Source organism: Toxorhynchites rutilus, chromosome 1 (assembly GCF_029784135.1).
Source record: "Toxorhynchites rutilus septentrionalis strain SRP chromosome 1, ASM2978413v1, whole genome shotgun sequence".
Lineage (NCBI taxonomy): Eukaryota > Metazoa > Arthropoda > Insecta > Diptera > Culicidae > Toxorhynchites > Toxorhynchites rutilus.
The window spans coordinates 54,592,006-55,060,407 of record NC_073744.1 but is presented as its reverse complement, the minus strand read 5'-3'; the positions used below and the strand labels follow the sequence as shown (position 1 = coordinate 55,060,407).

General features: G+C 38.9%; 3 protein-coding genes, 1 non-coding gene and 3 pseudogenes across 8 annotated transcripts; 3 read left to right on the top strand and 4 right to left on the bottom strand.

Moving 5' to 3' along the window:
- The first annotated feature begins 20,284 nt into the window (after positions 1–20,284).
- Positions 20,285–466,370, top strand: LOC129766565 (alpha-mannosidase 2). Of its 5 annotated transcripts, XM_055767140.1 has the most exons (12): positions 20,285–20,950; positions 44,804–44,876; positions 158,453–158,502; positions 232,894–232,930; positions 278,273–278,285; positions 324,217–324,241; positions 376,411–376,946; positions 407,666–407,987; positions 442,456–442,548; positions 442,820–443,014; positions 443,079–443,190; positions 461,774–466,370. In XM_055767140.1, the coding sequence occupies exons 7-12, from the start codon at positions 376,750–376,752 to the stop codon at positions 464,557–464,559; spliced, it is 3,705 nt and encodes a 1,234-aa protein (XP_055623115.1). In that variant the 5' UTR covers positions 20,285–20,950; positions 44,804–44,876; positions 158,453–158,502; positions 232,894–232,930; positions 278,273–278,285; positions 324,217–324,241; positions 376,411–376,749; the 3' UTR covers positions 464,560–466,370. The 5 variants fall into 5 exon arrangements, with proteins under 5 accessions (XP_055623115.1, XP_055623121.1, XP_055623128.1 ...); XM_055767146.1 differs by lacking the exon at positions 44,804–44,876; XM_055767153.1 differs by lacking the exon at positions 324,217–324,241.
- LOC129763728 (U4 spliceosomal RNA) lies at positions 34,819–34,988 on the top strand (annotated as a pseudogene).
- On the bottom strand, positions 149,633–150,172 carry LOC129781043 (uncharacterized). Its single transcript, XM_055789151.1, has one exon. The coding sequence runs from the start codon at positions 150,170–150,172 to the stop codon at positions 149,633–149,635; it is 540 nt and encodes a 179-aa protein (XP_055645126.1).
- LOC129763714 (U4 spliceosomal RNA) lies at positions 204,998–205,126 on the bottom strand (annotated as a pseudogene).
- LOC129763713 (U4 spliceosomal RNA) lies at positions 211,147–211,275 on the bottom strand (annotated as a pseudogene).
- On the bottom strand, positions 276,408–276,514 carry LOC129763860 (U6 spliceosomal RNA). The gene has a single exon (XR_008741046.1). It is a non-coding gene; the product is annotated as a U6 spliceosomal RNA (small nuclear RNA).
- LOC129766623 (odorant receptor 4-like) lies at positions 416,972–418,213 on the top strand. The gene is made up of 4 exons (XM_055767204.1): positions 416,972–417,210; positions 417,269–417,368; positions 417,429–417,683; positions 417,741–418,213. Exons 1-4 carry the CDS (start codon positions 417,083–417,085, stop codon positions 417,798–417,800), a joined length of 543 nt encoding a protein of 180 aa, XP_055623179.1. The 5' UTR covers positions 416,972–417,082; the 3' UTR covers positions 417,801–418,213.
- Positions 466,371–468,402: the final 2,032 nt, after the last annotated feature.

Sequence of the window (468,402 nt, the reverse complement as noted above, 5' to 3'; positions counted from 1 at the left end):
CAAGCAAGAATGGACTCCGCAATTGTAACTTCATGTTCACTGGATGCGTTTACCGGCAAAAGTTCGTTGATATCTTCGTCAAAATCCCAACGCAAATAAGGGAGGTTATAGTCGCCCAATAGTAGAACGATTTAATTTTCAGATGATCGATCACAAATGCTCTGAACGGCCGAAGCGTGAGTGGAATATAATCTTGGATCAGAGTTAGGTCGTATGTCGATACCGATCACGTATATAGATCGATGTGGAAGCACTAAACATATAGCAACTTGCTCTATTTGCTCACAATTCATCTGGGAGACTGAACTGCTGCAAATACTGACTCTAACTGCGATAAGTACTCCATCGCCCCTCTTATATAAAAATTGGAAATTCATTTTTCTCGAAAACGTTTTTTTATTCTCAAATAATTTATTTACCTTATAATTTCCAACAAGTTACTCAAACATCTGGAGATGGGCACTTTTACAGGGAAAACGTTTCTCTAACAACAACTTTTTCATATTTTCTTTGAAAAAATACAACCAATCCTAATTTTGTTGAAAGTCATGATAGCGATATAGTGCTTTCGACAAAATTTTAGATCTTTATTGAATATGATTTTTTGTGGGAGGCGTCAACTTTTTATCGTTAATAGTTTCTGGAATATATGGCCTTTTTATATGAAGACTTCCGAAAAAAATATGTTCTATTTACTCGTAACATTTTTGTGTTTCAGTTGTCGCATGTTTCTAAATAGAAAAAAAACTTCGCAAAATATGTCACTCGCGATAATTTATACACCAAAATGTTACGAGTTAAACATTAATAGTAATTTTTCAAACAAAACATAAAAAGACGGGTGGGTAATGTCGGGGACATAACGAGAGTGACGTAGGACTATACAAAGGGGACAGCTTTTGCTAAATATATATATTTTTATTAAATCGTTTATTTTTACAGGCTCAGTTACATAAGTTTAAAGGAGCCAAACTCCTATCTGTATAGTTACAAGTATATATAAACATTTTTTATTAATTCTAATGGTAATGAAGTAGAGAACCGATTACTCGCGGTTTGTTCGAGTTCAGAAGGGTGATATTTTGATTCAGGAAAAGGATGGGATATAAGGATATGTTGAAAATGTTCACACTCACATTCGCACTCACATTCATCATACTCAATTCTTAAGCCTATCTTATATCTAATATGTATTTACATTTCACCTTATTCTATTGTAAGTAAGAAGGGATTTGATTTCTCTCGAAGGAAAAGGAAAAGGAGAATAAAAGGATATAAGGACAATCACACACGAAGATCGATAGCTTTTAGGAAGACATATATTTGGGACATGTAATCAAGGTCTAACCGAGCCAACACATCTCTCACCGGCACATTGGGCTGCCTTCCTCTAGCCCGAAGAGAGTTTTCTAAATTCGATCTGGCAACAAGATACTCCTCGCACGACCAAACAACGTGTTCGATGTCGTGGTAACCTTGGCCACAAGCACAGATATTGCCATCGGCAAGATTAAAACGAAAGAGTAGCGCGTCTAACGAACAGTGATTGGACATGAGTCGAGAGAAGGTGCGAATAAAGTCCCGACTCAAGTCCAGACTTTTGAACCATGGTTTGAGGCTAACCTTAGGGATAATCGAGTGAAGCCACCGACCCAATTCATCTTCGTTCCACTTACGTTGCCAGTTAGCGATGGTATTTTTGCGGACTAAAGAATAAAATTCATTGAAAGCGATTTGACGCTGATAAATTTCGCCTTCAATTGCACCTACCTTTGCTAATGAGTCAGCCCTCTCATTACCCGGAATTGAGCAATGTGAAGGGACCCAGACAAAGGTAATGACATAACAGCGTCTGGTTAAAGCACTCAAAATTTCTCGTATTCTCTCAAGGAAGTACGGCGAGTGCTTTTCCGGCCTCACTGAACGGATAGCTTCGACAGAACTAAGACTATCCGTTACAATGTAATAGTGTTCAACAGGTCGTGAGGCGACGCTGTCCAGCGCCCAATGTATTGCTGCCAATTCAGCAATATACACTGAGCAAGGATTCTGAAGACTGTGGGAGGTGCTAAAAATTTCGTTGAACACTCCAAATCCTGTGGACTCATTCATAGCGGACCCATCAGTAAAGTACATATTATCACAATTGACACGCCCATACTTTGCATTGAAGATCGTGGGAACGATCCCCGATCGATGATAATCTGGAATTCCATGGATTTTCTCCTTCATGAACAGATCAAAATGTACACAGGAATTGATGTAGTCAGGAAAACAAACACGGGTGGGAGTATACGAAGAAGGATCAACCTGCATGGAGATGAATTCATGATATGAGCTCATGAATCCTGAATGAAAATTCAGCTCGATAAGCTGCTCAAAATTCCCGATCACCAATGGATTCATAACCTTACACCGGATGAGGAACCGAAGAGATAATAAATTGAAGCGATCTTTTAGTGGGAGTACGCCTGCCAAAACCTCGAGACTCATGGTATGCGTTGAGGGCATACATCCCAACGCAATACGGAGACAAAGATACTGAATTCGCTCGAGTTTAATGAGGTGTGTTTTGGCAGCTGATTGAAAACAGAAACTGCCATACTCCATCACTGAGAGAATAGTTGCTCGATACAACATTATAAGATCTTCGGGATGGGCTCCCCACCAGGTGCCGGTAATTGTACGGAGAAAGTTTATTCTTTGTTGACATTTTTTACTCAGATACCTAATATGGGCCCCCCAAGTACATTTGGAGTCGAACCAGACCCCAAGATACTTGAATGACATAGCATGAGTGATCGGTTTACCCAAAAGTTGAAGCTTTGGTTTTGCTGGTCTATGCTTCCTAGAAAAAACCACCATCTCTGTTTTCTCCGTGGAGAATTCGATCCCTAGCCCAATGGCCCAGGTTGAAAAATTGTTCAAAGTATCTTGTAAGGGTCCTTGCAGGTCGGATTCGTTTGATCCTACGACAGACACCACTCCATCATCTGCAAGTTATCTTATGCTGCAATTTTGTGTAAGACAATTGTCGATGTCGCTTACATAGAAGTTGTACAAAAGGGGGCTTAAACATGAGCCCTGGGGGAGGCCCATGTAAGAGACCCGATTTACTGTCGAATCCCCGTGAGAAAAATTCAACTGTTTCTCACAAAGTGATCAACATATTATTCAACAGAGGCGGCAGACCACGAGAGTGTAATTTGTCTGACAAAACCTCTATTGACACAGAATCGAAGGCCCCCTTTAGGTCCAAGAATACTGAAGCCATTTGTTTTTTTTTCGGCGTAAGCCATTTGAATTTCTGAAGAAAGCAACGCAAGACAATCATTCGTCCCCTTGCCCCTGCGGAACCCATATTGTGTATCTGAGAGTAAGCCATTCGTTTCAACCCAACGATCAAGGCGAAACAAGATCATTTTCTCCAACAATTTCCGTATACAAGACAGCATTGCTATTGGGCGGTACGAATTGAAGTCGGACGCGGGTTTTCCGGGTTTTTGAATAGCTATAATTCGCACTTGTCTCCAATCATCTGGAACAATATTTGCTCCAAAAACCGATTGAATAAATTCAACAAGCGATGTTTCGCCACATCAGGGAGGTTTTTTAACAAGTTGAACTTAATTCTATCCATTCCTGGAGCCGAATTGTTACAAGAAAGGAGAGCAAGAGAGAATTCTACCATCGAAAACTTGGAATCAAGATCGCACCTATCTTGTGGTATATCTCGAACAATTTTTTGCACAGGAGCGGAATCAGCACAAACTTTCCGTGCAAAATTAAAAATCCATCGATGTGAATATTCTTCGCTTTCATTCGATGAAGAGCGATTTCTCATGTTTCGAGCCACTTTCCATAATTTTTTCATTGACGTTTCTCGTGACAAACCTCCCACGAAATTTCGCCAATAAGCACGTTTTTTCCCTTTGATCAAGTTTTTAAATTGATTTTCAAGGTCCAAATACGTTTGAAAATTCTAAATGGTTCCACGTTTCCGAAAAGCTTTAAATGCGTTCGATTTATCCTGATAAAGCTTGGAACATTGGCTATCCCACCATGGATTGGGAGGCCTTTGACGAATAGTGGAGCCTGGGATGGGTTTCGTTTGAGCGCGAACCGCGCTGTCATGGATCAAACGAGAAAGGAAGTTATACTCCTCCAATGGAGGTAAACCATCTCTGGAATTGATGGCTAGAGTAATCGCGTACGCATATTTTTTCCAGTCAATGTGTCTTGTGAGGTCATATGCCATGTTTATAGATTCAGAAGAATTCGACCCAATGGTGATGGAAATTTTGATTGGCAAGTGATCACTACCGTTGGGATCCTGGATTACATTCCACTTACAATCTAACGATAGTGAATTCGAGCAAAGCGAGAGGTCAAGAGCACTTGGGTTAGCAGGAGGTTTAGGAACACGTGTTGTTTCCCCAGTGTTCAAAACGGTCATATTGAAGCTGTTACAAAGGTCATATATCAACAATGAACGATTGTCATCGTACGGTTCCCCCCAGGCAGTTCCATGAGAGTTGAAGTCTCCCAAGATCAATCGTGGCTCAGGAAGGAGTGAGCACATGTCAATAAGTTGCTTGCGGCTAACTGTAGCTCTCGGAGGCCAATACAAGCTGACAATACAGAGGTCTTTGCCTCTGATGTTTGCATGACAAGCAACAGCTTCGATCCCTCCAATAGGTGGAAGGTCAATTCGAAAAAATGAGTGGCACTTATTGATCCCCAATAGCACCCCTCCGTATCTGTCATCACGGTCCAAGCGTATAATATTAAAATCGTGGAAAAAGAGATCATCTCGCGAAGAAAGCCAAGTTTCGGACAGAGCAAATACATCACAATTGAACTTATGAATTAAAAATTTGAATGTATCCAATTTAGGGATAAGACTACGACAATTCCACTGTAAAACAGAGATATCTCCGACCTCTCTATTTGACATTAAAACACGTGAAGATTTGATCCACAAGGTCAGTCAACTTTATAAATCCCGATTGGGAAGTTGAGCTGGACGCAGAAAAAGGGACAGTTGGGGTTTTTGATGTCCCCTCGAGTGCTGGGTCGTTCGAAGGTGAACTATTCCCACGGAAACCTGATTTTGCTTGTCCGCTGCACTCGATATTTTAGGCAAGCTAACATGGGGTACCACCGATAGGACTTGTCGTTGAACTTTGGGAGTGGACACATTTTTGCGCGGGGAATTCCCTTTGAAAATAAACGGTGTGCCCTCGTTAGCTGTATCCGCTTCCAATTCGTCAACTGGCAGTGAAGCAAAGACATTGTTTGTTGGTAATGGTTGTTGTTGTTGAGCCAGTGGAGAAGCGCCCTTTAAAATATCCGCGAAAGTGCGTTTCGAGCGTTCCTTCAAAGAGCGCTTTTGTTTATCCCAGCGACTCTTGTAAGTTTCACAAGATGAGAGCACGTGTGGGGATCCCCCGCAATATGGACACTTATGGTCAGTCGCACTGCAGGATTTCCCCTCATGTTGCTCTCCGCAAATGGCACAGCGCTCCTTGTTGGCGCAATAAGCTGCTGTATGACCAACTGACTTGCATTTGTTGCAAGTCATGGGCTTTGGCACGAACAGTCGCACCGGCAGCCTCAATGTGTCCACCATAACGTAGTCAGGGAGGGCTGCACCAGCAAAAGTGACTCGAAACGAGTCGTACGGCGTAAATTTCTTTTCTTCTCCTTCCTGGGTAACTTTTCCAAGTTGGCGACATTCCAAGATTTTGACTTCCATCGAAGGAAGCCTCTTGAACCTGCCAACTCCCATACTTTCTATAGTTTTGCACGTCAGACCCGTTTCAGATATAACGCCCCCAATTTCTACGTTATGGGAGTATTCTACTCAATATTCGAGGATGAAATGCTTATCAGCAACAATATCGTTTGCGTCCTTTCGGTTAGACACGACAACTCGCAGTTTGTTCGGTCTTACTTTGCAAATTTCGGAAACAGAGGTGTATCTTTTCAGATCTGTCATAATCTGTACGACCCTCAAGGCTTTACCATTAGGTTTGGGCCGGAAAAAAACAACCCAAGGACCAGCGCCAGGTGCATCGTCCGGATAAACCCTGACACGGGGAGCGGATACAATAGGAGAGGAATTCGAGGACAAGGTTTGAGTGGGGACAGTAATATCAGAGGGGGGAAGTGATGTCGATGATTGGGTGGAAGTATTAGAGGAGTCAGGGGAAAGGTTTGCAATCTTTTTTTTGGAGGGGAGCTTGGTAGTGTGAGTAGACTCGTCCCCAGAAGAAGAAACTTCGGTCATAGGAGTCCGTTTAAGGGACTTACTACACCCTGCTTGAGCATGCGAGGGGGAGTCTGAAATGTCCATGTCTAGACCCCCACCCACCTCCATTCTTAGAACGAACGATTATTACCTTTACAATTTTTTTTATTTATCTCACTTGTTAAAAAAACATTTAAAAAAACTTAAATAAAATAAAAATAATTACATAAATTTGTTATGAGTACATATAACAAGCGGCCTTTTTTAAGACTACTATTTGAAGTTTCAGAAGAGTTTATATATTTATTTCTGAACAATGAAAAGAATTACATTTAAAAAACAACTATTCTGAAAACACAGTCCTACGTCAAATTTCCGTCCGTGCCCCTAGGCTCGACCCATCTACTTTTTTTGCATTTATGAATGGTATCCGAAATGAAAAACAAGCAAATTAAATAAAACGAATGCGTAGTCCTACGTCCTAAGCGGTCGTGTCTTAGATATAACCCCCTACATTTTTCGTCACGTTTTTCATGGAATGACCACGCTATATAGGAATTAAAGGCGTCAAAAGTCACTTGTCCAACAAATAAATATTTCACACGGTGTAAAGGCTGATTTAGACGATGCCAGTCAGCGCTCTAGTTGAAGTATCCAGTGAATAGAGAACAGACACTCTGTTCAAGTTAGAGGCCAATTACTTGTTCGATACTGGTACAAGTAACTTGGACAGAGTGTCTGTTCTCTGTTCATTGGATACTTCAACTAGAGCGCTGACTGGCATCGTCTAAATCAGCCTTAAGTTGCTGGCGGGAAACTAGAAACTACTGTGCGGGTTTGCCAGAGATGCTAGGTATTTTTTTCAAATTTCCATGAAATAATCAGAAACAGCAAGCAGTTTGACAGATAATTGATATGGAATCGACTCCTCTATTGGCAGGTTACGGAAAACATGTAAGCAAACGGAATGCACATGAACTAATATTGTCTCCGCAATTCTCATTGACATCAGATTGGTATACCAATTTGTGAACAGAGAATGTTGCTTTAATTTTTTGACGTAGGATTACGTCTATCGGGAACATATTGGGGTACAAATTGAAAAGCGTATATCGATCGCATCGTGAAGAATGTCCAATTTCAAACGCTTATTGCTCAGTCATTTCATGACGGATGGATGAGATTTTACATCAAAACATTGCGGCACTCTATAAAATATTTTCACCTTGAATAAAATTATCTATATCATGTAATTAACTATCGAACAATTGAAAAATCTCAACCCCTATCCAAACGGTACTGATTGGTCGGAATTGACGTCATTTCTTTTTCGCCTACTTCGCTTCTTTCGTTCCCCGATAAGTCAAATATTTGCATGTCGAGCGAGTGGGGGCGCCTATTTCTCACATACCAACTGATATGAAAGGACGGTAGCATTTTTCGATTTCAAAATTCTTTGTGTGGACACCGACTGGACAACATCGTTGCTGGACGAGCTGGACGGCGAGGGATCGAGTGCCTTTCTCAAGGCAAGAGGGCGGAGGTGGTAGCACTGGAGTAGAGTAGAGTAGAGTTTTCAAAGGGCCTTTCTCAAGGCTAGAGACGAATGAATTGCAAAAGTTTAAAGTCTCTATAATATAATACCTTCCTTCCATCGATTTCTCATTCTCGTTCAACGCTCAGATCGGCAAACATCTGGGCTTCTAGTGTGCAGTGCTCTACAAATCAACCAACACCATACGGTGCGGCGGAGAGGAAGCCATCGGCAACCAACGATGGATGCGGTGCGGCAAAGGAAGCAAAGGAGAGGAAGCAGCGGAGAGCATTGAATTAATTCTAGTGTGCATTGCTGGTGCGCTCCTCTTCACATCAACAATTGGATGCGGCAAAGGAGGCAGAGGAGACAGAGGAGCGAAGTGCATCGCATCGTATCACACCCGCTATCCGTCGTTTAGCTCGTCGTGGTGGTGCCAATCAAACCCTCGCAAACCGACGCACAGAAGCCGATGACGAAAAAGTCAAGGAAAGCAGATGCGTATCCGTAAAAGCTACCGCTGGCAAAACTAAACTGCTACATCCGACTGAAACGCAGTAGATTCCGTACAACCCATTTAACCATTCCTGTCCTTCTCAGGACTATCAATTTGTTTTGAAATAAAAGAGTTTATTTGACTGTTTTCCACTTACCACAAAAACTATATAAAACTATGATCAAAAATACTGTTTATCTTCACATTTACCCACATACCCACTTCTGATTGGTCGAAATTAAAGACACATGCGGCAGTTCCCTAACAGAGACATCAAAACCAAGCTGCCCGGTAGAAATCGGCATTGTAAATATATGCAAGTCGAGGGCATTTTTATATTGCAAGTAAGGTGAGTGATACGATTAGTTCTAGCAAATAAAATTTAAATTTGCAACTTTAATGTTGGTTGCTTCGTGAATTTTCATGATCGTGTATAGTGAGAAATTTAGCACAAGTGTAAGTGTAAAATTATATATGTTATCAGTTGTGTTAAAAATAAAATGATATATGAAACGATTTATTTCAATTTTCATAAATAAAAATCAAGGTGAGTTCCCGCTCGAGAACGGGTCGTTTGTTTTTATGCTGTCTGTTTTGTTGTGTTCATTTCCACCCAAGGAAATTTCATACGGTGAGCAAAATTGGAAAAGTGAAGAAATATTAGAAAAAGTGATTTCCCATATGATCTACATATAGTATTAGGTGTTGTTAGTCCAACTAAAACTCGCATTGGGTTAAATAAACACTCAGAAAGTTAAAATTATAAAAGAAAATTACTTTTTCCTTTTCAAATATGTTGTCTCTATATTAAAGTATTATGTTTTTACTGATGTGAAAAAAGATAATTGTGTTCGGTATTGGTAATTATCTTATATTCATTGGTGAGTTTTTTTTTCTTTATTTCATCCATACATAACACAGGGGTCATCTCGTCTAGGGTCAAAGATGGCGGTTTTCATCATATCTCATTCCACTTCGGTATCCTTCTATCTGATACGCACCATCCAATAACTGTTTGCCGTCCTTCTGTCATTATTGCTGTCACCATTCACTGGTGGAGTGAATGAACAATACCCAACAACCAAAAAAAAACGGCTCTTTTCAGGGCCACCAAATCATTATCAAACAGTTTAATCATGTAATTCTTCAAACATATCCAAAATCAAAAGATAGCCTAACGGAACCCTACGTCAACTATGCGGTCGTGTCTCGGGCACAACCCTCCTGTGATTTTTTTTTTCTTCAATTGAGAATGAACTTTTTCGTATCTAATATTAGTTGTATTCCATAGAAAAATCACCTCTATTCCGGAACCCGAACGAGTTTGGAAATTTCACAATCCGATCGAGATCGACTTTTCATTCTGCAACCCGAAAGAAAACGACTTCTGCATTCTAAAATCCGTCCGAAATTCAAACTCATTCGACATATGCAAAGGTGACACCTTTGCCTTGACCCAAACAAACGTAAGAATAATACATACATATTTGTGAAGCTATTTACCTTCTATCACATTAACATGTCCCACTGCAGTTCTAAATTGTTGAAATATGAATGAAAATTATTACTTTGTGTTATTGAAAAATTTTGAACACGTTTCTCACCCTAACGTAGCTATTTTATATTATGATTTTCCAAGTATTTCCACAAAAAAAATATCAATAATATCAAAATCGGATGGATTTTAGAATGTTTGAATCTCGGATGGATTTTACAAGTCGATCTCGTTCGGGTTACAGAATGCAACATCGTGCTAATTTCAAACCCGATCGTGTTCCGGAATAAGGGTGAACACTTCTTTTGCCGATTTTTGAACGAAAATTGTGTATGATAATGATTTTATATTTTTATGTATATTTTTTTTTTACATGTAAATTATTGTATAATGATAAGTAATATGAGTTATATGAAATAATAATAATAAGTTATATCAGAACATTTAGAGAAAAATGGTTAATAAAGGCCAGATCCACGTGTATTGAGTAGTTAAATAACATTGAAACATAAAGGAATGCTAATCTGATAGAGAAATTTTCTTCACAAACACTTATCTCCATTTGATATAGACATTCTACCTCCGATGATGCGAATTAGCTTTCTATTTCAGATATCCTTAAACGGTACACTCGTTCGCTAACTGGTCATGGTTTAACTGGTCTGCTTTTTAACTGGGCGAACGTTAACTGGTCCTTGGGCCCGTGAAAAAGCAGAATTTAGTAAACAATCGACGCCATATTTAAATGGAAGATTTGCTATGAGGGACATTCGAATGTAATTTGAAATGTTATGAAAATTGATATTATTTTCGCATGACAAAAACATTGGTTAAATACAGAAAAATAATTTCCTCAAATTATATTTCATACCTGTTGTCGCACTCAATGCGAAGCTTCCATTGGAAACCTTTTGTTTATCCAATTCCAATAATAAACGCGAATCAAACAATTCATTGAAGTTCCCCTCGATTTTATTTGACGTTTTACATACCGGACCAGTTAAAACGCGATAACTGGTCTTCCCTTTTCGCCCAGTTAGCGAATGTTTACTATATGGTATATGGAAATGTCTTCCCATTTCTCAACCCATGGATGACAAATATTCTTGTTCTCAAGAAAAACATTTCTCAAAAAAAAGGCACACTTAGCACACGTTAGCGTTCAATACCAAATAACCACGATTTTGTTTAGAAAATATATGATGATAATTATGATAAAATATGATGCTTTCATTAGTTTTTTTCCAATAGTTTTCAAAAGTCTGCTAATATCTTCGCATATTTTCAAATATCCTCAAAATGGAGACATGTCTTTACATCTGGCATCCCTAATGCGAACGTTAAATGCTGTTTTTGAAGTTTTTGGTGGATGCGAGTGCGAGAGAAATAAAAAAAACTTTGAAGTAGCACGTACGCCGGATCACGCATGACACTAACTTGCACAATGTATTCACACGGTGTGAGTAGCTGCAATCCAGTAACTGACTAGGCTAACTCGTACGCTTACTCGCACTTATATACTCGACTTAACTCGCGTCGGTCTCACAGACCGTTTATAGCAAAACTGTGACATGCGTCCCCTTCATATCAAAACGCGCGATACGCTAAACAATTACGAACAACGAGTGGGGAAGCTACAGGGAATCGCAATGTTGACATAGGACTATGTCTTTGATTTCTATATATGGGGGGTCACTCTACGAAATATGTAACGATTAATTAAGGGTTTTCAAACGGATATTACTCAAAATTGTTATTGCGACATATGTTGTGTTATATATCATTAGACAGGAAATTTATCCACTTTCTTTTTGCTTGAAACATGAACAGTGAATATAGTAAAAAAAAGTTAACGATTTGACGATTTAATTGGACATGTTTTCTTTTGATTGCACTATGCACTCGCTTCCTCTCCGACGCAACGAGCAATCTTTTGCCTAAACTCAGGCGTTAGTTCATAATGTGAGTTGATGCGTAAAATGAATTATTCTCCATTTACCGATAATAGATATTAATTTTATATTATATTGTATGTTGTCCAATCAATTTGTGCTCAATTCATGTTTTTATCGTGTAGGTCTCACTACTTACAATTTGTGTAATTGTGGTCCAGGATGTTATAATATCGAGTAAGTTGTTTGGTTATGTAAAAATGCAATAAATGAATTAAAATGGCTGCTGATTTAGAAGATCGAAAGGGTATACCCACGTAAATCAGATTATGATAGCTTGAGTAGTCGCGATCTTACAGGGCTATAAAGTTATTACAAACAATGTTCCGGACAACGTGGTAACGAAGGAGATAATGCTATTCATATCTATAATATATTTTTGAAGCAATAGATTGATTTAACTCAGTCTTATATTCATGTAGGTCTTAACTATTTAGACTTGTGTTTAAAAATGATATATGAGCTAATACATGATGACTCTATGTCTTCTTCTGCATGATTCAATAGTAATGGCTTTAATGGTATTTTGGTTATATTGCGGTACCGAATTCTACCACGTTCTGTCATCTAACCCGTTTAAAGGTAAAGGTAAAGGTAAAGTTACAAGGAAACGGTTTTTCCAGGGCATCCATTTGATGTATCAGAAGAGAAAAAATACAGATTTTGAACAATGAAAAACTCAATTTAAATGCAATTACTACACACAATCACAGTCCTATGTCAAGATCCCGTCGGTGCCCCTAGGCTCAGACCCATCAACTTTTTTTTAGTGTTGATACATTCTGAGCAATCAAAGAATTTTTGATTTCTTTGGTCAGTGAGACCTGAGACGGGACATGACAATAGGGGGCCGTTTCCGGACCACTTTTTCTGTCAAACTCGGACCACTTGCAACTCGGCTTCTGATTGGTTGATGAGGAAAATAATTGACAAAGATAAATATACTAAAATGGGATTTCCAACATTTTCACAGTGCTGCCAAATATATTCGAAATTAAATAATAGTTGCATTCAAATTTCATTTTAGCGAAAATTTCCGTCCGATGTTCAGTTCCTGAAAAAAGGGAAACATTACATCGGAATTTCCACCCTACATCTTTTTGTGATTCTCTTGCCATCTAGCATAGCATAATAGCAGCGGCCTAGCAGAGATGAACATTCAATTATTTTCCAACCGTAAAGCAGTTAGCAATAAAATTAGGACCACATAACAAATAACAACCGAGGCAGCAGAAAAAGTATTTAAAATCATGTTGGAACCTGCATAAAGCATACATACCAACAAAAACAAAACCTGAATAAACGCTATGTTATATTTTGGAAATGTATTATTTTATCAATATTTCAGTACTGTTATTGTTTGAATAATATCAAAGTTCAATTATAAAGCCTTATTCCTGAATACACTTCACGGTGAAAACGAAATGAATTGTATCCGCGATGACAACGATACGGTGTCGACATCTGGATACGAAATTAGTTTTTAACAAGTCTAACTACTCGGCCCGAAGGAACTTTTAAATTGTTAAAATCTGAATGAAAATTTTTACTTGGCGTTATTTATTTACTTGAAGCACGTCTCTCTTACCCTAACATGAGCTATTTTCTATACACTTTCCGATATTCTCACTAAAACTTATCATTATAATATAAAATTATCTTCAGATAAAATTTTTGTACGAGATTATTTTACCAAATGAAGAAAGCAAAGTTTTTCATTCACATTGAACACTAATTTGATACGGAAGAGTTCATTTTTATTCATAATTTCTATTTGAAAAGGTTCAATTCCACCTGAAACCCCATCATTCCCATTCATTTCGATTTCATCGTGAAGTGTAAATGGTAAGGCCCATAATCTCTTGATAAATAAAATGAACTATGAATTTCATTCATGTATATCAACATAGCATACTCCAACTATCAAATCTACGTTTTCTATTTAATTTTTCATATTGAATTTTTTTTGCATACCAAAATAACAGGAAAGTACTTATTGTTTGCAATATGTGACATTCGGTTGAACAATTAATACAAAAAAAAAAAGGTAGGTTATAACTATGATATAACCGCAAGATTGACGTGGGACTGCCTTAGCGTAGCAATCATTTGTTTGTATTGATTCAATTTTTGATTGAATGAAACAATCCCCGAATTCAATTCAAGTTTAATTCAAGTATATTATAAGATCAATTCATGCATTGTGATAGATAATGTTCTTTGTTACAAGTGAATTTAATGACAGTCCTTTTACATTTGGTATGATGCCTAGGACAGAATATGTGCACGAAAGAAATATCAAACGATTATTTTATTTTACGTTTCTGTCTGAAGTTTGCATCTCTCTAGTGTACGTACTTCTCGAATCGCGATATGATGAACTTCATGCACTCAGTTTCGATTTCGATTTCGCCTATTGTTTAATCAATAGGCGTCATCGCAGCAATTGGTTATCAACATCTTGCCTAATCATCAAATGGTATGCGTAGGAATTCAGTGAGCAGAAGATATGAAGGCATTTCCTTCAATGCAATCTTGAATAACCAAGCCAAAGCGTGGTATTCGTACCCGCTTTTATAGTCCGTGTTAGGAAAACCCTTTTCGGAGTGCAAAAAAAAAACATTCGAGTGCAGAAGTAGTCTGTGTTAGGGAACACATTTCGGTGAGAACAAAAGTTCCCATACTTTCATGTATTTGCAATGCCGATTTCCCCAAGGCTGCTTGGTTTTGATGGCTTTGTTAGTGAAACCGTAAATCGGGCCAATCAAAATGAAGCAGTTAGGGCGTTTAGATAACGCTTAACATTATTGAGTTATTCAATTGTTTATCTAATGAAAAATAACATTTTATTGATTCCGATAGAAGCGTAGAAATATTCCCAAACAATTGATGCAAACATCTTTCTGATCCAGTAAGAAATGTTCGAGTTATAAGCATTCGGAATCTTTCATTTTTTCCTGCATGTTCTGTGTTTAGGTTTTCATTTTACCCCCCATATACTCCGGTTAGACGTAGTCCCACGTCAAAAAATGAGCAGCTCAGAAAATACATGATACGAAGAACACATATTTTTCATGGGAAAATAATCTTCCGAAATTTTATAACATTTGGCAACCTTCACATCTCGCTTTCCTGTTATCTAGCACTTGGTCGACGAAAATGCAGAAAGCAAGAGTAAGAAGTAAGACAACTCACGTCTTGTCTTAGAGTGAGACCAGTGCGCGAGTATAGAAGCGTTAGCGTGCAGTCATACTTCAAAACAGAATCATGTTCGGCTTAATTCGCGTTGACGGCACTGACTTTGTGTTTCGACATTTGGGAAGCGAAAATGATAATGGATTGCCAGGGTGGAATAAAGACACTTTTGAAATCTAAATGATTAATGTAACTTTAATTTTCCGTACCAAATACAGTGACTCAAATCCGTAATCGTAATCACCATGCAGATCTCTTTTCTCTTCTTTTGAAAGTCGGAAACAAGCTTTCGGAACATTCTATCTAGATAAAATTATAGTGTCATATGAGAGTTAAAAGGTTTGCTATCTGCTTTCAGAATAATGGTTTTTATCTCTCTAAAAATGGCGAATGTATGTGCTAATGTATGAAAATTGACTCAAACTCATAATCGTACGCTGGTTAAAATCTCTACTCGATTTTGAAGGCGTTGGCCAATTTCCTAATTCCATCATTATTATGGTGTCCCTTGTTCATTGCGACTATCTTTAGCTTTCTTTAGCCTTATCTACGAGTTTTTTGGTGTATTCAGAAGGTATAAAGGGCGAACACGAAATTATTGCGACACATTTAACAGGGCATAATTTTTTTACCATTGGATAAAAATCAACCAAATTTTTCACACTTTCTCATTGATGTGTATTGTCTACATGCTGTCAAACTCGAAATCGTGTTTTTCGATTCAACGAAAATGGAGGTGAACCAACGCGAGTCGAGAGAACAAATTCTTTCCAAACGCCTGGAATTTCCTGGCCTGTCGCACCGGCAGTTGGGAAAAATGTTGAACATTCACCATTCAACCGTCTCCAGAGTGTTGAAGCGGTTCCAGGAGCGGTTGACGTTGGACCACGGCAAAGGAGCTGGAAGAAAACCGGGACCAAAGAACAAAAAGACGGAGAAAAAGGTGAAGCGGATGATTAAAGCAAATCCCAACGTCTCAAGCCGTGATTTGGCTAAAAATATGGGCATGTCGCAAAGCTACGTCCAGAATGCAAAGAAGAGAGCTGGACTACATACATACAAGGTACAGAACTTCCCAAACCGCGATGAGCGGCAACAATCGACGGCTAAAACTAGGGTACGGAAGCTCTACGAGAAGATGCTGACAAAATATGGCTGCTCTGTGATGGACGACGAAACGTTATATACAAATTTAAGAAGAAGAAAATGTCGAAGTTCACCTCCAAATATCTCGTTTGGCAGGCCATCTGCTCTTGCGGACTGAGGAGTGAGCCTTTCGTGACAAAGGGCACAGTAAATGGCGAGATCTACAAATCTGAGTGCCTCGAGAAGCGTCTTTTGCCGTTCTTGCAGCAGCACGACGAAGCTCCGCTATTTTGGCCAGATTTGGCATCATGCCACTATTCTAAAAGTGTCCTGGAGTGGTATGAGGTCAATTCTGTCCATTTTGTTCCAAAGGACATGAACCCGCCAAACTGTCCGGAGCTGCGCCCGGTGCAGCAGTACTGGGCAATAATGAAGCGGGAACTTCGGAAGAGCAAAAAGACAGTCAAAGACGAGAAGGACATGTTAAGTAAATGGAAAAAAAAACTTGGAAACTGGTACCGGATGACACTGTAAAGACTTTGATGGAGGGCATCAAGCGAAAATGCGTTCAATTTTACACTCAAGGCTCCATCGATTAACTTTTCTTTTGATTTTTGAAGTAAATATATGTATAAAACTACCCTAAAATTTTGGTTTGATTCTAAACATTATAAGAAAATTGGCATGACATTTTCGGTTTCGTTATAATTTCGCCCCTTATTTATCATTTTTTTCATTAAGTGGTTTTTAAAATCGTTATTTTTAAAAATTTAATGGTTTCTAAATTTCCTATGCAGATAACTTCCTTAGTTTTTTTACTGGGATTGATGCGGGAAGATTGGGGAGGAATATGAATAACTTTTGAGTAATTGTAATGTAACCGTTTGCGAACTCCATATGTCTTGAGCTCTGAGTGATTGTCTTGGCAAAACATGAATCCTCGATTCCATCTCATTTTGTTCACACTTTGCTACATACTACACCTTTAGGATGTTCAAGTAAATATTCTGATCCATTACACCATCGATAAAAACCAATTTGAGCAAACAAAAAGTTTGTAATGTGCCTAGGAAGGGCAGATCGACGGCCCGAACACAGAGGGATAAACCGTTTCTCAGCAAAAAAAGATCAGTAACTCAGCCAAACAGCATGAAACACATCAATGTCTTATTGGTAAGATGTTATTTCCATAGATGGGTCCTAATTTGATATTTTGACTCCGATGGTTATCGTTTCGTATGGAGGAAGATAACGATGAATTAAACGTAAAAAAATAATCTAAAAGCAATGTTTACACATGGTGGTGGTGGAGGGATGATATGAGGGTGCATGTATGAGGAATTTGGTTTTCATCGATGGTGTATTGGGTCAGAATGTTTACTCGATCATCTTGAAGGAAAATATGAAGCAAAGCGTCAGAAAAATGGGATAGAATTGAGGATTCAAGTTTTGCCAAGACAATGACTCAGAGCTTAAGACATATGGAGTTCGCAAATGGTTACATTACAATTACTCAAAAGTTATTCATATTCCTCCACAATCTTCCGACATCAATCCCAGTAAAAAACTAAGGAAGTTATCTGCGTAGGAAATTTAGAAACCATTAAATTTCTCAAAATAACGATTTTAGAACCATTTGATGAAAAAAAAAATGATAAACATACCTTTCGAATACACAAAAAACTCGTAGATAAGGCTAAAGAAAGCTAAAGATAGTTACAATGAACAAAGGATACCATAATAATGATGGAATTAGGAAATAACATTAGGAAATAACATTAGGCTAACATAGGTCGGTTCGCTGAAATCATTTCCGAAATATTCAATAGAATAATCCTAACTGGAGTTTATCCGAATATTCTGAAAATCGCCAAAGTTTCACCTGTGTTTAAATCTGGAGACAATAGTGATCCTTCGAACTATCGACCAATTTCAACGTTATCTGTCCTCAACAAAATCTTGGAAAAACTCTTAACCTGTAGACTTACCGACTTCTTGAGTGCCAACAATGTTATATACCAATATCAGTATGGTTTCCGGGAAGGTTGTGGCACAATGACCGCTATTACAGAGCTCGTCGACGAATTGATCTGCGAAATTGATCAAAAAAGGTTCGTAGGAGGCTTATTTATCGATCTTAAGAAAGCTTTCGACACTCTTAATCACGAAATTTTACTGAAAAAGCTTGATCGATATGGGATAAGAGGAGTTGCCAACGATCTGATAAAAAGTTACCTGTCCGATCGAAAACAATTTGTAGTAATTAACGGTGTTCGTAGTAGCTTACGTCCGATTGATATAGGAGTTCCTCAAGGAAGCAACATAGATCCTCTACTCTTCTTGATTTTTATCAATGATCTTGGTAATTTAACGCTCCACGGAATACCAAGACTTTTTGCAGACGATTCGGCGTTATTCTATCCGCGTCCTGATATTCAAACTATTGTAGCGGACATGGAATCAGATATAGTGAAACTCATGGAATATTTCAGTGGCAATTATCTAACCATCAACCTCACTAAAACAAAGTATATGGTCTTCCATTCGCCACGAAAAAAAATACCTCAACACCGTGATCCATGTGTGGGAATCCTGACTATCGAAAAAGTCTTCTCTTTCAAATATTTAGGATTGTATTTAGATTCTGCCCTTTCCTGGGATACTCACATTAAACATGTATCGAGTAAAGGTGCAAGTTTATGTGGTCTCATGAAAAGAGTACGCTGTTTTATACCAAAAAGAGCATTGTTACAGTTTTATTTTGCATGCATCCACTCCATCCTCCAATACTTAATTGTAGTCTGGGGTCATGCTGCCAAATCAAAATTGAAAAAAATTCAAACGCTGCAAAATAGATGTGTGAAAGTAGTTTTCAATCTTCCTCACTTATATCCGACAGTTGCGCTTTACACTACTGTACAAAATAGAATTATTCCTATTTCAGGCCTATGTGATATTCAAAGTATCATGTTTGTTCATAATGTTTTGCATAACCGTAATTTTCACCATAATATCACATTCCCTACTCGAATAAACCTTCTGAATACGAGAAATGCAAATGACTTAATGAGAACCAGAGCTTTTACGAAATTGGGACTCACGCGCATAAAAAGTTACGGTCCATTAAAATTCAACGTGCTTCCCAACAATCTGAAAGCAATAAGCAATAAACATATTTTTTAAAATAAGCTGAAACAGTATATGACGATCCACATAAATCAATATATTCTGTAAATGTGCCGACCATCTTATGTATATGTATGCTTTGGTTAATAATATTTTCCGTCATTTTCTTTTTCCTGCGTCGTTCTAATGTTGTATAATATGGTGGATCCCTTCAAAGGAACTCTAATGTTCCACTGGGATTTCACATGTTTTGTTTTCTTCGTTTGTTGTTATATTCTCCGCTATCTCTTCTTATGTTTGTTGTCTGTTAGCAAGAGTCCACTACCAGGGGGCTCTCTATTCGAGCTTTCTGGTGTGGGGGTTAGTGGAGGGTATTAAAAAACAATAAAAAATAAAAAATTGGCCAACGCCTTCGAAATCGAGTAGAGATTTCAACCAGCGTACGATTATGAGTTTGAGTCTATTTTCATACATTAGCACATACATTCGCCATTTTTAGAGAGATAAAAACCATTATTCTGAATGCAGATAGCAAACCTTTTAACTCTCATATGACACTATACTTTCAAAAGAAGGGAAAAGAGATCTGCATGGTGGAGAACGATTACGGATTTGAGTCACTGTATATATTTTGTGTAATAGAATGAATTCCTTTAGGCCTTCTAATCTAATAGAGAATAGTTTGGGTCCCAAACTCTAATGTCGCCACCAGACGACGTCACTGTACATGTGTCACACGGATCAGTAACATTTTCTATCTGCAGGATTATTCGATCTTACCCTACATAACGCCCCGTAACTGATTCCCGTCTCCCACAGGCCATCCACCGTTACATAGCTGACGTTCGATACTGCAGTGTAACACCACCCCGCGAACGCGTGCGCACGTGTAGAGCCAAGACGCACACCTTCGCGCAATCTCCCGTTCTATCTCTCTTTCATTCTACCTCACACGATTCTCGTTAACAGCATAGCCCAAACAAACGAAACTCATCTCGTGAGTCGCCGCATACACACTTTTGCACCTAAAGCGCGACCCCTATTGAGCAGACCGGAGGCCGCAACTGACAGTTCATGAACACAAACACACGCCCGGATTATGCTCTGCTCTGCTTAAGCCCGAACTAGAGCCGTGTTGTTGTCCATCACTCGCGTTCATTTATCATCGGGCTGTCCGTGCGTTCGGTCGTACCGCTGTTGTTTCGACGCTGGCTGTCTACTAGTGCTTTTCCCCAGCTGTGGGTGGTGGTACAGGATTATCCTGGAGTGTGAGCTTAGATCCGTGATTTCCAGACTCAACGAGCAAGCAGGAAGTGCACCCTTTGAATCCTGCCCTAAACACGCTCCTGCTGACGTCTATACGCGTCAGAGTGCCGTGATCGAGGTGAAGCTGTGTGTGTTGGTGAGTGAACAACGAGGAAGGAAGATGTTTATTGGATGTGATTGAAGTTTTGTGATTTTCTCCAGCGAGAATCGAGGCGGAAAAGTGTCAAAAAAGGTGTTTTCAGTGAATTAAATCTCAGATCAGTCTTCAAACCTCTCGCAAAAGTGCCGGTTCGATATAAAGAATAATCCCCACGGTGCAAGCAGTTCGGTGTCTGGGTGTTTTTGTTATTATTCCTCTTCCATCCTGTGTGGACCCGTTTTGCGGGTGATTGCAAATCGGCAAAGGTGATTTTCAGTGATTGTGCAAATCCGATTCGCTCCAAACTGCAACTGCATCATTATTGACCAGTACCGGAGAAGTGAAGGAAGCAAAAACGGAGAAACAAAACCTCTGACATCAGGTGGCGAGAACCAACCAAACACACAAGTAATTATACCTTTTCAACGCACAGTTCTCAGCATCGCACGGTGAATTTTTTGCAGGTTTTTTTTCATTTCATTCTGTGCTTCGCATACAAACCGTGTGTTTATGACCCCAACGAGATTTGTGTCTCTGTGTGGATGTGATGGTGTGGTGGGCGCCGTGTGCTCTGCATAAAAAAGCATAAAACACAACACCACATGTCCGTGAAGCATGCGAGAAATGGGAGAAAGAGCGAAAAACACGGATAATGTTTTGTTTTCGTTTCCACGGGCGAACGGACGGCGGTTGTGCGATATCGTATACCTACCCACTATTTTCAAGGCGTTTTGTACAAACACAAATATTGACTTCAGACGGACTGCCTTTGGTCGGGAGAAATATTCCAAATTTGATCATCGAAAGCGTGACGTGTTGTCGGTGTAAACACCTGGGGGAAATGGTACGAGTTACGAGACTGGACGAAATTTGATATTTATGACTATGATTACTTCGGCATGGGGAATACTTTTGATCTATTAGTTGAAACACGAGAAGCACGAATCAGGACTAGGGGATGATAAGCGGAAACCTGCACTGCAACGGCTTCTGCAGCGAATCGAGCGGTTACGGATTAAAATGTTTTATTAACGAACTAGACCATGAGCTCGTATGGGCTTTCGATTACAATATAGAGGTTTGGGGTTTTCGCGTATCTAGACTTATCTGGTTTAAATATGCACCACTTCCTTCGATAACTTGTTACCGTTTCCTCGAAATCTTCATCCTTGTTGGCAAAAAATTGTAAGGGGTTGTATCTAGGACACGACCGCATATTTTCGACGTAGAACTACGCAACTACATCGTGCTATACACTTGTTTACCACTTCGAATATTATTTTAGAATGCATTGAAATTTGTGTAATAAATTATGTTCTTCGTTACAAATAAATTTGATGAACGTCCTTTTACGTTTGATATGATGCCTACGACTACCAAGATATGTGAACGGAAGAATTGTCAAACGATCATTGTATTTTACATTTCCCTCTGAAAGTATTGCACATCTCATGTTTACGTAGTTCTCGAACCGCGAAAGTTCATTCACCTCTAGTATATGAAAAGAAGGTCAGCACAACGACAAGCGAGTACAAAAGTACTTAAAACCAAAAAACAGGAAGTGGGTTATATCTATGGTATAACCGCAAGGGTGACCTACGACTATCGTTGATTTAGAGATCATTTGTTTGAAGTTGAATCTAAATCCATTCTGAATGAATGAATAAATGAATATTTGGGGGACTTCGAAAACGAGAGCGTTACGTTGGAGGCACAAGGTTTTATGCATCCAATATAGGATACGAAAAACCTTGTTCTGAAGAATAATCTTCAGAAGCTAACCTGCTAACTGTACTTGGTTGACAAATCACAAACCCAAATGTAAACCCAATTGATTGAAACATATTTGGTCACAGAGTTACATGGACAGAAAACATTAAAATAAACTCTTTCACATGAATATATTTTGAAAATTCCCAAAGGAACTGGCAGATTATTTTCAGTAACGATTAGATATTTCCACATTTTCCTCGATACTGGAAGCCCACCAGTGGTTAATACCAACTCGATAACCACCTGTTAATAGCACTTGATTGAAACATATTTGGTCACAGAGTTACATGGATAGAAAATATTCAATTAAACTCTTTCACATGAATATATTTTGAAAATTCTCAGAGGAACTAGCAGATTATTTTCAGTAACGATTAGATATTTCCACATTTTCCTCGATACTGGAAGCCCACCAGTGGTTAATGCCAACTTGATAACCACCTGTTAATAGCCGCGCGTGTATGTGTGTGTAGCGATGTCTTCCCAGGGAACCGTTTGTGGCATCACTCTCCTCCTGATAGATTCCCTTCTGGCCTAGGGTGCACAAACAGGCTCTTGGTGACACCGTTCATCCGCGCTTTCATGATAAATAAAGAGCTTCACCGCAACAGCGACAACATGCTCCAATCGCTGTTCAATTAGAACTGAGTGGATTTCCGAGCGCCGCTCGCTTATATACCGATTGGTGATTTCAATAGCCTGTTTTGAGAACAATTTTAAGGCTATTGAAACAAGTTTTTGGATCAAAAAGTAACAAGTATATAACGCGTAGACATTTTATCTTTCGAATGAAGTGTTTATCATACCATTTCGTTCAGTTGTTTAGGAGCTATTAACGCTCAAAATCTCGGTCTCCGGCGTAACGCTTTCGGTTTCGAAGCTTTGATTTTACACCCCGGTATAGAAATGAAAGACGTAGTCCTACGTCAAAATACCCCCGACCTGCATGTATTTGCCAAGCGGATTCCCCCAGGCACATTAATTTTGAAGTCCGTGTTAGGGAAACACAGCTCAGTGGAAAAAAAACCCCGACTTGCATGTATATTTGCAGAGGGGATTTCCACAGGTACATCGATTTTGATGTCTGTTTTGGGGAAACCGTAAGTCGGGCCAATCAAAACTTGGCAGTTAGGGCGTTTAAATAACGCTTGACATTTTACAGTTGTTCAATTGGTCATCTCATGAAAAATATTTATTTATTAATTGTGATAGACGCGTAGAAATATTTCCTATCAATTGATGTAAACATCTTTCCGATCTGTTAAGAAATGTTCGTGTTATAAGCATTCGAAATATGGGTAGGCTTTCAAAACAGGCTATTGAAATCACCAATCGGTATATAAGCGAGCGCTGCTCGGAAATCCACTCAGTTCTAATAGAACAGCGATTGGAGCATGTTGTCGCTGTTGTGGTGAAGCTCTTCGTTTATCATGAAAGCGCGGATGAACGGTGTCTCCAAGAGCCTGTTTGTGCACCCTAGGCCAGAAGAGAATCCATCAGGAGGAGAGTGATGCCACAAACGGTTCCCCGGGAAGACATCGCTACACACACATACACGCGCAGAATTCTTTCCGTTTGGATGCCATTCAGCATCGAGAAAGTTCAGGAAAGATCTAATCATTGCTGGAAAATAATCTACCAGTTCCTCTGGGAATTTAAAAATATATTCATGTGAAAGAGTTTATTTGAATGTTTTCTATCCATGTAACACTGTGACCAAATATTTTTCAATCAAGTACTAAAGGGTGTGTCACATCAAATTGCATCACGGAAAAAACGCTGTAGAAATTTAATTTTTAGGAATTATATCTTCAGCTTTCGCTTATAATCAGATAAGAGTGTATAGATCACGTTAGCCATGCTTCACTGTCAATTTTTCGTAAATTTGGAAAAATGTCGTCGAACGAAAAAGAGCGTCGTGAATTAATCCTGTGCACTCATTTCGAGAATCCGGAGTTGTCACATCGGGACATCGGTAAGATGCTGGGAATCGTCCAATCCACGGTCAGCAGAGTACTAAAACGATACTTCGAGAACCTAACCATCGACCGGAAGGTGAAGAACGGCAAAAATGGATGCTCCGTCAGTGAAAAAGATCACAAGCGCGTAGTTAAGCAGTTTAGACGTGATCCGAGAAGTTCGGTCCGGGATGTCGCCAATAAGCTGAATTTGTCAAGTTCATTCGTCCAGCGGACCAAGCAGTGGGAGGGCCTGCGTACATACAAGGTTCAGAAGGCTCCTAACCGCGACGAAAGGCAAAACATGGTGGGGAAGACGCGAGCCCGGAAGCTGTACACCGAAATGCTGACGAAGCCGCATTGCCTGGTAATGGACGACGAAACCTACGTCAAAGCGGACTTTCGTCAGCTGCCGGGCCTGTTGTTCTTCTCCGCAGAGGACAAATTCAGCGTTCCGGAGGAGATTCGCAAGCAGAAACTATCCAAGTTTGCCGAAACGTACATGGTGTGGCAAGCGATCTGCTCTTGCGGAAAGCGGAGCGCCCCCTTCGTGATGACCGGCACGGTAAACGGGCAGGTTTACCTTAAGGAGTGCCTACAGAAGCGCTTACTACCACTATTGAAGCAGCACGAGGGCCCGACCATCTTCTGGCCGGATCTCGCTTCGTGCCACTATTCAAAGGACGTGTTGGAGTGGTACGAAGCTAACGGGGTCACCTTCGTGCCAAAGGAAATGAACCCGCCCAACGCGCCGGAGCTTCGCCCAATAGAGAAATATTGGGCGATTATGAAGCAGGCCCTCCGGAAGAACCCAAAAGTTGTCAAATCGGAGGCGGACTTCAAGAGAAAATGGATTTCTGTTCAAAAAACAGGAAGTGGGTTGTATCTGTGGTATAACCGCAAGGGTGACGTAGGACTATCGTTGATTTAGTGATCATTTGTTTTTAGTTAAATCTGAATCAATTCTGAATGAATGAATAAATGAATATTTGGGGGACTTCGAAAACGAGAGCGTTACGTTGAAGGCACAATAGTCAGCAAAAGAAGCAATCACACGAAAGTTGTATAATACATAATGCATTGCTTGTATTGTGATATGATTTGTATTCCATTTCCAATAGACAAAATATCTGTTGCATCGAATCAGTCTACATAATTTTTGCGTTCGCTCATCGTTTCTCACAACACTCATTTCTCGTTTGAGAAATTGTTGAGTAAACATCGTTTGCCAGTGCGCGTAGAGCGGAAATTCCTTCTTAAGATTCATTGCACCTCTAATAAATTGCCGAATGTTTTCCGATGCTGATGCTCTCTTGGTCGCATTCTCTTCTCCTCCTGATGGATCGGCTTTTCTGCGCTCCCTCACAGTTTCATACGAACTGAATGCGTTTCAGGTTAGGTCAGGCCAGGTAATGAATCCCTCGATCGCTCGCCGCCCAGCTCGTTCAGCTCGTACAGTAACGATATTGTCTTGTCGGTGTCCTCACAGAGTATCGCTTAAGTATGGTTTTTTTCCGTGATTGAATCAAGAGAAGGTGTGGTTTACGATGGCGTTTTGGAAGGCAGACTAGAGGCGAATGAACTCTCTGAGTTTGAAACATTCAGCGACTCAGCAATAATCTATTGAAATTTATATGATTTTCGCGATGCGAAACATTTTCCATTGCGCGCGCATACAATATTGGACACGGAAATATCCTACTGATGGGGAAGAATAATCTCCAGATGCTCTCCTGCTAATTGCCTTTGACGATGACGATAACATCTTTCCAGATTCTCCTCGATACTCGAAACCCACCAGTGGTTAATGCTAACTCGATAACCACCTGTTCATTGCACTTGATTGAAAAATCACGAAACCAAATGTATTTGGTTGCAGTGTTATATGGATAGAAAATATTAAAATAAACTCTTTCGCATGAATGTATTTTTCAATTCCAAGGGGAATTAGTAGATTATTTTTCAGCAACGATGGCATCTTTCCGGAATCTTCTCGGTGCTGGATGGCAACCAAACGAAAAAAGTTCGGCGCGTGTATGTGTGTGTGTGTGTGTGGTGGCTGCTCCGATGTCTCAAGTGGAACCGTTTGTGGCATCACTCTCCTCCTGATGAATTCCCTTCTAGCCTAAGGTGCACAAACAGGCTCTTGGTGACACTATTCATCAGCGCTTTCATGATAAACGAAGTTAGCTTCACCACAACAGCGACAACATGCTCCAATCGCTGTTCAATTATAACTGAGTGGATTTCCGAGCGGCGCCCGCTTATATACCGATTGGTGATTTCAATAGCCTGTTTTGAAAGCCATTTTAAGGCTATTGAAACAAGTTTTTGGATGAAAAAGTAACAAGTACATAACGCTTAGACATTTTATTTTTCGAATGAAGTGTTTACTTTATCATTTCGTTCGGTTGTTTAGGAGCTATTAACGCTCAAAATCTCGGTCTCCGGCGTAACGCTTTCTTTTTCGAAACTTTGATTTTACACCCCGGTATAGAAATGAAAGACGTAGTCCTACGTCAAAAAACTACAACCTGACGTTGTACAGAAACTTATGGACGGGGTAAAGAGGAAGGTGCGAGCATACGGGCTTGGGCTCGAAGTATGAATAAAAAGAAAATGCCAAAAGTTGTTTAATAGTTTTTATTTTACTGTCTAAAGTTTTCAAAAGGATCGGTCTACTGGGCGAATTTCTACAGCGTTTTTTCCATGATGCAATTTGATGTGACACACCCTTTATTAATAGGTGGTTATCGAGTTAGTATTAACCACTGGTGGGCTTCCAGTATCGAGGAAAATGTGGAAATATCTAATCGTTACTGAAAATAAACTGCCAGTTCCTCTGGGAATTTAAAAATACATTCATGTGAAAGAGTTTTTTTGAATGTTTTCTATCCATGTAACACTGTGACCAAATATATTTGGTTTTGTGATTTTTCAATCAATCGCAATTAACAGGATAGCTTCTGAAGATTATTCTTCCCCATCAGTAGGATATTTCCGTATCCAATATTGTATGCGCCCGCAATCGATTATTGCTCAGTCGCCGAAAGTTCCGAGCTCAGAGAGTTCATTCCCCTCTAGTTTGCCTTCCAAATTGCCATCGTAAACCACACCTTCTCTCGATTCAATCACACACAAAAAGCATACTTAAGCGATATTCTGGTGGTGAGACACATTCATTTTTCGTGAGGACATCGACAAGACAACATCGTTGCCTAACGTGCTGGAGGAGGTGGACGGCGAAGGATCGACACATACACGCGCAGAATTCTTTCCGTTTGGATGCCATTCAGCATCGAGAAAGTTCCGGAAAGATCTAATCATTGCTGGATAATAATCTGCCAGTTCCTTTGGGAATTTTCAAAATATATTCATGTGAAAGAGTTTAATTGAATGTTTTCTATCCATGTAACACTGTGACCAAATATGTTTCAATCAAGTGCTATTAACAGGTGGTTATCGAGTTGGTATTAACCACTGGTGGGCTTCCAGTATCGAGGAAAATGTGGAAATATCTAATCGTTACTGAAAATAATCTGCCAGTTCCTTTGGGAATTTTCAAAATATATTCATGTGAAAGAGTTTATTTTAATGTTTTCTGTCCATGTAACTCTGTGACCAAATATGTTTCAATCAATTGGGTTTACATTTGGGTTTGTGATTTGTCAACCAAGTACAGTTAGCAGGTTAGCTTCTGAAGATTATTCTTCAGAACAAGGTTTTTCGTATCCTATATTGGATGCATAAAACCTTGTGCCTCCAACGTAACGCTCTCGTTTTCGAAGTCCCCCAAATATTCATTTATTCATTCATTCAGAATGGATTTAGATTCAACTTCAAACAAATGATCTCTAAATCAACGATAGTCGTAGGTCACCCTTGCGGTTATACCATAGATATAACCCACTTTCTGTTTTTGTATGTATCTTCAGCTACTTCTACGCATAACGTTTGATGATTAGGCAAAATGTTGATAACCATTTGCTGCGATGAAGTCGATTGTGAGCTGAAAATATGAAGGCATATTTTCCAGTGCCGATTTCCCCAGGCTCCATGGTTTTGATGTCCGTGTTAGGGAAACACACTCCGATCTGCATATATGCATATGAGCGTGATCAGATTAAATCGGTGCATTAAACATCATGAACAGAAACAACCGCTTAGAAGAAGTGTAGTAGCAAAGAAGAGAAGTGGAACATGAGAGAAAAAAGTGGCAACGATTTGTGGCAAGAAAATGTAAACAGTGAAAAAATTGACGCTGGTTTACGCTCTAAAAATTGAACATAATGTTAAGATGTCTCTAAAACGGTGGGAGACGTCGTATATAAGGTGGGAGGTTCATATATGATGTTATTAATGTTAGCATCATCATGATAAACACGGCGAATGGGAATGAAATTACGAACTGAAAATTGAATAAAATATATATAAAGACGCTGAAATCAAAATAAACCTATATGTATTGTAATCATAATTTTCTGTGCTATTCATAACAACATTTATGGTCGTATTCCACCAATGATGACAAATATGTAATTTACGAATGAAGCTTCGCCATAGAAACTGGACATTGAATAAAAAAATTAAAATGTGGTAAGAGCACCAGTTGAAATATTTTAAAGCATTCTCATCGCAATAAATTGAATGATAAATGTAAATGTACAATTATACGACTTGGAAATGTATGTACGCTTAAATAACAACAATAAAATTTCTGAATAAATTTCATTTTTTCAGTTTCGAACACACTCCGTAAGAAGACATTTTTATTTTTTTAAACACCTTCTGTTGGCTAACTTCTGAATACCTAGCTCGTTCGCCATGGACAAAAACAGGTGGTAGTCACTTGGTGCAAGGTCCGGACTATACGGCGGATGCAAAAGAACCTCCCATCCGAGCTCCCGGAGCTTCTGGCGCGTCACCAAAGAAGTGTGTGGCCTGGCGTTGTCCTGATGGAAGACAATGCGGCCTCTGTTTATCAAAGATGGCCACTTCTTCATGAGTGCCACCTTCAAGCGGTCCAGTTGTTGGCAGTACAGGTCCGAATTGAGCGTTTGGCCATAGGGAAGCAGCTCATAATAGATTATCCCTTGACAATCCCACCAAACACACAGCAGAACCTTCCTGGCCGTTAATGAGGGCTTGGCCACCGTCTGAGCCGCTTCAGCGGGCTTCGACCACGACTGTTTGCGCTTCACGTTGTCGTAAGTGACCCACTTTTCATCGCCAGTCACCATCCGCTTCAGAAATGGGTCGATTTTGTTGCGATTCAGCAGCGATTCACATGCGTCGATACGGTCAAAGATGTTTTTTTTGCGTCAACGTGTGTGGCACCCATACATCGAGCTTCTTTGTGAATCCAAGCTTCTTCAAATGGTTAATAACGGTTTGATGACTTATCCCCAACTCGTAGCGGATGCTACGGCTGCTACTATGCCAGTCTTTCTCGGCTAATTCAGCGATTTTGTTGCAATTTTCGACGACAGGCCTTCCGAAGCGTGGCGCATCTTCGACGACCCCTACACCAGAACGAAAACGTTGAAACCATCGTTGTGCGGTGGAAATGGAAACTGTATCGGGTCCATAAACTGCACAAATTTTATTGGCAACTTGAGATGCATTTTTGCCTTTGTCATAGTAGTACTGTAAAATATGTCGGATTTTCTCTTTATTTTGCTCCATATTTGCGACACTATAACTCACGAACGACTTAACCAAACAAAACACTGTCAAGGACTATATTATAGCGCGCAATACCTTTCCAATAAGCTATAGTATGACTCGATACAATGAATACAACTAGAACTACGCGCTTACAACGACACCTCGCGGAAATACCGCAGGACTTTCTTGACAGCCTAATATAAAAATGGAGTGATGTCTGTCTGTCTGATTCTTATGGACTCGGAAACTACTGAACCGATCGACATGAAAATTTGTATGGAGGGGTTTTTGGGGCCGGGGAAAGTTTTCGTGACAGTTTGAGACCCCTCCCCCCTCTCTAAGCGGGTGCCATACAAATGAAACACAAATTTCTAAATTTCTCCAGAATTAGTCAAGCAAAGCAAATAAAACGAAATTTGCCGTGTGGAGGTTTTAGGGTGCACTAAATGATTCTATGGTGGTTAGATACTCCTCCCCCCTCTTTAAGGGTGGGCTGCCATACAAATAAAACACAAATTTCTGCATAACTCGAAAACTAATCAAGCAAATGGAGCCAAATTTGGCATGTAAAGGTTTTACGGGGCGCGAAATGTTTCTATGGAAAACACTCCTTCCCCCTCTCTAAGGGGGGCTGCCATACAAACGAAACACAAACTTCTGCATAACTCAAGAACTAATCAAGCACAATTTGGAATGTGAGGATTTTTGGGTATGAGAAATGTTTCTATTATGGTATGACACCTCCTCTGGGAGGGGGTCCCATAAAGGTCTGGTATGACCTTTATGGGACCCCCTCTCCTCTTCCTCCTCTGGAGTGGAGAGGGGGTCCCATAAAAATATTACACATATTTCAACCAAGAATATTCCAACCAAACATGACAATTGAAAATTTTCGGAAAACTCTGAAGGAAAAAAGGAAAATTCGGAAAATCAAATTCCCGTATGTTCTATAATTACATAGTGACAAGTGCTGTTAGTCCTTTTGATGTTTGCGCTAGCGAAATTGATCTTTGTTCGATACTGGAATTGGATTTTTAATGTGATGAAACGCACTCCTATATCTTCTTCTATCTAAACCAAAAAAAAGGATCGCCGGATGTGTTGATAAGAGCAGAGCTAGAGGAAGGAATTGTACGATTCTGTATATTTCTGTATACAACATTTATTCCATGTAACGGAGAAACATGTTATTTGTAAGTGGTTGAAAATAAAAAAGTAGCAATATTTGCACGTCACGTAGAATTGCTGTGGCATGTAGTCTCTCCCTTCAAACCCCTACCCCTACCCTGACACGAGCACAGATCACAAACCCGGACCGAAAGTTAATAAACAAATTGATCCCCCTCAAATATGGTTCGACATGTTTCTTACCATCTTGGTTCTGTTTTTGATAGATTGTAAACTGGGTAGTCGGTAAATTAACTCGAAAATCGGAGCGCTCGAGAGAGAGAGAGAGAGAGAGAGAGAGAGAGAGAGAGAGAGAGTGGCACAAGTTTTCGATTTGGTTTCGCGCTTCCCCCGATTCAACGATTTCTTTCCGCCCGTCCGTCATGGAGAAGAAGCAACGGGAGCATCGGCGAAAGAATTGGAGTGACAAGCCATTATTTAGTTCATTTCAATTTCAAATGACAAGTCTCGGATGCGAAGTAACAAAACACACGTCGAATAGAAGTGCTACCGAGTGGCGCCGGTAGCACCGGGGTTTCGGGGATGCTCAACCTTCGAGAGCATTGACAGCGGTGGTGACGACGATTGATGGCACCCAATCTCTGGAAGTGAGCGAGCGGCGGAATTTGTTTTGCTGGAGGAGGAGGAGTTCCATAACCAGGGGAACTGGCCGCGTGTAATAGGTTAGATCGTAGGGAAAGTCATTCTGGTCTTTCAAACGGTCACGGGAACAGCCTCCGTCCAAGTCGACACATTCCTTGAGAACCGTTCTCAAAGAAAAAAAAACGGCACAAAGTTCCATCGGAATTGGAGCAACATTTTTCTCCATAATTTGCGTAACCCGTTTCTAAGACGCAGAGAGACCAAAAAGAAACATTAACGGTACAAAGAAGCGGAACTTTGTTTGTCACGGCTTGTTGTGGCAGTTTTGCATGCTCTGAGCAAGGAAATTGGCTCCACAAAGTGTTCAGCAAAACAACACCTTAAGCTCCAATAAGCAGCTGCTTCATCGGCTTCCCCTTTCTTGGAAGTGCACAAAGTAACACATTCCAACATCATCGATGAATTTCTACATTGACATTCTAATTAGAAGTATAATCCGCCGCTCGAGGTCCCGTTGGTGCAATTTTATGTAATTAGCCCCCTCTAGAGACTGCTTTAAGGTGGGAACGCTTTGGTTGTGAAGCCTCGCAAGATGTTGTGCGTCGGACAAAGGAATCGATAATTGAGCGTTATCTCCTGCAGGATTTGCGGTAAATAGTTTTGCAACCCTCGCTGTAAGTGACTCTGGCAAGCTAAAAATAATTACATGACAAATGCGCTCCCTACATGAAGCTCAGCATGTTTAATCGGTACACCGGAACACCGATATGTCAAGGCAACGGCACATTTCGTGTTCGATTTTATGGAACGAGGAGTGTCTACGTAATTCCCTAACGTTGGAACCTTGAAGTGGTGTTCTTGTTTGTGGGAAACCTTAGAACTGCATAGTAGTCCATATGGCAACGACGAAGGTTTCGAGAGTAATCGATGTGTCAAGTTGGAGCACAATGTTCCAATTATGGCTAAGGAGAAAGGAGAAATTTCAGAGGCTTCACTCCATAACGATTTCCACCGTCGGCTATATTAGAATACAGAAGGATACTTTTATCTTTCTTCTTCACTCTATCTGTCTGTAACGGTACTCCAGCGTGCGTATTTTCCTTCATCTTCTAATGAACCGTTTTTGACGTAGGATTACGTCGTTCGGGAACATATTGGGAGTACAAATTGAAAATGAATAAAATTATATATAAATTATATAATATATATTATATATAAAACTACAGACTTCAAAACCAAAGTGCCTAGAGAAATCGACGTTGTAAATAAATGAGGGAAAGGCCTCAGTAATAACATATGTGTTTTTGGTCTAAAAAAAATATTTGCTCTTATTTTTTTTCTCAGAAATTAAATCTGTATTGATATCCTTGATGTAAAATCTGTATTGATTGAGGTGTGATGGAAATTTACACAGTTACCAGGGCATGTTTCCATTGCTCTACTTTCATTATAATAAATATTGACGTAGGACTACGTATTTCATTTCTGTACCGGGGTGTAAGTTCAAAGTTTCGAAAACGAGAGAGTGACGCTGGACTGCAAGGTTTTGAACGTTAATAACTCTTTTCCGGCTGAGCGGAGTGGTATGATAATCATTTCACTCGAAAGACAAAATACCCACGAGTTATATGTTTGTTAATTATTGACCCGAAAACTTGTTTCAACAGCTTTAAAATTGCTTTGAAAACAGGTTATTGAAACTGTATTTAAACTCGCACACGCTCCGGAAATCCATTCACTTGATGCGGCGTGAGATGAAGACGGTCGTATTGTTGGGAAAGGGCAATATTTTTGCTGAGTTATTCCAAGGAGGAATCCAATCCTTATTTAAGCGTTAATCATTCTGCTTCGGATCAACGGAATGGTATGATAATCATTTCATACAAAAGATAAAATGTTCAAGAGTTATATGAATTGTTTCAATAGCTTCAAAGTATCTTTGAACACAGGTTACTGAAATCATCTCTATCCGTGTGTATACTAGGGCGCCCGCTTGAAATTTAATGGAATATAATGAAAAGAATATGTTCGAAAGTGGTCAGGTATACATTCCACCCTGTCTGAGTATAAAACATGACGCTTCCTTTGCTTTCGTCGTTATTTTCTCTCGAACAGTGGACGTTACGACGTTTGTTTCCGTTTGCTGCTGCCAGAAGAATTGGGCAAATACGCTGTCTCCGAAGTAGCCGAAGTATACCAGCTCGAAATGATTCCCGAGTAACGTAGCATATAATCAACGGCCCTTTTCAAGGACACCAAATTTAATTGATTAGAGTTCGGAAAACAGTCTCTGCAGGCCGAACTGAAAGGAGCATTTAGCGAAAATCGTGGTGTCGATGATAATTCGATACCGCTGGGTGCCATTGACTATGGATTTGATAAAGAAGAATACGAAATGTTTGGTAAGGTGTAGTGGATATCTTACCATATCAAATAAATCACTTGGATGAAAGCAGCGATATAAAAGTATTTGTGTACGAAAGGCGCAATCGATCGTCGATTCTAATTTGCACTGGGTATTTCCTCGGTGGAGCGAACGGAACGGTATGATAAACACTTCATTCGAAAGATAAAATATCTACGCGTTATATGCTTGTCACTTTTTGATCCAAAAATTGTTTCAATAGTCTTAAAATTGCCTTCAAAATAGGCTATTGAAATCGCACCAATCGGTATATAAGCGAGTGCCGCTCGGAAATCCACTCAGTTATGATTGCGCAACGATTGAGATAGGATTGGAATGAATGGGTGTTTCCCTAACACAGACTTCAAAACCATGGAGCCAGGGGAAATTGGTATTGCAAAATAGATGCAAGCAGCGGGTACTTTTCTATTTTCATGGATTTCTGCCGAACGGAATGAGTTTCTCTAACACAGACTTCAAAACTATTGAGCTTGGGGAAATTGGCATTGTAAATTAGATGCAAGCTGCGAGTACTTTTGTACTCGCTTGCATTTTCGCAAACCGGAATGTGTTTTCCCAACACAGATTCCGAAACCAAGAAGTTGGGGAAATCGGCAATTGTTTGACAATTGACAATTGAACTCGTAAATTATTTCATTCATTTACTGGTTTAATCAATAATTTAATCAATACATACAAAAGATAGCTCTGCGCACCGGCGATATCGTACCCAATGAGGAAAATCCGAGGTACGATTATTGCTAATTGAAAAAACACAAATTATTACTAAGCCAACGGCAGTCCTACGTCAAGCTTGGGGTTATATCATAGGTATAACCCACCATTTGGCATTTGTCGAAAACCGAGGTATCGATGATAATTAGGTACCGCTGGGTGCCATTGACTATGGATTTGATAGTGAAGAATACGATATGATATGGTGTAGTGGATATTATAGGGAGAGGGGGGCACATTCAGACACTTTTATTCCTTGATTTTTAACATTTTCTGTAAACTTAAAAAAATCCTGAATTCATCCTGGTTGTCATTTGGACATCAATGTATCATATGAGCGTGTTAGAGGTGTGCGTTGATGCGATTACGAATGGTTTATTCGAATTTTTGAAAATTGAAAATTTCGGACAGTCCTGGGGCACTTTCGGACAACGAAAAAAAAATCAAATTTTATGTTTATCAACAATTACTTCCATTTCCTCTTAATTCCAGCATATTCTGCATTTGCAGAATGGATTGAATCCAGCTAGGATATTACTCAGATTGAAAGAAGCATTATAAGCCGATGCAGCTATACCTGAAAGGACGTGTATAGAAATAGTTTTTCCAGGATGGTTGAGTAGCCAATCGTTCTGGGAAACTGACAGCTTTTGCTTGAAAGGGACCATCACTGAAACATCCAGCGGTTGTAAGCGATTTTGTGCAACTTTCTCGGCAGTATTTAATTGTTTCCCAAGTACAATGACTTTTTGATTGATTTTTGATGTTTTGAAATTGATTCGCTACCTTTTTTATATGTTCCAGAACATTGAGAAACAGTTTTCCCGTTATGCAACCGTTAGTTGGAAAATTAGCAAAGGCATAGGACCCAATTAGACCACCTTTGAGCTAGAATCATGAAAACGTTCTATTCGAAACTAGTTGGAGGCTCTTTTCATCTCATCTTCGTTGATGCTGGTTTCATCAGTTTTCTTTTTGTAATTCGAGCCATCATTAGGTCTGAGAATCATACTAAATTGATGTTTGTTAGTAAACAACAATCAGACACAAATTTTATGAGATATTAAACAGTGTCCGAATGTGCTCCACCACCATCCGAAGACAAATCATAATTTTATCCAATAAATACCTTTATTTGCAGGTTTTTTTCATTTCATATTAGTTACTAACTGAAGCGGTGTACTTAAATTTCTAAATAGTTCACAAAGGAATTAGGGAAATACTTACAACTTCAAGCTCAAAAGTTTCGAAACGTGTATGAAAAAGGGCACTGTGTTGTTTTCGTAAGTAACAGACGACCAGGAGATGTCAAACCATATGACAGCTGTTGGTGGAAGGGTTGTTAACTTACTTATATTTTTAATTTGGTTGAAAATTGTACCACTTAATTTTTACAGGCGTTGTCCGAAACTACCCTCTTTTCCCCTACTACATATCGAAGAAATCACATTTATGAAAGCAGCGTTATAAAATTATTTATTTACGAATGCTACAATCGATCGTCGTTATTGGAAAATTGGAATTGTTGGGAAGGGGGTCTTATTTTTGCTGTGTAATTCCGAGGAGGAATCCATTCCTTCTGAAGCGTTAATAATCCTGCTCCGGATCATCGATGATTCCAATTGTCGCGGCTTGGGGAGGGGGTACTATTTGCGCTGGGTATTTCCGAGGAGGTATCAATTCCCCCTTTGAGCGTTAATAATTCTTTTCCGGCTAAACGAAGTGGTATGATAATCACTTTATTCGAAGGATGAAATGTCTAAGATTTATATGCTTGTTACTTATTGATTGCTAAGTTAACGTTAGTCCTACGTCCACCTTGCGGTTATATCAAAGATATAACCCACATCTAGTTTTTTTTCGACGAAAAATCTTCCAGCCGTACTGAAAGGACAAGCCGATAATGGCATAAACATTAAACAACGAGACCCCCCAACAATTTATGAACGACATGTACGTGAAGGTAGACAGGGAATGACTGACTGCGATTCCTACGACACAATCAACAAAAGCGGTGTGAAGAAGAATACATTCTCTTACGAGACGCTATCATGAACAAAGCCGACACAGCCTTCGCTATTGCCAGGTCAAAACGCAATGCATTATCATGACATTACAGCGCGTGTTTTCAAACGTAAATGAATCTCTTAATAAGCTTCATTACAACATTACACGTCTTCGGTCCCACACGTTGCTGGATGTATTCGGTTGAATGGCGAAAACCACGCCCGAAGAAATAGTTTTCCTCAGAAATTTCACATATGCCTACTAAAGGGTGTGTCACATCAAATTGCATCACGGAAAAAACGCTGTAGAAATTCGCCCAGTAGACCGATCCTTTTGAAAATTTTAGACAGTAAAATAAAAACTATTAAACTACTTTTGGCATTTTCTTTTTATTCATACTTCGAGCCCAAGCCCGTATGCTCGCACCTTTCTCTTTATCCCGTCCATAAGGTTCTGTACAACGTCAGGTTGTAGTTTTTTTTTTTGAACAGAAATCCATTTTCTCTTGAAGTCCGTCTCCGATTTGACAACTTTTGGGTTCTTCCGGAGGGCCTGCTTCATAATCGCCCAATATTTCTCTATTGGGCGAAGCTCCGGCGCGTTGGGCGGGTTCATTTCCTTTGGCACGAAGGTGACCCCGTTGGCTTCGTATCACTCCAACACGTCCTTTGAATAGTGGCACGAAGCGAGATCCACCCAGAAGATGGTCGGGCCCTCGTGCTGCTTCAATAGTGGTAGTAAGTGCTTCTGTAGGCACTCCTTAAGGTAAACCTGCCCGTTTACCGTGTCGGTCATCACGAAGGGGGCGCTCCGCTTTCCGCAAGAGCAGATCGCTTGCCACACCATGTACTTTTTGGCAAACTTGGATAGTTTCTGCTTGCGAATCTCCTCCGGAACGCTGAATTTGTCCTCTGCGGAGAAGAACAACAGGCCCGGCAGCTGACGAAAGTCCGCTTTGACGTAGGTTTCGTCGTCCATTACCAGGCAATGCGGCTTCGTCAGCATTTCGGTGTACAGTTTCCGGGCTCGCGTCTTCCCCACCATGTTTTGCCTTTCGTCGCGGTTAGGAGCCTTCTGAACCTTGTATGTACGCAGGCCCTCCCGCTGCTTGGTCCGCTGGACGAATGAACTTGACAAATTCAGCTTATTGGCGACATCCCGGACCGAACTTCTCGGATCACGTCTAAACTGCTTAACTACGCGCTTGTGATCTTTTTCACTGACGGAGCATCCATTTTCGCCGTTCTTCACCTTCCGGTCGATGGTTAGGTTCTCGAAGTATCGTTTTAGTACTCTGCTGACCGTGGATTGGACGATTCCCAGCATCTTACCGATGTCCCGATGTGACAACTCCGGATTCTCGAAATGAGTGCACAGGATTAATTCACGACGCTCTTTTTCGTTCGACGACATTTTTCCAAATTTACGAAAAATTGACAGTGAAGCATGGCCAACGTGATCTATACACTCTTATCTGATTATAAGCGAAAGCTGAAGATATAATTCCTAAAAATTAAATTTCTACAGCGTTTTTTTCCGTGATGCAATTTGATGTGACACACCCTTTAACTGCTCGACCATATTCTCGTATCCAATCGATTCAAAATTACCCGAACGGACCGCAATCTTGCATTCTGTTATCCGCTCAGTTCAACTACAATCGAATTGGGCAAATTTGGCAGCCTTGCCACGCAACTCGACATAGACAACATAGAGCTTCGTATTCTATTTATGTAAAGTGAAAAATAATCCTACGTCAACATGACATGTTTTCTGATGTAGCACACTTCACGGAAAATGTATCGGGCGTGCAACTTGATTCGCATAACACATGACACGCAAAACATATTTATTTGAAAAATTAAAATTAATCAATATATTATTCAAAGTATTGTCAGAAAGATGGAAAAATAAATGGCTAGACTTTTTTCCATCTTTCCAGCAATTTAATGAATTCACTTTTGTGTGATCGAATGAATGGCAAAATACTGTTCTGAAGACACTCCTCCTTGCCCCAGTGTTGAAAATCTTTATCTTCTCTCCACAACTACAGGTTCCTTGCTAAAGGATCAACTTATGGGCAAATTTATCTGCGTAAACTAATTTCAACCTACCCGTACGCTTGGCAATGTAAAATTTGTTACCGGCTTGTTCGGATTTCCGGTATACATTTTTTGAAGCAGTTTTATCGTGTTACAACTCAAAACTGTAAATAGTTTTATTTCAAATGGTTATAATAAAAAATCAGCACGCTTTAAAAACAAAAATTATCTCTATCATTAATTCTTAGATCTACTATGCATAGACCGTTAAAACATCCAAATACGCCCACAATACGTTAATAATATTTTATTAAACAAACATATTCACTAAATCTAATGTATATGGCAGAACAACCTTTGCCGGGAGAGCTAGTGTTGGAAAATATATATAACTTAACAATGTATTTTAATGTTTTAATGTTTTAATTTTGTTTTCATATAAAACATATTTTGTCGCTTGAGACACTCATGCGATTATTCAAATAACATGAGACATTTATGCAAACAGTAGTTCTGATGCTTATGAACGATCTTTTCCATCACACCAAAGTGTTACAATGGCTAAATGTTGCTTTTATGATTTTTGTCCCACATTCCTATGCATTGAACGCACTGTGCGTTGTCTTGTGTGGGTGACTACTTTGTTTGATACTGGGCCTGATCAGGAACATCACTGCCACGTACGCCTTCACGTCACTTACACTTCACTTGATCTTTTTGTGTCTATCATTATTGTCACGGACAGTTGCGTGTAAAAATAAACTCCGTGAAGTGAAAGAGTCTATTCCCGTTTATAAGAGACATGTCAGTTGCATAATTTCGGGCGTTTGAACGTTATGTAGGTAAAATTAATAAGTGTATGAGATAATATTCCATTTAAATAAGCGTATGTTTTAGAACGACAAGTTTGCGATTATACCTCGATGATTAGGTATTTCAATGCCAACTATTCGGACTCATTCCATGAATCATTTGTTTGGTGCGTTAGTTTACTGAATCAAACGCTGGTTCAAAGATGAAGAGAAATACTTGGTTGCTCTTGAATAAAGTAGTTGTTGAACATATGGGAATGTGATTTCATTTCCTCTTTCTATAAATTACATGATTATCATGAGTTTAATAATCGATATCTCGCATACTCTTGTACTCAGCTCTGTCTTACTCGTTTGAATAGTGAGAAATATTTAGTATAGGTCATCGTTAGAATCATTTTTCTAGAACCGTTTCTACCATTTTGATGAATAATAATATCTTCTACATATCAGAAGAAACCCAAATTTATCCATCTCATGATCAGTATAATCTGAGCTACTCCCAAATGGGATTCTGAAGTTTAATCCTTTTATCCTTCCCATTCCCGTGTAATTTGATATACGGGACATGAGGTTTGATATAAATATTTAAACAGAAACTGGTCAGCAGCGTCGGTCAGAAGCATAATTTTCATATGAAACATCCGATGAGTTTGGAGGAATTTGCCAAAAGCAGAAAATGATTCAGATTTTCTTTAGACGGATATCAAAATTATGGAAAAAAAACTAGAGAATAATTCAAAAATTATTAATTTAAAAGCTTTGCAATGATAGATTAATTTTTTCTTTATTTAGAATTTAAATATTCTTTCATTTAAAGTATGTCCTCAAAACAATATCGTTGAAAATATCTATTACGTAAAAACAAAAAATCAATGGCCTTATTCGATGTAACTATCGTCCTGATTTGGGTCTTGTCCACCAATTGCGAATGTTTGAATTACAAAAACCAGCTCTTCAATATGTATTCAAAATATCAACAAATCAATATTATACAAAATCAATCACAATGATCGTTTTGGGCCAGTGACCACCATTGACATTCTGTATGGGGTTAGTCTAATCTTTAAAATATTAGGCTGTCAAAAAAGTCCTGCGGTATTTTTTTTGAATTTTCATTTGTTCATAAAATTAGTTACAATCATCTGTTTTAAGTCAAATATGCGCCGTTTTGTTCGATGACTTGTTCCCAACGAGATGCCAACTTCATAATACCCCTGTTATAGAAGCTCGCTTCCTTATTGGCAAAAAACTCGGATAGCCAATTTTCACAGGCCTCTTTTGTGGCTAACTTCTGACTACCTAGCTCGTTCGCCATGGACAAAAACAGGTGGTAGTCACTTGGTGCAAGGTCCAGACTATACGGCGGATGCAAAAGAACCTCCCATCCGAGCTCCCGGAGCTTCTGGCGCGTCACCAAAGAAGTGTGTGGCCTGGCGTTGTCCTGATGGAAGACAATGCGGCCTCTGTTTATCAAAGGTGGCCTCTTCTTCATGAGTGCCACCTTCAAGCGGTCCAGTTGTTGGCAGTACAGGTCCGAATTGAGCGTTTGGCCATAGGGAAGCAGCTCATAATAGATTATTCCATGACAATCCCACCAAACACACAGCAGAACCTTCCTGGCCGTTAATGAGGGCTTGGCCACCGTCTGAGCCGCTTCAGCGGGTTTCGACCACGACCGTTTGCGCTTCACGTTGTCGTAAGTGACCCACTTTTCATCGCCAGTCACCATCCGCTTCAGAAATGGGTCGATTTTGTTGCGATTCAGCAGCGATTCACATGCGTCGATAGGTCAAAGATGTTTTTTTGCGTCAACGTGTGTGGCACCCATACATCGAGCTTCTTTGTGAATCCAAGCTTCTTCAAATGGTTAATAACGGTTTGATGACTTATCCCCAACTCGTAGCGGATGCTACGGCTGCTACTATGCCAGTCTTTCTCGGCTAATTCAGCGATTTTGTCGCAATTTTCGACGACAGGCCTTCCGAAGCGTGGCGCATCTTCGACGACCCCTACACCAGAACGAAAACGTTGAAACCATCGTTGTGCGGTGGAAATGGAAACTGTATCGGGTCCATAAACTGCACAAATTTTATTGGCAGCTTGAGATGCATTTTTGCCTTTGTCATAGTAGTACTGTAAAATATGTCGGATTTTCTCTTTATTTTGCTCCATATTTGCGACACTATAACTCACGAACGACTTAACCAAAAAAAACACTGTCAAGGACTATATTATAGCGCGCAAAAATACCTTTCCAACAAGCTATAGTATGACTCGATACAATGAATACAACTAGAACTACGCGCTTACAATGACACCTCGCGGAAATACCGCAGGATTTTTTTGACAGCCTAATTGAAACGAAAAATTTCTATTCATTTAGGACAATCGAAATTAAACCTTTCTCCCTGTTTCAATCAGTCTACGAGAGCTACATTTTTAGTCCTCAATTACATCCCATCCCATGTCGAATCCAAATAAACAAATTTACGTCTTCTAGATACGTCAGGATTTCGTTCTAAAAACAGGAAGTGGGTTATATCTATGGTATAACCGCAAGGGTGACGTAGGACTATCGTTGATTTAGAGATCAGTTGTATGAAGTTGAATCTGAATTCATTCTGAATGAATGAATATTTGGAGAACTTCGAAAACGAGAGCGTTACGTTGGAGGCACAAGGTTTTATGCATCCAATATTGGATACGGAAATATCCTACTGATGGGGAAGAATAATCTTCAGAAGCTATCCTGTTGATTGCGATTGATTGAAAAATCACAAAACCTAATGTATTTGGTCACAGTGTTACATGGATAGAAAACATTAAAATAAACTCTTTCATATGAATGTAATTTTAAATTCCCAGAGGAACTGGCAGATTATTTTCAGTAACGATTAGATATTTCCACATTTTCCTCGATACTGGAAGCCCACCAGTGGTTAATGCTAACTCGATAACCATCTGTTAATAGCACTTGATTGAAACATATTTGGTCACAGTGTTACATGGATAGAAAACATTCAAATAAACTCTTTCACATGAATGTATTTTTAAATTCCTAGAGGAACTGGAAGATTATTTTCCGGATCTTTCTCGATCCAAACGGAAAGAATTCCGTGCGTGTATATGTGTGTGTGTGTGTGTAGCGGCTGCTTCGAGATCTTCCCGGGGAACCGTTTGTAGCATCACTCTCCTCCTGATGGATTCCCTTCTGGCCTACGGTGCACAAACAGGCTCTTGGTGACACCGTTCATCCGCGCTTTCATGATAAATGAAGAGCTTCACCACAACAGCGATAACATGCTCCAATCGCTGTTCAATTAGAACTGAGTGGATTTCCGAGCGCCGCTCGCTTATATACCGATTGGTGATTTCAATAGCCTATTTTGAAAGCAAATTTAAGACTATTGAAACAAGTTTTTGGATCAGAAAGTAACAAGTATAGAACGCGTAGACATTTTATCTTTCGAATGAAGTGTTTATCATACCATTTCGTTCAGTTGTTTAGGAGCTTTTAACACTCAAAATCTTGGTCTCCGGCGTAACGCTTTCGTTTTCGAAACTTTGATTTTACACCCCGGTATAGAAATGAAAGACGTAGTCCTACGTCAAAATGCCACCAAGCGGGTAAATTTCTGTTTGTTCATCTCCTTTTTCTTAAAAAGCAAGACAAGATTCAAAATGTTAGCAAAAAAGCTAAATAAATCCGAAAATCAACTTACTCCATTCTGCGTGACTAGTGTTCACCATCTAAAACACATGTGACAAATATACTAGTTTTTAACCGTGACGTGACAGTATCGTGGTATTCATAGTAACACCGAGTTCATCAAAGTTGTCACGACGGATGAACTCTTCCGGATTCTACACACACGGTGGCAGCCGTGATAACGTTGTATACAATTCACTTCGTTTTCACCGTGAAGTGACGTTCGTGATCAGGCCCACTGATTACCGCTATCTATTACTCATAGGAGCACTGTGTTGATTCGTGAACAGGTTCACTAAACATCAAGCTTCGTTTAAGAAAAGCATAAACTGATACTTGGTTGAGTACAATATAGGATTAGCAGGGTTTCTTGTTGTGGTGGCTGAGAGCAGACAAACGACCACAAAAAGTTAAACGTGTAAACAGCTCTACAATTCTACTCAACGTTCCGACTGGCTGAGCTTAGTATTCGGCCAGTACAGAGTTCGTGTATATACTCTTGAAAGAATGTTTGGTGTTCAAGGAGCGCGTGGATTTTTCTTCACTTCCGTTTTGGAAACTATTCAACGAAATCTGTCAAAATTCATCGGATGTAAACAATACACATTAAACAGCATTTCTGTAAGCTTGCAAACTTGCAATTGCATGTGATGCAATACTTTTGTGGACTGCCTTAATTTGCGAAAAATTACCCCTTTTGAACTTTTAGCAACGCCCCGCTCTAGCCTAGGTAAAGTCTTATAACACACCCCTTTCTTCCGTACAACGCGTGGTTCATCAGATCGTGCTACTAAGCAATTCGCACCAAAATCACTTCCAACATTGTTTGTGACTTCCGTGCGAGGAGCGCGGAAATGGATTCTGTGAGCAATAAGCGGTTGTTATTCATCTCGAATATCCCGCATCGCTGTTCCCGTTCTTCCCGCAGCATTATTTCTGAAGTTGTGATTAACGACCCGTCAACTCGGGAAAGGGGCTGGGACTTGTGTGCGTGTGTGTGTGTGTGTCTTCTTCTGGCTCGGTTCACCAAGGTGTAAGTAATTTGTAAATCATGCACCTTGATTGTTTGCATTCACAGGCGGTATTGCTTTGGGGAGGAGGGCGCGCATATGTGTTTGCTTTGTACTTCGATCGGACCTAGCCATCGAGTATTGTTTTAATTGCCTCCCTGAAGAGAGTCGTCGCCGTTGCATTGTAAACGCCGATTATTCATCATCATGTGTGCCATAATGAACGTGTAGAGAACAATAATCAATCAGTGATTATATGTTTATGCATCTATCCAATTGATTTGTATGCGTGTTTGTTCAAATTGCAAACATTTGTACACAAAACACTCAATAATGCATTTCTCTGTTTTCTATATTTTTTGTCTTTATAGGTAAGCAACGCACAGCGGTTCACAACCGGAAACACTAATGGCGTAGAAATGACTATTATTAAATCGATTTAAGGTAATTTCCACTGTTTATCCGTTCAATCGTCTCCATGAATACTGATTATAGAATCCATACAATTGATTAGCACACGAGCAGGCTCTCATTACGAACCAGTTCCCTCGATTCCCCGGCATATAGCCATCCTATAAGCCTACATTCCCATTCGCGATTAGCCGATATAATCCCTGGCTCCTATAAGTTATTCGTCGATTCGTGTGTAATTTGTGTCCGTTGCGCTCCAATGAGTCTAAAGATCATAAATAGAACCTTTGCTGCGCTATCGGCAGCTTGTATCGGTGGGTGAACCAGGGAAATAATGTGAATTTCTCTCACGTGCGTGACGGCGACAGGACAACACCGACCCTGGGTGGATGTGTGTGTGTGTGTGTGTGTGTTCGCTGATGTGGGAAAGTTGAACATATGAGGCGCCACTGGTCGTGCTCAATTGGACCACGTGGAGCCATAACAATGCGAGTTTAACAGCTGAATGTTGGCATTTATTCGTCCGAAAAAAAAATACGAGCTCAAACGCGAACCGAAGTCGTTCCGGTAGTGAGCAATTGACCGCCGCTGGCTGCGTCCAAACGAACTCCCGCAGGTGACATTACCTATTCCGGTCAAAAAGGGCCGAATTTTGGAGTCTTCGTCGGTGTCATCCCGGTCGCTGCTCCAGTGTTCTTGTTTGCCTTTGCTTTATTTCACTCTCGAGTGGTTCCATCCGGGATGGACCGGGGGAGGAAGCACGTGACACCGGGGCAAATCGGTCCAGAGGTTCACTGGTTTTCAGGAAGGGAAACACGTTGACCAGCCAGCGCAAAGAAGTACTCTTTTGGGGCATTTTTTGCCCTGTGTTCGATAGCAACCTGTTCCGATTTCAGCGCCAACGGGGATGACGTTTTGGCGGGCGAAGTCTGAAAGATTAATAGCTTCATTCCGATTTCTGTTCTGTTGGGTAGGGTGGCGTCGATGGCTGAACGGTTTTGCTCTGAAAATCGGAATGAAACTCGCGGAAGATGTCATTAGCTGATTAGTTTGTTTGTTCGGCTGTCCGCTGCCCGCCTTTCAAACTGTTCCAGAGGGTGCCGGATTACACTTTTTCTCTCCAATTTGGGGTAAGCCAATGGTGATGAATTGAATTGGTAGATCGAATTCAAATCGCGTCCCGAAGATTTTTTCCGGTCATTTAATGGGATCGTATTGTCAACATCAATGGAAACTTTTCGTTTTTAGATCGGACCGTTACAATTCTGGAAAATGAGCTCATTTCTGTCTGTAGGTTGAAATCTGTGTTTGAAACACTTGGAAATAGCTTCTCGGAGCTACACCGTGTGCAATATATTCTGATACAAATCCAAATAAATTTATTAAGCATAAGTGGTATAAGTGGTATATTACCAATATACTGTGGATTAAAAGGCAATATAACAATTATCAATTGAGGGGCTCAGAAGGAAAGGTTTAGTTTAGTAGGTTTAGTTAAAAACTCAACTGCAAAAACGTTCCAATTTGTGTTTGCTGTAGAATCCGATAGATGAGGTTCTGATCTATCTTCCACATTGTCAAATACAGCTGGGAATGTGTTTGCAGCTAAGTTATGACCAGAAGAGAGAATCGACGTAGAGAAATCGATGATGTCACTTACACCCCTTTCATTTTGAGCCCCTCAATTGCAGAGTACTAACTGACCTAGCATACTTCGTCCCGTCCAAAATGGTTTTTTTGTGTATTTTCGGACGCAATTCTCGTCCAAGATTCTTCAATCACATGCAAATACAGGTCGAACTCGATTATCAGGGATTCGATTATCCGCAATTTTAGACTCGATTATCCGGAGTATTTTATTTTTGATTTTCGGAAATTTTAAATAATTTGTATAATAATTCCATATTGAAGAGCCAGTATGGGTATCAAATGAAAGGAATTGACTAGTAGAACACAATTATTTATTAAATATGCAAATCTAAAATGGCCACCACCACAAAATGGCGCCATATATATATATATATATATATATATATATATATATATATATATATATATATATTTTTTTTTTTTTTTTTTTCAAAACTACATCAATATTTTGATGGTGTAACAGTTCGGCTGAAAAGTTCATTAGGTTGACGTCTAGATGGCGCCTCTTGCAAAAATCTACTTGACTATCACAAAGCACCATCTTTCAATGGATACGTGTCAAAATTTGACAGCAATCGGTCGATTGGTACGTGAGTTACACGAGCATTGAGAGTGAAGCAACTTTTGTTATTGTGAAAAAAAATGGAATAATCTGTATTCGTGTATTGATAAAGCATTGAAATGTGTGTAATATTTGTATGGGACCCCCCTCCTTCTTCCAGAGGAGGGAGGGGTGTCAAACCATGATAACAACATTTCTCGTACCCTAAATTCTCACATCCCAATTCTGGTTCCATTTGCTCTATTGATCCGCGAGTTATGTAGAATTTCGTGTTTTACTTGTATGGCATTCACCCCCTTAGAGAAAGGGAGAAGAGTGTCGAATAATCATAGAATCATTTATTGCCCTCTAAAACCTGCACTTTTGAACTACTGAACCAATTCAGATGATCGACATATCAAATTGAAGTTGATTAGTTATTCTTTTTTCAAAGAATATTATAATTGCAAAAAGTTTGGATTTTATTTTCGTAATTATAAATTGTATTTGTTGTTGTTGTTGTTTTCATGGCATTGTTTCGCTATATTTTTTATATTTTTTTTCTTGAAAGCTGACTTTTTTTCATAACATTTCTAAAAATCAGATGTGTGATTTTTCTCATTTTTAAGTTATGATTTTACAAAGTCAACCGATAGTCCGCAAAATATTTGTTTCGCTTTTGCTTCTAAAAATCACTTCTTTGAAAATTCATAACTTTTGAACAACTGAACCGACATATGGATAATCGACATATCAAATTGAAGCCAATGAGCTAGTCTTCCTTAAAAAATATATTACACTTCCGGAAAAATTGGTTTCTAGTAGCATATATTTTGAAAAAACACACCTCTAATTTTTGGATTTTTTTTAGGCTCATTAGCATTTTAGCTGTAACAGAGCCGAATTTGAATCGTGTACATGTCACATGTTCATCATATCTATAATTAGCATATTAAAAACTAGAAGTGGGTTATATCTTTGTTATAACCGCAAGGTGAACGTAGGACTAACGTTGACTTAGCAATCAATAAGTAACAAGCATATAAATCTTAGACATTTCATCTTTCGAATAAAGTGATTATCATTCCAATTCGTTTAGCCGGAAAAGAATTATTAACGCTCAAAGGGGGAATCGATTCCTCCTCGGAAATACTCAGCGCAATTATAACCCCTCCCCAAGCCCCGACATTTGGAATGTTCGTTGATTTGGAGCAGGATTATTAACGCTTGAGAAGGAATGGATTCCTCCTCGGAATTACACAGCGAAAATAAGACTCCCTTCTCAACAATTCCAATAACGAAGATCGATTGTAGCATTCGTAAACAAATAATTTTATAACACTGCTTTCATAAATGTGATTTCCTCGATATGTAACATAATATCCACTTCGATCATATCCACTACACCATATCATATCGTATTCTTCACTATCAAATCCCTAGTCAATCAAAAGTATTGCCAACTTGAATGTACCTGCAATGCCGATTTTCCCAACTTCTTGGTTTCGCAATCTGTATTGGGAAAACAATTCCAATTCTCAAAAATGCAAGTGAGTACAAAAGTACCCGTATTTTGCATCTATTTTGCAATGCCAATTTCCCCAGGCTTCATGATTTTGAAGTCTGTGTTAAAGAAACATTCCGATTTTCAGAAACGCAAGCGAGTACAAAAGTACCCGCAGCTTGCATCTATTTTGCAATGCCAATTTCCTCAGCCTTCATGATTTTTTAGTCTGTGTTGCGCAATCATAACTGAGTGGATTTTCGAGCGGCACTTGCGTATATACCGATTGGTGTGATTTCAATAGCCTGTTTTGAGAGCAATTTTAGGGCTATTGAAAGTTTTTGGATCAAAAAGTAATAAGCATATAACGCGTAGACATTTTATCTTTCGAATGACGTATTTATCATACTATTTCGTTCAGTTGTATAGGAGCTATTAACGCTCAAAATCTCGTTCTCCTGCGTAACGCTTTCGTTTTCGAAAGTTTGAACTTACACCCCAGTATAGAAAAGAAAGACGTAGTCCTACGTTAAAAGATGCCATTTCTCGGCGAAGTATTCTTAGAGTATGCTCATTTTTTTGGATATATTGTGTAACAAAAACACAGCCAAGAGAAGAATATTTTAAAAATATAGCGCTCTTTATCTTTACCCATGTAAACAGTATTTCCACATTTTAATCTGCACCAGAGGAGTTAAAAATCTTTCTCATCTGTACTTTTTGATCCAAAAACCTGTACCATCGAAAATATTCGTTGTAGAAATTTAGCATGAATAAATACACATTTATTTACTAAAAATACTACGTTAACAATAGCAAGTCTTTCGTGTGTTCTTTTATGCTTATACAAGTCGGACTCAATTATCCGGAGACTCGATTATCCGGAGTATTTTATTTTTGATTTTCAGAAATTTTGAATAATTTGTATTAGGCTGTTCACCATGGACAAAAACAGGTGGTAGTCACTTGGTGCAAGGTCCGGACTATATGGCGGATGCAAAAGAACCTTCCATCCGAGCTCCCGGAGCTTCTGGCGCGTCACCAAAGAAGTGGCGTTGTCCTGATGGAAGACAATGCGGCCTCAGTTTATCAAAGATGGCCTCTTCTTCATGAGTGCTACCTTCAAGCGGTCCAGTTGTTGGCAGTACAGGTCCGAATTGAGCGTTTGGCCATAGGGAAGCAGCTCATAATAGATTATTCCTTGACAATCCCACCAAACACACAGCAGAACCTTCCTGGCCGTTAATGAGGGCTTGGCCACCGTCTGAGCCGCTTCAGCGGGCTTCGACCACGACCGTTTGCGCTTCACGTTGTCGTAAGTGACCCACTTTTCATCGCCAGTCACCATCCGCTTCAGAAACGGGTCGATTTTGTTGCGATTCAGCAGCGATTCACATGCGTCGATACGGTCAAAGATGTTTTTTGCGTCAACGTGTGTGGCACCCATACATCGAGTTTCTTTGTGAATCCAAGCTTCTTCAAATAGTTAATAACGGTTTGATGACTTATTCCCAGCTCTTGGCCGATGCTACGGCTGCTACTATGCCGGTCTTTTTCGGCTAATTCAGCGATTTTGTCGCAATTTTCGACGACAGGCCTTCCGGAGCGTGGCGCATCTTCGACGACCTCTACACCAGAACGAAAACGTTGAAACCATCGTTGTGCGGTGGAAATGGAAACTGTATCGGGTCCATAAACTGCACAAATTTTATTGGCAGCTTGAGATTCATTTTTGCCTTTGTCATAGTAGTACTGTAAAATATGTCGGATTTTCTCTTTATTTTGCTCCATATTTGCGACACTATAACTCACGAACGACTTAACCAAACAAAACACTGTCAAGGACTATATTATAGCGCGCAATATAAATATCTTTTCAACAAGCTATAGTATGACTCGATACAATGAATACAACTAGAACTACGCGCTTACAACGACACCTCGCGGAAATACCGCGGGACTTTTTTGACAGCCTAATATAATAATTCCATATTGAATAGCTAATATGGGTATCAAATGAAAAGGCTTGACTAGTAGAATGCAGTTATTTATGAAAAATGCAAATCCAAAATGGCCACCACTACAAGATGGCGCTATATATATTTTTTCACAGCCCCATCAATATGGGTATCAAATGAAAGGGCTTGATTAGTAGATTACAGTTATCTATGAAAAATGCAAATCCATGATGGCGGCCACTACAAAATGGTAGATTTTATATTTTCTCTGAACCCCATCAATATGGGTATCAAGCGAAAGGGCTTGTTGACTAGTGCTGCGGTCATCTTGGATTTGAGGCGGTTCTGAGAAAATATGTAATCCGATGTAGCGGTCGCCATCGCCATTTACATTTTCCATAAATAATTGTGTCATCTACCATAATGTTACGAAAATGTAAGACCAAATCTGTTGGTAAGCGAAGCGGAAAATCCAAAGAAGGGATGGTCCGATTCTAGCCTTCTTTATTTTGTTGTATTCGTCTCTTCCCGTAGATACATATAGTGGAGAGAAAAATCGGAAAATTTTCGGAAAACTCTGAAGGAAGGTCGGAAAATTCGGAAAATTGAATTCCAACATGTTCGAAAATTACATCATAATAAGCGTTGTTAGTCCATTCGATGTTTGCGCTATCGAAATTGATCTTTGTTCGTAAGTGGAAATGGATTTTCAGGCGAAATAACGCATTTCCATATCTTATATCTATAAATAAAAATGGAAGGCCAAATGTGTTGGTAAGCGCAAAACCCGAGGAAGAAATGGTTCAATTTGAGTCATCTAGATTTCGTTGTGTTCGTCTCTTTCCGTAGATCAATATAGCGGAGAGAAAAATTGGAAAATTCGGAAAATTAAATTCCCAAATGTTCTACAATTAGCTAAGCGTTGTTATTCCATTTGACGTTGGCGCTAACGAAATTGATTTTTGTTCGAAAGTGGAAATGGATTTTCAGACGGAATAACGCATTCCTATATCTTCTATCTATATAAACAAAAATGGAAGGGCAAATGTGTTGGTGTGCCCTAAACCCGTGGAAGGAATGGTCCGATTTAAGCTGTCTTTATTTTGTAATATTCTCTGTATCAAACATGTATTCCATGCAACGGAGAAACATGTTATTTCCAAATGCTTGAAGAATCTTGAACGAGAATTGTGTCTGAAAATAATTTTATATTATAAGGACGAGTTTTTGTAGAAGTACTAGACAATTTATAGTAAAAGGAAATTGTAAAGGGTCAAAGGGTAATCCCCTCAATTGACCATCTTTGTGTTGTTATAGAATAACTACGTCCACGCAACCATCATCAGCGATGGAAATCGATCCACGGTGGAACAAAGATCGATACATCCATACAACTGCTTTGCTCTGCAAGAAACATCGGGCTGCTGTTCTATAAATAACTCAACAATGATCAATATCAACTGTCTCCGCTGTCCGGTCTGTTGAACAATGGATGAACAGAAAGAATACCCTTACGTCTAAATGGCTACTACTGTGTAATTTGCCATAATGTAATGGAACAGAAAACTTAACGCCTAAATGGCTACTACTAACTACTGTGTAATTCACAATTCATAGAAACATAAACATATGTACATGTACACGATTAAACCCGGCTCTGTTACAGCTAAAATGCTAATGAGCCTAATAAATAAATGAGATAAAAAAAAAGGGTAATCAATTAATGAAGAGTTCAGTGATTGGACTCACTAACGTTCACTTAGTAAGAAAACGTAGATGTTTGAAAGTATTCAAATCAAAAAATCTATTTTGGGCGGGACGAAGTTCGTCGGGTCAGCTAGTATCTAATATGTATTTACATTTCACCTTATTCTATTGTAAATAGGAAGAGATTTGATTTCTCTCGAAGGAAAGAACGGATATCTTAATGTGAACAGTTTTTTTTTTTTAATCCGTTTATTTTTACAGCCTCAGTTACATAAGTTTAATGGAGCCAAACTCTTAACTACATTTCAACTAGCATATATCAACATGTTGTTTCCTTAATTCTATGGTTAATGAAATAGGAAACCGATTTCTCGCGGTCGACTCGAGTTTAGAAGGGTGACACATTTTCATTAGGAAAAGGATGGGATGTAAGGAGATGTGTGTTTACACTCGCACTCACATTCACATTCAAATTCTCATTCACACTGACACTTCACACTCAATTCTTAAAGCTATCCTTAGATCTAATATGTATTTACAATTTAACTTATTCTAATGTTAGTAGGAGGGGAACCGATAGCTCGCGAAGGACGAAAAGGAGGGGAAAAGGATGTGTATGAACAATCACACTCGAAGATCGATAGCTTTAAGGAAAACATACATTTGGGACATATAATCAAGGTCAAACCGAGCCAACACATCTCTCACCGGCACATTGGACTGCTTTCCTCCAGCCAGAAGGGAGTTTTCTAAATTCGATCTGGCGACAAGATACAACTCGCACGACCAAACAACGTGTTCGATGTCGTGGTAACCATGGCCACAACCGCAGAGATTGCTGTCGGCAAGATTAAAACGAAAAAGCAGCGCGTCTAACGAATAGTGATTAGACATGAGTCGGGAGAAGGTGCGAATAAAGTCCCGACTCAAGTCCAGGACTTTTGAACCACGGATTGAGGCTAACCTTAGGTATAATCGAGTGGAGCCACCGGCCCAATTCATCTTCGTTCCATTTGCGATGCCAGTTAGCGATGGTATTTCTACGAACTAAAGAATAAAATTCATTGAAGGCGATTTGACGCTGATAAATATCGCCTTCAATTGCGCCTACCTTTGCTAATGAGTCAGCCCTCTCATTACCCGGAATTGAGCAATGTGAAGGGACCCAGACAAAGGTAATGACATAACAGCGTCTGGATAAAGCACTCAAAATTTCTCGTATTCTCTCAAGGAAGTACGGTGAGTGCTTTTCCGGCCTCACTGAACGGATAGCTTCGACAGAGCTCAGACTATCCGTTACAATGTAATAGTGTTCAACAGGTCGTGAGGCGACGCTGTCCAGCGCCCAATGAATTGCTGCCAATTCAGCAATATACACTGAGCAAGGATACTGAAGACTGTGTGAGGTGCTAAAAAATTTGTTGAACACTCCAAATCCTGTGGACACATTCATAGAGGACCCATCAGTAAAGTACATATTATCACAATTGACACGTCCATACTTTGCTTCGAAAATCGTAGGAACGATCCCCGATCGATGATAATGTGGAATTCCATGGATATCCTGCTTCATGGACAGATCAAAATGCACAGAGGAATTGATGTAGTCAGGAAAACAAACACGGTTGGGAATATACGAAGAAGGATCAACCTGCATGGAGATGAATTCATGATATGAGCTCATGAATCCAGAATGAAAATTTAGCTCGATCAGCTGCTCAAAATTTCCGATCACCAATGGGTTCATAACCTTACACCGGATGAGGAACCGAAGAGATAATAAATTGAAGCGATCTTTCAGTGGGAGTAGGCCTGCTAAAACCTCGAGACTCATGGTATGCGTTGAGGGCATACATCCCAACGCGATACGGAGACAAAGATACTGAATTCGCTCGAGTTTAATGAGGTGTGTTTTGGCAGCTGATTGAAAACAGAAACTGCCATACTCCATCACTGAGAGAATAGTTGTTCGATACAACAATATAAGATCTTCGGGATGGGCTCCCCACCAGGTGCCGGTAATTGTACGGAGAAAGTTTATTCTTTGTTGGCATTTTTTACTCAGATACCTAATATGGGCCCCCCAAGTACATATGGAGTCGAACCAGACCCCAAGATACTTGAATGACATAGCATGAGTGATCGGTTTACCCAAAAGTTGAAGCTTTGGTTTTGCTGGTCTATGCTTTCTAGAAAAAACCACCATCTCTGTTTTCTCCGTGGAGAATTCGATCCCTAGCCCAATGGCCCAGGTTGAAAAATTGTTCAAAGTATCTTGTAAGGGTCCTTGCAGGTCGGATTCGTTTGATCCTACGACAGACACCACTCCATCATCTGCAAGTTGTCTTAGGTTGCAATTTTGTGTAAAGGAATTGTCGATGTCGCTTACATAGAAGTTGTACAAAAGGGGGCTTAAACATGAACCCTGGGGGAGTCCCATGTAGGAGACCCGACTTACTGTCGAATCCCCGTGAGAAAAATTCAAATGTTTCTCACAAAGCAAGTTATATAATATATTATTCAATAGAGGCGACAGACCCCGAGAGTGTAATTTGTCTGACAGGACCTCTATTGAAACTGAATCAAAGGCCCCCTTTATGTCCAAGAATACTGAAGCCATTTGTTTTTCTTTCGGCGTAAGCCATTTGAATTTCTGAAGAAAGCAACGCAAGACAATCATTCGTCCCCTTGCCCCTGCGGAACCCATATTGTGTATCTGAGAGTAGGCCATTCGTTTCAACCCAACGATCAAGGCGAAACAAGATCATTTTCTCCAACAATTTCCGTATACAAGACAGCATTGCTATTGGGCGGTACGAATTGAAGTCGGACGCGGGTTTTCCGGGTTTTTGAATAGCAATAACTCGTACTTGTCTCCAATCATCTGGAACAATATTATGCTCCAGAAACCGATTGAATAAATTCAACAAGCGATGTTTCGCCACATCAGGGAGGTTTTTCAGCAAGTTGAACTTAATTCGGTCCGATACCGGAACAGAATTGTTACATGAAAGGAGAGCAATAGAGAATTCTACCATCGAAAACTCAGAATCAAGATCGCACCTATCTTGTGGTATATCTCGAATAATTTTTTGCACGGGAGCGGAATCGGGACAAACCTTCCGTGCAAAATTAAAAATCCATCGATGTGAATATTCTTCGCTTTCATTTGTTAAAGAACGATTTCTCATGTTTCGAGCCACTTTCCACAGTTTTTTCATTGACGTTTCTCGTGACAAACCTCCCACGAAATTTCGCCAGTAAGCACGTTTTTTCCCTTTAATCAAATTTTTGAACTGATTCTCAAGGGCTAAATACGTTTGAAAATTTTCAGGAGTTCCACGTTTCCGAAAAGCTTCAAATGCATTCGATTTTTCTATATAAAGCTTGGAACATATGCTATCCCACCATAGATTGGGAGGCCTTCGACAAAAAGTGGAACCTGGGATGGGTTTTTTTTGAGCGCGAACCGCGCTGTCATAGATCAAACGAGAATGGAAGTTATACTCCTCCAATGGAGGTAAACCATCTCTGGAATTGATGGCTAGAGCAACCGCGTCCGCATATTTTTTCCAGTCAATGTGTCTTGTGAGGTCATATGCCATGTTTATAGATTCAGAAGAATTCGACCCAATGGTGATGGAAATTTTGATTGGCAAGTGGTCACTACCGTTGGGGTCCTGGATTACATTCCACTTGCAATCTAACGATAGTGAATTCGAGCAAAGCGAGAGGTCAAGAGCACTTGGGTTAGCAGGAGGTTTAGGTACACGTGTTGTTTCCCCAGTGTTCAAAACGGTCATATTGAAGCTGTTACAAAGGTCATATATCAACAATGAACGATTGTCGTCGTACTGTTCCCCCCAGGCAGTTCCGTGAGAGTTGAAGTCTCCCAAGATCAATCGTGGCTCAGGAAGGAGTGAGCACATGTCAACAAGTTGCTTGCGGCTAACCGCAGCTCTCGGAGGCCAATACAAGCTGACAATACAGAGGTCTTTGCCTCTGATGTTTGCATGACAAGCAACAGCTTCAATCCCTCCAATAGGTGGAAGGTCAATTCGAAAAAATGAGTGGCACTTATTGATCCCCAATAGTACCCCTCCGTCCAAGCGTATAATATTTATTAAAATCGTGGAAAGAAAGATCATCTCGCGAAGAAAGCCAAGTTTCGGACAGAGCAAAAACATCACAATTGAACTTATGAATTTAAAATTTGAATGTATCCAACTTAGGGATAAGACTACGACAATTCCACTGTAAAACAGTGATATCTCCGACCTCTCTATTTGAATTAGACATCAAGAGAGATAATCATTGCAAGGAGGGGCCATGTTTGCATCAATTGTTGCAAAATTGTCTTTAATACTGGAAGCATTGAGATGACAATGGTTCTGATGGAGTCGGAAACATTAAAACACGTGAAGATTTGAGCCACAAGGTCAGTCAACTTTATAAATCCCGATTGGGAAGTTGAGCTGGACGGAAAAATAGGGACAGTTGGGGTTTTTGATGTCCCCTCGAGTGCTGGGTCGTTCGAAGATGAACTATTCCCACGGAAGCCAGGAGGAACCTGATTTTGCTTGTCCGCTGCATTCGATTTTTTAGGCAAGTCAACAGGGGATATCACCGGAGGGACTTGTGATTGAATTTTGGGAGTGGTCACATTTTTGCACCGGGGATTCCCTTGGGAAATAAACGGTGTGCCCCCGTTAGCTGTGTCCGCTTCCATTTCGTCAACTGGCAACGTGGAAAAGATATTGTGGAGGAGATTGGATGTTGTTGCTGTTGGGCCTGTGGAGAAGCGCCCTTTAAAATTTCCGCAAAAGTGCGTTTCGAGCGTTCCTTTAAAGAGCGCTTCTGTTTCTCCCAGCGACTCTTGTAAGTTTCACAAGCTGAGAGCACGTGTGGGGATCCCCCACAATAAGGACACTTATGCTCAGTCGCACTGCAGGAATTCCCCACATGTTGCTCTCCGCAAATGGCACAGCGCTCCTTGTTGGCGCAATAATCTGCTGTATGACCAACTGACTTGCATTTGTTGCAAGTCATGGGCTTTGGAGTCGTACTGGAAGCCTCAATTTGTCCACCATAACGAAGTCAGGGAGGGCGGAACCAGCAAAAGTTACTCGAAACGAGTCGGACGGCGTGAATTTTGCTTTTTCCCCATCCTGGGAAACTTTACCTAGTTGATGGCAGTCCAAAATTTTAACTGGCATCGAAGGGGTGAACAGTTGTCTTGATTTTTTTTTGTTTTTAATATTTTCAACCTGACGAAGTTTTTTTTAAACGGATTATATTGTTTATACAATTTTGAACAATTTTTGATTTATGTTATATTTTTTTGTTTTCAATTTGTATTCGTCTCTATCATGTCTGTCATGATCTTGGTGATGATGGACTATTTTTATTTTTTGTTTTGTATTAGTTAAAAAAAATTGAAGTAGTCTACAAAAGTTTGAGCGCCGCGCGCGTTTCACGGATATAAAGGATATAAAGTAAAAGTTTTTTTTAGGAGCCGGTCTAGGAATTTTTCGTGAATGAAAATTTCTCGACTTCTCTGGATGAGGATGTTCATTGTCAATCCAAAACAAGGCTGGCGGTTGGACTTGTGCTTTGGTGGACCAATTGGCTGCAAGAGTCTGGTCGGGACCGTATCGGCTCTGTGGCAGACACGACTGGATATCGGCTTGGGTTGTTTTTGACATTGCAATACTGTATACGAGTTTATATCTGTAAATAAAATCAGTTCGTTTTCTTCTGCTAAACTGGTTTCAATGCTGAGAAAAATAAATTATCTTTTAGATAACTCGTCTTGCTCAAACCTCTGTAGGGGAAGGAGGCGGGACCATTATCGTCATCACTAAACTTAAAAAATAATCACATCTCTGAATTTTGGGTATGTCATACAGAAAAACATCAGCTTGCAAGAAAAAAAAAGGAAATATATCGCCCCCTAGTCCAAAGCTATGAAAACAACGAAAAACAAATACAATCAATAATTAGGAAAATAAAATCCAGATTTTTTTTGCAAGTGTAACATTTGTTTCAAAAAATAATAATCACTTGGCTACAATTTGATATGTCGTTCGTCTAGTTGGGTTCAGTAGTTCAAAAGTTATGAATTTCGAAAAAAGTATTTTTTGGAAAACAGGCGAGAAAATAGATTTTTCGAATCACTTTTGATTGAAAATGGGCACCCTATTGTAAAAAATAAAAAAAAATATGGGCTTAACACGAAAATCTGAGAGCCACTATATCGCTTTGACGTGGAATGGCTGTATGTTAGGGAGCCAATGAATATGGTCATCAAGAATTTCAATAAGTTACCCCATAAAAATGTTCACCACATCGAAAAAACATCCTCCGCAAAATATACATGCAAGTTGAATTCAATTGAATTCGAAAAATGTTTCATTCAATCGATAATTTAATCAATACAAACAAATGATTGCTAAGCCAACGTCAACCTTGCGGTTATATGATAGATATTAACCACTAATTTTTTGTAGATCGAAAAATCACCCAGTGTCTTAAAATTGCATGAAACGTCGAGATCTACTGTCACTGACTGAAGTATGACTACGTCTTAATGTATGAAGTAGTCCTACGTTAAAAAGACAAAACAACTAACTAGCTAATACCGTTGTATAACTACAGTTGCCGCATCAGAATTGGTGTCGCCACTTTAATACCGAGCCGCTTTGCAGTTGTTGGTATTTGTAAACGGGCGGTTATTTCAAATGTCCTGCGATAGTGATGGTTCGATTCGATAATCTGGGTCAAAATTTTATCCGACCTCTCGAAGCCCAACCAAACACAGAACCCTACCAACGGTCAAGTTAATCCAATCCCATATAAATGAGTTTGTTGTATTTCTTCATTAGTTTTTAATCTCCTCCCACTTTAATGGACAAATTGTAACGTCATTCGTTTCCATGCGTAAATCGCTCGGAAAAAGGGAACCCACCGCCGTCACATCCCCCCCTCCCCCTCTTCCCACCGTTTTCCATTCTCTGAATCTCTGACGATGAAAATAAATGGCCAGAGCAAATAAGCTTGGCCGCGCGCGTGGTCCGTTCTGCCCAGTCTATCAACGGCAAACCCTCTTGGCGGACTCTGGAAAGTACGAAACCCACCCCAAGCAACCACCCACCCAGTGTTCGACATGCAGCAGCCCTGGAAAGTTTTTCGTCTTAGCAAGCGCAATTACACCGAACAACCGATAATTGAATTTTTATTTGCCGCCCTCGCTCTCTGGGACGGATCGAAGGTTCTGAAAAAGGGAGGGTTAAAATATACTGCTGCAAAAAAATGAACCGGAATAAAATTGGTTCTTGGGATTATTTTCGCAAATAATTAATTTTTAACACACACTCATTTTGAGTGCTCGCAGCTCGGGTGTGTTAATTTTTTTTCTCTCTCAGTCTTTCGTTGTTATTTTTTTGTAATGAATTCCAACCAAACGTATCTTCGAAACGGTGGCTCATAAAAATTGAATATATGGTAGAATTTTTGTGATTTATTGAGTTGTTTGAGTTTGCTTTTTTATCGTACGTTCGTTCGTACAAATCTATTAAAGATAATTTTTATAAACTTTCTTTCTGCTCGCTATAGAGTAATTCCAAATGAAATCGACAAATGACAAAACATGAGTATTTTTGATTCGAATGAAAGTGTGTATTCCGTTTGGGTTAGAGGAAATTTTTTGACTCAAGCGTAACTTTTGAAAAGGGCGTATCGATTTGAGTAAGAGAAATCTTTGATTATTTATATCTCAAAAACTATGAGTCGTACCGAAATAGTGTCTTATGGCGGGTTTACATTAGGGAGATCTATAGCTAAAGATGGATTTATTCACGTGAAAATAGGTGTAAACGGGTGAGAATAAATATGATACACTTATTCGAGGTATATATAACTTGAATAAATTCAGCATATGTAAACGCTTGTGAATTTCTCACTGGTGAGAAATCACTAAAGTTGGATGCAGTTCTACTTCAGGTGAATAAATTCACTGAAAATATGAATATTCATTATAGAAGTTCATGCTAGTGTAAACGGTTGATGCGATTTCTATAAATCTCATCATATTTCTTCACATGAATATATCACAAATCTAAACCCACCCTTAGAAAAAGTTATAGAGTATTGATGGTTGAATATGAAAAAAATGTACACTGAGAAAAAAAATTAATACTCTTTTTTTTTATTTACAAAATAAAAATTCAATTTGCAATATCCAAAATACATGTTTTTAATTTTTTTTAAATTTTTTTTCATATAAAATAGAAGTCATGTAGAAAATTCAAAAAATGGGCCCAAGATGGTAAAACTATTTTTGACGAACTTTGTGGAACATCGAATTTTTAGGAATTTTCGAAACTTCGAATTTTTGTATGTTACACAATCATTTTTAGTCACAAATTATGAATCCTCTGAATCTCTGAATCGATTTAAAACGAAAAAGGTTATTATCAATCGCCTTCTAAATGTAGCCATTCTCGAAATATTTAAAAAAATATTCCTAATTTATTTTCTTTTTTATAGTAAATAATCCCTTTTAATATGTTTGTCGTGTTATACCGTCATGTTCATGAAATTTTATGAATTTGCTTATAATTTCCAACAACTTTTCCAAATACATCATCATGGTTAATTTTTTGACTCAAGCGTAACTTTTGAAAAGGGCGTATAGATTTGAGTAAGAGAAATCTTTGATAATTTATATCTCAAAAAATATGAGTCATAGTGTGTTAGAAAGAGTTATAGAGTATTGTTGGCTTAATTTGAAAAAAATCACACTGAGAAGAAAAATTAGTACGCTCTTTTCATTTACAAAATAAATTTTTTTATTTGCGATATCAAAAAATATGTATTTTTTTATATTTTTTTCAATTTTTTCATATAAAATAGAAGTCATGTAGAAAATTCCAAAAATAGGCCCAAGATGGTAAAACTATTTTTGACGAACTTTGTGGAACATCAAATTTTTTGGAATTTTCGAAACTTCGAATTTTTGAATGTTAGCAATCATTCTTAGCCACAAATTATGAATTCTGATGTGATTTAAAACAAAAAAGGTTATTATCAATCTCCTTCTAAATGCAACCATTCTCGAGATATTTAAAAAAATATTTCTAATTTATAATAATATTTCTTAGTAAATAATCTCTTTTAATATATTTGTCGTGTTATACCGTCATGTTCATGAAATTTTATGAATTTTCTTATAATTTCCAACAATTTTTTTGATTGATTGAAGTTTGTATTAAGATAAAAAAGATTTTTTAGTTTCGCTACGTTTTGTATTAACCCACATGTCTTCGAATATTTCGTAACGTAACTCCTAAACATATGTCTTTACCATAAAGATCTATTTGGAAAAGTTGTTGGAAATTATAAGCGAATTCATAAAATCTCATGAACATGATGGTATAACACGTCAAACATATTTAAATGGCCTATTTACTATGAAAAAGATAATAAATTAGAATTATTTTTTGCAATATCTCGAGAATGGCTACATTTAGAAGGAGGTTTTTTTTACCCCATTTATTTATTTTAGGCTCATTAGTATTTTAGCTGTAACAGAGCCGAATTTTAATCGTGTACATGTCAAATGGTTATCATATCTATAATTATAGCACATTACACAGTTGCCATTCGCCAGTATTCCTTCTATACCATTGCATATGGTACATTTACACAGTAGCCATTTAGGCGTAAGAGTATTCTTTCTGTTCTTCCATTATCCAGTTAGACCACCATACAGCGGAGACAGTTGATATGATCATTGTTGAGTTATTTATAGAACAGCAGCCCGATGTGTCTTGCAGAGCAGAGCAGTTGTATGGATGAATCGATCTTGTTCCGACCGTGAATCGATCTCCATCGCTGCTGATTGTTGCGTGGACGTAGCTATTCTGTAACAACACAAAGATGGTCAATGAGGGCCCTGAGTTTTGAACTCACGATCGATCGCTTACTAAGCGAACGCGCAACCAATGTGGCTACGGAGACCCCCTTAGAAGGAGGTTGATAATAACCTTTTTTGTTTTAAATCACATCAGGATTCATAATTTGTGGCTGAAAATGATTGTCAACACAAAAAAATTCGAAGTTTTGGAAATTCATAAAAATTCGATGTTCCACAAATTTCGTCAAAAATAGTTTTACCATGTTGGGCCCATTTTTGAAATTTTCTACATGACTTCTATTTTGTATGAAAAAATAAAAACAAAATTAAAAAATATGTATTTTGGATATTGCAAATTGAATTTTTATTTTGTAAATAAAAAAAAAGAACTAATTGTTTTTCTCAGTGCACATTTTTTTCACATTCAACCATCAATACTCTATAACTCTTTCTAAGACACTATTTCGGTACGACTCATAGTTTTTGAGATATAAATTATCAAAGATTTCTCTTACTAAAATCGATACGCTCTTTTCAAAAGTTACGCTTGAGTCAAAAAATTCCCAATTGCTGTGAAAAACGCATATTTCCTCCAACCCAAACGGAATACACACTTTCATTGGAATCAAAAATACATGTTTTTAAAATCTGCATTTTTAGGACGATTTCATTTGGAATTGCTGTATACTATAGAATGGTCTTAAGGGAGGACTCCTGTCTGGAAGGTCGAAAAATTTGTAAGGGGTTGTATCTAGGACACGACCGCATATTTTTGACGTAGAACTACGCAATTATATAGAATAGAAATTGTAATGTTTCCGATTCGATTGGTATGCAAATCATGGGAATTCGTTCACAGTGAAAATAGTTATTAACATTAACTTTATTTCATGAAAACGTGTCCTGTTTTCTGATTTGGCACCCTTCCTGAATGACGTAGTTCTTCATCAAAAATAATGAATTTTCGCGATTTTTTTTTTCGGATGTTAGGAATAAAGTGAAGTGTTCGGGTATTTTGGTTATCATTTAAGGTATATTTGAAGAAGTATTTGCTATTTTTTGAGTACACGAATAATGATTATTACGCTGTTGATAGCTAGATGCGTCGATGCTGTCTGAAAAGCGGTACCTTGTTGGTGGTATCGGTTCTGAAGCAACAGTGTGTCGCAGAACGAATTCCAATGAATATTTCGAAATTTTTGGACAATATCTAAATCGTTACTTAGAAGTTTTTGAAAATTCGAAAAATTGCCAAAATGGCGGCCATTTTTGTTAAAAACGAGCTATTTTTCATGAAAAATCGCTGTTTAGAAGTTCATAAAAAATCGAAAAAATTAGATATCAAAAAACGGCTATGTAACGCTTTAGATAATCCATGTTCATATTCTGATAAAAAATTTCAGCCAAATCGGTCGAGTAGATACTGAGATATCGATATCACCAGTTTAAAAAAACAAGGTTTCGAGAAAAATGCGTTTAAAAAATCGTACACCAATAATATGTCCCTTGAGGTTACTTCATACTTTTGGCTGTAACTTTCCAACGAAATAAATCGAAAAAATATCGAAAAATCCTTTTAGGACAACATTTCTGAGGGCATAAGCTTCCCAAAAATTCAAAAAACAAAAATAACATTTAATATAACACTTTATACGTTTATAATAAAAAAATAAACAAAAACGGTTTATATTTACATTTATATGTCTACAAGAACATGTTATTCTAGATTAACACTTGCCACAAACGTATTTGTTGCATGTATTGCAAGTATACATCGCTCTGTTTTTGTTGCACAATTGTGTTTGGCAAGATTTTCGTTCTTGAGGTCTTATAGTTGAGTTTTCTGTAGTACAATACATTGCATTGTTTGGTTGTTTTTTGGAGGAAGCTTGTTCTCTGCAGCACTTATATTCATTGGAAAGTTATTCTGCCAATTGAAACAAGAATTGAATCTTGTATCTTGTTGTATAAAATCCACGAATTGATTGCTGCCAAGTCGAAAATATTGTAGAACTCTTGCAATGGCTATCTACGAGACCCTGTCTTTTTTTTTATATTAGTGTGCCATATGGTCAACTACATCTACTCTAAACTTGGTTTTATTGTAAAACGATACAATTTCAGGTATTTGTTTTCTTTTGGAATCTATTTTTACGGATTTATGCTTAGAGCTAAGAAGCAGTACTTTTTTACGATGTTTATTTTTATAAATTGTCAGAATAATATTATCTGATTTGTACAGTTTTGTAGAGTAAATAGCCATGCTATCTTTCACCACTTTAGCTGTTCCTGACAATTCTATTCTATTTGATCACACAGTTCCAACAAGACTTGTTTTTTTCGCGAGATCCATATTTGTAAAAAAAAAAAAAATCTGTAGTGATATTTCATTCACAGTTCACATAATTGTTTGGTAGATTCAATACTACAAATTCGCTCAATGGTACCCCTGATGGTCTAAGTTCATCTTTACCTAAGTAGGGGAAGCCATTTATAAGGTATTAACTCTTCACGTCTACAGCTAACCAAAATTTGATTCCGAACTTGTCCGATTCATTTGGCATATACTGCAGAAATCTGCATCTTGACTTTGTAGGAAACAGTTGCTCGTCTATTGTTTTATTTTGATCAGGTTTGTAACAAGCTTGGCTGTTCTGAATAAAATTTTTTTCCACGTTTCAGCGCATTTTCTCTAGGTTGAGTTAGGGTTACCATGAAAAAAAAAGGTTTTTTTGCTCTAATTTTTATATGTAAAATTCTACATCAAAACTGTCTTTGAATGATCTTTAGAGCTTTCCAATCCACGCATTTTACGGTGCATAACTTGTATGTATCTTAATTCTACTCAAAGTTATTGATGTTTTTTTCCCCGAAAACACGACCTTTTCATTTGCTTGTCGTTCTTTTTGGGGCAAACATAATAAAAAATTATTGATGGCATTTTAAAGAGCACATTTGATTCTACATAAAGTGTAACTTCCAAAAGAGTGTTATTTTTTGTATTTGAGTAAATTAAATTTGAAATTATGATATATGCATTTGAAAATTGCAACTTGTTCATTTATATGCAAAAACTCACTGGACCCTGGCTGCGCTGAAAGACAATATCCGACAAGAAATTACTGCCATATCGGCCGAAACATTGGGCAAAGTGATGGAAAATGCCGAAAAAAGGGCACATTTTGCGGTCAAGGCCAGAGGCGCTCATTTACGAGATATCATAATCAAAAAGTAGTTAGAACAAATCTCCTTGGACCAAAATAAATGAATTTTAAAAAAAATATTTAAAATTCCACTTCTTTACTTTGCTATTGCAAAAACAAATCCTTCCACTTTAAATGGCCCACCCTGTATATCTAGAATCTGAATTTGAATGTTCAATCTGGAATCTGAATTTTGGTTCCGAATTCGGAATCTTTCTCGTCATAAAAATAATTTCAATTTGTATACAAAAGTATTATATTGCATTACACTATTAGAGATATACACACAGAGTTTGAATAATTTCGAAAGAACCCGGAATCAACAATACAATACATTACAATGGCAAGGATAAATATTGAGAGAAAAAATCTCGCAGCAGTGCACAACCCACAGCTTGCAAGTGGGGCAATTCGATGGAAGGAAAACTAGGCTAGGACCAATTAAAATCGACTCGGGACGCCTCCTTCGGCGAGGGGGACCACGTTCGGGATTGGAACTGGAGGCTCTGAAAGTGCGACGACGAAAATAGCTCTGCACAAGCGAAAATAGTGCGCTTTATTTGCCAATACTGGAGGAACGAGTTTCCATTACCATCCACCCACTCGACGACCAGGGAGGGGTTGCTGGGGTGCAAGATGGCCGTACCGTCCATCGTCTTGCACCAGGAAAGTAGTTTTTCATCAGCAGGCGGGATTTTCCTATTGGCCTCGTTCGGAACACTCCTCTTTTCTGTCCAGTCCCTGTCCGTCTATGGAGAGAGGGAGAGATGGGAAAAATCGAACAGTTTTCGCTTGCATCATTGTCGTCGTGGTGGGAAGGAGGGCCAGGGGCGAGTTTTTCTCGCCACCATGGAATATTAAGTGCTGGGTGGACTAAAAGCGCTTAATGAAAGTTTTAATTTGACTAAAGTAGAAATTGAATCGAAAACGTGTTAATTAAGTTATTCAGAAAATTCGCTGTTTTCGACCGGGTGGAAGGAGAACAGGGCGCGACCGATGAAAATGGGAAACAAAAAATGTGCAACGAACGAATTATAATTGGATGTTAATTGGCCATTTTTGAGTGCCAGTGGAAAAGTACGGGTTACATTTGAGTGAAAATTAAAAAAAAATGAATGCCCGAGGGAAATTTAATTTAACCTGTTCGGAATGATGGACTTGGCTCATATGATTTGATAACTGCAGATGATAGATGGTATTGTGGTTGACCTTTTTTTTTTATCTGTATTATAGTGATTTTCAACTCATTTGGCTGGTTCGTCACTTTTTACTTCCATTTTTGGAAGAATGTCGGGAGTGAGAATTGAACTCGTGACCTTTAGCGTGAGAGGCATGGATGTTACCACTACGCCAGATCGCCTCCACGTGGTTGACCTAATTGAGGTGCAATTGTTCTTGGTTTGTGAATAAGCGTAAATCTGTGAAAGCAATTTACAATTTGAGCATCTGCTTGTTTTTCCACCGTGTATAACAGAAGTCATTATTCGAACTTTGTACTTCTCCAACATGGAATGGTGTTGTGGTGTTGAAAACAACATTTTTCCCTGTTGGATATTAAACCATTAAAGTACACCAACATGCTGCTTGAATAGACAATCAACAAAACAACAAAAAAGGTTGGCAACTACTTTTAAAAACATATTCTATGTAGAATCCATATTTGTTAATACTGTTCCATTCACACTTTCATGTATTTAAAAAGTGGTATTTCGAACCAGGAGCCTCTGAAGTAGAACGCATCCTAATGATCAACAAAGGTGAACTATATTGGTATAGTTACAGAATAAATTCCAATGAACACCGCACAGTATCTTGAGCTTGAGCTTGAGCTTGGGTAGACTGTACAATTCGTAGTTGCTCTCCGTGATTGACCTGAACCAACCAAATTGCACACAGAACACTCAGAATGACGCTTGGGACTAGCAAATCATTCTAGTTGTGCAATTTTCGGTGATTCGAGCTTTAAATGGTCAATAACGACGCCGGCCACGTCCTTACAGTCACCAGGGGAAGGGAAGGAATGTTAGTATGCTATTCGCCGCCCGAAGGCCAGAAGGGTCGCCTCTATAGCGTGGTTCCCTAGCGTTTATCATGGGAGGCATAGTTGTTAGTGGGGAGAGGTAAGAATCAGGATTCACTGAGGTAAGTGATGTGATTATGTGAATGCGAACAATCGACGGAACGAGAAAATGAAATTTCGAAAATCCTATGTGTCTCAACGCGCGGCAGAAATTATCTCTAGGTATCCTGAGAAGGAAAACCTGCAAAATTGATTGGACCGACTATATATTCTATTATTTATTGCACGTATTTTTTATTGAAATCTAATCGTGAAGGCGGAGAGTTTTCTTTGGGAAACCTGAGAAGGTAACCGAGAGAACAGCTCCAAAACTAATAATTCTAAATTCATCACGCGTCTTCTTTATCGACCTCCGGTCCCGACGATGAAGAGTTGTCTTTGGGAAACCTGAGAAGCTAACCGAAGTCACGAGTACTATTAATAGAACTCCAATAACGATGGCGGAAAACTGTAGATTTAAAATATTACTTCCTGAAGCTGAAATTTGTAGTCTCAAACTTCAGATTGAAAATTTAAATATCGAATTCCGAATACCAAATCTAAAATACTCAATTTCGAATTTTCAATCCTTTAAATTTTATATTTCAAGCCCATGTTTTCATTATAAATTTAATTTAAAAAAATTAATTTAATAAATTATATTTTTTTTAAATTTCAAGTTCTAATTCCGAAATTTCATTATCTCAGTTTCTATTCTTGCCCATCTTGCATTGTGCTCCCCAAGGGTTCGGCAAGTGAGCCAGCAGCTACCACATTTACACACATTTTCTATCTCACTCTCATTCTCAAATAGTTCCCTCTCCGGAAAAGCTGCCAGTCCTTCCTTAAGAGAATCACATTCATTAATTCTAATTAGATTCCTGATGGAGCTGAAGAAAAGATGAAAAACAGAGAGACACTGGTGCTATTCGATTATAAGCTCTAAAGAAGTTAAGTAGGATTAATGTATGGATATAAAAAGAAGTAATATTATAGAGTAATAAAGAACTTAGCTGGGATCGTTATCAACAGATCATTCCTGCAATCCTCCCTATAGTGATACCTGCACTACCGAACACACAGGCACATACTTCGCCCTAGCAATGATAAAAAAAAATAACACACACACATACACACAAATGGAAACAGTCCGATAAAGCCAAACGAAATCTTCGCGTCTTCGCATCACAAACAATTGCTTTATTCGGAGATCATTAACTTTTAACTGCTTCAGTGAATCCTAAACACACTCGCGAATTTATGGCCAACCGCTAGAATCATACTCAACGATCAGCAGAGAAAAACGCGTTCGAACATGTCTGACGAAGCTAGAAGAACCAAACGAGGAGCGAAGAAAAAATGCGTCTCTTCCCGACGACTGCCCGAACGAATCTCCCCTCGAAACGCTATATGACAATGTGTCGATTTATCTCGAAACTTGGCTTGAGAACTTTGCTGCGCCTGACTCTCGTCCAATGAACACCATAATCATAAATCGGAAATGGATTTCTGTCTGTCTGATTCTTATCGACTCGGAAACTACTGAACCGATCAACATGAAAATTGTTATGTAGGGGTTTTTGGGGCCGGGGAAAGTTTTCGTGATAGTTTGAGACCCCTTCTCCCTCTCTGAGGGGGGGCTGCCATACAAATTAAAAAACAAATTTCTGCATTACTCGAGAATTAATCAAGCAAATTAAACCAAATTAGGCATATTGAGGTTTAAGGGTGCAATAAACCATGAACTTGCTCATAAAAAGAAAACGTGAATGTTTGAAGGTATTGATAACAAAAAACAAATTTTGGGCGGGACGAAGATTGCCAGGTCAGCTAGTATATAAATAAAAAATGAATCCCCGAATGTATTGATAAGACCAAAACTCGAGAAAGGAACTGAAACATTTATTTCATGTAACGGAGAAACATATTATTTGTAATAGGATGAAAAATCTTGCACGAGAATTGTGTCTGAAAACAATCTGATATTATAATGTCGAGTTTTGGTAGAAGTATTGAAATTTTATAGGAAAAACAATGCTAAAGGGTAGATTAGAAGATCAATCAATGAAAAGTTCAGCGATTGGACCCATGAACGTGCGCTTAGTAAGAAAACATGGATGTTATAACGAAAAATTAATTTTGGACGGGACGAAGTTTGCCTGGTCAGCTAGTGCACTAGAGAGTTGTTTAAAATAACTAAATCTACAGTATTCTCAAACTATGTATGTAAAACTTAGATTTTTTATTTCATGGAAAATTTTTGTCACCCCATTTTTGACAACATGAGAATGAGCGCTCTATCATATGTAACAAATTTGTCGAAGACAGTTTTTTTCCAGAGAAAAACTGTCGAGCTCTAGACGCTAATTTGCACATAAATGCACTTACTGGACAGTTATGAAATGCAGTACAGTTCATCTCGAAAAACGAATTTCTTCAGCTTTAAGAAAACTATGGATTAACACAATGGCTCACACCGGTTTATTTTCCACAAGTAAATAAAACCGAAAGACCAAATCGCGTCATAACATCAACGATTCGAGCCCTATCGAAGGAGAACCATGATCAGTGGGATGTGGATACTTATGAGATTGATAATGCAATTAACACGTTGAGCCCTGAGTTTCTATTGCTGCGCTTTGGATTCAGCCCGCATCAACAGACATTCCTTCTCGTAGACATCTTTGTTGAGAGTGCCGATAGAGACGAAAGATTTGGTTTTTCGACAACAACTGCATATAGCCTGCCAAACCCAGTACTTTTTGGGGAATTTAGACTGCTTATTGGTCCGGAAACACTCGGCTACGGCATTTCTTCGCATTGCAGTATAAAAAACGAAACCCGGAAGATGTTTGAAGTATTCGAGAACATAAGTTCCATCGTCCATTATGGTGCATGAACAATTTTTGCAAAGACTGGGTGTAGAGCACCTTAGCACGGCTTTTTGCAGTGAAATTTTGCTTATCATCACGGTTGGGCACCTTTTTCACTTTGTACGCCTGCAGTTCATGCCTCTGCTTCACTTTTTGTACATATGATTTTGATTTTCCAGCCTTTCGAGCCACATTTCTATCTGAAAGGTTGGGATGCTTCTCAATAAGGGCAACCACCTTTCAGTCCATCTGTCGGGAGTTTTAGCTTTTCGGCGAGATCGCGTACCGACAGTGTTGGATTTTTTGCTGCCGTTCGCGCAAAATGCGTTTGCGTACTTCCACTTGATTCGACGCCATTTTACCAAACTGAAGAAGAATGTAAACATGTTCGACATCGAAATAAAGAGGAGAGTTTCAGCAGCTGTCATGTAAGTGAAATATTTCATTGATTAGTGAAATATTTCATAAACTCCACTGAAAGAAAAGTGTCCGAAATTTAACGTGGACAGGCTTTAAGTATTGGCATCCATCGTATCGGTAGCAACTTCACCGGAAAAATAAGGAATAGTTGTAAAACCTGAAAAAAAACACAAAAATTAATATAGCTACCAAATTTTATGTAACAATGTTTATATGAAACAAATCTCGGTCCGTAAAATCTAACGCCCCTAATAAATATTCGTTGTCGAAAAAAAACGCAACAGTGTGCTTGCGATGAATCTCAACAAACCAGCGGAAACTGAATAATTGATGTAGATTCCAGTCAACCAACCGATTCCGACTAGGTGTGACTACCGATCCCTATCAGAATGGGACGCTTTTTTTCCGGATAATACGCACGTGGGAAATCTAATTTAAATCCCATCAATGAACCACGTGGTGGTTTCCAGGCGTAACTTAGTAACGATATTTTCGTCCGTGTTTCGGTGCGGTTGATTCGTTTATTCTGCTACATGCTGAGGCGCGTTACTTTTATTCCTGGCTGAAATTTATAGCCTATCGGGAACACTGAATGTTAGACTAATTGATTCACTCTCCCACACCGCAGGCTAATTGATGGAATTGTGGATCAAGTTTCAGTACTGGATACTGTGTAACATATTAATGGATAATTGTCAATCGGAAATCTGCGTCAAATACCCGACGGATCACGCAGAGTTTTCCCATAGAATCCACAATCAATCACACTGACATTGGTTCGCGGTAATAACTTGATGACCAACATCCGAGCGAACCAAGCCAAAATCGACCGTTTGAACAGTGTTCGGCGCGAGTAACTGTCCATTCGTGGACATGCAAATGTTCTTTTCGATGAAAGTTAAATTAATTTGCATAATCAAAGAATTTATCAACACATACTCAAACTACCATTCGAACGGACTGTTCGAGCCATCGATGGTGTTCCCCGTGGTGGCGATGTCACGGTGATGATGATGATGATGAACTCAGAAGAATGCAGGAAGAGATGGGAGAAAAAATGCTGGAAAAGGGGTACGAGTTGTCGCGTCGGGTTCCTGACCGCATCGCGGAGAATAACCATAGATGAATGGCCACCAATATGTGACACGTCTAGTTCTGATTGCGTTATTGCTTCGCCATTGTTGAAGTTGTGGTGTCACCGGACACCCAACTGGAATGGTTTGGGTGGTTATGTAATGTTTATTAGCGCACAAATGGAGTTTATTTCATTGGAATTTGTTGATTTAGAAGCGTCCGGCTGGCTAGTTGTCAGTAGGGTAACACGGGGTGATTTGGTCATATTGGGTGATTTGGACCACCCCTTTATCTCAAAAATTACGGCTCAACTTGGATTTTCTATATTGTCATTTCCTTCTATTGTTGAACCGTATGTACCTAAAGTAAAAAAAAACTTTATTAAAACTTCACAAACAGAGGGAAACGGTAGCATAAATACATCAAGTACTTTGAGCGTCAAAAAATGTGAGTTTTCCGATCGTGGTTTTAAGGTTTTTCCCGCTGATTAAACAAACTTTTCGTTTATTGTGCAGTAAAGTTATGTTTGCCTACAAAGGAAGAACAATTTGATGCAGCGAAACTGTAAGTTTGATAACAATAAATGAAATTAATTGCATTTCAATTTTTGCATGTTGTGTGGGGCGAAATGGACACGTTTCTGTGGGGTGAATTGGTCCTACAGGTTGAGACTTTCCTTTGGTCTAATTGATTCCAGATGCCGCCGAATGGCAAGAGGAGGATGGACAGACAACGTTGGAAGAAGGAGGAGCTTGAAAGAGCAACGCAGGCCAACGAGAACGGATTTTCTTTGACCAAGCATCAAAAGTGTTGAAAAATGCTGGACCAACAGTAAAAAGATTCATGCAGAATTCGAGATGGTGTCAATCCAACTTTTCTGGACTGGAATCTGGTCAAGACACCTGGTATCGATCCCAAAACATTATTACTGATTGTAACATTATCCCAAAATACTTTACATAAACATAAGTATGTTTTTTTCGATGAAACACACACTGGACCAAATCACCCCGCATCAAATTTTAAAGTCCAAAAATCATCTCTTTTATTTTATGATATATTTGGTAGATTGAAGCATTATATAATGATTAAACATTATTTATTGAGAGAAAACAAGTGTAGCTCAGTATACAATGGGACATTTTTCATTTAGACAATATTGGTTTGGAAATATTAGGCGATTTGCTTAGGTGGTTCAAATTCCCCCCTTTTCCCCTAGTAGTTTTGCTATGTTTAGTGAGTGAAGAGAAATGTTGCTTATTTCCATTCTGTGTTCGTGGGTTTTTGTAGGTAGTCCATTTTAATTTGGCGTTAATATGTTTGAACGATAGTTTCGTAACTATGTTCTATATATCTTTTAGGCCGTTTTTATGTTCTATATTGTTATGATTATCAATGTTTATACCTGAGAAACGGTGCATCGAAAACCGAATAATAGATGCAGATGTTGATCAACCAGCCAATTCCGATTATTTGACTAACACGCCCGTGATAAATCTCATTTGAATCCCATAAACGGGCCACGAGATGGTCCATGTGTTGTTGCTAGCCGGGGAATGCATTCTTTTTTCCAAGCTAAAATTTATAGTCTATCGGGACCATTGTATGTTAGACTAATTGATTTACTCTTCGTTACCGCCGTGATTCCAGCTTTAGCATATTTCCACCTGGATACTGTGAAACATTATAGTGGAAAACGCGGAGTTCTACCATAGAAACCACAATCAATCACATTGACATTGATCGACGAAAATAACAAAATGCCCACAACTGAGTGAACCAAGCGAGCCTCGGGGAATCGGACGGAATGAACACGTTTTCAAAATTAAAATTAGCTTTTCCATATCAAACTAGTATCCTATTTAAATGAAAAACATTTTTGTTTGCAGGTGGTGAAAAAGTCTCATACGAAAATTGTTTATGAAGACAACTCTATATTAAGATGAAAAAATTATAGGAGGTTGTGTCCAAGACACGACCGCATTGTTGACGTAGAACTACGCTGTAGTTTAATTCGAGTCGCTTGTTTTTAACTGCGGATATTATTTTATAATGCTACGAAAATTTTGAAATAACCATTCTACCAGTTTGGTCGCCCTGAAATGTTTTTTTTTATTGTAGAATCATTTGACGATAATTGTTTGAAGATTCATTCTTGTGCTCGCAGAACAATACACGCTTGAGATAAGCGCAGCTGTCATCCTTTGGTGCACAACCTTAACACCTGCTTCACCATAGCATCAGTTCGTTGATTGTTGCAATGTTAAAGGCACCAACGAAGCCTTTATGATGACAGAAAACAAACAATGTTAACTGCAGAGATTCATTACTAATACCCTAGCGTAAATAATTCCATCCCGCTATTTTCCCTTCTTATTTATATTTATCATTACAAATGGGGTTTCAGCATAGCGAAGATGAACTATTTTTACGTACGGGTTATGAAGCACGCACGTACGCACACAAATATCCATATATCGATGGCTTGAAGCAACTATATTTACACACACTTATCTCTGTTTTGCGCTCTTCTCAACAGAAGCCCTCTCTGTTAATATTGCCCGTCTAGATTAGCTTAGCTTTGTGGAGAGAGTTTTCCTACCGTCATGCGAAACCAAATCACTGACAAAATTCCAGAACATTTATTTTCCTGGTGAGCTGACGATAGCCTAGCTTGATGATACCCCACACAATTGTGTAGCTCAAAACATTGATGCAATGGGCTCAGTTTGATGTAATGCCAGAGACATCAGCGAGTGAGTAATTTGATCGCGTCCGCAGCTCAGTCCGAAACGAAGACATGTGATGGCGCAAAACAAGAAATATCAAGCGATGTTCATTGTTTCGTATCTAGAACGATACTGAAAGTTTGCCTTTCCTTTCCTTGTCGAATTAAAGAGACTTTAAACTTCTTCAGTTCATTCGTCTCTAGCCTTCAAAAAGGCCCTTGGAAAACTTCACTCTTTCCTCATAATACTCCTCCATCCCCATTGCCTTGAGAAAACCATTCGATCCCTCGACGTCCAGCTCGCCCAGCAACGGTGTTGTCCAGTCAGTGTCCTCACGAAGAATGAAGTTTGCCTCAGCAAGATCCACTGTTTATAATCTAGGCAAATATTCCCCTTCGTTCTTCTTCTTTTCCTTTGTTCACGGAGACTTTACATCTTACGATTTTTCCTTCGTTGCTCGTCGATAAGTTGCTCGTTATCGACAGCTCTGTTCGGGAAAGTACACAAATGGACATAACAAATGTATGAGGAAATGGGAATGCTTCCAATTTTCATCAATTTAAACCATATACAGACTATGGGATTGTAATGTATAGCATATCGAACAAATCTTAGAGAACTTCCAATTCGTTTGGTATGTAAATCGCCAGAATCTGTTCACGGAAAAAAATGTTATTAACGTTAACTTTATTTCATAAAAACGTGACCTGTTTTTCGATTTGGCAGCCTTAACGAAAGACGTAGTTCTACGTCAAAAATTCAGCAACAATGTTGGAATTGTTTAGCCATATGGTTGAATGAAAGTCAGAAACACGTGTTTCAAGTAATCAAATAACATGATGTGAAAATTTTCCTTCAAATTTTAGAATTTAAAAACCGGCTTCGTGGCTTCTAATCTGATAGAGATTACACTGACGAGATTGGGACACAAATTTTGACCCTAATTTGAAGTCGCCACCAGACGTCGACACCATGCCACTGTCATCGCGAAATCGGCACAAGCAGTTTAGAACAAATGTGAGTGTTTAGTACACCGATGTTATGACGCTGCGTATTATTGTGTTCGACTGAATGGAAATATACTGAATAGTGATACAAATCCGAAATCGTACTCCACCATGCAAATCGCTTTTCCTTTCTTTTGAAAGTCGAAAACAAGCATTCGAAACATTCTATTTAGAAAAAGTTTTAGTGTCATATAAGAGTGAAAAGATTTGCTATCTGTTTCTTGACCAATGGTTTTGACGTAGAATTACGTCTTTCATTAAGGGTGTCAAATCAGAAAACAGGTCACGTTTTTATGAAATAAAGTTAACGTTAATAACTATTTTTGGCGATTTATATACTAAACGAATCGGAAATTCCGTAAGATTTGTTTAATATGCCATACATTAGAATCCCCTGGTTAGTAAATGGTTAAAATTCATGAAAACTTTAAGTGTTTCTATTTTCCCATACATTTGTTCTGTCCATTTGAGTGCTTTCCCGAACAGACCTGTCAATAACGAGCAACTTATCGACGACCAACGGAGGGGAAATCGTAGGATTTAAAGTCTCCGTGAACAAAGGAAAAGAAGAAGAATGAAGGGGAATACTTACCTAGAGTATAAACAGTGGATCTCGCTGAGGCAAACTTTCATTCGGCATCGGACTGTTGAGCAATCCAGTTCACTTTACTTTCGCTGCGCTTCGATCTAAGATTGGACCCCACCAGTGGTAATCCAACTTGGATATCGTCGTGTGGTTTTGACGTAGGACTACGTCTAACCGGAAGATATAGGGGGTGAAATGGAAATCTAGGCACTGAACAAGTAGGAAAAAATGCAAGATTTGGAACGCTTATAACTCGAGCATTTCTCAATAGATCGCAAAGGTTTTTGCATCAATTGATAGGAAATATATCTACGCATCTATCATAACATTAACATTTCATTTTTCTTGAGATAAATAATCGAATAATTGTGAAATATCAAGCATTGTCAAAATGCACTATGTGCCCATTTTTGATTGGTCCATTTTGTGCTCCTCAAATCGTACCGACCAAAACGGGCAACCAGAGCAGCAGCGAAATAGAATGAAGCACGATTGGAAAGGAAAAAGAAAAAAACGAACGAAACATTGGTCGCAGTCTCACACATGCGTAATTCTCGAGCCAGCCAGTCAGCTTAAAAATCCACGCTCCGCTGCCGTAACGATCATTCTCATCCAAACCGTACACCACATCGGTTCGCATCACAACACATCAACAAACCAACCCAAGCAGCCATGTCTGGACATGGTAAAGGAGGAAAAGTGAAGGGAAAGGCAAAATCCCGCTCGAACCGTGTTGATCTGGAGTTCCCCGCAAGGGTAGCTAGGCCGAGCGCGTTAGTACCAGTGCACCAGTCCACCTAGCCGGCGTTATATAGTTTCGGCCGCCGAAGTGATCGAGTTAGCTGGCAAAGCTGCTCGCGACGATAAGAAAACCCGCATTCGGAACAGAACACTTTCGGTTCGGCGGACATCAAGACAACAATAGGCAGTTGCAGCGAGTGGCGAGTGGCAAACGCAATCGCAAAACGGCATCAGGTAGCAGAAGAAAAAAGTTTGTTCTTTATACAACCTGCGTTGGTGGCAAATCCAAAACAAGGCGGCATCGAGGGCGTTCGAAATGGTTTTTTTCAAAACCACGAGTACTAAGTTTTCTAAATTGGAACCATTCCATAAAACAAGGCGCTTTTCAGGGCCATTAAACCTTCCAAAAAAGAGTTTAGGAAATACTGTTCAATGCTTTCTAAAACATTATCCAAAATAATAATAAAACACAAATTGATTTTTTCATAATTTGTTTGCCAGGATCTGATGAGTATGTGAATTTGGCAGTTGTTCTGAGCTTATTGATAGTTGGGGCCTTAACTAATTATTCAATTTTCACCAATTCTTAAATTGTTTCCAGATTTAAAGTACAGTAATTTACAATTAGTCCGACATTTAGCTAATTGGACGGACATGTAATGCGACTTATTTAGTTGGACATTTTTGTAAACATAGATATCCAAATTATGACCCCACATTGAAAGTCGACACTGTACCACTGTCATCGCAAATGTTCAATTACAGGTTAAAATCGCCTCCAATGCGACACTGAGTGGCGTTTCGGCACGTCGCATTGAATGTAATTTACTGTACAACATGTCACAAAGCTGGATGGGAAGAAATTTTCCAACTGTGAAAGCTGTGGCGAGTGGCAAATGCAATCGCTAAACAGAAAGGTTTAGCCGAACAAGATGGGGATATCGAGTGATAACAAAACAATAAACTCTTTAGATTGAAGATAATTTTGTGATCCTGAAAAGGACCTTTTTTAGCCTGCATGTGAATCCAACGAGCGAACAAATCGTAATGAATGTATTTTTTTTGCCATCGCTCCCTTTTAACGCTCATTCGTTCGTCTCGTTGGACACGCGCCTCTGGCTGAGTCTGCCGATTTGTCTGTGTGTACCGCTAGAGTATAAAACACGCGGACCCCAAAAAAATATCTTATTTTCTTTCAAACCGTAAACCCGTGTGGTTGTACGGCATCGGCATCGTGGACGTAACAAAGGAGGACAAGTTAAGGGAAAGGCAAAGCCTCACTCGAACCGTGCAGGTCTCCAGTTCCCTGTTGGTCGCATTCACTGATTGCTCCGCAAGGGTAACTAGGCCGAACGGATTGGTGCCGGAGCACCAGTATACCTAACAGCGATTATAGAGTTTCGGCCGTCGGAGTGCTCGAGTTGGCTTGCAAAGCTGCTCATGACAATCAGAAAACCCGCATCAAGAACAGAGCAGCTTCGGTTCGGCGCTCATCAAGGCAACAATTAGTTTCAGTGAGTGGCAAAGTGTTTCTCCGGCACGTCGCATTAAATGTAATTTACTGAACAACATGTCACAAGCTGGATGGGAAGAAATTTTCCAACTGTGAAAGCTGTGGCGAGTGCAAACGCAATAGCTAAACAGGAAGGTTTAACCGAACAAGATGGGAATATCGAGTGATAACAAAAACACAACACCAAAGGTTCTTTTCAGAACCATCAACATATTCATAAAGAGTAAACAGTAAACTAATCCACTTTTCAGGTTGATAGGTAGGTATTCACGTAGGAGAAGAAAATAAAACAATATATTTAAAATATATATTTAACAAAAGCTGTCCCCTTTGTATAGTCCTACGTCACTCCGGTTATGTCCCCGACATTACCCACCCGTCTTTTTTCAGTTCGTTGTTGGCGTTATTCGTATCGTGTGTTTTTTTTCTGCGTCATGAATTGGACGCTTCGCGTAGTGTGCAATGAGCAAGAAGAAGAGGAAGGCAGGCTCGAGCCCTTCAAAAAACGAACGCATTGCCAGGGGCAATAAAATTTCGAGGTAAGCGTCATCTAATGATACACGCGGTGTTGGTGCAGTGAAAAGCGCTCGCACTGAACCGAGCCTTCGCGAATGTGACACCGCACCGAACAACAGCGAAGTAGGCGATTTCGGCGCGTCGGTCGAAAATGTAAACGCCGTTACCCAGGCAGCAACCAAAATCAAGCTCCCCCCGCTGGTGGTGAAGGCGGTCGCTCTTGACAAACTCATCAGTGAATTCGCATCGATGGGTGTTACAGCAGAGTACAAGCTGTGTGGCATAATTCAGTCTTTTTCCAAGCAGTTAACATTGTTTATTTTCCGTCTTCATAAGGGCTTCGTTGGTGCCTTTGAGAATGCATCAATGCATTAAATTGACGTTATGGTGAAGCAGAAGTTAAGGTTGTGCACCAAAAAATTATTTGGGAATACCAAGCATCTTGAATGTCTTACTGGAATGTTATAAGTTATTTGGGTTCGCGTGCCAGTCGCAAAACTGCCTTCAACTAAGATTGCATTTGCGCTAATATTGATCATAATGAAGCATTGCTACTGTTTTCGAGGTTGTTATTAACAAAAAGAGTTTATTTCTCTTTTTTAGTCATCAAGAAAGTAAATGTTCTGGAATTTTGTATGTGATTAGGTTTTGCTTGCCAGTAGCAAAACTTCCTCCACTAAGGGTGACAGCTGCGCTTCTCTCGAGCATGAGAAAGTAATGCAACTCTTTTCGAGGCCAGCAATATTAACAGAAGCGTTTCTTTTGAGAATAGCGCAAAATGATGAGAAATGTTTATATTGCTAGTAGTTTCAAGCCACCAATGTATGGCTCTGTATGCATGCTATGGTGAACGCTTGTTTGGCGCTTGGTTTACGCTTAGTTTGTACGAACAATATCTAGAGATGCGATTCCTTTGATATTTGATACTTGCAAGTGTTGTCATTGTTGTTGTTTACGACTTATATAAAATAACAGCGTAGTTCTACGTCAACAATGCGGTCGTATCTTGGACACAACCTCCTATAATTTTTTATTTCTCTAAGAACGGCGAATGTATGTGCGAATGTATAAAAAATTACTCAAACTCGTAATCGTACGGTATTTGAAATAATTTGAATTCGATTCCGAAAGGGTTGATCAATTTTAGGTTTCAATATTTTGTGTGGTAACCTTTGTTCATTGTAACTGCCTTCAGTCTTTTTGGAAGGATATCAACGAGTTTTTTGGTATATTCGGGAGGAATATTCATCCATTCATCTATCAAGTGGTTTTTGAGGTCGTTTTTGTTAGATATCTGATGGTTTCTAATTTTCCTGTCCAGATACTCCCATAGGTTTTCAATGGGATTGATATCAGGAGATTGTGGTGGAGTATCAATCCCTTTTGAGCAATTATAAAGCAACCATGAGCGAACTTTATATGCCTTATGCTTTGGGTCATTGTCTTGGTAAAATTTGAATTTTTCATTCAATCCCATTTTGTTGGCACTTTGCTTCAAGTTTTCCTTCAGGATATTCAAGTAAACATTCTAATCCATTGCTCCATCGATGAGAACCAAATTGCCAATCCCTTTAGCAGACATGCACCCCCATACCATCACTCCACCACCACCGTGTTTAACTGTTGCTTTCAGATTTTTTATGTTTAATTCTTCGTTCGGCTTCCTCCACACAAAACGACGACCATCGGAGCCAAAGATATTGAATTTGGACTCATCTACAAAAATAACATCTTCCCAGTAAGACGTTGGAGTGTTCTCGTGTTGTTTTGCAATATCGAATCGGAGCTTCTGATTTTTTTTTTTTGCTGATAAACGGTTTTTTCCTTGGTACTCGGGCATTGATTTTGTTCTTCCTCAGCACATTACGAACCGTTTCCGCACAAACCTTCACTTCGATTCGTTTATTAAGTTGTTTCGTGATATCCATAGCTGACATCTTTGGGTTTTCTCTTATTTTTCTTATCACAAATCGTTCATCTCGCAATGTTAGTTTTCCCCTATTCAGGTTCCTGGGTGCACTAACAATCCTTGTCTGCTCTACAAACCTCTTCACGATGTATTGGATGGTCGTTTTGGATTTATTGAACATTGAGGCAAGTTCTTTGAGTGATTTCCCTTTTTTGTAATGCGAGTTCTCGCTCCGCAATTGTGGTATGCTTGCCGTTCATGGTCGTGGCACTGATTTCGACCCGTAGCTTGCGAAAAACATAAGTATCGTCTTGAAAATCTTTACTTTTCTTTACTTACAGACTAGATTTACTTGAAAAACGCCAGTTAGTGAACGAAAGCTGAATACAAATTGAAATACTTTTGCTGTATTAACAAGAGTACGAATTCGGCTTTGAGCTGTTTTTCAACATACACAGTTCCTATTGACGTATACTCGAAAACAACAAGACTTTTCAGGGATATTTACGAACAGTGATGATAGATGATGATCACACTACTACAGTTTCATCGCAGCTCACGAATATTACGAAGGACGAATATATGCGGAAGTTATAATTGGAATCGTTGATGGGGTACAACTACGGAATTGAGTCACTGTATAGGGTTGGGGAAAAAGAAATGTCGTATTTGTGATCGAAATTTGACGCTTTATTTAACATACTTAAAATTATCCAATTTAAGTCAAATATGCGCCGTTTTGTTCGCAAACTTGTTGCCATTTGGAAGGCAACACGGTTGCATGATAATTTGAGCCAAAGTTCTCATGAAATCATTCAACTGGTTGTTTTTTAACAGATGACCTTTATATCGTGGCTGATTTCGATTATTCATGTGACAAAAAGGTTCAGAGAGCAGTCGTATGCTTAGTTCTTTAAAACAGTAGCATTTTCGGTGAAATTTTGATTAATTGGCGATTGTTATCTCACAACATACACACCGACACTGAGAGCCTACGAAAAATCAACTTCATAACGGTAAAATAATGAAACTTTGTTGGTTTCCATGAACATGGGGAGCGAAAATGCCGCATGGAAATATCATTTTTATCCGTCTTTTTCGACGTGATTTCACTAATATTCACTCCACGCTATCACATTAGCCTCATAGTCAGCGGGAGCTCTACAAAAATGAACGTTTTTAATTGATAAATTACTTCCTGAAAATAGCATTTTCACGTGAATGCGGTGGGCAATCAGAGATAAATACAACGACTGACGTCACTATTTGCGAAATAGTTATGGCAGCGCATGCTATGTCGCTCGAAACTCGGCCACCTTCAATACCTTTTTTCCAGAACATTGGCCTTATAGTATGACCCGATGCGATAAGTACAACACAAGATTTGTATAAGTGTTGCCATATTTTGACAATATACGACATTTCTTTTTCCCCAACCCAATATATTCAAAACTTTGGAGAGAGTTGCTCCTATTCCGAACATTTGATTGTCCGGAATCTGTACAGTAATTTCATAGGTTTAGGTTAAGGATAGGTTAAGTAGGGAGTTTGTATTAAAAATTAAAAAAGAAATAGAAATGTCTATCATTCAAATAATGCAATTTATTAAGCTAGAAATAAGATGCAAAGCATAAGATGTTCACTTAACTTGTAAGAACTTTGTATAAAACAAAAATAAAATGAAATAAATATATATTTATGTAAAAAAAAAGTCACAGGAGGGTTGTGTCCGAGATACGACCGCATAATTGACGTAGGATTCCGTTAGGTTATCTGTTGATTATGGATAATTACATCGTTAAACTCTTTGATAATGATTAGGTGGACCTGAAAAGGGCCGTTTTGTTTGGTTGTTGGGTATTGTTTGTTCATTCCACCAGTGTTTAACGGGTAATGATGACAGAAGGATGATAAACAGTCGTTGGATGGTGCGTATCAGATAAAGGATACCGAAGTGGAACGAGATATGATGCGAACCGCCCTCTATGATCCTAGACGAGATGCCTCTTGTGATATGTATTGATGAAATAAAGAAAAAAAAAATCACCAATGTAATATAAGATAATTATTAATATCTAACACAATTTTCAATTTTTCTTATCAGTAACAACATGTTACTTTAATATAGCGAAAATATATTTGAAATGGGAAAGGTTATTTTCTTTTATAATTTTTTATTTCTGATTGCTTATTCAACCCAATGCGAATTCTAATTGGACTAACAATACCTAATACTATTTGTACACCTAATACTATATGTACTATATGTAGTGAGACTCTATGTTGTACGGGAAAGAGTTAACACAACGGCCATCGTATACAATTTTACACCTACCCTTGTGCTAAATTTTTCACAATACACGATCGGACATTGATATGGAGTTTCACGAAGCAGCCAACATTAAAGTTCCAAATTTAAATTTTATTTGCTAGAATTATTCGTATCACTCTTCTTACTTGCAATATAAATCCCCCTACTTTCATGTATTTGCAATCCCGATTTCCCCTAGGCAGCTTGGTTTAGATGTCTTTGTTAGGGAACCGCCGTCAATTTCGACCAATAAGAAGTGGGTATTTCCGTTAGGATAGGGGTTGAGATTTTTCAATTGTTTGATAGTTAGTTTAATGATATATATTATTTTATTCAATATAAAAAAATTTTATGGAGTGCCGGAATCGATTGACGCAAAAATTTCATCAAACCATCATGAAATGACTGAGCAATAAACGTTTGAAATTGGACAATTTTCGCGATGTGCTCGATTCTCGATTTTCAATTTGTACTCCAATATGTTCCCGGAAGACGTAATCCTACGTCAAAAAAGAATGTTCGAAAATATATATTAAAGATAGGAGAATAATTTCCAAAGGAATAGTTAATTTTCTTGGACCTTTTTCTGATTTCACAATTTGATCCATTTATTTGGAATGGTTCTCTGAAAAGATATTAAGAACACTATTCCTGATTTTGACACAGATCTAGATTTTAATCCATATTTCACTCATTACATTTCAGATTCCAGAGTTCAGATTCATGATTCCGGGTGGACAAACATTCAGGAATCGTCTTTATGGTTTTTTCTACTATAATTGGAAGTTTTTATCTTCCACTCATTGCAGTTTGTTATTAATTCTTATTTTCATCCGTTGGTATTTACTGCCGACGCAATAATGCGAACTATTATCCGCGGATGCAAATCAGCCCGCGTATCTACTTCGCGTATCGTACAAGCCCGATTACCCACCGCACAGTGCATTAACTTCTCGACTGCGGCGAAAGTCAACCAACAAAGTGCAACCATTGTCGTTTATCGTATCCAGACCGAAACTAGTTATGCTGGGGGTTCGGTGCTTTTTGCTTCTTTTTTTTTTCAGACGATGATTTTCATCCTCTCGCCCAACTTTCTTCCACCGCAACACGACCCCTCTCCACTTCCGGCGAGTCGCATCGCCTAATCAATAACTTTATAACTGCAGTCATGCCCTTTTGTGTGCGACAAACAAAATATGCTAGCGTTTCTTTTGTTCGTTTGTTTTTTTTATTCATCGTTCCTTTTAGGTAAGCCATTATCAAATCACTTAAACCAAGGTGAAAAAAGTGTGCTCTATGAGAGAGTTGGCAAAGGAAGGGCGGCGGCAGAATGGAACACGAGTTCCCGACTCTGTTATGCGATGTGGCCTGGTTTTTTTTTTGCTACTCCGATGTCGACCACCGGGATCTCGATTCAACAGATTGCAGAGATAATAAATCAACGAAATTCGTACTATAGAAAGGATGAATACCCGAAACCAGGGGAAGGCAACTCTTGTCAGATTTAAGGGGAATTACACACTGTAGAATACGAGTGTAAATGATGTTTATGAAGGCATCCCACTTCAGACTCTACAGTCGATTGTCATCAGAAGTGCAACAGAGGCGGCTCTTGTTTCCGGATATCACAATCGGATGCAAATAGTTAGGTTGGCACATCTATTGATTGATACCTGAAAGTAACTGAAATGAAGCCAACTCGATCGACACGAATAGTGTACCCAACGGTGGGGATGAATTTCCCGGAATCCCTCCAGCAATATGAACTGTGGAAGGTATTGCACGTTTGTCACCCTGGTTTAGAACAAGGCGAACAAATTTCGGTTGGTGGGAGTTGATTGCTCGGAAAGGCAACAAAATTGGTCAGTAGAGCTTCCAGAGCGTTGTAGACAATGTTGGACCAACTTTGTGACAATGTGATTAAATTCGGCTGTCGTGCTATCTTTTATCGCAATCAAAATTGCACATTTCATCACCATTCGATCACAAACCGAACTCATCTCACCCCAAATTCGCACGCATTCGTCATTAAAAACTCATCAAAAATATTCGAATCCCATAATTCCCTCTGCAAATTTGTGCATTCCAATGCATGGCATACAAAATATCACGATTCAAAAATCGATTGACCCATTTTAACCCGTCACTGCCGGCGGGGAAGCAAATGTCTGCAAAGCGAGTTGTTTTTGGCGCGCTGCAATGCTGCAATGCCCCTTTCAAACCGTTTGCAAAGGGAAGGGAGACTGGCTTTTATCGCACTAATTTATCGTTCAATTGCGGTGCTAGCTATCCTTTTACAGGAGGAAGATGAATTCCCATCTCTGGCGGCAGCCATTCCCAGCGAGACGACCGTTATCGCGATAGCCCTAACAAAGCATTCAATCCAAAACGGGGTAATTAGCGATCTAAACACGAGATGACGAAAGCGTACCATTCTCATTTTGTTTTAATTTATGTTTATTCAGTCTAATGTCTGTTTAACAACTTCAGTGTTATTCGGCGGTCGAAAATTGAAGCCGCAAACAGTAACCAGCGCTTCCATGTCCATAAAATAGGACTAAATTAATTACCCGACAGCGGCGAATAAATAATCCCCTAAAATGAAGAGCAGCGCAGAAAAATAAAACAAGTACTCTCGATGTGTTTCGCTGTTCCTATCACTGTCCAAACACTGCTCTAACCTTCACACCGACGACCATTTGGATGCCTAAGTAAATCATTCATTACCGGCGTCAATTTAATTCAATTTCTTTCCACGAATGAATAACCTATAAATAAACCCGTTCCCGACCGCTCCGGCCGATGTTGGATTGTTACCATAAATGACACGTTGTGGAATACTCGTATACGGCCCGAGCGGAGCGTTACCCAACAGAGGCCCACATCCACTTTGTAACATAGCAATTATTTTGTTGCAGTCACTTTAACATGGGTTGGCTACTGTTACTATTTCATACCCTTCACTCAATCTTTGGGTGCTGTTAGTTGGGTTAACCAACTGCAGCCTACGGGGAGTGAAGCTTAGAAGTCAGCATTTACTAGTGGATATACATTTTTATTCAGAACTAACTGACCCGGCGAACTTCGTCTCGCCTAAAATTGATTTTCGATATGAACATATTCGAATTGCCACATTATCATCTGTACCAGAAGAGGAAAAAAATCTTTCTCATCTATACCTTTTCGTCAAAAAATCTGTACCATCGGAAATATTCATTGTAGAGAAAAATCATAAAGTATGAAAACATATTCATTTGTTTACTAGAAAATATTATATTTACTCACTATCTTCCTATGTAGATTTACTTACTACACCCAAAATTAATTTTTAACTCATGTTTTGTCATCCCGATTTATGACATCAAATGAGACATAACATAACAGAAAATGTCATGACTTACAAATACTGGTAAGCATTTGTATAATATACATGGTACAGCAATATAAGATTAATACGAGCGAACGAAACTACATATAACATGCTCATTCATGCTCTCCTCTTTTACTCTTAGAAAACACTTCCCAACTTCATTTTATAATCAGGTGCAATATTATCACGTATTTGCTGGACAACTGCTGAAGCATCATTAGCCATGTGAATAGCGTGGTCGTGTAAAATAGCTTTGCATTCCATCCGGCCTTGGTTCGATCCCCATTCACGTCGCATGGACTATTTTTTTGGCACAATCCCAAATGAAATGTTTGTAAATCCATTCTGAGGTCAGTGTAAGAGGGCGAAGTCCCCATCTAACGTGGATAAGGAATCGAGACGGCCCCAAACCGCTGACGTGACGCATTCCGAGTCGAGTTAAATGTAAATTAACATATGCTAGCATCGAATAACTCGTGTTTTGATGACGCTTATACATAGTCTTTCAAAATTTAGATTCCATATTTTCTTTCAATACAATTTTCGAACTGCCGCCACGATGTTTAGTCAAATCTTGTGATCTTAAAATTGCGTTCATCGTGTCGTTTCTGAGTTCCCGATTTCGAAGATTATTCCTGTTTTGATTGTATTCCGATAAATATCACTCGACGGTTGCCAATGAGTGAGGCATAATGAGAATGTTAGAAACAAGGCACCGAAGCGCAGAAAATGCGAGCAAACCGTAAATTCTTCTTAGGCATCCAATTTTTCTCCACCAAACCCAGAGCTGAAATTTGTCACTGTCACTGCACATATTTTAGCTACTATGACGACCATTGCAACATTGTCATCGAACGACGTGCAACAAAACACAAACCGACAAAACATGTTTCATGTTGCTGATCAAGACGGGAAATACTATGTCACTTGATGTTATGTAAGTTTACACTTTTGTCGACTTGTATAACGTTAATTTGTTTACGTTGCGCTTCTTGAATATCCTTTTTATATTAGGCTGTCAAAAAAGTCCTGCGGTATTTTTTGACGTAGAACTACGTCTTTCATTAAGGGTGCCAAATCAGAAAACAGGTCACTCTTTTATGAAATAAAGTTAACATTAATAACTAATTTTGCCGCGAAAGGATTTTGGCGATTTGCATACTAAACGAATCGGAAATTCCGTAAGATTTGTTTAATATGCTATACATTAGAATTCCCTGGTTTGTAAATGGTTAAAAATCATGAAAACTTTTAGCGTTTTCATTTTCCCATACATTTGTTCTGTATATTTGTGTGCTTTCCCGAACAGAGCAGTCAGTAACGAGCAACTTATCGACGACCAACGGAGAGGAAGTCGTAGGATTTCAAGTCTTCGTGAACAAAGAAAAAGTAGAAGAATGGAGGGGAATTTTCGCTTAGAGTATAAACAGTGGATCTCGCTGAGGCAAACTTTCATTCGGCATCGGACTGTTGAGCAATCCAGTTCACTTTGCTTTCGCTGCGCTTCAATCTAAGATTGGACCCCACCAGTGGTAATCCAACTTGGATATCGTCGTGTGGTTTTTTCAGTTCGTTTTTGGCGTTATTCGTCTTCTTCTTCTTCAATGGCACTAACGTTCCTAGAGGAACTTCGCCGTCTCAACGTAGTATTACTTGCGTCATTTTTATTAGTACTTAGTTGAGATTTCTATGCCAAATAACACGCCTTGAATGCATTCTGAGTGGCAAGCTCTAGAATACGCGTGATCAAGGCGTTATTCGTATCGTGTGTTTTTCTTTCCGCGTCATAAATTGGACACAAGAAGAAGAGGAAGGTAGGCTCGAGCGCAAAAAACGAACGTATTGCCAGGGGCAATAAAATGTCGAGGTAAGCGTCATCTAATGATGCACGCTATGTTGGTGCAGTGAAAAGCGCTCGCACTGAACCGATCCTTCGCGAGTGTGACACCGCATCGAACAACAGCGAAGTAGGCGATTTCGGCGCGTCGGTCGAACATGTAAACGCCGTTACCCAGGCAGCAACCAAATCAAGCTCTTCCCGCTGGTGATGAAGGCGGTCGCTCTTGACAAACTCATCAGCGAATTCGCATCGAAGGGTGTTACAGCAGGGTACAAGCTGTGTGGCATAATTCAGTCTTTTTTCAAGCAGTTAACATTGTTTGTTTTCCGTCATCATAAGGGCTTCGTTGGTGCCTTTGAGGATGCATCAATGCATTAAACTGACGTTATGGCGAAGACGTTAAGATTGTGCGCCAAAGCGTTATAGAATGATATCCGAAGATATAAACAAGCGACTTATATAAAATAACAGCGTAGTTCTACGTCAACAATGCGGTCGTATCTTGGACACAACCTCCTATAATTTTTTTGAATTTTCATTTGTTCATAAAATTAGTTACAATCATCTGTTTTAAGTCAAATATGCGCCGTTTTGTTCGATGACTTGTTCCCAACGAGATGCCAACTTCATAATACCCCTGTTATAGAAGCTTGCTTCCTTATTGGCAGAAAAACTCGGATAGCCAATTTTCACAGGCCTCTTTTGTGGCTAACTTCTGACTACCTAGCTCGTTCGCCATGGACAAAAACAGGTGGTAGTCACTTGGTGCAAGGTCCGGACTATACGGCGGATGCAAAAGAACCTCCCATCCGAGCTCCCGAAGCTTCTGGCGCGTCACCAAAGAAGTGTGTGGCCTGGCGTTGTCCTGATGGAAGACAATGCGGCCTCTGTTTATCAAAGATGGCCTCTTCTTCATGAGTGCTACCTTCAAGCGGTCCAGTTGTTGGCAGTACAGGTCCGAATTGAGCGTTTGGCCATAGGGAAGCAGCTCATAATAGATTATTCGTTGACAATCCCACCAAACACACAGCAGAACCTTCCTGGCCGTTAATGAGGGCTTGGCCACCGTCTGAGCCGCTTCAGCGGGCTTCGACCACGACCGTTTGCGCTTCACGTTGTCGTGAGTGACCCACTTTTCATCGCCAGTCACCATCCGCTTCAGAAACGGGTCGATTTTGTTGCGATTCAGCAGCGATTCACATTCGTCGATACGGTCAAAGATGTTTTTTGCGTCAACGTGTGTGGCATCCATACATCGAGCTTCTTTGTGAATCCAAGCTTCTGCAAATGGTTAATAATGGTTTGATGACTTATCCCCAGCTCTTGGCCGATGCTACGGCTGCTACTATGCCGGTCTTTCTCGGCTAATTCAGCGATTTTGTTGCAATTTTCGACGACAGGCCTTCCGGAGCGTGGCGCATCTTCGACGACCTCTACACCAGAACGAAAACGTTGAAACCATCGTTGTGCGGTGGAAATGGAAACTGTATCGGGTCCATAAACTGCACAAATTTTATTGGCAGCTTGAGATTCATTTTTGCCTTTGTCATAGTAGTACTGTAAAATATGTCGGATTTTCTCTTTATTTTGCTCCATATTTGCGACACTATAACTCACGAACGACTCAACCAAACAAAACACTGTCAAGGACTATATTATAGCGCGCAAAAATACCTTTCCAATAAGCTTTAGTATGACTCGATACAATGAATACAACTAGAACTACGCGCTTACAACGACACCTCGCGGAAATACCACAGGACTTTTTTGACAGCCTAATACAATCTGCGACAATGAACAATTCGTTATGGACATTTTTGCAGCCTACTTGATCGGACAAAGCGTGTTGACGAAGCTCCGCAACAGGCATCGTATTTGGTTAGTCACCATTTGAACAAGTATTCCGTCAGTAGAAAGTGACTAACGTTGCACGTCATTTGTCAGTGATATTGATGAAACTGAGCAGCTCTGACCAAACCTACACATCATCGGTTTCTGAAACTTTCCTTCCGGTGCAATTTTACTTTCAGGGTACAGAAAAAGGATGCAAATGAAATACAATTTTGTACATAACTCGAAAACTAATCAAGCAGATGGAGCCAAAGGGCCTGGCCGGGGAAAGGAAGCAAAAAGTGCCCCCAAATCAAATCACTAGCTGTATGGCAAATATTGTAAAGGATATTAAATAAGAAATTTTGACGGTTTATTTGAATCCCTATGTGGTTTGACGTAGGATCTATAGTGAAAAACGTACTTTTTCGTTTTTTTCACGCCATCCTCAAAAGATCCGAGATAAAAATTTGAAAAAAATACTAAATGTGCATCTTACAACGGTGTATCCAGAAAAAATATCAAAAAAAAAATTCATCAAAAATTTTAGGACTAAAAAAAATATTTAAATTTTGAAAATTTTTTTTTTTTTGGGATTTAGAGATTCAGTACTACTCTAATTCATATTTAAATGTATTTCTACGGCTTTTCTAGATATGTGTGATTTTTTTCAGATTTTTTTCAGTGTTGCACGGTACCAAAAAATCTTTTTTTTATATTTCCAAAGAGTGGTTAGGTAAGGGAGTAAAAAGTGCCCCCAAACCATATCACAAGCTGTATGGCAAATATTTTATAGGATATTAAATAAGAAATTTTGGCGGTTTATTTGAACCCCTATGTGGTTTGACGTAGAATCTATAGTGAAAAACGTACTTTTTCGTTTATTTCACGCCATCCTCAATAGATCAGAGATAAAAATTTGAAAAAAATACTGAATGTGCCTCTTACCACGGTGTATCAAGAAAAATGATTAAAAAAAATTTCATCAAAAATTTTAGTACTAAAAAAATATTTTAATTCTGAAAATATATTTTTTTTTAGATTTAGTACTACTCTAATTCATATTTTAGTGTGCTCTTACGGCTTTTCTAGATTGATAAATATCTTTAAGCTGTTTTTTTTTCAAATATCTAATAATAAAAATAAAATTATAAAATAAAAATACACAGTACAAAAAAAATGTTACAGATTTTCTAGCATTTCGAAATTTAAAAAAAAATGCTTTGAGACCACATATCCGTTTTATTTTAAATTTTAATCTCACAATTAAAAACCACGAATACAATAAAATAATCGATTTCAAGAAAAAAGAATAATAATGCAGACGATGAAGAAAATTATTTTTGTGTCACACAATGCTTTTAAAAACTCAGGAAAAATTACGCCACATGTAGAAAAAAGACACATACGAACGCATTTAAATAAAAATTTGAGCAGGAGTGGGTCTCAAAGTTATATTTTTTTTTCAAAATTTCGAAATGCCAGAAAATCTATTACATTTGTTTTTGCACTGTGTATTTTTTTTTTACTTATTATTTTATTTTTATTATTAGATATTTTAAAAAAAACAACTTGAAGATATTTATCAATCTATAAAATCCGTAAGAGCACATTTAAATATGAATTAGAGTGGTACTGAATCTCTATACACAAAAAAAAAATCTGAATTTAAATATTTTTTTTAGTACTAAAATTTTTTTTGATAATTTTTCTTGATACACCGTGGTAAGATGCACATTCAGTATTTTTCTCAAATTTTTATCTCTGATCTATTGAGGATGGCGTGAAATAAACGAAAAAATACGTTTTTTCAATATGTGCTCCCTTGGCCGAGTGGTTAGCGTCATAACTAACATGCCGGGTGTTCGGGTTCGATTCCCGTTCTGGTCGGGGGAATTTTTCGTCAAAGAAATTTCCTCCGACTTGCACTGTGATCACGCGTATTCTAGAGCTTGCCACTCAGAATGCATTCAAGGCGTGTTATTTGGCATAGAAATCTCATCTAAGTACTAATAAAAATGACGCAAGTAATACTACGTTGAGACGGCGAAGTTCCTCTAGGAACGTTAGGGCCATTGAAGAAGAAGAAGACGTTTTTCAATATAGATCCAACGTCAAACCACATAGTGGCTCAAATAAACCGCCAAAATTTCTTATTTAATATTCTTTACAATATTTGCCATACACCTAGTGATTTGGTTTGGGGGCACTTTTTACTCCCTTACCTAACCACGCTTTGGAAATATTAAAAAAAAATTTTTTTGGTACCACGCAACACTGAAAAAAATCTGAAAAAAATCACACGTATCTAGAAAAACCGTAGAAACACATTTAAATATGAATTAGAGTAGTACTGAACATCTAAATCCCAAAAAAAAATTTTTTTTAATTTCAATATTTTTTTCGGTACAAAAATTTTTGATGAATTTTTTTTTAATAATTTTTCTTGATGCACCGTAGTATGATGCACATTCAGTATTTTTCCCAAATTTTTATCTCAGATCTTTTGAGGATGGCGTGAAATAAACGAAAAATACGTTTTTCACTATAGATCCTACGTCAAACCACATAGGGGTTAAAATAAACCGCCAAAATTTCGTATTTAGTATCCTTTACAATATTTGCCATACAGCTAGTGATTTGATTTGGGGACACTTTTCACTCCCTTACCTGGCCAGGCCCTTTGGCATGTGAAGGTTTTAGGAAGCAAGAAACGTTTCTAAGGTAGTTCAACACTCCTCCCACCTCTCTAAAGGATGAGGAGGAGGATGAGGAGGAGGAGGAGGAGGAGGAGGAGGAGGAGGAGGAGGAGGAGGAGGAGGAGGAGGAGGGGGCTGTATAACTCGACAACTGATTAAGCAAATTGAACCATATTTGGCAAATGGAGATTTTAAGAAGCAATAAATGTTTCTATGGTGGTTCGAAGGGTTTTTGGGTACGATAAATGTTTCTATGATGGCATGACACGCCTGTCTCCTCTGGAATGAGGAGGGGGTTCCATAAAAATAATACATATATTTCAACCAAACATATTCCTACCAATCATGACAATAATTTTTTTTCGGAAAACTCTGAAGGGAAATGGGAAAATTCAGAAAATTCAATTCCCATATGTTCTACAATAACATAGTGACAAGCGTTGTTAGTCCATTTGATGTTTGCGCCAACTAAATTGAGCTTTGTTTGAAACTGGAAATGAATTTTCAGGTAATAAAACGCACTCCTATATTTTATTCTTTCTATACAAATAAAAATGGATCACCGAATGTGTTGATAAGTGAAAAGCTCGAGGAAGGAATTGTCCGATTTACGGCTGTCTTTATTCTATTATATTCTCTGTAGCAACCATTTTTTCCATGTAACGGAGAAACACGTTTCTTGAACGAGAAGTGTGTGAGCCTAATCCAAATAAATCTATGACTGCAGAAATACATTATACATAAAAATAGCATTTTCTCCTTCGTCGCAACGTTGTCCGGAACATTTTTTTTATCCCATCCGTTTATTAGGCTCATTTAGCAATTCAGCTGTCACAGAGCCGAATTTATTCGTATACATTTTTATGTTAAGATAACTATTGTTGTATATTATTTAGGCTTAAGATTCCTATCCGTCGATAAACATTTGTTTTTTTTTATGTATAACACAGTAACTGTTTAGGCCTAAGAATATTCCAATTCTATCGATACACAACACATGCCGAGTATTCCATTTCTATCGATACACAACACATGCCGTCTTTTTCGGCGTTAGAATATTCCTATTGTTCGAATGTTCACAGTTGGACTGTTCACAACGGGACTGCTGATATGAGGCTTCCATTGCTGTGTTAGAATTAGCACCAATTACCGATGCAGCAGATCGTAATGTGAGCAGTAAGGGACTGGGATTACCGACACATGATGATTGTTGAGTGGACGTAGTAGCTAGAATAACACACAAAGATGGTCAGTCGAGGGGCCCTGAGTTATTAGCTCATGATCGTTCGCTTAGTAGCGGACACGCAACCAATTAGGCTACGAAGACCCCCGTCCGGAACATTGTTAGTAATAACTTTGTAGTCTAGTGATGTATATTGAGTATTCTATGGTCATGAGTGCTCTCTTGGGAAGTTCGTGTAGCTGCTGTTGTGAATTGATCTCATTGGGTGCTAAGTTCTGCTTATGTATAGGAAAGTGAAAAGAGAATGGACATGTGCATTCGAGGAAGAGAAGCGGGTTTCTCAGGAATACATATATGGTCGGTGGTAAGACAGAGGGAACCAAGTCGCAAAATTGAACATTTCGTGTTATTGATTGCATTAGGTGAAGCATTTCGTAAGCTACGTACACCATTAATCAGATTTGGAAAATCTTCATTTTCTCGAAATCATAAAAATGTCACATGTTCCGATCTGACTTAACACCGATTATATGGTGAGCATAATATTAAGATCGCGACTACTCAAGGCAGTATAATCTGATATGCGTGAATATACCCTTTTGATCTTCTAAATCAGCAGCCATTTAAATTCATTAATTGCATTTTTACATAACCAAACAACATGCTCGACATTATGACATCCCGGACCACAATTACATAAGTTGTTAGTAGCAAGACCTACATGATAAAAACGTGAATTGGGCACGAATTGATTGGACAACATACAATACATATGCGTTTGAAAACTCTTAATAAATCGTTACATGACCCCCCTAAAGGGTGTGTCACATCACATTGCATCACGGAAAAAACGCTGTAGAAATTCGCCCAGTAGACCGATCCTTTCGAACATTTTAGACAGTAAAATAAAAACTATTAAACAACTTTTGGCATTTTCTTTTTATTCATACTTCGAGCCCAAGCCCGTATGCTCGCACCTTCCTCTTTACCCCGTCCATAAGGTTCTGTACAACGTCAGGTTGTAGTTTTTTTTTTTTTTTGAACAGAAATCTCCGGCGCGTTGGGCGGGTTCATTTCCTTTGGCACGAAGGTGACCCCGTTGGCTTCGTACCACTCCAACACATCCTTTGAATAGTGGAACGAAGCGAGATCCGGCCAGAAGATGGTCGGGCCCTCGTGCTGCTTCAATAGTGGTAGTAAGTGCTTCTGTAGGCACTCCTTAAGGTAAACCTGCCCGTTTACCGTGTCGGTCATCACGAAGGGGGCGCTCCGCTTTCCGCAAGAGCAGATCGCTTGCCACACCATGTACTTTTTGGCAAACTTGGATGATTTCTGCTTGCGAATCTCCTCCGGAACGCTGGATTTGTCCTCTGCGGAGAAGAACAACAGGTCCGGCAGCTGACGAAAGTCCGCTTTGACGTAGGTTTCGTCGTCCATTACCAGGCAATGCGGCTTCGTCAGCATTTCGGTGTACAGCTTCCGGGCTCGCGTCTTCCCCACCATGTTTTGCCTTTCGTCGCGGTTAGGAGTCTTCTAAACCTTGTATGTACGCAGGCCCTCCCGCTGCTTGGTCCGCTGGACGAATGAACTTGACAAATTCAGCTTATTGGCGACATCCCGACCGAACTTCTCGGATCACGTCTAAACTGCTTAACTACGCGCTTGTGATCTTTTTCACTGACGGAGCATCCATTTTTGCCGTTCTTCACCTTCTGGTCGATGGTTAGGTTCTCGAAGTATCGTTTTAGTACTCTGCTGACCGTGGATTGGACGATTCCCAGCATCTTACCGATGTCCCGATGTGACAACTCCGGATTCTAGAAATGAGTGCGCAGGATTAATTCACAACGCTCTTTTTCTTTCGACGACATTTCTCCTAATTTACGAAAAATTGACAGTGAAGCATGGCCAACGTGATCTATACACTCTTATCTGATTATTATATATTAGCAGGTCCTGAGATAAACTGAATTACTCTAACTTAATCAGAGCATTCCTACATTTCAAGCATTCACACAGCGTGGCTGCCATTCCTAATCGCACTCAGGGAGCTTTGCTTCGCAATCGAATCCCGGCTAATATTACTAAAAGGTTTATCAACGTCAAATATCCTTTACGTCATAAGAAATTGCAGAATTGATTTTCCTACCACTCCTTCAGCATGTTTCCTCCTATGATGAATTATTGCCACAAATGTGCAAACCAATAAAAAGTGTGAATAGAGATGAAGGAAAAAAGAAACACAAAACAACAACCGAACGACCTTATTGAGGCAGCTTTTCCACATGAGAATCCATTCCGCTCGGATGCTATTGGATCCTGCAGAGGCACTTGTGCGGCAAACTCTTCCGGCTCAGCGCCTGCAACGTACAATCCATCTGGTTCCTGCATCCATCGTTTTATTGTTACATAAACGCAAAGATAGATTGGGATGTTTGTTTAGTAAATTGAACGAATCAGATTGCTTTTGCACCTTTCTCTGTTCCGTCGGCACCAGTGACAACTCTTTCTCTCTTTTCTCCCTCAATCACGTTTTGCGCAATGTTTTTTTTTTTTGTATTTTTGCTATCGAAAGGAGCATTGTTATTTTTTTTTTTTTGCAAGCTGTGCGAGCCTTTGTGCTTCACGTTACCATTATAATGTCAGATCCAGCATTCAGTTCAAATTGCTGGTCGACTCCGGGGATGTGGGAGGAATCGCTTTTAACTGGAATTCGATATTGAAACATGAGTCCTTTCGGGCGATAATAACTTTTTGACGGTGCTACTCAGTTCCGAACAACGGCATAGATAACTCTTTGGTCACAACCGGTGTCCTAATCGTCCCCGACATTCCCAACCCTCCATCAATGGTTGACTCGAGGTACTGTTTGTGTAACCCTCCTAATGCGTTTGGCCGAATTCACGTGTTTGCATCAGACCGTGTCATCCAGGACGCGCGCTTTTTCCTGCGCTTGTTCGGGACAGCTCAGCTGGAAAGCATGTAAAACTTTTCCAGGGCACCAATCCAATCCATCATCGACGCGGCTCGGCCTGTTTTGTTTGGCAGCCCAGAGAGTAGAGCAGATGAACGGAAAGGAATACAAAAAAAAGTAAGCAAACAGTGACTCGTGGTTGTGTCATTCCGTCGGAACTTCTCGATGGCCCAGCGACACGCCCCCAAACCGTAGCAGCCCACAGAGGAGGATGGAACATGGACGGTAATCAATTACACTGGGATCAGGTTGGGAGGTGGAATGTTTTTCGCAAAACAAGTTTGTGAACTACATCGCGAGCCACCAACAAACAACCGGAAAGAGAGAGAGAGAGACCGGCTCATGGCCCCCTGGCTAGTGAACTGCGTTCTTCGTATGGTGAAATGTGTGAAAATATGACCATCATGCGGACTAGGAACCGCATACAGCAGCATAGTAATGATGACGATAACAATGCTGGAGGAAAGCAGACAGTTTGTGTGAACAGTAATTTATCATAAGGTGCGATCAATAATACTCTAAATGTTAAAAACGGAAAGTTGTAATTCTGGGGAATGATAAAGTCTAATATCGACGCAAATGAACCAAAGGTTTTGGCCTTCCGAATATAAACGGCTCGACAGCTAATTGTCAGTTAAGAGCACCGTAAATTTGATTGGATAATTACTGTTGTGACTGCTTTGGAAGTAGCATGGATGTAATCAGTCAAATTTACGAGAACTTTACGATGATATTGGTGAGGTCCTCCCAGCGAAGTTATTCGTTGGAAAAAATGGGCTTGGTTCTGCTCAACTTTAAAATTTTCAAATTGTCATATATTGCTGAAAATCAGTCTTCGGAATGCAACGCGGTGCTGATGTGCAACTTATTTTTTTGCACCCAGTTGAACTCTCACTCCTTGCGCACACATGCGTCCGGCCGTATCAACGCGCACCGAAACAAAGTTGGAATGTTTGGTTGTTAACACCGTTCGCTTTAAGGTTCGAACATCCTTACTGCACCGTATCCTTACACCGGTTTATATACCCAACTTTAAACTGCGCCCGAATCTGGGGTGACATTGCGCATTTCGAAACGCATTAGCTTTGTTTACGAACCCAAAAATTTTACATTTTTCTACGAGACAAATTTTGCTCTAAATCTAATACACTGAAAATATTAACTTGAAAAAGATACATAATACTAAAACCAAATCGATTCGAGTGAGAATTTTCTGGAAACGAGTTACTCGTTTCGAAATGCGCAATGTCACCCCTGGTTTATCTGTTTTGTTTTCTCTGTTGAGGCGGTTGGTATGGGGGCGCGCTGTTGATTTTATGCTTAGCTTAGAACGAGCGGAGACAAAAGAGGCTGATGTGTGTGTGTGTGTGTGTAAAATGAGGTGGGCATCACACAAGTGATAAGTAGATTCTTACCGTTTCTAGCACTTAACATAAAAACAACAAACAAAATAGTTGAAAAAAAAACTACGAAAACTGAAAAATTAACGATGCTTTTGACGTAGAACTACGTGTTTCAGGAAGGGTGCCAAATCAGAAAACAGGTCACGTTTTTATGAAATAAAGTTAACGTTAATATCTATTTTCACTGTGAACGAATTCTCATGATTTGCATACCAATCGAATCGGAAATTCTTTAAGTTATGTTTGACATGCTGTACACTACAATTCGCTAATTTCTAAACGGTTTGAATTCATGAAAACTGGAAGAACTTCCTTTTTTCCCATACATTTGTTCTGACGATTTGTGTGCTAACCCTTCCCGTATTTCGAATGCTTATAACTCGAACATTTCTTAACAGATTGGAAAGATATTTGCATCAATTAATAGGAAATATTTCCACGCGTCTATCTCAACTAATAAAATAATGTGATTTTGTTCCCACCGAGCTGTGTCCCCAACACGGACTTCAAAATTAATGTGCCTGGGGAATCCGCTTTGCAAAAACATGCAAGTCGGGGGTATTTTGACGTAGGATTACGTCTTTCGGGAACATATTGGGGTATAAATTATAAATCGAAAATCGAGAACATCGAGAAGACTGTCCAATTTCAAACGCTTATTGCTCAGTCATTTCATGATGGATTGATGAAATTTTTGCATCAATCGATTTCGGCACTTCATAACACTTCTTATATTGAATAAAATAATGTATATCATGAAACTAATTATCGAACAAATGAAAAATCTCAACCCCTATCCTAACGGAAATATCCACTTCTAATTGGTCGGATGTGACGGCACATGCGGCGGTTCCCTAACAGAGACATCAAAACTAAGTTGTCTGGGGGAAATCGGCATTGCAAATACATGAAATTAGAGGGAGCTTTTGTTCCCACCGAAATGTGTTCCCTAAAAGAGACGTATAAACCGAACTGCCTGGAGGAAATCGACATTGCAAATACATGAAAGTAGGGGGAACTTTTGTTCCCATCGAAATGTGTTCCCAAACGGAGACATTAAAATTAAGGTGCCTGAGGGAAATCGGTATTGCAAATATATGCAAGTCGGGGGCATTTTTATGTTGCAAGTAGGGTGAATGATACGATTAATTCTAGCAAATAGAATTTAAATTTGGAACTTTAATGTTGGTTGCTTCGTGAAATTTTATATCATTGTCCGATCGTGTATTGTGAAAAATTTAGCACAAGTGGTAGCAGTTGTGTTAAAAATGACTTGATATATGAAACGATTTATTTCAATTTTCATAAATAAAAAACGCTCGAGAACGGGTCGTTCGGTTTAAGCTGTCTGTTTTGTTGTGTTCATTTTCACCCAAGGAAAGTTTATACGGCGAGAAAAATTGGAAAAGTTAAGAAATATTTCAAAAAGTGATTTCCCATATGCTCTACATATAGTATTAAGTGTTGTTAATCCAATTAAAATTCGCATGGGTTGAATAAACACTCAGAAAGTAAAAATTATATAACTAGATTATCTTTTCCATTTCAAATATGTTTTCTCTATATTAAAGTAACATGTTTTTCCTGATGAGAAAAATTGATAAATGTGTTCGGTATTGGTAATTTTCTTATATTACATTGGTGAGTTTGTTCTTCTTGATTTCATCCAAACATAACACAGGAGGCATTTCGTCTAAGGTCACAGAGAGCGGTTTTCATCATACAGTGGGGGAAAATCCTATAAGCGCACCTGGGTTATCTGAAATTTCTAGATATATAGTAGATAAAACCATTCCTTTTTTACGTAGTGATTTCCTAATGACTGAATGTGTACTAACTTTGTTGTTTAAGTCATCATTGGTGCAAACATATTTTTTTACTAAAACATTTTTAAAATTATGGTGCGAAATTCTCATAAGCGCAACTGGCATTTTAAATATTTTCCCACCAATATGTAAACATCTTGGCCATTTTTCAACACATCCTGGTAAGGTTGTAACGTGAGAACGAGTTAACCACAATCAGCTTAGCAGTGAAGTAGCGCAATTGAATTTGAAGCACGATGCCGAAAGGAAAGTTCTTGGACGAAACTGAGCGGAGATTAATAACCGAATTGAAGGATATTGGTTTAAGCAACCGGGAGATAGCAAAGAGGATCGATAGAGGAGAAACAGTGGTCCGGAATTTTTTCAAGAAAGGCCCAATATATGGCATCAGAAGGAAGAATAAAGGTAACTGCAAAATTTCAAACAGCGACCGGAACCGCATCATTCAGCTTGGGGAGACTGGAAAATTTAATGCTTCAGGTTATGGACTAGCCAGCTCGTAGCCCGGATCTCAATCCCATCGAGAATCTCTGGGGAATCCTGACAAGGCGAGTCTACAGTGGTGGACGGCAATTTGCAACACTTCGTGAGTTGTAGAGATGTGTAAGGGACGAGTGGAATAAAATTCCACATGAAATGTTGGATAATCTGATTGAGTCAATGCCAAACCGTGTCTATGAAACTATTCTGAAAAATGGTAAACCAACCAAATATTGAATGCTGTCATTTTCATGTATAAATCGTTCTTTGAGAATAAAGTTTGATGTGCGCTTGGAAGAATTTCTACCTTGAAAACACGTTTTTCTCATTCTGAATAACTGTTGAGAATAGGATTGGGACTTTTCTTGGCAAGATAAACTTGATGTTCGAAGATCATTTAAATCCCATGAAAATATTTTGGAAATATATATCTAGTTAATCTTACAGCCAAAATATACATGTGCGCTTATAGGAATTTCTCGCATTGTACCTCATTCCACTTCAGCATCCTCTATCTGATACGCACCACCCAACGACTGTTTACCATACTCATCATCACTCGGTAAACACTGGTGGAGTGAACAAACAATACCCAACAACCAAACAAAATTGCCCTTTTCAGGGCCACCAAATCATAACCAAAGACGATGAAATTCTCCAAACATATCCAAAATCAACAGATATCCTAACGGAATCCTACGTCAACTACGTCAACTCCTGCGACTTTTTTTTGGTGTTGAGTACTTTTGTATTCGCTTGACGTTGTGCAGACCGGAATATGTTTCCCTAAAACGTACTTTTAAACTGAGAAGCCTGGAAAAATCGTCAGATACTACGTCTTCAGATACTAGAGGTGAATGAACTTTCGCGGTTCGAGAACTACGTTAACATGAGATGTGCAATAATTTCAGAGGGAAATGTAAAATACAATGATCGTTTGACAATTCTTCCGTTCACATATTTTGATAGTCCTATTTGAGTTCAAATCATTCATATTATCCCAATTTTAAATTTCATCTCCTATTTTCAAACGCGATTTTAGTATTTTTGTACAAACAATATTCAAAGAATTCAAGCCATTGTTTGTTTTTCAAACAGAACATTTATTTACGTTATTAAATTATGATGTAACGTTCCCTTCATCGAACTTTCATCCACCCACGTGTAAGTAACTTCAATTCGTCTAAAGCCAAGCGCATCTCCGTGGAGCTGGAAGTCTCATTGAATGAGCATAATGAATTATTGAAATACTTCAAATCACACTTGCTAGAATTACAAAATGACAATCACTCTATTGTCATCAACCCTGATAAAACGCCAGCTTGAGAGAAGAGCAGGTGTGTAAATTCAACGGGCTAGCGTTGCTGGAATCATAGTAGGCGACTTTACAGTGACGCAAGAAATTGTGATTCGAAAAAGAAACTATAATCTGGAATTCATTGCTGACACACACGAACGACTGCTATTCCCACGACACACACACAGCAATAGCGACGTGAGGAAGAATACATTACCTTGCGAGACGCTATCATAAGGAAAGCCGACACAGTCTTTCCTATTGTCAGGATAAAACACAATGCATTGTGATGACATTACAGTGCGTGTATTCAAACAAGTCCGGTCTGATTCAGTCCCACCTCTTTCTGGATGTATTTGGTTGAATGGAAGAAGCGGGTATTACATTATACACAAATTTTTAGTTAGGTCAGTCCAAAAAATATGCTCTGAGGAAATCGATAGTGTAATTCCCTCCGAAATTCCAGATCAACAACTCTCCCGTATTCTGGAAACCGATTGAGAAACCGAAGAATTGCAGTTTTGCATTCTGTGATCCGTCTCCAATGTGATTCACTCAAAACCAATCGAGTTGTGCAAATGTAACAACCTTGACCTTTTGCCATATTCGACATACATAACATTGAGTACCGTGTTCCATTTCTGAGAAGCAAAAATGGTAATGGATATTCGGGTGGAACCAATACGCTTCTTAAACAAAAATATTGAATGAAAATTTGCTCTACATATGAAGTTTGTGTTCTATGTAAAAAAGTAACACATTATCTTCAAGTGAGTAAAAATCTTGAACGAAAAAATTGTCTTTGATGATGGTTTGGTGGAAATGGTTAAATGGAGATCTAAGGAAATTTATAGAAAAAAAAAAGTTTAGTTAAGGTCAGGACTTTGCTTCCATGTATTTAAATGACATCGTGTTATAATTTTCATCCAAATTTCAACAATTTAAAATTGCTCTCCGGTATGCCAATCTGATAGAGAATAAATTGCTCCACAAGTACGGATGAAGTACTTTGATGTTTATTTTGCAACAAGGCAGGATTGTCACATTTGCATAGAACGATTGAACCTGAGTCGAACGGATTTAAGAATGCAAAAGTCGATGCGTGAAATAAGCTCAAGTTTTAAACCTATGGGATTCCGGAATATGAATGACTGTTCGATACTGTTACCACAAGCATGGTTCATGGCCCATGCAGTGATCTGAAAGTTTTATCGTCTTGCATGGCAGATAGAAAATGTACAAAGCGTTCCTAAATTAGAATGAAGTGAATACTCCTTGATTGAATGACAATGACGAAATGAGGCGGTTCCAAATAGGACGGTATAAGTTGTCTGACGTATCGTTGGCTTCCCTATTCATGAACGAGACCCAGCAGTCATAAATTTAGCCGTCCATCTTGGAAATAACAAGAGATATTCCACCTGCTATATTCACACAAAAACTATTGACTAGAATTAATTTATATGGCAGGAAAACGTTTGCCGGGTCAGCTAGTAGAACATAAAATTCAACTTTAGAGTGTTTGATCGTTCCTCTGATCAGTGTCAGCCTCTACCACTGCAGTCGAGACAATAACGCAATTTTCAGTTAATTGAGTTCACCACATTCCTAGGGAATCCAGAACAGATGAGATGACCGACAGACTGAGCTCCTGGAAGTGTGCACGCATATCGGACGTAATTTAATTGAGTTAGCGTTGTAGGCGAGCGCAGATGTGATTATCTGAGGGTGATGAAAGGTGCACTTTAATCTTCAACGATTTCGTTCAAGGTAGTGTTAAAAAATAGACGCTCCTCGCCGCTGACAAGCAAAATAAAATTAAATGATTCGATGTAAGTGACAGCTGGTAGTTTGATTCATCGAGGAGGTTCGATTCGGAATAGTTTTCCACGAGATAACATACTCTAGTGAGATAAGTACCGGTCGGTTTCATTTGATATTTTATAATATAATTATGTTCACTGCATGCGCCTAGCCCTGTACTCGACATGCCAGTTGGAACCTTGAGAGCATCCGAGTCATTATTTTTAACAACGGACCTTTCATTGTAGCGCACAGAGTTTCTAATGACTACCCACAATCTCACTGCTTCTAAACGCTACCTTGTAATGAGATTCCCATTCAGACCGCCAGCAGAACATGTCGAGAAATAGAGGCCATCGTGTGCCGTATAGGTGCATGGTATGCACATCAAAAAGATCTATGCTGCTAAACTCACCCGACTTCCACATTTATAGCAGGTCTAGTCAACTACCGTATCCGGTTGAAGGTACAGCCTCCACACTTAGAGTCCTCCCAACTCTCATCCTCTCAATGCAAAACTTCAAAGTCCCTACACAAACGTGAGTTCATACAGTAAAAAGGTGTACCATCTTTTCTCTCTTCTGTCTCCCTTCCGGAATATAGCACACACCTATTGGGAAAAGCGCTAAAAGCAACTGTAATCATACACCTGCCAAACGACTGAGCAGCAGATTTGCACTATTGGAGAAAATCGCATCCTTCCAGCTTGAGCCCCGGAAGTTCACCACACCTCTCTCCATATTTATGAGCGTTCAGCTTTGAATCTCCTAGTGCTCTTCGTGTACTGCCGAATAAACAATGGCAGAGCGTGCAGAGATCAGGATACCGGGGATACCGGGGTACACTGAAAAGCGCAAGAAAGCAAGAAACGACACCATTGCAATCGACTGCTGCACGGTAAAAGGATATGCTAACAACGTAATTATCTGTTCACACTGCTATCGGAATCGACCTTTCCGTAATTTTGCGCCCATCAGAGATTTTGTGCGCCGAGGAAGAAAGCAGGAAAGCCATGTGTGGCGTGTGTGTGTGTGTATGCGGACTACATCTTCGAATGTGGGGTGAAGAACAAGAAAGACGCTTTCGCTCAGCGACTCATCCTGTCTGTCCTGCTCGCTTCCGGTGCTGCGGGAGGACGGAGGGCGGGGAAGCCTTACGGTGTTCTGTTTATTAAAGCATATTATCCAGAGCGCAACGTGCTGGAAAGAAGTCTATTGCCATGAGATAATAAAACACGCTGGAGCCGACTGCGAAGAACCTCCGTCTGAAGGGCTCCGGTAAGTGGAAGAGGACAATATCCACTGCATAATAGATTCGGATAGGCCGGAATGGTGAATGTTCGATGGATTAGCGTTTCTTAGACTGCATTGGGCCTCTGGACGGACACAGGGCTAATTCCGGGTTGAATTGTTGGGATCCATTGTGTGTAGGGCTGTTTAAGATGTATGTTTCTTCTTAGAGTCTATTGTTGAATTTACTCGTGTGGTTTCCGTGGCCGAGTGGCTCGCGTCACACGTACCATGCCGGGAGCTTCGGGTTCGCCACTCAGAATACATTCGAAGCGTGTTATGTGGCATAGAATCACCATCACCAAGTATTAATAGAACGGTGCAAATAGTACTACGTTGAGACGACGAAGATCCAGGAATACTAGTGCCATTTAAGAAGAAGGAGTAGCTGTACCATACTCGAACTGAACGTTATGCGGGAGCTTCTTGAAAGCTAGACTCCTACAGCACATTGTTGTAGATTGATCTTATAATTGAGAAATTTTAAATTTATCGTTAAAAATTACAAGAAATGAATTATGTGTTTTAAATGCGTGTCCTAGTTCAATTTGAAAAATAGCTTTGAAAACTTCGGCTGAAGCCGGTTCGGTATGCCTTAATGTTGCCAAAATATTCTTTAACTTATAAATTTACACATTAAAATATGAATTCATTTAATATAAATTTACGCTCGATCAGTTGTTGACTTTTACCTAGTTCCTGTTCTTTATTCTATGATTTCATCATCAAACAACAAACTCTCTGTCTTCGCGAATAACACTGTGTTTGTTATCTGACTTTCTGTCTCTCTGTCTTTCTGTATTTCTGTCTTTCTGTCTTTCTGTCTTTCTGTCTTTCTGTCTTTCTGTCTTTCTGTCTTTCTGTCTTTCTGTCTTTCTGTCTTTCTGTCTTTCTGTTTTTCTGTCTTTCTGTCTTTCTGTCTTTCTGTCTTTCTGTCTTTCTGTCTTTCTGTCTTTCTGTCTTTCTGTTTTTCTGTCTTTCTGTCTTTCTGTCTTTCTGTCTTTCTGTCTGTCTGATTCTTATGGACTCGGAAACTACTGAACCGATCGATATGAAAATTGGTATGTAAGAGTTTTAGGGGTCGGGGAAGGTTCTTATGGTAGTTTGAGACCCCTCCCTCATCTCTAAGGGGGAGCTGCCATACAAACGAAACACAAATTTCTACATTACTCGAGAATGATTCAAGCAAATGAAATAAAATTTGGCATATGGAGGTTTTAAGGTGCAAGAAAAGTTCCTATGGTGGTTAGATACTCCAACCCCATCGAAACACAAACATATAATCTTGTTGTGGCCTTCGACGTTCAGCTTTTAAAAAACGTTTATTATAATCAACATACAGTTTATTATCTAAATATCATTTATTAAGCAAACGTGGACGGTCACGGAAAGAATTTGAATGAGAACTGAACAGCGTCGTGGGTTCTGCTGCTGGTATATATCGATGAGTAATGCTGATGCAGCGGAACGATGGCTATTGGCTGGCCGCGATCGTACGATGTTTGGAATGTGCTGATCGTGGTCCTTTGGTGTGCATATCATAACGTGATTCATCGGGGGGGTGAAAAAGTGTCGTCCTCGGCACTTGGTTGGTTATTCTGAATTCCTGGCAGGATGTTGTTGAGTTCGAGGTTTATCAACTTCTGGCGTTTCCTTGATTTCCTTTGTTGAGTAGCTTTCAGATGATAATAGATTAAAAATAGAATAATAATCAATAGAGTTGAGGACAGGGATGTCCCTCCTACTAGACTCCATTTCCATTTTTGGTCGGATTCTTGTTGAAGGAATACTTTGTCTAAATGTTTCCTGTTCGAGAGTGCTACTTCTTCTATTTTTGCCACATCGTGATCGTTTATGATTTGCTTTTTAATGGAAAGGTCATGAAGAGCTCCTTGGAATGTTTCAACTTCGCTAATTTTGTCGATTGAAGTAAAGTTGCGTTCCATGTAGGTAACCGTGCAGTTCGAGAAAGATATTATGAAACTTCCGGAAAGATGTCTGTTACTAGGTCCGCAATCGGAACGTAACTCCTGGTCTTTTGCATTAGTGATCAGGACCTTGTTATTAGCTATTAATTTTGCAGATGTTTCTTCACTTTTTTCCATCACACAATGCGGATCGTTGCCCATTATAAGTGGGTAAATGCATGAGTCTTTGAACTCTTTTGTGTAAATGTTTAATTGGACGTAGTTTTCTGGTTCCGTTGTGGTAAGGAGTTGTCTACCTTGTTTGATTACGAATTGGGGATATTCTTTTATAACAATACCGTTCTGATTTATTGGGTATATACGGATAATTGTTGATTCTTCCGGTTCCATTTCTGGGACGTGGATAATGTACAGTAAAGTATTTTCGCTAGTGGCTATTTTTGGGGTCACTAGATTGAGTGCTTCTTCAGGTATGTCCATTTGAATTCCTTGATTGTTGAGGATGGTTTTTATCAGGTTAATTTCTTTGCTGGATAATATTCTGCTATTGGTAACTCGCATTTTAGAGAAGAGTACTGCTTCTTGAATGTTGATTAGAATTTTGTTGATAGTGTCGATGTTCAGAATTGTTGTAATTATGTCGATATCGTCGAGGATGATTTGATTGATATGCTGTTTCTCAATTATTTGATTAATTGCGGTTGTTAATTCAGAGATACTGTTGCCAATCTGTTCGTTGATTTTGATTTGATGATTGTTCTCGCTGACTAGTTGGTTCAAGCTCCTGTTGATGATTCGTAGGTCTTGGGCGTCGGGGCTGCCGGCGATCCATTTCCATGCTGTGCCTATGATGTCCCATCTTCTGGTCCTCTTATGAATAGTTGGTTTAATTTGTAGAAAATTAGAATACAATTCGCGTATTTTATGCTTGCTAATCTGATTAAGTACATTATTATTCTTTTGATTATTGTATACCAAACTTGTAAGTTGGTTGATTGTTGACTCTAGGTCTGTAAGATTAATTGGATGTATTATCCTAATATTTCCCGTTTGGATTTTGCAAGAACCAATCTTCTGCATTAATATAAGATCGTTATGAAGATTTCTTATGGTGAGCTCCTGACATGAAATTCTTGAGATGACGATGATGATTCCTATGTATGAGATGAGCATCTGTAATACAATGTGAGATAGAAAGAGAAAAGTTATCTTTTTTTTGGTCTTTTAATTTTATTTTTGTGTCTTTTTATTTCGCAGTTATTTTTGAATGTGCGATCTGTTACTTCGTTAGCATTGGTTTTGTTGGCTCTAGCTTGTTTTTTGGTACGGATGTTGGGAATAACAAAAACTTCCTGTTTATCATTAATAATTGGAGGTTCCTCTTTCTTTGAATTTTGTTTTACAATTTGTTTTTGTGATTTTTCCATATTTAACTTAGCTTTGAGGAATAATTCTTGTGCGTCTTTAATTATTTCTTGAGGGTTAACAATATTATTTTGGTTAAAGAGAATTTCGTTTGGTGTGTATTGTGTTGAAGAATGTACAGTGTTATTATATAATGCTACAGATAATTTAACAATTGATTTTGTGCCCATAGTTCTGAATTTATGCTTGTTTGTATTAAATATTTCAATAATGGTAGAATGTGCACGTTCTATTTGTCCGTTAGATTCGGAAGATGCTGCGTAGTCTATCTGTGTTCCTAGTTGGCTGAGAAAGTCTTTAAGATGAATAGATCTGAATGTTGTTTCATGATCTGTTATGATTTGTCTGGGCACTCCAAATGTACTTATGTATTTTCCTAGTGCTTTTTGAACATGTACTAAATTCTTTGATTTTATAAATATCATTTGAAGATGTTTTGAAAATGAATCAATAAGTGACAAAAAGGAATGTTTATCTATTATGAATATATCCATGTGTATTCTTTCTAATGGTTTTTCGGTAATGGGCCTAGGAGAAATTTTTATGTTGAATGGTTTCCTCTCATATTTATGGGTATTACATATTTCACAAGAGTTTATAAATTTTCTCACTTTTATGCACATGTTGGGGAAAAAATAAGATCTTTTAATTTGAGCTTCAACTTCGGTAATACCGCGATGTGCCCTTTCATGTTCTTTTGCAATTAATTGGTCCTGTCTATTTTCATTTTGAACATCTTCTACCATTCGGTCTGTGAAAACAAAATGGCCTTTCTGACTAAAGTTTTCCTTGTAAGATTCCTGGATAGTTTGGATGAGGTTTTCTGGAGCCATGAGAGCAGTTTGTCTACCGTTATGAAAGAGTTTGAGAAAGTGTGTAACTTGATCTTTATCGAAAGAATTTTGAGATACTATAGTTCTGTGATAATTTTGGAATAGGGTTTCTTGTATTATGGTATCCAGTCGAGAAATTCTGAAAATCATTTGGTTACGGAAATAATTTAACGGGCGTTCGGAGAAATGGATGAAATAGTTGGAGGAGTCGTCGGCAGAGTGAATTGTTTGGGAATCGGAAAGGTTTGGATGGTTCTCGGGATTGTCCGATTGTGGGGGATTATTGGTGACAGATGCTTCACCGTCCTCTTGGTCTCTAGGATCTGAAATATTAGAAGATGTGTTATTATTTGTGATACAAACATTTGCTTCAATTGGCATTCTGCTTAAGGCGTCTGCTACAACATTGGATTTTCCTTCCTTGTATTTAATCTCGTAGTCGTAATTCTCTAGGTCTAGGCGCCATCGTAAGATTTTAGAATTCTTATCAGAAGTTTTGATAAACGTTAGAGGCTTATGGTCCGTAACAAGAGTGAATTTTTGACCATACAGGTAAGGTTTAAATTTATTTACCGCCCATATTATGGCTAATGCTTCTTTCTCATTTGTGGCGTATCGTGACTCGGTATCCGAAAGTGTTCGTGATGCAAATGCGATTGGCCTTTCGACATTGTCCTGTATCTGTGATAGGACAGCTCCTAATGCAAAGCCAGATGCATCCGTAGTTAAAATGAAGGGATGATCAAATTGCGGATATGCCAGTACTTGGTCTGTGGATAGTATTTTTTTAAGAGTATTAAAGGAATTTATGTATGAAGTGTCTTGTAATTCAATTGTCGAGTCTTTCTTTAAATACTTCGACATGGGTCGTGTGATTTTTGAAAAATCCTTAATAAATCTTCTGTAATAACCGATTAAACCTAGAAATTGTTTAATTTCTTTTTGATTTTTCGGTAAAGGCCATTGAAGAATTTTTTCAATTTTTTCGGGATTTGGTTTTACTCCTTCGGATGTTATGATGTGTCCTAAAAATTCTGTTTGCCTTTTCAAAAACTCGCATTTATCTAATTGAATTTTTAAATTGAAATCGGATAAACGCTTTAAAATTAATTGAAGGTTTTCTAAGTGGTTCTCTAGATTATATCCAATAATAATTATATCGTCAAGATACACGTAGCACTTCGTTCCAATATAATCACCGAGGATATCATTCATTGCTCTCTGAAAGGTTGCGGGAGCATTTTTAAGCCCAAAAGGCATTCTAGTGAATTCAAAATGCCCTTTGTCTGTAGAAAAAGCTGTTTTCTCGATATGTTTCGGGTCCATTGGAATTTGGTGGAATCCCGATTTTAAATCAAGAGTTGTGAAATATTCAGATTTTCCTAGGGAATCCAAAATTTCTTCAATTTGAGGCATAGGATATTTATCGTCTATAGTATGTTCGTTAAGCTTCCTATAATCGATTACGACTCGTACTTTTTTCTTTCCAGATGCGTCTGTTTTTTTTGGGACCACCCATATGGGTGAGGAGTACGGACTTTTGGAAGGTCGAATTATTCCATTATCTAACATTTCTTGTATTTGTTCATGAACATCTAGTTTGAAATGATGTGGGTACCGATAATTTTTTGTGTAAATTGGCATATCGTTAGTGGTTAAAATTTTATGTTTAGTGGCTGATGTGGATGTGAGTTTTTCCCCCTTTTTAGATACAACTGCTTGATGTTGGTGAAGAATTTGAATTAATTTGGTTTTTTCTAATGATGAAAGATGATTTGTTCTAATGATGTCATTAATTTCATTTTCAGAAATACATTCTGAGTGTTTTATTAGGAAGGGAGAAATGGTTTCAAAATTGTTAACTGTTAATCCAATTTTCGGGATATTTATGGGGTTTCTACATGTGGAAATTACATTGACGGTTGTTTTATTATTTTCTGCTCTATAGAGTCCAGGATTAATAAAGATATTTTTGTAAAGTTTTTGATAAGAGGGGACAAGCCAATCACCGTTATTTGTGGTCTCAATTGTTACAAAATGATTGTAAAGTTGTTTGGTGGGGTAAAATTTGGCATATGAAAATTGTTTGTCTAATAGTGTTAGTGTTTCGTCTTCGTAATTGATGCGTGCTTTGAGTTCTGCCAATGTTTCCGATCCTATTAAGCCGTCGAAAAAGTTGTGAAATTTCAAGACGTAAAACGTGAAGGGTTTGAAAGCGCCGTTAAACAAAGCAATTTTTCCTTTTTCGGTTACACTGTTGGTTCCACACACGTTTTTTATTTTCGTATTTGGTACGGTGCTAGTTTTTCCCAAGATTCCTGGTGCAATAATATTTTTGTTTGCTCCAGAATCTATCAAAATATTTAGGGTTTGATTATTTTTAGGATGTTTAATTTTGAGATAGGGTAAGTAATTTAAGTTGGATTTAGATTTGTGTATCCCAAGTGAAAATTTAGATCAAGATCATCTTCAGATTCAGTGTCTGATTTTGCAATATCATTCTCAGGATCATCTTTGACTGTCTCATGGTTATTTATTGTTTTCCTATTTATTGTCAGACGGCTCTGTGTAGTAGTAGCGTCCATCGGTTCAATTTCATTTCGCTCTCTTTTTTGATCCAATTTGAAGGGTTTCTGATTTTTATTCAATTGAGGATTTTTACTGCTTGATTTGTTATCGAAATCTTTGTTCTTCTGATACTTTTTTGGAGAATAATCAAAAGTCATGTTTTGTGCTGTTATTTCTTTTGATTTGAATTTACATAGAAATGCATAGGCATCTTCTATATCTTTCGGCCTTGCGGCTTGAGCATAGCCAAAATATGGTTCGATTAGTCCGGCGATGAAAGCAGCCAAGGCGTCTTCTTCTATAAAATCGTTTATGACTTCCCAGTTGTTACGGTATTTTTCTGTTTGTTTCGCCAAGGTCTTAATATTTTGAATAATATTTTTTGATTTATTGTAGTATCTCGAAATACTCATATTTTCAGTCATTTTACATTGCCATAACTGGCATTTATACGTGGAAAGTTCTTGACGATCGCCGAGAGCATTTGTCAGAACTTCCGAAATTTGCTCAAAATTGTCTGGGTTACCGGCAAGACATATTATGTCTTTTGCTTTCCCTTGGATTTTATGTATTACTGCAGTGGTATACATTTTAAATTGCACTGGCGTAACGTGCTCTTTGAAAGCATTGAGTGTTTCCTGAGCAGTTGTTAGCCACGCATTCAATTGTTTCGAATTGCCGTCGAATGTTGGAATCATTTTGATTGGATCCGGAATTCTGCATAGCATCTCAAAACTGGTTGTTGGTTGGTGATATTCGTATATTACCGGTTGTGCAGTAGGTTGTTCTGCTGGCGTTGTTCCATTTAAATGCGATTCAATTTGCAGGAACATGGCGTCATGTTCCTTTTGTTTGGTGGAAAATGCGTCCATCATCTCCATCATTTTCTGGAGTTGCGCGCCGATTTGCTCCATATCTGAGCTTTCTTCAATTAATAAATTTTCCAATGAGGGGGGATTCTCAATTGGGATGTGTGCCAAGTCTCCTGAGTCAACGGATGAAATGGTTTCTTCTGAGTCCGAAGAGTCGCAATTGCTGTGATTAATGCTTTTCCACAAGCTGCGAGTTTTCTTCAGAGCACTTTTTGGTGTTTTTGGCATTAATGAAGCCTTGCACCGTTTACACAAATTTGTTAATTTTTAAGCACACACGTTCGCTTAGAACTCGTGTGGCTTCTGGAAGTGTGCTTCGCTTAGAATTCACAATTCCAGGTGGAGTAAAACTTCTCTTAGAACACTTTTACTCCACGCGGTAAGTAATAATTAAAATTGCGTCCGAGTCTCTCTCTTAGAACGGACTTCGATGCACAACAAAAAAAATCACTGACCGGGGCGAGTTTTATTTCACTTAGAATGTGGGGGCGTAGAAAGAAGAGAGAAAAAAAACTTACCGTTTGCAATCGTGTGTGCGGGGTTCTTCGGTTCTTCCAGTGGTGGGGTGCGGTGTGCGGTGGAACCTCAACTCTTTCGTCACTTTGATAGCGGCGTCAGATGCTAGCACTTTCTACAGTTCGTATTAATGTTTCGCGGATTCACTCTAATCGGATTTACCAATCCTGATTATAACACTGTTTTTTCACACTCGTTACTATTCCACTCACTGAAACCGCACGGCTGCGCCAATCTTGTTGTGGCCTTCGACGTTCAGCTTTTAAAAAACGTTTATTATAATCAACATACAGTTTATTATCTAAATATCATTTATTAAGCAAACGTGGACGGTCACGGAAAGAATTTGAATGAGAACTGAACAGCGTCGTGGGTTCTGCTGCTGGTATATATCGATGAGTAATGCTGATGCAGCGGAACGATGGCTATTGGCTGGCCGCGATCGTACGATGTTTGGAATGTGCTGATCGTGGTCCTTTGGTGTGCATATCATAACGTGATTATATATATATATGCCAATGAAAATGGTCATCGCCAATTTCGAAAAGTTACCTCATAAAAAATGTTCACCTCGAAAAAACACCCTATGCCAAATATTAGCTCAATCGAACTTAACACTCCTATACTCGCGCATTGGTCTGTCAGACCGAGAAATCAATAATTCGTTCATTTCTCAGAAAACATCAACATCAACTACGACTTTGCGATTCTCTCAAGCTTCGTTATTCGTCGTTCGTCATCGTTTAGCGTATCGCATGTATTGGTACAAAGGGGACGTGTGCCACTGTTTAAACACTTTCGGTTTCGGTCTGACACACCGACGCGAGTATAGGAGTAACTTTTTTGGACAAGTGCCTTTTTTCATATTCTAGAATATTGTTGAATGAAATGTAAAAATTAATGTTAGTGGCATGGAAAATTTATTGAATATAATGCATAAGATTATTACCGGACCATTCTTATTAGATTTCAGTCCCTTTTGTAACTGGATTGAACGGATCCATATATTAACTATTCGTCGATATATTCGTCGTTAGATTCATACGTTCAAAAGCAAAATAAAAATGTTTGTCATACATACACACACTTGTGAAAGAATTTCACTTGTAGAAGAATTGTAAACAGTAAACTTTAAACTAATCGGTAGCTTATGGTAGTTTTTAACAGTTACAGTTTCGGGGATTTTTTTTTATAATGGACAATATCGACAAGAAAACAAGAAAAAGAAAAGGAAGTTCCTAAAAATCCTTTTATATCATCTTTTTATGCCCCATACAAAAAAAGGCGTTGATTATTAGTTTGCCAACAAAACAGAGACAAAGAATATTAGAAATATGCAAACTTTATGTTCCAAAACCTTTATCATCTGGTAATTATCTGGAAGGTCGTTATACATTCCTCTCTTCGATAAAAGACCCGAAAAACTCGCAACAACTGCATGAAATGTAAAAAATATGTTTGTTTCGAGCATGCAGCTATGCTATGTTCTGATTCTTACTCCAATGAAACCACAATCGATTAAAACGTTTTTATGTTATTTTATAGCTCTTTATACTTCCATGAATTATATTCAGTTGTTTACTTTTAATTATTATCATTGAAAAATTCGAATTTCGTCATTTGTGTTGGAGTATCAATAATTACTCTGTTTTGAGGAGCTTGAATTAGATGACTATTAAGACATAATAAAGACGAAGAAAACATATTTTTTGGAGTTTTTTCATTCAATCATACCCTGTTCTTCAAATAAATGCCAATAAAGCCTGAAAAATACACAATGGCAACATTACAGAGAAGTTCAATTTTCGGTCTGTAACACCGTGCGCGAGTATACGTGTTATGATTTTACACGCAAGTACAGGAGTTTTTCGAAAATCGAAAAATCACCCAAGGGAGTAAAGAGTAAAGGAAATCGGAGTTTTCAGAAAAAAAATTTGATGCCAAACGTCTTAAAATTGCATAAAACGTCGAGATCTAGTGTCATCTCGGAAAAAAAATTGTCAAAAATCGGCATTCTGGGACTTTTTTTTGGAGAACTAAACGAAAAGTATGGTTTTGCGTGCCAATAAAAATAGTTATTTCGATTTTTTATTCGAAACTTGCTACGAAATATTGGTTTGCACGATAATATACCTTATGCAAAATATTAGCTCATTTGGGCTTCATTTACCGGTGTCACAAACCTTAAAATTTGAGTTTTTTTGAAAAACGAAAAATCACCGAAAATCGAGGTTATCAAAAAAAATTTGATGCCAAATGTCTTACAATTGCATGACACGCCGAGATGTACAGTTATCTAAAAATATTTTTTGTCAAAAATCGATTTTTCAGGCGGAAAAACGACCAAGTGCCAACAAACTTTTTTTTTTGACAAAAAAATTCGAGATACAGGTAAACTTCGATATAACGTACATTTCACTTCCAAAATTGTGCGTTGTATCGAATTGTACGTTATATCGAAGCATAATAAAATACTCACAAACGTAGTCTATAATACATTATTGTGTTGCTGTTTAAGTAAAGTTAATGAATAACTTCAATCAGAAGACGAAGCCAGCCTTTCTCATGATGTTTCCCTTCGTACTGTTGATTAAAGCTTGATTCATTTAGAATCCGGAATCACAAAACCAGCTGTATTTCGGAATTGATTGAAGGCACAAAACTTGTTTTAGCATCACAATACGGATAATTCATTGTTCTATCAGAAAAAAAGCATTGAAAAAAATTTTCCTTCACACTTTGGAAATGTGTACGTTATATTGAGGTAAAATGTACGTTATATCGAGTGACGTTATAACTGTAAATCTCGACGAGTAATGCAGTTTCAAGACATTCGGAAACCAATTTTTTTTTTGAAAACCTCGATATACGGTGATTTTTCCTTTTCAAAAAAAAATCAAATTTTAACGTTTGTGTCCCCAGTAAATAAAGTCCGAATGAGCTAATGTTTTGCATAAGGTATATTATCGTGCAAATCAACATTTCGTAGCAAGTTCCGAATGAAAAATCGAGATAATTATTTTTATTGGCACTTAAAACCATACTTTTCGTTTCGTACTCCGAAAAAAAAACTAAGTCCCAGAATGCCGATTTTTGACAAAAAAAAAATTTTCGAGATGACACTAGATCTCGACTTTTCATGCAATTTTAATACGTTTGGCACTAAAAAATTTTTTCGAACACTCCAATTTCCTTTACTCACCATTGGGTGACTTTTCGAATTTCAAAAAATCTCAAACTATGACCGCTTTGCGCCACTCTCCCTTAAGTCCGATTGAGCTGAAATTCGACATAGGATGTTTTGTGGAGGTGGTGAACATTTTTTATGAGGTAACTTTTTGAAATTTTAGGGTCGATTTTTTCCCATACATTCACTGGCACCCTAATATATATTGGTAAACATTGTTTTCATCTTTTATCTAATTCTGACCGATTAATTTTCACGAGCCTACCCAAACCCGTTTCCAGCGTGGGAAATTTACATTACCCCTATCAATGTCGTTTTGGTTGTTGGAAACCGATGAATCTTTGGCACGTGCCTTTCTTTGGAGTGTGCTTCAAATATAAGCCCACTTTTTCTGGGGACTGCTTGTGGCAGCTATTATTTTAATTTGAGGGTTGTTTTCGGAACTATCATCCGAACACCAGAGCCTCATGCCCTAGCATGGCACTTGCGCTGTAGTCTACTGAAATTTACGTAGTTGACTTTCACAAACGAACCGTTTTTGAGCTGTGTACATATTATGACCCAAGATTTGCTCAAGTGTTATTGATCCCATCAAAATTGTCGTAACGTATGAAAAAAATAACATCTCGCCCGAACCAAGAATTCTGCCCTCCCATGCTGACTAATAAAAATGGGAATATATCGTAATGAATATTGTATGCATATTCACCCAACTCATCCTTAGCGCATTGCTCATATCACGATTTCGCTTGGGGCTCTCTTAACTCGTTCCAACTCTGATTGTTTTCTTCCTCTCCACGCATTCCCGAGCGAAAGGTGGCAGACTGACTCATGTGTGTGTGTGCACGCGTGTATGTGTACTCATAACCACCACTGCCTCCACTCGAAACTCGCCATAAACTAATGCATTTAGCCGGTCCGTTCGTTTCCTCCCCCGCCGCTGGGTTATAAAAAGCACATTTGATGCGAAAGAAAACGCTCTTTTGCGTTTGCATAAAGCTGCCCGATACGTTCTGACATTCCGAAGTCAACATCTTTCGTCGCTCCTATTCCGGTGCCTCCGCATCCACCACCCACCCCCGCATGTGTTTAGTGGCAGCAGCAGCACTTGACACGGCACACGACCATCCGGAGTAATCTTTCTTGGGCCCAACTTTTCAGTGTGTTGTGATTTTATGGAGAGTTCCTGCTTTTACGATATCTGCTGCCCAATCGGATCGCAAGGTCCATATATGTTGGCGGTTGGAGGAAAGAGGCTGGATGCTTTACTTGATGTGTGTATGTGGTGATGGGATTTGGCGTAGACCTGTTTCCGCGTGCTCTTTTTTCCCGTCCGTCTACCATCATGTTGTGAGAACATTCTAAAGGGTATGTCACATCAACTTGCATCACGGAAAAAACGCTGTAGAAATTCGCCCAGTAGACCGATCCTTTTGAAAATTTTAGACAGTAAAATAAAAACTATTAAACAACTTTTGGCATTTTCTTTTTATTCATACTTCGAGCCCAAGCCCGTATGCTCGCACCTTCCTTTTTACCCCGTCCATAAGGTTCTGTACAACGTCAGGTTGTAGTTTTTTTTGAACAGAAATCCATTTTCTCTTGAAGTCCGCCTCCGATTTGACAACTTTTGGGTTCTTCCGGAGGGCCTGCTTCATAATCGCCCAATATTTCTCTATTGGGCGAAGCTCCGGCGCGTTGGGCGGGTTCATTTCCTTTGGCACGAGGGTGACCCCGTTGGCTTCGTACCACTCCAACACGTCCTTTGAATAGTGGCACGAAGCGAGATCCGCCCAGAAGATGGTCGGGCCCTCGTGCTGCTTCAATAGTGGTAGTAAGCGCTCCTGTAGGCATTCCTTAAGGTAAACCTCCGCTTTCCGCAAGAGCAGATCGCTTGCAACACCATGTACTTTTTGGCAAACTTGGATAGTTTCTGCTTGCGAATCTCCTCCGGAACGCTGAATTTGTCCTCTGCGGAGAAGAACAACAGGCCCGGCAGCTGACGAAAGTCCGCTTTGACGTAGGTTTCGTCGTCCATTACCAGGCAATGCGGCTTCGTCAGCATTTCGGTGTACAGCTTCCGGGCTCGCGTCTTCCCCACCATGTTTTGCCTTTCGTCGCGGTTAGGAGCCTTCTGAACCTTGTAAGTACGCAGGTCCTCCCGCTGCTTGGTCCGCTGGACGAATGAACTTGACAAATTCAGCTTATTGACGACATCCCGGACCGAACTTCTGGGATCACGTCTAAACTGCTTAACTACGCGCTTGTGATCTTTTTCACTGACAGAGCATCCATTTTTGCCGTTCTTCACCTTCCGGTCGATGGTTAGGTTCTCGAAGTATCGTATTAGTACTCTGCTGACCGTGGATTGGACGATTCCCAGCATCTTACCGATGTCCCGATGTGACAACTCCGGATTCTCGAAATGAGTGCACAGGATTAATTCACGACGCTCTTTTTCGTTCGACCATGGCCAACGTGATCTATACACTCTTATCTGATTATAAGCGAAAGCTGAAGATATAATTCATAAAAATTAAATTTCTACAGCGTTTTTTTCCGTGATGCAATTTGATGTGACACACCCTTTAGAAAGATGCAGAACTTGATGAATATTGTTCGAGTAATACGTCAATTAGTTGTGATAAATTATGTTATTGCAAATCTGAACATATACATTGTGACCAATAGGAGTAAAATCTGATATGAAGCTCGTAATCGCATAATGAACTGTATTTGGGGGTCTCCGTAGCCACATTGATTGCGCGTTCGCTTAGTAAGCGATCGATCGTGAATTCAAAACTCAGGGCCCTCATTGACCATTTTTGTGTTGCTACGAAATAACTACGTTCACGCAACAATTATCAGCGATGAAGATCTATCCACGGTCGAAAAAAGATCGATTCATCCATACAACTGCTCTGCTCTGCAAGACACATCGGGCTGCTGCTCTATAAATAACTCAACAACTCCACTGTCCGGTCTAACTGGATAATGGAAGAACAGAAGGAAAATTCTTACGCCTAAATGGCTACTGTGTAATGTGCTTATTATATATATGATAAACATGTGACATGTACACGATTAACACTAGATTTACGGACCGAGCCAATTTGACTCATTAAAAATTTGAACATAAATTATATATAACACTTTAATATTAATTTTCAAAAACATTCGTTGGTTTTTAGTTAAATAATGAAATAAACGTTAATTACTCTTCCACGCAGACCCCTTCATTTCGCAGTATAGAATATGGTATACCTATTTTCACGGTTGTGAGCCAATTTGACTCATGGAATGGTTGAATAATTAATAGCATAATATGAAATTTATTGGATCTGTCAGGCCTTGGCAAGTTTTAAGTTTTGAACAATAAGTAATGAACGGTTACAGAATCACAATTGTGGACCTTTGTGGCATTTCTATTTGCTGCTCCTCTAGCAAGAGGAGCATTCAGAAGTGTTCATATTATGGTCTGCGATGTGGAGTCCGTTTTGACGTAGGATTACGTCTTTCGGGAACATAGTGGGGTACAAATTGAAAATCGAAAATCGAGCGCACCGTGAAAATTGTCTAATTTCAAATGATTATTGCTCAGTCATTTCATGATGGATTGATGAGATTTTTGCGTCAATCAATTTCGGCACTCCATAACAATGTTTTACATTGAATAAAATAAAATATGTCATGAAACTAACTGTCGAACAATTGAAAGATCTCAACCCCTATCCTAACGGAAATACCCAGTTCTGATTGGTCGAAATTGACGACACATGCGGCGGGTCCCTAACAGAGACATCAAAACCAAGCTGCCTGAGGGAAATCGGGATTGCAGATACATGAAAGTAGGGGGAGCTTTTTTTCCACCGACGTGTATTCCCTAACAGAGATTTCAAATCCAAGGTGTCTGGGGGAAATCAGCATGTAAATACCCTCGTGGTCGATAGTTTAACTAACGACGCGCACAAATGAATAGTACTCATTGTAACTAGCGTGGGCATTGCTGATTGCATACGTGCTGGCGAATAAGTTTGGAGCGATGAACAAGTGTTTTTTCGTTCCAATAAGGATCTTTCGATGGGTTGATTGAAGAATGATGTTTCAATGAACTGAATAGAACTTATGCTTGATAGAATATAGAATAAAAATTTGGAACTTTTATGTTGGTTGCTTCTTGAAATTTCATATCAATGACCGATCATGTATTGTAAAGCTTTTAGCACAACTGTAAGTGTAAAATTATATATAGTAGCTATTGTGTTAAAATGACTTGAAATATGAAACGATTTTTTTTTCTCCCAAGGAAAGTTCATGCGTCGAGCAAAATTGGAAAAATGAAGGAATATTCGAAAAAGTGATTACACATAGGCTTCACATATCGTATTGGGTGCTGTTAGCCCAATTGAAACTCACATAGAGACATATAGCATCGTGTGCCGTTGGGTTTAAAGCAGAAAGGAAATGGGTTGAATAAACACTCAGAAAATAAAAACATGAATGAAATTACCGTTTCCATTTCAAATAGATTTTCTCTATACTGAAGTAACGCTTTTTTTCTGATAATAAAACTTATGCTCGATAATGATAATTATCTTATACTAGCTGACCCGACAAACTTCGTCCCATCCAAAATGTGTTTTTTGTTATCAATCGTAGAACTGTTCATTGATGGATCTTCTAATCGACCCCGTTGAATTTACCTTTTACTATAAAATTCCTAGTATTTCTAACAAAACTCGACATTATAATATCAGATTATTTTCAGACACGATTATCGTTCAAGATTTTTTAACCACTTGCAAATAACATGTTTCTCCGTTACATGGAATAAATGTTTTATACAGAAAATATGATAGAATAAAGACAGCCCTAAATCGGACAATTTTTTCCTAGAGTTCTGCTCTTATCAACACATTCGGCATATTTGGTATAGACAGAAGAAGATATAGGAGTGCGTTTCATCACATTAAAATCTATTTCTAGTTTCGAACAAAGATCAATTTCGCTAGCGCAAACATCAAATGGACTAACAGTACTTGTCACTATATAATTGTAGAACATATGGGAATTTAATTTTCCGAATTTTCCCCTTTTCGGAGTTTTCCGAAAATGTTCAATTGTCATGTTTGGTTGGAATATTTTTGGTTGAAATATGTGTAATATTTTTATGAGACCCCCTCTCCATTCCAGAGGAGGGAGAGGTGTCATTCCATCATAGAAACATTTCTCATACCCAAAAACCTTCACACGCCAAATTGTGCTTGATAGGTTCTCGAGTTATGCAGAAGTTTGTGTTTATGTGCCCCTTGTAATTTGTGTTTCATTTGTATAGCAGCCCCTCCTTAGAGAGGGGGTTGAAGTGTTTAACCACCATAGAAACATTTATTGTATCCTAAAACCTCCGTATGCCTAATTTGGTTCCATTTGCTTGATTAGTTCTCGAGTAATGCAGAAATATATGTTTCGTTTCTATGGCAGACAAGCGAAACCAAATCACATACAAAATTCCAGAATGACATTTACTTTCTTGGTGACTAAATAAGCGAAATAAACTCTATCTGCACGCGAACTCAAATAAATTAATTATGTATTATAACTTATCGAATAACTTGGTATTCCTCAAATAATTTTTTGGTGCACAACTGAAGAATTGTCAAGCTCAACAATCATGCGAAAGAAACAGATGTAGAAACTATTGTGCTAAATGTAATAGAAATGTTTGCGGAAAATATGTTTCAAAAACAGAGTTTATATATAAAAATGTTTTCCATGATTTTTTGATAATAAACATTTCATTTTAATTGATTCGGAACTATTTTCTTTGCAAAAAACTTCAATTTTCTTATGTGAGTCATATTGGCTCACTTCAGTCAAAGTAGGTATATAATCAAAATCCCTAAATCTACTGTTCAAATTCGGCTCTGTTACAGCTAAAATGCTAATGAGCCTAAAATAAACAAAAGGGATAAAAAAAAAATGATGAACTCTATCTGTGTTTTTCATGCCGGAAACAGCACGAATACCACTCAACAACCGCCAAAAACATCTTACATTCGAAGTACCAGAATGTCACACTTTCGGTGCACATGTATTTAAAAGTTGGTGTCGATTTAATTTTTATGGGCCTTTCGAGTAGTAGATTATCTGTAGGATTTCATATATTTTTCTTAAATTTTCGGTTGCAACTCTCATTAATTTGTATTTCAATCTAGCAGACCAGACGTACTAAATGGGCTGAAAAGTCCCGGGATTTTTCAACAGAATGAACACTAAAAATGAACAAGATTCATTTCGAGAGGTTCATCTTGTAGCATCTCTATGCATCTTCATTATACATTATTTTCAATAACCCAAAAACGATACTCCCTTGAAAGCAGTGTTAAAAATATTGCATTCAAACGACCCAGAACCAAATTTATTGCTTCGTATTCATAACTCACTGGGTCATAAAATACTATTGCTACTCGACACTTTTCCTTGTTTACTTTCTGTCTCTCGACGCATGTACGCAAGCAGCGATACGTCTTCCGCATGGACCAACACATGGTTACCATAAAAACATCTGGTTGTTTTCCAAACACCGATGGTGGCTTGAGTTTGGGTCAATGTTAATTTAGGCTGTTATATAAGCTAGTTGGTAAGCAAAGATCAGAATATTGTGCACAGCGTTGCCAATGTTCCAGTTTAAACTGGATTCTTCCAGATTTTCTCTCGATCCAGTCAAACAGTTAAATCCTAAAATCTTCCAGTTTTTTAAATAAAATCTGTGTTTTTAATCTAAAAAAAAATTTTCATTTTGGTTTTTTTCTCAGTAAATCTGTATTGGTATCTATATTGAAAGTTAGAGGAACAATTTTCAGCATATGGTCATATACTTAGGATACGGGTTGGTTTTAGTAGAATTTCCTTATTCTCAATAAATACCCAATTATGTTTTTATTTAAATTAATACTTTTCATTCGAGCTCTCGTCGTTGAAACGTTTGACGACTCCGCAAATAGTATAAAAGGTTATATTTCTGCTCTCGCCTGGTTCACTAGCTTCTATTTCTAGAACTTCATCATCGATGTTGATATATTTAGCTTCTTTAGATGATGTTCAAAATGTCCAAAGTTCAATCCTGCTTCCTTAGAATTGTGTATTATTCTGGACATGTATTGCTCGAGAGAAAAAGATTATTCTGGTTTCAGAATTAATCTGAGCGAATTTGGGTGTTTCAGTTTGTTTTGTTTAAACTAATAATCAATAGTGGAAAAACAGGTTTGGTCATCGAGTCGTTCAAATGATTTAAAATTAATTTCACTATTTGTTTTCGGTAGTTGTTGAACATCTCCAGGTTATGTCTAACGATGGATTGCAGCAAGAGCCATCTTGTTACGGACGAATTCAATATTTTCTATGGCTTGAGGTTCAATAATTCATGAATGGATTTAATATAATTTAATATCAGTAAATTCACTCTGGACTGTGCGAAAGATAATTAGAAATGTGCAGACCGCAATACGTTTTCCTAACGCGGATTAGACCTAACCCTGTCTTGTCACCGTGTTAGGAAAACACCATAAATATATGGGAAATTAAAAGCTCTATTTTCAACGCTATTTCCTAGTCGCTATTAACTAATACACATTTCTGTTAGGTGCATTTGATTGATTCAAAAAATATCAAAAATCCCCCATGAAACGACAGAGCAAAAAGCACTCATATTTGGACAATTTTCGTGACGCGAACAATATCTAGTTTTTTTTTCAATTTGTACCTCCTGCATGTTTTTAGTAAGTGCTAAGTAAGAGAAATGCAAACAGTGGTATTTATTTATTGTAACGCTAACCGATGGTGCAGACTTTTGCAATTTCTTGCTTTAGATCGACTATGTGAACGCAGGACATCACGCTACATATGAATGTCAAAATGTAATGACTCTTCTGACTCAAAGTAATACAAATGATTCAATGAATAAAATAGATGAGATGGAAAAAAAATATCTAAAACCATATCTAAATTTGGAACGTCGCTTGAAAAAAATCTGTAAATTCTGTACGAATCCCAAATGATCTATAATCTGTAACTACAGATTCTTGGTTTCAAAAATACTGAAAAATCTGTAGATATGGTAACCCTGATCCCTTCCTCATCCTTCCTATCCGTTGATCAGTTTTGTTAAAAAACATAAAGTGATAAAAATTAATTTTAGTATTGGAATAGTATTGCGGGACGATTGTCGCAGTTTCGCGACGATCTTCTTTCGGTGATTCTATGGCCATGGAGCAATAAATACGAAAATTTTCATGTTTTTCCCGAATAAAGCCGTATTTAGAAAACCATTCTAGGAAAAAGGTCCTCAAATGTTGTTTCACCGTAATGTTCGAGCGGTGGGAAACGTCATTTTGATCTGCTCGATTGACGAATTTATTTCACAATTTTATGAACAGCTTATAAATACTGCACGAAGCTTTGAAAGAAATTCTATTTATCAAGCATTGGAATGGGCGAAAAAAAAACATTTCAGGTATATCAAATCCGATCTTCGTAAAATAAAATAATTTTACAGGATCCAGTTTTCTTCCAGTTTTTTTTTTTTTTTGAAGCAATCTTCCAGTTTTTTGAAATATACTATTGGCAACCCTGATTGTGCACAGTCGACCTGAAAGTATTGTTTTATCCGAAACGTCCCGCAAACCACGCGTGACCCCGATTATCTGTCACTAGTTTATGTGTGAAGTTTCATGACATTTCGTTTATTTGTTCACAAACTACAGTTGTTGAAGTGTCGTATATAAAATGGAAAAAGAGGAATATCGTATTTTGATCAAACATTGTTTTTTGATGGGAAAACTCCGGAACAATCAGTGCAGTGGTTGACGAAATATTATTCCAGTTCTGCTCCGTCGAGAACAACAGTTTATCGGTGGTTTAGTGAATTTAAAACCTCCAGAAACCGTAAAACAAGTGCATCGACTCGTTTTGAACGATCGTAAGGTGTTAGCTAAGGCCGTAGACATTTCAAAGGAACGGATGGGATACATTTTGCACGACATCTTGGACATGAAAAAGCTCTCCGCTCGATGGGTGCCGCGTTTGCTGACCGTCGCCCAAAAACATCGGCGCGCTGATGATTCAACAGCCGGTTTGGCTTTGATGAAGCGTAATCGAGTGGACTTCTTTCGACGCGCTGTGACAATGGATGAAACGTGGATCCATTACCACACTCCTGAGAGTCTAATAGGCAATCTACAGAGTGGCAATGCGGCATATTTCGAAGACTTTCGTAATACAGAAAGAGAATCGAAAAGGTGGAAACTTGCTATACCAAGTGTATTGTCCTCGAAGGAAACTATCTTGAGGAATAAATACAACTTTGTCCGAAAAACGATTGTTTCCATTGAAATTCTCGACACTTTTCAACGCATGTAGTATAATGAAATCTTATGCTCGAAATAAATACCTAGAATTTAAAATTATGAAAAAATTAAATCGAAGGGGAACATGATGCTTTTAATTGTGGAATCTTAAGAGCTAATTCGAATACTAAGAATGTAAAATACAAAAGACGTAGAATGAAAAAAAAAAAGTGAAATACAAATATAAAATGTGTAAGATGTTTAAAACGTGTAAATATGCAGCCATTCCATGCCAAACCGATATATCAGATTTTCGTGAAAAGTGGTAGTTTTGTTTTTTTTATTGCAAAACATTAGACCCGTATTTTTCTAGTTTTTCAGTAGGGTTACCATTTCCATTTTAGGGTTGTCCGAAAAATCAACTTACAAAATTTAAAAATCATAACTCAAAAACGAAAAAGAACGCCTCTCTGATTTCGGCATATGTTATGTTAAAAATCCTCAGCTTTTCAGAAAAAAACATTTAAAAAAAATATAGCGCCCTTGGTCCCGAGACTATGAAAACAATAAAAAACGAATACAATCAATAATAACGACAACAGAATTCAAATTTTCCGCAGTTATAGTTCTGAAACCAGGTGATTGGCTTTAATTTGATATGTCGATCATCTGAATCGGTGTAGTAGTACAAAAGTTATGAATATTAGAAAAAAAAGTCATTTTTGGAAAAAAAAAAAAAAAAAAAAGAAGAAAAGGTTGATTTTTCGGACAACCCTAAAATGGAAATGGTCACCCTACTGAAAAAATAAAAAAAAATACGGGTCTACCATTTTCACGAAAATCTGAGAACCACTATATCGGTTTGGCATGGAATGGCTGTATGTGTAATTTCTAAAAGTCAAATTTAAAATGTTATACCCGAGAGATATTGATTGTAAAAGATGAGAAATGTAAAAGACAAAGGTCGACCGCGAATAATCGTATCGTTTTCGCCATCAAATTCAATGAAAACGGAATATAGTTTAGAAATGTAGTTAAGAGTTTGGCTCCTTAAAACTGAGTCCGTAAAAATTAACGAATTATAAGAAAGACATAGAATGGGAAAAATTTAAACGTGAAGAAAGAAGATCAAATGAAAACACATAAAATGCAAGAACTGTAGAATGGGAAAAGCAAAATGCAAAAAATATCTAAAATAATTACAAAACCAAATGCAAAATATAAATGTAAATAAGAAAAAAAATATTTTAAGAAAGGTTATAGCTCCGTAGAATTATACTGAAGACTATTAAAAATGTATATAATGATAGACCACATTATATACATTTTTAACAGTCTTTAGTATAATTCCGTAAAAATCATATATTATAAAATCATATATTATAATTAAAAAAAATTAAAAAACGCAAAAGGTCATTAAATGCACAAAAAATAATTCCAAGAAAAGATAAATCCAAAAAATTGAATATATGATGTAAAACTATTATTTTCATATTATTATTTGGAAAGATAAAAATTTGCGGTGTAAATCGCATTGTAAAAAATGTAACATTGAAAAAGTGTAAATTGCGAAAAAGTTAAATATCGAGGCAAAAAAAATTGAACGCGAAAAATGTAAATATAAAATTTCATATTACATGAAACTGATGGAAAAGATTCAGTACAAATCGAAATGCAAAACATTAGACATTTAAAAAAATGTAAAATGTAAATGTGAATATAAAAATTTCGAAAATTAGAACAAATACAAAAGATCATTAGATGTAATAAATTAAATGTCAAGGTAAATAAAACGCAAAAAAAAGGATGATCTCAAAGAATTTGGAATGTAAAATGTGAAACTGTTAAAGACATTTTCATATTATAATTTTGAATCCAAAAATTTTACCCAACGAAAAAATGCGTTGTAAATCAAAATATAAAAAAATAAACGGAAGAAATTTAAAAAATATTTTTATATTATAAATAAACTAAATGAAAAAAAAACATGCAATGAAAATCGAAATGCAAAACAATATATAACTTTAGAAAGTTAAATGTGAAAAATGTTTTGCATGTTACGTAAAAATGTAAATTGCAAAAAATTATTTAAATCTCAAATAATAAATACTTTTTTAAAAAGGTCTTTTTTGAACTTTTTTCTTTTTTTTTCTATTATTTTTTCATAACAAATTCTTACTCAAAAACTATAAGACCTACACAATTTCAGTGAAATAAAAAAAAATGTATTCCATGACAATATAGTATATTCGTATTATTACATTATATTTATAAAAGTATAAAATAATTATAATTACACATAATGGCGGAGGGTGAGAGATCTTTTGATTTGCAAAACTTCTATAATTTTTGTTGATGAAAATTTGAATAATTTTCTACATTTCATTCTTTGACTAAAATTTTATAGGTGTCTTATAGATTTTGAGAAAAAATCGTTTTGTAAAAAAATTGAGAAAAAAATTCTTCAGCCTTTTACGAAAAGTAAAGATTTCAAGTATACCAAGTTGTTTAAATGACCAGTGTTTTTGTACCCACAATATTCAGTCAAGTCGGACTGAAATTCGTCAGATGTGAAACGGAAAAAAGTTTTAAAAAATAAACAAAATAAATTCAAAATGTAAATATAAAAACAATACTATTTCAATAAAAGATCTCGCTCCGTGAAATAATTCTTCTTAGAGCAGTAACAATGTCAAATCGACCTCGACCCACCTCACACACACACACCCCACAAAATAAATTAAATAAGTCTAACATTATATACACTTAAGGATATTTTCCTGTTATAGTTTTAGCTTCGCAAAGTTGGACTGAACGAAAAAAATGCAGTGTGAATTGAATTGCAAAAATGTAAAGTGTGAAATATAAAATGTACAAAATTTAAATAGCAAAAATAGAAAATTTCCTGAAAATTAAAAAAAAATTCCAATTAATATAAAATAAGTTGGTCACAGAAAATGTTTATGTAAAATAAGATACCATTGAATATATGACCATACAAGCTGACACGGCGAACTTCGTCTCAGCCAAAATATTTTTTTTTGATATGAACTCATTCGAATATTCGCGTTTTATTACTAAGCGAACCCCACTAAATTTAAGAAGGGTTAAAGAAATAAAATGTAATAAATGTAAATGCAGAAAATATCAAGTAAAAGATGTGAAATGAAAAATGTTAACTCGTAAATATGTTAAATATAAAATTCAGTGTCGTCGATGTACAACACAAAAAAAAGAACCAAAAAAATCTATAATTATAAGAAAATTAATGCACGAATGTAAAACTATTCAAAAAATATTCACCAATTCATTCACAATTCACAATTCACTCACAAAGAATTCATACCATAACACTTATTCCGCAAAATTTAACTGAAGACCGTAGTTGTTATTCTGTGGCAAATTAAAATCTCGCATAATGGCAACGATCTTTTGGTTTTTAACGCTATTACAGATTATTCATCATCATAACTTTCGTCATTTTTCTTTGTCTTTTAGCACGTCATATTTCAAACTAAATTTAACTTAAAACATCAAATCTAGTAGATGCACGGGCCGAAGGTTGTGCAGTCCACTGATCATTCAACAAGAGCCAAAGGTTGTACCGCTCATGACAACTCTACACGAGCTGATGATTGCGCCGGCTAGTGACCATTCTATCCTGGATTCCTCGAATCGAGAAAGACGCACCACGCTAGATATGGGGTACAGACTAGGGAGCGTTGCTGATTAATGGTCAGCTGCATCCCAATAAGAAGTAGCCCGTGTCGGGCGCACGTACAGAGCATCGAAGACTGCAACATACCAATTATGAGAACACTTGTAATACTAACCTCGAGCCAACCGCGAGTAATCGGTTACATATTACTAACATAGTTGTAAGACAAAAATTGTCAAAATATTGGACTCCCGGCCCCGTGAGGCTAACGCCACATGTGCCTTAATAAAAAATATATTTTGGGAAAAAAAAAATCAATTCTAGTACCTGTTTGCATACTGTTTGACTTTCATTAATCGTCCTCTATGAATAACAATTTTCTGGCAAAAAATGGCAGTCTTGGATTATAATTACAAACCATTGCTTATCATTTCACCGAAGCAGGTGACAAATTTCATGCCAACTCGACTGACCGTTGGCAGCACCATCTCAGATAGCAGTGAAACGTCATGGGTGTAAAGACATGGGTCATTTAGGCAGCTTTGCACACTCGAAATATTCGAAACATAATTAGACAACTATTTGGAAAAAGCAAAATTTTTACAAAAATTTAAAACTTAAAAACTATTATACCTAAAAAATTCATGTGAAAGGATGAGAAAATTGTTCAAATTTTTACGAAAAACTACTAAAAAATTTTGCTGCCAAAATAGTTTATAAAAAAATAGCTGCCAATTTTTCTCAAAAACGTTTTTTTTTTAAATTTCCAAATATATATATATATATATATATATATATATATATATATATATATATATATATATATATATATATATATATATATATATATATATATAGATATATATATATATATATATATATATATACATCTATCTGTTACAGTTTTTGGAATACAAGTCATTTTTGTATGAATATGAAGACTACTGAAAAAAAATATGTTTTGCTCGTAACATTTTTGTGTGTAAATTCTCACGATTGACATGTTCTTGACATGTTTCCAAATTGGCAAAAGTTAGCAAAGCATGTAAATTGCGATAATCTATACATAAAAATTTTACGAATTAAACATTAATACTATTTTTTCAAAGAAAAAAACAGGAAGTGGGTTATATCTATGGTATAACCGCAAGGGTGACGTAGGACTATAGTTGATTTAGAGATCATTTGTTCGAAGTTGAATCTAAATCCATTCTGAATGAATGAATAAATGAATATTTGGGGGACTTCGAAAACGAGAGCGTTACGTTGGAGGCACAAGGTTTTATGCATCCAATATAGGATACGAAAAACTTTGTTCTGAAGAATAATCTTCAGAAGCTAACCTGCTAACTGTACTTGATTGACAAATCACAAACCCAAATGTATTATATGGATATTTTATGGATAGAAAACATTAAAATAAACTCTTTCGCTTGAATGTAATTTTCAATTCCAAGGGGAACTGGCAGATTATTTTCCAGCAACGATTAGATATTTCCACATTTTCTTCGATACTGGAAGCCCACCAGTGGTTAATACTAACTCGATAACCACCTGTTAATAGTACTTGATTGAAAAATATTTGGTCACAGTGTTACACGGATAGAAAACATTCAAATAAACTCTTTCACATGAATGTATTTTTGAATTCCCAGAGGAACTGGCAGATTATTTTCCAGCAATGATTAGATCTTTCCGGAACTTTCTCGATGCTGAATGGCATCCAAACGGAAAGAATTCTGCGCGTGTATGCGTCGATCCTTCGCCGTCCACCTCCTCCAGCACGTTAGGCAACGATGTTGTCTTGTCGATGTCCTCACGAAAAATGAATGTGTCTCACCACCAGAATATCGCTTAAGTATGCTTTTTGTGTGTGATTGAAACGAGAGAAGGTGTGGTTTACGATGGCAATTTGGAAGGCAAACTAGAGGGGAATGAATTCTCTGAGCTCGGAACTTTCGGCGACTGAGCAATAATCGATTGCGGACGCATACAATATTGGATACGGAAATATCCTACTGATGGGGAAGAATAATCTTCTGAAGCTATCCTGTTAATTGCGATTGATTGAAAAATCACAAAACCAAATGTATTTGGTCACAGTGTTACATGGATAGAAAACATTCAAATAAACTCTTTCACATGAATGTATTTTTAAATTCCCAGAGGAACTGGCAGATTATTTTCCAGAAAAGATTAGATCTTTCCGGAACTTTCTCAATGTTGAATGGCATCCAAACGGAAAGAATTCCGCGCGTGTATGTGTGTGTAGCGATGTCTTCCCGGGGAACCGTTTGTGGCATCACTCTCCTCCTGATGGATTCCCTTCTGGCCTAGGGTGCACAAACAGGCTCTTGGTGACACCGTTCATCCGCGCTTTCATGATAAACGAAGAGCTTCACCACAATAGCGACAACATGCTCCAATCGCTGTTCAATTAGAACTGAGTGGATATCCGAGCGGCGCTCGCTTATATACCGATTGGTGATTTCAATAGCCTATTTTGAAAGCAATTTTAAGACTATTGAAACAAGTTTTTGGATCAAAAAGTAACAAGTATAGAACGCGTAGACATTTTATCTTTCGAATGAAGTGTTTATCATACCATTTCGTTCAGTTGTTTAGGAGCTATTAACGCTCACAATCTCGGTCTACGGCGTAACGCTTTCGTTTTCGAAACTTTGATTTTACACCCCGGTATAGAAATGAAAGACGTAGTCCTACGTCAAAAATTGAAAAGATGTTGTTCGAAAAACTTTTTTCATGTTAATGTGCCCATCGTCTGATGTATGGAAAACTTGTTGGGAATTCTAAGGGCTGTTTATATCTATTTTTTTCAGAATTTTAAAAGCATATGTTTTCGAGAAAAATGAATTTTAATTTTCAAAATATTTTTTTTTTCAATGAAACTTTTTTCCAAACAAATCTTTGATAATTTTTAATGAAAATCTAAGTAATTTCCTACGTTTCATTCTCTGACCATCTTTTTGTAGATCTTATAGCTTTTAAATTAAGATGTTTCGAAAAATAGTTCAAAAAGCTCAAAGTTTAAAAAAATTATCAGACCTACAAAATTTCAGTCAAAGAATGGAATGTGGGAAATTATTTTGGTTTTCATTCAAAATTATCAAAGAATTTTTTGGAAAAAAACTTCATTGGAAAAAAAATATTATGAAAATTAAAATTCATTTTGCTCGAAAACATATGCTTTTAAAATTCTGAAAAAAATATATAAATAGCCACTAAAATTTCCAACAAGTTTTCCATACATCGGACGATGGGCACATTTATATGGAAAAAGTTCTTCGAACAACAACTTTTTCATGTTTTTCTTTAAAAAAAAAGGTATCAATGTTCAATTCGTGACACTTTTTTGTATAAATTATCGCATTTAAAATTCTCTGTCAACTTTTCTCTATTTAGAAACATGTCAAGAACATGTCAAACGTGAGGATTTACACACCAAAATGTTACGAACAAAACATAATTTTTTTTCAGGAGTCTTCATTTTTTTTCAAAGACAACATAAAAAAATTGTTGCTCGAAAAACTTTTTCCCTGTAAAATTGCCCATCTTCCGATGTACGGACGACTTGTTGGAAATTTAAGGGCTATTCATATATATATATATATATATATATATATATATATATATATATATATATATATATATATATATATATATATATATATATATATATATATATATATATATATATATTAGGGAATTTAAAAAAAATACGTTTTTGAGAAAAAGGAATTTTGATTTTTAAAATAACTTTTTTGTCAGTGAAATATTTTTCGAAGAATGTTTTGGTAATATTTTGCGAAAATTTCAACAATTTCCTACATTTCATCCCTCGACAACAATTTTGTGGGTATGAAAGTTTTTAAGTTACAAATTTTTGTAAAAAATTAAGAAAAAAATGTTGGCTTTTTTCAATAAGTAGTCTAATTGCTTTTCGAATATTTCAAGTATGCAAAGTTGCTCAAATGACCCATGTCTTTACACCAACAACGTTTCACTACTATCTGAGATGATGCTGCCAACTTCCAAGACAAGTTGGCATGAAATTCGTCTTTTACATTATCTAGCAATAGTTGTTATAATTTGAAGACGATTTGACAACAATAACACATGCCAAAGTCATATTATATAGGTTTCGTAAAAAACTGCAGTACAAACCATTCGTACTGTAAATTAATGAAAAGTATAGTATAAATATTATAATAATATGGTTATGATTTTATTATTTTTCTACATATCCTACAGTTACGAACAGGTACCTAAAGTTCGTTTAAAAATCCTATTCAATTTGAATGAGGAAAGTGTCACCCATATCTGGGTGACGGGGTGACGAAAGGGTTAAGGAATCTGAACCACCTGCTTTGCCACAGTCAGGACCTAAATATTTAAAAAAAAATTTCCGGCCATACTCCAATTTGAATGGTGTTGGATTTTGACGTTCCGTTTGACGGTCAGTACAGTAGAGAAATTAATTCGTCACCCCAAAATGGTATGCCATCTATATGCCAGGAAACACATGGAAACTCATTGAGCATGTTCTTAGTTGCTTAGACAGAGTCATAATCTGTTCCCGAATTTTGAAATTCACGAACGCTCGTCGATCGTCGAACTATATTCTCCTTTCCTCATTAAATGTATTTCCTTTCTAGGTGAAACTGGTTCCTACCAAGGTGTGGTTGTCGTCATTAGCGACTATGTAATACTCGAGTCATCTTAGTTTGTAGGTGTTCTTGCAACATTGTATAGAGTAAACACATCGAGTTGCACAGTTCAAGTAAGCTTACCTTCGTTAATATTGTTACCACGAGTTCCTTTCGCACTTGAATGGATTATACGAAAACGTGTTCATCGCGGGCCTCACCATATTAAACCTTCCAACGGGAAGAAATCTCCGACTATCGGATGCACCCGAACTCCACGACTAACATTGTTCCGATGGCTTGCGGCGGTACCGCAATCTCAAGAAGTAAACATAAATAATCTGTACCACGGAACATAAGATTATCCTGCAAAGCAACACTTCGTGCTCTCCCACAAGGTTCGAAGCTGGATGTTTATTCACACAAATCCCCAGATAGCTTCTCTCTTCGAAGAAGGCCAGTGCACCTTCTGACAATTCGCCTTGCGTTGTGATGAATGCAATGCCCCGTTGCCGACGCCGCCGCCGTGTGGCAGCATGTTTTTGCCCCCGAGAAACAACCGGATTATCGTTATTAAACGTGACATATCAAGTGATACCCCTGTGACACAAGCGTCGGGCAAAACGGTGTGAGCTTAATCGAGCGAACGTTGTGTCAACGCGAACGCTCGGAGACTGCTTCTCGAGCATAAACGTTAAGCGCTACGATGATAATATCCCTTTCGCAAATCGCTGCGTCTGCCTGTAATTTGTTGAACGAACGGAGCAAACATTAGGGTGGGATGATTAAATTGGCATCATTTTGGATACGCAGAAAGGTCATTGGGAAGATTATCCGTGGTTTTCTTGAAAATAATACTATTTTATAACTCCCCCAAAATTCAACCTCAACATTACGTGCAGACAAATAAGCTTATCAGCTAGGATCGGGGAGGGAAATTGTAATAACATTCTTGTCTCGTTCAACATTAGGCCGGGAATCGTGGAAATACTTTCAACAAAGACACGTTGGCAAAGACTTCGTTTTCTCCGTGGGTGACAAATTTTCGGACGAAATGCCAGCCCAAAAATCGCTAAATTTGTAGGCGGCTCCAAAGATGAAGACAGATGGATCCATCAGAAAGGATTATATTCTCTCTGTCCGTCTCCAAAAAAAAGCTAAAATTTGCTGAGAGCGCAAACACGGCAACACAGGTACGAAACTATACGAATTAGAGCCTTATTCAGGCCAGCTGCTCGTGAAATGAATAGTAAGATGGTAAACAGCCGCACTGGGTGAAAACTTTATTCTTCGAATGTTTTGAAGTTCTTTTTTCAAATCCAGATTCATGTGGAGAATCTCGCGCTATATACTACAAACTTTCAGATACAAAATATTATTCATCTAAAGCCTGTCCACGTTAAATTTCGGACACCAAGATGATGCCAGTAAAACAAAAATTCACGTAATACAACAAAACGATAGGGGTCTTCGGAGCCTAATTGGTTGCGTGTCCGCTATTAAGCGAACGATCATGAACTCATAACTCAGGGCCCCTCAACTGACCATCTTAGTGTGTTATTCTAGCTGCTATGTCCACGCAACAATCATCATGTGTCGGTAATCCCAGCCTCTTACCGCTCACATTTTCGGTCTGCTGCATCGGTAATTGGCACTATTAATAACGCAACAAAGGAAGCCTCATATCAACATACCCGTTGTGAACAGCCCAACTGTGAACATTCGAACAATAGCAATATTCTTACGCCGAAAAAAGGCGACATTTGTTGTGCATCGATAGAAAAGGAATTCTCTTACGCCTAAACGGATACTGTGTTATAGATAAAACAAATGTTTATCAATAGATAGCAATACTCTTACGCCTCAAAATGGTAACAGTGTAATACACAACAAAAGTTATCAAAAAAAAACAGGAAGTGGGTTATATCTATGGTATAACCGCAAGGGTGACGTAGGACTATCGTTGATTTAGAGATCATTTGTATGAAGTTGAATCTGAATTCATTCTGAATGAATGAATATTTGGAGAACTTCGAAAACGAGAGCGTTACGTTGGAGGCACAAGGTTTTATGCATCCAATATTGGATACGGAAATATCCTACTGATGGGGAAGAATAATCTTCAGAAGCTATCCTGTTGATTGCGATTGATTGAAAAATCATTAAAATAAACTCTTTCATATGAATGTAATTTTAAATTCCAAGAGGAACTGGCAGATTATTTTCAGTAACGATTAGATATTTACTGAAAACACACATTTTCCTCGATACTGGAAGCCCACCAGTGGTTAATGCTAACTCGATAACCATCTGTTAATAGCACTTGATTGAAACATATTTGGTCACAGTGTTACATGGATAGAAAACATTCAAATAAACTCTTTCACATGAATGTATTTTTAAATTCCTAGAGGAACTGGCAGATTATTTTCCGGATCTTTCTCGATCCAAACGGAAAGAATTCCGTGCGTGTATGTGTGTTGTGTGTAGCGGCTGCTTCGAGATCTTCCCGGGGAACCGTTTGTAGCATCACTCTCCTCCTGATGGATTCCCTTCTGGCCTAAGGTGCACAAACAGGCTCTTGGTGACACCGTTCATCCGCGCTTTCATGATAAATGAAGAGCTTCACCACAACAGCGACAACATGCTCCAATCGCTGTTCAATTAGAACTGAGTGGATTTCCGAGCGGCGCTCGCTTATATACCGATTGGTGATTTCAATAGCCTATTTTGAAAGCAAATTTAAGACTATTGGAACAAGTTTTTGGATCAGAAAGTAACAAGTATAGAACGCGTAGACATTTTATCTTTCGAATGAAGTGTTTATCATACCATTTCGTTCAGTTGTTTAGGAGCTATTAACACTCAACATCTCGGTCTCCGGCGTAACGCTTTCGTTTTCGAAACTTTGATTTTACACCACGGTATAGAAATGAAAGACGTAGTCCTACGTCAAAATGTACACGAATGAATTCGGCTCTGTTACGGTTGAATTACTAAATGAGCCTGATAAAATAAACTGTTGGGATAAAAACAAACAAAACCGATTGTTTATTTCAGTAAAATAGACTTCGATGTCAATTACGTTGTCTGTAAAATTCACGAACTTTCTTGGGAACATCTGCCATTAGGTTCCGTACAGTATCCTCAGATATGCTGGCGGCGGCGCTTTTCCATCTCCTCATGAAATCATTAATGCCATTCGCTTTCTTCTTAGTTTCTAATAGTTTTCGCTTAATCAGAGTCCAGTACTTTTCCACTGGGCGAAGTTCTGGACAGTTCGGTGGATTTACTGTTTTTGGCACATCTTTGACCTCATGTGCTTTATACCATTCCAGGATGGATTTTGCAAAGGAACAAGAGACCAAATCTGACCAAAACAACGCTGGAGAGTCGTGGCTTCTTATGAATGGTAGCAACCGCTTCTGAAGACATTCCTTCTCGTAGACATCTTTGTTGATAGTGCCGGTAGAGACGAAAGATTTTGATTTTCGGCCACAACTGCATATGGCCTGCCAAACCAAGTACATTTTGGGGGATTTAGACTGCTTCTTGGTCCGGAAACACTCAGCTACGGCATTCCTTCGCATTGTTGTATAAAAAGCGAGACCCGGAAGCTGTTTGAAGTCTTCGAGAACATAAGTTTCATCGTCCATTATGGTGCATGAACATTTTTGCAAAAACTGGGTGTAGAGCACCTTAGCACGGCTTTTTGCAGTGAAATTTTGCTTATCATCACGATTGGGCACCTTTTTCACTTTGTACGCCTTCAGTCCATGCCTCTGCTTCACTTTTTGTACACATGATTTTGATTTTCCAGCCTTTCGAGCCACATTTATAACTGAAAGGTTGGGTTGTTTCTCAATAATGGCAACCACCTTTCGGTCCAACTGTCGGGAGCATACTTTCGATTTGTTCCGCTTCCAACCTTCCGATCCACAGTTAAGCGCTGGTCAAACGATTTGCACACACTAAACACGGTACTCTTCGGCAGTTTTAGCTTTTTGGCGAGATCGCGTACCGACATTGTGAATTATTTTATAAACTACACAGAAATAAAAGTATCCAAAATTTAACGTGGACAGGCTTTATACGAGAGCAGTCCGATAAGTACTCAGCCTACAAAAAAAAAAACAAAAATTTTGAAAAAGTGGCAATTTATTTCTCAAAATAGTCTTCTTTTTGCTCGATACATTTGACCCAGCGATTCTCCAACTTCTTTAATCCATCTGAAAAATACGTTTTCAGGAGGTCTGCAAAGTAGGCCTCCGTGGTTGCGATGACCTCCTCATTCGACTCAAATTTCTTTTTCAAATTTGGAAACAGAAAAAAAGTCGCACGGGGCCAAATCTGGAGAATACGGTGGATGAGGCAGCAGTTCGTAGTGCAATTCGACCAATTTGGCCGTGACGACGGCGGGATATCCATTTTTCCATTTTTTCTAAAATCCGCGGACACACCCGCTTCCACACACGGTCAAAACAAAACTACGAGTCCGATTCGGCTGAAATTTTGACAGTAGAAGTTTACGAGAATGTACTACACGATAAGTAATCTCTCTTGCGATACTGATACCATCGATACCATGAGGCTAAGTACTTGTCGGGCCGCCCTCGTATATACGGCCATTCCATGTCAAACCGATATAGTGGTTCTCAGATTTTCGTGAAAAGTGGTAATTTTGTTCTTTATCACAAAACATTAGACCCGTATTTTCATATTTTTTTCGTTAGGGTCCATTTCCATTTTAGAGTGGTTCGAAAAATCAATTATTTGCTTTACAATTATTCCTTATTTGGACGTAGAATTACGTCTTTCAGGATGAGTGCTAAATCAGAAAACAGGTCACGTTTTTATGAAATAAAGTTAACGTTAATAACTATTTTCACTGTGAGCGAATTCTGATGATTTGCATAACAATCGAATCGGAAATTCTCTAAGATTTGTTTGATACGATATACATTACAATTCGCTAATCTCTAAACGGTTTAAATTCATGAAAACTGGAAGAACTTCCTTTTTTCCCATACATTTGTTCTGTCCTTTTGTGTGCTAACCCTACCCGTATTTCGAATGCTTATAACTCGAACATTTCTTAACAGATCGGAAAGATGTTTGCATCAATTGATAGGAAATATTTCTACGCGTCTATCACAATTAATGAAATGTTATTGACGTAGGATTACGTCTTTCGGGAACATATTGGGGTACAAATTGAAAATCTAAAATCGATTACATCGTGAAAATTGTCCAATTTCAATCGCTTATTGCTCTGTCATTTCATGATGGATTGATGAAATTTTTGCGTCAATCGATTTCGGCACTCCATAACAATTGTTTATATAGAAGAAAATAATATATGTCATGAAACTAACTATCGAACAATTGAAAAATCTCATCCCCTATTCTAACGGAAATACGGACGGTGTTGTTAGTCCAATTAAAATTCGCATTGGGTTGAATGAACACTCAGAAATTAAAAATTATCAAAAATTACCTTTTCCATTTCAAATATGTTTTCTCTATATTAAAGTAACATGTTTTTACTGATGAGAAAATCATAATTGTGTTCGGTATTGGTAATTATCTTATATTACATTGGTGAGTTTTTTTTTCTTCATTTCATACATACATATCACAGGAGGCATCTCGTCTAGGATCACAGAGGGAGGTTTTCATCATATCTCGTTCCACTTCGGTATTTTTATCTGATACGCACTATCCAACGACTGTTTACCGATCTTCTGCCATCATCACTCGGTAAACACTGGTGGAGTTAACATACAATACCCAATAACCAAACAAAACGGCCCTTTTCAGGGCCACCAAATCAATATCAAAGAGTTTAACGATGTAATTATTCAAACATATTCAAAATCAACAGATAGTCTAACGGAATCCTACGTCAACTGTGCGGTCGTGTCTCGGACACAACCCTCCTGTGACTTTTTTTCATGAGATGAACAATTGAATAACTGTAAAATGTCAAGCGTTTTCTAAACGCCCTAACTGTCAAGTTTTGATTGGCCCGATTTACGGTTTCTCCAACACAGACTTCATAATCGATGTACCTGTGGAAATCCGTTTTGCAAATATACATGCAAGTTGAGGGTATTTTTGTTCCCACTGAGCTGTGTTTCTCTAACACGGACTTCGAAATTAATGTGCCTGGGGTAATCCGCTTTGCAAATACATGCAAGTCGGGGGTATGTTTTGATGTTGAGTACTTTTGTACTCGCTTATCGTTGTGTAGACCGGAATATGTGTCCCTAAAACGTACTTTTAAACTGAGAAACCTGGGAAAATCGTCATTTCAGATACTAGAGGCGAATGAACTTCTGCGGTTCGAGAACTACGTAAACATGAGATGTGCAATAATTTCAGAGGGTAATGTAAAATACAATGATCGTTTGACAATTCTTCCGTTCGCATATGTTGGTAGTTCTAGGCATCATATCAAACGTAAAAGGACGTTCATCAAATTCATTTGTAACGAAGGACATAATCTATTACAAAAACTTTGATGCATTCTAAAATAATATTCGAAGTGGTAAACAAGAGGATTACATAATATAATTGCGTAGTTCTACGTCAAAAATATTCGGTCGTATCCTAGATACAGCCCCTTACAATTTTTTTGAATTCATAACTTTTGAACCACTGAACTGTTTTAGATGGCCGACATATCAAAATTGAAGCCAATGAGTTAGTCTTTTATTAAAAAGTATTGAATCAACAAAAAAATGGATTTTGTTTTCGTAATTATTGATTGTAGTCGTTTTTTGTTGTTTTCATGGCTTTTGATTAGAGAGCGCTATATTTTGACGTAGGACTACGTCTTTTATTTCTGTACCGGGGTGTAAGTTCAAAGTTTCGAAAACAAGAGAGTGACGCTGGAGTGCAAAGTTTTGCACGTTAATACCTCTTTACCGGCTGAATAGAGCGGTATAATAACCACTTCATCCGAAAGATAAAATATCAACGAGTTATATGATTGTCACTTATTGGTCCAAAAAAATCGTTTCAATAGCTTACAAATTGCTTTGAAAGCAAGCTATTGACATCATCATTGCTCATTGATGATGATTGGTGATCACGATGTGTTCCCAAACACGGACGCAAAATCTAGGCACCTGGAGAAATCGTCAATGTGAATACATGCAAGCAATACATGCATGCAATTGTTTGCGTGTGAATGTGTCCAACCGACGGAATATTCGCATTCGACTTGGTGTTCCCGTGATGCAATCCAATTGACGAATTATAATCATTGATAACCTTCGAACATTTTGAGTTTGATAATGCATACAGGTCATGAATACTGTGGAAAATGGTGATGAAATCGATATCATATTAAGTTGGATTATATCATTGATAATGTAAGGGCCGATACAAGAAGAATTTGCAGTATTTTTAGCGCAACATATGCTACTCATCGTTTAACTAGTTGAACAAAATTAAAGTTACAACACTTATACCAAGCCATTGTTCAAAATATACATATCACATTATAAAATGGCGACTTTCTAACCTTTTTAGCGTAGAAAGAATACATGAAACCGGGAAATTTGAAGATAAATTCTGATTTTTCTAAAAAAATTTGAACGACCAAAAAAACAAAACATCATCACTTTACTCGCTGCGCCATCTGGTTGTAAATCTAACGTAAATTCGTCAATAGCATCAGTTTCTGTTCTGCTTTCACATGGAACAATCATGAAAAATTGGAACATCACGATAAAAACGAAATGAATTTTATGCAAGGTTATATAGACTTTATTTCGTTTACACCGTGAAGTGGCGCCCTCAGTTTCTATTCTGCGCATGAAGTGATCGTAAAAATCGCGTGTCACGAAAACAAAAATGAATCATGTATCAAACATCTTCAGTTGCTTTTACAAAGCCACTCAATTTCCATCGGTTGGTTTCAGGACCACCAACAAGTTTGAAAGAGTTGAATTTTACGTTAATAACAATTCCATACTCATACTCATAAAATCACACATTAACAAGAAATTCAGCAATCTTTCAAAATATTCATTCATTCATTCATTTAGAATTGATTCAGATGCAATTTCAAATAAATGATTACCGAGCCAACGGTAGTCCTACGTCTACCTTGCGGTTGTATCAGAGATATAACCCACTTCTTGTTTTTTATATTTTTTTTTTCTTGAAAGCTGAGGATTTTTTGCATAGCATATCTCGATATCAGAGATGCTATTTTTTTCGTTTTTAAGATATTATTTTCCAAAGTTGCTGCCATACGATTTCCATGGTAGAATATTTGACATTTCATTCCTTTACGTTGACTGCACGGTGACGGGACGTTGTATGTGTAGCGCGCTGTGGTCCAAGTCGAAGCGAAGCAACTGAGAGTCAAATTCCCATGGAAATCGTATGGTAGCATTCACATCCACCATCACCGGCATCTTTGACGTCGGCGAAAAAAGTCCAAGGGAATATTTGACGAGACGGTGACGGTGACGCTTTATGTGTAGCGCGCTTACTTCGGCATTCGCCGTCAACATGATTTGAATTGACTTGAAAATGAATTGACCAGCGTTGAGCCCGAGGATGACTGATGAACTATCTAGCAAATGGTTCTTCTAATTGACGTGACTAATGAATACAAATCTGCCTCTCCATTCAACCAGACTTAAATTTACGGTTTATTGTTTACCCACCGTTAACTCAAACCAATGAACTAAGACAGTTTTGAGGTATGCTATAAAGTTTCTCGCATTAGTCTTAGTAAAGTTAGTACACTTTGTATCCGAATTCAATTTTGTTAAAAAAAACAGAAATACGGGCTTATATCAACAACATTAACAAATTTGTTAGGGTTTCTGAACTATTTTATATTTGTGAGTAATTTTCGTGTACGATACAAAAAACATTGTAAGGGGTTGTATCTAGGACATGACCGCATATTTTCGACGTAGAACTACGCAATTACATTATGCAATCCACTTGTTTACCACTTCGAGTATTATTTTAGAATGCATCGAAATTGTTATATTATGTTCTTCGTTACAAATATATTTGATGAACGTCCTTTTACGTTTGATATGATGACTAGGACTACCAAAATATGTGAACGGAAGAATTGTCAAACGATCATTGTCTTTTACATTTCCCTCTGAAATTATTGCACATCTCATGTTTACGTAGTTCACGAACTGCGAAAGTTCATTCACCTCTAGTATCTGAAATGACGATTTTCCCAGGTTTCTCAGTTTAAAAGTACGTTTTAGGGAAACATATTCCGGTCTGCACAACGACAAGCGAGTACCCCCGACTTGCATGTATTCGCAAAGCGGATTCCCAGGCACATTTATTTTGAAGTCCGTGTTAGGAAAACACAGCTCGGTGGGAACAAAAATACCCCCAACTTGTATGTATATTTGCAAAGCGGATTTCCACAGGTACATCGATTTTGAAGTCTGTGTTGGGGAAACCGTAAATCGGGCCAATCAAAACTTGGCATTTAAGGCGTTTAGATAACGCTTGACATTTTACAGTTATTCAATTGTTCATGTTATGGAAAATAACATCTCATTAATTGTGATAGACGCGTAGAAATATTCCCTATCAATTGATGGAAACATTTTTCCGATCTGTTAAGAAATGTTCGAGTTATAAGCATTTGAAATATGGGTGGGGCTAGCACCCAAAAGGGCAGAACAAATGTATGGGAAAAAAGGAAGTTCTTTAAGTTTTCATCAATTTAGACCGTTTAGAGATTAGCGGATTGTAATGTATAGCATATCAAACAAATCTTAGAGAATTTCCGATTCGATTGGTATGCAAATCATGAGAATTCGTTCGCAGTGAAAATAGTTATTAACGTTAACTTTATTTCATAAAAACGTGACCTGTTTTCTGATTTGGCACCCTTCCTGAAAGACGTAGTTCTACGTCAAAGAAATCTAGCCCACCTGTAGTATATGTCAAACCACGTTGAACTCAAACATCGATACATGCACACGTAATACATTAGAGAGAGAGAGAGAGAGAGAGAGAGAAAGAGAGAGAGACGAACTCATTTTGGAGGGAGTAACTTCAATATGTATTGAATTCTATTTGACGGGGAGAAATGAAATGAGATAGTCGAGTTGTAGAGTGAGATAGCATCTAAGCGCCCGAATGACTGTTGAGTCATGTTGACGGCAGGGGTTAGACATCAATTGAATATAGGCTACCTAAAATCAAAATCAATGTAGCGTTATTTGTTTACCAACATATCATTTGCGAGGATTGAAATCGTTGAAATCACCGTAAAAATTTATTTCCAACTGCATGAGCGATTTTCATATTTCGGTTTCACATGGAGGTGTTCACATTTTACATGGAGTTTAAAGTTAGCCACTATTCGACTATATAACCGGACCGAGTTTTTTGACGTAGGACTACGTCTAACCGGAAGATATAGGGGGTGAAATGGAAATCTAGGCACTGAACAAGTAGGAAAAAATGCAAGATTTGGATCGCTTATAACTCGAGCATTTCTCAATAGATCGCAAAGGATTTTGCATCAATTGATAGGAAATATATCTACGCATCTATCATAACGAATAACATTTCACTTTTCTTGAGATAAATAATTGAATAATTGTGAAATATCAAGCATTGTCCAAATGCACTATGTGCCCATTTTTGATTGGTCCATTTTGTGCTCCTCAAATCGTACCGACCAAAACGGGCAACCAGAGCAGCAGCGAAATAGAATGAAGCACGATTGGAAAGGAAAAAGAAAAAAAATGAAGGAAACATTGGTCGCAGTCTCACACATGCGTAATTCTCGAGCCAGCCAGTCAGCCTAGAAATCTCCGCTCCGCTGCCGTAACGATCATTCTCATTCAAACCGTACACTACATCAGTTCGCATCACAACACATCAACAAACCAACCCAAGCAGCCATGTCTGGACATGGCAAAGGAGGAAAAGTGAAGGGAAAGGCAAAATCCCGCTCGAACCGTGTTGGTCTGCCAATTGCTCCGCAAGGGTAGCTAGGCCGAGCGCGTTAGTATCAGTGCACCAGTCCACCTAGCCGGCGTTATATAGTTTCGGCCGCCGAAGTGATCGTGTTGGCTGGCGAAGCTGCTCGCGACGATAAGAAAACCCACATTCAGAACAGACCACATTCGGTTCGGTGGACATCATGACTACAATAGGCAGTTGCAGCGAGTGGCGAGTGGCAAACGCAATCGCAAAACGGCAGCTGGTAGCAGAAGAAAAAGGTTTGTTCTTTTTACAATCTGCTTTGGTGGCAAATCCAGAACAAGGCGGCATCGAGGGCGTTCGAAATGGTTTTCTTCAAAACCACGAGTACAAAGTTTTCTTAATTGGAACCATTCCATAAAACAAGGCGCTTATCAGGGCCATTATACCTTTCAAAAAAGAGTTTACGAAATACAGTTCAATGCTTTCTAAAATAATATCCAAAATAATAATAAAACACAAATAAATTTTCATAATTTGTTTGCCAGGATCTGATGAGTATGTGAATTTGGCAGTTGTTCTGAGCTTATTGATAGTTGGGGACTTTCCTGATTATTCAATTTTCACCTATTCTTAAATTGTTTCCAGATTGAAAGTACAGTAATTTACAATTAGTTCGACATTTAACTAATTGGAAGGACATGTAATGCGACATATTTAGTTGAACATTTTTGTGAACATAGAGTTCGGGGTCCAAATTATGACCCCACATTGAAAGTCGACACTGTACCACTGTCATCGCAAATGTTCAATTACAGGTTAAAATCGCCTCCAATGCAACACTGAGTGGTGCTTCGGCACGTCGCATTGAATGTAATTTACTGTAAAATATGTCACAAGCTGGATGGGAAGAAATTTTCCAACTGTGAAAGCTGTGGCGAGTGGCAACAAATCGCTAAACAGGAAGGTTTAGCCGAACAAGATGGGGATATCGAGTGATAACAAAACAATAAACTCTTTAGATTGAAGATAATTTTGTGATCCTGAAAAGGACCCTTTTTAGTCTGCATGTGAATCCAACGAGCGAACAAATCGTAATGAATGCATTTTTTTGCCATCGGTGCCTTTTAACGCTCATTCGTTCGTCTCGTTGGACTCGCCACTTTGACTGAGTCTGCCGATTTGTCTCTATCCTGTGAGCGTGTACCGCTAAAGTACAAAACGCGCGGATCCACTGAAAAATATATCATCCTCTTTCAAACCGTAAATCAGTGTGGTTGTATGGCATCGTTTCACATCACATCACATCAACGGATTGGTGCCGGAGCACCAGTATACCTAATAGCGGTTATAGAATTTCGGCCGGCGGAGTGCTCGAGTTGGCTTGCAAAGCTGCTCACGACAATAAGAAAACCCGCCTACAGAACAGAGCACATTCGGTTCGGAGGCAACAACTAGTTTCAGCGAGTGGCAAACGCAATCGCAAAACGGCAGCAGGTAGATGAAGGAAAAAGTTTGTTTATACTGCTTTGGTGGCAAAACCAGCCACCGTAAAACACCGCGCTTTTCAGGGCCATTAAACCATTCAAAGAAGAGTTATTAAAAGTTATTCACAATACCAATGCATTCTAAAGTGACATAATATGACATATAATATAAACTGATTTATTTTGTTTATGCTTGTTCTTGAACTTATTGATGGTTGGGGTCTTTTAAATTGATCATTCAGTTTTCACAAACCCATGCTTGGTTTCCGAATTAAAAGTGGCTTCAAATTACAACACATTGTATGCAGGATGGCATTAACGAATTTTCTCGGTAGCAAGAACTGCTTTCTTTGGTTGATAACTGATGTTGAAAATTGACTGACGTTACATCTGCATTGTATAGAAAATTAACTAAGAGCAACATGATGAGCTATGTATTTCCTGCTGCTCCGTTCTTATTTTAAAGGACTTTAATCCGAAGGTCATCCGTCCCTGTATTTACTGTTGGTTTTTCAGAACGCTTCTAGCTCGTTTATTTCTCGACAGATCGTAGAGTTCGTCTCCAAAACCTCAGTTTATTTTTCATTTTTATTTACTTTGTTTGCGGAGACTACAAATCTTACAATTCATTCGTCTCCGAAACCACAGTTTAAGGTACGGTAATGTGCTCAATAGTGAAATATATGATAGTGAATGAGCTGATAACCACCTATGCATTCCCTATTACATGCCCGGCGTTGAACATTTAATAAGTACAAAGCATTCAGAAAAAAAACAAGAATCAAGTTTGTAAAAAAAAACGCAAAAACACAACACCAAAGGTTCGAAATATATATTTAGCAAAAGCTGTCCCCTTTGTATAGTCCTACGTCACTCCGGTTATGTCCCCGACATTACCAACCCGTCTTTTTTTTCTTCTGTATTATAGTGATTTTCAACTCATTTGGCTGGTTCGTCACTTTTACTTCCATTTTTGGAAGAATGTCGGGAGTGAGAATTGAACTCGTGACCTTCAGCGTGAGAGGCATGGATGTTACCAGTACGCCAGATCGCCTCCACACCGGACCGAGTTGTAAACAACAATAATTGACAGAACCAAAATGTCAGTGAACCGCAGCAATATCGGGTACACTGGCAATATGAGGGATTTGACGTTTTAGTCATACCCCTGGTTGACGGAGAAACTGCTGGAAGAAGCCTTATTTCCAATTCGGGATATCGAAGCTGAGTTTGACAACCAGTTTATATGAAGCAAAGATACACAAAACGCAAAGCAAAAAGTGGTGGATTTGAACGAATAATTTCACAAATGTAATGAATTGATTTTGATAATGGTAAGCGTTGAATGGAAGAATAATGTTCTACAGAGCTAATTAGGTTGAAATATATCCACTAGAAACATTAGAAACATATTTTTATTGCTGTAGAAAATGACGCTTTCTATGTGGCGGGAAAAATAAACACAGCTTCAAGTACAAAATTATCAATGAAAATCAAATTATCCGCACCACATGAATATTCTAAGTAAAAGTGTAACGAGTTTTGTACAAGTGATAAAAAAATCGTGAGCGAAAACAGTGTCTAATGATGATTTTTTTCGCGTGAAGAACGCGAGGTGAAAACGCGACATGCAATGTATTTGTGGGCTTGGGAGATATTTTTAATTTCAATGCCGGAGGAAGTCGTTTGGTTGTCGAGGGTAATTATACATACCTGGTGGAAAGAAATGCACCGCGATGATATGAAGATTTCAGGTATGGTTGTTTATCAATGGCTCAAATTCCATCCTGAGCCGTTAAAGCTATTGGAGGTATAAGGTTTTATCTGTTCTCGATGAAAGGTTACACTATTCTGGGCCAATATCTTAATTTATAATCAGGAACGACTATATAAATCGAGCGACAGTAAGGTTCAGCGATATGATCATATTTTTCAGTATTACTAACAAAAGCAATTTCCTTATTGTAAAGACAATTCGTCCAACTTTTGATGTCCACGTTTCAAAGATTCTGGTGAAAAGATTTAGGAGTTCTTCTAGTGATGATTATACACGCATCCTGACTATGTAACCAGACCATGCAAACAACATTTAAAAATAGTTTTCATTCAATGTGTTAAAATTTCCAAGTGCATTTGAGCATGCTAGTCTCAATGAAGGTACTCTTATTCGAGTCTCTATTGTGTGTCAATGCAATAAATAAACGTTTCCTGAAGTATAAACTGCTTTACAAAGCTCCACTCTATCACTACGTATTCGGTTTTTTTTATAAACTACAATAGAATTCTCGAAAAAATAGCACTCAAAGTTCAATTGAAAAACACACGGTTTATTTACTTTTTCCACATACATTCCAAAAATCCGCTAGATGGCGACAGCGTACCTTCTATGTCGCGAATTAAATACAAAGGAGAATCTCTTCATAGTCCGCTGACTATCCTCCATTTCTCCACCGATCGCATAGATATCTGCATCAACGAATAGTGAATGAAGCTGAACGCCCTACAGAAAATGATTGTTTTTTTCTGAAACGTATGCTTGCTTTAGCTTATACAGGGTGACAAAAAAGTCCGGTCACACAGGAAAATCTCAATATTTCAAAGAATAAGAAGAAAATCTGAAGCTGGCTTTCATAGCTTTATTCAGTAATAAAGATACTTCACAGACGATATCTCAGAATTACACCACCTTTCTCTGATCGAACCAGCTTCAGACGTCTCGGAAAGTCGTCGCAAGCGGCGCGCACGTGCTCCATCGGTATCTCGTCCCAGATTTTCGTGATAACTCGCTTGAATTGCTCCAAATTTGTTTTTTTATAGTCGTTCAGCTTCGACATCATGTATCCCCACACGAAATAATCCAGTGGATTCAGATCCGGAGACGACGGAGGCCATTCATTCTTCGAAATGAAATCGGCCAAGTTTTCCTTACACCACGCCTGAACAACCTTTGCGGTGTGGAATGGGGCGCCATCTTGCTGGAAGCAGTAGTAATCGTCTTCAAACAATAGTTCAGCTTGAGGCAGAACATTTTTCTTCAAAACCATGTCCAGGTAGTACGCTGCGTTGATTTTGACCCCTTTATCGATAAAAATAAGAGGCAGTTTACCTCTCTTGCAAATGGCTCCCCAAACCATCACTGACGTCTTATTTTAGAACCGGGAAACGTTCAGCTTGTCCGCAAGAGTTTGCTGGAGGCTCACACTCCAAACTTGATCATTTTGGCGATTGACTGTTTGCTCCAAAACGAACAGCTTCTCGTCCAAAAAAATAATCTCGTCATCTGCGCGCCAACCGAGCAACTCCCGCGACCGTTGGTACCTCTTGTCCTTTGTAGCTTTGGTAACCCCATGAACCACCTGTTTTTTGTACGGTGTAAGTTTTAAATTCTTGCGCAGAAGCAGGCGGATTGATTCTCGGTTCATTTTAAGGTTCCTGGCCAGCTTCCGTGCAGATTGGGCGGGATTCCGGCGAATCCGGTCTCGTATAATCTTTTTCAGCCTTGGAGTTCTCACAGACCTTGGTCGTCCATATCGTGCCTTGTCCTCGGTGCCTCCGGTCTCTAGGTACCGATTTATGGTCCGGTATACGAATTTCCGGTTGATTCCGAGCGGTTTTAGGTGTTTGAATATGTGTCCGGGTTTGTACCCTTTCACATATTCAGCGATAACAGCTGCTCTTAACTCTGCCATGGCTCACAACTCAATGTAAACAAACTGCACAGAAACGAAATTCTGCCACTTTGGGCAGCAAAGTTAGCCCTTTCATTTGACATATATATGGCACCAGAGAGATGCAACGTGTAGGCTACAGGCGACTGCAAAAAAGTGTGACCGGACTTTTTTGTCACCCTGTATATGTCGATTCCGCAAATGTCGCGTTGCAAACTTTGAAGTTTATAGCCTCTATAAAAGGAACAAAGACAAATAGCATGTAACATTGCATCAGCCTAGATGTGTAAATTATTTGACTCAGCAACTTTCTTTTTTGTTTAGTTTCTCTCTAAACAGCGATCAGCCAACTCCATATGATGTGATCTGATATAAAAATTTGAATCTGTTTTTGAAGGCTACAATAAAGTTTCAACAAAATCCCGTGTCAGGGACCGCTGAAAATTCTTTAAAAAAAGATAACGTAGAACTTGAATTCTCCCTCAACTCAATTATCATTTTCAATATTATCTTAGGAAGGAATTAAATTTTACCTTCCTAAGATAATATTGAAAATGATAATTGAGTTGAGGGAGAATTCAAGTTCTACGTTAACAATGCGGTCGTGTCTTGGACATTACCCATTACATAACTCCATTTTTTTTTTCTAATTAACATACGCTGCTGTACGACCCTAGTATTATTTTAAAATATTTGTTTCTTTGAAGTTTTGGATTTTTTTTCTAAAATTCAAAGCTTGGATTTCTAAGGATATTGAAAAATGCTACACGATTTAGGGAATTCACAAAAATATATGTCTGGTTTTAAACCTTAATGAGGAACTGCAGGACAATCGAAGAGAAACCGTTGGACTGCAATAGCAATCTTAAAAAAACTCAATCAAATACTTCTTTAGACATTTACCATCTTTAAATACACCATTCGTAACTTGCCAATTCGATGTACGATTTTCGCGGAAACTTCGCATTTCCAGCCCAGTGTCACTTCTGTTCCGAACTTCACTTTGAGCACGGCACCGACACCGTCGGCACTATACATCCACCGACGGAAAGGAAAGCTGCTCATACTTATTATGAGCGAAATAATCTTATCTTTGGCTCTGTCAGAATAAATGTTATACACCATACCTTGATTCCATCCCAAGGACCTCTCTCCCCCCTTCCACGGATACGTTCTGCTCCCCCCAAAACACATAACATTCAAGATTTTCTTACGCTCGGTGAACCCCTTTATTCTCCGCTTACCGGGTGGGACTTTCAGGGCACATTACGCCAAACGTCCCAACCTGAATTTGATGGCAGCGTAATTACAGCCCTGTGCTTTGATCATCCTAGCAGCAGCAGCAGCAGCAGCATCACCAATCTCGAGGCGTGTCTGCTCTAATCCTGTGTCACATGCCTCCTTTCCGCTTCACAACCTCTCAGAACCGTTCGTCGTAGTCGTCTTCGCATCAGCCGAAAGGCATCAATACCATAATCATCATCATCAGCATCATCGTCGCTAGCAACAGCAACATCAACAACAACAGCAGCAGCAGCATCACCATCGTAATCACGGCAAACTGCAAGATTGATGATTTATTTATTCTCCTGCTTTACCCACCTTTCCGGATCTCTCTCTTTCTCTCTCCCGCTGTGTTCCTTGTTTTGATAAACTCGTTTTCTGAAATTCTATTTTCTGAAGTCTTGCTCCTTGCACCGTCCCATTCCGCAAACGCCGTGTGCCGCGCGTAGGTGTAAAAATATGAATTCACAATTACGCCACAAAACGAATCCTGAGGGGTGCCACGCGAGGCAATCAGAACTTTTTCCCGGCGATGCATTTGCCGTTTGCCGGCTCTTTCATCCTGAGCGGAGAAAACATAGAATCAAATAAAATTGGCTCTTCTTCTTCTTCTTCTTCCTCGGTCTCCCTCTCCCCTAATTGGACTTCCGGCTGACGGATGTTTCCGTCTTCACGTACCAGGGTGATCGACGAGTGACGACAAACATTGCCGGTGCTCACTTCTGATTTTATTCATGCTCCGATTCACCGTGTGTTTATTTGCAATTAAACTTATGGTGATGAAGTTTTTGTGTGGTCTTCTTGTGATAACACATCACTGAGATATGAACGATGATGGATACACGTTTGGTATGATTTTCATTTTTCCGCATGTTCGCATCCTGAATTGTTTCAGTGTTGTAGAATTGATGACATGTTACTATTTTCAAAAACAATCGATATTTTTTCCATAAATGAGAATGTTCATATATGATCTAATGCTATCTGATACATAACAGTTGGTATAGCCATAAGCAGTGCAAATTCAAAATGGCCGCCACCACAAAATGGTACCATATATATTTTATATAGAAACCTCATCAATATGGGAAAGTTTCTCGACTAGTAGAACATAGCAGATAATGAAAAATCCAATTCCAAGATGGCCGCACTCCCCAAACAACAAATTACTTTTTTTAATGGTTTCATTCAGCTTGACCTGTTTGTATGTATGTTTGAATGTCTTGTAGGGTTGTCCCACATTAATAGAAAATTGACCCCGTTCCTATGGACTAATTGATCTGAAATTTGGAACATACATTTAATTCTACTGTCATTATAAAACTGCATATTCCATGATCTTGAAAAATTCAATTTGGCCGTCGTTAAAAAATGGCTGAATGATTTGACTTGGAGAACACGAAACATAATAAACAACATAAATTCAAAAAGACGAGTGGGTAATCTCGGGGACATAACCGGAGTGACGTAGGACTATACAAAGGTGACAGCTTTTGCTAAATATATATTTCGAATATATTTTTTTATTTTCTTCTCCTACGTGAATACCTACCTATCTACCTGAAAAATGGATTAGTTTACTGTTTACTCTTTATGAACATGTTGGGGGTTCTGAAAAGAACCATTGGTGTTGTGTTTTTGCGTTTTTTTTACAAACTTGATTCTTGTTTTTTTTCTGAAGGCTTTGTACTTATTAAATGTTCAACGCCGGGCATCTTTCGGCGTATGAACATCGTACAATCAAAAAGATGTCTGTGATAGGGAATGCATAGGTGGTCATCAGTTCATTCACTATCATATATTTCACTATTGAGCACATTACCGTACCTTAAACTGTGGTTTTGGAGACGAATGAATTGTAAGATTTGTAGTCCCCGCAAATAAAGTAAATAAAAATGAAAAAGAACTGAGGTTTTGGAGACGAACTCTACGATCTGTCGAGAAATAAACGAGCTAGAAGCGTTCTGAAAAACCAACAGTAAATACAGGGACGGATGACCTTCGGATTAAAGTCTTTAAAATAAGAACAGAGCGGCAGGAAATACATAGCTCATCATGTTGCTCCTTAGTTAATTGTCTATACAATGCAGATGTAACGTCAGTCAATTTTCAACATCAGTTATCAACCAAAGAAAGCAGTTCTTGCTACCGAGAAAACTCGATAATGCCATCCTGCATACAATGTGTTGTAATTTGAAGCCACTTTTAATTCGGAGACCATGTATGGGTTTGTGAAAACTGAATGATTAATTTAAAAGACCTCAACCACCAATAAGTTCAAAAACAAGCATAAACGAAATAAATCAGTTCATATTATATGTCATATTATGTCACTTTAGAATGCATTGGTATTGTGAATAACTTTTAATAACTCTTCTTTGAATGGTTTAATGGCCCTGAAAAGCGCGGTGTTTTACGGTGGCTGGTTTTGCCACCAAAGCAGTATAAACAAACTTTTTCCTTCATCTACCTGCTGCCGTTTTGCGATTGCGTTTGCCACTCGCTGAAACTAGTTGTTGCCTCCGATCCGAATGTGCTCTGTTCTGTAGGCGGGTTTTCTTATTGTCGTGAGCAGCTTTGCAAGCCAACTCGAGCACTCCGCCGGCCGAAATTCTATAACCGCTATTAGGTATACTGGTGTTCCGGCACCAATCCGTTGATGCGATGTGATGTGAAACGATGCCATACAACCACACGGGTTTACGGTTTGAAAGAAAATAAGATATTTTGTTGAGGTCCGCGTGTTTTATACTACAGCGGTACACACTCACAGGATAGAGACAAATCGGCAGACTCAGCCAAAGGGGTGAGTCCAACGAGACGAACGAATGAGCGTTAAAAGGCAGCGATGGCAAAAAAATACATGTGCAAAGTTTAAAGCCTCTTAAAAACAAAGAAAGAAAGCAGAAAAATACATTCATTACGATTTGTTCGCTCGTTGGATTCACATGCTGGCTAAAAAAGGGTCCTTTTCAGGATCACAAAATTATCTTCAATCTAAAGAGTTTATTGTTTTGTTATCACTCGATATCCCCATCTTGTTCGGCTAAACCTTCCTGTTTAGCGATTTGTTGCCACTCGCCACAGGATTCACAGTTGGGAAATTTCTTCCCATCCAGTTTGTGACATGTTGTACAGTAAATTACATTCAATGCGACGTGCCGAAGCACCACTCAGTGTCGCATTGGAGGAGATTTTAACCTGTAATTGAACATTTGCGATGACAGTGGTACAGTGTCGAATTTCAATGTGGGGTCATAATTTGGATCTCTATGTTTACAAAAATGTCCAACTAAATAAGTCGCATCACATGTCCGTCCAATTAGCTAAATGTCAAACTAATTGTAAATTACTGTACTTTCAATCTGGAAACAATTTAAGAATTGGTGAAAATTGAATAATCAGGAAAGTCCCCAACTATCAATAAGCTCAGAACAACTGCCAAATTCACATACTCATCAGATCCTGGCAAACAAATTATGAAAAAATCAGTTTGTGTTTTATTATTATTTTGGATATTATTTTAGAAAGCATTGAACTGTATTTCGTAAACTCTTTTTTGAAAGGTATAATGGCCCTGATAAGCGCCTGTTTTATGGAATGGTTCCAATTTAGAAAACTTTGTACTCGTGGTTTTGAAAAAAAACCATTTCGTACGCCCTCGATGCCGCCTTGTTCTGAATTTGCCACCAAAGCAGTTTGTATAAAGAACAAACTTTTTTTCTTCTGCTACCTGATGCCGTTTTGCGATTGCGTTTGCCACTCGCCACTCGCTGCAACTGCCTATTGTTGTCTTGATGTCCACCGAACCGAATGTGGTCTGTTCTGAATGTGGGTTTTCTTATCGTCGCGAGCAGCTTCGCCAGCCAACACGATCACTTCGGCGGCCGAAACTATATAACGCCGGCTAGGTGGACTGGTGCACTGACACTAACGCGCTCGGCCTAGCTACCCTTGCGGAGCAATTGGCAGACCAACACGGTTCGAGCGGGATTTTGCCTTTCCCTTCCAATTCCTCGTTTGCCATGTCAAGACATGGCTGCTTGGGTTGGTTTGTTGATGTGTTGTGATGCGAACCGATTTGGTGTACGGTTTGAATGAGAATGATCGTTACGGCAGCGGAGCGGGGATTTTTAAGCTGACTGGGTGGCTCGAGAATTACGCATGTGTGAGACTGCGACCAATGTTTTGTTCATTTTTTTTCTTTTTCCTTTCCAATCGTGCTTCATTCTATTCCGCTGCTGCTCTAGTTGCCCGTTTTGATCGGTACGATTTGAGGAGCACAAAATGGACCAATAAAAAATGGGCACATAGTGCATTTGGACAATGCTTGATATTTCACAATTACTCAATTATTTATCTCAAGAAAAATGAAATGTTATTCGTTATGATAGATGCGTAGATATATTTCCTATCAATTGATGCAAAAACCTTTGCGATCTATTGAGAAATGCTCGAGTAATAAGCGTTCCAAATCTTGCATTTTTTCCTACTTGTTCAGTGCCTAGATTTCCATTTCACCCCCTATATCTTCCGGTTAGACGTAGTCCTACGTCAAAAAGGTCGCCGCAACTAAATGCTCGACTATGTATTTTTATAAATCCTCTCAATATCGGTATCAAATGAAATTATTTAACTAATACAGTACATCACGCAAATATTCCGAAGAAAATTAGGTAAGAAATAAATGTTGGATTTCCATTATCCACAGTTAGTTGTTTCATCGTATACACCACGATTTTATTTTAGTCTCATCATTGCCCTAGATCAATGAAGGAACGGATGTGAAAACTACTAACTTGTACTTGTCTAATTATTTTCTAGCTTTTTGAACATTAAACCTTTCCGTTTTCTTATGTCGATTGAAAAACGATTTAACTATTTGCAGCAAAATACAGCTATACAAATCAATCATCTCTCCTCATTTAGACTTTTGCTCTTCCATTTTAGTTTTAGCCAATGACACACAAATATCGAGATTACAGCGCTTGCAAAACAAAATAATGCGGTTGATACTAAAATGTAACAGATTCACTTCCTCATCTTCAATGTTGAACGCTCTGCATTGGTTATCCGTGAAGCAAAGAATTGTTTATTTAACTATGGTGTTCATTTTTTAAGTAATTAACGGTTTTCTGCCTCGATATTTGTGTGATCGAGTTGAAAGAGGAAGTGACTTTCACAGTTATAACACAAGAAACGCGAATGAATTGAGAACACCCAATTTCTTGACATGTGCTTCACAAAATTCGTTGTACTTCAAAGGAATAAATGTATTCAACTCGATGTCAAGACATATTAAATGCGCAACAACACTTACAGAATTTAAGATGCACTGTATTTTACATGTAAAATCTGTGTTTTCTTAACAGCTGAACGAGTTTTTGTTTATTTTTATGACGAAGATCTTTACTGACGAAGTTTTATACGAACGGATAATTTAATGTGGACAATTTTATTGCAGTTTGTTTTCAATATTTTCAATGAATCTGACGAAGTTTTTTTTTTGAACGGATTATATTATCTAGATCATTTAATTTTTTTTTAAATTATCTTTTTTTTAATTTGTATTGATCTCTATTATGTCTGTCATGATCTTGGTGATGACGGACTATTTTTATTTTTATTTTGTCGTTCTTATAGTTGTATTAGTTTAAAAAAAATAAAAGTAGTCTACAAAAGTTTGAGCGTTGCGCGCGAGACACAGATATAAAGGATATTAAATTGAAAGTTTTTTTTTAGTGCCGGTCTAGGAATTTTTCGTAAAGGAAATTTTCTCGATTTCTCTGAATGAGGGTATTTACAGTCAATCTAAAACAAGGCTGGCGGTTGGACTTGTGCTCTGGTGGACCACTTGGCTGCAAGGGCCTCGTCGGGGCCGTATCGGCACTGTGGCGGACATGACTGAGTATTGGCTTTTTTGGACATTGCAATTTTTTGAACTTATATCTGTAAATAAAATCAGTTCGTTTTTCATGTTTGCTAAACTGATTTCAATGTTGAGAAAAATAAATAAATTATCTTTTAGATAACTCGTCTTGCTCAAACCTCTGTAGGGGAAGGAGGCGGGACCATCATCATCATTAAACCGTTTAACTTAAAAAGTTTTTTTTACTTATTTTATTTTCTAGTTTTTAGCAAATTATGTGTATCATTAGTATACTTTTATACTAAATGTATAAAGTATACCATTCAAAAAATAATTTTTTTTTTCAAATTTTTATTTCTAACCTAACTTTCTAGGGAATATTTTGGTGATATACTGTATTCTATTAGTCAAATCATTTAATTCGATACCCATATTGATAGGGTCCTGAGAAGATATGAAATCCACCATTTTGTAGTGGCCGCCATCTTGGATTTGCATTTTTTATAAATAACTGTGTTCTACTAGTCAAGCCCTTTCATTTGATACCCATATTGATGGGGTTCTGAGAAAATATGAAAACCACCATTTTGTAGTGGCCGCCATCTTGGATTAGTATTTTTCATAAATAACTGTGTTCTACTAGTCAAGCCCTTTCATTTGACACCCATATTAGCTATTCAATATGGAATTATTATGAAAGTTATTCAAAATTTCCGGAAATCAAATATAAAATACTCCGGATAATCGAATTCCGGATAATCGAGTCCGACCTGTATAATAATATTAATGATAATAATTTACTAAGATAAAATAAATGCAATGCAAATGATTTCCCGACAATCGGTTGCAAGGTATAATACCTATACCCTCAACACTTTTATTCTATGCTTACCCATTTTGCCGCCAGACTGAAAAAAAACACTCATGGCTTCTTATCTCTCTTCATTTCGTAGAGAATTCACCAACCTTCGAAAATTCCAACGATTGCAACAAAATGAATATATCATATAATAAGGTTATATAAGGGTTATATAAATAAATAATGTCAAATATGGTTTTTAGATTTGATCACAATTTGAATTCTTTTTTTTTTATGAAACGATGTAGGAATTAACAAAAATGTTTTTTTTTTCTCTATCTTTTTGCAGGGTCCGTGGAACACAATATCGAACTACTATTTCAAGGGCTGCTCTTGTGTGTAAGTTATAGAACCTTTTCAGTCGTATAACTCAAGTTTGCGTCCTTCGGTTGGAGATATTTCTACGCGTCTATCACGATACAGAACATTGATAATTCGTTGAAACGAACTATTTAAAAATCAGAAGATATCAAGCATTATCTAAACGAAAATTCCACGTCTGTGCTCCTCAAAACGTACCGACTAAATGCTCTCTTCAGTAGCAGTGAGGCACAATTTGAATATATCTATACCATTGCGAAAACAATGGTCCGGCCGCACTGTTAACGTAGGACCACGAAATTATTGCCAGGAAGAAAAAAACTGAAATTTGTAAAGGTATTAGTTAATTAAATTAAATACTTTTTTTATATAACACTTTTCATAATCACCTTTTGGTTGGTTGGTTCTTTTCGTCAGTGATTCTTATCAAACATACATAAAACATTACATTACATAAAAAATTATCTCTTCCTGAAGAGCATTTTAGTTTCCATTTTTAAGTATGGTTAGGAACATATTTTCAACACATCAAATCGATATTAACAGAGACTAAACATATTAATTCATACTTAATTCTGACTCAATCGACATAGCAATCAGATAATTACAATAATTATTGAAAAAAAAGTCCATTTTACAAAAATTTACATGAAATGCAACTTTTTTTCTTATCCATACAACCAATGTTGCGGCTCAGTTTCCTCGGGAACTGCTGAACCGGATTGCACGCGACAAGTTTCATTTGGGAATAAAATGAATTTTTGTGTGTAAATTCACGCGATTGACATGTGTAGTAGAAAAAGTTTGCAGAACATATCAATCCGGAAATCAAGACACAGAAATGTTACAATTGGAACATTAGTTATTTTTACAAAGGGTGGAGGCGATCTGGCGTAGTGGTAACATCCATGCCTCTCACCCAAAGATCACGAGTTCAATTCTCACTTTCGATATTCTTCCAAAAATGGAGGTAAAAGTGACGAACCAGCCAAAAGTGTTAGAAGTCATTAAAATTGAAAGAAAAAATTACAAAAAAAACATGAAAAATTATTTTCAAATAAGTTTTTCGAGAATAATTAAATTTATTTTTAATAGTTTTTAATTAATTTCTTCAATATTTACTAATGAATATCCAAACAATATCCTACATTTCATTCTTTGACCAACATTGTTTAGGGATTATTGTTTTTGAGTTAGATATTTTTGTTAAAAATTAGGAAAAAAAACATAGGCCCTTTTCAAATAGTCGTCCAGATTTTTTTTAAAGATTTCAAGTATCGTCGTGGGCAGAGATCCCAACTTTCCTGATTTTTCAGGATTTCCCAGACTTTTTAGCACACTCCCTGATATCCTGACGAACACTCAATTCATCCTGAATTTTGTGCTCTTTACATTATTCGTAATACATATACTGTATTCCATGACAAAGTTTTCTGTCATGATAGTTCTCCGGTTCACACTTGTATATATCTGACATTGAGTTAAATTCTCTAGACGCAAAGCTGTACTTAACTTTTTTTTATCTCTACCCTTCCAACACAGTGCCCTGTGGCTTTCCAACACACTGCTACAAAATTTCATGGAACCAGATTGTCTGACGAACTTATGAAACAACGAGATAAAGATTCATTCCAAAGCATGGATGATGAATTCAGTGAAAATTTGAATATTGATGTCTCTGTAGTTTTTCCGGAAAACTATTGGGTTGGGGAAAAAGAAATGTCGTATTTCTGATCGATATGTGACGCTTTATTTAGCATACTTAAAATTATCCAATTCAAGTCAAATATGCACCGTTTTCTCCGCAAACTTGTTGCCATTTAGAAGGCAACTTCATTATCCCCCTATAACCCCCCCCCCCCCCCTCCTTATTTGCAAAAAACTCAAACAGCCAGTTTTCGCAAGCCTCTTTTGAGGCCAACTTAGTATCACCAAGAGCGTTTTGCATGGACCGGAAGAGATGATAATCACTTGAAGCCAGGTCCGTACTATACGGTGGGTGCAATAGGACATCCCATCCGAGCTCCCGTAGCTCCTGGCGGGTCCTCAAAGATGTGTGAGGCCGAGCGTTGTTCTGGTGGAAAACAACACCATTGTTATTGATCATTTCTGCCCGCTTCTGGTCAATCACCTGATTCAAACGGTCAAGCTGCTCACAGTAGAGAAACGAGTTGAGGGTCTGGCCATAGTTGAGCAGCTCATAGTGGATGATTCGCTTCCAATCGCCCCAAACACACAGCAAAACCTTCCTGGCCGTCAATCCGGGCTTGGCAGCTCACCGCGTTTCGACCACGACTTTTTTTGCTTTAGGTTGTCGTACGTGATCCACTTTTCATCACCAGTCATCAACTTCTTCCAAAATGGGTCGAGTTCGTTCCGTTTCAGCAGTGCATCGCAGGCGTTGATTTGGTCTAAAAAATTACTCGTGTGGCACCCATACATCCAGCTTTTTTTGGAATTCAATCTTCTGCAAATGGTTCCAAACGGTTTTATGGTCTATACCCAGTTCCTGGCCAATCGAGCGAGTGCTCACATGCCGGTATACTTGGATGATTTCAACGATTTTATCGGTTTCCACGACGATTTTCCTACCAGTACGGGGTGTATCTTCGACAGCCACTACACCAGAACGAAATCGATCAAACAAACGCTATGCTGTGCGAATCGTTACAGTATCGGGTCCATAAACTACACAACTTTTTTCGGCCGCCTTCGTTGCAGTTTTACATCGCAGGTAGTAAACACGTAAAATATGGTTAATTTCTTGCTTGGTGGACTCCATCTTTGACGCGCTATAACTTGATACTGAAAAGGACAATCACAACACTGTCAAAACGACACTTGTAGCGCAGATTTCGTTTTTAAATAGCCGTATAGTATGACCCGATGCGATAAGTACAACACAAGATATGTTTAAGTGTTGCCATATATTGACAATATACGACATTTCTTTTTCCCCATCCCAATATAAACGATCAAAAAGTCAGGCGAAACACAAGTATTTCCATTTATGCGAGGATTAATACCATGCTTATTATTTTTTTTACATACATCCGGTCTTCGCCCGAAGGAAGATATACTCTGTTTATGGTGGGATTTGGAATGAATTCTGTATTATGAGCTTATGAGCAAGCAACCTGTTTCGCACATGTATGGCTCGCAGCAGTTTTCGACGAGAAAGCAAACATGTTCTGGGAGGATAGAACACTTAAGCTGTGTGAAAGATAGCGAAAGATTGGGAAACAGAACTATGGATATTAAATTAAATTATAATGCTTTGATTGAAAATGATGTTTTTGTTTTCTCAAAAATCAACATTAACTTTTCGGACAACCCAATATGAGCTATCTTGATTTATACTGATTTTTATTTTCATTCTTCCTGAGTTTTTAAAATTATAGTTATCGAGTTGGTACCCCCTGGTCGTGGGGGAGTGAGAATGGATCAAAGAAGGAAGTTTTCAAATTGTTTGTTGAATAACTATCTTAAATAAGTGTGGATCAAACTTCTGCGTTTAGTAATGTGTAATGCGTTGTGTAATGATCGTTGATCTGGGGGATTGTTACTTATTGTGAGTGTATTGGTGTATTTTTGCATGTACAATCCAGCTTAGTTGTATATGTTCAATTTTAAGCTTGACCCATTCTCACCCCCTACTCAGCGTAAATAGGAAATTATTTCGAAAATGTTGAAATTCCCATGAAAAAAATTCGATGTCCAAAAACAACAATGGCTCATCTAGACAAGACATGAAAGAATCGTTCTATCAACTATGTAACCTTGTAGTAGTTCCGTATAAGACTAAGCATTGGTGTTATTTGATGGCTATTTACGTTTCAAACTGTAATGTTGTGATGGAACTCATTAAGGTGAAGGTGGAAGGAAGCCACAAAAGGCTTCCACAATGGCGCTCATTTATTTCATCTCCCTCTCTCACCCCTCGTCCGATGTGCAAAAAAAATCAATAATTTTGCGAAACAGTGTGTAGAAAATGATCGTTTTCGATTGATTCCCCATAAAGTAATATCAACCAAACACTAATAGATTACTCATAAGATATAAAATTTTCATCTGCATTTATGAAAAACGTCGAAAAATTCGAGCTAGTGCTCTGAAAGTTAAATTTTCATTTTTAAATTTTTCCCAATGGTTTTGTTTGTATTGGTGTAAACATCGTTATTTTTTTCTACACTGATGCCAGACAACATCATCGAAATAGCTATAAAAACCACTCAATAAAATGTTATTCCTGAGTCATAGCGTTTCATGTCATGAAAATCAATAAAATAAAATTGTGTTGACATTAATACAATCATTATTTTTAACGTTTAATGGGTCTATAATGTGAGTTTTAGCAACTTTAACATTGGTTAAGAAAATTGTATTGCAAAGCCTGGAACACTGCCACGGCTGCCTCTGCTGACAAAAATAGTAAACAAAAAAGTATTACATTCAGTCAAAATGCGTCGGCCTACAAAGAGAATATGTATAATAATACGATCAACAAAATATTAAGAAATTTAAAACTATAATCAACTGTTAGATGGTCTGCTTTGGTCTCCTCAAACATCTTGGTTTAGTTAATTTTCTGATAACAATAAGTTAAAATTTATGGTTTCCTGTGGCGTTGCTACAAGGTAAGATCGCAATTCTTCACTTGGTATTTTTATGCCCTGGAACATTCTTTCAGGCTCAATGGCTAAAGTATAAGTGGAAATATACTTCCAAGAGAGCCCCTTCGCTCGCTTCGTTTATAAATTTGCTCATGTTACACTCGCGTATAATCAGAATATTACTTCATATGCAAATACACCCTCTATGTATATTCATATTTACAATTGTTCACCGGAACACATCGCTCATATATTTTACTTCAGCATTGAATTGTAATTTTTTTCAAATGTATTCTAAAACTCGTGTCAGTGAAGCACCACACAGTCAGATAAGTGAATTGATCTATTTATATACCAAAACAAAAACAAACGGTGCGCTTTGCTCTTCTCTCACAAACACTATTACCCCATGAAAACACGTTGTTTTACCTATACTACTACAATGGCTTCGTTCCACCTTCACCTTAAAGACTATTTTTTTTTGTTTATTTGGGCACACGTGCTGTAATATCATGACAATGCATGCGTTTTGGTCTGGCAATAGCAAAGGCTGTGTCGACGTTACCCATGATAGTGTCTCGCAAGTGAATGTATTTTTCCTTGCGTCGCTTCTGTTGATTGTCTAGAGTCGGAGTCATTCACTCTCTCACCTCTCTATCGTTTGCTAGTAATTCTACGTTGGGATGGTGTACGTTATAAACTAATGTTCATACGTTAATGCCATTGATGAAGAAGATGGAGAGCGTAGTGTGAACGGTGTGCGATGAACTCCAGATTATTGTTTCTTTCTCGAATCACAGTTTCTCACCTCGCTGTGCAGACGTCCACCATGATTCTAGCAATGCCTTCAGCAACATGCGCATTGGATTTACACACATTTTTTTTCCAGCCGGTGTTCCATTAGAATTGATTAAAATAACGTGACTGTGTCCTTACAATACGAGCATGTAGAGTTCACTGTGCTTATTCAAAAAAGCTTTCAGCTCACCGGCGACGCGCATGGCTTTGGCCGAATTGACGTTACTGATGCATGTGCGGATGAAAGTTCGATGAAGCGGACGTAGCGCCATCTGCCGTTTGATAACTTAAATAAATTCGTTCTGTTTGAAAAACGAACGACGGGACGATTATTTGAATATTGTTCATACCAAAACACTAAAATCGCTATTAAAAATAGGTGATGGGGGTGAAAGTTTGGGGTTATATGCATTTTTTATGCCAAATTTTAGAAAAAATACAACAAAAAATTTTTTTTTTATTTAGAAAATATTTTTCCGGACCATCGGTTATCTTTGGAGAATCATATGTCAAATACGAAAAAATCACATCTCTGATTTGTGGATATGGTATGTAAAAAAATCTCAGCTTTCAAGAAAAGCATATAAAAAATATAGCGCTTTCTAGTCTAAAACCATGTAAGCAATAAAAAACAAATACAATCAATAATTACGAATATAAAATCCAAATTCTCTGCAAGTGTATTATTTTTAAAAAAAAATATCTAATTGGCTTTCATTTGATAGTCAATCATCTGAATTGGTACATTAGTTCAAAAGTTAAGAACTCTCAAACAGAAAGTCTTTTTAATACTTTTTCAAGAGTTCAAGAATTTTATTTACTATTCCCGAAGTGTATATATCCAAGTTTCAGCATCAATAGATTCAGTGGATTATAAACGGGTGAAAATATAAACACGCACTACTCAAGCAGACATTGCAACAAATGCTGCGACGAAAACAGATGTCACAATTTGCAAGTAAAAATAAAACCAAAAACGTCAGTCTCGTGTAGATCATCACGAAATTAAACACGACGCACAGCGCGCCAAACGTTTGGTCACGCATCAATTCGTTTCCCATCCCATCCAGGCTCCAAAACGAGACGCAGCCATTCCCAACTACACGAGCGCGAACGCATCGAAAGCAAACAGAGCACGATTAGCTTAACGGACAGGCGGCGATGGAACTGCTGACTGTTGACGGCCTGCCCTCAAGCCCGCAGCATCCCGCATCCCGCATCCCGCGATGGCGGGGGTAGATATGGTGCGCGAGGCACATGTTGGCATCTTGTTTTAATTACCACACTTCGTGTGTATGATTTCTAACCTGATTATGCACTCTTTTCACAACGCACTGCCTGCAGTCACCCATTCCAAGGCCCCGGCAGCAGCCGCATAGCGATTGCACCGAGCGTAGCACATCTCGACATCATAATTTGATTTATATGTTTTATGCCTCATGGTAAACAGTAATGAATGTCATGTTTATTTATACCGACACTCACATCAACCGCAGCCGTTCATTCCAGCAGGATGGAAACCGTCGTTCCAGAATGGAAATCTACTTCTCGTTCTTGATGCACCTACTGAAAATTTTGATACAACTGGGAAGTTCTAAACATCGTCGAGTTCTCGGAATCTTTGTGTGAGGGACGACGATTGGCTTCATGGTGTGGTTTGAACATGAACCATTCTTACAATCCTACATTGGTAGAGAATGCGTACGCAGTGCACTTCGAATCTAGGCTTCCAAGGGAAATGGGGAAATAAGTGCTAGTATTCCTTACTGTTGACATGAAGTGTGACAGAGTTGACCCCGGCTATGGTTGGGAAGGCTTTCCCCTTCATTAGAACGGACGTTGCACTTTGCAACACGATACACTCCTCTGTTGTTGCCGCTGAGAGCTATGAATTCAACTCTAAGCGAAGGAAGCGAAGGTCTTGAAGATGTGCAAGCAAGCTAGTTTCTCGCTTCCGAGTACCAACAACAGTCCTGTCTAAAGCATTGGATTGTCATGCGAAGACATCTGCCAAATGAGCACAACAGTTCCTGGAAAACATGTACCCCATTATCGCAAACAACGACAGTACCGCTTCGGCGAATTGCCCGATCAATTAATCTCCTCGGAGAACCTTCTCTCCACGACAGAACAATTAACTCTCACCTGATCTAATTATGTTGTATATAAATTACCGCTTTTCCGGCGCCCTTCAGAGCCGACAGCCGAACCCGCGGCCACAAAGTGGCGTCAGTTAGGCAACGTGCAGAAATGACGAATCACCTGGGGAGGCGCACTCATTTCGCTGTTGTTTACACATTTATGTTGTTGGTGTGCTCAGCGCAGATGATGATGATGATGTTGGTGTTGTTGATGGCTGCGATGATGGAAGGTACTTCTAACGAATGGTCCTCTCGCGCCCGCTGATGCTAATTGAAAAGTGTTTTCGTTTAGCACCATTGCTGCTGCTGCTGCTGCTGCTACCGAAGTGGGTTACATTCTTCCACAGCCACAAATGGCTTCACATTTTAGGCGAACATGGCCATGACACGGCCCATCTCGTCTACTCTATGTATGCGATGTAGAAAATTGACGGGCGCAATTCATCATCATTCGAATAGGTCGATTGCATGAGCTCGTTATCGGAGCATGGTTCTCTAATTTATCTTTATTGGAGCGATTATATCACCATAAACTATTAGTCAAATTAGATACTTTAGGACAGAAACGGTATGCCGCAACTGTTATTGGATTGTTCGGAGTTGATAATTGAAAATTTGTGTAGAATCGGCCTAGCAACTAGTTCAAGTTCATTATCAAAAATGTCTTTAATTTGTAATGATTTTAAGGTACGATTCATCTTGTGGCCAAAGAAAATAATTATCCTTCATGGAACATTGTCTAGTATAACTTTCAGTTCACTATTCAATAAATTTTCAAAAATTATAGGAGTTTGTATCCAAGGCACGACCGCTCAGGACGTAAGACTGCGCATTCGTTTTATTCATTTATCTTTATTTCGTCAAACTACAGTAGACAACAATTACGGGAATCGTCCAATCCACGGTCAGCAGAGTACTAAAACGATCCTTCGAGAACCTAACCATCGACCGGAAGGTGAAGAACGGCAAAAATGGATGCTCCGTCAGTGAAAAAGATCCCAAGTGCGTAGTTAAGCAGTTTAGACGTGATCCGAGAAGTTCGGTCCGGGATGTCGCCAATAAGCTGAATTTGTCAAGTTCATTCGTCCAGCGGACCAAGCAGCGGGAGGGCCTGCGTACATACAAGGTTCAGAAGGCTCCTAACCGCGACGAAAGGCAAAACATGGTGGGGAAGACGCGAGCCCGGAAGCTGTACACCGAAATGCTGACGAAGCCGCATTGCCTGGTAATGGACGACGAAACCTACGTCAAAGCGGACTTTCGTCAGCTGCCGGGCCTGTTGTTCCTCTCCGCAGAGGACAAATTCAGCGTTCCGGAGGAGATTCGCAAGCAGAAACTATCCAAGTTTGCCAAAAAGTACATGGTGTGGCAAGCGATCCGCTCTTGCGGAAAGCGGAGCGCCCCCTTCGTGATGACCGACACGGTAAACGGGCAGGTTTACCTTAAGGAGTGCCTACAGAAGCGCTTACTACCACTATTGAAGCAGCACGAGGGCCCGACCATCTTCTGGGCGGATCTCGCTCCATGCCACTATTCAAAGGACGTGTTGGAGTGGTACGAAGCCAACGGGGTCACCTTCGTGCCAAAGGAAATGAACCCGCCCAACGCGCCGGAGCTTCGCCCAATAGAGAAATATTGGGCGATTATGAAGCAGGCCCTCCGGAAGAACCCAAAAGTTGTCAAATCGGAGGCGGACTTCAAGAGAAAATGGATTTATGTTCAAAAAAAACTACAACCTGACGTTGTACAGAACCTTATGGACGGGGTAAAGAGGAAGGTGCGAGCATACGGGCTTGGGCTCGAAGTATGAATAAAAAGAAAATGCCAAAAGTTGTTTAATAGTTTTTATTTTACTGTCTAAAATTTTCAAAAGGATCGGTCTACTGGGCGAATTTCTACAGCGTTTTTTCCGTGATGCAATTTGATGTGACACACCCTTTAGAAAGAATTAAATCACTCTGTTTCCTTCAGCCGGGTGCTATGATTGATGCTAGGATCGTTAGCAAAATCTCAAGCAGAACTTTCAGTGGGATACCCAATTCATATGAAAACAAAGGGAAAATGTCAGTGGGATACCCAATATGTTGGCTCCTGTCAGTTCAATGGGGGTTCTCTAAAGACGTCACCCGGCTGGTTTCCTTGTCAACCCATAAAACAACAAAAATCGCAATATTTGCAAGTAAGAAGTGTGGTGCTCCGGTGGCCGAGTGTCACGCGTATTCTCTAGAGCTTGCCATTCAGAATGCATTCAAGGCATGTTATTTGGCATAGAAATCTCAAATAAGTACTAATAAAAATGATACAAGTAATAACGGGTGTTAAATAAAAAATGAGAATTTTTTCAATCACATATAAAAAAAAAATTTTTTTTCATCGATTTCAGTATTTTTTATTAATAACATAATGTATTTTCTTCAAAAAAATGTCAGTGAATGTTCGGAAATGGCGATGTACAACATAACTTGTGCTTGAACTTGTATTTCACTTCAGGCGGTGTGGATGACTTGTCGCTGGAGTAGTAATTATCATTTCCTGGAATATGCGTTTTGGACAGCGGAAAATAGCTTTCGTCGTCCAGAACGAAAGACGTCCCGCGGTATTTTTTGGTCATCCACCGACACTGTGATTTAACCGTCTCAATCTGCTCCTCCGTGTACTCCGGCGACCTCGTCTTCTACCTGCAGACGATTCCTTCCATCTTGAGGGTCCGACGTTCAGGGAACCCAGGATACCGTACTGACAGGTACATTTTCTTCCTTAAAATGTGCCACCGTGAACTTTTTTCTTTGCTGGAAATGCGTTTCGTAGAACCGTACAATGCGTTCGCGAAGCACGTGCTGTTTCGACGCCATCTTTGCTTTGACTAAATTCAAACTAGCAAAACCAAACACGCCTACTATTTCTAGGGAGCCCAAAGAGAAATTTTCTTGGAGAGAGAAAATTTTACGCTCTTTATTTGAGTTACTGAAAGGTATTGAAAAAATTCTCATTTTTTATTTAACACCCGTTACTAGGGTAAGTGACCGAATTATGGAGGAGATATGTCACCTAGTTGCAGAAATTTTCGAATTAATACTCTATTTTAGTTTAAAAGTATACAAAAGTATATTTTTTATAGCAGTTTGAACTCTGTTCTTGGAGATTCTCACTGATATTTTGATGATTAGTTGACTAAATTATATAAAAAACATGTTTAAAAATGCCGCTTGCATGTACCCATTATGGTAATAGTGTTCCTGGAGTTTCGTAATTAGTGTACCTATTATTATAATAGTGGGTGTCACATGGAAAGAAGTATTAATAGGATTCAAATAATACTTCGATAATTATTTATAAATAAAACTATAACTCTGAATCTTATTCCTAGTATGCAATACTATGTCGTTGATTCTACACTCGACAAAAATTATGGGGACGGAGCGCGAAGTCGAAGTTTTTGAGTGGTTCTAGAAACGTTGTAATTATGTGAAAACCCAACGCATGAAGACGTGATATACATTATTTTGAAGCTTAATTTAAAGCTTAAAGTTTTGAAGTGTGATACTTGAATGCTTCTATCTTTTTGTGTGTAGGTGTAGTGGATAACAATACTGAAAAGAAAAAAAATCGTTGTAGATTTTGTAGATTAACGCAGTGTTTTGTTTACCAAGTCAATAGAAAATCAAATTAACCTTACCCATCAGCATTCATTTGATTCCAAGAACTCTCCTGTAGGTTATTTTACTACAGGAAATATTTTGATAGAATGAAAAATTTCCCTTTTACTAATGAATGCTTTTTCAATAATACGACTATTCCCAAATCAGAATGCAGTTTTGAAAATTTAATGATTTCTGTACAAGGCTAATTGTTTATTACTCATTATTCGGTAGTTTTTGCCTAATTTTTGCTTTGATCGATTTTCTTAATTGACTTTCTCTTACGATAACCATGGCTTTCCAGACAGATTTTGTGCCACATAATTTCAATATGTAAAGAACATCAACCAATTATTTGTATTCAAAATTGAAGAAAAAAAATTGAGAACTTCCGGGATGATTATCTGAGAGAGGATCCACTTAATTATCTACAAATCAAAAAATAAATAAACAACCATTACAAGTTCCGGTTATGATTTATCTTACGTTAATGAGAAATTATTGTTTTTTTCTAATATCCGGTGTCCGGCCGGATACCAAATATTTTCCGGATAGGCATTATACTGAATATACGTTTTACCTCTAGATTAGACTGTTGTTATGTGCGTTGCTAGGCCTCTCTGCTAGCTGACAAGAGAATCACAAAGGCGTGAGGGTTGTGATGCAGTTTTCGCTTCTCTTCAGTAACTGAACAAAGGATATTAACCCATTCACCTAAGATTTAATTTTCAACAGATTGGATCAAACAAATATGCTTCGGTCGGACACGCATAGTGCTATTTCACAACACCACTGAGCGCTCAAAAGCGCCCTATGATATGCAATTGTATAGCATGAAAATGTAAGGTACAACCATAATAGCATAACAATCATAACATAACAACGTACAACCATAATAGGAACATGTAGCAGCTCTGCTTTTCAGTTTTTCAGTGATTTCCTACAACCATAATAGTAACAGGCATCTTTCGATATTGCGATAATTGGCATGTAGATGTGAAATTGTACCAAATATGGTAATACAAAAATACATGTTTATTTCGATAAAATCGTATAAATTGGTCGAATCCCAACATCAATAAGGTTGTGATGTATGCGTAAACACTGTGTTTGCATCAAAACAACCACTTCGCAGCGTAAAAATTTCGTTATTTTGATCGCATATTCCTTAGCAAAATGCTAAGAAGCAAGCATCAATGGGACACACTATTTTCAAACTAAATTTTTCAACGAAGGAACAATGTTTCGCACGGAATTTAGTACCAGAATTGATAAAGCAGAGATTTCTGATGTTTAAAAATCGTATTAGAGCCTTTAGAAATAAGATATACCTTCTAAACTAACAAAAAACTAACTCGTATTACCATAATTGGTACTATTGCGATGATAGGTACTTCTACCCTGCACCCAAGGTTAATTTTTTACTACATGAAATGAGTCGAAAAATAGCAGAAAATGCTCTACTCCCCAATACGTGTATATCATTGGTTTGATATACTAGCTGGCCCGGCAAACTTCGTCCCGTCCTAAATTTATTTTTCGTTATCACATTCACGCTTTCTCACTGAGCATTGTCCATGGGTCCAATTGCAGAACTTTACATTGATTCATCCTATAATCTACCCTTTAAAATTACCTTTTACTATAGAATTCCTAGTACTTCTACCAAAACTTGTTAATATCAGATTATTGTCTCGTTCATGATTTTTCAACCACTCGCAAATAACATGTTTCTCCGTTACATGGAATAAATGTTTGATACATAGAATATGATAGAATATAGACAGCCCAAAATCGGGCAATTCCTCTCTCGAGTTTTGCTCTTATCAATACATTCGGCGATCCATTTTTATTTATATAGATAGAAGATGATATAGGAGTGCGTTTTATCACATTGAAATCCATTTCCATTTTTGAACGAAGATCAATTTCAAAACCCCCTCCCTCTGAACCCTCCACATGCACAATTTTGCTTCCGTTTGCTTGATCGGTTCTCGAGTAATGCGCCCAAACAAAGAGTGTAAAACAACATTCGATCCATGAATATTTCTTCGGAGACAAAATAACGAGTGAGTAAAAATAGACTCAATCTGAGTGTATGTATGATTTTATTTTACCTTCTACTCTCTTCCTTGTCAGCATTGAAGTGCATTTGTTATCGGAAATACACAGGAACCTACCTTCCCGCTCACCAACAACTTGCGTTAATATAGTCTTTTACGTTGACTTAGATCGGTTCATACTGGAAACAAAAAATGTCATTGCAATAGTGCACAGGAAACAACTCGATTTCAATTATCTCCCTGTATTTTACTGCCGCGATCGAGGCTTCAATGATTGCTGATAACGATGATAAACGAATGATTTTACAGAGACACTCGCTGGCTCAAGCATAAGTTTCGAGTTTGATTCTCTCACCATCTAACGTCATTCCGAGAGGCAAATGAGAGAATGCAAAATTCTCTGAGAATAGATGAGCGGAATCGAGACAGTACTTTTCCGTTCAACTCGAGAATGAACTTTTCGAAGATGATAGGTGGATGTTTTCTGTCTCGAATATAGTGAGACATAAACGGAGAATAGAAGGGTGAGTTTTGTCTGTGAATGAGTGTTGTTGAACGAATTTCGATGCGATTTTCCCATACCTGCCAACAGCATTATAATCACTATATTGGCATACAGAAAATAATAAATACATCTTCAAATATATCTTAGCCAATCACCAAAATTTTCCAACACTCAACTTCAATTTCTACATCCGAAAAAAATCTCGAAAATTCGTTATTCGACCTTCCAGAGCGCCACGATGCGCTCTCTGTGTTTATGTGGTTTATGTTCATATTTAGGTTCATTTCGAAATCTTGATGTGAATCCACCGAGTTTGTCGCAATAACGCCATATCAAAAATGTCCCCCATTGATGATAACATCTAGAGAAAAATCGGTCGAACACAAGCAAATAGAAAAAATATGAATAAAAAAAGTTACAATGTCAAAGGTATCGTGTCGTTCCCAGCCCTATTTTCGAGTTATATAATTTCCTTTGAAGTCAAATGCGCTTCTATACGTTTTCCACTTTTCTAACATCAACACAACCATAATGCTCGGTAATAACTCTAATAATCATTATACTATCTTTTTCCACCCTCGGAAAAGTTATCCAAATATAGAAGTACCCTAGGAAAACATCCTGTGCATCAAATCATATTTGAAGCGCCCGGATCCCATCTTCTCTACCGTCACTAAAACCTACATTTCTGCTCTCGTACCGTGGGCGAAGGTAGATGAAATAAAAATATTAAAATGTTTGTTGGGATAATATTGTAAAAATTCACGGCGGTCTGGCAGCGAGCAGGATACCACTTTCCTCATCGTACTTGGCTGGAAATTTTATATTTGTCCTCGGAAGCCAAACAAGGGGACGAAGAAAAGGGTCCTCGATACGCGAAAAACCCGTACCCAAGTCGGTCGCTTATGTCGCGTTCCCTCTATCCCACCATCAACTATCAATCGCGAACGGGCGGGGGAAATGGGGCATGGGTAACCCCGAGTGTAGCGGAAAACGATCAAAGAAATACTTTTTGTGACTTTCTGCCCGCAAAGCAGAGCCAAGGTCCTTTCAGTGTCGAAGAAGCGGCAAGATGCTGCGACTCAAACATTCTTTTTTTTTTGCTCCTTGATGGGTGCGGTGAGTTACTTATAAATGAGAAATTGTGTACGGCTCAACGTGTGTGGGTGGATACAGACAAGCAGCCGGTGAATAATTTAAGGCAAACAAAAACTACGATGGTATTTCCGATTTCTTAAAGAACTTAGCTTCTCTGCAAAGAAAATTTCTACGTTTTGAACGAGAATTTCGCTGAACCTGAAACAAAGTCTGTCGTTTTAATGAGCAAGACATTTCCAGTGTATGTTTTGCTCGAGGGAAGCTTTCGACAAACAACATTGTACGGTTGTTTACTATCACGAGAGGTTTTTGGTGTGATCGGTTGAAGCTGAAAAAAAAACGCAGAATGCAGACTATCATGCTGTCGGGATACGATGAAATCCTCGGTTTTGTTTCCCAAACGACGCGACGTCGAAAAAACGGTTTGGTAGTATGCTCTTAGCAACGATATTCTTTCGCTCGTATGTAAGATTGTGCTTATCGTTTCTTCCATTTGCGGTGTTTTTATATGGTGTTTGTTGTGACTGGAAAATTGTGAAGATTCGGCATCCTTATCGTGATAGTTTTATCATGAAATTTTTATATTCATTTCGTTTCATCTAATCGATTCTTTAGAGCTAGTGTGAGTATCAATCACCGATCACGGAAATTTCTGATATTTCATATCATGCCTAGGAAACATATTTCGAATGACCACTTTGCGGTGAAATCAACTGAATATACTTCTAAGAAGAGTACCTTGATGAAAATGAAATCTCACATTTGACACTTCTGGTCGGATGCGTGAACTGAAGCAAATTCCAGAATCTATATATAGGGGAAAGCGGGGTAAAACGCACCCCCTCGAAGTATCATGAAAAATGAAATATTTGGCAGAATTTTTCTATGACCATAACTTCATTTCTTGTCGTAAATACTACTGAATATATGCTAGCACAGAAAACCTCATCTTGCTTTAAAATATAGCAATGCATGAAAAACTGCAAGATTTTATTAAGATATTTTTTATAAACTGCAACTTTGGCCGCTTCTGCCATAAGACTTTTGAAGCATTGTAAGGCTAATTTAAATTATGGAAACTTCTTAACATTCTCAAATATTACCAAAGCTATCGAATGAGTTTGAATCAACAAATGTTAAAAGTTCCATTTTTATTTGAAATGCGATTTTCTCAACCAAGTCATGATGGGGCAAATCTCCCCACTACGAAGAGCTAGTTCACTGTCAGTGTTACCAAATAACACAGAATTCCAATCCAATTCTTGTGTGCATATAACCGTTTTCTCATACCCGTTTTTGTATAATGTAATAAAAACTGGAACGAACACAATTAATACAATGTACTAAAATCCAATCCAATAACTTAAACCTTAGAATCACAATAAAAACTCATACTCAAATAACCGAGAAGGCTCGAAAATACAAAAGCATCTGATGTTCCTAGCAAGCGCGAAACGTATCCGAGGCTGGGTATTTACAGTGAATCAAGATTTAACCAAAAAATATGCTTCGAAGTCGTTTAACATTTCGACCCGTTGTTGTGGTGCGTTTTTGACACCATATAGAGAAGATGTGTCTAAAACGCGCCTGCAGGGCAATTTGACCCGCCTGATTTTCTCGTAAACCAGCAAGAATAGAAATGCAATGAATATAGGCAATCGTGCTACTCAATGATAGAATCCTACCATGCAAGTTTTACATTTGTAACATGCTTTAAAAAATAAGAAAAATAATTTTATTTGGAAGCGATTTCCGAAGTAATTTTCTATATCATTTCTATAAGGTTTTTGTTGCTTGAAACCGATTCAGAGGCGATAACTGTGGGTCATATTTATTGAGTCGAGTTCCCAGTGAATATCTCAGATCTTTCTCAATTTGATATTTTCCGCATCAGCTTACCATCGGGGAGTATGGTATACCCTCGATCGAGGCAATTTGCTCGCTTTCGGCCGTAAACATTCTCACGAGAGAAATAGCGTGTATGTGAGGGATGCCAGATGATTTTTTCAAATATCTCTGCATGGCACGAATAAATGTCTTCAAATGTAATCATAATGAACAAAATGAGCAAACCATCACGATATTTCTAAATCATGTTCGATAAATCACACAAAGCAATATCTGTGCCTGTGGCCAAGGTTACCACGACATCGAACACGTTGTTTGGTCGTGCGAGGAGTATCTTGTTGCCAGATTGAATTTAGAAAACTCTCTTCGGGCTAGAGGAAGGCAGCCCAATGTGCCGGTGAGAGATGTGTTGGCTGGTTTAGACCTTGATTACATGTCCCAAATATATGTCTTCCTAAAAGTTATCGATCTTCGTGTCTGATTGTCCTTATATCCTTATATTCTCCTTTTCCTTTTCCTTCGCGAGAAATCAAATCCCTTCTTATTAACAATAGAATAAGGTGAAATGTAAATACATATTAGATATAAGATAGGCTTAAGAATTGAGTGTAATGAATGTGAGTGTGAATGTGAGAATGAACATTGTCAACATATCCTTTTATCCCTTCCTTCTCCTGAAGAAAATATGTCACCCTTCTAAACTCGAATATACCGCGAGTAATCGGTTTTCTGCACCATTAACATTAGAATTAAGGAAAAATGTTTATATATACTTGTAACAATACAGTCAGGAGTTTGGCTCCTTTAAACTTATGTAACTGAGCCTGTAAAAATAAACGATTTAATGAAAAAAAAATCACACAAACAATTGTTTTCACATACTTTGAAATGACCTCAGTATGTTTTCACAAAATATTTGCGTTGTCAAGACATTTACTTGACAACGAAAATATGTCTTCACATCTGGCATCCATATTATGTGCTCAGAGAATGTAGGAAAAAAAGAGTGCGGACTGGAGAATTAATTCACGAATACTGGGAGAACACGCTCACCGGAGGAACGGTTTATTCTCTTCGCTAGTGGGCATGAAGGGAATAGATTGATGGAATCTCTCATTCATACAAGCTGTTTCTCTGAGCTTTATTGTCTCTCAGAGAAACAACTCATGGGCATATTATACTTCTGCTGGGCCATTTAACACCGTATGATTGGAAATTTAGAATTTGGACGCCGTACAAAATAAAATTCGTAGCACTTTTGTTATTCAGTATCTAAAATACAGAACGAGTACAGATGACGGAGGGTTAACTAATCTACGTACTGACCTAGTTGTTACCTTAAATTTTGAAAGCGCCGTCAAGATAAATTCATTCTCGCTTAGGGGATGCTTATTACACACTTCTCCTATAGATCATTTTACCCACAAATGAAACACAAATTTCTGCATGACTCGAGAACTAATCAAGCAAATAGAGCCAAATTTGGCACGTGAAGGTGATAGGGGTAGACACTCCTTTCCCCTCTCTAAGGGGGGACTGACATACGAATGAAACACAAATTTCTGCATACCTCGAAAACCAACCAAGCAAATAAAGCCAAATTTGGCATGTGAAAATTGAAACACATATTTCAATCAAACATATTCCAACCAAATATGACAATTCAAAATTTTCGGGAAGAAAATGGGAAAATTTGCAAAAATTCAATTCCCATATGTTCTCTAATTTCATAGTGACAAGCGTTGTTAGTCCATTTGATGTTTGCGCTACCAAAATTGATCTTTGTTCGAAAGTAGAAATTGATTTAAATGTTATAAAACTCACTCCTATATCTTCTTCTATCTATATAAATAAAAATGGATCGCCGAATGCGTTGATAAGGGCAAAACTCGAGGAAGGAATTGTCCGATTTAGGGCTGTCTTTATTCTATCATATTTTCTGTATCAAACATTTATTCCATGTAACGGAGAAACATGGCATTTACAAGTGGTTGAAAAATCTTGAACGTGAATTGTGTCTGAAAATAATCTGATATTATAATGACGAGTTTTGGTAGAAGTACAAGTAATTTTATAGTAAAAGATAATATTAAAGGGTCGATTAGAAGATCAATCAATGAACAGTTCTGCGATTGGACCCATGAGCGTGCACTTAGTAAGGAAACGTGGATGTGATAACGAAAAATAAATTTTGGGTGGGACGAAGTTTGCCGGTCAGCTAGTTTACTATAAAAAAGACAATTAATTAGAAATATTTTTTTTAAATATCTCGAGAATGGCTACATTTAGAAGGTGCTTTTATGTTTTAAATCACATCATAATTCATAATTTATGCCTAAAAATGATTATTAACGTACAAAAATTCCAAGTTTCGAAAATTCATAAAAATTTGGTGTTCCACAAAGTTTGGAAAAAATAGTTTTACCATCTTGGACTCTTTTTTTAAATTTTCTACATAACTTTCATTTTATATGAAAAAATTGAAAAAATATTAAAATATATACATATATAAATTTAAATAAAATTAAAATTGAAAAAGACAATAAATTTTTTTTTTCAAATATCTCGAGAATGGCTGCATTTAGAAGGAAATTGATAATGAGCTTTTTTATTTTAAATCACATCAGGATTTATAAATTGTGGCAAAAAATGATTATTAACATACAAAAATTCGAAATCTCGAAAATTCATGAAAATTCATGAAAATTCGGTGTTCCACAAAGTTTGTTAAAAATAATTTTACCTTCTTGTACCCATTTTTTAAATTTTCTACATGACTTCTTTTTTATATGACAAAATTAAAGGAAATTTAAAAATATGTATTTAAGATATTACAAATCAAAGCTTTTTTTTGTAAATACAAAAAGAATATCAATTTTTTTTTCTCAGTGTATATTTTTTCACGTTTTAACATCAATCAATACTCTATAACTCTTTCCGAAACACTATTTCAGTACGACTCATAGTTTTGAGATATGAATTATCAAAGATTTCTCTTACTAAATTGAATCACCCTTTTCATAAGAAACACTTGAGTCAAAAGATTCCCAAATGCTGTGGAAAACTCATATTTCCTCCAACCCAAACGGAATACAAACTTTTGTTCGAATCAAAAATACAAATTTTTTAAATCTGCATTTTTAGTTCGATTTAATTTGTGATTGCACGTAGTAAACATGTATTCCATGTTACGAAGAAACATGTTATTCACGCGTGAATCAAAAATACAATGACGAGATTTGATAGAAGAACTAGGGAATTTATAGTAAAAGGAAATTGTAAAGGGTCAACTAGCACAATCAATTTCTTTAGTAAGCAAACGTGAATTTTCTAAAGAATTCATATGAAAAAATCAGTTTTGGGCGTGATGAAGTTCGCCGGGTCAGCTTGTTACAAATAAAATATTTTTTTTGTACATAGAATGAACGCATAAATCTCATGTTTTGGAGTGTTTCATGGTCAAATTTTTATATTGGTGTGTGTAGAAGTAGTGGACAAAATATCGGGATGAAATAAAAAAACGATTACTTTCTGGTTTTTCAAAGATTTTGTGGACTAAAACAAAGTTTGTTAACTAATACTTTCATTTGATTCATATAACTTTCCCGAAGAACGTTTAATACAGAGATATTGTTGTTTGGATGAAAAATTTCCCCGTCGCCTTTGATGACTAATTATTCAACGAACATTAATCGCATTGCAAATCGAGAGGCAGTTTCCGTATTGAATGGTGATTGGTTGATAAGGCTAATTGGATTTGCTATTGGATTAGTTGGCAAAAAACTGTTTTAGTCCACAAAATCCAAAAAAAAAACAAGAAATAAATCAATTTTTCATTTCCTACCGATATTTTTGTCCACTACTTGAACACTCTGTCCAACTTCTATAAGACCACCCTGATTCTATTTCGTAGAAACACAAACAGTTGGAATTTCAACATTCATACATTGTTGAATGCTTAGAATAAAGTATATTTAACTTCAATTTCGTTCAAAAGAGTTGTTTGTTTATTCATTGTGCTTAAATGTGACAATTTCAGCTGTTTTCATAAGATCACTTCAAAATTCATGAGTATTATCAATGAAAAATTCAAAATGATCGACTGATTTACATGTCAATAATTGGTAACCCTGCCATTTCGACTAATAACCATGTTGGAATACTATTTACCAAATTCTGCAGAACGGATTTCTCGATATTTTTCCATTTTCCCGAAATTGCGACATTGAACTTTTCAATCGTGGTGCACCGTTTTCCCTTAGTGTTGATCCAGCGTACAATGATCCTTCCTATGATCTTCAAAAGGATTCAAGTCTGGAGAGCAAGCCGGCCAGTCCAAAAAACTAAATTTTTGGTCCTTAATCCATTGCTTAGTTTACTTGCTGGTATGAATAGTAGCATTGTTTTGCTGGAATGTGAATTTTTTGTGACGATATCCACGCAAAAATGGCAGGAGAGAGGATTCCTGAACATGTGTGTAATCCTTGAATGATGTGAAAGCTATCTTGAGCTTTCCGGTTGCATAGAATCCCGCCCAAACCATGCACGAGCCTCCACCAAAATTCCTGGTTAAAAAATACTGTTCCTTCTTCCGTAAATCACGCCAGTACTCGTTGAAACCATGAGGGCCATCGAAATTGATTTTTTTTTCGTCAGGAAAGATAACCTATACATTGAGGAATTTTCCGTTATGGTAAATAGCAAAATGTATTCTTTTGGAAACATTCTTTGTCACAACATACCATGTCCCACTGTTGGTTCATGTTAGCTTTGGAAAAACTCAGACGTCTTACGATGTGAGATGGTGTAAGAGTAGAGTTTTAACCTTTTAAGCCCTCTTTGTGTGAGGATATTTAACCAAAATTTGACGAATTGTCACCCGAGCAGTTGAGTAGTTGAAATATTGCCTTATTTGCTCTTGCGATTTAGAGGTATTCGAACTTGTTCTAGCTATTTCCCGCTTCTCCTGGTCAGAGAGCTCCGATTTACGTGGAGCTCTCTCAATCTTATCGTATCCTTGAGGGTTCACAAGATAATTGGGCTCTACTTGATGGGATCGTCCAATCCAACGAGAAATTTCTCTCATACCAACATTTTCTTGGTGAAATACATCGTGAACTGTCGTTCTTCTCTCTCCGTGAGGACTTTTCCCTTCGGCATTTTCCAGATTTAATTGATCAAAACAACTAAAACAACGGAAAATGTAACTGTTCTTATAGAAACTTGACAGTTGAAAATACAAAAACATTCGTTTACGCTCAGCTCTTGCACACACACACATATGAAAATCATGCAGTGTATGGTAGTCACCAATACCTACTCATTAGAATGTAAATTGAAGCATTGTTTATTTACAATGACACAAAACAGCAAGATCATCTCCTGGTCTTATAGAAGTAGGACAAAGTGAACGCTAGGGTGCCAATGAATGTATGGGAAAAAATCGGCCATAAAATTTCAAAAAGTTACCCTATACAAAATGTTCACCACCTCGAAAAAACGCCCTATGCCAAATATCAGTTCAATCGGACTTGAGGGAGAGTGGCCCAAAGCGATTGAAGTTTGAGTTTTTTGAAAATCGAAAAATCACCCAAGGGGGGAGAACAGGATATCGGGGTTTTAGCAAAAAAAATATTTGATGCCAAATGTCTTGAAATTGCATGAAATGTCGAGATCTAGTGTCATCTCGAAAATTTTGTTTTTAGGTCAAAAATCGCCATTTTTCATTCGGAACTTGCTAACGACCCGTAACGACGATTGAGCTGATATTTTGCATAGGGTGTCTTTTCGAGGTGGTGAACATTTTTCATGGAGGAAGTTTTCAAAATTCGAGATGGCCATTTTCATTGGCACCCTAGTGTACACTAGGGTGGCAGTGAAAATGGTCATGTCAAATTTCAAAAACTGACCATGATCATTTTGTTTATTGGCCCAAAAAAAATGACCTATGCAAAATTTCAGCTCAATCGGACATGATTTAGGGGTGCCTCAAAGCGCTTAAATTTTAGATTTCCCAAACTTTTGGGACCTAAGTTTCGAAAAAATTTTTTCGAGATGATCAGATCTCTTCATGCATTTTTAAGTCATTTGGCATCGAAAAAAAAATCGATTTTCTAAATTTCCTTGGAAGATTTTCGAAGATCATAAAATCTAAACTTTAGGCGCTTTTAGGCACCCCTAAATCATGTCCGATTGAGCTGAAATTTTGCACAGGTCATTTTTTCGGGACCAAAAAAAAAAATGTACATGGTCGGTTTTTGAAATTCGATGATGAAATTTTTCCCATACATCCATTGCCACCCTAGTGTACACCCACCAATATAAAAAAATGTTCGTAAAATATTCCAAAGCCTGATAGCTTAAAATGCTTTAAAATGATGAACATCCCATCTTTATGCGTTCATTCTATGTACAAAAAATGTATTTTATTTGTAATGAAAAAAATTACAATTACTTTTCGGGCAACCCAATAGTTCATTGAATTTTCATCAACTTGCCTATGCATCATATATTAATCAAGCATCTGGATTTTAAATTATATTAAAATTGGTGTTCTGATGAAAATTGTGATTTTGAGTAGCTGCCACCTTATGTACAATGTTTAAAAAATCGTAGACGGTTTCGTCAAAATCGGCTGTTTTTCGGATGATTCGACGTGGAATTGCTCTATTGCTTCGAAAGGAAGTTGAAATATGAAAAATTTAAACATTGAAAATATTCTTCAAAGTATAAAAAGTATGCAAATTTTCGTCATACGGTTTCGCTATGGCAATATTGCCAAAGCACTCGAGCACACATAGGTTGAGAGCGATCGCCAGAAAAAAAACAACGCGCCAGAAGATAAACGCGGCGATGGCAGATAGCATCAAAAAAAAACGGCAACCACACAACCGACTGATGCAAGATTGATGCAAAGGTATCCACACAAATACTTGCCAGCCTCCCCTGCCCTACCTACTTCCCTTCGTCTTGGGTACTTTACGCGAATCCCCGCGGTAGGGCACATGAAAGAAGTTCCGTATTTCTTTATAACGATGTGACTTTGAAACCCGGTCCCAGCTTGCATTAATACCGCTTTAAAGCATTGTAACAAAGTACTCGTGTTCTTTACGTGCCGCATCGAACGGCAACGGATGGAAACTGCGGAAAGGCGGTCATGATGGGGGTACAGCTTCGTAGCCTTAGCAGCAGGATCTGTTATGGAAGCGGTGTATGTCCAATGTCTGCTTCTTATGCCGTATTTATTATTATTGATCATAATAATTTCAAAATAATGTGTATATATTTCCAATATCAGTACAGCGTCTTGATACTTATCAACGATATTTCATACTTGTCCGTCCCGGCGGCGTTGACTAGCGAATCGTGGCCCGGAACAGGGCTGTAGCTTATGCGAGCCCACACGCTAGTGGTAAACCCATAGACACTTTCGGTTTCACGGGGGAAACGCTTCGCCACTGTCTGTCTTGGGACTATCCAGAAGCACGAGCGAAGCTGAATAGCGTTCCTTGCCGAGGAGCTTTTCTCTTCACTCCCATTCATACGCTCACGCACCCGGCAGGCAAATTTGTACATAATGATATCGTTACTAGAGTTAACTCCGCACGCGGTGAAGTGTGCGGGGCTTTCCCAGCCCAACTTCTGGTTGGTAGCACCGGTTAGCACCCGACCGCTGCAACCGGCCAATGGCAGTTTCCCATTTCTCGGCGATTATTAACGCATAGGAGGAGAGCAAGAGATTGATGTTTTTGATCAGCCTCATTTTTCCACCAGAGTCCAAGCCCACACCGGGTCTTTGTGATCGTCCTGGAAAAGCGAAGATAAATTGCGTCGAAGAAAGGAGAAAAAATGGCAGACCTCTAGGCGGGGCTTGTCGTCCTTCCGACTTGTCGACTCCTCGACGACGTTACGTGGTGAGAGATGTTTATCCATGCAAAATTTGCCTTTCCCACCCTATGGCTGGGGATAAAAATAATGGACGCCTCAAATTGGATTGGTAATTGGTATGGTGAGTGAGGCCGTAATCGAGCCAAGGGATCGCAAATGTGTTTTCACCGATTAGGTTCGATAACCCTGGCGAGTCAGTACATATCCCTCGTTGTTTGGCAGTTTGGCAGCACTGCTCCTACCTTAGGAAATGCGAAATCCAAATAATATCGGATGAAATTCTCTGTTGAGATGTTTACTACACAACATTGGAAGCTGAAAATTAACGTTCGTTATACAAGAGGAAATTAAACGAATTCTGGAACGAATGCAACCTTTTCCCGATTCCATCCTATGCAATGAGATTGATACTAAGAATTTTTCATTTGTGTTTTCAGCATATTGTACAACTCCTCTGTCCTGTTATTGGAACAAGTAAATTTCGGCTTGCTTTCGTTTGGTGTCCAAATGGCGTGCCTTTGCTGCCATTCATGCTGCCATTGTAGTACATTGAAGTATGGAAAACATAGCTTTGAATATAATATGAACATAATATGTAGGAAAAAAGCAATCAAATGTAAAAATAGCAATTTTTAATTATTCAAAAGTAATCAATCTAACCAAATTGTTTGCTGATGTGGACGGTAACTACGTCGAAGGGTAATCGTCGTTCCCCTATCATGTTTATTGAGGCGGCATTCCATGAGGCCAATATCTGTTTCTTTATGAAACAAATGTTGCTCTCATCACGCGATATACTGACGATAAATGAATCTCGTCAGTACATCGCGTTTTTTGTGGCGTTGAACGGTATCCATTGCATGGTGAAAGATCACGAGACCACATCTTCAGCAAGCAATATAACATCAACAATATCGTGAAAAAAGGCCGCATTTTAATCAAATCGTAACAAGTGATGTCATATTAATCGCTTACAACAATGCACAATGTTCCAGGAGATACATTTAAGTGGAAATTAGTATTTATAGCTCGACAGTTATTCTCTAGACAAAAACTGTCTTCGACAAAGTTGTTACATATTATAGAGTGCCCATTTTTATGTTATCAAAAATAGGGCGACCAAAATTGTCGATAAAATAAAAAATCTAACTTACTTATCTTTATAGATAGAGGTAAACATAGCTCTACAATATTGTAGTCCCAGTTATTTGAGACATCTTTGTAGATTAAAGTTTTTTTTTCTATTTCTTGAAATAACTGATATAGCGCTTTTTCTATGTTACGTTAGGGTCACCATAAAAAACCGTTTTTTTGCTTTTATATATCAAATTCTACATACAAACTGTCTTCGGAAGACTTTTAGAGCATACTAATACAAATATTTTGCGATGCAGAACTTATCTCAACTTCACCCAAAGTTATTGATATTTCTTCCCAAAAAATACGCTCTCTTCAATTGCTTGTCATTCTTTCTGGGGCAAACATAAACAAAGTCTATTGGCGGCATATGAGAGAGCATATTTCACTCTACATGATGTGTAATTTTCAAAGCTATGTTATTTTTTGTGTTTGAGTAAATTAAAATTGAATTCATGAGTTTTTGGGTAAAAAAAACATCAATAACTTTGAGTAGGATTGAGATACTGGCAAGTTCTGCATCGCAAAATGTTCGAATCGATGATCTCTAAAAGTTGTACGAATATAGTTTTGATGTGGAATTTGAAATATAAAAGTTAGAGCTAAAAAGCCCGCTTTTTCATGGTCACCCTCATACAACTTAGGAAAAAAAACGCTAAATCGATTATATTAAAAGATAGACAAAAACTGTGTTCTACAAAGTTGCCTCCAATAACGACGGCTACAATATTTTTGAACTATTTTTACCTCATCTGTAAACATAAGAAAGGTAGATTTTTTATTTTATCGACAATTTTGGTCATCCTATCTTTGATAAAATAAGAATGAGCGCTCTATCATATGTAATAACTTTGTCAAATACAGTTTATGTCTAAAGAATAAATATATTCCACAAAGTTGTGATTTAAATAAGTTGCATTAGGGTAACCATGAAAAAGAAACGTTTTTTAATCTAATTTTTATATTAAAAATTCTACATCAAAACTGTTTTCGTACGACTTTTAGAGCTTATCAATACCAATATTTTTCGATGCAGAATTTGTCAATATCCTCATCCTGCCCAAAGCAATTGATGGGTTTTCTCCCCAAAAATCATAATTTCAATTTTAATTTGAGCTTGGGTAGACTGTACAATTCGTAGTTGCTCTCCGTGATTCACCTGAACCAACCAAATTGCACAAAGAACACACAAAATGACGCTTGGGACTAGCAAATCATTCTCGTTGTGCAATTTTCGGTGATTCGAGCTTTAAATGGTCAATAACGACGCCGGCCACGTCCTTACCGTCACCAGGGGAAGAGAAGGAATGTTAGTATGATATTTGCCGCCCGAAGGCCAGAAGGGTCGCCTCTATAGCGTGGTTCCCTAGCGTTTATCATGGAAGGGATAGTTGTGATTCTAAAATCGTCAACTCTCAACTATTCAGCGAAATGAGATTTGATGAAAATATACATTCTTATAGGACAGGTCATGCATTTTGTTACGTGCGTAGTACATAGATATTTTTCCTGACCTGAGAAGGTCATAAAAAACTCCTTTAAAAACTCTAAAGAACTGGAGAATTAAAGAATTGAATAATTGTAGAATCAAATAACTAAATAGTTAAATTATTAAATAATTTAAAAATTCAAGAATTGAATAATTCAGGAACAACAAAAAAAATAACAAAAAGAATCAACGTTTAAGGGTTAAATAATTATGGCGTACACTACGATGACGACTCGTATACACAAACTATCTGTTCACTATCCTTGTTTTGTTATATGCTGCACAAGATTTGCATTGATTTATAGATTTATTAAAACAAAAAAAAACAAAGTTGTATCCACAGAAACATATATTGAGTACTAAATAAAAAAGAATTTCCATTTTTGTGAATTTGTATCCACAACTAACAGATCTGCCTCTGAGATCCCTTTATTTACAGAGCTGGACGTTAGTATACGCAACAAAAAAATGCATATTTGACACAGAATAAGTACCAAACAGCATGTTTACACAAGACACATTAATATGAGAGAGATCCAAACCCGCACGACACATGAATTTATGTTTGCAATCCGAAGATTTTCTTAACGAGGAACTGAACAGTATCTGCAGCAATGCGCACAGGCACACATCATACGCACACACATTACACAGCCATGCATTCAAAACCACGTCATGAGAGACGAATGGCTATTACAGGGAAACTTCGATATAACGTACCCTCGTTATAACGTACCCCCGTTATAACGTACCCTCGATATAACGTCACTCGATATAACGTACATTTTACCTCGATATAACGTACACATTTCCAAAGTGTAACGGAAATTTTTTTTCAATATTTTTTTTCTGATAGAACAATGAATTACCCGTATTGTGATGCTAAAACAAGTTTTGTACCTTCAATAAATCCCGAAATACAACTGGTTTTGTGATTCCGGATTCTAAATGAATCAAGCTTTAATCAACAGTACGAAGGAAAACATCATGAGAAAGGCTGGTTTCGTCTTCTGATTGAAGTTATTCATTAACTTTACTAAAACAGCAACACAATAATGTATTATAGACTACGTTTGTGAGTACTTTATTAAGCTTCGATATAACGTACAATTCGATACAACGTACAATTTTGAAAGTGAAATGTTCGTTATATCGTGTATAACGTAAATATATATTCTACATTCCGATTAACAATTCAAAACACCAGACACCCCCAGTTATCACAAGAGTAACACACATACACGCAAAAATAAAAAATAAAATGAAATAATGGAAAAAAAATTGTATGTACGCAGTATCCACATACTGTGCGAGAGAGAAAGAGAAGAATAATAAATAATGGTTATGCTATAGCTTAGCTTAATCGTCCTGCTGAGCTGCGACGTCTCAACCATAGTGATACTGTGATACCATCACTGCTCAATCTAAGTACAGAGACGGCTGTACTTTGTGAGTAGGTCTCCTAGAAAAACGCAATTTTCCTTATTTCGCTGCATCTGCCCTGCCTCGATGCAGCTTAGTAGTTTACACAGACACATCCACATTTCCAGCAACACGAACACGAATGAACATAAATCCGTCCGCCGGGAATGAAAATAGTTTCACATAACAAAATCATTTTCAGCGAACAACAACCCAACTTAAATGTTCAGTTTTTGATTCCTTGGCACGAACTCCTATTTAACGGCCCTGATAAACACGCGTATAAATCTGCACTAACTAAACAGTAAAAAAGCGGCCGAAATGAAAATATGTCTTTTAGTGTAGGGGCAACAATTATCGAAGATGAAACAATGGGTGCTACTCAATATCACTTCAATAAACATTTTTAACATGCCAATTACAGCAAACTGCACTAAATTCGGATTTCTCACAATTTACACTTTAGAAAAAACAGGAAGTGGGTTATATCCAAGGATGGAAAACAAGGGAGCATGATGTGATTTACGATTAATCGCAAACTGCACAGATCGCAATCTGTGCAAACTGCGACTAACTATTAATCCTCACCCATCATAACCAAATGATTTTCACTTGGTAACTCTGAGTTGACCAAAGCATTGCTAGACTGAAACTAGTTCGAATAATTGAGTTACTCTCCTTCCTCGTTTTGTTTACAACTCCTAACAAGAATTTGCTCCATGGGAATGAGTATCTCTATGACGTACGCTTTATGATTCTCGCTCTCTCGTCCGGGCGTTCAATTTTTCTCTCCGAGGGCGTTGAAACTGTGTGAGGAAAAAATGCGCTACAGCAGATAGGACGACTTTAATGTTTAATGTTCCACAGAGGATTTCTCAGATGGTGTTTAAATTCATCTACAAGAGACTACGAACAATAATCCCCCTCAAATCACTTATTTTATGAGTTAATGTAAATGCGTTATTGGCCAAGGCTATTACGACATCGAACACGTGGTCTTGCGAGATATATTTTTTCGCCAGCCCAAATACAGAACAATCCTTTCGGGCCCGAGGAAACTTGTGGCTAGAAAAGACCTTAATTACCTTGAATTAATCAAAAACATAAATTAGCGCAAATATGTCAACAGGTGTTTTTTTTGTGTAAGCACGTAAATATTTACTCATAAAATTTTAGGATTGTGGAACTCTACATAATTTGTATGCAGATAGACTATCCACAGTTTGTGGGGGGAATACTCATACAACTCAAATGGGTAATGATTATCTGCTATCACAAAGCTGAGAAATTTTTTGACGTTTTGTTTTACTACTGATTCATTAAAAAAAAAAGCTTTATTTTAAAATGTTTTTATATCCTGAGACTGGATTACCATATTGCACTGCTACTAAAATCGTAGGCTAACCTCAAGGATATTTTTTTATCCATTTTCGTGTTATGAAACATCAGAACAATAACAAAAACAACATCACGATCATAAGGTGTTGGTTCGGTCATTCCAGACGACATTGGAATATATTCCATCTGATCATCTTTAGGAAGGTTAACGACCTTCAAAGGATAAATTTATCTTGGGAACATTAAATTGATGTTCATGACTTCCAGTCGGACGTTTATCCGCTCTGGTAATAATTGTGTGGACCTCACAAAGCATATATTCTAATGCCGTCAGTTCACTTAAATTCTTCGCATACCGTTTGATGATTAGGTAGGATGTTGATAATCATTTTCTGCGATACCGATTGTTCCAACAGTATTTATTCGATAATATGGAGATTGAAAACCTGATATTAACCAGATTCAATCAAACAAATCTGCGGACAAAGCAGTATGTACACTCAAGAGATGCAACAAGTTTGAAGGGATATAAAAAAAACATTGGTCGTTCAATAAATCTACTGCCACATATGTCGGAAGTCCACGATATATGAATAACATATGTCCATACTAATTGCAACGAAAAACGTAACCACACAGAATTGGATTAATCAAATATGTGATCCGTTTTATCTACAGAATAAAAAAGGGTCTGAAATGCAATCGAATCCGAAAGGTGTTTCGTGAAGTCACTAATTGAATTACTATTGGAAAAATTATTTGGAGAGAACTGTGAATGTTCAGAATTATTGGTATTTAAAAAACGATTTTGGGCGGGATGAGATTCGCCCAAATCTGCTGGTAATAAAATTAATCAATTGCATCCATTACCCGTCTGCTGTTCATCGGGCGGGAGACGACAGCAAAATAAAATCGACATGAGACTGAGTCAGCCACTCACTGCGGACAATGCAATAGAGAATTAAAAATCCCTCGACGAGTGTCGTAAGATTTCAGTTGATCGTCTCTTGTTACACTTTCCGATCAAGAACTCATCATCTGCTCTATGGAATGGGATTAACCATTTGTGGCTTGCACTCACGATAAAACTTGAGTAGTAGAAGTAATGCTTCGAGAGTGCAAGCAGTGGGGATTCCGCTTTCATATTGCTTTTTTGAGATCTTGGTAGCTCACCGTTCCAAGTTTTCTCTCTGTGTACATATGAAGAATAAAAGAGCATCGCCTGCTGGGGGTGATTTAAAAACATCCGACTAGAGGGATATACTTATTCATTGATCGTTGAATGTGATTTTTTACCATCCCTGGTTATATCTATGGTATAACCGCAAGGGTGACGTAGGGCTATCGTTGATTTAGAGATCATTCGTTTGAAGTTGAATCTAAATCCATTCTGAATGAATGAATAAATGAATATTTGGGGGACTTCGAAAACGAGAGCGTTACGTTGGAGGCACAAGGTTTTATGCACCCAATATAGGATACGAAAAACCTTGTTCTGAAGAATAATCTTCAGAAGCTTTCCTGCCAACTGTACTTGATTGACAAATCACAAACCCATAATACATTTTTATATATTTTTTGGATAGAAAACATTAAAATAAACTCTTTCGCTTGAATGTAATTTTCAATTCCAAGGGGAACTGGCAGATTATTTTCCAGCAACGATTAGATATTTCCACATTTTCCTCGATACTGGAAGCCCACCAGTGGTTAATGCTATTTGGTCACAGTGTTACATGGATAGAAAACATTCAAATAAACTCTTTCACATGAATGTATTTTTAAATTCCCGAGGAACTGGCAGATTATTTTCCGAATCTTTCTCGATGCTGAAAGGCATCCAAACGGAAAGAATTCCGTGCGTGTATGTGTGTGTAGCGGCTGCTTCGATGGTCACCTTCTCTTCTCCTGAAGGATCGGCTTCTCTGTGCTCCCTCACAGTTTCAAACAAACTGCTTGCGTTTCAGGGCAGATCTCGATCCTTCGCCGTCCAGCATCCTAAGCAACGATGTTGTCTTGTCGATGTCCTCACGAAAAATGAATGCATCTCACCATTTTTTTTTTTCATTATATATTTAATTTTATTAATTTAATTTTTGATTTACAATTAGTTTACAATATAAGAGATTCCACATGGTGATTCAATCTTTAGTCCAGCTGTTACTGATATAATTAATTTATATAAAATCAAATTTTTCCTAGATGGTTGTTGTACCATTTTGTCAGTTGTTACTGAACTATTTTGGTTTGATTTAAACTTACTTAACCTACTATATACACACTTAAACTACTATATACACAAATTTACAACATTTAGGGATAAAGGTCCCTGATTTTTTGCCATTCCGACTGTCGGGTTCTGGCCATGTGCCGTTGTTCGAACTGCTCGATTCTAGTTCCTATTGAGTCGAAGCAAGCTAGCCGGTGGACGTCAGTGGTTCTCGTGTGCCACGGAAGATTGAGTATTAGTTTCAGGAAGCGGTTCTGAACTACCTGAAGCTTATTCAGGTGAGACCTTGCGCATCCACTCCAGACCGGAGAGCTGTACTCTAGCATCGGCGACACCACTTGTTTGAATACTGCCAGTTTGTTCTCAGTACATGTTTTAGCCCGCCTGGCGATGATCGGGTAGAGGTTACGAAGCATGGTGATGGCTTTGTTAACGCGATCATTTACGTGCGAACGGAAGATGAGTTTGCTATCTAGGATCACACCAAGGTAGCGAACCTCGGATGACCACTCTATCTCGCTGTTCAGTACTTTCACTCTCGATGTAGGCTTAAGTCGCTTCGTGTTACGGTGTGGGAAAATAATCGCTTGGTTTTTAGCCGCGTTTACCCGAATCTTCCAGGTGTTGAGATATTCAACGTAAGCGTTCAGCCCGATTTGGAGCTTAGCTACGAGGGCATTGATGATACGTCCGTTGTAGTGAATTGCCGAATCATCGGCAAACAGCGACAGTTTGCCTCCACCGGGTAGAGGAGGAATGTCCGAAGTGTACAGGTTATACAGTAACGGACCCAGTATACTCCCCTGTGGGACACCAGCTGCGACCGGGTACGGCTCCGAGAGGGCACCAGCAATGTATACTTTGGATGTTCTACCATGAAGATATTTCTGGATGGTTTTCACCAGGTAAACTGGGAAGTTGAAACTCTGAAGCTTAAATATCAGTCCGTCATGCCAGACATTATCGAATGCCTTCTCGATGTCCATCAGGGCCATGATGGTGGTTTTGGAGAGTTCCTTCGATCGCTTGACCAAGTTGGTTACCCTCTGAAGTTGGTGCACTGTGGAGTGACCTCGACGAAACCCGAATTGCTCTTCGAGCAGGATGTTGTTTTCCTCTGTGTGTCGGAGAAGTCTTGTGTACAATATTCTCTCAAACAGTTTGCTGATGGAAGAGAGTAGGCTGATCGGGCGGTAGCTTGACGGGCTCGTAGGATCCTTACCTGGCTTCAGGATCGGCACAACCTTGGACGTCTTCCAGGTAGGTGGAAAATACCCGAGTTCCAGACAACGGTTGAAGGTGCTTGCCAGCAGAGCGTATGACTTGGGTCCGAGGTTTTTCAACACAATGTTGAAGTGGCCGTCGAATCCGGGGGCTTTCATATTGCGGGAGTATTTGATGGCTTGATTTATCTCATACGCTGTGACTCGTTGATCCTCCACAAGCTCGATCGGTACACCGTCAAGCCGATGAACGCATTGTGCAACCGATACCTCCATCGGACTAACAATGCTCCGACCCAGATCGTGTGCAGCCCTAAACTGCTGCGCTATGGCATTTGCCTTTTCAGTAGATGTAAGGTAGATTTTATTATTCATTTTAAGAGGAGGCACTGGTTTCGGTTTATTTTTCAACACTTTAGCCATACGCCAGAAGGGCCTAGAATATTTAGGCAAACTTCCGAGTTCGTTGTTAAATCGTATGTTTCTAAGTTTTTGTACTCTAGCAGCAATAATTTTGTTCAAATGTTTGTATAGCACTTTCCTAGTTGGATTTCCGGTTCTCTGATATTGACGCCTGACACAATTTCTGAGAGACACTATTCTTCTAGTTTCTGGATCCAGGGGTGTAAACTTATTCGTCACCATAGTCGAAGGGATGAACCGATTTACCGCGTCGCCGATGTCGTCCGACAGTGCTTGCAGCATCCGATCGATGTGCTCTTCCGCATCCAAACGGGCATTTTCGTCAATACGTTCCTCAACATACCGCTGGAGTTGGGACCAATTCGCACGATGATAATTTCTCCTATGATGTTGCTGTCGTTGATCGATGTTTTGTTCTAGCTCGAAGACTACCGGCAGGTGGTCAGATGACAGATCGGTGATCACAACTGGCTTGGAACAGCCATTAGGGATGTTGGTAAGGCAGATGTCGAGTGTGGAGCCAACTCCGGCCGGTGAATAGAAGGTTGGAGTGTCCGGATGGAGGACCACATAGTGTCCCGCTTGTAGGTCATCGGCAAGCACCGCACCGTTTTTGTTACCACGGATGTTTCCCCACGTTGTGTGACGGGCGTTTATGTCACCGGTGATTATGAATTTCCCGCTTCGACGAGTCAACCGCTGGATGTCGTTCTTGAAACTGACAGAGCTACCATCTGAGTTCTTACACTGGATTGGACAATATACAGCAATGGCAGTGATGGGCCCATCAGCAGTTTGGAACTCTACGCCAACGGCTTCGATGATCGACAGACGGAAGTCGGGTAGCGTTTTAAATTTGAGTCCTTTCCGGATAGCGATGGCAACGCCACCTTTCGCCGCCCCAACTCGATCGAGTCGATAGACGGCATGATGTGATAGGCTAAAGTTGATTGTAGGCTTGAGGTGAGTTTCCGTTAGAAACGCGATGTCTATTCGGTTCGTTTGTAGAAATTCATTGATTTCCAGCTTCTTCGCCGCCAGAGAGCGGGCATTCCAATTAAGCAGTTGGAGAGTGAATGTTAAGATTTGTGAAAAACTGCATCATCTGCATCATCATCTTTTTTAGCTCAACAATGATAGTCGCCAGCTGGGTGATGTTTTGCGTGAGGGCATCCATTGGAGGATGTGACGAACAGCAATTCTGGTTTTCTTCCGGAGGCCCCTGGCTAATGCCGACGGACGGCTGATTTGGCCTGAACCCAGGAAGGAGATCAGATGGAGGGTGTGGGTTGCGTATCTTCTGTTGACTCGGTAGTGGTAACGGAGCGAGGTTAGGCACTGGTCTCGATCGAAGAGGAGGCAGTTCGGGAAAGTCGTTCATATCGATGTTTACTTGTTTCGGCTTCTTGCGCTGGCCTGGTTGGTTCTGTCTCGAGACCTCCATCCTGATCCGGTGATATTCTTCCCGTTTGGTGCAAGTTTTGTTCGTAGCCAGGTGGTCACCCTCGCAGTTAGCACATTTGAAGACGCTAGCTTCTTTAGTTGGACAACTGTCAGTAAGATGCTGTTCAGAGCAGATGTTACACCTCGGTCTGAGGTGACAATTACGGGTGCCATGGCCGAAGTTAAGGCAACGCATGCACTGCGTCACGCTACGGGTTGGTCCTCGGTACGCTTCCCATTTAACCCTCACGTTACTGATCAACCGAATTGCTTGAAGGGCTCTCAGCGATGCAGTGTTTTTTGCAAAGTGGATCAAATATAAACAATTGCAATACAAGATTTCCTTGTTCCGACGACTCATTGGGAAGACCGCTAGTGCCTGAAGCTTGAATTTATCCCGGAGTTCTGATAAGATGTCTTTCTCATCCATTACGGGTAGTCCTCGGATCACCGCCTTGAAGGGTTTCTCGCTTGCCACATCATGCGTGAAATAGGGAATGTTGGCCTTGGTCAGGTACGTTTTGGATATATTATATTCCTCTCGAGTCGATGTGATAATTTTGATACCCATCCTGGTGATTTGGTAAACAGCGTCCACACCGATCGCTTGCATAGTCCTCTTAGTTTTGTCCAAGGGGATCGATTTTACTACCAGCGGGGGTAATTTCATCTTCTGCTTTGCTGGAGGAAGGATTCCTGATATTCCTTCGCCGGGATCTGCGTAGTTGATTGCCGATGTTGTAATTGTTCGAGCAGATTCTTGGTCGTCTTCAGCGTTAGCCAGGATCGCAAAACGGTTGCTGACACGATCAGACTGTACAACACTGTCTGTGAGAGAGGCCGATGGACGAACAGATACATTGCTGTTTCGTTTGCCTTTCTTCTGGTCGGGGCTGTTTGATGAATCGTTGGGGTTGAGACTTTTCTTCTTTCTCTTCCCACCCATGCTGTCAATCGCGTACTTCACTTTTCGAAAAATCCGTGCTCACTCGTTGGATGCTAACACTACTTTCACTTCGAACGTTATCTGATTCACCGCTCTCCAAAGTGCGTCCGTACTGCACGAGAGTCTAATACTGAAATGACGCGCGAAAAACGTGAAGAAAACTACACAACGATATCCAAGATGGATTACCACTGGTGGGGTCCAATCTTGGATCGAGGCGCAGCGAAAATAAAATGAACTGGATTGCTCAACAGTCCGATGCCGAATCGAATGCATCTCACCACCAGAATATCGCTTAAGTATGCTTTTTGTGTGTGATTGAATCGAGAGAAGGCGTGGTTTACGATGGCAATTTGGAAGGCAAACTAGAGGGGAATGAACTCTCTGAGCTCGGAACTTTCGGCGACTGAGCAATAATCGATTGCGGGCGCATACAATATTGGATACGGAAATATCCTACTGATGGGGAAGAATGATCTTCAGAAGCTATCCTGTTAATTGCGATTGATTGAAAAATCACAAAACCAAATGTATTTGGTCTCATTGTTACATGGATAGACAACTGTTGGACTGGAACTCCTTCGAATACCTAATTCCAAGCCCAACACTGCACAAATTGCATTCGCAATCGTTACTTACACCAGCGACTCAAATTGGGCGAAAAATCGAACGTACACTGTTCGAGACGCAATTGGGTGCATCCAGCATATCACTCCAATCCAACAATCAGCTGATTTCGTTCACTCTTCTCTCTAATAAAACATCGCTTGTAGCTGTGCATCTGTATATTCATTTCGACGTTCAATTTAAATCACACAATTTCACAACGAGAACAATTCTCGCGTAACTTTTGAAAAGGTCCTATGTAACAAATGTAAACAAATCGAGTTAATGGATGCACGCTATTAGTTTTCAATCATTGAATGTATTACAAAAACAATCGTTCACGTATCTATCTTCTTGTCGCCGATACAAAACATATCCAATGTACAGATTCGAATTTTAAGCACCCGGCTGTTACTTCGGACGCCACTTTCCTCCGACGGCCGAAACGTCCGAAGTAACAAAGCAGTCAAAACAACTCGCAGTCGTACTTCGGTCGTTTTGGAATTTGTTTCTTACAGGTGTTGTTATCGATTTCAGTGCAATTCAACGAGTGATAACAATAATAATCAGTCTTTAGAACGAAATGCTGATATTTGGATTTTGTTTATTAGTTAGTTTCAAATTTTTATAGTGCAACGTAATATGTCCAATGTTCAAACGCGGGCAGTTAAAACGTCCAATGTAACATTTTTCGCTCCGAGGCTTCAACCTTAATCTCAAATCACGGAACAATAGTTACGATTGGTTTTACGAAGTTATTCTTGACAGCTAGTGGTGAAAACAGTGATAAAGATTGATAGCTTTTAAGACAATTCGCGAAATAATGTTCGGGTCTTCAACTACGTTTTTCTCGAGTTGGCGAAAATGTTACATTGGACCTTTTCAAAAGTTACGCGAGAATTCTTATTTTTCACAATATACTACATTTAACTACATTACAAATTATAATACTAAAACTATTTACAACATTGAATTACATGAATCTTCAATCGATCAACACTTAAGTGCGATTCATATACAACATCCACGTTACGTCCAGTCACGTTGCGTCAATTATTCTTCCAAGCAGTTGTTATACAAACATTCACATTCACCGGCAACGGCAACATCGACTTGCCGTTGCTGGTGTATGTGAATGCTTCAATAGGAATTGCATGGAAGAATAATTGATGCAACGTGACGTGACGGAACGTGAACGTGACGTGGATGTTGTATGTGAATCGCACTTTATTCGACGCGTATACATTGTACATGAAAATCATTCCTCCATGGTCAAATCCCGACTGCGATCGCTCCGCCGGAGTACGATTTCACAGCGCACTGATGTTGTTTCTCCCATGTGCGATGTTTTACTCTCCGCTGATCTTCGGGTGTGGTGAGATTTCTATTTGTTGTTGCTGTTCTCCGATGTTGTTTTCGTCTCCTTTTCGCACATGGTTGGGTTGGTTCCGTTGTTTCTGTTTGCTACGTGTTGTTTGCCATGTTTTGTCTGTCGTTTTTGTTTGTCTGGTATTTGCTGGTCGTTCACACCAGACAACACAGCTAATTTGTCCAGGGTGATATGCACCGGGTGTAATAATAGTCGCAAACAACAACATTAAAATAAACTCTTTCACATGAATGTATTTTTAAATTCCCAGAGGAACTGGTAGATTATTTTCCAGAAAAGATTAGATCTTTCCGGAACTTTCTCAATGTTGAATGGCATCCAAACGGAAAGAATTCCGCGCGTGTATGTGTGTGTAGCGATGTCTTCCCGGGGAACCGTTTGTGGCATCACTCTCCTCCTGATGGATTCCCGTCTGGCCTAGGGTGCACAAACAGGCTCTTGGTGATACCGTTCATCCGCGCTTTCATGATAAACGAAGAGCTTCACCACAATAGCGACAACATGCTCCAATCGCTGTTCAATTAGAACTGAGTGGATTTACGAGCGGCGCTCGCTTATGATTTCAATAGCCTGTTTTGAAAGCAATTTTAAGACTATTGAAACAAGTTTTTGGATCAAAAAGTAACAATTATAGAACGGGAGATCTGATTGAGCAGGCGTCGAGTGTGGTTGTGTTTTTCGTTGCTCCGTATTCACTTTCGTTATTTTCTACCCTTCAATTTTTCATTACCAAGTGTTAATTTTCATGTGTAGAAAACGATTTGAAATTGTGAAAATCAGTGTTTCCCACATCCATATTAAATCCATGTTTAATCCAAAATCCAAATTAATTTTACTGAATTAATCTTGGAAAGAAGCGAAGACATGTATTTTGTTTCTGCCTGTGAATTTCATTACGGCGTTTGTCTGGCTCTCATGTTGTGACGTGTTTTTGAATCTCGAGTGTATGGTTAATGGCAGACGTTCGCTCATTCCAAAAGGTGTTTTAAGTGTTGATCCAAATTCAATAGGAAGTTTTTGCTGCAGTGAAAATATCGCATTTGAGTGTTGAGCAGGGGGCATGATCAGCGCACAGAAAAAGGCGTGGGTTGTGTTTGTGTGTAAACACGTAAACTATAGTAGTAGTGGTACTATATGACACTATAGGGCGCTTGCTGCGTTCATATGTAATAGTAATCTGGTTGTATCGCTGCGCCCTGTGTTTGGTTCAGGTCGGAAGATTTGGTTTCTCCTCCATAGGTGTCTATGTGTTCGTGCGTTTGATGTTCAGAGATGCCAGATGATTTTTTTTTTAATATTAATCGTTTTGCAAACAGGAAATCTGTAAAGTTCTTCACTTATTTTGTAATGTATTAACAGTAAGTTTTCGAAGTGAGATGCATCACGATGTACCATTTCTTGTATTTCGGTGGTTGCTTGATGGTGTGATGCAGTATGGAGCATTTTTGTGGTTTATGAGGAAACTTCGAAAATGTTCTGCATTGTGTTACATTGCCGGGCGTCCACCGCCGAATGGAGGGAGGCGATGTGTCGTGACGTGCTTTATTCTGGGAACTTACTGTAAAGACAGATCGTTCGTTTCCTTTCGTGTGTTTGTGTATATAGATGTTTTAGTAGCTCCTGTTATTATCTGTCAATGATTCTTGATCCTTATTCAGACTTCAGTTTCCTAATTCAGTTTTTTATATTGTGTTCCCAAATCTCATATTTCCTTTCGGACGGTCATCGATTTGTGTGTTTACCTGTAGTTATTTATGGTATATGTGGATATAATTGTGCGATATTCATACACTTCGTTCGAAGGATGATGAAACTCGTAGAAACTCATAGAATGATCATAGAATTTTTTCAAATTGTCTAAAATTCTCAAAGTACGTGCTATAAATATTAACAACACAGGCTTTCCTTATCAGGATACCTAAAGATAATCTTTACCGCGTGTTGTGACAAGTAGAATTTTCAGAATTTCATTTCGTCGAGTGGCTGATAATTCGCGTTTACATAATCACATCACTTACCACAGCGAATCCTGATTCTTACCTCCTCCCACTAACAACTATCCCTTCCATGATAATCGCTAGGGAACCACGCTATAGAGGCGACCCTTCTGGCCTTTGGGCGGCGGTTATCATACTAACATTCCTTCCCTTCCCCTGGTGACTGTAAGGACGTGGCCGGCGTCGTTATTGACAATTTAAAGCTCGAATCACCGAAAATTGCACAACGAGAATGATTTCCTAGTCCCAAGCGTCATTCTGTGTGTTCTTTGTGCAATTTGGTTGGTTCAAGTCAATCACGAAGAGCAACTACGAATTGTACAGTCTACCCAAGCTCAAAAAGTACCAATTATAGAACGCGTAGACATTTCATCTTTCGAATGAAGTGTTTATCATACCATTTCGTTCAGTTGTTTAGGAGCTATTAACGCTCAAAATCTCGGTCTCCGGCGTAACGCTTTCGTTTTCGAAACTTTGATTTTACACCCCGGTATAGAAATGAAAGACGTAGTCCTACGTCAAAACAAACGCTTATGTTCTAAACCCCGATATGACAAAACACTGACAGAGAAAGCAGCACACACGTCCATCTCTCACCACAGCTCAATCCGAACTCCCCACTTTGAAAATATGTCATCGAATTATAAAATATTTTTCAACACACTCATGTTTCCTAACGATGTTATCTATTTCAAGTTCTACTTTATAATCAAACATACGCCAAACAATGTCCTATAATTGGCACATCTATTTGATCTGGACATAATTCAGTGCGGTTCAATTCTAAATTATGCCTATCATATGTTCCACTATCGACTCGCTAGCGGCTCGTCTAATACGGTGTGCCCTTATGTCGTGATCCCTGGTAACCAATCATCAGCGAGGGCCATTAATGAATGACAAAAAAGAGACCCCCTTACCCAGGCTTCCGGTCCTACCATCGTGTGGCTTCACGTTTGGCCTGACCGGGTGTGAATTTTCGACAATCTGGTGCAATGCTGTCAACCCGACACTATGAAATGTGTGCTCTATGCCCAGACAGCGAACTGCTTGTTAGGCATGTTTTCCAACGTGACAAACCTGATGGGAGGTCGGTCAATGAATCAGACAGACAATGTTGCAATCGTTGTCGGCTGAGTGCATGTCGTACGAAAATCGTGATTCGACTCAGTCGTATTGGTGCAACGATTTATGACATTGCAGGACTGATTCTCGCTTGTCCGATTGCGCCACGCTGGAAAACGCATAATTGGAATCAATGTTCTCGCTACATTTACCTTAAAATATCAAGCACACAAGACCGTACTCTCAACTGCAACAGCGAAAACTTCAACTCAAACCTCCTTCAGCGTAGAAAGATTAAGTGGTGTTTTAGGCTACAAATTGTACCGCAAAACTCGCCATCTTTCTCGCTCTTTTTCGCGAAGCAATCATCAATCATCTCCGCCGTCGGCGCATTCATTTATGCTCTCCCGAGGATTGCCCGCTGGTGGAAAGATGAAAATGAAGGATTGATGAGTTTCCCCTCTCTGATCTCCCCACCCATAAGACCCCGGATTAAACCTATCCATGAGCTCACCCGCCTTTTAATATTTTTTTCGCCCCATCCTCCAGTTCAATCGGATCATTCACCGAATCATTTGGCGTCTGGTTGTCCCACAACCAGCACCAATCACATTCGGCGCGATATTTGCTGTACCTCAAAATGTGCTATCTCCCAAGCCAAATTCACACGGATTCCATTTGTCCAGCGCCATTCATTTCCCATGATAGCAAAATCCAGCGGCGACGGCGACAACGACGACTGACCAAGCATTGCAGAAATGCACAATGCTCCCCGATGTTGCATATCTTGTAATTACCGTCGGGGAAGCAGCAGCAGTAGTGACGCGGTTATATTTTTTTCTGTTTTCATTGTCTCATTGTCTTGCTCCTTCGCGAATCACGAACGAATTCGCCGAATGAATGCTCTTTTTGTTCGGTTTGCTACTGCTGGAGGCTGCTTTTTCTCGTCTACCAACGCTAGGCTACGAACGATTCTCTAATAATTGATTACTGGCTACTTCACGATCTCATCACGGCTGTCGTAGCAGGAGCCGAGGACGCGAGGCCGGTGAGGTCGATGAACTACTGCGCTGGCAAACATAAGTACAGTCAACCCTCCTATAATGCGGTACTCTGAGAACGCGGTTTCCATGTATCGCGGTGATGAATCTGCGACAGCCCTCCTATAACGCGGTACTCTTATAGCGCGGTTTTCGTTCAACCACGTCTTATCAGTTCTTTTCGTGCAACCAATGCATGATTTTATCTGAATATGTTTATATAAACATTCAAGATAATTTCTTAGCTGTTTACGACATCGGTTTCAGGCAGGCTCCGGATCAGAGGATATGATTCGCAAGCCAATATGTGCTGCAAAATTAGCTGTCATTGCCAAACCTATCGAACTACTCGGTGAGTTCAAGGCAGATCTATGGAAAAAGTGCGTCCGTTTGGTTATTAACACATTGCGGACCGCTCACGAGATTTCTCGTGTTTCGAGTTCCGTCTGTTACGGATGAATCACGAAATAACCAGTGTTTTCTATACTTGAAGGTTAAATCCTTGGTTTCCCAAGAATCTAACAAGGCCTACCGATGCCTCGCCTTCGTCTCATTCACACTGGAGGAAACGATCTCATTCGTGGAATCCGAACAAATGAAGCGTTCAACTTTACCCCAAAACGTGTGGTCCTTAATGTGTTAAGCTGGGTTAGAGGAGCGGCAGAAAACAGTACGGCAGAAAGCGGAAGAGGGTTTATCTGAAATGTTAAAGAGAAAGGATGATCACAAGAGTTTGAATGAATTCTGCACTCTCTCATTATTTAAGTAGTATTCAGCTGCTACTAGTATTTTATTCGAAGATAACCGTTTGCAACATGAACTGTTGTAGAGTTAACAAATGTGCTCAAGCGTATTTTGTTTTGTTTTCAAAAAATCGGTATACTTTAAAAATGGTTACAGAAATGCAGATTGAGTGTGCGAAGCCACTTCTTTAACTTCAGCATCATCAACGTTTTTATCAGAGAAGAACACCCGAATGCAGTTTTGAAATTTTAACATTTAAATTAAAATTTTTAGTTTAGTTTTGACATAGAATTACGTCTTTCATTTCTATATAGGAGGGTCACTCTAAGAAAAATGTAACGTTTATTAAAAGTTTTCAAATGCATATTACGCAGAATATTTCTTACGATATATGATATAATATATACCATTTGACATAAAATTTATCCACCAATTTTTTCGCCTGAGACATCAACAGTGGAAATAATTATAGGGTGATGGACACCATAAGCGAGTGTCTTCGGTCTTCAGCAACAAGGGCAATTGTACAGCGAAAAATGATATCAATACTAGGAGGATGGCAGCGATAAACATGCGAGGACCTATTGAGATCGGCATTTCATCGCATCACAAAAATTAAACGAAATGAAATATTAATCTTCATGATTCATATTCATAATTCTCAATGACTCAATTCCTTCTATGATAGATTGAGAAGTAGAACCAATACGACTTGATTGTGATAGTCTGCAAACGAACATTATTCCACCGAAAAAGCTGCTTTCAGGGCTACTATTTAGAGTTTCCAAAGAATTAAACTAACAGATTTATGAACAATGAAAAGAATTACATTTAAAAAAAGAACTGTTCTGAACAATTAGAGTCCTACGTCAAACTTCCGTCCGTGCCCCTAGGCTCAGACCCATCTACCTTTTGTTTTTATTTTGACGTAGGACTACGTCTAACCGGAAGATATAGGGGGTGAAATGGAAACCTAGACACAAAAATATCTACGCATCTATCATAACGAATAACATTTAATTTTTCTTGAGATAAATAATTGAATAATTATGAAATATCAAGCATTGTCAAAATGCACTATATGCCCATTTTTGATTGCTCCATTTTGTGCTCCTCAAATCGTACCGACCAAAACGGGCAACCAGAGCAGCAGCGAAATAGAATGAAGCACGATTGGAAAGGAAAAAGAAAAAAATGAACGAAACATTGGTCGCAGTCTCACACATGCGTAATTCTCGAGCCAGCCAGTCAGCTTAAAAATCCCCGCTCCGCTGCCGTAACGATCATTCTTTGTGTGGACACCGACTGGACAACATCGTTGCTGGACGATCTGGACGGCGAGGGATCGAGTGCCTTTCTCAAGGCAAGAGGGCGGAGGTGGTAGCGCTGGAGTAGAGTAATAGAGTAGAGTAGAGTTTTCAAAGAGCCTTTCTCAAGGCTAGAGACTAATGAACTGCAAAAGTTTAAAGTCTCTATAATACAATACCTTCCTTCCTTCCTTCCGTAACGATTATTCTCATTCAAACCGTACACCACATCGGTTCGCATCACAAAACATCAACAAACCAACCCAAGCAGCCACGTCTGGACATGGTAAAGGAGGAAAAATGAAGGGAAAGGCAAAATCCCGCTCGAACCGTGTTGATCTGAAGTTCCCCGCAAGGGTAGCTAGGCCGAGCGCGTTAGTACCAGTGCACCAGTCCACCTAGCCGGCGTTATATAGTTTCGGCCGCCGAAGTGATCGAGTTAGCTGGCAAAGCTGCTCGCGACGATAAGAAAACCCGCATTCGGAACAGAACACATTCGGTTCGGTGGACATCAAGACAACAGGCAGTTGCAGCGAGTGGCGAGTGGCAAACGCAATCGCAAAACGACAGCAGGTAGCAGAAGAAAAAAGTTTGTTCTTTATACAAACTGCTTTGGTGGCAAATCCCGAACAAGGCGGCATCGAGGGCGTTCGAAATGGTTTTTTTCAAAACCACGAGTACTAAGTTTTCTAAATTGGAACCATTCCATTAAACAAGGCGCTTTTCAGGGCCATTAAACCTTCCAAAAAAGAGTTTAGGAAATACAGTTCAATGCTTTCTAAAACATTATCCAAAATAATAATAAAACACAAATTGATTTTTTCATAATTTGTTTGCCAGGATCTGATGAGTATGTGAATTTGGCAGTTGTTCTGAGCTTATTGATAGTTGGGGACTTTCCTGATTTCCTGGTTGTACGGCATCGACATCGTGGACGTAACAAAGGAGGACAAGTTAAGGGAAAGGCAAAGTCTCACTCGAACCGTGCAGGTTTCCAGTTCCCTGTTGGTCGCATTCACTGATTGCTCCGCAAGGGTAACTAGGCCGAACGGATTAGTGCCGGAGCACCAGTATACCTAACAGCGATTATAGAGTTTCGGCCGTCGGAGTGCTCGAGTTGGCTTGCAAAGCTGCTCACGACAATCAGAAAACTCGCATCAAGAACAGAGCAGCTTCGGTTCGGCGCTCATCAAGGCAACAATTAGTTTCAGTGAGTGGCAAAGTGTTTCTCCGGCACGTCGCATTAAATGTAATTTACTGAACAACATGTCACAAGCTGGATGGGTGTGGCTGCAGGGTATCGTGCTGATTACGCTGGAGGAAAGATCCTCTCTGGAGCCACCAAATGTGGCTGCAGGGTATCGTGCTGATTACGCTGGAGGAAAGATCCTCTCTGGAGCCACCAAATGTGGCTGCAGTTCGAGATCGTGCTGATGACACGAAGGGAAAGCCCTTTACTGGACGCTATGTGGTAGGCCAGATCACGTAGAGCGCATAACGAGTATGCGCCTACTGGTGCGATCCGGTAGTACCGCGTCACTTGGGAGTTTGGCCGGGCGGAGCCAAGGGAAGGAAAAGGGAGAGGAAGGGTGGTTGGAATTTCGGATCTTTGGAGGAGGGGTGTTCAATACTTACCAGCGCTTGTTGCGCTGGGATCTGCCGGCGATGATGTCCAGGGTGCTCCCGATGGTGTCCAGGATGCTCGGGCGATGTCCAGGGTTGTGATACGTTTATGACAAAAAAGAGGGGTTCGGTACTTCGCCACGACGCTCCTACGTCCGTGGTATGGTTGAGAGTGTCCAGTTGAGAGTGCCTTTATTCTGTTCAAGTTTTCTCTTATATACAGACATTGCCTTCTTATCTACCCCAGAAGGGCGTAGCATAAGAGAGAGAAAATTACAATTATTTATTCTAAGCCAGACGGGCGAACGAGGGATGATTATTAACACGCTCGCAGGCGTGTTATCTTTTCCTCTCCGTTTTATTACTTATTGTCCTAGCTCGGAGATAGGCTCCGTTTATAGCACCCATAGTGCTCTCTTTTTGGGATTTCTCCCGTCCTTCGGTATTTACGATCGGAGATAGGCTCTGATCGTAAACACATTACGTCGTTTTGCTTATTTTTGTTTTGTTCTCCTTCCCGGCGGGTTATCGCTGGCCGGAGGAGTTTTATGATATTTAGGTTTTCAGCTAGCAATAATCGCACTTCGGAAAAACCTCATTAGTTACGATAAAGCCACTGCGCAAGCTATTCTGTGTATTTAGGATAGAGCGCGATCTAAGCATCCGCTCTATCGTTCTCGCCATGAATCACGCTCTAAAGGCATGATCCGTGCGGCGACATACCGGCCCTCGTAAATCGCGTAAGGCAGATTTACCAATTGAGCTACGCCGCATCTGTTTCTAATAATTTTTTCTTCTATGCTTCTGATGCTGTATCTTTTATTACTGTATAATTCGCAATTGTTTCATCTTATATTCTCTTTTCAATATTATGTTTTTCTTACATTCAATTTCCTAACCTGAAGTTTATACAATGCAATTCGTTTGCTATGAGCGGATGACTTCCGTTTATTCTTCATACATGGTGTGTTATAAATTCATTCTTTGCTTCGTTACAATTTATTAGCCACTTTGCCTTCAGATTCATTTACAATGCAAATCCTATTCATTTTAGCTTTGTGTTACACTTCATTTTACTCTCGCAGGAGTATTCAATTTTCAAATTCAATACTTCTTCTATCCATAGAAGAGTCTTCAACTTTATGTACTTTTAATAGCCATGCAACGGCGCCTAATTGCTTCTTTCACTGAACAAATTATATTTTTACTATTACATTAGACGACATATCTTCTCGTCAGTTTATGCAACCCTTTGTTGCTTATATTTCTTATTCATTGTCAGATTCCTCATTTTGACTACAATTATTTCATATTCAATTATTTTCTTCTATTTTACATTTTGTGTACTTATGGTCTAACAGAGTTTTAAATCACTTTTTCTCTTCAATTCTTCGGCATGCCGCCTTGCTTCATTGAACGTCCCTCCAATGCTTGGTTTTAAAGCGCTGTGTCTTCTAATTGTTGCCGGTTCAATAGGTTGTCCATTCGGATATGGACATCGGGTCCTGCTGTGGCTCTGGATCTGGTGCAGCATCTTCGTCTGCAGCAACGTAGATAAATGATCCCGATTATAATCATTAGTATGCTTACGAAAAGGGCGGCGTTCCTCCAAAGATACTTCGATTTCGGATGGAAGGGATCCAAACTGTTGTACACGGTTATCATAGCGTTGTTATCGTAGGGATTATCGGGCTTCGGCTCCACCACATCTTTTACGGTGTCATTGAATTCGTCCAATAGGTGATCGGCCACCTGGTATTTAGATTTGAAGTATGTTGCAATCTTCTTGTTCATGCCATTTAAACTTGCATGTATCGTTTTGTTGTTGGATTGTATACGGCAATCTGGCTGGAGAGTTTCTACTGCTGCCTCATAAGGTGGTGACATTACCACGTTGTCGCAATGTATAACTATTGCCTTTGTATCGGATGCATAGTATAAAACGGTATTAGGAGTGGACAGTGTCTCCATCATAGCGTAAGGCGTGTTTAACAGTTTTGTTGCACATTTGCGGGTACTTGCGATATGCAGTATGACAGCCGCTACGCAATCCACTTCCTTACTCAGTTCTGGTTGAACCGTAATTAAATGCGTATCATTCAGTTTTGTTAGTTCGATCGATGGGTAGAAGAAGTCTTGGTTGTGGCCTACCGCGATGCGATCATGTTCTGTTACAATAATTGAGCCATTCTCAGCCCGTGGGATCGGTATTATCTTAAATACCTCGAACTCAACTTTGTTGATGACAACACTCGTCATGGTAATTATGAGGGAGCCGTTGACTACACGCGTGTTGTATTTTACGGCTGATGGGTGATCCAGGACAATGTAACCAGTTGGCAACGCTTGTGAAATGTTTTTTCTGGTTTGGGCTAGTTCGTCGACGGACAAAGGAAACGTTCGAACTTTCCTATATCTATTCAACGTTCCATCGATAACTTCTCGTGCCAATATCGTGGTTTCTAACATCGTTGTTCGTAACCTTTGAACCTTATCCGCAGAATATAATTGTTTTAATTGAGTCATGTCTTTGTACAATTTATAGTATCTCTCGTTAAGCTGTTCTCCCATTTTGGACGCCTTGGTATTCATTTTTACCATTGACTCCGATATTTGGTGAATTTTTTCGTCTTCATGAACCCTCATTGCCTGTAGCTCGTTTTCCATATCGTCGCTACCAAATATTAAGTCCGCCAAAAAACCGAAGAACCCTTTGCTTCGTTTAGTTCTCGTTGTCTGCTTGATCTCATCAATCGCATCATCGCATAAACGTTCAACAGATGTTGCAATTTGCTCTAGGAGAGAGTCTTCGATGACAAACTCCATGTCTTTCATCGCTACTGTCACATTATTCCGTATCGAGTTAATTACTTCAATGTCTTCATCGGGCACTACGTTGGTTTGTATATTCGTTTGCCATATGCCTCTATGTAATAAGCACGTTCCTTCGTGGTCGAACATTAGACCGTCTTTGTCAACGGGTTTTATGGATATAGCGTTGATCAACGTGAACGACATTACGAACAACATCATTATTTTCAATATACGTGAGATGTTGAACCAAGATTTAGAAATGCCTTTTGTTGTAGTCTTATTTCTACGTCTTTTTTTTCGCGTTGATTTTTTTGATTTATCTTCGGTCGAGGTTATCAGCATTACGTTGTTAGAACTCGCGGTGGTATACTTGTTGACCGGTTCTAAGGGCAAGGGGTTGTCGTTGACTCTTATTGGTTGTCTGATGCTAAATTCATCGATTGAGAAGTGCGCAGCCATCATATCTCGTAGTTCTTTATCGTGTTGCAATAGTTCATGATCGTTTTGATAAATTGATCTGACATTACCGAAAATAAACCATCCAAGCTTACTTCGGACTGCTATTGGGTCATTGTCACTTCCCCTTCTTGTTTCCATGGCGGTAAGCAAATGGCTTTGATTCAGCCCTATGAGAATTGTTGGCCTTGCAAGCTCGTAGCTTTCGATCGGAAGGTTTTCCAAATGCGGATATTTTGTAGCCATTGCTTTGTAGTTCATTGTCTGAGTCGGAAGTTGTAAGTTTTTAATGGTTCTTACACCGTCAAGTCGGTACGACCTTCTGGACGACCCCTGAATGCGAACTTGTACTTTTCTACTGTTCAGCTCGTTTCGAGACACGTCCTGTGTCCATTTTAATTGTAGTGGTTCTTCTCTGCCGTATAGGTCCAAGGAGTTTGCCATTTCCTCATCTAGCAATGTCAGGGAAGACCCTGTGTCTAGGAAGGCATATGTATCGACTGAATGCCTTCCGTGTTGAAGTGTTACTGGAATCACCTGGTAGTATATCTCGTTTGCTGAGGACTTGTGAATATTGCAGTTGGCTTCAAGCGGAACTGTAGCGGACGTATTACGAGGTGTTGGTTCCATGTCTGGATTCGAGTGTAACATTCTGTGGTGGTGCTTGTTACATCCACTCAAGCCGCACCTCCTAGATCGTCTGCAATCTTTAACCATATGTCCGGTGCCTAGACATCCGAAACATATTTTACATTGTACTGCCAATCGACATCTTTTTTGGATGTTGGAGTTCTTAAATTCCGTGCAATCGAAGATTTTATGGTTATTCGAGCAAACCGGACATTTCATGCGTGGCATCTCTTGATGGACATGTATCTGGCTTCTAACTGTAGAAGGTAGAGGAGAAGCCATATTCCTCATTATTTTGGCGTGAGGTTTCAGCCAGTTACTCATTTCTTCTAAAGATGGGGCATCACCAGTCGTCGTTCTATGGCGTGTCCATTCTATTTGCAGGTTATAAGGTAGTCTCTTAACTAGGTCTTCTATTAACCTCGCATCTAGTAGGTAACCTCTTTGATTTATGATCGTCATGTTTGCCACCATATTTTCTAAAGCATCTGACATTTCGATTATTATTGATCTACTTTCTCTTTTAAGCTTCTGTAGATCGTGCAGTAGTTCCTCATATATGAATTTAGGGTTTCCGAAATTTTCCTCTAGTCTCTCTATTATACTCGGAACATTTTCCGAGTTTATAAATAGTTGCTGCACGCTTCTAGCTGCGCGTCCTTCAAGGGCAGCTTCAAGTCTGGAGAGATTTTCATGATTGGAAAACGCACATTCTCTCGTGCTGACTTCGTAGATCCTTTTGAATTTAGCCCAATCTTTGGGCGACCCGCTGAATTTTGGCAAGGGAGTCAAAGCTTGCCTCTTCATTAGAATCGTAAAATCTCCATGCTGTGGAGCTGGCATCATTGCACTCTGCTCCCAGCCAATTGATGGACCGGATCTCATTGGTAGTGGTGTTTGAATCGTTGCTCGGTCACGTTGTTGCCCGGAGATATTGATTAGGGGTTCAGTTGACTGCGCTTGCGCCGGAGAGCATGGTAATTCTGTTTGTCGCTGTGTTGCTATTGTCGTTGCGCCCACGACTAAAGCGTTGAGTGATGCCTGCATTGTTACTATTTCCTTTTTTAATGTGGTTATGTTGTTGCGTTCGCTAACATGCATCTCAGCTAGTTGTGTAACTAGATTCGTCAGCTCCTCTATCTGTTTTTGTTCCCTCGAATTAGTTGAGGGATGAGACGCTGCAGGTGCCTGTGCCTTTCCCTCACTTTCGTTTGTTTTGGTAGGGGAACAAAGCGAGCATACTAAATAGGTTTCCTCTTCAGTGGGTGTATGTCCTACACAGGAATGATGATAATTCCTTTTGCACTGTCTGCATTGGACCAGATTGTCTAGTTCAATTTTCTTGCCACATGCATCACAGCACGGGCGTGATGATCTCGTAAAGCTTGATATCATTATTCCTGAGTGAGGAGCCTGGTTGCCGTCACTCGATGTTTAAACTGTGTTATAATGCGCAAGTGGCGAGGCGCCTGGTTGCCTTCGCCTTGTCTTAAACCAAGCGTGGCGCCTAGTTGCCTACGCTGATTTCAAACGTTGCACAATATTCGTCTTCCGGCCCTCGTGACCGGATTACAGTTGATGTTGACGAGGCGCCTGGTTGCCTTCGTCCAACTATGCCTGACTGGCGATCGGTCTGTTTATAAAGCTGGACTTGTTTCAACAAGATGCCGATTTCTACGGCCTAATTTGTCCGTCTTTCAGGACCTAATTTCTGTTTCTTGAAATGCGCAATTTGCCTCTTGGCTAAATGGTGATGTCCACAGACAACCTCACCTTGTTCGTCTTTACAAGACCGAACCTCTCCGTTCAACGACGGGCGCAAATCAATTTAACAGGATTCTCAACTCAACCGAGCGTGTTGTGAGTTCGTACAGTGTCTTTAGGAAAAGACTCCTCTCTGGAGCCACCAAATGTGGCTGCAGGGTATCGTGCTGATTACGCTGGAGGAAAGATCCTCTCTGGAGCCACCAAATGTGGCTGCAGGGTATCGTGCTGATTACGCTGGAGGAAAGATCCTCTCTGGAGCCACCAAATGTGGCTGCAGTTCGAGATCGTGCTGATGACACGAAGGGAAAGCCCTTTACTGGACGCTATGTGGTAGGCCAGATCACGTAGAGCGCATAACGAGTATGCGCCTACTGGTGCGATCCGGTAGTACCGCGTCACTTGGGAGTTTGGCCGGGCGGAGCCAAGGGAAGGAAAAGGGAGAGGAAGGGTGGTTGGAATTTCGGATCTTTGGAGGAGGGGTGTTCAATACTTACCAGCGCTTGTTGCGCTGGGATCTGCCGGCGATGATGTCCAGGGTGCTCCCGATGGTGTCCAGGATGCTCGGGCGATGTCCAGGGTTGTGATACGTTTATGACAAAAAAGAGGGGTTCGGTACTTCGCCACGACGCTCCTACGTCCGTGGTATGGTTGAGAGTGTCCAGTTGAGAGTGCCTTTATTCTGTTCAAGTTTTCTCTTATATACAGACATTGCCTTCTTATCTACCCCAGAAGGGCGTAGCATAAGAGAGAGAAAATTACAATTATTTATTCTAAGCCAGACGGGCGAACGAGGGATGATTATTAACACGCTCGCAGGCGTGTTATCTTTTCCTCTCCGTTTTATTACTTATTGTCCTAGCTCGGAGATAGGCTCCGTTTATAGCACCCATAGTGCTCTCTTTTTGGGATTTCTCCCGTCCTTCGGTATTTACGATCGGAGATAGGCTCTGATCGTAAACACATTACGTCGTTTTGCTTATTTTTGTTTTGTTCTCCTTCCCGGCGGGTTATCGCTGGCCGGAGGAGTTTTATGATATTTAGGTTTTCAGCTAGCAATAATCGCACTTCGGAAAAACCTCATTAGTTACGATAAAGCCACTGCGCAAGCTATTCTGTGTATTTAGGATAGAGCGCGATCTAAGCATCCGCTCTATCGTTCTCGCCATGAATCACGCTCTAAAGGCATGATCCGTGCGGCGACAATGGGAAGAAATTTTCCAACTGTGAAAGCTGTGGCGAGTGGCAAACGCAATAGCTAAACAGGAAGGTTTAACCGAACAAGATGGGAATATCGAGTGATAACAAAAACACAACACCAAAGGTTCTTTTCAGAACCATCAATATATTCATAAAAAGGTAAACAGTAAACTAATCCACTTTTCAGGTAGATAGGTAGGTATTCACGTAAGAGAAGAAAATAAAACAATATATTTAAAAAACATATTTAACAAAAGCTGTCCCCCTTGTATAGTCCTACGTCACTCCGGTTATGTCCCCGACATTACCCACCCGTCTTTTATTATTACCTTTTAAGATCTCTTATTGACGAATTTACGTTGGATTTACAACCAGATGGCGCAGCGAGTAAAATGAGGATGTTTTGTTTTTTTGGTATGAAATTCGTTGAAATTTTCTAGACAAATCAGAATTTATCTTCAAATTTCCCGGTTTCATGTATTCTTTCCACGTTGAAAAGGTTAGAAAATCATCATTTTACAATGTCCTATGTATATTACGAGGAATGGCTTGTTATAAGTATTGTAACTTTAATTTTTTTCAACTAAGTAAACGATGAATAGGGTGTTTTGCACTAAAAATACTTCAAATCCTTCTCGTATCGACCCCTACATAATCAATGATATCAGCCAATTTGATATGATATCGATTTCAGCGCAATTATCCGTAGTATCAATAACCGCTATGCATTATCAAACTTAAAATTTTCGAAGATTATCTATGACTTTGGTCAAATCGCGTGTTGAAACCATCGTAAATATACAAAACTCCAACTTTCTTACCATATACTGACGACATTCAATGGCTGAAATGAATCTAAATTGAAATAAAATGAATAATCACCACCGAATCTTGCTATTTAGTGCGTAAAATAAACAAACGCCCTCACTTTTGTGGTTCTGAGTTCTAATATCGATGTCGCATGAGCTGATTCAGCTTTGCGTAAATTCGTCAATTGGTCTCTACACTGAGAGAAATAATTAGCAAATATTAGGCTGTCAAAAAAGTCCTGCGGTATTTCGGCGAGGTGTCGTTGTAAGCGCGTAGTTCTAGTTGTATTCATTGTATCGAGTCATACTATAGCTTGTTGGAAAGCTATTTTTGCGCGCTATAATATAGTCCTTTTTTTTATAAATTCGTTTATTTTTACAGGCTCAGTTACATAAGTTTAAAGGAGCCGAAATCTTAAATATATTTTTAAAACTATATATATGAACAATTTTCTTAAATCTATGGTTAGTAATGTGGGAAACCGATTACTCGCGGTGGACTCGAGATTAGAAGGGTGACATATTTTTCTCAGGAAAAGGATGGGGTATAAGGAAATTATTACAATGTTGATAATCACACACACTCAATTCTTAAATCTATTCGTACATCTATTGTGAATTTACATTTCATTCTCCTGTTTATATATATAGTCCTTGATAGTGTTTTGTTTGGTTAAGTCGTTCGTGAGTTATAGTGTCGCAAATATGGAGCAAAATAAAGAGAAAATCCGACATATTTTACAGTACTACTATGACAAAAGCAAAAATGCATCTCAAGCTGCCAATAAAATTTGTGCAGTTTATGGACCCGATACAGTTTCCATTTCCACCGCACAACGATGGTTTCAACGTTTTCGTTCTGGTGTAGAGGTCGTCGAAGATGCGCCACGCTCCGGAAGGCCTGTCGTCGAAAATTGCGACAAAATCGCTGAATTAGCCGAGAAAGACCGGCATAGTAGCAGCCGTAGCATCGGCCAAGAGCTGGGGATAAGTCATCAAACCGTTATTAACCATTTGAAGAAGCTTGGATTCACAAAGAAGCTCGATGTATGGGTGCCACACACGTTGACGCTAAAAAACATCTTTGACCGTATCGACGCATGTGAATCGCTGCTGAATCGCAACAAAATCGACCCGTTTCTGAAGCGGATGGTGACTGGCGATGAAAAGTGGGTCACTTACGACAACGTGAAGCGTAAACGGTCGTGGTCGAAGCCCGCTGAAGCGGCTCAGACGGTGGCCAAGCCCTCATTAACGGCCAGGAAGGTTCTGCTGTGTGTTTGGTGGGATTGTCAAGGAATAATCTATTATGAGCTGCTTCCCTATGGCCAAACGCTCAATTCGGACCTGTACTGCCAACAACTGGACCGCTCCGGGAGCTCGGATGGGAGGTTCTTTTGCATCCGCCGTATAGTCCGGACCTTGCACCAAGTGACTACCACCTGTTTTTGTCCATGGCGAACGAGCTAGGTAGTCAGAAGTTAGCCACAAAAGAAGCCTGTGAAAATTGGCTATCCGAATGTTTTGCCAATAAGGAAGCGAGCTTCTAAAGGGTGTGTCACATCAAATTGCATCACGGAAAAAACGCTGTAGAAATTTAATTTTTAGGAATTATATCTTCAGCTTTCGCTTATAACCAGATAAGAGTGTATAGATCACGTTGGTCATGCTTCACTGACAATTTTTCGTAAATTTGGAAAAATGTCGTTGAACGAAAAAGAGCGTCGTGAATTAATCCTGTGCACTCATTTCTAGAATCCGGAGTTGTCACATCGGAACATCGGTAAGATGCTGGGAATCGTCCAATCCACGGTCAGCAGAGTACTAAAACGATACTTCGAGAACCTAACCATCGACCGGAAGGCGAAGAACGGCAAAAATGGATGCTCCGTCAGTGAAAAAGATCACAAGCGCGTAGTTAAGCAGTTTAGACGTGATCCGAGAAGTTCGGTCCGGGATGTCGCCAATAAGCTGAATTTGTCAAGTTCATTCCAAGCAGCGGGAGAACCTGCGTACATACAAGGTTCAGGAGGCTCCTAACCGCGACGAAAGGCAAAACATGGTGGGGAAGACGCGAGCCCGGAAGCTGTACACCGAAATGCTGACGAAGCCGCATTGCCTGGTAATGGACGACGAAACCTACGTCAAAGCGGACTTTCGTCAGCTGCCGGGCCTGTTGTTCTTCTCCGCAGAGGACAAATTCAGCGTTCCGGAGGAGATTCGCAAGCAGAAACTATCCAAGTTTGCCAAAAAGTACATGGTGTGGCAAGCGATCTGCTCTTGCGGAAAGCGTTTACCTTAAGGAGTGCCTACAGAAGCGCTTACTACCACTATTGAAGCAGCACGAGGGCCCGACCATCTTCTGGCCGGATCTCGCTTCGTGCCACTATTGAAAGGACGTGTTGGAGTGGTACGAAGCCAACGGGGTCACCCTCGTGCCAAAGGAAATGAACCCGCCCAACGCGCCGGAGCTTCGCCCAATAGAGAAATATTATGAAGCGATTATGAAGCAGGCCCTCCGGAAGAACCCAAAAGTTGTCAAATCGGAGGCGGACTTCAAGAGAAAATGGATTTCTGTTCAAAAAAAACTACAACCTGACGTTGTACACAACCTTATGGACGGGGTAAAGAGGAAGGTGCGAGCATACGGGCTTGGGCTCGAAGTATGAATAAAAAGTTGTTTAATAGTTTTTATTTTACTGTCTAAAATTTTCAAAAGGATCGGTCTACTGGGCGAATTTCTACAGCGTTTTTTCCGTGATGCAATTTGATGTGACACACCCTTTATAACAGGGGTATTATGAAGCTGGCATCTCGTTCGGAACAAGTCAATGAACAAATGAAAATTCAAAAAAAATACCGCAGGACTTTTTTGACAGCCTAATATTATACAACTTTCGTGTGATTGCTTCTTTTGATGAATATTGTGCCTCCAACGTAGCGCTCTCTTTTTCGAATATTAATTTATTCATTCATGCAGAATTGATTTAGATGCAACTAAAAACAAATTTAGCGTAACTAAAAACGATTCAGCGTAAAATATTGATGATACAAATCGCTAGCAATTTGTATATGCCTGTAAGCCCTCAAAGCAGCTTTTGTCTGACATTGGGCATATAAAACAAATAGGTAGCCTATGGGATGTTACCCATACTTGGTTAACCTAAATCAATGTCATCACTCGGACTGCAATATTGTTTCTTCTTCGATGAAATTACGATGCTCTTGCATTCAAATTCCAATCTCACGTTTTTTCACGGTTTTCGCGATTGCATTATTTTTTTTTTTTTGACGTGGGACTACGTCTAACCGGAATATATGGGCGGTAAAATGAAAACCTAAACACAGAACATGCAGGAAAAAATGAAAGATTTCGAATGCGTGTAACTCGAACATTTCTTACTGGATCGGAAAGATGTTTGCATCAATTGATAAGAAATATTTCTGCACATCTATCGCAACTGACAAAATGTTATTTTTCATTAGATAAACAATTGAATAGCTGTAAAATATTAGGCGTTATCTAAACGTCCTAACTGCCTCGTTTTGATTGGCCAATTTACGGTTCTCCTAACACAGCCAAGCAGCCTTGGGGAAATCGGAATTGCAAACACATGAAAGTAGGGGGAGCTTTTGTTCCCACCGAAATGTGTTCCCTAACAGAGATTTCTAAACCAAAGTGCCTGAAGGAAATCGGCATTTCAAACTCATGCAAGTCGGGGGTATTTTTGTTCCGACTGAAATGTGACACAGACTTCAAAACCAACGTTTCTGGGGAAATCGGCTCTGCAAATAAATGCAAACTGCGAGTACTTTTGTCCTCGCTTGCCTTTGTGCAGACTGGAATATGCCTGTCCTAACACGATCTTCTAAACTTAGGAACCTGAGAAAATCGTGCAGACACTAGAAACGAATGAATTTTCCAGTTTCAAGCAAATTCGCGATTCGAGAAGTACGTACACTTGAGAGGTGTAAACTTCAGAGGGAAATGTAAAATAAAATAATCGTTTGATTTTTTTTTTGTCTTTATTAGAAAGATTTTCAGTCTTCCGTACATATATTTTGTCCTAGGCATTATAGCAAACGTAAAATTTACTTGTAACGAAGAACAATCTATCACAATGCATGAATTGACTTTACATGGCATTTGTTCAATCTTTTTACTCACAGAGCAAATATATTGAATTCAATTGAATTTGGAAACTGTTTCATTCAATCACGAATTTAACCAATACAAACGAATGATCGCTAAGCTAAGGTAGTCCCACGTCAACCTTGCGATTATATCATAGATATAACCCACCCATTTTTTGAAGAAGGGACAGCGCGTTGAGCAACAACAAGAACATGAGCCGATGATGCTCTGAATCTCATCCAAAAATGATTTTCACCTGATCATTTGGGAAAACAAATTGCTGTAGCTGCTGTCTTGATTGGTTGTACTAATCTAATGAAACGTTCGTTTATCGACAGCGGGTGGCTGCTGTTGAAACCAACTTCATATAATAGCATACTTTCCCAGCGCTCATTACGATCGTTGGCGTCATCCAAATTGAATTAACCAAAATTTTGCGCAAACGTGTTCCAAACGTGAATGGCTTTCCCTTGCGACAAACGCGATTCTGTTTTAATTTTTGGTCCGACGTCGGCCTGTTACAAATAGACTACCTATGTTCGCCAATTAATTAACACCCATTTAAAACATTAAAACAAGTCGGCTGTCGATAGACAGCGTTCCCTACTTTGCTACAATGCTCTGCTGTCATTCATTTTTGACATCGGTACAGGATGTTTAGTCTGACAGGGATAATGCCGATTCTAGGGACTCGGAACTTGTGTCGTCTAGACGGTTCAGCGTATGCCAATGAACTGTGACAGTTTTGCCGGGTCGGTATTCCGCAGCCGATGGACAGATGCTTGACTTTTACGAATTGGGTCCAATATAGATTTGATATGAAGATGCAATTTGAGTAATTTATCGATCCCTCTGGGCATCGCATTTGCGAGTTCCAATAAACTTCAAACGTGTGTACGAACTTTGAACAGTTTTCCGAATCAACAATAGGCCCACAAATTGCATACCTAATTAACCTTTCCCCACCATTCTACACCAGCGCTGGCCGTGACGCGAGAGTACTTAAATTATGAGTCCGTTCAACATGTTGTTGTTGCCGCTAAATGACAAATATATCACATTGCACTGCGCCCATCTAGCAGAACCGGTAGGGCTCGAAATATGTCGGATTATCGCGAAAAGTGATTGCACCCAATCGGCCAACAATCCACTCAATCAGCGAAACCAATTAGTAGTTGGTACCCGCGTCCCAATTGGTATGTGCATAATTTTGAAGAAGATTAATTACCTTTCATTGCGGCCCGCAACAGAAACGGAGTGATGGGATGAAGTGGCGGCTGTCATCGTGATGAGTTACGTGGGGGGGAGGCGATGTGCGGAGAGGTGCTAGCTCGCGTATGTTGACAGACCAACGCGACGGAGGGCGCTACCACGTGACCAACCAGCGGAACGTAGTTTTTAATTGATTAGTGCGATATGTGAATAACTTTTATACAACTGTACGGTATGCAGCGCAAATGAGGTGCTGCCACGGTTGATTGGTTCCGGTTGCATTTCAAATCAGCGTTTATTGGACGGTTCATTATTTGAGGGCAACAATTGGTGCCCTTTCATATTTTCGCTTCATGCTAATGCTAGGAAAGTGATACCAAGAAGTAAAGCTACAAAAACCATTCAATTTGGGGAAACTCGTCTCCCAAAAATAACACTGTTCTCTAGGCCCAGACGATTAACACCGAGTTTGCTTATTCTGTGTGTGAAAGATTGTGTCTAAGGTCAATCCCAACGGCTAAGGAGATTAAGTTGAATCTCACTTCACTCTGTGTCTATCCCTGACGCTCGGTAGCGCACAAACATAACATGTTCTCCCCATCAAGTGATTCACCGACTACGACGGACTCTATTTTGATTAGCTGCCGACCGACGGTTTGGAGGGGTTCAAAAATACTGCGTCGACGATGTTTTTTTTTTAGTTTTATACGATTTGGGGTAACAGTGTTTGGCACTTTGCGTTTTCCGCCAGAATGGATGTGTGTGCATCTAAATAAAGCTTGTGGTGAGCTCACTAGCAGTGTTCTGGTTGATTTTCTTGACTATTTTTATGGAAACAGCTGGATCAAAATATTTGTATCTACTCAGATTTTTGCAAAGTTGCAGTATAATTTTTCAAATCTTAAATGTTGAGAGTAAAACGGAGAGCGTATTAGTATAGTGCCTCAATTTAGACGTCGCCCACGTATTCAACCCTTGCTGCTTACTTATTTGCAAAGCGTCTCTCATTGTACTTTCCTATACTGCTCTTATATTGCTATGACATATCTATATCTATATATATAAAAATGGATTTCTGTCTGTCTGTCTGATTCTTATGGACTCGGAACTACTAAACCGATTGACATTAAAATTGGTATGTAGGGGTATTTGGAGCCGGGAAGGTTTTCATGATAGTTTTAGACCCCTGCCATACAGATGAAACACAAATTTCTGCATTACTCGAGAATTAATCAAGCAATTGAAACCAAATTAGGCATATTGAGGTTTTAGGGTGCAATACATGTCTCTATGATGGTTAGACTTTCCACCCCCTCTCTAAGAGGGGGCTGCCATACAAATGAAACACAAATTACTCCATTACTCGAGAATTAGTCAAGCAAACGAACCAAATTAGGTATATGGAGGTTTTAGGGTGCAATAAAATTTTTCAGGGTGGCTAGACACTCCACCCCCTCTCATAGGGGGAGCTACCATACAAATGAAGCATACATTTCCGCATAATTCAAGAACTAATCAAGCAAACGGAACTAAATTTGGCATGTGAGAGTTTTATGGGAAAGAAACATTTCTAAGGCGCTTCGACACACACACTCCCCCCCCCCCTCTCTAAGGGGAGGCTGCTATACAAATGGAACACAAATTTCTGCATAACTCGAGAACTATTCAAGCAAATGAAACCACATTTGACTTAGAAGGGTTTAAGATACAATAAATGTTTCTATGGTGGTTCGACACTCCTCCCCCCCCCCCCTCTTAGATGGGGCTGTTATACGAATGAAAAACAAATTTCTGCATAACTCGAAAACCAATCAAGCAAATGGAGCCAAATTCGGCATGTGAAGATTTTAGGGGGCACGAAACGTTTCTATGGTAAATAGACACTCCTCCCCTCTTTCTAAGGGTAGAAGAGAGGAGGATCATATTTTCTGCATAAAACATTTATTCCATGTAACGGAGAAACATGTTATTTGCAAGTAGGTGAAAAATCTTGAACGAGAATTGTGTTTGAAAATTATCTGATATTATAATGATGAGTTTTGGTAGAAGCACTAGGGATTTTTTAATTCAAAGGTAATTTTAAAGGGTCGATTAGAAGGTCAATCAATGAACAGTTCTGCGATTGGACTCATGAAGAAAACGTGAATCTTTGTAGGTATTGATAACAAAAAACAAATTTTGGACGGGACGAAGTTTGCCGGGTCAGCTAGTATATATATATAAAAATGGAGTGATGTCTGTCCGTCTTTCTGTCTTTCTGTCTGTCTGATTCTTTTGGAGTCGGAAACTACTGAACCAATCGACATGAAAATTGGTATGTAGGGGTTTTTGGGGTCGGGGAAGGTTCTTATGATAGCTCGAGACCCCTCCCCCTCTCTAAGGAGGGGCTGCCATACAAATGTAACGCAAATTTCTGCATTACTCGGGAATTAATCAAGCGAACGAAACCAAAGTTGGCATGTGAAGGTTTCAGGGTGCGTAAAATGTTTCTATGGTTGTTAGACACTCCTCCCCCTCTTAAAGGGGGGTGAGGTTCTCTGAAGGGGAGGGGGGCTGCCATACAAATGAAGCATACATTTCTACATAACTCAAGAACTAATCAAGCCAACGGAACCAAATTTGGCATGTGGAGGTTTTAGAGGGCAAGAAAATTTTCTAAGGTGGTTCAACACTCCTTCCACCTCACTAAGTGGGGGCTGCCATAGAAATTGTTCGTGCCGAAATAATTTTGAGCATCCCGAGCGAACGCGATCCACAATAGCCAAGTGATATTGTGTACTTTTTTACTCACACAATATCACTTGGTCTGTTTCATGTTGAGCAATAATTCACAATTTCAAATCTCTCGAGAGAACAGGATTTTTCTATTATTGCTTTGATCGAGTATTCGCATTTACAGACTAAGAACAGCTGATGGTCGGCAGATGAAATGAACAAGAGATAGAAGTCAAGAATATACCGTCAGTTTTTGTACGTTATGGAAATTATATGTAGTTCGCGTTATGTTTATATGTTGTGAATGTACTTCAAATTCAAATCTGTTTTCCTGTTAAGTATCCGAAACGTCTGAACGGTTGCGCGCGAACAAAAGGAAACATACATTTTTGCATAACCCGAGAACTAATCTAGCAACTGGAACCAAGTTTGGCATATGGAGGTTTTAGGGAGCAAAAAATGTTTTTATGGTGGTTTGGTGCTGAACAACTCGAGAACTAATCAAACAAATGGAATTAAACTTAGCATATAGAGGTTTTAGAGATCGATAAACGTTTCTACGGTGGTTCGACACTCCTCCCTCCTCTCTAAGAGGAGGCAAAAATTTTATTGAAAAATGGACAACTTTCGGATGGCGATAAAAAAACTACAAAAGATAATATAAAAAATCTAAACTACAAAAACTACAAACGATAAAATAAAAAATTAAATGATAGGAACAAAATCGTTTTAAAAAATGGTTGGTTATATCTATGATACAACCACATTGTTGACGTGAAACTACCGTTGGTTTAGCAATCATTTATTTGTATTGAATAAATTGGTGATTGAATAAAACAATTCTCGATTTCAATGGGATTCAACATATTTGCTTTGAGTGTAAAGAATTTGAACAAACGCCATGTAATGTAAGGCACCTTGGCTTTGAAGTCTGTGTTAGGGAACAGATTTCGGTGGGAACCAAAATTCCCTCAACTTGCATATATTTGCAATGCTAATTTCCGCAGGCACTTTGTTTGTGGAGTCTGTGTAGGGAAAACCGTGAATCGGTCCATTCAAAACGTGACAGTTAGGGCGTTTAGATAGCACTTGACATTTTTCAGTTATTCATTTGCTTATCTCAGGAAAAATAACATTTTACTAAACGTGTGTAGAAATATTGCCTATCAATTGATGAAAACATCTTTCTAATCTATTAAGAAATGTTCGAGTTATGAGCATTCGAAATCTTCTATTTTTTTTTTCCTACATGTTCTGTGTTCAGGTTTTCATTTTACCCTCCATAAATTCCGGTTAGATTCCGGTTAGTCCTACGTCAAAAAAATGCAGTCATAAGAATAAATTAAAGCAAAAAATTATTGGGAACAATGTGAACATAAGTTTTACAATTTCTGCGATTTGTAATATTTGTAAACATAAAAAAATTGCGAAAGAATCTATTGAAGAAAGAAAATTCGGGCAATAAGGTTGCTACCTTTCAGTAAAATCTGCCCCTTGAAAAAGTCGGTGAATCAAAAAACCATCAAAGAGAAATTTCGAGATCGACTATGATTATGTATTCCATAATTCAGATTTTTTGAATCGAAACATGATAATTGTATGGCCACATTCATACAAAAAATAAGAAGTACTGCGAAATCAGAGTCAATACAAAAACAGAAATCGGAATAAAAATAAGAATAGAAGAGGGGAAATAGGGGAATCGGGAAATAGGAAAATAGGGAAATAGAGAAATAGGAAAATAGAGTACTAAAGATATAGGGAAATAGGGAAATAGAGAAGTAGGCAAAAAGGGAAATAGGAAATCAAAATAAAGCAAGTTAGTTAGTTTTTCTTGAAAAAAATCTTACTTGCAAACAATTGGATGTTGTTCTTTTGAAATTATTGATTGTAGGGGATAAGCGGTTAAAATGAACACCCTAAAGAATATGCCCATTTACTTCGAAGAATATTATGGCTTAACTAACTGTTGATATCAAACGGTTTTTATTATAAAAAATAAAAAAAAGTACATTTTTCATTAAAAGAAAATAAGATGCAAAATCGAGCATTTTTTATCGTGGTTTTTATCGTTTATGGTGGTGGTAACATGAACAATTACATACTATATGCTAAATGGGATAGATTTATGCGTTGTTCATTATCTAAATTTGTTCAAATCATTATTGAAATAGTTGGTACATGTATGAATCAAGCTGAGCTTATTCACCTAGAGTAGTAATTATAATTTACTCATACGTGCGAAAAAGTAGTAAGAAACACATAACACTTCACATATTGAGGTTTGTTTTTGGTCGAGGTGACATATTTTTTCAGGGTCAAAGCCAAAAAAGGAACACATTGAAAAGTAACATGTGATGAGGTGGACCAGCTTTGAAAAACATAACATTATTAGTCGTTATCCAGTGGTGGCTAATTTTACCCCAAACAACAAAGTCATTTCGAATGCGAATTAAGCACTCAAACCAAACAAAATATCTGTTTACCTCTCATTGAATATGTGAACAGTTGTCCAAACTGATGATTTGTCGAAGATATCAGGACGAATAATTTAAATTTAACGGGAAATTCCTTAAATGCGATGCGCACAAAAATACATCAAAATGGCTACCGTGAGAGAAATTTATGTTTTATTTATTATTTTTTACATTTGACAGTTTCATGCATAACAGAGTGTCTTAAACAGCTTCAAATGTTCTAAGAATAGGATAATGAAGAAGTTTCAATTTGTTTATAGTTAAATTATCGAAGTTTGGGAACCAATTTTAACCTCATTTCCTCTATATGTTTTTATAGTTTACAAGGTTTCGGAACCAAGAGCGCTATATTTTTTTCAAATATTTTTTCTTGGAAGTTGAAGTTTCTCTATGTAACATCTTCAAAAACCAGAGATGTGTTATTCTTCGTTTTTAGGTTGTGATTTTTCTGGATCTACGCGACTATAATCCAAGTTAGTTGCAAGTGAACCGGTATAGTAATTCAAAAGTTTTAAAATAGTCATTTTTGAGATGAAGATGGAAAATATTTTTTTGAACCATCAGTTAAATCTGAAAAAAACATAACCTAAAAAAAATCTTAACTCAAAAACGAAAAATACCACATCTCTGATTTTTGAATATGTTATGTAGAAAAAACTCAGCTTTCAAGAAAAAAAAATATAAAAAAGTCACAGGAGGGTTATGCGTGAGACACGACCGCTCAGTTGACGTAGGGATCCCTTAGGCTATCTGTTGCATGCTGATTTTAGTTATGTTTGAAGAATTACATATATATATATATATATAAATGGATTTCTTTCTGTCTGTCTGTTTCTTATGGACTCGAAAACTACTAAACCGATCGACATGAAAATTGGTATGTAGGAGTTTTTGGGGCCGGGGAAGTATTTCGTGATAGTTTGAGACATCTCCCCCCTCTCTGAGGGGGGGCTGCCATACGAATGAAAAACAAATTTCAGCATTGCTCGAGAATTAATCAAGCAAATGAAACCCAATTAGGCATATGGAGGTTTTAGGGTGCAATAAATGTTTCTATTATGGTTAGACACTCCTCCCCCCTCTTTAAGGGGGGGGCTGCCATACAAATGAAACACAAATTTCTGCCTTACTCGAGAATTAATCAAGCTAATTAAACTTAATTGAGCATATAGAAGTTTTAGGGTACAATAAATGTTTCTATCGTGGTTAGACACTCCTCCCCCCTCTCTGAGGGGGGGGGGGGTCTGCCATGCAAATGAAACACAAATTTCTGCATTACTCGAGAATTAATCAAGAAAATGAAACCAAATTTGGCATGTGGAGGTTTTAGGGTTCAATAAATGTTACTATGGTGGTTAGACACTCCTCTTCCCTCTGTAAAGGGGAGCTGTCATACAAATAAAACACAAATTTCTGCATTACTCGAGAATTAATCAAACAAATGAAACTAAATTAGTTATATGGAGGTTTTTGGGTGCGATAAATGTTTCTATGGTGGTTAGACACTCCTCCCCCTCTTTAAGGGGGGCTGCCATGCAGATGAAACACAAATTTCTGCATAACTCGAGAATTAATCAAGAATATTAACACTTCTTCCATATTTCTAAGAAGGGGGGGGGGGGGTGTTCTGCCATAGAAATGAAACACAAATTTCTGTATAACTCGAGAATTAATCAAGAAAATGGAGCCCCTCTAAGGGGGGCTGCCATACCAATGATATACAAACTTCTGCATAACTCGAGAACTAATCAAGCACAATTTGGGATGTGAGGGTTTTTGGGTATGAAAAATGTTTCTATGATGGTATGACACCCCTCCCACCTCTAGAAAAAAAATGTTACACATATTTCAACCAAAAATATTCCAATCAAACATGACAATTGAAAATTTTCGGAAATCCCTGAAGGAAAAAGGGAAAATTCGGAAAATTAAATTCCCCTATGTTCTACAATTACAAACTGACAAGCGTTGTTAGTCCATTTGATGTTTGCGCTATCCAAATATCTTTATCTTCTTCTATCTATACCAATTAAAATGGATTGCCGAATATGTTTATATGAGCAAAACTCGAGAAGGAATTGTTCGATTTAGGGCTGTCTTTATTCTATCACATTTTTTGTATAAAACATTTATTCCATGTAACGGAGAAACATGATATTCGCGAGTGGTTGAAAAATCTTGAACGAGAATTGTGTCAGAAATGATATTATAATGATGAGTTTTGTTAGAAATACTAGCCATTTTAGAGTAAAAGGTAAGTTTAACGGAGTCGATTAGAAGATCAATCAATGAACAGTTCTGCGATTTGACCCATGAACTTGCGCTTAGTGAAAAACCTGAATGATTGAAGGTATTGATAACAAAAAACAAATTATGGGCGGGACGAAGTTTGCCGGATCAGCTAGTAAGAAAATAAAGAAATAAGGAAATGAAGAAATGGGGAAATAAAACAATAGAGAAATAGGGAAATAGGGGGATAGGAAAATATTGCAATAGGTGAATTAGGAAATAGAGAATTAGGGAAATAGGGAAAGAGGGAAATAGGGAAAGAGGGAAATAGGGGATAGGAAAATAGGGAAATATAGAAATAGGAAAAAAGGGAAATATGAAGATATCTCTATAGAGAAATAAAGAAATAGAAGAATAGGAAAATAGGTAAATAGGTGAATAGGGAAATAGAGAAATAGAGAAATAGGGAAATGGGGGAATAGGAAAATAGGGAAATGGGAAAATAGGGGAATAGGAAATTATGAGATTAGGGGAATAGGGAAATAGGGAAAGAGGGAAATAGGAAAACAGGAGAATAAAGAAATAGAGGATAGAGGAATAGGGAAATAGCGGAATAGAGAAATGTTGAAATAGGGAAATGGAGAAATAGGGAAGTAAGGAAATTGGGAAATTCAATGATAGGAATATATGGAAATAAAGAAATTGAAAAATAAATAAATCGGGTAATAGAAAATTAGGGAAATAAGGAAATAGGAAAATAGGGAAATAGGGGAATAGGAAAATGAAGAAATAGGAGATTAGGGGAATAAGGAAATAGGGAGACAGGGAAATAAAGAAATAGGGAAATAGGGGAACAGAGAAATGTTGAAATAGAGAAGTAGGGAAATTGGGAAATACGAAAATATGGAAATAAAGAAATTGAAAAATAAATAAATCGACAAATAGAAAATTAAGGAAATAAGGAAATACGGAAATAGGAAAATAGGAGAATAGATAAACCGGGAAATATAAAAATAAGAAAATATAGAAATAAGGATAATAGACGACTATGCGGTCATTTCTCGGATATAACCCTTAAACTTTCTGCGCTTCTATAACGTCGGTTTTACCCTGAATAGATTCGAAATTTTAAACAAAGCTTCTGAGCATCGAAAAGCAATGGAACCACCTACTTTCTCACTGAATACACTAAACAATGATCTAAGATGAATTAAGATAACAAAAGGTATCGAATGTTACACAATTTCCAGACTATAACACATTAATTCCACTAGCGAAGTTTTACACGGAATGTTCCCTGTTTGTTGAACGGTTTGGTATATTGTTTGTTTAAACATCAACGCAATCTCAGCAGTTTTAGGGTGGCTCAGCGTAACCGAGGTAATTTTGGTAACGATTCTCGGTTCTATGAATTCTTCTGATTGGCCAACATATGTTAGAGATATTTTCTTTTATGACACAAATTTTGAATATGTTATTTCCATACTCTTCAACTCTTATACACTCCAAGGATAAATGGAAAAAATCCGTAATTTCAACATTGTTGAAAGACTGTTAAAACAAATTGTTCGTATGAATGAACATCCAGAACTCCAATATCCACGAAAGCACGCATCGTTTCTCTCGTACAACAATCGTAATCGTCCCCAAACATTCGTCCTCTCGCCCCGGTTCTACCTCCCCCACAAACAGACTCCTCTCGCCGTCCCGTCAAAAACATAGGGCACAGAATTTACTACACACCGTAGCGCTTATATCCATTCCATCTGTCAGCTTCGCGCTCGTTTTTCATTCATGAAATAAGAAATCACATAGATTTACGTTTTACCAGCGGTGTTCGTTCTTGTTTTCTTTTTTTGTCTTATGTTGGCCACCAATCCTACCAATGCTGCAGCAGTGTTCGCTTTTGGCTTTAGCTCAGCTCGGAAATCAAGGTTGCTGTCTTCGTTGCTAGCTGAGAAATCGGTTCAATTCCTACGCTGTATTATGTTTCAGTTATGACAGCCAAGCTATGATACATACATACACTAAAATATAGGGAGAAAACATGAAAGAGTTATGCTACCGCAGTGTAGTTTCCGGAAAGAGGGGAACCGAAAATCGCAGAAATCATCTGAAGGCTCTTCTGCAAGTCACATCTTCCAGTGGCGGCGGTTAACATGAGAGCAGTTCGCACTATGGTCCTGATAGAAACAAACATTTAATATTCAGCAATAAATTGCTGCCCAGTGGGAAACGCGATGAGAAACTGTTTCTTCGTCCGATGAAAATTTTAAGTCTGTGTAGCTTGGCTGTAGATAAATAGCTTTTCAATTAGGCAGCCCGAGCCGAATGTAAACATCCAAACAACCGGAATGATATGAATAAATAAGCAAAGCGTGACGGTTTGCGGCAACATGTCGGCGAGAGCATGGTTTCCATTTTGATACGTCGGTAGCTGCTGAATAATAGAGTCGTAACAGGGTGCGATCAATTACGCTTGTGTTTGGTTCGGTCACGACTGATTTATTGCGATGTATCCAGCGCTTGGAGAAAGTGAGAATGGAATTGAAAATCAACTAATAGAACACCACTCTGAAACGCACCTGTCAACCGGAGATGCCAGCGATTCCCTTTCGAATCCATTGAAAGTGGATTAATGACTTCAAATTACGTTATCACAATTATTTCAATAGATTCGCAAAGGAATCGTTTCTGTGAGAGGCTTTGCCGTTGCGTCTACAGAAAATAGTGTATGTGCATTAGATTGCCAATGGATATATGGGAAAAAAGTGACCCCCGAATTTTCAAAGCGAACTTGATTAAGAATGTAGATTCCCACGAAAAACTACCCAATGCAAAATATCAGCTCAATCGGACTTCATTTACTAGTATCTCACAGCGATCAAAGTTTGAGTTTTTTGAAAACTGAAAAATCACCCAAGGGGGGAGTAAAGGAAATCAGAGTTTTCGAATTTTTTTTCTTTATGCCAAATGTCTTCAAATTGCATGAAACGTCGAGATCTACTGTCATCTCGATTTAATATCCTGTGCAATATATTGACCCATACGGACTTCATTTACTATTGTCGCAAATCTCAAAATTTAAGTTTTCTGAAAATCGGAAAATCACCCAAGGGGAGAGTAAAGGAATTCGGGGTTTTCAAGAAAAGTTTTTTGACTCCAAATGTCTTACAATCGCATGAAACGTCGAGATTTACTGTGTTATCCCGAAAAAAAAATTTCGTCAAAAATCGAATTTTCAGACAAAGACGACAAAGTGCCGAAAAGTCAAGTTTTGACAAAAAAAAATTTTTCGAGATAACAGTAAATCTCGACGTTTCATGCAATTCTAAGACATTTGGCATCAAAAAACTTTTTTTGAAAAACCCCGAATTCCTTTACTCTCCCCTTGGGTGATTTTCCGATTTTCAGAAAACTAAAATTTTGAGATCTGCGACAATAGTTAATGAAGTCCGTATGAGCTAATATTTTGCAGAGAGTATTTTATCGTGCAAATCAACATTTTGCAGGGAGTCCGGTATGAAAAATCGATATGACCATATGGCACCCCAAACCATTCGTTTTGCCTCGTATTCCGAAAAAACGACTCCCAAAAGTCCCAAAGTGTCGATTTTTGACAAAAAATTTTTCGAGATAACACTAGATCTCGATGTTTCATGCAATTCGAAGACATTTTACATCAAAACATTTTTTTTCGCAAGCCCCGATTTACTTTACTCCCCCCTTGGGTGATTTTTCGATTTTCAAAAAACTCAAACTTTGACCGCTTTGCGCCACTCTCCCTTAAGTCCGATAGAGCTGAAATTCGGCATAGGGTGTTTTTTGAACTGGTGAACATTTTGTATAGGGTAACTTTTTGAAATGTCAGGGTCGATTTTTTCCTATACATTCATTGGCACCCGAATATGCATATTTCTTCAATTTGATATCTCTTTCATCTCACTTTGTCTGGGAGGCCATTGATGCAGTACTACAGTAGGTCTCTAAATTTTCAAGGTATGTGCACAGCAAAACTTAACCAGAGTTATTTGGCTGCATATTTAATGTTTGTTCAAATATCCCAATAACCACAAAAAAAGGTCGCTGAATGTGTAAGTGATGAAGTGTGGAGACAACTTCAAACCGAAGCCGAATACAATACCCATGATGATAGAGCAGAACCCGAACCTTTTCGTTTGAGATGAGGGTAGTTAAAACTCCAAACTCCAAACGATTAGCAGGAGACAAGAGCAAGAAAGTTGCTGATGGTCACGAATTTTGACTGATGATATATGATGGAATCAACGTTGAAGCTGAGACTTCAATCAGCTCCCAGGTCTTAAATTTAGACCGCATTAGAACGTCACAAGATTAGTGATAATGTTCAGACCAAAACGATATGTTTCGGTTGGCCACATGTAGTTGTAGACTAAAGAGCGAAAACTTCATCACCTCAAGCATGACAAATAAACAAGTTTACGTCAAAAAGTGTCTACAGAGACAATTACCGAACTGTTCCGTGTTGTTCTGGTCTGATTTTGAGCTGCTGAAGAACCGATGCTCAGAAGTGATATGCGGGAAATGATATCAAGATTATATCGAAGGACTGAATTCCATCAAACACCACAAAACTTCGTCCGATCGAAAGACATTGGACATTCGTAAACAAAACCTGAGAAAAGTTTCGCCAAAATATGAGAAAACCGGTTACCGAGCACATGTAAAAATGATAAAAACACTCGAGCATCTGAATATAAAACCACGAACTAAAAGTTCTTTCATGTGAATTCTATGTCAACCTATACCTCATTATCATGATTTTTTTTCTGATGTAAGAATACATTATAATTAGTTTTTACCGTGAGGTTTTCTTTGTCTAAATTTTGCTGTGCACATATCGAACACTAAGCAGATAATTACAACATAGAAAAATCAAAAGCACAAATTTCCTGAAAATGTCAAGAATATCATCTAATATACGCTATAACAAGCAATAGAAGTTGTGATTTTATTGATCAGATGTTGAGGTGATAAACAGTTGATAACCTAGCTAGAAAAACAGAAATAACAGTTCTAGTTACGAAATTAGTGGAGCGAACGATCATGAGCTCATAACTCAGGGCCCCTCAACTGACCATCTTTGTGTGTTATTCTAGCTACTATGTCCACGCAGCAATGATCATGTGACGGTAATCTCATCCCCTTACCGCTCACATTACGATCGGCTGCATCGGTAACTGCCATTATTAATAACACAACAATGGAAGCCTCATATCAACAGTCCCGCTGTGAACAGTCCAACTGGGAACATTCGAACAATAGGAATGTCTTACGCCGAAAAAGGCTACATGTGTTGTGTATCGATAGAATAGGAATCCTCTTACGTCTGAACGGATACTGTGTAATAGATAAAACAAATGTTTATCGACTGTTTTACGACGAAAACTCTTACGCCTAAAAATTGCAACAGTGTAATATACAACAAAAGTTATCTTAAGATAAAACTGTACATGAATAAACTCGGCTCTGTTACAGCTGAATTCCTAAATGAGTCTAATAAAACAAACTGATGGGATAAAAATAAAAAAATTAAGGGTGCCAAATCAGAAAACAGGTCACGTTTTTATGAAATAAAATTAACGTTAATAACTATTTTGTTGCGAATGAATTTTAACGATTTGCATACCAATCGAATCGGAAATTTTCTGTGATTTGTTTGATATGCTACACATATGGTCTGTATATGGTTAAAATTGACGAAATTGATGAATGATGTTAGAAATTGTAAAGTCTATTCTTATCTATTTTTTACAGAATTAAAAAAACATATTCTTGAAAAAAAATATAAACATATTCATGAAAAATAAAAATAATTTTCAAAACTTTTTTTTTTCAATGATTTCTTTTATTTGTTTGATATTTTTAGTGAAAACTTAAAACAAAAACCTGCATTTCATTCTATATCCAACATTTTGTAGGTCTTATAGTTTTTGAGTGATTTTTTTTAATTTTGAGAAAGTTCGAGAGCCGCTAGGTGATTTTCTCGAATTTCTTCAGAACAAAAATAGAGGATTCACGACTGAACCGCTTCGTTTGCGTGGTTATTTCTTGAATGGCGCTTTACTGGGTATTTTATGTAGGGGAGGTACAAGTATACCGGATAGTGGGGATATGACAGACAGGTGGTTGATTTGTATAGTTGCATAATGAATTTCAAATTTCTGTTGATGGGAACCCCTTCTACATGCTATTCTGTGATATTTAAACCATCATATGACAATGAATACTGATCGAAAGTGGAAAAAGGAAACAAAAACCGAAAATCAAACATGATTCCGCGTATGGGTGTAATTTTCGCAGCTTCGATATTAAGGATTTTGAGTGGTTTAATTGCAAACTTTAATTCGCTAATGGTTATATTTCGGTTTGTGAGTTAACAGAGAAGCGATATTAGGTAAGTACGGAAAAGTAAATTCATTCATATGTGGTAAATTTAAATTATTGAAATAATCGCACTGGTGGGGTTGAAATGGACAGTGATATCCAAGATCACATCCAATGCATGATGGAAAGTGAAGGGAAGAATATTTAACTCTTTTTGCTATTGCTTTCTCTGTTTGTTCTGTTGTTCAGTTACTGGACACACAAACACTGAGAAAAAGCGAAATTATTTCTCTCGTGAGCAATGAACTTCTACGCTTCGTATATTATGAACCTGTCCATATTCCCCCCACTACATGCCCATTATATCCGCATCGATAAATATGTTCTATTTTCGGCTTGTTTTAAATTCAGTAAAAAACATGGAAAAACACATTTTTATAAAAAATTTGGCCAATTATTTCTAAAACCAGTATATTGAACTGTAAGAAACCGCTTCTAGGTTTTGGAAAACATGAGTTTCCATAGATACAATTGCATTTCGTAGTTCTACGTCAACAATGCGGTCATGTCTCAGTCACAGCTCTTTTTATTTTTTTGAAAAAATGTCAACATTGTTTTTAAGATTTATGTTTTTCCCATTTTTATATTTATTCCAACGAATAAACTCATTTTATTTATTCTTACCTTTTAAACTGCGTAACGATTTCGACCTTCTTACAACAAATGAAATATATTCCAAAGAATGACTGGAAAAAAATAAAAACTACGACCTAAAGAATATAAAGACGTTGTTCTAAAAGTGTTCAGATCGTGTATGTTATCAATAAAATTCGACTGATACAAAGTCATCAGCCATTGAACACGCCCAAACCGGTTCATAAATTTCAAGGACTTACCGGACAAACCTTTGTCGCATATGTTGCAGGAATGCATTTTGCCACGTTCCGTACTCCTGCCTCTTTGCTCCAAAATCAGATTTTATATGGTTGAATCCTGAAGGAAGCAACATACATTGAATACAAAAATCCGTAAGAGTTGGCGTAAATTCCGTAGATTTGAAACCAAACAAATCCTCAAATCTACGCATATTTCCATAGCACTGGCATCTCTGCTTCCGACTGTTTAAAATTAGCATCCGAAATAGGTGCACAAAACACGCTGGCTAACATCACTTGACAATCTCTTCTCGGCAGGTGTCACTAATTGAATATTATGTTTCCGATCTTCTTTCGTCATCGTCGCTTTATTTGCACATTTTCCACCTCTTCCAACCGTCCGGAGGTGGGCTTCGCGTTTGAAGTGCTGCTTATGTTCATTAAGACATTATAAATCTTGTGAACACGCGTATGCGTGATTGTATGTAAAGCGATATTTCAATGCGTTATTGGTAACGAGGCAGTTGACGAGGGGGGGGAGTGTTTCACGCGAACGAACATCCCCACGATAACATGTATGACAGATGATGCGTTCCGACCGGTCGATTCAAGCTGCCACTCAACGCTGCAATCTTGATGGGGATGCATATAACTCGTCACGCTTTTGTATTGTGATTCAAACTGATCATGTCATTGTTTTTGTTTATTTCCAGGGCTCGCATAATGCTGCCAGCGTGTTGATTATCTCCGGTAAGTTTCCTTTTCTTCAGAACGTGAGAACTTCATTTCAATTGGTTTGGAACCAATTGATCGGTGTAATTAAAACTAACGAAAGCACAAACACATTCCGTGAACTGTTGTCTACCTTCGAAATACCACCAAGAAATAAGTTGCATTGGTGCAATGGAATTACTTAGAGCTTGATCACTAGCGTAAATTACTATCCGAAGTACAGAACGAAAGAAATAAAGGAAATACCGAAGGTGCAACAAAAGACGAAACTTGAACGATACCCACCTCCATCCTTTAGACATCACAAACAAAGAAAACACGTGGCCCGGACAGAGGGGGAGAGTGGAGTACAATTTTAATTTGTCTCCTCCAGGAACCGAGAATCACATGATACGTTTCAGCTAAAGTTATTTGTTCTCCTCTGCTCGGTTGGCCAGTGACTCCCATCATGCGAAGTTTAAGTTGCTGGCATACTTCCCCGTCCTATATTGTAGGCTACTGGTCAGTCATCGGCTGGGGATACTCAAAAAGGGCTGGAATGGGATCTGAAATTATGTTTACTGTATTTTTGTTTATACTTTTTGTTATTTTGATATTGAATGGAATAAACACTATTTGTTTTTAAATATCAAATTATTAATTTCTATAAATTTTAATTTAAACAAGCAAAACCTTAAAAAAATCCTGTGTGATTAATATGTCATTTTAGATAAAATTTCAGCCAATAATTGTCGACTACACAAAAACAATGAAGAAATATAAAAATCATCAAAAAATAAATTGAAAACAAAATCCCTTAAAACACTTTTTTTTTTAATATTAACTACTAAATACTGAACAGATTTAATAAATTACACAGAAGAATTGTTATTGGTGATCTAACGCACAACGTAAACGATCGGTGAGACATCTGGATTTTGTTTCTGAACTAAGAACATGATGATAATGTAACCTAAAACTCGAAAACAAATCACGTATATTTTACTTCCGGACACTCCAAGCTAGTTCTCACATGCAGGAACCATGCATTTTACAACTTGTTTTTTGATGTGCTCTCCAATTTCTTTTTTTGATTCAACCATTGTCAATATTGTCAATATGTTGTATATAAAATTGCGCAGAATTAAATTTGTTCCAAACTCATCGCAATCAAATAATCTTTTATGATTATAACATTGTAATTTATAGAAAGAACTACAAACCTTCCATAAACTCACATTGCAAAATTCAAAACCATCATCACTTTCACCGCAGCGCCGCCTACACCCAAACTAGCGTTGGCAGAAAACATACCATCTTTGGCAGAAAAGATGCCATTTCCTGGTCATGAGAGTCAAATGCACAAAAAATGAGCTATTTTGAAGCTGAAAAATGGTTTGTATGTATGTGTGCAGACCAGTGCCACAAATTATCAAAATCTGTTCACGAATGAAGACATTAGCTTTTTCCCAGTGTCGGATGAATTCTCTTCTGTTGATACTCAACGCCATATCTGTCATAATGAGTATAACACAAGAGTCGAGACGCGTGAACTTTGTCTGGTATGTTGAACGAATAGAGCATGAACGAATTTCGGAAAGTCTGCATTCAGGCACTTCCATTACTGTCAATAATTTCGGGTGATTATCACGAACGTTACGTTGATATTCATCGCTAGCAGTGAATTTCTATTGAAAACGTGGTTGATTTCCATATTTAGAAACAAAGGAAGGACCAGGAATCCGGAGAAAGCAACATTAGCTTTCGTTGAGCTTTGACCGATGTGCGGTGTTGAGTGGTTGAGCGACGTTTAGCGTTGAACGGCGTTGAGCGTCCCGTTACCATTTCTTTTTCTCTGTTATACTGTATTATAATGACTTCCAACACTTTTTGGCTGGCTTGTCACTTCCATTTTTGGAAGAATGTCGGGAGTGAGAATTGAACTCACGATCTTCCTGTCACGGTCGCCATGAAGCATCTAAAAGAAACTCTGGGCCTGACTGACTGTCAATTAAGATCGCTGTTTATTTCCATGTCTCTGCTTAAATACTAGTTTACACTTATTTTCTTAACTCTACACAAAACGTAACGTAATTTACTGGGCGGAGCATCGCACAGGGAAATGGTACAAGTAGAAAGTGAAAGAGATAGAACGAGGACGGAGAAATGTTCTTGTGCTTGCAATTGGGTTTCCGCCTTGCACGCACAAGCATGTCTCAAGTGGGTCATTGAAATAAAACACTGACGCTTGCGTCGTGCGACGAATTGTACACACGGTTCAAGTATCATGTTTACTTCTTTGGTGGGAATGTTGTTTCTGCGGTCATAAATTGTTTGGTGGGTGATAAACAATTTATGACCTGTGGTTAAAGAGGGTTTGGGATCTCGGATAATTGAATTTCACCAAGTGTGAAATGAGATGAAACATTTGTAATTAAAGTGTTGGAGGAGATCTGTGGGAAAGTTCAATTTTGGAAGGCGTAGTGCCACAGCGTGAAGGGTACGGTCCGTTCCCGTTTCCGTTTCCGCTTTCTATGATCTTCTACTATCGCCATTTCGCTCTAACACGATCTTAGTTTCTAACACTTTCTTTACCTAATTCCACTTCACTAACGCCATTTTCGATCTTCTAGGGCGGTTTTCAATGAACCGGGAGCCACTATCTCTTTTTCCAAAATGGCATCGGAATAGGATATTAGACTTCCGCTGTTTAAGCCCTTCCATCCAATACCCATATCGTAGGGGTTTTATATGATTGCAGTATCATTAAACCAGAAATCAAACCAAGATTATGTTCGTTTTTCGCTCGTCTGTTATTGTCACCCATTTCCCATATAATTGGGGTGTATGCCATTTCTGGCCAATCGGGAGTAGATTCATAGAATATAGCTAGAGTTATACCATACATTCCATTGCCGAAATCGCCAAAAACAAGAATTTTGTATAATAAAATTCTTGTTTTTGGCAACTTCGACTCCCTTTACCATTAATCGATTTTACTCTCAATTAGTTGACGTTGAATTTTATGCTTTGATTTTCACTAACAAGCAATAATACTCAATTTCGACGTTACGAATATCATGGCGAAAATGAATATGTAAATGAAAAATGAACTTTATGGCAAGCTGATGTTGATGGTCATTGCACTGGTGTTCATTGATAGTATTGTTCCATATTTATCGACTCTCGCTTGTGCAGTAGGTTGTCAATACAAGGCAGGCTGAAATGCTCCGTATTTGAATGCCATGAACGTGAATATTTTCGGCACTGGTGCAAACATCTCTTTCTGTTTTCTTTTCTCTTTTCATTTGGGATTGTGCAAAAAAAAGTCCATACGACGTCAATGGGGATCGAACCAAGGCCGGCTGGAATGCGAAGTTAAGCGCGATTCACATACAACATCCACGTCACGTTCACGTTCCGTCACGTCACGCTGTGTCAATTATTCTACCATGAAATTCCTATTGAAGCATTCACAAGTCGAAGTTGCCGTTGCCGGTGTATGTGAATGTTTGCATAAGAACTGCTTGGAAGAATAATTGAAGCAACGTGACGGGACGGAACGTGAACGTGACGTGGATGTTGTATGTGAATCGCACTTTACTTTACACGACCACGCTATCCATACAGCTGCCAGCGCTATTATAAAGGAGCGTGATAATATTACACCTCATCATAAAATGAAGATGGAAGGTGTTTTCTAAGCCGATAAAGAAGAACATGAACGAGAATATATCTTTCTCTGTCTGGGCCGTGTATTTGGCAAACTATACGAAAAGCTTTCATTTAAATGTGTCTCCTGTTTCGCTCCCTCATATTGGCTCTAGCATATATATCATACAAATGATATACATGTATTGGGGAGTAGAACATTTTATGTTATCTTTCAGCTCATTGAATGTAATAAATCGGAATGCCAGAAAATGTGCTAAAATTAACTTTGGGTGTAGGTGTAGATTTGTACGTTAGATCGCCAATTTATCCATTCAATATTGTAACTGCCCGTGATTCTATAAGGTCGGTGTTAAGTCAGAGAGAACCAAGGCGCAAAACTAAAATAAATCGAGTTATTGAATGAATCAGGTTAAGCATTTTGTAAGCTACATGCCACATTTTTCAGATTTGCAAAATCAACCGTACATCAGGAATAACGGATCGAAATAATTTTCAATGATCAACGGAAACCCCTTATGAAGTGTGTTTCAGTTAGAATTGGCTCCTTGCGGGATTTGGCTGAAAGGTTCACGGCAAGCTACAGTTCAGTTCGGCGAAATTGTATGCGAGAAGAGGCTTGCGGTCGTATAATGCCGGTATCATGCCGGCCCAACAGGACGTTGAAACAAAATCTGGTTGATAAAACCTGCGCAATGAAGCTGTGTGTTCACCACGTACAAAGAATGCAAAACGTTCAAAATTCTCTACTCTGGAATACCCCCTCAATTTGTGTTTCAGTCTTCAGAATGCAACGCGGTGCTAATGTGTAACATGTTTTTGCACCCAGTTGAACTCTCACTCCTCGTATACACATGCGCTCTGGCGAATGAACACGCTCCCAAACACAGATGAAATGTTTTGTTGCCGTTTGTGTACCGAGTTTTGCGCCGTGTTTCTATATATGTTTTACACCGCTTTCGAATCTGGTTTGCTTTCTCTGTTGAGTTATTTTGACGTAGAACTACGTCTTTCATTCAGAGTGCCAAATCAGAAAACAAGTCACGTTTTTATGAAATAAAGTTAACGTTAATAACTATTTTTCCCGCGAACGGATTATGACGATTTACATACCAAACGTATCGAAAATTCCCTAAGATTTGTTTTTTATGCTATATATTACAATCCCCTGATGTGTAAAAGGTTTAAATTGATGAAAACTAGAAGCAATTATATTTTTCCATACATTTGTTCTGCTCATTTGTGAGCTTCCCTACCCATGCCGTCTATAACGGGCAAATTATCGGCTATCAACGAAGGGTAATAATTTAAAGTCTCCGTGGACAAAGAAAAGAAGAAGATTCAGAACGAAGGGAAATATTTGCTTAGAGCATTAATATTGGACCTCGCTGAGGCAATCTTTCAGTATCGTTCCAGATCCGAAGCAATGAACATACATTGTTCTTCCTTGTTTTGGGTCATCACATGTCTTCGTTTCGGATTGATGTTTCTGGCATGGCAATCATTAACTTAAACTGACGCCATTCCATCAAGGTTCTAAGCTACAAAATTGTGTGGGCAATTATCGAACTAGACTATCATCGGCTCACCATGAAAGTAATTGTTCAGGAATTTGTGTGTAATTTGGTTTCGCATGACAGTAGCAAAACTATTTCCGCCAAGGATGAAAGCTAAGCTAATCGAGACCGGAACTATTAATAGAAAGGGCTTCTGTTGAGTAGAGCGCAAAGCGAAGATAAGTGTGTGTATATTTAGTTGCTTCAAGCCAACGATATATGGCTTCGTGTGCGTACATGCTTGCTTCATAACCCGTATGTACAAATAAGATGGTCACTACGCTGAATTTGTATATGCTCCCGTGTGCATTGGCCCTGTCACGATGCAACAATCAACTAATATTTTAATGCTATAATGGACGATTGTTCGGTGATTCAAATTATGCAGCCGCGATAACAAATATAAACAAAGAGGTAAATAGTGGAAGGTTTCGCTGCATTATAAAATGATATCCGAAGTTATAGACAACCGACTCGAATAAAATAACAGCGTAGTTCTACGTCAACAATGTGGTCATGTCTTGGAAACAACCTCCTATATTTTTGACGTAGGATTACGTCTTTCGGGATCATATTGGGGTACAAATTGAAAATAAAAAATCGAGCAAATCGTGAAAATTGTCCAATTTCAAACGCTCATTGCTCAGTCATTTCATGATGGATTGATGAAATTTTTGCGTCAATCGATTTCGGCACTCCATAACAATATTGAAGAAAATAATATATGTCATGAAACTAACTATGGAAAAATTTAAAAATCTCAACCCCTATCCTAACGGAATTACTCACTTCTGATTGGTCGAAATTGACGACACATGCGGCGGTGTGGCAATAAATGTATCTATGATAGTTAGACACTCCCCCCCCACTCTCTGAGGGAGGGCTGCCATACAAATGAAACACAAATTTCTGCATTACTCGAGAATTAATCAAGCAAACGAAACCAAATTTGGCATGTGGAGGTTTTAGGATGCAATAAATGTTTCTTCGGTGGTTCGACACTCCACCCCTCTCTTTAGGGTGAGTTGTCATACAAATGGAAAACAAATTTCTGCATAACTCGAACACTAATCAAGCAAATGGAGCCAGATTTGGCATGTGAAGATTTTAGGAGGCACGAAACATTTCTATGGTGAATAGAAACTACCCCCCCCCCCCTCTCTAAGAGGAGAAAAGGGGAGGGGTCTGTCTTTATTCTATCATATTTTCTGTATCAAATATTTATTCCATGTAACGGAGAAACATGTTATTTGCAAGTGGTTGAAAAATCTCGAACGAGAATTGTGTCTGAAAATAATCGGATGTTATGATGATGAGTTTTGGTAGAAGTACTAGGATTGTTTTAGTAAAAGATAAATTCAACGAGGTCGATTAGAAAATCCATCAATGAACAGTTCTGCGATTGCACTCATGAACTTGCGCTTAGTATGAAAACGTGAATATTTGAAGGTATTGATAGCAAAAAACAAATTTTGGGCGAGACGAAGTTTGCCGGGTCAGCTAGTATTAAAAAAAAGTACTGATGAACATTAGTCTAGTAAATCCATTGCATTAATACATATGATTTCGCAGTAACGCATTGGACATCAATATTATGGGTCATATATTAAAAATGAGTGTTACTCTAAAGACGCAGAAGGAAAACGAACCAATCATCAACACCGATATGTCCAACTTTTTTTTAATATAGCAAGATAAAAGCAGATAAATATTTTATAATAAGTATAGATAGGGACGACCGTACTATGGAACTGTAGAATAAAAGTGGATAAGCGCGGATCGAGACGAACGGGTACGGCTCGGGACGATCGTATGAGTACAAAAGAAAATGGATAAAAATACGGATTGGGGACATGAGAAAAAATGATAATGATAAAAGTGCGAATCGGGACAACAGTGCTGTGTGAACGGGACGGGATGACCGTGCTGTGTAAAAATTGAAGTAATATTTATGCGGATCAGGACGACCGCGCAGAACAAGTACGAGCTCGGGACGACCGTGTGGAGAGCAGAACTTGACTCGATTTTTTGTTAGTGTTTTTTTTTTATCTGTATTATAGTGATTTTCAACTCATTTGGCTGGTTCGTCACTTTTTACTTCCATTTTTGGAAGAATGTCGGGAGTGAGAATTGAACTCGTGACCTTTAGCGTGAGAGGCATGGATGTTACCACTACACCAGATCGCCTCCACTGATTTTTTGTTAGTTAAACTTCATCAATTAGCTCGTACATCCCAAATTCGGTTCAAATGTTTTCTGTGAAGGAAACTACACTGAAACGAAATCCTCATGCATTTGTTCTTTTCGTCTTTTTTATTCATTCCTTTTGACGTAGAACTACGTCTTTCATTTAGGGTGCCAAATCGGAAAACAGATCACGTTTTTATGAAATAAAGTTAACGTTGATAACTATTTTTGTCGCGAACGGATTTTGACAACGAAACGGAAGATTTCCCTAAGATTTGTTTTTATGCTATACATTACAATCACCTGGTGTGTAAATGGTTAAAAATCATAAAAACTATATGCGTTTCTATTTTTCTATACGAAGGGAAAAGGAAGGGAACGAAGGGGAAATCGTAAGATTTAAAGTCTCCGTGAACAAAGGAAAAGAAGAAGAACGAAGGGGAATATTTGCGTTAAGTATAAACAGTGAATCTCGCTGAGGCAAACTATCAGTATCGTTCTAGATACGAAGCAATGAACATCGCTTGTTCTTCCTTGTTTTGCGCCATCATATGTCTTCGTTTCGGATTGAGCTGTGGATTACTCACTCGCTGATGTCTCTGGCATTGCAATCGCTGCATCACACTGACGCCATTGCATTGATGTTCTGAGCTACACAATTGTGTGGGTGATCATCAAGCTAGGCTATCCAAGAAACTAAATGTCGTTCGGGAATTTTTAATGTGGTTTGGTTTCGCTTGTCAGTAGCAAAACTTTCTCCACTGAGGATGACAGCTGCGCTTATCTTGAGCATGAGAAAGTAATGCAACTTTTTTCGAGGCAGTAATATTACCAAAATGATGAGAAGTGTTTATATTTCTAGTAGCTTCAAGGCACCAATGTATAGCTCTGTCTGCATGCTATGGCGAACGCTTGTTTGGTGCTTGGTTTACGTTGTACGAACGACGACTAGAGGTGCGATTCCGCTCAGGGAATACTTAATAACATGTAGCATACGTTCGAGGTAAATTCAATGCATTGACATGGAACAAATTGCGACATATACGATCAGCTAGTGTATTGTTCTGCGAGGACAAGAATGAATCATCAATCAATTATCGTCAACTGATTCTACAATAGAACAAACCATTTCAGGGCGCTCAAACCATTCTACTAAACAATTATTTCTAAAATTTTATGGCATTATAAAATAATATCCGAAGTTATACACAAGCGACATATAGAAAATAACAACGTAGTTCTAGGTCATCAATACGGTCATATCTTGGACATAACCTCCTATATATTTTTTTTTGAGAAGAGAGATGATTTGTGGCATGCCCAGTTCTGATACAAGATTCTGGAAAAAAAAAGTTTCAAGTTGAACAACCCTACTCTCCCATGTCGACATTCTGTTGAGACACAGGAGAATGTTGTTGGAACTGCCACTTCTTTAGCGCAATTCCTTTCTACTTTACTGTCTTCACTCTTGTACTGTTTACGGCACATTACACCCATGGTGAGGGAATGAACAGTAAGCATAACATGAAACAACCAAGGGTTCCATCCCCTGCCTCCCCGTGCCCCAAACCGAATTGAATTTTCTCATGTATTTTTCAAGATCTTAATTTGCATATAATTTCTTCCTTTCGGAATTGGAATTGCTGATCCGCTGCAAACGTGCAAAGTCCATTCCCAACTTTAACTTCTGCCACAAGGCCGAGGGGTCAGCCGGGAGTTATGCTCTCGCTCGGCAAATAGGTTGCACACCACACACACACACACAATCTGCAGCAGATATTCAATTGAACAGAACTGTGTGCATATGCCCACTTTCAGCTACAAAGCACCAACCAATTCTTATACGATTACCGAGATAATCTTAATGAAATCCGGTTCCCATGCGAAGAACGAGAAGCTCTTCTTGACTCGCATTCCGGGTGTTTGTTGTATGTACATGGTTTGCTCTTGATACGTTTCGAGCACGAGCAACATCAAAGGCATATGGAAAATGGAAAATGTTTCGATTCGATGATGCGGCCGCTTCGGAACTGACAGCCGGCTGGTACGTGCCTTTCGAGCATGTGCTGGCTTGTAATTTTCCACGAAATGGATCCCTCGCGCAGTAATATTCATATGTAAAATGAAGGGAAGAAAATACGAAATATGCCACTGGCAGATTTCGATAAATATGCATAAATGGAATGCTAACTTCGTTAGCCAACACGATTACTCATTAATGTTGGCAAATAGCTCTCATTCTTTGCTGATAATTTTTTGACCATTTTGTTTTTCTCTGCACATTTTAAACCTTATTAACGCCAACAATGGTCAATTTTATTCCACTATCGAATTTCCAACCGAGTAATTGTTGAAATTCAACCAGCGAAAAATAAGCCATCATTCATAAATCATATCTGCGGTAGCCATAAATCAGAACCAGTGAGCGTAAAAACGACCCCCAATTCATCGTCGATGGAGAATAAAATAATTCCATCAATTTGAGCCCAAAATAAATTCACTGTTGTTGAGTGTTGGGTTCCGCCCGTCCGGTGTGCAGTTTGGGGCTCTTCCGAACGTTTTCGTAATCATTCTATTCTAGCAGGTGATTGCGATAATAATCACCCATTATGTGATAATATCCGTCGCCCACCGCTTCGGGGAAGAGATCGCGAAAAAACGAAGCCCCATAAAAATGTTATTCACTTTTCAATTTTTATCGAATTAAAATAGACTCGTGCCAGCGGCTTACCCCAGCCGGCGCGTAATTATGGTTTGAAAATTAATCTTCCCAGAGTCCCTTCCGCCTCGCGGCCCACCGACCGTCCCTGAATTCCGTAATCCAGAGCGTTAATTAAATAGAACTAGGTGGCGATGTTTAACGCGGGGTTTCGAGGGGCTTCTTCGTACCGAAACGACGACTTTTACGCTCAGGCTCGGGTCCACTAATATTCGCAGTGCTTTTTAGGGATTTAGCGGTTGTTGAAAAGACGAAATTTGATCTCATTTAAATTCAGGCGACGCGAACACTTTAGTCCTCACTCTCGAGCTGAGGGGATACAGATTCCGCCCTCTATCGTGGAGAATGTTTCGAATGGTGGCTGTCGTGGAGAGTTATTTAAATTTCATAAATGCTTCATGTGCTTCATGTTTCATGTGTTTTTTTTAAATGCTTTTTGGCGTTGAATTATGTTTTTAGGGAAAATATTGGGAGTACAGCGTCACGTGAAACGATCAATATCGAGCGCTTATTACTCAGTCATTTATTGAAGGATTTACAACCACCAATTGATTTGGACACTCCATAACAATTAATAGCAAAATATAGAATTATAAATTTCTTAATGGTTCGTTTATTAAAAATGTTAAAAATTGATTAGTATGTATGGGGCTACTCGCCCGTCTAAAAACAAAAAAACCTTAAAGTAGCCCGACTGCGAGTAGCTCCATACATGCAAATCATGTGTCAAATTTCGTGGTATGGGTGCGTTCGAAATGCTTCCGATCGTTTGACGTTTAGTCGCAATCAAGTAACTGACAACGTCTATATCCGGCTTTAGTCAATGTGACAGCACAAAAACAGGAAGTGGGTTATATCTGTGGTATAACCGCAAGGGTGACTTAGGACTATCGTTAATTCAGTGATCATTTGCTTTTAGTTGCATCTGAATCAATTCTGAATGAATGAATAAATGAATCCTCCTCCTGATGGATTCCCTTCTGGTCTAAGGTACACAAACAGGCTCTTGGTGACACCGTTCATCAGCGCTTTCATGATGAACGAAGTCAGCTTAACCAGAACAGCGACAACATGCTCCAATCGCTGTTCAATTATAACTGAGCGGGTTTCCGAGCGGTGCTCGCTTATAATTCGATTGGCGATTTCAATAGCCTGTTTTGAAAGCAATTTTAAGGCTATTGAAACAATTTTTTGGATGAAAAAGTAACAAGTATATAACACGTAGACATTTTATCTTTCGAATGAAGTGTTTATCATACCATTTCGTTCAGTTGTTTAGAAGCTATTAACGCTCAAAATCTCGGTCTCCGGCGTAACGCTTTCGTTTTCGAAACTTTGATTTTACACCCCGGTATAGAAATGAAAGACGTAGTCCTACGTCAAAAAAATATAATGAACTGTTATCGACGAGAAAGCAAAAGTTCTGGGAGGATGGTGAATGATTGTGGAACAAAACTGTGCATATAAGATTGATTAAATTTATGTCTGCTTTCAAAAATGATGATTTTGTTTTCCATAAAATCTGCATAAAATTACTGGACAACCCGATATGAACCATCCTGATGTTTTCCTGATTTAATTTTCATTCTTCCTGATTTTGACCCTGCTGGCGATATATCTGGTTTGGTGTGTCATCGTGCCAACATTGGCTACAGGCGAGATGAAGAATAGAAGGTGGGAAGATTCACCACCATAGAAACATTTATTGCACCCTAAAACCTTCGTATGCCTAATTTGGTTTCATTTGCTTAATTAATTCTCGAGTAATGCAGAAATTTGTGTTTCATTTGTATGGCAGCCTCCCCTAAGAGAGAGGGGAAGGAGTATCTAACCACCATAGAAACATTCTTTGCATCCTAAAATCTCCACATGCCAAATTTTATTTCGTTTGCTTGATTAATTCTTGTGTAATGCAGAAATTGATTTTTTCATTTGTATGGCAGCCCCCTTTGGAGTAAGTTCAAAACGCCTCAATAATATTAAAATTTCAGATTCTGCTAAAATGTCAATTGGGCTCTTATGATTTTGAACGCTAGCATTGCCTCTAGAGAAAAAAAATAGTTCGTTCATTTCATCTGATTATTTTTTACTATTAATAACAATACTTTCCCTATGTAGTGGACTATTATAAGAAAAATAACACACATAAACAAAATATGTGACGTCACTTATTTAAAAATCTTCCCACCTTACATTTTCCATCTAGGGCTGCCGGCGCAAGGTACTTAGACAGTGACCAGGTATGCTGTAGGAGTCCTACTAGGACTCCTACAGCATACCTGTAGGGGCTACTTTTACAGTTTCACAGAATGTTCTTCTTCCGAGAACGAGAATCGTTTTACGATAATATAATTTTCATAACTGAGTAACTGAGTACCAGAAATTTGCTTCACATGATTATAACGGGTTTTACGTTTTCTTCCCATTGCTTTATAGCTTGTCTCTGAAAAAAAAACCATAGTGCATTTTCGAATCTGTTTTGCAAATTGCCCATGTATAAAGTTCTTTTGCAGTTGTAATCTGATGACCCTGCAAACTTGCTTTAGCAGCATTCCGCAACAAAACTCCTCCTAAAGCGGCACATGGACCTTTCCCATGACATGTGGCGAAAAAGTTCCTCTCCGCATCTATACCAAACTCTTTTTTCATTTGGCACAAATTAAAGGTTGTCACCTTATTTTTGTACTGACTATCTGATCCATCTGAGAAAAAGTGAACTTTCCTAAGGTCAGGCAACTTCCTTTTGATAAAACTAACACAATCTACAATGAATAAACGAACTGCAATGTGGTTATGCTTGGAAGACTCCGCGATTGCAGTGAAACTGGTAAACTTTAAAACTGAAGTATGATCATCCTTATAATACATAGCAAATGTGTGAACAGTGCACTGTGCGATTGCCAAATGAAAACCTTGTACAGCGTCTTGTACAACAAATGACAAATTTTCAGAAAAATCACAAATTATTACACATTCCGTCACTTTCAAGTTAGTTTTCACATATTTCAAATATCTCCCTTTTTGCTATGAAATGATGTGGTGATAAATCAGATTATTTATCCAGAAACACGTCTATGAATTCTTGAGTTTCCAATTCCACTAAATCCATGATGCAACGGTCAGCTTGACGCCATTGTTGAAATTGTAAGGATTCCACATTCCTATCGGTCAGAATAGTAACCATTTCTGAGCCCAGATGCTCAGTACCTGGGCAATGTTTACATGTTTTTAACCAACACAGTTCTGTGGGGTTGGTGCAAAGAGTTTTTAACAATATGTCTTGGTATGATTTTACATCAGCTGGAAGTGTCTTTCTATCATGAAGAGTTTTGAAAATTAGTTTGATATTTTGGTGATAAACACATACGCAAACAGTGTGTGTACCACTCGTTCCTGCCAGAATGCAATGCTTTGGGTGGTTACTTGCAAACATTGAAAACCCTATCTTAATTATAGGATATTGTTCTTTGAAAATGGCGTAAGCTTCTTGTAAATTTCATAACACCAATCTTCGTTGTATATATACCTTGCCATCAACATTTTTTGAAATAACATAGTCTCGTTTTCCTGGACACGCTTGACTTATTTCGTCACTGGTATAGAAATCACGCATGAGTGATAGAGTTTCTTCTGCCAAAGACGCACTGCTTAGCCTTTTTGCCGGTGTTGTCATTATGCCCTTGTCCTCCTGTAGTATTTTGGCCCTTTCTGCCATATGTTGAGAAACATCGAATTCCTTCATTATTTTATAGGCTGGCCAGCTTTTAGGCAAAGTGGTGAGAATACGACATTTCTCATAATTGTCATGAGTTTTTCGAAACTTTTCTTTGAGTTGCTGAATGAATTCATCCTCGCTTGTAGAAGGTACGCTGGCAATACTCCTGATTGATTCCAAACTGGGTGTTTCTAGCGACGGTAATGACATTGAAATTTAATAAAAAAATATATATTTAGGAACCTTGCGAACAATTAACTTATTAGATTCGTTATTGGAATTTTTACTAATACACTCAAGTCAGTTTATTGAAACCTAAAGCTTACCTTGGCTGTCGACAGCAGGAACTTCGGATGGTCCAGCGATGGGCTTTTCGGGTGTGTACTTATACAGTTTCCAGTGGCAATTTCTACAAATGTTACAAAATGCTGTTATCTTATTTCACTTTTTTCTTCACTGTATGATCTTGAAGAGCATGAGTAAGTTCTCTGATGAACATCTTTTTAAACCACAAACCACAACACCACTAACACTTGAATTTCATCTTTTATAAAATACTGGCTGTACAGGATATGTTTAGATGAACAGGGCGTGTCGTTCTGAGAACAGTAATTGGAAGCAAAAGGGAATTGAACTACAACTTGATAAAAGTTCAAAACCTCTTGGCTTCAGCTGCGTGTTTGAGTTTGAGAAAAACAATTTTTTTTACTGCGGTCGGTATTTCAAGTGATTTTTGTTCGTCATTTCTCCGGTCTTTAGACAATTTTAATTCCTACCCACTAGTCGTCTCTACATTTCTTGCCTTTACCTGATACATGTTTTCCATTGTCCTTAGTCTCTACCGATAACTATACCTATTCCTATTTTCTACTCATTAAGCTACCTGTGCAAAAAAAAATTGACTTTGAAAAATCATAACTCCAAAACTAAAAAAACGCCTCTCTGATTTTTGGATATGTTATGTGAAAAAAACTCAGCTTTCAAGTAAAAATATAAAAAAATGTAGCGCCCTTGGTCCCGAAACCATATAAGATATAAATATAAAATAATAAATACAATGAATAATTACGAAATAATTAGGGTAAACTTGAAAAAATCATAACTTAAAAAACAAAACAAAACGCCTCTCTGGTTTCGAGATATGTTGTGTAAAAAATTGTCAGCTATCAAAAAAAGAATATAAAAAATATAGTGTCTTGGGTCCCGAGACCATGAAAACTATAAATAATAAATACAAAGAATAATTACGAAATAATTATGGTAAACTTTGAAAAATCATAACTTGAAAACGAAAAAAATGCCTCTCTGATTTCGAGACATGTTGCGTAAAAAATTCTCAGCTATCCAAAAAAAATATAAAAAATATAGTGCCTTTGGTCCCGAGACCATGAAAACTACAGAACCGATCGCATGAAAATTGGTATGTAGGGGTTTTTGGGGCCGGGAAAAGTTTTCTTGATAGTTTGAGACCCTTCCCCCCTCTCTAAAGAGGGGCTGTCATACAAATGAAACACAAATTTCTGCATTACTCGAGAATTAATCACGCAAATGACACCAAATTTGGCATGTGGAGGTTTTAGGGTGCAATAAATGTTTTTACGGTGGTTAGATACTCCTCCCCCTCTCTAAGGGGGGGCTTCCATACAAATGAAACACAAATTTCTGCATTACGCGTGAAATAATCAAGCAATTGAAACCAAATTTGGCATGTGGAGGTTTTAAGGTACAATAAATGTTTCTATGGTGGTTAGACACTCCACGCCTCTCTCTAAGGGGAGAAGGGGGGAGGGGTCTGTCTTTATTCTATCATATTTTCTGTATCAAATATTTATTCCATGTAACGGAGAAAAATGTTATTTGCAAGTGGTTGAAAAATCTTGAACGAGAATTGTGTCTGAAAATAATCTGATGATGATGTGATTCGGTAGAAGTACTAGGATTTTTTTAGTAAAAGGTAAATTCAACGGGGTCGATTAGATGATCAATCAAAGAACAGTTCTGCGATTGGACTCATGAACTTGCGCTTAGTAAGAAAACGTGAATGTTTGAAGATATTGATAACAAAACACAAATTTTCAGCGGGACGAAGTTTGCCGGGTCAGCTAGTAAATAATAAATACAATGAATAATTACGAAACAATTACGGTACACTTTGAAAAATCATAACTTAAAAACAAATAAAAAGCGTCTCTGGTTTCGAGATATGTTAAGTAAAAAATACTCAGCTTTCCAAAAAATATATAAAATAATATAGCGTCTTTGGTCCCGAGACCATGAAAACTATAAAAAAAAACAAACACAATCATTAATAACGAATCCAAAATTAAAATTTCGTGCAACTATGGCATTTTTTCAAAAAAGTTCAGCTAATTGGATTTAATTTGATATGTCAACCATTTAAATCGTTATGAAAATAGTTCAAAAGTTATGAATTTTTTTATGATTTGATTTTTCAATCAAATCAAAAAATGATTTTTTTCAAAATCATTTTTTGAAGAAAGGGGAAAAATTTGATTTTTCGGACCACCCTAAAATAGAAATGATCACCCTAACAAAAAAATAAAAAATACGGATCTAATGGTTTGCGGCAAAGAACAAAATTTCCACTTCCCACGAAAATCTGAGGACCACTATATCGGTTTGGCATGGAATGGCTGTATATATTTTTTTTATATGGGGAAAATATGCAGCTTCCAATGACTGAATAAAACTATTCAAGAGCAATGAATGTGTATTTTCAATGAAACATGTATAGTTTTCCATGCATAATTTTATAAAGATTACACCCAGGTTTTTTTTTACGCGGGGGATACGTACCTAACCGCGTTAATGGGAAAATCCGCGTAAAAAACGGGTTAATTGAAAAATTTGCGTAAAAAAAGCCGCGTTAATTGGAAAATTCACGTAAAAAAAACCTCGTAAAAAACCTCGAAAAAAACCTTGGTATATATGTTTTCTGTTCTTTAATGGTTACGATTTTATTTCGTTTAGAGCTACGAATTTTTAAGTAAAAATAATTGATTGATTATGGACGCGCTCTTATAAAAAATCGAAAATTTTATTGGGTCACATGATAATGGCCTCTTTTATTCGAATTCAACTTTGTTGACAGCCCCTTTGAAAAACAATCAAAATTATTTTTGAATCGACAATTTTGTGCATTCGAGCAAACGATGAACGCTTCATTTCCCTCCTCGTTAGACTAACACCCTTAAACTGACACCGAATGAAAAAGCTATTTAGCCTCGAAGAAGTGGAAAGCTGTAATGTAAACACATATTCACTGAAGTGTGGGCGTCTTCAGGAGAAAATGGTACGATAATCTCGCAATGTTTTCATAGGAGAACCCCCCTCGCATCCTTCCGTAATTGCCGCAACTGTGGCTGAGTTGAGTTCTTAAAACGCTTCTGTGATGCCCCCATCGCTTTCCATCCCAGCTAGAGGATTTTCTCGCAGTCAGAGCCATGCCAACAACAACAAAAAATGGTTTTATCTGTTTTTATGGTGATTTTTTTATGCCACTGCCCGGGGCGGTAAACAGACAAAACAAAAAGAACCCCAACTCGAAAGTATGCATTAATTTGCCGTTTAGATAGAAACAGCCAAATTGCTCTGAAAACCTGAATAATCAGGAAGCGGGAAGCGGGTACCGGGTTTCCGTCTCCGTTGCGGATTAACGGTTGCTTTGTGAAGAGCACGAAATCAACTCCAAATGAACGAATTTCGGATCACTGGACGTGACTAGTTTGCGAGAACTTTTTTGTCGATTCTCCCACTCCCTGCGGTTGATTATTGGTCGGTCTTGTGTGCTTTCTGGACTAATAAATCTATCATTGATGTAAATTGAGGCCGACAGTTTTTCGCAGAGCAATGCCATTCCGTCCAAGGAACAGTACCAGTTCCCGCCAGGGTTGGCAGTTTATGTTTGATAATATGTTTCAAACAAGGAAAAAATTAGTCTATAATTGAAAAGCATTTACAAGATACTGTTTTTGAATTCTTTTCTAGTTCTTTTTCCATAATTTTGATATCCGTCTGAACAAAAACTGAATCAATTTCGCTTTTGTCGAATTCCTTGAAAGCCATCAGATGTTTTCTATGAGGATTATGCTTCTGACCGACGCTGCTGACCAGTTTCTGTTTAAATAATTAAATCAAACCTCATGTCCCGTATATCAAATTACACGAGAATGGGAAGGATAAGAGGATTAAACTTCAGAATTCCCATATGGGAGTAGCTCAGATTATACTGATCGTGAGGTGGATAAAGCCGGGTTTGTTCTGATATATAGAATATATTATTGTTCATCAAAATTATAGAAACGGTTCATAAAAAATGATTCTAAATATTTCTCACTATTCAAACGAGTAAGACAGCACTGAGTACAAGAGTATGCGAGATTTCGATTATTAAACATAATAGTCATGTTCTATCTCTAGCGTAAAATTACATTCCCATATGTTCAACAACTACATTATTCCCGCGCAACCAAGTATTCCTCCTCATCTTTGAGCCAGCATTTGATTCAGCAAACTAATCATCGAGGTATAATCACAAACTTGTCGTTCTAAAATATACGATTAATTAAATGGAATATTATCTCATACGCTGCCGTTCAAACACCCGACATTATACAACCAACATGTCTCTTATAAACGGGAATGAACACTTTCACTTCACGGAGTTCATTTTTACACGCAACTGTTCGTGACAATGATGATAAACACAAAAATATTAAGTGAATTGTAAGTGACGTGAAAGCGTACATGACAGTGATGTTCGTGATCAGGCCTAATACTTCAATACTTTTTTCATAGATCCTATGGTAAACCACTTAGGGGTTCAAAAAAATAGTCAAAATTTCATATTTGGTACCCTATACAATATTTTCCATAAAGGGGGCGATATGGTTTGGGGACACTTTTTACCCAGCCAGCCCCTTACATAAATTTTTTTTTCTATCAATCGTAGTTGTGTTTGGCAACGAAATATGTCCAAAAAGGTTTATAGAGTTCAAAGACAAAAGGTGCTGTGTGGATAATATGTTGGTGTTGACAAACAACAAGACAAATTTGTACACCCCTACCGCTGGTGTACTTTACCTCATTTTGTTCTCCTCCGATTTCCTCAAAATCAAAGTTTACTTGATTCCTAAAAGGAGCGAATGAACATACACGGAAAACTATTAGGTGTACCGGTAAGTTTCTTCGGTTTTACAACAGATGGCGTAACTTGAATACTATTCCAGTGAATCAAATTTCCAGACATTCGTTGGAAGACTACTGTCATTACGCGTCTTTTTCAGTATATGTCAAAAAGTTGAAGCGTAAACAATATAGTTTTTTGCCACTTCGGATATGTCGAATTTCGTATCAACGATAGTGTTACTTCATTACTTCAATATGAAGAAAAAAGCTGCGGAAAGTCATCACATTTTGGTGGAAGTTTATGGTGACCATGCTCCAACTAAGCGAACGTGTCAGACGTGGTTTGCATGGTTTAAAAGTGGTAATTTTGACTTGGAAGACGAAGAACTTTCCGGTCCGCCAAAAAAGTTTGAAAATGAAGAATTGAGAGTTTTACTCGATCGAGATCCGTCACAAATGCGACAAGAACTTGCAGATACACTTGGAGTAGCTCCGCAAACCATATCCGATCGTTTAAAAGCAATGGGAATGATCCGAAAGATAAGACATTGGGTGCCGTATGAATTAAAGCCACGAGACGTCGAACGCCGTTTTTTCACGTGCGAACAATTGCTCCAACGGCATAGAAGAAAGGGTTTCTGCATCGAATCGTTAATGGCGATGAAAAGTGGGTCCAATACGACAATTCTAAACGTCGAGCAACGTATGGATACCCCGGCCATTCATCAACATCGACGCCCGCGCGGAATATTGACGCCCAGAAGGTTATGCTGCCTATTTGGTGGGAGCAGCTAGGTGTGCTGTACTATGAGCTGCTAAAACCGAATGAAACCATTACTGGAGACCTCTACCGACGACAAATGATGTGTTTAAGTCGTGCACTGAAGGAAAAACGGCCACAATACGAGCAAAGACACGATAAATTATTTTGCCGCACGATAATGCTCGACCACATGTCGCGAATCCGGTCATAACATACATGGAAACGCTGAAATGGGAGGTCCTATCCCACCCACCGTATTCTCCAGACATTGCTCCATCTGATTACTACCTTTTTCGATCGATGTAACATGGCCTGGTTGACCAGCACTCCTCCAATTTCGATGAAGTCAAAAATTGGATCGATTCGTGGTTAGCCGAGAAACCGGCCAATTATTTCCGCAAAGGGATCTGTGGATTTCCAGAAAGATGGGAAAAAGTTGTGACTAACGGTGGGCAATACTTTGAATATTAAATTTGAAACCATTTTTGAGGAATAAAGCATTAATTTTTGAAAAAAAAAGAAACTTACCGGTACTCCTATTCAAATTCTTATAAATATCTCGGAGATTGAATTAAATTCCGTAGATTTTGCCTGCAAATCCCCATTTCCGTAAAAAAAGCAATCCAAAAAATCCCTATATCTATGTTTATTTCCAGAGATCTGGCATCTCCAGTACCCACCCGAGGCTATCCAATAATGTTATCTGTAAGACTACTTGTGCTGTACCATGACTTTCGTAAACTCGGTTTCTTAGAAAGACACTCTTCTTCTTCTTCGATTTTCCATAGACCAAAAGTACGTCATGCTGGGTGCGGGGAAAAAGTGTTTATCATCCGAAGAAAAACTTGCAACATTGGCGAGGCAATGAATATTTCATTGCGCTCTTTTTACGTCCTTGTGGGAATGCTTGAACGTCTTTTCTCGTGGCGCTTTTGATACTCATGGTGCGATGGTTGGCGTTGTACATCATTATCATCGTCCATCGGGGGATCCTTGCAGCTTTGTGGGATGAATACGAGGATGCGCATGATAGAACTATTTTCAAAGTACAGCAGATTCAAATTTTTGATGTTACATTTACTCAAGATGTAATACGTCAACTTCTGGTACAGTTCGGAAACAGAATCCAATGCATTGTTGCGGTGCACCGAGTGCAGTAGACGAAACATTCAATTTCGAGGAAGCCGGAAACTATGCAGTGTTGTAAGTATATCATATGCATCATGCACAATTCATTGGATACCGTTTCCAGTTGCGGTTGAAAGTAACATCCCGCTCGCTGCTGAACATTCACTCGAGAGCCCTCACTTTTTGAAGTTGATCTTTTGTGTTCCCTGTGCACTTGATTCTGCCCTTTTCGCATATTCCAAACTGTGGGTGTGTACTGGTTGGTTCCGGGGCCAGCGTGAGGTTTGAGGAAACAGTTGGACTCTTGTTGGGTCCTGTCGACACTGCTGGTGGGCACCGAGGGTGCGCTGTAGAGATATTTGATGAATAATGTTGAAAGATTAAAATTTCCATCTCGATTGAGTGCTGCCCACGGACGAACGATTGTAGCTTGTGGAGGTCGCTACGGAAGCTCTTGCAGTTCCTATCGGGCGTTTTGGGACGATGGGAACGTGTTCAGATGTTCGAGGAAGTGCTGCAGCAGTACTCCTAAGCAGAGGCGGCAGAAAAAAGGAAAGGTATGACGAGCGTGCTATTTGGCATGATTTGTGTTCACAAAAACCGGTGAGGAAACCCATCACAGGTGGAGGGGGGTGAGTGAGTGCTGGTTTCTTGCATGTGTGCTTTTCAAAACGAAATTACAACGGGAGGGATTTGCTGCATGAATATTCAATGATGGATTTTATTTACCGATCTGCATGTTTGATTGATTAAAATTGCATCGTCGAGATGCGGAATGGGTTCGTTTGTTCGGGGGAAGAATGATGCACAACCATCGCTTCGATGGTCGACCTGGCTCGAGCAACTGGTACCTGCTCACATGGTGGAGGTGGCCTTGCAGTAGATCTGCAGTAACATCAATCATATTTTTTCGCCAGTTTTGCACTTTTCTGCTGTTCGTTTATCTTTCCAAGTGCGATGTGCTCCACAGCAACTATATTTTAAAGGATGGATAACTGTTTTTTTAATGTAAAAACCATTTTTTTCGAAGCCCACAGAGCTAGTTTCTGATTTGAATAATCGGAGACGAACTATCACATTCTTTGGATAATTTCCGATGGGTGCCTACAAATGTACGAAATTTGATTCAATAAACGATTAATATTTTTCAAAATGTCATCATTCCAAGGTGTTGTGTTGTTCTTCAAACATTCGTTCAATGCTTATTCTCTGAACCATAACTGGAATGACTTTGCAAAACACGAAAAGTATCATATTGTGGATAATGCCACATTACAGAAGCAATCAAAAGCATAAAAATTTAAAATTTAAAATATGTACTATACTTTTTATTAATTTTTATTAATTAATTAAATAAAATTCGTCTCGTCCAAAATTTATTTTGACCTTCCCCTCCCCCCCCCCCCCACCTTAGAAAGGGTGAGGGATGTCTGTCCAACATAGAAATATTTATCCCCCTTAAAACCTCCACATGCCAAATTTGAGTTCGTTTGCTTGATTAATTCTCGAGTAATGCAGAAACTTGTGTTTCATTTGTATGGCAACCCCCCCTTAGAGAGGGGGGAGGTGTGTCTATCCACCATAGAAACATTTATTGTACCCTAAAATGTCTACATGCCGAATTTGGGTTCGTTTCGTTGATTAATTCTCGAGTTATGATGAAATTTGTGTTTCATTTGTATGGCAGCCCCCCTCCTCCCCTTAGGGAGATCTCTTACTAAGCGAACGCGCAACCAATGTGGCTACGGAGACCCCCGCGAGCGAACTTTGTAGATCAAAGCCTGTTACGGCCCGAATAATCAAGGAAACAAACACATCATCTCATTACACATAATTTTATTATACACTTTATTTTCGTACACAACAAAATAAACAAATACACTACAAGACACTTCACATACAATGCGGTACCTGAAAACAAAGAACAATTAGTCTAGTTATTAAACATGAACATTAACAACGAACAATTTAACATTTTCACACGGAACAGCACCTAAGAAAACATTCCCTCTTATTCTACGCGGCGAGTGACATGAGATAGTTCCTCGCTTCATTGTGGAAACTACATTACTTTTCAACTTCTTTTTGATACCCGAGTCGATAACATATGAGGACACGACTTCAAATCTTACCTAGTGACAAACTATAATCACGCCATTCGCCTACGGGAATGCAGTGACTTGAGCCATCTCACCTCATTCGCCGCGCGGAATAAAGGGGATTATTTATATAACACATTAGCAGTTTACAAAACACAAAACAACAGCATGACAAAACAACATATAACCAACCGCAACACAGAAACAGTAAAAAGCGAATTGTCAAAAGACAGGAACGCATGAAAACGGACCCGCTATACAATGAGTAATTGTTTATAGCGAATATTCCAGACGCAACCCAAACAACAATTACGCCATTCAAATGACTATGGGAGTAATCATATAAAAAGGACACGAAATGCTTCGAATAGTCTGAGACGAATGAACTCCCAGAGTTTAAAGTCTCTCTCTCTCTCTCTCTCTCTCTCTCTCTCTCTCTCTCTCTCTCTCTCTCTCTCTCTCTGCGATTATTCAAATAACAGGAGACTTTTATGCAAACAGCAGTTCTGATACTTAGGGTGGGTTTAGACCAGTGATATATTCATGTGAAGAAATATGATGAGATTTATAGAAATCGCATCAACCGTTTACACTAGCGTGAACTTCTATAATGAATATATTCATATTTTCGGTGAGTTTATTCACTTAAAGTAGAACTGCATCCAACTTTAGTGATTTCTCACCAGTGAGAAATTCACAAGCGTTTACATATGCTGAATTTATTCAAGTTATATATACCTCGAATAAGTGTATCATATTTATTCTCACCCGTTTACACCTATTTTCACGTGAATAAATCCATCTATAGCTATAGATCTCCCTAATGTAAACCCGCCATTAGGAACAATCTTTTCCGTCACACCAAAATGTTACAATGGTTAAATTCTGCTGTTGTAATTTTTATTCCACATTCCTATCCATTCAAAGCTTTGTACGTTGTCTTGTGTGGGCGTCTAACTTATTGTATACTGTGTCTAGACATTAAGCTTCATTTAGGAAAAGCAAAAACTTATATTTGGTGGTGTGAAATATAAGCTTGACATAGTTTCTTGCAGTGGTGGCTGAGAGCAGACAAGCGACCACAAAGAGTTAAAATAACATGTTTTTTACTGATGAGAAAAATTGATAATTGTGTTCGGTGTCTCGTCTAGGATCACAGAGGGCGGTTTTCATCATATCTCGTTCCACTTCGGTATCTTTTATCTGATACGCACCATCCGACGACTATTTACCATCCTTCTGTCATCATCACTCGGTAAGCACTGGTGGAGTGAATAAACAATACGCAACAACCAAACAAAACGGCCCTTTTCAGGGCCTTCAAATCATTATCAAAAAGTTTAACGATGTAATTCTTCAAACATATCCAAAATCAACAGATAGCCTAACGGAATCCTACGTCAACTATGTGGTCATGTCTCGGACACAACCCTCCTGTGGTTTTTTATAGTTTTCATGGCTTTGGACTAGAGGACGTCATATTTTTGACGTAGGATTACGTCTTTCGGGAACATATGGGGGTACAAATTGAAAAACGAAAATCGACCGCATCGTGAAAAAATGTCCAATTTCAAACGCTTATTGCTCAGTCATTTCATGATGGATTGAGGAGATTTTTGCATCAAACAATTTCGGTACTCTATAACAATTTTTCACCTTGAATAAAATAATATATTTCATGTAAGTAACTATCGAATAATTGAAAAACCTTAACCCCTATCCTTGCGGAAATACCTACTTCTAATTGGTCGAAATTGACGACACATGCACGGGTCCCTAACAGAGACATCAACACCAAGCTGCCAAGGGGAAATCGGCATTGCAAATACATAAAAGTAGGGGGAGTTTTTGTTCCTAACGAAATGTGTTCCCTAACAGAGACATTAAAACCAAGTTGCCTGGAGGAAATCGACATTGCAAATACATGAAAGTAGGGGGTGCTTTTGTTCTCACCGAAAAGTGTTCCTTAAGGCGGCACACCGCACACCGGAGCAACAAGCAACTAGCATGCTGCAATACGCAATATGCTACAGGCAACATATTTTTTTGTTCTTCGCATACCAGAGCAATAATAACGCCTGACATTATGCACACAATCTACTTAATGTATGAAACTTGTCAAATTATGAGCGATAAGTTGCTCTTCAACCGACACGTCGTGTTGCTAGCGATATGTGTTGCTTTGTAAAGGCGATAGCGATATCGTATTGCGTCGGTGCGCGAGATCACCAAAAATCAAATGGAAAAATCCATTGGCGATAATATTGCTTATTGCATGTTGATAGTTGCTAATTGCTTATTGCTCCGGTGTGCGAGCCGCCTTAGGCAACTAGCAATCTGCAATACGCAATATGCAACAGGCAACATATGTTGTTTTGCTTCGTATACCAAAGCAATAAAAACGCCTGACATTATGCAAACAACCTGCCTAATGAACGAAATTTGCCAAATTATGGGCGATAAGTTGCTTTTCAACCGACACGTTATGTTGCTAGCAATATGTGTTGCTCTACAAAGGCGATAGCGATATCGTATTGCGTTGATGTGCGAGATCAACAAAAATTAAATGGAAAAACCCATTGGCGATAATATTTCTTATTGCATGTTGATAGTTGTTAGTTGCTTATTGCTCCGGTGTGCGAGCCGCCTAACAGAGACCAACCAAGGTGCCCGAAGGAAATTGGCATTGCAAATATACGCAAGTCGGGGGCATTTTTATATTGCAATTAAGGTGAGTGATACGATTAATTCTAACAAATAAAATTTAAATTTGGAGCTTTATAGCTGGTTGCTTTGTGAAATTTCATATTAATGACCGATCGTGTATTGTGAAAAATTTAGCACAAGTATAAGTGTACAATTCTATATGGTAGCAGTTGTGAAATGACTTGATATTAAAAACGATTTATTTCCATTTTCATAAATACAAACCAAGGTGTGTTCCCGCTCGAGAACGGATCGTTTGGTTTAAGCTGTCTGTTTTGTTGTGTTCGTTTTCACCCAAAGAAAGTTTATACATCGAGAAAGATTGGAAAAGTGAAGAAATATTAGAAATAGTGATTTCCCATATGCTCTACATATAGAATAATGTGTTGTTAGTCCAGTTAAAATTCACATTGGGTTGAATAAACACTCAGAAAGTAAAAATTATAAAAGAAAATTACCTTTCCATTTCAAATATGTTTTCTCTATATTAAAGTAACATGTTTTTACTGATGAGAAAAATTGATAATTGTGTTCGGTATTGGTTATTATCTTATATTACATTGGTTAGTTTTTTTTTCTCTTTATTTCATCCATACATAATACAGGAGGCATCTCGTCTAATATCACAGAGGGTGGTTTTCATCATATCTCGTTCCACTTCGGTATCTTTTATCTGATACGCACTATCCAACGACTGTTTACCATCCTTCTGTCATCATCACTCGGTAAACATTGGTGAAGTGAACCAACAATACCCTACAACCAAACAAAACGGCTCTTTTCAGGGCCACCGGATCATTATCAAAGAGTTTAACGATGTGATTCTTCAAACATATCCAACATCAACAGATAGCCTAACGGAATCCTACGTCAACTATGCGGTCGTGTCTCGGACACAACCCTCCTGTGACTTTTTTATATTTTTTCTTGAAAGCTGAGGATTTTTTACATAACATATCTCGATATCAGAGATGCTATTTAATTTCTAGTTCAATTGTACGGGTTCATTTGGGTAAATAGCAACAAAAAATGGATAATATGGATAAAATAGTAAAAAAAGAGCTAGCGTGCACAGCGTCCAAAAACGGGAGCGGCTACTTGGAAACTGGAAATGGAACTAGGCAAGTCAAATTTAAACATGGGGCCGACATATGTCATATTTTCTCAGCAATACAATGGTGACAATCCATTTGTTTTGGGGAGTTATTTTTTCCAGAACGAACGAACGATCGAACCACATTACCTATATTGTACGGGATACATGAGGCTAGAGGTATACACCTATAGTCTCTATACAAGAAGAGACGATTTGACTATAAATTTATTTTTTCAAAGTAGTAATACTTATAAATTGGCTAAGAATTTTATACCAAATAATACGTCTAACGTGTATTTTGAAGGGAAAACTCGAAGATTCGCATCATAATTTTTACAAATGAACTATTTAGGAAACATAGAAGTCATTGGGGAAGCCATCATTATTAATCTCATTTGCTACAATGAAAAGCCGATGAAGGAATCGCAATAATTCCAGGATGAAACAGAGCTGCTGAACTAATGCTGCTTTGTTGATGATTGGAACTGCAGCTTACATGTATTCCTATGAAAGCCCAAAAAAAATACAATCAAAATTCAAACGAAAATGAAGAACGACATCCAAACATGTACCGACCTAATTGAATCCGCGGGACGCCAAAATAATGTGCCCAATGTTCCCAATAAAAACCAACTCAGGATGAAGGGAGAAAAAAAAAGTTCGTTCATCGAATTACGAACAAACCCATCGCTCCACTGTCGGCATAACTGAAATTCCGCCCGAGTTTCGCAGTAATCAAAATGCTTGAAACCGGACCACGGGCCGGGACGGATTCGGTCCTCATGTTTAAATTTAAAACCCACGGCGACCCACCGCCAAATGCCATTCATTTTTCCCAGGGAGCAGCAGCAAACCTGTCACATGTGATGTCGCTGCCGTAAAAGAGTAGAAGAGCTCCAAAAGTGGTAAAAAAATGAACCCTGGAGAACTCCGAAGAAACGGACAGTTTGGTCCCGCATGTGTATGTGTGATTTAGCTGTCAATTGACGGTGACAGAGGGCGCAAATTAAGGACGGCAGGCAGAAACACCGCCGCTGCGAATGACATCCTCGGTACAAATGGGTTCACTAATTTAAACGGATCACGCGTCTGTCTTCCCCATCAAATGTGGATGCTGGTGGGGTGCTCTTACATTTTTGGCTGTGAACGCAATGCGTGCCTTACCGTTGCTGCTTCTGTTGCTTCTTTTTTTCCGCCGCGAATGTCAAATTCCTACAAACAGGACTGTTGACGGGGAATGAAAAGCCGTCAGAAGAAAATAAAGTGAATTTGACATCGTAACGGTAGCAGCCTCTACGGAGAATTCTCGTAGAACAACCCAGCATAGAACCCATTCTTATTCCTTCATCGTGCTGTTTCTGTTTAAGAGAAAAAAAAAACCCTCAGTCGGATTTGGAAGGGTCGTTTAGCGAAAGCACAAAGGCACAAAAGCACAATAAAAAGTTGAATGACAACAGTCTGCCCCGTTAATGTACCACTCACGGCATGGGCTTGTGTATTATTCTGTAACGCCGAAATCCGAGAAGAAAAACAAAATTTGGTGAATCGAGAGCAGAAGCACCGCGCTAGGTACTCCGAAGGGAGCCTCAGGTGTTCGACGCCAGCAATTAGGTGGAACTGTTTTCTACTGCCGGATGGGGCGGAAACCGGTCGAGTTTATTTAATTTGTGGAACACATTGCCCCAGAAGAATAGTAATCAAGTTAGCTTACATTCTGCGGTTTTTATTGTGGCTAAAAACTGTGTCTTAAAATGGGTCTAAATGAGAGTCTATTTTTAGCTAGGTAATTTTTTAAAACTATTGACTAAGACTATCTTTTCAGTGAAATGAGATTTACCGTCATTGGGTCACAAAAACAGGTTGCATATCTTGCTAAACTATTACATATTTCTGTTGTTCAATATATTAGATATGTGACAGCACATTTGATGTGTCAAACCAATGTTGTAATTGAATATCTCGGAGTAATCATTAGAAGCGTATGACGACTCATCGCCTTTAAGTCAACAATAACGTCGGATATCTTTTATCCACAGATAGTGGTATCATCGTATGCCCCACTATTTTATTCATCTACTGAAACTGCTACTTGCCTAATTATTTTTTAGCTTTTAGAACATCATCTGTATTATAATTATCTTAAATCACAATAAAACCGTGTAACTCAAAAGTTTTTTTTTACTCGTTTTATTTTTTACCCTAAGTAGTCATTGAGTCATTTTCGAACTTTTTGAACCATTCATTACATAGTGATTTTCCGAGAGCATACTCGCCGTAAGATTCCACCAAGATTCTATGCTAATCGGAAGTGGATTCTTTGTAGTTTTCAGCAAAAAAATCAATTATGTCCGGAATACGTAGTTTGAAGGTACAAAATCTACCATCTTTAACATTGAAAAGTTTAAAAAAGGATGTGAATTCCTGTTTCCTGGTAGTTCCGATTCCGCAAATTTAATCAATTTTAAAATTAATACTCTCATGCAGAGCTTGGAAATATTGAGCTTGTTAAGCAACATTGAAAATATATTTTTATCAGTGTAACGCGTTTATTTTACTTGTCGATGCTACTGTCATTCATTCGACGGCAAACAAATTTACAACTGTGTTCATTCATATTCATTCTGTGCTCTCTGAGCTTTCCTAAAAGCTCGAGTCATGAGAATTCATTCACATTTATTCATTGCCATTGAATTGTCAGGAATGTTGTGACTGTTCATTTTCAGTATCCCGATTTGTGTGTGATTTTCTCATTGAGTCAGTGCCTTGCTTATTCAGTTGCTTTTGAAGTTACTCCGGAAGGGCAACGAAAGGGCAAGGGCGAGGGGGCATTCTGCAGAATCGATCCAAGCAGCGAATGCAAGCTATGTCAGCCAAAGCTGGATGTTGACAATTTCATCCGCTAATCCTATAGCATAGTTTGATCCGTTTGCAAAAGGAAGCTCGAAATATTCCCATTGCGGTCGTGTCTTGGACACCACCATTTTATGTTCGTGTGTTCAGAATTAAAAAAATTAAATGTTTTTGAGTCAAGACGGTATTTATTACATCGGAATTCTTCTTTTGAAGCATTTCTGACAAGTGGATTTGGAACTGCATATTCACTATGTAAAATGAAAGCAATTTAACTGAGACGGAAACCTTGCATGCTTGAACAATTTAATTTATTGTCACTATTATGAGCATTCTGTACTTTCTTATCTTCCTCAACGAATTTCTTCGTTTCGTCAGTGTCCGAGAACGATGCTGATAGTGAATGAACTGGTATGTTAATGTCAATGAATGACAAAACTAGGGATATTTTGTTTTGCTCACATTCCGTGAACGCAGAACAGAACGAAAAACAGAATGAAAAAAACTGGATGAATCAACTGTGAGTGGCTTGCTGTGATTGTGAGGTTTGGCGTTGGTTCATTTTCGGTATCCCGAATGCAATGGTATAATGATCGAATGTGGCCGGAAATTCAGCTGAAAAGATTGATGTGATACAGATATTTCCAAGCACTGCTCTCATGTGGCCGACACGCCACCACCATCCGTCAAACTTTGGCGAATTAGAACAGTATTCTAATAGGAACATCAGGATGCCAATGAAAATGATCATATCGAAATTCAAAAAACTTACCTCATAAAAAATGTTAACCACTTCGAAAAAACACCCTATGCAAAGTATCAGCTCAATCGGACTTAAGGGAGAAGGAAGGAAGGTATTGTATTATAGAGACTTTAAACTTTTGCAGTTCATTCGTCTCTACCCTTGAGAAAGGCCCTTTGAAAACTCTACTCTACTTTACTCCAGCGCTACCACCTCCGCCCTCTTGCCTTGAGAAAGGCACTCGATCCCTCGCCGTCCAGCCCGTCCAGCAACGATGTTAAGGGAGATTGGCGCAAAACGGTTTAAATTTTTGGGTTTTTTGAAAATCGAAAAATCATCCAAGGGAGTAAAGGGAATCAGGATTTTCGAAAAAAAAATTTTGACGCCAAATGTCTTAAAATTGCATGAAACATATGGCAATCAGTGTTGCAAAATCTCACACTCCCTTTACTGACAGCGCAAGATATTGAGATAACATCAAAATCAATCACCAATGTCCCTGCAGTTCAAGACAAATGAACCAAACTTAATTACATGCAATCGACACTCCGTCACGTGGAACATTTGGTTGTTTTCATTATTCCCCACACTCATTCGTTCCACTGTCTCACTGAGAATTTACGCCCGAAATTTTCATACGCATCTTCGATCAGCTGACAGTGGAAGGGAACAAAATTCCATACAAGGAAATATCATCTCACTGACACCGCGTCAGACGTTTAAACGCGTGTTCGTGTGTATGTTTTCCTGGTATGTTTCTAGCCTCGGTCCCATTTTTGTGCCGCTTATTGCACACACATCGATGGGCAACGGCACATTTGAGTGCTGAGTTTATGGGTGTATGACCAACGAAAATTTCACCAGGACGCAATGAAAGGTGATATTTTCGGCTTGAGCATTCACTGACATCGAGAATGAACTGATATTTCTGTTGATGGAACGAAAACTATATCAAAACAAACGAGATGGTGAGCCAGCGGTCATAGGCACAGCGGCACCACAATAGAAAGAAGTGAAGTGTCGGTAGAGATATTTTGCACTGATAAAAATTGCTTTTCGATTTCAACATGTTCTTTCGAAATTTTGCATCCTTGATGGCAATACGTATGGTTTTAGGTGCCAATAAAAATAGTTATCTCGATTTTTCATTCGGAAATTGCTACGTAATGTTGATTTGCCCTATCATATGCCCAATGCAAAGTATTAGCTCAACCGGACTTCATTTACTAGTGTCGCAGACGATAAAATTAGAATTTTTTGAAAATCGAAAAATCACCGGAAATCGGGGGTTTAAAAAACTTTTTTTTATGCCAAATGTTAATTGCACGAAACGTCGATATTTACTGTTATTTCAAAGAAAAGTTTTAGTGAAATACTTTTTTGGCACTGGTTTTTCCATATAAACAGTCGATTTTTGACAAAAAAAAATATTTTGAGATAACTGTAAATCTCGACGTGTCATGCAATTTTAAGATATTTGGAATCACATTTTTTGTTGAAAATCCCGGTTTCCGGTGATTTTTTCGTTTTTCAAAAGACTCAAATTTCAACGTCTGCGACACTAGTAAATGAAGTCCGGTTCTGCTAATACTTTGCATTGGGTATATTATCGTCCAAATCAACATTACGCAACTAAAAAACTACTAAGCCCTAGAGTGTCGATTTTTGACAATTTTTGACATGGGAGCAGAATTTGATCGTTCAAACATGTCTTCAGTCACTTGATTTTTGAAGAAAATTGAACTATTTTGGCACTAGTCGTGCATTACTATAAGTACAGGGTTTTCCAACTTTAAATTCCGAAAGTAAATTGAAATAAAACACATTTAGAATTCGAATTTCGATGAAACTTTTATTTCAAATTAAAGTTTGGTTTATGCCATTATGTGTGAAATACAACATCATTCAAATGTCCACCTAGGGCTTCCTCGCAAACCTTGATCCGGAACAGGTAATTTTCGATTACTTTTCGGCACATATGGGGCGGTATCTCGGTCATAACTTCACGAATGTTGTCTTTCAAATGTTCAAGAGTTTGCGGAGAGTTCGCATAGACACGGTCTTTCGCATAACCCCACAAAAAAAGTCTAGCGGGTTCAAATCGCATGATCTGGACGGCCAATTGGCATCACCAAAACGCGAAATTATGCGTCCCTCAAATTTCGTTCGCAATATGGCCATGTTCGGTCGTGTTGTGTGGCAAGTGGCGCCGTCCTGCTGAAACCACATGTCATCCGTATCCATATCTTCAATTTGTGCCAAAAAAATCGGTTAACATGCGGCTATAGCGCTCACCATTCACAGTTACCGTCTCGTCGTTCTCATTTTCAAAGAAATACGGCCCTATGACTCCACCAGACCATAATGCGCACCAAACAGTGACTTTTGGCGGATGCAATGGCCTCTCAACAATCACGTGTGGATTTTCTGAGCCCCATATACGGAAATTTTGGGTGTTCACATAGCCACCGAGCTCGAAATGTGCCTCATCGCTGAAGAAAATTTGATGCGAAAATTCAGCATTTTGCTGCTGTTGTTCGTTCACCCAATCGACGTATGCCCGACGCATTCCATGGTCACTATGCTCTAATTTTTGTACCAGTTGGACTTTATATGGATGTAGGTGCAAGTCCAAATGCAAAATTCGCCACAATGATGTGTTTGACAAGCCCAATTGCTGAGCACGCCGTGGAATCGAAACATTCGGGTCATCCTCCACACTGGCAGCAACAGCAGCAATATTTTCGGCCGAACGCACATTACGATGCAGTTTGGATCCAGTTTGTTCGAATTTACGCACTACATTAGCGATTGTGTGTGTGCATGACGACCAAAATCCGTCCGTAATGCTCGAAAAACATTTGCCGGTTTTTCATCATTTTTATAGTATACTTCAAAAAAATTAACACGTTGTGTGATGCTAAAACGATCCATATTGTAAAATGGCAGACATTCAACTAACGATATGACGCTTTGGTTGACAGCTATGTCAAACGGTTGTCAGCGCAGGGCTGTTCACTTTCGGAAGCCCGAAATGGAAAACCCTGTATAAGTATTAGTGTTGCACACGTAACTACGTAATTAATTATAACTATATAACTTATTCAGCTTATAATACTATTACTTAATGCAATTAGTATCTGCTGAAAGAATTGGTTTATAAAACTTCACGACACCGAACTGCAGAATGTTGCACATTAATTCCAAATAATTATTTAATAATTTAAAAAATTATTTAAAAAATAATTGTGATTTAATTTTAATTGATAATGGAGAGAACCCACAGGAGTGAGAGTGCTTTAACTATCTCTTCTCCCATAGGCACAAACCCTCTATATTTTCAAATTCCAAATTCCTAATTCCTAATTTCAAAAAGATATTAAAAGTTTCAATTTTATGAACCAATTGTTTAATTTTACTCATCTTGTTTTGTGCTCCCCTTGTGCACAGTAGGCTGATCACACGCTGGCACATTTTAATGCGTTCACTTTCTCACTCGCGCTCTCGAATTATATTTTTGGAAACACCTCTCTTTTGTAGAGAAAAAAAACTTATCAATCTAACGGAGCGACTGAAAAGCACGTCCGTACACGATAGCGGCTCTCGCGAGACCTCAACTATTTTGGCACTAGTCGTGCAAGGACTTTTTTCATGCCTAAAATATGACGAACGGTCTCGTGAAAAATATTCAAATCTGGTTAGCTCCCTCAGACTTGATAATGAATGAAGATTTCCGAGCACCATTCCTTTTATTTTGTCGATGTTTTCATCAGTTGAAAAGGTAGATGGTCATCCTTTACGTGGCAAATCGTTCATCTCTTCTCGATCGCCTTTGAATGCCTCATACCATTCATCCACCCGTGTTTTCGACATAGTTGAGTCACCAAACGTATTCTGCAACATTTGCAATTCTTGTGCCGAATTTTTGTTTCCATCGCAAAATTTCACACAACATCTTTGACCAGTAGAATTATCCATATCAAAAAACGCCGAGCAAAAAGTTAACTTGTTCTTAAAGAACCTGTAAACAAACTAAATTACAGATAACGCTCACAATTTACATTAAAAATACTGACAATGACTTGCAAAATAATAACTCGAAATCGAAAAAATAGCATCTCTGATATGTTATGTAAAAAATCCCCAGCTTTCCATAAAAAAAATAAAAAATAAAGCGCACTCTGCAATTAAAAACGGCTACAATCAATAATAACGAGAATAAAACCCATTTTTTGCAAGTCCAATACTAATAAAAGTCTAGCTCATTGGCTTCAATTTGATATGTCGATCATCTGAATCGGTTCAGTGGTTCAAAAGTTATGAATTTAAAAAAAAAAGTCACTTTAGGGAAATTTTTGATTTTTCGGACCACCCTAAAATGGAAATGGGCACCCTAATAAAAAAAAGTTGATGGGTCTAAGCCTTGGGGCACGGACGGGATCTTGACATAACGGGTGTTAAATAAAAAATGAGAATTTTTTCAATCACACATAAAAAAAAAATTTTTTTTTCATCGATTTCAGTATTTTTTATTAATAAAAAATGGTCTCGCAACTTTGTCGCGATGCTCTCACAAGAACGTTGTACGGCACTTACGTCCATTTTCCGCATACAATTCCGGATTCTTGTAGTCAGTTGCTTCGTGTCCTTGGCCCTCCAATTGTTTTTATACACTAGGGCACTGAGTGAGCCAAAGAAATCCTCTATTGGGCGGCACTGGGGCAAGTTTATTGGGTTACGATCTTTCGGCACGAACGGTATCCTTTTCTCCTCAAGATACGCCAGCGTCTTCTTGGCGTAATGGGAAGACGCCTTGTCCGGCCAGAAGACGTACTTCCCATCCGCGTGATGCTCGTTCAGGAACGGCAGCAGGATTTTATCGAGGCACTCTTCTCGATAGATTTGTTGGTTGATTGCCAGACTGCTCGGCTTAAACCAAGGCTTTGAAATGCCCCGGTCGGAAATGGCGATGTACAACATAACCTTTTTTTCAAACTTGTGCTTGAACTTGTATTTTGTAGCGTTGCCTGAACGGTCTTGGCTTTCTTTCATACAACTAAAACTCGACCAATCGTTTTAGCGTGCAACTCTCGACCCCTTTATTTTTCCGAAATTAATTCTACAAACTAATTCTTCTACCTTCGAATTTCTGGGGAGGCGCTTGGAGTTGCCCCGCTATATCTGCCGATAAATAATTACGCGCCGAGTAATCAAAAAAATGTCCCGTGTGTGTTGAACTGCCACGAACCGAGTGGAAACTTGAGATTTGTTTCACTCGCACAAAAATAACAAAATTGATGTACGGAAAAAAATGTAGACTCGGTAACAACATAATGTAATTAGAGAAGTGTTCGATTTTCGACAAGGGTGATGCACTTTTGGATCTTGACTACAAAGCGCAAGTGTGCTTCAATGGAATATGAAAAAATGGAGCGAAGCATTCTCCAAGCGTCTCTATAATGATGTCTGAAGCGATTAAGGCCGCTTCAATTTCACTTCAGGCGGTGTGGATGACTTGTCGCTGGAGTAGTAATTATCATTTCCTGGAATATGCGTTTTGGACAGTGGAAAATAGCTTTCGTCGTCCAGAACGAAAGACGTCCCGCGGTATTTTTTGGTCATCCACCGACACTGTGATTTAACCGTCTCAATCTGCTCCTCCGTGTACTCCGGCGACCTCGTCTTCTTCCTGCTGACGATTCCTTCCATCTTGAGGGTCCGATGGATCAATACGTGGGAGCAGCCATATTTCCGACCGGCGTCACGCAGGCTGGTTTCGTCCTTGTTGTCAAACAGCTTCTTTAACGATGTCTTCCTCTGCTTCGTCATTATCGTCACCGGACGACCTCTTCCGACCTTCCGCTCTACGTTCAGGGAACCCAGGATACGATATACCGTACTGACAGGTACATTTTCTTCCTTAAAATGTGCCACCGTGAACTTTTTTCTTTGCTGGAAATGCGTTTCGTAGAACCGTACAATGCGTTCGTGGAGCACGTGCTGTTTCGACGCCAACTTTGCTTTGACTAAATTCAAACTAGCAAAACCAAACACGTCTACTGTTTCTAGGGAGCCCAAAGAGCAATTTCCTTGGAGAAAGAAAATTTTACGCTCTTTATTTGAGTTACTGAAAGGTATTGAAAAAATTCTCATTTTTTATTTAACACCCGTTAGGACTGTGATTGTGTGTAGTAATTGCATTCAAATTGAGTTTTTCATTGTTCGAAATCTGTATTTTTTTCTCTTTTGATACATCAAATGGATGCCCTGGAAAAATAGTTTCCTGTATGTACTTGTATCCTTCAAACAGGTTAGATGACATAACATGGTAGAATTCGGTACCGCATTCTGTTCAAAAATGTACACAAAAAATTCCCTTTTATTCTGTTTATTCAATCATGCAGAAGAAGACAAAGAGACAAAGAGACAGAGACAAACACAAGTCTAAATAGTTAAGACCTACATTAATATAAGACTGAGTCAAATCAATCTAGGACTACAAAAATATATTATAGATAAAAATAGCATTATCTCCTTCGTTACCCCGTTGTCCGGAACATTGTTTGTAATAACTTTGTAGCCCTGTAAGATCGCGACTACTCAAGCCATCATAATCTGATTGGGGTGGGTATACCCTTTCGATCATCTAAATCAGCAGCCATTTAAATTCATTTGTTGCATTTTTAATTTACCAAACAACATACTCGATATTATGACACGCTGGACTACAATTACACAAATTGTTAGTAGTGAGACCTACACGATAAAAACATGAATTGAGCACCAATTGATTGGGCAACATACAATATAATATAAAATTAATGCCTATTATCGGTAAATGGAGAATAATTCATTTTACGCATTAACTCACATTATTAGCTAACACCCGAATTTAGGCAAAAAGATTGCTCGTTGCGTCGAGGAAGAAGCGAGTGGATAGTGCAATCGAAGGAAAACATACCCAATTAAATCGTCAATTTGTTAATTTTTTTACTATATTCACTGTTCATGTTTCATGCAAAAAAAATCTGGATAAATTTCCTGTCTAATGATATATAACACAACATATGTCGCAATAATCATTTTGAGTAATATACGATTTATGAATAGTTTATAAATCGTTTCATTTTTCGTAGAGTGACCCCCCTTTTTTTTTTTTTTTTTTTTTTTTTTTTTTTTTTTTTTTTTGAAAGAGGTGAGGAACGCTCTACCAGCCTTACCTGGGAAGGGTTAACCCAGACGTCGAGTGGGGATCGCACCCACAAAAACCAAGCCCTCTACTCGTTGCCTTATTCCCCCTGGGACCACATCTAGGCGACTACTTCAGGGGGCGGCTGTGCTCATGCACTTCTCGAGTTTTCAACGCAAACTAGCGTTGTCCTTCCCTTTTTCTCAATATTTTTTTCTTTCCATTCGTTATTAATTCCACTGCGCTGATGTCCTCTTCGCAGGCATTTTGAATTTACCCGTCGAGACGTGAACCGATTAGGAATTGCCCTCCAACTTGACGCGCAACCCGTCACAGCCACCCTCGCGGGGTTTCTCACCTGTCGAGACGTGAACCGATTAGGAAGCGCCCTCCAACTTGACGCGCGCCCCGTCACAGTCACCCTCGCAGGATTTCTCTTCCCAACGGAGCGCCGATTAGGCAGTGCCCTCCAACCTGACGCGCACTCCGTCACAGCTACTCTCGTGGGGTATTCACCATTTTGATCGTGGCTTCATCCTTGATGCTCGTTCCTTCGAAATGTTCGCGGTGTTCCTCCATCCAGGCCACGATCAGGCGTTGTCAGGTAGGCCTTTTGCTGTTCTCCGCGGCAGTATCCGTTTACCTGTCGAGACGTGCACCGATTAGGAAGCGCCCTCCAACTTGACGCGCGCCCCGTCACAGTCACCCTCGCAGGATTTCTCTTCCCAGCGGAGAGCCGATTAGGTGGTGCCCTCCAACACAACGCGCACCCCGTCACAGCTACTCTCGTGAGGTACCATCTCTTGCAACAGCCGTCGCCGTTGTTCACCTTTCACCGTCGGACGTTGTCAGCACTTTGGTCAGCCCTCCACCTTCGCTGCAGCTCCGACATGATTTGTGTGATTGCACTGCTCACGGCATTCCAGATCATCTCGTCGCGACACATCTCCTCCACAATATTCTCGACATGAAGTGCAGGCAGCCCCTCGCGCCTTTCGATGAACCTGGGACAGACAAAAACGACGTGCTCCGGTGTTTCCTCCATATCTCCACAGTCCGGACAGAGGGGTGAAACTGCGTGCCCGAACCGGTGTAGATATTGCCTGAAACAGCCATGCCCAGACAGAAACTGCGTCAAGTAAAAGTTAACTTCACCGTGTTTCCTGTTCAACCAGGTCGAAAGTACCGGTATCAGCCTGTACGTCCATCTACCATTTTCTGCCGTATCCCATTCATACTGCCATTTGTCCAACGACTCCGCTCTCATCAATTTCCGGATACCTCTGCTTTCCCGTCGCTTGTAGCACTCGCTATCTTCCGCCAGAGTGATGCAGATGGGAATCATTCCGGCGATTACACACACAGCTTCTGTCGAAATGGTCCTATAAGCACTTACGACTCGCATGGCCATGAGTCGGAATGTGCTGTTCAGCTTCCTCCGATTTCGGTGGGTTTCCAGAGCCGCCAACCAGGCAGGGCCACCATACCTCAGTATCGACGAAGATACACTTGCCAAGAGACGCCTCTTGCTGCTGCTTGGGCCAAAGCTATTTGGCATGATCCTCGCCACCACGTTGATGGCCTTTGACGCCTTCCCACATGCATAGTCGACGTGCTGGTTGAAGTTCAGCCGGTCGTCGATCATGACTCCGAGGTACTTCACCGCCCGCTTCGAAACGATGGTATGTCCTCCGACCGATACCTCTGCCCGCAGCACTGCCTTACAATTGCTCACTAACAGCACCTCGGTTTTGTGATGTGCCATCTGGAGCTTTACGCTGTCCATCCAACTACCGATCATGTCTACAGCCTCAGTCGCCAACATTTCCACCTCCTGAAGCGTCTCGCCGATTACCGTTGTTACGATGTCGTCCGCGAAGCCCACGATCTCCACACCTCTGGGTAGCTTCAGCCTTAGAACACCGTCGTACATCGTGTTCCAAAGCGTAGGACCTAGGATGGAGCCTTGTGGAACTCCCGCCGAGATATTCTTCACTATCTGTCCCCTGTCTGTGTTGTATACCAGGATCCGATTCTGGAAATAACTCCTCAGTATCCTGTACAGGTAGCTAGGGACCTTCAATCTGTGTAGCGCCTCGGCGATGGCCTCCCAGCTGGCACTATTGAAGGCGTTCTTCACGTCAATCAAAATCACCGCGCAGTAACGGTCGCCTCTTCGTTTTTGTTTAAGCGAGACCTGAGCTTTCTCGATAACTGTCCGAATAGCGTCCACTGTCGACTTTCCTTTCCGGAACCCGAACTGCATTTTCGACAATCCGTGGTCATCCTCCGTGCATTTCACCAGTCTGTTGAGAATAACCCTTTCCAAGAGCTTTCCCAAAGTATCCAACAAACAAATAGGCCTATACGACGCTGGATCTCCAGGTGGCTTTCCTGGTTTCGGGAGCAGCACCAACTTTTGTATCTTCCATTCCGCAGGGAAGAGACCGTCATCCAGGCATTTCTGCAGCACCACCCTGAACATGTCGGGGAAAGCAAGGATCGCCGATTTCAGGGCCACATTGGGGATTCCGTCGGGGCCGGGTGCTTTTTTCAACTTTAGACCTTTTGCCACCGCGATGAGTTCTTCGTTGGTGACTTGTGCGTTCTCTGCTTCGTCCTCACCGTACAGTGTGGGTGGCCACGTCGGTGGGTCGTGCTGCGGAAAGAGTCCATTCACAATGACCTCGAGTTTTTCCGGACATAATTCCATGGGAGTCGTTGAACTACGGAATTTCGCCATCACGATTCGATATGCTTCACCCCAAGGATTTGCGTCGACGTCACGACACAGCTCCCTATAGCAGTTCGATTTGCTCCTACGTATCTCTCGTTTCAAGGCGGCTCTGGTCGCTCGGAAAGACGCGCGGTGCTCCTCTCTCTCTACATCGGTTCGTGCCCTCTGGACTCTTCTTCTGGCTCGTAGACAGTTAGCGCGGAGGATGCTGAGTGTCTCGTTCCACCAGTAGGCTGGACGTCGTTCATTCGTCGGGTTCAGTCTTCTCGGCATCGCTGTATCGCATGCCCTCACCAATGTTCCTGTTAGCCCGTCGGCGCTCAGATTAAGAGTTCTGCTGTCTATGCGTAGTGCTTCGACGAAAAGCTCCTTGTCAAAAACCTTTGTCCTCCACTTCCGCTCAAAGGTTTTTGTATTCCGTACCGCTGCGGGATTCCGTTGGCCGACACTATACAGGATTGCCTGGTGGTCGCTGTGTGTGTATCCCTCCGACACTCTCCACTTCGTATTAGCCGCCAGTGATGGACTGCAGAAAGTTACATCGATGATGGATTCGCGGCCGTCCCTTCGAAAGGTGCTGCTAGTGCCTTCGTTCAGAAGTGTGACGTCTAGTTTTGCGAAGGCTTCTAGTAGGCTGTACCCCCTGGCGTTGGTGCATCTGCTTCCCCACTCCTCAGCCCAGGCGTTGAAGTCTCCTCCGATGATGACTGGTTTGCGGCCGCTGACCTTATCCGTGAGTACGTCCAACATCTCGTGAAACTGCTCCGCTGACCATCTTGGGGGTGCATAGCAACTACACATGAAGATTCCGTTGATTTTGACGATCACGAAACCTTCCTGTGAGCTTTCCACCACTTCTTGGATGGGGTACCTTCCCATCACTAGTATTGCAGCCATCCCTGCTTTATCCACCACCCATTTTCCGTTATCGCGAGGAACTCGGTACGGTTCTGCGATCATTGCAACGTCGCATTTAGTTTCAGTTGTTGACTGCCACAACAATTGCTGTGCTATGTCGCAATGATTGAGGTTGAGCTGGGTAACCTCCATTACTGCGAACCCGCAATCGCCTTTTTGTACGCCGGACATTTGAAGCTACCTGTGACGTGGTCGTTTCCGTCCTCCTCCTTGCACAACATGCACCTCGGTTGCTTGGTGCAGTCTCTAGCAACGTGACCTTCCGTCCCGCACTTCCTGCACAATTTCGATCTGTCAGGACCACCGCAGTTTTTCGCCTGGTGACCGAAGCCCATGCATTGAAAGCATCTCTCCATTTGCTTGGCCATACGAGGGGGAGCTTTCATCGGGCACACGGACCACCCCACTTTTATTTTACCCTTCTCCACCAGTTTATTCGCAGCTTGTTTCGAGAGCCGTATCGAGGCCGTTTGTGTCCCACCGTATGCCTTTCTCAGTCGGATTGTCATTGGCACATCGCCAAGGTCACATTGTGACTGTAACTCAGTTCTCAATTCCTCAACAGTCGTGATCTCGTCCAGATACCGGCACTCGATGGTTGATTCCTGAGAGAGAGCTCTCACCTTCGCCTCCTCCCCTAGTGACTTCTCAATGAGTTGTTTGAAAGCGGAGCTCTTAACCGCTGGATCTTTTTTAAGCTCGAAGAGCATCTCGCCTTTCTGCGTGCGCCTAGTTTTCACGACGTTCTCGCCCAGTGTCTGCAACTCCGGATCGTCTCTCACTTTCCGAAGGATAGCTGCATACGATACTCCTGCTGACACTTCAACGATCAAAGCATCGCCCTTGATTCGCTCCACTCGAGGTCCGAGTTTCTTCTTTTCCTGCTCAACTTTTTTCTTCTTCTCCTTCTGTTTTTTGCGTTTTTCTGCCTGGTTATCGACAGTACGCCATTCACTGCTTTCACCTCCTTTCGCGTTACTCAGATCGTTCTTGGCCTTTTTCAGCTCTTCTTCTTCTCCTGGGGTGTCCCTCCTTCTCTTGTCCGATCGTGTGTTCAGAGGACCCTTCGGCGTCTCAAGTATCTCGACGGGTTTCTCATTCGCCTCGAGCAGAGCCTTTTCAGCACCCTCTGCTCTCATCTGCAGCTCCTTATGCTCGCGTTCAGCAACCATGACGACCGATCTGATGCTCGTCACCAGATGTTTTATTTTTAAGTGGACATTGTTTTTGTCCTTTACGAACTCGTAAAGTTCGTTGACCTTTTTCCTAACGTCCGTGATGCTGAGCCTCCCAAGTTGCCCTTCTTGGGATGCGCTTGAGGTCAGCGTAAACAACTGGCTCTGTACGGAGCCAAGATCTCCTTGGAATGCTTGGGCAGCAAACACTTCTTGTGGTTTTGTGTTGCTTGTACTCGTTGTGGCTACTCGAGTGACAGGTGACCTCAGCATTCGTCCGCTTCTCGCGAACACATTCTCCTCTCCATCGTTTGTTGGTGTGTTATTGCAACTATTCATATTTTTCTGGGTCCCAACTTCGGGCCGCTATCTCCGCTCGTTGTACATAGTCGCTACCAGTGATCCCATGGTTATCTATGCAAGCAGTGAGGCCATGCAGGGGTTGACACGGTCCTTCATGGGGACCGTGTTCAGAGCCAGATCAGCGCAAGTCAGGAATGTGACATCTGACGCCTAGTACCTAGTGCCTGGGCCTAGACGAGCATCGAACGTACCCGAAGACTTGCCAAGTTATTACCGGGACGGGGGCAACCGCACTATTAGCCCAAACGCCATTTCAGGACGGTGTCACCCTTCCTTACTCAGGGAACAGGATAGTACGACTGTCAGCCTTTAGCGTCGTGTTGAAATCGTTTCCGTATCGTGTCCGTTTTCTATGTCGTAACCAGTATGTCGTAATCAGGATCTTACTGGCGTCAATCCTGATGTGCTTGGCACTCCTTTCGTGGCTCCTGTACACGGTATTTCCCCCGTGCAATCTCCAATAGGCTTTACCGCGCCCTTACTCGCGTTGTCACCCGATTAGTCGCCTCATACGACAGGGACAGGGACCAAGACCCGAAGTGCTATTCTAGGCCGGCAACTCCACGGCCAATGTGTGTGTGTGTGTGTGTGTGTGTGTGTGTGTGTGTGTGTGTGTGTGTGGCGGCTGCTCCGATGTTTCAAGCGGAACCGTGGCATCACTCTCCTCCTGATGGATTCCCTTTTGGCCTTAAGTGCACAAACAGGCTCTTGGTGACACCGCAATGTGTGTGTTTTTTTTTTTTTTTTTTTTTTTAAAATGTGGAACGCTTCACGATTTTGCGTGTCATCCTTGCGCAGGGGCCATGCTAATCTTCTCTGTATCGTTCCAATTTTAGTATATGTCCAGCCGAAGCTAGGACAGTGACCCCCCTATATAGAAATCAAAGACATAGACCTATGTCAAAAAATAAAAAAATGCGGCTCTAATGTTTTGCGATGAAGCACAAAATTACCACTTCTGACGAAAATAATCTGAAATCCACTATGTCGGTTTCACATGAAATGGCTGATTAAAACCGAATGAAGTTAAGGGGGTATTCTAGTGTAGAGACACGAATTTCGAACGTTTGTTCGAGCTCCGTAAAAATAAAACAAAGAATGTTCTTACTATTCATTATATCATTATTTGTTCATCTATCATTTAACAATAAAACAAGGCCTGAACGGAGAAAAAATATTCATAACTAGAATAGTTAAGAGCTGATGAAGTGAGAGGGTTGGAAAAAAAAATTGTGCCATGGCGTGAGCGATTCCAGCCCTTCTGGTTATCTGAAACAAAAAAAATCGACCAGATTCTGAATCAGTAACGATGCCGCTATCGCATGAACCTCGGACAAGTCAAGAACATCTTTTTTGACAAAATGGTGGCGGTTTGAAAACAAAAGGCGGTTTAAAAGTTTTTTTCTATTTGAAAAAATATCATTTTTAAAGGTTCCTGCAGATTGTATCCATCTAAATTCGACATGAATCCGTTCAGTAGAACGTGAGATATAGTGTACGCCAGTTTTAAAAAACTAGTATCGAGAAAAACGCGTTTGAAGTTCATTGTTACGGCCGTAGCAGGTTAGATACCGCATCACTAAAGTGGCTCCAACTCGGTTAATAATAGGATTTTCAATAAGTCCTTTCTAAGGTATGTTCTTGAATGCCTAAACTACAGAAATATGGAGGATTTTTTTTTCAAGTCAATATTTTTAGACGAACCTATTTGGAACACATTAATGAATTTTTTCGCAGTCCCGTTCGATATTCAATGAATGTATAAAAAATTCTTCATTGGGTCGATATAAATTTTACACAGAATCTTATTTTAAATTTCGCATTACCAGCTCTGAATCAACAAAAAAATGTAAAACAACAAAATCGATTTTTCAAATGTTCTGATAACGAATAGTTTCTTGAACATAGCTGAAAAAGCAAGCCAATTAGCTATAATCACAGGACGTTATTCTTCTGGCAAGTGCCGGTTTCCTGCTGTAAAACCCATCGAAGAGACAATGTCAAAACGGGTTGAACCGTGGCTGCTTGTTAGTTTAGGTTTCTCCTAACGATGCTTGCTGAAGTAGTAGCACTCGAAGCCAAGCCTGCGAAAAGTCCTTCTCATTGCTTCCTGCCTTCAGACACGAACCGGACCGGGACCGGGGAGCTTATAGTCGAACGAGAAAGCCTTATGCAAATGATGCAGGCTCTCGGCAGGTTCCAACTATCCTTTTTGAGTTGTTGCTGCGTGTGCAACATCACCATCATCATCGTCGTCGTTCAGTTATCAGTCCGGGAAGTTATATATTTTGACATTCATGCTTTCGCCCTTGCTCACACATACATCATCATATGATGGTCCAGTTCAAATGTGGTATACAATCGACGCCACGATTGGATGGAGTCGAGATCCCTAGAAGCACGAAAGAGTGTCATTACTCCTCATGACGAAACAGGTTTCCGCATTAAAAGTTCCTTAACCGTCCGTTTCGCTTTGCAATTATGAAATTAGAAAACAATTTGTTTGGCTGACATATACAGTGGGAATATTTACGATTATTCACTGGGAAAACAAACAGGCGTGTTTTCGATGTCGATTCAAATATAATTGAAAGTTTGTTTTTTCTTCTTTCTTACAGATTCCGGCCTAGCGTAAGTACCCGAGTTATCAATTACAGCAGTTCATCCACAGTGAGTTATGATTTGGCACGGCTTCAGTATTTCCTGCTAATTTTATCTTGCGGATTATTCGAACATCACGTTCCTTTTGTTGGTTTTTCTCCCCTAGGATGACGGCAACAAAACAATTTTTCTTCTAACCAGCAATTTGGTTGGACTAATGAGAGCATTGAATAATTTTCAATTCAGATATGAGGGTTAAAATTTTATGCTATTAAGTAATCTGGGACTCAGATAAATGTACGCAACAATTTGAACTTTGTTGGCTCAAAATGTTGTCAGGATCCAAATCCAACCACATACACCTGCAACGAACCAGCTACATCAAATCCTGTTTTCCCAAATCAACGTCAACCATTCTTCCGCGGTAGTACTTCCAAACTTTTCGGTCCATTTAAATGGCTCACATCCCATCGCTCACCTGAACTCTGGCAGGCATAAGATGGTAAGTCTCACCAATCACGACTTCCCATCTTGGTGGTTGACAATCCCCTCCACCAACGTCACAAAGCCCAAGAGGACTCCCCCAGCGGAAAAGGGGTAAGGATTGTGGAAAACGAGCAACTGAACTGTGACTAATTTAAATTAGCCTATCGATAGGAGATCTCATGGTAACAACAGTTCCGGCAGTACCTGACTGAGGTCGGAGCGATGGCGATGATGCAGCGGAATTTTCACCAAAAAGAAAGGCGGTGGACTCATGCGCCGGGGAGGGGGAGGCTGATGGGTTTTTGTTTTTCACGGCAGACTTCCGCTGGGATCCCTTTTAATGGGTTCGGTGGAAAAAGAGAAATACTGAAACTGGAAACAACATCTCGGCGGAGCAAAAACGATAATAAGTAGATATCTAGCGTAACTGTTCGATGCTTGACAAAAACAGCGCCAATTTAGCTGAAATTGTGCTCAGGAAAAGGTTTTCCCCTTCTTCCTTCCGGATGGAAGGAAAAAACACTGAAACGTTAATTGAGGTTCGTGTTTAATTGTTCCTGTAAAAACCGCTAATAATACGCTGGAGGAAGTGTCCACATGACATGTCTCTACATGCACGAGTTGAACATTGTTGTGGGGGGTACTCATTACATGCTATGTCTTGTATTGCAAAGGACTTCTTCATTCGGTGGAATTGTGCAGAACCTCAAATAATTTCATGGTATGTTAAATTACTGTTTTCTGTGGAAACTGAACTCACAAACGGGTGCTATTAATTGCACCAATAATTTGAAAGAATGACTCGTTTCCATTTCAATCATTATATCACCAAATTTTCATTTATCCACATTAATGGGAATATTGATATGCTTTTGATTATGAGGAGAAATCACACTGGAAAAAAATTAAACAATGAGTTACTCGATTATTGTACATCGAAACATAGCAGCAAATGATATGCTTGTGATATTTCATTAACACGTTGGGCCCAGCGTCAGTCCCTAGGGGCCGACGTTGAGCTTTTTGGTAGGAAATTGCTGACTGACTGGGACTGACAGTTATAAAATGATAAAATAAAAATGTATATGGTTTGTTTTCGGGTGTTTTACAAAATTTGACTACTTTCTAGTCCTATTGCTGACTATTTTCTATGATTACAATAAGTATCTTTGGGAACTGGGACCGACACTGATATTGTGAAAACGCTATTGATGCGCGCTGAATGAAAAGCGGAGCAAGAAAAAATCGGGGCTAAACGTGTTAATGTATTCGCCGGCCATTATCGCCTGGTAAAACGATTACAGTGCTACTTTGATCTCAAACAAACCGACATTCGATGAATTCTTCTCGTAACGCATTCAAATCTGTGATATGATTTCCGAGTGTTTGTTCTTTTTGCTTCTCACATCACCAGTCATTTATTTTTTATTTTTTTTATCGCTTGTTTCACAACTTGAAAAGGAAGAAAAAGGAAGGAATATAAGGAACACTCACATTCTGGGATCCGATTTCTCGCGAAGGAAAAGGAAAAGGAGAAAATAAGAATATAAACACAGGGTTTTCCAACTTTAAATTCCGAAAGTAAATTGAAATAAAACACATTTAGAATTCGAATTTCGATGAAACTATTATTTCAAATTAAAGTTTGGTTTATGCCATTATGTGTGAAATACAACATCATTCAAATGTCCACCTAGGGCTTCCTCGCACACCTTGATCAGGAACAGGTAATTTTCGATGACTTTTCGGCACATATGGGGCGGTATCTTGGTCATAACTTCACGAATGTTGTCTTTCAAATGTTCAAGAGTTTGCGGAGAGTTGGCATAGACACGGTCTTTCGCATAACCCCACAAAAAAAAAAGTCTAGCGGGTTCAAATCGCATGATCTGGACGGCCAATTGGCATCACCAAAACGCGAAATTATGCGTCCCTCAAATTTCGTTCGCAATATGGCCATGTTCGGTCGTGTTGTGTGGCACGTGGCGCCGTCCTGCTGAAACCACATGTCATCCGTATCCATATCTTCAATTTGTGGCAAAACCATTCACAGTTACCGTCTCGCCGTCCTCATTTTCAAAGAAATACGGCCCGATGACTCCACCAGACCATAATGCGCACCAAACAGTGACTTTTGCCGGATGCAATGGCCTCTCAACAATCACGTGTGGATTTTCTGAGCCCCATATACGGAAATTTTGGGTGTTCACATAGCCACCGAGCTCGAAATGTGCCTCATCGCTGAAGAAAATTTGATGCGAAAATTCAGCATTTTGCTGCTGTTGTTCATTCACCCAATCGACGTATGCCCGACGCATTCCATGGTCACCACGCTCTAATTTTTGTACCAGTTGGACTTTATATGGATGTAGGTGCAAGTACAAATGCAAAATTCGCCACAATGATGTGTTTGACAAGCCCAATTGCTAAGCACGCCGTGGAATCGAAACATTCGGGTCATCCTCCACACTGGCAGCAACAGCAGCAATATTTTCGGCCGAACGCACATTACGATGATGCACAGGTTTCACAATATCCGCTACGGATGCAGTTTGTTCGAATTTACGCACTACATTAGCGATTGTGTGCTCTGTAGGCCGTCCATGACGACCAAAATCCGTCCGTAATGCTCGAAAAACATTTGCCGGTTTTTCATCATTTTTATAGTATAGTTTAACAAAATTAACACGTTGTGCGATGCTGAAACGATCCATATTGTAAAATGGCAGACATTTAACTAACGATATGACGCTTTGGTTGACAGCTATGTCAAACGGTTGTCAGCGCAGGGCTGTATACTTTCGGAAGCCCGAAATGGAAAACCCTGTACAATCACACACGAATATCGATAACTATCAGGAAGACATATATTTGGGACATGTAATCAAGGTCTAACCGAGCCAACACATCTCTCACCGGCACATTGGGCTGTCTTCCTTTGGCCCGAAGAGAGTTTTCTAAATTCGATCTGGCAACAACATACCGTTCTGAATCATATTTCGGACGCTTAAGGCATACGATGCAGAAAACAGATCTAAACTTTATGCACGGGTATTATTTGATTGATATTTTCAATAAATTAGTTCAATATGGATTTAAGCATATTGATACCTATTTGATTGAAAACATAAAAAAATCATCGAATAAAATGCTTTTCAAATGAAACGAATAAGAATCAAACTTCGGACACTAAATCAAATTTCGGACAGATTGAATTCAAATTTCAGACGCTTTATTTTGTAATTTTTTGGACGAAAATAACATTACACTTGATTGTATTTTATAATTAACGGCGAAACACTTACCAAGCAATCACAGTAAACTGTTAACGATGATGAGAACTGATGAAAAACGGCAGAAATTTAAATATTTATGAACCGGTAAATTCTACGTGCTCACGCTAAGCAAACGTCAAACACAAACGATAGTGAGTAATGTTGATAGATTTTTGCCGATTATGTTATAATTCAAATGTAGTTCTCATATGAAATGATAGTGAAACCAAGGGATTACTCTAAAGAAGCAATTGTGATATAAATTTTATAGTTATATCATCAGTGCATTAAGCATTTCAAGATATTAGAACAAAGTGTCCGAAATATGATTCAGAACGGTACATAGGGTTGGGGAAAAAGAAATGTCGAATTTCTGATCGAAATTTGACGCTTCATTTAACATACTTAAAATTATCCAATTTAAGTCAAATATGCGCCGTTTTGTGCGCAAACTTGTTGCCATTTAGAAGGCAACCTCATTGCAGTTTTACCTCGCATGTAGTAAAAACGTAAAATATGGCGAATTTCTTGCTTGGTGGACTCCATCTTTGACGCACTAGAACTTGAGATTGAAAAGAATAATCACAACGACACTTGTAGCACAGATTGTCGTCTTTAAATAGCCGTATAGTGAGACCCGATGCGATAAGTACAACACAAGATATGTTTAAGTGTTGCCATATATTGACAATATACGACATTTCTTTTTCCCCAACCCAATACATTGCATTTATTTAGATAAACGTATATTTCACGAAAATATGCTTTCAATTTCCAGCAGGGTAACCTTACTGTTGCATGTTGTGGGATTCGATTACATCTCAAGCGGAATATAGGAGCAAAAGGGTTCATAGTTTGTGATCGATATTTTTTCAGCAAGTTGGTTTTTCAGCAAGATTTTATTTGATCGTGGTTTTTCAGCAAGTCGAACTTAGTTTTATTTGATCGTGGGGCCAAAATTTTACATGAAAGGAGAGCAAAGCAGAATTATACCATCGAAAACTCGTAATCAAGATCGCACCTATCTTGTGGTATATCTCGAACAATTCTTTGCACGAGAGCGGAATCGGGACAAACCTATCGTGCAAAATTAAAAATCCATCGATATGAATATTCTTCGCTTTTATTCGATGAAGAGCGATTTCTCATGTTTCGAGTAACTTTCCATAATTTTTTATTGGCATTTCTCGTGACAAACCTCCCACGAAATAAGCACGTTTTTTCCCTTTGATCAAGTTTTTGAATTGATTTTCAAGGTCTAAAAAGACGGGTGGGTAATGTCGTGGACATAACCGGAGAGACGTAGGACTGCACCAAGGGGTGTCCATTATTCGAATATCATGGAGCACAGATCCCAGAATGACAAACTTTTCATGCACAAAATTACAGAAAAAAATGAAACCGCAGCGGCCATTTTGGATTTGCATTTTCAAAATTTCAGATCAATCGGTCAACAGGAAAGGGGTCAAATTTCAATTATTGTGGTACAGCACCATAGACAAACATGTTACATACAAACATACAAATATGTCACAGCTAAGAAAACCGTTCAAAAACTCCAGCTTTCTATCAAATCGAGCGCGACCCGGTGCGACGCTTCCACCGCTTTTAACACACTTCGATAGGCTCTCCTGCTCCACATCCCATTGAAACTCCTGTCTCTCACTCTTGCGGTATCGCACCGCATACATCCCCGGCAAATGCAGCATCTCTATTGCTGAAAATCCATTTCAAGATAGCGTCTTTCCTGCTTGGCGTCCGATGATAGAATGTGGCCAAGCCCCACCATCCCTCACTTTATATAGCCATATAGTTAACGTTGTAGCGACCGCCTATATTTATTTATAATCTCTTTTTTGTCTCCCTCCTTCATCTTCTCCATACGTTTCATCCGTACCCGTGGTTGCTTGTAATGAATAGCTGTTTGCTGCGGGAGTGTAGACAAAATGTATGGGAAAGTAGGGAAATCTTTCTTCCAATTTTTCATCAATTTGAACCGTAATCCGTAATGTGTAGCATATAAACAATTGCTGAGGATATTTCCTATCAATGTGTGTATTTGGAACCAAAATCCATTCATTAATTAAGGAAATATGAGCGTTCAAAAACTGAACACTTTTTCACACCGAAATATTGAAATGGGCCCCCATATTGAATGGTTAGACGTAGTCCTACGTCAATACGCTTCAAAATTGTCATGGGTTCCATGTTTCCGAAAAGCTTCAAATGCATTCGATTTATCTCCATAAAGCTTGGAACACTGGCTATCCCACCATGGATTGAGAGCTTCGACGAATAGTGGAACCTGGGATGGGATTTTACTTCCATTGAGAGGAGCTTCTTGAACTTGCCTCCTTTTTTTGTTATTTATTTGCTCGTCATACCCGTTTCAGCTAACCACCCTCTCAATTTCTACGTTATAGGAAGGAATGAATGTGCGATATTCGAGAGTGAAATGCCTGTCAGCAACAATTAGGTTTGCGTTTTTTCGGGATAATTCGCAATTTGTTCGGTCCAACCCTGCGAGTTTACAGGAGTGTAACTGGCCAGATCTTTCATGATCTTAATCACGGTCAGGACTATTCCATTTGGTTTTGGGCGGAGGAAAACAACCCACGGGCCAGTTCCAGGTGCATCTTCTGGATAGACTCTGACACCGGGATCGGAGACAACAGAGGGGGAAGACGAGGACGAGGGTTGACTTGGATCGGGGACATCAGAAGGGGGAGACGGAATCGATGATGGGAGAGGGGGAGTGGGAGTATCGGAGGGTTGAGAAGGCTTGCATAATATTTAGAGGGTATTTTGATTTAGAGGGCTTGGTAGGATGAGCGGATTCGTCCCCAGAAGAAGTATTTTCCTGAGGAAGGACGCGTTTATGTTTTTTTCTCAGGTCTTTTTTGTATGGGTTTCAGTATCGGAGATCTCCATCTCTAGAGATCCTCCACCATTCTCCATTATACAAAAACTTCTGTCTTATGTCTAATTTTCACACATCCACACAAGGAAAATTATCTTAAACTAAAAAAACTATTATTTTCAGTTGGAATTGTGATAAAAATCACGAAAACTAATAAACTAAATGATTCTCTACAACCCTATTCAGGTAAAGATATCAAGACACGCGCTCCTATGTGTACCACACAATGGGAATAGCACAACAATAGCTAACTTCGTTCTAACGGGTATTTCAATAGAGACGCTACAAAAGTAGACCGATAGCGACAGCAAACGACGCCATATTTTTTCCCGCTCTCTTTCTTTTCAGTAAGGTTTGCCATTTCATAATGGGAAGATATACGATCCAACAACTAGCGCATCAATTGAGGAAGACCCAAATCAGTCTCTCACACGTCGTTCTCAAGGGTTGGGCATCTCTGTGACGTCGTTGTGACGAATTTTTGCGAAAAGATCGTGGCCTACATCCTTACAAGATCAATTTAACGCAACAACTGAAGCCGCTTAACCACCAAAAGCGTCGTATGTTCGTGAACTGGGCTGAGCAACAACTTGAAAATGATCCGGATTTTCATCGAAAAATCATTTTCAGCGATGAGGCTCATTTCTGGCTGAATGGGTTCGTCAAAATATGCAAAATATGCGTTATTGGTCAGGCAGCAATCCACACATACTCCATGAGTTACCATTGCATCCCGAAAAAAATACGATATGGTGCGGTTTATGGTCCGGCGACGTCATTGGGCCGTACTTCTCCCGTGATGATCAAGACCGGCACGTTACAGTGAATGGGAATCGCTACCGCTCAATGATAACCGAATATTTTTGGCCCGAATGGGATGATATGGACTTGGACAATATGTGGTTTCAACAGGACGGCGCCACAAGCCACACAGCGAATTTAACAATCGTTTTATTGAAACCCAAGTTTGGTGAGCGTGTTATCTCACGAAATGGCCCAGTCAATTGGCCGCCTCGGTTGTGCGATTAGACTATTTCCTGTGGGGCTACGTCAAGTCTATGGACTATGCCAATAAGCCAGCGACGATTAATGAACTTCGTACGAATATCGAACGTGAAATTGCAGCAGTATCGGCCGATGTATGCTTGAAAACCGTCGAAATTTGGGTTCGGCGTCGCATTCGTGAGGCGCATAGAGTTCTAAATAGATAGACAACTATTGTCAAATTAATCAATTGAAAAAGGCCTTTATCAGACGTATAGCACTTTTACTATATAGATCATCATGAATCCACTTCCCTCTAAACGACGCTTCACCCAATAAACACGATAAACACCCAACAAAACTCGGAGGGTCCGTAAAAAACGTGCACGCAAAACCAGTGGCGGAAGGACGGATTCGATAAAAGTGTTGCACTGTGTACGTGTGTTTGACGTGTCGTTCCTGCCGCGCCCTCGTCATGCTTTTCACAGCCAGCGAAACGACAGTTCCCACAATTTTCCCGCTCACCATCGGTGGAGCAAGCGAGGAACGGACGGCATGACGGAGTCACTTCATCTATCAATCCCCATTCGTTTCCCCTTGCCGACGTTGCCGCATACTGTCACACGCCCATCATGCTCACAAAAACCAAAAAAGGACACTACAGGGCTTAAGCTGTGAGGACCTGACGGTGCTGCAAATCCAATAGTATTAAAAACACTGGAAGCTCTCGCTCTCCATTTCTTTCGATTTCTATTTTCTTCATTTACATAAAACCCGATTCGCTTGCGATATCACGTTTTTCTTGATTGAAAAATAACGAAAATTGATGATGATATGTGCCGGGATGCTGCTGCTGCTGACGCGGCCATTGAGGCCGCCCTGTGAAGCTTTTCCAGCCGTGGTAAAAAATACAATTTGATTGTGTTTGCTCTTGCATTGTGTGCATATTGAAGCGGTAGGAAAAATGGTTGGCAGAAAGAAAGGATGAACATCTGAAACAAGTTTAATAACAATGTAGTGAAGTGATACTGTTTTTAGTTGTTGTCCGAAACAAGATTGAACGACTGCTGGGCTTGATGCATAATACTGATGAGTACACCGACGCATAATCCACTGTGAACACAATTCTAGGTACAATGTTGTTATTTTATTCCTCCAACCAGATCAAACTTTTTGTATATTTATAGATAGCCACCTTAACCGGCTGTTTTATCATTTTCTTCTTCGGGTGTTTATTTCAGTGTCAGTGTTGTGCACCACTTTCCGCTCTCTTCCCAGCTTATTTTGCAACGGAAAAACTAATGACCACCAGCGCAAGCTATTTTTACCCTCGGCATCACGTATATAGATGGTCGTTAATCTACGGTGCGGTACCGATCCAATCCGTGCTTCATTCATGATAAATGTTTACTACTCTATGCTTTTTTTTTTTGTATTTCGTCGTAGACTCGACTCGAGCGAACCGACGTCATAAACGTCTTTGAAAGCTGCGAACACTCAATGACGACGACGTCGGACGGAGTAGAGAAAGAGTGAGTGGGTGGCGACACGAATGAAAACATTATGCTACATCGCGACGTGAGTGATTCGTTGACTTTTCGATCAACTACCCTGTCGGTATGAGCATATCATCGCCACTCGCGCATCTTTTCGTCAATGCACGTGTCCTGGATACAGAACAAACAAGATTTGTATGACTGGCAGCGGGGAAGGGTTGCGCCTATGACATTTTTCGCTTTAACTGCGCCTTTTTGACGTAAGACTACATCTCACAGGAAGATGGGGAAAATGAAAATATAAACACAGAACATGTAGGAAATAATGAAAGATTTGGAATGCTTATAACTCGACCATTTTCAAATAGATTGCAAAAATGTGTGCATCAATTGATTAAAAATATTTCTACGCCTCTATCACAATAAAAAAGATTATATTTTTCTTGCGATAAACAAATGAACTATCGCCAAATGTCAAGCATTATGTAAACGCGCTAGGTCTACGTTTGGATTGGCCCAATTAGTGCTCCTCAAATTGTTCCGATCAAAAGGAGGAACTAGAGCGAAATACTTTTAAAATTTAACACTGCATAGGAATTTTAGTTAAATTCCCAATTGCAGTTACAATTGTTAGCTTATACATCCCACATCATGCTGATTTGGATACACTAGGTAATCAATTGGATCATCTAGTGAATCAACTTCGCCCTCCCTTTATGATTGTGAGTGATTTGAATGCGCACTCTCATGCATGGGGTAGCACACACCTTGATAGAAGAGGAGCGATAATTGAAGATTTCACTTCAGATCACTCCCTTCAAATTTTGAATAATGGTCAACATACCAGATTACACTCTTCTAATGGTCTTACAACCGCCATTGATCTGACTATCGCTTCTAGTCAACTTGTTTCGAAGCTATTATGGAATGTCTATTAAGACAACCGTAATAGTGATCACTTCCCCATTATTATTTCCCTTGGCAAACCTTCTCCGGAAGTTCCCACTAGACCGAGATGGAAATTTGAACATGCAGATTGGACTAGCTATCAGTTGGATACAGAAAACCGCCTCTTAGTCAGACAGGATTTGACTGCAGAAGACTTTTCTCAGACCATCCTTGAAACTTGCTACACATTCCGAGAACCAGTGGAAATCCTGGGAAAAATTGCGTCCCTTGGTGGACCACCGAGGTTGGAACTGCTATTAGAAGCAGAAGAAAGGCGTTACGAAAATTGAGGAACACCAACTCAAATAGTCCGCTCAAGCCCATTCTGTTGAAGGAATTTCAGAAGGCTCGTAGCGAAGCTAGGTCTGCCATATTTAAAGCCAAACAGGACAATTGGGCCAAATTTGTTGAAGATATCGACCCTCAAACGTCATCAGAAGAATTGTGGAATAAAATTGGAAGGCTAAAGGGCAAAAAGAGAAAAAAAACCAATATCTCCTTATTGACGGTCAATATACTATTGACCATAAAACAATAGCAGAAGCTTTTGGGGAACATTTTGCCAAAGCCTCATCTAACCATAACTACAAAAGTCTTTCCAAACCAGAAAAGCCGAATGTGAAAATGAACTCGTTGACTTCAACTCCGATTATGAGTTTGATTACAACAGGGACTTTTCCATCACTGATCTTGAGTGGGCACTTAGTAGAGCTAACAAAGGCTCTGCAGGACCAGACGAGATTAGCTATCCTATGTTGAGAAACCTGACCTACCTTGGAAAAAAAGTATTATTGAAACCTTATAATGAGGTATGGTCCAGCGGGAATATTCCCAATTGCTGGAAAGAAGGTTTGATAGTTTCACTTCCGAAACCAGACAAAAACCAACATCTTCTAGACAATTTCCGACCTATAACTCTTTTGAGTTGTGTCGGAAAAGTTCTAGAAAGGATAGTGAATCGACGCGTAAAGACCTTTCTAGAGTCTAATAAGCTTCTAGATCCAAGACAGTTCGCTTTTCGCGCAGGAAAATGCACAGAAGATCACCTCGAAGAATTAGAGGCTTTTGTACATGACGTTATAGAGCAAGATCACCACGCAGATGTGGCATCACTTGATCTAAGTAAGGCATTTGATCGAGCATGGAGGTACCCAGTTTTGAAGAGTCTCTTCGACTGGGGGATCCGTGGAAGACTAGGTTTTTATATTAAAAGCTTCCTAGAAAATAGAACCTTTAGAACCATAGTCAACAATACAAAATCTTCTCTAAAAATCCAGGAAAGTGGAATTCCCCAGGGCTCGGTTGTATCACCAACCCTCTTCATTATTATTATGCAATCTCTTTTTGCAAAAATTCCAGATAACGTAAAAATCCTTGTTTATGCAGATGACATTGTGCTAGTTTCAGTTAGCGTCGCTGCATCAGCAACAAGGAAAAGACTTCAGAGAGCAATTGATTCCGTTCTAGACTGGGCCCAAAATGTTGGTTTCGAAATATCCCCGGAAAAATCCAAAGTTCTTCATATATGTAATCCCAAAGCTCACTTCAAACTATCCAACCCCAAAATCTTCGAAACCCAAATCCTCTCAGTCAAAACTCTTAAAATACTCGGAGTAACATTTGACAAGAAACTTAGTTTCATGCCACTTGCTCAGGCGATCAAAAATGAAGCTCGAAACAGATTAAATTTATTGAAGGCTATTTCTGGCAACCTAGCTTCCGGACATAGGAAGTTACGGCAGAAAGTGGGCAGCTGCCATTCGATCGTCTCGTTACGTAGATTATAACCGATAGAGCTATTCGTTACCCTTCAATCCCTGACCGCGACCATGATGTCCCATTGATATCTCGGGCAAAGAACCGATTCAAAGAACACACGAATCGAGATCTTCCCGATATATGTGTACATTCGACGGTTATGGAAAGGAATTGGAATGTAAAACCACCGAATGTTAACCTTGATTTACTCAGGAAGTTCGTGCAGGAGATCTCCAATCTAAAGTTAAAGCCTGTTTCAATCATCTCGTAAAAACAAAATTCCAGATTGAACACCAAGTTTACACTGATGGTTCAGTAAGCACTGATGGTGTCGGTTGCGGTATTTTCGAAAACCGATATACTGGTAGCTTCTCGCTTCCTCCCCAATGCACAATTTTTAGCGCAGAAGCTTTTTCGCTTCTAATCGCTACCCAAGAGTGCACACATGATTCTCTTCCTACTGTTATATTTTCTGATTCCGCAAGCTGTCTCCAGGCTCTTCAAAAAGGTACAAACCTTCACCCATGGATTACTCAAATAGAGGAAGCAGCTTCCAACGAAAATATCACCTTCTGTTGGGTTCCTGGGCATACCGGAATTCCCGGAAACATTGCCGCTGACAAATTAGCCGGCAGGGGTAGTACCCAATAACCCCCTAATATTTCCATTCCACGCTCTGATGCGAAACTTTGGGTAAAACATCAGATCCGCCAAAGTTGGGACATAGCCTGGAGAAACAGTAGAACAACTTTTCTTCAAGAAATTAAAAACACCACTCTTCCATGGCATGACAGAAATAACAGTAAGGAAAGACGGCTTCTCACCCGTCTTCGAATAGGCCACACCAAAGTACCTCATACTTATATACGTCAAAGGAAAGAAAAACCTCAATGCTCATGCAATGAGACCCACATTTCTGTAAGTCACTTACTACTGGATTGCCAACATACAAAGGACGCTAGAATTAAAAATAATATAGGTCAGAACTTAAGAGATATTTTAAGTAACGATGAAATACAGGAAAATAATTTAATAGAATTTTTAAAAGAAACTGAACTTTACAAGAAAATATAAATACATTTTACACTCGAAATAATAAGAATAGGAACAAATAGAATACCGGAGACGAATGAATCGTAAAGACGCGTCCACATTACGCTAATCGGTCTTGGCCGCCCGGTAAAGCCGGCTAAATGTGGACGTACCGCCCGGGCTTGCCGACGTGCCGAAAACCGACTCGAATCAAACCGAACCCAACCCGAAACAAGTGGGTCCGGTTCGAGAAAGTCGAGCCAAAACAAAACGAAGTAAATTAGCGTTGACGACATAGTGCTTCGTGTGTTCGTGACGGCTTCGTGCATCCGATGGGACTTCGGCTTCGTGCACCCGATGGGGCGTCCACATTTCATAACGAACCGAATATGCCGCCTGGTACAGGCCGATCGGCATCATTCGGCATAATGTGGACGCGCCTTAAGATTTAAAGTCTCCGTAAACAAAGGAAAAGAAGAAGAAGAAGAATTCGCATACAACAATACGACGGCGCAAACGCATCTATCCACCGTGCGTTTCATTCTGTCCAAGAGAATCAAATAAACACCAGATAAATTTTGGCGTCACTCTTGGCAACCTCAGTCTCACAACAGCTAGCAAACATGAATGAGACTTTCGTAATGCGTTTGAAACGCCGCATCGCAATGTGGAATAATGGTGCTGGGGGAATTAACCAGTCGGGCGTTTAGTCGCTATCTCCCTCTACCGACTCGACTCAAGGCGATTATATAAATGTATAACAGGTGAAACAACATCATCACTTCATTGAGAAGGGGATTACGGTTAGTGGAGCGGGAGTTGTTTGTTTTGTTATTGCTAGGATACGCCATTTTTGCATTTTCACATGCGATAGTAGTGGATAAACTAGATGAGAATGGAATTCTACGAATTCATCCCTTCTTTTTCACATAAATTCGTGCAAGCCGAACATAGTAGACATCGTTCGGATAAGTGTCGTAGCAGTTTGTAGAGAGCCGCCAGTAGTGATCCCCGATAATCGTTCGATTAATCGATTAATCGAATACTTCCTACAGAAATCGATTATTAATCGATCGAATACTGCACAACCAATAATCGATGCGAATAATTTACGTCGATTAATCGATCCCAACCCAGAGCAAAAAAACCGTACGGCCGCTGCAGTTTTATCCTGAAAATCAATCATTATCTTTGACGCTCTCCTAAACTCCTAAAAGAAACTCAATGCCGTCAATGAGAAATGAGCTTCGTTTACGAGTTTAGGGGAGCGTAAAAGATAATAATTCATTCTCAGGCGGAATGAACACTTTTTTGATTCCAGATGGCTTTCTAACAAATGAGAAATATTAGTCTAACTAATTACTTCTCTCAGTGTGACGATTAATCGATTAATCGATTATTTGGAGCGATGAATCATATCGAATAACAAACTGCTGAAAAGTATTCGATTAGTGGATGAACGATTAATTTAAAAAATCAGGGATCACTAGCCGCCAGTATCTGTTTGTAAACAATACCGTCAGCAATTCCAATATGGTGCATTTCATATGATTGTTTCATCTGGTATATATAGATGCGCCTTGGACTCGACTATATCATTTCATTCTTCCCAGTCAAATTGTGCTCATTCGCGTTGACGGCGGAATGGTGTCGACATCTGGATACGACATTAGTTTGTATGAGGCCAACTATTCTCTATCAGATTAGTCGGTCCAAAAGCAGTTTTAAGTTGCTCAAATTAGTATGTAATTTTTTTCTTGGCGTTATTCAACTGCTAGAAGTACGTTGTTCTGACCCTAATTTAAACTATTTTCTATGAATTTTCTGATATTCGCACCAAAACTTAACATTATAATATAAAATTATCTTTAGACACAATTTTTGTATGATATTTTTTCACTACTGGCAAGCAAAAGTGATTTTCATTCACATAGAGTACTAATTTGATTTGGGAAAAATAATTTTCATTCATAATTTTTGTTATGAAAGAGCGTTCATTAATTCCGTAAAACGAAGCTCAATGCCGTCAACGCGGATTGCATTTTGAAGTGACTTCCCAGGGTACGTTTATGACAAGGTAGCCTGGACTCGAAGTGTGTAGAACACGATTCACTTATACACTCCCAATTATGACATCTTAGCTTTGACGGAAAGCAGCAATTGCAAAGCAATTCATAACAAGTGTTTTTTTTTTGGTTGCAAATATTACGTGTTTCGCTGTTTCTTTTAATACGTTAATAATATGTGAGACAGAGAAGTTAGTGAACCATTAACGTTAAAGGCTTTTCGGAATTAGTACCCTGAATGTGTTGTTTCTGTGCTGCTTTTTGAAACTGTTCTTTATACGACGGTCCGACTGCGACAAAATATATATATAAAATATTCCCATTTTCAGACAACTCTATGGTTCGATGAGTGGCACCCGGCACGAGTCCAACTCGAATTATGGAAACATATCCCACAAATTATCATTTCATCGAATCCCGATGGATATGACCATTCGGAAGAAATGGCTTCGATTCCTCAGACAGAACCTAAAAAGCAATACCAAAAAAATGTATATTTGCTCGCTTCACTTCAGTTCAGATTGTCCGTGATTGTTTCGATGGCTTGGAAGAATAATATCGCCGAAAACAGATACCCACAGGTAAATTTAAACAAATCCAGATTATACAATTAATACATAAAACAGTTTATTTTTAGCTGTTCCTACTGTCAGAAAGGCCAACGATTTTCATGCCTCGGGAAATCAAAACCGGAAGGCTCGCCGAAAGGTCTTGATTGACCTAAAGCAAGAGTTGAATCTATTAGAAACATCATTAGCATCCGCAGAATCAGTCCAGTTTTCTAATGGGAGGAAACATGACTATCCCGAGGATGATATTCGGTCAAAGGAAATCGGGAGCAGCACCATCAACATCTCTAATGAGAAACCCAGCGATTCAGCCGGTTCTGATAGCTTAATTCAAGCACTGCGGCAAGAGGTATCGAAGAGCTACAGAATTCTTCCGGAAGCTGAAATCCGTATTTCTGAACCACAATTTCCCCTAGATTTTGATAAGAAATAAAACCTAATTCGATTATCTTTGCGCTGCAATGAATAAATATATACATTAAGCTAAAATACAGTAGAAATAAATTAATTTAGACAAATTTATAATACCGTCCTATGATACTTGCAAAAATACACGTCACAGCCTCACTACTACTGATGCACTAGTCAGTCCAGACTATCTTCTCTTAAACGTACCCTGGTGACTTCCCCCAAAACGAATTCGTTGCTCTCTTTCTCTCTCCCATGTAATTGTACATGCATCGATGTTGGAGTTCAACGTGGTTTGACATACGCTACAGGTGAGACACGCATAAAATAGCGTGCTATTTTGCATGCTATTTACTAGTACTAACGCGAGGACCTTTATAGCATACTTGATAAATGTCTAAGTTCGTTGGTTTGAGTTCACGATGGGTAGAAAATAGCCACCTTCGAAGATTTCCTAGCCCTTCTAAATGTGGCAAGGTTACTTAGGATGCTTCAGAGATGGTGGGACAAATTGACCACTAGGGTTGATCAAAAGGTGTCCATAAACAGTTGCAAGCTATTGTACAAGAAAAAATCTCTGTTTTCGATTTACAAAAGGGAAATCAAATAGGGTAGTTTCCATTGTTTGATAAAAGAACTAACATACTCCGGGATTTGTTTCCTTCTCGTGAAAAATCTACCTATAAAATCCAATCCACAAAAAAAAACAACCTATGCCTTGCAGCAAATGATTCCATCCGTAACATAAATTATCAAACGAAGAAATGATTTTCACGTAGAGCGTATCACAACAAAATTACCATCGACAGGATCCTCTGGAACGTGATTTCGTGCGATGAAAAGCGTTTCGTTTTGCGGAGATTGATGATGCGCCTCCGCCATCAACAGCAGCAGCAGCAGCGGCATTAGCAACGAAGCGAACCTGAACCGACTACTGGGAAGGATTTTTAGGGAAATCGGTGCCTTTTGCGAAATCGTAATACATATCTCCTACATTTTATCTTGCACACACACGCACACACTCGCAGGTATAATGCTGCTGCACTACTACATCGTTTGGCTCAATTAGAGGCGGATTTATTTGCCCGTACCGAAAACAGACGGATCGCTTCAGGTTGTGTTTCATCGTGCCCTCGTTTGGGTTTACCAGGATTTCCGGCTTGATTTACGCCGCTGGCAATGATGTTCCGCTCGGGTGGTTTTTGGGAGGAGTTTTCCAAGTCGGATTGACGCGCGAGTTACCACGCTAGGAATGGGTAACGCAAAGAGAATTGATAGTTTCGTTGTTTATTCGCACCTCAGGCAATGGTCATTCCGTTGAATTTCGAGTTGAAGGCACAACGGTACAGGACGATTTCCGAAGAACGAAAACCACTTTCCGCCGCTGTTGCTATCGGTGAGTGATTACACGTCGGCTTTTCAACCTCTTAGCTTCGAGGTTTGCGATAGAGTTGAGGATGCGAGGATGAGCAGCAACGAAGGCAAGTAGAGCAAAATGCTATTTGAAATCGATTTTTCACACTCCTGGGATGTCGGGAATCGCCTGGGGGCGCATTAAATATTCAATTGAAATCCCCAACCAGCGCTTCGATTGGACAACGCTACGAACGTCGGGCGTGAAATGAGTGATTCGCCGTAGAAACAGATAAATTCATTAGCAAATCCATTCTAGGTCGATACAATGGACACACCATGCTGTTGCCAACGTGGAGAAAAAGTCTTTAAGCATTAAGTCATAAGCGTCGTTAAGTCTCCTGCATACCAGAAATGCTCTCATGAACTGAGTGATGGATTGCAAAAAAATAATCTCTTAATTTCCAATTTCCCAACATTTGTATCGAGTTTTAAACGCGTGTGTGAAAATACAACAATTATCACATCTGGGGAAATAAGACGTGGGGGGGGGTTAAAATGAACATATTAAGAAGAACTTCAATTGTATCTTTGGAAACTAATGTTTTGCAAAACATTAAAGTAGTTTCTTACACTTCGATATACTGGTTTTCGAAATAATTGGCGAAATGTTTTATAAAAAGTTGTTTTTCTATGTTTTATACTGAAATTAAAACAAGCCGAAAAGTTGAACATTTTTATCAATGCAAGTATAATGGACATGTAGTGGGGGGAATACGGACAGGTTAAGGTGAAGGTGGAAGGAACCCATTGCAGTAGTTAGGTAAAACCACGTGTAAAAATGCGGTAATAGTGTTTGTGAGAGAAGAACAAAGCACACAGTTTTGGTACGTAAATAGATCAATTCACTTATCAGACTGTGTGGCGCTTCACTGAAACGAGTCTTATAATACATTTGAAAAAAAAACTCAATACTCAAGTAAAATGTATGAATGATGTATTCCGATAAACAATTGCAAGTTTAAATATATATATATAGAAGGTGAATTTACATATGAAGGAAAATTATGATTATACGCGTGCGTAACATGATCAAATTTATAACACATGCGAATTTGGGGCTCTTTTGGTATTAACAAGTTCTTCCGCACAGTAACTCGATGTTGATAATTCCTTAATATTTTCCTTCATTGATCGTATTGTTTTTACATATTCACGTTCGAGAGCCTTAATCCTTCTCTTCGTTAGCCGAGTCATTTTGATTGAATGTAATACTTTTCCGTTAACTATTTTTGAAAGCATAGGCAACCGGGGCAGTTTTCCGAGCTCTGCAATACGATTTTCTCAACCAATGTTAAAGTTATAGACACATTAAACGTAAAAATAATAATTGTATTGATATCAACACAATTTTATTTGATTGATTTTCATAACATGAAACGTTATGACTCAGGAATAACATTTTCTTGAGTGGTTTTTAAAGCTGTTTCGATGATGTTGTCTGCCATCAGTGTCGAAAAAATAACGATGCTTTCACCAATACAAACAAAACCATTGCGAAAAATTTAAAAATGAAAATTTAACTTTCTAGTGCCCTGAAAGTTAAATTTTCACGAGTTTTCTGACGTTTCTTTACTATACAGTGCGACAGCATATGAAAAACACATATGAAGAACGTCGGAAAACTCGAGCTAGTGCTCTGAAAGTTAAATTTTCATTGAACAATTTTCCGCAACAGTTTTGATTGTATTGGTGAAAGTATCATTATTTTTTCGACACTGATGCCAGACAGCATAATCGAAACAGCTATAAAATCCATTCAATGAAATGTTATTCCTGAGTCATAGTCGTGTGTTGATATCAATACAATTAATATTTTTACGTTGGATGGGTCTATAATGTAAGTTTTAGCAACTTTAACATTGGTTAATAAAATTGTATTTCAGAGCTCGGAACACTGCCACGGCTGCCTATGCTTTGAAAAATCAACGGAAAAAAATATTACGGAATTATCAACATCGAGTTACTGTGCGGAAGAACTTGTTAGTACCACAAGATCCCCAATTCGCATGTGTTATAAATTTGCTCATGTTACGCTCGTGAATGATCAGAATTTTACTTCACATGCAAATACACATTCTATATATATTCATATTTGCAATTGTTATTCGGATCACATCATTCTTTAGTGTTAAATTGTTATTTTTTTCAAATGTATTCTAAGAGTCGTGTCAGTGCAGCGCCACACAGTCTGATAATTGAATTAATCTATTTACGTCCAGAAGTCAAAACAGACGAAACAAATTGCTCTTCTCTCACAAACACTATTACCCCATTTTTACACGTGGTTTCACCCATTCTACTACAATGGCTTCCTTCCACCCAAAGTACGTGGAATAAGAAGGTAGTCTACTCCCTGCTTTGTTCAAGTGTGGTAGGCAAAGGAAAAAAGCAAGAAATAGTAATAAACCATCGATCGAATCCATAAAAATTTAAACATTTTTTAATTTTTCAAATTATAATACAAGAACTGTCTCCAAAAATGTTTCGAAATGATGAAATAGCAGTTTACTTAATTATTTTAAAATTTAAAATTGTAAAATTAGCGCACCTGTACTATAAAAATAATGCAATCCGATAAACAAATGTGTTGAGAGGTTATATCGAAGCAGTGTCGTTCCCGTTCCCGATCCATGTAGCGAATGCATTGGGATAACAGAAAACGTCTCCGATTAGTTTATCTCATTCGAAATTATTCTGTTCCGGCATCGCGGGACGTGGTACTTCAACATTTCGCTGAAGTAAACAAAACCTGTTCAGTATGAAATCGATAAAAAACCACATAAAAACTTACTTGCACTGAAAAAGCGGTATATTATCGTGTTTACCGTCGGCACGACTTGCGAATTTGTCTCTTTTCAGGATTTTTGGAACTTTTAAAATCGAGAAATACTGAAAAAACATCAGTACTTCGAACTAATTGAGGATTTATTATTACTAACTTCGTTGTGTGTGTAACACATGCGCTCTCCGTGTGTATACACAGGAGATATCCCTTACCTTCTATTCTACGTACTTTGCCTTCCACCTTCACCTTAAGCGTAGAAGTTTATCGCTCGCGAGAGTAATAATTTCACTCTCTCTCAGTGTTTGTGTATCCAGTAACCAGCGTTGCCAATGTTCCAGTTTAAACTGGATTCTTCCAGTGTTTTTTCCTCGATCCAGTTAAACAGTTAAACCCTGAAATCTTCCAGTTTTTTTTAAATATTGTCCAGTTTTATCCGGGTTTTTTATATGGTTGCTTCATTTTAGCAAGTTTTTGTAAAATATATTCATTATGCATAAACATTCTCCCTCACCCTTCCTATTCCTTGGCCTATTTTGTTTTTTGACATTTTTCGTTCGATCGATCCAAAGAGTATCTTTTAACGCACTCAGTGTTATTTTTCTCCTGCTTACACATCCGAAAATCAATACGGTTAGCGCGCAGTCCTTGTGGTGCCTTACCAAGCAGCAACGTGCTACAATGTCTTTGAGTTTATATAAATATTATAAGTTCTAGGTCCTCCAAATCATTCTAAAGCTCAGAAGATCATAGTGTCAATGTGCTCCATATTTTTAATTGATAAGAATATGAAAAGCAAGTAATTTTCCTTTCGTTTACGTCCGTTTACATCAATCGACCATTTGACGAAATGAAAATCCGAAAATCTCATGTGTTACAACATGCGGGAAAAATTATTTTTAGGTAACCTGAAAAGGAAAACCTGTACAATCAATTGGTTCGGCTATACATTCTTTTATTTATTGCATCTTGTCCCATCGAAATCGAATCGCAACGATGGAAAATTAACTGTGGGAAACCTGAGAAGGTAACTGAGAGACCTTCTCGAAAATTGATCAACCCGGTGTTATTCATAGCGTATACACTTTATAGAACTCCATTCGCGACGGCGGAGAGTTATTAATAGGAAACCTGGAAAGATAACCAGAAGAACTCTAAAACTATTTCGACCGGCGATATATCGAACTCTAATCTGGAAGGGGAGAGTTATCTTTTGGAAACCTGGGAATCCGAGAGAACTCCTCTAGAAACCTGAAGATAGTATGCGCAGCGCGTACGTTTTATAGGAATCTCATCGGGACGCAGGAGAGTTATTTCTTGATAACCTGAGAAGGTAACCGAGAGCTCCTCTAAATCCGATATTTCCGGCGATATATTACGTTATCAATCGCGCGTACTCTGCATCGAACATCAATCGCAACGGTGGAGAGTTATCTTTCTCTAGGTAGTAACCACGTATATCAACTTACAACCGTTCTCCTTATGGGCTTTGGGATGTTCTTTTTCGGACTTGCTACAATAGAGATCCGTCATTCGCAGGTGCAGCTTTTTATTTAATATTCTTCGTGAGTGCAAAAAAATAGCTACGAAGATGGTCAAAAAACACTACAGAAATGTCAAAATTCGAGAAGGAATAGAACAGAAAATTCCGGTTAGGTTTGATGCAGTAATCTATAACCAGAAACCGTGTACGTCAATTAATCTCATTGTCGAGCAAAAAATACGAGATTTTTAAGTTGTATCCAAATAAAATTATATTTTATAGAGGACTGAGAAGAAAAGATCCTCAAATATTTTTTCACAGTAATGTTCGAGTGGTGGGAAACGTTATTTTGATCTACTCGAATGGTTAATTCATGGTTCATTTCGCTATTTTATGATCTACTATACGCTTTGAATGGCATACTATTCCTCGGACATTGGAATAAATATAAAAAATGATTTTAGATATATCAAAGCCGAACTTTTTAAAGTAAAACGATTTTACTTACAGTTTTTTGAAAAATATTTTTTATTTTATTTATTTATTTTATTCACCATCTTCGACAACGTCGTACAGACTGTTTACTTATATAATAAATTAATTTAAATTTCTTATTCTAACACTAAATACATTTTTGGTCAAAGTAAAATCAAACTTCTCACAAACATCATTAAACGATCGCAAACACAAACAATGGAGAATTCCGAAATCGGCGAGGAGGAATATTCCACGGAACCTGCTGTAGCATCCACGTTGTCTGTTATGAGGTGAAAAGTCGCTGTAGTTTCTTACGCCTGTCAGATAGGGTTTCCAAATGATCAGCTTGCAGCGGTCAGGATAGCTGGGAAGGTTGACTGGATCATTCCATGGGAGCTGACGCAAGGCCAACCGCATGAAACTTCTCTGAATCCGCTCTATTGCAAGCATTTGCGTAACTTGGAATGGAGACCAAACCGGAGAAGCATATTCCAAAATACTGCGAACCAGTGAGCAGTACAGCGTTTTGAGGCAATACACATCAGTGAAACCTGAGGCATGACGACGAATAAAACCAAGTACAGTGTATGCTTTAGCGGTTGCGATACTTATGTGCTCGTTAAACTTCAATTTAGAGTCTCCCAGATCACAAATCGAATTCACACGTTCCAGAGAATCCAATCCCATATAATAATGATGACTAATGAAGTTTTTGCAGCGAGTGTATGATATTGTTTTACATTTCTTACTGTTTACTCGTATACCGTTGTCACCGCACCAGATCAGTAGACGATTTATATCCCCTTGTATTGTGGCACAATCGCTGCGGGATGTAATCACGCGGAAAATTTTTAAATCATCGGCGAAACCAAGATTGGATGACGAAAGCAACTTATACAGGTCGTTGATATATATGATGAATATCAATGGGCCCAGGACACTCCCTTGAGGCACACCAGATGGAATGTTGAATGTCCTAGAGCGCACGGAATTCACGACGAAAGCCTTGCGGGCTGATAAATAAGAATGCAGCCATTCAGTAATCCAATTCGGAAATCCTAAGTGATTCAATTTTTCAATGATGAGGTTATGCGGCACTGTATCGAAAGCTTTTGCGAAATCTACATATACCGAGTCCACTTGCTGCTTAGATTCTAACAGCCGTGATATTGCTGACACATAGCACATAAGATTTGTTGTTGTAGAACGTCGTTTCATGAAACCGTGTTGGCTGTTAGAGATCATCGGTGAAACAACTCTGTACAAAACTGCGTGAATCAGTTTTTCGAACACTTTACTTAGGCTGCATAGTATTGAAACACCACGGTAATTGGTGACACAACTGTAACTTCCGGATTTATGAATCGGTACTATGGATGCCATTTTCCATGCCAGTGGAAATACTTTGTCCTGAAGTGAGCGGTTAAAAATTGCAGCGATAGGCATCGAGAGTGAAGCGGCACAGTTCTTCAACAGCACAGGAGACAGATTATCTGTTCCGGGACCTTTCTTCGAATCGATGTCTTCGAGATCTTTTCGAACATCGTCTTGAGAAAACTGGATGCGTGGAAGATGAATGTTGTGCGGAGTAACATACTCAAAGCAGTTGTCGTTGAACGGGACGCCTTACTGAACACGCTCTCAAAGAAAGTAGCGAAAAGATTGGCTGCTTCCGAATTTGAGCGAGATGTCATACCATCCAAGTTTACATAGCCAGGGATGCTCTTGCCAGCTTTCAGGTGCTTGATTTAATCCCAGAAGCGAGAAGGATCCTGTTTGACGGTAGTCTGAATTCTATGCAAATAGTTTTCATGCGTTGCAGAAAGAATGACTTTATATTCCAATTCAATCTCGCGAAGTGTTGCTTTGTCTGCTACATTTTTTGTATGGAAATATCGGTTGCGTGCTTTTCGGAGATGGTTGCGAAGTTTCCGCAGCTCGGGAGTCCACCAAGATTTGTTGAAAACAGATACGAAAGCTCGTTTCTTTCGAGGTACGTGACGATTGATAACGTCATAAAGTAATTCGTAGAAAGCTTTTAACATCTGGTCTACTGTATCGCAATTCGGGAGTCTATTCCACTCGACACCGATAAGAACGGAATTCAAAAAGTGAAAGTCACACATCGAATAGTCATGTTTGGTACATCTTTCCTGATCGTCCATTAATGTTTGTGCGTCATTCTCGTCAAGTAGTAATATGAAAGGTGCGTGGTGGTCATCGGGAGGCAACAATGGAGCTGGCGGTGTGATCACGTCAAGATACTCGGGAAGGTTGGTGAATACTAAGTCAAGAAGTCTGGCATTTGTGTTGATAAAACGATTAATCTGCCTTAATCCATTCGCAAACATTGCTTCAATAAAATTTATCTCTGTTTCAGTCGACGCGTTTGAGGGAATGTAACCATTGATGTCCTCGTCGAGATGCCATCGTAGATTAGGTAGATTGAAATCACCGATCGACAAGATTAAGTCTGATTCCGAGAGACGATCAGCTACTGTTTGCACTGCACTTGCGTGAGCAGTATATAACTCGCTGCTAGAATTTGGTGGGAGATAGATGGCAACGACGTAGAGAAATCGAAGCTGAGATTTTATCCGAACTGCGATTTGTTCAAGTATGTACTTCACTGTTGGTCGTCGAAACAGGCTCACACACTAGATAGTTCTTGACAGCAATTAGAACCCCACCACCCCGCGAGTGACGACTGGTAAGATCATTACGATCACAACGGAAGAAAGCGTAATCGGATGAGATTTCACTGCTATCGATGTCGGTCTTGAGCCATGTTTCCGTGAAAACAAGTACGTCATAATCGCAGCTGGATAACAGCAAGCGCAGTTGATCGATTTTTGTACGCAGACCTCTGACGTTTTGGTAGTACACGGACAGTTGCATCTTTTCGGTCACCTCCACGTGAATAGCTTCATCATCTAACTGAATTTCCGCCGGAATTCGTCGGCTGGAAGCGATCGACATTACTGAGGGAGAAGTGCTCCAAACACGTGTATACTTGCCTGCGGAAATATTATTGGCAACCCTGCCAGTAATTGAAATAGAACAAAAAGAGAAAGCAATATAAAAATGAGTTGAATATTATTTCCATCACTTTCCATCATGCATTGGAAGTGATTATGGATGTGACTGTCCATTTCAACCCCATCAGTGCAATTATTTCAATTATTTTAAATTTACCACTTAGGAAAGAATTTACCTTTCCGTACGTTCCTAATATCGCTTCTCTGGCAATTCAAAAACCGAAATATAACCATCAGCGAATTCAATTTTGCAATGAAACCACTCAAAATGCTTAATATCGAAGCCGGAAAAAAATCATTCACATGCGGTTTGATTTTCGGTTTTTGTTTCCCTATTCCACTCTTGATCTTTATTCATTGTCATAGGATGGTTTAAATATTATAGAATAGCATGTAGAAGGGGCTCCCATCAACAGAAATTTGAAATTCATAATGCAGCTATACAAACCAACCACCTGTCCATTATACCCCCACTGTCCGTTTTACCCGCGGTTCCCCTACTCTGGTGACTGTGAGCCGTTTATGGGGTTTTAAAAATTAATACGATGCAAAAGGGAATCGCCAGTGGGCATTACCAACGTTAGGCTGAAGTGCTGGAAAATATGAAATATCTCGCGGTCCGAACACTATCAAGTGGTTCCAATTGTGACAACTAAAGAAACGTAGGTGACTAAGCCTTAGTTGGAACAATTCTTTCTTCGCACCGCAGCACAACTTGCACAACTTTTTCTTCTATCTCGTGTTTTCGACACTATAGCTACAAAGCTTGCTCTAGGAACACGAGTAACCTACATAGTGAAGAAAAAAGAAACAAAATCGCACCAAAGTTCCACTTATCCTGATAATAACTCAGCCAAGATAACGATTGGCTTCAACACCCCCGGGGGCAAAGTGAACCCGTACTTATCGGAACCCACTGAAAAATTTCTGGGAGAAAATAATCTTCCGTGCTTTATTCCTTTCGGTTGCTATTCCGGAACTTTGAAACTTTCTTGATGCTTAAAGGCGCGTCCACATTATGCCGAATGAGGCCGATCGGCCTGTACCAGGCGGCATATTCGGTTGGTTATGTAATGTGGACGCCCCATCGGGTGCACGAAGCCGAAGTCCCATCGCATGCACGAAGCCATCACGAACACACGAAGCACTATGTCGTCAACGCTAATATACTTCGTTTTGTTTTGGTTCGACTTTCTCGAACTTGACCCACTTGTTTCGGTTTGGGTTCGGTTTGATTCGAGTCGGTTTTCGGCACGTCGGCAAGCCCGGGCGGTACGTCCACATTTAGTCGGCTTTACCGGGCGGCCAAGGCCGATTGGCGTGATGTGGACGCGTCTTAAGGTTCAACTCCTTTCTCACAAATTTCTTCCTCACTCCGGCAATGAAACAAGAAATAACGAGAGTGGAGTGTGGATGACAGCCAGTGACAACGAATCCGCAGTGAATGTTGTTCTTTTCGGACGGATGAGAGCCGAAAGCACCCTGGAATGTTTTCCATTTTTAGAATATATGTCTGTCTGTCTGTCTGTCTGTCTGATTCTTATGGACTCGGAAACTGAACCGATCAACATGAAAATTGGAATGTAGGGGTTTTTGGGGCCGGGGAAGGTTTTCGTGATAGTTTGAGACCCCTTCCCCCTCTCTAAGGGGGGGCTGCCATACAAATGAAACACAAATTTCTACATTACTCGGGAGTTAATCAAGCAAATGAAACCAAATTAAGCCTATTGAGGTTTTAGGGCGAAGTAAATGTTTTTATTGTGGTTAGACTCTCCACCCCCCATCTCTAAGGGGGGCTGCCATACAAATGAAACACTAATTTCTGCATTACTCGAGAATTAATCAAGCAAATGAAACCAAATTTGGCATATTGAAAATCGAATTTCTGTATAATTCGAAAACTAAACAAGCAAATGGAGCCAAATTTGTCACGCGATTTTTTTTGGGGACACGAATCGTTTCCATGGTGAATAGACATCCCTTCTCTCTCTCTCTCTGAAGGAAGGGGGGGGGGTCTGCCATACGAATGGAGCATACATTTCTGCATAATTCAGGAACTAATCAAGCAAACTGAACCAAATTTGGCATGTGAAGATTTTAAGGGGCAAGAACATTTCTAAGGTGGCTCAACACCCCCTCCACCCCCCTCTCTAAAGGGGGGCTACCATACAAATGAAACACAAATTTCTGCATAATTCGAGAACTAAGCAAGCAAATGAAACCAAATTAGGCATATGGAGGTTTTAATAAATAATAAATGCAATAATTGTTTCTATGGTAGTTAGACTCTTCACCACCCCCACTCCCTCCCAAGAGGAGGCTGCCATACAAATGAAACACAAATTTCAGCATAATTCGAAAACTAAACAAGCAAATGGAGCAAGATTTGTCATGCGAATGTTTTAGGGGACACGAAACGTTCCCATGGTGAACAGACACTTCTCTCTCTCTGAGGGGGGGGGGGGGGTTTAGGGGGCAAGAAACATTTATAATGTGGTTCAACACTCTTCCCACCTTTCTGAGGGGGGCGGAGTCTGCCATAGAAACACAAATTTATGCATGACTCGAGAACTAATCAAGCAAATGAAACCAAATTAAGCATATGGAGGTTTTAGGGTACAATAAATGTTTCTATGGTGGTTAAACACCTCCCCTCCTCTCTAAGGAGGGGCTGCTATACAAATGAAACACAAATCAAAGGGGACGTCTTTATTCTATCATATTTTCTGTATAAAACATTTATTCCGTGTAACGGAGAAATATGTTATTTGCAAGTGGTTGAAAAATCTTGAACGAGAATTGTGTCTGAAAATAATCTGATAATGATGTTATAATGATGTTATAATGATGAGTTTTGTTAGAAACACTAGGAAGTTTATAGTAAAAAGTAAATTCAACGGGGTTGATAAGAAGATCAATCAATGTACAGTTCTGCGATTGGAGCCATAAACTTGCTCATAGTAAGAAATCGTGAATGTTTGAAGGTATTGATAACAAGACACAAATGTTGGGCGGGACGAAGTTTGCCGGGTCAGCTAGTAAATTGATAAATAATGACGATAAAAGCAGGAACCCCCCTCGAAGGATGTTTCTTGTGGTTAGGAGTGTGGAATTATTATGTAAATCTTAAAACGGTACCATATGTTCCCGGTTATCTGCTTCGGGCGAAAATGGTTTCTAGGGTGTGTGGAGTCTCTCTCAGTTCCATTGCTGCCATTTTCCGGTGAGAACATATGATTATGATAAGGAGAAGAGAAGGCAGATATTTCCAGGGGGTTCATTCTCAAGCTTCAAATTTGTGGGAGCTGGCAGGGGGCGAAAACGCACAGATTTTGCGGTTTGTGTGACGATGAAACTGTTGTTGATGTGTGGTAAACGTGATGCTGTTTCGTATGATTCGGAAAGGAAGCAGGTGGAAGGTCCCTCTGGGGATGTACAAAATAATACCAATCCACAGTCCCAGAGAATTGAAGTTTCTCATTCGCCGCAAATTTGATAAAATTAACCAACTTTAAATTCGACGAAAAAATAATGACGTTCGCAGCAACGTTCAAATCCCTTAGGAGTTCGTAATTATATCAGCAGGACATTAAATAAAAACGTTGCCCCATGGGACTCCATCGAGAAGAGAAGATTGGTAATAAAATTGTCCCTCGGAGTCATAAAAATGGCTTCATCATTCCATCGCACAGCCAGCGCGATTGGCGAGATGAGATCGACACGCGCCAAGAGAGCGACAGTTCAAAAAGCCGAGGAAAGCACTTTTATTTTTCGTCCACGATTCTATCCCGTTACGTGGTATTCATACATTATAAATCTGATTGACTTTCCGGTTCTGCTTTTGGAAGTATAAAATTGACCCCGATTTTCGGGAATTCCGTCGGGAAATTACTCGATTACATTAGGTGGAGTGCAACCTGAGGTCCCTCAATTAACCAAACACTCAAAAAAAACTCATCCCATGGAAATTGGTTTCAATGCCGAAAAAAACCATGTTGAAACTTTGGTCTAGATGAAGCATACAGATAAAGTTTACTTGACCGCTGCTTCCTGCCATTCACCGTTCCGTTTCGATGGTTCTCCTTTTCAGCAAATTTCCTGGCTTTTTTTTTTGATACTTTTTTCTCCATCCTTTAAATATATCACGATTCTGTGTACAGTAGCATTCAACACAGCCCCCACCTTCCGCCAAAAGTCATTTCAATGCATTTTGCAGCTTACGAATTGGTTTAAATCTAAATTTGAACTGACTTTTATTGCCCACTGGCCCTCGGTCTGCTCTGGTCGGATTGCCATTAAAATCAATTTGGTGAAGAGTTTTTTGCCACACAGTCTCTCTCCAGTAGGATGTTTCCAATGATATCGGTTCGGGGCTTCCGCTTCGTTTTAACATTCATTTTTTTCTTCTATCGATTTTGAAAGACGACATTTTAAAGCTGAATTCGATCAACAACGCGAGGCGGGAAGCTTCGGTCTCGCGCCGGAATGGAAATTGTGTTCATGTTGACTCGGGAAAAGCACAGACTGAGTCGCTGGAAACCTCCAGGGTCATCAAGTTTGTTCTTGGTCTGCTTCTGCAGTATGTTGCCCAGCGCACAGAAGAAAAATTCAATTAAAATTCTGTTTGTTTTCACACGTACTTTATAGGGCTGTCATGCTTCGGGTTTGTGGGATATCCATACGAGCCGACTATGAGAGGAGTAGCGTTGACAAGAAACCTTCATCTGTCAGGATTGTTCCAAGACATCATGTCCGGTGGGAATATAATATGTGCGAAAAAGCCAATGCTGGACGAATAGCGGTTATTAAGCCATCGAGCTTCTGACGAATTTCGTGAATCTGTGGCTTCGAATCTCTAGCGCACACACACGTGTTTCGGACTCATACTTAAGTGTTGTAAAACCTGTTTTTTCTTCAAAACGTTTATAGTCAACCCTCCTATAACGCGGTACTCTCAGAACGCGGTTTCCATATAACGCGGAGATGAAATTGCGACAGCCCTCCTATAATGCGATACTCTTACAGCGCGGTTTCCGTTCAACAATGTCCCATCAGTACTTTCAGTGCATCCAATGAATGATTTTAACTGGATCTGTTTATATAAACATAAATGCTTATCTGTTTTCCATATATATAAATGGATTTCTGTCTGTCTGTCTGTCTGTCTGATTCTTATGGACTCGAAAACTACTTAACCGATCGACATGAAAATTGGTATGTAGGGGTTTTTGGGGCCGGGGAAGGTTTTCGTGATAGTTTGAGACCCCTCCCCATACAAATGAAACACAAATATCTGCATTATTCTAGAATTAATCAAGCATATGAAACCAAATTAGGCATATGGAGGTTTTAGGATGCAATAAATGTTTCTATGGTGGTTAGACACTCCTCCCCCTTCTCTAAGGGAGGGGAAGGTGGTCTGCCATACAAATAAAACACAAATTACTGCATTACTCGAGAATTATTCAAGCAAATGTAACCAAATTAGGCATATGGCATATAAAACACATTATCATATGTGTTATCATATGTATTATCATAATTTTTTTTTTGCAATTTTTTTTTTTTAAGATTATTGTTAAAATCAATAATAATTTAGAAATAAGACAAAAATTTTTGTAAAATGGAGAATAGTGGAGGATCTCCAGAGATGGAGATCTCCGATAATGAATCTCATACAAGATCTGGGAAAAAACATAAACGAGTCCCTCATAAGGAAGATAATTCTTCTGGGGACGAATCCGCTCATCCTACCAAGCCCCCCTCTAAGAAAATTGCAAGCCTCCCTTCTCAACCCACTGTTACTTCCACTCCCCCTCTCCCATCATCGATTTCGCTTCCCCCTTCTGATGCTTCCGATCCAACCCAATCCTCGTCCTCGTCCTCATCCTCATACTCGTCCTCGTCCTCGTCCTCGTCTTCCCCCTCTGTTGTCTCCGCTCCACGTGTCAGAGTTTATCCAGAAGATGCACCTGGAACTGGCCCTTGGGTTGTTTTCCTCCGGCCAAAACCGAAAGGAAAAAACCTTAACGTGATTCAGATCATGAAAGATCTGGCCAGATACACTTCTGTATCTGAAATTCGCAGGGTTAGACCGAACAAATTGCGAGTTGTCGTGAATGAACGGAAACACGCAAACGAGATTGTTGCTGATCAACATTTCACCCTCGAATATCGAACATTTATACCCTCCCATAACGTAGAAATTGAGGGGGTGATAACTGAAACGGGTCTGACGAGCGAACAAATAAAAGCAGAAGGAAAAGGCAAGTTCAAGAAGCTCCCCTCAATGGAAGTGAAAATCTTGGACTGTCGCCAACTCGGGAAACTTTCCCATGATGGGGACCAAACTAAATTTACGCCGTCCGACTCGTTTCGAGTCACCTTTGCTGGTGCCGCCCTCCCTGACTACGTTATGGTGGACAAATTGAGACTACCTGTGCGACTCTTCGTGCCAAAGCCCATGACTTGCAACAAATGCAAGTCAGTTGGTCACACTTCGGATTATTGTGCCAACAAGGAGCGCTGTGCCACTTGCGGAGAGCAACATGAGGGGAAATTCTGCAGTGCGACTGGGCATAAATGTACATATTGCGAGGGATCCCCACACGAGCTCTCAGTTTGTGAAAATTACAAGAGTCGCTGGGAGAAACAGAAGCGCTCTTTGAAGGAACGCTCGAAACGCACTTTTGCGGATATTTTAAAGGGCGCTTCTCCACTGGCCCAACAACAACAACCAATCAACACACAAAATGTCTTCGCCGCGTTGCCCGTTGACGAAATAGAAGCGGACACAGCTAACGGGGGCACACCGTTCATTTTCCAAGGGAATCCCCGGCGCAAAAATGTGACCACTCCCAAAGTTCAAGGACAAGCCCCTCCGGTGATACCCCCTGTTAGCATGCCTAAAAAATCGAGTGCAGCGGACAAGCAAAATCAGGTTCCTCCTGGTTTCCGTGGGAATAATTCACCTTCGAATGGCCCAGCACTCGAGGGGACATCAAAAACCCCAACTGTCCCTGTTATTCCGTCCAGTTCAACTTCCCAATCGGGATTTATAAAGTTGTCTGACCTTTTGGACCAAATCTTCAAGTGTTTTAATGTTTCCGACTCCATCAGAACCCTTGTCATCTCAATGCTTCCAGTATTAAAGACAATTTTGCAACAATTGATGCAAACATGGCCCCTCCTTGCAATGATTATCTCTCTTGATGTCTAATTCAAATAGAGAGGTCGGAGATATCACTGTTTTACAGTGGAATTGTCGTAGTCTTATCCCTAAATTGGATACATTCAAAATTTTAATTCATAACTACAATTGTGATGTTTTTGCTCTGTCCGAAACTTGGCTTTCTTCGCGAGATGATATCTCTTTCCACGATTTTAATATTATACGCTTGGACCGTGATGATAGATACGGAGGGGTGCTTTTGGGGATCAATAAGTGCCACTCATTTTTTAGAATTGACCTTCCACCTATTGGAGGGATCGAAGCTGTTGCTTGTCATGCAAACATCAGAGACAAAGACCTCTGTATTGTCAGCTTGTATTGGCCTCCGAGAGCTGCGGTTAGCCGCAAACAACTTGATGACATGTGCTCACTCCTTCCTGAGCCACGATTGATCTTGGGAGACTTCAACTCTCACGGAACTGCCTGGGGGGAACAGTACGACGACAATCGTTCATTGTTGATATATGACCTTTGTAACAGCTTCAATATGACCGTTTTGAACACTGGGGAAACAACACGTGTGCCTAAACCTCCTGCTAACCCAAGTGCTCTTGACCTCTCGCTTTGCTCGAATTCACTATCGTTAGATTGCAAGTGGAATGTAATCCAGGACCCCAACGGTAGTGATCACTTGCCAATCAAAATTTCCATCACCATTGGGTCGAATTCTTCTGAATCTATAAACATGGCATATGACCTCACAAGACACATTGACTGGAAAAAATATGCGGACGCGATTACTCTAGCCATCAATTCCAGAGATGGTTTACCTCCATTGGAGGAGTATAACTTCCATTCTCGTTTGATCTATGACAGCGCGGTTCGCGCTCAAACGAAAACCATCCCAGGTTCCACCATTTCCCGAAGGCCTCCCAATCTATGGTGGGATAGCCAATGTTCCAAGCTTTATGTAGAAAAATCGAATGCATTTAAAGCTTTTCGGAAACGTGGAACCCCTGAAAATTTTCAAACGTATTTAGCCCTTGAAGATCAATTTAAAAACTTAATCAAAGGGAAAAAACGTGCTTATTGGCGAAATTTCGTGGGAGGTTTGTCACGAGAAACGTCAATGAAAAAATTATGGAAAGTGGCTCGAAACATGAGAAATCGCTCTTCAACGAATGAAAGCGAAGAATATTCACATCGATGGATTTTTAATTTTGCACGGAAGGTTTGTCCTGATTCCGCTCCTGTGCAAAAAATTGTTCGAGATATACCACAAGGTAGGTGCGATCTTGATTCCGAGTTTTCGATGGTAGAATTCTCTCTTGCTCTGCTTTCATGTAACAATTCTGCTCCGGGATCGGATAGAATTAAGTTCAACTTGCTGAAAAACCTCCCTGATGTGGCGAAACATCGCTTGTTGAATTTATTCAATCGGTTTCTGGAGAATAATATTGTTCCAGATGATTGGAGACAAGTACGAGTTATAGCTATTCAAAAACCCGGAAAACCCGCGTCCGACTTCAATTTTTACCGCCCAATAGCAATGCTGTCTTGTATACGGAAATTGTTGGAGAAAATGATCTTGTTTCGCCTTGATCGATGGGTTGAAACGAATGGCCTACTCTCAGATACACAATATGGGTTCCGCAGGGGCAAGGGGACGAATGATTGTCTTGCGTTGCTTTCTTCAGAAATTCAAATGGCTTACGCCGAAAAAAAAACAAATGGCTTCAGTATTCTTGGACATAAAGGGGGCCTTCGATTCTGTTTCAATAGAGGTTTTGTCGGACAAATTACACTCTCGGGGTTTGCCGCCTCTATTGAATAATATGTTATATAACTTGCTTTGTGAGAAACATTTGAACTTTTCTCACGGAGATTCGGCAGTAAGTCGGGTCTCTTACATGGGCCTCCCCCAGGGCTCATGTTTAAGCCCTCTTTTGTACAACTTCTATGTAAGCGACATCGACAATTGCCTTACACAAAATTGCAGCCTAAGACAACTTGCAGATGATGGAGTGGTGTCTGTCGTAGGACCAAACGAATCCGACCTGCAAGGACCCTTACAAGATACTTTGAACAATTTTTCAACCTGGGCCATTGGGCTAGGGATCGAATTCTCCACGGAGAAAACAGAGATGGTGGTTTTTTCTAGGAAGCATAGACCAGCAAAACCAAAGCTTCAACTTTTGGGTAAACCGATCACTCATGCTATGTCATTCAAGTATCTTGGGGTCTGGTTCGACTCCAAATGTACTTGGGGGGCCCATATTAGGTATCTGAGTAAAAAATGCCAACAAAGAATAAACTTTCTCCGTACAATTACCGGCACCTGGTGGGGAGCTCATCCCGAAGATCTTATAATGTTGTATCGAACAACTATTCTCTCAGTGATGGAGTATGGCAGTTTCTGTTTTCAATCAGCTGCCAAAACACACCTCATTAAACTCGAGCGAATTCAGTATCTTTGTCTCCGTATCGCGTTGGGATGTATGCCCTCAACTCACACCATGAGTTTCGAGGTTTTGGCAGGCGTACTCCCACTAAAAGATCGCTTCAATTTATTATCTCTTCGGTTCCTCATCCGGTGTAAGGTTATGAACCCATTGGCGATGGCGAGCAACTGATCGAGCTAAATTTTCACTCTGGATTCATGAGCTCATATCATGAATTCATCTCCATGCAGATTGATCCTTCTTCGTATATTCCCAACCGTGTTTATTTTCTTTGACTACATCAATTCTTCTGTGCATTTTGGTCTTTCCATGAAGCAGGATATCCATGGAATATCAGATTATCTTCGATCGAGGATCGTCCCAACGATCTTCGATCGAGGATCGTTCCAGCGATCTTCGATGCAAAGTATGGAGGTATCAATTGTGATAGTATGTACTTTACTGATGGGTCCTCTATGAATGAGTCCACAGGATTTGGAGTGTTCAACGTATTTTTTAGCACCTCACATAATCTTCAGTATCCTTGCTCAGTATATATTGCTGAATTGGCAGCGGTTCACTAGGCGCTGGATAGTGTCGTGTCACGACCTGTTGAAAACTATTACATTGTAACGGATAGTCTGAGCTCTGTCGAATCTATCCGTTCAGAGAAGCCGGAAAAGCACTCGCCGTACTTCCTTGAGAGAATACGAGAAATTTTGAGTGCTTTATCCAGACGCTGTTATGTCATTACCTTTGTCTTGGTCCCTTCACATTGCTCAATTCCGGGTAATGAGAGGGCTGACTCATTGGCAGAGGTAGGTGCAATTGAAGGCGAAATTTATCAGCGTCAAATTGCCTTCAACGAATTTTATTCTTTAGTCCGCAAAAATACCATCGCTAACTGGCAACGTAAGTGGAACGAAGATGAATTGGGCCGGTGGCTACACTCGATTATCCCTAAGGTTAGCCTCAAACCGTGGTTCAAAAGTCTGGAATTGAGTCGACACTTTATTCGTGCCTTCTCCCGACTTATGTCCAATCACTGTTCGTTAGGAGTCGTGCACAAATTACGTAACGCTAAAAATGAAATTTTTTGACCCCCTCCCCCTCTATGTAACAAAAAGTAACGCAATACAAACCCCCTCCCCCTTATGTTACGTAACGCTAATCTTCACACAAAGTGAAAGTCGTTCGTTCAACATAGAAAAATTAGATATCTGCCCAGGTCGAAATAAAATTTTCTTACGGATGTTACTTACATGCTAGTGACATGAGAGGAACTTTCAACAAGTTCATAGCATTTGGAACCAACATAGACGGAAAATTAATGCTGACATTGAATTGGGATTGGGTTGGGATAGGTACTTTAAACCTATTCGGCGTTAAGCTAAGAGCAACATGGACTCATATAAATTGATGTTGATTTACACTACTCCTTGGTTCAATGCAGTAGTTCCTGTCGTTACATTTCACTACTTGCAAAAGGCTCTGGGATGTCCTCAAGTGACGAGTAAAACAGTCGGCTTAATATCGTACTAATTCCGCTTTATCGATTGGCATAGAAGTCATTGATTAGACGATGTTGATGGTATCCATGTAATTCCTGGAAACATATACACTGTAGTAAAAATACATTGCTTTATTGAGGTGCAATGGAAGTTTATTCAATTACCTTGTAAATACCTTTTTTTATCCCATTTATTTATTTATTAGCTGTAACAGAGCCGGGTTTTAATCGTGTACATGTACATATGTTTATGTTTCTATAAACTGTAAATTACACAGTAGTTAGTAGTAGCCATTTAGGCGTTAAGTTTTCTGTTCCATTACATTATGGTAAATTACACAGTAGTAGCCATTTCGGCGTAAGGGTATTCTTTCTGTTCTTCCATTGTTCAGCAGAACAGACAGCGGAGACAGTTGATATTGATCATTGTTGGGTTATTTATAGAACAGCAGCCCGATGTTTCTTGCAGAGCAGAGCAGTTGTATGGATGAATCGATCTAATTTCGGATCGATCTCCATTGCTGATGATGTTTTGCGTGGACGTAGTTATTATATAACAACACAAAGATGGTCAGGAAGGAAGGAAGGTATTGAATTAGAGAGACTTTAAACTCTGAGAGTTCATTCGTCTCTTACAAAAGATGGTCAATTGAGGGCCCTGAGTTTGAACTCACGACCGATCGCTTAGTAAGCGATATGATACATTTCAAGTAACCACAAAAATGTAATGACAGTAATGAATTAAAAGGTAGCATAATAAGGCTGAACTGGGGAACTGTCAACGCTTGAGAAGGGTACATAAAGTTACTATATAGCTAATGCTGAGGATATGGACAGAACAGGATTTTTTCATTCTAAACAATTTCATCGAGTATGGTTTTTTTTAAATTTCTATTTGTTACTCAAACTTTATTCGTCCAACAATTTGTTGGTTCAGTAGATGGTAATAAAAGTTATGGTTTTGTTCGCGCCCAGTTCAATAGCTTCTATTTCTACATCTTAAATACCTATGTAGATATCTTCCGATGCCTTTCTAAATCTCCAAAGTCTGGTTCTGGAACTTCAGATTTTATGTATTCTTGGCATATATTACACAAAAAAGTAAGATAAAATCTTCTGCTGTCCGAATTTATCTGAGTGAATTCAGGTGTTTCAGTTTGTTTTGTTTAATTTAACAATCAATAGCAAAAACTAGTTCAAAACACAGGAAAATAGAATTTCGGTCGTAGTTGAATCTTTTTAGGTTATGTTCAACGACGGATTTCAGTGAGAACGGGCGAATTCAGTACTTTTTGGTTAGAGCTTTAATATTTCCTGAACTGATTTGATCCCTTCTTTTCGCTTTGAAATGTGCATTTTCAATCCATTTGAAAAATATACTTTAAAAGATCGCTTGCCACACCATGTACTTTTTGGCAAACTTGGATAGTTTCTGTTTGCGAATCTCCTCCGGAACGCTGAATTTGTCCTCTGCGGAGAAGAACAACAGGCCCGGCAGCTGACGAAAGTCCGCTTTGACGTAGGTTTCGTCGTCCATTACCAGGCAATGCGGCTTCGTCAGCATTTCGGTGTACAGCTTCCGGGCTTGCGTCTTCCCCACCATGTTTTGCCTTTCGTCGCGGTTAGGAGCCTTCTGAACCTTGTATGTACGCAGGCCCTCCCGCTGCTTGGTCCGCTGGACGAATGAACTTGACAAATTCAGCTTATTGGCAACATCCCGGACCGAACTTCTCGGATCACGTCTAAACTGCTTAGCTACGCGCTTGTGATCTTTTTCACTGACGGAGCATCCATTTTTGCCGTTCTTCACCTTCCGGTCGATGGTTAGGTTCTCGAAGTATCGTTTTAGTACTCTGCTGACCGTGGATTGGACGATTTCCAGCATTTTACCGATGTCCCGATGTGACAATTCCGGATTCTCGAAATGAGTGCACAGGATTAATTCACAACGCTCTTTTTCGTTCGACGACATTTTTCCAAATTTACGAAAAATTGACAGTGAAGCATGGCCAAGGTGAGCTATACACTCTTATCTGATTATAAGCGAAAGCTGAAGATATAATTCCTAAAAATTAAATTTCTACAGCGTTTTTTCCGTGATGCAATTTCATGTGATACACCCTTTATTCATATATAGTGGTCTTCCGACATATGTGCCAGTAGATTTATTGAACGACCAATGTTTTTTTTTCATATCCCTTCAAACTTGTTGCATCTCTTGAGTGTACATACTGCTTTCTCCGCAGATTTGTTTGGTTGATTCTGCTTCTTTTCAGGTATTCAATATCCATATTGTCGAATAAATACTGTTGGAACAATCGGTATCGCAGAAAATGATTATCAACATCCTACCTAATCATCAAACGGTATGCGAAAAATTTAAGTGAACTGACGGCATTGGAATATATGCTTTGTGAGGACCACACAATTATCATCAGAGCGGATAAACGTCCGACTGGAAGTCATGAACATCAATTTAAAATTTATTTATCCTTTGAAGGTCGTTAATCTTCCTTAAGATGATCAGACGGAATATATTCCAATGTAGTCTGGAATAACCGAACCAATACCTTATGATCGTGATGCTGTTTTTGCTATTGATCTGATGTTTCATAACACGCCACTCTATTGATTATTCGCCGAAAATGGATAAAAAAATATCCTTGAGGTTAGCCTACGGTTTTAGTAGCAGTGCAATATGGTGCGAGTCTCAGGATAAAAAAACATTTTAAAATAAAGCTTAATTGTTTTTTTTGAACGAATCAGTAGTAAAACAAAACGTCAAAAAAAATCTCAGCTTTGTGATAGCAGATAATCATTATCCATTTGAGTTGTATGAGTATTCCCCCACAAACTGTGGATAGTCTATCTGCATACAAATTATGTAGAGTTCCACAATCCTAAAATTTTATGAGTAAATATTTACGTGCTTACACAAAAAACACATGTTGACATATTTGCACTAATTTATGTTTTTGATTAATTCAAGGTAATTAAGGTCTTTTCTAGCCATAAGTTTACATAAGTTTACATAAGAAAGGAGTGTTCTGTATTTGGGCTGGCGGAAAAATATATCTCGCAAGACCACGTGTTCGATATCGTAATAGCCTTGGCCAATAACGCATTTACATTAACTCATAAAATTAGTGATTTGATAGGGATTATTGTTTGTAGCCTCTTGTAGATGAATTTAAACACCATCTGAGAAATCCTCTGTGGAACATTAAACATTAAAATCGTCCTATCTGCTGTAGCACATTTTTTCCTCACACAGTTTCATCGAAGAAAACACGCTCGGAGAGGAAAATTGAACGCCCGGACGAGAGAGCGAGAATCGTAAAGCGTAAGTCATAGAGATACTCATTCCCATGGAGCAAATTCTTGTTAGGAGCAGCGTTGCCAATGTTCCAGTTTAAACTGGATTCTTCCAGTTTTTTTGTTCGATCCAGTCAACCAGTTAAACCCTAAAATATTCCAGTTTTTTAGAATATTTTCCAGTTTTATCCAGTATTTACATTGAGAGTATGTAAGAAAATAAAGATCGATCCAAAGTAAATACACCTTGGATCGATAGAACGTGATTCAAAAATGTCACAAAACAAAATAAATCAAGGAAAAGGAAAGGTGAAGGAGGGATAATATTTTTGCAATGTGAATTTATTTTACATGAAATTGGTAAAACTGAAGCACTCAAGTTTTACCAATTTCATGTAAAATAAATTCACATTGCAAAAATATTATCCCTCCTTCACCTTTCCTTTTCCTTGATTTATTTTGTTTTGTGACATTTTTGAATCACGTTCTATCGATCCAAGGTGTATTTACTTTGGATCGATCTTTATTTTCTTACATACTCTCAATGTTATTTTTCTCCTGCTTAAACTTCCGAATTCCATACGGTCAGCGCGTAGTGCGTGTGGTGACTACGCAGGCAACAACGCGCTACTTTGTCTTTGAGTTTATATAAATATTATATGTTCTAAGTTCTCCAAAACATTCTAAAGTCAAGACCAATTGATTTACCATTTCAACAATGTATGGTGCAATGTTCATAACAAGATATCTATTAAAAAAGGGTTAATGGAGCGAAGATGGTCAAAAGAAACACTACAAAAATATCAAAACTCGAGGAAACGGATAGAGGATTGAGATTAGATTTGATGCAGTGATCTAGAATCAGAAGCCGTGTCCCCAAGCACCTCAATTAATCACATTGTCGAGCAATAAATACGAGATTTTTAAAGTGTTATCCAAATAAAACCTATTTTTTAGAGGTTCAAGAAGACGAGATTCTCAAATATTGTGTTACTGTAATGTTCGAGTGGTGGGAAACGTTATTTTGATCTGCTCGAATGGTTAATCAATGGTTTATTTCGATATTTTATGAACTACAGTAGAATCCGTTTATTATGGCTCATACGTAATTACACGTAATTACATGACGTCCGGTTATTATTGCCTCCTTTCGATATTATGACATCGGATTCCACTTTACATATAAATACTTCACGAAGCTTCGAAAGTACGTCGTGCACAAATTACGTAAAGCGAGTAGAGGGGAGGGGAGGGGGTGTGGGTAAAGTTTTCGTTACTGATTGTGACCAAGAATGGTAAACAACGGAAGCATGATGCGATTTACGATTAGTCGCAAACTGCACAGATCGTAATCTGTGCAAACTGCGACTAACTATTAATCCTCTCCCATCATAACCAAATGATTGTCGGTAACTCTGAGTTGACCAAAGCTTTGCTAGACTGAAACTAGTTCGAATAATTGAGTTACTCTCCTTCCTCGTTCTGTTTACAACTTCTAACCAGGGTTGCCAATAATATTTTTCAAAAAACTGGAAGATTGCTCTTAAAAAAACTGGAAGAAAACTGGATCCTGAAAAATCTTTTTATTTCAAGAAGTTCGACTTTGAATATGCACGACTCTTCCGATTCAATCTTGCCAGCAGCAATCTCTGCGTTTGTGACCAAGGTTATCACGACATCGATCACGTTGTTTGGTTGTGCGAGGTGTATCAGGTAGTCAGATCGAATTTAGAAAACTTCCATCGTGCCCGTGGAAGACAACCCAATATGCCGGTGAGAGATGTATTGGCTCTGTTAAACCTTGATTACATGTTTTATGTTTTCCTTGAAGCTATCGATCCTCGTGTGTGATTGTCCCTATATCCTTACATTCTACTTTTCTTCCTTTGCGAGTAATTGGTCCCCTTGCTACAGTAGAATAAGTTGAAATATAAATACACTATAGATATGCGAATATATTTAAGAATTGAGTTTGATCATCAACATTGTTACAACCTCCTTATATCCCATCCTTTTCCTGAAAAAAAGATGTCTTCTTTCTCAACTCGAGTTGACCGGGAGTAATCGGTTTTCTACCTTACTAAACATAGAATGAAAAAAATTGTTTATATATATGTAGTTATAACAATATATTTAAGAATTCGGCTCCTTAGAACTTATGTAACTGAGCCTGTAAAAATAAACGAATAGTTAAAAAAAAGAATCGTATGAACATTGTTCTATGATTTGTCATCAATACATTAACGTAAATCCCAGTATATTAAGTTTTTCAGAAAACTTACAAGAACCTTTCAAATATCGGCATGCATTTTCTGCATAACCTCATGGAATGGGGCCTGTATCGTCTTAGAGGCAGATTTCCACTCTTGCTGTCTGCATCAATGTGTAGGAAATTAGGAGCTCTCATTTCAACGCTATTTCAACAAATTTTCTATTGAAATTTTATGATCTCAAGTATTTCGATAGATTGTTAGGGGGTGTCCAAATTGATCGGTGCAAAAATTTGGTACCACTAATTATCACTTGTCCAGATCGATGAGTTGGTATACGGTTTGAGTGGTATACGCTTCCGAATGGTTGAAAATGTGCAATGTGCAGTAGCCAGAAAGATGTACAGGTCGGACTCGATTATCCGGAATTTTAGACTCGATTATCCGGAGTATTTCATTTTTGATTTTCGGAAATTTTGAATAATTTGTATAATAATTGTATATTGAATAGCTAATATGGGTATCAAAAGAAAGGGCTTGACTAGTAGAATGCAGTTATTTATGAAAAATACAAATCCAAGATGGCGGCCACTACAAAATGGCGGATTACATATTTTCTCAGAACCCCATCAATATGAGTATTAAACGAAAGGGCTTGATTAGTAGAACACAGTTATTTATGAAAATGCAAATCCAATATTGGCGGCCACCGCAAGATGGTGCCATATATATTTTTTTCACAACCCCATCAATATGGGTATCTAATGAAAGGGCTTGACTAGTAGAATACAGTTATTTATGAAAAATTCAAATCCAAAATGGCCACCACCACAAAATGGCGGATTACCTATTTTCTCAGCACCCCATCAATATAGGTATCAAATGGAAAGGCTTGCCTAAAGGGTGTGTCACATTAAATTGCATCACGGAAAAAACGCTGTAGAAATTTATTTTTTAGGAATTATATCTTCAGCTTTCGCTTATAATCAGATAAGAGTGTATAGATCACGTTGGCCATCGGTAAGATGCTGGGAATCGTCCAATCCACGGTCAGCAGAGTACTAAAACGATACTTCGAGAACCTAACCATCGACCGGAAGGTGAAGAACGGCAAAAATGGATGCTCCGTCAGTGAAAAAGATCACAAGCGCGTTGTTAAGCAGTTTAGACGTGATCCGAGAAGTTCGGTCCGGGATGTCGCCAATAAGCTGAATTTGTCAAGTTCATTCGTCCAGCGGACCAAGCAGCGGGAGGGCCTGCGTACATACAAGGTTCAGAAGGCTCCTAACCGCGACGAAAGGCAAAACATGGTGGGGAAGACGCGAGCCCGGAAGCTGTACACCGAAATGCTGACGAAGCCGCATTGCCTGGTAATGGACGACGAAACCTACGTCAAAGCGGACTTTCGTCAGCTGCCGGACCTGTTGTTCTTCTCCGCAGAGGACAAATTCAGCGTTCCGGAGGAAACGGAGGAGCAAGCAGAAACTTTCCAAGTTTGCCAAAAAGTACATGGTGTGGCAAGCAATCTGCTCTTGCGGAAAGCGGAGCGCCCCCTTCGTGATGACCGCACGGTAAACGGGCAGGTTTACCTTAAGGAGTGCCTACAGAAGCGCTTACTACCACTATTGAAGCAGCACGAGGACCCGACCATCTTCTGGGCGGATCTCGCATTGTGCCACTATTCAAAGGACGTGTTGGAGTGGTACGAAGCCAACGGGGTCACCTTCGTGCCAAAGGAAATGAACCCGCCCAACGCGCCGGAGCTTCGCCCAATAGAGAAATATTGGGCGATTATGAAGCAGGCCCTCCGGAAGAACCCAAAAGTAGTCAAATCGGAGGCGGACTTCAAGAGAAAATGGATTTCTGTTCAAAAAAAACTACAACCTGACGTTGTACAGAACCTTATGGACGGGGTAAAGAGGAAGGTGCGAGCATACGGGCTTGGGCTCGAAGTATGAATAAAAAGAAAATGCCAAAAGTTGTTTAATAGTTTTTATTTTACTGTCTAAAGTTTTCAAAAGGATCGGTCTACTGGGCGAATTTCTACAGCGTTTTTTCCGTGATGCAATTTGATGTGACACACCCTTTATTTATGAAAAATGCCCAAAAATGTATCAAATGAAAGTTCTCGACTAGTAGAACATGGCAGTTAATGAAAAATCCAATTTCAAGATGGCCGCAGTCCCCGAACAACTAATTACTTTTTGAATGGTTTCATTCAGCTTGACCTGTTTCTATGTATGTTTGAATGTTTGTTGGGTTGTGTCACATTCATAGAAAATTAACCCCGTTCCTGTTGAATGATTGATCTGAAATTTGGAACATACATTTTATTCTACTGTCATTATAAAACTGCGTATTCCATGATCTTGAAAAATTCAATTTGGCCGCCGCAGAAAAAAAATAGCTGAATGGCTTGATTTGGAGAATACACTACACCATGAACAACATAAATTCGTAAAGGTCGCCGCCACAAAATGGTCGACTATGTATTTTTTTGCAGTTATATTGGTATCAAATGAAATGATTTGACTAATAGAATACAGTACAGGTCAGACTCGATTATATGTGATTCGATTATATATAATTTTAGACTCGATTATATTCAGTTTGGAAAAAAATATTTTTTTTATATTTCAAATATGACTTATTTCATGAAGAAATGTAACCTTCCAACGTTAAGGTGAAGTTTAAGTGGCTATTACATGTACAGGGGGTAAAAGTCGTGGTTTTTGAAGATTTTGCTTGAATTTTCACCAGGAGTTGTTCATATCGATATTGCAGCAAAATTAGGGAAGATAGAAGTTGTGCGTCAAAGAACAAATTGTGGAGCGGGTAAAGAACTTCATTTTAATTGATAGAAACAATCTAGTTTTATATAAATTTATAGGATAAAATTAATAATAACACATTAAAATTATTAACTTTTAAGCGTTTCACTTCCAAAATGTTATTAAAATTCACTAATATAGTTGTTCCACTACTATATCCTGTACTAAATTTTCTCACCCTTCAAATGAAAGCATCAGAATCGTCCTCCGTAGCGTACTTTTTAATGTAGAGCCAGTATGAAGCAACAAAGTCCGAAACAAAAAAAAGTTCTGTAACCTTGTCATTGCTGAAATTGGAACATATGCGTAGGAGGATTTTTTTCATCAAATATGATCGTCTATCACCTCCGGAGAGAATCTGGATAAATCAATTTTTTGGCACGTGAGAAAGGTGTTTTCTGACTTTAAGGGGATGAATCAAAAATCAAATTCCTCTTTCATTTTCAAAAAACCAAAAATACATGAAAAAAAAACAAATAAAGAAAAAAAATTGTTTTGACTCGATTATCCGGAGGATTAAATTATCCGGAGTGAAAAAAAAATCTATACTCCGGATAATCGAGTCCGACCTGTATGTCATTTTTAGAAAGCTCCGAAAAATACTGACTAGACATGACATACATCTTACAAATTTCTCCTAATAAATGCTTTTTCTCCGCGTTTTCATCCATTGGAGATATTCAAAATACCAGAAGAACTTCAGCCTATCTTATCGGGGTTTTAATTTGAGCCCGAGCCATAAACTGTTAAAATTGCATTAAGTTTTAAACTCATTATCCATAAAACTGCCACAGTTCTTATGCAAGCACGAACAGCTGTTTCATTCCACGTAAAGCAGTCTTTTATTTCGCCATTATCAATTCAAAACACAAATTCCAACTTTTGAAAACGGAGTCGAAGTTTTGTATTGCAAATGTCATTAGAAAAGTATTATTTCAATGCAAGTCTCGAGTGTCCCGATCTTCCGCCCATTCCTCCTTTCTCGACAAGATAGTGCCATTCTTTCGCCGCTTAATCTGCGCTAGGGCCGAACACCCAAACACCCCAAGTTCTCGGAAGAAACTCACGAACGAAACAAGAGACTGCCTCGACGTCGAGAATAATTATCCGTGTTCTTCGAGCCATCCTCGCTTCCGGGCGAACTGCTATTATCTCACTTGCCTAATCCTCCTCCAGCACCGAATGGTGTGAGCCATAAAAATAAATTCTCATTTGGGAATGCTTTATAACAGAAGGCGAGGGAAGGAAATGCAAAATTAATTCAAATTAACTGCAGCTCTAGTTCCATTTAGATCCCATCGCATAGATTCGACGCTCTGACCAAGATTTTTATCTCTATTTTCAGAAACGCTCGTCCATCGCGCGCAAAGGTAGGTACGAAAGGTTGGCCTGTCTCTGTGTCTCGAAGACTCGAAAGTGCAGCCTTGTTTTAATTCTACGCAAAAATAGAGCAGCATTCGCCGCACGAAAACACCATTGACGTCATAGCAATTGTTGGTGCAGCGTTGAGTTAGGTAGGGCAGACCCTCGGGGGAGGCATTTCCACGGTGATAAATTGCGCGCATATTCATCAGTCGCCGCCTGCGTTGCCGCAGGGCCCCCCCCCCCTCTCGTGTGGCGTGTTCTTTGAGGGCCCCATCAACGGACAAACGCTGGCAGCGAGCGTCCCTTTCGCGACTCGTCCATTTACTTTGGGCTGATGCCAAATCGAAAATTTGTTGATTCCCTCGATGCAACATCTGCTTGGCGCGCATGGGGACTTACTGTCTATTATACGACTCACGCGGGACCACAATCTGCCGACCGGTTCCCCTTCTGGCTTGGGGACGGCGCAGTGATGACGTCTGGTTAAGATGAAATTTGTGGTTGGACGATTTCCCACATCCGCTCGTTTGAGCATCAAAAGCATTGTTTCAGATAAATGTCCACGATAGTATTTCCCAATTATTTATAAATTAGCGTCGCAACTGCTCCCGTGGCCGAGTGGTTAGCGTCATAACTAACATGCCGGGTGTTCGGGTTCGATTCCCGTTCTGGTCGGGGGAATTTTTCGTCAAAGAAATTTCCTCCGACTTGCACTGTGATCACGCGTATTCTAGAGCTTGCCACTCAGAATGCATTCAAGGCGTGTTATTTGGCATAGAAATCTCGGCTAAGTTCTAATAAAAATGACGCAAGTAATACTACGTTGAGACGGCGAAGTTCCTCTAGGAACGTTAGTGCCATTGAAGAAGAAGAAGAAGAAGCGTCGCAACTGCAACCAGGGTCACACAATTCGTGCACTACACGATTGCTTGTTTTTGCCAGGGGTACGACTAAAACGTCAAATCCCTCATATTGCCAGTGTACCCAATATTACTGCGGTTCACTGACATTTTGGTTCTATCAATTACTGTTGTTTACAACGTGGTCCTTTTATATAGTCGAATAGAGGCTAACTTTAAACTCCATGTTAACTGTGAACACCTCCATGTGAAACCGAAATATGAAAATCGCTCATGCAGTTTGAATAAAGCAGCGCATTTTTCGATTTCAATCCTCGTAAATGATACGTTGATAAACAAATGACGCCATATTGATTTTGATTTTGGGTAGCCTATATTCAATTGATGCCTAGCCCCTGGTTTTTGCGGTTTTAATCGCAGTCCCTAACAATCACACGAATCGCATCGCTTCGTTTACTGTCACCGAAATAATGTACACTTTGTTTTGTCCAGTCAAATAAAATAACATGCCTTGTTGCGTTCGCCTCAAACGTGGCATCTGGGATCGATTAACGCACAACCGCACCCGAGGTTCTCGGCTAAATATTCATCACATCGTCGTTCCATCAAACCATCGACTAGATGCATAATTAATCTTCTTCGCCAACACACCCACACCTTGATCCGATGTGGCGCTGCAAGAGTCGTTCCAGTTGATTAATTGATTTGTTTTCCCAATCGAGCTAATCATTTTATGGGGCGCTTCAACTAATTGTGGGCTTGAAATGAAAGCCGATAATCTTTTTTCCTTTCTTATGTTAATTAAATGATTTTTTTTGTTTTGGAATAAGTTTCATTTGATTTTTCTTTGTTTCCGAAATTCTGGGTCCGATTCATGTTCTATCCAGGGGTTTTTGGTCAAAGAAATGTCTGTGCTTGAACTTGCCGCCTGAAATGAAATCATTCAGTGTGTGGCAGACAAATCCTAACCATGTAACAAATCGCGCAACCAATTTTCATTACACTCATTCTTTTTCTCGCGGGAATAATACACAAGCCGGCAAATGTCGCGATCGGTGTCCTTATTGCCAAATGCACTCAGTATGTGACGAATGCCAACTCGACTGGCCATTGGCAGCAATATCTCAGAATGCAGTGAAACGTTGTGAGTGTAAAGACATTGGTCAGTTATGAAACTTAGCCTACTTGAAACATTAACACAATTTATAATTCAAACACTATAATATCTACAAAGTTTTGGTTAAAGAATGGAATGTAAATTATGATTCCTTGCGGTATTTCGGCTTTTTAAAAAAACCAACCGCTCTACTCGGAGTTTTCGATAAAACTGATCTTTATTCTTCTCGATTTGGTTTACATTTTTGATTTGTATACTTAAAGTTATCGTCTCTGATTCGAAGAATATATGCGCTGATCTGAGTCAGCAGAAAATGTGCTCTGGGATTCTGCACGCTGCTCGCGTGATGATTGCCGGGGGTGTTTTGTTTATTTGCTAGCGAATCATAGCTTCGTGGGTCTGGTGATAACTGCTCTCCCTTTGAGTGTTGAACCTCCTGGGTCAACGTTAAACTGCTGGTTTGGCTAAATATGAAGATGCCGGTTGATAGTACTGCGTGTTTACTGCTTCTATGGGATCCGTTGATTCATTCTTTTGGTTGATTTGAACTACTGTGCCTTGGGATCGAAGTTTGATCAGAATGAAAATTATGATGAGGATTATGGACGTAAATGAAAATGAAAATCCTCCTATGAGAGACCAACTATGCACGGTTGTCTCTGACTTGAGATGTTCCAAATATTTAAGATGCTGGTGTTGTCGTTGGTGAAGTGAGTGGACGTCAATTTTGTTTTCTACACTTTCTTGCATCACTATCAGACTTGTGGATGGGATGAAGATTCGTTGATTGATTGTTCTGATGATATTGTTAGCATACTTGTACTTTTCAATTGTTATTGAACAGTTTCGATATACGATGATGAAAGAGCCGGTCAGGTTTCTATCGGTAATTCCGCACGTGTTATATAGAGTGTTATTGATGTCGTTAAGGAACACCGTCGTCGGGCTCAGTTGGACTGTAGGTGGATGTGTAGAAACGTGTTCATATGTGCATCTGCTTTCTATTCCCTTGACTATTTTAGAAATGCATCTGTCTTCGGAAACATCTTCTAGGTCTGATCTGTAACAAAGGCTCCAATTGCCAAATCGTTTACATGGGTTTTTCTGGAGTAAAAGTTCTGTAGATCCTTTGATGTAGTTATTTCCCTTTAGTTGGATGCGTTCTGATTTCTTGAAGATTGCCTCAATTCTAATATCATCATAGTTTTGTGGGTAAAATGTAGGTACGTTGATTACGTAAAGCAGTATCTCGTTGTCTGCTCCAATGGTCACCTTCGCGAGGATGAGCACTTCTTCGAGGAGTTCTGTGTGTAGGCCTTGTTTACTGAGAGTTTCATCTATTTGTCTGATTTCATCCGTGGATAGTAATTTATAATTAACTATTCCTACTTTGGCAAATGCTATTGATTCTTGAATTGCTGATACTTGATCGTTTAAGATGTCTAGGCTCAAAATTAAATGCATTATCTGGGCTTTTTCTATTGCTAGTGTAGAGCTTTTTGATTCTGCCTTAATTAGTTCATTTATTGCTTCTGTCAAATTATTCAGATTACCGAACATCTCATCGTTTATTAAGATTTGTTTGTTGCTATTGTCTACAGCTGCATTTATTTCATTAGTTATTAATCGTAAATCATCAGCGTCTGGTGAGCCGGACATCCATTTCCATGCTCGTCCTAATGCGTCCCATCGTCTCTGTCTCGTCTTTGGTTTGAGTTGTTCGATACGATCTTTCAGATCGTTCACTTTTTGATCAAATAATCTGTTTAAGTCGGGATAACTAATGTGAATTGTCGAGGGGTGCGTTTCCATTTTTGATATTGATAATTCTATTGCTGTTATGTTAATCAGTTAATATTAATATTTTTTACATTAGATTTATGTAATTTCGAATTTTGTTCGTTTCTAAATGTAACATTTTTATTTTGTTGAACATAGTGTTTTTTAAATTTTGGTTTATGCTTAGCTCTTATTATTTTGTCCTTCACGAACACCTCTTTACCTATTTCGAGTTCGGGTGGTTCAATTCTGTTTTTGTTAAATGTCGTTAATTGAGTTTGCTGTGTTTTTGTCAAATTTGCCAAAATTTCGTCGTATTGTTTTTGTCTTATTTCTTCTAATTTGTCGGGGTCGATCTGTTGGTTTGGGTTCCTCGTTTTACCAAATACAATTTCTTTGGGTGTCATGGATGTAGAGGAGTGAATGGTGTTATTGTATTTTTCAATGACTGTTTGAATGAGATTTCTAACTGTTGTGTCGGGAGAAAGTTGTTTTTGAATTCGGTACAATTCTATGACGGTAGAATGAAACCGTTCTACTGCACCGTTGACTTCTGACTTGTGGATTGGTGTCCGATATACCTGAATGTTTAACTCAGCCATCCAACCACGAATGTTTGGAGATTGAAGACCTCTTTCGTTGTCAACTACAATTGACTCCGGAACTACATGGGATGTGAGTGTGGTCCACATTCCTTTTTCCACATGAGTCGCGTTACGAGATCGTATCGGTACCATGCGTCCATATTTACTGAATTTATCGATGCTTGAAAGAAAATACTGTTCTTGAATTTGGAAAATATCGATGTGTACAATTTGAAATGGATATCTTGGAATCGGGGTTTCTTGAATCGGTATTATGAGTGGATGTCGATCGTATTTGGATATATTGCAAACGTCACAAACTCGAATGAAGTTTCGAATATTTTGCGTGAGCTTTGGAAAGTAAAACTCTCGCAAAATTTGTTCTTTGTTTTCATTTATACCGCGATGAGCTCTTTGATGAGTTTCACTTATGATTTTCTCTTGTTCTTCCGGGTTTGAAACGTCTTTTAATATTTTCTGTGTGAACCGAATTTTTAGGACACCTGCTCGACTGAAAAACTGTTTGTAGACCTCTTGAAGTTTTCCTAAGATCTCTTCGGAGGTATATAAACCGTTTAGTTTTGTTGGATCGAAAAAGTCTTTAAGTAGTGTTGCTAAAATTTGGTCAGTCAGGCTAGTTCTTCTTATGACGGTACGACGTATTCCTGGAAAAGGGTGTGTTACTATTGTGTCTGGATGACTATTAACTTTTTCAATGATGACTTGATTACGGAAGGCATTAAGTGGAGCTTCTGTAGATAAAATATAATTTATATCATCGTCATCTGCTGAGTGTTGGGTAGGGGATAACGAATGAACTTGGATGCGACTCAAGGCATCCGCAACAACGTTGCTTCTACCAGGTTTATACACGCTTTCATAATCGTGTTCCTCCAGGTAAGATTTCCAATTTTTTAATTTTGCATTAACGTTTCGTGGAGACAAAGAAAACGTTAGCGGTTGATGGTCGGTGACGATTTTAAATTTCTGTCCATAAATGTAATTTCTGAAAACTTTAAGTGCCCAATAGATGGCTAGCATCTCTTTCTCGGTAGCTGAGTAATTTTCCTCAGCTTTGTTCAAAGTTCGGGATGCAAAGTGGATTGGCTTATCTTTGCCAATTTCACCTTGACTCAACACAGCGCCAACAGCGAAGTTTGATGCGTCTGTTGTAATAAGGAATGGTTTAGTAAAATCAGGATAAATGAGCTCGTCATTACTTGTAACAATCATTTTCATTTGTTCAAAACACTTAATTTCATCTTGATTAAGGCTTATTTGTTTTTTAGAATCAGGGTTTCTCTCCCCTCTCAAAAGATTTGTTAGTGGTTTCGCTATCTTAGCGAAATCTTTAACGAATCGCCTGTAGTACCCAACAAGACCTAAAAATCCTCTCAACTGTTTTAAATTTTTCGGTTCGGGAAAATTTTTGATTACCTCTATCTTCTTTTCGTTGGGTTTAATGCCCTTGTCTGAAATAGTATACCCTAGAAATTCAATCGAAGTGTGGAGAAATTCCGATTTATCTAATTGAACTTTCAGGTTTGCATTTTTCAAAGTTTGCAACATAATTTTCAAATTTTCATTATGCTCGTTGAGATCTTTTCCGAATACAACTACGTCATCGATATAAACGTAGCAGCGCTTGCCAATGTGCTCACGTAACACATCGTTCATCGCTCTCTGAAAAATAGCGGGAGCGTTTTTGAGGCCAAATGGCATACGAATGAACTCGTATTTTCCATAATTGACCGAAAAAGCGGTTTTCTCTACATCTTTAGGATTCATCCTTATTTGATGAAATCCTGATGCCAAATCAAGAGTTGAAAAGTATTTGTTTCCTCCTAGTTGGTCTAAAATATTTGAAATCTCAGGCATTGGATACCTGTCAGATATCGTTTTCTGATTCAGCTTCCTGTAATCAATAACGAGTCGAAATTTTTTTTCTCCAGAGGCATCCATTTTTTTAGGAACGATCCAAACTGGGGAATTCCAGGGTGATCTAGAAGGTCTTATAATTCCTGATTCGATAAGTTTTTTCATTTGCTTGTCCACTTCATCTTTATAGGCCATGGGATAGGGGTATGTTTTTTGATAAATTGGTAAATCGTCAGTAGTGCGAATGTCACATTTCACATTTGTGGCACATGAAAGGGTGCTTTTAGGGTTATGGAAAATTTCATTATATTTTTTCAGAATGGGTATTAGCTTTGAAGTTTCTTGTTCAGTAAGGTGATTGAGTCTGACTTTTTCTGTAACAGTTACGGAGTTTATTTTCCTGGGTGTAGGAGTAGGAGTATAAAAATGGATAGGAATGTTTAATGTATGGTTTCTACCGAATACTTGCAGAATTTCTTGATTTGAGATAAGGTTGAAAAGCTTGTTGAAGATTATACCTGTACCTATAATTCCATCAAAAAATGTATGGAAGTCAAAACTTGAAAACTCGTAAGTGTCTTCGATCACTGGTGAAAAAATTGCAAGATGGGTAACTTCAGAAATAACATTTTTTCCTGTAACTCCTTTGACAGGTTGTTGAGGAATTTTGAAAATTTTCTTGCCAGAATTGAGTGCCCATTTTTTCGAAATTATATTTATATTTGCTCCGCAATCGATTAATAGTTTCATGTAACCTTTTGTAGTGGGAACTTTAATAAACGGAAGCGGGGAAATGTTCTTTAATCGAACCATTTCGCTACCCAATCTGTGTTCTCTAAAAAATTGGTTTCAGTTTCTTTTGACTCAATTGGCTCTTCAGAAGTTTCATCATCAATTAAATTTAAGTTTTCTAATGGTTCTGAATAATTTTCTTCGTTGAAAAATTCATTGTTTGTTTGAATTTGCTCATCATACCACTTTTCGTATTCAGAAGAGTCTAACTTTTCTTCTAATGTGTGTGCTAATCTTTTAGAATGGGCATCGTGTGCTCTCATGGAATTGCTTGGCCCTCTACGTTGAGCTACTGGCCGATTGTCATAATTCACATGTTGAGTACGAATGGTGCTTGTGTCCATTGGCTCGGGACGGGGTTGAGCTGGGACAAAAGTTCTGTTTGGTGCAAATACATTAGGTTGCATGCGCTGTGGAGTATTTTGAATTGTGTTTTGACGTGGGGGAAGTGGAGGCTTTCCTGAATATCTCCTATCAAAACCGGGCAATGCAATAGTTTGTTGCCAAGTAGGCATGTTTACTGGAGCATTGCGCGCATCCAGGTTTAAATAGTCAACGCAGTAGCTGTAAGCTTGTGCTAAGCCCTGCGGTCTGAAATTTTTGCAAAATCTGGAGAGTGGGTCTCCGAGTCCTCTTATGAAGGTATCAAGTGCAATTTGGTTGTATAATCTCATTAGAATAATTTCATTTCCACGCCATTGATCATCCATTGAAATGGCGGAACTGATGAGAGTCACAAGCTCTCTTACTCTGCTGTAATAACTCTCAAGGCTTTCAGATTTATTACGCATTAAAGATTTCATCTGATTGTCAAGGGTCATAAGATCCCTTTTATCAGCGTAATAGAGTTTTAACACCTCTTTAATACTCTCCCATTGGGTAGGAGTATTACTGGTGATAAGAGCGTCGTTGGCTTCGCCCTTAATTTTCCTCCTAATTGTTTTAATGAGGAGATAATATTGGAATGTGTCCCTGAGGTCCACAAAAAGTTCCAATACATCTTCTACGTCTAGCATCCACTGGCTCAAATCTCGTGGATTGCCATTGAATTCGGGTAGGTCTCTCACTATTTGAGGAATTTTACCTCGGTCCTCGAATCCGATATTTCGGTCGATCACGAACCGTGGATTTTGGATTGGATTAGGATTTGGAATTGGATCTGGATTTGGATTTGGATTTGGATTGGATGGTGGGAGCAGACGCGCTGGTCTGATAATTGGAATAGGTTCAGCCATTTTTGTTAGCTTATAAACTAGCACTTGCACTCGCGTGGGGTTTTTTTTGTTTGGTTCGATTTGGGTTAGTTCAACACTTTGTGATATTTTAGTGGCTCGCTTACGGTGGGTCCGGGCTCACCACTGTGCTATTAGTAGGCGTAATCGCGTTTAATAAGTTTTAATTTTTTGTTCACTCGCGGTAATTATTTGGTTGATCGGTTTGAATTAGTACAAACACTTTGTGATATTCTAGTGGTTCGCATACGGTGGGTCCGGGCTTACCACTGTGTTGTTAGTAGGCGTGATCGCGTTTAAAATTGTTATTTTAGCTTAAAACTAATTTCTTTCTCGGGGGTTAATATTATACTCACAATAATATTAGTTGGATGCACATCGTCTCGTGCCGCGGGACAATCGCCTAGGTCCAGATAGTCCTTGTTTGCTACGGGTTGTGGGATTCCTCCTTAGCGCACCTTGTCGCGCTCCAACAACGCAAATCCTCAACTTGATTGAAGATGGCTCTGGGTCCGGATGTTGAATTCTTCCAGCGGGAGGCAGCTAAAGATGTCTTCGTAAATTACTTATCAGTTGCTAAGGGTCCCGACTTCGGGCGCCAATTATGATTCCTTGCGGTATTTCGGCTTTTTAAAAAAACCAACCGCTCTACTCGGAGTTCTCGATAAAACTGATCTTTATTCTTCTCGATTTGGTTTACATTTTTGATTTGTATACTTAAAGCTATCGTCTCTGATTCGAAGAATATATGCGCTGATCTGAGTCAGCAGAAAATGTGCTCTGGGATTCTGCACGCTGCTCGCGTGATGATTGCCGGGGGTGTTTTGTTTATTTGCTAGCGAATCATAGCTTCGTGGGTCTGGTGATAACTTGTAGTACATTTAAAAATGGGGGTAAGACGGACATGTTACGAAGAACTTCAATTTTTTTTTTCCAATTCATTTATTTGTAATGCTCAATCGCATAAGCTTTGCGGAGCCACTAATTCAAGGTTTGTTTATACAAAGTTCCAACTAATTGGTATGTTTAGTAGGATTCGACCGAATACTCGCGGTTTACTCGAGGTTAAAAGGGCAACATTTTTTGTGGGACGGGTCAGGTTAGGGATATGGATATGAGGTATCGTTGCCTCAACCGAGAGTTGCCGCACGCACTGTAGCATTGTGCATAATGACCAGGGATAGCATCTGGTGTTCGACTATCTGTTGAGGGTGGGCGACGGTGAGATGAGGGGACAAGACAAACAAACTAATAACGACAAAGAAAAACACAAAAGCATTAAATAAGAACTTCAATTATATCTTTGGAAACTCATGTTTTCCTAAATTTAAAAGCAGTTTCTTACAGTTCAATATACTGGTTTTCGAAATAATTGACCAAAAGTTTTATTGTTTTTCCATGATTTATACTGAAATTAAAACAAGCCGAAAAGTAGAACATTTTGATCGACATGTAGTGGGGGAATAAGGACGGTAGAGTGCCAATGAAAATGGTCATCTCGAGTTTCAAAAAGTTACTCCATAAAAAATGTTCACCACCTCGAAAAAACACCCTATGCACAATATCAGCTCAATCGGACTTAAGGGAGAGTAGCGCAAAGCGATCGAAGTTTGAGTTTTTTGAAACTCGAAAAATCACCCAAGGGGGGAGTAAAGGAAATCGGGGTTTTCGAAAAAAAATTTTTTGATGCCAAATGTCTTAAAATTGCATAAAACTTCGAGATCTAGTGTCATCTTGAAAATTTTTTTTTGTCAAAAAACGGCACTCTGGGACTTTTTTTCGGAATACGAAACAAAAAGTGTGGTTTTGGGTGCTAATAAAAACAGTTATCTCGATTTTTCATTCGAAACTTGCTTCGAAATGTTGATTTGATCCTATGCAAAAAACTAGCTCATTCGGACTTCATTTACTGGTGTCACAAGCGTTAAAATTTGAGTTTTTTGAAAAAGCGAAAAATCACCGAAAACCAAGGTTTTTAAGAAAAAATGTTGATGCCAAATTTCTTAAAATTGCATTACTCGTCGAGATTTACAGTTAACTCGAATTTTTTTTTGTCAAAAAAATGTTTTTTTTTTGGCGCTTGGTCGTTTTTCCGTCTGAAAAATCGATTTTTGAAAAAAAAAAGTTGTAATGTGTTGTATCTAGGACACGACCGTAGTTTTCGACGTAGAACTACGGAATTATATTATTCAACTCACTTGTTTATCACTTCGGATATTACTTTATTTTTTTTTAATTCGTTTATTTCTACAGGCTCAGTTACGTAAGTTTAAAGAAGCCGAATTCTTAAATATGTTTTTAAAACTATATATATACAAACAATTTTCTTAAATCTATGGTTAGTAATGTGGGAAACCGATTACTCGCGGTGGACTCGAGTTTAGAAGGGTGACATAATTTTTCAGGAAAAGGATGGGATATAAGGAAATTATTGCAATGTTGGTAATCACACACACTCAATTCTTAAATCTATTCGTATATCTATTGTGAATTTACATTTCAACTTGTTCTCCTGATTAAAGCAAGGGGACCAATTACTCGTAAAGGAAGAAAAGCAGGGTATAAGGATATAAGGATAATCACACACGAACATCGATAGCTTTAAGGAAAACATATATTTGGGACATGTAATCAAGGTCTAACCGAGCCAACACATCTCTCACCGGCACATTGGGCTGCCTTCCTCTAGCCCGAAGGGAGTTCTCTAAATTCGATCTGGCAACAAGATACACCTCACACGACCAAACAACGTGTTCGATGTCGTGGTAACCTCGGCCACAAACGCAGATATTGCTGCCGGCCAGATTGAAACGAAAGAGTAGCGCGTCTAACGAACAGTGATTGGACATGAGTCGGGAGAAGGTGCGAATAATGTCCCGACTCAAGTCCAGACTTTTGAACCATGGTTTGAGGCTAACCTTAGGGATAATTGAGTGGAGCCACCGGCCCAATTCATCTAAGTTCCATTTGCGTTGCCAGTTAACAATGGTATTTTTACGAACTAAAGAATAAAATTCATTGAAGGCGATTTGACGCTGATAAATTTCGCCTTCAATTGCGCCTACCTTTGCTAAGGACCAAGACAAAGGTAATGACATAACAGCGTCTGGATAAAGCACTCAAAATTTCTCGTATTCTCTCAAGGAAGTACGGCGAGTGCTTTTCCGGCCTCACTGAACGGATAGCTTCGACAGAGCTAAGACTATCCGTTACAATGTAATAGTGTTCAGCAGGTCGTGAGGCGACGCTGTCCAGCGCCCAATGTATTGCTGCCAATTCAGCAATATACACTGAGTAAGGATTCTGAAGACTGTGGGAGGTGCTAAAAAGTTCGTTGAACACTCCAAATCCTGTAGACTCGTTTATAGTGGACCCATCAGTAAAGTACATATTATCACAATTGATACGCCCATACTTTGCATTGAAGATCGTAGGAACGAACCCCGATAGAAGATAATCTGGAATATCATGGATTTTCTCCTTCATGAACAGATCAAAATGTACAGAGGAATTGATGTAGTCAGGAAAACAAACACGGTTGGGAGTATACGAAGAAGGATCAACCTGCATGGAGATGAATTCATGATATGAAGTCATGAATCCTGAATGAAAATTTAGCTCGATAAGCTTCTCAAAGTTTCCGATCACCAATGGGTTCATAACCTTACACCGGATGAGGAACCGAAGAGATAATAAGTTGAAGCGATCTTTTAGTGGGAGTACGCCTGCCAAAACCTCATGGTGTGAGTTGAGGGCATACATCCAACGCAATACGGAGACAAAGATACTGAATTCGCTCGAGTTTAATGAGGTGTGTTTTGGCAGCTGATTGAAAACAGAAACTGCCATACTCCAACACTGAGAGAATAGTTGTTCGATACAACATTATAAGATCTTCGGGATGGGCTCCCCACCAGGTGCCGATAATTGTACGGAGAAAGTTTATTCTTTGTTGACATTTTTTACTCAGATACCCAATATGGACCCCCCAAGTACATTTGGAGTCGAACCAGACCCCAAGATACTTGAATGACATAGCATGAGTGATCGGTTTACCCAAAAGTTGAAGCTTTGGTTTTGCTGGTCTATGCTCCCTAGAAAAAACCACCATCTCTGTTTTCTCCGTGGAGAATTCGATCCCTAGCCCAATGGCCCAGGGTGAAAAATTGTTCAAAGTATCTTGTAAGGGTCCTTGCAGGTCGGATTCGTTTGATCCTACGACAGACACCACTCCATCATCTGCAAGTTGTCTTAGGCTGCAATTTTGTGTAAGGCAATTGTCGATGCCGCTTACATAGAAGTTGTACAAAAGGGGGCTTAAACATGAGCCCTGGGGGAGTCCCATGTAGGAGACCCGACTTACTGTCGAATCCCCGTGAGAAAAGTTCAAATGTTTCTCACAAAGCAAGTTATATAACATATTATTCAATAGAGGCGGCAGACCCCGAGAGTGTAATTTGTCTGACAAAACCTCTATTGAAACAGAATCAAAGGCCCCCTTTATGTCCAAGAATACTGAAGCCATTTGTTTTTTTTCGGCGTAAGCCAATTGAATTTCTGGAGAAAGCAATGCAAGACAATCATTCGTCCCTTTGCCCCTGCGGAACCCATATTGTGTATCTGAGAGTAGGCCATTCGTTTCAACCCATCGATCAAGGCGAAACAAGATCATTTTCTCCAACAATTTCCGTACACAAGACAGCATTGCTATTGGGCGGTACGAATTGAAGTCGGACGCAGGTTTTCCGGGTTTTTGAATAGCTATAACTCGTACTTGTCTCTAATCATCTGGAACAATATTATGCTCCAGAAACCAATTGAATAAATTCAACAAGCGATGTTTCGCCACATCAGGCAAGTTGAACTTAATTCGATCCGATACCGGAGCAGAATTGTTACAAGAAAGGAGAGCAAGAGAGAATTCTACCATCGAAAACTCGGAATCAAGATCGCACCTATCTTGTGAAATATCTCGAACAATTTTTTGCACAGGAGCGGAATCAGGACATACCTTCCGTGCAAAATTAAAAATCCATCGATGTGAATATTCTTCGCTTTCATTCGTTGAAGAGCGATTTCTCATGTTTCGAGCCACTTTCCATAATTTTTTCATTGACGTTTCTCGTGACAAACCTCCCACGAAATTTCGCCAATAAGCACGTTTTTCCCTTTGATCAAATTTTTGAACTGGTTCTCAAGGGATAAATACGTTTGAAAATTTTCAGGGGTTCCACGTTTCCGAAAAGCTTTAAATGCATTCGATTTTTCTACAAAAAGCTTGGAACATTGGCTATCCCACCATGGATTGGGAGGCCTTCGACGAATAGTGGAACCTGGGATGGGTTTCGTTCGAGCGCGAACCGCGCTGTGATATTACTTTAGAATGCATCGAAATTTTTGTAACATCTTTTTAGCTATTTAATTTTTTATTACTTCAGTAGACTCGAAAGAGTCGAGTAGAGTCGAAAACTATCAGCACTTCTCGTTTATTTGGTTCAATTCGCAACAGACTTTCTCCTTCCCACTCAGATATCGATCACAAACTATGAACCCTTTTGTTCCTATATTCCGCTTGAGATGTGATCGAAGCTCACATTATCTAAGGTTAATCCTGCTGGAATCTGGAAGCATACTTTCATGAAATATATGTTTATCCAAATAAATGCAGTGTATATCTATATTCCAAAATTATGGATACTCTTCCATATCCGCACTAGCACAACAAATTCTCGTATGCTGCTCTTCTTTGTCGTAGCACATCTCGATACAAAGGGCTTCTTATCCTTGTATCGAGCTGCGAGCACACACATAGAATTCAGCATTAGGCAAGAATGATAACAGCTCGTTGTGTTATGCTAGCTCACTCGCATCTGTGTTTTCATTCTACTCTATTTTTGATTTCCGCCTCTAGCCCTGAGAAGGTCCCTTGTGGAAAGAAACTGTATTCCATACTCCTCCTTCACCCGTCAAGAAAACAATCCTCCCCAATCGACGCTCTGCGGTAACCATGTTTCTTCGATGACCACCAAACGAGAAGTGGTGTGGCATCAAATCGTGAAAACGGGCAGAAACGAATGTATCAGTTGCTCGTTATTGACAGCTCTGTTCGGGAATGCACACAAATCGGCAGAACAAATATATGGGAAAATGAGAATGCTTCCAGTTTTCATTAAATTAAACTGTGTAGACATTAGTGGATTGTGCTGTATAGTATATCGAACGAATCTTAGAGAATTTCCGATTCCATTGGTGTGCAAAGTATCAGAATTTGTTCGCTGTGAAAAAAGTTATTAACGTTAACTTTATTTCACAAAAACGTGACATGTTTTCTGATTTGGCACCCTTCCTAAAAGACGTCTTAAAATCTTTTCTACGTAAAAAAAATTTTTTTAGATAACTTTAAATTGCAACGTGTCAAGCAATTTTAAGACATTTGGCATCAATTTAAAAAAAAACCCTGATTCCCTTTACTCTCCCCTTGGGTGATTTTTCGATTTTCAAAAAATTCAACCGCTTTGACCGCTTTGCGCCACTCTCCCTTAAGTCCCTTAAGCTGAAATTTGGCATAGGGTGTTTTTAGAGGTGGTGAACATGTTTTATAGGGTAACTTTTTGAAATTTTCGGGTCGATTTTTTTCCCATACATTCATTGGCACCCTAATGGACAGGTTAATCATATACGAAGCGTAGAAGTTTATCGCTCGCGAGAGGAATAATTTCACTCTCTCTCAATGTTTGTGTGTCCAGTAACTGAAATAGAACAAAAAGAGAAAGAAATATAAAAAAGAGTTGAATATTCTTCCCTTCACTTTCCATCATGCAATGGACGTGATTATGTATGTGAATGTCCATTTCAACCCCACCAATGCAATTATTTCAAAAATTTAAATTTACCACTTACGAAAGAATTTACTTTTCCGTACATACCTAATATCGCTTCTCTGTCAACTCACAAACCGTAATATAACCATTAGCGAATTCAATTTTGCAATTATATCACTCAAAATGCTTAATATCGAAGCCGGAAAAATTACATCCACACGCGGAATCAGATTTGATTTTCGGTTTTTGTTTCCCTATTTCACTTTTGATCAGTATTCATTGTCATAGGATGGTTTAAATATTATGGACTAGCATGTAGAAGGGGTTACCATCAACAGAAATTTAAAATTCATAATGCAACTATACAAATCAACCACCTGTCCATTATACCCCCATCGGCCGTCTTACCCGCACTTCCCCCTCAGGAAATGAACCCGCACCCGCACTTCCCCTACAGGAATTTCGCGCAACACACATAAAGCCAAACACTGATCGCTAGAAGCGACCTATAACCAGCGTTGCCAATGTTCCAGTTTAAACTGTATTCTTCCAGTTTTTTTACTCGATCCAGTCAAACAGTTAAACCCTAAAATCTTCCAGTTTTTTCAAATATTATCCAATTTTATCCAATTTTTTATATGTGTGCTTCAGTCTTACCCACGGATACGGATTACGGATATTTTTCCAAAAGTATATTCTCGAGCAGGAGGAAATACTTAAGGATATCTCATTTTGATCTTGATACCCAAATTTTGTTTGGACAAGTCTGATATAAAAGTAAAATGTTAAAGAATAATATCAAAATTGGAATTTTATAATTTCAATACCACAGTAACACTGGAGCAGTGTTGCTGAAAATTATTATTGGCAACCCTGCCTATAACCATTTGCACTCTTCTCTTTTTTCGCCTGCTTTGCCTGCTCGGATGGTTATGTTAATTGCAATGCCAGATGCACTTCAATCCGCTAGCGTTCACAGCTCGAGGGGAAACATAAAACACAAAACGATTAGAATAAGCTATTTTTGTTTTTTCGGGCACTGAAAGATTCTGAGAATTTTCCTCAGAGGAGATGCAATACTTATACGCTAGCGACAGCTTACTTACTACACAAGGGTGGAGTTTACTTCGAAGATATACTCTATTCGCTATCCCTCTTCGTTGTTTCTACTCTAGCGGCTGCATAAGTTTACCAGTTATTCACAGCTCTGTTCGAGAAAGCACACAAATGGTTAGAACGAATGTATGGGGAAATGGAAATGCTTTCAATTTGCATCAATTTAAATCATACACAGACTATGGGATTGTAATGTGTAGCATATCAAACAAATCTTAGAATTTCCGATTCGATTGGTATGCAATTCGTTACAATCCGTTCGCATCGAAATAGTTATTAATGTTAACTTTAATCCATTAAAACGTGAACTGTTTTCTGATTTGGCACCCTTAGTGAAAGATGTAGTCCTACGTCAAAAAAGATTTTGAAAATTGAAATACATTTTTCTCAAAAACACATTTCACTGCGTATCTCTTCTTATAGACATGCAACCACAGCCGATTCTATGTTTATACCATCACCACCATTGACAACGCAAGATTTCAAAAATGCCAGCGTGAGATTCAGTCAGATACAAACACTCTTCACCTAACAGTTTGAAAACCGACGCGATACATCTTTTCATCGGGCCTTCACGGGATTTGAGAAAAAAAAACTTAAAAAAAAAAGATTAAAATTGCACTACGGTGCTGATTTTACGAGTATTTGTTTTGTTAAATCATAGTTTGCTTAAATGAAATAATGATAGTTAACGTAACTATATCTTATTCTATTTAGATAATCTCTAAGCAGGGACCTCGACATGGCTACATCGATTATTTCACTGCGTTCATGACAAAGGTCCATCATACGATCGATAGGGAAAGGTATTTGATGTTCATCATGTTTGCACACCATTTCTATCAGATTTATATATCTAGATGTACCGGTAAGTTTCTTCGGTTTTACAACAGATGGCGTAACTTGATTATTATTCCAGTGAATCAAATTTCCAGACATTCGATGGAAAGCTACTGTCATTGCGCGTATTTTTCAGTGTATGTCAAAAAGTTGAAGCGTAAACAACATAGTTTTTTGCCGCTTCGAATATGTCGAATTTTGTACCAACAAGAGTGTTTCTGCAGGGAGTGTTACTTCATTACTACAATATGAAGAAAAAAGCTACGGAAAGTCATCGCATTTTGGTGGAAGTTTATGGTAACCATGCTCCAATCGAGCGAACGTGTCAGACGTGGTTTGCACGGTTCAAAAATGGTTATTTTGACTTGGAAAACGGAGAACGTTCCGGACCGCCAAAAAAGTTTGAAGATGAAGAATTGGAGGCTTTCTTTGATCAAGATCCGTCACAAACACAACAAGAACTTGCAGATACACTTGAAGTAGCTCAACAAACCCTATCCGATCGTATAAAGTATTGGGAATGATCCAAAAGATAGGACATTAGGTGACGTATAAATTGAAGCCACGAGACGTCGAACGCCGTTTTTTCAGGTGTGCGAACAACTGCTCCAACGGCATAACAGAAAGGGTTTTTTGCATCGAATCGTTACTGGCGATGATAAGTGGGTCCATTACGACAATCCTAAACGTTGGGCAACGTATGGATACCCCGACCATGCATCAATCGACGGCCGCGCGGAATATTCAAGACCAGAAGGTTATGCTGTCTATTTGGTGGGACCAGCTGGATGTGGTATACTATGAGCTTAAACTGAATGAAAACATTATGGGGGATCTCTACCGACGACAATTGATGCGTTTGTGCCGTGCACTGAAGGAAAAACGGCCACAATACGAACAAAGACACGATAAAGTTATTTTGCAGCACGACAATGCTCGGCCGCATGTCGCGAAACCGGTCAAAACATACTTGGAAACGCTGAAATGAGAGGTCCTATCCCGCCCGCCGTATTTTCCAGACATTGCTCCCTCCGATTACTACCTTTTTCGATCGACGCAACATGACCTGGTTGACCACCACCTCCCCAATTTTGATGAAGTCAAAAATTGGATCGATTCGTGGTTAGCCGACAAATCGGCCGATTATTTCCGCAAATGGATCCGTGAATTGCCAGAAAGATGGAATAAAGTTGTGACTATCGATGGGCATTAGTTTGAATATTAAATTTGTAACCATTTTTGCATTAAACCATGTATCTCGATGACCTCAATTCCGAAGAAATCCTAATTCTAAATCCTAATTTACTTTAGAGTCACCATGCAAAAAAATGGTTGTTTGCTCTAACTTTTACATTTCAAATTCTACATACAAACTATTTCCGGACGACTTTTAGAGCTTACCAAAACAAACATTCTTCGATGCAGAAATCATCCACACTTATTGGGTCATCAAGTATGTAAACAACTTCAGAAACCCTGAGATACACACCTACTGCTTAAAACCATGTATCTATTAATCCATTCTCAGATGAGGTGCTGAGTCGACAAGTCGAACACGATTATATACTCCCCTTTAATCCACGCAGCGAATGAAGTGAGATAGCAAAGTTTCTCGCTTAATTGTGGAAGCCACATTACTTTTCAGCTTCTATACGAGTCGATAACATATGGTCACGCCATTCGCCTCCGGCAACACCGTAACTTGAGCTATCTCACGTCATTCGCCAAGTGGAAAAAAGATGACTGACTCGATTATATAAAGTTTGATTTTTTTTTTTATTTTTCAAATGTGTTCAAAAATTTAATATTTGAAAGTTAAGGTAAAAGTTGATTTATTTATTTATTTACAACAATCAACAGGTTGAAAAAACCCTAATGATAATTGGTTATTATAATTACAGTTGAGCAGAAATCGGAATTCTCGAAGAATTTAATTGAAGATCGCCGTAAATTGTTTAAATTTACATTACAGCGAAATTAAGAAAGATAGCAGTTGGGGGCCAAAGAACAAAATGTAGAGGGGTTGAAGAGCTTAAATTTGGTTGATAGAAACAATCAAGTTTATTGGGTATTTTTGGGGTAATATTAGTAATACCACTTTAACAACCACTATCTTCTATGTATTTCACTTCCAAAATGTTATTTATATCCACTAACATAGAGGTTTCCCAACTATATCCTGTACTAAATTTTCTCGTCTTTCAAATGGAAGCAACAGAGTCCTTAAACGTAGCATACATTCTGGAAGATTCCAGATATTCAGATGCTCGATATATCAAAATGAAGCCAATGAGATAATCTTCATTGAAAAAATATTACACTTGCAAAAAAATGGATTTTATTTTCATAATTATTGATAGCATTTGTTTTTTCTAGTTTTCATGGTCTCGGGACCAAGGACGCAATATTTTTTAATTTTTTTTTTCTTGAAAGCTGAGGTTTTTCTACATAACATATCCAGAAACCATAGGTGTTTTATTTCGTTTTTGAGTTATATTTTTTCTAAAATTTTGATGTTTTGGTTTCGAAGGCTTAATAGACAGATAATAGGAACATGGAAATTATTTTGCAAACGTTCAAAGAGCTCATTGTCTTCAATTTGATATGTCGATAAATCGGTCCAGTAGTTCAAAAGCTATAAATTTTTGAAAAAAAAGGCTTTTTGGAAAAAAAGGAGATTTTTTTCGGGCCTTCGGTTATTTTGAAAAATTATAACTTATAAACGAAAAAAACACCTCGCTGATTTTTAGATATATTAGGTAGAAAAACCATGGAAACTATAAGAAACAAATACAATCAATAATAACGAAAACAAAATTCAAATTTTCTGAACTCTAGTATTTTTCCAAATCTTATTTTTTATCATCTTATTGATTTTAATTTGATAGATCATTTGAATCGGTCCAGTAGTTCGAAAGTTGTGAGTTTTTGAAAACAAATATTTTTGCAAAAAAGGGGGAAAAATTTTACATCCCTAAAAAGAGAAGGCACCCTAATGAAAATATAAAACATACGGGTCAAATATTTTGCGATAAAGAACAAAATTACCACTTTTCACGAAAATCTAAGAACCACTATATCGGTTTGTCATGGAATGGCTGTATATTAGAGTGGCAATGGATGTATGGAAAAAAATCATCATCGAATTTCAAAAAACCGACCATGTCCATTTTGTTTATTGGCCCAAAAAACTACTTGTTCAAAGTTTCAACTCAATCAGACATGATTTAGGAGTGACTCAGAGCGCTAATTGTTTTGATTTTTTGATCCTCGAAAAATCTCGATGTTTCATGTATTATCGCAGTCATTTGGCATCGAAAATATACCGTGCCGGTCATCACGAAGGGTTCGCTCCGCTTTCCGCAAGAGCAGATCGCTTGCCACACCATGTACTTTTTGGCAAACTTGGATAGTTTCTGCTTGCGAATCTCCTCCGGAACGCTGAATTTGTCCTCTGCGGAGAAGAACAACAGGCCCGGCAGCTGACGAAAGTCCGCTTTGACGTAGGTTTCGTCGTCCATTACCAGGCAATGCGGCTTCGTCAGCATTTCGGTGTACAGCTTCCCGGCTCGCGTCTTCCCCACCATGTTTTGCCTTTCGTCGCGGTTAGGAGCCTTCTGAACCTTGTATGTACGCAGGCCCTCCCGCTGCTTGGTCCGCTGGACGAATGAACTTGACAAATTCAGCTTATTGGCGACATCCCGACCGAACTTCTCGGATCACGTCTAAACTGCCTAACTACGCGCTTGTGATCTTTTTCACTGACGGAGCATCCATTTTTGCCGTTCTTCACCTTCCGGTCGATGGTTAGGTTCTTGAAGTATCGTTTTAGTACTCTGCTGACCGTGGATTGGACGATTCCCAGCATCTTACCGATGTCCCGATGTGACAACTCCGGATTCTCAAAATGAGTGCACAGGATTAATTCACGACGCTCTTTTTCGTTCGACGACATTTTTCCAAATTTTCGAAAAATTGACAGTGACGCATGGCCAACGTGATCTATACACTCTTATCTGATTATAAGCGAAAGCTGAAGATATAATTCCTAAAAATTAAATTTCTACAGCGTTTTTTCCGTGATGCAATTTGATGTGACACACCCTTTAGTATATATTCGAGTCCGTCCTGTATCCCGAAGAGCTTTGCAGTCTCTCGGATCTCTGCTCCATACTCCATACTCCATGCTACACTGCCAATGTTTGTATAGGAGACGTAAACGACAAAATGAACAAAATCGACTTTTTCGTCGTTTTCCATTCTACGCAATGTAATACGTTTGCTCAACATGCAAACAAACATTTTTTGTTCGAAAACATTTGAGCAATTTTGAAAAAAAAAACCTTTCCGAAAAATCACTGTTTGTCCGCATAACAGACGTAGTTCTATACATCTTTCATACATCGTTCGAAAATCAACAATTATCAGTATTATGTGCTATAGGCTAAATCGACATTTAAATCACATTCTTTATAGAGTCAAATATGACTGTCACGGTAGTGTCTTATTACTTAGAGTTTCCTAATAGATGCATATTTATAAGAAACCAATGACACACTGCTCATATAATGGCTATTTTCTGTACACTGCACTGTGATGAACAAAGAGAAGCAATCGTGTTTTTTAATGTTATAATTACCTAAATTGCTGCATTTGAATCTTCAAGTACATAATGAAACTGATCAGAAGGAAAATTAATATAATATTGATTCTTAGCATTATAACTCCCGGATTCGACAACGATTTTTTCCACGTACTCAGCATTTACTCATACCGTAGGTGTAACTCACTACACCATCTTTATGCGATTGATCGTGATATCGGTAAATCATGTTGCTAAAATTACCAACATTGCAGATTGCCTTTACAAATTCAATTAATTGAAAAAACTCGAATCTGCTGTTCTTATCATATCCCAGGAAAAAAGGAACTATCATAGACTCGCAACAAACCCAGAGCACCTATTTCAGACATTTCACTGAGTTTCTTCCAAACCTTTTTGATTTTTTTTTTTTATCCAAAATATATATTTTATTAAGGCTCATATGGCGTCAGCCTAACGGGGCCGGGAGTTCAATATTTCGACAATGTTTGCTTACAACTATGTTAGTAATATGTAACCGATTACTCGCGGTTGGCTCGAGGTTAGTATTACAAGTGTTCTCATAATTGGTATGTTGCAGTCTTCGATGCTCTGTACGTGTGCCCGACACGGGATACTTCCTATTGGGATGCAGCTGACTATTAATCAGCAACGCCCCCCTATTCTGTACCCCATATCTAGCGTGGTGCGTCTTTCTCGACTCGAGGAATCCAGGATAGAATGGTCACTAGCCGGCGCAATCATCAGCTCGTGTAGAGTTGTCATGAGCGGTACAACCTTTGGCTCTTGTTGAATCATCAGTGGACTGCACAACCTTCAGCCCGTGCATCTGTAAAGAGTGTGTGTATGTATTGCCGCGACTAAGTAAAAGTTTATCGATCGGATAGGAGGGATATGAAACGGGGACACAACGAAGGAAACATCATTAAACGTTGACATCGGCGTTTCTGAGGAACAGGTATAGATGAAGCAGAAGATCAGGATCACGGCTACCTAAGATATCCCGGACGGGGATATCCGATTGTCTGCCTTGTGCTCTCAGTGCTCTAGAGAGCTGAGAGCGAGCAGCATGGAACCGGATACACGACCAGACAACATGCTCGATGTCGTGGTAGCCATCGCCACAATCACAAAGATTGTTTGCTGCGAGCCCAATGCGATAGAGATGCGCGTTTAGGTTGTAGTGATTGGACATGAGCCGAGATATCACGCGAATGAAATCACGACCTACATTCAATCCCTTAAACCAAGCACTCGTCGAAACCTTAGGGATAATCGTGTGTAACCAACGACCGAACTCATCACCACTCCACATGCGCTGCCAACTTACGAGCGTATACTGACGAGGAATGTGGAAAAATTCATTATAAGCAATTTGCCTTTCAAAAAGAGTGCCTTCTAAAGCGCCCACCTTAGCTAGCGAGTCCGCTTCCTCATTCCCCGGAATCGAGCAATGAGAGGGAACCCATGCTAAGGTAATCTTGAATAATTTTTCGACCAAAACACTCAATAGTTGTCTTATTCTTGTTAGGAAATAAGATGAGCGTTTATCAACTTTCATTGATCGGATTGCCTCTATTGAGCTGACTCTGTCTGAAAAAATAAAATAGTGGTCGATGAGCAATGTTTCAATGATCCCTAATGCGTAATATATCGCACCCAGTTCAGCGACATACACGGAACAAGGATCTTTGAGTTTGAAAGAGGCACTGGAATTTTCATTGAAGATGCCGAAGCCAGTGGACCCGTTTATGAATGAACCGTCAGTAAAGAACGTTTTATCAGATCTAACTTTCCCATATTCTGCCGAAAATATCGGCGGAATAGAATCGGAGCGCAGATGATCTGGGATTCCATGGATTTTTTGTCGCATGGACAGATCAAAAATGACAGAATAATTGCAAAAGTATGGGAAGCAAACTTGGTTGGAGATGCCTGGTGAAGGGTGCACGTCGTGGGTAAGGTACTCCTGGTATAAAGACATAAAACTTGACTGAGGAGTCAGTTGGAGTAGATTTTCGAAGTTATCAATCACCAATGGATTCATGATCTTGCAACGGATGAGAAATCTTTAGGATAATTCTGTGAACCGAAGAGTAAGCGGGGGTACTCCTGCCAAAACTTCGAGACTCATCGTATGTGTCGAATGCAAACACCCCATGGCTATACGCAAGCAACGATATTGTATTCTCTCCAGCTTGAGAATATGAATCCTGGCAGCTGATCGGAAGCAAAAACTGCCATATTCGAACACTGATAATATCGTTGTTTTGTACAACTGAATGAGGTCTCCTGGATGGGCACCCCACCATGTTCCGGTAATTGTTTGGAGAAAATTGATTCTTTGCTGGCATTTATGTTTCAAATACGCAATGTGTCTCCCCCAGGTACACTTAGAATCAAAATATACACCCAGGTATATGAAAAACATAGAGTGTTGGATCGTTTTGCCGGATAGGTGAAGCTGGAATTGGGCGGGTTCGTGCTTCCTAGAAAAAACGACCATTTCAGTTTTCTCCGTAGAGAATTCGAAAATTCTTTTTGATTTTATTCGATAACAATTGAAACTACCGATGAAGACGTTTTGACTATTATCGGAAATGTTAATACTAACGCTACAGACAGAGCAACCTGGTTATTACGTCTAACTATGCGAACAAATGTTCATTGAAACGATTCATTGTCCGCATAAATAGACGCAAGCGTTTTCCAAATGGAAAAAAATATATGTTTTAATCCGCAAAATCTCCTCGCCGATAATATCCTTCAACTGGACAGATTATTTCATTGTAAATTTGCATGGTTGAGCTTGTAGGCAAACAAATAACAAGAATGCGTTTTCCCAACACTAATGGTGTTGGTGATTACGTTTCCTATGCCAACTTGGGCAGTACAGCTTTTAACATACTCTTAGGCAACATCTTCAATAAGAAATTTAATCGTTAGCTTTTGATCCATCCGGATTTGAAATCATTTTCTGAATGTGTTTTTTCCCGGACATGAGACATTTTGATTTTTGACATTTTTTCATTAACAGCTAGGTAGTATGTTTGGCACAACACTGAATTGATACATTCGTAACCAGTCTTCAGAATGCAACGCGATGCTGATGTGTAACAAGATGTTTGTACCCAGTTGAGCCTCCTTGTGTACACATGCGCTCTGGCGATTGAGCACGCTCCGAAACACAGATGAAATGTCTTGTTGTCAGCGCCGTTTTTGCGCCTAGTTTTGCGCTTAGTTTTGCACTGAGTTTTGCGCTGAATTTTGCGCCGTGCTTGCGCCGTATTTCTTTACTGCGCGCTGGAATCTGGATTGCTCTCTCTGTTGAGATGTTTTTCTTCACACAAGCGTATACGGTTCGTATGGATGCGCGCTGTTGTTTTTATGCTTTGCTTAAAACGAACGAAGACAAAGCGGGCGCTAGAATTTGGTGTGTATGTGTGTGTGTATATAGATTGAGGCGCGCATCACACAAGTGAGAAGAGATGTTTAGTATCTGAATTCTGCGCTGGGTACATTTGCGCTGTCGTGTTTATGAATTTTGTGCACTTCGCACCTAGAGAGAATACGTGTTTGTTTTGAACGCGCGCTGATAAATATTAAACTCAAACGCAGCGCTGCGTATGTTTTCTGAAGACTGGTCATCTTTCAATGCGTCCAGTGAAACTTTCGCCAGTCTTTGGAACTACGTTTCCAGCAATTTTTAGTCCCGTTTTTTTCCGAAGTATGTATTTTGTGTAACTGCTACGTGGTAAGCAGCGTAAAGCGGAACCGGGCTCGAAATAAAGCAGTAAAATATTTACACTAATTCGCGTATGAACGTCTGACAAGGTATCAATGAGGCGACATTCCTTGGAATGAATTCATATTTTCTGTCATTGTCAGTTGATCACATATGAATGCGAATATTTTGGGTGTTCATTTGAAAGAGAAAAATGATGAAATCCAATAACAAAATAACATCTATATGCATTTTACTGCAGTGCATAAAATGATTTTCTCTCATTCTCATTCTCATTCGCGTGAACAGTCGAGTTCCTATATCCGGTACGCTTTGCCTTCTCCCTGCAATTCCAACGCCACAACCATTTAAAATATAAGAGTTTGCAGTTCACACAGTACCCTCCACGTTAGTGCATCATAACACGCAAAGTGTCATTGCAATAGCCGATTTGCGGAATAGAAAAAAAAACATAACACGAAGGCCGCGGCGGAAAACACGCTCGTTAAAGCTCAATCCACCGCTTGTCGTTCGCTAACATTTTTATTAGCATTTATGCACACGATTGACAAATTGATAATTACTGAATCACGCGGATGGGGGGTGTCTCTGGCTTCACGTTTGCCATTATGAATAGGTTCGTTTTATCACGACAAAAATAATGATCGCCGGTTGTTTTACTTCATCGTGGAAATAACAAAAATTGCGTGCTAGTGGTGAATAAAACCAAATATGCGGAATGTATTGCTACATATACGGGAGAGGGCAATGACAAATAATTTTCGAACGATACACGCGAATATCAGTGCGCGACTGCGAGACGAGACCCTCTGCCAATCGAATGCTGGAAATGCTATTTTCGGTACCAACGGAATGCTCACCTCCAAATGGTCGAACTACTTCTAATTAAAAGTTTCGTCATAATCCTGAAATATATAGCGCGGAAAAGTTTATCACAATATTGTGCTGTTGTTGCTCTTGTTGACGGCCCAGACCCGGATGGCCCCGGTTCCGGGTTCCCTCCGTCTGCGTGACGATATTTCGTCAAATTGCTGAGTGATGACAAACAACGCTCAAGGATGTGGCGCCGGCTGCCACATCGCTCTAGCTACTTCCAGCCGAGATTAATTAAAAAACTCACTCAGCTGTCCTTAATTACTTCGACCTCCGAACGCAGGACGATGTACAACTTGTGCTATTCATTGCGGAAACTAGGACGACGTTGCCGACGACGGTTTCGGTTAGCTGGTTGAATTTTGAATATCATTAACTTAATATCCGGAAGTATGGTATACTGTCGTCACGGCCAGCATGGTGGGCTGGATCCTGAATGTTTGGCATAGAATGTGTGCACAACCCCTGGAAGGACCGCAAAAACAGAAGCGAAGGTAAGGCAGGGGCTTGCACCAAATGATGGAAACTTTTCGCCACAGTTCAGGATCACAAATTAGTCGAAATGGGCAATGGTTTGTTTATGGTGGTCTTCTGCCGTCTCTCGGTTGCGGTCCCTATACAGTTGTGTTATTTCATCAGTCGTGGAATGTTTTTACGTTTACCGTTCAATTATGGTGGAATGGCCATTTCATTATTTTGATTTATAACTTTGAAATGCTTCCCACCAGGGTTTTCTGTTTGTCATCTTGCCAATACTGGGTGACTGATTTGAAGTGTTACAAATTTGAGATGATTGTATTCTTCTTATTTTCAAACCTTCAAAGGCTCATTTACGAGAGTAATCCGATAAGGATTTAGCCTCATCGCCCGATGGTGTCAATATCGCAAGAGAGATTACTTATCGTGTTGTACATTCTCGTGAACGGCTACTGTCAAAATTTCGACCAGATCGGACTCGTAGTTTTGTTTTGACCGTGTGTGGAAGCGGGAGTGTCCGCGGATTTTAGAAAAATCTGCCCCTTCCACCGTATTCTCCAGATTTGGCCCCGTGTGACTATTTTTTGTTTCCAAACTCGGAAAAGTCACTCGCCGGGCAGAAATTTGAGTCGAATGAGGAGGCCTACTCGAGAAAACCTATTTTTCAGATGGATTTTTTTTAAAGAAGTTGGAGTACATATCGGACTGCCCTCGTAAATGGGTTTTAAGAAGCTATATTCTATTATATTTTTTTGCTTGGTTTTATGTTTCTTTTCTACGCAGAGATGCCGAACAATTTTTTTTTAAAACTGGAAAAATTTGAAGAAAAAAAAAGGGAATATCCTGGGAAAAAATTAAAAAACCGAAAAAAAGCTGGACGAATTGATTTTTTCTCAATTTTATTTATGTTAGCAATTAAAATAAGGATAGGGTAGAGCGAGACTAGTTGGTCACGGGGGTAAGTTGGTCAGTGACGATATCTTGGAATCTGAGCGTCCAAAAAATTAGCGATTTAAGGATGAAAAATAGCGAATTCCTGATACAAAAAAATAAGAAAATTAAAAAACTTTATTAAGTAAGTTAAAAAATACGGATATGGTTCCGATTTTACCAAAAATCATTCACGGTTTGCGCATTATAAAATGTGTTCTAAAACTGGTTAATAACCATGAAAAAAATCGGTCCGAACGTAAAACAAAAGTTTATTGTACGTATTAGCTTTAAGTATTAATGGAAATCGCTTTAAAATTATTCTTATTGAATTTTCATGAATATTCTTTTTCGTATAGAGAGGGGCTAGTTGGTCACACAAATTGCTCGTTTGAAAGCAACTCATATAAAATTTTCAGGTATGCCGTGTTTCATTACGCAAGCTATAAACAAATATAGAAAGCATATGTTTTACTGCTAAACCCAGTGTATTTGAAACGAGACAACCTCCACACAAACCACTTGCAATATAGTTGTCATATTTATATTTTTTGCTGTAAAATTTTCAATAAATATAATAAACGCTTACATTGAATATCAGAACTAACAATAATGCATTGATTAATATAGCATACCTGGAGGCTATTTCTATATACTTTGGGGCGCAAGAATGCAAGCGGTTGTGCGTCGCAGGGATGCCAGGTGATGGTTTTCAAAAGTTTTGACATGATACGAGAAAATATCTTCACCATAATATCGGAGGAAAGTTCTTCACACAAAAACGGAACTGTGATAACTCTATTTGTTTATTTCAGCTTTGAAATTTTGGTTGTAACTCAAACCATATCCATGAAACTAATTGTTGAAAAGGTATGTAACCGGAAAACCTCTAAGGAAACCTTAGAGGAAAACCTACTACCGGAAAACCTACTATACAAAAGATCTAAGTTAATCTATTGTATAGTAGGGCCAAAATAATAGGAATTCAATGTCACAATCATTCGAATTTTCGAACGCAAATGAAGTATTGTCTTCTAGAGACAATATGTATTCAGTCCGCTTCGTTCGCTGAGACTAAAGCCCTATTTTTTCGACGATATTTTCGGCCAATAGTTAGAATTTCATGGAAACAATATGTTTTAAAAATCCACGTACGCTATCATACTGAAATGTCTTCACATATTTCATAATGTCTTCAAAATGTCATCACAAAATCAAATGTCTTCAAAATGAGGACATGTCTTCAAACCTGGATCCTCTGGTTCGCCACAAAGTGGAAGAGAAACAAAATCGCTAGAAAAGATTGTCTGACTAATTTTCAACGACGATAATTTGAAATTTTCATTAATTTGTTTTTTTACTTGCTACATGATATTGGTTAACTGTTTTTGTTTTGATTTAATTAATTAATTTATAATGAAGGAAACTTCTAATGGAAAAACGCTTATTATTTGCTCAAAAATAACATGCCTATTATTGACCAATTTACCCCGTGTGTGGGGTTAGTTGGTCAATTTATTCTGAAATATAAAGACGTTAAATAAAAGAAAAATTTCAAATAATTGATTCTCTGGTTATTTTTATTGAAAATGTAAAAGGTAAGCTTTATTGTGGTACATAACATTCTAACGCGAAACTTCATACTACAAAGTTATAACCAAATTTATTCAAAAACTATCTGACCCAGCAAACTTCGTCTCGCCTGAAATTTGTTTTTGTTATCAATAGCTTCAAACATTCACGTTTACTTACTAAGCTCAAGTTCATGAGTCCAATTACAGAACTGTTCATTGTTTGATCTTCTAATCGACTCCGTCGAATTTACCTTTTACTAAAAAATCCCTAGTATTTCTATCAAAACTTCTACCAAAACTCACTATAATATCATATAATTTTCAGACACAATTCTCATTCAAGATTTTCAAACCACTTGCAAATAACATGTTTCTCCGTTACATGGAAAAAATGTTTGATACAGAAAATATGATCAGCCCCCCCCCCTTATAGAGGGGGGTGGAGAGACTAACTACCGTAGAAACATTTATTGCACCCTGATACCTTCCCCGGCCCCAAAAACCCCTACATACCAATTTTCATGTTGATCGGTTCAGTAGTTTCCGAGTCCATAAGAATCAGACAGATAGACAGACAGAAATCCATTTTTAATAAAATAATCTTGATCTTACATAAAGGTGTACGAGTAACCCTATTCATATTATTCGTAGTAGGGATTGTTGTGAACCGGTAAGCGTTTTCACCTACATTTATATCTGAAGTTATCGGAAAAACAAAAAATAATCGGTCAGAAAAGTTTCATTGGCGGAAGACGGAGAAACCCAAAGCTTCTTTCCGTGAATGTCAAAAGAATTGACACCGTTATTCGTGCGGCCAAGAATATCCCACCATAGTTCGAGTTTACGAATGTAGGAGCTCATGAATAAATTTGTGCCTTCATTATGAACCGTCGCGAGCGCGGGTGTGCGAGCCGAATGAAATGGGCGTATGCATCGAGGCGTACGCTCTTGGGTAAATAACATTATGGAAACAGCATTCTCCAACCCATTGCATCGAGGAGGGGAGGCTGCCTGTTTTTATCAGCACACAGCCAGTTATGCGCGATTACGCACGGGAGGTTTGACAAAGTTTATTTGCGTGAAAACAATCAGAACAATAATTCGATAGGCATGGAGGCGGGGCGCAAATGAGTTCTGGGATTTGACAATCAAATTCGCAAAAACAACCAAGTAGTGTGTTGTACGTTTCGAGTGTTATACTTTCAAGAAAATTACATCATAATTGTAAAATACAAAAATTGGCAACTCAACGTCGTAACGTCACATTTGTTCGTAGTTGAGAATGACCGCGCTGCGCTCTCAATCTGCAAACATTTTTAGAATGTCCAGAAGGGACAAAAAACCATAAATAAAGGGTGTGTCACATCAAATTGCATCACGGAAAAAACGCTGTAGAAATTCGCCCAGTAGACCGATCCTTTTGAAAATTTTAGACAGTAAAATAAAAACTATTAAACAACTTTTGGCATTTTCTTTTTATTCATACTTCGAGCCCAAGCCCGTATGCTCGCACCTTCCTCTTTACCCCGTCCATAAGGTTCTGTACAACGTAAGGTTGTAGTTTTTTTTTTAAAAGAAATCCATTTTCTCTTGAAGTCCGCCTCCGATTTGACAACTTTTGGGTTCTTCCGGAGGGCCTGCTTTATAATCGCCCAATATTTCTCTATTGGGCGAAGCTCCGGCGCGTTGGGCGGGTTCATTTCCTTTGGCACGAAGGTGACCCCGTTGGCTTCGTACAACTCCAACACGTCCTTTGAATAGTGGCACGAAGCGAGATCCGGCCAGAAGATGGTCGGGCCCTCGTGCTGCTTCAATAGTGGTAGTAAGCGCTTCTGTAGGCACTCCTTAAGGTAAACCTGCCCGTTTACCGTGCCGGTCATCACGAAGGGGGCGCTCCGCTTTCCGCAAGAGCAGATCGCTTGCCACACCATGTACTTTTTGGCAAACTTGGATAGTTTCTGCTTGCGAATTTCCTCCGGAACGCTGAATTTGTCCTCTGCGGAGAAGAACAACAGGCCCGGCAGCTGACGAAAGTCCGCTTTGACGTAGGTTTCGTCGTCCATTACCAGGCAATGCGGCTTCGTCAGCATTTCGGTGTACAGCTTCCGGGCTCGCGTCTTCCCCACCATGTTTTGCCTTTCGTCGCGGTTAGGAGCCTTCTGAACCTTGTATGTACGCAGGCCCTCCCGCTGCTTGGTCCGCTGGACGAATGAACTTGACAAATTCAGCTTATTGGCGACATCCCGGACCGAACTTCTCGGATCATGTCTAAACTGCTTAACTACCCGCTTGTGATCTTTTTCACTGACGGAGCATCCATTTTTGCCGTTCTTCACCTTCCGGTCGATGGTTAGGTTCTCGAAGTATCGTTTTAGTACTCTGCTGACCGTGCATTGGACGATTCCCAGCATCTTACCGATGTCCCGATGTGACAACTCCGGATTCTCGAAATGAGTGCACAGGATTAATTCACGACGCTCTTTTTCGTTCGACGACATTTTTCCAAATTTACGAAAAATTGAAAGTGAAGCATGGCCAACGTGATCTATACACTCTTATCTGATTATAAGCGAAAGCTGAAGATATAATTCCTAAAAATTAAATTTCTACAGCGTTTTTTCCGTGATGCAATTTGATGTGACACACCCTTTAATTATGCATTCTGGGGCTTCTCACAGCAGCAGCATTCATGGGCTGGATGTTGGGATGATGTTTTTTGCGCGAACACGATTTGCTTTCGAAACTTTTTTATAGATATATTTATTACCGTATATTCATGACTGTACGAAACCATGTGACGCATCGGGTCGACATTTTATGACTGGCAATAATTCATCAATCGCTTCCTATCGCGTTGGGCTGGGATTTTCCGTCATAACGATGATACCGCCCTGTAGCGCCTTTTGGTTCGATATCAAATTTGTGTCTTTAAAAGTGACCCACTTTATGACGCAGTTAAATTGTAACCTTCGCGCGAATCGCGAATTTTTTTCAGGCCAACAAGGATTTCTTTATTTGGCCATCCAGCCTTGTTCACTTCAACGATAATTGAAACGAGAATACAGGGTGACTGAATTGAAGTAATGACAATGTTGCGCAGAATCAGGGTTTCCAACCTTCCAGTTTTTCATGTATATTGCCATTTTTTTCAAGACCAATTCGATAATTCTGCAATCGAGTTCTAAAACGTTTTATTTTCAATGATCCAATCAATGAAAGGAAGCATATGTGAATTGTTTCCCTTCAACAAAGACTTCCAAGTAGTTGCGATCGAAATTATATTCAGGATATCGATAATGATTTAAGGGAGATACGAAACATGGATTGTACAGACTTCATTGTAAACCAGGGATTTTCGAAGTGTTTGATATCGACCCCCAAGGCTCGACATAAACGAAAACTGATTTTAGGGGTCCACGAGGTCTAAAAATCAATCCTTATTAATAAAAAAAAATATTATTTAATACTTTTAGGATACTGTATAACTTGTGTTACTTGAACCAACTTGTTATAAGAAAGACTAATATTTTTATAGGAACTTTTGTAGAAAGTAGCAAGTTTATTTACTTTCTGAAATTCGTTGGAACTTGAATTATAATAAACTCATCTACTAATTTAATTCAAAAGATTACATTAGATTGGTAGAAAGTCACCAGGATCATCCATCACAATGAATTTTTTTTATCTTCAACTTGCGTTTTTAATGGTTTTCCAAAAACTTATTACATACTTCAGTAATTTGTATTAGTAAATGCAAACCACATTTGATATTTACTGAATTTTAGGTCTATTTATTTAGTTGAATTTTGATGAGAAAGTTATGAGAAAGAGGAAAGTTATGGAAAGTGGTATCTCGCCCAAAATAATTTGAGAATCCTTGCTGCGAACGAACGCACGAAAAAAAATAGTCCAGCATTTCTGATTCTGCCGCATTCCGAAACTGAACCTAAGTTGAACGATTGTTTCCAGAATAGAATTCTAACTAAACAATGCTAAGAAATAGAATAGGAACAATGTGGGATAAAATCCCGAACTAACGAGGACAAGGAACCGAAGCGGGCCCAACAAAAAAGTTATGAATTTTCAAAAAAGACATTTTAGGAAAAATGTGAAAAAAAGTTGTTTTTCGAACCACCCTTGAACGGAAATGGTCTCCCTAACGAAAAAATAAAAAAACGGGTCTAATTGTTTGCGATAAAGAACAAATCTACCACTTTTCACGAGAATCTGAGAACCACTATATCAGTTTACCATGGAATGGCAGTATATAGGGTAGGGCGAGGCTAGTTGGTCATTTTTGAATTAATTTGGCTATAACTTTGAAGTACGAAGTTTTGCGTTAGAATGTTATGTACCACAATAAAGCTTACCTTTTACCCTTTGTATGAAAAATAACCAGATAATCAATTATTTGACATTTTCTTTTATTTAACGTCTTTGTATTTCAGAATAAATTGACCAACTAACCCCACACACAGGGTAAATTGGTCAATAATAGGAATGTTATTTTTGAGCAAAAAATTTTCGTTTTCCATTAGAAGTTTTCTTCATTATAAATAAATTAATTAAATCAAAACAAAAACAGTTAACTATTTTAAATGTAGCAAGTAATAAAACAAATTAATGAAAGTTCTTTCTTTCTTTGTTTTTAAGAGGCTTTAAACTTTGCAGTCCATTCGCCTCTATAATGAAAATTCTTCTTCTTTCTTTGTTTTTAAGAGGCTTTAAACTTTGCAGTTCATTCGCCTCTAAATAATGAAAGTTTCAAATTATCATTGTTAAAAATTAGTCAGACAATATTTTCTAGCGATTTCGTCTCTCATCCACTTTGTGGCGAACCAGAGATGCCAGGTTTGAATACATGTCTTCATTTTGAAGACATTTGATTTTGTGATGACATTTTGAAGACATTATGAAATATGTGAAGAAATTTCAGTATGATAGCGTACGTGGCTTTTTAAAAGATATTATTTCCATGAAATTCTAACTATTGGCCGAAAATATCGTCAAAAAAGTAGGGCTTTAATCTCAGCGATCGAAGCGGTCCGAATACATATTCTCTCTAGAAGACATTAGTTCATTTGCGCTCGAAAATTCGAATGATTTTGACATTGAGTTTCTATTATTTTGGCCCTACTATACAATGGATTAACCTAAATCTTTCAAACGACCACTTCACAAATCGACATGCCTTTTCTACAATTAGTTTCATGGATATGGTTTGAGTTACAACCAAAATTTCAAAGCTATAATAAACAAATAGAGTTATCACAGTTCCGTTTTTGTGTGAAGAACTTTCCTCCGATATTATGATGAAGATATTTTCTCGTACCGTGTCAAGACTTTTGAAAAAAATCACCTGGCATCCCTGCGACGCACAACCGCTTGCATTCTTGCTTGCATTTGTTTTGATGACATTTGTACCGTTCGCCCCAAAGTATCCAGAAATAGCCTCCAGGTATGCTACATTACTCAATGCATTATTGTTAGTTCTGATATTCAATGTTAGCGTTTATTATATTTAATGAAAATTCTACAACAAAACATATAAATATGACAATTATATTGCAAGTGGTTTATGTGATGGTTGTCTCGTTTCAAATACACTGCGTTTAGCAGTAAAACGTATGCCTTCTATATTTGTTTATAGCTTGCATAATGAAACACAGCAGACCTGAAAATTGTATATGCGTTGCTCTCAAATGATCAATTTGTGTGACCAACTAGCCCCTTTATATATGAAAAAGAATATTCATGAAAATTCAACAAACATAATTTTAAAAGCGGTTTCCATTAACACTTAAAGCTAATACGTACAATAAAGCTTTGTTTTATGTTTGAGCCGATTTTTTTCATGGTTATTAACCAGTTTTAGAACACATTTAGAACACGCAAACCGTGAATGATTTTTGGCGACATCGGAACCATGTCCGTATTTTTTAACCTACTTAATAAAAAGTTTTTCTGATTTGCTTATTTATTTGTATCAGCAACTCGCTATTTGTCATCCATAGATCGCTAATTTTTTGGACGATTCCAAGATATCGTCACTGACCAACTTACCCATATTACCAACTAGCCCCGCCCTACCCTATGTACCACAATGAAGCTTACCTTTTACCCTTTCAATGAAAAATAACAAGAGAATCATGTATTTGACATTTTTCTTTCATTTAACATCTTTATATCTCAGAATAACTTGTGGCGGACACGACCATTATATCGTGCTGGTGATCTACCACTTGCGCATTATGTATATACGCGTGTATACACACCAATTCACCACCCGATGATGACGGTCATCGGCTTACTCGGCCAGCCGGACACATGTTGAGTTGTAATAATAAGTTGTAAATAAAATTTAGTAGATAGTTGACCATCAATCGCGAAGGTATTATTATTTCCTTGACCTATCCGATACTTGGGGGATTCTCCGAAATTCAACCCCGAATCTCCCAAAAACTTAACCAACTAACCCCACACACGGGGTAAGTTGGTCAACAATAGGCGTGTACTTTTTGAGCAAATAATAAACGTTTTTCCATTAGAAGTTCCCTTCGTTATAAATTAATTAATCAAATCAAAACAAAAACAGTTAACAAATATCATGTAGTCAAGTGAAAAAATAAATAAATGAAAATCTCAAATTCTGATTGTTGTTGGAAATTAGTCAGACAATCTTTTCTAGCGATTTCGTCGCTCTTCCACTTTCACTTCCACCAGAGATGCCAGGTTTGAATTTTGATGAGAAAATTATGAAAAAAGTCACAGGAGGGTTGTGTCCGAGGCACGACCGCATAGTTGACGTAGGATTCCGTTAGGCTATCTGTTGATTTTGGATATGGTTGAAGAATTACATCGTTAAACTCTTCGATAATGATTTGGTGGCCTCCTGAAGAGGGCCGTTTTGTTTGGTTGTTGGGTATTGTTTGTTCACTCCACCGGTGTTTACCGTGTGATGATGACAGATGCATGATAAACAGTCATTGGATGGTGCGTATCAGATAAAAGATACCGAAGTGGAACGAGATATGATGAAAGCCGCCCTCTGTGATCCTAGACGAAATGCCTCCTGTGTTATGTATGGATGGAATAAAGAAAAAAACTCACCAATGTAATATAAGATAATAACCAATACCGCACCCAATCATCAATTTTTCTCATCAGGAAAAATATGTTACTTCAATATATAGAAAACATATTTGAAATGAAAAAGGTAATTTTCTTTTATAATTTTTACTTTCAGAGTGTATTTCTTCACTTTTCCAATTTTCCTCGCTGTATAAACTTTCCTAGGATGGGAATGAAAACAACAAAACAGACAGCTTAAACCAAACGACCCGTTCTCGAGCAGGAACACACCTCGGTTTTTATTTATGAAAATTGGAATAAATTGAATTTGAATTTTTAACACAACTGCTACCATATACAATTTTACACTTACACTTGTGCTAATTCTTTTACAGTATACGATCGGTCATTGATATGAAATTTCACGAAGCAACCAACATTAAAGTTCCAAATTTAAATTATATCTGAATCAATCGTATCACTCACCTTACTTGCAATATAAAAATGTCCCCGACTTTCATATATTTGCAATGCCGATTTCCCCCAGGCAGCTTTGTTTAGATGTCTCTGTTAGGGAATACATTTCGGAAGGAACAATAGCTCCCACTACTTTCATGTATTTGCAATGCCGATTTCCCCCAGGCAGCTTGATTTTGATGTCTCTGTTAAGGAACACATTTCGGTAGGAGAAAAAGCTCCCCCTAATATCATGTATTTGCAATGTCGATTTCCCCCCGGCAGCTTGGCTTTGATGTCTCTGTTAGGGAATACATTTCGGTAGGAACGAATGCTCCCCCTACTTTCATGTATTTGCAATGCCTATTTCCCCTAGGCAGCTAGGTTTTGGTGTCTCTGTTAGGGACCGCCGCATGTGTCGTCAATTTCGACCAATCAGAAGTGGGTATTTTCGTTAGGATAGGGGTTGACATTTTTCAGTTGTTTGATAGTTAGTTTCATGACATATATTATTTTCTTCAATATAAAAAATTGTAATGGAGTGCCGAAATCGATTGACGCAATAATTTCATCAATCCATCATGATATGATTGAGCAATAAGCTTTTGAAATTGAACAATTTTCACGATGCGCTCGATTTTCGATTTTCGATTAGTACCCTAATATGTTCCCGAAAGACGTAATCCTACGTCAAAAACTACATTCTGGGAAAGGTGTATCTCGCCCAGAATAGTTTGAGAATCCTTGCTGCGAACGAACGCACTGATGCTTCTTTCTTTTGAGATATTTTTTTTTCACTGAAAGGGAATGACCATAATTTTGTCCTTCCCAAATTGAGAAAAAATAGTCCAGCATTTCTGATTCTGCCGCATTCCGAAACTGAACCTATGTTGAACGATTGTTTCCAGAATAGAATTCGAACTAAACAATGGTAAGAAATAGAATAGCAACAAAATTTGTGCGAGGAAGTCCAGAAAATTACAAAAATTATGTAAAAATGCATAAAGAGCAGTCAGAATTAATGAAAATTTCAAATTCTCATTGTTGTTGGAAATTAGTCAGACAATCTTTTCTAGCGATTTCGTCGCTCTTCCACTTTCACTTCCACCAGAGATGCCAGGTTTGAAGACATTCATTTTGAAGACATTTGATTTTGTGAATACATTTTGAAGACATTATGAAATGAACATTTCAGTATGATAGCGTACGTGGATTTTTAAAAGATATCATTTCCATGAAATTATAACTATGGGATGAAAATATCGTTAAAAAAAGTAGTGCTTTAGTCTCAGCGAACGAAGCGGACTGAATACATATTGTCTCTAGAAGACATTAGTTCATCTGCGCTCGAAAATTCGAATGATTGTGACATTGAATTTCTATTATTTTGGGCCTAAACTATACAATAGATCTTTCAAACGACCACTTCACAAATCGGAGTTTTTCCGGTTCAATACCTTTTCAACAATTAGTTTTATGGATATGGTTTTAGTCACAACAAAAACTTCAAAGTTGAAATAAACAAATAGAGTTATCACAGTTCCGTTTTTGTGTGAAGAACTTCCTTCCGACATTATGGTGAAGACATTTGAAGACATTTTCTCGTACTATGTGAAGTCATTTGAAAAAAAAAACCACCTGGCATCCCTGCGACTCACAACCGGTTTGCTGCCTGCGTTTGTTTTGATGACGTTTGTACCGTTCACCCCAAAGTAAATTGAAATAACTTCCAGGTATGCTACATTACTCGATGTAGTATTGTGGGTTGTTGATATTCTATTTGAGCGTTTATTATATTTTATGAACATTTTACAGCAAAAAAAAAATATGACAATTATATTGCAAGTGGTTTGTGTGGTGGTTGGTATCATGTTGTCTCGTTTTAAATACACTGGGTTTAGCAGTAAAACATATGCTTTCAAACGAGCAACTTGTGTGACCAACTAGCCCCTCTATATATGAAAAGGAATATTCATGAAAATTCAATAAATATAATTTTAAAAGCGATTTCCATTAACATTTAAAATTAATACATACAATAAACTTTTGTTTTACGTTAGAACCGATCTTTTTCATGATTATTTACCAATTTCAGAACCAAAAGAAAATTCAAACGAGCAATTTGTGTGACCAACTAGCCCCTCTATATAAATATGAAAAGAAATATTCATGAAAATTCAATAAAAATAATTTTAAAAGCGATTCCCATTAACATATAAAATTTATATATACAATAAACTTTTGTTTTACGTTAGAACCGATCTTTTTCATGTTTATTTACCATTTTCAGAACCAATTTTATAATGCGCAAACAGTGAATGATTTTTGGAAAAATCGGCATCATGTTCGTAGTTTTTAACCTTCTTGATAAAAAGTTTTTCCAATTTGCTTAATTCATTGCATCAGCAATTCGCTATTTTTCACCAATAGATCACTAATTTTTTGGACGCTCAGAATCCAAGATATCGTCACTGACCAACTTACCCCTATGACCAAATAACCCCGCCCTACCCTACTATACGGAATTTCGATCACTACAGCCATCTGCCGAGAAAATAATGGTTTTTCCCCAACCTAATACAATCAAATACATTAAACATGTGTGTCCTATTCTGGAGTACTGTACCCCTAGAACACCTATATAGAAATCAAAACGTAGCCCTACGTCAAAATGTAGTATCGTAGAAGCAATCTTTCTCACTTCAGAAAACATTGTTTCATCTATAACTAAGTGTGTAGTCTACATTTGCTTGACGAAAAGAATAATCAAATAAAATTTGTTCGATTCTCGTAAGCGGGAATACAACTGAAGTATCGAGATATTTGTTGAGTTTTTTTTTTTTTTTTTTGGGAAAAATCTCAATCTCAACATTATACGTTTGAGCGGTTCAGGACGCTTATTGTTCAGTGAACTGTCTGTACCTCCCAAAATGATATTCGAATGCGCTTGTTGCATTGTTCTGCATCATGCAGACAATTATCTAAATGGGCATCGAATACTCATATCGAACGCACAGCTCGCCTGTCAAACATTTACCAGCACTCTTACGCGTGATTACGCATCTACATAGAGAAAATATCGGCAACATCGGTACACATAACTCAATTGCCGTGTGCATACGAGCGCACCGCATGATAGCTTCAACGTTTGCTCTCGGGCCGATGCGAAACGGAACCATCATCCCGGTCTCACGGTGAAGACAGTTCGCCACCGCCGCCGCCGCAGAAGCTTTTCCACGCGGTTGGGAAAATCATCAGTTTCGCCAGATACGGTTCGCTGAGTCGTTCGAATAGTGGTGCTATCCGTTGCCGCGCTTACTATTCAAGTTGGCATGTAGTATTCCGCGGTTTACCGACCGGAAACGGTAATCTTGCACTCGCCAATACGACGAGTGGATATTCGATTCCGACGACAGTTCACAGAGGTGGGCGGTTAAATCCACTGAGACGTGAACTAATGATTTTCGGAATGCGATTTCCGGTTGGTTGAATGGAAAATTGTACGCTCGGATAGCTCGGTGCTAATTGAAAGACGGGATTCTCTTCGAGTCGCACTCGATAACCGTTCAGTGGTCCTGCCAGGATGAAAGGATCCTTCAAATTCGTTCCTGTTAATAACCAATTATATCTATCTTCAAATAATCCACTCACCGCGAGTGAAGGGCGCAGAAAACAATCACTTGAATATGCCACTTAATTATCGCATTATAATTCATTCCATCGCCTAGAACCGTTGAACGTTGTTCAAAATTGATTTTGCTATAAATTTTAATCGAATCGTGTCGGCGTCGCGTTTTGAAAATGCGCACGGTCACGAAGTTCAAGCGGCCCGTTGGATCCTTCACGGTTTCACGACAGCTCGCCGAAGAGGTTCCCCGCGTGTCGCGTCACGGCCGCACGTGAGAATACCTTTTCATCAGGTCAATCAGACACGGCTGGCTGGAAATAGAGGTGTGCATAACCATTTCCGATAATGTTCCGCAGCGTCGGGACTCGGGAGTGTGACTGCTACTGAAGAAATAAGGGTGAATTTGACAGACCCCGGGCAAAAATTAGCACATGAATTGAAATAGTATGCACACCCACCTGACGGTTTCCGACTGTCAGTTTCACATCGATCGATTTGCAATGGCTCCGCTTCGGATTCGATGCAGATGGGGAACGATTTGTGGACTCTGGAGTGCGAAGGATTTTATTAAATCGATAAGAGGTTGCCGGTTGGGTGGCGCGGAGGGTGCGCGGTAATTGGGAACGTTTTCCGACCACTTTCTGTATTATCTAGGAACGAGGGTCAGAGCTGCAAACACTTAATGATAATGATTATCTTCGAAGCTTATTCGGATCCGAGTGTGAGTAATCAGTGTTGCACGGAGTCCGAATGTTACGGATTGATTGATGCTGATGATGATGCGCTATAAGTGGACAGAATGTTGCAAAGCACATTGCTGGTTTTGATTGCTGTTCAGGATGCACAAAAGAAGAAAAAGAATAAATCCCAATATTTGAACAACTACGAATCCCATATTGTTATTTACCGGTGCGAGAACTATGACACGGATGACATAAAATCAATCGTTTATTGAAACTCTGCGTAGCTCATATCAAATTAATTTTGAAAAGCAAATAGAATTAATTTGACCTTTCAGAAAGGCTATAGAACTGCTCCCTTTTGTCGATTTAACGACATATTTCGATGTAGTTAGAACTGTATGCGTGGTACTGTTCGCATCACCCTACAAATATGGTTTCCAATTGACCTGTATGCTCAAAATTTTGATAAATTTTCATTCATAATATTTCATTTTCAAAGTGTGTTGAATGCACCCAGAAATCCATTGTCATTATCACTTCCCAAAAGCGGGACACGAAGCTCAATGCCATCAACTCGAATAAGTAGCGGAGATGGTGGCGGAATAGATGCGTTTCCATAACTACTTTTCTCATCGTGCCGTCGATAGTTGTGTTTATATTTTAATAGCTGACCCGGCAAACTTCGTCCCGCCCAAAATTTGTTTTTTGTTATCAACACCTTCAAACATTCACGTTTTTTTTTACTAACCGCAAGTTCATCAGTCCAATCGCAGAACTGTTCATTGATTGATCTTCTAATCGACCCCGTTGAATTTACCTTTTACAAAAAAAAATCCTAGTACTTCTACCAAAAGGGGGGGGAAGGAGTATCTAACCACCGTAAGAACTTCTTTTGCACCCTAAAACCTTCACATGCAAATTTGGTTTCGTCTGCTTGATTAATTCTCGAGTAATGCAGAAATTTGTGTTTCATTTGTATGACAGCCCCCCTTAGAGAGGGGGGTGGTGTATCTAACCACGATAGAATCATTTATTGCACCCCAAAACCTCCACATGCCAAATTTCGTTTCATTCGCTTGATTAATTCTCGAATAATGTAGAAATTTGTGTTTCATTTGTATGGCAGTCCCCCCTTAGAAAGGGGGAGGGGTCTCAAACTATCAAACCTTCCCCGTCCCCAAAAACCCCTACATACCAATTTTCATGTCGATCGGTTCAGTAGTTTTCAAGTACATAAGAATCAGACAGACAGACAGATAGACAGAAATCCATTTATATATATATACTAGCTGACCCGGCAAACGTTGTTCTGCCAAATAAATTGGTTCTAGTGAATATTTTGGTAATTGAATAAACAATAACTGATATATTGTACGTATGTTTGAATGGTTTTACGTTTTTGATCCATTCGTCAAACGAATATTTGGCGATAAGAGCTATGCCATATAGAGGAATTGAGCGCTTTGGACGATGACCGCCAACAATAAAAAAAGGTCACAGGACGGGTTGTGTCCGAGACACGACCGCATAGTTGACGTAGGACTCCGTTAGGCTATCTGTTGTTTTGGATATGTTTGAATATTTACATTATATTACGGAATAGAGCCGTTTTGTCTGGTTGTTAGGTATTGTTTGTTCACAACCGAGTGATGATGACAGAAGAATGGTGATTAGTCATTGGATGGTGCGTATCAAAATAGAAAATGCCAAAGTGGAATTAAATATGATGAAAGCCACCCTCTGTGGCCCTGAACGAGATGGCTCCAGTGTTATGTATGGATGAAATGAAGAAAAAAAGCTCATCAAAGTAATATAAGATAATTATCATTATCGAACAAAATTATCAATTTTTCTCACCAGTAAAAAAAAAAGGTGTTACTTTATTATAGACAAAATATATTTGAATTGGAAAAGGTAATTTCATTTATAATTTTTACTTTCTAAGTGTTTATTCAACCCATTTTAATTTTCGTTTTAAACCCAACGGAACACGGAACTTGTTCATTTTTCCAATTTTTCTCGTAGCATGAACTTCCTTTTGAGAAAAACATAGTTTCATATTTCAAGTCATTTTAACACAATCGCTATCATATACAATTTTACACTAAAAAAAAAAGTTCTAAAAGTTTTACAATGTATGATCGGAAAAGTTGCAAATTTAAATTTTATTTATATTCTATCAAACATGAGTCCTATTCAGTTCATTTGATTTTTCAATTCGTGAAATTTCATATCAATGACCCAGAAACCTTGAATTTGAAATCTCTGTCAGGGAATACATGTCGGTGGAAACAAAAGCTCCCCCCTGCGCTTTCATGTATTTGCAATGCTGAATTACCTCAGGCAGCTTGGTTTTGATGTCTCTGTTAGGGAACACATTTAGATGGAACAAAAGATCCCCCTACTTTCATGTGTTTGCAATGCAGGCTGCTGGGTTTTAATGTCTCTGTTAGGGAACACACTTCGGTGAGAGCAAAAGTTCCCTTTACTTTGATGTATTTACAATGCCGATTTCTCCGTATCTTCAATTTCGACCAATCAGGTATTCTCGTTTGTAGATTTTTCGATTGTTTGATAGTTTGTTTTATATGATATATTACAGGGTTTTCCATTTCGGGCTTCCGAAAGTATACAGCCCTGCGCTGACAACCGTTTAACATAGCTGTCAACCAAAGCGTCATATCGTTAGTTGAATGTCTGCCATTTTACAATATGGATCGTTTTAGCATCGCACAACGTGTTAATTTTGTTAAATTATACTATAAAAATTATGAAAACCCGGCAAATGTTTTTCGAGCATTACGGACGGATTTTGGTCGTCATGGACGGCCTACAGAGCACACAATCACTAATGTAGTGCGTAAATTCGAACAAACTGGATCTGTAGCGGATATTGTGAAACCTGTGCATCATCGTAATGTGCGTTCGGCCGAAAATATTGCTGCTGTTGCTGCCAGTGTGGAGGATGACCCGAATGTTTCGATTCCACGGCGTGCTCAGCAATTGGGCTTGTCAAACACATCATTGTGGCGAATTTTGCATTTGGACTTGCACTTACATCCATATAAAGTCCAACTGGTACAAAAATTAGAGCGTGGTGACCATGGAATGCGTTGGGCATACGTCGATTGGGTGAACGAACAACAGCAGCAAAATGCTGAATTTTCGCATCAAATTTTCTTCAGCGATGAGGCACATTTCGAGCTCGGTGGCTATGTGAACACCCAAAATTACCGTATATGGGGCTCAGAAAATTCACACGTGATTGTTGAGAGGCCATTGCATCCGCCAAAAGTCACTGTTTGGTGCGCATTATGGTCTGGTGGAGTCATCGGGCCGTATTTCTTTGAAAATGAGGACGGCGAGACGGTAACTGTGAATGGTGAGCGCTATGGCCGCATGCTAACCGATTTTTGTTTTGCCACAAATTGAAGATATGGATACGGATGACATGTGGTTTCAGCAGGACGGCGCCACGTGCCACAAATCACGACCGAACATGGCCATATTGCGAACGAAATTTGAGGGACGCATACTTTCGCGTTTTGGTGATGCCAATTGGCCGTCCAGATCATGCGATTTGAACCCGCTAGACTTTTTTTGTGGGGTTATGCAAAAGACCGCAAACATTTGAAAGACAACATTCGTGAAGTTATGACCGAGATACCGCCCCATATGTGCCGAAAAGTCATCGAAAATTACCTGTTCCGGATCAAGGTGTGCGAGGAAGCCATTTAAACAGGTGGTGGACATTTTAATGATGTTGTATTTCACACATAATGGCATAAACCAAACTTTAATTTGAAATAAAAGTTTCATCGAAATTCGAATTCTAAGTGTGTTTTATTTCAATTTACTTTCGGAATTTAAAGTTGGAAAACCCTGTATTTCATCCATTGTGATGAATTGTTATGGAACGCTCAGATCGATTGATGAAGATATCTCGTAAATCCAACAGGAAATAACTGACCAATAATTGTAAGTACATGAGCCGCCGCATCTGTCGTCCATTTCGACCAATCAGAAGTGGGTATTTCCGTTAGGATAGGGGTTGAGATTTTTGAATTGTTCGATAGTTAGTTTCATGAAATATATTATTTTGTTCAATTTAAAAAATTGTAATGGAGTGCCGATATTGATTGACGCAAAAATCTCATCAATCCATCATGAAATAACTGAGCAATAAGCGTTTGAAATTGGACAATTTTAACGATGTGCTCGATTTTCGATTTTCAATTTGTACCCTCATATGTTCCCGAAAGACGTAATCCTACGTCAAAGAATCAAATCATTCAAACCATCTTATTTCAATGTATTTCATTTACGTAACTGATGTGTTTGATGTAAAATATGTAAATAAGTAAAAAAAGAATAATCTATATATATATAAAATTCTCGTGTCACGATGTTCGTGGTCGAACTCCTCCGATACGGCTCGACCGATTTGAGAATAGGACGTAAACTATATATGATACCGCTAGGGTACCGATTACCATATGTTTTATACCGATTAGGGTGGTCCTATGCAAAAAAAAATCTAAATAATTTTTATTTCTTTTTTTTATAAAGTTGGCATAAAAGTACATATAACCTCAAAGGTTTACCTCCATTTCCTATTTTTAATCGCTATTTTAGTATTTTAGTATAAATAATAATCGACCCGTAGATTGTTTTTCAACGAGAACGAATGTCATTCGACCTTGAAACGCAATGCGTATAGACGTCATTGAGCTTCGTGTTCCATTTCGCTTTTAAAACAAAAATTTTAAATGAACTATGGCTCTATTGTGTGTTCTGTGTAACAGAATAACACATTATTTACAGGTAGGGAAAATATCGGACGAAAATAGTCTCTGATAATTATTTTATATTCTGGATAATATTTCGGCTGAAATGCAAGGAGATTTATAGAAAAATAGTTGAGTTAGGGTCAAGGCTATGTCTACTAAGTATTCAAACAACATCGAATAAACATTTGCATTCAAATTTCAACAATTTAAATTCTGCTAATGACGAAATATGGGTGATTGTTCGATATTGTTACCACAAACATAGCCGTTTTTATAGCCTTGCATGGCAGATGAAACTGTACAATGCATTTTCTTAAAAAATTCACCAACGACACGACCCCAAGTCTAGGTGAATGTCCAATATATCAATGAATAAAAACTGATAATGACGGACAATCATTCATAAAAATTAACAACGCAGACATTGACATGGAAAACCGTTCAGTATTCAGTAATTCCTTTTTTCAATTTACATTTAACGTTCAAGAGAACAAACATGTCAGATTCGTGAATGAAATACATCGGGAATGGAATACAAGGAATGTTTTGTGTTTTTTTTTTAATTTTTGTCATCGACTTGGCGCTCTATACCTCGGTATGTCAGACACAAGTATGAAAGAAAGAGTAACGAACGTTTCAACTATGTGTAGAACATTTAAACACACTTACAATACATTAGTTATTTTTTATTTTACAATCAACTTAATCACTAGAAATAATTTGTATGGCAAAACAACGTTTGCCGGGTCAGCTAGTGTTTATATATAAAATGTGAAGTGAAAGAAAGTAATATATTTTTATCTAAAAGTTTAAAATGAAATAAGGAAAATCAATATTCATTTTTTTCAATTACGGTTTCGTTAGTGAAAAATAGGTTTTCTGAATGGATAGTCAAAATCATGACTGTTGGGTCCCATTCATGAATTGTGAAACCAAAGATATGACAACTTCATTGGTGTTGATATACTGGCCAATTTGTTGGCGCATTATTTCGTCGTTGTCATTCAATCGAGAAGTAGTCACATCGATATTCTGAATTTGAAACACAGCCATATTGCTTGCATTATTCACGGACTTTTATACTGCTTTTCGCTGAACAGCGAAACTCAACACTAATATAAACATTAAACGTTTAGCTCAGCTGAGGCGAATGTGGTAGTACCCAACGATTTTCAGTCCGTCAAAGTCTGCGTTACTGATATTTGTCAATGGTTGTCCGTTTCTTCGTTTTTACATTGGATATTCACCTACCCTTGTGATCGTGTTTTCCATCTGCAACGCAAGGCGGTAAAAGCTTCAGAGCACCGAATAGGCCATGAACCATGTTTGGGGGGAACAACATCAAACACTAACCCATATTCCGGAATCCGGTTGGTCTGAAAGCCGATCGGATTCCACGATTTGAACGAAATCGGCTCTTGCATTCTGAAATCTGTTCGACTCAAATTTAATCGATTCCATGGAAATGCGGCAACCTTGCCTTAATCAAAAACAGAAGTTGTGGAGCAATCTACTCTCTATCCGATTAGCAAACCGTTTCGGAGGAGTTTGACCACGAACATCGTGACACGAGAATTTGATATATAAGATATATAGATATCCAGTTCCCAGATTCAAATTTCTCACTACAGGCTCTAGATTCCATTTTCTAGACATGTATTTATAAATCGAAATTTCATGCATATTGAAGATTCAAGATTTGAGATCGCTGATTCTAAACTGTAAGTTTCGATTCACTTTCCGAATTCCAATGTTAATCTTCTCATCCCTAAATGTGTGTTCCCATTAAGGTCAAATAGGCACGGTTTGAATCTTGTTGCCATTTTTACGAATTGGATGCATACGATTCTGTCAACCATGCTCCCGGAGCTCATGGTGAGTCAAACTTTATACATGTACCTGGCCAAAACTAGCCGCTATTAGACGACTGCTCCCTCAGACTGGTCCAAATGAAGAGTTTGGCTATTGGGGAGCGGTTCTTAGCAGATTATTTCCAGTGAATCAAGCAAATGAAATTGTGCATTATTGGCTTTTACAATATCGGGACAATAAACACTATTCACATTTTCAATCGCCTGGCTTGAATTCTCACCTTCTTCAAAGAAAAGCTGAAAATATACCTAATATTCTTCATGTTGACTACCATATTTAACACCCTGTATCTCACAACTGAATAGACCAAAAAAAGCAGCAAACGATTTTTAGGGTAAAATGAAATCTGAGATTATTTGATTCACATTGTTCTAATAAAGGGTGTGTCACATCAAATTGCATCACGGAAAAAACGCTGTAGAAATTCGCCCAGTAGACCGATCCTTTTGAAAATTTTAGACTATTAGAAAATAAAAACTATTAAACAACTTTGGGCATTTTCTTTTTATTCATACTTCGAGCCCAAGCCCGTATGCTCGCACCTTACTCTTTACCCCGTCCATAAGGTTCTGTACAACGTCAGGTTGTAGTTTTTTTTTAACAGAAATCCATTTTCTCTTGAAGTCCGCCTCCGATTTGACAACTTTTGGGTTCTTCCGGAGGGCCTGCTTCATAATCGCCCAATATTTCTCTATTGGGCGAAGCTCCGGCGCGTTGGGCGGGTTCATTTCCTTTGGCACGAAGGTGACCCCGTTGGCTTCGTACCACTCCAACACGTCCTTTGAATAGTGGCACGAAGCGAGATCCGCCCAGAAGATGGTCGGGCCCTAGTGCTGCTTCAATAGTGGTAGTAAGCGCTTCTGTAGGCACTCCTTAAGGTAAACCTGCCCGTTTACCGTGCCGGTCATCACGAAGGGGGCGCTCCGCTTTCCGCAAGAGCAGATCGCTTGCCACACCATGTACTTTTTGGCAAACTTGGATAGTTTCTGCTTGCGAATCTCCTCCGGAACGCTGAATTTGTCCTCTGCGGAGAAGAACAACAGGTCCGGCAGCTGACGAAAGTCCGCTTTGACGTAGGTTTCGTCGTCCATTACCAGGCAATGCGGCTTCGTCAGCATTTCGGTGTACAGCTTCCGGGCTCGCATCTTCCCCACCATGTTTTGCCTTTCGTCGCGGTTAGGAGCCTTCTGAACCTTGTATGTACGCAGGCCCTCCCGCTGCTTGGTCCGCTGGACGAATGAACTTGACAAATTCAGCTTATTAGCGACATCCCGGACCGAACTTCTCGGATCACGTCTAAACTGCTTAACTACGCGCTTGTGATCTTTTTCACTGACGGAGCATCCATTTTTGCCGTTCTTCACCTTCCGGTCGATGGTTAGGTTCTCGAAGTATCGTTTTAGTACTCTGCTGACCGTGGATTGGACGATTCCCAGCATCTTACCGATGTCCCGATGTGACAACTCCGGATTCTCGAAATGAGTGCACAGGATTAATTCACGACGCTCTTTTTCGTTCGACGACATTTTTCCAAATTTACGAAAAATTGACAGTGAAGCATGGCCAACGTGATCTATACACTCTTATCTGATTTTAAAGCGAAAGCTGAAGATATAATTCCTAAAAATTAAATTTCTACAGCGTTTTTTCCGTGATGCAATTTGATGTGACACACCCTTTACATTGTTCATTCCAAATATATGATTCACAAACTAGATTCAAGATTTAGTGTTCATATATATTTTCTGATATTGCACGCAAAAGCCATCCCATCAAATTGCACCGTCCCACTGTTAGGCATTAGAGCAATACTTCTCCATCCCCTACAATCTAGGAGAAATATGATAACGGGGACAATGCTCTACTGCAGTCCTTTTTGCCAACAACAACAACAACATCAGCACCACATATGGACCCGGGAGGTTTCATAAACTTATCTCTACAATTAACGGATGATTTATTCCACCGGTCTCGTTCATCCTCTGGCCGTTATAATTAAACAGGCGTTAGGATTTACGAGCCGAGATATTTATGGCGCCGCGCAGCCATATCCGCAAATGAGTTTGAATTTCGGTGGAATAGCTTTATGAGGCTTTATAATTCTGGCAAACATTAGGACCTTGGATGGATTGTTGATGGTGTTGTAAGATAGGTAGAAATATATACAGAGGTTGTTTAGTACCACTATAGATTAAGTATTAGAACTTGAAACTATAAACAAACCAATCGATATTATGATATTAAATGTGGATATTTTTTCGTCGTTATTTTACAGATTACTCGGAATTGATATAAATTTATTTTTTCGCGATAATTCTTAAGAAGAGAAAAGCAAAAAATACATTTTACTCAAACAAACAAATATTTCTAGCGCTTTGTAATCTCATTCATTTATCGTACACGCCCACAACATCATAATGAAATAGTGCCAACGTGCAATGTGCGATGCTTAAAATTAATGAATCACAAGTGTACTACACAAAAAAATGACAGACTGATAAGTAATATGACGAATTTCATGCCAACTCGACTGGTCATCGGCAGCAATATCTCAGATTACAGTGAAACGTTGTGGATGTTAAGACATTGCTCTTTTAAGCAACTTTGCTTACTTGAAATATTCAAAAACAAATTGGACTACTTTTTGAAAAGGTCTAAAGTTTTTTCTTTATTTTTCACAATAAGCTATCACTCAAATACCTAGAAAATGTTGGTCATACAATAAAATATAGGAAACCGAGTTGGCATAAAATTCGCCATTTACATAAACATTCACAATTATTGATCGATCGATTCTTGTACACACAGTCCAAAATCACTTCAACATTTTTCGCTCTCTGCGCGGAATATCAATTATCTAAAGGGTGTGTCACATCAAATTGCATCACGGAAAAAACGCTGTAGAAATTCGCCCAGTAGACCGATCCTTTTGAAAATTTTAGACAGTAAAATAAAAACTATTAAACAACTTTTGGCATTTTCTTTTTATTCATACTTCGAGCCCAAGCCCGTATGCTCGCACCTTCCTCTTTACCCCGTCCATAAGGTTCTGTACAACGTCAGGTTGTAGTTTTTTTTTAACAGAAATCCATTTTCTCTTGAAGTCCGCCTCCGATTTGACAACTTTTGGGTTCTTCCGGAGGGCCTGCTTCATAATCGCCCAATATTTCTCTATTGGGCGAAGCTCCGGCGCGTTGGGCGGGTTCATTTCCTTGGCACGAAGGTGACCCCGTTGGCTTCGTACCACTCCAACACGTCCTTTGAATAGTGGCACGGAGCGAGATCCGCCCAGAAGATGGTCGGGCCCTCGTGCTGCTTCAATAGTGGTAATAAGCGCTTCTGTAGGCACTCCTTAAGGTAAACCTGCCCGTTTACCGTGCCGGTCATCACGAAGGGGGCGCTCCGCTTTCCGCAAGAGCAGATCGCTTGCCACACCATGTACTTTTTGGCAAACTTGGATAGTTTCTGCTTGCGAATCTCCTCCGGAACGGTGAATTTGTCCTCTGCGGAGAAGAACAACAGGCCCGGCAGCTGACGAAAGTCCGCTTTGACGTAGGATTCGTCGTCCATTACCAGGCAATGCGGCTTCGTCAGCATTTCGGTGTACAGCTTCCGGGCTCGCGTCTTCCCCACCATGTTTTGCCTTTCGTCGCGGTTAGGAGCCTTCTGAACCTTCTATGTACGCAGGCCCTCCCGCTGCTTGGTCCGCTGGAACTTGACAAATTCAGCTTATTGGCGACATCCCGGACCGAACTTCTCGGATCACGTCTAAACTGCTTAACTACGCGCTTATGATCTTTTTCACTGACGGAGCATCCATTTTTGTCGTTCTTCACCATCCGGTCGATGGTTAGGTTCTCGAAGTATCGTTTTAGTACTCTGCTGACCGTGGATTGGACGATTCCCAGCATCTTACCGATGTCCCGATGTGACAACTCCGGATTCTCGAAATGAGTGCACAGGATTAATTCACGACGCTCTTTTTCGTTCGACGACATTTTTCCAAATTTTTTCCAAAATTGACAGTGAAGCATGGCCAACGTGATCTATACACTCTTATCTGATTATAATCGAAAGCTGAAGATATAATTCCTAAAAATTAAATTTCTACAGCGTTTTTTCCGTGATGCAATTTGATGTGACACACCCTTTAATTCTCGTATCAACAGAATTAAAAAAATCGCCATCCTTATATTTCATTCCAATATCATCGGCTGTACGGAACTTCATCAAGCGGTAAAAATTCCCTTCCACCACGAAACAGACCCAACTGTGCGGCAACCCCAAGCCACAGTAATTCTCGACCGCCTGCGAAGGCTGAAACGAGACTGATAGACTAAACTCCCAGACGATGGGAGAACATAAACATAACTTACTACCCGACAAGCTAGCTAGCCTATTTTAACATTTTATTCATTTGACCTTTTTATGTTTTCTTTTCTCTTTTTTTCAGATGCAAATCTAAAAATGTAACTCTGCTACGAAGGCCTCCCCAGAGTGTTATGTGTGAATGAATGGCCAAATAGCATAGTGTCATAAAAGCAGAGCAAATAAATTTTCTGCCTGCCCTCCTGCCCTACCAAGAGAAAGCGGAAAGCGGAAAGGAGTGGATCATAAAGGTTCCTCCACGTTCCCTCCCACGTCTGGCACTACCATCCGCTTACCGAGGAAAGCAACAAAATTCACCATAAATGAGTAGCAACTCGCAACCGGCAACAAGTTCAGTGTTCCAGTAGTGCAGTGTGTTATAACGAGCGAAGGTGCGAAGGAACCCCTCACTAGGTCGCTTTTCATGCTCTCGGTGGTGCTCCAGCAGAGAAGCCGAATCATGACCGTGAAAATCTTCCGCCGGGGCTCGGCCCGCTGCATCGGGCTGCTGTCGGCATTCGTCACGATCCTGCTCTGCCTGTACTACATCTCAATGGGGCAACCCTCGGGTACGGCTGGGCCCAGCAGCACTCTTCACAAGGACGGTCTGCACCAGAAGCGGTAAGTTGTGTATCAGCCAGTTTTCACTGCATTCGAATTTGAATTCTCCGTCCGATTGGGGGTGGGAAAACATCATGGAGGCGAAAGACTGTCACACACCGGGCAAATGCTCATTTTGTTTCTTTTTCTGCTGCATTTTAAGGAATGTACTATGGAAGGGTTGGCTACCATTGACTAGAAGTGGTTGGGATGAGTATTCATGAAAATTGACTCAGCAGACAAATATATTCCCTCGCATGAAGCAAAAATTCAAAGTGCTAGAACCACACCAAAGTGGTAAAGAATGTGCAATAAGCAGACAAATCATCTGATCAAGTGAATTATATTCAAACCTTGTCGTGTGACTTACAATGCTCATAGGTTGATAATAAGGTTGCCAATTCACACTGCATAAAAGTTGAAACATCATTATCCGGTGGGTTATTGATCGCGGTGCCCAACATTACAGCACCGCTCATTTTAAGCTCCAAAGCCAGGCATTCCGTTTTGCATATCGACGAAGCGGTCACATTCGTAGCGTAAACCGTTTTGGAAAGGATATTTTCACGAATATAGATGGCAATTGCACGACCCCTTTTGTACGTCCGATCGTTCCGTACGAGACAGTAACCAGGTATAGAAACGGCTTGGTCAGGAATGGAATTATTTAGCCATGTTTCCGAGAAGCAAGCGACGGATATCTTGGAGTCATACAACATTAGTTTGACTTCTTCAAACTTACAGAATCGTCGTGCACAAAGACTTTGAACGTTGGTATGGCATATGTTGAATTTGTTTGCCTTGAGTTTGGTGTTCATAACAACTCTGGGAATCGTGTGTTGTGAGAGTGTGTGATTACTTAAGGATGACATCAGTTAACGTGAGGGAAACAATATACATGGAAAGGCTGCTTTCTAATGATAGTTCCCATGTTTTACATACAGTTCCAGTATACAAACAAATTTCTTTAGTACAAATTACATACAATCTCCACTCTAACAAACAATAACAAGTATACATGTAGCATTAGTTAATTCAAATTTGCATTAATTGATCGATAGATGAAACTGACAGGTAAGGACTATCACCATTTTTCTTCACTTGTACAATTCCTAGTTTGGTCGAAACTGCGACCAGTTTATTCTCTCGACGCAACTTCAATGCAGCACGCTTTATTGTCCTCGCATTCACAGTCACATTCTCGTTAATATAGATGCGACAATCCGATGAAATTCCGATGTGCCGCAGCTTTAAATTACGCTTAGCCAAGTACTTCGAGTAAAATTCATCCCTTAAGCATGTCACAGAGAATTGTAGTAGGGTAAAACATTCATTGCCGTCAGCAAGCTTTATCGCCATAATCTGCTTCTGAAGATCTTCTTTGATGTCATAAAGTTTCGAGTTAAGCTCAGCTTTCGAGGCATCTATAAGTTGGTTAGTTTCGTCGAAACGTTTAGAGAGCATTGCAACTGCGCTTTCCAAGGTGCATCCAGAGTTACCTGCCAGACAGGCATAAAGCTTCTGGCTTCTAGTTGACATCGTTGTTTACGAACAGGTGTAGACAGAAAAAAAAATCCCACAGTAAATCGTAATAGAATGTCACAGTAGACCGTAATAGGACAATGGATATGTGCTGTCGATAGTATTGAAAACTTTTTCAGCGTTCTTGGTTGTTAATGGTTGATGTTACCGACATGAACTGTTCATTTGGTAGCCACTTACCATTATTGATTGAAAGCTAAGCGATTTTCCAAATAATCTCAACATATCATAGCTTATATCAGCAATTTGATGCCAAAACGATACAGATTTCCATGAAAATTGGTAGTTTTGTTCCTTATCCCGGCAAACTTCCTCCCGCCCAAAATGGAACTTTGTCATCTATACCTTCAAACATTCACGCTTTGATTTGATTGATTGATCTTCAAATTGCCCGTTTGAAGTTTCCTTTGACTATAAGTTTCGTAGTACTTCTACCAAAACTCGTCATTATAATATCAAATTATTTTCAGACACAATTCTCGTTGAGGCTTTTTCAATCATTTGCAAATAATATGTTTCTCCGTTACATGGAATACATGTTTGATACAGAAATTATAATAAAATGAAGACATCTCAAAACGGACGATTCCTTCCGCGAGTTTCGCGTTTACCAACACATTTGACGATCCGTTTTTATTTATATACTTAAAGGATAGAAGATTTTTTTACCCTGAAAATCCATTTCCACTTTCAAACAATGATCAATTTCGTTAGCACCAACTTTGAAAAGACCAACAACGCATATCACGATGTAATTTCGAAACATATGAGAATTCACTTTTCCCATTTTCCGATTTTTTTTCAATTGTCATGTTTGGCTGGAATATGGTTGATTGAAATATGTGTAATTTTTTTCTGGGATCCTACTCCCTCTTCCAAAAGAAGGAGGGGTGTAAAACCATCATTGAAACATTTCTAGTACCCAAAACCCATTTGTATGGCAGTCCTCACCTCCTTAGAGAGAGGGAAGAAGTATCGACCCACCATAGAAACATTTACTGCCCCCTAAAACCTCCGTATGCCAAATTTGATTCCATTTACTTGATTAGTTCTCGAATTATGTGCCCCTCCCCCCGTAGAGAGGAGGAGAGGAGTGTCGAACTACCATAGAAAAAATGATTAACCCCTAAAACTTCCATATGCAAAATTCGGTTCCTTTTGCTTAATGAATCATCGAGTTGAGCAGGGTTGTAGAAGAGTTCTTGAGTTAGCAGCCCTTCACTATTAGAGAGGGGGGAGGAGTGTCAAACCATCATTTCAACATTTATTGACACCTAAAACCTCCATATGCCTAATTTGATTACTTTTGCTTGATTAGTTCATTTCTCTTTTTCTATTTACGAAAAAAATTGCAGTATTTAAAATATGTATTTAAAATATTGTAAAATATGTATATGTCGAAAGATAAAATGTTTACGCGTTATATGCTTCTTACTTTTTGATCCAAAAACTTGTTTCAATGGCTTTAAAATTGCTTTCAAAATAGACTATTGAAATCAAACCAATCGGTATACAAGCGAGTGCCGTTCGGAAATCCACACAGTTATGATTGCGCAACGATTTAGATACGATCGCTGGAATGTATGGATGTTTCCCTAACACCGACTCAAAACCATGGGCATAGCAAATTAGATGCAAGCAGCGGAAAATGTTGTACTCGCTTGCGTATCTGGAAATTGGAATGTTTCCCTAACACAAACTTCAAAACCATGGAGCCTGGGGAAATCGGCATTGCAAAATAGATTCAAGCTGCGAAAAATTTGGTACTCGCTTGCGTTTCTGGAAATCGGAGTGTTTCCCTAACACCGACTTCAAAAGCATGGAGCCTGTGGGAATCGGTATAGCAAATTAGATGCAAGCAGCGGGTACATTTGTACTTCTTCTTCTTGAATGGCGTTGACGTTCCCTATGGAACTTTTGCCGTCTCAACGTATGCATGAACTAGCGTCATTTATTAATAGCTCTTAAACAACCGAACGAAATGGTATGATAAACACTTCATTCGAAAGATAAAATGTTTACGCGTTATATGCTTCTTACTTTTTGATCCAAAAACTTGTTTCAATGGCTTTAAAATTGCTTTCAAAATAGACTATTGAAATCACACCAATCGATAACACGCCTTGAATGTATTCCGAGGGGCAAGTTCTAGAATACGCGTGACCACAGTGCAAGTCGAAGGAAATTTCTCTGAGGGAATGTTTGCCTAACAGACTTCAAAATCATGAAGCCTGGGGAAATTAGCATTGTAAAATAGATTCAGGCTGCGAATACTTTTGTACTCGCCTTCGTTTCTGCAAATCAGAATGTTTCCCTAACACAGATTTCAAACCATGGAGCCTGAGGAAATCGGCATTACAAAGAAGATGCAAGCTGCGGGTACTTTTATACTCGCTTGCGATTCTGTAAATCGGAATGTTTCCCTAACATAGACTTCAAAGCCATGGAACCAGGGGAAATTGGCATAGCAAATTAGATGCAAACTACGTGTACTTTTGAACTCGCTTGCATTTTTACACTCCGGAATTCGATTTGCTAACATGGTCTATACCGTTTGGTGATTAGGCAAAATGTTGATAACTATTTGTTGCGATAACTACTACCATAATGCATGAATTGACCTAAATTGGGATTTGTTTGCCATTGAATTTGTAAATTGTTTCATTCATTCACTAGTTTAATCAATAATTTCATCAATACACACAAAAGATAGCTCTGCGCATCGGCGATATCGTAACCAATTGATAACTAAGCCAACGGCAGTCTTACGTCAACCTTGCGGTTATATGAATTCTGATGTGATTTAAAACAAAAAAGTACTCTTTTCATATATTTGTCGTGTTATACCGTTATGTTCATAAAATTTTATGAATTCGCTTATAATTTCCAACAACTTTTCCATATACATCACTATGGTAAAAAAAATATGTTTAGGAGTTACTTTGGGAAACATGTTGCTTAATGCAAAACGTAGCGATATTGAAAAATCATTTTTTATCTCATCACAAGGCTTTTACATATTATTCGTGTTGCACAGTCAAAACATGAACAGTTTTCAAATTAGACTTGAAATTCCAACTACACAAATACACCTCGTTGATTCAACTGGACGTTATGGGTACAAACATAGTTAACTTGTTTACGTTATACCTAGATTGTACCTTAAGTCAGATATCTTTAAGTTACTTCTGTATATGTATATAAAGTTACTCAGATTCAAACATCGTTCACGTTCACGTTTTTTTACGTGGATTTTCCAATTAGTGTGATTTTTTTACGCGGATTTTCCAATAAACGCGGTTTTTTTATGCGAATTTTCGAATTAACGCGGTTTTTTTCACACAGATTTTGCAATTAAAGTGGTTTTTTACGAGGTACGTATCCCCCGCGTAAAAAAACCTGGGTGTATACCACAATCTCTATATACAGCCATTCCATGCCAAACCGATATAGTGGTTCTCAGATTTCTATGAAAAGTGGTAGTTTTGTTCTTTACTGTAAAATATTAGATCCGTATTTTTTTTTATTTTTTCGTTAGGGTGACCATTTCCATTTTAGGGTGGTCCGAACTTTTTCCACTTTTTCTCAAAAATGACTTTCTTTGAAATTTCATAACTCTGAAACCATTGAAGATGATCGACATATCAAATTAAATCCAATGCTAACCTTTTACTAGAAAATATAGAACTTGCAAAAAAAAGATAGATTTTATTTTCGTAATTATTGATTGTAACTGTTTTTTATTGTTCTATTTTTTTTCAATTATTTTTTCTTTGAAAGCTGAGCCTTTTTTCCACAACATATCTCAATATCAGAGATGTTACTTTTTTTCGTTTTTGAGATATGAATATATATTTTTCCCCTTTTATCCAAAAATGACGTTTTTCGAAAATTCATAACATTTGAACTACTGATTCAGATGAACAATACATCAAATTGAAGCCAAAGAGCTAAACTTCTTTTTAAAAATATCGCGAAAGTATCATATCACAAAATTGGGTTCTTGTCGCATAGGTCTAATCTAGTCATAAAGGAATATTGAACGAAGACTTAAAACATGTTAAACTTGAAAAATCATATCTCAAAACGAAAAAAAATTGCATCTCTGTTATCGACATGTATTATGTAAAAAATCCTCAGCTTTCTAGATAAAATATAAAAAATATAGCGCCCTTTATCTTTAACCGAGAAAACTATGAAAAACTAACTCAATCAACAATTATAAAAACGAAAATCCAAAAAATCGCTAAAATTGTATTTTTTCAAATAGAACTAATTCATAAGCTTCAACTTGATAAGACGGTCATCTGAATCGGTTCAGTAGATCAAAAGTTATGATTCTTTATAGTGGGGAAAAGGAGGAAAAATTGCAGTGAAAAGCGCTCGCATTGAACCGAGCCTTCGGTAAACGCCGTTACCCAGGCAGCAACCAAAATCAAGCTCCCCCCGCTGGTGGTGAAGGCGGTCGCTCTTGACAAACTCATCAGCGAATTCGCATCGATGGGTGTTACAGCAGAGTACAAACTGTGTGGCATAATTCAGTCTTTTTTCAAGCAGTAAACATTGTTTGTTTTCCGTCATCATAAGGGTTTTATTGGTGCCTTTGAGAATGCATCAATGCAATAAACTGACGTTATTATTATTTTTTAATTAAATAGTTTATTTTTACAGGCTCAGTTACATAAGTTTAAAGGAGCCAAACTCCTATCTGTATTGTTACAAGTATATACAAACATTTTTCATTAATTCTTGTGTTAATGAAGTAGAGAACCGATTACTCGCGGTTTGCTCGAGTTTAGAAGGGTGACATTTTTTTCAGGAAAAGGAAGGGATATTCGTTCCACTTACGTTGCCAGTTGGCGATGGTATTTTTACGGACTAAAGAATAAAATTCATTGAAGGCGATTTGACGCTGATAAATTTCGCCTTCAATTGCACCTACCTTTGCCAATGAGTCAGCCCTCTCATTACCCGAAATTGAGCAATGTGAAGGGACCCAGACAAAGGTAATAACATAACAGCGTCTGGTTAAAGCACTCAAAATTTCTCGTATTCTCTCAAGGAAGTACGGCGAGTGCTTTTCCGGCCTCACTGAACGGATAGCTTCGACAGAGCTAAGACTATCCGTTACAATGTAATAGTGTTCAACAGGTCGTGAGGCGACGCTGTCCAGCGTCCAGTGTATTGCTGCCAATTCAGCAATATACACTGAGCAAGGATTCTGAAGACTGTGGGAGGTGCTAAAAAATTCGTTGAACACTCCAAATCCTGTGGACTCATTCATAGAGGACCCATCAGTAAAGTACATATTATCACAATTGATACGCCCATACTTTGCATTGAACATCGTAGAAACGATCCCCGATCGATGATAATCTGGAATTCCATGGATTTTCTCCTTCAATGGCCCAGGTTGAAAAATTGTTCAAAGTATCTTGTAAGGGTTCTTGCAGGTCGGATTCTTTTGATCCTACGACAGACACTACTCCATCATCTACAAGTTGTCTTAAGCTGCAATTTTGTGTAAGGCAATTGTCAATGTCGCTTACATAGAAGATGTACAAAAGGGGGCTTAAACAGGAGCCCTGAGGGAGGCCCGTGTAAGAGACCCGACTCACTGCTGAATCTCCGTGAGAAAAATTCAAATGTTTCTCACAAAGCAAGTTATATAACATATTATTCAACAGAGGCGGCAGACCACGAGAGTGTAATTTGTCTGACAAAACCTCTATTGAAACAGAATCAAAGGCCCCCTTTATGTCCAAGAATACTGAAGCCATTTGTTTTTTTTCGGCGTAAGCCATTTGAATTTCTGAAGAAAGCAACGCAAGACAATCATTCATACCTTGCCCCTGCGGAACCCATATTGTGTATCTGAGAGTAAGCCATTCGTTTCAACCCAACGATCAAGGCGAAACAAGATCATTTTCTCCAACAATTTCTGTATACAAGACAGCATTGCTATTGGGCGGTACGAATTGAAGTCGGACGCGGGGTTTCCGGGTTTTTGAATAAATTCAACAAGCGATGTTTCGCCACATCAGGGCGGTGTTTCAACAAGTTGAACTTAATTCTATCCGTTCCTGGAGCCGAATTGTTACAAGAAAGGAGAGCAAGAGAGAATTCTACCATCTAATACTAGGAATCAAGATCGCACCTATCTTGATGTATATCTCGAACATTTTTTTTGCACAGGAACGGAATCGGGACAAACCTTCCGTGCAAAATTAAAAATCCATCGATGTGAATATTCTTCGCTTTCATTCGATGAAGAGCGATTTCTCATGTTTGAGCCAATTTCCATAATTTTTTCATTGACGTTTCTCGTGACAAACCTCCCACGAAAGTTCGCCAATAAGCACGTTTTTTCCCTTTGATCAAGTTTTTAAATTGATTTTCAAGGTCCTAATACGTTTGAAAATTCTCAATGGTTCCACGTTTTCGAAAAGCGTTCGATTTATCCTGATAAAGCTTGGAACATTGGCTATCCCACCATGGATTGGGAGGCAAACTGACGTTATGACGAAGCAAGCGTTAAGGTTGTGCGCCAAAAAAAATATTTGGGGAATACCAAGCATCTTGAATGTCTTACTGGAATGTTATAAGTTATTTGGGTTCGCGTGCCAGTCGCAAAACTGCCTTCAACAAGGATTGCAATTTCGCTAATCCCGATCGCAATGAAGCAATGATTTTCTTTTCGAGATTATTGTGGTTAACAGAATGAGTTCATTTTATTATTGAGTCACCAAGGAAGTAAATGTCGTTCTGAATGTTTGTATATGATTTTGGTGTGATTCCTTTGTATGAGAGGTGTGATTCCTTCGAGGCAATACTAAATAACATATAGCATGAGATTTGATACTTGCAAGTGTTGTCATTGTTGTTGTTTCCATGCGGTGCCAAAGATATATTGATGTAGTTATGAGATGTGGAATAATGGTGCTGGTGCAACATGTATATAATCGACTGTAGCCGAATATATGACAATTGCGAAAAAGGCCACCGGAATAACGTTCGAGGTAAATTTTCAATGCATTGACATGAAATAAATTGCGACATACGATCAGCTAGTGTATTGTTTTGCGAGGACAAGAATGAATCATCAATCAATTATCGTGAACTGATTCTAAAATGAAAAAACCATTTCAGAGATTTCTTTCACTAAGCAGTTGTTTCTAAAATTTCACAGCATTATAGAATAATATCCGAAGGTATAAACAAACGACTTATATAAAATAACAGCGTAGTTCTACGTCAACAATGCGGTCGTATCTTGGGCACAACTTCCTATAATTTTTTTTTCGAAAAAAGATCATTAATTTTGGTCAGTCGTAATTAAAATTGGGAAAATTACGCTCTATGCTCTCAAAAAAATTAGCCATATGAAAATGAACAACGCCATGGGTATTTATCACCAACTTCATCGTATCTGTTTCTTTTCACTAGTAAAACTTTGTTATTATATAACATTCTCTATGGGGCAATGCAATGACTAGCATTCCCATATTGAATTTTTGCTTTTCAACGTAAAATGCAAAAAAACCTCAACAATTATACGGTAGAGCAGAATTGGGAACTAATTATGAAATATGATGACAAATGACGAATAACTTCGCAATGTAAGGGATAAAGTATGCGAGTTACGGAACGAGTAAAACGATTGTATTAACCCAACTCAACTCTTCTGGGAAAACGAGAGAAATAAACAAACTTGAGAAAAAATCGCCATCCCAAGCAATCATTACTGGAATCATATTGCCCCAATAAATTCAGAAATAGAATTTAGCATAAAACGCGTATTTGTTCAACCCTAGTTCTGCCTCCGTGAATTATAACTTCGCCAACTCGAAGTTCGTCAACCAGGCCTACTCAATTGAAAGATCTTAATTACAATTTAAAGAATAAATAACAATACCAACAAAGTAATCAGACTTTGCCGCCGGTCGGAAATTTCCAACGTGGCATTGGGTCTCTTCGCAAAGTTTTCCGATACACCGGGCGCGCGACGGATCGCTTCACATTGAATCACTTTACAAATAACAATTCTATGCTAATGTAACGTCAACTTCGTTTCCGTCTCGTGGCTCGTGCTGTCTCCGTTCCCGCCGAACTTACCGGACATATACATATTGATTTTACTCCCAAGAAATTGCAGAAAAAGTTTGAAATTCAATTTTCATCCAATTAGACTTGGAAAGAAAAGCAAAATAACTCGCCCAAAGTGTCCTTCTCCTCTCTTCGGTTGTATTGAAAAGTGGAGATAAAGAAAATAATAAAATAAAAAGTAAAGAAGTGAAAAGGTACGCCGAACAGCTGGACGGGTAGATCTTACGGTGGAAAGGCCATTGGAAGAAGGGGCACCGAGTGGGATGGGATTTGTTTGGAAAAGCCACAGGGAGGACTAGGCAGAATTTGCAAAGAAAGTTATTTCACTTTTACTATACGCGACGGCACGGGGCGGCCAGGACAGCAGCGTGCCCGCAACAATGGTCGATCTGTGGAAAACTGTGAAGGTTGTTTTCCACTCCGGGGCACCTAGCGCCAATGATATCCACTATCCTTTTTTTTTTTTTGCTCGTTCGCTGTCTTGTAGCGACGCAGAGTCATTCTGACAAATCCCGATGGGGGTAAAATGTGGGCTTCCTTTCTCTCTCCCCAGTCTGCGGTATTTTTATAGTAACAATGGAACAGATTTTTTGGAAGACATGGTAGGAGTTAGCTGTGCAACCCCACGGTGGGTTTAAACTTGAAATATCTGCTGATATATCGACGGGAGAACGTGGCGTAGACTCGGTGCATCTATTTTCTCAGCTTGTACAGAAATAACGGACATCTGTGAAAAATTCGACATTCATTCAACCCAACTTGCAGGGAAATGGAAAAGATACAAGTCGAATATTGTGCAACACTTGTTTTGCTTCCCGTTGGATCTCGTCGTGCTTTTATGCCGGTTGAATACGGGAAAGGGAGATGCTCTCGGAGTATGTCATCTCCTAGGAAGGATCCGAAAGGAGGAGGACGGCTGTTATCTTTTTGTTCCTTGCTTTTCTGAGTGGGGATCGAGCAGCAGTAAAAAGGGCGAGGCTGGAGGATTTCATGGTGCGAGACAATCATGGGAAATAACATATACCTACGCGCACGGCGATGCTAACACAATAAGGACTTGTAAGGTTTTGTGGGTGAACAAAAAAAAGGAACGTTGGAAACTTGAAAGGCTTCCTTTCTTTTTCCACCGAACAATAGGGTCCAATCTCTTGCTCTTGGTTTTCCTTTTGCACTTCGAGGCGAGTGAATGGAATGACTTCGGCTGGTTCGGTATTATCTCTTGACAAAATCGCTGTTATCTTTTAGCTTTATAATTCGATAAACTTGTAACCGTAAGAGGCTGAAGCAGGGAGAGAGTATGCACTTTGTCTGAGTGCCCTTGGGTTTGGTGGAAAGTTTATTTTGGGCGGACGATCAAACAGAATTCTCGGGGGTATTCTTCCCGAGTTCCATTCAATGGTCGCATCTCTTTCCGATTGGGGCTTCGAGGTGAGGATTTGTTGATGGTTAGATTAGCATTGTTCGTGTTCGGACATTACGGTTATCTTAAAATGGCGTACACTTTTCAATCTATTCTCCACAAAAAGAAACAAAAAAATCAGATATTGAATTAAAGGGTTGTAAGTATCAATTTGTCTGTTGGATGGGAAACAGTTGGATTGATATAGTTTTATGATAAACTAGCTGACCCGACAAACTTCGTCCTGTCCAAAATTTATTTTTCGTTATCACATTCATGTTGTCTTACTAAGCGCACATTCATGAGTCCAATCGCATTGATTGATCATCTAATCTACCCTTTAAAATTACCTTCTACTATAAAATTCGTAGTACTTCTACCAAAACTCGTCATTATAATATTATTATTTGGGGATTATTATCAGACACAATTCCCGTTCAAGATTTTCCAACCATTTGCAAATAACATGTTGCTCCGTTACATGGAATAAATATTTGATACAAAAAATATTATAAAATGAAGACAGCTCTAAATCAGACAATTCCTTCCTCAAGTTTTGCTCTTATCAACACATTCAGCAATCCATTTTTATTTATATAGATGGAAGAAGCTGTACGAGTGAGTTTTATCACATTAAAATCAATTAAGTGACGAACCAGCCAAATGAGCTGAAAGTCACTATAATACAGATATAAAAAAAAAAAAAAATTAAAATCAATTTTCGCCTTCGAATAAAGACCAATTTCGTTAATGCAAACATCAAATGGACTAACAATGCATGTCACTATGAAATATTGAATTGTAGGACATATGGGAATTGAATTTTTTCAAATTTTCCCATTTTCTTCAGAGCTTTCCGAAAATTTTCAATTGTCATGTTTGGTTGGAATATGCTTGATTGAAATATGTGTTTTAATTTTTTGGAACCCCCCTCCATTCCAAAGGAGAGAGGGGTGCCATACCATCACAGAAACATTTCTCGTACCCAAAAACTCTCACATCCCAAATTTAGTCATTTGCTTGATTAGTTCTTGAGTTATGCAGCAACTTCATCTGTATCATCTGTATGGTAGCTCCCCCTTAGAGAGAGGGGAGGAGTGTTGATTTACGATAGAAACCTCCACATGCCAAATTTGGCTCGATTTGCTTGATTAGTTCTCGAGTTATGCAGAAATTTGTGTTTCATTTGTATGGCAGTCTCCCCTTCGAGAGGGGCGAGAGGAGTGTCGACCCACCATAAAATCGTTTCTTGCCCCCCTAAAACCTTCATATGCCAAATTTGGCTCCATTTGTTTGATTGGTTTTCGAGTTATGCAGAAATTTGTGTTTCATTTGTATGGCAAGCTCCACATTTGAATAACATTTTTATAACAATTTTTTTTAAATTTAAATAACAATTTATAAGTAGGTTTTTCAGGTTCTACTCGCTGCCAGCGCTGTGGGGGAGAAAGCAAAAAACTATATATTTGCATACCATTCGGGCTTTGGAGCCCCCGCAGACTGCAGACTTTTGTAGGCCGATAGAAAAGTCGGACGAATTAATAAGTATGGAGCGATATGCACATGCGCACACTACACCGATTCCGTACCGGCCGATGAAAAAGTTTGATAGTCTCCCCGATTGCATTCAAACTGTTCGGTCGATCAACTATCGAACGTCCTTTTAATCAATACTGGATAGCATCGATCTACGCACACACGACGATTGTTTATCGACCGATAGTTCAATTCGCTCTCAATTTTGGCACCGACATACGTGCCGTACGAATCACTGAGAATGGGATGCATCTCTTTTTTAATTTTCCTTCACCGTTCTCTTCTCCGTTGTCAAACACAAATTAAATACAGTCTTTCGAGAATATTCGGCCGACAGTTGGCTGCACGAAAGATCTAGTTCGCCAAAAAGACTAAACGAACGGTTGTTCTTTAGTAAAAACGGTAGTTCGTCACGCAAAAGGATTCCGAACGAACTGTTTGGGAACGAATGATTTACATCCGAGCTCAAAACATGTGGAAAGCTGATTGCGTTGGACGGAACGGATGAATTTAACGAAAAACCATTGGCGAAAACTAGAAAAAGACAACGATTTTTGGCCTATTTTGATGATATCGATGATCGTTTTTCAATTTAAGATTAGGTTTGGTTTCATCGTTGCAATCAAAATTTCATTCTCGGCAATACTGTAAATTTTCTATTTAATGCCTTTCTTCAGTTCATTTGTAGTATGTATATACTTTCTGTTTGTCAGAAAAAAAATCCGGAGGAAGCTGAGACAATTCATAACTTGGTTAAACAAATAATTTCCCGGTAGCAAGTTTAAAAAATGGAAAGTAAATTAATAATTTTACAAAAAAATAATAGTGGAAAGCAAATTGAAAGAACCATATCAATGCTATGATATGAATAGCTGAATAGCTGAATATCTATGAACCCACCTATGTTTGTGGGGTTTTAATGTTGTTCAATGTTATTCTTGGTACCGGTAAACGAAAGAGCGAACAAAACGATTCAACTTATGTGAACGGCAAAGTGAACTGCTTTGCCCATCTCTACCCCAGGATTTGGTTTCCTTAAGGTGAAGACCAATGAGGTACATATGAGGTGGAGCAGTAGACAGAGTATATTTGGATTGGTAAACAAAATATAGTGTTGTCATTACTTGCATTCAATATGGAATGTATATGGAAGAGACGAAACGATATTTAAATAACTCATATATTGATGATGTCATGAGTCAAAATGCTCATGAAATCTTGTAACTGATTGTTTTTTAACAGATGATAATTGTATTGTGACTAACACTCAGCATTTAAGGACCAAAAACGTCCAGAGAACAATCTAGTTTTTAGTCCTCGGAAATAGCAGAACTTTCAATAAAATGTTGCTTAATTGTAAACTATTTTTCTCAAATCACATATACCGGTTCTGGGAGCCTTCAAAATATCATCATATCATCGCGAAAATAACGAAAATTCGTTTGTTTCTATGAAGGTATCACTTTCATTCATTTTTTCCGACGTCATTTCACAAATATCCACTGCAAACTGTCACATTATACACATATTCGGTGGGAATTCCACGAAAGTTATCTGTTTTTAATTGATAGAAACTTACCGAAAAAAAGCGTTTTCACTGGATGTGGAAGGCAATTGATTGTAAACACAAATGTTAACGTCACAATGTGAAAAATAGCTACGGCAGCGCATGCTGTCACGCACTCTACGCTCGGAAATTCTGCCAACTGCTCCACCTAATAATCCTTCTCATGGGGTGAAGGCAGAGCTGCAATATGTAACTGTAACTGCATATATTTGGGCTACTATGACGACACTCCCAACAAACAACGTGCAACAAAACATAACCGACAAAACAAATTCTTCACTCTTTGATGCTGAATAGTTTGTCAGAGTGTTTTGACGGTCAAAGCTGATCGTCAAGACAAAAAACACCATGTCACTTGATGTAATGGAAGTTTACACGTTTACCAGGGTGCATTTGTTAACGTTGAGCTACCTGAATGAATGGTTCTCATATAAAATGCTACAACTCGAGGGGAACAAAGGATATAAATGAGTCTAAACGAACTTCCGAATACGTGAATTTGAATACCGGGCAGAAATTTCAACGAAAAGTAGAGATGGGCAAATCAGTTCATTGTGATGAGTGACTCAGACTCGTTCAGCTCATACAAGTGAGCAGATCATTTGGAACAGCTCTTCAGCTCATTTGAATTTTGCGGTTGTTCACACAATTGCCTCTGAGAAATAACTACTATGGGATATTGTAAAGCGAACGTTTTTCTTATTATACAGAAATGAAAAAAATTACGAATTGTATTTGTAATTATATACAAACTAAAACTGATATAATTTCTAATAATATTAGGCTGTCAAAAAAGTCTTGCGGTATTTTTTTTGAATTTTCATTTGTTCATAAAATTAGTTACAATCATCTGTTTTAAGTCAAATATGCGCCGTTTTGTTCGATGACTTGTTCCCAACGAGATGCCAACTTCATAATTGGCGATCTAACGTACAAATCTACACCTAGGCGGCGCTGCGGTGAAAGTGATGATGGTTTTAAATTTTACCATGTGAGCTTATGGAAGGTTTGTAGTTCTTTCCATAAATTACAATGTTATAATCATAAAAGATTATTTGATTGCGATGAGTTTGTAAGAAATTTAATTCTGCGCAATTTTATATATAACATGTTATTTATTTAACTCTATCAGTAGTGAAAACTATAAAAATGTAGACAATGGTTGAATTAAAGAAGGAAATTCGAGGGCACAATCAAACACAAGTAGAAAATTGCACGATTCCTGCATGTGAGAACTACCTTGGAAAGCCCGGAAGTAAAATATACGTGATTTGTTTTTGAGTTTTAGGTTACATTAGCATCATTTTCTTAGTTCAAAAACAAAATCCAGATGTCTCACCGACCGTTTACGTTTTGCGTTAGATCGCCAATACCCCTGTTATAGAAGCTCGCTTCCTTATTGGCAAAAAACTCGGATAGCCAATTTTCACAGGCCTCTTTTGTGGCTAACTTCTGACTACCTAGCTCGTTCGCCATGGACAATAACAGGTGGTAGTCACTTGGTGCAAGGTCCGGACTATACGGCGGATGCAAATGAACCTCCCATCCGAGCTCCCGGAGCTTCTGGCGCGTCACCAAAGAAGTTTGTGGCCTGGCGTTGTCCTGATGGAAGACAATGCGGCCTCTGTTTATCAAAGATGGCCTCTTCTTCATGAGTGCTACCTTCAAGCGGTCCAGTTGTTGGCAGTACAGGTCCGAATTGAGCGTTTGGCCATAGGGAAGCAGCTCATAATAGATTATTCCTTGACAATCCCACCAAACACACAGCAGAACCTTCCTGGCCGTTAATGAGGGCTTGGCCACCGTCTGAGCCGCTTCAGCGGGCTTCGACCACGACCGTTTGCGCTTCACGTTGTCGTAAGTGACCCACTTTTCATCGCCAGTCACCATCCGCTTCAGAAACGGGTCGATTTTGTTGCGATTCAGCAGCGATTCACATGCGTCGATACGGTCAAAGATGTTTTTTTGCGTCAACGTGTGTGGCACCCATACATCGTGCTTCTTTGTGAATCCAAGCTTCTTCAAATGGTTAATAACGGTTTGATGACTTATCCCCAGCTCTTGGCCGATGCTACGGCTGCTACTATGCCGGTCTTTCTCGGCTAATTCAGCGATTTTGTCGCAATTTACGACGACAGGCCTTCCGGAGCGTGGCGCATCTTCGACGACCTCTACACCAGAACGAAAACGTTGAAACCATCGTTGTGCGGTGGAAATGGAAACTGTATCGGGTCCATAAACTGCACAAATTTTATTGGCAGCTTGAGATGCATTTTTGCCTTTGTCATAGTAGTACTGTAAAATATGTCGGATTGTCTCTTTATTTTGCTCCATATTTGCGACACTATAACTCACGAACGACTTAACCAAACAAAACACTGTCAAGGACTATATTATAGCACCTTTACCCAACAATACCTTTCCAACAAGCTATAGTATGACTCGATACAATGAATACAACTAGAACTACGTGCTTACAACGACACCTCGCGGAAATACCGCAGGACTTTTTTGACAGCCTATATTTATATATGAAACAAGGTTTTTTCCCACGATCACAAAAGAACGGCTGATCAGATTGGTATCCTTCATATATCGTTGAGTTTGTCTTCACTCAAATTAGAATGATAGAATACTTTGGATGATATTCAAGATAAAAAGGAAAATGCGAACAAAATGGGTTACGCATTTGTACTACGATAACATACAAACTTTTGTAACATATATTCGTTATTTTTTTAACAAACTAAAATATTCTCTAGAAATAACTTATATGGCAGGACAACATTTGTTGAGTCAGATTGTATAATATACAACAAAATTGAATGCTGAAATTCTACATAAAAGATGCTAAATTCAAACAACGGAATTACCAGGAGTAGCCAAATCTTCAAGATGTTTGGTTTTCCATATTTCTCATATTTCCTTCTTCTTTTGTTTCCTTTCCTTCTTTTTTCTATTTTCCTTCAGAGATATAACCCAAAATGACTTTCTAGATAAAACCACCGAGATACATTTTTTTGCATCCATACTCGCAAGGATACATAAAAATGCGACGCGAAATAATTATTCGCGATGACAAAAGTCACAAAGAGGCAGCCACCCTCGATTTCTATCTGATTAGCAAATGCAAAGATAGTTGAATTTGTTGTATTATAAAAGTCTGTTCGTTCCACATGGAAGTCCATTACCATTATCAAACTATTACAAATCACTCATCAGCATTGATGCCGGGTGGATTTTGAATTGTTTTGATTCAGCACGTGGAAATAAATGCATGTATCTCCACAGTCATGTTTAATATATTATATTTTATTTAATTTCATTTGCAAACAGTTATTGATATAATAATGTTTTTTATTTTGTAATGTGTTGTATGGAAAATATAATTAAAAACCTTTTCTTGTCTGGCATCTCTGCTAAAGCTAAGAAACGGTGAGAGACAAACAAAAACAAAAACATATCACGAAGAGCGGGAGGCAGACAATTCTTTCGCATCTCACAACTCACATTCTCTGCCGCTCCACACCTCATCAGCTTTGCAGCTCAGCAGCTCAACAGCTCTTCAGCTCAGCAGCACATCAGCTCAACAGCTCAGCAGCAATCAGCTTCAATGTGAGCTGATGAACTGCGTTTTTTTATTGAGAGCCGATCCGAGTTCGCTCACTTTGATGAAGCGATTCGAATGAACAGCTCATGTGCGGATGGCACATCTCTAACCAAGAGAGATTTCTTCATTATTTCAGCATTCAGAGATTGTTCAAGCTTTAATCAAATATATATATTCTGTTGCCTTAATGATTTTCTATCGCTCACACGTCATCGCGTGTTCGACATAGTATTTGCTTCAATAAATACAAGAAATAATAACTGGAACGGAAATCGAAGCTTTGCTCGATGAAGATAAAATGCAATCTGCGACATTCATCAATTCGTTACTGACAATTTTATCGCCTACTTGGTCGGTCAAAGTATGTTGACGAATTCCAGCAACAGACACAGTGTTGCATCGTGCGTAAAAAGTGTAGCTCTGGGTGAAGGTGGAAGGAAGCCACAAATGGCTGCCACAATGGCGCTCATTTCTTTCATCTCCCTCCCTCACCCCTCGCCCGTAATTCAATAATTTTGTGAAACAGTGTGAAGAAAACGATCGTTTTAGCACACTTCCCATCAAGAAATATCAACCAAACTCTAATCGATTACTCGCGAGATATTAAATTTTCATCTGCCGTCGCAATGTATAGTGGAAAACGTCAGAAAACTCGAGCTAGTGCTCTGAAAGTTGAATTTTCATTTTCCAATTTTTCGCAATGGTTTTGTTTGTATTGGTGAAAGCATCGTTATTTTTTCGACACTGATGCCAGACAACATCATCGAAACAGTCATAGCAAACGTCATGAAAATCAATAAAATAAAATTGTAGGGGGTTGTATCTAGGACACGACCGCATATTTTCGACGTAGAACTACCCAATTATATTGTGGAATCCACTTATTTACCATTGCGAAAATTATTTTAGAATGCATCGAAATTTTCGTAATAGATTATGTTTTTGGTTACAAATAAATTTGATGAACGTCCTCTTACGTTTGATATGATGCCTAGAACTACCAAAATAAGTGAACGGAAGATTTATGAAACGATCATTGTATTTTACATTTCCCTTTGAATTTATTGCACATCTCATGTTTACATAGTTCTCGAACCGCGAAAGCTCATTCACCTGTAGTATCGGAAAAGACGATTTTCCCTGGCTTCTCAGTTTAAAAGTACGTTTTAAGGAAACATATTCCGGTCTGCGACAAACGAGTACAAAAGTACTCAACACCAAAAAATAACCCCGACTTACATGTATTTGCAAAGCGGATTCCCCCAGACGCATTAATTTTAAAGTCCGTGTTAGGGAAACATAGCTCAGCGGGAAAAAATCCCCCCGACTTGCATGTTTTGACAAAGTGGATTCCCCTAGGCACATTGATTTTGAAGTCCGTGTTAGAAAAACACAGCTCGGTGGGAACAAAAATACCTCCATCTTGCATGTATATTTTCAAAGCGGAATTCCACAGGTATATCGATTTTGAGGTCTGTGTTGCGGAAACCGTAAATCGGGTCAATCAACACTTGGCAGTTAGTGCGTTAAGATAACGCTTGACATTTCACAGTTATCCAATTGTTCATCTCATGAAAACTAACATTTTATTAATTGTGATAGACGCGTTGAAATATTTCCTATCAATTGATGCAAACATCTTTCCGATCTGTTAAGAAATGTTCGAGTTATAAGCATTCGAAATACGGGTAGGGTTGGCACACAAATCGGCAGAACAAATGTATGGGAAAAAGAAATATCTTCCAGTTTTCATGAATTTCAACCGTTTAGAGATTATGAATTGTAATGTATAGCAAATCAAACAAATCTTAGAGAATTTCCGGTTCGATTGGTATGCAAATCATGAGAATTCGTTCACAGTGAAAATAGTTATTAACGTTAACTTTATTTCATAAAAACGTGACCTGTTTTCTGATTAAGCACCCTTCCTGAAAGACGTAGTTCTACGTCAAAAAAATGGGGTTCACATCAATACAATTACTGTTTTTACGTTTAATGGGCCTATAATGTAAGTCTTAGCAACTTTAACATTGGTTAAGAAAATTATATTGCAGAGCTCGGAACACTGCCATGGCTGCCTCTGCTGTCAAAAATAGTAAACGGAAAAGTATTAAGTATCAAAATGCCTCGGTCAACGAAGAGAAGGGTTAAGGCTCTCCAACCTGAATATGTGAAAAAGTACGATCCACAAAGGATAATATTAAGGAGTCCTCAACATCGAGTAACTGTGAGGAAGAACTTGTTAATACTTGTTAATTTGCTTATGCTACGCTCGCGTATGATCAGAATGTTACTTCATATGCAAATAGATCTACTATGCATTATTATATTTGCAATTGTTCATCGGAACACATCGTTCATACATTTTACTTCAGTATTGAATTGTTATTTATTTCAAATGTATTCTAAGACTCGTGTCAGTGAAGCGCCACACAGTCTGATAAGGGAATTGATCTATTTACGTACGAAAATCAAAACAAACTGTGTGAATCGCTCTTCTCTCACAAACACTATTACCCAATGAAAACACGTGCTTTTACCTTCTTCTTCTTCTTCAATGGCACTAACGTTCCAAGAGGAACTTCGCCGTCTCAACGTAGTATTACTTGCGTCATTTTTATTAGTACTTAGTTGAGATTTCTATGCCAAATAACACGCCTTGAATGTATTCTGAGTGGCAAGTTCTAGAATACGCGTGATCACAGTGCAAGTCGGAGGAAATTTCTTTGACGAAAAAAGTGCTTTTACCTATACTACTACAATGGCTTCCTTCCACCTTCACCTTAAGGGGCCGTACACTGTTTGTCTGCATTTAACACTTTTCGACAGATAAAGTTCGGTTTGAAACACTCAACACTATTTTTTTGACACTCTTCAATTATCAAAGATGGCAAACAATGTCGAACATCGAACATGGAAAACTTTCGACTGAAATATTTACGTGGCCTAATCATGTACCGGTAGGTTCAAAGAACAGACCGAAAAAATAGTTTAGGCATGCAATAACTTAATATTTTCTTGTCATGTTTTGTATTGAATACATTATATTTGATCAGTACACGTTGATTAAATTTTATTTGTCAAAAATAGTGAAATATTTGGCTTCGGTCAAACAGCACGTTCTCACATGTTTTTTTCATGACGGACAAGGTGAGCCGATGCATATGTTTAATTTAAAATATGAATACGTTTAATTTGAAAAGTTTTTTTTTACTTATTTTATTTTCTAGTTTTTAGTACATTATCTGTATTATTAGTATATTTCTATACAATAAAACCAAAAACAGACAGGCTCTTGTTCTTTTCTCTCGGTCATGGTTTTCACATTATATGATCACTTGTTTATACGATATATCTTTGTTTGCGTTTGTTATTATTTGTTGTCTGTTATTGCATTATCCGCGAGTTTCGTTATTTGCGGGGGCGTTTCACACAATTCCGCGGATAATCGGGGCTCTGTGTAGAGCGGATAACTCGGCGGTTTTATTTATAAGCCCACTAGTATCATTTGGTATCCTTCTAATAGATAAACGGAAAGCCTTAGGACATTTAGTGAATCCTTTTTTTTCTTGTGATACTTGAACAGACTTGAACAACTCCCAACAGCCGACGACCGTCAAAAGTGTCAAACTTCTAAAGCCAATGTATGCAAATCGTTTTGTCGCCAAGCTCGGAAAAGTCCGACCCCAGCAGCGGAGCCTTCGGTGCCAGCAGGCGCCAGATGTGTGTCGTTCAGAAATTGGTTAAACGAGGGAAACTTTTCAGCACGCTCCCTGTCGCAGAAAACTTGGAAACGCCGCTATGCTGCCGTGGACACACATGCTGCTAATAGTGCGATAATAGGGATATTATCTAGCGCGAGGAAGCCGTAAAACAGATTCGAGACGAAGGAAAAAAAGCGACGTAAATACCAGAGCTCTTCGTTCCAACTTTTCTGTTTGTACCATCCCGCATATTGTTGTGCGCCGTTCATAAACACCCAATTTTTAGGGATGTTCAAGTTTGTGAAAAGTGTTGGCACTTTCAACGATCTTCCAAAGTGTGTTTTTTTGGTTTCAATGACGGTTTTAAAAATATCTCATTGAAACATACTTCGGAGCATCCCAAACGAAACCTTGATTCTGATTGGCGACTGGCGCCTAAAACGGATGATAGGTTTTGACTTTGCGTTCCTCTATCGAGCCACGCCGGAAGTGTGCACATGGATGACGAAGAATGAAGAGATAATAAGATTGTGCAAGCTTATGGCGAATTATAACAGTGAAGTTATGAGACGCGGATATTCACGGGATGCGCCATGTGTTCCGAATTAAGAGGCGGGATTATTATCCTCTGCAGTAGTGTCAGAGCTGTTGCCGAACTGCAACCGTTGAAATAGGACGCAGAACAAGCGTTACTAGATTGCACTCGGCTTCATTCTACACAAAATGGAAAAAAAATGATTGCGAAAGTTTCAGCAATTCAAACAAGGAGTTCGGTTGTAAATTCATTCCCGCACATCATCACATAAGGCTCGAGTATCTTCTGAAAGCAAATGCTGAGCCTCTTCGAGTATCCAGTGGCAATATGAGTTCCCCATCCCCAACGGAAATTTCTGGTAGGGTAGCTTGATGCTTTATTGATTGAAATCGGAATGAAATCCGAATAATGTAAAAAAAAAATGCCAATAAAAAAAACAATACACCACAACAATAAAAGTCCTTCTAGAATACATTCATATGTTTTCGCATCATTTAACGTTCAGAACGAATTTTATGGAAAATCGCCTGAAACGGAAAAAAAAATTTATCAAGCACAATCGAGCCAACACACGAATGAGAGCAATAGCGACGAGAAAAGTGGTAACGTGGAGTCCCATCGAGAAGCTTAGTTCTGAGTACCGAGCTTCAGCTCCAGCCATTCGAAATGGTGGCGGACATTATTTCTATACATAACTATGTAATCGTTTGTGGGGTTGAAACATTTATATTCAAAATTCGGGACAGCACCGGAGCGAGCAGTTGAATGGCACTGGATAGCTCCCAGCTACCGGCACCAAAATACGATGCTCAATGTGCACTGATGTGCGCTGAAATACAGCTCTCTGGCGTGTGTAAAAGAGCCAATAATATGCAAATCATTTGAGTTACTTCTCGAATCACGGCTGGCTGGCTGCTGGCGAACGATTTTATTTGCAAATTCAGTCAGAATCCCTGGTTCTCGGGTTCAATGGCTTTCGAATCGATTTTGTCGAATCTTAAGGACCTAGAGATGTCAGATTTTTGTTTATCGTATAACTGCCTGGACTTTCTTCGAATCTATTGTAGTCAGGGATGTTTCGGTTGGGCTTCAAATGCGATTTTCAGTGATGTCCATTGCTATGAAAGTGGTTTTAGTCATATATTTCTTGTATCGGGGTATTCAATGAATTGTATTTACTTAAATTGAAAAATATGTTTACATTTTTTTTATTTAGAACTTCATTAGTTTTGGTCAATAGAAATTTATTATGAGTATGAAATTTTGGGTGAATTTCATACGAAAGTGTTGTTTTTGATGTTTGAATTAACTTTGACCATTTTCAAAATTTACTGAATGTCAACAATAACTTTAATGAAATAATTCATGAACATTTATAAATGATTGTAAAATACTAATTCATTGTTTTTATTTCAGTTTTTTTAAATACTCCGCAAAACTGGAAGAATGCATGGTAGTAAACACATAATACAGTCATTCCATTCCAAATCGATATAATGGTTTTCAGATTCCCGTGAAAAGTGGTTATTCGGTCTTGTAATTGAAATCCACGCCCAATAGTATTAGTATTTCCATTATTCCCACCTCATATCCCATCTACTAACCCCGAGTAAGTCGCGGGTAAACAGCTCCCAACAATAACTAACAAAGTACCTTCTAGAACCTTCTAGTCGCCTTTTGTTACATTGTTTCAACTAAAACTAATAATCAGACCAGCTAGAATCTTCTAGTCCCCCCTTGCCACAATGCACACTTTCCGGTAGCAATTGCAAAAGCAACAACAGGCTCATTATGCATGCGTGCGCTAATTCGCTGGTTGGCATTTCAATACAACCAACTGACGCAATAGTTCGGGTATAAAAGCAGGCAGTCTAGAGCGAATCAAATCATTGTTTTATTATACATACGAGTTTTAATATCACGGTTATCGAAAATTTTTTAGTAAAAGTGAAAGGTTTTTTGGTACACAAGTGGATCTACCCGAAAGAGTGTACATCAGCCCATCCAAATACAGTCCATTTCGCAAAGTGATTTACGCCAGTGCCTCAACCGAGGTTACTGTGAAAGAGGAGCATCAACCGAACCTCGGTGCCGTTTACCTAGAAGGAAAGTCCGAGGATTTCCTATCGTTCCATCCCTGCAAATGTTCAACCGAACAGTGGTAGTTTTGTTTTTGACGTAGGACTACGTCTTACATCAAGGGTGTCAAATCAGAAAACAGGTCACGTTTTTTCATGAATTAAGTTAACGTTAATAACTATTTTTGCTGCGAACGGATTTAAACGACTGCATACCAATCGAATCGGAAATTTTCTAAGATTTGTTTAATATGCTATACATTACAATTCCATAGTCTGTACATGGTTTAAATTTATGAAAATTGGAAGCACTCCCATTTCCCCATAATTTTTTTTCTGTTCATGTGTGTGCTTTCCCGAACAGAGCTGTCAATATCAGGCAACTTATGCAGCCGCTAGAATAGAAACAACGAAAGGGGATAGCGAAAAGAGAATATTTGCGAAGTAAACTCCACCCTTGCATAGTAAGTAAGCTGTCGCTAGCGTATATATATTGCATCTCCTCTGAGGAAAATTCTCAGAATCTTTCGGTTCCGAAACAACAAAGGTCGCTTATTCTTCTCGTTTTGTATTTCATGTTTCCCCTCGAGCTGATAGCGAATATTTCACATGAAGTGTGTTTCGATGTTTCATTTTTATCCGCTGCAACTGTGTGCATCTGTTACGGTGGGTTTGGACTAGGGATATATTCATGTGAAGAAATATTATGAGATTTATAGAAGTCGCATCAACCATTGCACTAACGCGAATTTATATATTGATTATATTCATATTTTCGATGAATTTATTTACCTGAAGTAGAACTGCATCCAACTTTAGTGATTTCTCACCAGTGAGAAATTCACCAGCGTTTACATATGCCTGAATTTATTCTATTCATAGTGGTTACATATACCTCGAAGAAGTGTATCATAAATATTACGTTTACATCGTTTACATCTATTTTCGCGTGAATAAATGCATCAACAGCTATAGATCTCCCTAATGTAAACCCGCCATTAGACGCGTGTTTGGTGATTGTTAATTGGCGATGCGTGTATTGATATAAGGAAACAAATTGCGACATATGACCAATTAGTGTATTGTTCTCGCAAAGGCAAGAAAAAATCGTTGCTTCTCGAAATGATTCTACAAAGCACACAAGTCATCAAAAGTTTTGAGGGTCCCCGGAACTTTTTACTAAAGAGTTATTTATGGAATTTCGACATATTCGCAAATAATATCCGAAATGTTAAACCAACAAATTTAAAAAAAAAATTGCGTAGTCCTACGTCCTAAGCGGTCGTATTTCGGATACAACCCCTCGAATTTTTCATCAAAAAATGTTAGACCCGTATTTTTTATTTTTTCATTAGGGTGTCCATTTTTATTTGAGTCCGAAAAATCATTTTTTCCCTTCCATCAAAAAATGACTTTTTTCGAAAATTCATAACTTTTGAACTATTGAACCGATTTAAATGATCGGCATATCACATTTGAATCAATTAGCTAGTATTTTTGTTAATATTAAACTTGTGAAAAAGTAGAATTTTGTTTTCGTAATTATTGATGATTGTATTTATTTTTAACAGTTTACATTTCGGGACCAAGGGCGCTATTTTTAAATATGTTTCTTGAAAGATGAGGTTTTTTACATAACATATCCAAAATTCAAAGAGGTGTTAATATGTATTCAGTCTACGTTCAACATTTCTATGCGACTAGACTAATTCTATGCAGCTAGAATATGAGACTAGCTCGTTGGCTTCAATTTGATATGTCGATCATCTGAATTGCTCCAGTAGTTCAAAAGTTATAGATTTTTGAAAAAACCATTTCCGGAGAAAAGGGGAAAATTATATTTGAGACCATTGCATCGATTAATTTTGAAAGTCATAGCTCAAAAACGCTTCTTTGATTTTTGAATACGTTTTTTGTAAAAAAGAAGAAATTTTAAAAAATATAGCGTCCTTGGTCCCGAGACCATGAAAGCTATAAAAAAACAAATACAAACAATAATTACGAAAACAAAGACCAATTTTTTGCGAATTCATTTTTTTTTTTCAAAACGAATAGCGAGTTGGATTTAATTTGATATATCGGTCATAAAAATAGATTCAGTACTTCAAAAATTATGATTTTTTTGAAAAAAAAAAGTAGTTTTTGGAAAAAAGGAACAACGGTGAATTTTTTGGACCTAAAATGGAAATGGGGACCCTAAGAAAAAATTAAAAAAAACTATTTTAGAAAAAATTACAACTAATCCTAAGATAGCGATATAATGTATTCGAAAAAGTTTCAGATCTTACCAAAATATCAACTTTTGTCGAAGGCATCAACTTGCTATCTTTCATAGTTTCTGGATTATATAACATTTTTGTATGAAGATTCCTGAAAAACTTCTCGTAACATTTTTGTGTGTAAATTTCTTACGTTTGACATGTTCTTGAAGTGTTGCTAAATAGAAAAAAAGTTTGCAGAATATAATCAGGAAAGGGAATTTTTTCTCTGTAAAAGTGCCCATCTTCCGTTGTGGATGACTTGGTGGAAATTGTATGGGCTCTTCATGTATATACAGGTCGGACACGATTATCCGGAGTATTGATTTTTTTTTCACTCCGGATAATCGAATCATAAAACTTTCTCCCGGTAAACGTAATATAATTATGATTCGCACGTATTTATTCAACGGTTTTATCTAGCTTGGGCCCATTTGTATGTTTGTAACTTTGTAACTTTGTGACTTTTCCTGTAGCGCTGTACCACATTAATAGAAATTTAACCCCCTTCCTGTTGACTGTTTGATCTGAAATTTGGAACACATCTTTATCTTTGGTGTCATTATAAAACTGCGTATTACATGATCTTGAAAATCAAAGATGGCGGCCGGTACAAAATGGCGGATTATGTACATATTTTCTCAAAATAACGTCAATATGAGTTTTCCCAAAACCCCAATATGGGTATCGAATGAAAGGGCTTGACTAATAGAATACGGTTATTTATGAAAAATGTTAATCCAAGTTGGCGGCCGCTACAAAATGGTGGATTACATATTTTCTCAGAACCAATATATATATATATATATATATATATATATATATATATATATATCAAATTGACTAGGGTTGACTAGTAAAACATAGTTATTTATGAAAAATGCAAATCCAAAATGGCCGCAGTTCCCAACAGTGCCACAAATTATCAACATTTATTCACGAATGAAGGAATTATATTTTTCCCAGTATCGGATGAATTCTCTTCTGTTGAAACTCAACACCATATCTGTCATAATGAAAAATGAACTTCATGGCAAGCTGATGTTGATGTTCATTCCACTGGGGTTCATTGACAGTGTTGTTCTTTATTTATCGACTCTCGCTTGAGCAGTAGGTCATCAATACAAGGAAGGCAGCAATTCGCTGAATTTGAATGTCGTGAACGTGGATATTTTCAGCACTAGTTCCCAAATATCTAATTACTTTCTAAATATATTAGTTTTATTCAGTTTGACCTATTTGTATGTATATTTGAATGTTTGTAGGGTTGTCCCACATTAATAGAAAATTGACTCTGTTCCTGTTGACTGATTGATTGGTGGCGGCGACCTTTTCGCATTTATTTTGTTCATAATGTAGTGTATTCTCCAAGTAAAACCATTCAGCCATTTTTTAGCGGCGACCAAATCGAATTTTTTAAGATCGTGGAATACACAGTTTAATAATGGCAGTAGAATTAAAGGTATGTTCCAAATTTCAGATCAATCAGTGATCATGAACGGAGTCAAATTTCGGTTAATGTGGGACAACCCTACAAACACACATACATACATACAAACAGGGCAAGCTGAATGAAACAATTAAAAAATAATTGTTCATTTGGGAATTGCGGCCAACCTGGATTTGGATTTTTCATGATCATGTTTAATTCGATACCCATATTGATGGGGTTCTGAGAAAATATATAATCTGTCATTTTGTAGTGGCCGCCATCTTTGCATTTGTCATAAATAACTGTATACTACTAGTCAATCCCTTTCATTTGATATCCATATCGATGAGGTTCTGAGATTGTAATTGTATACAGATATGTAATCTGTGTCAAATAACTGTGTTCTACTAGTCCAGCCCTTCCATTCAATACCCATATTAGCTATTCAATATGGGATTATTATACAAATTATTCAAAATTTCCGAAAATTAAAAATAAAATACTCCGGATAATCAAGGCTAAAATTCCGGATAATCGAATCCAGGATAATCGAGTCTCCGGAAAATCGATTCCGACCTGTACACGATTTTGAGCGTTAATGTCTATCGAACGAAGTTTTATGAAAAAACCATTATTCGAAAGATAAAAGATCTACGAGAGATTTTTTTCAACAGCTCAAAACTGCTTCGAAAGCAAAATATTTAAATCATGATAAATAACGATAGCTTCTAGAAATTTAATTTCAGTCTCAATTGTTCTGCGGTTGATGCATGATTCATAATGCGTCGGCTGGTCAACCTCTGTCCGTTTCTCTTTAGCTGCCGTGATGAACGGGCATGCAAAATCGTTTGCTTGTGAACAAAGTTGTCTTGTTGTCAGGTTGTCTTGAGGATTTGACTATCGAACGTCAAAAAGAGAACACAAGCGAAAGAATATTATTTCGCATATATTTGAACAGACAGCAAGACCATTCCAAGGGAAAACTGTTCGTGATCATTAGCGCGAATGTTGAGCAAGTGTGAAATGAAATAGATTCCCTATTTTCAACCCTGTCCTTATCCCCATCCAAATCCTTCCCTCCCATTCAATATGCAATATATGACACATCCACAACTAGCACAGTAAATCGATGCACAGCATAACAGAAACCGAACGCACACAAATAAATGTTTGCATACAAACCGATTCCTGTCAATATGCATCCAGTCCAAATCCAACCTTTACCCGTGTAAGATCGTGAATAAACTAACCAAGTTGTTTAGAAGTATTCCACGTGTTTTGAATTCCTGTGTTTTTTTCCAAGTGATCTAATTTTCCTGTGCCACATCGAAATGTCTTTCAAAGACCAAATTATCGATTATCTGAACCATCAACCCAGTCCTCCTTCAGGCGAAGGATCCGCCTTCTCCTCCAATGGTGTGATCCACCAATAACAAAATATCCATTCAAACATTTATTGAGAATAGAATTTGATGCAACTTCAAACAAATGATTACTAAGCCAATGGTAGTCCTACGTTAACCTTGCGGTTATATCACAGGTATAACCTGCTTCTAGTTTTTTCGTTTTGGGTGGGAAAAGCTGCAGATTTGAATTACGACGTCTTTCAACAACTGAAAGGTCAGGGTTTAGTTTTCATGGAGTCCCGTTCGCAGGCTATCGTCCGCACGAACCATGTCAGGATCAAATGAAGGAGTTCAGGTTTTGTTGAGAAAGCAAAACAAAAAAAAATCCGTATGCATAGGGTTTGTAGACAACTGTTTGGGCTTATGAACACAACATGATTTTGCTAAGAATCTACAGTGTGTGACATTTTTAGAACTATTTACTCGATTTTTCGCAGTTTCAAATAATCGCTGAGAAATGTTTCTGAGCCTCACAGGTGTGTTGTTAAAAGATTGTCGCAAATTCGATAGAGTGCTCATTATAATGCTGTGATATCAATTTATGAGCTGATCACAGCCACTGGAGTATTATGCGTATATACTGGATTCAGTGCACAGTCCCTCCTACCAGAATTTTATGATTTTATACTTCTGTGTTAGCTGTACTTCTGATGCGTTGTACTACATGAAGTAGATTCAGCGCAGAATATTTGCATGCCAAAGGACCATCTCTGAGTAACGTTATGATCAGACTCAATGCACTAGTTATTTTTCTCGCTGTTGGAAGGAACAGTCTAGACGAAATGGTCGTTAAGAAGGTTTTATTAAAATCTATCGATTAAAAAATCGCTACTGAAAGGAGAATTCCCCATAAGATGAGTAAACCAGGCGAAAGACTTTCCGGGTCCGGCCCAACGATGAAAGAGGGAATGTTGGAGTGCATTAGTCGTGTTCATCGGGAATTACAGGAATGGCCAAAATCTTCTAAAGAAGTAGCCAAAGTTTTGGGAACAATTCAAGCTCGACACATGTTATAAGTATCTGACAGCGAAATGAAAAAGTCGATTTGACAAATTGGTAACTACGAAATTCGGAAAGGCAGCTTTTGCTATTCCACTTCTTCATGAAGTGGAACTTCCAAGAATCGGTTCCCAATCTTACAGTGAAACCGTTTTTAACCGTGTATGTATCTGTGGGATCTTGTAGAGAGGCTTTTCAGAGTTGAAACTGATTAAAAATTTGCGAAATTTTATAGGTATCCGAAAAGAAGTTCCTGCAATCCGACACTTTTGAGTTATTTGACTTATTTCTCATTGGCCTTAAAAATTCTGGGCCGCCGTTATTAATCGTTATTGATAAAGAGATAAAGATTTTGGGTTTTAATAGCTTTTAGATTCCAAAAATTATCGAAATTAGATTTTCTCTCATCATATTCTACGCGATCCAAGTATTTTCTTGAGCAATTTTTTTCTGTTTTATTTTGGTAGGTTTAAAATTTAAACCACATTAAATAGGCATTATATCCACAGAACCCGTTTCATTCTCGCCGATTCATTTTCATTGATTCCCGTTGCATTATTCTTTGCAGGCTGGGCAACCTTCATGAATCTCTTCACCATGGCGGCGGCAGCCATCAGAATGCAAATCAATCCTGGCACAGTTGGCTGCGGAATAATCTCAATTCCATCAGCAAGGATCGGCCCGATGGGGGAGGTGTTGACGACGGCGGCGGTTCGCGACAGGCGTTAGCGGAACTCGATAGTGGTGATGGTAGCTCGGCGGAAGGTGACAGCGGCGGGGGATCCGGAAGTGCACCCCGATTCAGCACCAAGTGGGACGAATGTGCTGCTCTTGAGGAAGCACCGACTGATATTACCACCGGTGATGAATATGGAAATTTCGACTTCCAGGTGAGTGAGTGAGTGAGTGAGCGAACGATCTTGCGCCGCGGGTAGTGAAGCGGAAACCCATTGGCTGGGTGTTATTCTCTGAGCCGCAAATTTGCCGACAGGTGGAGAATGAAACGCCGTAAATATGTTTGGAAATTTTCTCATTTCGAATAAGCTCCCACGGTTCGATAAGGTCAGCAAACAGAAATTTATTTTTTCTCGATTTAATTGAATCCGGGGAAAAGTACGAGCGATGAATTGTAAATCACAAGGCGTTAAATATTCACGAGTGGCATTTTATTTTGCGGGCAGGCTCTAATGGAAGTTTTTAACGTTGTACAAATTAATCAAACTGTTGCGGTTGTTCATGTAATGCTTGTTGAATGGAGAACTTGTGCTTTCTTCGTACTTTTGGAGGGCATAGGAACACCATTTTGCCAAATGGATACTTTTTTTTTAGAATTTTTTAAACAAACTTTTGGTAGAAGATCGACACTTCCTTATTTCAACTATGGATTGTTTGAGTAAATATGAGCATTTAGAGACCAAAAACTGAATTGTATAGCAGAAAAGTCACGGTTATTTCGACCTTCTTTCTTCGTTCAAAAACAATGTCGTAGATTATTAACACGTTGAGTCCCGTGTCGATCCCTAGGGACTGACGTTAAGCTTTTCGTGAGAAAAATCCCAAAAAAAATTGCCAAGCAAATAAAACACAAATTTCTGCATAACTCAAGAACTAAGCAAGCAACGCGCAACACTCTTAAAATTCTCAATAAAAAACGTACATATCTAGAGAAAGGCGTAAAAACACATTTAAATACGAATTAGAGTAGTACTGAATCTCTAACTTCCTCGAAAAAAAAAAAATTTTTCAAGATTTCTTTAGTATTGGGAGTACAAAAAAGTTTACAGCGTTTTTTAACTATTCAAAACATCTATTCAAAAATTTTATAACGTTTTATTATAAAAAGAAGAGAAGTCCTCTTGCCTCTTTAAGGGGGGGCTGCCATATAAGAGAAACACAAAGTTCTGTACTACTTAAGAACTAAGCAAGCAAACTTAGCCAAATTAGGCATATGGAGGTTTCGGGGACAAGAAATATTTTTATTGTGGTACGACATTCCTACCCCCTCTCAAGGTGGTGTTTCGCCATACAAATGAAATTCAAATTTGTGCATAACTCGAGAACTAATCAAGCAAATGGAATCAAAATTGTGAAGTGCAGGTTTTAGAGAACACGATACGTTTCTATGGTGTTCCGGCACCCCTCTCTCTCCTCTCTAAGGAGGGGGGTGGGGCATCACTCGAGAACTAATCGAGCAAATGGAACCAAATTTAGCATGTGATGGTTTAAAGAGGCAATAACTGTTTCTATAGTGGTTCGACACTCCTGCTCCTCTCTAAGGTTGGGGAAGAGGCTGCCATACAAATGAAATACACATTTCTGCATAACTCGAGAACTAATCAAGCAAATGGAACCAAATTTGGCATATAAAGGTTTTATTTGCAAACTCCCCCCCACCCCTTCCCCTTTCTAAAGAGGATAGGGGGTGGAGGTTGCTGAACAACTAGAGAGCTAATCAAATAAATGGAATCAAACTTAGCATATAGAGGTGTTAGGTATCGATACACGTTTCTATGGTAGTTCGACACTCCTCCCCCTCTCTAAAAGGGGGCTCCCATACAAATGAAACACAAATTTCTGCATAACTCGAGAATTTTCCAAGCAAATGAAACCAAATTTGGCATGGAGGTTTTATGGTGCAATAGATGTTTCTATGGTGGTTGGATAATTCACACCTCACTATGAGGGGGGGGGGTTTGACTGCCATACAAATGAAACACAAATTTCTGCATAACTCGAAAACTAATCAAGCAAATAGAACCAAATTTGGCATGTGAAGATTTTTAGGGGCATGAAACGTTTCTATGGTGGTTTGACACTCCCCCCCCCCTCTCTTTATGGGGGGCCTCCATACAAATGAAGCATAAATGTCTGCATAACTCAAGAACTAATCAAGCAAACAGAACCAAATATGGCATGTGGAGATTTTAGGAGACAAGAAACGTTTCTTAAATGGTTTAACATTATTCCCTCTCTCTTCAGCGCTGAATAACTCGAGAACTAATCAAGAAAATGCAATCAAACTTGGCATATAGAGGTTATAGGGATCGATGAACGTTTCTATGGTTTCGACACTCTTTCCCTCTCTTCAATGGGAGACTGTCATACAAATGAAACACATATCTATATATATAAAAATGGATTTCTGTCTGTCTGTCTGTCTGTCTGTCTGTTTGTCCGTCTGATTCTTATGGACTCGGAAACTACTGAACCGATCAGCATGAAAATTGGTATGTAGGGGTTTTTGGGCCCGGGGAAGGTTTTCGTGATAGTTTGAGACCCCTCCCCCCTCTCTAAGGGGGGGGGGGGTCTGCAATACAAATTCAACACAAATTTCTACATTACTCGAGAATTAATCAAGCAAATGAAACGAAATTTGGCGTATGGAGGTTTCAGGGTGCAATAAATGATTCTATGATGATTAGATCTTTGTTCGAAACTGAAAATGGATTTAAATGTGGTGAAACGCACTCCTATATATACTTCTATCTATACCAATAAAAAAAGTATGTGTTGATAAGAGCAGAACTCGAGGCAGGAATTGTCCGATTTAGGGCTGTCTTTATTCTATCATATTTTCTGTATAAAACATTTATTCCATGTAACGGAGAAACATGTTATTTGCAAGTGGTTGAAAAATCTTGAACGAGAACTGTGTCTGAAATTAATCTGATATTATAATGATGAGTTTTGGTAGAAATACTAGGATACTAGGAAAAAAAGAAAATTCAACGGTTATGAAAATTATGAACAGTTATGCGATTGGACCCATGAACTTGCTCATAGTAAGAAAACGTGAATGTTTGAAGGTATTGATAACAATTTGGGCTGGACGAAGTTTGCCGGGTCATCTAGTTTCTTCATAAATCAAGAACTAATAAAGCAAATAAAGCCAAACTTGGGATTTAAGGGTTTTTGGGTACGAGAAATGTTTCTATGATGGTATGACACCCCTCCCTTCTCGGGAATGGAGAGGGGGTTCTATAAAAATAATACAAATATTTCAACCAAACATGACAATTGAAAATTCTCGGAAAACTCTGGAGGAAAATGGGAAAATTCGAAAGATTTAATTCGCATGTGTTCTTCAATTACATATTGACAAGCGTTGTTAGTCCATTTGAGTTTGCGGCAATGAAATTGATCCTCGTTCGGAAGTGGAAATGGATTTCAATGTGCTGAAACGCACTCCTATATCGTTCTCTATCTACATAAATAAAAATGGATCGCCGAATGTGTTGATAAGAGCAAAACGCGAGAAAGGAATCTTACACGAGGATTATGTCTGAAAATAATCTGACACTGACACTCTCATAATCTGATAATTATAATGTCGAGTTTTGTTATAAGTACTGAAATTTTATAGTAAAAAATACTTTTAAAGGGTAGATTATAAGATCAATGTGATAACGAAAAATCAATTTTGGCCGGGACGAAGTTTGCCGGGTCAGCTAGTTCGTAATAAAAGAATATTGTTAAGAGTCAATTAGAAGATCAATCAGTTCTGCGTTTGGATCCATGAACGTTCGCTTAGTACGAGGGTCACTATTTATATTTCGGGAATTGGCAACACTGATGTCATGTGAGTCCATCTGACGGTTCCATCGTAAAGTTTGACATTTTTGACGATATACGTACTCACAACATTTTGTCATACGGACGCTATTTGTTTATTTTATATTTAGTTGAAAGTTTGGTCTCGGCAAAAAAATGGAACTGAATCGTGAACATTTTCGTGTGATGATTTTTTACGACTTTCGACGTGGATTATCACAACAAGAGTGCGTCAATCAACTTAATTTGACTTTTGGCGATGAAGCTCCATCAAAAACCACTGTGTATCGCTGGTATAGTGAATTCAATCGTGGTCGTAGTTCGCTGTCCGACGAGTTTCGTGAAGGTCGTCCAAAATCGACTGTAGTGCCAGAAAACATCGATGCTGTGCACGAAATTATTAAGCAAGATCGTCATGTAACCTATTGTGAGATTGAGGCATCCCTAAGCATTAGTTCCACCAGCATATATGCGATTTTACATGAACACTTAGTTGTGCCAAAATTATGTTCACGTTGGATCCCACATGTGCACCCGTGGCCGAGTGGTTAGCGTCATAACTAACATGCCGGGTGTTCGGGTTCGATTCCCGTTCTGATCGGGGGAATTTTTCGTCAAAGAAATTTCCTCCGACTTGCACTGTGATCACGCGTATTCTAGAGCTTGCCACTCAGAATGCATTCAAGGCGTGTTATTTGGCATAGAAATCTTAACTAAGTACTAATAAAAATGACGCAAGTAATACTACGTTGAGACGGCGAAGTTCCTCTAGGAACGTTAGTGCCATTGAAGAAGAAGAAGAAGGATCCCACATAATTTGAAAATCGCTCAAAAAAAGGCTCGTGTCGATTGGAATTGCTTTGAAAATTGGTTTAAGCGCATGTGTATCGATCATCGTGGCGAGTACTTTGAAAAACAATAAAAATATATTCGCAGCTTAACTATTTGTTTTTGTTCCTATTCCCGAAATATAAATAGTGACCCTCGTAAGAGAATGTGAATGTGTGAAGGTATTGATAACAAAAATTCCACTTTGGGCGGAGAGAAGTTTGCCCGGTCAGCTGGTTTCTTATAGTAAATCAGGTCAAAAGTTAGAATATCAAAAATAAATCAGAACGTCCCAGAAGCATCTCCGAATCAGGACATGTCCTGCTAAATCAGGACAGATCCCTAACCATAGAGGGAATCAGTAAAAATAATCTAATTTTCTAATTTGCAACAATACTTTCCATAGCGTTGGTGATAAGGTTTAGTACTCTTTTTACGAATACACGAATACTTTAAAAAAATACAATACAAAAATAGATTTTAGGAAAATAAAAAAAAATAGAAATAAAAAAAATATTAAAAATTTATTACATATTTTCGCACCGCGCGGTTCCAGAAATTTTCTGATAAAAGATCAACAATATATAGAAAAAAAACATACACAAATAAATGAAAAAAAACATATTTAAATATAAATTTAACCTGTAATGGGTCTCAAAATTTAGAAATATATATTTTTGTACCGCACAACACTGTTAAAATTCTCAAAAAAGATCGCACATGTCTAGAAAAGGCGTAGAAACGTATTTAAGTAAGAATTAGAGTAGTACTGAATCTCTAAATCCCTCCAAAATAAAAAAAAATCCCAAGATTTTTTTTAGTATTGGGAGTACAAATAAGTTTCCAGCGTTTTTTTTTAAATTCAACGTTTTATTATAAAAAGAAGAGAAGTCACAGATTATTCAAAGTACTGTCCATCGTCAGCCACAACCTTCTCCCATCTTTCTGGTAGCATATGGATTCCACCCTGAAGGAGAACTGGTCTTTTGAGGCAATCCAGTCATCGACCCATTTTTTGGTATCATCATAGGAGGAAAATCGCTGCTCAACCAGGCCATGTGTCATCGACCGGAACAAATGGTAATCGGAGGGAGCGATGTCTGGTGAATACGGCGGGTAGGGTAAAATTTCCCATTTGATATTCTCCAGGTAGTTTTTGACACCAATTGCAACATGGGACCGAGCGTTGTCATGCTGCAGAATCACCTTGTCGTGTCTATCGGCGTATTGCGACCTCCTGTCGTTCAGGGCTCGGCTCAAACGCATCAATTGTTGTCGGTAACGCTCTCCTGTGATAGTTTCATTTAGTTTGAAAAGCTCCGAGCTGATCCCGCCAAATACACAGCATAAGCTTGGAACCATGAATATTCGTTTTTGCGGTTGATGTTGATGGCTGGCCGGGCTTAACCCAATTTTTTTACCATTAGGATAGTCGTACCGTATCCACTTTTCGTCACCAGTCACGTTTCGGTGCAGGAAACCTTTTTTTTCTGTCACTGAAGCAGTTGTTCGCAGATGAGAGAGCGCCGTTCAATGTATCTCGGCCTCAACTCATGTGGGACCCAATTGCCTTGTTTTTAAATCATTCCAAGTTGCTATAAACGATGTGAAATTGCTTGTTGTGTTACTCCCAACATTTCTGCAAGTTCTTCTTGTGTATATCTTGTTATAACTTTTATACTTCCCTACTCAAGAGGGAAAATTATCAAGCTAACTGCCAACACTGGCAAATCATATACATGCCAAGAACTTAGACGAGAGCTTTCGGAGCAAAACAACATCCGAAAGTTCTCGCACCAACACGAGTAACTTCTCCAATTCCTCATCTTCGAATTTTTTTGGTGCACCGGAGCGCTCCTCATGTTCGAGGTCAAAATTACCACTTTTGAATCGGTGCAACCAAGCTCTGCATTTTGGTTCCGACAGAGCATGCTTGCCGTAACTTTCCACAAGAATCCGATGTGTCTCAGCTGCTGCCTTCTTCTGTTTGCAGTAATGCAAAAGAATTCCCCGCAAAAACGGCTTTGTTGGAACGCGATTTTTCATTTTGGAGTGATGGGAAAAATGTTGCTTTGACTTTGAGAATTCAATACGCACTGATACTTGAAGCCTCAACCTTTATCTTTATAATAAAGTTGTGTTCAGTGTCAAACTATTGGGACTTATTTGTACACCCAATAGTTAAATATATATATATTTATCGATATACCAAAGTAAGATGCACTTTCAGTATTTTTTTTTATCTCGAAGCTATTGAGAATGGCGTGCAAAAATGGAAAAGTACTTTTTTCACCATAGATCATATTATTATTTGGCACCTTGTACAATATTTTACATAGAGCGGGTGATTGGTTCGGGGCGCTTATTACTTCCTTCCCAGCCAGGCCAGCCTTTCTCCATAACTCTAGAACTAATCAAGCAAATGGAACCAAATTTGGCATGTGAGGGCGAAAAATGTTTCTGTGATAGTTTGACATATCTTCCTAGTCTGAAAGGGGGCAGGTGCTTGTAAGGGGTCAATTAGACGATCAATCAATGAATAGTTCTGCGATGGGAACCACGAACGTTCGCTTAGTAAGAAAACGTGAATGTTTGATATGAAATTCAATTTTTATCATGAATACTCATGATAAAAAAATCCATTTTGGGCTTAACGAAGTCTGCCAGGTCAGTTAGTGATATATACATTGGTGTTTAGTCATAAAGAATACTGACAGCTGACAGTTTTCGCAGAACAGAAGAAGCCCTCGACGTTGCTCGGATGGTAACGTTACGAGGACTCCACTAACATAAAAAGAAAAATCGAGTTCACGGAAATTATCATTTTTGAATTTTTAACAAACTGCTCCCGTTGATATGACTTCCACGAAGATATTGTAATTTTTACAACGAAACAAATGTCATTCGTAACGTACTTAGAATACGGAAAATTAGAAGGGAACAAATCTTTCACTTGAACTCACTAATTATTAACCTTGGTTTCTTAGCTCTTATGAATATGTAATGTAGTGATTTTTATTCATCGTTGAAAATTGATCAATTGGTCTCACTCATGGTGGACGAAACGCGGTCGAACATCCGTTGAAAATTACACAATCAGACCAATGTTCGACAATATTCGCAACCCTGCACAGTTTGTGAACTGTAAACTATTAACAGACATCTTTGAAATTCTTTGAATAAAAAAAAGATTTGATGATTTTGAGTACGCCCTTGTTGAAGTCGTCAGTCGTAATTTGAATCAGTCATCTCATAATGGAAATTGTGATTTTGGGTGGTTTCCACTTTATTTATAGTTTTATAAAATCGGAAACGGTCGAGCCGAAATCGCCTGTTCTTCTGCAAATCTGGCTTGGAATTATTCTATTATCTTCTCGGACGTGAAACACTTACAAAAAAACTCAATGGTAATTGAAGCGGTAATATTCAATCACAACTTTTTGCATGCTTCAATGAATTAATTATTAATCGATTATTCTGCCGAAAAGAAACAACAATCGACCACATCGTTGGTCACTATCACAAACCGCTTTGATGTTCAATACTAGCACGAAAAAAAAATGCATAACGTAATGGCAGGGGGAAATAATCACTAATAGCTGCAGCGGAAGGGCAGCCATGTCCATTTCAGGTCAAATGAGAAAATGTCTTGTGCAGTCAAAACGGATTTTTCCTTTCGTAGAAATTGAGGAACTTTTCATTTTCAAGCACCACAAATACTAATTAGAGCATTCAGATATCGAATACTGAACGCGATCTACATACCCCACCAAGTGGATGAGTATTTTCTGCATATAAGTGAAGGTTAGTTCCGCCAATCGAGCAGTTCAACTTCAACAACGGAAACATGGCTACCGTATTCGATCGGAATATTGCACCGGAGCTCAAAGTTATGCCGTTCATCCTCCGCGTGATGTCAAGCGTCGGTCTGTGGGAAAATCGGAAAAAATTCTACCGATTTGTGCTGGGCTGTTTTTGGGTTATATTTATCATCATTTTCCCGAAGGCCGTTCTAGGGATAGGGAGCAACGAGTTCGACGCAATCGCCAAAGGATGGGCGGAATTCATTTTCGAAGTCAACATGATAATAGCGATCGCCATATTCGCCAAAAAAAGGACCACCTTCGAGCGAATTCTTAAACTACTAACTGACATCATCGAGCATGGTAAATTGTTTCAATAACTTAGGGGTTGTAATTTTGCTACGATACTTCCAGTTACGAAGGAGCACCAACCGAGAGTTTGCTATGAAGAAATTCGCAAGGAAAATCGCGCGATCGACGGGTTCGGGAAGTTCTATGCAGTTTATTGTTCGCTGGGTTTATTTGTTTTCAGCAGCCCATCGATTACAATCAGTTATTTGCGATATAATGCAGCCAAAGGCAACAGTTCCGACGAATTTGAATTTGAGCTTCCCATGGAGCAAGAGTAAGACTTATTTCATGGATCCTATCGAAGCCGAAGATTGTTTTTTTATTGAAGGTTTTATGGTATGGAAATTCGTACGAATTTTGTACACTATCATATTTTCGTATTCCTCTCTATAATCGCCTATGCTGGTTGTGGGTTTCTCTCGCTAATCAAAGTATCGTCGATAATTGCCATAATGAAATATTGTGCTTTATTATTTCGCTTGGTAACTATACAAATACAGAGTTTAACTCAGCTGCCAAAGAACACCCCAAAAGCTCCCAAATTGGCGGAAATCGTTTGCCTCCACAACAGTGCATTTGAGTGAGTCAAGTCCGGATGCAAAGCGTTATTACAATCCTCAGTTCTTCTTTATTTGTAGAGCAACACAGCTTGCAGAAGATATCCTAAACATCTCACTTATGATGCAGTTCATGTCTACCGTAATGTTCTGGTGTTTGACTATGTTTTATGCGTCAACGGTATTGTAATCACAAAATATTTAATTTTCTGTGACCAAGTGACTAAGTCTTCGCTTCCAGAACATCAATATCTCACTGTGCAATGTGTTGATACTTTTTTTCCTGTCTCTGGTCGAAACGTATGGTTATTCCTATTTGGGTCAACAAATAACGGACGAAGCTGCGGCCGTCGAAAGTGCCATCTACGATTTGCCCTGGTACGACGAATCCGTAGAGTTGCAGAATAGCTACCGCATGATATTGCGGAGATCCCAGCATGAGGTAGGAATCACGGCTGCGAAATTTTTCATCGTCGGACTGGAACAGTTTGGAAAAGTGAGCATAGCGTTCACGAAAATTAGTGGTTGATATTGACTAAACATATTTTTTCAGATATCCCAAATGTCGTACTCTTATTATTTGGTGTTGAAAGATTCTCTTGCTTCGCTGTAAAGATTCGTCGATAACGTCGAAAAGAATGAAATAAATATTTACCTTTACCTTTATACTACATCACGGTGTATTTTCCGAACCATTCACCGAACAAACATGACATTAGTATGGGATAAACCTCGTGTACTATCTACCCAGGTTAGCTGACGGTACGCAGGAATAACGCAGGACAGACAAACGGTTCATCATGTGACAGATGCGAGGACTGTGAAGAGAAAATTTACGCTCACCAATGCAGGATACGGTAGCAAATGAAACTAAAATATGAGCAAATTGTGGCCCTTGTGTACCCAGCTCTGTTCAATTAAATTCTAAAAAATCACGCGAAAATGAGCAATAGCCATAATAACATTACGAATTTACTATACGCGATAAACACCTCACCAATGCTACAACAACTTTGTGACATATATTCCACAATAAAAAAACTAACGATTATTGTTACTGCACAATTAGAAATTTCTATTTTTTTAAGTTTGTACTACTGTCAGTGATCCTCATGTCAATTTTGAACGCGATCTGTCATTTGGTTCGTTTACAGGCGTCATCAAGGAGGAGTTAATTTTTTTTTCTGCTCAGCATTTTTTTATATGAAAAATTCTATCGGTCAAGGATAGGGTGTGAAATTTTGTGTTGCAAACAAAATTTCTCGTTGAAAATGTTGCAGAATACATTTGGTGACTCAACCATGTCGAAAACACGGGTGTATGAATGGTATAAGAAGAAGAGAAGAGGTGAACGCTTTGCCGCGTCAAGTGCGACCATCTGATGAAACAACGACAAAATAAAAGGAATGGTGCTCGGAAATCGTCCTTAAAGTTTGAGAGAGCTAGCCCGTGAATCAAATATCTCTCACGAGACCGTTCATCATATTTTGGTTGATGTTTAAAGCATGAGAAAAGTCACAGCACGACTGGTGCCAAAAGACCTAAACTTTCTTCAAAAATTTCATCACAATCAAGGGGCCGAAGACATGCTTGAACGATCAAATTCTGATCCCACATTTATCCAACGCAGAATTACTGGTGATGAGACATGGGTGTAACTTTTTCCCATCTCCGAGACTCAAATTACCGCTTCGTGGGACCCGTTTCGACAGCCTTGCCGACATGAAACCGAATTCGCTGCGTGAACTGAAGGCAATTCCTGAATACAGCTATAAAAAGTGTATCGATGACTGGATTAGATTACAAACATTTATACGCTTTCACTATTTTTTTTTATATAAACAACTGAATAATCCTAAAACGTCACGCATTATCTAAACGAGCTAAATACCACGTGTTTTGGTTGGCCCAATTCGTGGTTCTTCAATTTTACCGATTAAATGGGACAACTATGGTAACGTAGGAATACAATTCGAATACATCAATACTACTGCGTAAACAAACGTAGTTTTCCACCGTGCATACCATTCTATTAAACTGACCAAATAATTCCGACTTGCAAACGGGACACGCAAGCCAAAAGAAAAATATTAGGTTGTTTGTCCCATATGTTTCCTTCCTTTTTTATGCGGAATGAATACACGATATTTGTTGTCTAGGGTTCTGAATTGTTCTGTTCGACACTGCGTTCCATAACCATAGAACCACTCCATTTTTCTGAGTTTCCAGAGATATGTATGAAGTCGGTTGAATTGAGATACAGTAACATTCATTCGAATGGCAGTGGGTACTGCCATACAAATGAAGCATACATTGCTGCAGAATTCACGAACTAATCAAGCAAACGGAACCGAATTTGACATGTGAAGGTTTTAGGAGGGTAATAAATGTTTTTATGGTGGTTTGACACTCCTTTCCCCTCTCTAAAGAGGGGGAGAGGATGCTGAACAACTCGAGAACTAATCAAAATTTGCATATAGAGGTTTTAGGGATCGATAAACGTTTCTATGGTAGTTCGACACTCGTCCCCCCTCTCTAAAGGGGGGGGGGATCTGCCATACAAATGAAACACAAATTTCTACATAATTCGAAAACTAACCAAGCAAATGGAACCGAATTCGGCATGCGAAAGTTTTAGGGGGCATGTTTCTATGGTGAATAGACACTCCTCCTGAAGGGGGCGGTGTAACTGAAGTAAACTTGGCATGTGGATGTTTTAGGGAACAATTAATGTTTTTATGATGGTTTGACACTCCTTCTCCTCTCTAAAGAGGTGGAGGGGAGGGTACTGAACAACTCGAGAACTGATCAAACAAATGGAATTAAACTTAGCATATAGAGGTTTTAGGGATCGACAAATGTTTCTAAGGTGGTTCGAGACTCCTCCCCCCTCTCTCATACACATTCTCATCCTCCTCTCTGCTCTCATCCAAATGAAATACAAATTTCTGCATAGCTCGAGAACTAATCAAGCAAATGGAGCCAAATTTGGCATGTGAAGATTTTAGGAGGCACGAAACGTTTCTATGGTGAATAGACACTCCTCCCCCTCTCTAAAGGGAGAAGAGGGGAGGGGTCTGTCTTCAATCCATCATATTTTCTGTATAAAACATTCATTCCATGTAACGGAGAAACATGTTATTTGCAAGTGGTTGGAAAATCTTGAACGAGAGAATTGTGTCTGAAAATCTGAACAATCTGATATTATAATGATGAGTTTTGGTAGAAGTAAAGGGCGAATACGAAATTATTGCGACACATTCAACAGGGCATAACTTTTTTACCATTGGGTAAAAATCAACCAAATTTTGCACACTTTCTCATTGATGTGTATTGTCTACATGCTGTCAAACTCGAAGTCGTGTTTTTCGATTCAACGAAAATGGAGGTGAACCAACGCGAGTCGAGAGAACAAATTCTTTCCAAACACCTGGAATTTCCTGACCTGTCGCACCGGCAGTTGGGAAAAATGTTGAACATTCACCATTCAACCGTCTCCAGAGTGTTGAAGCGGTTCCAGGAGCGGTTGACGTTGGACCACGGCAAAGGAGCTGGAAGAAAACCGGGACCGGAGAACAATAAGACAGAGGTAATAAGGTGAAGCGGATGATTAAAGCAAATCCCAACGTCTCAAGCCGTGATTTGGCTGAAAAGATCGGAATGTCGCAGAGCTACGTCCAGAATACAAAGAAGAGAGCTGGACTACATACATACAAGGTACAGAACTTCCCAAACCGAGATGAGCGGCAAAAATCGACGGCTAAAACTCGGGCACGGAAGCTCTACGAGAAGATGCTGACAAAATATGGCTGCTGTGTGATGGACGACGAAACGTATATAAAAGCCGATTTTAAGCAAATTCCGGGGTTGGAGATTTTCACCGGCAAGAGCAAGTTCGATGTGGACGACAAATATAAGAAGAAGAAAATGTCGAAGTTCGCCTCCAAATATCTCGTTTATATATAATATATAATATCTCTTCGGACTAAGGAGTGAGCCTTTCGTGACAGAGGGCACAGTAAATGGCGAGATCTACAAATCTGAGTAGCAGCACGACGAAGCTCCGCTATTATGGCCAGATTTGGCATCATGCCACTATCCTAAAAGTGTCCTGGAGTGGTATGAGGCCAATTCTGTCCATTTTGTTCCAAAGGACATGAACCCGCCAAAGTGTCTGGAGCTGAGCCCGGTGGAGCAGTACTGGACAATAATGAAGCGGGAGCTTCCGAAAAGCAAGAAGACAGTCAAAGACGAGAAGGACATGTTAAGAAAATGGAAAAAAAAACTGAGAAACTGGTACCGGGTGACACTGTAAAGACTTTGATGGAGGGCATCAAACGAAAATGCGTTCAATTTTACACTCAAGGCTCCATCGATTAACTTTTCTTTTGATTTTTGAAGTAAATATATGTATAAAACTACCCTAAAATTTTGGTTTGATTTTAAACATTATAAGAAAATTGGCATGACATTTTCGGTGTCGCAATAATTTCGTGTTCGTCCCTTACTAGGAATTTCTTAGTAAAAGGTAAATTCAACGGGATCGACTAGAAGATCAATCAATGAACAGTTCTGGGTTTTTGGGGCCGGGGAAGGTTTTCGTGATAGTTTGAAACCCCTTCCCCCTCTCTAAGGAGGGGCTGCCATACCAATTTATTACAAATTTTTACGTTACTCGAGAATTAATCAAGCAAATGAAACGAAATTTGGCATGTCGAGGTTTTAGGGTGCAATAAATGTATCTATGGTGGTTAGACTCTCCACCCCCCTCTCTAAGAGGAGGCTGCAATACAAATGAAACACAAATTTCTGCATTAATCGAGAATTAGTCAAGCAAATGAAACCAAATTTGGCATGTGGAGGTTGTAGGGTACAATAATTGTTTTCACGGTGATTAGATACTCCTCCACTTTCTCTTAGGAGGGGCTGCCATACAAATGAAACACAAATTTCTGCATTACTCGAGAATTAATCAAGCAAATGAAACCAAATTAAGCATATTACGTTTTAGGGTGCAATAAATATTTCTATGGTGGTTAAATTACCCTTCCCCCGTCTCTGAGGGGAGGCTGCCATACAAATGAAACACAAATTTCTACATTACTCGAGAATTATTCAAGCAAATAAAACCAAATTTGGCATGTTGAGGTTTTAGGGTGCAATAAATATTTCTATGGTGGTTAGACCCTCCACCCCCCTCTCTAAGGGGGATCTGCCATACAAATGAAACACAAATTTCTGCATTACTCGAGAATTATTCAAGAAAATGAAACCAAATTAGGCAGGTGGAGGTTTTAGGGTGTAATAAATATTTTTACGATAGATAGACACTCCACCCCTCTCTATAAGGGGGAGCTGCCATACAAATGAAAGACAAATTTCTGCATAATTTGAAAACTAATCAAGCAAACGGAGTCAAATTTGTCATGCGAATGTTTTAGGGTACACGAAACGTTTCATGGTGAATAGACACTTTAACTCCTCTCTAAAGAGGAGCTGCCACACGAATGAAACTCAAATTTCTGCATTACTCGAGAATTAATCAAACAAATGGAACCAAATTTAGCATGTGGAAGTTTTAGGGTGCAATCCTTTCAGCAAACGTGAATGTTTGAAGGTATTGATAACAAAAAACGAATTTTGGGCGGGACGAAGTTTGTCGGGTCAGCTAGTTTTCTAAAAATAGAATCCTTTCAGCACCTTGACCTTGGCTTTCTAGAGTCTTTCCCAGCTACTAGATAAAACTTATTCAGTTTATGATGTTCTGTTGAAAAAAGTCGATGAAATGGCCGAGTTTCGAACTCATAAGCATTGCATCGAAGACCCTCCATCGAACCATTTGCTCCTTTAGACCACTTAAAATGTAATGCTAAGTTGTCAGATATGAGCGAAATAATTTTTTTTTGTAGTGTAGTGTGCGAATGAAATCCTTAAACAAAGCTGCATTAAAATTCGAATTAGCGGAGTTTCACACAAACATTCCAACGAATTTAGTTGATTACGCCGAATAGTTTAAAACTCACCTAAGAACAATACCTCAGATTCGATTCGATATTCCCCAAGAGAACCACAATAAATCCAAAATGGGTCACTAAATTTCATCAACAAACTTTTCTCGCCCTGCACTAACTAATCTCTTGCTCTTGGTAAGCAATGAAGATTGCGTTACTCCAATTACAAAATAACTTTTCACGTGCAATGTGAGAAGAAACGTTACCCAGTGCATAAATTCACGCCACAGATCAAACGCAGCAGCGGAAGAACATCAACAAATTTCTCTGCCGGAAGATCATCAACGTCATCTTGTGTCGCTCAAGTGCAACCACTGGTGTGATGGTGCGGGTTAGATGGGGTCCTATACAAACTCCTTAGCTTGCGGGCGTGGAGCGGGTGTTGAAAGCAACCATGGAAAACCCCATTGCTTTCATTTACCCGTTCCAGCCAACGGGAGACCGTCTGCTGTCGAAAGATTGATCGGCGATAAAAGAATATTCTTTCTCCGCCAAACGCGCGCTCTGCCTCTCTCTCTTTCTTTCTCGCTCTCAAAAGCGTAGGATATTCTGTATCGCTGAGTTTTGATTAAAACATTATTTTTAGTCCGTATACCCAAAGTCATTAAAAGTTTTTTTTTGTAACTTCGCTTCGCAAGAACGAAGTGGTGTTTGATGCTTTGGAAGCGTTGTGCGTTGATGAGGAGTTTGGTATTGTTTGTGTGGAACGGATGCTACTCCTTGTAAACAAGATGACGTGCGGATTTTTTCAGGGCGATTTTGCAACAACCAAAATGTTTACGAACATCGATTGGGGCCGTGTTTTTGACGTAGGATTACGTCTTTCGGGAACATATTGGGGTACAAATTGAAAATCGAAAATTGAGCACATCGTGAAAATTGTCCAATTTCAAACGCTTATTTCTCAGTCATTTCATGACGGATAGATGAAATTTTTGCGTCAACCGATTTCGACACTCCATAACAATTTTTTATATTGAAGAAAATAATGTATGTCATATAACTAACTATCGAACAATTGAAAAATCTCAACCCCTATCCTAACGGAGATACCCACTTCTGATTGATCGAACTTGACGACACATGCGGCGGGTCCCCAACAGAGACATCAAAACCAAGCTGCCTTGGGTAAATCGACATTGCCAATACATGAAAGTAGAGGGAGTTTTTGTTCCTACCGAAATGTATTCCCTAACAGAGACATCAAAACCAAGCTCTGCATAGAGTATTAGGTGCTGTTAGTCCAGTTGAAATTTGCATTGGGTTGAATAAACATTCAAAAAGTAAAAATTATAAACGAAAATTACCTTTCGCATTTCAAAAATGTTTTCTCTATATTGAAGTAACATGTTTTTACTGATGATAAAAATTGATAATTGTGTTCGGTAATGGTAATTATCGTATATTACATTGGTGAGTTTTTTTTCTTTATTTCATCCATACATAACATAGGAGTCATCTCGTCTAAGATCACAGCGGTTTTCTTCATATCTCGTTCCACTTCGGACGCACCATCCAACGACTGTTTACCATCCTTGTGTCATCATCACTCGGTAAACACTGGTGGAGTGAACAAACAATATCCAACAACCAAACAAAACGACCCTTTTCAGGGCCACCAAATCATTATCAAAGTGTTTAACGATGTAATTCTTCAAACATATACAAAATCAACAGATAGCCTAACGGAATCCTACGTCAACTATGCCGTCGTGTCTCGGACACAACCTCCTGTGACTTTTATATTACCCACTTGTGTGGGACTACAAGGCAACGCAAGGCAATAAATCATTTTTAACGAATTTAATCCGATTTATCGATTTCATTTTAATTACACAATTCAATAGACAGTTTCATATTGTTAATTCACCCGTTCTGAACGCATCCTGAAGGACGCCACATTCGATCACTGTTCACATTTCCGTGTCATTACGAACCGATTTGTATGTTTGATGAGAACAAAGCTATCGGTACACCTTTTTTAAGACAAAACGGATAATATTTAAGATGTGGGTGTTTGGAAACAGCGCCTGCATATTTAAACCGTTGTTTCGTTATTTCTGAGAAAATCATCCTATGTTTCCAGCTTCCTCCCATCCTTCGTTCATCCACTATTTGGGTGGGTTTCCGAATATGGAAATTCCTGAATTCCACGGACAAATATTCATATATGCATATTGAATTTTTTTTTTCAACTCGTACAACCCGAGCAAGCATCATATTCAACTCGATGATTTCCATATAGCCTCGATCCACACATCAATGGTAGCTGCAGAATGGCCGCAGCTCTTCAAACAACCCCCGGATGCGGCCAAACACTCACACCAACGCGCGTGTGGAAAATAGAGGGAAAGCGAGCTGCGAGCTCTTTGCTTCCTCCAATTTCTCCCATTTTCCATTTGCTGAAGACGGCAACCATCAGGAGACGAAGCCGACGACGACGATGATGATGCTGACAAAAACGTAATACTGTCTCTCTCAATAGGTCAAACCGTTGTTGTTGTCTAGTCACAGTCTGAGACTCCCATCATCCCAGCCAATTCCCCCCCCCCTCCCTTCATCCTAGTCACAGAATAGCATTTTGTCTTTCGAGACAAAGAAAAGGACGCCAGTCGATTGTGAAGAGTGTATAAGGACAAGTTCGCCAAAGGAGCCAAATGATGCTGGAGAATGACAAAGCGAGGGATGGAGTGAAAACTCATAATACCAAACGATTCAGTAGCATTTTATGGTGGTGGTGCATAAAAGGAGAACAAATATTATCAATCCACTTGAGTGATCCATTATAGTTTATTAAAACATTTTTTTTGTGGAGAAGCGCGGTGGTTTGAAGGGAACGTCGAATAGTTCAAAGTGACTTTGGCGCTCCACAGGATACGGAAAGCCCATCGCGAGTGAGCCGCCGTTTCGCTTTAGCCAGAATCTGCGTATATGTATATCATTTGTTTTTTTTTCCTTTTTATATTTAAAATTACCTTGACCGGAATAAGGATGAACCTTTTTCTGGTTTTTGGAGTTTAACTCGGAATCTCATAGCGAAAATGGGTCCGCCACATGGGAGCTCATAAAATATACACGCTCACAAAAAAAAACAAATGAACGCTCTGGGCCAGGAAAAATGTTTGGGTTCGGCTGTGAATATTATTTGCCCGATGAAAAGATTCAGCGGACCGGATGTGGGTTTTTATTATACGAGCAAATTTTGCCAATTTCAACCCGATGATGGTAATATTTAATGACTGCTTGCAGAGTTAGGGATGTAATGATTTCGTGAAATCTTATGTGATCTATAGTAAAGTAAACGGAATACTGGTATAATATTTGTTTAGTTAGTGATTTTCTTCCGTAAATTTCCGTTGCATTCGGCCATTAAGAAAATGCCACCGTAAGGCTATGTACCACCAAGTCAATTTTCTAGTGAATTTTGCGTGTAGCACTATCATCACATGTCTACACCGAACCATAGAGAAGGCGCATTCAATTAACTGATGTATTTCGATTAGAGGCATGCAATCCAGCTCATCACAATGAACAGCTCAGATCAGCTCAGCTCATCTAAAAGAACTGTTCTTTATGAACAGCTCTTCAGCTCAGTTGTCAGTGTCGACATCTGGTGGCGACTTTCAATCTGGGCCCCAACTCGATAGTGTAAGCTTCAGATTAGAAGACACGGAGCCAGTTTTAAAATGATAAAATTTAAATGAAATTTTTCACACCATGTTATTAAATTACTTGAAACACGTATTTCTGACTCTTAATGAATCGTTTGTTTATACATTTCCGACATTTTTAGTGAGACTTTTCATTATAATATGTAACAGTCGTTCACCATTGGCCAAAGTGATGACTCTGCTATCACTGAAATCAAGCAAAACCGCAGACAACAAAATTTGCCATATGTCAATTGACAGGGTCATTGCAAGCTCCGTACTAACTCATCTGAGGGACCCCGCGTACTTAGGGTGCTCATACACTGTTTGACCGAAGCCAAATATTTGACTCTTTTTGACAGATAAAATTTGGTCAACGTGTACTGATCAAATATATTCTACACAAAACACGACAAGCAAATATTCAATTATTGGATGCCTAAAATATTTTTTCAGTTTGTTCTTCGAACCTGTCGGTACATGGTTAGGTTACCTTTCAGTTATTTTATATTTCAGTTGATTTTTTTCCATGTTCGGTGTTTGATATTGTTTACTACTGTTTAAAATTGAAGAGTGGCAAACAAAATAGTGTTTGTACAAATATCAAATCAAACCTTATCTGTCAAAAAATATCAAATATTTGATCTCCGGGCAAACAGTGTACGGCCACCTTTAACAATGGACCGGTTTGAGTAGACGAGAGGCCGCGTCCGTGAATGGGGCGACGTACCGTCGCTCAAAGGGACAGGGTACAATTGTATTCGGCCTGTCGACATTGTTCTCTTTTGTCCGTTGTATGTGCGATTCACATAGCACGTTACGGAGAAGAACGTCTACGTTCCGTCAACGTCTCCACCAATTCACACATGCAGTCAATGCTTCCACCAGCACCGTCACGTCAAATGCCAAACGAATGATTTATTTAATTTTATTCATGGTGTCGCCACCTACAACAATTTTAAATTGCAATGCCCTCTTTCAAATCAGCATGCCTAGAATCAGTTCTAAATTTTGAAAAATTCAATGAGAATCATTGCATTCAATTATTTAAATGCTTAAACCCCGTAGTCCGACCCTTATGCAACAATAATAATAAATAAAATAATTCTCTCAACTAGTCGCGAATGATTTTCACTCCGAAATTTGGAGTTAAGAGATATGTTGGCATAAAAAGTACAGTAAGTTACGTATCAAGCGATATGCTGAGGCACCACCACCAGTGTCGCATTGGAGTCGGTTTTGACCAGTAATTGGACATTTGCGACTGGTGGCGACTTTCAATGTGGGTCCATAATTTGGGCCCCGAACTCAATGTTTACAAAAATGTCCAACTAGAGGTAAACATGTCTAATTAAACGTGTTGCATCACAGATCTGTTCAATTAGCTTAATGTCGATGTAGATGTAAATTACTGTACAACCAAATCAAAACAAAAGCCGAGGCACAAAGCCCAGACAAAAACCAAACGAGCCGTCCGTCTCCGTCAATTATTCTTTTCTACAAACCCTGCCGGTCGTTTTCGTTGAACGTATGCTGACGGGTCGTTACGTTGCTGGTGTATGTGAATGTTTTCATGAGAATTGCATGGTAGAATCATTGACGAATCGTGACGTGACGGGACGTGAACGTGACGTGTATGTTGTATGTGAATCGCACTGTATGTGGTCTTTCTTTCTGTTAGTGACCGTCTCCGGAAATAGAAGTGCGCGTCGTGTGAAGTAAATGTCTTTGATTTAAATATGTAGATAAGTGTAGTTTAGTAATGTCAAGTGTTGTTTGTTTATTAGGTTTTGTTAAATGTTCAAGTTGTTGATAGCTGTGAACATCGTTAGTATTAAAAAAAAAAATGGGTGAGTTATATCTATGATATAACCGCAAGGTTGACGTTGGACTACCTTAGCTTAATAATCATTTGTATGTATTGATTGAATGAAACAATTTCCGAATTCAATTGAATTCAATATATTTGCATTGTGAGTAAAAAGTTTGAACAAATGCCATGTCTCTAGTGTCTGCACGAACTTACCAGGTACCTAAGTTCAGGAGACCGTGTTAGGGAAACGCATTCTAGTCTGCACAAAGGCAAGCGAGTATAAAAGTACTCGCAGTTTGCATGTATTTGCAATGCCGATTTCCCCAGACACCTTGGTTTAGAGGTATTTATAGGTAATCAGATTTCAGTCGGAACAAAAATACTCCCGACCTGCATGAATTTGCAATCCCAATTTCCCTAGAGACCTTGTTTCTGAAGCCTGTGTTGAGGAAACATATTTTAGTCGGAACAAATTGCCCTCGACTTGCATGTACTAGCAATGCCAATTTTCCCTCGCTCCATGGATTTGAAGTCTGTGGTAGGGAAACACATTTCAGTCGGAACAAAAATGCCCCCGAATTGCATGTATTTGCAATGCCAACTTCCCCACGCTCCTTGGACTAGAAGCCTCTGTTAAAGAAACGCGTTTCGGTGGGAACAAAAGCTGCCCCTACTTTCATGTATTTGCAATGTCGGTTTCGCCAATGCTGCTTGGTTTTGAAGTCTGTGTTAGGGAACATATTTCGGAGAGAACAAAAGTCCCCCTACATTCATGTATTTTCAATTCCGATTTCCCCAACGCTGCTTGGTTTTGAAGTCTGTGTTGGGGAAACCGTAAATCGGGCCAATCAAAACGAGGCAGTAAGGGCGTTTAGATAACGCTAAACATTTTACAGTTATTCAATTATTTATCTAATGAAAAATGACATTTTATTAATTGCTATAGATGCGTAGAAATATTCCCTATCAATTGATGCAAACATCTTTCCGATCCAGTAGAAAATGTTCGAGTTATTAGCATTCGAAATCTTGCATTTTTTCCTGCATGTTCAGTGTTTATGTTTTCATTTTACCCCCCAAATATTCCGGTTAGACGTAGTCCCACGTCAAAAAAAAATGGGTGGGTTATATCTATGATATAACCGCAAGGTTGTCGTGGGACTACCTTAGCTTAGCAATCATTTCAGTGAGCAGACGATATGAGGGCATATCCTTCAATGCAATCTTAAATAACCGAGCCAAAGCGTTATATTCGTACCCGTTCTTGTAATCCGTGTTAGGAAAACACTTTTCGGAGTGCAAAAAAAAACATGCGGGTGCAGAAGTACCTCTGGCTTGCATGAATCAACAACTTCAACTTCTACTTTTTATACTATAGAGGTTGTAAAGCTGAAAGTTCATTCGCCTCTAGTGTCACCACGATTTTCCACGTTCCTAAGTTTAAGAGACCGTGTTAAGGAAACATATTCTAGTTTGCACAAAGCCAAGCGAGTACAAAAGTACTCGCATTTTGCATTTATTTGCAAAGCTGATTTCCCCAGACATCTTGGTTTTGAAGTCTGTGTTAGGCAAATACCTTTCAGTCGGAACAAAAATGCTCCCGACTTGTATGAATTTGCAGTGCCAATTTCCTCAGACACCTTGGTTCTGATGTCTGTGTTGGGGAAACACATTTCGGTCGAAACAAAAATACCCCCGACCTGCATGTATTTGCAATGCCAATTTCCCTAAGCTCCATGGATTTGAAGTCTGTGTTAGGGAAACACATTTTGGATGGAACAAAAATACCCCCGACTTCCATGTATTTGCAATGCCGATTTCTCCAAGGCAGCTTGGTTTTGATGGCTATGTTAGGGAAACCGTAAATCGGGCCAATCAAAACGAGGCAGTTAGAGCGTTTAAATAACGCTTAACATTTTATAGTTTTTCAATTGTTTATCTAATGAAAAATAACATTTTATTAATTGCGATAGAAGCGTAGAAATATTCTCTATCAATTGATGCAAAAATCATTCCGATCCAGTAATACATGTTCGAGTTATAAGCATTTGGAGTCTTTCATTTTTTCCTGTATGTTCTATGTTAAGGTTTTCATTTTACCCCCCATATACTCCGGTTAGACGTAGTCCCACGTCAAAATTTATAAGAAAAGGTAATTGGAAAAATGAATTGAATGGGGGGCGCCACGGTGTTAACGCCAGCTGGTCAGGTCCGACCAGTGGGCCTTTTCTTCATTACATACAAACGAGGACACCAGGAGATCGGAAAGGACGCGGCAGAAAGAGGCCCTGCGGAATGGAATTGAATTGAGCAAATTTGTCAATAAATCTAGCAAAGTCGCATTTTTGTGTTTCTGAGGTACCATATCTAGGTTATGTATTGAGCGAAAATGGTTTGCAACCAAATCCAGATCGCATTGAGGCTATCGTAAACTTTGAACGTTCGAAATCACTCAAAGCTTTACGTAGATTTCTGGGTATGAGTAACTATTATAGAAGATTTATATCCGAGTACAGTGAACTGCTAGCAATACAGGAGTCCTAACACAAATGCACGATGAAATTGAAAGACCGATCGCGTATCATTCCCAAAAATCAACGTTACTGTGCAACCGAAAAGGAAGCACTTGCAGTTCTTAACTCTATACATAAATTCAGATGCTACGTAGAGGGCTCTCGATTTACAGTAATCACAGACGCATCAGCGTTGGCGTATATTTTACAAAGTAGCTGGCGCACATCTTCCAGGCTGTGCCGGTGGAGTATGGAACTCCAAAGATACAATATGTCCATTAAGCATCGTCGAGGGGTGGATAACGTGATTCCTGACGCATTGTCCCGTTCGGTTGAAGTCGTTGGAGTAAAATCATCGGATGATGATTGATATGCTAAAATGCAGAAAAGAGTTGTGAAAAGACCGGAAAAATATATAGATTTTCGAATCGACAACGGTATACTTAAGAAATTTGTCCCAATTAAAAATGTTAGCTTAGACTATCGATTTGAGTGGAAGAGGTGCGTTCCGGAACATATACGAGAGCATATTTTAGTAGAAGAGCATGATGATGTGCTTCACTTGGGCACGGGAAAACCCATTCATCTTCTTCTTGAATGGCGTTAACGTTCCCTGTGGAACTTTTGCCGTCTCAACGTATGCATTAATTAGCGTCATTTATTAATACTTAGTTGAGATTTCTTAAGCCAAATAACACGCCTTGAATGTATTCCGAGGGGCAAGCTCTTGAATACGCGTGACCACAGTGCAAGTCGAAAGAAATTTCTTTGGCGAAAAATCCTCCGGCCAGAACGGGAATCGAACCCGAACACCCGGCATGACAATGTGAGACGCTAACCACTCGGCCACGGGTGCACTTCAAACCCATTCATAAAATCCCCAAATAATATTTCTGGCCATTTCGGATAACCGAAGATGTCCGGGAACACATTCGTCAGTGTACTATATGTCAGCAGAACAAGCCCTCGACTCGATCACAGCACCCTGAAATGGGAAAACAACGGGTAACAACCAGTGTCTTAGAATATCAACAAATATTCACGAGAAACGAATATGATTTTGTTCCAGTGTAAATGACTTTTTTTCAGCTTGAAACACACTGCCCTCATTATATTGATGACAATAACAAACGAGTTCATTTTGTTCACATCGCTGTCGCATGAGCAATTTTGCTATAATGAATGAATGCGACATTGATTGGGGTTCATAACTTCGCTGTTATTTATACTTTGGATATCAAAAGCAACAAATTGATATCCATCACATCCGAAACGATATTCGTTCTGGCAGTGAATTTAAGTTCAAAATAAATTTTATTTGGCGAGACGGTAGCAACGACATATGCAGAATGGATACAACGAGTGGTTTTAGCTACCATCAAGTCATTTGCGATATCGTGAAATTCATAAGGTATTTCCGATTACGGCATCCGGCAACTGCAAAACCCAACCGCACACAGCCTCAGGTTAGAAGTTAACAACAGCTGATATTCATTTGGCTGAAATGAAATTCAGTTCTGACGTTTCCGATAATCAAGATGAAAATGACACTGGGTGGAAAAAATAAACATCAAAACATATTGAAGGACAAAAGTTCATTTGCTCATATTCAATGGTTGTCTGGATCTGTCATTTTAATTTTCGTTTGGAATATATAGGTTTTCGATGCAACCTAGCCCGAAAATCTATGCATTTGATCATAGCGAAGATGATTTTTTCCAACACTGGTACCGTTTCAAATTTGAGCGGGTGATTTCATTCAATCCCTACCATGAAGTAAACACGGCAGTTTCCATTTATTGGTCACGATGGATCTGTTCTCAAAATATTGTCTTCTTTTTCCTCTTCGTAGAATCTCCACGGGGCAGGTGGGTCAAATCTTAGAACAAAATTGGTTCAGAAGGTACTCAACTCCAGAGTATATTGAGCAACTCCGAATGAAATCGACAAATGACAAAACATGAGTATTTTTGATTCGAATGAAAGTTTGTATTCCGTTTGGGTTGAAGGAAATATGAGTTTTCCACAGCAATTGGGATTTTTTTGTCAATTTAATTTTCTACATCATTTCTTTAAGGTTTTTGTTGTTTGAAATCGATTCAGATGCGGTAACTGTGGGTCATATTTATTGAGTCGAGTTCCCAGTGAATATCTCAGATGAAGAAAATGTTAAGAAAGGATTCATTTCCTTCTCAATTTGATATTTTCCGCATCAGCTACCATCGGGCAGTATGGCATACCCTCAATCGGGGCAATATGCTCGCCTTCGGCCGGATAACATTCTCACGAGAGTAATAGCTTGGATGTGAGTTCTAAATCATGTTCGATAAATCACACAAACAATTGTTTTCACATACTTCTAAACGACCTCAGTATGTTTTCACAAAATTAAATGTCTTCAAAACGAAAACATGTCTTCACATTTGAGGGGCTTAGAATGAAAGGGGTGTAAGTGTTTTGATCGTTTTCTCTACATCGACTCTCTCTTTTGGTCATAACTTAGCTGCATATACATTCCCAGCTGTATTTGACATCATCTATCAGATTCTATAGCAAACTTAAATTGGAACGTTTTTGCAGTTGAGTTATTTACTAAATAAAATGTTGATGAAGAGAAATCGATCAAGTCACTTACACCCCTTGCATTCTGAGCCCCTCATTTGGCATCTATATTATGTGCTCAGAGAATGCACGAAAACAAGAACGCGGACTGAAGAATTAATACACGAATTCTGGGAGAACACGCTCACCGGAGAAACAGTTTCTTCTCTTCGCTGGTGGGCATGAAGGGAATAGATTGATGGAATCTCTCATCCATACAAGCTGTTTCTCTGAGCTTTATAGTCTCTGAGAGAAACAACTCATGGGCATATTATACTTCTGCTGGGCCATTTAACACCGTATGATTGGAAATTTAGAATTTGGGCGCCTTACAAAATAAAATTCGTAGCACTTTTGTTGTTCAGTATCAAAAGAAAAAAAACGATTACAGATGACTGAGGGTTAACTAACTAACTTAACTATGTACTGACGTAGTTGTTATTTGAAATTTAAAGAGCACGGTCAAGATAAAACCATTCTCGTTTAGGGGGTGCGTATTACACACTTCTTCTATATATCGTAAGAACGATTCTGCGTAATATGTATTTGAAAACTCTTAATAAACGTTACATTTTTCGTAGAGTGACCCCCCTATATAGAAATCAAAGACGAAGTCCTACGTCAAAACCAAGTCGTATTTCCAATTAAGACTTCGACTCAGTGATACACGATTTCGCGATAAAGAGAACAAAACGCAGGGGTTTCGTCTTATACACCATCAAATGGCTGAACTCGTACCTGACTAACTGTGTAACATTCGTACACATCATTTATCTACTTTGACAAAATATCCCATGAAGTGACCTTTGAAAATGTGGTTAGAGAATCAACCAGACATAGTCTCTACAAGTTTTATAAACAAAGGCGAAAAGTTAAAGAACTATATGATAGCCAAAGCTATTGGCATCTCTAAATAAAGCAAGAACTCAGCATGAAAAAGATGGAACAACAGTGGAAGAAAGTTACGGTTTGTGTTTTTCTCGGGTTTTCCGTAATGGACTGTTTATCAAAAGATTAGTTTCACCTTTAGGTAGGCAGCCTAACTATCGAGGAGCATTGCTCACATCTTCCACTCATAAATACCACAACACCCACAGACGCAATTTCACTTCGCTCGTTTAACAGCAACCACGTGCAAAATCTTCGAGTATTCAGTTCCACCCCAGGGAACTTTGTTAAAAATGCGTTGCACGTTGCAGGCCTTCATTCCTACATGGGAAGGCACGGTTAAACATCTCCGATTGGTTTGTTTTAATGAGCAAGTTTTGAAAAGCAGTTCATTGAAACTAAAGGGTGTGTCACATCAAATTGCATCACGGAAAAAACGCTGTAGAAATTCGCCCAGTAGACCGATCCTTTTGAAAATTTTAGACAGTAATATAAAAACTATTAAACAACTTTTGGCATTTTCTTTTTATTCATACTTCGAGCCCAAGCCCGTATGCTCGCACCTTCCTCTTTACCCCGTCCATAAGGTTCTGTACAACGTCAGGTTGTAGTTTTTTTTTGAACAGAAATCCATTTTCTCTTGAAGTCCGCCTCCGATTTGACAACTTTTGGGTTCTTCCGGAGGGCCTGCTTCATAATTGCCCAATATTTCTCTATTGGGCGAAGCTCCGGCGCGTTGGGCGGGTTCATTTCCTTTGGCACGAAGGTAACCCCGTTGGCTTGGTACCACTCCAACACGTCCTTTGAATAGTGGCACGAAGCGAGATCCGGCCAGAAGATGGTCGGGCCCTCGTGCTGCCCGACCATCTTCTTTCGACATCAGAGAATACGTGAGTGAATGTAACAGTGTTTAGGGCTTGGTAGTTTCAACCCTTTGCGGTCGGAAATAATTTCCCTTGAAAGAGATCCTCTTATCTTTCACGCTAATAATATGTTGTTCATACCGAGTACCGTTGCCCATTGTTCCTAGAAACTCCGTATACATTCGTGAAAAAAATCACTAGTCATTAAAATTAATTCAGAAAATATTTAAACTATTAGGGGCTGTCCACATACCACGGGGACAGAAAAAGCATGATTTCAGACACCCCCTCCGTGCCCCCTCAGACACCCCGTGGACAAGCGAGGACATTCCTTATACCCCTCCCCCTTTTGTCCACGTGGGCATTCCTCCAATTTTTGGAGAAAAATATCAAAAAAATTATATATATTTTCGCTTAAATTTCATTTTAAGTTTGTTTCTGTTTCCTATTAGATGTTTTTTTTTGATAAAAATAATAGCTAATTATGCAATAGTAACGATTTGTTCCATACTCTTTTTTTCAGCATTGTCCGGGAAGCTCATTGTTTTCTTCCAAATTCAATTTACATTATCTCCACATCTGCATATAGTTTCAAAAAATCAGGCAATGAAATCAAGTACTTTATTTGAAAACAATCATTGGCATATATCGAAGAAAAACGAATCTCGAAACAATACAGAGGTGGTAAAAATAAAGGGAAACGATGTTGATATTACCGTGCTGTTGAAATTTTAAAAATGTTTTATCATATTGCTAGTTTCGGATCGTTCAACACACCCGAATTGTCACTCAAACGAATATATGTTAGACAGTGTCCAATTTCTGCTGTGGTTCATTTAACTGTTCCGAAGATTTATAATAACATTAGTTTACTACACAGGTTGACTGCATTAGGGCAGTATTGTAGTCTAGAAATTTGAAAAAAAATCAAATTCAGAAGCTGTTCGATTTTTTCTGTCTCATGTAACCAGAAGGGCTAGAATCGTGTAAGCCATGGCCCAGTTTCTATTGAACTTCCTCTCTTTATCAGTTTGTAACTATTCTAATTATGAACTGGGTTATGCCGATAGAACCAAAATGGTTGTCAAGAACAATCCGAAAGAAATTTTATTTATTGATTCATTTTCGTCAAACAAATGTAGACTACATACTTATATATTAACAATGTTTTCTTAAGTTAAATATTATTCCTACGGTACATGTTTCTTTTTAGCTGTTTTTTATTCATTGTTGTGTCAATTAATTCGCAGTGCTGATTGTATATACGCATCATGCGATTGATAGGAGCGTTGTTTGCATAATTTGTTCTGGATGTTTTGGTTAGAAACAAATTGCGTGTTCTTAGTTGACGCCCAGGTACATAGAAATTTAATTTTTCTAGTAATCCGGCTGACTGTACTCGTTGCGGAATTAAATCACTAACAAAAGAAAGCATTGCAAATTTACGGCGTTCCTTTAGTGCTTGGACGTTTATGAGCATGCAGCGTGCTTCAAATGAAGGAAGTGGAAATGATGTCCAGTTCAACTTACGGAGTGCAAATAGGAGAAACTGTTTCTGGACTGACTCAATGCGTTCTTCATGTACGACCATATACGGGTTCAAAACGATGTTACAGTATTCCAGAATTGGCCTTACGTATGTGATATACAAAAGCTTGATTGTGTATGGGTCCTGGAAGTTATGTGAGAAGCGTTTGACAAAGCTTAACACACTATTTGCCTTATTGATTACAGAGTTGTAGTGTTCTATGAATGTGAGTTTACAGTCCAGGACGACGCCTAGATCTCTAACTATTTCACATTTCTCTACATTTTGATTTCCAAGACGTATTACAATATTTGGTACATGATTTTTTCTGCTAAATGTAATGGAGCTGCATTTTTTTACATTCAGTTTTAGTAGATTTTTATTACACCAAGTATGGAATACATGTATTTCGTTTTGGAGTGCTTCGATGTCGTTTTCATTACCAATTTCCGCGAAAAGCTTCATGTCGTCTGCATACAAGAGTACATTTATACGCTTGAGAACGAAGGAGATGTCATTAACGTACAGAATGAAAAGAAGAGGACCAAGATGAGAGCCTTGTGGGACTCCCGAAGTGACTTTTACTGGATTTGAGAGAGAATTTTTAAAATGAACAATTTGTTCACGATTTGTTAGATAAGAATTCAGCCAGCTTAAGAGTCCTTGTTCCATTCCAATTTTCTACAATTTGAAGAGTAGTAATGGAATGTCGATGCGGTCAAATGCTTTACTGAAGTCAGTGTAAAGAGCTTGTACGTGTTTGCCATTTCCCATGGCATTCAAAATAAAAGTCACAAATGCAAACAGATTAGTTGCAGTTGAGCGGCCTTTGAAGAAGCCATGTTGCATACACGTTATTCTATTCTTTACTTGTTGGAAGACTTTTTCATTCACTATTGCTTCGAATAGTTTAGTAATGCAAAAGATAATGGCAATTCCACGGTAATAACGTACGTCAGATTTAGCGACTGATTTAAAGATAGGAGATCCTTCCTTCATTTAAAGATAGGAGACTTCATAGAGAAAGTATTTTTATGAAAGCCAAAACTAATCGAATTAAATAAAATGAATGAACTACATTTTTCATCAATTAATGCTACCGTTTGGAATCATAAAAGCACCACTGGCATTTTGGTGGACTCTGCAATTTCAGTTCTATTGACCTATAACTTTCCCTGAACTTGATTGTAATTCAATTTTACTTCTCGCCAAATGTTAGGTTATTATCATTCTGAACTTGAACTTTCTTTCATTAAAACAACGAAATAATGCGCATTACCCAAATTACAACATTTATTTCAATTCTAGTTCGGTCAAAAAAGGTAAATAAACGAAGCCCGAGTCACGAAAACGTTTGATCGTTTTTTTAGGAAAAACGATTGACAGCATGGGAAAAACAGACAGCATGGGGAAAAAGCTGCAAGATTTTTTTTTCAAAAAATGCACTTGAAAAATAGATTTGATTGAGTCCACATGACCCAGATAACGAATATTTTTTATCCGTTTGGGATTTGTTTCATCGTTAAAAGATAGATAAACAACAAAATAATAGTAAAAATATTCTTTGTTCTATTTTTTCGGAGCTTGAAAAAACGCCCGAAATTTGTGCCTTTACACTAGAACACCCTCTTAAGCTTTGTACTCCGTTTTGGGGAAGGGATAATGACAATTGATGGGTTAAACACACTTTGAATATAAAAAAATATTAATTAAAATTTAGTTTTCCGTATCAAATATGTACAGTAAGTTACATTTGATGCGACATTTAGCTAATTGGACAGACCTGTAATGCGAAACGCTTAATTGGACATTTTTACCTGTAATTGGACATTATTGTAAACATCGAGTTCGGGGCCCAAATTATGGCTCCACATTGAAAGTCGCCACCAGACGTCGACACTGTACCACTCTCATCGCCAATGTCCAATTACAGGTCAAAATCGCCATGCATGTCGCATTAAATGTAAATTACTGTATTCTATGTAATTGAAAATTATATATTTATTTTCGAGTGGTGAAAAATCTTAAAGGAAAATCATGTCTAATAATGATTTTATATTATAACGATCGATTTCAGTGGGTATATCAGCAGTTAGGTCGGAGTCAGCACTACGTGTAAGTAATCAAATAACACCAAGTCAAAATTTCCATTCAATTCTTTTTAATGTTAAATTGGCTTCAAGCCTGCTAATCGCAGATTGCGAAATATTTTCTCGTCTAAGCATCAATGATATTCGCTTTTACAGGTTCGGTAGTGACTGGTGTCTGTAATAGACCTAGTTAAAACAAAACATCTGCAGTATCATCGTTATCGATGATTTCGTTGACCTAGTTATAACCCTTAATTATTAAATCATGCTAATTCGTGCCGATTCTAAGGAAGAAATCAGAAACCTAATTTTTATAGACATACGTTTATTTGCAGCCCTCGAAGCATTCTAGATCGATGATGTTAATATGTTTAAATGCGAGCAGTACATGTGGGAATTCATCGAATCTAGTTGCTTTGTAGAACAACATTATTGTTAATGATTTACCCTTCACAATTCGCTTCAAATATAGTATTTTCGTGCTCCCGTGGCCGAGTGATTAGCAACACACATTATCATTCCGGGGATTCGGGTTCGATTCCTATTCTGGCAGAGGATTTTTCGACGAAAAAAATTCTTTCGATTTGCTCTGAGGTCACGCCTATTCCAGAGCTTAACACTTCATAATACATTCACGGCGTGTTATTCGGCATAGAAATTTCAACCAAGTACTGCTAATAAAACTGGGAACATTACTGCCATCCAAGTGAAGTAATGTATTTTCGTTGCGTTTATGAAACGAACGAAACGAATCATAGCGTAAAGGCGCGTCCACATTATGGCGAATGATGCCGATCGGCCTGTACCATGCGGCATACTCGGTTCGTTATGTAATGTGGATGTCACATCGGGTGCACGAAGCCGTCATGAACACACGAAGCACAATGTCGTCAACACTAATTTACTTCGTTTTGTTTTGGTTCGACTTTCTCGAACCGGACCCACTTGTTTCGGGTTGAGTTCGGTATGATTCGAGTCGGTTTTCGACACGACGGCCAGCCCGGGCAGTACGTCCACATATAGTCGGCTTTACCGGGCGGCCAAGGCCGATTGGCGTAATGTGGACGCGTCTTAAGAACACACTGGACGGCTCTCCCACGCGGATTTTGCAAAGATAGACCGCCGCGGGACCTCGATAATGAAATGTGAATGCGATAAAACAAAATCACTGTTGTACGGTTCCTCGTTCGTTGCGGTGGCCCGATGAAAATGATGCGCCGCAACGGCTATCAGGTATTAGTGTTTATGCGCTTTTGAAAGGTGTAAATAAAGCAAGGCAATAATAAATGTCAGGTGAACCAATACGTGAAGACCACTCTGCGTTCATGTTGCTGCGGATACTCGAATTCCATCCAAATTTTCGAGAAATGCTATATTTCAGACGTTTGTGTTCAACTTCTCTCTCCCTCTCGTTCAGGTAAACATCCACTCTTCCGCTTTCCTCAATTCTGTTTTTATATACCACCCCTCTAATCCGCTTACTGTCCCAACAGTTGTACCTTGTACCTTATACTCGTCTTGGATCCGTCTATAAAAATATAATAATGGCAGATAGTGAATCCGTCGAAAGCCGCTGAATGTGTTTTACATGAAGCTCCTGCTGCGACTTGTCATTGCGAAAATCGCGCGGTAGAGCCGTCTAGTGTGTTTCCACACATAGATTGAGATGCGTTCCTTCAAATGATTTTCGGTAAAATAAACCCTTATTATATGTCAAATCCGATCGGGTTCCGGAATATGAGTTATTATGTAGTCCATACACTGTAACGTTTTTCGTGCCCATGCTTCACAAGGCGCTTATGAGCGATTTTAGACATCTGTAGCGAATCTACTAATTCTTTTGTCGTGTACCGATGATTATTCTTGATAAGTGTCTCAATTCAATTGCCATCAGTAGCAGAAGCGTATTACAAAAATTACCAAATATCAATAAATAAAAACATCATTGTAAGAAACAGAACTTCAGAGATACAGCCCGTGCACCCATGGAAGAATTTGTTGTTCATTTCAAATTTCGAGAAACCTTGGGAGTTCTCGTAAAATAAAAACGAAGCAGTTTTGTCATCAAGAGTGGAAGCTGAATCGGAACTCGTATATAAGTCGTGATTTTTAATACTACAAAAATTACAACATTCTTTGTGTCTTTATCCTGACGGAATGTATGACCCTCTATTACGATTGGAGTGAACTGATCGATCCCAGTTCATGTGCGATTCTTTCAGAATATTCATCTCAGGGAGGGAATTCCAGAATTCCACATGAAAATTATGAATGCTTGACTTGGCAGCACTCTCAGAAAACTCAGTCTTTTTTTATGAATACAGAGTACTCAGGGCGAGCGAAAAGTTTAAAACATGTTGTAAATACAGAGCAGATCTAATTCAATTTTGGCTATAAACATGAATGTTTTACTTAAAAAAATATTTTACCTATCCACGTGGACATTATCTAAACCCCCGCCCCCTCACCGTGGGCAAGCGTGGACATTTTAGTAATCCCTACCTCCCCTAAAGTTGTCTACGTGGTATATGGACAGCCCCTTACGCGTTGAATAAAGTACTTGGTATGATTCCTTGCAGTCGTGGTTGAGAACAGGCAAACACCCACAAAGTGTTGAATGAGCATACGACTAGGTTCAATCCGTTCGCTACCTGTTTGCTTAAAAAAAAAGAAATTTTAGAAAGTTACTCGATGTTTTATTAGACATTTTAAAACAGTTAGTTTGCACATTTTAAAATAGTTAGTTCAACTACAAATGGCCTTAGTGATGAAAAACGCATAGCCCACAATGGGCAATAATTTGAGTAAAAAAATTCGTTCGACTACAACAGTCTCTTCGGTGCTATTTAACTAAATAATGCAATGATATATTCCACTGAAATCAACCACTTAAATATCAGTGCTTAAGTGCTGGCCCATATTTAAAAACACCTGACGACGGATCCAACTTCATCGGATCACGCTTCCAGCGAACGAACAAGAAAACATTTCATCCTATTATAAACAGAAACGGAACACATTACCTCCTCTGCAATCTTTCCCGCAGCACAAGATAAAAAAAAGCTAAACGACCGGAAGACACCGGAAAAAACTTTACCAATTAAAATTATGATGAACAACAAGGCAACACTCCAACTCACAGCAAGCAAACGCTTCGAGAAAAAAAAAATGCGCCGGCTTTTAATTACATTTTATGAAATCTTTACTTTCGCCCATTTTCACTCTTTTCTTCTTCTTTCTATTCCCGGTTCCCGTGGCCCATGTTCATAAATATCAACACTCGCGATCTGCCGGCGTGTTCCCGAGCGCAGCCAGAGTGGATGAAAACAAAGGAGTACTGGGATAAGGATTTCGAGAACCGCTACGAAAAGCTGCAAAAGGACCCGAGCCGGCCACCGCTTAAGGTGATTATTTATGCTGCATAATTTACATTGTTGTGTTTGGGCGCCCCTCCGGAGATTTCCGATTAGGGGTTGATCACAGCGGTATTTCGTGAAAGCATTAAATTCAAAATTTAACACCGCGAAGTTACACTTTGGGAATTTCGTTCACCCAAATATAACACCCTATGCGCCTCTATCCCAGAATGCAATCTTTCGCGCTAGTTTTTCGTGTCTTGTGTTTTTTTTTTGTATAGCTATTCTGATTGTTGTGGTTTTCATTTCTCACTCCCAGATTGTGGTTGTGCCACATTCCCACAACGATCCGGGATGGCTGAAAACTTTCGTTAACTACTTCCAATCGGACTCCCGGCAAATATTGAATCTGGCCGTCACCAAGATGCCCGAGTACAGCAATATGTCCTTCATCTGGAGCGAGATTAGCTTCCTGCAGCTGTGGTGGGACCAAGCGCATCCCACAAAGCAAAGGGTAGGTTGGTTATTTAATTAAAAAGAAGTGAAAAGTAACGGTTTCTTTTTTTTTCTATTTCTAGATTCTGAAGAAGCTAGTGAAGTCTGGGCGGCTGGAGATCACCACCGGTGGATGGGTTATGACAGACGAAGCGAATGTCCATTTGTTCGCCATGGTTGATCAATTGATTGAAGGTAAATAGAAATCCAAAATAATACATCATATGCCGCTGAAATTTACCGCCTTGGAATTTAATTATTTTGCACAACCATTTATCATTGGAGCGACACTGTCACAGTTGTTCTCCGAAAATTCTTTCAGACATGACAGTCGAGAAGTAAATTAAAATAAACACAAATAATTTAGATTTTTATGATTTTTTCCACTTTATTTGACTGGTATCATCCAATGTGGAATCAACAATCTATTCAACTTAAATGTTCACCACTAAATCTTTTTAGGTAATTTTCGATTACTTTTTGAATGTTGGTTTTCAGCTGTCTTCAGTTCCAGGATTATCGGCGTAGACATGATTTTTTGTTTCTTCCTGTATTATGGTGACTTTCCACACTTTGACTAGTTCGTCACTTTACTTCCATTTCGGAAGAACGTCGGGAGTGAGAATTGAACTCCTGACCTTTAGCGTGATTTGGTACGGATGTTACCACTACGCCTCCTCGTAAACATGATCTTTTGCGGAGCCGAAAAAGTCCACCGAGCGAAAAAGTCCACCGGCTTCAATTTGCATGACCTCAGCGGCGAATTGACTTCACTAAATCTCGGAATTGTGCGATTGTTTACGCGCAATCAGCCAAAATTCTCTCAGCAATTCATACTATAAATGGGCAAACCGTTCATGAAATTTTCGAATAAACTAGTTCACCAAAAAGAGTGAACGAACGGTCGTCCTTTTTAACCCTCCTGTATTCGCGCACAAAATCGCAAGATTATAATCAAAATCATACACTCGCACACGGTGTCACAGACCGAAAGTTAAACTTCTCTGTAATAGAAAAATAATTTCTGTGGGAACTTGAGTGTCCGAAATTATTTAAATGAAAATGTCAATTGTGGATAGGACGAAGTTCATCAGGTGAGCTAGTTTATAATATTCTTTGTCTCTGTGTTCTTGGTAAACTTAGAATTAATGTCTGTTTTTTGATGGGATATATCAAAATGATATAAAATTTCTAGAAGATCCTGCGACTTGTTTTCTTGTCGAAATTGTTCAGCCCTTATACAGGGTTTTCCATTTCGGGCTTCCGAAAGTATACAGCCCTGCGCTGACAACCGTTTGACATAGCTGTCAACCAAAGCGTCATATCGTTAGTTGAATGTCTGCCATTTTACAATATGGATCGTTTTAGCATCGCATAACGTGTTAATTTTGTTAAATTATACTATAAAAATGATGAAAAACCGGCAAATGTTTTTTGAGCATTACGGACGGATTTTGATCGTCATGGACGGCCTACAGAGCACACAATCGCTAATGTAATGCGTAAATTCGAACAAACTGGATCCGTAGCGGGTATTGTGAATCCTGTGCATCATCGTAATGTGCGTTCGGTCGAAAATATTGCTGCTGTTGCTGCCAGTGTGGAGGATGACCCGAATGTTTCGATTCCACGGCGTGCTCAGTAATTGGGCTTGTCATTTGGACTTGCACCTACATCCATATAAAGTCCAACTGGTACAAAAATTAGAGCGTGGTGACCATGGAATGCGTCGGGCATACGTCGATTGGGTGAACGAACAACAGCAGCAAAATGCTGAATTTTCGCATCAAATTTTCTTCAGCGATGAGGCACATTTCGAGCTCGGTGGCTATGTGAACACCCAAAATTTCCGTATATGGGGCTCAGAAAATCCACACGTGATTGTTGAGAGGCCATTGCATCCGGCAAAAGTCACTGTTTGGTGCGCATTATGGTCTGGTGGAGTCATCGGGCCGTATTTCTTTGAAAATGAGGACGGCGAGACGGTAACTGTGAATGGTGAGCGCTATGGGCGCATGTTAACCGATTTTGACGTAGGACTACGTCTAACCGGAAGATATAGGGGGTGAAATGGAAATCTAGGCACGGAACAAGTAGGAAAAAATGCAAGATTTGGAACGCTTATAACTCGACCATTTCTCAATAGATCGCAAAGGTTTTTGCATCAATTGATAGGAAATATATCTACGCGTCTATCATAACGAATAACATTTCATTTTTCTTGAGATTAATAATTGAATAATTGTGAAATATCAAGCATTGTTCAAATGCACTATGTGCCCATTTTTGATTGGTCCATTTTGTGCTCCTCAAATCGTACCGACCAAAACGGGCAACCAGAACAGCAGCGAAATAGAATGAAGCACGATTGGAAAGGAAAAAGAAAAAATATGAACGAAGCATTGGTCGCAGTCTCACACATGCGTAATTCTCGAGCCAGCCAGTCAGCTTAAAAATCCCCGCTCCGCTGCCGTAACGATCATCCTTTGTGTGGATACCGACTGAACAACATCGTTGCTGGACGAGCTGGACGGCGAGGGATCGAGTGCCTTTCTCAAAGCAAGAGGGCGGAGGTGGTGGCGCTGGAGTAGAGTAGAGTAGAGTTTTCAAAGGGCCTTTCTCAAGGCTAGAGACGAATGAACTGCAAAAGTTTAAAGTCTCTATAATACAATACCTACCTACCTACCGTAACGATCATTCTCATTCAAACCGTACACCACATCGGTTCGCAACACAACACATCAACAAACCAACCCAAGCAGCCATGTCTGGACATGGTAAAGTAAGAAAAGTGAAGGGAAAGGCAAAATCTCGCTCGAACCGTGTTGATCTGGAGTTCCCCGCAAGGGTAGCTAGGCCGAGCGCGTTAGTACCAGTGCACCAGTCCACCTAGCCGTCGTTATATAGTTTCGGCCGCCGAAGTGATCGAGTTAGCTGGCAAAGCTGCTCGCGACGATAAGAAAACCCGCATTCGGAACAGAACACATTCGGTTCGGTGGACATCAAGACAACAGGCAGTTGCAGCGAGTGGCGAGTGGCAAACGCAATCGCAAAACGGCATCAGGTAGCAGAAGAAAAAAGTTTGTTCTTTATACAAACTGCTTTGGTGGCAAATCCAGAACAAGGCGGCATCAAGGGCGTTCGAAATGGTTTTTTTCAAAATCACGAGTACAAAGTTTTCTAAATTGGAACCATTCCATATAACAAGGCGCTTTTCAGGGCCATTAAAAAAAAAAAAAAAGAAAAAAAAAAGAGTTTACGAAATACAGTTCAATTCTTCCTAAAACATTATCCAAAATAATAATAAAACACAAATTGATTTTTTCATAATTTGTTTGCCAGGATCTGATGAGTATGTGAATTTGGCAGTTGTTCTGAGCTTATTGATAGTTGGGGACTTTCCTGATTATTAAATTTTCACCAATTCTTAAATTGTTTCCAGATTGAAAGTACAGTAATTTACAATTAGTTCGACATTTAGCTAATTGGACGGACATGTAATGCGACTTATTTAGTTGGACATTTTTGTAAACATAGAGATCCAAATTATGACCCCACATTGAAAGTCGACACTGTACCACTGTCATCGCAAATGTTCAATTACAGGTTAAAATCGCCTCCAATGCGACACTGAGTGGCGATTCGGCACGTCGCATTGAATGTAATTTACTGTACAACATGTCACAAAGCTGGATGGGAAGAAATTTTCCAACTGTGAAAGCTGTGGCGAGTGGCAAACGCAATAGCTAAACAGGAAGGTTTAACCGAACAAGATGGGAATATCGAGTGATAACAAAAACACAACACCAAAGGTTCTTTTCAGAACCATCAACATATTCATAAAGAGTAAAAAGTAAACTAATCCATTTTTCAGGTAGATAGGTAGGTATTCACGTAGGAGAAGAAAATAAAACAATATATTTAAAACATATATTTAACAAAAGCTGTCCCTTTGTATAGTCCTACGTCACTCCGGTTATGTCCCCGACATTACCCACCCGTCTTTTTTTGCCACAAATTGAAGATATGGATACGGATGACATGTGGTTTCAGCAGGACGGCGCCACGTGCCACACAACACGACTGAACATGGGCATATTGCGAACGAAATTTGAGGGACGCATAATTTCGCGTTTTGGTGATGCCAATTGGCCATCCAGATCATGCGATTTGAACCCGCTAGACTTTTTTTTGTGGGGTTATGCGAAAGACTGTGTCTATGCCAACTCTCCGCAAACTCTTGAACATTTGAAAGACAACATTCGTGAAGTTATGACCGAGATACCGCCCCATATGTGCCGAAAAGTCATCGAAAATTACCTGTTCCGGATCAAGGTGTGCGAGGAAGCCCTAGGTGGACATTTGAATGATGTTGTATTTCACACATAATGGCATAAACCAAACTTTAATTTGAAATAAAAGTTTCATCGAAATTCGAATTCTAAGTGTGTTTTATTTCAATTTACTTTCGGAATTTAAAGTTGGAAAACCCTGTATTATAAAATAATTTATCCTTGAAACGTTCAAAAGATTGTAAAAAAAATCAGCCACCGATTAGTTTCTCTAGCGCAGTTAAAGTTTACGATTCTTCCACAAGTGAATTTCTTTCACAAGTGTGTGTATGTGTGACTAGGGCCCGAAATCTTCGAAGATGAAAAATGAAAATCGACTCTCCTCTCAGTAGCTTCGCTTCGACTAGCACTACTTCGGCATTCGTCGTCAACATGATTTGAATCGACTAGAAAATGAATTGACGAGTGTTGATAACGAGGATGACTGATGAACTATTCTAGTCAATGATTGGCGTGACTACTGAATACAATTCTGCCTCTTCATTCAATCTGACTTCAATCCACACTTCTACTCCCCCTGACACGAATCTCGTTACCCGCGTACACAATCATATTTTTACGTCCATATGTAGAGGCGAATGAACTAAAAAGTTTAAAGCCTCTTTAAAACAAAGAATGGAATGGAATACGTCCATGTAAAGTGAAACAAAAATTTGATTTCTGATGCAAAAAAAAGAAAAGCTGGAAGAATTCAGAAAAAAAACTGGGAAAAACTCTTTTTAATTTTTTTCCCAATTTTGTTTATATCAGCAATAAAAATAGGATATACAGTGACAGTGTCAGTATGTAGCATTGCTACACCCAAACTAGCGTTGGCATAAAACATTTCATCTTTGGCAGAAATGATGCCATATAGTGTGCTGGAGAGTCAAATGCGCAAATAATGAGCTGTTTTGAAAGCTTAAAAATGGTCTGTATGTATGCGTGCACACATCTCTTTCTGTTTTCTTTTCTCATTTCATCAGGGATTGTGCCAAAAAAAAAGTCCATACGACGTCAATGGGGATTGAACCAAGGCCCGCTGGAATTCAAAGCTATTTTACACGACCACGCTATCCACATGGCAAATGATGCTTTAGCAGTTGTTCAGCAAATACGTGATAATATTGCACCTGATTATAAAATGAAGTTGGGAAGTGTTTTCTAAGAGTAAAAAAGGAGCGCATGAAGAAGAACAATATCTATCTCGGTCTGGGCCGTGTATGGCAAAGTATACGGAAAGCTTATTTGTCTTTTGTTTCGCTCGCTTGTATTCATCTCATATTGCTGTACCATGTATATTATACAAATGCTTACCAGTATCGGTGAGTCAAGACGTTTTCTGTTATGTTATGTCTCATTTATAGCGAATTCGTTTTTAAAACTGAGTCAGTGCCAAACTGACTCTGTAATAAAAAAACGTTTTCAGTTTCACGAATGCGGTGTTTTGTTGGTGTGCGTTATATAGTCTGATTTGTTTATATTCGAGACGATAAATGTACAGTGTCGACGTCTAATGGCGATATTAATGCTTGGGAGGTAAATTATTCTCTATCAGATCAGCAGGGCCAAGTGCAGTGTAAAAATATAAAAGTTTGAATGAATGTTTTCACTTCATATTGTTTTATTACTTAAAACATAAAACATGTAGTTCTGACACTTACATAACCATTTGTCGATGCATTTCCTGGTTTTTCCACAAATAATTACTATTATAATATAAAATCATCATTAGCCACAGTTTTCGTTCAATATGTTTCTGTGATATCGAAAAAAAACCTCTTATTTCATCACATGAAATAAATATTCGATACGTTAAAGTAAATTTTCATTCATAATTTTGATTTTGAAAGCAGGTTTATTCCACCTGAATATCCATCATTATTTTCGCCTCCCAATGAAAGCACACGTAGCTTAATGCCGTCTGCTCGAATATACTTTCAAAATCAGAATCCGAATTGGATTACGATTCCAATAATACAAAAGCAAAAGCAGCAGGTTTTTCATCTTCATAGTTTTTATTTTTAGATTTTCCAAAATATACTCGGAACTTGACAGTTCGGTATAGTTGTATTGGTGAACCCGAGTGCCAACCCGTGAAACATCTCAGTGCGAAACTAACAGCTTTCGGGGCGAACCAGTGCGACACTGAGTGCGAAACTGTCTGAATAAAAAAACGTTTTGACAGCAGTTAGTGCGGCACTGAGGTTGAAACTGAACAAAAACGAATTCGCTATTAGTGTCATAAATCGAGATGACAAAACATGAGCTAAAAATCAATTTTGGGTATACTTACGTATTAACGCCACCGGAGCGTAATTTGCATCATATATTTATTTTTTCGTGATGAAATTTATTCTGAGGCCAATGTAATGAGAGTGAAATGCTCATCTAACGAATATATCGAACCGAGGTGGCCTCAAATAAAATACTTCTCATAGCCAACAAGACCTCTCAGATTAATCCTGTATGCTGCTCTACGGACAGTGTTTGCGCTGACAGGTCTTCCAATGATGCCGGCCACTTCAGAAGTCAATTTAGGAATGTTTGTTTTCGGTTTCTTTTGGAATGTTCGCACAATTGCTCGTTCATCACCAGAAGACAGGGTACGTTTGTATCCACTACTCGGGAGATTTTCCATGGTTCCTTCCTATTTTCACTTGTTGAAATTTTCTTTACAGTAGAGTAGCTTCTTCCGACTACAGCTGCTATTTCCTGCAATGTATTTCCACGACAAGTCTTGATTATTATCGTTGTACGTGTAACAATATCTATTTCTTTCCTTTAACTTACCATTTTGATTAAAACTTTTTCAAACATCATTAAAAAACAAAAACCAACACTGCCCAAGCAAAGGTTTAGTGTAGACACCAATCATCGACGAAAAAACTACGCTAATTCGCAAAGATCTCACTTACAATGTTAATTTGTTCAGAGAAATTTAAGGTGTACACTCAATTTTGCGATGGCTAGAATAGAGATTGTTTTCAATTTTTTAGAATGAACAATAAGCAAAAAACTTTTCGCGGAATTTCGTTGCACGTAGAGCTAAATGAATGTGTTAGTAGTTAATATGCAAAAAAATCAATGTATTCAAAATATTTTATACCAAATGAATGGAAAGTATCGTCAAGTAGATTGTGTACACTCAATTTAGGGATTGACTGTAATTTTCAGCCTTTGTTTTATTTTTTATTTTTTCATTTCACATCTGAAATGTGTGTGAAGTTCATTATGATTTTTTATACGGTATTTAACTATCGAAGGTTGTTTAAATTGAAATATTCTACTTAGCCTGAATTTAAAAACACGTAATTTACCAACGCTCGGATGAGCGGGTACTCCAAGAGTGAAACACTCTCAAAGAATTTTTCTACCGGAGCCTCGATGCGGTCATGTATGGTTCTACAATCTGCAGCCCGACGTAGCTCACTTATTCTGGTGTCGGATGAGACGTCAAGGATCATTCTAAGCAAGTTGTTTTGGACAACCTGCAGCTTTTCTTATGTGTGACTGCACATTAGGATGTCAATAAAAATGGTCATCTCATATTTCAAAAAGTAACCCCATAAAAAATGTTCACCACCTCGAAAAAACACCCTAAGCAAAATATCAGCTCAATCGGATTTAAGGGAGAGTGGCGCAAAGCGCAAGTTTTATCGGAATACGAGACGAAACGTATGGTTTTGGGTGCCAATAAAAAATAGTTATCTTGATTTTGCATTCGGAACTTGCAGCGAAATGTTGATCTGCACGATAATATACCCTATGCAAAATATCAGCTCATTCGGACTTCATTTACTAATGTCTTGAATGGCGTTAACGTTCCCTGTGGAACTTTTGCCGTCTCAACGTATGCATTAACTAGCGTCATTTATTAATACTTAGTTGAGATTTTCTAAGCCAAATAACACGCCTTGAATGTATTCCGAGGGGCAAGCTCTAGAATACGCGTGATCACAGTGCAAGCCGAAGGAAATTTATTTGACGAAAAAATCCCCCGGCCAGAACGGGAATCGAACCCGAACACCCGGCATGATAATGTGAGACGCTAACCACTCCGCCACGGGTGCACCTGATTTACTAATGTCGCAGATGTTATAATTTGAGTTTCTTGAAAAACGAAAGACAATCGAAAATCGGGGTTTTCAAAAAAAAAAGTTGATGCCAAATGTCTTAAAATTGCATTACTTGTCAAGATTTACCGTCATCTCAAAAAATTTGTTTTGTCAAAACAAAAAATTTTTTTTCGGCGAGGTCGATTTTTTGTCTGAATTGTCGATTTTTAACAGAAAATTTTTTTTAGATAACTGTAAATCCTGACGTGTCCTGCAATTTTAAGACATTTAGCATAAAAAAATGAAACCTCCGATTTCCGGTGAAAAACTCAAATTTTAACGTCTTGGACACTAGTAAATAAAGTATGAATGAGCTTATATTTTGCATAGGGTTATTATAGTGCAAATTAACATTTCTCTTCAAGCCCTTTCATTTGATACCCATATTAATCGGGTTTTGTGAAAATATGTAGTCCCCCATTTGGCAGTGGCAGCCATCTTGGATTTGCATTTTTCATGAATAGCTGTGTTCTACTAGTCAAGTCCTTTCATTTGATACCCATATTGATGGGGTTCTGGAAAAACCCATATTGATGAGGCTTTGATGAAATATGTGATCCGCGATTTTGTAACGGCCGTCATCTTGGATTTTCCAGATCATGAAAAACGCAGTTTTATAGTGACTGCAGAGATGAAGGTGTATTACAAATTTCAGATCAATCGGTCAACAGGAAGGTGGTCAAATTTATATTAATGAGGGACAGCGCTACAGACATGTTACAAACATACAAACAGGGCAAGCTAAATAAAACCGTTTAATTAATAAAAATATAAAATTGAGTGAAAAAGCTCCAGAAAATATTTTTTCTTTAATTTCATTCAGTTTTAATAGTCATTTAATTCAGCCACCTCATATATATTCGGCACGTTTAGGGCAGCTACGATCAGTAACAGTGTGACGGCCATTACAATTAACACAACACTTTGTTGACGATATTTTCGCAGGACAGTTGTCTGTGGCATGCATTTTACCACAATTGTTGCATCTGCTTTTTAGATGGTAATTGCGGTACCGTGGCCGTGGAACAGGTAATTCATGCACTGTGTCTCATCAGCTCGCTTATTGCGATAAACTTCTAGTCGCACAAAAATATGAGCAATGCTCTTAACATCTCGGAGCTTCGTTCAATTTGTGTAGCCTTTTGAAAACCGCACCAAATGAAGACTCATCTTGTGCTGCACTCTCGGCCTTCCGTCTGATGATGTTTACATCCTGAGCGGATATATTATGCTCTTTCTTCAGCTTATCGATCAAGATTTTAGGCTCAACTATTGGGAAGTTACGAAAGACAACTCGATACGGCCGTTCACTTGCCTTTACATGAATGTAGTACTCATAACCCCTCGGTTTTATGAAATGATCGATTTATTTCGAAGTCAGCTGCAGAGGAGCAATGTATTTTTGTGCCAAAACGGATGATACGATATGAGAAGGATGTCATTTTGTAGATTTTTTAATGAACTTTAAGGGGAAAAAACATTAACGTTATTCGTCAATTGTTCGCATGAATTTTCGAATTTTTTGTGTGACATGATACGACCGCAAGCCTTCTCGCATATAAAATTCGCCGAGCTATACTGTGTATCGCCCTGTTTTTCCTCGTGATCAGGGCTCTGCATAGTCATAGTCAGGGTTGCCAATAATATTTCTGAAAAAACTGGAAGATTACTCTTAAAAAAACTGGAAGAAAACTGGATCCTGTAAAACCTTTTTATTTTAAGAAGACCGACTATGATTTGTCTAAATTAATTTTTTATCAATTTCAATGCTTGAGAAATAGAATGCTTCGTGTAATATTTGTATGTAGTTCATAAAACTGTAACTGTAATTACTGTGAAACAATATTTGAGGGATGGTTTTATTTGGGCAAAACTTGAAGAGTTTCGTAATTATCGCTTCATAAAATCCATGAAATCGTTGATAGAAGAGCGTTGCAAAACTGCGTATAGTTCGATACCTCAGAAAGGTACGGATCAGCATGAGATACGAGGTAAAATACCAAAAAAAATACCATAAACAACTCAATAGTGTTATTTCAATACTCAAATAACCACAAACAACGTTGCTCAAGCATTACTTTGGTATTATCAATATTTGGTATCTATTTCTCTCAATTTTTTTTGTGTTATTCATTGCTAATTTACATCTTATGGCGGGTTTACACTAGGGAGATCTATAGCTATAGATGGATTTATTCACCTGAAAATAGGTGTAAACGGGTGAGAATAAATATGATACACTTATTCGAGGTATATATAACTTGATTAAATTCAACATATGTAAACGCTTGTGAATTTCTCACTGGTGAGAAATCACTAAAGTTGGATGCAGTTCTACTTCAGGTGAATAAATTCACAGAAAATATGAATATATTCATTATAGAAGTTCACGCTAGTGTAAACGATTGATGCGATTTCTATAAATCTCATCATATTTCTTCACATGAATATATCTCTAGTCTAAACCCACCCTTATATTAGGCTTGCACAAACCAAATTTCGGTATCAAGATCAAGATGAGGGACCCTTAAATATTTCCTCTAGCTCGAAAAAGTACTTTTGAAAAAATATGCATAGTATGCTTTTTTGCAAATCATACACTATGGTTCACATGCATTTTATGCAAAATGTGCATTAGCTATTTAGGGGAGTTTGTTTGCATTAATTAAATTAATTATATTTAGAACTAAAATTTCTCTGAGTGACTATGAGATACTAATATCCATTTGTTGTAAACGAAAGCAAGGTTACTTGGGTTTTATATTCATATCAATTAAAGTCAATGGAAACTATTCACTTTATGACCTTCTGAACTTCAGAATGTTTTGGAGGATCTATAACATCTGATGTTAAATCTAGGCTGTTCAATAAAATTAACAATTGAGTGATACCCTGTTTTTAAAGTAGTTTGATAAGTTTCCACCATTCGGGAAAGCTCTTCGTTTTAGAATTTTCGACAAAACACCGACGGATTGAACAAAATGGAAAGAACCGAATTACAACCTCGTCAGAGATCGATCCAAGGTCGAATGATAAATGTCAGAAAATAAAATTACATTAGGAATAGGAAGAGGGAGGGACAGATAATATTTATCATTGTAAATTTATTTTATATAAAATGGATAAAACTAGCGCACACATATGAAAAACTGGATAAAACTGGACGATATTCCAGAAAACTGGAAGATTTTAGGGTTCAACTAGATGACTGGATCGAGCAAAAAAACTGGAAGAATCCAGTTTAAACTGGAACATTGGCAACGCTGGTCATAGTCAACTTAGGGTAGTCAGCTGACTATCTGACCGACTATATATTCAGTTAGTAATGACCTTTGGCGTTTAGTCGCTATCTCCCTCTACCGACTCGACTATATCATTTCATTCTTCCCAGTCGAATAGTCCTCATCAAGACGCGTAGAAGTATATCCTAAGGTGGGCCAACTTGCTAAAACCACTCTTCAGCCATCTTGGAAATCTACTGTGTTTTGTTTGTAAACAAAACACAATACGCTTGTGCCCAAGCTCACTCGTGATCAGTCTGTCTCTTTCACGCTTCAAGGAAATAATTCCCCTTCTGCTTTCTTCCGTACTGTTTTCATATACCGCTCCCCTAACCAACTTAGTGACGAAACGGCCTCACCTAGTACCATAGACCCGTCTTGGTCCTCATTGCATTTTGAAGTGACTTCCCCAAAAACGAATTCGTTCCTCTCCTTCTCTCTCCCATGTACGTGTGCATGCATCGATGTTTGAGTTCAACGTGGTTTGACATACGCTACAGGTGAGCTAGATTCTTTTGTATCGTACACGAAAATTACTCAATAGCGTCAGTGTGTGTACGCTGTTTTGCACGCTAATACTAACGCGAGGACCTTTATAGAATACTTGATAAATGTCTAAGTTCGTTGGTTTGAGTTCACGAAAGGTAGACAATAAACCGTCCATTGATGGGGTAACTTTTTTTTTTGCATCAGAAATCATGTTTTCGTCCCTTTTTATATGGACGTAAAAATAAGATACACACGCGGGTAAAAATTAGTGTCAGGGGGAAATGGAAGTGTGGATTGAAATCAGTTGAATGAAGAGGCAGATTTGTATTCATTTGTCGAGTCAGTTAAAATAACTACTGACTGGACTAGTTCACCAGTCATCCTCGCTAGTCAACGCTAGTCAATTCATTTTCTAGTCAAGTCACTTTTTGTTGTGGGCGACTGCCGAAGCAGTTCTAGTCGAAGCTACTGAGAAAAGAGTCGGTCTTTATTTTTCACCTTCGAAGATTTCGGGCCCTGCTCGTGATCACGTCGGGTTCTCACCGTGAGTGTGCAGAATTTTTTTCCACTTTTCCCCTTCCATCGTCGATAACTTATGAATGTGTCATTCAATCTTGATTAAATTATCACTACGGAATAATCAAACCATCCGGATCGAAACGCTATCAATAGTTTCTCGATGCGCTGCGATGTGGGCGCTGCAGTGCGTAATAATAAAAGATAGTCAACAAACTCGCATCCCTACCAGAGATTAGTATATTTTACTCGATAACATTAGTAAGCTTGGATATTGTCATATCTGAAAATTGGTGAGAAAAGCGCGTATTAACCATTTTCATTGTTCCCATAAGGCAATACGGAGGTATAATAAGGATATAATTCTGATACGTGCATTTTCGGCGAGAAAATGTAGCCGATATTGGGCTTCCGAATCATGGTTCTGCTTGACATATGTGTTTATTAGTACGGTCGAAAATGACTATAGATTGGTAGTATTTACCAAAAAATTCGTTATATTTACTAATTATTTCTCTCAGTGTAGATATTTTAGAAGTCGGTTGAATTGCAGTATAAAGCAGGGGTGGCCAAACTTTTGGGCATTACGGGCGACTAACTATTCAAATGTTAGGCTGTGGTCTACCGAGGTTGGTCGTATCAATTATATAAAAAAATCATTAGAAAATGAATGTAATGCTAGACGATAAAACAAAATTTTAACTCTCCTATACTCGCGCACAAAAGCATAACTCATATACTCGCGCACGGTGGCACAGATTGTGCGTGTCTATTTAATTTTGCTATTTTGTGTTTTAAGTTGTTATTGGTATTCATTTGAAGAAAAAATTAAATGAAAAAACTCCAGAAAACATTTTTTCTTCACTTTCATTCGGTTTCAATAATCATTTAATTCAGCATTCTCAAAACAAAATGATTGATTCTCGGCATGTGAAACCATATGCTCGAGTATAGGAGAGTTAATTAGAGGAAAATCATAGGTCATACTATCCGGCCAATATTTGCAATCCGGCCGGTTACCGAAAATTGGAAAAAAAATCAATAATTTCTCATTAACACAAAATAAACCATACTTTTTTTCAGAATGAACTTAATATCCACTCATAACATTAACTCGACTCGACTAGTATTCAAATTATTTCAATTTATCCACAACAAATTCATAATTGTTGATACTCCAATAGGGAGTATTCATTTGATACGGAAAATTTAATCATAGTTCATTATTTTTATGTAAAAATGCGTTTATTGCTCCCTAAAATGTAAACCATTTTTTATTTCATGCACACATGCAGTTTCTCCCAGTTTCGTATTTTCGGCCTCGAAGCTTGCGGAATATCCGGTATTTGCTCAAACTACTATCCGTTTCATTACTAATGAGAACTATCTATCGGAAATATTGACACCAATTATGTGAAATGAATCGAACGATCAATTCGATCCCTATAACCATCACACCGAGTAAATTTTCGTATTTTGTAAATCGAAAGAATCTTATAGAATCAAACTTTTTCTTGAACGTAATGTGTTGCGAATTACGTTGCCAAATTGTTTCCCAAAGCAAAATATCAGGAATACAATAAGCAAACTAAAAAGCTCGAAAAGTTATGCCGACAGCTTCCACCCGGCTGTATTTATAACAGTAAAACAGAGGTAACGAGCGAAATTCTGTTCAACTAGAATTACCTAATAAGGCCCAATATTTAGTTCTAGAAATTTCTAATTCCGGATGGGTTAATATCAGTGTTTGGATTTCGATCAAAATCAAATGATACACAATGTGTCATGCAAGTAAACTCTCACGAACATATAACCAAATATGAGAGGATCATTCAGATACTTGTATGAATGTCAGCAATCACTTTTGTAACATTTAGTGATTAAACTAAGAGAGGAACGAAGACTGTTGTTTGCATATTCGAGTTGTATCAAACATGGCACACTATTTTCGAAGCCTGCATACAAGTTTGAACCGCATATATCGTCTCATTTTACTATAGCGAAACCCACTGCACAGACAAGTGTAAAGCAATAAATGATACAAGAAAAATTACGTCATCATTACGTCACCATTTGCGGAGAGCAGCGAATGGGAAAAGAGATAAAACGCGAGAGTTTTTGCTTCTCACTGGAGCGGTGTTGCTAGTAAAACTATGCGGTCTATATGAATATACACATTTCAAGGGATAGCGGCGTTAAAAATGGAAAATATAATCTGACTACCCTTCCCTTAGCCTCTATCGAGCTAAATAATCATATAGTTTGCACTCTCTGAGACTTAAAAATCAGGATCTGCTACATTAGCTGAATATGAATCTTTCGCTTTGCGTTGAAGAAAATAAGCTTTCTGCACTGAAAGCGTATATGATAGCTTTGCTTGCATGCTGGTGTGCAATGAAGTGCGAGCCGATGCAGAGTTGTCTCGTTCTCTTTTGTGTCGTGATTTGCAGCACATAACAATAATAGAATACCGCTGGGGGAAATGTTTCCTGAAAGATCATATTTGAACGAACGAAAGCGATTTTTTCAATGAGTGGATCATTTGGCAAACACTGGTTAATATAGAATAATTAACAATCTGAAAAAAATATTGAATCGGAAACATTAATGAAGAAATGAAGGAATCTACGCTAACAACAAATATGTTTTATTGGCGTTAGCTGTTTATTATAAAATGATCACGGCAAAGGGTGGAGGAATATTTAACACATTGGTTTAGAGCTGAAACAATCCTGGACCAGCTGGCGGGCGCCTAGGAATACCTACGCGGGCGACCTGTAGACCGCGGACTACCGTTTGGCCATCGCTGGTATGAAGTGTAGGATTTAATAACTATATTCATTAAAAAAAGGTGGCCATTTAAACTTGATTCCAGAGTTTCATAACTATAGAACCAGATGGAAAAACTCTCACTCCTTTACAAAATTAACGTCAATTTCACATGGATTACAATAAATTTTTCAATTCGTAGGTCATCTTTAGTTCACAGTCAGTTCAAATAACCCATTCGGGGTGGTTTTGAGTTGCGCCATGTTGTAGTGTGTATCTCGTTCTACGCAGAGGATACTGCTCCTTTAAGCTCTTCAAATCACTCATACTGCTTGTAAGCTGCATCTACTGTTCGTCCGAATACTCCTTATAAGCTCCTGACCGAGTTGTGAATTGATAAACAAGTTGACCAGTCCAGAATCTGAAGCCCCTATTCATTGAACCATGTCATGACCTTCCGGATTCTATGAATTGATGCCAAATTATCCAATTATCACGATGTTTTTGATGCAAAAACAGAAGTAAATGATTCTGAAGTACTTCATTGCACTTCTGACTGTGCATTCGTGATGATGAACAGCCATCTGAACCAGACCTTTTTGAAAATATTTTCCTCAAACCATCAAACTGCCGCCTGAAAAGTTACGAGTTGAAATATTACATAACACGTTCCGTAAGTCCTTCCAGTAGAAAAAATTCTATTCAAGTTGGATTTCTTTTTATCAGAGAAGTTCTCCTGAAATAGTGAAACATATGGCATTAGGTTCCACATTCGTTTTTGGACCCGCAGCTTTAGAGATGGGATTTCTACGGTTTGGGGAGAATTTTCTCTAAAAGGCCTGGTTTAGGTAGCTTACCATCAACACGAATGAACAGTCAAAAGTGCAACGAAGTACTTCAGAATCATTTACTGCTCTTTTTACATCAAAAACAATGTGATAATTGGGACATTTGGCATCAATTCATAAAATCCGGAAAGTCATGACATGGTTTGATGAATAGGGATTCTGATTCCCTGGTCAGATTCTGAACTGGTCAGCTTGTTTACCGGATCAAAATCCTGTCAAGAAATTACGAGGAGTTATCGTACGAATAGTAGATGCAGCTTACAAGCAGTATGAGTGATTTGAAGAGCTTAAAGGAGCAGTATCCTCTGCGTAGAACGAGATACACACTACAACATGGCGCAACTTGGTCAAAACCACCCTGAATGGGTTATTTGAATTGATTGTGAACTAAAGATGACCTACGAATTAGAAACTTATTGTAATCCATGTGATATTGACGTTAATTTTGTAGAGGAGTGAGAGTTTTTCCATCTGGTTCTATAGTTATGAAACACTGGAATTTTAGTTTTTTGAATGTTTCGCGCCTGAACACAACAATAATATTTAAATGGCCAGCTTTTTAAAAGAAGATAGTTGTTAATACTACACTGTAAACTTCAATTCACACGACTTCTAACATATCTCTGGAAACTCAGAAAAAATGAGTGGTTCTATAGTTGTGAAACGCAGTGTAGTATAATACGTAAGAAGCGTAGGGGAATGGGGGGTATGCCCGACCCCCCAAGGAAAAGTATTGTTTTGTGAGATCTGCGGGCATATATTGATATTTTTCCTCCACAGAATCATTGTCTAGTTCGTTTGCCATGAGATAGAAGGAATATCAGTACATTTAAACGGTAATTTTCTCAAGTAATAGTCAATTTAAAAAACTGCCATAAAAATGAAGCTCATCAACCAGTGCGGGTGAAACCGGCACCCATGGGGGTAACACCGGTACCCTATGGGGTAAGACCGTCATCTCAATTTCTCAATATATATACTTGGCAACAGATGAACCAGTTTGAATGTGACAGTCGGCAAATAGAAGGTATTCTAATTCTAAATGTCGCTGTCGAGTATGATTCGGATCGTTCAACCGATTCCGGAGATATGGTCGAAACAAGTTCCGATGAACATGGAATATGGAAAAGATATCATCAAACCACACCACAATTCAGTTACAAGTTTAATGGAATCTAGGACCACATTGAACACTTACCGGTGGTCAGTTTTTCTTCTTACTTGAATCAATATCCGTCATACGACGCTTTTAATCACACTAGGATTCGACTTGAAATCACAGAGAAGAATGAGTTCATGACTGTAGGTAAATTATTCCAGGTTTTTGTGATTATGATGGCAATAAAACTAATTAAATTATGTTTATTTGTAATTAGTTTATTATTTTCGTTATGACCATATAGCCATTATTTTTCGTTCAAGGATGAAGTTCATTTAATTTTATCGAACAGCTTAAATCCAACATTAAATTTACATCAGTAGTTCAATTCATAAAAAAAACTTACGAACAAGCGATTCCATTTCTTTCAGCAAGCTCGAAAGCTAGCTTCCTTACGTCAATCTTCGTGATGCCATAAAATCGGTTTTCTAGGTCAAGTAGGTGCTGCATGATCTCCGCTTCCTGCTCCACCGTAAATACGGTCTTTCTTGGTCCTAGTTTCGAGCTTACCACCTTCTGAAAAACGTGATCATGTAATGTAGACCTGGGTATTCCAAAAGTCGTGGAAGCACGTTTGATAGAAACTCCACTAGCATTAGCCTCTTTTGCAAGGGTGAGGTTCTCCTGGGACCAACTCCCTCGATTCGTTTTTCTTTGGTAGCTGCGAGGCATCTGAAATTGATGGAAAATATGTCTTAGAAACCTTCAACTAAACGCAAACCATGCCGGGATCCCCCACTCAAAGGGTGACGGACTTACCCCGACAGTACACATTTTTTCAAGAAGACTGTTTCTATTAACTTATTGCTTTAACTTACCTCAACTCGAATCCCAGTGATTGCTAACAATCCAGGGGACAAACTGTAGAGCAACGGAAAAGAATTTGAAATCGCGTTCAACAATAAAAGCTTAAACTTTACTGACGGAAAATTACATCCGGCTACATATCATCGGCATTGGAGTTTGTTTTGATTTATATTTTGACAATTGACGGATCATGGTGGGTTCGATGTGATTGAAAACGTCTAAAATAATAAATACTAACATGTATAGTATTCAAAAACGTAGTTAATCAGAGTTTTCTAGTAAAACTCAGGGGGTGCCGGTCTTATCCTCAGTGGCGGGCTTACCCTCCTTTCCCCTACTCATCAACATAGATATGAAGTTCAACAGTCAACTATCGAAATCGACCTTTTTCCATCTTACCCGTTGAATGAATGGGTATTTAGCAGCGAACTAAAAGTACTAAAACCATCTTTATTTGCAGGCCATCAGTGGGTCAAAACCAACCTCAACGTCACACCAAAAAGCGGCTGGAGCATCGATCCGTTCGGGCACGGCAGCACCGTGCCGTATCTGCTGGCGGCAAGTGGATTCGAGGGGACCATCATCCAGCGGATACACTACGCGTGGAAGCAATGGTTCGCCCGTCACCGATACGGTGACTTCATGTGGACACCCTACTGGAAAACGTCGTCAACTCCGCGGGATCCCAAGCACACAATGCTGACCCACAATATGCCCTTCGACATTTACTCCATCAAACATTCCTGTGGACCGCATCCGTTCATCTGCCTTAATTTCGACTTCCGCAAGATACCCGGCGAGTACACCGAGTACTCGATCAAGGCACAGTTTATCACACCCGAGAATATCGAATCGAAGGCCGACCTGCTTATGGAGCAGTACTCGCGTACTGCTTCACTGTTCCCGCATAACGTCGCGCTCATCCCCGTGGGGGATGATTTCCGGTACAACAAAGAAAAAGAAATGGAGCAGCAATATACCAACTATAAAAAACTGATCGATTTCATCAATGAGAACCGTAACAAATACAAGGCGGAGATCAGCTTCGGCACACCGAAGGATTACTTCAACGCCATCAAGGAACGTTACGATAAGTTTCCCACCCTGAAAGGGGATTTCTTTGTGTACTCCGACATTTTCAACGAGGGTCGGCCTGCCTACTGGTCCGGATACTTCACCACCCGACCGTTTTTCAAAATTCTCAGCCGTGAGCTGGAGCACAACCTGCGAAGCTTGGAGATCCTATTCACGCTCGCGTTCAACCGTGCCCGACAAACGGACAATTCTAATGCGTTCAAAATCTACGAAAAGAATTACGAGAAAATAATACTGGCCAGGCGAAACCTAGGTTTGTTCCAACACCACGACGCTATCACAGGCACTTCAAAAGCAAACGTAATGCGGGACTACGCATTGCGACTCTTCGAGAGCATCCAGGACACGGTGAAGCTTCAGGAGAAGACTATTGAGCTTCTGGTGCAGAAGAAAAGCACCGAGCATAATTTTCTGATTGGCGAGTTGGAAAGGGATAATTTCAGCAAGTTGCCGCGGAAAACTCCTCTGATCGTCACCGAAGCCCGCAGCACCGATTTCGTTGTCTACAACGCGTTGGCCCAAGAACGGCTGGAGGTTGTGCTGATCAGAACGATGACACCACGGGTAAAGATCCTTGACCCTGCGGGAAAGCTGATGGACATCCAGATCAATCCTGTGTGGAACATAACGGAGCCATCGTATGGCACGAGGAAAATTATCCCCTCGGATAAGGAGTACGAGATTATGTTTGTGGCGAAACTAGCCCCGCTGTCGTTAACGACATTCACGGCCGCATATGACGACGGGTATAAACCAAAGATGGCGACACTTTACTGCAACGAGTGTCAGGATGAGAAGAATGAGATTTTCGAAATCAGGAACAAACAACCGGGGGATATTCAGTTGGAGAACTACAAGATGAGACTTCTGTTCGACGAACAGAGTGGATTTTTGAAATCGGTTACCAAAAAGAATATGGGTAAACAGATTCAGTGTGCGATTAAGTTTGCTGCGTACAAGAGTGCCCAATTTCATTCCGGAGCTTACTTGTTCAAAGCGGATCCCGAGCAACGAAATTCGGAGAAGGAAATCTTGGAGCAGTACAATGATATGACAATGCTGATCACCTCTGGCCCGCTGGCCAGCGATGTCACCGTGATATACGGTCCGTTCCTCGCCCACTCCGTTCGGATATACAACTCGAATAGTATTCTGGATAATGGAATCTATATCGAGAACGACATCGACTTCGAAATGCCTCCGAAGAATCGGGAGTCGGAATTATTTATGCGATTCATTACCGACATCGAGAATGGGGGCAGTGAGAACCCTGAGTTTTACTCAGATTTGAACGGTTTTCAGTACCAAAAGCGGGTGAAGGTGCCATCTATAGGAATAGAAGGAAATTACTACCCCATCACAAGCGGAGCATTTATTCAGGACGAAAAAATGAGGCTGACTCTGTTGACGACCCATGCGCAGGGCGCCGCTAGCTTGGAACCCGGTCAACTTGAAGTCATGCTCGACAGACGAACTCTGTACGATGACTACCGTGGAATGGGCGAGGGAGTCGTGGACAGCCGTCTCACGCGGCATCGTTTCTGGGTGATTCTTGAAACCATCGACAACGGCAGCAGCCCAAAGGAAGCAAACGCGGATGTGCCTCCGGGCCAAAGCGACAATTCGAAACCCGCCGAATACCAGCTGCCAAGTATTTTCGCCAACAGCTTGTCCAACGGACTGAACTATCCGGCGAATCTATTCATCGTGGAGAAATACGACGAGAGCAACCAGATCGAGCTGAATCGAGCTGTCCAACTGCTGGCCGCTCCCTTTCCCTGTGATCTACACATTCTGAATCTCCGGACGCTGACCGAACCCAATCTGCCGCTGTTCCCGTCGAACTCCGCCCTGCTGGTACTGCACCGGCAAGGCTACAACTGCCGGATAGGGGGCGAAGAAGTAGTAAATTATTTTTGTAACACTAGCAACAGTGCTAGTCCTAGAAGTAGTAGCATTAGTAGTAGTAGTTTTAATTATAATGTAGATAAATACACTAGACCGCTGCAGCTCTTCACGGGGGCGCAGATCGAACAAATTGCGAGCACTTCGCTGACCGGGCTGCATCCCGGCAGTCCGGTGCGCTCGGTTGGGGACATTTTCCTTGAACCGATGGAACTGCGAACGTACAATGTGACGTTCGTGAAGTAAGTTATATTGGTCGATGAGGGTGGCTGGTTGGGGGAGAATGTTGGCCGTGGGTTTTGTCGATAGACTGCTCTCGAACGTGTGTTGATGCCATTTGGACAAAATGGATGTCTACCTAATGAGCGATTCTTCGCTAAGTGTACACCGAAATTGGATTTACAAGGTTTGTCTTGAAGATTTTCCCCCCAAAAGATACCAATCTATCCCAACAAAACCAACGCAGATGTGTTCGAGAACGACGGCACAACTTGAGGTCTAGAAATTTAGCTCTCAATTGTTCATCAAATTCAATGAAGGACTGTCCGTCACAACTCTTGTCACTCGTATCCCATTTGGCATCCTGGAAATTCGAACAATATGAGAGTCACGTTTCAAATTCCGTGAATAATTGAGGGAAAAATCACTAGATTTTCCATTTCCCTGATCGATATAAATCCCTAAAATCTCACTTTCTTCGGAAGTGAAAAAAGACAGAGAATGCTCTCTCTCTCAAACAGAATACAAAGTAATCGTTTGCAATCTTGAACGAGACAGCAAACCATTAAAACAAAGGACAAACACAAGAACAAACTTTGCTAAACACAAACCTCTCTCTTCATTTGGAAAGCTTTAATCTCTAGGAGAAACATCCAAAAATCCGTTCACTCAAAACCAGAACCATGACACAAGTAAATCCAACGATATAATCATTCCACTTGAATCGAACAAACGAAATATAAAAGTCCGTATTAGTATTAGTTAGCATCAGCAAACGAAGTTCACGCATCTTTTCATGCGAAGACCTGAGGATTCTCGGACACAATTTTTGTTTTGTGTTTTCATTTCGTTTGCCTGAAAAAGATGCATTTCCAATAATCCGGAAACTTTTAAACCGACAGACTACAAAGCATATTACGACTTTTAAGTTTATTTATTGTTTACTGTGTAGCAACCGATTCCTGGCCTTTCCGGGATTTCGTTGTAAATATAAACCCTAGCGTAGATCATTCTCCCTTTCTTAGTTCGTTCGTCCCAAAATGTGATTTTAGTTTTAGTTAACCCCTCGGACCCTCCTTTCATCCCCATACATCTATGAACACAAACGCATATTGTACATTCAAATTTAGATAATTTTACACACAGGATTCTAATCTTTCCAAGCTCTTAAACCACCGTTCAACGAGTTTTTCATTTCCACAAATTCGGAACACACTACCGCAGGTGGTGTAATCATGTATTGTTGGCTCGACATCCGGGCTAGTTCAATCCGCCAAATCCGGGAACGATTCAAAACCCAACACCTTGAACGATGAACCAAGAGAAACCAGCAAAGAAACAGCGGGTTCTTTGCGCAAATATTGTAGGGAAAAGTATGACAACAGAATAAAGGGTTAGTTGTTTTTATATATCTAAGCTGCTAGAGAATATTTTAAATAAATGAGAAAAATTCCCAAAAAGGCATATAATACAGTAAGCACTAGTAGAGAAATTGTTTTTTTCGTTTTCTCTTGCCAGCTTGATTCGATTCTGTTCGTTCGAGTAATTGTAATGAAATCGAGGTTAAATGTGTAGACAGAATGAACGATTTTCCCAATTTTTTCATTCAATTGATTTGAATCTTGCCAGTATATCCTTGTTTTGTACAAAAATCAAATGTATCTATCCGTAGCCATTCTTGCGCTTTGTTTTACTATCCGATGCCTTATCTATATAACTAGTTTATCGTAAGTCTCTCAGTTGTCCCTTTGGATTGAAACTGGTATTGTTTAAATATATGCTTCAAAACCAAATGTCTGAAAAACAAGTGTAAGTAAAATAAATAATTGAATATTTTATGTGGGCCACTTGCTTGATTAGATGGGAAATATCTAGAGAAAATCCATTTTATCTAGGGCAGAAGTACCTATTATCGCAATAGTAGCTATTATGGTAATACGAGTGGGTTTACAACACATATCTTATTTTTAAAGGCTCTAATCTGATTTTATATCAGCCATTCTTTGTGTGGACACCGACTGGACAACATCGTTGCTGGACGGGCTGGACGGCGAGGGATCGAGTGCCTTTCTCAAGGCAAGAGGGCGGAGGTGGTAGCGCTGGAGTAGAATAGAGTAGAGTTTTCAAAGGGCCTTTCTCAAGGCTAGAGACGAATGAACTGCAAAAGTTTAAAGTCTCTATAATACAATACCTTCCTTCCTTTATATCAGAAATCTCTTCTTTGTCGATTTTGGTACTTGATTCGATGCGAAACATTGTTCTTTTGTTGAAAAATCTAGTTTGAAAATAGTGTTTCCCACTGCTGCTTGCTTTTTAGCATTTTGATTAAGATTTTCATGCTGTGAAGTGGCTGTTTTGATGCAAATACAGTGTAGACGTATACATTACAACCTTCTCGAAGTATGATTCGACCAACTTACCTGATTTTATCGGCACATTTTTTTATATATATTTTTTTAAATTAAGTATACCCTCTCTCTAATTACCATCCCTAAAGTTCTTAGTTGTTCAATCTTGAATACAAATAATTGTGGTTATTTGCATATTGAAACTATGTGGCACAAAATCTGCCTGGAATGAGAAGATTCGGAAAGTGTTAGTACAGAGTAAAACACGTTTACCTCGTTTGACGTACGGATTTGGAATGATTTTATTATATAACTAGATACCAATATCAAATATGGTGCAAGTTGTATAAAAACTAAGGTGTTTCAGATATACATCTAACAGAAAGTGATCAGATTGTTCCTAACACCCCTCCTCAAGCTCATCACTTTCGGCTCACCGTTCCTTCGAACCACTTCGGTCCATTTTTCGACGAAACATATACATACTTGCATTCGGCTGGCATCCAGCAAATCTAGTCTACCTGATGCCGAGTCTCGTTGTCGGACTTTTCTAATTCGTTGATTATGGTTGAAACATAACTGCGCATTGAGAGCATAAGCGACTAAAATATCTTACTACCGTCACACAACCGATAGCCGTTCACTCCGTATCCGACAAATACACATGACTTATTTCGCGGCTCCATTTTGTTTCGCTTCCCCTCCGGTATAAAACCGGAGGGGAAGCGGAGGTAGTCCCTTTCGGTACTACCGAAAATCCGGAACTTGGAAACGTCGGGTTTGTGGCGGTACCACTTCTCATATGGTGTCTTTCCACACGGTAACGCTGCTGTCGGGCTTCGGTTAATAATAAACCTAGCTGTCAAAACTGCTTCATACAACCTTTTCTGATTCATGTTTGATTCTTTTATCATCATTCTTGCCTTATCCACAATAGCCTGGTTAAACCGCTGGCTCACACCATTCTGCTGCATCGTGTGCTCCAGTTGTATGCCCTTCAGTCGACGAAAATCGCGAAGTCTATCTCTTGCATATTCGCCCGCATTGTCGCATCAGAGGCGCGAAATGCTGCTATTAAAGTGCGATTCTGCCATGGCTACAAACATCACGAAAGCATCGTATATCTCACCTTTGTTAACCAGGATACCGAGAAACGCGTATAATCATCAGTGAATGTAACAAAGTATCGTTTACCATTCCACTCAAAGGGTTTAATTTTCCCACACACGTCGTTGTGTATCAGTTCCAAAGGACGTGAACTTCCAGGCAAAGGCACCCCAATGAGAAGTAGCGTTGTTGTGAAGCCGGCAGAGCTCCCTGATCTTAATGAAAACCGCATAATTGAGATCCTCGACACCCATGTACAACGGTTGTGTGCTCTATCAAAAAGGTTGAGACGTTACACGGAATGTACGAAAAGGCATGCGGATAATCGTGTGTTCAGTATGAACGAAAGGGAGTTCTACAGCCGCATAAAAAAAACGTAGTAATTACGATGGTGGTCTTCCTGAGCTTGATGAAG

Coding starts and splice junctions, on each gene's coding strand:
- LOC129781043 (XM_055789151.1), bottom strand. CDS start 150,172: ATGGCAGAGTTAAGAGCAGCTGTTATCGCTGAATATGTGAAAGGGTAC.
- LOC129766565 (XM_055767155.1), top strand. CDS start 376,750: ATGCTCTCGGTGGTGCTCCAGCAGAGAAGCCGAATCATGACCGTGAAA. Junction 376,947..407,665: donor GACGGTCTGCACCAGAAGCG/GTAAGTTGTGTA, acceptor TATTCTTTGCAG/GCTGGGCAACCTTCATGAAT. Junction 442,549..442,819: donor CGAGCCGGCCACCGCTTAAG/GTGATTATTTAT, acceptor TCTCACTCCCAG/ATTGTGGTTGTGCCACATTC.
- LOC129766623 (XM_055767204.1), top strand. CDS start 417,083: ATGAAATATTGTGCTTTATTATTTCGCTTGGTAACTATACAAATACAG. Junction 417,211..417,268: donor CTCCACAACAGTGCATTTGA/GTGAGTCAAGTC, acceptor CTTTATTTGTAG/AGCAACACAGCTTGCAGAAG. Junction 417,684..417,740: donor GACTGGAACAGTTTGGAAAA/GTGAGCATAGCG, acceptor ATATTTTTTCAG/ATATCCCAAATGTCGTACTC.